This window comes from Myxocyprinus asiaticus, chromosome 4 (assembly GCF_019703515.2).
Source record: "Myxocyprinus asiaticus isolate MX2 ecotype Aquarium Trade chromosome 4, UBuf_Myxa_2, whole genome shotgun sequence".
Taxonomy (NCBI): domain Eukaryota; kingdom Metazoa; phylum Chordata; class Actinopteri; order Cypriniformes; family Catostomidae; genus Myxocyprinus; species Myxocyprinus asiaticus.
The window spans coordinates 7,192,059-7,667,829 of NC_059347.1; the positions used below are offsets into that span (position 1 = coordinate 7,192,059).

The window sequence follows — 475,771 nt, forward strand, 5'->3', positions numbered from 1 at the left end:
TGGGCAACCAACCAGTCAAGATCATCAGGGTGACAAGCTGCTGATATTAAACTCATTTTTATTAAATACTGATATCAAAACTCTTTTATTTTTCTTCTTTTTTCCAGCCACATATTTTCCCCAAGGCACCAATGTGACGATATAGTGCATGCAAAAGAGTATATGATTAAACGGCTACATGAAAAAGTGTCATTACAGCACAAGATGGCAGTACAGCCAACCTTAACTTGCATTGCTTCAACATGCGCACTCGCCGCTTTTCTAAATAAAAATGGCAGCCTGCGTCCTAAGACAGGGGTTATTTTGCACCTTTAGTAAATACAGTCAGGCGCACACTTTACGGACAATAACTGTAGATTTTAACAGTGGACATGGTGCTAACAGACGTCGCTTGCAGTGCCTTAGATGTGGTCTTCTCAATACTCCTCAACAGAGACGGTCCATGTCCTCTCGGTAAGAACTTGCTGTGGTCCTTTTTAGCCTATCAAGCTATCGAGGCTGTCCTCCAAGATCGTCAGATTAGCATAAAGAGCTAAAAGAAGATTCATTCAGTATATTCACGTGATTTGTTTACTGCAGGCTATATGCAAGTAAAATATGTTTGCTATATCTTGACTGGAATATTACATGTCATTGTAACAAGCCAGTTATTCTTTTCTTTCAAGGCAATTGCGAAATAGACGTGGCCAAAGAGATGTTACACCACCTCATAGCTGGAAGTCCTTCAATATAATTTTCGTTGTAGCAAATTAAATGGTGTTTCTGATGGCCGGACAAAGCTTTAGTGTACACTGAGTGCCCAGAATGTAACATATTTGTAAAAACTAGGACGGGACTGAATTTTATCAATCGGGAATTTAATAAATTGGGTAAAGTGGTCTCGACCTCGCAGGAGGATTGATAAATAAAAGGACATGGTGACGTCAGCCGAAAATAAAATTCGTTTGGAACAATGTGGAATAATTATCTCCATGTTTAGTGTAATTTAAATGGAAAATAATATTTAAAACAAATTAAAGGAATGGTCCCGGTTCAAAACAAGTTAAGCTCAGTCAACAGCATTTGTGGCATAATGTTGATAAATAGCTTCGACTCGTCCTTCATAAAAAAATAAAAATAAAAATAAAAAGTTCCAGTGAGGCACCTACAATGGAAGTGAATGGGGCAAATGTTTGGAGTGTTTAAAGGCAGAAATGTGAAGCTTATAATTTTATAAGAGCTCTTACATTAATTCTTATGCTAAAACAAATTTATTGTTTTAGATTTAAAGTTGTTTAAATCGTAATTATTACAGTCATTTATGGTTTGTCAACATTACATCGTCATGGCAACAAAGTTGTACAATTGGCTGGTAACTTTACACAGAAAAGTTTAGTAAGCGATTTTATCACACTAAATCATGTTAACACACATATTGTTTTACATCTTGTGGCTCTTTTTTTTTTTTTTTTTTGAAACAGTGAGTGTTTTAATGTTTATGAATTGGCCCCCATTCACTTCCATTGTAAGTGCTATACTGTAACCCAGATTTTTGCTTTTTTAAAGAAAGGGAGAGGCAAGTCAAAATAAATGTTTGTGGTAATCATGAATCATGATTATGCCTCAAATGCTGTTGATTGAGCTTAACTTGTATTGAACTGGAATATTCCTTTAATGTGTTTTATGCTTTTTTGTGCTTTTGCCTTGCTGCCTTTGCAATCTAACCGGAGATGCTAAGTGTTTATTCTAAGTGCGATATATCAATAACAATTATAATATGATTTTTGACCAGTGTTTGTGCTCATGCCCTCTCACTCTTCTACATGTATTTGACATGTCTGTCCTTTTTGTGTACATTTTGATCAGTAACAGGCCCGAGGGCAAGGTACTGGAAACAGTTGGAGTATTTGAAGCACCAAAACACCATGGAAAATATGAGACTGGGCAGGTGAGGAGTATGTTACCACAAACACACCCTTTTCATTTAAAGTGAAAAGATGTAAACAATGCGTAACAGTGCTTTGGTGGTTTTAAAATTGACCATATTGCACTAAATTGAAGATGTAAAACTAAGAAAAAAGGATGAAAAAGTTTTAAAGTAACAACTCTATGTATAATTACAATATGAGGTCCCCTAGGTTTGTTCTGATTGGCCAAACAGAGGCATAACAATTTTATTTTCCACAAGTAATAAGATATAGCTATATCTACCACTTTAGAATAAACAATTTTATAAAATATTATCAACGTATTTAAAACACAGTTTTTATATACACACTCTTGGAGAACAGGTCATTGTTATATGTATATGACTTTCTTTCTTCTGCTGAACACAGAGATTTATAGGAGAATATCTCAGCTCTGTTGGTCCATTCAATGAAAGTGAATGGTGGCCAGAACTTTGAAACTCCAAAAAGGACATAAAGGCAGTATAAAAGTAATTCATAAGACTCCAGTGGTTAAATCCATGTCTTTTGAAGTGTAATAGGCATGGGTGAGAAACAGATCAGTATTTAATTTCTTTTTTTACTGTAAGTTCTCCTCTCTGCCCAGAAGGTGGCGATATTCACGAAGAATGTGAATCACCAAAAACAGAAGTACAATGTGAAAGTGGAGATTACTAGTTAAAAAGGACATAAATATTGGTCTGTTTCTCACCCACACATATCATATCGCATCTGAAGACATGGATTAAACCACTGGAGTCATATGGATTACTTTTATGCTGCCTTTTTTTTTTAATACTTTTTGGACCTTCAAAGTTCTGACCACCGTTTACTTGCATTGAAAGGACCTAAAGAGCTGAGATAAAAATCTTTGCTTGTGTTCTGCAGAAGAAAGTCATACACATCTGGGACATTTACCTTCGCACTGCAAAATTCCACGGGCATCTCAATGGGAATCCACACGATTGTGAACTTTCAGACGAAATACAGTCTGTAAACTTAAGAAAGTAAAATTTCCTCGAGGTAAAAGTTGTGAGAAAACATGATTCACAACAGATGTTTCCTGAAGTAGACGGTTTAGATGTCATTTGATTCACTCACGTCTCTTACATTAAATTAGTGCAAATACTTTAATATGCGTCAATCACAGATCGGAAATGCATGCGCATTTAATAACGGAGAATTGGGCTCAGTAACCGAGTCTGTGCTCATTAATGAGACGCACACAGGGAATGATACTGACCAGCCTAAAGAGAAAACACAACATTAAAGCCATCCTACCTGTCACAAGTGTTCAATTTTCTTTTTTTTAAGGATGCAGGGTAGTTAATTTTAAAATCAATTCAGCTTTATTTGTGTAGCGCTTTTAACAATACATATTGTTTCAGGCATGTATTTATGTAAAAGACGAATCAGGCAAGGAAATAAATCTCTGTAGGGTGTGTAACTAGTAGAGGGAGAAATACCTAGAGAGGAAGCAGACAATAATTGTACAAATGCCTGAAATGATCTGATTACATGATGTGTAATAATAGGCTTGTTTTCATTGAATAAATAATTGCATTTGTAGTATTAATTTTTAATTATTCAATTTTGCATTTATGTTTGTCTCAGTTATTCTTGCACAGTGTCTTTGGCTACAGAGGTATAGTTCTTTTCCCCTGGCATGCTCGACTCTATGACAGAGATGTCACCCCCACAGCTGCAGAAATGTGAGTTCATCTCCTGTTTACACATCTCTGCTATTGCTGATTTAGAAACTGGGTGGTGCAGAACCTCATCTTGTTTGAAGAAAAACTTTTCAGCTTTTTTATTCTTTTTTTAATTTAATTGATCATTCAGCTTTTTTTGTTGGGGAAAGATCATTAAAAAAAATTTGCATGTGGAAACTAAGATATACAGGACTGTATGAATGCAGAAATACACTTTTGACATATTTTTCTTCTCCCTTGCAGTAAATGTGAGCCTACAGGAGCTCAAGGGTCAAAGGAGGTGAAAGGCAAAACCCACACTTACTATCAGGTCCTCATAGACACCAGAGACTGTCCACATATTGTAAGTACATGCACAAACAGTCTATGCTTGGCCCTGACTTCAGAAGACTTGGAATATAGCGCACAAGTTGTATGGACTACTTTTATGCTACCTTTATTGTGCTTTTTTGTTCCTGTCATTGTATGTAGCCTAAAAGAGCAGCTCAGAGATTCTTCAAAATGTCCTTTTGTGTTCTAAAGTTAAAAGAAAGTCAACATGAAAGTTGCTTTTTGAAAGAGAACATGAAATTATTCTATTTTTTTTGGCAGTCTCAGAGATCACAAACAGAGGCTGTCACATTTCTGGCCAACCATGATGAAAGCAGGGCCCTCTATGCTATTCCAGGTAAAAAAAAATATTTTTAATAATTTAATTTGAATGTACTTCTGTTTTGCTTTCTGGGCAAAAATGTTTAATTTACAAGTAAATGGATCAATCAAAAATTGCCATTTATTCTCAGCTGACTGGTTTTGCAGGTCTGGACTATGTGAGCCATGAAGACATTTTACCCTATAACTCAACAGACCAGGTGCCCATTCAACACGAACTGTTTGAGAGATTCCTCATGTTCAACCCATCCAAAGGTACGAGTTTTTAAGTTATCTCCCTGAAACAAACATTCTGTTTTTCTGCAATATGACCAATACGTTGTGTAAGTTTGTGTAATCTTGCATAACCTGTCCTCAGTGCCACCATTTATACCCAGAGACACACTTCATGCATGGCAGGAAAAAAACCACCCATGGCTGGAGCTGTCTGATGTTCACCGTGAGACCACGGAAAACATTCGAGTCACAGTCATCCCATTTTACATGGGTATGCGGGTATGTGACTGACTAAGCAATTAATTATCATGACTATTTTTTGGTGGACTGCAGAATCATGTACGCTGTAAAAAAAGTTTGCTATTTTAAAAAATTACTTTAGTAAAAACCTGTTAATTGTATATTACCTTACCATGTACCAAGGTTATTATAGTTTTGCATTTTCAAATCAGTTTTTATTTTATATCATTTTCAAATTTGCTATAAATTTCAGTTTAGTTTTAGTTAGTTTCATGAATGATTTTGTTAGTTTTAGTTTAGTTTTTATTTTGTAAACACATTTCTATTTATTTTTATAAATTTTAGTTTCAGTTTTAGTAATTACAGTTTTGAGAGTTAACCGAACACTTCCAGAGTGCAGACCAAAGCAAGACATTTGAATTTAAGCTTGGCAAACTTACACAATACACTTAAAGCAAAACGAAACAGTTGAATATTTGCACAGTTTACTTAGACTCAGCATACTTGTGCATAATAACAATAACATAATGGTTTGAGATTCAAAAAAAGTCCCAAAGAACCAAACAAAAGCAAATCAAAAGTATAAAAGTTAAATGTATGAAAGTTTCAAAAGAACTCAAATTCATGTTAAACATGAAATCTTGTTAAACTGTTGATGCTCACTGTACCGACATCGGGTGCCCGTCACTTTGTTAATATGTGTTTACATTTACTGCATACGATATGATGCGTGTCTCATATAATCTTGAAATCCGTGGTCATCTGTTCAATATAGTATGTTATCCATTCAACCACAAAGCCAGAAGCCGCTGCAGTGCAGAAATGATCCAAATATGGACATGAAGAAAAAAAGTGTATCACATCAGAGACCACATGAAAAAACTTCCTCATTCGGATCGAAACGTATTAACTGTGTAAAGTGAAATAATAATGTTTAGTCTGATGAAAGATGTCATGAATATATAGATGTATGGTTTGTCAATATTTTCCAAGTGATCGCTGGTATTTGTTTAGGTTTATTGAACAGTTCTGGATCTGGCACTAGACTCAAATTCTAGAAATATTATGCTTTCTGCTTCATTCTATGAATAAAATCCATTATGAAATCAGTAAAAGAAGCTGTTATAACACTCTGATGATTGAAAGTAAAATATTTGCATTAGATTGTGTAATTTGTAATGTTTACATGGGCTAACACGCTAGCGCCTTTGCCATAGTATTGCACCTGTTACTCCAGTATGCCAGCCTTCGCCATAGTAGGACCTGAAAATATTTATAGATGAAATTACTCTGACATCACACCGCAGGAAACCGTGCTTCCGGGTTCTTTCGAGCTGTAGATTTCAATGGTGGAAATAGGCAGCGCAGCAGTTTTTATAATCTTTTAACCTTTATAGAATGTAATAATGTCTGTTTATGTTAATAAGTTATTATAAAGGAATATCTATGGTTTACAGTGAGGAAATGATGTGGGTTCTTTTCTTGAATTATCTGCAAAACAAGTTTAAACTTGGTTCAATGAGCCTGTGTGATTATGTCGGGCATTTAACAGGTTGATGTATACTCATCCTTCATGTTTAACACACTTCAAAAGCCTAAGAATTTGTGTACGTAGAAATGAAAACTACTATCAGACATACAGTGTGTCTTAACTGCTTAAATTATTCACCCACATACAATATATATTTTTTTTAGTTTGCGTGATTTCTTCGATAAAGTTAATATCCATCAACAGCTGCTGCGGGTCAGTTGTGTCTAATAGAGCAGACGCGATAATGATGGTGACCCATGAAAATCTCATCATTTATGTAAAATCATGACTTTTTCCTGATGCAATGATCAGGTGGAAATTTGAAGAAGCCCTGATCTCCATTAATCTGTGGGAAATGGGGTGTTTCAACCCCACAAACAGCACAAATTGTGCGAAGCGCCCATAAACAGCAGCTTTTTTCTGGGCTACCAAAAGAACCCGGAAGTGGCTGGGTGGAGCGTTTGTAATACTTGTTTTTATACTTGTTTTTAAATAAAAACTACCAGCCATAATTCATGTCTGAGATGTCTTCATATTATCAGCAAACCTCATGTGCATTACATGCCACAACTCCATCTGCTGGTGTTCACCTAAACAACCCAGTAGTGTCTGACTCTGCAGCTCTGAAGATGAACATCTCAAACACACACACAGATCAGATTTTTCCGCCATGTGATGAGAGCTCTTTGATTACGAATACGATAATTTATTTTTGAGAATTGTTATTACTTTTTTATTTTATTATTTTTAATAACTGCTGTTAGTTTCGTTTAGTTTTAGTTTTTCATTTATTTTGAAATAAATTAAAAATGTTTTTATAATCGATAATTTTTGTTTTAGTTTATGAAGATAAACTTGCCATGTACAGTGAATTTTTTTCTAGATTTAATGGGACATTTCATGCAGTTTTTCACACTAGAATTAAAATTTTTGCAATCATTCTGAATCATGTTGGCATGTATTATGCAGTTAAATGTTCGGTTCTAAGCTTTTGAAATGTCGTATCAACTTCAAGACCTCAAACAAAAAATTTAAAAACAATGACACTTTTTAGCTGATGGCATACAGTTATTCCAAACTACTTTTTTTTATTCTTTTTTTCAGGAAGCACAGAATTCTCATGTTTACTGGGTAAGTGACTACACTCAGATGCTACTGTTACATCTGCATACAGTTACACTGTAAGAGTCAATTTGAGATGTGAATGCAAATCTGATGGTTTAGGCACAGTTGTGAAGGGAATTCATGTTTATCAAACATGCAAAAGTTTTATGATTCAGTCACTGGTTTTCATTTTCCCATTAAAAAATACTGTACAGGTTGTTTTTTGGATCCATATCATCTACTTAAATAACTATTAATGTATGTAGTTTCCTAAAGCTTTCAGCATTTTTCCACCCATAAATGTTTGAGTGAGTGTATGACATTGTTAAAGGGGTAGTTCACCCAAAATGAAAATTCGCGCATCATTTAACCACCCTTATGCCATCCCAGAGAGATAGATGGCGCTATAGGAAGTGTAATCTATCTTAAAATTGTAATCGCTAAGGAGACAGGTGACAAGATTTGTTGTGAAAAAGGAGTTACATTTTGATCTGTTCTCACACAAAACCAATTGGTTGATTCGAAATCGATTCAGAAGACATTGATTAAACCACTGGAGTTGTATGGATTACTTTTATGCTGTCTTTATGTGATATTTGGACCTTCAAAGTTCTGGCTACCATTCATTTGCTTTGTGAGGAACAAAAGAGCGTAAATATTCAGCAGAACAAAGAAAGTCATACACATCTGGGATGGCATGAGTGTGAGGAAATTATGAGAGACTTTTCCCTTTTGGTTGAACTATCCCTTTAATTTGTTTTGATATGTCAGTGGCGGTACTGTATTCGTCTGGAGAATCTGGGGAATGAGGTGGTGCAGCTGAGAGAAAGACACTGGAGGATCTTCAGTTTGTCTGGCACTTTAGAGACCGTCAGGGGCAGAGGAGTCGTAGGACGGGTCAGTGACACACACAAATTAAATAAATCACATGTCAACATTCTTCAGTAAATAGTTCTAAGACATGAACCAAACTGACCAGCTCTAAAAGAAACATTACAAACTTTGATTTGAAACAAAAACTTATTTGAAAATAAGTTAAAGGAAAACAGGCAAGGGTACTTACATTTTTTTTTTTTTTTTTTATGAGGGAATGAACTACTGTATGTATTCCATAAAGCATTGCAATGACATGATTGAATCTAAATGATAGTAAAATGTAAAACATTTTTAGTCATTGATTGTTTATTGCAAAATATTCTGATCTATACAAATGTGTAAGTAGTTTGAGACTGTAGGCAGAACGACTTGATTACGTCATCTGCAATGATTTATTAGAGTGGGTGATCGCTGCTAAGGTCTTTTCTGGTGATTTCCATCTCCAGAAACAGCGACTTCACTGATTGGTGTATTTCTCTTTAGGATTATGGGTAGTGTAGTTCTACACTAGGAATGGGCATTCATCAATAATTTGGTATTCGAATATTTAATCTCATAAAAAACAAATACTCAAATATTCTATTATTTAAATGAAGGTAATTAATGAGAGATGTTGTAAAATCATTTTTTTGTAGTCATAAAGGTTGCATCACCATTTAAAAAAATAAAAATAAAATAAAAAAAAGCTTCTAATTATATCCAAAACAAGCTTATATTATGTCCTGTGTTTTTTTTTGTTAAAAACATTTAAACAAACAATGCATGAAAACAAAAAGGTACAGAATGAAAGCATTTAAGATCACGCAAAGCGAAGAAAAAGAAACTACTAAAGTAGACTGACGCAGTTAACTTACAAGACGAATATGAACACTCAACATATAATAGTTATGTTTATATTGTGTGTCATGTCATGTTTTTGTGGAGAAAAACAAGCATATCCACATGCTCAGTAAACTACAGGTGCATCTCAATAAATTAGAATGTCGTGGAAAAGTTCATTTATTTCAGTAATTCAACTCTAATTGTGAAACTCGTGTATTAAATAAATTCAATGCACACAGACTGAAGTAGTTTAAGTCTTTGGTTCTTTTAATTGTGATGATTTTGGCTCACATTTAACAAAAACCCACCAATTCACTATCTCAAAAAATTAGAATATGGTGACATACCAATCAGCTAATCAACTCAAAACACCTGCAAAGGTTTCCTGAGCCTTCAAAATGGTCTCTCAGTTTGGTTCACTAGGCTGCACAATCATGGGGAAGACTGCTGATCTGACAGTTGTCCAGAAGACAATCATTGACACCCTTCACAAGGAGGGTAAACCACAAACATTCATTGCCAAAGAAGCTGGCTGTTCACAGAGTGCTGTATCCAAGCATGTAAACAGAAAGTTGAGTGGAAGAAAAAGATGCACAACCAACCGAGAGAACCGCAGCCTTATGAGGATTGTCAAGCAAAATCGATTCAAGAATTTGGGTGAACTTCACAAGGAATGGACTGAGGCTGGTGTCAAGGCATCAACCACACACAGACATGTCAAGGAATTTGGCTACAGTTGTCATATTCCTCTTGTTAAGCCACTCCTGAACCACAGACAACATCAGAGGTGTCTTACCTGGGCTAAGGAGAAGAAAAACTGGACTGTTGCCCAGTGGTCCAAAGTCCTCTTTTCAGATGAGAGCATGTTTTGTATTTCATTTGGAAACCAAGGTCCTAGAGTCTGGAGGAAGGGTGGAGAAGCTCATAGCCCAAGTTGCTTGAAGTCCAGTGTTAAGTTTCCACAGTCTGTGATGATTTGAGGTGCAATGTCATCTGCTGGTATTGGTCCATTGTGTTTTTTGAAAACCAAAGTCACTGCACCCGTTTACCAAGAAATTTTGGAGCACTTCATGCTTCCTTCTGCTGACCAGCTTTTTAAAGATGCTGATTTCATTTTCCAGCAGGATTTGGCACCTGCCCACACTGCCAAAAGCATCAAAAGTTGGTTAAATGACCATGGTGTTGGTGTGCTTGACTGGCCAGCAAACTCACCAGACAGGAACCCCATAGAGAATCTATGGGGTATTGTCAAGAGGAAAATGAGAAACAAGAGACCAAAAAATGCAGATGAGCTGAAGGCCACTGTCAAAGAAACCTGGGCTTCCATACCACCTCAGCAGTGCCACAAACTGATCACCTCCATGCCACGCCGAATTGAGGCAGTAATTAAAGCAAAAGGAGCCCCTACCAAGTATTGGGTACATATACAGTAAATGAACATACTTTCCAGAAGGCCAACAATTCACTAAAAATGTTTTTTTTTATTGGTCTTATGATGTATTCTAATTTTTTGAGATAGTGAATTGGTGGGTTTTTGTTAAATGTGAGCAAAATCATCACAATTAAAAGAACCAAAGACTTAAACTACTTCAGTCTGTGTGCATTGAATTTATTTAATACACGAGTTTCACAATTAGAGTTGAATTACTGAAATAAATGAACTTTTACACGACATTCTAATTTATTGAGATGCACCTGTATACTCATTTATACACACCAGTTTAAATGATGGAATGTCCCTCCGCTAGCAAAAACTTTCTTGGATGCCATATTTGATGTTTACAGAAGCGTCACGGGGATTACATTGCTAAGGGGACGCTGCTTTCTGACGAGCTGCACATATATGGGAGAAAGAGTACACCGCTTATACAGTACATTTAAACAGGAACCCAGCTTTCCCGCAATAAGCCACATTCTCGCAATAACCCGCATTTTGGTGTCCATCTAAACCTACTGACAGAACCATTTGCTCATCAAATGTGATCAACTTGTGTACACACTCAACAGCGCCACCCAGTGCATTCTGTTATAACTGGCAGTTTTAGTTTGTGTGTTCAGGATTTAAAATGCATCTCACTGTATATATGGCCAGCAAAGCAAAACTTTGCGAAATTCGAATAGTATTTTTACTTTTCGAATAATTATTGCAGAACGAATACTCAAGTATTCGACTACTCGTGCACATCCCTATTCTACACTAGGCATTTGGCTTTTAAACACAATTTAAAAAATAATTGAAGTTGAAAAAATTTTAATCATGCTGAATTGTGCCTTCTATAGAAGCATATATCATCACTTTATCTCTGAGATCATTGTATGTTTTCTATACACTACTGTTTATTCATTACTGTTAATTTCTTTTTGGAGAAAAGACTACTTATGGAACCCTACTTTTATGCTCTAATGTGAAAAACCTGTAATGGCAGTGTGAAAGAAAATATGCAACATTAACAAAAATATTGATACTGTTCATTTGACTGGGTTTTGTATATTCAGGCTTTTTTAAATAGTTTTTAAAAAGAGTTCTGAATTAAATTAGCCACAGACAACAGTATTCATTGGTTATAATGAACTGTGTCTTTTGTTTGTATGTGTGACAGGAGCCAGTGTTGTCTAAAGAACAGCCAGCGTTCCAGTATAGTAGTCATGTATCTTTGCAGGCCCCCAGTGGACATATGTGGTGAGTTCAAACATGCACACACAGTACATACAATTATCAAAAACGGATTCATACATGTCACTTGGCTGATTTGGCAGTAGAGCACTGAGAATTACATGCTGTTTTTGTGTGTGTGTGTGTGTGTGTGTGTGTGTGTGTGTGTGTGTGTGTGTGTGTGTGTGTGTGTGTGTGTGTGTGTGTGTTCGCTTTAGACAATTTGTCACTGTGTCTAGCTTTTTGGTCCTTAAACATGTTCAGTCTAAACGGCTCCTAACAAATATGTGTTGAAACTGCTATCCGTCTAATATCCTTTTTGAACGGCCACTATTGCCATTGCTGCAGTGAGGTGTAAATGCCAGCCTGAGCCGTAACTGCCACTTCACAACCGAGTTCAACCAAATATAAGATGATACAATATAGCACGATGTTGGTTGGTTTTCATGCGTTTGTTACGCCCTTTTGTGGACTTGGGAGAAAACGTAAAAAGTACAAATTTAAATTTGAAATCTAATTTTGTTTCTCAGCGCTATTGACAGCCCTACTTGGGAGTGTTTTCTTCACATTCAATGTTTTCAAAGCTGATGTTAGTTTTCACTCTTCTCTGAGACAGTGGATTCAGACATCTGATGGCTACAGGTCACTACAGTGTTTGCAGAGGCACTAAACCTACAAATAAATGGGTCAGAATAAAACATTATTAAATATCTAAAATATTATATAAAAGATACAGCAAATATGCAAACAGAGGAATTCACAATTTTTGCACCCATATTTTAATATGTGGGGCATTTATGTCACTTTTGATGGCATTTTCCCCCTAGCCCTGTTTAATTTCTGAGCCTGGTGTGCATAAGTGTGCATTTGTCAACATGTTAGTGATTGTCCATAGCATGGGCCTGCAGGGAAGGAGGTGCTGGCTCTCTTGAGGCCAATTTATACTTTGTCAAACCTACGTTGTAGGCTACGTGTAGCTATAGCGGTTACGGCGCAGCCTACACCAAAGCCTGACGTGCATCTCTTATAAAATATAACCATTTCTGCGTCAACGCATACCGACTAAGATTGGTCTGCTTTGTAACCAGAGACTGCCCACCAGCATGACAAAAAAAGATATCTGAGGTAGCGTTGCATTTTCTCTAATATTATTGTAAGATCTATGCATCATATTCACTGATGAGTGATCGTGTCACATTATATTTTTGCTTGTTTGGTTTTTTTCTGAGCATTTGCTGTTTTTATATTGTTTATTTCCAGCATGATCTCATTAAATTTACGTGAACATGACAACATTTTTGCAATAAAATTCAAAATTTAAGTACTGTATTACACGTTTGGCTCCAGGTTTCCAGTGAAATGTCCAGCTGGGGGTGCCAAAAGCGAGTAAAAAGGTGTCGTATTCAAACGAGGTTTTAAGGTGAATTTTAGATGGATGTTTTTAAAACATGCCTCCCTAACTTAAAACATTTGCCTGAACCTAACCAAAAGTGTTTTAAAATATAAATGAGCCATTAAAAAAGATATGAGATGTTAAAAAAGACATCCTTACCTTATCAATGCCTAAACCTAACCATTAGTGTTTTAAAATGCAGAAGCAAAAGTACATTTTCTGAACCAACCACATAATTTCATGCCGCTTCTATGATTCTGTAATGTCACGTGTCAGGTTTAGTTCAAAGCTGGTCTTCAACCGCGGCCTTTCGACTTAAGTCGGGCGCCCTCTCAGGTGAGTTACCTGGTGAGCATTAAAATGTATCATTTTTCAAAATATGCGTTAGAGTAAAAGTCAAGTAAAATTTATTTGTATAGCACTTTTCACAACAGACGTCGTTTCAAAGCAGCTGTACAGGAAATTCAGCTATAACAGAAAATGAATGAATATAATGCCAGTATTAGTTATTTATCTAAAGTGTGTCGATATCATAAAATAGCAGGGTCTGGGTAATAAAGAGAAAAATAAGTATTTATAAAGTCATGATCAGCCATTAAAGTCATGATTTCAGTGAAAGTGAATAAAATACAGTTGTAGCGCCTCTAGTGTTCATTTCACCTGGAAACTGCAGGGAATTGTACCTGGAGACACACATAACAAGTTTTGCAAAAATTAATATAGAGTCATGTTTTCACTATGAGGCCAAGTAGTTTATTTCATAAAGTTACAAGTGAAAGACGTGATATGAACTCTGTGCTTTTTTCTCAGGTCTTTTACTTGATATATATTTGTATGGGAGTGAAACAGTACTTGTATTCTAATCAAGACCTTTTCAATCTATATGATGTTTTGACCATGTGTGATTTAACCCTTGTGCACTCTTCATTTCAGAATCACACTTGTACTCTTCGGGTCAAATTTTAGTTTAGTTCCAAATAAATGTTGTTTTTTTTTTTTTTTATATAAAAGAAATTTAATAACAAACTTAAAGTAAAACAACACTAAAGTTGTGGGGGATAAATTACACCATTTTCATATAAAATAAGCACATTTTATATTCACTTAAAAAAACCTTCATTTCAGTAAATTGAAAGAGTTTCAAAACATCAAAATATGTCATACATCTACTGAAAAAAAACAAAAACAAAAAAAAAATTACTTGAAAGGACAACTATGTCCAGTAGATGGCTTCAGTGCACCATGCATTGGCTGATCTCTATAAGGCAATGTTGTAACAAACTTAATTTCTAGATATTATCACAACTTATGTATTGGATATATATTTTTAGACATTATAATAAAAAAATTATTTGTCAAATTGTAGCTTTTTTTTTTTTTTTTTTTTTTAAACCAATTGGGTTGACATTAGATTTTGCAACGATGCTCCAATATGCTGTCAAACCTGACAATGCTCCACAGTCAAATCTGGTCATTTATTTCAAACATCAAAATTTCTGCATAAACTTTGTCACAGAGGAGCCAGACTCAGACTTAGACCAGTGTGGTATGTTTGGTATGTGCAGAAATGTTTGTCTATGCTCATTTCGATAAAAAAAATAAAAATAAAAAACAAGCTCTCAAATGGGTCAGATTATGTTGGCCTTCAAATCTAGCGATGTACACGTTTTTGTGATGGTTCGGTTTAAATCAATGGAAGTCAATGAGAGATCACTAATATAGTCAAACAAACCTGTATGTGTGTGTGTGCGTACGTGTTTTCTGCATTGTGGATGTTTTGTAGTCTCACCCCTTCATTTATATGCAGTTGTGTTCAGCATTGTGTCTGATTTATTGATTTTTATTTGACAAATAATACAAAAAAAAAAAAATCGGTATTTTAGTATTTCCCATTCATGTCCTATAGCGTGTGAATTTTGTGTCACTTTTTTTATGACCACATAGACTTATAAATCAAGTCCAGATTTTTTTTTTGTGTTCATATAGCAAGTGGAGGGAAAGTCACCAAGTCTTGTGGAACTGGGATAAAGGATACCATTTTTATTAAAGAAATTCAATGAAAATGGTCAAAAATGACCCGAGGAGTGCATGAGGTTTAATTAGATTTTTTTCAGCATGGAGCATCAGGATATGCCACAATATTTATTTCATATTAAGCGACTCAAAAGCAAGCATAGAGTATATGCCTGATTTATTGTCTCTTTGCATGGTAGGCAACGTGTAATAAATATGTACTAATACTACATACTTTGAACACGTTCTTGTAATGCTACAACAGTTTAATAAATATGTTTGAATCCTCGAATTACAATCTCTTTGATAATTTATGAAATGTACAGTTATTTAATAAATTAAGACATTTTAATAGCATTTTTGCTGTGTGCCCGCAAAACAACCCAGACACACCAAATGCAGAACTATAAATGCAATCCACCACGTTGGGCGGAGCCTTCAGCATAGCCTCAACACAGAAGTATGTACCGGCCTTTACAGTGCATCTCCTTGTGTCTCTGACCCCTGCAGGGGCTCCTACCGGCTTGAGCGGTCCAATGGTACCTTCTTCGATGTGCGTATCCCTCCCTTCTCTCTTGAGAGCAAGAAAGACGATTCTCCCAACAACTTCCTGCCTGGACCTTTTTCTTCCCTTGCTTAAGAGCTCAGTGCTGTCTAACCCCCTTCTCTGCTCACCTTGTACATCGGCATCATGTCATCTCTGATCACCTCATCTTCAATCACACTTATGTTTCTAAAGTATTTAGGAGAAGGGCTGCTGATCTGTTTTAATGACTGCGAGGAAAGTGAATAGTGTTGGAAGATGAGGATATAATTCATCCATAGTATTTTGTATGATCAGGGTCTTTTTTGGTCTACACTTGCTCTCTCTACTCTAAATGTATGTTGAAGTTGTAGAACTCTGCACCCACCAATTATAAAAATATGGTTTGTATTTTACTTATTTTATTGAAGAAAAAAAAACCAAACCACAGCATTATTGTCAACATCTCTTCTAACAAGCATTTTGTTATCCCCTCAAATACATTTATTCTCAGGAAAAGGTGGCATTTGTATCCAAATGCATATTTTTTCTAACCATTAAAAAATAACATAGTATAGTTACACACGTCATCTTTGTGTCGAAAACTTCAATTTAATCCATTAATTTAAGGAATAGTTTACCCAAAATGATAATTCTCTCATCATTTACTCATCCTTATGCTGTCTAAAACTCGTATGACTTTCTTCTGCAGAGCACAAACAAAGATATTTTGAAAGATATACAATAAGTATTTTTTTCATCCAGTTCAAGTCAAAGATTCAAGCTCCAAAAATATATATAACTATAAATCTGCAGTCTCTTTGCTGCATTCATGAGTGAAGCTCACTCACACTTCCTCACACTTAACGCATATGGTATAGCGCGTGTACAGAGAGCATATGTGTAAAGCGCAAGGAAGTGTGAGAGAGCTTCACCCATGAATGCGTCAAGATATATAGTGGAAAAGGAGTTAAATACTGGTCTGTTTCTCACCCAAAACCGATTATTGTGCTTCTGAAGACATGGATTGAACCACTTTAATTGTTCATATGGATTACTTTTATGCTGCCTTTATGTGCTTTTTGGAGCTTGAAAGTTTTAGTCCCCATTTACTTGCATTGTGTGGGAAAATACACATCCTTCACATATCTTTGTTTGTGAACTGCAGCAGACATACAAGTTTGAAACTGCAAAAGGCTGATTAAATGTGAGGAGACATTTACATTTATGCATTTGGCAGACGCTTTTATCTAAAGCGACTTACAGTGCACTTATTACAGGGACAATCCCCCCCAGAGCAACCTGGAGTTAAGTGCCTTGCTCAAGGACACAGTGGTGGTGGCTGTGGGGATCAAACTAACAACCTTTATGCTTACCAGTTCAGTGCTTTAGTCCACTACGCCACCACCACTCCAGGAGACTTATTATGTTTGTTTGAACTATCCTTTTAACTTAAATTCTTGAGTCTTAAAGTCTTGAGATCAACATAATCTTATATTTTATGTGATAATATGAATATAGACCTAAAATTGCATTCAACCATATAAGATTTGATTAATAAAAAAATACTTTCTTAATTTTTGTCCCTGCTTCCTACTTATGTAATTTGCAGGAAAAATCACTGGAAAATCAGCCAGTCTGCATGTCCCAATTCATCTTGTTGTAGAGAATTAAAACATCAAATTCTGCCTTGACTTGATTTGAAATTACAATGTCATGATTTTATTATGTAAGGGATTATTTTCATTTGTTATATTGCATTTTCTGAGAAAATGAATGATTTTCCTTTTGTCTTACTTACTGTTCGCCCCTGTAATGCTGTGACTTTGATGTGAGCCTTAGGTGGAAAATATAATTTCTTAAAAGTTCAGCATTAAGCTTTTCAAATGAAATGACCCATGTATGAAAAACAAAATCCTGAAGATTTCATTCACAAATGGAACAGTTTCCTGAGAATAACCCATAAAAAGTCATCTTCTCCCTCCTGATTCCCTCTGATTTGCTGCTATTATTTCAATTTCAAATTCAGTGCTGCTTTCTCTTTCAGGTTTCAATCACTGTCAACTTGCCATATTAAAGAGCCATTTCAAAATCATAAGAATATGCAAAATAAGTTTGTGCTGAGTCAGCTAATGGACAAGTAAATTATCCAAATCCAGTTATTAGTATGTTGGTTAAAGGTTATTTGTTTAATATTTTCTGATTGCCATGCACTTCTTTACAGTGCACTTTAAATGATAATAGATGCATATGCCTCACAGTAGTGTCCTGTTCTGTGCTGTAACACTACCCATTTATCACTGTCCCAATGAAAAGTTGAACAAAATCAATATAAAGTGTTTTTTTTTTCCAGACAGGTTTTGAGATTAAATACAGTTAACCTAAATTGTATAATTCAGCTTTTGTATATGAACTTGTTTGAAGTGTGTGTGTGTGTGTGTGTGTGTGTGTGTGTGTGTGTGTGTGTGTGTGTGTGTGTGTGTGTGTGGTGGGGGGTGGGGGCATGGGGGGCGGTGGCTCTCTGATTGTGAAATCTGGAGCAGTGTGAAAGTGATTCAGCTTTGTGAGACAGGATCTCCTATTTAAAAAGCACTATTTAAAGAAATAAAAAGTTATGAAAATGTTTGAACACAAATTGAGTCCCTGTTATATCAATGACGCTACTTATCCTTTCCATGTAACAAGTAGGAAATACTATATAGTCACTGAAATTGACTCACTAAATTAATAATCAAGTAGACATTGTTTTTGAAGGAAATTGTATGCTACCTAGAACACTACTTGGTCATTTTCACATTTTAAAATATCACAATCTGGTTTTAATAGGGATTTCATGTAACTCATCTTCACCGAATAGTCAAATAGAAAAGATCTACTTAATTTTATTGCTTAAGAAAAAAGAAAAGACTTGGGGCCCTGTTTTAAGAGCGCCACATCTTAAGCACAGTGTTACACGATATGTCATACGCGCGTAGTCAGAGCGCAACAGTGCCCGCCTACTTGGATCCAGAAATATTTTATTTCCATTCATATTTTCATAGGGATTTCATAAAAGAGTTCTAAGCTGTGAGCCAAAACAACCAGGTGAATTGCAACATTACAAACTTGATTTTACATATTTGAAAATTGGACAGAAAGAAGAAGGAACAAGACTGTGGACTTACTGTCTTTCTCTGGGAAATAAACTACAGCCCATGAAGCACTGGGAATGACGTAACTGAATTAAAAATTAAAAACTTGATTTAAAGTTGTTGATTATAAGTATTGAAACAATATTTTTGATTTATTTTTGCTAAATACTCAGAGAGAAATATAATTAAAGTACTTTGAGGGTGAAGGGAGACCCACTCAATAGCATCTTTCACAGTGTCATGGCAGCAGGCGGTTGCTGCTGGGCTCATCTGGTGCACTTTGTTGGCCACGATTCTCTGATTGGTGTATTTCCCCCCCCTCAGAATCATGGATAGTGCAGTCCTTGCAGGAATTCCACTATCAAACACAATAAAATAAAAAAGAAAGTTAAAATAGTTCAGACTGATGGTTTCGGCAGAAGCATATACCATTGATTAACAACCTCAGAGCTCATGGTAGTATTGTCTTTTAAAGGTTTATAAGTTATAGTTAAATTAATTCCTATGCAGAAAATTAATGGGATTTTGTTTTATTCTGGAACCCGACTGTTGCACTCTATAAATCACAGATTCAGAGAAAATGGAGTGAGACCGTTTTGTAATCCACATTTGGCATCAACAAACTTTTCTCAGTTGAAGTGTTAACGTAGGTTTTTTTTTTTTTTTTTTTTGTAGGGCAGAAAACATCTGAAATATTTACAATTTATTTGTTACTTTCAGAAATTTCCTCAGAATACATGGCTATTTTTGAATGGCCATAAGTTTGCGTTTTGCCCCATAATAGATACAGCATCTACTAGCAGGCGCTAACTTTGCCATGCCAACCAGCCAAATATTGACCCCTTGATTTTACACGAAATGCCCTTTTTTTCATAGGGCCTTTGCATTTTTTGCATTGAAATGAGAATTTTTAGTTTTATGGCTTTACCAGACAAAGAGTGTAACAAGACTATGTGTGTCAGATAGTTATAATATACACCGTACACCTAAGAATCTGTAACTGTTTTTGCAGGGGAACATTCCGAATCGAGAGGACTGACGGGTCTCACTTTGATGTGCGCATTCCACCTTTTTCCCTGGAGAGCAACAGGGGTGATAAATCTCCTCCTACTGGATACATTTGGTAGTGCAACAAGCCCTGTTGATAGAAATGGACCTACATAGATCTTCATTCACATTTCTTGTCCAAATGCTTATAATAAAAAATATTTAAATGGCTGAAATAGCCGTTCAGAACCATCAGATAACAAAACCTGAAACAGAACTTATGTGCTCAAATAGCTGTCTGCATGGTTAAAATGATAGTTCACCCAGAAATGAAAATACTCCTATCATTTACTCACCCTCATGCCATCCCAGATGTGTATACCTTTCTGTCTTCTGCAGAACACAAAGATTTTTAGAAGAATATCTCAGCTCTGTAGGTCAGTACAATGCAAGTGAATGGTGAACAGAACTAAAAAAAAAAAAAAAAAAAAAAAGAATCTCATCGCTGTGTTTTTTTTTTTACGCTGAAACATGCAGACTTTGCATGGTTCAGTTAACCTGTCATTTACTGATTTTGATGAATTCCAATGGTCTCCATTGTTTTTACAGATAAAAAAAAATAAGAAGAATGCCATTTTAATCTATAGCACCATTTTCCATTTCAAACATCTTTATATGGCTTTTTTTCTCTGCGTGCATGCTGTATTTGTGTGTGTGTGTGAGTGTTAAAATTATATAAAAATGTATTGTTGATAAATTATTACAAAATTATTTTTGATAACTGCATTGCTGCCTTTAAACATTGCAGTAAATTTGTCAGGTTGAAGATGTTTACTTGCTCTTTAACAATTAAAATTTAGCAATTTCATTAAGGCAGATAAATATGCTTTGCAATGTTTCTCTTCATTCCAGCCAATGTAAGAAGAATCCTTCAGTTTATCAGCATATTTTGCCAAAAATCGTGATGTCCATGACAATCTTTCTTTAATTAATATGGGACATGTTGCAAAGCTTGTCTGAGCAAGCAACGGTAACCTAGGGGGCGGAGCTTAGCGAAGGGTCAATTGAGCACTGGTTCTTACTTTCTATTTTTACTTGCTCCTCATGTGGTTTAGCACAGGCCTAATTTTCAGTTGCCAATCTTTACTGGAGTCACTGGTCATGTTTTCTTGAAAGTGAGTGAGGCATCCTGTATCCTCCTGCCAGTGCACCAGACTCTGCAGACCTACCAAAATGGTGCTTACACTGTTGTATGACGTCATCATAATACTGTCTGTTGATTGGGTTGAGAAGATTTTTTCCCTTAGTTATACATTCAGAAGCAATGTCAGACTGCAATTTTCTGCCACCGCAATACGTTTGGCATAAATTTGAAACCATAAGACTGCACATTGTGTAAAGTGATCTTAAGGTAGAAAGAAAGTGAGGTAGCTTGGACTGGTAACTGAAAGGCTCACAGGTTGCTCCAGTGAAGGCTGTCCCTATAATAAGCATATGATTCACTTTGGATAAAAGCGCTGGCAATGACAAATTATGAAGTTAGCCATTTTTTGTCCTCTATAAGGAAAAATAAGTCCTTTAAGGTAAGGTGTCTGTAAAAAAGCAGTGGTTCTCAATGCTGGTTCTTCATGGATCACCCCGGCACTGGACATGTTGGATGTCTTCATTTAACACATCTAATTCAACAAATTAGCTCATAAGTAGATACTCCTAGGCATGTCTCTCTAAAATGACACACCCAATGTTTCAAAGAACACAGAGGTACCTTTTTGGAGTGCCTTTTACAACCCCAATTCCAAAAAAGCTGGGACAGTATGGAAAATCTAATAAAACAAAAAGGAGTGATTTGTAAATTCGATTCACCCTGTGAAGCACTACAACACTACATTATTTTATGTTTTACCTTGTGAATATATATATACAGTTGTGCTCAAACGTTTGCATACCCTGACAGAAATTATGAAATTTTGGCATTGATTTTGAAAATATGACTGATCATGCAAAAAAACTTGTCTTTTATTTAAGGATAGTGATCATATGAAGCCATTTATTATCACATAGTTGTTTGGCTCCTTTTTAAATCATAATGATAACAGAAATCACCCAAATGGCCCTGATCAAAAGTTTACATACCCTTGAATGTTTGGCCTTGTTACAGACACACAAGGTGACACACACAGGTTTAAATGTCAATTAAAGGTTAATTTCCCACACCTGTGGCTTTTTAAATTGCAATTAGTGTCTGTGTATAAATAGCCGATGAGTTTGTTAGAACTCAGTTTGTCAGAAATTCTCAACTCCGATTTCGCTGAGATGCAGGGGCATGATGTCACACAAACATGTCGACATACAAAGTCCATATACAAAGTGATAAACATTCACTTTATTAAGTAATATCGATGATTGAGTTCGTTTCCACATTACATGATGTTAAAGCTTGTTTAACAAACGCCTGCAGAAACAGGTGTATAAAACATTATAATCTCTTTTCTATAATCTACTATAATCGTACACCTGAAGCACAATTCTAGAGCTGCAGCATTGTTCATCAGTTGGGTTGCTAGGAGACATCTCTAATGAGAGTCAAACCCTGCTAACGGGAGCGTTGCAGTTCCGAATATCGGGGAATGGAATGCATTTATGGTCGGAGATATCAAGTAGGAATATCCCACATCCAACTTGAATGGAACGCAGCATAACCGTGTACCCTGACGAAACGAAATTTATTGCAAGCAACATTTAAATCGCAGATGTTATTAGATAGATTTTTCCATGTATTATAGATCTCCTTGGTAGATTCATAAGAAAAATTATGATTTTTGAATGTCTGTTCGGGAGACCTTCATTTCACAAAACAGTCATGCTGCAGTTAAAATTAGGCTTGCTTGAGCATTAAGTGTCGTTTCAAGTTCTGGCTTTCGTGCGTGGACGCGTTTTTAAAATGTCAATTGTTATTACTAGTTAGCTGCCACATAATGTCAATTGAAATCAAAAATCCAGTATCTCAAAATATTAGAATAAAGAATTTATAATACATAAATGTCGACCTGAGAAGAGCTCTAATCAGCTAATTAACTCTGCAAAGGTTTCCTGAGCCTTTAATCTCTCAGTCTGGTTCAGTACACACAACCACAATCATGGGGAAGACCTCTGACTTGACTTTTGTCCAGAAGACACTCATTGACACCCTCCACAAGGAGGGTAAGCCACAGAAGGTCATTGCTGAAAGGGCTGGCTGTATCAAAGCATATTCATGGAAAGATGACCAGCCTTGAGAGGTTTGTCAAGCAAAGCCGATTCAAGAAATTGGGGGAGCTTCACAAGGAATGGACTGAGGCTGGAGTCAGTGCATCAAGAGCCACCACGCACAGACGTTTCCAGGAAATGGGCTACAAGTGTCGCATTCCTAGTGTCAAGCCACTCCTGAACCAGAGACAACATCAGAAGCGTCTTACCTGGGCTAAGGAGAAAAAGAACTGGACCGTTGCTCAGTGGTCCAAAGTCCTCTTTTCAGATGAAAGTAAATTTGGCATTTCATTTGGAAATCAAGATCCCAGAGTCTGGAGGAAGAGTGGAGAGGCACAGAATCCAAGTTGCTTTAAGTCCAGTGTGAAGTTTCCACAGTCAGTGATGATATGGGGTGCCATGCCATCTGCTGGTGTTGGTCCACTGTGTTTTCTCAAGTCGAGAGTCAATGCAGCCGTCTACCAGGAGATTTTAGAGCACTTCATGCTTCCATCTGCTGACAAGCTTTATGGAGATGTTGATTTCCTTTTCCAGCAGGACTTGGCATCTGCCCACAGTGCCAAAACTACTAGTAACTGTTTTGCTGACCATGGTATTACTGTGCTTGATTGGTCAGCCAACTCGCCTGACCTGAACCCCATATCGAATCTATGGTGTATTGTCAAGAGGAAAATGAGAGACACCAGACCCAACAATACAGACGAGCTGAAGGCCGCTATCAAAGCAACCTGGGCTTCCATACCACCTCAGCAGTGCCACAGGCTGATTGCCTCCATGCCACGTTGCATTGATGCAGTAATTCGTGCAAAAGGAGCCCCGACCAAGTATTGAGTGCATAAATTAACATACTTTTCAGAAGGTTTCTTCTGAAAAATTTTTTTTTCTGTATTATAAATTCTTTATTCTAATATTTTGAGATACTGGATTTTTGATTTCCATGAGCTGTAAGCCGTAATCATCAAGATTAAAACAAAAAAAGGCTTGAAATATTTCACTTTATGTGTAATGAATCTAGAATATATGAAAGTTCCTCTTTTTGAATTAAATTACGGAAAAAAATTAACTTTTCCACAATATTCAAATTTTTTTAGATGCACCTATAAATGTCAGGAATTGTGAAAAACTGAGTTTAAATGTATTTGTCTAAGGTGTATGTAAACTTCTGACTTCAACTGTAAATCAGATGATTGCAACACGTTCCAAAAAAAGTTGGGACAGTCGAGTGTTTACCTTTGTGTAGCATCACCATTTCTTCTAATAACTCTTATTAAAGGAATATTCTGGGTTCAATGCAAGTTAAGCATAACGGACTGCATTTGTGGAATACTGTTGATTACCACAAAAATGTATTTCGTCTTGTCCCTCCTTTTCTTTCAAAAAAAAAAAAAGAAAAAAAAAAAAGAAAAAATCGAGATTACAGTGAGGCACTTACAATGGAAGTTAATGGGGGCCATTTTTTGGAGGGTTTAAAGGCGGAAATGTGAAGCTTATAATTTTATATAAGCACTTACATTAATTCTTTTGTTAAAACTAATTTATTATTTTAGCTTTAAAGTTGTTTATATCGTAATTTTTACAGTCATTTTAGGGTTTGTTGACATTACATTGTAACTAAAATCATGTTTACATGCATATCCTTTTATGTCTTGTGGCTATACTTTTGAACAAATATTTTAGCATTCAAAAATTGGCCCCCATTCACATTCCAAAGTGCCTCACTGTAACAGATTTTTTTTTTTTTTTTAAGAAAATGAGAGACGAGTCTAAATAAATTTTTGTAGTCATCAACATTTTGCCACAAATGCTGTTGATTGAGCTTAACTTGTGTTGAACCCAGAACATTCCTTTAAAATAATCACTGTTTCAAAGGTATAGCCACAAGACCTAAACAATATGTGTGTTAACATTATTTTCGTGTGAAGAAATCACTTACTAACCTTTTCTGTGTAAAGTTATATCCAGTTTTAAAACTTTGTTGCCAGGACGACATAATGCCTTAAACCCCAAAACCCTTTACGAATGTAAAAATGACGGTTTTGACAACTTTACAGCTCAAATAATACAAAAAGTTTAAATGTCCACTTTAACTTTCACTTTCAGATGAGTAAATGATGAGAGAATTTTCATTTTTGGTTGAACTATACCTTAAATACTGCTGTAACACATAAATGCAGTGACAAGCTGCATTTTGACAGAATTAGTGTATGAAAGAGTGTTGTGCAAATACAGTATGCTGCTGTTTTATTAAGTACAACACTTATTGTACAATACAGTAACAGCTGTAAACAAACGGTGCCTTTCTGGATTAACAATTGCTGCCAATAATACACTGTAAATATAGCATAGCCCAGCACTTGGGTCTAATCATCAGTTAATCGTGGAGTTATTTACACTTTTTACTACAGTCTAACAAAAAACGTAATGTGTAAAAAGTGCTCTTTAGAGCTCATATTTTGAAAAGCTGTTAAAGAGTGTTTGTCAAGTATTTGATAACCCTTAAACGCATACCTCATTCCACCCTCTGTACCTCATTAATTTTTTGGAGTTGTGCCCATACCGCTTAAGTATTCCTTAATATTTCTCTTATAAAAATGTGTAACACAGAAAAATGCCAAAATTCCAATATTTATTTATTTATTTATTATTATTATTATTTTTTTAAATAATGGTAAGTACCAAAACTGTACAGGGCTATTAGAGACCCTAGGTATGAAAGAGTGTCATCTTTTTTTTTTTTGTGCACTTCCATAAATTATATTTTATGATTATTTCATATCTATGTAAGTTTACTATCACAGAAAATCTATTTCTTTGTTTATTACAAGAGAAATTAGTACTATATTCATACAAGTTAAAACTATATCACACTGATTTCCTGTGCAACAATGAGTTATCACCATGGTGAATTATCAGTATTCCATATGTGTGTACACTTACATATCATACATGCAATTTGTTTCTCAAGGTGGCGCTGATGTTTCAGTAATTGACTTGATTTACATTTAACATTGCTATTTGATGAAGAAACAACATAAATGTAAACTATAGCAAGGACAACACATGAACAGTATGATATGACTATTGTCATTTGGGTGTACTGTATGTACTGTACAATATGTGTTTGACAGCCAGTTGCATCTCATGAGATTTCAGTGTGAAAGTCATGAATTCTGAGACTTGACCTGATTTGTTGCATTATAACTTTGATTTATGAAAATTAAAACATCAAAATATATCAAAATATATTTTATTTATCTAATTGTCTTGAAAATATTTAGAAAAGTATACACTATCTGGGCATTTTGTAGATCCATTTATGATAAATATAAGTGCCTGTGATAAATATAAGTCTCTAAAGACTCGAATATGTAAGAGTGTTTGGCAAAATTCCCATGCAATTAAGGGATAACCCCGTGTCCTTGAGGTTAAACAAGTAAAATTCAATTGAATTTTCAAACTAAAAAAAAAAAAACAAAGTACGTGAATTGCACTGGGCCACGGACCACCTTAATCCTTAAGGTGTAACTTGGATATTTCCCCTAAAAAAATAAAAAAAAAGTGCCTATAATCAACATGAATACAATTTAGGTGAGACCGGGAAGTGTTGTAACACATTTTGTTTCAACGTCTAGCCTATAACTCCCACCTTCACATAGCTTAGAAATCTAGAACTTATCCATAGAATGTGTAAAGTAATGTCAAGTGCTGTAGTTACAACCTGCATGCAGTATTCTGGAATTTATTGTGATCATCAAATTGACTTGTTCAAAATAATTATTATACCATCCAACCCCCATCACAACCTTTTTGACACATCAGGAAGGTGGTGGTCATGTACCATAGTGATTTCCCTCCTGTAACATTTCATTGGTTAACTGGTGATATATAGGACTATGATATGATAGACTTTTCACAACTATTTTAATGTGATCAACAATCAATTTACACGTTTGTCAAAAGGCTTACAGAAAAACATTTAATAAAATGCCTTGTGCATGTAAATGAACACATTTCTTGCTCTTTTCAAAAAGAAAATGCCTTATAAAATGTTCATCAAATATAATGTAGGAAGCAAAATGTAAAATTAAATAGGGTTATGATACATGACATATTGTTTGCTATATCAGCAAAATGTTACAGCATATACTAACCTATGCTTTAAGGAGAAAAAAAACCCATAGAAATGACATTTCTTATTGCATCTTAATTATTATTTGTTTTTTTGTTTTGTAAATTCAAGAGAATCAATTTATGTGAGGTCTCGACCATTTGACCGATTATGTAATATTTATGCATGTGAAATACTTGTCTAATTAACCTAAAAAATAATTTTAATAATTATTAAGCTACATTGTAGAAACGCGTTCAAAGGTTACAAAAGGGCTCAAATACATTTAGGCTACAGTCACTAAAATTTGTTCCTTTTTATTATTGTTTTATTTATTTATTTATTTTTTACTAACTTTTGCTCATTTTTACTCTGGGTTAGGAGTGCATGCTATGCTTTAGGTATTCATATGTTCTCTCAGAAATAATTCTATGTAGCCTATAAAACACAATAGTAGGCTACTTATTTGCCTTAAACTTTCCGCCAAATATTCGATTTAATAAACCAAATAATAAAGATGTATTCAAATTCTATAATCAAAATATTCAATTTGTATTTTATTCTATTTGTATTTATGTTTTTAATTATATTTTATTATTAACTTGTTGCTGTTTTGTCTTGTTGTGCACTGGAAGCTCCTGTCACCAAGACAAATTATTTGTATGTGTAAGCATACTGGCAATAAAGCTCATTCTGATTCTGATTCTGAAATTAAAACAGCAAATTTTGCTGTCCTATTGTAGGCTACGTATTTCACGAAAAAAAAAATAATAATAAAAAAAAGATATGCGCACAGTAACGCTCAGCTAATAAACCTGCCTGCAAAACATACTCCCTGGAAAGATCTTAACTTGTAAATAGAAACATCATCATGAATTCATATTACCGACGCTATAGTAGGCTACAGGCCTGTATTTTTTAATTTAAGGCGAGAACGTCAAAGTGGTCTTTTCAAGCTTTGACGGAAATTAGGGCTGTGATTTTTAGCTCCTCTACAATGCGGGCACTTAGCAGAGTTTCATATAGCCCATGAAAACGCAAAGAATTGAAGTATTTATTTATTTATTTATTTATTTATTTTTAAAGAAAATATAGCCTGTAAGTAGTGAATTAGAAAAGTAAAAAAAAAAAAAAAAAAAAAAAAAAAAATTGCAATAAGCCTATGTATCCTTGGTGACAATTATTATTATAATTTTTTTTTTTTTTATAGGGCAAGCAAATGCAGTAGAAAACAATAAACACGTTGCAGAGTACATGGATTCCGCAACAGGTCACATAATAGGGTGAACAGCTGACTTCGAGGCGTGCTGGCAGATGGTTGGTATAAGCCGGGTGGTGGTAGTGTGTACGGGGGGGGGGGGGGGGGGGGGGCTTTCACTCATTGTTTAGTTATTTGAGCTTCACGCACAGACAATGACCCCATCCAGTAGCAAGAAAAGATGGAAAGGTTTCTTCTTATAGCGCGAGCGCCAAGCGAGTGAGGAAATGGTTAAAAAAAAAGTTTCGTAAAATCTCTTTGTTTTGCCCGTCTGCTGCTTTTCTGCCCACAGATGTCAGTCCTTCAAGCTCATTTACGATTCGTTTTCTTTGTAATGGATGCGTTTATAAGAACAGTACAAAAACAGTTTGTAAAAACCAAAACATGCAATCCTAGCTATTCAGTGTTGAAACCATTTCATTTTAGAGTTTTATTTATTTGAAGAAAGCACATTAACAAGGCCCAAAAAAGATAAATAAAGGTTCTGTCGTATCTAGGCTAATTTCTGGTAATCTATGCAGACTGTATGTAAATTATGTAAAATACGTATTTCCATAATTCGTTTAAATCCAATTACAACACACAACAACCTGTAGCCTAATATGTAATTGCTATACTTGACATCTAATTAGCCAGTTATTTTATTTTCATCCGTATGCCTCAAAAATGCCTCGTTATCGTTAAAGTGCTCATAGACGTGTCCTCGTTGAAGTTGTTTACTTAGAGATGTTCTCATGAATATTTCCCAATAAACGGTTTTCGCCTAAAGTCTAAAATCAGAATTCAACGTCATAATATGACTGCAGTTTTTCTCCAAATACGGAGCTGCCCCTCCTCTTTCTCGGGATCTGGCAGTGCAACCCATTCAGTCCAGGTCCCAATAGACTCTGGCTGCATCATCACGTTCTCATGGTTTTAAACGCCTGCGATTCCCATTAGCTGCATCCTCATCATTTCCAGGAGGTAATAGGCAGAGCACTCAGCCTCGAGTTTTGAGCCTTTTGTGGATTTATATTTAGCAGTGTAGCAGTATATTTGCAGATAAAGACAGTATTTGGGACCTGTACAGGTGATCGTAGTTAACGGACAAAATACTTAACTTTGGCTTCAACAATGCATGGGTCCCGAAAAAGGACAAATCTACGCAGCAGGTTTCCTCACAACTCATAAAAAGAAAGAGGACATCACAGCCTGTCTCGGAGAATATCGGAATTCTAAAAATCGAAATATCTTTACGAATCGTGATATCTTTATAGCATCTTCAGATTCTTTCGACTTTTTGCAGTAGTCCTTGTGCAGTTGGGCACCGGAAGTTGTATTGTCATTGCGATTTTGTTTTAAATGTTTGGGAGTCAAGATCACCTGGCAAGAAACATCACTGGGGCGAAAGTGCAAACTTTTGAAGAAGAAATGGATCCTGTCCGTTCCTGGGTGCGGAATGTCGGTGTTACTGATGCAAACATAGCGGCACAAAGGTAACTGACTTCTTTCATTTAGCTGAAGCCTGCACATATAAAGGCTCATCACCTGAAGAATGTATGAAAATTTTGCCTTTAATGCTATCAATATATCACAAATAACAAAGCCTAACAGAGCAGAATTTGGGCTTACAACAGAAGGCTAACATCCGCAAAATATTCGTTGCTGTATATTGCAAATTCGATTCCAATAGTGCGATTTCCAAGCACTATTTAACTAATATCATTTACCGTTTAATTTCAAAATCACATTTTTAAGCGTCCTCTTCCACCAAAAAAAAAAAACAAAAAAAAAAAAAGTAAGTGCAACAACAAGCCAATCTCCTCGATGGCCACGCAAGTATAAAATGACATAGAAATACATAGCTCATGATCAGGATCAGCTCGCCTTCAGTGCTTCAAGTAACTGGGGTGACACGAGCCGACTGAAAGAGCCAAAACAAAACAAGACAATACAACAAAACCCGGGTTGTCTCACGGTGATTTACTCATTAATAATGATATCTTAAGACGCTTGAGCGCGTCACTTGAACGGCGATTGCTTGTGGACGTTCTCATTCCCTTTCATTTCTTGTTCACCCAAATAGCTAGATGTTTTTTCTGATGTTACTTTTCGTTGTCGAACGATGATTCCGTGCTTGCCCTATAAGCACAACTGACAAATCTTAAACTTGAGAATGAAACGTTTTTTTAAATTATTATTATTGATTTATTATTATTATTAGACTGCATACTAGTAGGCTAATAATCGTAATATAAACGAATTTAAACTTACTATTGCATTTGGATTTTGTAGTTTGGATCAGTTTGTTCTGGAGCCTAATGATAATAGTTCTGTAAATGAATCGATGATTAACCCTCTACAGTTGGTCATTGGTCTGTACCTTCTTTTTGAATTATTAGCAGTCAATCAACAAGTTATCGTTTTGCTTTCTGAACTAAATGTTTTTAGGTGCTTTTAGGCGACAATTTTAATAGAGCATTCAAAATCTTAAAAAATGTCGAAATATTAAATCAACGATCGAATCTTATGAATAAAAATGACTTGACTCGACTTATCAAAGATTTAGCCTAATTATCCTGTGATTTGACCATTTTCAAAATTGCAGAAATGAATGAGAATTAATGTCATATGTGAATTAATGTCAACACCACAGAGATTCATGCCTATATGCTTCATGACATTATTTGTATTTTATTTTACAAAACATGTCAGTGAAGTAAACAAGAATATCCTAACAGTAATATCAAAGTCCTCATGGTTGCTTCATAAGTAGCCTACATGCACTCAAAGTGTAAGTTATTATTATTATTATTATTATTATTATTATTATTTAGAAAACCCGACCAAGAAAAATAAATAACGAATTCCATATTTATAATAATAATTATAAGAACAACAACAATAATAATAGCCTAATAATAATAAATAATCCAACACCTAAACGATGTCTATGGGATTTTCTGATAGCTTAGTTGCAAATAAAACAAACGTTTAATCTCACATATTTGTATTGCTTTAGGTTTCCATCACTACATTATTAACGCAAACCGATGAACCTGTGACGTCATGCATCACTGAATTATACACTAATTCAAAATTGAGCGTTTTGGACGCAAACGAAACCACTGACAACTAACAAATCTGGAGCCGTGACACAGGAAGATATTTCAACGTGTGGAGCTCCGAATGTGGAAGAGTTTTAACTAATTCTTGACAGGGATGTAACTTAAGAATTGTGACTTTATGTTGGGTGGGTGGTCAATAGTATGTGGATTGCGAAAGCAATGTGTAAAAGTATAAACCGTCTGCTCTTTGTTCCTCAAAACCCCTCATCCACAGTGGAGTGGCCTTATCCCGAGCTCACTTTGAAAAGCAGCCTCCCTCCAACCTCAGAAAGTCAAACTTCTTCCATTTCGTGCTGGCACTCTTTGATCGCAATGGGCAGCCTGTGGAGGTGGAGAGGACCGCATTTGTTGACTTTGTGGAGCAGGACAAGGTATATTCTTATCATGTTTCACATTGATTGGATATTACTGAGTGGTAATGTCCAATCAATAGTACAAATATTACAAATGTTCCTTCCATTATATATGTAGGCATCTCATATGTAACAAAGGGAACCTTTGTTACATATTATTTTAATATTATTACCTGTAATATTATCACTAATATTAGAAGTAATAATATTACAATTCTTGTACTTTAACCTATATTTTATTCTAGCGCCTCCTTCTCTCCTGCCAACTCTGTCTTCTTCTCTTTCTCCCCCATCCACATTTTATTCCTTACTTTTTATCACTTCTTGGGCCTTGGTTTGTTCTCTGTTAGAGAAGTAAAAAAAAAAAAAAAGTTCACAGACTCTAAAACACTATCAGAGTTTTATTAGTTGTTACCTGTCATTACTCAGTCATTAAGATTTCCTGTTTTGAATTTGCAGTCTCCTCAATGTTAATTGTTAATTGTGCATAATCAAATTTTTATTTTTCTTGTATCTGTTTTTTCCATTGTTCAAAGGAGCAGACCGGAGAAAAGACCAACAATGGCACTCACTATAAACTCCAACTCCTTTTCAGTAATGGTATGCTCACTAAATTTATCCAACTTCATACCTGTATGTCTATGCATATTTATCTGTCCATTAGAACATAAGGATGCTCTCAAACAAGCATTGATCATGTGATTATTTAATACTTTAAATGAATATTTTATTTTGTTTGTTGATGTTTCTCAACAAAGACATAACTGACTCTACTGTTGTAACACTACTGGCACATCTCACCCCTGCTATTTGACCCAGTGTGGTTCCATATTTATCTGACATACTGTTTTCATTTGTCTCATTATTTTTTTTTTTCATTTAGCTTAGAGAGAGCCATTAACAAAGTCTGTGTTGTTCCTGTTTCCAGGTGTTCGCACAGAACAGAACCTTTATGCACGACTCATTGATTCTGTCACTAAACAGGTAAAGCTCCACATTATGTTTCTGAGGCTAATGGGCAACTAGCCACATGAAATACTTTCTAAGTTTTGCTCTATAATGTGTGGATGACCCCTTTTAAATTATTTTCTCCATGATTTAGCCCATATCATATGAAGGACAAAACAAGAATCCAGAAATGTGTCGTGTTCTGCTAACTCATGAGGTCATGTGCAGGTGAGTAAAAAACACAAACAAATCCATATTTGTGCTGCACAGGGTCCAAGCTAAACAGAGGATTAGGCTATTGTGTCTCCAAGTTTAGAAAAATGCAGCAAATTTTTATTTACTCTAGAACAGGCTGTAGTCTAACCACTTCTAGATCACTACTCCACCTTCCTAAAACCCCAATAAAGATTAATAATGTTAGTGATGACAGGACTACCAGTGGCAATGCTGCATCTTGTTTTAATCGAAGGTGACAGTGTAATATATTTCTTATATAGTGTATTCAGTGTAATTATTTCTCAAAGCTGTAAAAATGCTTGAACAAACATTTCAGAGCTGTTGGGCGTTCATGGCTAGAACTTTGTTCTGTGAGCATCCTGTGGGAGGCCATGCAACTCTTTGGTACTTTGTACCATGCAAATACACATTTGTCACCTATGTTTCTGTATGGCAACAACTTAGCCTAAAAAAAAAAAAAAAAAAACAGCCACACCCTCTCATCAGCAATGTAAAGGTGTTCAAATCCTTTAACCCTGCATCATATTCAACAATGTTTGACATTTACTCTTTTCACCAACATCGTACTCATGAAAACTTGTAATAATTTGTACGAGATGGCAAAATTGTAAGATAGGCTATCGTGCGGCTTGGCTCATACAAAAAGGTATGACTATTGGACAAACCAATCAACAAACAGAATTTCAAATCAATAAAATTTTGCTTGCCTCATTCCAATCCCCGATGTATTCACAAAAGTTATTTTTCTATTAAAATCATGGCTTAGGTGTAGCTTTCGTTTAGGGATTAAATTTACGAAAAATTGTAAGAATGCTCGTTTAAAGGGATAGTTCATCCAAAAATGAATATTCTCTCATGATTTACTCACCCTCATGCCATCCCAGATGTGTATGAATTTCTTTCTTCAGTGGATCACAAACGAAGATTTTTAGAAGTATATTTCAGCTCTGTAGGTCCATACAGTGCAAGTGAATGGGTGCCAAAATTTTGAAGCTTCAAAATCATAAGTAATAAAAGTAATCCACACAACTCCAGTGGTTAATCCATGTGATAATATGCCTTTCGCCCCAGTGATATTCAGACACAATATGATAGGTGTGGGTGAGAAACAGATAAATATTTAAGTCATTTTTTTCATAAATTCTCCTCCCTGCCCAGTAGGGGGCGATATGCACGGAGAATGCAAATCACCAAAAACAGAAGAAAGTGAAAGTCAAGGGAAAATTACTTAAATATTGATCTGTTTCTCACCCACACCTATCATATCACTTCAGAAAATATGGATTTAACCACCAGAATTGTCTGGAGTATTTTATGTTGCCCTTATGTGATTTTGGAGCTTCAAAATTTTGGCACCCATTCACTTGCATTGTATGGACCTACAAAGCTGAGATATTCCTCTATAAAACTTAGTTTGTGCTCAGCAGATTAAAGAAAGTCATGCATATCTGTAATGGCATGAAGGTGGGTAAATCAATTTTTCATTTAAACTAATGATTCTCTTTCGTCCATGTTCCTGTTAAAATCATGGTTATGTTTAGGGTTTTGGTAAGGGGTCAGACTTCATTGTTAGATTTATTTTTGGGCTAGGAGTTTAACTTAGGAAATATCATAATAACATTGTTTGTTGGTTTGTTTATTTTACTTTATAGTAAAAGTCATACGTTTTTGTACGAGGCAGCTCAAACGATTTCTTATGATTTCGCCATTTTGTACTGTTATTATTATGACTTGTCACGAGATTGGGTTGAATTTCTTCCCGCAGAGAAGAAATTCCCTAACCCTAACCTAAAATATCTTCCTAGAGCGAGCCTCACCCTAAACTTGTAACAATGACTCACAAACAAGGCTAAGTATCATAAGCAAAACATTTTCTGTGCAGGACGAGAACAAGTTAATGTCCAAGAGCATACATAACAGGTGGGTTAAGAGAAAAAGCGACAGCAAGTGTCACAGGAGACAGAAAGGACAGGGGGTGTGCGGTGACCTCAGGCTTGAGGACAGCATCAGGGAGGGCAGAGGGGGAGTCAGAATGGGCTCTGCCCCCATTGTGTAGCCAGCAGATGCCCGAGTGGGCGCTCACAGCTGGTTAATAACAGAGCTGATGGGGAAGGGGGTGCAGAAGGCAGGCGACACAGCTGGGGAGTGACTTTGTCTGACAGGGGGGGTTGTGGGGTGGGAGAAAGGAGAAAGCATATAGGCAGATGGCCAGGGGTGGGGGGCTTTTTTGTTATGCTGGTGGCGCGGTACAAGAGGTGGGGGTAAGTGGGGGGTGGTCTGTGCACAGACAGGAGGTCCGATGATGGTGTGTGTGGGTTGTCTGCTCTGTGTAGGGTCGTGTGTGAATGTTTTAGAAGCGGGGCTGAGCTTGATCATTCACAATCAATATGACAGATTGCTGGCCTGCCTTAATTATCTCAGTAGTAGTGGTTTTATGCTGCCTTTCAGAACAAGTCTTAACTCTTTCATTTTGTTCTCTTTTTAATACACAGTCGCTGTTGTGAGAAAAAAAGCTGTGGTAACCGCAATGAGACGCCATCTGACCCTGTCATCATTGATAGGTAAGTCCAGTTTATCAAACTAGGACCATATCTACACTAGGACCAACAGGACACTGTAATCCGTTTTCGATTGAAAACATGTAAATGTAGCTAGTGTGGATGTCGCCTAAAACAAGTAACAAAAAGTTTGTGCGATCACCGAGATTTCTATATTTGGAATGTTTAGAGCCATTAAAACCACAATTAGTTTTGCTAAAGGGGAAAGAAAACCTGAGAAATACTTACAATGAGAGGGTTTGCAAGTATGAGCCTTATCTCAACTGTCAGTAAAGTCTAAATAATAAATATAAAAACAGATATATAAACAGATATTTTGCATGTCTGTTTGAGAAGAAAACAGTTTGGTCAATTTACATAGGGGTCAAAAATTCCACCACTGGACTACTAGTGAAAATGCTTCTATTGCAGATAATTGTTTCATTTAAGGGATAGTTCACCCAAAAATGAAAATTATCTCATCATTTACTTTTAATTGTTTTTTTTTTTATTTTTTACAAATGATGGTTTTGGTGGACTTTTTAACCCCACTTTACTGTTTATTTCCAGTCAGTGTCTGTGATGTGGGTTTTGAGATGGGACAAATGTGCTACTTTATTTCCCTCCTGTCGAGATAGGATCCTCCTTACAACTTAAACTACAACTCACTCAATGTACACTACACAGGCTATTTTTGCTCTCTCATGCATTCTGATTCACTCTCTGTCTCAATCTGATTATTTCAAGCTATCTTTCAAATATATACTGTAGATATTATATGTTCAAATTCCCTATGTACAAATCTATTGCTGTGTTTGAATATGCATGTTTATCTACTAGTATGCCAAAAAGAGTATGCCAGTGGAGTAGGGTATCTGAATCCTCAGTAGTCATTAAAAAGTAAGCGAGAAGTGCACATCTGCTGTTCACTGCTGAATTAAAAAGAAACTGTGAGACAAAAGGTTCTTTTCAACTTTAAGTGCTGTATATACCAAGAAAAATTTTCCTTTTGCTAAAATTGTGCTTGTTTAACAAAACCATCGTAGATTATTTTCACGGTTGTTGTTATAACGATATATATTCGGGTCACGAATGTATACATAATACTCACCTGCATACCTAAAGAAATGACTTTTTTACTGGCTGAGAAGTGCGTCCTTCATCAAATGTAGTATATACTCTGACAGTATGCGATTTCGGACATAGAATATATCCCCTTCAACACTGTTCATGCTAAAAGTGATTACAGAGCATCTCAGAGGATTTGGTCAGACTTTCATAAAAACTGGTTGTTGTCTCTCAGATTTTCCCAGAATTCCTCAGCACCACAGCTGTTTTTATTCTTTACTAAATGACTCTCTCTCTCTCTCTCTCTCTCTCTCTCTCTCTCTCTCTCATCCTCTTCCTTATAACTCTTCAATTCTCCAAACAAGGCCAGACTTACACCAGAAAATGAAGGTTTTAGACAGCCATTTTTGGTATCGACAGATGTTTTGGGTTGTATATAGCCTCATTAGTGAAACATTAGGATATATTTCTATTTTGTGACAGTAAACAGTGTGCTGGAAGTGGTTGGATCTTTAGGGTGACTTCAAACTCAGATCAAAGTATTGTGTAAAATTTTGAAATCATTGGTGAAATCAAACATTTGAAAATCAAACTGTACTGTGCAATGTAAAATAGAGATAGACGGAGATACATTGATAGATAGATTGGTACCCCATATTTTTTACTCACGACTGTGTAACAACATTCATAATAACTTTTGAAAGACCAAGAAGAGTAAAACAACAAATGAGATTAAGATGAGTTGTCAAAGAAGTTTAACATATTTGTTGGAAGCCATATTTCATTTTCAATTATATCTTATTTGAAAAAAAAAAAAAATAAAATAAAAAACAACAACAACAACAACAAAAACATTTTCTTAATCAGTGCATTTGTCATGTCTTCCAGGAAAAATATGCGAGCTTCCTTAAAAACAATGTATTCTTTTCCTGAGAAGCAAATCTGCAAACAATATGAAGAGTTCTTTTCTAAGAATATATCTTACATGTCAGTGCATTTTTTCCTCGTTTAATTGGCATGTTTTCTTTTGTTATATTTAATGAGGCTTAAAACAAGTGAAAAACAAATCTACCAATGGAACCAAACTAAACACTTTTAAATGTATGATACTTTTGAAAACGAGTTAATATCTCATGAAGTTTTGCTTCTCTGGTAAATGTATCTCATCTTAAAAGACATTTATGTCTCTTTCTTGAAAAACAAGACAAAGATACTAATTAAGAATATTCAGAATATTTTGCAGTTTAATAACGTTCACTCAGTTGACTCTTTTTGTCTTTTCTCTGCCACCTACAACCCCCCCCACCCCCTTTTTTTTTTTAAATCTGAGTTTGTTTGGACCTGCTGCTCAGTCTGTCTCTACCCCCAAACTAATCCTGTTATTAGTGAAAGGGGAGAGAATAGCTCTCAGCTGATCCTCAAGAAAGCTTATGTCACGTTATGTTCCCCAAAAGTCCTCTTTGGCCTGCCAGGCTCAATGATGCCGATCAGTGTACAGTAGATAGAGCTGATTCTACATAAAAGGGCCAAGATAGCCAGGATTTCTTCTAAAACTCTACTGATTATTTCACCCGGTGTCTGTACCGACTTTTGGATCCATATACTTACATGTACATGTAATCGTCTGTCAAGGCTGCAAAAAGACATGCAATGAGCAACTGTCCACATGCATGCAGAGTTCTGAGAATCCTCCATTCATCCTCGCAAAGATCAGGGGATTTTTATGACTTGAAATAAAGAGTCAGAATACTTGTTTTATTTTTTTTTAAGTTTCTGGTTTCTATCAATATCTGTGCCTGTGTTGTATTAAATTCACATTTTTATCATATTTTGAATCCTTCACTAGTTTTTATATTAGATTCTTTATACAATTGAACTGCTTTACACATCCTTTTTTCCAGAGGGTCTTATTGTGTGTTTGCCATGTGTAAGTGTTAAATTGATTGATGGACCAACTTAGTCAATTTAACAATCAATGACTGATCAATAACGTGCCAGCTGGTTTTGCTATATACTTTGATCCTATAGATGCAAGCTGTTACTTGGAAAATGCTTCCATGCAAATTAGCAAAAGGGGTGATATGTTAATGCGCATTTGGTATTGCATACACAGACCACGAGCTGTTTATGTATCAGTGTCAGTTCTATTCACTTCATCATAGTGTTATGCAAAGCACACAGAAAATGAAAATAATGGCAAAGTAGAAGCACTTATTCTGTATGGGCGCTTAGTAAATCACATGATAAAGGTTTCTCTGGGGCATGAAATATCCAAATTTCTCCAGTAGTGAACGTAGAGCTGTGTGGCTAACATCTTGAGGGTTAGCAAATCACTATCACACTAGGTTCAATAAATAGATGCATAGTGGGGGTTGAAAAGAAGCCGTTGAAAACAAGCAGAAGAGGGTTAGATTGGGTAATCAATTCCTTGCAATATCTCTTTAATTAATAACACTTAGAAGGAACCAAGCAAGTGGTTAAAGCAAACAAAATAATCAATATGATACAATTTATTCAATAGTTTCATCTGTACCTGAAGAATAAGGCTATTGGATTGTACTTGTTTCCTTTTATAATTACAGCCCTTTGACCTCTTCCAAACAATGTTTTGGTGATTGCCATGGGTGGTGCTTGAGTGGGCTACTGGGGCTTATGCCCTGAATGTTTTTAGTAAAGCCCTAAATGTTTTCAAAAGTGCCAGTACTTCGATATCAAGTCAATAATAAAATATAAATTTGTTTAATACCAAGTAATATTTAAAAATAAGGATATCAGCCTTTTACAATTTAGGTAATATAGTTTTACTCAATTTCAGTCTTACTGGTGGCTGCTATCCAGCACTCACTGCGTATTTGCACACATTCAAGGAGATCGATCGCAATTCGTGACTGCGGCTGTGTGTGAACTGTCATAATGCCTGATTGGAGAGAAATTGGAAACTGTTGACTTGGTCCCTCTATATAAAATAACTACCCAATATTTAGATATAGTAGCCTACATGACCATGAAAACAAATTGTAAAAAAATATGCTTGCGGAATTACGCAAACTTTTTCACAAAACTGTATTATTAACAAGTATTCAGAAAATCCAAATCCAGCAAGTATTTCTTTGCGTGAGCACCACTTTTAATCTAACTTAAAAAACACCAACAAAATGATATAAAACTGTCAATTGTATACTATGTTGAACTATGGAAAGCCGAAAGGTACAAAATAGATTTTAATCACATTTTAAAGTACAGAGTGTCAAAAGCACGCACATTTTGATCTGTAACCATATCTAAAGCTGAGACAAAAGTTATTGACCTTTTAGTTTTAGTTCCAGTGATATTTTAAGATTTACTTTATATAAATAACACCTCACAGATGGAACATTTAAACTTTTATGTTAAAGTCTATTATATACCAAGATTTCATCAAAGTATGGCCCCATACGTATCCACAGTGATCTGGGCCAAGTCTCGAATATCCACTGACCCTAAAACCGCCCCTGGAGATTGATTTGTGCATGTACACCATAATACATAAAGCTAAATATTCTTTGGGATATGGTTTTATCAATAGAACAGACTGTAAGTCCCTAACATTCTGTCTAACATATTTTGTGTTCAAAATAATACAAAGCGTCACACTGGTTTGGAACAACATGAGGGTAGGGAAATTATGACAGAATATTAAATTATGGCTGAGCTATCACTTTAAAGAGATAGTTTACCCAAAAATTACTCACCCTCATGCCTTCCCAGATATGGATGACTTCCTTTCTTCTGCAGAACACAAATTACGATTTTTAAAAGAATATTTTAGCTCTGTAGGCCAAAATGTTGATGCTCCAAAAAACACATAAAGGCAGCATAAAAGTAATCCATAAGACTCCAGTGGTTAAATCCATATCTTCAGAAGTGATATGATAGGTGTGGGTGAGAAACAGATCAATATTTGTCATTTTTTGCTAAACAGCAGGGGGTGATATGCAGAGAAGTATGTGAATCACCAAAAACACAAGAAGAATGTGAAAGTGATCTGTTTCTCTGTTTCTCATCCACACCTATCACATTGTTTCTGAAGATACTGATTTAACCACTGGAGTCTTATGGATTACTTTTATGCTGACTTATGTGATTTTGTTTAGCTTTAAAATGTTGCCACCCATTCACTTGCATTGTATAGACCTACAGAGCTGAGAAATTCTTCTAAAAATCTTCATTTGAGTTCAGCAGATGAGAGAAAGTCATACACATCAGGGGTGGCATGAGGGTGAGTAAATAACGAGAATTGTAATTTTTGGTGAACTATCCCTTTAAGGGCTCTTGTCAGATCTGGATGAATTTGTCAATAAGAGAGGTTTGGAAACATTTCTAGTAATTATTACAGTGAAAACGTGAAAAAGTCCAACAAGGACATTATATATAATGCTGAAATATAAACCAAAACAAGATCATGCTTTATTAATGCCTTCTTTCGCTATTTCATAGCTTTTAAAGTCCTGTGTGGATTCTTATTTCAGTGTAGTTACAGTTTTCAGTGTCGTAAGTATTTAGATCATTAGTTCTGTACAGAAGTACCACCACTCTCTAAATGCATATACACAGCCTTGTGCGTAAGGCACCAACCCCTGTCGTGGAACACTCGCTGTGTCTGAAACTGCCCCTATCCACTATATAGAGCACTATTTCAGGTGTCTGCCATTTTGTAGGAGTGTCTGAATTCTGAGTGAGCCACTTGTTCCCTACATTTGTTCACTCATCATTACCGACAATGCACTCTAATTTCTTAATTGCCCACAAACCACCACAGGGAAGACATACGAGCTGGGAGTTTACTGCTTCCTTCACTCCTGCATTTTTTTTATTTCATGCTTAATGTAGTAAATTACTTTTTGACAAATCATTACTTGATTAAAATAACATAATAACATACAGAGAGACAAAACATAGAGATACATTTTAAAATGTATTCTTTATTTGATAAAATGTGTTTACTCTTTATATTAACACACAGTATATATTAAAAATGACTGAATGACTAAGAATGAAGATTTATTGTATTAATATTTAATTTAATTAGAATAACAAGTAAGGCCCAAGTATTTTAAAATTTCATATGTGACGTTGTTTCTGCGACAGCCCCAGAGCTCCGACCCTCGGTGTATACATCAGCGTTCTAATTCACTCATTTCGTTCACTTACTGCTGAGATATAGTGCACTAATTGCCATTCACTATATAGGAAATAGTGAATGAGTGAACGTTTGCGGACACAGCCACTCTCTTCGCCATACGATTGCCTCGCGCCCGCACATCTAACAGGCGTGCACCCCGCGCACCTCACTGTGCCCGTGCAGAAATGCTGTCTGTTCGCGCTCCAGTTATCGATCACACGAATGGCAATGATTTACACTTAACTTGGATATTTACATGGATTTATTCAGTTAATCTGCCTAAAGTAGCTGCGATAGTTTCCAGTACCCCCGCGAGGGTGCGGGGTAAATGCGTAAATACGCTTATGACATGCAGGACACGGGAGAAAGCTCACTGATATATTGCTGCACTGATTTAAAAATGTACACTTAAAAACTGGTGTCATAAGAGTCATAAGAGAAAATGACCATCTCATTACACAGAAAAGCCCGCATTAGGATTAGAGCCAAAATTTACCTCAGTGTGCAGCCTTAAATTGGAGCTGTGATTTTAATCTTGAAATATCTGCTTGTCTTGGTGTTAAATGAAGGCATTGCATTGACGAAACTATTATTTTTTTTCACTGAGCGGAGCGAAGAAAGTGTTTCACTTTGAAGAATTTGATGCTGCAGCAGTGATTGAGTAACAGTCTGTGACAGCGGTGCAGCGTGCGCAGCTGTGTGAACTTCCGCTGTCATAAAAGTCCCATTCAATTATCTCTCAATAAATTACACATTAATTAAAATTAAACCCAGTAATGTAATGACAGGGATGCCACCCATTGTAAAGAAGTAAAAGTAAAAAAAATTCATTAGAAATTTACTGGAGTGAGAGTAAAAAGTACCCACTTTTAAAGCTACTCTAAAAGTATTTTTTTCCCCAAAAGTTACTCAAGTAAATGTAACGGAGTAAATGTAGCGCATTACTACCCACCTCTGATTCTATGATAAAAATATGTTTTTTCTCATTTGTTAATTGCTTTGAGAAAGAGTATCTTCTAAATGAATAAATGTAAATGTATTGTAAAGTTCTACATAAATGTGTCTGTAGAAGCCATTAGAGTCACAATGAGTATGTTAAAATGCACAACAATATGCTGATAACTATCAAAAATCAGCTTATTCAAAATATTCAACAACGCAAGGAAGATGCGTTGACATGAGACTTGAAATCATCAGATTATTCTCTGCTTTTCTTGTCAAAATGTAAACAGGCATATATACAACATTTGCACACATTCGATAAACCTGTAAGTGCAACAGTATAGGTAAATCGGGGTAATGGTGAAAAATCAACCCATGTCGTTCAGTTCTTGCTTAAGCCACTTATGACCTTATCCCGATGAAGGAAAAACATTTAGGGCGTTTGCATGACAACACAAGTTGTCGGCTTATTAAGCATAATCAGTGTAAGATTGTGCATGTAAACACGCTCATTGATACTGGCCTTCAGTTGGATCCTATTATAGATTTTGTTTCACTTACTGGATTTAAAAGCATAATTTTGGGTGCTGCCTTGTCACCGGGCATCATTGTATGAGAGTATCATAAAAGCTTTTTCATCACAGAAGCACATGTAGACAAAAGCTTTATTTATTTTGCTTTGTGCTTTTTTTTTTTTTTTTAAACATATCACTTAATAGTCCCACATAAAATATTAAAGATTGCTTAATTAACAGCCCAGAAAATGTCATGGTTACTTTTGTAACCTCCGTTCCCTGATGGAGGGAACGAGATGTTGTGTCGATGTTGTGACACTAGGGGTCACTCTTGGGAGCCCCAAACACCTCTGATCTTTTTTTTTTAAAAGGCCAGTGAGAATTGGTGAGTGGAATTTGCATGTCACTCCCCCGGACATACGGGTATAAAAGGAGCTGGTATGCAACCACTCATTCAGGTTTTGTGCTGAGGAGCCGAGATAGGGTCCCAGCCATTTCAGCAGGTAGTTCAGTGTTGTGGCAAGAGGGACACAACGTCTCGTTCCCTCCATCAGGGAATGGAGGTTACGAAAGTAACCATGACTTTCCCTATCTGTCACTCACTCGACGTTGTGTCGATGTAGTGACACTAGGGGTCCCTATACAAAACGCCACAACTAACTGAACTGTGTTACGTGAAGTGGTGGTGTGTGACGGGCAGACTGCCGTGTGCCTCGTAGCCAGCGCTCCAGGCCATCACGTAACCTCCCCCAATGTTCTTAATGAGCGTCGAACAGTCCTTCAGGCACAAGTCGACTGCCCAACGAATAGGTGGACAGGCTAGCCCAGCCGAGGCCTCTTTTCCTTTTCTTTTCTCCCCAAAAAGAGTGGAATTTGTTAACTGACTGGGAACCTAATTGTCCATGTCGGGGGGTGTCATTCCCAAGGGGAAGACATCATGGAGACCACATTTTGAGTGGGGTATTTTGAGTGGAAATACGTCACATGGTCTTTACCGAGCCTTGTCGGAAGGATGTCATGTGGAGAGGTCCCGTGGTAGGTCCTACCCAAAGGGGGAGGAGTTTCTACAAGGCATGGTGATCGGGGGCAGAGGGGCACTTGCCCAAGGAAGACGCAGTTTACCGACAGGGAAACGATTTTGCGGAAAATATCACACGGGGTTGCCTTCGGGGGAACCAGCACATGCGGAGCACCTACCTCAGTACAGGGCCTCATTAGTGCACTTACTGAGCAGGTAGCGAGTTTCTCCACAAACTCAACTGCCACAGGGCTAAGGAGGAAAGTCATCCAGGGATCACAGTCTGTGAACACTACTGGGAGTCAAGAGCGCATGTCTTCTCTTCAAGGGAGGGGAAAGGCGCTATGCGCAAGCGGTACACCCGGCCAGTTGTCCCAGAACTTACCTGCTCGTGCCTGCCACTACTCGGAGATGAGAACCTCACAAAGGTGTTGGGTGCTGCCCAGCCCACTGCTCTGCAGATGTCTGCCAAAGAGGCACCATTGGCCAGGGCCCAGGAGGCCACCACACTCCTGGTAGAGTGGGCTCATAACCTCGCAGGGGGTGGCAATTCCTGAGCCTGATATGCCATCGTGGAATTTGGCGTCAAAGACCCAGTGGGCGATCCTCTGTTTGGAGACAGCGCTTCCTTTCCGCTGTCCACCAAAGCAGACAAAGAACTGCTCGGCGCTTCTAAAACTCTGCATGCGATCCAAATATATGCGTAAAGCTTGCACCGGACACAGCAACACCAAGGCTGGGTCTGCCTCCTCCTGGGGCAGCGCTTGCAGGTTCACCACCTGATCCCTAAAAGAGGTCTCGGGGTCTCAGGATCACGTGAGAGTAACCCGGTCCAAACTCCAGGCACGATTCGCTGACAGAGAATGCCTGCATGTCCACTACCCTCTTGATGGAAGTGAGCGCAGTCAGGAGGGCAGTCTTCAAAGAGAGTGCCTTAACCTCAGCTGACTCCAAGGGCTCAAAGGGAGCTCCCGTAGACCCTGAAGAACTACAGAGAGGTCCCACGGGGGGACGAGGTGGGGTCTAGAGGGGTTCAACCTCCTAGCGCCTCTCAGGAACCTGATAATCAAGTCGTGCTTCCTCAAGTACTTACCATCTACCGCATCATGATGAGCCGAAATAGCGGCTACATACACCTTCAAGGTGGAGGGGGACAGCGGCCCCTCCAACCTCTCCTGCAGGAAGGAAAGCACCGATCCGACTGCGCATCTCTAGGGGTTTTCGCGTCGGGAAGAACACCACTTAGCAAACAGACACCACTTCAAGGCATACAGGTGCCTCGTAGAGGGAGCCCTAGCCTGAGTGATCGTGTCTACCACCACGGGCGGTAGGCCACTTAAGTCCTCCACGTCCCGTCCAAGGGCCATACGTGGAGATTCCAGAGGTCTGGTCGCGGGTGCCAGATGGTGCCCCGTCCCTGTGAAAGAAGGTCCTTCCTCAGGGGAATTTGACCGGGGGGGGGCTGTCGCGAGGAGCGTGAGATCCGAGAACCATGTCTGGGTGGGCCAGTATGGTGCTACTAGGATGACTTGCTCCCCGTCCTCCCTGACCTTGCACAGGGTCTGTGCAAGAAGGCTCACTGGGGGAAACGCATACTTGCGTATTCCAGGGGGCCAGCTGTGTGCCAACATGTCTATACCGAGAGGTGCCTTGGTCAGGGCGTACCAAAGCGGGCAGTGGGAGGATTCCCGGGAAGCAAACATGTCTACCTGTGCTCGACCGAATCGACTCCAAATCAGCTGGACCACCTGAGGGTGGAGTCTCCACTCTCCCCTGAGGGTAACCTGACATGACAGTGTGTCCGCTGCGGTGTTGAGGTCACCCGGGATGTGAGTGGCTCGTAGTGACTTGAGGCGCTGCTGACTCCTGAGGAGACGGCGGGCGAGTTGTGACATGCAATGGGAGCGTAGACCGCCTTGGCGGTTGATGTATGCTACCGTCGCTGTGTTGTCCGTCCGGACCAACACGTGCTTGCCCTGGATCAACAGCCGAAACCTCCGCAGGGCGAGAAGTACTGCCAACAACTCTAGGCAGTTGATATGCCAAAGCAGCCACGGGCCAGTCCAGGAGCCGGCAGCTGTGTGCCCATTGCATACAGCGCCCCAGCCCATCTTGGAGGCATCTGTTGTAACCACGATGCACCAGGAGACCTGCTCTAGGGGAACCCCTGCCCGTAGAAATGCGAGGTCGGTCCAAGGGCTGAAGAGGTGGCGACAGACCGGCGTAACGGTCACGCGATGTTTCCCATGGCACCATGCCCATCTCGGGACACGAGTCCGAAGCCAGTGCTGAAGCGGTCTCATATGCATCAACCCGAGTGTTGTGGCTGCCACTGAGGATGCCATATGCCCCAGGAGCCTATGAAAGTGTTTCAGTGGAACCGCTGTTCTCCATCTGAACACCTTCAGACAGTTCAGCACCGACTGTGCATGCTCATTCGTGAGGCACGCTGTCATTGAGATTCCAAACTGAGAAAAGAGATGCTCTGAACCGGGGAGAGCTAGCTCTTTTCCCAGTTGACCTGAAGCCCCAGTCGGCTGAGGTGGCAAAGCACGCGGTCCCTGTGTGCGCACAGTAACTCTTGAGAGAGAGCTAGGATCAGCCAGTCATCGAGATGAGGATACGGATGCCCACTTCCCTTAGCGGGGCAAGGGCTGCCTCTGCGATCTTCGTGAAGACGCGAGGGGACAGGGACAGGCTGAAGGGGAGGACCTTGTACTGGTACGCCTGGCCTTCGGTTCAGTACTCGCAGGTCCAGGATTGGTTGCAACCCACCACCTTTCTTTGGTATGATGACATAAGGGCTGTAGAACCCTTTCTTCATCTCGGCTGGAGGGACAGGCTTTATCGTGCCCTTGCGCAGAAGGGTAGCGATCTTCCGCACGAAAGGTAGAGGCGTTCTCGCCCTTCACCGAGGTGAAGCGGACACCGCTGAACCTGGGCGGGCACCTGGCAAACTGAATCGCATGGCCGAGTCGGACGGTCTGGACCAGCCATCATGATGGGTTGGAAAGCGCGAGTCACACACCCAAACTCCGGGCGAGGGGGACCAAGGGAATGATCATGTTGGACGTACCGGCGGGTGGGGCCTTGCGGCGGGGGGCGGAGCTTGAGGTGCCACGTCGAGGGGATCCGAGCCCCGTGGCCGTGCTGAGTCCAGGGACATTGAAGCACTTACCTGGCTTCTGCCACTCACCATAAGATTGACCGAAGGGGGGGAGGAGGAGTCTCGTCCCCGTAGTCCACCGGACCCAATCTCGTGTGGGCGTGTTTGTGCCACAGCTGGGCACACGGGTGGGGGGACCACCGCTGGAGCACCATACCTGCAAAGATGAGACGGTGGACGGTGGTCGTGATGACGGCCATGCACACCGGACCTGTGACCCAGGGAACAAGGAAACTGCTCTTTTGCTGAACTTTTGGGTACCGCAGCCTCTTGGGCATGCGGCGCAATTAAATGAAAATGAAACAAAAGATTCTCTTCCCAGCCCTCCACCGGGGGATGGAGTGGTCTGCTTACCAGCTCCAGTGTAGCAGGTCTCCTTGCCCCTGGGTCGCCCGTCTCAGGGGCGCTTCGAAACCTTCCTCGGGCTCTTAGCGGCTAGCCATGAGATGGGTGGCATCTGCTTTATGTGCTGGGTTCTACGCCGGGGCCGGGCCACGGGAGCGGGCTGCGGTGGAGCCGATGTCGGATGACGCCCTTGGCAATGAGCAGATGGGGTGCGGGGTCTTGCTAGAAACCTTTATTTGAACTTCACTAGATCCACAGCACTTCAGCCAGTGATGAAGCCAGCCTTTAATTCAGTTATGCAGCTATGTGTGAGTATGTGTATATGTGCCTGTGTGTGTGAAGGCGTTGGTGCTTGACTGTCTTAAATTTCACTAATGAGTTAATGATGTCACCCAGTGCTAGCCTGGCTCCTCCGTTTGTTTGTTTGTTTGTGGTTTGCTTGGCAGCAATCTGGAGGTGATCCAGAAGATCTCCTTGTTTTGGTAATTTTGGTTTTTTGTGCAAGCATGCACTTAAGTCTAAGTGCAAGTGGATTTGGCGAAATCATGTGTGCAGTGCGTTAATGGGCTAAGTCAAGCGCATTTAATTTAGAGATTCTTCTCCGGTTATTGCAGCGTCTGCGTCCAGTAATGTTGTCCATTCCGTCTAGCACCAGCAATATATACAAAAACAACACATTAATGAGAAGTTGTTGCAAATGGACTGTATGCAATGAATTAGAATAATAGAAATATGGACACGCTCCTGTCATATGTGTAGGGCTTTACTGGTTATTTAGATCAGTGTTACTATCAGAAATAATTAATAATTATTTATTTAGTTATTAATTCATATTTAAATTAATTAATTGAATCTAACTCATTAAAACCTCATATGGGGCTCCAGTAAATGTAGTGTGCGACGTTTAGGAGCAAGTTTGGTTATTAGCAATAATTAATAATTAAAGATAATTATTAATTATTAAAATCAGTAGAACATTGATGAGAATCAATGTTAGCTTTTTTAATCCTTTAAATCAACAATTATCAAAGATAATCGTTAATTGTTAACATCGATGAAACATTAATTAAAATTAACACTAGCTTATTGATCATTCAAATTCAACAATCATCAAAGATAATTATCAATTATCAAAAATCAATAGAATATTAATAAGGATTAACTTTGACGGGGCACCACCCTGGAATCAGGGACTAATAATCAGATAGTAAAACAGTCTCGATATTAGATTGTTTTCTTAGGAAAATCGACATCCGAAGAATATCGATTTTCGGGAAAAAAAACAACGAATGAAGGTTTGAATCCGGGCACTGACATCCCGTCAGCATGACACAGGCGTATGCAAAACAAACCAAAACACTTCTTTTTGTAATATAAACAAAGTTTATTTATGCAGTAATATCAATTAATAATTAACACAATGCAGTCAATAAACTTCTGACTTACAACTACAAACTAAACAGTGATATGATTAGATATGGAAATAAAAATAATCCTATAACACATAAGGTGTGTGTGTGTGTGTGTGTAAGGAGGGACGCGCACAAAATGGCGGACGTGACTCTCGTGGAGAGTATGTCACGCGAGACTTCCGGCCAGGGAATATGACCGTGAATGGGGGCGGCGAAAAACCAGTCAATGGCGTCTACCAGTTACCACGTGTATCCGCTTGTACGATAGCTTAGGGACAAAGGTGGGCTTTAGCATTAAGCTATCTAGGAGCCAAAAATGTGTGCCAGAATGTTTGTGAGGGGTCGCGTGCGTGCGTGTGTGTGGTTAGTACGAGAGAGAGAGAAGTGACGGCCCTAAAGCTGATTTCGCGATCATGGGAGAGAAAGCAGCTGTTAGTTCATCACTAAGAGACGTGGTGGACGGCTCGTAAACAGTCCCGCGTTCTTTGACTCTTTAATGGATGAACTCAGTTTACCTGTCTCACCAGCGATGGCGAAATTGCACAACAGTCCAATTTGGTTGGACCACAATACAGCAAAACAAATTCGTGATAATTAATACCCTGAGTATTAATAATGAGTGGACATGGCGGTCCGTAAACTGTACAAGCAAAAACCTTGAAACACAAGAATAACACACTATAATATTCTATCTCTGCCCAGACGTAAACCTCTTACTTGAATCGCATGAGGACACAGGTAGAATGTGTTTTCCTCCGTCCTTTAATTCCGACCCGGTTCCTTGAGGCTCGTGTGATAACGGGAGGCTGTTTCCTTGCTCTGTTGGCGGGCACGGCTGTTGATTCTCGGTGGGCTGGCGGAGAACTTCAGAAATGTCGACTTGATTGAAGATGGAAGAGAAATCTTTAATATCTTCACTTCTGCAGGCAAACGGATGAAGATGCAGACTGCTCGGTGGTCTCCTTCAGATCCGTTAGAGTGTTCGGTTGAACACAGAGTAATCTCAACTCGTCCAGCGAGATGGAGATTGTATGGCGACAGTTTCAAGTTGGACGTTACTTCCTTGTGCCACGAGGTTGCACATGAGAGCAGCGACAAGCTGCATCTACACACTGCAAACAAAGTTGCTGGAAGCAAATCCCGGAAGCATTTCAGAGGTATTTCTACTCCTGATGATGTCATGGTTTGAGGGACGTTCTGTTGTGTGCCTCATCCAATAGGAGTTGAGAGTTCGATCCTTTAGTGAGCAAGGCTTCATGGGATTTGTAGTCTGTTTTGGACTCCCTTTGTTTGATTTTGGCACGATTTTTATCAGTATAATTTACGACTTGGAATGTGGGGGCTTGAGTTAGGTTTTTACGACTGTGTTAGGCCTGCCTTTGTCTTCTATCTGAATACATGAGGCCCAACATATGCTTAGAAAATTTATTTCTCATCAGGATTTGGATAAATGTTAAATTATAGAGAATGTAAGTATTATTAATAATTTTCATCATCTGACACAAATCATGGCTAGTTTTAATAGTGATTGTATCGGCACACACTTCACTTCTACCGGTCTATTTTGATTTTTAACAATTCAATTCATTCATTGAAACACAAAAATATTAAACCAAAAATATTTCTAAATTCAAATTACACTTCAAACAAAACAAAAATATAATCAAAATAATGAAGTGGTAAATATATATATATATATATATATATATATATATATATATATATATATATATATATATATATATATATACAGGTGCATCTCAATAAATTAGAATGTCGTGGAAAAGTTCATTTATTTCAGTAATTCAACTCAAATTGTGAAACTCGTGTATTAAATAAATTCAATGCACACAGACTGAAGTAGTTTAAGTCTTTGGTTCTTTTAATTGTGATGATTTTGCTCACATTTAACAAAAACCCACCAATTCACTATCTCAAAAAATTAGAATACATCATAAGACCAATAAAAAAAACATTTTTAGTGAATTGTTGGCCTTATGGAAAGTATGTTCATTTACTGTATATGTACTCAATACTTGGTAGGGGCACCTTTTGCTTTAATTACTGCCTCAATTTGGCGTGGCATGGAGGTGATCAGTTTGTGGCACTGCTGAGGTGGTATGGAAGCCCAGGTTTCTTTGACAGTGGCCTTCAGCTCATCTGCATTTTTTGGTCTCTTGTTTCTCATTTTCCTCTTGACAATACCCCATAGATTCTCTATGGGGTTCAGGTCTGGTGAGTTTGCTGGCCAGTCAAGCACACCAACACCATGGTCATTTAACCAACTTTTGGTGCTTTTGGCAGTGTGGGCAGGTGCAAAATCCTGCTGGAAAATGAAATCAGCATTTTTAAAAAGCTGGTCAGCAGAAGGAAGCATGAAGTGCTCCAAAATTTCTTGGTAAACGGGTGCAGTGACTTTGGTTTTCAAAAAACACAATGGACCAACACCAGCAGATGACATTGCACCCCAAATCATCACAGACTGTGGAAACTTAACACTGGACTTCAAGCAACTTGGGCTATGAGCTTCTCCACCCTTCCTCCAGACTCTAGGACCTTGGTTTCCAAATGAAATACAAAACTTGCTCTCATCTGAAAAGAGGACTTTGGAGCACTGGGCAACAGTCCAGTTCTTCTTCTCCTTAGCCCAGGTAAGACGCCTCTGACGTTGTCTGTGGTTCAGGAGTGGCTTAACAAGAGGAATACGACAACTGTAGCCAAATTCCTTGACACGTCTGTGTGTGGTGGCTCTTGATGCCTTGACCCCAGCCTCAGTCCATTCCTTGTGAAGTTCACCCAAATTCTTGAATCGGTTTTGCTTGACAATCATAAGGCTGTGGTTCTCTTGGTTGGTTGTGCATCTTTTTCTTCCACACTTTTTCCTTCCACTTAACTTTCTGTTAACATGCTTGGATACAGCACTCTGTGAACAGCCAGCTTCTTTGGCAATGAATGTTTGTGGCTTACCCTCCTTGTGAAGGGTGTCAATGATTGTCTTCTGGACAACTGTCAGATCAGCAGTCTTCCCCATGATTGTGTAGCCTAGTGAACCAAACTGAGAGACCATTTTGAAGGCTCAGGAAACCTTTGCAGGTGTTTTGAGTTGATTAGCTGATTGGCATGTCACCATATTCTAATTTTTTGAGATAGTGAATTGGTGGGTTTTTGTTAAATGTGAGCCAAAATCATCACAATTAAAAGAACCAAAGACTTAAACTACTTCAATCTGTGTGCATTGAATTTATTTAATACACGAGTTTCACAATTTGAGTTGAATTACTGAAATAAATGAACTTTTCCATGACATTCTAATTTATTGAGATGCACCTGTATATATATATATATATATATATATATATATATATATATATATATATATATATATATATATATATATATCATAATATCATATACCAAATCCAAACATTTACCCTCTCCAGCTTCTTTCAGTTTTAAAAAATCACTCTGTGACAACAGGTGGAAAAATACCAATACAAATTTGATCATAAATACAATTGTAAATATAATAAACATAATAATTATAATTGAAAAGTAAACCATGACCTCTATAAAGTTTAACACCAATCTCATAAAGTGTTGTTTCAAAAAACAGCGATTGTCAGGGGCAAAATTTGATGTTCCACAATATTTTCAAAGTTTGGACATTAACTTTATTACCACCTGCTGGTGGAATCTGCAAATTGCAAATGCAGAAACTGAGTTTGGATTTTGCACTGAAAACAAACCTGCTTTTGAAACGTCAAAAAAATAGCAATGACCTATTTCTTAGGAAAATAGCAAATTGCACTTTGTGCCACTTCAATACAATAAACCCACAGTTTGCACACAAACACCCACATTTTGTGCGCAAACACCCACAGATTGCGCAAACACTCACACCCATGCCCAATTGCGCTTTGCGCTGGCATGAAAATAGCACTTAGAATTAGCACTCTCATGAAAATTATATAACACATAGCACATGGTCATTGCGTGTAGTGCTGCTTTTGCGCACTCATGAAAATACAGCCCTAAATCTTTATTTGGAAACAGAAAATTGGATATAATTAAAATACCTTGTGCTGGCTGAAATTATGTTCTGATTGTTTTTTTCAACTGTTTCCTTTCTTGCCCATGCATTCAGGTCAGCGCTCTGTGTGCTGTGAAAGAATTGAATACTTTTTATAATTTAAAATCCACAACAAAAGGGCATGACCTCAGCAGTTTGAAAAGTGCTTGGTCAAAATCTAGCTTGCCCCTGTTGTTCTGGCGGACTTTATGAATCATTACTCATTTTATATAGACATTAGCAAAATCCTTAGAGAGATTGTTGGGCATACAGCATATGCTTGTGAATTCCCTTCGACTACACTACTGATATGGACATTTAAGCCACAATTACAATGCAAGAATTTCATTGCATTACATAAAAAAAAATTCAAACCAAGTGGTATCGGCAAAGAAATATGCTAATGCTTTTCTCAGATTATTGAGCCAATTTTGCGATTGCTTTTAATCAGCTGGTCCAAAGGGTATTTTTAATGGATGTATGAAGCTCATACAGGTGTCCTGGCAGAGTAACCATAGGTGTAGTTCACATTAACTATGGACATGTTCCACTAATATTTGACAACCAGAGAGTGGCCAGTATATCTATTGTTTTATTATTTAAATCCTATTTGGTGAAATGTTTTGCTTGACAAGTGTGCTTATGCTTACTTAAAAAAAAAATAAGTGTGTGTGTGTGTGTGTGTGTAATGAATCTGCCAGGGTTGATGGGGCCATTGACAGCCTCTCAGCAGGCCTGCTGTGAGCCCCGTCAGTCTCTCTACTCCTCTTTCTTGCTCCCATTCCCCTCCAGCACAGTTCCTCCCTCATCCTTTACCCCTGTCTGCATATGTGCACATTTGCTATGGATTAGCCATGGACATTATATTACTGCCTAGATCTTCACATTTTCCCTCATGCTGTTTTTCTTTTATTATAATAGAAATATTATCTATAATTTTCAATAGCATGGAAAAAGATATGTATTTCAACAGAGGCACCATGTTGTTTGTGCTCTTCAGCTGCTGCTTTTGAACAGCATAACCCCTTTGAATGAAATGTACAGGTTATCCATAAACCACAGGGCTGGTTGGAGCAACTACAGTGAAGAGAAACAGACAGAATCAAAATTTGTGAATGAGTCAAGACAAGAACTTCTATTTCTGTGATTTCTCTAGCATTGCACTTCAGGTGAGGTGTCAGTGTCCTAAAGCGATTGACTGCACTTCATTAACATTTAGTTGTTCAGGTTTTGTACACACTAATTGGATTCTATGATAATTCGGTTGTCACTACCTGAATTTTTAGGGCATGAGTTTGGTCCAAGAATGCTGTTTTGACTACCATAAATAACTCATTGTGTGCATAATGGGATTAAGCTTTCAAAATAGGGATAACAATTTACATTAATGTTTTCCTGTTATAAAGCGGTAATAAAGGGGTTATAAAGTGGTTATAAATGGGTTAATTAAAGGAATATTCCGGGTTTAATACAAGTTAAGCTCAATTAACAGCATTTATGGCATAATATTGATTAGCACAAAATTTAATTTTGACTCGTCCCTCATTTTCTTTAAAAAAGCAAAAATTGAGGTTACAGTGAGGCACTTACTATGGAAGTGAATGGGGGCAAATTTTGAATGTTAAAATACCCACTGTTTCAAAGCTATAGCCACAAAATAGAAACAATATGTGTTAATGTGATTTTAGTATGAAAAAATCACTTACTAACATTTTTGTGTAAAGTTATAGCCAATTTTACATTTTCTTTGCTAAGATAATGTAATGTCAACAAACCCTAAATCCCTAAAATGACTGTAAAAATTATGATTTAAACAACTTTACAGCTCAAATAATACATGAGTTTTAACAGAAGAATTAATCTAAGTTCTTTTATAAAATTATAAGCTTCACATTTCTGCCTTTGAACACTCCATAAATTGTCTCCATTCACTTCCACTGTAAGTGCCTCACTGTAAAACAGATTTTTTATTTTTTATTTTTTTTTAAAGAAAAGGAGGGACGAGTCGAAATGAATTTTTTTAGTAATCAACATTATGCCACAAATGCTGTTGATTGAGCTTAACCTGTATTGAACCCGGGATATTCCTTTAATGACTAATAATTAATTTACAAATGAATCATAAATCATTTATATGCAGTTATATCAACCTGAATAAAAAGGGCGACTTTCATGCAATTCTTGGCAAATAGTGAGCATTTTAACTTACATGTTATAAATGCTTTATAAAAATTCATATTTATACTTATTTTAATCAAAAACATAAATTGCCCTAATTAATGCTTTGTTGCAATGCAGAAAAAATAGACTATATTGAAATGAAAAGGAGGGAATATGTCATTTTTCTACAGTCCACTTTGTGTTTGTATTCATTACTTTAATGTCTTGACTCACTTGTGACACTTTCCTTGTCACATTGATGTCAAAAGAATGGTGCTACTCCGAGCGGTGTCCCAATTAACCTACTCCTAGTTACTTAAAATCCTCTTCAAAACACCTTCATGTTCATCCACAGCATATAGAGTATCATACAGTATATAAAAGCTTGATGATCATTAAACCATACTGAACTTTATGTAAGTTTCTAATTTTGGCAACTCCTTAATATGTGTCAACTTTACATTAAAGTACATTTTCACAGATTACTAATGTTGAATAAGTGTTATTAAGTAATTATGTCAGGTAAATGACTCACTATTTGAAAAGTATTGCATGAAAGTCACTCTTCTTATGCATGTTGTTATAAATGCATATAAATTACTTATTATGCATTTGTAAATGAATTATTAGTCATTAATAAACCCCTTTATAGATCCTTAACAAAGGGACCATTAATGTAAAGTGTTACCAGAATAGGAGTGACTGTTTCTTTTTAGCTACAGTATGTACATGGCCAAAGTCTATTGTTTTTCCTTTCTACGCTGTATGTTGACCTTTTTTGTGCCCGCTCTCTTCCCAAAACTCACATCAAGCTTTTCTGTTTGACGTTCAGTGAGTGCTGGCATTCTCCATTCTCTCTCTCTTCCCTCACCCTCAATTTGGAAACAGATGTTGTTTGTTAGATCCTATCATTACTGGCTAATTAAGCAGACATCTCTTCCTACTCTTCTCCTGTCTGCCACTCTGTTATTCATGCAGATATCCCAGTCTTTGTTTCCCCACAGCGATGAAGGTTTAAGCAGACACTTCATTTTTGGTGTTCTGCATCGATTTAATAAATCTGTGCTAGACATACATACAGTGCTAAAGTCAGGAGAGTACTGAGAGTTACAACAAAATCAAATAAATTAATACAAATTAAGTGCAATACTCACTATTTAGCAAGGATAAAAGTTACATTTTTGTGCATGTTGCTATAACTGCATATAAATATTTTATAATACATTTGTAAATGACTTGTCACGTAAAATGTTACAGATTTTTTATATATGTAGTATATATCAGTAATTTTTGGTTCTCTTGCTTCATCAGTCATGTTGGATGGATTTTTTCACTCGGCCCAATGTATGGATTTCCTTCCTTGTGAAGGATAATTGCAAAAGAAGTTTTCTTACCTAGCCTTCCTTTTATGCTGCCTATAGTGGTAGCTCACAGGGATTTGGAACAGAGCCAATGTAATCGCAATATTGTGCTTTTAATTCCTGTGTCCTATTATTTTTAATCTAAGCATATTCTGAAATGTATAGCCTGCCAATCACCATTTACTCTTATTAAAAAATCTTTAAAAAAAGATATATATATTTTTACAAAAGGTAAGAGACCTGAAAAAGCTGTCGGTTGCTTGCTTTTCTTTTTCTTAGTTGTGGAGGCAAGTGTGAAAGATCTTGGTGTGGTATGTGGTGATGGAGGTATTGGTTTTTGGAGTCTCTGTGTGTGCCCCGTTAGCGGGGTCAGAGGTTGGGAACGTGCCCTGTTAACCCCACAACCAGTCTAGCCCCAAGTCTGCCAAGGGATTCTGAGAGCCTGGGTATTTATGACCGGCCCATCTAACCTCTGCTACCCAACACCCCTCAGAGGTTACCCCCTCAATCCTTACCTACAATACTGTCTGTCTAGAGAAAACAAGAAAGTTATTGCCCCATCAACAAATTCAGATGAATGTCTACCATGAAAGATAGCGTGAGGAATTTAGGTAATGCTGAATTTACAGTGGGGTCCAAAAGTCTGAGATCATGTTAAAAAATCTGGGATTAAAAATTTAAGTTTGACCTCTAAGTAAAGAGAAAGTTGTCAAAGAAACAAAGAAAAGTTATGACGTAAAGTGAATAAATAAGAAATATTTCAGATTCTGCTCGATCTGGAGGTCACTAATCCAATAAGCACATTTATAACATTGAGCATGTTAACTCCTTTGTAAAATGGTCAGATTTCCTTGCTTTCATTAAAAGCAAGATGCTCTTTGGAACATTCTCAAATCATGCTGGGATAACATGCATTATCTGGTTTTGCTGAAACTATGCCAGTTCGAGTGCATATTCTCATTAAAACAAAAGAGGTACACACCATTTGCTATTTAATTGAACATTTCACTCAAATTGTAATGCTGATAATATAATATGTAATGACAACATTGTATTAAATTAGAAAAATGTAAAATATAAATATTTTCACTATAGTAGTCTCATACCCACTGCATCATCCAGTGTGGCTTTTTTGTTCATCAGTCATGTCTGAGAGTGATGGGATTTTAATACTGCATCTCTAATGAACAAATTCTGAATGTTGCCTTTTGTCAAGCATTTTAGGCTGAATATTGGATGTTGTGATATAGTGGTAGAATGTATGAATAACTGTGTACACGAGTGCTGTGCTCTCACACATGTGGTGTACAGTGGTTGATGTGTTGCCGCTGGAGCCTTTCAGCTTGTCAGTGTTTCGATGCTGCACATCTGGTTTCCTAATTTTCTTTCCCCCTCTCCCTCCATGTCATGACACTGTTTTGTTTTTGTAGAACTGGATGTGGTGGGTGATGGGGGTGGGTCTTTGGGGGTCTGATGGACAAGGGGAAATACTGATGAATGATCCCCTGAATCTAAAATATCAACAGCCTCTTTCTCTATTTCAACCTTTATTTTTGCATGATGTGACTTTTCACTTAATTCGAAATCCAGTGACAATTACCTGACAAATAAACACAAACAAAGAGGGAGCTTATTTTTAATTTTGAGACTGATTACATTGTGGTTTTGAGGGGTACATTGATTGTCAGAAATGTCTCATAGCAACCAAACTGATACAAAACTACAATGCTATCATTACGACAATCAAAAGAGAGTGTAATTAACTGTGTTTTGTATGCCTGTCTCTGCAAAACATTTGCTAAACACGTTTTATTGTCATTTCATGTAAGAATTTTGACTCGTTAATAGATATAATTTAATAAAAGTAAATGTTTGTTACTTACGGTAAATCTCCCTGCCCTGCGCGAAGTAACACGCACCTGCATCTCGACGAAATGGGAGCTGAAGATTTCTGCACAAGTTTCCAAGTTAGATGTCCAATATAAAGTGTCATTCTGTTGCACTTTCCCCAGTTGAAAGGTGGAAATTCAGACTCTCCGAGTTGAATGGAACGCTTCATGAATCACAGCAACAACAATACAGAGCATCGTGGCTTTCCTCACAAGAGCGAACATTTGGACACACACACACACACACACACACCACACACCAGGCGCATGTGGCAGTGGACTCAACATACTGAAGCAACGCATATACAGCAGGCATGTGTTTCAAACAGCTAGACAGAGCTAGACAGAGCGCAGCTAAATGGAACACAATGCAGCATCTTCAAACTGAACTTCAATTTAACATGCATATTAAAAACGCAATGGTTATGGCGTCTCCAGTTATTTGAAAATAGACGGTTCAGACAGTCACTAAAAAAACTGGTGCATGTTCACTAAGATTACTACGGTAACCTGAAGGAAGAACAGACAGACGTGCGTTGGGCACAGAGTTGGAGAGTGAATCTTCACATAACAATAAAATATGATGCATTATATTTTGAATCTTTTGTACATTTTGTAACATATTATTTTATAACAGCCTATAATAATGAATAGATGATACACTGGAACACCAAGGCACAATGCAGCAGCCATAGATGTTTGTCAGACACAGTGGCAGATTTAGGCATGGGCGACTTGGGCAGTTGCCCAGGGCGGCATCTTGTGGGGGGGGCGGCACAAGGGGGCGGCAGTACTCGAGTAATTAGTCCGAGTACTCGAGTAGACAAAATGACCAAAATGCCCATCCCTAGTATGAAGTTTACTAAATTTTGTCAGATTTTTCTGAAAACAAGACTTAACATCTTATGCCATTTTGCTTGTTAAATAAATATATCTTGTTTTAAGAATATTTAGATATTTTTACTGGAAAAGAAGACAAAAATACTCATTAAGAACATTTTAATTAATCAATTAATAATTACAATTGCATTTAAAATGAACAAGATATAGGTTTGAACTAAGAGATGTACAGCAAGATTTAGTGGTTTAGAGTTCTTAGAATTCAATTCTCCTCTGATGGATGTAAAAGACCAACAGTAAGATGCAAATCCAACTCCAATACATAGGTTATGCTAATATTTATCTAATGCAATCTTTGTAACTTATGCCTGATGAATCATATAGCATTTAACACATTCATATTTTCATATAAATGTGGACACTTGGCATTATGATTTAAAAGGTTTGATAAGCCTTCAGGTTTTTGTGTTTGTGTGGAACTCCATGCATCCATTTTCTTAATATGTTTAAAGCCATTTAGACAGAACTCAAATAATCCTAGAACTACTGGAAAATGTGTCATTTTAGTTAAACAAAAATCCTACTTTTCGCCAATACATTCAGTTCAGTCAAATTAATATGTTTGTTGCACACATTTTTCTACTGTTGTCATGCCTTTGCTGCGATGCAAATATGGTAGTTTTTAATGCAAGAAGCTTATGTGGTTCCATTCAAAAGGGTTTTGTGTGTGTGAGTGTGTGTTTTACTCATTGGGTTAAGCATGTAGTCACCTTGAGAGGGCAGCCCCTTGCTGAGTGGTTCGTGTTTAGTGTTGAGAAGCGGAGCAGATGCGCACAAAGCTTCTTTAGATGCCTGGCCAGAGACACCCCACTGAGGCAGTGTGGAAACTGACCCACGCTTTAAATTGAGGGCCTACCTTCTGTTTGTGTGTTTCTAACCAGTGATCCTGAAACTAGGAATCAAGTGTTATGTTGCCCATAGAATTATTTTTCTGCTGATATCTGTAGACTACAATAATTTGGTCAAGTTAAACTAAGAAACAAGCTCTTGTTATACTGACTTTGGTCCTTATGAGGATTTGTCTCAGTATTCAAACGTAGCATTAAATTCTGCAAAGAAAATGGGCGGTTTCATCTTAAGTTAAACAACTGATTGACACTACCAGTCAAAAGTTTGGACACACCTACTCAATGGAAACACATCTTGCCTAGATTACAGCACTGCACACTAGGCTTTCTCTTAACCCCAATATCATGAGGTGAATCCTGGGAGTATACATAGGAATCCTGGAAGTATACATACTTAATAACGGTGCACACATTTGAGCCTTTAAATCAAAAGTTTTTTAAGATCATGAAAAACATACAGTACATTGTGTACAGACATTTTACATTTATGCATTTGGCAGACGCTTTTATCCAAAGCGACTTACAGTGCCCTTATTACAGGGACAATCCCCCTGGAGCAACCTGGAGTTAAGTGCCTTGCTCAAGGACACAATGGTGGTGGTTGTGGGGATTGAACCAACAACCTTTTGCTTACCAGTTCAGTGCTGTAGTCCACTACACAACCACCACCACTTTAGACACAGACAAGTGTGTCTAAACATTTGACTGGTAGTATATATCAATGTTGGGGATGCTACTTTGAAGCTACTCATAACTTAAAGTAATTAAACCACAGTCAAGCTGCTGTTTTAACCTTTGTGCTGTATTCATTTTGTGCTAACACATTTTGTGTTCCCAGTCAAAAATGACTGGCCCACTAAGATTGTTTATAAATCTCTCATATTGCGTATATTATCACAAGATATTGCATTAGACCTTTTTATCAACTTAGAATTATGACTAAGTACTCATGAGTTTTGTACTCCTTTTTTGAACATATTTACAAAATATATATATTTTTATTGATAGGAGCTGATACCGGACCAAAGGGGGGCACTCCCTGTGGAAAACAAAAAACATAATAACATAATAATTTACATACATAATAACATAATAATGTATTAATAATTTCATAATAAATTAATAACCACTTGCTTTTTCTGAACACAATAGGTGTCATTTTAAATCTTAGAATTTGGACTTTACAATGCATATAGCTGATCCTACCAGTTCTTGAATAATGCTTTTTAATTTGCTGATTGTTTTTAACGGGTTCTTTCTCATCATTTGCAAATTTGTTATGACAACAATTATATTCAGAGTTGGTAAAACCATAAAAAAGTTGAGATAGTCATGTATTATATATCGTTGGAAAGATCTCAATTAGTAGAATTCAATGAGCAATTTATTTTACCCAGAGGCCAAACTGCAGTGAGTATTAGTGTATGAAATTCCCACAAACACACACAAATATAATAAACAGAAGTGTCTTTTTGTCACGTTTTTCCTTATTACTTCCTGAAACATACATATAACATAGACAACGACATATTTTAACTTACAACAGATTATCCCAAATAAAACAAGACCAAAAACATAATATGATAAGTAGATCTTGAAATACAGTATCCCTCAAAGAGTGTACATGAAAAGACGATGCACAAATGGGTGCTCAACACATTATGTGTGTACACATGTCTGAGGATTTTGTGTGTGTAAACACACATCCACATATGTGGTCATCTAAAGGATTAGGATGCTCCTGAATACTTAATATTTCTGTATTTTATAGTCTAATCCATTCATTTCCAAGGGTAACAAAGTGAAATAAAACCAAATATTTTTTAAAGAAAATGGTAAAAAAAAAAAAAATGTGTGTTTTCAGTTACCATATGTGAACAAAGTCAAGGAATTTTATTCCAATTGGATTAAGTAAAAATAATAATAATATTTGAAAAAAAAGTTGTCCGGGTCAAAATGACTGGAACACAACATAAGGGTTAAAAAGGGTTACTAACAGAAATTAAGATAAGAAAATATAAGATAATTAAAATAAGACAATATTTTTAAATAAAAAGATATCATCTGCTATATATTCAATTAGGGAGATATTAAATCGAACTTATACATTTATACTGAATATTTAAGCAATATCACACGAGCAAGAGTGCGATATGGCCCTACATCAGCGCTGCTGTGATTCGGCCGTAGGTAATTACAGCAGTGCTGATTTAGGGCCATATAGCATGATTGCGAGTGTGATATTGCTTATATACAACAGTTCAATGAACAAATAAATAAAACATTTAAAATAGGAAAAACAGAGTACGGTCATAAAAAATGCATTTGTGCATGGAACTACTTTCTTATGCAACGGATCAGAATCTGCCGTTGCTGGTTCAAAACAAATTATATGTCCAAGCCTCCATTAGTAATTCAAAAATATCACTTTAGAACAGGTATCATGGCTTGGGCTGTTTCTAGCAAGTTATTGGAGAAACAAGGATGTGTGTGTGTGTGTGTGTGTGTGTGTGTGTGTGTGTGTGTGTGTGTGTGTGTAGAGAGAGAGAGAGAGAGAGAGAGAGAGAGAGAGAGAGAGAGAGAAAGATGGAGCGTGTGCGATCACCTGTTGATGATGCTGTAGTCTGTTAGTCAGCTTTCTGAAGATAATGTCATTTTGGTGAAATTCATCCTATTTCCTCAGTGGAAATAGGATGATATTCCTATATATCATTCCTATAGGGTATTCCTCCCTATTTTGCAAGAGTCTTTCACTATAGAAACCGCAATCTCCTCTGCCATTTTGATTTTGATGTCTGGTAAGAGGTATGTGCCATGAGTTTGTGTAATTAATCAGTCTGTTGTGTCTCTCAGCTGTGATGAGCATTAATGCTGAAGTTGTTAGTTTAAAGCCGTTTAAAGCTATTTCCTAGCTTTAGTAGTGTAGTAGTAATATGAGCGATCACGTAGTGCAGTGTTGTATGTAAACACTGAGTGACGCTGAATCACTTCACGTCACCAAATGGCTCATATTACACACAAAAATGGTCTTTTGCTGTCCGTGCTGATAGTGTGAGACCATCAGGACTCATGGAACGTCTCTCGTCCAATCAGATTCAAGGACTGGGACTAACTGTTGTATATAAAGTAATACGACTAGAAAACTCTGTATTTTATATAACAGAGTTGAAGTGTAGTGATAAAACAGCAGCAATAAACAAAATATTTCACTTCTAAAAAGAAGAAAGTGACTTCTGGCAAAGTCTCTTTAATGCTGTGTTTCAAGTAAATTAGTCAATCATTTATGTGAACTAGTTCACTTTCATGAACCATCCGAAGGAACTGACTCACTAAAATTAATTGAGTTTCCAAATGCTAAATATAAGTGATTCATTGTAACTGGTTCATTTGCACGAACTTTCCAAAATAACCTATTTACTTAAATGATTTGGATTTCCCATAAGAAAAAGAGGATGATTTTTGAGAGTGTGTTTGATTTGAATGTAACATTTTGTGATGCTACAGTGCTGCTCGTTGGAAAATGTAGCTTGTTACTGGAAAAGCCAGTTAGTTAGTAGTGTCACTGTTAGTTACTCCCCAACATGTATATATGCACAGGCCATCTCAGTGGAGCAGAAACCAAATAGAACTACAGTAAGACCCACATGTTTCCATGATTGCAAATTTTGTGAGGAAAAATGTAACTAAAGATGTTTAGAACAAAGAAGAAAGTATAGTATGTGGGGGACAAAAGCAAAAAGTCTTATATTTTTTAAAAGTCTGGTATTTACCATTTTACCAGTTGAAAATGTTGAAGTTGTCCTTTTGTTTTTTAATCACAAAAAAGCATCTGATATTAAAGCTTTTTAAACCAAATTTTCATTAGCAGCACATTGCAAAGACCTGCCTCAATTGAGCCTAAATATCACAACAATGTGAAATGCCTTGTTGTTATTAAACTTTTGTTATGACACAACAGAGATGGAGGGGTGTTGTGCTGAAGATGCAAGGTTGTCCTGGAGTCCTAATTAATTATGCAAAATGAGTCTAATTATGATTCAGCGAATGGATGCATGGCAGAAGGTGCAAGGCAGTGAGGCTTAGAGATTTGCATGCCAAGTGAGTGGGGGAGTGACTAATGCATGTTAATTTGTGCTTGGCTGATGTGCTTTAATTTGCCTACTTGCAGCTGTGTGTTACAATTTCATAAAGGGGTTAAAAGTTGATCATGTGGTTGAGGTGAACAGAGTGACACATTTACACGGGCTTGAAGCAGCACACAGACCTGGGTGAGTCTGTGGTAAGGGACTATGAGAAGTCTAATCGCTTAGTCTTGGAATAATAAATATTTAGCAGAATAATGATGTTTAGCACAGCAGCCAGACTTTTTAGAGCAGAGGTCTTGACCCCTAATGGTAAATCATAATAACTCTGCCAAAAACAACAACAACAACTTATTGATTGTCTTTTAAAAGCTCAAATCCAGAGTCAGAGGATATTATTTGCAAAGAAAACACAAGTCACATTGATGTAACATACAGTACTGTATAAAAGTTTTAGACAGTTGTGAAAAATGTTGTATAGTGAGAATGTAAAAATAAATAAATTATGCTATGAATATCTTTGAATTATCAATTAACTTCATACAAAGTGCAGTAAACATAAAAAAAACTAAATCAGTATTCGGTGTGACCACCCTATGCCTTAAAAACAGCAATAATTTAATTTCATCTAAACCAACTGATCTTAGTTCAGAACACTCTTAGCTGTCAGTAAAGGGTTAAACTTTTGATACACCAAGTCATGTGACAAAACAACCTGGCGCCAATCTCAGCGGAGTTTGTCTTTGTGAGAAACGGCAACAAAACTACATCTAGTAAGAAACCTCATTACATTTTTACACTGAAACCTGTTTGAGTCAAAAAATTAAAGTCTCTAGTTTTATCCGATAAGCCATTTTGAGCGATTTATCGTGAAACGGCACACTGTTTAACACAATAACCACTGACATGGACTATAGAGCCATTTTTTTCCCTAAGAAATCCTATATTCACTGTGCTTTATCACATTGAGAATCAATGGGTTCATCCAAAAGGTGAAAAATGATGATTTCAGAGGCTTTTTATTTAGTTAGGATGAAAATAAGGTGCATTTCGAACTGTTCTGAGACCAGTGCAAACAGACAGCACACTGGAGGTTAAATCATTCAATTAATATGGAGTAAGGGAGAAAGGGAGCATCATATAGCTTTACTATGCAGCCAAGTGCATTCACTCCTAAAATCCAACCAAAAGTTCAGTTTCAGGCTGTAGATGATGTTTGGACCACTCAGCATGGTTGGCAGACATGGGACAATGATAATCAGTATATAGATTCAGAATTTATAATGCTTAATTTTATTTTAACATGGTTGGCAGTGATTGGATGATGTTGGCCATTACTTTGAATCAGAATTAATTATGCAAATTTCTGATTGGTAAATTGCTTCAGCACTGGCTATCACTTGTTTGTTTGCAAAGAGAGAACATTGAAATTTTGTTGCTAAAGTAGAAAAAAAAAAACATTTTAACATAAAAGACAAATCAAGTCAAATAATTTTTATTAGCCTAGTTTTTTTTTTTTATTTGTCTATTTCCCAATACACATTGTTCCAAAGCAGTTTTACAGAAAATCAGCTGTAATGTCTCAAAAACATGAATAAGCAACACTCCTGGAAACATAACACAATTTTTATAGCTTGGTATTATTTAAAATTTCACAACTTAGTCCCGCTGTCCCCATATGTGGACATACATTTTTAGGAAAACTATTTGCTCTTAAAAATGTTTTTGCATGTTTATTAGGGGCTACTAGTTACAAATAAAAAAGGGAAATTAAAGATGCACACAGCAATCACACTCAGGTCTCAGGAGGTTAAAGGCATCAAGTTTTTTACTGTAGTAAAGTCTTCAGTAGATTTGGATCAGGGCTGCAACCATCATAGACAGTGAGGAGGATTTGTGCTTTTTATGGTTGATTCATCAAGATGAAGTGTATAATTTCTGTACCATTAGCTTCACCAAATTATAAAAATATTGACAGCTTTCAAATGTTGCTGTGGTGGGCTGGTTGGGATGTTCAAATAAACAGAGATAGGTTTTAATTGCATCACAGAGCAACAAAGTTTACACTTTTAAAGGGAATAAACTTACTAATAGTTTATTATTAACGGCCTTTGGAAATTAAGCTTGGATATGAAAAAATATTTTATATTATTACACACATCATTTTAAAAAGTATTACATTTGGTTTTCCCAATCCTGATTTGTGTGTTTTCTGTCTTGATTTTAAATCACTTTCAATGTTGCAAGCTACATTAATTACTGTCTTTAGTTTAATTCTCCCTCTCCTGGAATGTTTGTTACTGCTGTGTTTTATCTATGCTGTCTTTCTCTCTTACATCGGGGATTTTGGGATTGCAGCAAAGCTGGGTTACCATAGTAGCAGGCCATTGTTGCGGTACAATTCACTTCTGGGATTTAAAGTCTCTCCCCCTCCATCTACTCTTCCATAAAATGCTGTGTCTGTTTTCAACACGTCCGTGTCTGAAAGCACACAAAGACATGTGAATCTGCATGTGCTTGATCACTGCAGATAATTTCAAAAATATGTCTCACATTGTAACAGACTGCTTGATCTGTTCATCCTGTGGGAGTTTCAAGCACTGCATTGTGGGGCACAAGTGTCTTCTGATCCCCTGAGGTTTCCCTGTGGTTTTTAATTTATGATTTCTTACACTATACATTCCTGCTTTCTGTGTGTAATTTTCTCCTTGAATGAACTGAATGAAACCTGTATGTAGTTTACAGTTTGGTTGTCTTTTATGTTTCCTACAGATTTTTCTTGAAGTTTTTCCTAAAGTGCAATCAAAATTGTCTGAAGACAGCAGGGAACCCCAGAGACATGAGGAGATTTCAGGTATGGGTAAATACAGTACATCCATGAAAATGTTGGTGAAGCTTTTTTTTAGACTTCCCAAGCTACAAGCTGCTCATAACTTAAAGTTGAAATTTCTGTATAAGGGTTAAACAAATAAGTTGACAACATTAAACTGAACATAAATGTATACTTTATATACATGAATAAAACTAGAGCACCCTTTCTTATATAACTGAAGTGAAATATAGTGATAAATAGCAGCAAATAACTAAACATTTGCTTCAAAAAGTCCCTTTAAGGCTGCGCGTGGCTGAAGTGAATCAGTTTTGTGAACTCAGGGCCATTTCTAGCTTTAAGCAGTATAAGTGGCCGCTAAGGGCCCCCGAGCCAACATGGGGCCCCACAAAGCAAGGTGTTTTCTTTTAATATTCTAAAAGCTGCGAGGAAGACTCAGGCATCCGTTATGGCTCAATAAGACAGGTATAGGGGGCCCCCTTGTGGCCCGAGTGGGAAGGGAAAATGTAATGATCCAGAGGGGGGAGCGGTTTGCAAGGGGCCTCCCAGTAGGATTTTGCTTAGGGCCCCCATATGCTCAGAAACGGCCCTGTGTGAACTAGTTAATTTACATGTAACGTCCAAAAGAACCAACTAACTTAAATGAATCAAAGTTCCCGAATCTAATTATAAGGGGATCTATTTTAATTTTAACCTGTTTGTTTACTGTTTTTCCTGTCGCTACACGAGAGAGAGGATGATTTAATTTAGTCCTTTGTTTACTCCCTTGGCTCCATTGCTGCTTTCCCAATATAATGTGACAAATGTCGCATTTTATGACGCTACAGTGCTATTTGTTAGAAGTAGCTTGTTGCTTGAAAAGCTGCACTTTTGTGAAAATGGCTGAGCTGAAAAATATATACTGAAAAATGTAGTTCAGTTAGTAATGTCACTACTTTTAGCTAACAATACAATGAAAAAGACTAGTCAGAGAGAAAGCAGTGGAGTGGGAAAAACAGGGAGCATCAGGAAATCAGTCGAGGTGCTTCAGGAAGTTGTCAAGATTTGAGTGATGGGCTCCAGATGGGAGAGGTCAGACTCTGTGACCCAGGAAGTGCTCACTGGGGACTCTCCTGTTCCACTTCCTCTCACTTGTCTTTCACTACCATAGCCTATGTCTGACATGACAATTTTCCATGCTATAGTGTAATTTTTTGGTTGCTTTTTCTGTGTTTGTTTTTCTTTTTGTAGGTCTTGCTGTAATAAATGGATGTGGTGCTCTGACAGTGTAGAGAAATTACAAATATTTACTCTTATTCGTTATTCATTTTTCATTATTATTTAGTCTTATTCATAGTCTTATTCATATGGTATTGTCTTCTCTTGCATATTGTTTTATTGCTGCAGTCTTTTAATAGCTCTGAATTTATCTGACACACAGCAGTGGAAGCACATGAGATTCACTCCATGTTTTTTTAAGGTAGGGCACAGATATAGATAAAGAGATATAAGAAGAGAAGAATGAGTTGGAAAGATGGGAGAGAGAGAGAGAGAGAGAGAGAGTCAGTATAAAGAGCTAAGGACATGACAGCATAGTGAGAAGAATTCATGAGAAAACTGAAAGGAAAGAAGTAGAGAGCTAGAACAATGACTAAAGTATTTTAATCTGAATTTTGTTCATCTAAGGCCATATAAAGCCGCTAAGAGTAAAATTTTAGTCTTAAGTGTGTCAAAATTCTAAGAATTACTTAATTTTACTCTTATTCCTAGACTCAAGAATAAGTGTGATTCATAAAGATTCATAAATGTTAAGATTTGGTCTCAGCTCCTAAATTGTTTAAGAGTGCTGGAGAGGTATCCTATCCTAGATAAGAGTAGCACGATGACTGTGTTCTGCAGACACAACACACTCTACAACAAAGAAAGAATGTGTTGGACATATAGAATAGTGAAATTTGGGCAGATGTGTTTCATAGTTAAGCGAAATCAAATCTATCAGTATATATATTTTAATTACAGCACATTTTTTTATTTAATTAATATATTGAAACTCATTGATGTGAATTAAGCATTTAAATCTATATATCACTAAAATGATAAAAAAATCAATGATTAATGATTCACACAGGATTCAATTGTTAGTAGGTCCTTGTGGTGGCACGGTTACTAATCTCAATCCGGGTGGCGGAGGACAAGTCTCAGTTGCCTCCGCTTCTGAGACTGTCAATCCGCACATCTTATCACATGGCTTGTCGTGCATGACACCGCGGAGACTCCGCATGTGGAGGCACATGCTACCCTCCACGATCCACGCACAACTTACCACACACCCCATTGAGAGTGAGAACCACTTAATCGCGACCACGAGGAGGTTACCCCATGTGACTCTACCCTCCCTAGCAACCGGGCCAATTTGGTTGCTTAGGAGACCTGGCTGGAGTCACTCAGCACACCCTGGATTCGAACTCGTGACTCCAGGTGTGGTAGTCAGCGTCAATACTCGCTGAGCTACCCAGTTGAATATCTTAAGCACTGCATCACTAGCACTGCAACCTCCGTCAGTGACACCAGTTTACAGTAGTGAAAACATATTTCGATGGGGAAAAAAGATATTTGAAAAATAGTAGAGAGCTGCGTCTGAAAGAGCCCAACCCAAGCACTATATAAAACGTTTAATAAGCTCATAATTTTGTGTGAGTGTGTCAGGTGCGTTAACAGATTCCTACTGCTAAGAGATGTTTAACCCCAGCTCATAACTTATATTTTACTGATTTATTTTTATTTGTAAATATTATAAACTCAAAGTTATGCAAGTTTCAAGTTATTATTACTTAAAATACGCCAAAATAAAAAAATGACAAAAATTAATAAAAAAAATGTTATATTCATGGAGTGAAGTAACCAAACAGAGTGCCACAATAAAGTATTGTTTATATGTTGAGTGTCAAATTTATCACTAAATTGAACCGTGTTTAACTGAAATCTTATATATAACTGTAATTTATAACAGTTTGGTTTATTATCATTTCATTTCATGATTTAAATTGTCCTTCTATTTATATTTCTTTATATTTCTTCTGTTTATATTTATATATCAACATTTTGCATTTAGATTTTTTTGCACATTGTTTAGAGGACAACATTCCGCAAGATGTGGAATAATGTTTTAAAATACAGGAAATTACATTTGGCTTTCTCATTTGATTAATCAAAGAACAGAAAATAACCCATTAAATCATGAATGAATGAAGGCTGTCATACCAGCTTTGACAAATTGCCTTTGCAAGCTCACTATTGGCTTGACATCACCGAAGTCCTTATTTCACAACACTTAAGTGTCACCTCAGTCAGCATTAAAGAATCAGGCTTAAACTTTGCTGAAAGTTGCTTTTAGTGTCTTTGTAAAATGCTTTTACTCTTACACAAGTCCTACTCTTTGCTAAGAATTTTTTGACACTGAAGTCAAAGCTTAAATCTATTCTTAAGAGCATTTCAGAGAAGTTTTATGCATACGGTCCCTGAATTCTAGATATGTGAAATTTATTAAAATTGAAGGAGCATGGAAACTTTCCCTTTGGCTTAGTTTGTTTACAATCTAAATTTCTGAGATCTGAATTTGAGAGAATTGTATATGGCGTTCTGAATTTCCTTTTAATCAGAAAATGTAAAAACATTGAATATTGGGGACCTGGGTAGCTTAGCGAATAAAGACGCTGACTACCACCCCTGGAGTTGTGAGTTTGAATCCAGGGCGTGCTGAGTGACTCCAGGTCTCCTAAGCAACCAAATTGGCCCGGTTGCTAGGGAGGGTAGAGTCACATGGGGTAACCTCCTCGTGGTCGCCATAATGTGGTTCTCGCTCTTGGTAGGGCGAGTGGTGAGTTGTGCATGGATGCTGCGGAGAATAGCGTGAAGCCTCCACACACGCTATGTCTCCGCGGTAACATGCTCAACAAGCCACGTGATAAGATGCGCGAATTGATGGTCTCAGACATGGAGGCAACTGAGATTCGTGCAACGCCACCCGGATTGAGGCGAGTCACTATGCCACCACTAGGGGAATTTAGAGCGCATTGGAAATTGGGCATTCCAAATTGGGGAGAAAAGGGGAGAAAATAAAAAAACTAATATTTACAGCTAATTCCACCCCTAGAAAAATAAAAACAAAAAATCTGTTTAAAAAATAAACAAAATATGCCACAAAACCTTTAGTTTTGTTACATGTCACATGTCTAGAATTCAGATACTTTAGTCATTGTTCTAGTTCTATAATGAAGAATAAGGAAAGCAGTATTTAAAAAATAGAGAGAGAGATGAATTGGAATAATTCTGAAATCACAATTTTCTCATCTGCTCTTTGGTTTTTGTATGTATAAGGCTTTTCATTATGGTTCAAGAATGCCAATAAAACTATGGATTTTAAATACACAGTAGTCAGTTTTTCAAGCTGACATTGCAAATAAAATAATTTATCATAATATGAGATAATAAATCAGATCATTAATCATTATCACTGTTTTTTTAATTGACAATTTTAGCATGTTCTTCTAAATGCTGCTTTGATTTTGTGTATCACATGAATCACCTCAGACTGTTTTTGTAATCAGTCTTTCTTGCTCCCCATTCTCACAGGTGGTTTTGTCCACCACAGTAAGTGTGGATGGTCCTGTTTTAGCCATTTCTGATAATATGTTTGTACACAACAACTCCAAACATGGACGTCGTGCTCGAAGAATGGATTCTGGTGAGACGATGGAGACCAGTATGGAATATGGTGAGATTCAGAAGAAATAACATTGACTTGTTTGCTATAATAGTAATGAGTTTAATATAATAATTAGTTGTTCAATAATAGTGGAAGACTAAAATGTGTCGTTTAATGTTTAATTGTAGAGTGGTCATTAACCTGTGATCATAAACATTGGGAGGGGCATCAAATTCTATTTTAGCCTGTATAGTGTTGAAAAATTTAGATCTATGGTTACTTTTGGGAAAAATACTGTCGGAAGTTTCTAAGACCTTCGATAACAATAACTTGGATCATTGACACTATATTCATTTTCTTCCTCTCTTCTCTCTACACTTCAGCTACACCCTGTATCAAAGCCATCAGCCCTAGTGAAGGCTGGACTACAGGAGGGGCTATGGTCATTGTGATTGGGGAAAACTTCTTTGATGGTCTTCAGGTTGTGTTCGGGAGCATGCTAGTGTGGAGTGAGGTAAATATGAAGAGGATATAGGAGCATTCTTTAAGTGACAATTTTGGTCATTTTTGGAGAATAAGCTCAATGATAATGTGTCAAAGTTTTTCTACAATGTAATTAAAGCGCTTGTTTTTCTGTCATTGCTTACACAGTTAATCACTCCTCATGCAATCCGGGTACAGACTCCTCCCCGACACATTCCAGGGGTCGTGGAAGTCACACTATCTTATAAATCCAAGCAGTTCTGTAAAGGAGCTCCAGGACGCTTCATTTACACCGGTAAATACACAATCAGACATCCTTACAAACACTCATCATATATTTAATGTGCAGAAACAACTAGAAGTAAGCCATTCATAGATGGACATCCTGAAACTTCCTGAGCGCAAACACTGTGGCTCTGTCAAGCATTCTAAACATTGCTCTGTTACAGTAGTTTGATTGGCTCAATATGTCAACTTCTGGCTTAAATGATGGTGTGAGTTTGGGGTGTGACTCTCTGTTGGAGGCAGGTTGAAAGGGGCAGTTGGAGTGTTTCGGAAACATGTTTGTAACAAGGCAATATTTTTTCCAATTCCATTTGGTGTCGCAAACAATGCAGAAATTACATACTTCACTATTAACCATTTCTGCACACTGACAGACACTGATATTGTCAGTTAGAACAAGAGTGGTCATTGGATCGTACAGTACATGAATACATTACCTGATTCCTGCGTAAATACAGACTGTGGAATTTAAGCATGATAGCAATATTTAGGTTGCTGTTTTAATGAGTGTTCTCACTTATGATTATCTTTTTAGCACTGAATGAGCCAACTATTGACTATGGCTTCCAGAGACTTCAAAAGCTTATCCCCCGACACCCTGGTGACCCTGACAAGATGGCGAAGGTTAATGTATTTTCATTTGTGCATTTAACAGACATTTTAATCCACAGCAACTTAAAGTGCATTCAAGGTATTACCTACATTTTATCAGTATGTCTGTTCATGTTTGAACCACCAACCTTGTTTTGCTAGCTATATGCCCTACCAACACTAAAAAATCTTGTTGTTTCAGTATAAAAAAGTGTCAACTTGAGATGGAAAGTTGACAGAGTTGACTTAAATGTATATAACTGTTAAATTAGCATAATGTATTTTTATATAAACTTGATTTTCTTAGTTTAATAAACTTGATTTTAATTTAGTTCAAACTGAAAAGTGAAATTAATCTGATATTATCATTATTCTTGCTGCATACCATAGTCGTAGTTTTGGTCATCCTGTCCTTAAAGGGATAGTTCATCCAAAAATGAAAATTCTCTCATCATTTACTCACCCTCATGCCATCCCAGATGTGGTTGACTTTCTTTCTTCTGCAGAACACAAACAAAGATTTTTAGAAGAATATTTCAGCTTTGTAGGTCTAGACAATGCAACTGAATGGTGACCAGGACACAGAAGGTCCAAAAAGTACATAAAGGCAGCATAAAAGTAATCCATAAGACCCCAGTCCATATCTCCAGAAGCAATATGATAGGTATGGGTAAGAACAGATCAATATTTAAGTCCTTTTTTACTGTAAATCTACACTTTCACTTCCATATTGTGGTGTGGAAGTGACTTTCACTTTTCATTCAGCCACCTACTGATTGGGGCTGGTTAAAGGTAAAGATGTATAATAAAAAAGGATGTAAATAATGAACTTTTATGGATTACTTTTATGCTGCCTTTATGTCCTTTTGGGCCTTATGAGTTTTGGCAACCATTCACTTGCATTTTCTGCACCTACAGAGCTGAAATATTTTTCTAAAAATCTTCATTTGTGTTCTGCAGAAGAAAGTAAGTCATACAAATCTGGGATGGCATGAGGGTTAGTAAATGATGAGAGAATTTTCATTTTTAGGTGAACTATCCCTTTAAGAAATAAGATGCAACCAAAGGATACACAGCCTATAATAGACAAGAGACCATCATCTGTTGCCTCTGGCATAATCAGACTTAAGATTGTCAAGCAAACTTGCATGAGCCTCAACAAGCCTGTATTCACAAGTAATTTCACTACTGGATATGATACAATAAGCTCTGAATAATCACAATATGATAATAAATAGAAAGTGACAACAAATAGCAAATACAATAACAACAGCATAAATAAAAGCAGCAAATGGTAAAAACAAGAAAGTGATTCACATAGTTGAATTTTTTCATTATGCTGAAAAATGTTTCTAAGTTTGATAACTTTACACAAGTTCAGACAACAAAACTTTGGACAAGTGTTTTCTCAAGGATGGGAAAGTTATTATAATGCTACATTTTATGATAACAAAAAGCCAAAATATTTATTTGTGCTTTTTACAGTGAATTAAGCTAGGTTACTAATTGCTGCTGTATGCACAGAACTGCTTTCTCATATACACTCAAACATAGACCCACGGATATTGCATCATTTCACTAATCTCCCTGGTGTTCTGTATTTTAGGAAATGTTACTTAAAAGAGCAGCTGATGTTGTTGAGTCACTCTATGGAAATACCACCAGCAGTCAGGTAACTAATTAAATGCAATGATTTTTGTTTTTATGATAAACACTAATATCATGTATGTGTATTTTAACAAATGATTTGAACAAGTACTATATATTAATTAAACACATGCATTAGGGTCCAAAAGTTTGAGACCACTAGTGAAAATTCTTCCGTGTTGCATTTTTCTAATCAATTAAAAGTTTTTCCATTACAATTCAGATTATAAGCATAATTTAAATGAACATTGAATACGAATTTCAGAATTTCTTAGTGTTCCCTTTTTTCTTTAATGACAGCAGGCACTCGAGCTAGCATGGACTCCACAGGTTTGTGCAAAACTTGATGATCCATGTTATCCCAGCATGATTTGACAATGTTCTACATGGCTTTTTATGTAAATTCAACTTATGGTAATTTTATGTCAGCATAACTAGAAAACCTTTGTTAGATATACACAAATGTATCAGTTCATTCAACTTTATTTACTTAAAAAGGTATATCACAGGAATAAATATTAGCACCCTGTTTTAAATGAACATTTATTATTGTTTCTACTTAGTTTAATTGGCTCAAAATAAAATAATGACTGAGGTCAGTCATTAAACTTGATTCCCCAAAGAAGTTCAGCTATGCACATTCATACGCGCAAGGAAAAATTACACAAATTGAACAGGATCCAACTTCACCAAAGGCAATACTAATAATCACCCTAATGGTTACTTTACACAAAACAACTAATTATAGTAAAACAACATCAATAACCAAGAATTTCACACACAATTGCACTTGTGTATATGGCTGTGTGACAATAAAAGTGATTTGATTTGATTTGATTCAATAATACTAAAAAGAGATAAACTCTCTATGAATTCTTAATAACTACTTAAATGCCCCAGTAAGTTCCTTTTGACCAAACAAACATGCTTAAATGATTCCAGTGCAAGGGCTTATGGGTATTCCCCACAATCTCGTTTCTGTACTTGATCGTTTGAGTTAGTAGTACTTAAAATCTTAATTTTATGGATTTTTAAGCCAAAGAAGTTCAAGGAACTCACAATTATTAATTTACTTTATGTATCGCTCTAAGTTCACCTTATAATGGATTCTTTTTTGTGTGTGTGTTGTACACATTAATACAAATTAAGTAAAGCTAAAAATGTTATAAATATGTACATTTCTGTGTAGAAGCTATTTATTTTCATAAATAATATGATATTTTTTTTCTCCAGTGTAGAGCATCTTGTATGCCTGACCTTTTATACAAACTAGTTAACATTATCAATGTCACAAATTTGTTTACTGGATTAGTGACCTTAAAATAGTGCTGAACCTGAAATATTTCTTATTAGTTTCAAATCATAATGTTTCTTTGGTTTAAATTTGATTTTAAATTTGGTCTCAGACTTTTGGGCCTCGCTTTTGTAAAGCATGGTTGAAAGCTGAAGTAATCTGTCTATATCCTGTGCATTTTACAAGCTACAATTTTAGAACATTAGTAATGTCACCTAATTGGTATAGTTTTGCTGTTGAGCTTTGCACTGAATCAAAATGTGTTATTTTATTTTTTATTTTTTGGTGTAGGACATGTTGTTGAAACGGAGTGCAGACATTGCTGAGGCTTTGTACAGCGTGCCACGAACCCACAGCCAGCTGCAGGCCATGCCAAGTTCCCCTGTCCATGGCAGTGTCATGGGCCTCAGCTCCTATCCCTCTCAGCTGGGCATCAGCATTGGGGAACCTGTGCAAAACAATAGCCAAGGTTAGGACCCTAAGTAAATTACCCCAAGATTTACAACTGTTAGTCCTAGTACCATTCAATGAAGCATGTTTATGAGGAGTTGTTCCTGATCACCAAATGTCCAGATATTTGTATATTAAAAAAATAAAACCAGTAATATTCCTCCACAACCGTGAACAAGAATTTATTGGCATTGTTTTGGAATAAAGTGGCTGGATTATTAATAGCATTGTAATTTTTCTTTGTCTTTTTCTTCTTCTTCTTTTTTTTAATTTATTTTTTATTTTTTACCAAGGTTATACCCGTAACTCAAGCAGCATGTCACCACGGGGCTATCCTTCAGCCTCGACCCCTCACCAGTCAGGTTATGGGTCTAATGCAGGCATGACTGCAAGTTACGGGGCAGTGCCCATGAGTAGTCTGGGTGTTCCAGGATCACCTGGCTTTAACAGTGCCTCTCCAAACAGCTCTCCGTATGGTAGTGAGTATCAGATTTGACTTAACCCTTAACCCAGTTTTGACTTGATCCTTAAATGCATACCTCGGGTCTTTAGTGACCGGGGACCTTATTCATTTTATGGAGATATGCCCCCACATCTTTAGTATTCCTTAACCTTTCTCACAAATTAGTACTGCGTTCATACAATTGACTACTATATCATGTCAACCTTCTGCTCAACGTGTATACACATACATATTATACATGGTATTTGTTACTCAAAGTGCTGCTGTCATTTTAGTGACTGACTTGATTTACATTTGACATCTTTATATGACGTAAAAGCAATGTAAATGTAAACTATAGCAAGTAAAACACATGGAGAGCATGAAATGGCTATTGCCTTTGGCTTTTGGGCAAGTTGTTTGTCTATTTAAAATTTTAAAGTGTCTGAGAATTACAGGGCATATGTGTAGCTTATGTGTAATGTATAGCTTAATATGTGTTTGGCAGCCAGTTGCATCTCTTAAAAAGTCTGCATGGAAGTAATGAATCCCGTTCTATCACTTGTTGCATCATTTCTTTGATATTTTAAAAATAAAGCATCAAAATGTAACAGAATGTATTCTATTCTATTAATTTCTAATTGTCTTAAAAATGCTATGACATTGTTACACTCTCTAGATTAATTTGTGGTCGACATACATGTTGGGTCGCTAAAGACCTGAGGTATAATAATGTTTGGTGAAAATACCATGCATTTCTGGGTTAAATTTCCTTTTCATCACTGTAATTGTAAAAACAAAAGATTTTCTTTGATTTTAAAATACTGTTTGACATTTGAAAATAGAATGAAATAAGAATTAAATTTCAAATTTCAACCCTTTTTTTCAGTCATGCCATCTAGCCCAACTGTACCAGGTTCTAGTTCCTCATCCTCCCTCCTGTCCTTCTCATCTTTCCCATCCTCAACCAAACAGAAAAGTGCCTTTGCTCCTGTTCTGAGACCACAGGGTTCCCCTTCACCTGCCTGCCCAACCACAGGAGGAAACAGCTTTAGAGGTGTATATTGCAACAGATTCACAGATCTTACACAGATCTTATCACAGATAATTTTTCAAAAATGAGTTCGGTTGTGTGTGGGTGACTGGTTTTGCATTAAAACATAACTTTTTTTTTTACTTTTACGTTAAAAGATGTTCTATAGACCCTTAGTACAAGTAGATTCTGGATGGTGAAAAGCAGTTTTTGATTGATCCAAAATCCTTTATTTTCAGCTAAACAAATTGCTCTGGGGAGAATTAGCATTGCGTCTTAAGTATTTAAATGACATCACTGTCATTATTTTTTACACAAACATGCCTTCTTTCTATGAAAATTAGGCTCATTATACAGTAGATTGTGCTTCATTCACAAAACTCTGTGCTATTTGCATTGCGCAATTTTCATTGCACTATTACCGACCGAGGAAAGCAGGCGGTGAAATAAATGTTATTTAAAGGAGATGATTGTGTACATTTTTTACTAATAACGGTAGCAGGAACTCATCAAATAATAATCATATGATGGAGAAGAGTGTTATAACCTGGCACATATCGAAATGCGCCATGAAGTCAAGTGCACTTTCTGCATGTTAAAGAGGTGAGTCAGGTGTCTGGATCACAGTAGTGGAGTGATGCTGTACAGTCTCAGCAGAGAGAGCCATGATCATGGTGATCTGCTTCATCCTTCGCATTATAATGCTCAAAACCAGCCCGAAAAATTGGAATTGCACCATGCAATTACATTCACCACAGATTTAACACCCATGATAGATCGGTATAATTCCTTTAGTGAAAAGGGCACTAAACCAGTGCAGATAGCATGTGCAAACAAACATCGCTTTTACCAAACACAATTTATTCTTAGTGAATCTCCCCTCTATCTGGATACATCAGTGGTAAAACGTTATATGACTTGCACCATGACTTGAATTTACCAGGCACAGGACAACATTTTTATGGGTGAGAATGCCCTTCCATCAGGCCAGATTAGTAGACTATCCCAGATGTGCATGACTTTCTTCTGCAGAACTCAAACAAAGATTTTTGGAAGAATATCTCAGCTCTGTAATGCAAGTGAAAATGTGCCAAATCTGTGAAGCTCCAAAAATCACTAAAACATCATAAAAGTAATCCATATGACTTCAGTAGATTAATTAATGTCTTGTGAAGCGAAATGCAAGGTGTGTGTAAGTAATAGATCTATATTTAAAAACTTTTTTTTACTAAAAATGTTCACTTCCGGCCAGCTCATTGACGAGGGTGGAGTTCAAACTGCCTCTCACATGATTTAAGCCTCCTCTGCATAGATATTCATATGTGGATCCCTAATTAGCAGCTGTTTCTGTGGACCGCGATACTATTTCCTCACAAAAGCAGTTTATTCAGCGATCTGAGCAAGGAGCTTGGTCTGAGGAATCTCATCCATTCACTTGCATTCAAACTGATTCAAACAGCTCTCCTTGTTGACCGTTCCAAGATGGGGCCGCAGTGGACGAATCCAAACCAGCCGAATAAGGCATCTGTGTATGATTCTCTATGCTCCTCTGTTGTAAACAACACTGCGCTTCCGTATTTTTTTGTATTTCACGTGTCAGTTCTTGCGTGAACTTGCCAACATGCTTACGTCACATGAGAGGCAGCGTGTATTCGACCCTCGTGAATTTTTTTGTAAAAAAATGTTTTAAATATTGAACTATTTCTTACACACACCTAGCATTTAGCTTCAGAAGACATTGATTAATCCACTGGAGTCTTATGGATTACTTTTATGATGGCTATGTGTCCTTTTTGGAGCTTGACAAATTTTCATTTGCATTTCATGGACCAACAGAGCTGAAATTTTCTTCTAAAAATCTTAATTTGTGTTCTGAAGAAGAAAGAAAGTCATACACATCTGGAAAGGCATGAGGGCGTGTAAATGATGAGAGAATTTTCATTTTTGGGTGAACTAATCCTTTAAATGTATGTAAACTTCTTTAAACAAATACTATATATATATATAGCAGCATTTTATTGTTGTAAGTTCTAATTATTATTATTTATTTTTTTTTCTCCAGCAATGACAGGCCTTGTGGTGCCCCCAATGTAGAAGATGAGCCATTACCAAAAACAAGCTTCACAGCCAGTGTCCAGAACTGGCCTGAGACCAACGCTGTCTCTTCGTCCCACTTATTTATAAACCATCTGCTTTTGCAAACCACACTGAGGGGATAAAATACTTCAGATATTGTGTAATTTAAACAGTCGCAGTCTGTTTACACAGAAGTCTGATGTCTTTTATGAACAAGAAAACCTTCAAGAGCCTTCAAGAGAATTAAAGACAAATTCAAGACATTTTTGGGCACCTTCTCAAAAAATATATCCACGGCAACTGCTCTTTTAGGCCAAAAAAAAAAAAGAAAACCTGGTGTTACTTCTGGGGTCTTCCACCCACAAAATGCCAAAAAGATGTATACTGTAATTTCTTCATGAAACTTTAGACTTAAGGCATAATTACACTTAAGCTTTTTACAATGGATTTGCAGATGCTAGAACAATTTACAGTGGAGATTTTCTACCATATACTGAGACAAACATATCCTTGAATTGATACTGTGTTTTTAAAATTATATATCCAGCATTTCATTTAGAGAAACAGAAAATGTTTATTTAGGTTTAGGTTTATGAACTGATTACCTCATATACTGACTTATTTAATGACAAAAACTATATAAGTTATATTTTTAGGATAAGTACTAATATAAGGAACCTTGAACTTGTATTTGTATTGTATTTGTTATTGTTTTGTTATTGTTATCTGTTTGTATTTGTTTTTTCTGTAAACATTTTAAATGTTTTTATTGGTATTAAAATAGTGATTGTAGATTTTTACATATAAAAGAGTTTTGTTCTTAAATATGTAGACAATATGTTATTTCTTTTCCAGCTTTATCAATATACGTTTGTATGAAAGTTTGTACTTTGTTAAGAACAAGTTGAATAGCAAGAACATCACTTTGACACTAAGGATCATATAGTTTTTCAAATTCTGTTCACAAAATAAGATGATTTTGTTTGTTTTCACTGCTCCCAGATCGTACACTACATTATCTCCTTGTTGTTTTATATTCATTATACTCTTATAAGCACTGCATGTGGTAATGCACTACACCTCTTACTGACTGCTTAAAATACTGGATGTGCAAGTTATAATTCCAATTAGAACTCAGTAACTATGCAGCAAAAGATCAGGCAAAATGTAGAAATTACTTTGAGGTTGTGCGGGATATCCTGTCGCCATGCTAATAGAACAATTGAAGAAAAAAATATGATAAAACCTTCTTATTTATAAACTTTTTCACATTTTTATTGCTTCAAAATATTTCTGTAATCTGACATACTTGAACAAAACAAACTCTAAAGGATTTTTTTCCCCATTATTCCCACGTTTATTCCTTTCATAAAACTTCAGGGGCATGACAAGAGAAATTACACTTAAACTAGTATGAAGTATGTGTGCTGTATCAAAATTTTACTCAAAAGTGGAAGTTTCAAGTCTAAATATATTTGAAAGTAAAATATTCCACATTTAATAAGTATTCAAAAATAAAAGCATGTTCCATGTTCCCCCACTCTCTGCCCGCAGTGATTTTCTTCCCGACAGCTCCAGTTCCTGCAACCCCGCATTTGTTTTTCGCAGAGGGCAAAAGCCATACAAATACACAAAGAACATTTTATTTTTCTGTTATTGCTATTATCAGATGATGACATGATGCCAATTTGACTTGCCTGAGGTTGATTTCTTAATACTAATAATCAGGGACTAAAACCGAAACCTTTTTCATTTCGGTTCGTTCTGAGCAAAAACTATATTTTTTCATTCCGGTTCAAAAGTTGGGGTGCAGATGCACCATGCCGCCCCCTGTAAGATGCTGCCTGCCCAGGTCGCCCATGCCTAGATCCACCACTGAACACTGTATTACTAATATTGTAGTAACCATGTTTTTTTTTTTTTTTTTTTTGGCAGAAACCATAGTTTTAATGCAATTAACCATTGTGTTAGTAAAGTGATATGATGGTAATATAGTAACCATGGTTAATTTTGTGGTTACAGTAAATTTTCAAAAAATACCATGGTGAAACCATGATTACTGTGGTAAAACCAAGGTTTTTTTTTTCTAAGTTAAGGTTAAGGTTAGGTTTAGGGGTTAATGTAGTGTGTCTGTGGGACTCCAAATAAACACAATAAAAACTGCAGTGATGCCCATATACTGTATGTTAGTATTTAAATATGGGTGCAAATAGTATATGGCACTATTTGCACTGGTGTGTAAATAGCATAAACCATTGTTTGCACCAGGGTGCAAATAGCATCTGCATAAATTTAATTACAGATCTGCTTCTCAGTCAAAACTTGGCAACATCAAATCTGTATTAATGCATCATATCAAATAATAATTCAGTGAAGACATGGAAACAACTAAGAAATTTACTTTTTACCTCTAATAATGTTTTCCTTGTATCTGGATTAGCCGTGCATGTATATTTAGTAGTTATACATAGTTGTTAAAAAGTTCTTCATTCACAGAATGTCACATCCACAAATGGCAATAGGCAAAGACTTAGCGGTCTTTTGACATAGGACGTTTACATTTTTATTAAATCATACTTGTCACTATTATCTTTACTAAAATAAAAATATTTGGCTTCTATTTTTTTATTTCTCATGGGGGGGGGGGTCCCTAAATGTTATCTGCCACTATTTGCACTTAGTACAAAGATGATGTTTTAGGTGCTATTTACATTTAGTGCAAGTAGCTGCTGCCTTTCTCAGTTTATATGGTTGCCTTTATCACCCTTTATCTGTAGATACGCTATAGGTTTTCTCTCTTTCTTTCCCACCCTCTTCCCTATAGGGTTTTGCAATTAGCAAATGTAAATAGGACCAGTTAATTAAATCCCCCTATTTTAATAATCAAATTACTAACAACATCTGTTTTATTAATACAATGCTTAAATGTGTTTGTGTGCAGGTGCATGGTTTGGTATTTTCTATTGATCAGACAAATCTGATTTATATTTTATACTTGTACACACAGACAATATGATACTTTTATTTTAGATGAAGAATGTATCTCCTGTTGTTGCCCATTGGTACATTTGCTACTTTGGTACATATGCCGTGAGTTAAAATGGCAATTTAAATGAATGCATCCCAATATTCTGCCCTCACCCCCAGGGATATGTTATGTTAATCTCAGTAATTAGCTCTGTGGTCACTACTCTGACACGGCCAACAACCTCTGAGGAAATGTAGGTGTATTTAATAAGTTCCATTGCTATACCTGCTGGGCCACTGAATTTTGTGGACAAAAGGAATTAATGGGGGTACTGGTTATGCCTTAGTGGATTTGGAGGATAGTGCTTTTATTTATTTATTTTAGCTTAAGGCCTTTGCTACGCTTTTGGCAAACCCTTTATTGAGGCCCATTATAAGTCTTCCAGATTCACAGCTCCCCTCGGTGTCCCCTGGGCGTCAACGGAGTGGGTTGGCAGATGGAACAGACAGAAAGAGGTCCCTTGTGTGTTTCTCAGAACAAAACAGAATCTCTCAGTTCAGCTTTGTAAGCTATGGTTAAAAAGATATAGTTTTATACAATTTAAAATAATATAAATATAAATACATTGTGCTCCAAAAGTATGTGATACATGGATTTTTTATTTTTTTTTTTACATGTAAAATAACCCAAAGAAAAGTTATGACTTGATCTAAAAAAATATTGAAGCACACTAGATTCTCCATCTCACTTCTACATTCTCAATCATGCTGAATAACATGGATTATCAGGTTTAGCACAAATGTATGTCAAATGTCAATTTTAGCAAGTGCATGCTAAAAAAACAGTACATACTAAATTCTAAGAAATTCTGAATTCATGTAAATTTTTTGTAAAAAAAAAAAAAAAGTGTTTATGTATGTAATAGAATTTAAATGTTGTATTTTAAATGAGAAAAGTGCAAAATAGAAGGATTTTCGCTAGTGGACACAGTCTTTTTGACCCTATTGTAAAAATAATAGGCCAGTGCATATAAAATGTAAAACAACAACAAAAATAAACAAATAAATAAAAATAAGCAGTGCACAGAGTGCAAAAAGTCAAATATCTGATCTCTACAGACATCTCAAGTACATTGGGGACCTACATTTTAGTGAGACGGTTGCTGGTTGAGTGACAAATTTAACAGGACCGTGCACAGACATTTTGGGGGGCAGGTGCACAAGTGAAAAAAAAAGGGCACCCCTCTCATAATTATTTATAAAAAAATAAACTTACATACAGTAGCACATCTTTTACTTACCTACATATTTTTTTATTTCAACACCCATAAACTCATGCAAATGTTTAATACTCAACAGATTTCTACAAAATTATCGATAAACACAGAGACGATGGTCTATAGCATTCGCTATTATCTGGTGCACTTTCAGAGCAAATGTAAGAGGCTAGATCTATGAAGAACTTTGTGCTCTTGTAAACAATTTTGTGCTCTAGTAGTAATTTAATCATAAACACATTGGTTGTATAGATATGAATGGTGATGACACTGCAAAAAAGTCACACCCACAAAGCATAAACGAGACAGAGTTTAATGCAGTTCACAAATGGTCAAAATACAAAATTGACTAGAGCATACATTTGAGCCATCAAAGAAATGAAGCAAAAGTGGTTACCTGTGTTGAACTTGCTCCTCAGATGCTGACTGCGAGTGAGAAATGCTTTGCTGAAGCAACGGTGCAAAACGCAACGCTATAGATCTTCTATGTTATTATGAGAAGTGTAAAAATATTTTCAGTTCATTATGAAACTGTGGCGGGACAAATTATACTGTGGCAGGCCACCACATTCTAGGTAATTAATGGGAAACACTGCTATTTCTACATTTATCACAAGAACAGGCAACAACAAAGAAAACAATGACACATTGTGCATGCTTTAGTGGTCTATAAAAATAAAATAAAAAACATTCAAAATCAACAAATCTTTACACAAAATTGAAAAAGGCTGTTCTCTGAATAAATAAAAACAATAAACAATTTACCCTCCAAACTACAAAGTAGGCCTATTAGGCTGTAGGCTGTTCACTTGCAACAATTAGACTAAGGGTGTGTTCACACTTGTAGTTCAGTTCTCTTGTTTCTCTTGGTCCAGACCAAAAAAGAAAATGATACATTTAGGGTGTGTTATCGCTAGTAGTTTTGTTCTCTTGGTCCGGACCAAAAAAGAAAATGATACATTTAGTCCTGGTTCGCTTAGCGTTCACACTGGCATTTGTAACATCGAACCTAAAGATACAAAACAAAAGGCATCAGGAAAAAGTCACAACCTGATTGGACAGCTTTTATGACTAATATTTTGCCACGGAACTTTCCGAACATCCAAAACAATGCTGGCTGCTGGGTGAAATGCACTTGTTAGATTTATATATGTATATATGGTGGTATTTTTACCAGCTGAGAACAAACGTGGCAGGAATTCCTCCGTTGCACACACAAATGAAGATATGCTGCAAGGACGGCTGACGGCGGTTCCGACGCCTGTACCGAACTGTAATGGACAGCATTGCTTCTATGTTGAGAAGAACCAGGTATGCTTGAGGTCAGTATAAGGCAAATGACTTCCTGTTTTTGGTCCGTTTAGACGTCTTTGGTCCATGTTGCGTTCATATATCAATCGAACCGCACCAGAGTTCTTTTGGAAGAGAACCGAGACCCACTATTCAGGGGGTCTGGGTCCGCTTGTTTGGTGCGCACCAAAGTTCAGATGGCAGCATTCACTTGTTCAAATGAACCGCACTAACAGAGCAATCACATCAGAGTTTGTTATAATCGAACCAAACCTGCCAAGTGTGAACACAACCTAAGTGTGTTCTGTGTACTGAGGTGAAGGGAGCAGGATCATTCTCCTGCTTTTAAAATTAAAATTAGATAGTTAAACTTTCAAATCTGACCTTGTAAAGGCCCTGGACTATTGTATTGAAATGACAATCAGTTGGCTTGCCTACAATTACCAGTAAATGTTGTGTCACAGGAGTAAGAATCAATCATTTACCAGGCTATATCTTAAAGCTTTTGCTAATCAGTATGAGCATGTAAACAGTGGACGAATCATATATATTTGCACATTTTCTTGTGATGGGTGACAGGTCGGCCCTGTTTCTGATATCCAAATATGATTAACTATTAACCACGTAATGCATATTTATTTGTTTCAGTTGCCTGTCAAAGGAACTAGCCTAACGGAGTTCACTCGTTTTTCGTTGACGACGGCATCACAACGCTATTTTATGCCAACGACAGACTAGCTTGCCTGTTGTTAAGCTTAATGGAGGGCTATTGCCTAAATTAGTCTGGCTGTTTTGAAATGTTTTAGTAGTGGTTTAATTTCACAACAGTGACAAACAATGCCGAAGCATAGGGCAAACATTATCGTTACCTGGCTGTCACCAATGAAGGCTGGTCAGAGAGATGTGAATGCTGCTCCGCAGGGCGCTCAATTTACATGCGTTAACTGTGGTGGCTGTGACAAGGGATGTCGAAGAGGGAGGGGCAGGGGCTTGTGCGGTCTCGCAGAATTAGAACTCAGATGCAGTTGTTGGGCATTACAACATGCTTTTAATTGAGAATTGATGCCATTGGCCAAATTTAAAAACTAAAATATAAAATTAGAAAAAAAATGTCTTGAAGAAAGGGTACTTATCTAGTCAGAGGCCAAAAAGGGTAGGTGCTTGAACACCACCTGGTGTCTATCTGTGCACGTGAGTGAATTTAACCCAAACCGTCTGACAACAGATGGATTTCAAACAATACCAAGGATGGAGGGAAGCCCACAAGCTAATTGACCTAGGGTTTGTTGGGCCATCAATCACCCAGAGCTCTGACCAGCCTTCAGTCTATGGCACTCATGGTAAAGCAGGCCTGTCATCATGTAATATTATTAGTTCTATTTAATTCACCCTCCACAGATGAGCACTAGACAGGGAGACAGAGGGGGAAGATAACAGTTTGGGAGGGATTGTTGATCACATTTGTGTTTAGGATCAATAGCCTTAAGCACATCTGAGATGAACAAGATGGATAAGAATCCTAAAATAAGCTCCCGAAAAGGACAATTCCTGCATGTCAAAAAAAAAAAAAAAAAAAAAAAAAAAAAAAAGAGAAAGATTAATGGCTTTGACAAGACAATGATAGTGGTTTTGGTAAACTGTAATTTTGCTGTTATTTTAGGTTGGCACAAAAGATCTTTCATTAACACTGCTTGTAAAATGTTAGTTGTCAAGGAATATTTCTCACTGAATAAGTTGTAAAAAAGCTGTGAATCATTTATGCCAGCTGATATATGATAATATCAACTACTTTTATTAACTAACATTATTTTAATTTTGAGACCAAAACTGTGCAAAAGAGCAGCATTGTTTGTTCCTGTGGCTGTCAAATTCAGTGGCACAATAGCGCCCTCAACTGACAAACATTATGAATCATAGCCTCAGTGATCCGCTTCAAATACAACACTATGAGAACGAGCAAAATGATTGACAGGTGAAAGCGTCAATGTCCGCAGCCCGTGGACACATTTTTGTCTGCTGTTTACAAAGTCTACAGCTGTCACAGAGATATCTCAGGACACTTATTTCATTAATATCTTTACGGGAGTAGGAACATTTTTCCATACTTTTCTCTGAAAAAATCACTTACAGCACCTTTAAGGATTAGTTCTCCCAAAAATTTAAATTCTGTAATCATTCACTCACCCTTATGTTGCTCCATACCTGTATAACTTACTTTCTCATCTCATGAACATTACGTGACTGTAGCAACATTTTTTCAAAATGAAATAGCATTGATTACACATATGGCTGCATTTTCCCACTGAAATGTCCAGCGGGGGGCGCCAAACGCAAGTGAAATAGTGTCGTAATCAGACAAGGTCTTTAAGATAAATTTTAGATGGAGGATTTAATTAGTAAAACTTTCCTTCCTTCCCTAAAACTTTAACCTAAACCTAACCAATAGTGATCTAAAATCAAATGAGAGGTGAACAAAACAGACATCCTTACCCTTAACCAATGCCTAAACCTAACCAATAGTGTCCAAAAACAAAACGAGAAATGAAAATGAAATTAAAAGCACATTTTCTGGAGCAACCACATCATCTAACGTCTCAGCTTGCGTGCTTGACTGGTATCGATCCGTGGTCTTCCGAGTCCAAAGTCCAACACTACATCAGGTGAGCTACCATGGAAGATGATCACATAGGAATAAGTGTGTAAATGTAGGTGAGTCTGTAATACAAGTGTTTAAATATAAAAAAAATTTAATGATGTGTTATAGTAAAAGTGTTTTGATACCATAATATAGCAGTGTGTGAGTAATAGTGCGAAAAACAAATGTTAAGTGTGGGGGACTGGGGCTGTTAAGATCCAAAATTACAAAAAAGCACCATAAAATCATCCATAAATTTGTTCATAAAAATATGATCAAAGTAGTCCAAATGATTTGTGTAATGTCCTCCAAGTCTTCTAAAGTCATGCAATAGCTTTGTATGACATTCTTCCATAAAGTTGAAGAAATCTTTAGTCATGTAGAAAAAAAGTCATTGAGGCTTGTTATTCAACTATACTTTAGGTCTAGGGCTTTCTCCATTGTTTATATTGCTGTACAATTATATTACTTTTATATATTCTGGATATTCAGTAGATGGCTTAAACTCTATGTCATGAAGTAATCTGTTACGCATGCATTTCCATAAAGTTTTAAGTGTTTTATATATTACCGAATCTACATTCAGTGATTATTGTTGCATGTTTGTGCAAAAACAAAATCAAACAAAAACCAGAATTGACATGGAGTGTGTTATTAAAAATGCAAGACGATATATGATCTGATTATCCATTAATTTAAAGAGGTTGTGGAGGTTCTCTCTCGTGCATTAATTACATCCTCATTAGCATATCAGTTAGATTAATCAGAGATCATGTAATTAAAGCCCAACCAAGAACACCTGATGCCTATGTTTATGTTTGTGTGTGCATATGTGTTTGTGTATGTGATAGCATGCCTTTGGCTGGGCATGCATGTGTCAATCAATTTCCTCTTTATATTTGTTTTTGTTTTGTTTTTTGCATCTGATTAAATTTTTTATATTTAGATAAAGGTGTTATACAATACTAGCATAAAACTCCTCTTTGTCAACATTATTGATTTGCATAATAGAAACACAGCTTTTAAAGTAAAAATACTTTTAACAAAGATTTACACACAAAATGTACACAATACTATAGACTCACCAAAAACACTTACGGAGCAAAGTTAGTGTTAAGTAGCAGACATAAAATTACTTTTATAAGAATTTAAGATACTTATTCTGATTCAATTTGGGAATTTTATACATAGCCACAAATACAAATGCAACTGTACTTACATTTGAAGAAGTACAAAAAAGTAGAACTTTACTAAAAGTACTTAAAAAAGTATTAAAATTAAAGGTATGCTGAATAGTACAAACCAAGATTTCCAGTGCATCAAAAGCATGGTTGGTTCAAAACATAACGTACAGTATATCTCTATTTCATTTAATCTTTTCAGACTAAATTGCTTATTTGTGTATTACAAACAGCCAAATTAAGTTTTAGTTCTATTCAATAGGTCTTTCTGAAATCATCAGGATATTTATTCCCATTGTTTGGTCTAGCAATCACAATAAAGATGATACTATAGACCTAAACTAAGCTTAAACTCTTGGTTTATCAAGGGGAGTATAGATAAGAAAAAAAATATTTATTTTCTTGCAAGTTTGACAATTTTTTATTACTAAACAAAGGGGCCAAGGTAGTATGGCCCAGTTCAAGGAGCACTGGTCCAGTTAGCCCCTGCTGGTAGATTCCATAACTACACCTTATGGGGCAAATTATATGGACAAAAGTATGTGGACAACCCCTTCTAATGAATGAGTTTGGCTATTTCAGCTATACCATTGCTAACAGGTGCATTAAATCAAGCATACAGCCATACTATTTATTTATTTATTTTTCAGTAGAATGGAGAGAGAGTCACTTTCAAAGTGCTCAGTCACTGGATTGCCACCTGAGTCTGGTGTGGAAGAACTTGACTAGCCTGCTCATGACCCAGACCTGAACCTCACTGCTCTTGTGTCTGAGTGGGAGCAAATACCTTCAGCCATGTTCCATCTAGTGGAAAGTTTCCCAGAATAGTGGAAGCTGTTGGAATAGTAAATAGAGGACCAACTCCCTATTAATGGCTTTGTTTAAAGATTTTCAAATTAAATTTTCAACAAGCACATATGGGTGTGATGTTCAGGTGTCCACATACTTTAAGCCATATAGTTGTCAGGAAACTGTGATGAGGAGCAGGGCATGGTCGAGCCGTAACAAATCAGCCCAATCAGCCGGGAGAGGGATAAAGAGGAGCCAGGGACACCATTTTGAGAGAGAGACACACGCAGCAGTCTTGTGTGTGTGTGTTTTGTGTTATGCTGGAAAGCAGTTTTATGTTGTGTTTTTTCATTTGTTTATTAAAAGTTTACGTTGACTGCTCAGCTGGTTCCCGCCTCCACCTTGCCCAAGGTGTGAATCCATTACATTGGTGCCGAAACCCGGAAAGGAGGAGGGATGCGCTGTCGGAGAGCCCTCGTTGCTGATGGAGGGTCGCGATGCCGAGGAGGTATGGTCCGTTGGTAAGGAGCGGTTTGCCAGAAGGCAGAGGAGACCACTGCCATCTTCCAGGAGACAAAGGAGCCGCCGCCATCTGCCAGGAAGTGGAGGAGCCATTGCCAGCTGCTGACATCTGCCAGGAGGCAGAGGAACCCGCTGCTGTCCACCAGGAGGCGAGGTCCAGTGCCATCAGCCAGCGTCGTGGAGGAGGTATGGTCCGGTGGTACTGGAGCGGTTCGCCAGAAGGCAGAGGAGCCCATGGCCGTCTTCCAGGAGACAAAGAAGCCGCTGGTGGCCGCCAGAGGGTGGAGGAGCCACTCACGTCTGCCAGGAGGCGGAGGAGCCCGCTGCAGTTCACCAGGAGGCAAGGTCCAGAGCCATCACCCAGCGTTGCGGAGGACCGTTGCACAACTTGCGACAGCGTGTTCGGGGACCAGCGAGCCAGTTTTCTCTCTCTATCTCTCTCTCTACCACTCGCTCTTTCCTTCTCCCCTCTCCCTCCCCTCATACTACTCAGATTCCCAGGAGGTGGGGAAGACCGGCCAGCGGAAGAATGGCCGAAAGGGCAACACCTCCCCTCCAGGAAGGGGGGGGGGGGGTAAGTCAGGCTGGAGGTTTCTCCGGCCTGAATCGGGCGTTGGGGGTATGGGATGAGGAGGAGGGTGTGGCCAGGCCGTAATGATGGATGCCCGGTGCTGATTCAGCCCAATCAGCTGGGAGAGCGATAAAGAGTAGCCAGGGATGCCAGTTCGAGAGAGAGAGAGAGATGTACGCAGCAGTCTTGTGTGTGTGTGTTTTATGTTATGCTGGAAAGTAGTTTTATGTTGTGTTTTGTTCATTTGTTTATTAAAAGTCTATGCTGGTTCCCGCCTCTTCCTTGCCCATCATGTGAATCCGTTACAGAAACATAAGTAGTAAGGAGGACCAAAGCGCAGGAATGAGTCAAATATAACACTTTTAGGGAAAAGCCTAACTGGACAGGCTCAATGACTTCAGGAAACTGAAAAGGCTCATCTCTGGCCACAGGGGACAGGACAGGCTTGTCAACGGCCTCAGGAAGCTGGACAGACTCGATGACCACAGGGAACTGGATAAGCTTGTCGACGGCCACAGAGTACAGGCCACAGGGAACAGGACAGGCTCGTCGATGGACACAGGGAACAGGACAGGCTCGTCGATGGCCTCAGGAAACTGGACAGACTCTATGACCACAGGGAACTGGACGGGCTGTGTGGCAACTGGGAGCACTGGCAGTGACTGGGGAACGGCCTCAGTGGCCGAGAGTGCTGGCAGCGACTGGGGAATGGTCTCCATGGCCAGGAGCACTGGCAGTGACTGGGGAATGGCCTCCATGGCCAGGAGCACTGGCAGCGACTGGGGAACGGGCTCCATGGCCAGGAGAGCTGGCAGCGACTGGGGAACGTCCTCCATGGCCAAGAATGCTGGCAGCGACTGGGGAATCGCCTCCGTGGTGGGGAATGTTGGCAGTGACTGCGGAATTGCCTCCATGGCGGGGAACGCTGGCAGCATCTGGGGAACGGACTCTGTGGCTGGGAACGCTGGCAGCAACTGGAGATAGGCCTCCGTGGCTGGGAATGTTGCCAGCAACTGGGGAATGGCCTCCGTGGCTGGGAATGTTGGCAGCAACTGGGGAATGGCCTCCGTGGCCAGGACCGCTGGCAGCAACTTAGGATCAGGGACCTTACTCAGCTTTCTTCTCCTCTTCCTCTGGATGGTCAGAAGCACTGGCAGTGAATGGGGATCGGGCACCTTACTCGGCTTCCTTCTCCTCCTCCTCTGGATGGTCAGAAGTGCTGGCAGTGACTGGGGATCGGGTGCCTTACTCTGCTTCCTTCTCCTCCTCCAGACATTTGTAAGCACTGCAGCAGGAATGGCCACTGCCTTCTGGCGGTCGGCAGCACTGCAGCGGGAATGGCTACTGCCTCCTGGTGGTCAGAAGCGGGAATGGCCGCCGCCTCCTAGCAGTCGGTCACGGACTCAGGTGTGGAGCTCCATCTCTTCCTTCTGAGAAGAGGGGCTACAGCACCCACCATCAGTGAGGGGGCATTGCTGTCCTCGGGCTGGGATGAAGGGAGAGAGCCTTTCGAGACACAGGCTGAGATAAAATAATCCCACTTTAAAGACAATTTGATGGACTTGGGGGTGATGACTCCCCTCTTCACCCCCAACAGGAATACACGACTTGATGGGCTCAACCAGGCCTGCTACAAAGAGATCAATGAGGCATTCCTGGTTGAAGCCCAAACCCAAGGCCAATGCTAGAAACTCCAGCGAATACTCCTGTAACAGATTCGGGGAATGAGGAAGCGGGAGACGGCGAATCTAACTCAAAGGTAAATTTATTTATACACAAACATGTTCACTTTACTGCGTAATGGTGAAACTTCAGACATAAACTCAGACATTGCTGCACAGAGTGAGGCTCGACTCTCTCTCCCTCACACTGAGGTCTGGCCCCCTTTTTTCCCCCTGTCTCTCACTGTGAACAAAGAAACAGCAATTACCAGCAATTCATCTCAGGTGAAAAACCTTACCACTTCCTCGTTCCTCAGACAAACGTTTGACCACGCCCTCGCCTCCACATACCCCCACCTCCCGACTCGGGAGAACTAGGGGAACTTTCCAGCCTGCCCACTCACCCCCTCCCCTTTCTAGAGAGGAAGTCCACGACAGCCATCTGTGCCCCTGGCCTGTGGACAACCTCGAACTTAAACGGCTGGGGTGCGAGATACCAACGGGTGATTGGGGCATTGGTATGCTTCATACAGTGGAGCCAATGGAGCGGGGCATGGTCCAAACAGAGGGTGAATGCTCATCCCAACAAATAGTAGCAGAGAGTGTGGACCACACACTTGATGGCCAAGCACTCCTTCTCTATGGTGCTTTACTTTGTCTCACTCATAGAGAGCTTCTGACTAATATACAGCACCGGACACTCCTCCTCCTCCACAACCTGGGACAGTACCGAACCCAGCCCCCTGTCCGATGCGTCCCTCTGCAAAAAAAAAAGGGAGAGAGAAGTCAGGGGAATGCAGAAGTGGCCCGCCACAGAGTGCAGCTTTTACCTGCGTGAATGCTTGTTGGCACGGCTCCGTCCACTGGACTGGGTCTGGAACTCCCTTTTAAGTGAGATTAGTCAATGGGCTGGTGACATCCGAATAATTAGGCACAAACCTTCAATAATAGCCAACCAGCCCCAGGAACTGTCTCAACTCCTTTTTGGTCTTGGGTCTTGGGCAAGTCGCAATCGCTGCGGTTTTATCAATTTGGGGCCGCACCTGACCATGACCCAAGTGGAACCCCAGATACTGTACCTCCACCCGCCCAATTGCTCACTTCTTCGGGTTTGCTGTGAGCCCCGCTCGATGCAGCAAAACTATATTACTATAAATAATGATATCATCCAAATAGGCAGCGGCATACGCAGTGTGCGGTCTGAGGACCCTGTCCATAAGACGCTGAAATGTAGCCGGGGCCCCAAACAAACCGAACGGAAGGGTCACAAATTGGTGTAAACCAAATGGTGTGGAGAAGTCCGTTTTTTCATGGGACATCAGCGTTAAAGGGATCTGCCAATATCCCTTTATAAAATCCAATGTCGAATAAAAGTGAGCCGTGCCCAACTGATCAGGAAGTTTGTTTACTGAGGCATTGGATAAGCATCAAATTTCACACCAGTGTACCAGATTCGAGGAATGAGGAAGTGGGAGACGGCGAATCCAACTCAAAGGTACATTTTTTATACACAAACACGTTCACTTTACTGCATAACAGTGAAGCTTCAGACATAAACTCAAACGCTGGCTGCACTGACACACACACACACATGCAGGCTCGTCTCTCTCTCCCTCACTCTGAGGTCTGGCCCCTTTTTTTTTCCAACGTCTCTCACTATGAACAAAGAAACAGCAATTACCAGCAATTCATCTCAGATTAAAAACTCTCTCCCCAGAAGAACGCTCGACCATGCCCTCGCCTCCACAACTCCCTCACTGGCTGGTTCCCCTGATGGAGACCAAAGAGCTTTTCGTTCTTCGCAGCTCTTTGGCGAACCGGAGAATCAGAAAAAAAAAATACTTATTCCTGCTGGGTCCAATAGACATTGAATCGTTCTGTCAGGAAACGTAAGAAGTAAGGATGACCCAAGCCCAGGAATAAAATACTTTTATTTAACAACTGAAACAAACAGGGAACACAAAACTCTCACAAGGGACAGAAAAACAAAATGAAACATAAACCAGAACATAAACAAATAGCTAGAACAGACCAGAAACAGGAGCAGGACTGGAACTAGGACAGACAAGAATACTAACAAACTAACAAATCTCACAACTTGATTCAATAAACACAAAAGGAAAGAGGGCACAATAAATAGAGGAACATACATGAAGGACAGGTACAGACAATCAACATAATTAGGACTAAACTAGGGGTGAGGCCAGAGGGAACGAGGAGGGAAAACATTAGCCTAAGCCATGTGCTCATACATAAAACAAACTCACACAGACAAAAAACTGTCAAAGACAGAAAGGCAGAAAGAGAAGGATCATGACAATAGTTTGATGTATTCTGATGAAAATATTCTGTTACACATCATAGGAGACTTTAAGTGGAGAATTTTCAGAGGAGATTTTGTTTTTTGTTTTGTTTGTTTGTTTTACTAGTATGATTATTTAATTTTTACCATTTTAACCACATTTTACTTGTTCCATGTAGCCCATTCTATGCATTTTCTGCAATAAAAAATTCATAACCACCTCCATCTATAGTGCAGGGTGTTGTGGGCAATTTAAGCCCAGAAGCACACAGTTGCATAATTTCATAAATACACCAGAAATATAGACCATCCAGATACCTTGGGCATAAGGTACAACACGGCTACCTAAAAGGCAGATTTTATTTTATTTTCTCCCAAAACATTAATTAGCAACAAACACTACACCAGTACTTTCTGACACCTGTTTTCAAACACCTGTTTGTCACAATACACTGCAAAAAATTTCCTGATCTTAACACACCAGGAAAAAACATGGGTTGTGCCCCCATCTTCTTATTGGCATCGCCAGCAGGTGGGTGTGCCTTTAAGACCAAGCCTATACAATCTAGAGGGGGTCCAATAGAATCGATGTAAAATCTTAAATTGCATAAGGCGGACCCTTTCATCTCTAGATGTAGACTTGATAGTTTTTAGAATCCTACCCCACACTCCCTCCTCCAATACCAAGTTGAAATCTTTCTCTTGAGAGGCAGTCCCCCAGACTCTGAATTAGCAGGGAGTAATACACTGATGCCTCATGACCTTTTCCAAAAGCAGTAATCACCACTCCCAGAGTATCTGCCGCTTTAGGGAGGTGTATGCTACTCTCAAAAATAGTACAGAGCAGGTGGCGCAGCTGTAAATACCTAAAGAACTGAGACCTGGGAATCCCAAAATGTTAAACCATATTCTCAAAGGATCTCAACACTCCACTCTCATATAGGTCACCGAGTGTATTGACCTCCCTCACAATCCACTCTGACCAGCAGAAAGGGGACTTATTAATACATAATTTTGGGTTCAGCCATATGCTCGAAGCAACATTTAAATAAATGTCAGAATTAAAACTCTGGACACTTTTGTCCATACCGCAAGCAAATACGAGATAATGGGGTGTAACTTAACTTCTCTGGTTAGTTTAATAGAAAGGCTTTGCAATGGCAAAATAGGGGCAAGAACTTCCTGTTCAAGACAAAGCCAGGGAGGGGCTCTCTCAGGTGGAAACGACCAATGAGCCAAATGTATGAGACCGAATACATAATAATAAAACAAAATCTTGGGTAGGCCTAGCCCACCTTTGTCAATCGACCTTGGTAACATATTGAAATGTAATCTGGGACGTTTACCATTCCAAATGAAGGACTTTGCTATGCTATCAAATTGCTTGAAATAAGAGAGAGGGACATCTATAGGGAGAGATTGTAGCAGGTAATTGAATTTTGGAATACAATTCATTTTAATAACATTAACCTTCCCAATCATAGATAAATGTAATGAAGCCCACCTGCCCACATCACTCGAAAACCTTTTTATTAAAGGGTCAAAATGAGCTCTTACTAAATCACACAAATTAGCTGGGAATAAAATACCCAAATACTTAATGCCCTGTTTGGACCACTGGAAGGAGCCCGGCTGAAAAGCCGTTACCGGGCAGTACACTGTCAGAGCCAAAGCTTTGGATTTAGACCAATTTACTCTGTGTCCTGAGAACTTAGAAAAGGAAGTAATAATTCTGTGGAGGCAAGGCATAGATCTAGTAAGGTCAGAAACAAATAATAAAGTATCATCTGCGTAAAGCAAAATGCGCCATGCCACCCGCCACCAACCCTGGAAAATCATCTCCCTTTCTTGTCGCGACTGCTAATGGTTCCAGGTCAAGACAGAACAATAAGGGGGAAAGAGAGCAACCCTGCCGGGTGCCTCTATCCAGAGTAAAATAATCTGAAATGAATCCAGTCATTTGAACCGCCACTACCGGGTGTCTATAAAGTAACTTAATCCACCAAATAAAAGTATTCCTAAACCTGTACATTTCCAAAATCTTAAAAAGATAATCCCATTCTACCATATCAAATACCTTTTCGGCATCAAGTCAGATGGCAGCGACCAGTCTGATCATTCACCACTGACCACATGATATTGATGAAACACCTAATGTTATCAGAAGAGTTACGGCCCAGAATAAACCCCACCTGATCTATATGTATAAGAGATGTCATAACTTTACTTAGTCGGTTAGCCAAAGATTTTTGACAATATTTTAACATCTAGCTGGATCAGGGAAATTGGACGGTAACTCTTACACTCGCTTGGAACTTGTCCTTTTTAAGAATCAGACTGATCTAGGCTTGTGTCATGGTTGGCAAAAGTGGAGTCAGTTCTGTAACATAAGATCTATAAAACTCAGAGGGAAAGCCATCTGGCCTTAATTACCTCGTAAAGCTCCTCCAAGTTTATTTGCTCAGTCATCAGTTTAGGAAGTTCTAATGGCTCCACAAAGCTTCTAATATCCTCTTCAGTAGACGAAGACGTGGATCTATAGAGATCAAGATAAAATCCTTTAAAAGCATTATTAATATCAATGGCTGAGGTAAATATTTCACCACCAGCAGATTTCACTGAGGGAATGGTAGAAATAGACTCTCTCTGTTTTATATATCTAGCCAGAAGTTTTCTTGCCTTGTCCTCTGACTCAAAGTATGACTGTCTTGCCCTGAATAGCCAAAATTCCACCTTCCAAAAAAATATAGTATTATATCTGTATTTCAATCGGGTCAGTTCTCTGAGGCCATTAGATGACATTCGGCGCTTCAGCTCTGCCTCGGCACTTTTAATATTCCCTTCCAATTTCACAAGTTCTTGTGCTTTGGATTTTTTGGCAAATGAGGCATACTGTATGATCCGGCCCCTAAGAACCGCCTTAAGTGCCTCCCAAGCCATGCCCACAGAGGATATTGAGGACCAGTTGGTCTCCATATAAACATTGATTACAGTCTTTAGAATTTGTTGGAATTCAGGATTTTGCAAAAGGGATACATTAAAATGCCAAATATATGATTTCTTTTTCTCCATCTGTGGCAACACCTCTAAACACACCAGGGGTGATCTAAAATGTTTCCAATTGAGCAATCAACAACAGATAAAATGAGGGTCTTAGATATAAAAAAAAAATCTATTCTAGAGTAAATCTAATGGACTGATGAAAAAATGTATAGCCCCTACCAGATTGGTTCAAAAGTCTCCAAATATCTGTAAGACCAATATTTTTACACATCCTGTGAAGCATCAGTGTTGCTCTAGGGAGCTTGCATACTTTTGCTTCACTATGATCAAGGACGGAGTCCATCGGTCTCCTCCCAATATTATATCATGAGGGGTTTCCAGCGGCTTGCAACATCCCTTCAAGATCTATATAAAGCCCTGATCATCCACGCTAGGTGCGTAAATATTAGCAAAAATAAGACTTTGCCCCTGAATATCAGTAATAATGACTCTTCTTTTTTATCTTTACTCTGTTTGAGACATTTTAATTGTAGATGCTTACTTATCAGTGTAATGACTCCTCTGCTCTTACTCGAGCCAGCACTATAAAAAAAAACCCACCCCATATCTTTCCAATTTTTTCTGCTTCCTGCTCTTACTCGAGCCAGAACTATAAAAAAAAAAAATGCCCACCCCATAACTTCTTGCGGAGAAAGGTGCGTTTCTTGAAGAAACACTATATCATATTTCTTACGCTTAAGAAGATAAATAACCTTCCTTCTTTTTAAGAGGTGCCCCAACCAGTTCACATTCCACGTGGAGAGAGACAATCCACTCATATTAAAATATTGACATATAAAAAAAAATAGATTGTGTGTCAAAAACAAAATTATAAAGACCACATTCCAACATTGGTGCGACCATTAAAACCCGAACATCCCCTGGAACAAAACAAACAGAAAAAAGGAAAATGTGTGCATTAACCACGCACACGACAGTGCCAACTGGCGTCCATCCCTCCAAACTCAAACAGTCCATGTACGCCTACAAGGTCCCACGCAACAAATTTGCCATCGGATTCCTCAAGTCCAGTGTTTCTATACAAATTATGTGAGACAGAATTACACAGCAAAAGATCATCTATAAAACAAACTCTAGCCAATAGACGGAACAAACTCAAAGAGCATGTAGATTCATCCATAAAACTGTCCCGAAGGTGTGCCACTCTGCAAATTAAACTCCAGCCGCTAGGCGGGGCCAGAAAAAAACCCAAAATAACCGCTCAATTTCCTCAAACAGCCAAGTCATTGAGCCGGTCCATTTGGCTGCAACGTGAGTACCACAAAATGACTTACTCCATTGTCTTTTTAAAGGACATCGCTTGCTGTGGGCATGTGAATGTTTTACGGCCCTCCTTAGCATCTGTTCTCAATTTGGCCAGGAATATCAGTGCAAAAGTGACCTTCCGTTGATGTAAAAGTTTCTTGCATTCCTTGAATCAATCACGTTTCTCTGTTGTCGAATTCGCAATGTCTGGGAACAAGCAAATGCTGTGGTTTGTCCAAGAAAGCCTTCCTTTACTCCTCGCCTCACGTAACAAAAATACTTGAGAAGCTATGAAATGCCAAATGATTGAAATTAACAGAAAATAGTTAACCCTTTTCTGAAGTGGTTGTTTTGAATAAGAATTATTTTAATTTGTTACTCCAAAAAAAAAAAAGAAAAAAAAAAAGAAAAAAAAAAGAAAAAGAAACATCTTGCTGTCTAAAAAGTATGTGCCTAAACTGAAAATGTTTGCCCTATGTTGCCCCTATATTTACAATCCCATTGTGGGAGCCTTTTACCACAAGTGTGGGGTAAAAGGTTCCCTAGCCACTTTTTTTTTTTTTTTTTTTTTAAGAATTTTAAACAAAACAACCATCCATAACAATTTATTTCCACACAATGTTGCTCCATCAGTATTCACTTAAAAGAAATGTATTTTTTCAATCTTGATACACTTTGTGAAATGAAAAAAGCAAATTTTCCAAATGTTGTGCCTATAGCCCTGTTCCCTAGCCCTGTACCCGACAAACGGCCTATGATTTGGGATGTGCTAATCCTAATCTCACATATAGTAAGTAGCCTATAGATAGTATGCAGTTTGGGATTCACCATAGACATATAAATATATATTTGTATTTATATGTCTATGGGTTCATCCAGCAGGCCATAAAGTACCAATCAAAACTGGGGAGGGTGCCCTCTGGTGTTCATGCATTACAGCAAGAAAGATTACATCAAAATTTAAATTTTTTAGGTTTTATGGTTCACAAGATCAAATGCTGGAGAATCTCCGATAGGGAACAAAATATTTTCAGTACATGGAGAAACACATCCAGATGCTTCTTGATAAATTTAAAGTTAATTTTCAAAGATAAGTAACTGGATGACGAGAACCTACCACTCATGCACTGGAGATTGGAAGACAAAATTACTTAAAATTAAATAATTAAATAAATATTTAATAAAGTCATTAAATTAATAAAGCACGAAATAAATGTCCCCTTCCATTTTTGTTTTAGCATTTTCTTTGGGTTGAAGTCAGTCACATTTATTTTTATAGCACATTTAAAACAACAACTTTTGACCAAAGTACTGTACAATTAAACCAATTAAAATAATAATAATAATAATAATAATAATAATAATAATACAATATTTAAACATAAGCTGTAACTTTTCATTTTCAGGGTTACAGTTATTGGCATGTCACTCAACAACATTGGACTTCACTGCTACCAAAGTAGGACATCCCCTTCCATAATGATTCTCTCACGGAATCAACATCATGTTCTGCATTTTCCAGCCAGACACATGTAGGCCTGCCTGCTGCTGAACCCTACACACTTATGGAGGCAGTGGCGGACTGGCCATTGGGAGAACCAGGACTTTTCCCAAAGGGCTGGCTGCGAAAAGCTGAAATGGGCCGCCGCATTATGCAGAACGGGCAACAAAACGGCGCTGCGAAATGCAAAAGGGGGCAGCGATATGCGTTTAATAAATAAACACATAAACAAATAAATACACCCATTCATGCACAAATAAATAGTTAAATGTGCAAGGAGATAAATAAATGCACCCATCAATGCAAAATAATACATCATGCTAAAACATAAACAAATGGGTGGGGGAAAATGCAAAAATGTAAAAGGAATGCAAAATGGAAAGTTGATTTTTAATATTTCTATTTTTCTTTTATCATTCATTTAGGGTACAACGGGGCTAAAAGCACCCCTTAAGGAAATTTTGCTTTTTTCTGGTCACAAAATGTATCAAGATAAAAAAAGTTGTATTTTTATTGAATATTGATGGAGCAACACAATTTGTGTGAAAAGAAATAAAAACGGAAGGTTGTTTAGATTCAAATTCAGTTAAAAAGGCCCCTAGGGGTTTAAAGTGATATTGTGTAGATACCGGGGCAATAGTTATAGGGTACAATTAGTCAACTAATGCAACTAATTTTGAGACAGCAATATGCTTTTTTGTGTAACAAATTAAGATGATCCTTACTCAAAATAACTTCAGAAAAAGTCAACTATTTCCTGTTAATTTCAAACACATTTGGCATTTTATTACATCTCAAGTATTCTATAAACAAACTAAACTCTATTATGATTGAATGAGTCAATGTGAGCACACTTTGAACATTCTTCATAACAAATCTATTCCCCACACTAAAGAAAACCAGCGCGTTTAATAGGGGCCTTTAGCGCCTGCTTTTTTTTTTTTTTTTTGGAATAATTATTTTACCCCAAATACTACCCTTTCACTTATTGGACAGTTATTGAAATTTTTGATTTAACGACCTTAAACAAAACTGAAAATGATAAATAAGTATTTTGTCTAAAAAGAAATTAGTTAATTTCAGGGAATTTCATTAGCTACATAAATTTGCAACAATTTAAAAAAATAATACAAATTTGATCAAATTGTTCAAAAACAACCTTTAGACATTACACACAAAGATGCACGGAACAGGAAACTTTTCCAGTGTATAGTGACAAACAGGTGTTTAGGAAAGTGCTGTGGAAGTTTTTGTTGCTATTTAGTGTTTTGGGAGAAAATAAAATCAATGGAGTGTTCTACCCGGGGAGCCTTTAGCACCCTATTTCTGTATGTCAAGCCAAGTCAAGTCATTTTTATTTGTATAGCGCCTTTCACAACACACATCGTTTCAAAGCAGCTTTACAGAAAATCATGCATTAACAGAAAATGAAACCATAATATCTAGAATGTCTTAGAGTCATCATAAAATACGATTGTGAATTGTGTTTAAAAATAAGTAATTAAATAATAATTGTATTTAGAAATCCAGTGAGGAAGGCGACTGTGGCAAGGAACACAAAACTCCATAAGATGTTGTTTAATGGAGAAAAATAACCTTTGGGAGAAACCAGGCTCACTGTGGGGGCCAGTTCCCCTCTGGCTAATATCATGAATATAATGCCAATATTACTTATGTACAGTGCAAGTCATGGTTTAAAATGATTAAACTAAGTAAGTGTCAAGGGTCAGTGTTTAAACAAAGATTTTGTATGAACTGTAAGATTAATGACTAATGTCTTCGTATTTAATCCTGGATTAACTGCAGAAGTTCACATAGATGCATTGTCCTTGTTAGTTGGCTGATGAAGGGTTTTGTTGGCAATTAATTGATAGTCTATGTATTCCATTTCAAGAGTGTAGTCCATCATTAGACCAAGGTGATACAGGCAGAGATCAGTGAGGTGTATCGCAGTTCAGCCGGCCGGTAATTTCGGTGAGGTCTATCCTAAGTCCAAGGTTCAGGCAATGGCATAAGATGTATCACATGTCTTATGGTTGGAGTTGGCATCAGTTCATCCTCTGAAGTCCATCGTAATAGATTGAAGTGATGTTCGGCTGGCACTGGCTGCTAGTAGTCGTCATCACTCAGAGACATGTAGCAGTGGAGTCCAACACGAAGCAGGAATGGAGCTGGATCCAGCCAGTTCTGGTGACCTCAGGATAGGAGTCCCGAGGTTGAGACAGGGAAGCAATTAGAATAATATTAGCATAGATGCCATTCAATTTATTGCAGAGTTATAGATCATGATCAATGTTTCTGGTTTCTGGTTCCGGCAGACCTAACTAAAGCAGCCTAATTGTGAATTGAAGTAGGTGTATGCCTGGCTAAATAGAAGAGTGTTTAGTCTAGACTTAAACTGATTGAGTGTGTCTGCATCTCGAACAGTGTTAGGGAGACTATTCCATAGTTTAGGAGCCAAATATGAGAAGGATCTACCTCCTTTTGTGGATTTTGATATTCTAGGAACTATTAACAGGCCAGAATTTTGCGATCGTAATGAACATAATGAAATATAGCATGGTAGAAGGTCACTTAAGTACTGCGGAGCTAGACCATTCAAAGCTTTGTACGTAGTTAACAGAATTTTAAAATTCATACGAAATTTAACAAGTAGCCGATGTAACGACGATAAAATGGGGCTAATATGATCATATTTCTTGATCATATTTCTCGTTTTGAACCAATTGAAGTTTATTTATTGATCTTGCTGGACATCCTCCCAGTAATGCATTACAATAATCTAGTCTTGAGGGTCATGAACGCATTCATTCATTTTTCGGCATCAGCAACAGAGAGCATGTATCTTAATTTAGCAATATTTCTTAGGTGGAAGAATGCTGTTCTACAAACATTGGTAATTTGATTTTCAAAGGACAGATTGGTATCAAATATAACACCTAAGTTCTTCGCTGTTAAAGACGATGTAACAGTACATTCATCGAGAGTCCAATTATATTTTTTGGGCCATTAATTAGTACCTCTGTTTTGTCGGAATTGAGTAGAAGGAAATTTCTGGCCATCCAGAGTACACTCTGCTAATTTGGAGAATTGTGAAATTTCGTCAGGTTTTGAAGAAATATAAAGTTGGGTATTGTTGGCAAAACAGTGGGAATTTATTCCATGATTCCTGATAATATCTCCTGATCTCTTCCGGATAATATAGTATGTATTTCCATATTTATTTTTCCTTCAAGCAACATGCTAATAAAAGGATGTCAACAGCTGTTCAGGCATCTTAAACTATTGAGTGATCCATGTCAAATGTATGTGTGCATCCATAGAGTAATCAGCAGATAATGTAAACGTTCGTAAATGTTAATGACACCCTTTCTTTGCTTGCATATTACTGATTGCAGGTTTGCAATGTTTTTGGCTATGTTTAGGTGAAAAACAGTGCTCAAAGTGTGAGAGTGTCAGTAGAATACAGATCAAATTTACTTTGTGTGAAAATGAAGTTAGAGATTCACAACACATGAATTACACAATCAAAGCATTAAAATATTGCAATTTCTTTTTTCTTATGCTTGCAACTTGATTTATGCTTTCACAAATCTTATTCTGTGCATGCAAGTCTTTTAGGCACTAATTTACCTTCATACAATTGACATTAAAACTAGTCTGATTAATAAAATTAAGTACTTAGGTCATTTAGAACATAATGCTTTAATGTTTTTTTGATTTTTTTTTTTTTTTCATTTCAAATTCTCAGACAGATGTTCAGACAGAGGACTAGTCCAAGAAGCAATTACAATAAAGATATGTCAGTTATTGTCCATAAAATGTTTTATTTCAAATATCAAGAAAGTATGTACAAATAAATGATATCATAAAACAATTAACATTACAATATTACCAAATAGTATCAAACATATTTATTATGGGATTATGGAGGATTACATCAAGAGGTAGATTAGCATTCAGCTGCTAGGGACTTCATATAAGTAAAAGACAGTACACAGGCCATTCCATATATATTGGCAGGTGGGGCAGTACCCCACCAAAAACATTCATCCACTTGAAAACAGAGATCTACAACATAAACTGCCAATATTGTAACTTGTTAATCCTTACATGAGTTCAAAATACTGACGCATATATTTAAAAGCAGGCCTATTAACAGTTTTTATTCTTTTGTTAGGTCATAATGTAGCCGAAACCTCTGTTATACTTTGTATGGTAGCTACGAGCATGTAGGGCAGACAATGTGCTGCCCACCAGAACTTCACAGCTCCCTTCATATTTTCCAATTAAATCTTGACAGATTGCGAACATGGTGAGCAATACCTATGAACTAGTAACCTCATTAGATTCCTGGGCATAGGCATTGCTAGATCGCCCCCCTAAAATTGTATCTAAGCTCCTCTAAAAATCTGTGACTGCAACTAAACTCAGCAAAAAAAGAAACATCCTCTCACTTTCAACTGCTTTTATTTTCAGCAAACTTAACATGTGTAAATATTTGTATGAACATAATAAGATTCAACAACTAAGACATTTGCCAGTTCTTGCTGTGAGATGTTACCCCACTCTTCCACCAAAGCATTTGCAAGTTCCTGGACATTTCTGGGGGAATTGGCCCTAGCCCTCACCCTCCGATCCAATAGGTCCCAGACGTGCTCAATGGGATTGAGATCCGGGCTCTTCGCTGGCCATGGCAGATCACTGACCTTCCTGTCTTGCAGGAAATCACACACAAAACGAGCAGGATGGCTGGTGGAATTGTCATGCTGGAGGGTCATATCAGGATGAGCCTGCAGGAAGAGTACCACATGAGGGAGGAGGATGTCTTCCCTGTAATGCACAGTGTTGAGATTGCCTGCAATGACAACAAGCTCAGTCCGATGATGCTGTGACACACCGCCCCAGACCATGGTGGACCCTCCACCTCCAAATTGATCCCGCTCCAGAGTACAGGCCTCAGTGCAATGCTCATTCCTTCGATGATTAATGCGAGTCCGACCATCACCCCTGGTGAGACAAAACCATGACTCTTCAGTGAAGAGCACTTTTTTCTAGTCCTGTCTGGTCCAGCGAAGGTGGGTTTGTGCCCATAGGCGACGTTGTTGCCGGTGATGTCTGGTAAAGACCTGCATAACAACAGGCTTACAAGCCCTCAGTCCAGCCTTTCTCAGCCTATTGCGGACTGTCTGAGCACTGATGGAGGGATTGTGCATTCCTGGTGTAACTCGGGCAGTTGTTGTTGCCATCCTGTATGTGTACTGCAGGTGTGATATTTGGATGTACCGATCCTGTGCAGGTGTTGTTACATGTGGTCTGCCACTGTGAGGACGATCGGCTATCCTTCCTGTCTCCCTGTAGCGCTGTCTCACAGTATGGACATTGCAATTTATTGCCTTGGCCACATCTGCAGTCCTCATGCCTCCATGCAACATGCCTAAGTTCACGCAGATGAGCAGGGACCCTGGTTTCTTTTGGTGTTTTTCAGAGTCAGTAGAAAGGTCTCTTTAGTGTCCTAAGTTTTTATAACTGTGACCTTAATTGCCTACTTTCTGTATGCTGTTAGTGTCTTAAGGACTGTTCCACAGGTGCATGTTCATTAATTGTTTATGGTACATTGAACAAGAATGGAAAACATTTTTTAAACCCTTTACAATAAAGATCTGTAAAGTTATTTGGACTCTTACAAAATTATCTTTAAAGTACAGTGTCCTGTAAAAGGGACATTTTTAGCATGCAAATCTGTGGTCAATCATTGTGAGCTCTCTAGTTTGCAGAGCGAGACTACTTTGGTGATTTTTCTTATGTATAAAGACTGACTATAATGTTTGAGTGCAGGCTGTGAAGGAGAATATTATTGATTTGAGATTCTTTAATATGTTATGAGTCTTATGACAGTAAGTCACTGTTTGCGGATACCATACAAATAGGGAGAGCTGTGAACTGACACCTACCTGTTGTAAAACTGTGTGTGTCTTCTCTTTGTAGCCAAGTGAAGAAACTTCATGTAATTTAACTCTAGTCATAAATTGGATGTGGCCCCTTTAAGAACCAGAGTTTTGCGACACTGGAGTATTGAGACACTTGCTTTCCGGCACTCTCTTGTGTTAGAGACATGTGAACTTGTATTGTACAAGAGAGCTCCTGGTTTTGTGCATCATTTGAGAATTATTTGGGATGCATGTGGATTGCATGTGTGTGTCACATTTCATTTTTGTATCTTGTTTTTGTATTTCATTTTTTGTAATTCATTTTTGTATATGGCCCCATCAACTGCTGTATTTTACTTTTTTATAAACAGCCGTCAGAATAGTGAACAGACATCAGCCAGAGGTGACATGGCAAGGTGACGAGACTGCTGGATGAGAGAGAGAGAGCACCTGATTTCCGCTGATTCCACGGGGGTACTGTTTGATGAGACACCTATCCAGTGACTTTCTCCAAGCAAGAAAAGAAGTATTTTATATAGACATTTGGCAACATATCCTTTGGTTTCAATGTTACGTACTGATTAAGAGACTTTTTGTTTTGCTCACAAGCGAACTGACACCGCTTTTTACTGAGTTGAACTGAGATAATTTGAACATTTAATAATGTCACAATCTGATGATGATAGTCCAGTATTACAAAACACTGATGATGAACATGTTGCAGGTAGTAGTATGATGTTCAGGGACAGATTCAAGAACTCAACAGAAAGCATGACGAGACCATGGCAGCTATCGCCAATTTGAGTTGAGAGCCAACCAGGTCTTATGTATATGTGCCAAGAGAGTGTCACACCCAACCATTCAGTGGTGATTTCAGCAAAGATGGGAGATATGTTGATGTGTTCATTTACGAAGTAGACAGGGTACTACATGTTAGAAAACAGACCACTGAGGACCAGTAGACCTCATACTCTCCCTCTTATAGGGTGCAGCCTTAGAAGAGGTCAGATTATGGATGGGAAATGAACCAAAGCGACCATGTGACCTCTTTGTGTACCTGAGAGAAGCTTTTCGAGAAAAGCGCAGTGTGTGTCAGTTATTTTAAACATTCTATAGCCATAAACAAATGGAAGGTGAGGATGTTCGTACTTACTCTCATGCTTTGTCACAGATTCTGTGTTCTATCCTGAAGCAGTCATCAAATGCAATATTAAATGTGAATTTGGCAATCCGAAATTCATTGAGTGGATTAGGGACACAGGCCTTAGAAGGGAGCTTTGTTAGCCAAAGTCAACACTACTTGAAGTGTGAGATGAAGCCCTTATGTGTCTAAAGAATCTTCTTCTATGTCTCAAGAAGATCCTAAATTTTGTGTCAAAAATTAGTCAGCAACATAAGAGTTGTGTCTGCGACAGTAAGAAGCTCAGTGTGCTTCTGTTTGTATACCTGAGAAAAACCCTGCTACTCTTGAAGAAGTTTGAAAAATTGTAGCAGAACAGGGAAAAGCTATAGGTTAGCTAACACAAGTTGTCGAGAAACTCACTTTGCAGTTCACAAAGTCAGATCCTGTGGCTCATTGTAAACCCAAAATGCAGCCAAGGTTTACAGATGATGGTCAGCCAATTTGTTTCGGTGTACTGGTGTATGACACATAGCTAAGAGGTGTGTGAAGAAAAACAAACAGACTATCACAGAGAATGCTAAATCACCAGTGCAGCAGGGAAACTTGCATCTTAGCTTGCTGTGAGCCAGGCAGTGCGAGGGCAGTCCATAGGCTCAGCCAACATCGATACTTGTCATGAATCTAAAGATTAGTGGAGTATTGGCCACTTGTTTACTTGATACAGGAAGCCAAGTCAGTACTATTTCTTCAGAGTTTCTTCAGAGAACACCTGTCTGGGAAGGATGAAGATATGCTGTCCACAGCAGGTTGGCTGAAGATTACAGCTGCCAACGGTTTAGACATACCTTACTTAGGTAATTTTGAGTTGGAGGTTGAAATCATGGCTATTACCCAACCAGAATGTGGTTTTCTAGTAGTCAGAGTCTCACAAAACTCTTCTGCTGTACTGGCCCTCATTTGCATGAACATCATTAGCAGATGTAGACAACTGATTCATATAGAGTTTGATCCTACCCTTGGTGGAGAGTTGCAGTCTGATTGGAGGGAGGCATTTCAGCAGATGCAGAGTGCCAGCAGTCTAGAGAAGCAAAGCGTAGTCCGAGTAGCTGGAAAAGACATGGTACACATACCTGCCTCATAAATTACAATGGTAATGGTCAAGGGAGTAAAGAATACAGGTGCATCTCAATAAATTAGAATATCGTGGAAAAGTTCATTTATTTCAGTAATTCAACTCAAATTGTGAAACTCGTGTATTAAATAAATTCAATGCACACAGACTGAAGTAGTTTAAGTCTTTGGTTCTTTTAATTGTGATGATTTTGGCTCACATTTAACAAAAACCCACCAATTCACTATCTCAAAAAATTAGAATATGGTGACATGCCAATCAGCTAATCAACTCAAAACACCTGCAAAGGTTTCCTGAGCCTTCAAAATGGTCTCTCAGTTTGGTTCACTAGGCTGATTCATGGGGAAGACTGCTGATCTGACAGTTGTCCAGAAGACAATCATTGACACCCTTCACAAGGAGGGTAAGCCACAAACATTCATTGCCAAAGAAGCTGGCTGTTCACAGAGTGCTGTATCCAAGCATGTTAACAGAAAGTTGAGTGGAAGGAAAAAGTGTGGAAGAAAAAGATGCACAACCAACCAAGAGAACCGCAGCCTTATGAGGATTGTCAAGCAAAATCGATTCAAGAATTTGGGTGAACTTCACAAAGAATGGACTGAGGCTGGGGTCAAGGCATCAAGAGCCACCACACACAGACGTGTCAAGGAATTCAAATCAAATCAAATCAAATCAAATCACTTTATTGTCACACAGCCATATACACAAGTGCAATGGTGTGTGAATTTCTTGGGTGCAGTTCCGATCAACATAGCAGTCGTGACAGTGATGAGACATATACCAATTTACAATAACATCAAATTAACACAACACAATTTAAACATCTGTTATACATAATTACACTCAACTTAAAACATCAAATTAACACAACACAATTTAAACATCTGTTATACACATAATTACACTCAACAATATACAAATAATAACATACACTGTACAGTATACAATATGCTGTTTTTGGTTTTTTTTTGTTTTTTTACTATATAGATACACATTATTCAATAAAAATTAAAATATATATAAAAAGTATATATATATATATATATATATATATATATATATATATAGAATGTACAGTATTGTACTGTATTGACATTCAGGCTGTCGGTTGATAGTCAGTTGTTAAGAGAGACATAATATAATAATAGTAATATAATTTATGACAGTCCGGTGTGAGATAAAAGAGTAACAAAGTGCAGGGCTGATGTATTTTGATCGTGGGAGATCAAGAGTTCAGAAGTCTGATTGCTTGGGGGAAGAAGCTATCATGGAGTCGGCTGGTGCGGGTCCTGATGCTGCGATACCGCCTACCTGATGGTAGCAGTGAGAACAGCCCATGGCTCAGGTGGCTGGAGTCTCTGATGATCCTCCGAGCTTTTTTCACACACCGCCTTGTATATATTTCCTGGAGGGAGGGAAGCTCACCTCCGATGATGTGTTTGGCAGTTCGCACCACCCTTTGCAGTGCTTTGCGGTTGTGGGTGGTGCTATTGCCGTACCAGGCGGAGATACAGCCAGTCAGGATGCTCTCCACAGTGCAGGTGTAGAACCGTGTGAGGATGTGGCGGTTCATTCCAAACTTCCTCAGCCGTCTCAGGAAGAAGAGGCGCTGATGAGCCTTCTTCACAACGACTTCAGTGTGGATGGACCATGTGAGTTCCTCAGTGATGTGGACACCCAGGAACTTGAAGCTCCTGACTCTCTCCACTGGTGCTCCATTGATGGTGATGGGACTGTGTTCTCTGTCTTTTCTTCTGAAGTCCACCACAAGCTCCTTTGTCTTACTGACGTTGAGGGAGAGGTTGTGCTCCTGACACCAGTGTGTCAGAGTGTGCACCTCCTCTCTGTAGGCTGTTTCATCATTGTCAGTGATCAGACCTACCACCGTCATCAGCAAACTTAATGATGGCATTGGAGCAATGTGTTGCCACACAGTCATGTGTGTACAAGGAATACAGTAGTGGGCTGAGAACACAGCTCTGCGGGGCTCCAGTGTTGAGGGTCAGTGATGAGGAGATGTTGCTGCCTATTCTAACCACCTGGCGTCTGCTTGACAGGAAGTCCAGTATCCAGCTGCACAGCGAGCTGTTTAAGCCCAGAGCCCGGAGTTTCTCATCTAGCTTGGAGGGCACTATGGTGTTGAATGCTGAGCTGTAGTCTACAAACAACATTCTCACATAAGTGTTCCTTTTTTCCAGGTGGGAGAGAGCAGTGTGTATTGTAGATGCAATGGCATCATCAGTGGAGCGGTTGTTGCGGTAAGCAAAATGCAGCGGGTCAAGATTGAGTGGCAAGACAGAGCAGATGTAATCTCTGATTAGTCTCTCAAAGCATTTGCTGATGATGGGGGTCAGAGCAACAGGACGCCAGTCATTTAAACAAGTTATTTTTGATTGTTTTGGAACAGGCACAATGGTGGATGTTTTAAAGCATGTGGGGACTACAGACAAAGAGAGGGAAAGGTTGAAAATGTCCGTAAAAACACCAGCCAGCTGGTTCGCGCACGCTCTGATGACGCGGCCCGGAATGCCATCTGGACCCGCGGCTTTGCGGATATTCACCCGTCGGAAGGATCGGGTTACATCCGCTACAGAGACGGAGAGTGAACTAACCTCTGTAGCTTTGGCCGTGAGAGCTCTCTCCACGAGGGCGGTGTTATTTCCCTCGAAACGAGCATAAAAAGTATTTAGCTCATCCGGTAGAGAGGCAGCGGTGTTCATGGCGGAGTTTTTATTCCCTTTAAAGTCCGTGATGATGTTAATTCCCTGCCACATGCTTCTAGAGTTGGTGGTGTTAAACTGTCCTTCAATCTTGCTCCTGTACTGGCGTTTTGCTGTTTTGATAGTTTTTCGGAGGGCATAACTGGCTTGTTTATGCTCCTCCGCGTTCCCGGAATTAAAAGCGGAGGTCCGCACATTAAGTGCCGTGCGAACATCGCTATTGATCCACGGCTTCTGATTCGGATAGATTCGTACAGTTCTGGTCGGAATCACTTCCTCTACGCACGTTCTGATGAAACACATTACGCTATCAGCGTAAAGCTCGATGTCGTCATCAGAGGCGGACCGGAACATCTCCCAGTCCGTGTGATCAAAACAGTCCTGTAGCGTAGAGTCTGATTGGTCCGACCAGCACTGGATCGTTCTGAGGGTGGGTGCTTCCTGTTTCAATTTCTGCCTGTAAGCGGGCAGAAGCAGAATGGAAGAGTGGTCCGATTTGCCAAATGGTGGGCGGGGGAGGGATTTGTAGCCATCCCGGAACGGAGAGTAGCAATGGTCCAAAACCCGGTCCCCTCGTGGGCTACGTGGGAATTTGGCTACAGTTGTCGTATTCCTCTTGTTAAGCCACTCCTGAACCACAGACAACGTCAGAGGCGTCTTACCTGGGCTAAGGAGAAGAAGAACTGGACTGTTGCCCAGTGGTCCAAAGTCCTCTTTTCAGATGAGAGCAAGTTTTGTATTTCATTTGTAAACCAAGGTCCTAGAGTCTGGAAGAAGGGTGGAGAAGCTCATAGCCCAAGCTGCTTGAAGTCCAGTGTTAAGTTTCCACAGTCTGTGATGATTTGAGGTGCAATGTCATCTGCTGGTGTTGGTCCATTGTGTTTTTTGAAAACCAATGCTGTTTCACTCAGTCCTGAAGTCTTCTCACAGATGTTAACAAGCCTGAGTAGTGTGTTCTTTAGAGAAACTGTTAAAGAAGTAAAAAATATGTATTAAGTCATCGTGGACAATGACTTTTAGCAGGGGAGAATGTCATTAAATTTCAAATTTCATGTAATTTAATTCATCATAAATTGGACATAACCCCTTTAAGCAATCAGCAATCACTTGCGTTAGAGACATGAGAACTTGTATTGCGCAAGAGAGCTCCCGGTTTTGTTCATCGTTTGAGAATTACTTGAGATGAATATGGATTGCATGTGTTGAGATTGACTTTGTTTTCTGCACGTGATGACTTGCCTCTACCGAATTTTGGTTCCATATTTAATTTTCGCATTTCATTTTTGTATCTAATTTTGTATTTCATTTTTGTATACGGCCCCATCGACAGCATTTTTTTTTTTTTTTTTTATAAAACCCAAAAACAAAAAAAACTAAAAAGATATTTTTGTATCCTGTGTTGTTTCTTTGTTGTTTCTACAACCACCGGCTACATCTTATAAAATAGCAATTTTATCATAGTAAACTCCACACATAGTTGATTTCATAAGGATTGTTTAGCGTAAAACATGCTGAAGATTAGCTGACAGGTGGTCAGTTCATAAAGTGATGAGCTGTTTCCTCACAAAAAAAGTTTATTCAGCGTACTGAAGTATCTCCTCCATAGACATTCAAATTTTCCAAAACATTTTGTGATCGGATCACAAAAGCCAAATACGGAGGAAGTCAAATATGGAGGTAGTCAAATATGGTGGTCAAAAACACATGTGACCACATTGTATTTGAGCTGTGAAATGCAATTAGTCCTGAATGCGTCCTGGACACTCCTCAACCACTGCTCTAAAACAATTGTTAACCACCACTTGTGATTAAATTGTACAGTTAATGGAAGTGAAGGTTTATTCAGAAATCATAACAGAATCAAATTGGGTAAATATGTCTCCATAAGTGTTGACTCAACTCCAGACTCTGCTCACTTCAGGTCAATGCAGTTTTTAACAAAATGAACACTGACTGCCAAGGTCAGTGCTACGACAACACCAGCAATATGGCTGGCTTGTATAAAGGAGTCCACTGAGTTAATCTAGCTAGGTAGCTTTGAAACTTCCAAAAAATTACAAAATGCAATGCCTACAGAGCCCACCTAGGGTCTGATAAGAGAAAAAACAGCTAGAACCGCTAATCAAAGCCCATGATTTTGCAATCCATTCTCTCAGATTTTCAAAATGTTCCCTCATTTTAACAAATTGTGCCATGATTTTATAAACTGTACCCTCAATTTCTCAATCCGTACCCACAGATCCATAAAACCGTCTCTGCAATTTTGCAATCCATACTCATGGTTTTGCTAACTGTACCCTCAGATTTGTATCCCTTTCCTCAATTTAAAAATAGGTGTGCCCACTGACTAGTCCTACATAGGAGCTTGCCTAATTAGTGATGCTTGCTTTAGCAAAGTATCACTATTATTATCTCAATTCTTCTTCTTCTTCATCCTCCATACAAAATTTGGAAACCTTGTTAACTTCCTAGCCATGTGCTAGCAACCATCCAGAGCACCCTAGCAACCAGCCCCATAGACTTCCGTTCAAAATGCCTCAGAGGGATATCTTCGGATACGAATTACATAGAGACATGGGGGTGGGCTCTTTTGAACTGGGCTAGCAAGCAGCCTTTAAGTATTACCCTGGAAACTACTTAACCACACCCTGGCAACCGAACCCCATTGATTTATATTCTAAATGGCTAAGAAGGATATCTTGGATCAGAATGTCATAGACACTTCAGGGTTGGCTCTTCTGATTCAGGCTAGCAAGCATCCTTTTTAGTATCACCCTGGAAACAGCAACCATATGGGCTCGCCCTAGCAACCTTACAGCTAAACACATATCTCTGCAAAAGAACATTGTAGAGATATGGGGGTTGTTTTTTTTTCACTCACGCTGGCAAGCTATACTTAAGTTGGCCAATGCCAACTGCTTGGCCACGCCCTAGCAACCATTCAGTGCACCCTAGCAACCATATAGCAATATGCCCCAGCCATATATCAGCACTACAACATGGTAGAGACATGGGAGTTGGCTATTGTGACTTAAAGGCTAGCAAGCAGCCTTTAAGTAATCTCCCTGGAAAATGCCTAGCAGCCATCTGAAGCACCCAAGCAACCATATATTAACAACCATATTTTGGCACCAGAACACCATAGAGACATGGGAGTTGCACCCTAGCAACTGTCTTGCAACCACCTAGCAATGCATTATTCACCACCCAGAACACTCTAGCAACCGCCTAGCAACCACATAGCAATGCCCTAGTGACCTCCCAGAACACCCAAGCACTCGCTTAGCAACCATTTAGCAACCATCCAGAACACCCAAGCAACCTCCTAGCAACCACCTATCAATGCCCTGGCAACCACCCAGAATACCCTAGCAACTGCCTAGCAATCACCCAGCAACAACCTAGCAACAGCCCTGCAACCATCCAAAACAACCTAGCAACCACCTGGTAAACCAACTAGGGACCACCCAGAACATCCTAGCAACCACATATCAACATGCTCCAGCCATTTCTTGGCACCAGAACATTATACAGACTCTTTTCACTTAGGGCAGTGTACTGAGGCCCTTGGTGACAAATTTTGCCATGGCAAGCACAGCTTACATTTTCTTCAGGAAATATGTACCCATGTAGTTTTATACTTTACTATTTATAATGGATGAATATTAATTATTGTTTTAGACTGAAGGTCTGCAACACTGCAGATTGTCTCTCCAGATAGGACAGCTCTCTTCAGATATTACAGACTCCGTTGGGTATGCCATGGATACATTCAATTTGCACAAAATAGAGTAAACAGGGGCCTGGGTAGATCTGCGAGTAAAGACGCTGACTTCTACCCCTGGAGTCACGAGTTCGAATCCAGGGCATGCTGAGTGAATCCAGCCAGGTCTCCTAAGCAACCAAATTGGCCCGGTTGCTAGGGAGGGTAGAGTCACATGGGGTAACCTCCTCGCAGTCACTATAATGTGGTTCTCGCTCTCGGTGGGGCACGTGGTGAGTTGTGCGTGGATGCTGCAGAGAATAGCTGTGTCTCCGCAATAACGCGCTTAACAAGCCACGTGATAATGCATGGACAGATGGTCTCAGATGCGGAGGCAACTGAGATCCATCCTCCGCCACCCGGATTGAGGCGAGTCACTACGCCACCACAAGGATTTAGAGAGCATTGGGAATTGGGCATTCCAAATTGGGGAGAAAAGGGGAGAAAAAAATAAATAGAGTATACATATTATACACTTCAGAAATAGTAAAGGTGGAACAGTTGTATAATATTCTGAATATAGCCATTGTGATAGAAATGTTTGAAGGTAAAATAGTGCCTAAAAGATTTGCATGTGTGGAGTAAGATTTGTAAAATTATTATTATCGTATTACTTGTTGCTGTATTGTTTGTGCACAGGAAGCTTCCAAGACTGCAAGACAGCTGTTGCTCCCATCGAGAGAGTCAGCAGATCCTTTAAGTCCTGTAAGTTGCAAGGTGGGACCTCCGTGGATTGGACTTGTTGGTCCAGCACATCCTATAGAGGCTCAATCAGATTGAAATCTGGGGAATTTGGTGGCCAAATCAACAACTTGAACTCAGTTATGTTCCTTAAACCATTCCTGAACAATTTTTGAAATGTGGCAGGGCGCATTATCCTGCTGAAAGAGGCCACTGCCATCAGGTAATACCGTTGCCACGAAGGGGTGTATGTAGTCTGCAACAATCACACTGCCTCTGCTGGTCTGCCTTCTTCCCATAGTGCATCTTGCTGCCATCTCTTCCCCAGGTAAACGACGCGCACACATCCACGTGATCTAAAAGAAAACGTGATTCATCAGACAAGGCCACCATCTTCCATTGCTCCATGGTCCAGTTCTGACACTCACGTGGCCATTGTACGTGCTTTTGGTGGTGGACGGGTCAGCATGGGCACTCTGACAGGTCTGCGACTACGCAGCCCCATATGCAGCAAGCTGTGATGCACTGTGTGATAGACACCTTTCTATCATGGCCAGTAATAGGTTTTTCAGCAATTTGTACTCCAGTAGCTCTTCTGTTGGATCGGACGAGACGGGCTAGCCTTCGCTCCCCATGCGCATCAATAAGCCTTGGGTGCCCATGACCCTGTCACCGGTTCACCGGTTCTCCTTCCTTAGACCACGTTTGGTAGGTACTAACCACTGCATACCGGGAACACCCCACAAGACCTACTGTTTTGGAGATGCTCTTACCCAGTCGTCTAGCCATCACAATTTGGTCCTTGTCAAAGTCACTCAGATCCTTACGCTTGCTCATTTTTCCTGCTTCCAACACATGAAATTCAAGAACTGACTGTTCACTTGCTGCCTAATATCTAACCCCTTGACAGGTGCCATTGTAACGAGATAATGAATGTTATTCACTTCATCTGTCAGTGGTTTTAATGTTGTGGCTGATCAGTGTATGCACAGTATTTGCCAAAAAGGTCTTCAGCATGTCATGGAAGGCCACATCTACAATGTGCATTTAGGCAAAGGAATGTGTGATGCAGCAGTTTCCTTCAGAATCAGAGCACGTGCTTTGTTCTACTAAAAACAGTGAAGCCCCATTTTTTGGGGGGCAACAGGATGTGGTGTAATTCCTAAAATTTACTGTGATAAACAATTTAGTCTTTGGTTTCATTAAAAAAGTATTGGAGTGAAATTAACCAGTTATCAGCATTTAAAAATAACGTTTTCGCCTCTGGAACAATTGTATGGGACTTCTTGTTTTCGGTTAAATTTGTTCATATTCGGGGGGTTTTTTGTTCCTTGAACCATTTTAATCTGCTTACAAGGTTAGCAAAGCAATGCATAAAGCGGTGGTCCCATAGACATTCTATGGGCAGTACACTGGTGAGGATACAAGGTCATTGGAGATGCTTCAGTGTGCTGAATAAAGTGCTTTTTTGAGGAAACGGCTTATCACTTAATTAATTGACTGCCTGTTTGCTAATCTACAACATGTTTTACAGTAAACAATCCTTTCGGAATGAACTGTGGAATTTACTATGATAAAATTGCTGTTTTATAAAAGGAGACATTGACAATTTTGTGACAGGTAGGTGTCAGTTTATGGCTCTCCCCGTTAATTTGTATGGCGTCTGCAAACGGTGACTTGCTGTCATAACACGCTAGTTGACTATTATGCTCTCCCTAGTCCTATGGTAAAAACATGGAGATTATCTCATAGAAGATCTCTGGTAGAAGTAGACCGATATATTGGTTTTACCGATTAATCTGTGTTGACAAATACTTTTTGGAACAATCGGTTATCAGATAAAATCCATGCCGATAGTTGCCGATATATATATATATATATATATATATATATATATATATATATATTTTTTTTTTTCATTTTGTCATTTCAAAATAAGTGTCCTTGGTGTTTTTCGTGCTTCTTTATACTTAAAAGTCCTGCATTATGCACAAATAATTTTATTTTCTTCTGGTTATTTTTGAGATTTTGGTTGAACAATAAACTGCATCTGGGATTTTATTCATTTTGGACTCTTTGTCTGTGCCCGTCATAGTAAGGAAAGTATACGATTTTTTTTTTTTTGACATTCTATGAATCGATTTTCAAAACTATTGGCCGATTAAGCTGTTATCGGCATTTCTCACCACCTTAGTTATTTGGTATCGACAAAATCCGTCGGTCGACCTGTAATCTCTGGTCCCCTCCCCCAGTGTATCCCTTCTCACAGACTGTGATTATGCATCCGCTTTATTTAGCAGCGTAAATCTAGCAAACTTTTTTTTGGTGCAATTTTCTTTTTATTATTTAGAGTAAATGTTTAACATTATACTTTGTATTATATTACCCCGCAAAAAGTAAAAAAAAAAAAAAACGAGTTACCACAGATGCAATGAGGTTTCTAACACAGCTGCTGAGAGAGTGACCGTTAATTTGTCATCTTCTCTATTTTAACTGTCGTAATCCCCCACTGTCTATTTTTGTCTTTATTTAGAAAGCTGTGGAAACGTAATAATGCCGTTTTTCTTTTGATGAAGCAAATGCGTAAGCAAAAATTCTATTTAACGTGATCTCCCATTCGCTCCCATTCACAACCATCAAAGTTTACCCTGCAAACGTTTACTTCCATGAAAGGGTCCATAACATTTATTTCTGACTAGCAACAGCAAGTAATACAATTTAAAGCTATCAACCATTTTTTCAAAAAACTAGCACATCATGTCCCGCCCAACTTCCTGTTTTAATAGCAAATGCATCAACAGGAAAGACAAGTTCTCATCAAGCCATTTCATTAAGTTTTGAAGAAGAGTCTTCAAAATTGTTCATGCTAACTGACAACTTTTTAAAGGACTCAAATGTCATGCTGAGAACTAGGCTAATTGCAGAGTTAATAACCTTTTTCATATATGTACCTTTTATTTGTATTTTAAATTTAAATGGTTCTTTACAAAATTCTTGCAGGTCCAGCATGCCAGCAAGCAGATCACAGCAGACAAACAATACAAAGGTATTATTGACTGCATAGTATGTATTCCCAAGGAGCAGGGCTTCCTATCCTTCTGGAGGGGCAACTTGGCCAATGTCATCAGGTACTTCCCAAAACAGGCCCTCAACTTTGCCTTCAAAGATAAGTACAAGAAGGTCTTTCTAGATGGCGTTGACAAGCGCACCCAGTTTTGGAGGTACTTCGCTGGTAAACTTACCTCTAGTGTTGCTGCCTGAGCCACCTCGCTGTGCTTCATCTACCCCCTTGACTTTGCCAGAACCCGTTTGGCTGTTGACGTCGGAAAGGCTGATGCGGAGCGAGAGTTTTCTGGCCTTGGCAACTGTTTAGTGAAGATCTTCAAGTCTGATGATCTGAAGGGTTTGTATCAGGGCTTCAATGTGTCTGTGCAAGGTATCATCATCTATAGAGTGGCCTACTTCGGTATCTGTGATACTGCCAAAGGTGGGTTTGAGTGGTTTTACTATAGGGCTAAGATCAGTTGCTTTTTTTTTTTTAAATCACTTTAAGTTGTACTGTCTATGTGCCATAAGTTTGGCATAAAGCTGTTCATAGGTAAGGTAAAAAGATGTTTACTTTAATGGTGGAATATTTTGTACAAAATCTCTTATACACCTAAAGAAATGAATACTACTTTTGACAGATGTTTAAAATGATGTACACTCTAGTCATATCAGTGGCCTAGAAAAATCTATTTCTATAACATTGCAGCATCCAAAAGGGGATGACCCACCTCAAGGCTAGCGTATACTGTTATTTTGCATGCTGTCCCATGCACAATCAAGCATTTTGAGATTTTGACTTTTAAATAGCTATAGAAGCTGACAAGGTGTTAAAAACAAACATAACATGTCTATGTTTTATAGGCATGCTACCCGACCCCAAGAACACCCACAGTGGTGAGCTGGACGATTGCTCAAACTGTCACTGCTTTTGCTGGTCTTGCATCCTATCCCTTCGATACAGTTTGTCGGCGTATGATGATGATGTCTGGATGCAAAGGAGGTAAGATCCAACACCCTCAACCTCCCACATAAGCAAATGACAGCTTTCTTACAATAGCTCTTCGGTCTCGAGTCAAATGCGCTCAAAGCATTGACAACTGCCAAATCACTATGTGGCCACTATTGAAATAAAATGCTTTCATTGCAGGAAAACTATATTATTTATTATTTCTATAAGATAAAAGTGTCATTTTACTGGTATCATTGTTTAGTTTGGGGAACTTTAGTTGAAGTTATCTTGTAGATGTTGCTTTTTACTTTAATTGCATATGAGGCCTTGAGTAAACTGAATGATGTCCAATAATATTGCATGATTACACCCTGTGCTATCTTTTTCTCTGGCTGACAAGCTGATCAACACCTTTGTCTTTCCCCGCATTGACTATTGTAATGCACTTCTTGTTGGGGTCTCTAAATCCACACATAACAAATTGCAATATGTACAAAATTCGGCAGCTAGGATCCTGACTAGGACCAGAACAAATGACCATATTACTCCTATTTTGGAATCCTTGCACTGGCTCCCTGTCATGTTTCGTGTTGATTTTAAAATACTTATGCTAATATATAAAGCACTGCATGGTCTGGTTCCTCAGTATTTGTCCAATCTTTTAACAGTATACACCCCGAAGCGTAATCTGCGCTCCTCCCAATCTGGTCTTTTGGCTGTCCCTCAAACATGTTTGCGTTCCATGGGCGACAGAGCTTTTTCATCTTATGCTCCTAAATTGTGGAATTCACTTCCAGTTGATATTCGAGACTTTAGGCATTTTAAAATCTTATCTAAAAACATACTTCTTCAGGTTAGATTTACTTTAGTTTTTTTAGTTTTGTTTTCTGATTTATTATTAGTTGTATTTTTGATATGCATGTTTATACATTTTCATACATTCTTATGTTTTGTATTCTTATATGCATGTTTTGTGTTTCTGATTTATTATGAATTGTATTTTGATGTGCATGTTTATACATTTAATTAAGCTTTATGTTTTGTTTTCTTATGTTAATTTTAACTATGTAAAGCACCTCGAGAAGCTACTTTTAATAAAGTTTATTATTATTATTATTATGTTTAATGTTGTAATGTTGTAATTTTCTCTATTTGCATATGTGTCCTTAAATTGATAAATTCTCTCATTTACTCACCCTCATGCCATCCCAGATGTGTATGACTTTCTTCTGCTGAACACAAAGATTTTTAGAAGAATATCTCAGCTCTGTAGGTCCATACAATGCAAGTGAATGGGTGCCAAAATTCTGACTCTCCAAAAAGCACATATAGCCATCATAAAGGTAACCCATATGACTCCAGTGTTTTAATCCATATCTTCAGAAGTGATTTGATAGATATGGGTGAGAAACAGATAAATATTTAAGTCCCTTTTTGCTAGAAATTCTATAGAGTATTTATAGTAAAAAAGGACTTGATGTATCTGTTTCTCACCCACGCATATCATATCGCTTCAGAAGACACTGATTTAAGCACTGGAGTCATATGGACTACTTTTATGCTGACTTATGTGATTTCTGGAGCTTCAAAATTTTAGCACCCATTCACTTGCATTGTATGGACCAAAAGAGCTGAGATATTCTTCTAAAAATCTTAATTTAAGTTCAGCAGGTAAAAGAAAATCATACATATCTGGGATGGCATAAGGATGAGTAAATGATGAGAGTATTTTCATTTTTGGGTGAACTATCCCTTTAAGGAAACTGAATGTAGTCATTAATGTTACTGTAATGTTGTATAATAATAATAATAATAATAATAATAATAATAATAATTCCTTACATTTATATAGCACTTTTCTAGGCACTCAAAGCGCTTTACATAGTATAGGGGGAATCACCTCACCCACCACCAGTGTGCAGCGTCCACCTGGATGATGCAACAGCAGCCATAGTGCGCCAGAACGCCCACCACACACTAGCTATTGGTGGAGAGGAGAGTAGAGTGATGTAGCCAATTCAGGGATGGAGATTATTAGGAGGCCATGTTAGATAAGGGCCAGTGGGGGGAATTTGGCCAGGACACCAGAGTTACACCCCTACTCTTTACAAGAAGTGCCCTGGGATTTTTAATGACCACAGAGTCAGGACCTCGGTTTAACATCTCAACCAAAAGACGGTGCTTTTTTACAGTATAGTGTCCCCGTCACTATACTGGGGCATTAGGACCCACACAGAACGCAGGGTGAGCACCCCCAGCTGGCTTCCCTAATATCTCTTCCAGCAGCAACCTTAGTTTTCCCCAGGAGGTCTCCCATCCAGGTACTGACCAGGCTCAACCCTGTTGAGATTTAGTGGGCAACCAGGCAAGAGATGCTGGGTGATATGGCTGCTGATAATGGAATGTTAGTTTTCTGATTCACGGTCATGGTACGGCGCTATATAATTGGAGCTATTTGCTTTTGACCTGACGTGCCACTCATGTCCAGTGTAGACTGGGTGTTAGGGGTAGGACATTTCTCATTCTAGAGCATCTTATTGGACAAAAATGGAGTGCAAGGCACATAATCAATATTTTTTCATCTATTTTCCCAGAAGAGAGAGACTATACATTTTAAAATATACATTTTTAGCGTATATCTGCTAAAAGTTAATACAATTTTAATCATACACTAGCATGTAGATGGCCTCAAAGCTAGTAGACATGGAAGTAAGAAAATTCCTTGCTCAACTCTTAATATAATAAATTGGATTGAAATGTATTATTTTGACTTCAGGATCTTAGTTATTTTTAAAATCCCCTCTCCACTAATCAGGAATCATTGGGAATAGTCATTAAAAAGAATTGAAAGGTGTGGGAGGCAAGTATTTAACTCTTTATACTTTTTTATTTTTTTTTTAGCTGACATAATGTACAGCAGAACTATTGACTGCTGGAGGAAGATTTCACGTGATGAGGGTGGCAAGGCCTTTTTTAAGGATGCCTGGTCCAACGTGCTCAGAGGCACGGGCAGAGCCTTTTTGCTGGTTCTGTACAATGAGCTCAAGATGGTTATTTAAACTGTTTATACAACACAAACCACTGAAAAACAAAACTTGTTCAAACCTGAAATGTATTGTCTGGCTAGACTCTTGCCTTATTTGTGAGGCCTGACTAGTATTATACTAGTTGAATCGGAGATGATACATGTACAAAAGCTGTGTTTCTTTTTTTCCTGCTCCCCTTGAATTCCCATGACTGGTTACTATTGTCATTCCTCTCAGATCGTTTAAACCTAAATACTGCTCTGTTCTCTGGCTGGCCTGTTTTTAATAATTACTTGAATACAAGTCAGCCTACTGAATAAACCTACACATGTCTGGTTTAATCTGCCATGGTTGACTTGTCTTCTCATGTGTTTAACTAACTTTGTTCAGTTTACATGACCACATGACAAATTATAATGGGAGAATGTCATGTTGTCAGAGCCTCTAATTTGATATCTCAGAAAATCCATGTTCGGAAAAACATACTACCATATTATTACTGAAGTTCATATTATGTATCCTTGGCACAGTATTCAAATTTTCTATGTGCATAGAATACCATGATGATCTACTATATTTGTCATTGTGTGGCATACAAGAGAGCACAAGGCATTGCACATCCATTTCCTGTTTGATGAATGAACTGGAAGTTACAGCTGAGTTTTTTTTTGCATGAAGGGCATAGATATTTGACACATTGTTGCACAAAACTGAAGTTTTGTTTCCAAGATTATAACTGGACGATGTGCAACATGATCTTCTACATGAGGTATGTGACAATGTAGCATTCTGCCGTTTGGCTCGGATGCCATTTCATAGACAGTTACCTGATATTTGAGTTGAAATCTAACAACTGGTGACGATCAGCATTAACCTACTTGCTGTACTGCCAAACAGTTACTTCTCAATTACAGTTTCTTAAAAAAATGTTGCACTGCTATTGTTTCACAAACTTTTAAAACAGTTACAGTACTTGAATAATAATAAAAATGTGTGCCCCCTTCTGAAAGTCAGCATTTATAGTGTAATATCTATGCTCTTTTTATTACAGACATGGAGAAAGCAATTTGTTAGCATTCCAATTCATTTTGATTGCAGTTGCTTGCAAAAACATTGTCTGAATAGTTACTTTAGCCCCGTGTGGTGAGGTGTAGCCATATGGCAACATTTTCTAAATAATAATTCTCAGCTTTTAGAAAAAAGCTAAAATATAATGCATTGTTGGCAATAAAAGGGCAGTAATATGCTGTTTTAAGTCACATGATCTTTGATTCTCCAAGATAACATTTTTGGCTAAAGCTTTCCTTATGGGGAAGACACCTGCAGAAGTTCTCCACAAGTTGCTCTATTAAACACATTTCGGTATGTTTCTTTTTTTTGCCTCATATTTGATGTTAATTATATGCTGTTTTTTAAGTGATTTATTTAAGCACAGTTTAACAGAAAATTTATGAAATTTCAGCATTACTTGTCCTTCAGTCTGAGCTGTAGTATGCTGTTAATCCATTGTCTAGTGTCATTAAAAGTTTACAGGTCATCAGGGGCATAGATTCCAGAGGGGATGGGGGGATGGGGGATGGGGGTAACCCCCCCCCCAATAATCGAAACAATGCTGCATTTTGTGTAGGCCTACTTCAATTGAAGCAAGGAAATTTTAGACCAATTAGCTGAAGACCACAAATTTAGTAACCTATAGTATTGTCTTTTGTACTCTGAGGGTCTCAAACTGGATTTCCCCATTTGATGGTGCTAAACATTTTATTTGTGAAATTAAAGTAGTGAATTCAAATTCAAGTTGCAAAAGAAAATTATAGTACAGGTTAATTCTATTTCTTTTTCATTATTAAACATGAATTAAAATGAGGCAGGATCAGTTAAAGACTGTGCATGAAGTATCAGTTACATAACAATCACACAAATAAAAGGTATGTCTTAATATTTAATGCTGACTTAATATTTTATACTGAGTAACTGAGCTAGTATCCTTTACTCAGTCTGGATCTTCTTCAACTAGAAGATCAGGATTCTTATTCAACTAGATATTGAACATTTGCCAACAGGACGGCAAGTAGTAGCATCACGGCAGGTGTGACCGTTTCAGCTCTATCGTTTAGTAGTACTATTGTTCCTCCTCCATCACCTGATAATTAGAAGATAAAAAGACAATAGAGACAAAAAGCTTATAGTAATTTAATAATATTTAATATTAATTTAATATATATATGTATATATATATTTTTTTTGGCTTTAAGGAGTTGTCTAGCATATAAATGACCTCAAAGGGAACAGACATGCATTAAAAGAAAAAAAAAGAAAAAATAATGTATCTATATAGAATTCCAGAATCATACGAATGTTTGAATTTTGTAACTAACTTTGGGTCAGAGTCGATGACTTCACATTTAACCAGTACACAGTGCGCTGTTGGGCTACAGTGGCCCTAAGGAAGGAGTGGACAAATATTGAAGTGTCTTAACCTGTAGTCACTTCTCTGTGGGTAATTTCATATTTATCAATTCATACTATAATCTAAAATGGTGAATCATATTTGCATTCTAATGTAACATTCTTCAGATTGCACAAATTGAATAAACTAGAATTTAAGAGTGTCCAACATGACAGTCATACAGTAAGAATTGGAGATTATTATTATTGCCCACTCTTACATAAAGTAGATGTTTTTCTCTGGAGCTGGTGGAATCCAGGTATAAATGGTGGAGTTGTTTTTTATGGTGGTGTTGGCATGGGTGATGGCACCTTGTTGGTTTCCTGCACACTGAGAAAACAAGTTTATGACCTTAGGTAACCGGTGTATCACTGGAATTACCAAATTAATAATGAATGTGGTCTTGTTATAGTTACCACACAATATATTCATAAATAGATATGATTTAAACAAGCAATTTAATCAATATAACTAGATAGGTTCAGTCTAATTTTTTTTTTTTTTAACCATGGTAGCCACATTTTCTACTAAAATTTCAAAACAACAGTTAGTATTACTATTTTAATTAAAATGGGATCTCTTTCAAAAAGATCAAAGGAATGTTCCAGGTTCAATCGGCAGCATTTGTGGCATAATGTTGATTATCACTAAAATAATTTTGATGCATCCCTCATTTATGGAAAAAAAAAGAAGAAAAAAAAAGAAAGAAAGAAGCAAAAATCTTGTTAACAAAAAGGCACTTACAATGTAAGCGAATAGGGCCAGTCCATAAACGTTAAGATTCACAATGTTTCAAAAGTATAGCCACAAGGCGGAAACATTATACATGTTAAAAGGATTTTAGCTGGATAAAATCACTTACTAACCTTATACAGTATGTGTAAAGTTATATCAAATTTTGCAGCTTCGTTGACAGCGAAACAGTGGTACACCCTGTAATCTGGTAAATGCCAATACACTAACGCATTAAGTTTCAGAAACTTTAATTTTAACTTCTCTGATGAAAGTACCAGCAATGCCAAAATACCAGTTTACAGATGGAACAACTAGTAAATAAGGTATCTTGGTGGAAACTGTGGTTAACATTGAAAATATTTGTTAGGGGTGCAATATTTTATGATGGGGGTCCTGCGTCAGTTAAAAGGATAGTTCACCCAAAAATGAAAATTCTCTCATCATTTACTCACCCTCATGACATTCCAGATGTGATGACTTTCTTTCTTCTGCTGAACACAAATAAATATTTTTAGAACAACATCTCAGCTCTGTAGGCCCAGACAATGCAAGCGAATGGGTGCCAAAATTTGGACACTCCAAAAAGCACATAAAGGTAGCATAAAGGTAATCCATACGACTCCAGTGGTTAAATCCATATATTCAGAAGTGACATGATAGGTGTGGGTGAGAAACAGGTCAATATTTAAGCACTTTTTTTTTTTTGCTAGACATTCTTCTCCCTGCCCAGTAGGGGGCGATATGCATTAAAAATGTGAATAACCAAAAACACAAGAAGAAGAATATGAAAGTTAAATTGGAGATTTACTGAGCAGAGAGGAGAATTTATAGTAAAAAAGGACTTAAATATTGATATGTTTCTCACCCACACCTATCAAATCACTTCTGAAGACATTGATTTAACCACTGTAGTCTTATGGATTACTTTTATGCTGATTTATGTGATTTTTGGAGCTTCAAAATTTTAGCACCCTTTCACTTGCATTGGTCTGGACCTACAGAGCTGAGAAAATCTTCTAAAAATCTTCATTTGTGTTCTGCAGAAGAAAGTAAGTCTGCAGATGAGAGAATTTTATTTTTGGGTGAACTATTCTTGTAAAGGAATCGACAGAATATGTGGCATAATGTTGATAACCACAAAAAATAATTTAGTCATGTGCCTCATTTATTTGTAAAAAAAAAAAAAAAAAAATGAAATAAAACAAAAAGAAATCAGAAATTGCGGTTACATTATGGCACTTACAATGGAAGTGAACGGGGCCAGTCCATAAACACTAAAATAAACATTGTTACATGTATCGCTACAAAACGTAAACATTATACACTATCACACTATCTGTGTACAGTTATCTCCAAAATTACAACTTCGTTGACATGACGACACAATGCAGGTATAGCCAGAGACTATTTAGCAGAGATGGGCCACTTCTATTAAAATGAATGGGAGAAATTGGAATGCCCATCCAAGGAGCTCTAGCGCCCGCCTTACAGGTAAAAGAGCCAATCACCTTTTAGATACAAATATTGCCTGTCAATCAACTCAAGAACATGGATGCGCATTAGCTATACAAGCCGGGAAAATTTTATTTTTTGGTGTAATATGAGGTAAAGAAACACAATTTATGATACCGGTTTTGTCAGATTTTACTACTGATTTAAAATATGCACTTTGATCATAATCTTGACCAACCGTTTTTGAGATTTTGGTGTTCCCCTATTCAAGTAGACAGGAGCTGCACTGTCATGAATGGAAATAGCCTCCCGGGAGCATTCCAAAGATGGCAGACAGTGGACTGACTTGTTAGAAACAATTTGGAATAGCCTATAAGCAATTTTATCATACTAAAATTGTTAACATGTATAATTTATACGTATTGGGGATATACTTTTGAGACAGTGTGAATTTTAATGTTTATGTACTGTCCCCTTTCACTTCCATTGTAAATGCCTTACTGTTACCATGATTTGCTCTTTTTTTCTTTTTATATAAGAGTGACAAGTCGAAAATATATTTTTGGGAAATCAACATTATTGCAACAAATGTTGTTGATTGATCTTAACCTGTATTGCACCTTGAACATTTGTTTAATTCTAGTCTGCAATTCTATTCATGTACTTATAAGTACAATAGAAGTGTAATCAATGCTGAGCAGTAACGGATTACATGTAATATGGATTACGTAATCAGATTAAAAAAATCAAGTACTTGTTATTTGATTAAATTATATTTTAAAATACTTGTAATTGAATTACAGTTACTTTTTTTATAGATTACATGATTACATATTAACAAGGCAATGGCAGTAAATTGTAAATATTTTATTGATCATCCTAATCAGTTGCTTTTTCAATCTTTTACATTTTTTCATTCTAAATCAGCACAGCGCTGATATATACATTCGGTAAATCTTTGAGTGTTTTCGGAAGGGGGGTGGTGGGGGGGTTGTGTGTATTGCACTCAGAACTGATACTCGCTACTAGCCAGCCAGGTGAAGATGGAGCAGTCTACCTCAGCATTTAATCACTGGATCTACAGAGATAATTTCATTTTCAAGAATGAAATTACACCAATGGTGTGCAGCTCACACACTGAACTTAATTGCTTCAAAGGATCTAGTGGATGCCATCCCTAAGGGTTCTGCCCACAGGGTACACAATAGTTCAACTGCAAAATGTGCAGGAATATGGAACAAAGCCCATCGCTCTACTGTTTCTGCTGATGCAGTGGAGTCCACTGCATGAAACTTAACATAAAACTTGACACAATTGTTCTTTGTGTGACTCAGTGAAACTCTGCTTTTTCAAAATATTCTGCTCATATAGAATATTCTTGCTGTTCAAAAGATAATATCTTGCACCTCAGCTTTGGAAATGTTTCACTCTTTTTAGATGAAAGCTTTGACCTTGCAACGTCATATGATATGATACAATAATGTTCTTAATGTTACTATTGTTTTATGCACTTAAAATTAACTTGATCTCTTAGTGTTTTGAATTATAAAATTTGGCCATGCATCATCATTGCTGTTAGATTTAATGTTTATTTCATTCATGTAATGTTTAATGCACGTTTTAAAACTGTCATAAGGAGCTCTTTTTGTGAGGCTCTTTTTGTTAGTAATAAAGAATGGAATAAATGTTTGTCCTCTTTGAACTTTTATGTTAAAATTATTATCCTACTCAAATGGATGTGACATAAAATAAAGGTTGAAAGTAATACAAAAGTAATCAGATTAGATTACCCCAAAAATGTAACCTACGAGATTACGTTACTGATTGCATTTTTTTTGTCATGTCATTTGTAATCAGTACCAGATTACAATTCAGAAGTAATCCACCCAGCACTGAGTGTAATAACTGACTGCAAGGCCTTACCTCTAAGAACTTTGTGTTGGATGGAGGTGTCTGCCAGGTTCCTATTGCATTTACAGGTGCATCTCAATAAATTAGAATGTCGTGGAAAAGTTCATTTATTTCAGTAATTCAACTCAAATTGTGAAACTCGTGTATTAAATAAATTCAATGCACACAGACTGAAGTAGTTTAAGTCTTTGGTTCTTTTAATTGTGATGATTTTGGCTCACATTTAACAAAAACCCACCAATTCACTATCTCAAAATATTAGAATATGGTGACATGCCAATCAGCTAATCAACTCAAAACACCTGCAAAGGTTTCCTGAGCCTTCAAAATGGTCTCTCAGTTTGGTTCACTAGGCTACACAATCATGGGGAAGACTGCTGATCTGACAGTTGTCCAGAAGACAATCATTGACACCCTTCACAAGGAGGGTAAGCCACAAACATTCATTGCCAAAGAAGCTGGCTGTTCACAGAGTTTTGTATCCAAGAATGTTAACAGGAAGTTGAGTGGAAGGAAAAAGTGTGGAAGAAAAAGATGCACAACCAACCAAGAGAACCGCAGCCATATGATTGTCAAGCAAAATCGATTCAAGAATTTGGGTGAACTTCACAAGGAATGGACTGAGGCTGAGGTCAAGGCATCAAGAGCCACCACACACAGACGTGTCAAGGAATTTGGCTACAGTTGTCGTGTTCCTCTTGTTAAGCCACTCCTGAACCACAGACAACGTCAGAGGCGTCTTACCTGGGCTAAGGAGAAGAAGAACTGGACTGTTGCCCAGTGGTCCAAAGTCCTCTTTTCAGATGAGAGCATGTTTTGTATTTCATTTGGAAACCAAGGTTCTAGAGTCTGGAGGAAGGGTGGAGAAGTTCATAGCCCAAGTTGCTTGAAGTCCAGTGTTAAGTTTCCACAGTCTGTGATGATTTGGGGTGCAATGTCATCTGCTGGTGTTGGTCCATTGTGTTTTTTGAAAACCAAAGTCACTGCACCCGTTTACCAAGAAATTTTGGAGCACTTCATGCTTCCTTCTGCTGACCAGCTTCTTAAAGATGCTGATTTTCATTTTCCAGCAGGATTTGGCACCTGCCCACACTGCCAAAAGCACTAAAAGTTGGTTAAATGACCATGGTGTTGGTGTGCTTGACTGGCCAGCAAACTCACCAGACCTGAACCCCATAGAGAATCTATGGGGTATTGTCAAGAGGAAAATGAGAAACAAGAGACCAAAAAATGCACATGAGCTGAAGGCCACTGTCAAAGAAACCTGGGCTTCCATACCACTTCAGCAGTGCCACAAACTGATCACCTCCATGCCACGCCGAATTGAGGCAGTAATTAAAGCAAAAGGAGCCCCTACCAAGTATTGAGTACATATACAGTAAATGAACATACTTTCCAGAAGGCCAACAATTCACTAAAAATGTTTTTTTTATTGGTCTTATGATGTATTCTAATTTTTTGAGATAGTGAATTGGTGGGTTTTTGTTAAATGTGAGCCAAAATCATCACAATTAAAAGAACCAAAGACTTAAACTACTTCAGTCTGTGTGCATTGAATTTATTTAATACACGAGTTTCACAATTTGAGTTGAATTACTGAAATAAATGAACTTTTCCACGACATTCTAATTTATTGAGATGCACCTGTAAGTCTGATCCAGACCGAGCCTCGAGGAGCACACCACGATAGTCTGGTCCTTTGATTGCAACTTGCAAAAAGACAAACATTTTCTATCAGTGATGTGATCATCACTTTAAACACTTAATTTAAAAAGGCTACTTAATTTAACATTCTTTGAAAGAGGCTCCACAGTTTGTACACTTAAGCCACACATGAATGTATATACAGTAAATGCCATTGCATTAGACTAGATAACAAAATATCAAGCCAAGCAGCTTTTATTTTAAGGAAAGATAGTAAGATATTTTATACACTATGTTGAAAAAACAAATGTTGTTAATTTAAATGTATAAAATGACACACTGTTCAAAATAAAAACTTTATTGTCAAACTTTAGTGGAACATAGTTAATGTGACGAGCCACACCTGCAGTTACTCAGCTAGGACAACTGTGTGACTGAGGGGAACTGACAAACTGACTTCTGGGGCCAGTTAGTCTGCGAGAATAGTGTATGTGAGAATAGACAGCAAGCAATTATATAGGACAACATTAAAGGTTATGTTGCACAATCATCATTATTGATGTAGTTCTAAGAGAATTTAGTGCATTTAGAAATATTCCCAAAATTCGGATTGCCTAGAATTTCATGGTGATGAAAATATACAGTATTTTCACAAAAACAAAAAGTTTCCTCTCAGTGTGAATTTCTGTTTCCTAATACAGTTAGGAATGACTAATTTTACCCCACATTTTACCCACTGTTTATTGTTTTTTCCAAGCAAATAACACCTCAAAAATTCATTTTCTTAATCCATATTTTTCTGTATATATATATATCAACTGTATATATTTATAATTTCAATATAATCTCTAGTTATATGCAAGTCTTATTATCTTTAAATTTGCTTCACTTTCATCTTATTTTAATAATGTTTAGATAGTTTCATTGTAAACAATTAGTGACCGATTTGCAAACCCATATCATTAATTAGTCTCAGATTAGTCTTAAAATCAAATCAAAAAGGCACATCTTGCTTGGCAGAACAATACACATTTATATACTGTACATATATACATTATAGTTGCCTTTAAAACATGAATTGATGATTAGAAGTATGATACATTTTTATTATGTTTTATATTATTGATAGAATATTTCATAACATAAGACTTCCATGCTATTTCAAGTATGGACCAATTTCATCACAGTTGAGCCAGGAAACTATTCAATAACAACAGTTCTTGACAGATATGTATGTATAATTTAGTAACAAATGAATGTACAACAATAGTCTTGTAAACCAGCCATGGCTCCCTACCTGTAACAGGTTTGCCAGTCTGAAAGGTGCTGCTGCTGGTCTGTATAGTGTAAGGAGCAGGGCTTGGCTGCGGTTGTGCCCCTACATGTCTCGGCATCATATCCACACATGCTGAAGTTGGTGCTCCATTTGGATAGCTCAAAGCACAGTTTAAAACCTGTAGTAGGACAACCCCTAAAATCATTGCATCCATCATTCCTGAAATGGGCCTTTTCAACAGCTTATTTTCAGAACGTCCAGCACAAAGTAATTTAAAAACCTGTGCTGGACAAACGACTTTTAAAAGGCAATGTTGCTGAGTCACAGTGGCATGAAAATGGTTGATTCGTGTCAACACGCCACATTGCCCCTCCTCTGCATGAAAGATTCACATGGTGTCAGGTGAGATGATATTCCCCCCAAAAAAAAAAAGGCTGTTTTTCTGGAATATGCCATTGATCTGGATGGTGAAACAAATACCTCCTCTCTCATGAAGGAAATAAGCATGAAAACTCTAAATGTTCTCAATTTTCCTTCCTAGACTTGTGCTGTATCACTCACTGTATTGTAGTAATAGTTGGGTGGTGGCATTTAAGAAAGGGATGTTTTGCAAAGATTTATTTTTTTTTTTTTTTTAGGCAGCCATGTAATTTTATTTCTGAAATACTTCAATTGCTAAAACTTATGTTCAAGACTTTATTATTCAGAAAATGTACAGACTTAGAAAGGCCCCAAAAGCATTTAGACACTTCATGCATACACTAAAAATCACAGATTTCCAACTGGAAACATATAAGCACACAAGACTGGAAACAAGAAGAACTGGTACTGGACAGCAAACACAAGGAGACTAAAATAAAGGTAAAATTGGGCTTTCCGCCACACACACACACACTAACGCGTCTTTTAAATGGAGCCATTGGAGCTGGGTGTGGTCTGAACAGATGGTGAAAGCCCATCCCAGGAGGTAATACCGAAGGGTGAGGACTGCCCACTTGATGGCCAGACCTCAATGGTGCTGTACTTCGCCTCTCTTGTAGAGAGCATCTGACTGATGTACAGCACCGGGCACTCAGTCTGTAAAACAAAAGGGAGAGAGAAATCGGGAGCATGTATCAACGGCCCACCACAAAGTGCAGCTTTCACCTGCATAAAAGCCTGTTAGCATGGCTCTGTCCACTGTACCGGGTCTGGGGCTCCCTTTATGGTGAGATCAGTCAGTGGGCTGGTGACATCCAAATAATTAGGCACAAACCTTCGATAGTAGCCAGCCAGCCCTATGAACTGCCTCAACTCCTTTTTGTTCTTGGGTCTTGGGCAGGCTGTGAATGCTGCGGTCTTATCAGTTTGGGGACACACTTGCCCTTGACTCAAGTGGATCCCCAGATACCGTACCGCCACCCGTCCAATTACGCATTTCTTGGGGTTTGCCGTGAGTCCCGCCCTCCGCAGTGACCTCAGAACCGCCCTTCAGATGCTGTATGTGCCGCTGCCAATCATTATTGTAAATAATGATGTAATCCAGATAGGCAGCAGCGTATGCAGAATGTGGTCTGTGGACACAGTCCATAAGGCACTGAAACGTAGCCGGGGCCCCAAACAAGCCAAACGGAAGGGTCACAAATTGGTGTAAGCCAAAAGTGTGGAGAAGGCCATTTTCTCATGGAACATTGCCGTTAAGGGATCTTCTAATATCCCTTTGTCAAATCCAGTGTCGAATAAAAGCGGGCCGTGCCCAATCGATTGAGCAGTTCGTCAATACGAGGCATTGGATATGCGTCAAATTTAGACACTGTGTTGACCTTTCTATAATCCATACAGAACTGGACCGAGCCGTCGCTCTTCGGAACCAGCACCACCGGGCTGGCCCAGTCACTGTGGGATTCTTCTATTACCCCCATATCGAGCATGGCTTTTAATTCTTCCCGAACCACTTTTTTTTGTGCTCAGGTAATCGGTAGGGATGACTACGAACCACTACCCCTGGGGTTGTTTCAATATGGTGTTCTATGAGGTTTGTATGACCAGGAAGGGGGGAGAAAACGTTGGAGAATTCTCTTTGCAACCAGGCCATGTCCGTGACTTGTGACAGGGAGAGATGGCCTCTAGCGATAGATCTGGTGACCGGGGTGCTTCGATTAACTTTTACATTCACCTCCAGCCCGAGCTCCTCCCTTTCCGGTACCACCGTCGCCAAAGACTTGGCACCTCCCTCCATGGTTTTAAGAGACTGAGGTGGTAAATTTCCCATGCTCTGCCCCATCTGTTCATTTAACCTCATAATCAACTTCCCTGGCCTGCCGTGTGACCTCAAAGGGCCCTTGCCACTTTGCGAGTAATTTAGAGCTTGATGTGGGTTGTAATACAAGGATTTTATCTCCCTGTGTAAATTCTCCTGTGATAGCTGCCCCAGTGTGTGGAGTTTTGCTCTCAGGTCAAGAACGTATTGAATTGAGGGTCACGTGATGCCATGCGAGGTTTGGACGTGTGAACGGCGAGCTCTGCGCACTTTGCTAGTTTTAACACTATTATTGTCATAAACTAGTGATATTCAATACACCCTGTTCCATAACTGTTCTAGGAAGACAATATGTCAAATAATTCAAAACCTCGGGCTCTGGAGACACTTATGTGCTCAAGCTGACGCCCCTGAGCAGCAGGCTGAGGACCAGGGATTTGATTTGGCTGGTGAAGTGCGGCAAATTCGGTGAGAATTGTTGAACATGTCAGTAATACTGATGAAGGTTGTTGCTGACTTGGAGGATCTTGCTGTAATATGTCGATCGATCACTGCCATGGAGACAAAATTCACTGAGATGGTTACAAGAGTGAGGGATGTCGAGAAATGGATCGATTATCTGGAGTCATCGGAGAGCTGTCTGGGAGAAACTGGAGGATATGGAGAAACAGAGTCAGCAGAATAACGTCCGTATTGTTGGAATTCCTGAGGGAGCAGAGGATCAGAATATGGTGGAATTCCTGCACGGGCTCTTTCCGAGTCTGCTCGACATAACAGGCCATAAGCTGGAAATGGAGCGAGCTCACAGGGCTCTAGCTTGACGATCCGCTGAGGGAGAAAATTCTGGCCAAATTTCCGAGATCATCCAATAAAGATCTCGTGTTACGCAAGGCGAGGAGTAAAGGAAGTCTTTCTTGGAAAAACCACAGCATTTTCTTGTTCCTAGACTTTGCAAATTCGACAAGAGAGAAACATGATCGATTCAAGGAATGCAAGAAACTCTTACATCAATGGAAGGTTGCTTTTGCACTGATTTTCCCGGCCAAATTGAGAATAGATGCTAAGGATGGCCGTAAAACATTCACATGCCCACAGCAAGCATTGTCCTTCATAAAGTCAATGAAGTAAGTTATTTTGTGGTACTCACGTTGCAGCCGAGTGGGCCTGACTCACTGAACATTCACTTGACTGTTCGAGGAACTGAGCGCCTTTTTTGTTTCTTTTTGTGCTGGTTCTGCCTAGCGGCTGGAGTTTGTTTTGTGGAATAACACTCATTCAGGACAGTGTTTTGGATGAATCTGCACGTTCTTTGTGCTTATGCCTCCTACTGGCTGGAGTTTGTTTTGTGGAGTATTTCTTGCAAGACATTGGAGTGATTAGGTCATTTGTTGCACTCATGTAGCAGCCAAATAGGCCGGCTCACTGAACATTAGTTTGACTGTCCAAGGAAAATGAGCGGCTTTATTTATTTATTTATTTTTTGTGCTGGTTCCACCTAGTGGCTGGAGTTTGTTTTGTGGAGGAACACACCTTCGGGACAGTTATGTGGATGAATCTACACGTTCTTTGTGTTTATTCTGCCTATTGGCTGGAGTTTGTTTTATAGATTATCTTTTGTTGTGTACTTCTGTCTCACATAATTTGTATAGAAACACCGGACTTGAGCATTCCGATGGCAAAAGTGTCACGGGGGCTCTCTTAGGCGTACATGAACTGTTTGAGTTTAGAGGGATGGACGCCAGTTGGCGCTGTCATGCGCGGGGTTAATGCATCTGTTTTTCTTTTTTCTGTTTTTTTGGTTCTGGGGGAAGTTCGGGGTTTGTTTGTTGCTCTAATGTTGGAATGTGGTCTTTATCATTTTGTTTTTGACACACAATCTATTTTTTTCTCATATGTCAAATGAGTGGATTGTCTCTCTCCACGTGAAATGTGAATGGGTTGGGGCACCCCATAAAAAGAAGGAAGGTTATTTCTCTTCTTAAGCGTAAGAAATATGATATAGTGTTTCTTAAAGAAATGCATCTTTCCCCGTAGGAAGCTATGGGGTGGACAGGTTTTCTTTAGTGCTGGCTCAAGTAAAAGCAGAGGAGTCATTACACTGATAAGTAAACATCTACAATTAAAATGTCTTAAACAGATTAAAGATAAATTAGGAAAAGTCATTATAGTTTTAGCAGAAATTCAGGGGCAAAGTCTTATTTTGGCTAATATTTATGATGATCAGGGCTTTTTTATAGATCTTGAAGGGATGTTGCAAGCCGCTGGCACCCCTCATAATATAATATTGGGAGGATGATCTTTTGATGGACTCAGTCTTTGATCATAGTGAAGCAAAAGTGTGTAAGCCCCCTAGAGCAACATTGACACTTCACAGGATGTGTAAAAATCCTGGACTTACAGATACACTATATGGCTAAAAGTTTTTGGACTCCCCCTTCTAATTAATGAATTTGGTTACTCCATTAAATCCAGTAAAGAAAAATCTTAATGTTCCTTTATGTAATGGCTTGGGCTTTGTGTGCTTCCAAATCTGTGGCAACTGATAGCCTTGTGTCCCTTTTCTGTTCCAGCATGACAATGCCCCTGTGAACAAAGTGAGGTCCATAAAGACCATTACCCATAAACCATTGTTTACTGTGTCTGGTGTGGAAGAAATTGACTGGCCTGTACAAAGCCCAGACCTGAACCCCACTGATCAATTTTGGGGTGAACTTGAACAGCAACTATAAGTCAGGCCCCATCGACCAACATCAGTTCCTCACCTCACTGATAGCCTTGTGTCTGAATGAGAGCAAATCTCTGCAGCCACGTTACTACATACAGTACAGTGGAAAGCCTTCCCAAAAGAGTGGAAGCTGTTATTACAGCAAAGGGGGAAATTGATGCCTAAGGTTTTGAAATCAACTGTTCATCAAGCACATATGGTGTCCACAAACTTTTGGCCATTTAGTGTATTTGGAGACTTTTGAACCCATCTGGTTCAAAAAACAATAAATTATAAATTTAAAAACATTTATAAATTTTTTTTCTTCAGTCCATAAGATTTACTCTAGAAGTTTTTTGTTTTTTTTTATATCTAAGTGCCTCATTTCATCTGTTGTTGATTGAACATTTCATCTGTTGTTGATTGCTCACATTTTAGTCTCAGATCACGCCCTGGTGTGTTTAGAGGTGTTGCCACATACGGAGAAAAAGAAATCATATAGTTGGCACTTTAATGTATCCCTTTTGCAAAATCCTGAATTCCAACAAATGCTAAAGGCTGGAATCAATGTTTATATGGAGACCAAATGGTTCTCAGTATCCTCTGTGGGCGTGGCTTGGGAGGCACTTAAGGCAGTTCTTAGGGGCCAGATCATACAGTATGCCTCATTCACCAAAAAATCCAAAGCACAAGAACTTGTGGAATTGGAAGGTAATATCAAAAGTGCCGAAGCAGAGCTGAAGTGCCAAATGTCGTCTAATGGCCTCAGAGAATTTACCTGATTGAAATACAGATATAATACTATTTTGTTGTGGAAGGTGGAGTTTTGGCTATTCAGGGCAAGATAGTCATACTTTGAGTCAGGGGACAAAGCAGGGAAGCTTTTGGCTAGATATGTAAAACAGAGAGAGTCTTTTTCTACCATTTCCTCAGTGAATTCTGCTGGTGGTGACATATTTACCTCAGCTATTGATATTAATAATGCTTTGAAAGAATTCTATCTTGATCTCTATAGTTCCACATCTTCGTCTACTGATGAAGATATTAGAAACTTTGTGGAACCATTAGAACTTCCTAAACTGACGACTGAGCAAAAAAATTCTCTTGATTCTGAGATAAACTTGGAGGAGCTTGGCGAGGTAATTAAGGCCTTCCCTACAGGCAAGGCTCTGGGGCCAGACGGCTTTGCCGCTGAATTTTTTTAGATCTTACGCTACAGAACTGGCTCTACTTTTGTTAGAAGTTTATATGGAATCATTAAAGAATTGAAAGCTTCCGCCAACAATGACACAAGCCCGGATCAGTCTGATTCTTAAAAAGGACAAAGATCCAAGCGAGTGTATGATTTACCGTCCAATTTCCCTGATCCCGCTAGACGTTAAAATATTGTCAAAAATGTTGGCTAACCGATTAAGTTATGACATCTCATACATATAGATCAGGTGGGGTTTATTCGGGGCCGCAGCTCTTCTGATAACATCAGGCGTTTCATCAATATCACGTGGTCAGTGGCGAATGATCAGACCCCAGTCACTGCCATCTCACTTGATGCCAAAAAGGCGTTTGATATGGTAGAATGGGATTCTTATTAAGATATTGGAAATATATGGATTCCGGAATACTTTTATTGGATGGATTAAGTTACTTTATAGACACCCGGTAGTAGTGGTACAAACAAATGGATTAATTTCAGATTATTTTACTTTGCATAGGGGCACTCGGCAGGGTTGCCCTCTTTCCCTCTTATTCTTCTGTCTTGCCCTGGAACCATTAGCAGCCGCGATAAGAAAAAAGGATGATTTTCCAGGGGTGGTGGCGGAAGGTGTGGCGCATAAAATGTTGCTTTATGCAGATGATATTTTATTATTCGTTTCTGACCCTACTAGATTTATGCCTTTCCTCCACAGAATTATTAATTCCTTTTCTAAGTTCTCAGGATACAGAGTCAATTGGTCTAAATCCGAAGCGTTGGCTCTGACAATGTACTGACCGGTAAAGACTTTTCAGCCAGGCGCCTTCCAGTGGCCCAAACAGGGCATTAAGTATTTGGGCATTTTATTCCCAGCAAATTTGTGTGATTTAGTTAGAGTCAGTTTGACCCTCTAATAAAAATATTTTCAAGCGATGTGGACAGGTGGGCTTCATTACATTTATCTATGATTGGGAAGGTTAATGTTATTAAAATGAATTGTATTCCAAAATTCAACTACCTTCTACAATCTCTCCCTGTAGATGTCCTCCTCTCTTATTTCAAGCAATTTGATAGCAAAGTGAAGTCCTTCATTTGGAATGGTAAACGTCCCAGATTACATTTCAGTAAGTTGCATAGGCCGATTGACAAAGGTGGGCTAGGCCTACCCAAGATTTTGTTTTATTATTATGCATTCGGTCTCAGACATTTGGCTCATTGGTCGCTTCCACCTGAGAGAGCCCTTCCCTGGTTTTGTATTGAACAGGAATTCTTGCCCCATTTTGCCATTGCAAAGCTAATCGGAAAAGTTAAGTTACACCCCGTTATCTCGCATTTGCACTCGGTATAGAGGGAAAAAAACTGTCCAGAGTGTTTAATTTGGACATTTATTTAAATGTTGCCTGGAGCATATGGCTGAACCCCAAATTATGTATTAATAAGTTCCCTTTCTGCTGGTCAGAGTGGATTGTGTGGGAGGTTAATACACTCGGTGACCTATATGAGAGTGGAGTGTTGAGATCTTTTGAAAATTTGTTTCAACATTTTGGGATTCCCAGATCTCAGTTCTTTAGGTATTTACAGCTGTGCCACCTGATCTGTACTATTTTTGGGAGTAGAATACATCCCCCTAAAGCGGCAGGTACTCTGGGAGTGGTGATTACTGCTTTTGGAAAAGGTCATGAGGCATTAATGTTTTATTCCCTCTGGGTCTGGGGGCATGGAGTTTTAACTTCTATCAAGAGATTATGGGAGAAAGATTTAAACTTGGTATTGGAGGAGGGAGTGTGGGCTAGGATTCTAAAAAAACGTCAAGTCTGCATCTAAAGCTGCAAGGGTTCACCTTATGCAATTTAAGATTTTATATCGATTCTATTGGACCCCCTCTAGATTGTATAGGCTTGGTCTTAAAGACACACCCACCTGCTGGCGATATCAATCAGAAGATGGAGACACAACCCATATTTTTTGGTGGTGTGTTAAGATCCAAGAATTTTGGTTGAAAGTTCAGAGTTTTATGTGTGATGTATTGGGCACTCAAATTTCAATTTGCCCCAGACTCTGTATTTTAAGAGATGGGGCAGTCATCAATATAGGAGATAAACACATAAATAATTGGGTTCTAACCAGTGTCATGATTGGCAGACAAGCTGTTTTAAGGGGATGGAAGTCGGCTGAAGCACCCTCATTTCAAGAATGGTGCACGGAGATGGGGAGGGTTGTGGCTTATGAGGAAACATCATGTAGAAGTCTGGGTTGGGAAATGGGGCAGCTATTTGGCGTTTTTGGAGGGCTCTCAGGGAGGGGCAGTGGAGAGAGAAGTTTAGTTTTAAATCTGTGTGATTATTTTTTTTTTTGTGTGTGTGTGTGTGTGTCTATAATCATTTGTGACCACAGGGATGTTGTTAAGGGTCAGGGTGGGGTTGTGGATTGGGAGGGGTAATAGTGGGGTTAAACATTGATTCTGTATATATATGTTTTGCTTTTCTTTGTTATCTATATAATCAATAAAAAATGTTAATCAGAAAAAAAGAACGTGTTGAATTTAATTTTTGCTGTTTGAAGTTCTCTCCTCCCAATTTTCCCTCATGACATCTAAGACCCTGTGAGGCTTACGCCCATACAATTATTCAAATGAACCCGGTGGAGGCTTGCGGGACCTCTTGTACTGCAAACAACAGGGGTTCAAGCCACTTATCCCAATTACGAGTATCATCGTGCACGAACTTACGAATCATGTTTTTCAGGGTTTTATTAAACTGTTTGACCAAGCTGTCCGTTTGTGGATGGTACACAACTGTCTGAATCAATTTAATTCCCAATAATTTGTACAGCTCGCGTAGTGTACATGACATGAAAGTAGTGCTTTGATCAGTGAGGATTTCTTTCGGAATCAAGTGCAATGTCTGGCTGAAGACGTTGACCATCAATCACTCTCACTTGGTCAAAGGCGTGCCTAAGGGTTTCATCTCAAGTCAGCTCGAGTGGGAAATCCCCAGCAGGAATCTTAACAGATCACTTTTACATTCTTATTCTTGTGTTTTTAGTGACTCACATTCTTCATACCCATCACCCCCTACTGGGCAGGGAGAAGAATTTTAAGGACTTAAATATTGATCTGTTTCTCACCCACACCTATCATATCACTTCTGAAGATATTGATTAAAACACTGGAGTCGTATAGATTACTTTTATGATGCCTTTATGTACTTTTTGGAGCGTCAAAATTTTGGCATATTTCCTCGCATTGTATGGACCTATTCTTCTAAAAATCTTAATTTGTGTTCTGCAGAAGAAATAAAGACACATACATAAGGGATGGCATGAGGGTGAGTAAATGATGAGAGAATATACATTTTCGAAACCATATGCTTGAAGCAACATTTATTTAAATGTCCAAATTAAACACTCTGGACACTTTTGTCCATACCGCTTGCAAATGTGAGATAACGGTGTAACTTCTCCGGTTAGTTTGATAGAAAGGCTCTGCAATGGCAAAACAGGGGCAAGGATTTCCTGTTCAATACAAAACCAGGGAGGGGCTCTCTCATTTAATAACATTTATCTATGACTGGGATGGTTAATGTAATTAAGCCCACTGCCCACATCGCTTGAAAACCTTTTTATTAAGGGGTCAAAATTAACTAACTAAATCACACAAATTTGCTGGGAATAAAATACCCGAATACTTAATGCCCTGTTTGGGCCACTTAAAGGCACCCAGCTGAAAAGCCGTTACCGGTCAGTACTCTGTCAAAGCCAAAGCTTTGGATTTAGACCAATTCACTCTGTATCCTAAGAACTTAGGAAAGGTATTAATAATTCTGTGGAGGCAAGGCATAGATCTAGTAGGGTTGGAGACAAATAATAAAATATCTGCGTAAAGCAAAAGCTTATGCGCCAGACCTCCCGCCACCACCCCTGGAAAATCATCCTCCTTTCTTATCACGGCTGCTAATGGTTCCAGGGCAAGATAGAACAATAAGAGGGAAAGAGGGCAAAAAATAATCTGAAATGAATCCATTCGTTTGAACCGCCGCTACCGGGTGTCAATAAAGTCACTTAATCCATCCAATAAAAGTATTCCCGAACCCATATATTTCCAAAATCGTAAAAAGATAATCCCATTCTACCATATCAAACGCCTTTTCACGGTGTCAAGTGAGATGGCAGCTACCGGAGTCTGATTGTTCACCAGTGCCCACATGACATTAATGAAATGCCTAATGTTATCAGAAGAGTTACGGCCCCGAAAAACCCCACCTGATCTATATGTATTAGAGATGTCATAACTTAAGTCGGTTAGCCAAAATTCTTGACAATATTTTAACGTCTAGCTGGATCAGGGCAATCGGATGGTAACTCTTACACTCGCTTGAATCTTTGTCCTTTTTAAGAATCAGACTGATCCAGACTTGTGTCATAGTTGGCGGAAGCTATCCATTCTTTAATGATTCCGTATAAACTTCTAGCAAAAGTAGAGCCAGTTCTGTAGCATAAGATCTAAAAAACTCAGCGGCAAAGCCGTCTGGCCCCAGAGCCTTACCTGCAGGGAAGGCCTTAATTACTTTGCCAAGCTCCTCCAAGGTTATCTCAGAATCAAGAGATTTTTTTTGCTCAGTCATCAGTTTAGGAAGTTCTAATGGTTCCACAAAGTTTCTAATATCCTCATCAGTAAATGAACACGTGGAACTATGGAGATCAAGATAGAATTCTTCAAAAGCATTATTAATATCAATGGCTAAGGTAAATATTTCACCACCAGCAGATTTCACTGAGGGAATGGTAGAAAAAGACTCTCTGTTTTATATATCTAGCCAAAAGCTTCCCTGCTTTGTCCCCTGACTCAAAGTATGACTGTCTTGCCCTGAATAGCCAAAACTCCACCTTCCGCAACAAAATAGTATTATATCTGTATTTCAACAGGGTCAATTATCTGAGGCCATTAGACGACATTCAGTGCTACAGCTCTGCTTCGGCACTTTTGATATTACCTTCCAATTCCACAAGTTCTTGTGCTTTGGATTTTTTGGTGAATGAGGCATACTGTACGATCTGGACCCTAAAAACCTCAAGTGCCTCCCATGCCACACCCACAGAGGATACTGAGGACCAGATGGTCTCCATATAGACAATGATTTCAGCCTTTAACATTTGTTGGAATTCAGGATTTTGCAAAAGGGATACATTAAAGCACCAGCTATATGATTTCCTTTTCTCCATATGTGGCAACACCTCTTAACACACCAGCGCGTGATCTGAGACTAAAATGTTTCCAATTGAGCAATCAACAACAGATGAAATGAGGGACTTTGATATTTTCAAAACAATCTATTCTAGAGTAAATCTTATGGACTGATGAAAAAAAAATATATAGTCCCTCCCAGATGGGTTCAAAAGTCTCCAAATATCTGTAAGTCCAAGATTTTTACAGATCTTATGAAGTGTCACTGTTGCTTTAGGGGGCTTGCACACTTTTGCTTCACTATGATCAAGGACTGAGTCCATCAAAAGATTAAAGTCTCCTCCCAATATTATATAATGAGGGGTTCCAGCGGATTGCAATATCCATTCAAGCTCTATAAAAAAGCCCTGATCAAAGTTAGGTGCATATATATTAGCCAAAATAAAACTTTGCCCCTGTATTTTAGCTAAAACAATAATGACTCTTCCTAATTTATCTTTAATCTGTTTGAGACATTTGAATTGTAGATGTTTACAGAGTAATGACTCCCCTGCTCTTACTTGAGCCAGCACTAAAGAAAACATGTTAACCCCATTTCTTCCCAAAATGTTCAGCTTCTTGCAGGGAAAGATGTGTTTTCTGAAGAAACTATATCGTATTTCTTACGTTTAAGAAATAACCTTCCTTCTTTTTATGGGGTGCCCCAACCCATTCACATTCCACGTGGAGTGCGCTAATCCACTCAAATTAACATTTGACATTGACATATTAGAAAAAATTTGTGTCAAAAATAAAATTATAAAGACCACATTCCCCATTAGTGCAACAATCAAACCCCGAACTTCCCCGAGAGAAAAAAAAAAAAAAAAAAAAAAAACCGGAAAAAAGCAAAATGTGTGCATTAACCCCGCACACGACAGCGCCAACCAGCGTCCATCACTCTAAACTCAAACAGTCCATGTACGCCTACGAAAGCCCACGCGACATCTTTGCCATCGGATTGCTCAAATCCGGTGCTTCTGTACAAATTTTGTGAGACAGAATTACATAACAGAAGGTAATCTATAAAACAAACTCCAGCCAACAGGCACAAAGAACATGTAGATTCATTCACAAAACTGTCTTGAAGGTGTGTTCCTCGACAAAACAAATTCCAGCTGCTAGCAGAACCAGCACATAAAAATAAATAAATAAATAAAATAAAAATAAACCATTCAGTTTCCTCGGACAGACAAATGAATGTTCAGTGAGCCGGCTGTTCATGAGTGCAGCAGATGACGTAATCCTTCCAATGTCCTGCAAAAAATACTCCACGAAACAAACTCCAGCCAATGGGAGGCATAAGCATAAAGAACGAACAGTTTCATCCACAACTGTCCTGAAGGAGTGTTATTCCACAAAACAAACTCCAGCCGCTAGGCAGAACCAGCAAAAATAAAAACAAAAAAAGGCACCCAGATCCTCGGACGGTCAAGTGTATGTTCAGCGAGACAGCTCACTTGGGGGCCACATGAAAGTCACCAAATGGTTTACTCACCCCACTGTCTCTACGAAAGACATCGCTTGTTGTGGGCATGTAAATATTTTGCAGCCATGCTTAGTATCTATTCTCAATTTGTCCGGAAACTTCAGAGCAAAAGCGATCTTCCGTTGATGTAAGAGTTTCTTGCATTCCTTGAATCGATCGTGTTTCTCTCATTGAATTTGCAAAATCTGGGAACAAGAAAATGCTGTGATTCTTCCAAGAAAGCTTTACTTTGCTCCTCACCTCGTGCAACACGAGATCTTTATCGGATGATCTCAGAAATTTGGCCAGAATTGATCGGGGCCTTTCTCCCTCAGCCGATCTGCGAGCCGGAACCCTGTGAGCTCACTCGATTTCCAGCTTATGGCCTGTTATGTCGAGCAGACTCGGGAAGAGCTCGTCTAGGAATTTCACCATATCTCGGCCTTCTTCATGCTCAGGGATTCCAAAAATTCGGACATTATTTCGCCGGCTACGATTCTCCAAATCCTCCAGTTTTTCCAAAACGCGTTGCAAATTTACTTTGGTCGCAAGCGGATTAGCAGATAATTCCCTCTCCGATGACGCCAGATAATCGATCCATCTCTCGACGTCCCCGATTCTTGTAACCAATTCAGAGAATTTAGTTTCCATCGCAGTAATTGATCGACGTATTACAGCAAGATCCTCTAAGTCCGCAACGACTTTCGTCAGTTGCTGTTGAATTTCTCCCGCCGCACCATCCAAACCGAGCCTCTGGTCTGCGGGCCCATCCGAGCCACCAGCTTGAGCACGTAAGTGTCTTTTAATATCTCCAGAGCCTGAGGATTTTTAATTCTTTGCCATATTGACTTCATAGAACAGATATGTAGCAGTGTGTATCGAGTCTCACCGGTTTATGACATAAAAATCATTAAAAACTAGCAAAGTGCGCAGAGCTCGTCGTTTACACATCCGCTCCTTGAATGGCATCACGTGATTCTTGTCTCCCTCCATTTTTTAACCTGCTACTAATGGCGCCAAAAGGGGATTCATGGGAAAACCAGGTCTCATTAATATTCATAAACTCATTACCATAGCTATTCTTACCTGTTAATATTGTATTTCTAGATATCGATAATAGTATTTTTACAAGTTAAAATCACATTTCATAAAATCACACAGACATTCTATTTTCACTAGTTGCAAAGGCTATTTTTGATATCAAGGCAATAACTGTTACTAGAGCTCCCTTTCCTGATATCAATAATAACATTGTTACTAGTAAAATGTTCATTCTTGATATCAACAATTGAATTACAACTAGTGAAAATGGTCATTTTTGATATTAGTAAATTAATTTGAACATGTTACATTTGGTATTTCTGATATCTGGAAATTAAATTCAGATATCAATAATTTGGACTGTAATTATTATATCTAAAGCAGCCATATCACCCTGCAGCTCTTGCCTATATGCCCACTAAAGCTAAGCAGGGTTGAGCCTGGCTAGTACCTGGATGGGAGACCTCCTGGGGAAAACTGAGTTTGCTGCTGGAAGTGGTATTAGGGAGGCCAGCAAGGGGTGCTCACCCTGTCTGTGATTGGCTAGAGGAGGAGCTGTCGATCAAGATCTAGTGGACCAATGGGGACGCATAACGCCCCCTGATTTACATGAAACTCTACTCACAAGTTTTGGAAAAGCAAGCGCAGAACTTAGAAACAAAAGCAAAAAAATAAAAAAATACATCATAAGCATACAAAAAAATGAAAATGAGCAAAATTGTCAGAGAGCATAAATAACAGTAATATAACCAAGGAAAACATGATTTTGTTTGCAATTCTTATGACTTTGAATTTTTCTGCTGTTTTTTTCTTTGCAGCATATTTTAAATGTGTTTTATATATTTTTGATTCATACTTGTTATTTTTTGATCTGCGCGAATTTTGTTTCTGCACTTTTTATCTTGATCTGCGCTTTTTATTTTTGCGCTTATTTTTTGATTCACTCTTATTATTTGAATCCACGCTTATTATTTTTGGATCCGTGACCACAATCCTTTTGACGGGATTTTGATCCCATACTATCGGTGTGAAACGTTACTAGTGAAAATTCAATTATAGATATCAAAAATTTGGGTTTTTACTAATTGAAATCTCATTTTTGATATCAAGAATGTGATTTCTGTGAGTGATGACATGAAAGTTGCGCATGGGATGCTCTTGGACTTTCCAGCATGACAATGACCCCAAGCACAAGGCCAAGTTGACCCTCCAGTGGTTACAGCAGAAAAAGGTGAAGGTTCTGGAGTGGCCATCACAGTCTCCTGACATTAATATCATCGAGCCAATCTGGGGAGATCTCAAACGTGTGGTTCATGCAAGACGACCAAAGACTTTGCATGACCTGGAGGCATTTCATTTTTTTCTTTGTTGCTATGTTTTGTTTTATGATTGTGCCATTCTGTTATAACCTACAGTTGAATATGAATCCCATAAGAAATAAAAGAAATGTGTTTTGCCTGTCACTCATGTTTTCTTTAAAAATGGTACATATATTACCAATTCTCCAAGGGTATGCAAACTTTTGAGCACAACTGTATATATATCACTTACAGTTGAAAAGGGCTGTTTGACTCACAGTTCACCGCTGTTCTTTTAAATCCAGCATTTTGAACATGATGTCTCCTTAGGTCCCGAGGGATTTTGGGATGGTGAAGTGTCCAGTTTATCCACACTTCAGAATCTCGCCAGAAATGGTAGGTCATCTAGGTATTTCTGGCTTACTGTTTTATGAATACTGAGGATTTGGACATACTACTCCATTGGCATACTATATAGTAGGAAATATGTATATTCAGACACAGTGACAGACACCACCTGTTACTCAACAAGGGAAAGTACATGCGCATTAGCTTGACCAGCCTAAAAACTATCGTTTTTTTTGTGTGATGTGAGCTAAAGCACAATTTGATAGCATTATTGTCTGATTTTTCTGCTGAATTGAAATGTTCTTTGATCATAATCTTGACCAACCATTTTGGAGATTTCAGTCTTTACACATTCAAGTAAACAGGAGCTGTAATTTTATGCCGCTTGTATCCATAGTAAATAGCTGCCTGGGAGCAGTTCCAAGATGGCGACCAAGTGGACTGACTTGCCGTGAAAGGAATTTGAAAGAGCATGCTTGAGATAAAATTAAATATTTAATGTATGAGGAAAAATCAAGAAGAGTATAAGGAAAAAGGTAAAAATCACTTTAGTAAAATATTTTATTGCGTTACTTTGCATGTAATTACTAATCAAGCTGTAATTGTCAATTTATGCAAAAAGTTTTAAATTACAATTTGTATGCATTTAGAACAGGTCCTACATACAATTGTAGCTATTCTATGGAGTGAGCCATTTTATTTCAAATGCTTTTCATACCTCATCATTTTCACGCAAATTTGTTAAACACAATACATAATTTTAGATATGGTGAAAATGACATGTATTGTTTCAAAATGCAAGACAGAAATAATCATTGTCCTGTGATGCATGTACAGTTGTCAGAAGTTTACATACACATAGGGTGAAGTCATTAAAACTCACTTTTTAACCACTCCACGGATTTCATATTAGCAAACTATAGTTTTGGGAAGTCGTTTAGGACATCTACTTTGTGCATGACACAAGTAATTTTTCCAACAATTGTTGACAGACAGACTTTCACTTTTAATTTACTATCACAATTCCAGTAGGTCAGAATTTTACATACACTAAGTTAACTGTGCCTTTAAGCAGCTTAGAAAATGGTCAAGCCTTAAGACATTTAGCTTCTGATAGGAGGTGTACTAAATTGGAGGTGTACCTGTGGATGTATTTTAAGGCCTACCTTCAAACTCAGTGCCTCTTTGCTCGACATCATGGGAAAATCAAAAGAAATCAGCCAAGACCTCAGAAACAAAAATTGTGGACCTCCACAAGTCTGGCTCATCCTTGGGAGCAATTTACAAAAGACTGAAGGTACCACGTTCATCTGTACACACAATAGAATGCAAGTATAAACACCATGGGACCACGCAGCCATCATACCACTCAGGAAGGAGATGCATTCTGTTGAAAAGTGCTAATCAATCCCAGAACAACAGCAAAGGACCTTGTGAAGATGCTGGAGGAAACAGGTAGACAAGAATCTATATCTACAGTAAAATGTGTCCTATATCGAAATAACCTAAAAGGCTGCTCAGCAAGGAAGAAGCCACTGCTCCAAAACTGCCATAAAAAAGCCAGACTACAGTTTGCAAGTGCACATGGGGACAAAGATCTTACTTTTTGGAGAAATTTCCTCTGGTCTGATGAAACAAAAATGTAACTTTTCGGCCATAATGACCATCGTTATGTTTGGATAAAAAAGGGTGAGACTTGCAAGCCAAAGATCACCATCCCAACCGTGAAGCACGGGGGTGGCAGCATCATATTGTGGGGGTGCTTTGCTGCAGGAGGGACTGGTGCACTTCACAAAATAGATGACATCAGGAGGAAGGAAAATTATGTGGATATATTGAAGCTACATCTCAAGACATCAGCCATGAAGTTAAAGCTCGGTCGCAAATGGGTCTTCCAAATGGACAATGACCCCAAGCATACCTCCAAAGTTGTGGCAAAATGGCTTAAGGACAACAAAGTCAAGGTATTAGAGTGGCCATCACCAAGCCCTGACCTCAATCTGATAGAAACTTTGTGGGCAGAACTGAAAAAGCGTGTGCGAGCAAGGAGGCCTACAAACCTGACACAGTTACACCAGTTCTGTCTGGAGGAAAGGGCCAAAATTCCAGCAACATGTGGAAGGCTACCCAAAACATTTGACCCAAGTTAAACAATTTAAAGGCAATGCTACAAATTGTATGTAAACTTCTGACCCACTGGGAATGTGATGAAAGAAATAAAAGCTGAAATAAATAATTCTCTCTACTATTCTATTCTGAAATTTCACATTCTTAAAATAAAGAAGTGATCCTAACTGATCTACGACAGGGAATGTTTTCTACGATTAAATGTCAGGAATTGTGAAAAACTGAGTTTAAATGTATTTGGTTAAGGTGTATGTAAACTTCTGACTTCAACTGTATATCCACAGTTGGACATTGTTAGGGAAATTAAATAAACTAGTGAAATTCTGAAAAGTGTTTGAAGGTAGATTATTTTTAAAAAGGTCAAAAAGTTCCAATATAGTACAAAAACAAACAAACAATAAAACAGCTGGAAACAAATTCAATAAAGTTCAGCAAAGTTGCTTTATTATAGAAACGTGTCTTGAAAAATTTCCATACAAATCTTTAATTACACGTATTCAGAAATTGTTTTCGCTCATTCTGACAGAAGTCAGAATATATTCAAAGTTGGTTTCTTTTTCTCCTCTTTGATCCTCTTCCGTGATTTTTTTCAGATGGTCGCCATCTGCCACCTTTGCTCTTTTATTGGCTTCTCCCAACATGATCGCTGGTCCTTTATTCACAGCTGTGGTGGTTTTATCTTTTATGAAGTCCTCTTTGACCACTGGCTCAATGATTGCACCCATTTTAGTGACAATCTTGGGTGTCGTCATCTTCTTCACAGTGCTTTGTGTGTTCCATGTCTGTCCGATAGGAGTACGGATGCAGGACTCAAACAGTGCAGTGTTTTGAAAGGGGAATGGTAGGTGACTAACATATGAAAGAGAGTTTAAATGAGAGAGACAGGGTTGGGCTCCCTATCAATTCATGAGTGTGAATTTAATCTAAACTGGCCACATCTGTGGCAACAGCCACAGTACGTTGAGTTGGAATTTGAATGGACAGGACAAGGAATTTTCTGAATTGCAATTCAAAGATATTCAAATGTTCTTCCACCATTCTGCATAAAATGTATTAATTTATTAAGTATAGAGACTCCAGAGCATTAGTCACTATATAGTCACAATAAAGTAAATCTCTATACTAAAGTATACAGATTTACTAAGTATATATATATATATATATATGTTTGGGCTGTCAAATTTTTTACATCAAATTAATTAAATGATGTGCAGATTAATTAATTTAATTACTCGTAATTATTCTCATATGAATATTTATTGAGAAAGGCTCCAAAATCAATGTAAAATTATATAATATTTAAAAAACAATTGAGAAAATTGAAATATATTACATCATATGCATACAGTATATTGTGGCAACAAACAAGCATTTAGACAATAGAAAAAGTGTCTTTAGAAGACAAAATATTGTTTGTTTTCATTTCTATTTAATTAAATGAAACCCTATTATTGGCCTACTTCCCTCTGCTGTTTTTAATTGATGGTCTTACTACAAGTGTCAGATGGAAGCTTTTGGGGGTGACAAACTTTGATTGCGTTATTGGTGTTCATTGTCTCTAGTCATAAGCTCTGTGTTTTTAGAAAGCTGTGTCAAGTTAAATGAAGTTTGAAACTTTGATAAACGAGTCTCAAGAACCATTCGTTCTGTTGTGATCGGTCCAATAGACTTTGAGAGCAAAGGCGTGTCTGTGGTTGGCTGCGCTGCCTGCTCGTCTAACGTGCACACTTGTAAAAAACAGCCCAAGCCATCGTAACAAGTTCTAAAGTGAAGTTTTCGAATTAGTAACGGAGGCTTGGGCGCATCTTTTGAACAGATCCTGATCCGTGGCGAGAAAGTAGTTCCATGCACAAGAGCGTTTATTTGGGACAGTCCTGAGTTTTTCCTCATTTATTTATTTACTTATTCATTGAAACTGTTATATAAAGGCAAAAATCACACTCGCAATCTTGCTGTATGTCCATATATAAGCACGTCTGTGATTACCTGCAGCACAAGACCTATACACTGATCAGCCACAACACTAAAACCACCTGCCTATTATTCTGTAGGTCCCCATCGTGCCACCAAAATAGCGCCAACCCACATCTCAGAATAGCATTCTGAGATTATATTCTTCTCACCACAATTGTACAGAGCGGTTATCGGAGTTACCATTGACTTTGTCAGTTCAAACCAGTCTGACCATTCTCTGTTGACCTCTCTTATCAACAAGGCATTTCTGTCCATAGAACTGTTACTCACTGGATGTTTTTTGTTTTTGGCACAATTCGGAATAAATTCTAGAGACTGTTGTGCGTGAAAATCCCAGGAGATCAGCAGTTACAGAAATACTCAAATCAGCCTGTCTGGCACCAACAATCATCCATGCGATTGTCTAATCAGCCAATCCTGTGGCAGCAGTGCAGTGCATAAAATCATGCAGATACGGGTCAGGAGCTTCATTTAATGTTCACATCAACCATCAGAATGGGGAAAAATGTGATCTCAGTGATTTGGAGCGTGGCATGTTGGTGCCAGATGGGCTTGTTTGAGTATTTCTGTAACTGCTGATCTCCTGGGATCTTCACGCACAACAGTCAACAGAGAATGGTCAGACTGGTTTGAACTGACAAAGTCTACGGTAACTCCGATAACTGCTCTGTACAATTGTGGTGAGAAGAATATAATCTCAGAATGCTATTCTGAGATGCGGGTTGGCCCTATTTTGGTGGCACGATGGGGACCTACAGAATAATAGGCAGGTGGTTTTAGTGTTGTGGCTGATCAGTGTATAGGTCTTGTGCTGCAGGTAATCACAGACGTGCTTATATATGGACATACAGCAAGATTGTGTAAAGATAATGGTGTGAAAAACAAAAAACATCCAGCAAGCAGTAGTTCTGTGGGCAAAAATGGCTTGTTAATGATAGAGGTCAGAGGAGAATGGCCAGACTGGTCCAAGCTGACAGGAAGGTGACAGTAACCCAAATAACCACACGTTACAACAGTGCTATGCAGAAAAGCATTTCTGAATGTACAGCATGTTGAACATTGAGGTGGATGGGCTTCAGCAGCAGAAGACCCCTCCGGGTACCACTACTGTCAGCTAAGAACAGGAAACTGAGGCTGCAGTGGGCACAAGCTCACCAAAACTGGACAGTAGATGATTGGAAAAACATCGCCTGGTCTGACAAATCTGGATTTCTGCTGCGGTACACAAATGGTAGGCCCACTGTAGCCTCAGCTTTCTGTTCTTGGCTGACAGAAGTGGAACCTAACGTGGTCTTCTGCTGTTGTAGCCCATCAAATCTTTTTATGCTTTACCTTGTAAATTTTTTTTTTTTTTTTTAAATACATTCATTTCAAATCAGATTTTCAACACGCTCCAAAAAAAGTGTGGACAGTCGAGTTTTTACCACTGTGTAACTTCACCATTTCTTCTAATAACACTTAAGTGTTGGGCACTGAAGACACAAATTACATTTTAGCAAGCTGAATTTTCCCCATCAATCCATTATTCAGGTCTTCATCTGTGCAATTGTACGGGGCCTTTGTTGCCGTCTTTTGCGATTCATAATGTGCCACACACATCAGGACAACGCAAAACCACATACTGCCTGGATTACAAGTGCATGGCTGCGTAAGCAGAGGATGCAGGTGATAGATTGGCCTGCCAACAGTCCTGATCTGTATCCAATTGAGAATGTAAATTGCATTATAAAGTGCACAATGTCAATGAAGGCCCCGCACAATTGCACAGTTGAAGACCTGTAAATCACTTGCATATGCGACTAAATTTCACACTATGTGACTAAAAATGACTTACTAGCCACTTGGCTAGTAAACATTCAGATTTTACTCATGAGTGATCGAATTGCGTAGTGGTGAAGAAGACTTTTAGCACAGAGGCCCTTTCACTGCATGCTGTCTCTCATGAGAGCGCCCTCTGAAGGAAATTTGCCTTATTTGGCTGCAGTGGGTCCTGAAGTGTTGTAGGTTGCGCTGTCACCATCACTATAATTGAGCTGTGATATTCTATAGTTACAATTACATTGCATTTAACGACTTCAACTTTTCCACGTTTTCACAACGTTCTCCGTTTTACAGACTCTACAGACCAGTAAAGTTTGACGTCTATTGGAAGGTAAATGGTGTTGCAAAACTCGAGAGCACGTAGACTTGAATTTGAGAACATGTACAATTAATATTAGTATACGCAAGTCAATACACATTATGTGAGTAAAGTTCTGTTTGACTACTACCGTGTATTGTGTCCAAAGACGAGATCCAACCATTCCGTTTTAATTTCATGTCTCTTTTAATATCCTTTATTGTTTACAGTCGATTGTTGTTCAAAAAGTCAAAAGAAACAAGAATTCTAATCACACACAGAAAGGATGAGGAAAAACATCCGCCAAACTTCTCTCATTAATGTGTGCTGTGCTCATTCAACTATAAATACTTGCTCGATGAACTGCCGGTTCTCTGAAAACAAAGGGCATTTTCACACCTAGTTCGTTTGAGCACTCCAAGCACTCTCATAGCGGTATAAAGTGTATATGTGAACAACCCAAGTGGTCAGATCCACCTCAGGAGGTGGTCGAAGAATGGTTCGTTTGTGGGTCTTTTTGTGGTTCGATTGATTTGTGCGATGTGAAAGCAAAGAGGTACCAATCTGCTTTGCATTTTATGATTCAAGTACCTCGTGACTAGCAAAACATAGCTGCATTACATACTTCATAGTCCAGTCACAATTTACTGTCCACATATGGGAATTTTAAGCGAATATAGATATACCATGATTACCATGATGTGTTTTTGTGTCTCATATTCCATTCTTGCTGTATTATTTGAGCACCAAATGAACGGACCGGCCGTATTCAGAGCAAAGCGTTAAGATGAACTGCTCTGATGGGCATACCATCTATGGAGGTTCGCGCCAAACACCCACGAAAATACAAGTGAGGTTTTGTATAGTTTCACTTTAATAATTTAATTTTTTTTGCACAATGGCAAATGTTCTTGGCTCATACACACAATGTAAATGACACGCAGGAGTAGACACTTGCTTGCTCCATTACTCTCGAGATTATAGATAAAGAAACATATTTTCAAATGCACACAGAATTACAAATGTTTTCCTTCATGCAAAATAAGGGCTTGAAGGTTTTATTGAAGAGCTTTAACATAACGTGAGAGTGTGAAGAATTTAGGACAGAAATACAGTATACATTATTAATATTGCATAATGTAATATCATTGCCGGTGTTGTCTGGGTTTCATAAATTATTTAACATATAAAATATTACTTTTATGTAATTCTATCCCTGTGCAATAATTTTTAATGAAAAATTCAATATTTTTTAAAGCCTTAAATGTAATCATATAGTCCCATTTTATTAAATGATTTCAAGTTAAATATCAATAAATTACTACTTAAGGTGTAGGCCTAACTGTAATAAGCATACATACACCTTAAGAAGTATGACTATTTGTATGTCAATTGCTTATCATAATAACCACAATTATTTATGAAAAATTATTGCCAGCCAAATTTTATAATCGTGACAGCCTGCTGCAATGGGGTCTGAGTTCTTAAGGTGCTGTGGTGTGAACAACAAGGGGTCCGAGACCACATTAATGTGAAGAGGACCAAAAAAGATACTGGGACCTCTTTTAAGTCCACTTACATTGTGAACACCAAAAGCACCGAGGTTATTTGTGGCTAGTTCCCTTTCAGGTTCACTTTAACCGAACTGGGTTTTGTTCACTTAAAACGTATTATATGTGAAACCACCCTTAAAGATAAATTTTAGTGCTCATATCAATGTAAATACTTTGTAAGTCGTACAAATTATACATATAAATAAAATATTAAAAAATACGTGTAATAAACGTGTAAATATTAAAGGGGTGATCATACATTATGGAATATATGAACTTCAAGAAACACTGTAAATACTGAAGAATCTAACAGATAGGCTTTTGCAGCATCTATGCATGGGTTTGTAAAAAATCTGTGCAAAGTCCTGCCCCATAAACTTTTTTTTTTTTTTTTTTACATAGTAAATTTGATAAAGTAGCACTTAAATATTACATGTGGAATTCTATTTCAATACCTTGAATATTTTTAATACCTTGTGAATATTTTGTTATAAATGTGTATGAAATTTTAAACAGTGAGATCAGCTTGTATCATTATTATAAATGTAATTTCATGACATATAAATTGATGTGAAATTTGTACATTTTTAAAAAGCTAAAATGTGATTAAAATGATGAAAAGCGAAATATGAAATAAAATATACACTGACATACTAAAGTGTGTGAAGTCATATATATATATACGAATACTATATATACTGTATATTTGAATCTTCACCTTTCCGGTTTGCTATATCCTTTTTAGTTGCATTATGCTTAAATGTCGACAAAAGTCTGGTGAGTAAAAACAAAAATGTACTAGCCAATGGCAATTCCTTCTCCAACGTGTCTGTAGAGGATTGATAATGGATGCATGGGGGAACATTTTGCTTGCTAAACTTGTGTCTTCAGTGCCCAAACGCTTAATAAGTGTTATTAGAAGAAGTGATGTCACACAGATGTAAACACACGACTATCCCAGCTTTTGTGGAGCATGTTGCAATCATCTTTTTTTGAAAAAAACAAAAAACAAAAAAAACAATTAAATTCACCAGGTAAAACATCAAATAATATGTTGTTGTAGTGCTTTCAATATAGCACAGGGTGAATCAAATTTACATATCATTCCTTTTTGTTTTTATTAGCATTTTCCATACTGTCCCAACTTTTTCGGAATTGGGGTTGTACATATATTCATATATTTTATATATATATTAAATATTATGATGATATTATTAACTTTGAGCTGAAATTGATAAGATTGGTTACCTGATGGGCAGAAACTGATGCATTTCTCTTCTCTGATATGATAACATCAGGTAGTTTCTGGTCTTGTCTTGGAGGCGGAGGGGCCATTTTCATCCTAAATCTACAGAGACATATGAATATCAGAGAAACAGCTATGAATTTGTAGCATCATCAATTCCTAAGGTTTACACATAAACTGATGTCTAATAATAAAATGCTCTCTAGAATGAGAGCATCCTTTCCCTCTAATACCACATGCCACTGACTAGCCATACTAAGTCATGGTTCATGGCTGTGATGTAAACTAAGGGCTATTAGCCAGTTAAAAACAAAAGGGAGGAGCACTTCGATACGTCCCGGCCCAACTTCCTGTTTCAATATGGAATACGTCAACAAAACTACCTTTTGCGTTTCTGGCATGAGGGTCTGACACCAACACCCCCCCCACTCTCCCCAGCCAGGCAGTGTCAGGTCCACAATTTTAGGTCGTCCCACCTCTTCCTGTTTCCTTTTCTCTTTTAGGAAATCAGATATGACATCATCTCCAGCGAAAGCCTCCTTGATAATGTTGGTCTGTTCATCATGCTCCTAACACAAAAGGGAAAGCATTTTAAAAAGCAGCAAAAGGCTGTAAATAACGTTGGTAGGAGTTTCTAAACCCTTTGCGTTATTTATTGACATATATAGTGTATTTACTCTGATAAAAGCATTCACTGCTAAACTAAACATCAAAGTTAATAGAGCAAAACAGTTGGGTTCTGGAAGTAAAAATCCCATTCATTTTCTCCATAGGTGGATTCATTTTTAACATTGAGCTCCGAGGTTATTTATCGATGGTATATGCTTCTGTTGAATCCATTAGTCTGTGTTATGTCAACATAATAAAAAATAAAAAATAAAAACATGTTTACATGTAACGTTCTTTTTGGAAAAGAACTACACTACCCATGATCCTGAAGAGAGACGCTGGACCAGAGAATCACAGCCAACAAAGTGCACCAAACAAGTGCTGCTGCTACAGCTCACTCGCATGATATACTGTAAATGCCACAATCGAATCGATCTTCCTTCACTCTCAAACCACTTATACAGGTGCATCTCAATAAATTAGAATGTCGTGGAAAAGTTAATTTATTTCAGTAATTCATCTCAAATTGTGAAACTCGTGTATTAAATAAATTCAGTGCACACAGACTGAAGTAGTTTAAGTCTTTGGTTCTTTTAATTGTGATGATTTTGGCTCACATTTAACAAAAACCCACCAATTCACTATCTCAAAAAATTAGAATATGGTGACATGCCAATCAGCTAATCAACTCAAAACACCTGCAAAGGTTTCCTGAGCCTTCAAAATGGTCTCTCAGTTTGGTTCACTAGGCTACACAATCATGGGGAAGACTGCTGATCTGACAGTTGTCCAGAAGACAATCATTGACACCCTTCACAAGGAGGGTAAGCCACAAACATTCATTGCCAAAGAAGCTGGCTGTTCACAGAGTGCTGTATCCAAGCATGTTAACAGAAAGTTGAGTGGAAGGAAAAAGTGTGGAAGAAAAAGATGCACAACCAACCGAGAGAACCGCAGCCTTATGAGGATTGTCAAGCAAAATCGATTCAAGAATTTGGGTGAACTTCACAAGGAATGGACTGAGGCTGGGGTCAAGGCATCAAGAGCCACCACACACAGACATGTCAAGGAATTTGGCTACAGTTGTCGTATTCCTCTTGTTAAGCCACTCCTGAACCACAGACAACGTCAGAGGCGTCTTACCTGGGCTAAGGAGAAGAAGAACTGGACTGTTGCCCAGTGGTCCAAAGTCCTATTTTCAGATGAGAGCAAGTTTTGTATTTCATTTGGAAACCAAGGTCCTAGAGTCTGGAGGAAGGGTGGAGAAGCTCATAGCCCAAGTTGCTTGAAGTCCAGTGTTAAGTTTCCACAGTCTGTGATGATTTGGGGTGCAATGTCATCTGCTGGTGTTGGTCCATTGTGTTTTTTGAAAACCAAAGTCACTGCACCCGTTTACCAAGAAATTTTGGAGCACTTCATGCTTCCTTCTGCTGACCAGCTTTTTAAAGATGCTGATTTCATTTTCCAGCAGGATTTGGCACCTGCCCACACTGCCAAAAGCACCAAAAGTTGGTTAAATGACCATGGTGTTGGTGTGCTTGACTGGCCAGCAAACTCACCAGACCTGAACCCCATAGAGAATCTATGGGGTATTGTCAAGAGGAAAATGAGAAACAAGAGACCAAAAAATGCAGATGAGCTGAAGGCCACTGTCAAAGAAACCTGGGCTTCCATACCACCTCAGCAGTGCCACAAACTGATCACCTCCATGCCACGCCGACTTGAGGCAGTAATTAAAACAAAAGGAGCCCCTACCAAGTATTGAGTACATATACAGTAAATGAACATACTTTCCAGAAGGCCAACAATTCACTAAAAATGTTTTTTTTTTTATTGGTCTTATGATGTATTCTAATTTTTTGAGATAGTGAATTGGTGGGTTTTTGTTAAATGTAAGCCAAAATCATCACAATTAAAAGAACCAAAGACTTAAACTACTTCAGTCTGTGTGCACTGAATTTATTTAATACACGAGTTTCACAATTTGAGTTGAATTACTGAAATAAATGAACTTTTCCACGACATTCTAATTTATTGAGATGCACCTGTATATTTGTTAATATCTGTATATTTTGAAAGTAAATCAATAAATAATATCTATCTATAATGTATGTATATACTGTATACATATCTATATATATTTTTCAGCACTTGTAATAATCAATTTTAAATCAATAGATTTCATTTTTCTATAGTTTTCAATATGATTACATCATTCGTAATGCTTCATGGGACTCAGTTTTGTACCTTGTGTCTTTTTGTCCAAATTTCAAATAATGTTTTGCTTCAAATCGAAGTTTGTAATATTGTGATTCACCTCAGAGCAGGTTGGTTTGGTTCATATCTTTGAACTCTTTTATGAAGGTTTTTATCAAATCCCTATGGACAAAATGAATGGGAAAAACACTTCAGGAACCGACGACTGAAATTCCTTCAAAATCATCATATAGGCTCTGTTCCAAAACCAGCTGGGTTGCCTACGAAGGCAGCATTTTAAGAAAATATAGGCGTAACAATGTTGCCTTCCAAGATGTCTTCTTTTGGCCAAATAACGAAATAACATGTAAGGAGCTAATAGCATGTAATTAAAGAAAAAAAAAAAAAGACAGATTTATTCATAAATGGACTACTTTACTTGTACTGTGTATTTTAGGGCTGGGCAGTATGACGATTGGAGGCAGACCGATATATCTGTTTTACCGATTAATTGGCGCCGACAGTTGCTTTTTGGAACAATCGTTATCTGCAAAAATCTATGGCGATAGTTGCCGATAGTTTTTTCGAGTCCCCAGTGTGTTTCGGGCTTGATTATTCTTAAAAAGTTCCATGTTAGGCACAAAATCTGAATTTTTTTCTGGTTATTTTTGAGATTTTGGTTGAACAATAAACTGCAACTGGGATTTTATTCATTGAGGACTCTGTCTGTCATAGTAAGGAAAAAAAAACAATATATATATTTTTTTGACATTCTATAAATCATTCGGCCGATAAATAATTTTTCAGCCTTTCCCACCACCTTAGTTATCGGTATCGGCAAAATCTACTATTGGTCGACTTCCAATGGCGATATATGTATATCCTGGCAACGATATAAATTGTCAACCTGAAGAGATTTTTTCTATACTGTGTATTAGAGCCCGACCGATATGGGATTTTTGAGAGCGATACTGATTTTAGAGGGGGAAAATTCACTGATTACCAATATGGTGGCCGATATATTTAATTTTTGAGCTGTAATGAAAACAGACCTTTTCTATGTGGATTGTGCACCAATTTTGCACTGATATGACTATGCAAAGGTACTCAGAAGCCTGCTTTCTTAAACAAATATTTTTATCAAAGAATATTTGACATTATTATTAATGAACACTGAGAAAATAAAGAATAAATAAAAATACAATAAACAGCTTAATAAACATCAGTACTGTATGTTTAGTACAAGTCAATTGCTGACCATTTAAATAAAGAATAAATTCAAATAAAATAAATAGCTAAATAAACATAAGGGGCTGGTTGCATCAGCTATACATACGTTACAACTTAGCCTAGTTGTGGCGTAAATGGGCACTAAGTCAAAATGTATGCACTACTAAATATTTGAGCATTGCACCATTACATTTATGTAGGACGTAACCCTACATATAAACTAAATATTTACGGAAGCCTCTGACCAGGAGCAACTGATGGAATAAAAAAGCAGACTGACATTTTATGATATCAATGAGCTCATGTTTTGCGTGACAGGCTTCAATCCTTTCGACATATATGATGATGTTGGCATATACACTCGTTTACATTTACGAGAGAGAGGAAAAAAACAACAACTTTTAAGCGGCTCTTCAGCATGAAACCATTCTAACGGTGCAGTTTTTAGGGTGTGTTGCCCGGTGTCAAGTTTCAACACATTCAATATATATATATATATAGGATATTAAAATGAATAAATGTCTATTTTTCCAGCCTGTTGTATTAGTATTTATTTATCACCCCTTATTTATTTTACATACAATTCCTATATATTATTATTTACACAGGGCAAATATACTATTTATTAAATCTACTTTTATTACGTATCCTATTTTAATGTCTGGAAAACCAGACTTTTAAATATGACATTTTATAAATGCAACGACTGGAATTGTTCGGTTGAAGGGGGTACCAAACTGTGAATCCTGAACGAAACAGTTTGGTGAATACGTTTACACACTGACAAGGTATGAAAGTAGCTACGTGGTTAACCAGTTAGCTATAAGCTCGTTGCCACGGAGAGCAAAAGATAGACTTTATTTACTTCCCAGCATTGTGTCTCACCAACTAGGTAACAACATAGCATGAAATCAACACTCAGCAGACACAATCCACCACCGCACCGTTGTCTGCTGAGCTGCAAAAAGATGCTCTGATGCTTACATTTCAATATGCTACATTACTGACTGCACTGACAAACTATAGCTGGCTAACATAACAAACAGATGTGATCAACATGAGTGACATGGTTGTCAGGGACAGGATTATATTAGTTATATAAACTATATATATAGTTATATAATACATTATATTAGTTATATAAAATGATGGGGTCATTGTTTATTAACTTTCCAGTATGTATTTCACAAACTAGTTAGCAATTTCCGATAAGACACCGCTAAACTCCGCCCTGTCTGCAGAGCCACCATCAGTTCAGCTCTGTAAACAATGGAGTCGGAGCGCACTCTGCTGGACAAACTACATTATGACACTAATTCTAAAGCATTGTTTTCTGCATTATATGTTCTGAAAAAAAGTTTTCATATCTGCGCATATAAATATATACGCCGATACCGATATATCGGTCAGGCATTACTGTGTATATTGCGGTATGTAAATATAATAAGTGGGTATCGCTCCACCTGGCTTCACGTGAGACAGAGAGTGAGAGAGACGAACAAACACGGAAACCCTTACAAAAATTGAGAGCTCATGGCAAATTTGCCACAAACATGCTGCAAATTCGCCACTGATCAATTTTAAATGCAAATGTAATTTGTGGCAAAGTTGCAACAAATTGTCCACTGTTGTCAAAGGTTTGCTGCAGGTTCAACACTACCGGTGAAGAGATGCAAACTAATGGCAAACATCTGCGGCGAATCACAAGCTCATTTGCATGTGAAAAGAACGAGTGGCCAATTTGTGTCAAGTTTGCGGCTAGTTTACCAGATCACCAGATTTTTTGTAAGGGGACAGATGAACACACAGAACGTGCAACAACCCTGAAACAAGTCAAATACAGGAAGTATTTATTTTTGCATTAAAGGGAAAGTTCACCCAAAAATGAAAATTCTCTTATCATTTACTTACCCTCATGATATCCCAAGTGTGTACAACTTACTTTCTTCACCGGAACACATTTGAAGAAAAATAGAAAAATATCTTAGCTCAGTATGTTCTTAAAATGCAAATGGATGGTAATCCGACTTTTGAAAAATCACAAACAGTCAGCATAAACATCATCCATACGACTCCTGCGGTTAATTTAATGTCTTCTAAAGCGAAATGATCACTTTTGGTGTGAAAATGATTGATATTTAAGTACTTTTTAACTCTAAATCATCGCTTCAGTTCAGCAGCGGTATGCGCATGTGACGTAATCGAGTTGACGTGAGACTCGCGAGAACTGACACACATGCGACACACCTGGAAGAGCAGCGCTGTTTACAAGTGAGGAGGAGGAATGCTGTACAGAAGCTTCATTGGTTTTGGTTTAGATCTGTATTTGTATCTGTTTGTTTACTCACAATGGTGCGTTTGTGTGCTTATCCTGGATGTCTCAACCATGAGAAGAACTAAGATTGCGTCCGTAACATGCCAACGCGAATACGTCATATGAGAGACCGTGTGATCTCAGCACACTCGTTAAACTCGGAAGCGATGCTTTATAGTTAAAAAGTACTTAAATATTGATCTTGTTTCACACCAAAAGCGATTGTATCTCTTTAGAAGACATTAATTTAACAGCTACTGTCGTATGGATGACGTTTATGCTAACTGTCTGTGATTTTTGGAGCTTCAAAAGTCTGATCACCATCCACTTGCATTTTAAGGACCTACTGAGCTAAGATATTTTTCTATTTTTCTTCAAATGTGTTCTGCTGAAGAAAGTCATACACACCTGGGATATCATGAGGTTGAGTAAATGATGAGAGAATTTTAATTTTTGGGTGAAATATCACTTTAAACGGTGCCGTTTTTTCATGGTCTTGGCATGTTAAGAAGGTTAAAATGAAAACTGATGTGCTAATTCTGTTTCATGCCTCATATATGGTTTATTTTGTTTTTTTAAATCTGCCAAAATGAAGGACAGCATTTTGAAATTATCCGGTGTTATGTTTTAAAATATGGTAAATAACAAGGTAAAGCCGGATAAAAAAAAATCAAGTTCTTATCAATTAATGTGGAGTCATGCATGCTTCACGTGAGAAGTACAATTTGTGTGACAAACAATGAGCGTGTTTACATACACGTTCGAACACTGATTATGCTTAAAAAGCAACAACATGTAAGATCATGTAAACCCTTTAAACGTTGTTCCAGCATCGCATTAAGGTCATAAATGGTATAAAAATTATAAACCGCTCTGTGCACGTAAATTTTTGCCCACTACCCTGACTTCGCGTTGCATTTGAACACCTCTACCGGCGTTCTTACTGGCTTATCCACTGTGTGTTTATGTTTTGACATAAAAAGGAGAAAATAACCCAATGATATCAGGTCTAACATAAAACGTATCACTCAGCTAGTGTTGCTACCTATGCAGAGTGTTCCGAATCATTTACTTCTGAGCTGTCAGTCATGATGCTGACTAAGAAGGCAGTAGAAAGCAAGACAGCTAACTAGGTTTTGTAACAGAGACATAGTCATTTTTTCAGCAAAGCTCATCACTCACTTCTTCAACCACTGTTGGCGCAAAGAGCATTTTGATGACCTTGGCCTCTTTGGTGAGAACTTATTGAGGTTGATTTCCTTATTCTTTTTTTTAAGTGGTTCAGACGTTTGTGTTTCAGCTGTTTGCGGCACTGACGGAGCTGCGCTGGGTTCAGGGTCCAAAACCTCCCTCAACATGTCCAGTTCTTCCATTTCACTGACCCGAATCTGTCTTTCATCCAAAAGCCCCTCTTCACCTTCTTGCCCTTCCTATGTCTGTGCTGGACTTTCACATGTCGTCTCACTCCTCATAAGATTGAAAATAGTGTTAAACTCAGAAACAATCTTCACCAGCCACCTCTTGTCTCAATACCTCACTTGTGTTTTCTGCTAAAATATCAGACAAATAAGATTCTAGAATTGGGAAATGATATTCACATATTAACACAAGAAAAACTGAACTTTTTAAAAGACATTGTTCACCCAAAAATGAGAATTGTTATCATTTACTCACCTTATTTGACCTGTATGATTTTTATTCTTCTGTGGAACACAAAAGGACATGTTTTGAAGTATGTTTTCCAGCAAATGAGTGTGTGTGTATGTGTGTTTGTGTGCCATTTACCTGTTAATGTCCCAGCGCTCAGCCACAAAAATGACTAATGTCACATAATTAATTATTAATACTGTATTTTAGAGTGGACATTCACCCTCATACATACATTTTGATCTTTTTGGAGCTTGACAGTCTCTGGTCACCATTTAATCTAACTGGATGGAAAAGAGCAGCTTGGACATCTCTTTTTGTGTTCCAAAGAAGAAATTCATATGGGTTTGGAACTACATAAAGGTATGTAAATGATGACAGAATTTTTGTTTCTAGATTAATTATTCCTTTAAGCTTGGTCTCATACCTTCTTCATCTGTGGGTGCTGGAATGAAGTCCTCTTCATCTGCTTTCCTCAGCCGCCTCTTCCTCTCAAAGTCATCAAGAAGCTCCTCTTCTTTCTCCTCCTCTTCAGCTGTTTGAGCATGCTCTGTTGTGATCGTACTGACCTCAGGTTCTTCATGCGTAAGCTTGCCTCTCATCCAGGGATTGACAGGGTCAATGACTGGCTCAGGATCATTTACAAAATCAGGGACCATATCAGATTCTTCATCTTCATTTCCATGTTCATCATCAGAAAGCACCAGCATCTTCTGGGTCAGATCTTTATTCACCTGCAGCTGCTCTTGCATTGGTTTACGTGCCTGATGAACATGAGAGATAGACAAATATCACAACTTCAACTTTTCACTACCATCAATGACCTCTGGGGTTATATAGTTAACCCCTTAAGCTCTGCTGAATATTTTGTTTGCCACCTGCAATTTTTCTCACCAAAATATAAAAGCTCACCTTTCACACATACAGTGGACTAATTTGTCCAAAAAAGAAAAACAAAAAAAATTCCAATAATTCATAAATAATATTTTATATGTGTACAATCTTCTGATGAACATATATTTTTTTAAACTGTCTTTGAAAGTCAATGATTCAGGCTGTTTGCTTTATGTCCCTGCAAAAGTGTTAGTTCATTCCACTAGATAGCAGCAAGAACTAGGAAAAAGAAATTCCTCTAAAATCCTACATCGCAATATACAGACCTGAAATGCAATTGGCGCTCTAACTCAGCTTCCACACTGTTTCGTCAAATATCTCGGCCTCTAAGTGGACTATAAGATTAATCTAGGTGTCTTGATGTAGAACCATTATGTATAATATTTACTCATCAATACTCAAGAATACATTTAGCTGATTTTTGTTTATTATGCTTTTCCTGCTGGACTGCATATTTGTTCTGGACATCTGAAACATAGCATTGGATTATTTACATAAGCAAGCTCACAGATGCTTGGGCTTACAGAAGCAGTTATAGGAGCAGACATGAGACATTTGTCTTTGTTGTCTTAAAGAGATCATATTTCGCTTCATGATTCTTTTGATAATCATTCAAGCTGTGGTGTTATAGCGACAAAATAAATATAAATATAATGGCATAGATTCCCAAGAAAGAAAATTTTATTTGATAAATGACCTGTCCATTTTAGTGCTATATGAAAAACTTTTATATTCAAATTCCTACATCACTACCACAAGGTGGCGCTCATTTGCAACGTAGAGGATTTCAGGTCTGATCTTGTTATTTTATGTAACATACATGCAAAAGTGATGGAGTTCTGTAAAAAGTTCAGATTCTAAGCTTTCAAATGGTACCAATTGTTGCTATATATGTATCCACAGACTTACATTTTAAGTGTAAACGTATTACACATTCCTGGCCCCGGCCACAGACCTGAGTTTAAGGGGTTAAAGGAATATTTAGTTCTAAAATTACAATTGTCAATATTAACACATCCTGATGTCGCTCCAAACCCTCTTTCCTCACATAAAACTATCGCATGGCTTCAGAAGACTTGAAATGTAGCACACAGTTCATATGAACTACTTTTATGGTGTTTTATTATTTATTTAGTGCTTGACATACATGATCTCTATAAAATGATGTATGCAATAAAGAGTTGCATGGAGATTCGTCACAAATTCTCATGTATATTGCATAGTGTGCAATTTTTGGATACACATTGATAGTGTGTACACATATTTATATCTTTTGTTTTTCCTCTAAAGCCTTTTTTTTACTGTTATGTGTGTTAAGGTCCTGGCACACTCATGGCAAAGTGCTTCCTCGCTCTTCACTCAGAACCAAAAAGAAGTTTGAAACAGCTGAGCAACGACATACTGTTTGCGAACATTCATACACCAGCCACACCGCTAGGGGAGGCATTTCGAGGTACATTTAAATATGAGGATGCTGAAGACTACATGTAAAACATCATATAATATGACATTAAAATGTGTTATCAATGACTTCATGCCTGAGTTGAATTCCCACAAGATCAATAAAAGAAGTTATCAACTACTTAATGATGATTTTAAATAATATATATGCACTAGATAATGTGTAATTTGTAATGATTACCCTTTGCAATCATGGTGCAAATGCACTAATACGCTATACGCGGCCATGATATGCACCAGTTACACTCTGTTATTGTAGTTTATGATGACACTGATACTACTGCAAAGATGGGTGTATAAAAGAGGGTTAATGGGTAGAATACAGACAAAAGAATAATGATAAGCATATCTTACTTTCGGTAGAAGTGTGAATGGCTTTCGGCTGCAGATGGCATATGAATGAAGCAGCATTTCAAACAATAGAGTGAAATGAGTGTTTGATTTCTTTTGTAGACTAATAAAAAAAATGTTTTTGCAAGTTCTTGGAAAATGTCTCTACGCAAACAAACGGACAGATTTATTTGCACCAGTTCACTAATAACACTGCACGGCAGCGTGTTCATGTTGACTGATCTGAATCATTGACTGAAAAATCTGTCGGCCTCAAAGTAGGTTGAGCTCCAGGTCACACCTACCGATGACGTGGACCAATGGATGTAAGACGGTGTTTAGCAGCTGGTATAAAGTTTTCCTGAAACTTTGCACAGACGAGCTGTTACAAACCACAGAAACAAACTCAAAAACACCTTCGTTTTGGGCAGATTTTGTTCTAAATTACGTCACACCTGTTCATTCTTCGACTTTGTAGGAAGTGTGCATAGCGTCCTGTGTATTGTACAATGTTGACTCATTTTGTTGCCACTGAACCATTATCTCCCTAATGGGATAAATAAATTACCTATCTTCCAATCTATCTTTTGGGTTTCACAGAAAATTGTACAGCATACAGGTTTGGAACAACATGAAGTTGAGTAAACAATGATGCAAATTTGCGTGAACTATTCCTTTAAAATGCAACAGATACATACTTCTGGAGACAAGAAAATAAAATTGAGCTGGTCCACCATTCTTACCGAATCGTCATATTTGACCATGATGGCTTTTGATTTGGTCCACTTGCCATTGTTCTGGTGTTTCAGAGACATCCTCTCCTAATTTGAAAAGATAGAAGGACAAAAAGATAGTTAGTCTGAGAGATTCTGTCATTCAGTCTCTTTCCAGGCTGTTCTTCTCATCAGCACACACCTCCATCCTGGAAAGCTCCATCTTTTTTAGCTCTTCCAGTGCTCCTGAGGGGTCTGTCTTTACCATTTCATCAAACTGCTTCAGAAACTCCTTATGCTTGGCTTTCTTCTGAACTTTGTGGTACAGGAGAAAGACATATTTTGCACTTGGAGAAAAAGCAGGACACTACAAAGTTGTTAGCAAATGTTCATTTATAGAACTCACATTTTGCTCTTGATTTTCTTTTCTCTTTTAGCTTTTGCCTCGTAGTACGACTGGAGTACTCTTGCTTTCTGGAGCTCTACATGACGAATCTTAGCCTGCTATTCAAAAAAACAGTTACAGAAACCGAAAAATATGAATGTCCAATAGCAATATAAAACGGTGCAACAGTGACCTTTTTCATTAGCCTTTGTTCCAAATATTCACAAATATGGCAAAAAAATTTTTCTTTGTGCAAAATATTCTGAAGTAGTTTGTAGGAACCCTATCTACATCATTCACAACACTACACGGGAGTGGGAGGTAACTACTGAGCTTTTTTTGTGCTGTTTCTATTTCCATGACTGGTGAATCTCTGTTCTGGACTATGGGTACTGTAGTTCTTCAATGGGAATTCAGCTATTACTGACATTTTTTTAATGAAGTTGAAATCACACTGACTAGTGGCTGATGCTTCTATAGAAGCATACACTATCGCTTAAGCTCATAGCTCATGGTTGGTCTGTGCTGAAAGGTTTATAAGTTATTGTTAAAAACCTATTACTCTATGGAAACAATTAATAGGATTTTTTACTTCTGGAACCAGACAACAGCGCCCTATTGAAGCTTTACTAAAAGTCATACCTCCTCCAAACTCATGGCCTTAAGCGATGCCTCCTCAACTGGAGTCAACACAGGGTCATGGACTGGCTGTTTGTTGTTGCGCAAGAGTGTGAAAATCTCTTTTTCAAGAGGTGTCTGAACCTGTCACAGAGAATATACATGGAGTTAATATGCAAAAAGTTGCTTTAGGTACACCAGGTTAACATTGAATGAAGCAAAATAACTTGGAAGCAACATTGCAACTCCACTTGGGGTGAAATGGTTTCAGGTGAAACGGTATCTAACAAATTGTGAGGTGTCCATTTTCAAGTGTATATACTAGGGATAGACCGATATATCGGTGCTGATAGTTGCTTTTTAGAACTATCGGTTATGAGCAAATATCAATGCCTATAGTTGCCGATATTACATTTTCTTCTACAGTTATTGACAATAGTCATTTGTATTTTTATCTCCAATAAAAAAAATTTTTTTTAAATCTAGTGAAATATATATACATCTACATATCTATGTATTTTGATAGATGATAGACAGACAGACATACAGACAGATAGATCCTAGGGTAACATTTTATGGCTTATGCCACTGCACTCTAAATGGCAAGTACATAAAGGACTTTAATGTCTGTACCTCTATAATCTTTTTGAATGATGTTTGATATTAGGAAATAAACTGGAGTGGTTTGATTCAGATATTCCTAAAGATGACTTTAATCATTAAAAGCCTGATGAAAGGAAAACAACATCCTTAATGGAGTAGGAAAAAAACATTTTCACAAGCTCAGTCCCAACTCAGTAAAGTGGTCTACTCATGGGTATAGTCAGGATATTATAACCAATGCTATAAAAAAATAAGGTGTTAATCAAATTAAGTGTACTTTGATTTCACATGTCAGCTTAAAGTAAAAAAAATAAAAAAAGGTTCCAGATGCTTACATTATATAAAACAGTGGTTCTCAAAGTGTGGGGTATAGTTAGGGGGCACGGAAGACTTCCCCGTTCTCATACAAATCTCATTCACACCTTCAAAAAATGTGTGACAATACACGCAAGAACAAATCTTGTGTTGAAAAAATAAAACAAGTTGAAAAAATACATTTAATCTTTTATAAGCATTTAAAAAAATAAATATATTTATTTTTTCCAGATAATTTTTCGATCAGATTATGGGGAGGGGTGAAAGTTTTTCTTGTTTCAATGCGGGGCATGACCAAAAATAATTACTGATGTAAAATTACTTGTTTTCAAATAATGCAATTAAGTAGTTATGTTATATATTAATTTATTGCCATTATATAATTAGCCAGCTTCAAACATGTGGACGACCGTATACGTATACGTCAACACCGAAAAACATTTTTATCCCAGGAAAAACCCTTTAGCACTGCAGCACGCATTTACAGAACCAAACTGAAAAAGTGACAATAGAAGAGTGAGAAATTCGAATCATTGCCACCCTAAAACATACCTGGTATCAAAAAGTATTATTCATACCTTCCATCCAGCCACAACCTGCTCCACCCGTTTGGGCCCTGAAGGCTCCTGGTTCAGAGGAAAGACCAGCTGCTCAGCCTTCTGGTTCTGAACTATCATGTTTTGCCAGCGAGACACTTCTTTAGTGGTCTTCTCATATGCTATACCTCTCTGAATCTATGGACACAATACAGAGAAGACTTGGCAAATAAAAAACCACACACACACACACACACACACACACACCCCCACACTCAACTAATTCAGCTTAAGTCACTACATTGGCTGTGTTATTATGATGCTGCTGGAGCCCTAATGCTTTTTATGCAAGTTCTTCTTAAAGAAATAGTTCACCCAAAAATGAAAATTCTCTCATCTTTTCCACACCATCAAGCCATCCCAGATGTGTATGACTTTTTCTTCTGCAGAACACAAATTATGATTTTTAGAAGAATATTTCAGCTCTGCAGGTCCATACAATGGAAGTGAATGGGTGCTAAAATTTTGACTATCCAAAAAGCACATAAAGGCAGCATAAAAGTAATCCATATGACTCCAGCATTTTAATACATATTTTCAGAAGTGATATGATAGGTCACGTGACACCATGCGAGGTTCGCACGTGTGAACGGCGAGCTCTGCACTCTTTGCTAGTTTTATTACTATTTGTACCATAAACCGGTGAGATTCGATACACCCTGATTCTTAACTGTTCTAGGAAGACAATATGTCAAAGAATTCAAAATCCTCGGGCTCTGGAGATATTAAAAGACACTTACGTGCTCAAGTTGAAGCCCCTGAACAACAGGCGAAAGCCTGGGACTCAATTCGGCCGGTGCAGTGGAAGAGATCCAGCGTCAGCTGTCGAACATGATGGCAATGCTGACGAAGGTTGTTGCAGACTTGGAGGATCTTGCTGTCATACATCGATCGATCACTGCCATGGAAACGAAATTCACTGAGTTGGTTACAAGAGTGTCAGATATTGAGAAACGGATCAATTATCTGGAGTCATCGGAGAGGGAATTAGCTGCTAACCCGCCAGCGATCAAGGTGGATTTGCAGCGCGTCTGGGAAAAACTGGAGAATTTGGAGAATCGTAATCGATGAAACAACGTCCGAATTGTTGGAATTCCTGAGCATGAGGAAGGCCGAGATATGGTAAAATTCCTTTCAGAGTCTGCTCAACATAACAGGCCATAAGCTGGAAATTGAGCAAGCTCACAGGGTTCCGGCTTGGAGATCCGCTGAGGGAGACAGGACCCGATTAATTACGGCCAAATTTCTGAGATCACCCGATAAAGATCTCATGTTACACAAGGCGTAAAGGAAAGCTTTTTGGAAGAACCACAGCATTTTCATGTTCCCAGACTTTGCGAATTCGACGAGAGAAACACGAACGATTCAGGGAATTCAAGAATTTCTTACATTAACGGAAGGTTGCTTTTGCTCTGATGTTTCAGGCCAAACTGAGAATAGATACTAAGGATGGCTGTAGAGAATTTACATGCCCACAGCATGCATTGTCCTTCATAAAGACAATGGAGTGAGAAAGCCATTTGGTGATTTTCATGTTGCTGCCTAGTGGGCCTGACTCACTGAACATATACTTGACTGTCCGAGGAAGCTGGGCACCTTTTTCATTTCTTTTTGTGCTGGTTCCGCCTAGCCGCTGGTGTTTGTTTTGTGTAATAATATTTCTTCGGGACAGTTTGTGGATGAATCTGCATGTTTTTGGTGCTTATGCCTCCTGTGGCCTGGAGTTTGTTTTGTGGAATGTCTCTTGCAGGACTTTGGAGTGATTGGGTCTTTTGTTGCACTCATGTATTGGCTGAATGGGCCAGCTTACTGAACATTTGTTTGACTGCCCGAGGAACTGAACAGCCCCTTTTTTTTGTGCTGGTTCAGCTAGCAGCTGGAGCTTGCTTTGTGGAGGAACACAGCTTCGGGACAGTTATGTGGATGAATCTACATATTTTTTGTGTTTATTCCGCTTATTGGCTGGAGTTTGTTTTATAGATAATTTTCTGCTGTTTTTTTCGCTGTCTCACAAAATTTGTATAGAAGCACCGGACTTGAGCAATCCGACGGCAAAGTTGTCGCGGTGGCTCTCATAGGCGTACATGGACTGTTTGAGTTTAGTGGGATAGATGCCGGTTGGCGCTGTCGTGCACGGGGTTAATGCGCACGTTTTTCTTTTTTCTGTTTTTTTCATTCGGGGGATGTTCGGGGTATGATTGTCTCAAACAGAATTCCTAAATTAGGAAGAGTCATTATTGTTTTAGCAGAAATTCAGAGGCAAAGTTTGATTTTGGTAATATTTACACACCTAACGCTGATGATCAGGGATTTTTTTATAGATCTTGAAGGGATGTTGCAAGCCGCTGGCACCCCTCATGATATAATATTGGGAGGAGACTTTATCATAGTGAAGCAAAAGTGTGTAAGCCCCCAAGAGCAACACTGAGCATTGCGCACAGGATGTGTAAAAATCTTGGTCTTACAGATATTTGGAGACATTTGAACCCATACGGTAGGGACTATACATTTTTTCATCAGTACATAAGATTTATTCTAGAATAGATTTTTTTTTATATATATCTAAGTCCCTCATTTCATCTGTTGTTGATTGCTCAATTGGAAACATCTTAGTCTCAGATCACACCCTGGTGAGTTTAGAGGTGTGGCCACATACGGAGAAAAATAAATCATATAGTTGCCGATTTAATGTATCCCTTTTCCAAAATCCTGAATTTCAACAAATGTTAAAGGCTGAAATTAATGTTTATATTGAGACCAACTGCTCCTCAGTATCCTCTGTGGGCGTGGCTTGGGAGGCACTTAAGGCGGTTCTTAGGGGCCAGATCATACAGTATGCCTCATTCATCAAAACATCAAAAGCACGAAAACTAGTGGGAATATTAAAAGTGCCGAGGCAGAGCTAAAGTGCCGAACGTCATCCGATGGCCTCAGAGAATTTACCCGATTGAACAGATATACTATTTTGTCACAGAAGGTGGAGTTTTGGCTATTCAGGTCAAGACAGTCATACGCTGAGTTGGGGGACAAAGCAGTGAAGCTTTTGGCTAGATACATAAAGCAGAGAGAGTCTTTTCTACCATTCCTTGAAATCTGCTGGTGGTGAAATATTTACCTCTGCCATTGATATTAATAATGCTTTTTAAAGAAAAGAAAATTCTCTTGATTCTGAGATAAACTTGGAGGAGCTTGGTGAAGTAATTAAGGCCCTGCCTACAGGCAAGGCTCCGGGCCAGATGGCTTTGCCACTGAATTTTTTAAAATCTTATGCTACAGAACTGGCTCCACTTTTGTTAGAAGTTTATACGGAAACATTAAAGAACAGAAAGCTTCCGCCAACAATGATGCAAGCCCGGATAAGTCTGATTCTTAAAAAGGACAAAGATCCAAGCGAGTGTAAGGGTTACCATCCAATTTCCCTGATCCAGCTAGACGTAAAAATATTGTCAAAAATTTTGGCTAACCGATTAAGTTATGACATCTCCAATACATATAGATCAGGTGGGGTTTATTCGGGGCCGCAGCTCTTCTGATAACATTGGGCGTTTCATCAATATCATGTGGTCATTGGCGAATGATCAGACTCTGGTCGCTGCCATCTCACTTGACGCCGAAAAAGGCATTTGATATGGTAGAATGGGATTATCTTTTTAAGATTTTGGAAATATACGGGTTCGGAAAACTTTTATTGGATGGATTAAGTTACTTTATAGACACCCGGTAGCGGCGGTACAAACAAATGGATTAATTTCAGATTATTTCACTTTGGATAGGGGCACCTGGCAGGGTTGCCCTCTTTCCCCCTTATTGTTCTGTCTGGCCCTGAAACCATTAGCAGCCACGATAAGAGAGGAGGATGATTTTCCAGGGGTGATGGCAGGAGGTAACCAATAATCCTCTCAGCAGTCCAAACTGTCCTTTGTAGTTTTCTGATGTCTGATTTCGTAGCTGAACCAAACCAGACAGTTATTGAAGTGCAGAGGACAGACTCAATGACCACTGAGTAGAACTGTATCAGCAGCGCCTGTGGCAGGTTGAACTTCCTCAGCTGGCGAAGGAAGTACAACCTCTGCTGGGCCTTTTTCGCAATGGAGTCAATGTGGGTCTCCCACTTCAGGTCCTGAGAGATGGTAGTGCCCAGGAACCTGAATGACTCCACTGCTGCCACAATGCTGTTTAGAATGGTGAGGGGGGACAGTGTTGGGGGGTTCCTCCTAAAGTCCACAATCATTTCCACCGTTTTGAGCGTGTTCAGCTCAAGGTTGTTTTGACTGCACCAGACAGCCAGCTGTTTAACCTCCCTTCTATATGCAGACTCATCGTCATCTCGGATGAGGCCGATGACAGTGGTGTCATCTGCAAACTTCAGGAGCTTGACAGAGGGGTCCTTGGTGATGCAGTCGTTGGTGTAGAGGGAGAAGAGTAGTGGGGAAAGCACACATCCCTGGGGGGCACCAGTGCTGATTGTACAGGTGCTGGAAGTGAATTTCCTCTGTCTCACAAGCTGTTGCCTGTCTGTCAGAAAGCTGGTAATCCACAGACAGATAGACGTGGGAACAGAGAGTTGGTGTAATTTAGTCCGGTCTGTCCAGATGTTGCAGGATATGATGCAATCCCATGTTGACTGCATCATCCACAGACCTGTTTGCTCGATAAGCAAATTGAAGGGGATCTAGAAAGGGTTCAGTGATGTCCTTTAGGTGGGCCAACACCAGTCTCTCAAATGACTTCATGACCACAGATGTCAGGGCGACAGGTCTGTAGTCATTAAGTCCTGTGATTTTTGGTTTCTTTGGGATGGGGATGATAGTGGAACATTTGAAGCAGCATGGGACTTCACACTGCTCCAGTGATCTATTGAAGATCTGTGTGAAGATGGAGGCCAGCCAGTTAGCACAGGATCTAAGACATGCAGGTGAAACGCCATCTGGGCCCTGTGCTTTCCTTATCCTTTGTTTTCGAAAGATGTGGCTCACATCATCTTCACCGATCTTAAGTGCAGGTTGAGTAGCAGGAGGGGGGAGGAGGGGGGTTGAAGGATGTGTTGGTGTTTGTGTGAAGTGAAGGTCAGAGTGGGTGTGGGGTGTGAGATTGGGCCTTTCAAATCTACAGTAGAACACATTCAGGTCATTAGCCAGTTGTTGGTCCACCACAGAGTTGGGGGTAGGAGTCCTGTAATTCGTGAGTTGTTTCATACCAATCCACACTGACGCAGGGTCGTTAGCTGAAAACTTGTTTTTCAGCTTCTCAGAGTATCTTCTTTTAGCCACTCTGATTCCCTTATTCAGAGTGTTCCAGGCCTGACTGTACAAGACTTTATTCCCAAATCTGTAAGCATCCTCTTTGGCCTGACGAAGCTGCCTGAGTTCCACTGTAAACCATGGTTTGTCGTTGTTAACTGTTAAATAAGTCCTAGTAGGAATGCACATATCCTCACAGAAACTGATATATGATGTAACAGTATCTAAGAGCTCATCCAGGTCTGTGGCTGCAGCCTCAAAAACACTCCAATCCGTGCAGTCAAAGCAGGCTTGTAGTTCCAGCTCTGCTTCGTTGGTCCATCTCTTTACAGTCCTTACTACAGGCTTAGAAGATTTTAATTTCTGTCTGTAGGTTGGAAGAAGATGAATCAGACAGTGATCAGATAGTACCAAAGCTGCTCTAGGGACAGAGCGATATGCATTCTTTATTGTTGTGTAGCAGTGATCCAGTATATTTCTGTCTCTGGTTGGGCATGTAATGTGCTGTTTGTATTTGGGCAGTTCACATGTGAGATTTGCTTTATAAAATCTGCAACAATAATAATAACTGAGTCCGGGTATTGTTGTTCTGTGTCTGTGATTTGATCAGCCAGCTGTTGCAGCGCTGTGTTCACACACGCATTTGGCGCGATATACACACTCACCAGAATAAACGAGGAAAACTCCCGCGGCGAGTAGAAAGGCTTACAGTTAATAAAGAGCGCTTCCAAATTAGGACAGCACATCTTCTTTAACGTTGTTACATCTGTACACCAACTTTCATTGATGTAAAAGCATGTTCCACCGCCTCTCGTTTTCCCCATTAAACTCCGCGATGTAATCCGCTCTGAACAGCTGAAAGCCCAGGAGATGTAACACGCTGTCCGGAATGGCTTCACTCAGCCAGATTTCTGTGAAGCACAAGGCAGCAGAGGTTGAAAAGTCCTTGTTTGTGCGGGTGAGGAGATGTAGTTCGTCCGTTTTGTTAGGTAGAGAGCAGAGATTCGCTACATGAATGCTCAGCAGCGTTGTTCGAAAGCCCCGCCGACGGAGTTTGACCAGCACGCCTGCACGTCTCCCTCGCCTGCGTCTCATAGTGCGTTTAAACAACACAGCCACGCCTCCGACTAAAATGTCACACAAAACATCTGAATATTCAAAATCTGGGAAAAGATTGACTGGTATATGCTGTTGAATGTTCAGCAGTTCGTCTCTGGTAAAACTGACAGGAAATAATAAGTCCCCTTTCTGCTGGTCAGACTGGATTGTGAGGGGGGTTACTACACTTGGTGACCTATATGAGAGTGGAGTGTGGAGATCTTTTGAAAATTTGGTTCAACATTTTGGGATTCCCAGATCTCAATTCTATAGGTATTTATAGCTGCGCGACCTGCTCTGTATTGTTTTGGGAGTAGCATACACCCCCCTAAAGTGGCAGATACTCTGGGAGAGGTGATTACTGCTTTTGGAAAAGGTCATGTGGCATCAGTGTATTACTCCCTGCTAATTCAGAGTCTGGGGGACGGAACTTCAACTTCTCTTAAGAGATTATGGGAGAAAGATTTAAACATGGTATTGGAGGAGGGAGTGTGGGCTAGGATTCTAAAAAATGTCAAGTCTGCATCTAGAGATGCAAGGGTTCACCTTATGCAATTCAAGATTTTACATAGATTCTACTGGACCCCCTCTAGATTGTACAGGCTTGGTCTTAAAGACACATCCACCTGCTGGCGATGCCAATCAGAAGACGGACACACAACCCATGTTTTTTGGGGGTGTGTTAAGATCCAAGAGTTTTGGTTGAAGGTTCAGAGTTTCATGTGTGACTTTTGGGCACTCGAATTTCATTTTGCCCCAGACTCTGTATTCTGGGAGATGGGGTGGTCATAAATTTGGGGAACAAACACATAACAAATTTGGTCCTGATTAGTATTATGATTGGCAGGCAGATTATTTTAAGGGGAAGGAAGTCGGATGGGGCTCCCTCATTTCTGGAGTGGTGTGCGGAGATGGGGAGGGTGGCAGCTTTTGAGGAGATGTCGAGCAGGAGGCTGGGGGTTCGAGATTTGTTTGATAGTAAATGGAGCAAGTATTTAGTGTTTTTGGGGGACTCTCGGGGAGGGGCTGTGGAGAGAGAAGTTTAGTTTTATTTATATATGATTATATTTCCTTTTTTGTTTTCTTTTGTGTGTGTGTGTGTGTGTGTGTGTATTCTATTTGTGACCACAGGGGTGTTCATTGGGGGTCAGGGTGGGGTTGGTGATTGGGGAGGGGTAATAGTGGGGGTTAAATGTTGACTCAATGTATATTTGTTGTGTTTGTTATATGTTTGAGTCAATAAAAAATGTTAATTGAAGAAAAAAAAAAAAGAAGTGATATGATCGGTGTGAGTGAGAAACAGATTGATATGCAAGTCCTTTTTTGCTTGAAATTCTTCAATATGCATGAAGAATGTGAATCACCAAAAACACAAGAAGAAGAATGTAAAAGTGTTCTGTTTCTCACCCACAACCATCATATCGCTTCTGAAGACATTGATTTAACCACTGGCGTCTTATGGATTACTTTTATGCTGAATTATGTGATTTTTGGAGCTTCAAAATTTTGGTAACCATTCACTTGCATTGTGAGGACCAAAAGAGCTGAGAAATTCTTCTAAAAATCTTAATTTGAGTTTAGCAGATGGAATAAAGTTATACACATTTGGGATGGCATAAGGGTGAGTAAATGATGAGATAATTTTCATTTTTGGGTGAACTATTCCTTTAATTTTAGTCCAGAACTTGGCCTGCGGCTAAATGTATTAATCTCAATCATGGGATGGATTAGTGCTGTTGTTGCTTAGAAATGGTTATTTAAAATGATTAAATGTGAAAGCCCAGCACCTGTAACCGGTTTCAGCTATAGAATTAACATTTTGCTTGTACAATTGATTGTGACCACACATTCATTGCCTCTACAAAAGGCAATGCTCAGCTTAGTACTTTTAAAAACCTATAGTTAAAAAAAAATAAAAAATAATGTTGGAAAGTCATTCCATAAATCAAAACTAAATAAGTTTAAGAATTTTATGCAACTGAAAATATAGAATTTTATGACCCCGACCTTCTCAGTCTGCTGTTTGTTGAGGGGGAGCTCCAATGTTTCTTTTCTGTTCTGCAGGTTCCTCAGCTGTTTCTTAGTCTTGTTGGAGGCTCCTGAAGTCTTCTCTAGGGTTCCCAGCAGATCAGAAAGTTTGACCCTATCTCCAGCACCTTTAAACAGAATAAAGATAAACTAAAGATTGATCTTCCATCCAGATCAAGGATATAATGTGACAAAGGATGTGGCACATTCTGCACGTACCTTCAGGATTGACAAAGAACTCTGAGACGTGCAGACTTGCTTCAGAGCGCTCATTCTGTTTTTACCTGGGAAAAGCAAAAAGTTAATCAAATTGTATAGCAGGGTTCTAAGCGTTTGACAACTTAATTTTTTTTAAACAGTGACTATTTATTTCAGATACAAGATTTATTTCAAGAGGGGCTTAACCTGGGAAGAAATCTTAAAATGTTTAAAATTGCATTATAGAAAAAAGGTGCAAGACAGATCTCAATCGCCTCAAACCTTCTCCTTCCACCCAGAGAACTGATGGCTTCAAGCAGCTTGGTGTGTTTCCTTTCATTATCGCTGCCCTCCTGTGTAAAACAAACGACACAGACAAATATGTAACAAATGAGAAGAACAGTAAAACCCACTGACCCTCATATTAATAAATAATATGTACTAATAACATATAAAATAAAGTACAAGTAATTCCATTTTGAAATTAACCTATCTGCTTATGTCCTCTGACCTCATCACAACCCAGCTGAAACTTTGAAGTCTGTTATGTCACACAATAGGCATGCAATTTTCAGAGAGATGGTTCTTATCCAGTATCGTAATTGTTTGCTTTTGTTTTAGTCAAAATAAATAACAATTAATTAATAAAAATAACCCAAAGGAGTGTACTGTTACAGTGTGCACACCAGTCAGTTCAATTTTACCATGTGAAAAAAATTTATTGCATTTTTTTATGACTAGGGTTACTGCGACCCCAAACAGAATTAAATTATTTTAAATCAGGTTTAAAGGAATAGTTCACCCAAACATGAAAATTCTCCCATCATTTACTCACCCTTATGCCATCCCAGATGTGACTTTCTTTCTTCATCAGAACACAAATTAAGAGTTTTAGACGAATATCTCAGCTGTTTTGTTCCATACAATGCAAAAGAATGGGTGCCAAAATTTTAGTAGAAGTTAGCATAAAAGTAATCCATATGACTCCAGTGGTTAAATCAATGTTTTCAGAAGTGATATGATAGGTGTGGGTGAGAAACAGATCAATATTTAAGTCCATTTTTACTATAAATTCTCCTCCCTGCTCAGTCAGGCTGCACTTTAACTTTCACATTCTTCTTCTTGTGTTTTTCGTGATTCACATTCTTCATGCATATCGGCCCCTACTAGGCAAGGAGAAGAATTTCTAGCAAAATAGGGCTTAAATATTGACCTGTTTCTCACCCAGATCTATTATATCTCTTCTGAAGATATGGATTAAAACACTGGAGTCGTAAAGATTACTTTTATGCTGCCTTTATGTGCTTTTTCGAGCGTCAAACTTTTGGCACCCATTCACTTGCATTGTATGGACCTACAGAGCTGAAATATTCTTCTAAAAATCCTTATTTGTGTGCTGCAGAAGTAAGAATGTCATACACAGCTGGGATGGCATGAGGGTGAGTAAATGATGAGAGAATTTTCATTTTTGGGTGTACTATCACTTTAAGGCTGCTCCACCTCAGGCTTTATGGCTGCATCAGAGCAGCCATAAACTTTTTATTGTCATGATTGAACATCTATTTCATATAGTTTCATATTTACAAGTATGATTTTCATATATTTCTACATTCATAATAGAATATTTAAAACACTCATTTTTTAATTAACACTCATGTCATTATTTATGCAATTGTATTTGATGCTGTGTAAATGCATTTATGCCACCTCTGAGCAGCATTAAACGGTCTGTCTAAATACACCTTTTCTTGGTCTGTGTGCTACTTCAGATGCAGCTTCTGTGCCATCTTTGCAGTGTTAAGTTGCCTTTAGAGCCCATATGATGTATTGAAGCATGTCAGACACACATGCTTGATCACACAAACTGTGTAACACCGAAACATAACACAACAGATGTGCAGATGATGATTAGGAGTCTAACCTCATCTTCACTGGCACTGATAACATGTTCATTATCCATGGAAAGTTCCTCTTCAGCGACGCTAGAAGCAGCCATAACTGAAGTTACTTTTACACCTATACTGTTGAAAGAAAAACAAACAAACAAAAGATGCCAAGTGTGAACGTTACTCTTTTTCTTAGCGACAAACAGAAAGACACCATGGTAGACAGAATTTGACGTTTTAGACTGAGGTTGGGCTTGGCTTGGCATTAAAGACGTAACCTCAGAAAAACAAAACAAATTAGTCTAGTTATTATGGTTCGATAAAAACAAAATTTAAAGAGTGAGAACACGATTAGTTGATGTTCACAGTATATGTTGTCATAATTAACGACAAAGAATGCCTACGTTTGTTAATCTCTTGAACCCCACTGTGTCCAGTCAGGGTAAAGTATGGTATTGTTTTATAAGCTATATAACTAGAAAACCGACGACAATAAACAAACCTTGATGTTTTTGATTCTGTCTGAGCGCTGGTTTTGACCATGCGGATCAATGTAACCACGTGTCCAGTAGAACTGTGAAAATGACTCAGAACAGATGCAGAAAATCAGCGATTTCCAAAGTCAATAAACAACAAACAACAAAACGTTATTCCAAAACCCTGACAAATTTATCAGTCGACAACCCTAGTGAAAGAATTCGGCGCACAGAGATGACGCACGTCTGTTAGGATTGGGCTGTGTCCCACCATCAGTGGCCCTGTCCCAATACCCACACTTGCGGTCTTGGCCACTTGAGTGCGCGTGCATGCGACAGGAAGTAAGTGTTGAAGACTGTCCCACGTACATGCCAAAGCTCAGTGCACTTAACCCACACTAAATCCAGACTAGTGCGCTTCGGAGCAGTATTTCAGGCTAAGTGTATCCCAGAGTTCATTACGATCAGGAGCCACACCCGCCTACCTGAGCGATCGGTGTATTTTCGCCATGATGACGTCAAGGAAAGCTTTTCAACGCAAGTTATTTATTATAATCAGATAGTGAAACTTAAGTGAAGCATACATGTATTTTAGTGTCAAATATTCAACATGATATAACGTGTTTAGGATGACTTAATAGCAGCATAATAATTACAAAATATTATTTATGTGTATATTTATATACCTCTTTGTTATCCTTCTCGCCCAGTAATCACCTTATTTTGTTTGTTCTTGCCTAATACTGCTGGTGATTTTAGTTATTTATCAGCCAGTGTAGTAAATGTTGTTTTAAAATTAAAAATGTATCAACTACTACCACAGGTTCTTTCTCATCTTTATGTATTTAAGATATACGTTTTAATGCTTTTTATTTGTTGTATGAAACCACATACTGATAAGTTGTGTAAAGCAGTCTTTGGTTGTCTTATATAAATGACAAGCCAAAGTATATAATTTAAATGGTTTGTATTAGTAGCTATTTATGGACAGGGTTGGGAGGGTTACTTTTGAAATGTATTCCTTTACAGATTACAGAATACATGCTGTAAAAAAAATTTTTTTTGTAAAAAGTTTTTAAGTAAAGTCTTTATGTAAAGAAAATGTATAGTCAGATAATACATTCAATCATTAAGTCTCCTCACATTCATTCTCTCTCAGGGGAGGGGTCTTTGTCTCCTCAGGTGTGAATTGCATCAATATTCATGATCATCCACGCCTCCTCACATATGGCCTTTCTAACACTAAAAGTGTTTTACAAAAGTTAAATGACTATATTGTTTTGTATGAATGAGTGATCAGGATGGTTTTCACATAATATTTGTAGCAAAAACTCTAGGCTACAAGTTTTCAAAAGTCTTGCGAACAAATGTTTAGTATGTGATATATGGCCTTATTTAAGTGACTTAAAATTTGAGTTTTTTCAAAAACTACGCATAAACGTTATTTTCTCAAAAATACAAACATGTACATACATGTTGTTCACATATTATTGTAGCCCAGTTTGTGCTGAATACAGTGTTATCAGACTTTAGCCATTAATATGTTTTTAAGCAAATGAAAAAAGCACAAATGTCAAGGCATGTCAAAACTTCTCCAGGGCCCATAACACCCTCAGACCACAGAAGATTAACCCGGGCTGAGTTCGGAATGGCATACTACCATGCTACTCATACTATGCCGCAGACACATATGGCAGAAGTAGTATGGGTAGTATGCCATTTGGAACTCATCCTCAGACACTGGAGCTCACACACATGCCCTGGCGTTAAAAACACTTCCTACTTCAGCCACTGGGGGCAGTGCTTCAAATTTCAGTAAGCACAGACAGAGTTTACTCTTACAAAGAATCTAGAGTTGCCGCAAATTCGCCACTCATTAATATGCAATGAGCTTTGTGGCAAACTCTTCATTGTCGCCCAAGCTTTGCTGCAGATTCACCACTACCGTTGAAGAGTTGCAAATTTCTGGCAAACATTTGTGGTGAATAACAAGCTCATTTGCACGTGAAAATAATTAGCTGCAAGTCTGCAGCAAATCTAGATTTTTTTTTTGTAAGGGTTGCTAAAGAAATGTCAACCTACTGTTTGTGAGATCAGTCTGTAGACTTATTATATTTTTCTTCAAAGCAAGAATGCATTGAAAATACAAGACTAAGCACATATTAAAGTGATTGCAGTTATTAAATAGCCAGGACATTTACAGGCCCTGTTCAGTTCCAACTGAAACAGTGTGGTCAGTGTCTGTCCCAGTGCTTACCCTGGGTTGGGAGGGTTACTTTTGAAATGTATTCCACTACAGATTACAGAATACATGCTGTAAAATGTAATTTGTAACGTATTCCGTTAGATTACTCAAGGTCAGTAACGTATTCTAAATACTTAGGATTACTTCCTCAGCACTGGTAGATTTTTTCACTTGTTTTGACTATAAAAACTCTGCCAGTACAGTAAGACAAAATACACATTAAAAATACATTCTCTGAAAAACTTAAATATTTTATGCAGTGTTGTTTCAGATTGTTCTTGTTTTTTATAGGAAACAATACAAAAATTATCAAGAATAAGATTTTTGCCCTAATATCAAAGGTCTTACTAGAAAAAAGAAATTATGATCTAACGTGAATTTTCTTGATAAAAGAATATGATCGTGCCTGGTAATATGTGCATGTAAAATGGCTAGAAATAGCATTTTAGCTTAGCGTAAAGCTGACAATTTACACAAGGTTTATTTCTATTTCTTCTGCTCCAAACTTACTTCAAATTTACTTCTCTGTCTGCTCGTATGAATGTAACACATCATAAGAAAGTGTTTCACCGCTGTTCAAATGCACTTTGGATCGCATCATTTATATGTATAAATGTTTTCCATCTGAAAGGACTAAATATTAAATGAAACAAATGACAATAAAATGCAAAGTAATCTCTTCAGTAATCAAAATACTTTTTGAATGTAACTGTATTCTAATTACCAATGATTTAAATTGTAACTGTAGTTGAGTGTAGTGCAGTTACTTATATTTTGTATTTTAAATACGTAATCCCGTTACACGTATTCCGTTACTCCCCATCAATGTTAATGGATCACACAGGTTTATAGAATAAACCTATAGAATTTCATATTTTACAGCTGTTATGGATGATGCAATTTTACAGTTAAAATTTTTTTAATGTGCAAAGTATTGAAAATCAAAATGAGTAAAAATAATTAACTTTTATAATTATTTTCACATAATAAAAACATTATAATTTTTTTTTTACTTACACTGGCGGCCAAAAGTTTGGAATAATGTACAGATTTTGCTGTTTCGAAAGGAAATTGGTACTTTAATTCACCAAAGTGGCATTCAACTGATCACAAAGTATAGTCAGGACATTACCAATGTAAAAAACAGCACCATCACTATTTGAAAAAAGTCATTTTTGATCAAATCTAGACAGGCCCCATTTCCAGCAGCCATCACTCCAACACCTTATCCTTGAGTAATCATGCTAAATTGCTTATTTGGTACTAGAAAATCACTTGCCATTATATCAAACACAGTTGAAAGCTATTTGGTTTGTTAAATGAAGCTTAACATTGTCTTTGTGTTTGTTTTTGAGTTGCCACAGTATGCAATAGACTGGCATGTCTTAAGGTCAATATTAAGTCAAAAATGGCAAAAAAAAGAAACAGCTTTCTATAGAAACTTGTCAGTCAATCATTGTTTTGAGGAATGAAGGCTATACAATGCTTGAAATGGCCAAAAAACTGAAGATTTCATACAAAGGTGTACACTACAGTCTTCAAAGACAAAGGACAACTGGCTCTAACAATGTGGAAGGCCAGATGTACAATTAAACAAGAGGATTAGTACATCAGAGTCTCTAGTTTGAGAAATAGACGCCTCACATGTCCTCAGCTGACAGCTTCATTGAATTCTACCCGCTCAAAACCAGTTTCATGTACAACAGTAAAGAGAAGACTCAGGGGTGCAGACCTTATGGGAAGAATTGCAAAGAAAAAGCCACTTTTGAAACAGAAAAAGAAAAGGTTCGAGTGGGCAAAGAAACACTGACTTTGGACAACAGATAATTGTAAAAGAGTGTTATGGATCTTAACTCTATTGAGCTTTTGTGGGATCAGCTAGACTGTAAGGTGCGTGAGAAGTGCCCGACAAGACAGCCACATCTATAGCAAGTGCTACAGGAAGCGTGGGGTGAAATGTCTGGACAAACTGACAGCTAGAATGCCAAGGAAATCTCTCATTTCTGCACGTGGAGGATTTTTTGACGAGAAGTCTTTGAAGTAGTTTTAAGAAGTTCTGAAATTTTTTTCAAATTGTAATAGTAATTTTTCACGTTATTAATGTCCTGACTATACATTGTGATCAGTTGAATGCCACTTTGGTGAATAAAAGTACCAATTTCTTCCCATAAGAGCAAAATCTGTACATTATTACAAACTTTTGGCCACCAGTGTGTGTGTGTGTGTGTATATATATATATATATGCACACACACACACACACACAGTTTTTTTTAACTTGTAGGTAGTAATTTTCTGATATGTGAAATTAAAATGTCAATAGTAAAATCTTACTTCAGTAAAATAAGTAAATTATTAAAGATAAGTAAAAAGATTAAAGATAAAAGTATAATATGTGAAATAGTAGTAAAAATGAAAATGTTCTCATCATTTACATACCCTCATGTCATCCCAGATATGACTTTCTTTCTTCAGCAGAACACAAATAAAGATTTTTAGAAGAATATTTTAGCTCTGTTTCAATGCAAGTGGTGACCAAAACTTTGAAGCTCCAAAAAGCACATAAAGACAGCATAAAAGTAATCCATAAGACTCAGTGGTTTAATCCATGTCTTCTGAAGCGACCTAATCGGTTTTGGGTGAAAACAGACTAAAATATATCTAATTTTTCACTATAAATCATGACATCAGCAATCTCCTTGCTGATCATGATTTCAAGCTCGATTACACTTCCTAGAGCCATCAAACGATAGGAAATGTAATCGAGCTTGAAACAATGATCGTGCCTAGAGACTGCAATGTACAGTGAAAAAGGAGTTATATTTTGGTCTGTTTTCACTCAAAATCAATTGGATCGCTTCAGAAGACATGGATTAAACAAAGTAATAAATTGCTCGCTCTCTTGCAATCCATCATGCTCCGAGTTGAAAAAAGGCAAATGCACACACATATTCTTTGTATGTACACTGAAACAAGTGTTAACTTGGAATTGTTACCTCAAGGAAATATTTCTGCATGATTAAACCCATACAAATTAATTGTGTTGGTGTAACCTAATTTGTCAGGTTGATTTAGTCAGATAAAATGATAATTCGTACCTTGAATAAAGCCAGTTCATTTAGATACAACTAATAAACCGGCAATACAATGGTGTCGGAAATTATTTGAGTTCATTTTAAACTTTATGAGGCGTAACAAAGCTAATTTTGTAATGTTATAAAAAAGTGTGCTACCCTTTAACTCAGTAAACTCTGATACATTTTTGTGAAAAAACCTAGGCCAATCACAGTCGTTTATTACTACTGGATGAGGACTTTTATAAAAGTTTTATAAATATTGCTGAGGTGGATTTCCATTCACAGGTATGAATCCTTGTAGCTATCAGTTTTTATGAAAAAAAAAATACTATCCAGTGTAAAAATGTCTCCAATTAGATATAAGACATTCTGAGATTCAAATGCAAAACAGCGCATTGACGGTGCTAACACGGGTTACCTGTTACTTTTCTCAGCACTGGCTAGGATGGGCCAATCATAGTCGTTTATTATTACTGGATGAGGACTTTTATAATAGTTTTATAAATACTGCTGAGGCGGATTTCCATTCAGAGGTATGAATCCTTGCAATAATCAGTTTTTATTAAAAAAGAACTATCCAGTAGGGCTGGGGGATATGGCCAAAATGTTATCACGATATTCTTTTTCATATTGTTCGATATCGATATTTATCATGATATTCATTCACATTTACACATTGCACATTTCTTTTTTACATTTCCAAGTTGGCGGAAGAAGAGAAGAAAAAAAGAAATTCTAAACAGTCCAAATAGTCACTACAAAACTGCACTGGGTGCCCAGAGACAGCCAAAGCAGTGGGGTCTGAGGGATCTTTTACCAAAATATTAAAATATTTTATAGTTTATCAATCGAGTGCATTTGAAAATGAATGTTAAAAGATCATCTGTTTGTTTTGAAGCATAATGACTGCAGTCCAGTATTTGTTTGAATATTTTTACATTAAAATGAAATATTTTTTATATTTCTTTAGATGCAGATACCCAAATATGGGGGCATAAAATCTCTTGTGACTGGAATGATGCTGTATGGGGGTTCAGGGGTATCCCCTGAGAGAAAATTTAGAAAACGTAATAGTCTGAATGGAACTTTTTTAATATTTTCATTAAAATGAGAAAGACTAGGCTACCAACTAGTAATTTTCTTGTCTTTCCTTGTCATCCATTCCAGAGATGATGACATCTGATTAATTTTCAGAAAATTAGAACAGAAATCGATTTGTTTATTATTAAAGGCTCGTAACATGCTAATAAATAAAGTTACATTTAGAAGGGAAAAACGTTATGGTCTAAAAGGCGCTTTAGAACCATGTTAACTTGTGCGGCGCCTCATGTCTACACACATGCAAGGAAAAGAGGCGTGTGAAGTGGGACAGGGCATAAATGAAGCATGTTAGGTGCTATAGAAAAATATTCAAGACAACAGCACAGATCATCAGAGCTGGTGTACACAGCACTGTTGTTTTGTTGTGCTATTCACTAGAGACGATGAGAGGGCGCAACCATCGTCATGAAGTCTTGCAGTGCGGATGGAATCAATCCAGGGTCCGGACTGGTGTCCGACGTAGCCTAATCATTAGCAAGGCAGCTAACATTAGCAAGTTCATACAATCTGACCCTACGTTTCCACTGGTGCGTTGTGAGCGAAGCTGAGAAAGCGTTTTCAATTCATTCCTATGGAAGCTGAGCGCCACGCTTGCAAGGTGGATTGTAGGATTGACAGTGGTGCAGAGCTCTTTCCTAACGTTGTGAGTATCTTTGAGTGGATTTCTTCCGCGCCAGTGGAAACGCAGCCTGAGAAAGCCGAACTGCTTGCGTTTTTAGCGACACGCACTAAATATAGAAAATTCCTCAAAAGCTTATCATCGATATCATGGATTTTTTTTTACCGTGATAAATATCGAGATCGTTTTATCACCCAGCCCTACTATCCAGTGTAAAATGTCTGCAATAAGATATACAACATTCTGAGATTTAAATGCGAATGCATAGAGGATTTGGTTTACAGAGCGTCAAGCGCCCCCTACAGGAATAAATCTTTATGTCTCATAAGACAATCAGTGGCTGACAACATGTGCAATTTCAGTCTGTAGGTGTGTTCCCCACACAAAACTATTGTATGAATTTTGAAAACATGAAATATATCACATGGGTCATATGTGGAGTCAGTGGAGATGTTAAAGGCATTCATAGAAATGACCAGTTGTTTTTTCTGGGTGAGGAAAGCAGACAGGCAGGTATTTCAGATGAGCAGGTAAAAACTGTAATTTTCTGAAAAGCTTAATTTTTCTGAATGTTTGATATGATGCAGTGTATAAACATTAAGGAGTATGCCATGAAAATGATTTTCTATTTATCTGTGCATTAATTTGAAGTGTTATTATGCACTGTGTAATGTGTTATAATGAAAAATAATCTTTTGATCATAAATGCTTGGGAACTCTTAATGTAGTACAAGGATGTGCTTATGACTGACATGGTATTGGCCTATACTGTAGATGTTAATGATGCACTCCTGTTATAATTACAGCATGGATGGATAGATGGATGGAGAAGCAGATGGAAATAAAGCAGTGACATTTTAGATTTAACACATTTTTATATGTTAAATATGTTCAACATGTTCCCCAATGTTAAAACCAAATCTACGCCATTGGTATTGTATATGTATTATAGATTTATACAGTAGGTGCTATTTTCAAATAACTATTATACACACAAGAACAATTGATAGGTGGGAGAATTCAAGTGAAAAATTACTCAAGTCTACTACTTATTTGTTTTATTTCCAGTTGATTTGATGCTTTTTTTGTCCAGCAGGTCCAGACATTGTGCCATTAATTGAGCAAAATGAAAACTCAAATCATCCGTCTTGTAAAGTACAGGAAAGTACTATTTTTATTCCTTCATATTCAAACTTCACAAACAGAGTGAACTTGTACAATACCTCAGAGAGTGAAAATTACAAAAAAAGGTGCTGGTAACATTTACAAAAAAATCATCCTTACTTTGCAACAATCAGTTATTCTTCCACTCTTTTTTTTTTTTTTTTTTAGTCTTTTGCATTAAGGCTTAATACTTCTGTATAAAGTATATGCAAGTCTTCACAGTTTTTTCGAAAAAAAAAAAAAAAAAATCACAATATTATGTAACATAATGAAGCATTTACGGCTATTTTCTGTTTAATAACAAATACACATCACTGGTAAATATACGTGAAAATACAGGGCTTACTGTAAAATGGCAAGTAATGATACTGTTTGCTGATTTTTTTTATTTTATTTTTTTATTTTTTTCTAAACACATCTGTAAGAAAGGTTATATGAGATACCACTGAAATAACTGAAGCGGAAGGAACAGGGGAAAAAAGGTATAATAAGCATTAAAAACAAGGGAGATCGCCTCCAAACTTTGGCACATCCCTTTAAATATTTTCACAAAATATATAAGGTTTATTTTTTTATTTATTTTTTTGTCAAATCATATGCATGGAAGTACAGCAAAACTGGCATAAAGTGAAATCAGCTGTGTAGTAAGGTGCTAAATTAGAGATATTACAAGGCCTGTCTTTCTAGACGGGTGAGAATAAGGTGCATTTGTAAGACTCAAAAGCATGTAGGCCTTTTTTAGGAATCGATAAACAAAATTAAAATAAGTTACAAATGCAACGCAAACATACTAGAAAATACAACAACATGACCAATAGTCTTGAGGCGACCTCATGAACTCATGCATCCCCACTGATTCAGAGCAATATGTGACATTCTTTTCCACATACATGTTAAATACTCTATAGCATGAATATTATATGTGAATTTATGCATGTTTGGTGTTTCTTTTGAATATGGAAGATGTCACTGCAAGACATGATGATGTGATCGGATGGCATTGGAACTAAACATAACAAAGCTGAGATATTATTCCGGGGATTTCCTAAGCTGCACTAGTTAACAAATCAACAGATAAGAGCTCTATCCCTAGAACTTCACCAGATATCACCCTCATGCATACTGCTAAAGTGATGCAACAAGCTTGCTCAAATTACCTAAATCACAAAAGCAATTCGGTTTTAGTGCAAACACAATTGGCTGGCTTCAGCTTCTTATAATAACAAGCTCACCAAGATAACATGAAGGCACATACTTATGCTTCCTCTAACACACAACATATTTAGACAAACTGCAACACCTTTCAACAACACCACAAAGCAGTTTTAACAGGAAAGCCACTATTTCCACAAATCAAAAACCATCACTATTCATGATTGCTGTAAGTTATTATAGATCACGCATAATTAGTCATAAAAAAAAAAAAAACCTCTGTGTTTTCAGAGTTGCTGTTTTAATCACAGTTTCTACCTTTGTGGATAAATAGGACTTGAAATGGATTGGTGTGTGGAATCTTTAAGGAAAAGAGCCTTTCCTATTGGTAGGCAGAAACCAAGCCGTGTGTCAAAACACCCATCTTTTTGAATAAAGTCCCAGAAACATGGCAGTACTGACATTTACTTTGTAAAAGATCACAGACAAGAACGACAAATTCTAATTTAATAACAAGAAGCAAGAAGTATATTTTTGCACTCATTTAAGATCTCTCGCAAGGAGTTCTAATATACTGGTCTCTCCAAGACGCAAGCATGTTGGCCTGCTATAAATATTTTATTAGTGTTAAAATACCACAACACAAAATGTCTTCATGCTTCTGGGACAGACTGCCTTCTTCACCTCTTTTTTTTCCTCAGGGTTTGTAAAAAAAAAAAAAAAAAAAAAAGGATATTTTTCAAAATGACCACACAAGGAAACAGGAAGTATAACATGTACTGTACCTAAAACTCGGACATGTTACATGTATTCTCTTTAACAGCATTTATATCCAAGTTTACAGCTTTAGTATTATCACACATCTTCCATATTGTGCCTGTATACACAAACAAAAATCACCATTTTTTTTTTAAACAGCATACTTTAAGAGCACAGAAAGCTTTTGTTGTTTTACATGGTTTGTGTAAGTGTGTGTTAAGTGTTCTATTGCTATTTATCAAAGAAGACCAAGAATAATTTTAGTGCAAAACTCTTTTCTGGTGTGATAAGTGGTATTTGGATTTTTGAGTCAAAGAGGATTGCTACAGGGATCAACCGTGGGTTTTGGTTGACAGAGAGTTCTATACTTAGTGGTTTCTTTCAGTTGTTGTATTAGATGAGTGGTTTCCCTTTTGATATTTGAACATCATGCAGTTATTTTACAGAGGGAGTGTTTTAAAAAGATTTCTTCTGCTATGTGGGAAACGGTTTAACTATGGGATTATGGTGATTTAAAAATGGATGGATGCATTGCTTTAGGTTTTTCCCACCAAAATGGGCCAGGAAGTTGAGTGTAGACAACCCCTAGTAGTTGAAGAAAATTGTTGAATGTGTTGATTGCAAGAATTCAATATGCTGTGCTGCCTTGTGACCACGTCTCACAAATAATAACTTTAGAAAAAAAAAAAAACAAAGAAAAAAAAAAAATCACTTTAGTCCAGTGTTCGACATTTTAAAAATAGAGCAAAATGGCCTGGTACACACACTAAAAGAACCTTATTTCGTATCTCTAAACAGCAGGTATTACAAAGCAAACACATTTTTCACAACAATAATTTGACTAACTTTTGAAGACTATAAAACATATGACAATGACTAATATAGCATATAATTTTAGGGTTGTTTGAATACTGTAAGATATTTAGTACCTTTACTACAACAGCTCCACATCTGCTCAGTTTGGAAAGTTTTAATATGAAGTTTGTGAAAATAAAGCGAGTATTAAGCGCAAGAAGAAGAAAAAAACAAGGCATCAGATATGGCTTTAAATAGTGTCTAATAGCATTTTAAAATCAACCAGGTTTTCCTTAAATGACTTCATAGCACAGAACCGAAAAAACAAGAAGCTTGATGTCTGAAAATGGAGATTACATCCTCTACATTCTTTCTATTTTTGTAAATAAAAGTGTATATATAAAGCATATCTAACCCAACAAAGCAAAATAAGGTAAAAGAAGCCCATGCTGCATCATATTACAACACTGTCTGTTTGCCAAGGGGTTGGATTTCACAATGATATGCACATTTCCATACAAGTATTCACATCTGAATTATCTTTATATGATTACATTGCATGTTACAAACAAAAAGGGGAATTTGGTCCTAAAGATCAAATGATGGCACCAATATATCAACAGATACATTTATGTGTTGTTTTATGTTAAATGATTCCATTATTAAAATTAGGTAATATTTAATTTTGAGTTTAAAAAACAATGCTGGAAAATCTGTTATAGAGCTGTTTTATTTGAATTATTTTTGGGGGGTTAATGAACCAGATTGTATTATATGACTGGGAACTGTTAATTTATTGATTTGTCAACTTTCTTAATGGTACAAAAAATGAACAGTTATGTGCAAACACAACAAATAAAGACTTGGTCCAGCTTGACAAATGAAAGAGAATCTTAGAATGCATTGCACTGTAGCAGAGCAGCGAAAATACAGAAGACAGAAAAGTTTAAACAAAAACACTCAGGAAAATAGCAAATCAATAACATCTCCCATCAGTGCAATTCATTTGTAATATTAATTTTCTTTGATTAAAAAAATGATGTTCTTGAAGCTAATAATATTCAACAACCAGTTAACTTTGATGAATGAATGTAAGCTGTTGCTTGAGCCATTATGGAATCTTGGGTGAAAAAATGTGCTGCACTAAGTCAAATCTTCTCTGCTTTGTCAGATTTCTATTGGATAAGTAACATGGTGGCCTACATGTACAGAATACACTTATTAAACAACAACCTAATGTTAACACGGCACAAAATGAACAATTCTGAACATATTTGACAAGTAATCTTGTTTAGAAATGTTTAAACATGTTTCAGATTTCAGCCTAAATGAGTTTCATGATGTTTTGCTCATTATATATATATATATATATATATATATAAATATGCTTAAAATGAATGTAAAGAAATCATTCTTAGGTGTCGACAGAAACCTAAACTTTACAGACTATATTTTGGATAGACTTTTCTAACTTCAATAAGCATTTTTAATGATTTTTGGAGCTTTGGACTATATATTAACTTCCCCGCTTTGCGTTGCTCAGGCATTAGCACATTTGGTACAATAAAAATGGTTGAAACAAAGGTTAAATGGTTCAAATTAAAAGTTAAAATAACCACACACACACACACACATACACACACATACACAGAAAAGCAAGCGAATCAATGACACTTATTATATGAAGCAGTTTAAATAAATTCCTCCCCCAGTTGAAATATACATTATTTGAGGACGATTAAAAGGCAAACACCCTTGGTCAATGGAAGAGTCAACCAGTTTCTATGGATTACAGCATTTTTAGATTAAAACCTGGAAAAAGAATTTGACTGGTGACAGTAAAATAATGTCTATAAACAGACCTTTTCTTCTTTAATTTAACATTTCTTTTAAATTATGTACGCTTTTATATTATTTTAAATTGTATATTATATATGCTAAGCTGTAAAGAGGAAAGGAAAGAAATAAATACATTGTAAACAACAAGGCGAAGAAAAAAAACTTCAAAGTCAATTTAGTAAATGTCATAGAGGAGGGGTATTTAGGGGGTACGATGAGGGGTATCCTTGATTATTCATTAAACGGAGTAAAAAACAAAAAACAAAAACGTTTTAGAATGATAAAATATGAGTAAGCTTACCGAATGATCAATATGAAAGATTTAAACCGATTTTAACAGTATTGTCTTTCCAGCTTTTCTGTGAGTTTAATACATCAATTCAGCATTGGTCAAAACAAATCAAAACAGAGTGAAATAATTTGGCAGACTAAATCGAAATGCCAGCAAATCAAAATATTATTGTTTGAAATGGACAATGATAATTAATAAATTCTTTTCTACTACATGAAATCATATTTTGTTTAATGGTAAATATATGAAGTACAAATTCCAAGAAATGTAATATTTTTAAAGAGATAAGTGTATTATATATCTGTTACGCTAACCTACTTCTTACCTATACACAATACGTGTAGATCACATTGTCAAAAGCATCTGCCAAAGGAATATACTGTAAATATCCCAACTTTTGCAGTTACAAATTTGTGATGTGTATGATTGTTAAATGTTTCTTAAGTACATAGAAAGTCTTATGTGAATGAACATGAAATTAAACTGCTCTCATGAAATAATTGCCATATACAGAGAGAGATATGACGGATAGCTTAAGAATTTAACTTTACAATATGATTTTGTACAACATCACGTATGTACAATTAAGTTTATTTCTGTGGGATCTATTTAAAATGAAAAGCAATTTATGGAAGAAAAAAAAATGTACTGACAAGGTACTTGTAAATTTACAATGATGTGTTAATGATATTGCTGCTCTTACAGTCCTAAAGACCAGAGTATCAGAAAACCTGTGACACAAACCCACATCATTTTCAAAGCAATTAACTGCCCAAAAGGCAACTGCTAAAAGGAAAAACCATAAACCTGTCGCAGATCACCAGTAACAGCAGGGTTGTGGACCTTTCAGAACTGAATTGAGAATGCCTTTTAAATTCCAATTCAAATCCTGATTCACAAAGTTCATCGAAATTCAAAGAAATTCTTCAGAAAGAAATTTGTATTTAATTTACATATATTTAATAAATTAACTCTCGTTTTATGGACTGTGATGGAAGAACACATCATCTCCTAATTTTCTCCCTTAATTATAAAATGAAGAGATTCAAATGTACTTTTATAAAGTTATTTGGCAACAATTTGTGGATATTTTAGTGGTAGTTCAGAGAAATGTGTCTAATCCATTGAGAAATCATTCAAAAAGGCACAATTAATCAAAAGGAATTATGTAATTATTTATGTTTCGTTGCAAAACTGATGTTGGATCTATTCAAATTCAGTCTAACTTATGAACTGAAAGGGTGGCTATTCTTAAATTCTGAAATTTGCCCAACCCTGAGTAACAGGCAGCCTTTAATATCTACTTGAGTATTGCATTAATTTGTAGTCAATGTGTAAATGACCATTTGGCATGTTTTGACAGTGTGAATGGGACCATGTGGGTTTGGACTGATCTGTCGGTAGATTTTCAGTATTACATGGGAATTATAAAACAGCAATAAAATATTGCAGGGCAAATATGACACCGAATAGTTTTTCAACCAGTAGTGATTGATATGGAAAATGTATTCTTTTAGGAATTCAAAATTATGACCACATTATAGTTAGACAGTCGAAGAACAAACTTGTTACATGAATTGTTTAGTTGATTTACTATTTGGTAATTGGCCTATAAAACTCACACTGTTACCGGTCAACTGAGGTGCCATAAACAACTCAACAGATTGAATTTTAATAGGACAGATTTTTTTCCTTTCTACATAGACTGTGATTGAGGGAGATATAGACAACACAAGACATGCAGGTCACAGGTAAGAGAAGGTATCATCATCACTTCTTACAGCTTAGTACAAGGACCACCATCTGTCTCCAATTCCTTGCTGGCCCTTAAAGCTGAAGTGTGTAATTTCACCAACCAGAGTTGCGAATGTAATAACTGTTTTAAAACAGGTTTCCTAAACACTCCCCCTGTCTTCCATTGGACGTCAAACAGTCCTGCCCCAAACTCATGCTCTGGTTGAGTCAATGTTGCTATGTTGGACTTGGCAAGATGTCAGAGTCAGTGTTTACACTTTATGGGGGAATCAATCAACCTACGGAAGGCTTACTTACAGTCATCTCTGCTGGGACAGGACAAAGTATTTATCATTGAAAAAATTACACACTTCATCTTTAAGACATTTAAAACTGTTATAGTCAGCAGCAGGGGCGTAGATTCCGGGGGGGATGTTTAAAACACCCCCACCCAATTTTCAAGCCAAATCTACGCCCTTGGTCAGCATTAATATTACAAGTATGCCTTGTGTGATTAGTATACTGCAGTATCTGAACTTTCATAAATATATGCTTCATCTAAAGATATTTTGTTACTATGTTTGCTTGTTTTTCCTGTTAAAATCTGTTTTTTACTTTATCCTGTAAATATGTAAAATGTTCTATTGTTTCTGAAAAAAAAAAAAGAACCCTTTGCAGTCATAAATAGAGTAAATGCTTTTTCTTTGGATTTGAGCATATGATACAAGCAGAATAATATCATATAATCAGTAGTGAATAGAATACCATTTAGAGCTGTAATAAAAAGAGAGCAGTGTTAGAAAACAGGACAACAGACACATGCTAACATAACTTTGAGTATTGTTTTCACGATATTATGTTGATCATAACAAACACTGCTTAATGGCATTTAGTAATAACATCCTTGAAAGGAAAGATGTCATCTCAAGCAAATTCAGCAGGAAAGAATCAAGAAGAAGAGAGGAAGAGGAAATAGAACAGGAAGAACAAATTGATTTGGACAACCTGGGTCCAATAAACTGCATACTGAAAATGCAGATATTTTAAGAAGGGCATATACAATGTGTGGCTTATTTAACCATGAAACTCTAAAGGCAGTTTGAAAAATATGAAATGAAATTAAAACATGTATGCAAACATGTATTTGTTTTTTTTTTTTATTAATTTTAACAGGGGCACTTTGGACACAATATAACACTGTATATTGTAGTATAAAATAAGCTTTATTTTGGTGATTTCAGGGGTTGAAAGACAACAGAACACCCTTACTTAATAATGGTCCTCAAACGTTACAAGTCAAGTTTTTTTCTTTCTTTTCAGATCTATTTTTCATCTCTATTATTGCTGGTAATCCGCATACTTGCCTCATAGAGGGATGTGTTGACAGTTAACTGTACGTGTTTCATTTTAGGCAGTGATTTTTACTGTTTTGTGAAAGTACTATTATCATAGAATAAAAATAACAGTATTATTGTGAGCTTTATTAAGCTTGGAGCTGTAAAAAGAGGCACTTCATTTTTTTCTTCTACAAAGGAGAGGCATTGTAAAACTCCACATGTACAGTGTTAGGTGGTATATTTGGGTTACAGTACTGTATCATAGATGCTGATGAGAATATCCTCTTTTTGAATTATTCTTGACCAGTGTGTAGAGAAGATAAAGTTGTTTGCTAGAATCAAAGATATAACTGCCAGATGAAAGATTTAAACGAAGCAATGTTAGTTTGAGTCTGATTATTTAAAAAGGGTACAATATCAATGATACAGTATATGGGGAGACAGAGAAAAAATAGTCTGAATCTAAATTATATATATATATATTAAAAAAAAGTATTTACTAAAAGCTTTTATTTAAAATGTTTACTAATTTTTTTTTATTTTAATTTTTTTTTTTTTTTTGTGCGCTTTGTATCCGAGCAAATAATTAAACAAATAATTACAGCGGTTACAAGTCATATTAATTTAATTCAGGGAACAATACATGTTTTGCTCTTATATAAATATTGGTAATGTGTTTTCCAAGGCCTGTCTTTTCTGCCCACAAGCTATCATTTCGAAATAGATGTCATTTATAAACTAAGTACTAAAAAAATGTACCTTTTTTAAAAAAGCAAGGAGAAAAGTAGGTGATAGTCCTACAACAAAAACTTACCGTATTAGCAAAGAAGATGCTGTATCTATTGTACACTGAAAAAAATTATTACAGTATGTATTCTAAAATGACCATTTTCAGCAACAACAGAAACAAAAATAGGAGCTAATTCTACACTTATGAACCATAAATATATACTGTAATTAAAAAAAAAAAAAAACGTCTATCTGAACTACCCCACTGAAGTGATCCCCATAGTGCTTTTTAGAACCCACAAGAACGGTGTCCAGTCTAGATGTAATGAATAATGAGCAGACTATGACATTTAAGCATCTGGATTGCACCTAAACATTTTCGTGCAGGTTTTTCACACTTTCACAAACTACACAATTTAGGCTAAACAAAGTCTTTGTGAAATAAAATGATTTTTTGTTGTTGTTGTTGCCATTGTTTTTCCTTTTTACATATAAACAAACATAGAATCACAATAATGTCATAGTACTTCAACAATGAAGCCTGATACTTGGACCGGTGACACTGTCTCCATGCATGGTTATGAATCCATACCAAAATGAGCAGAGAAATTACGATACATTTGCATGTAGTGGTACGTGTATGTCCTTCATAACTTCTACGAGACAGTTTTCCAATACTGTATTGCAAGGTTGGTATATTCTCTAAAATAGTTCCCTTGTGTAAAATAGACTTAATGAATTGCAACAGCACCTTTACAAGCAATAGTGCATTTGGTTGCTTTATTCAAATATCACTGAGGCTATCTGTAAGGACAGCCATGATGGCCAATGCAAGGATTTTTTTTTGTTATTTTGAACCTCATCTAACAAACCATTTGAAAATGATATCTAATCATCTGCTCTTTCTTGTCGCACTTATTAGGAGATTTAAAGCTGAAGTGTGTAATTTCTGCGCCTCTAGCATCACCAAACAGAACTGCAAAAATAAACCTTCCCTATGTTCCAAACGGGATAATCAGCGTCCGAAGAGCACTTTGAAGGGAGAACAATCATGACAGTCATGCTGTAAGAGCGCTTCAAACCGAATTTCCAATAAAAATGACTTAAAAAGTGAGTTCTGAATTACTTTTATTTTGGAGCCCCACACCTTTCAGCCCTCCAAAGCTCTCACAGTGGATTATAAAGACTTTGAAGGGAATAGGGCATGGGTGTGATCACTTCTTAATTCAAACAGTTTTTTCGAACACTCCCACCATCAGCCATTGATCATACAAACAGATAGTCCCACCCCAAACTCACGCCATTGGTCGAGTCAATGTTGTTGCTTCGGGCTGGATGGGTCGCTCAAAACAAGCAATATCACAAGTAATATTTTTAGCACAGTGCATACAGTTTTCGAGGAAATCAACCGACGAATGACTTACTTATAGCTGTCACTGGCTATTCGGCTGGGATAGGAGAAAGTATTTTAACATTAAAAAAAGTTACACACTTAAGCTTTAATGTGTAGGAATATTCATGCATAAACTGGCCCGACCCTCTACTAGGGATATACCTGTACGTATCTTCTGGTACAATGTTATTTTGCTGTGAATAGAGAAAAGTAATTTTTGCTGCTGTAAATGTTTCAATTTTTCAAATTCCACAAGGATTATTACTGATCTGGTATAAATCAGAGTCTGAAAATCTGAGACCAGTAGTGAAAATGCTTCTATGTAGCATTTTTTGTAATTATAAATATTATTAGCAGCATCACCATTTGAGTGAAAAAATGTAATGAAAAATGAATTAAAATTTAGAATTCCTCAGATGATCCATGTTATCCAACATGATTTGAGAATGTTTCAAAGAACATCTTGTGTGCTTCAATGGAAGCAAGGAAATCAGAATTTATTGTTGTTATTATTATTATTATTATTTTTTTTTTTACAAAGGAGTTAATATGGTCAGTGTCACAAATGTGATTATTTGATTAATGACCAAGAAATAGTGCACAATCTTGAATATGTATTTTTCATTTTATGTCGTAACGTTTCTTTTTTTATTTTTATTTTTTTTTATCATTCTATAGTTTTGCTTATGTCCAATTTTAAATAGCCTAGATTTGAATCCTGGACTTTCAATGTGGTCTCAAACTTTTAAACCCCACTGTACACAATATTAATATTTTAAAAATGATTGTGTAATTCTTAAGATAATAATTTTCCATTTCTGCCAAAAAACACCCTCTGATTGGCTGAGAAAGGAAAATCTCTGTGTTGAATGATATCAACTATGGCCACAACCACCAACAAAACAAAAAATGGATGAGATTAGAATACAGACAGCACTACCACCACCACCACCACCACCAAAACCACCACCAAAAATCTCTATTATCAAAACCTCCCAAATGTGACCGCAACAAAACTTCTCATTTTGCTTCTCAGCACAACCGTTTGGTACACCAAGACCCTACGCTGTAGCACCAGGAGCAGTTCCTCTCAAGAAGCTGACAAAAACTCAATTTGAAGATCTGAAAATCCTTTCAAATGAGAAGAACAGACCAACAAACACGTATCCTAATCTAAGGTAACACCTCGGACTGATACATCACAGCCTGTAGCCAAGCTTTGCAGCATAATTGAGTAAAAAGTGATGTTTGGTCTCATAGCACTTGAGTACATGCAGAATATTCAGCATGGTTGAGAGGAGGTCTATATTCGTAGAGTTCACACACTGGGGCATCCTTTGTGTTGCGCTAGATCATATCTGATGGGCCTTAACAGCATCACGTTCCTCTTGTTATTTATGTTAGGGAAAATAGCAATGATTGTTCTTGAGAAAGTTACCAAATGCACTTCTAAGTTTGTAAAATAACATGTTGTCACTGTTGCCGTACCTGTACTGCATATTGCAAAGGAAGCCCTACAGTTCAGGCATCACAGATTGTATAACACACATATTGAGACATACCAGAGGAATATACACACAAACATGTTGCACACCACACAAGCTCATACAAACACACACACGCACACAAATTAGTTTGATCCCTAGACAGCACTAAAAAGCTTTGCACAACGACCCTCTAATAGAAACGTTCTTGTTCTGAAAGACATGAATCATCTATTTAGGCACACACTACAATTTTTTTCTTCTTTTTGTGTGATTTTTTTGAAGGTTTTTTTTATTTATTTAGTTTGGTATTAATGCTTTTTGATTGAGAAGAAAACGGAGAATTTGCTTCAAAGAATTAACTGCGCTGGGGGGTGTTGGTGGGATGTATGGGGGGGGGGGTACATCAAGGATCTGACAAAGCTCACAATATAAATAAACAAACAAACAAACAAAAAAATGCTTGCATAAACAGCACAAAGTAAATACAATAGTAAGTGATGATAACAAAGCCAAGAAATTTAATTTCATCTAATCAAAAAAAGGAACAAACCTACTCAAACACAGGTGAACTATAGAACCAAATATTTGATAATAAAAAATGATTATCTCTAAAAACTAGAACATCTCTGGTAACAGTAGTGCACTTATTGGTTTAAGCAGTGCAACATATATGCAAGAAAACAATGCAGTCCTCTTATCAAGCTTTTAAGAAAGATATTTCCTTTATAAACAATGAAAAAAAAAAAAAAAAATGAAAATCATAGAATTTCATTTCTTAAGTAAAATAATTCATGTTTAAGCACAGGATTTTGAAGTAAATGTGCAAAGTAGCACAGTTGTTTTTTTTTAAAAACCTACAACTTATTCGACCAAAATTCCAAAAAGGAAAAAAGTCTAAATAAATTGTGATTGTGTGTTTCGTCATCATTTGAACTACACTACAAAGGTGTATCTACTCATATAAGTGAGCAAAATTGCCAGATTGCAGTTGCACGGCAGATGAGTGTTTCTTAACCATAAAATAAGTGTACAACATAGCCAAATATGAACTTTCGAGTGATGTAACACCAAAATTACAAACTTTCTTTCCTAACTTCCAAAGTACACTCTACACACACAATGTGATACAATTGGGAATGTTTCTCTGCAAATCTGTGGTATATTTAAAAATGGATGACCGTGTTTATTTTATTGTGGTTCAGTAGATGTTTCTGTTGCCTTGTGTCCCTATGTCCTTCTCTGTCTCTCTAGCGTCCTCTGTATGTCCTGTCAGGCAACAAACACTGACGGCCGTTTGAGCCACTAGGTGGGGCCGTAGGAACAGAAGTAGTGCATTTGAATCACCCCACCGGCCCAAACAGCTGAGTCATAGTAGTCGCCACCAACAGGAAATATAGAGGTTTTTATTCGTTCAGGAGGTTATTTCTGTCCAGTTCACTTTTGATCTAACCTAGCCCTCGGCTCTAAATAGCTTAACATGTTCACGAACAAATAATAATAATAATAGAAATATACACATCACATTGGATTCTACAGCTGTTAACAGTCTCCAAGTGAGCGTGTGAGGAGCAGCAATTAACTTGGGTTCTGGATCTGTTTGCATACTAAAATCTGCCATTTTCCTCACTTTCTTTTTTTGAAACAAAATCAGGGAACAGATGAAAAGAACAAATCAATTGTCCAAAGATAAAAAGGAACTTTGTATCACATTTCGTTTTGAAGTGGAAGAGGTCAACTAACAGTCGTCTTAGTGGCAGTGTATGCGAAACGAATTGGAAATTCTTAACGGCATTCATAGTTTTTGCTCGAATACTGTAAGTTATAAACGTTTTTTATTTTTTTATTTTATTATTATTATTTTTTTGTGTAAAATTGACCTTAACCATCAAAAATGTGGTGGGAAAAAAATCTTAATCATAATAATCGTTCACAATACCACTCACAAAAATTCCCATTTTAGTACAGTCATTAAAACTGGCTTGTACCTTTACAACAACAACATCATCATCCCTCAATGCCATAATAATAAATAAAAACCCAGTGTCAAATTGAACAACTCTCCTAGTCCTATCGCACGATAAAGGCAAACACGTGACCATCATATCTTTAAATAATTCTAGAGCCAAATTACTTTTTTTTTAATATATATATATATATATATATATATATATATATATATATATATATATATATATATATATATATATACCACAGTAAGCTTGGACGCTTATAGTGTCCAGTACGGTCTACATGGGAAAAGATCTACAAGTTAAAAAATTCACTGCAATTGTTTTGCACACACACACACACGCTCACATGCACAAATACACATACGTACGAAATACCTCTACCATATATAAAGGTGTATAAGTAGTTTGTGCGTGTGAGTGCATGCATGGGTATGTGTATTTGTGTTTGTTTATGTGTTAGTGTATATGTGCATGTGACTGTTCTTTCTTGTGTGTGTGTGTGTGTGTGTGTGTGTTCTTTCGCAGACCTTTCGGTAGTGTTCAACACATAAATCAGTATTTTAAGGAAAGCATACATATTTAGAGGCCAGTAGTATGGATCCAGCCAGTGGATCATTTTCCAACTACACAGCCTTAAGGCCACCATCTTTTTTATTCTTTAAGAATAGCAAGGACACACAAAAAAAAAAAAAAAAAAAAAAAAAAAAAAAAAAAAAAGAAAAGAAAAGAAAAGAAATAAAATGCTTCTTTTTCTAGAAACCTTAATGTGCCAGTGTCTATACTCATTACTCTTCATGCCCCAATATACGAAAAAAAAAAAAAAAAAAAAAAAAAAATCTAGTGCCGTTTTCTTTATCATTTCATTCTTTTCATGTTTACGTAAGTTTTTTTTTATGTGTACTTATCCGTCGGAGACATGCTTGCGCATGTGGTCATTGAAGTGCTCGATTTGGTCAAACTTGACTGGGCACACGGAGCACATGTAGGTGGTCCCCTCCTGGCAACCTGCTTCTGCAGCAATGCCCACTCCAGTGCTTCCGACTCCGCCCCCTGCTCTGCCCGCTCCCGCCGGCATGGCGAGAGCCACCACTCCTGCTCCTGGCTCTGGAACGGCTATCGGAACCGGGATGGATGCGGGACCACTGGTGTTTCCCGTGGCATTGACCCCCGAGACCCCCGTTCCAGTGCTGTGCAGGGTCATGTGGCGCTCCAGCAAGGTCTTGTGGGAGAACTTCTTCTTGCAGATGTAGCACTCGTAGGATTTTTCTCCGCGGTGCAAGCGCATGTGGACGTTGAGCGAGCTCTTCTGGGTGAAGCGTTTGTTGCAGATGCTGCACTGATACGCTCGGACGCCCGTGTGCGTGACCATGTGTTTGATAAGATAATCCTTCAGTGAAAATGAACGCCAGCAGATACTGCACTGGTGCGGTTTTTCACCTGAAAGCACAGAACAGACTCATTAGTGAGGAACCATCTACCAAAACGTCTTTCATAAAACATTATCATATAGCAGTGGTTCTCAACCTTTTTGACTCCAAGGCCCCCCATTGATCAAGACAATATTTGAAGGCCCCCATCCCCCTGAAACTAGGAGTGTCAATAGATTAAAATACTTAATCACGATTAATTTCATTATTTTGAAAATTTCAGATTTGACTGGCGGCCAAAAGTTTGGAATAATGTACAGATTTTGCTCTTATGGAAAGAAATTGGTACTTTTATTCACCAAAGTGACCACAATGTATAGTCAGGACTTTAATAACATGAATAATTACTATTACAATTTGAAAAAAATGTAAATGTCTTAAACTACTTCAAAGAGTTCTCATCAAAAAATCATCCACGTACAGCAATGACAGCTTTGCAGATCCTTGGCAGTTTCTAGCTGTCAGTTTGTCCAGATACTCAGGTGACATTTCACCCCACAATTCCTGTAGCACTTGCCATAGATGTGGCTGTCTTGTCGGGCACTTCTCACGCAAATTACAGTCTAGCTGATCAGACAAAGGCTCAATGGGTTTAAGATCCATATCTGTTGTCCAATGTCAGTGTTTCTTTGCCCACTCTAACCTTTTCTTTTTCTGTTTCAAAAGTGGCTTTTTCTTTGCAATTCTTCCCATAAGGCCTGCACCCCTGAGTCTTCTCTTTACTGTTGTACATGAAACTGGTTTTGAGCGGGTAGAATTCAATGAAGCCGTCAGCTGAGGACATGTGAGGCATCTGTTTCTCAAACTAGAGACTCTGATGTACTTATCCTCTTGTTTAGTTGAACATCTGGCTTTCCACATCTCTTTCTGTCCTTGTTAGAGCCAGTTGTTCTTTGTCTTTGAAGACTGTAGTGTACACCTTTGTATGCAATTTCAAGCATTGTATAGCCTTCATTCCTCGAAACAATGACTGACTGATGAGTTTCTAGAGAAAGCTGTTTCTTTTTTTTTTTTTTTTGGTTGCCATTTTTGACCTAATATTTTTTACCTTAAGACATGCCAGTCTATTGCATACTGTGGCAACTTAAAAACAAACACAAAGACAAAGTTAAGCTTCATTTAATGAATCAAATAGCTTTCAACAGTGTTTGATATAATGGCAAGTGATTTTCTAGTACCAAATTAGTAATTTAGCACGATTACTCAAGGATAAGGTGTTGGAGTGATGGCTGCTGGAAATGGGGCCTGTCTAGATTTGATCAAAAATGACTTTTTTCAAATAGTGATGGTGCTGTTTTTTACATCAGTAATGTCCTGACTATACTTTGTGATCAGTTGAATGCCACTTTGGTGAATTAAAGTAACAATTTCCTTCTGAAACAGCTAAATCTGTACATTTTTCCAAACTTTTGGCTGCCAGTGTATATGGTGTATACCTACATCTTGATTTTTTGTTGATAATTTTAAAATAACCATTTTATATAATTTTCAGTTATATCGAGAGTAATTTAGTAAATTTTTTCCCTGCTGTCCGCAGCCCTATCAGAACAGACCTGCGACCCATTTTTAGGTCAGAACCTTCCATTTGAAAACTGATATGAAGAACAAATTTTGCCTCTTGGACCCATGGCAGTTTCCTGTGTTCAGGATTATTCACTTTTTTGGATTTTTAACAATGCATTTTAAAATCTTCACATGAATCACAAAACCTTTTGGTATGATCAAACAGTGAAATAGTTGTAAAGACTTACAGAATTTTTAGAAGATGATAACACAAGTTGCATTTCACACAGATTTTTTAATGCTGCTAAATGTATTAATCTCAAATTATGGAATTAATTAGTGCTGTGGTTGCCTAGAAATGGTAATGTAAAATTTTGAGCTACAGTCTTGAAATTTCATACACGTTCATCTTCTTATGAAGAACACATTTGCTTTTTGCACCAGTGTCGTCCAACAAAGTCAATGTCAGTAAGATGATTAGATGTTAACTCACATATTTCTGATAGATGGGGGTGTTGCTGCCAGTTTTTGAGCTATGAAATCATAACAGAATGTGGTTATCATGCCATTACGAATTGATGTTTTGTTTCATATATGGGTCACTGACATATAAAAATTCCCATCATGATGAAAAAGAAAATAATCTAGTAAACATTAGAGATTTTATCTTTGTATTTAAGTTGGTTTCATATGTTTTTGGAAAAATATACTTTTATCCACCATTTTATGCCATTGCCCTACAAAGAAATTAAATAAAGAAAATAAGAAAATTCAAAATCGAATTTAAATTCAGAAATTGAAAACATGTTCATATCATAATAGAAGTACATTTAAGTTGTTATGTGAATGAATTGCATTTTTAATGTATACTTTTCATGAATCAATAAATCCTATAAATAAAATAAAACATTATTTTTTTCAGTGTTACATTATTGTCCCATATCTTTTTTTTCTCCAATTTGTACTAAATTGGACTGGAAGGACTTCATTGAAAGTTTGGATATTTTACATTGTACCTCTGATGAGTTCTTCATGACCATGATTATTAGCATCAGGAGATTGATTAAGCTTGTGAGGCAGTAATTTCTTTTGGTGTACAAATTTGAGATGTTTTGTTAATGTTAATTAGTCTAATTAATTAGAAACAACCACAGCTGTTGTGATATTACTATGTATGTTGGTCTGCTGGTAAGCACCTGTCTGTGACAAACATTTACAGAATGTATTGAAGACAAGTTAAAAAAAATAATGCACAAAAAATGCTGGTACAAAAACAAAGAACTATGAAATATAAAAATAGATGATTCTTCAATTAGGCCCTACTTGTAATACTGAAAAATAATTTTCTTCAAACTATGTTTCGTGTTCCAGAATAAAGATTTGATCATGGCCTTGATCAACCATCAAGAGGATTTTGGTTTAATGTATGATAGTGTGGATTTGATATTGTGTGATGGTAATTTGCTGCTATGGCAGAGGTCCATTTCCATGATAACCAAACATAAATTATTCTGGTAAAACACAATAGTTGTCTAAAATGCCCAGTGTGATGGTAATGATAGGGGGAACATCAATTTGTGTTATAAAAATTACAAATTGTACACATAAATAACATGAATAAAAAATAAGATTTTTAAAGTTCTTTTTAATGTTCTGAACATTTTGTACAAATACTAGGAAACAAACTGCATATTACTTTGATAAAGCATTTTTGTTCTTTAAAATCAACCTAGAGAACAGAAACGTTCCCCTAATTGAAGAATCAAACACATATTTCTGTAATTTTAGAACAGTGAAATTGGCAAGAAATTAAAAGCATACTGTTGGAACTGTTCCTTTTTAAGAAAATTCCATAGTGAATTACACCATTTCATGGTGTTAATTACAGTGAGTACAAATGTGTAAATTCAGCCTTTTTTCTGTGTATATACTTGTAAAAAATTATTGGACACTGCATATATCTATAGTACTTCCACACTAAGGCCATATCTGGCCACATATTTACATTTTTATGCACTTTGCAGCCACCATCCTTCACAGGCAGGGGCATAGATTCCAGGGGGGATGGGGGAGAAGTAACCACCCCAATAATATAAACAAGCAAGTACAACTCCCCTAATATTTATACCATGATCAATGGAAACATGTAAATTCTTCACACTGTAACACCCCCAATGTTCAAGCCAAATCTATGCCCTTGTTCTCAGGCATCTGTTGTTATCGGAAAATATCTTTTGTGCCATATCATAAATATTGCATGATCAAAACTCCAGCGATTTAATAATGGCAGCATGTTTGATGACAAACTAAGAATCAAAGTCTGATTGTTATAATAAAATTACATTTGGTTGTTGCCTGAAGTCACTTTCATTATTACATAGTAATCTTCTACAGAGGTTCACATTGTTAAATTAAATTATGTTACTACATTTAACAATGCCATTATTGAATATAGTTTTGAAGACTGGATATTTAACTGTGTGAGAACACATTTTATTCTGTTGCTGCTTCAGAATTTGGAATTCAGCTAAAAAATTTGGGCCTCCCATTAGGCCCGCCATTCTAAATGCTATTTACCTGCTGCAATTACTGCCACGCTATTACCGCCCATGGAAAGCAGGTGGTACATACATGTTATGTGCATATTCTTTTGATCAACGATTCAGGTGCCTGCATCGCAGTGCACTCTATATAGCACTCAGAACCAAATGGTCAGTAATTGTGTCATGAAAATACAATGCAATAGTGCCAGCCCAGTTTTTCAGCAGTCTTGTTTCCAAAAGTATTTTTCGCATTTATTTCATCAATAGGGATTTAAAAAAAGTCTTCATAAAATAGTTTGAAACCATAAACAAAAGCAACCGGCTCCGAGGTGAATCACAACCTTACAAGATTTGATTTGAAGCAAAAAATATTTGAAAATCAGACAAAAAGACAAAGACTCTGCACTTCAGGTCTTTAATGAGGGAATGAACTACAATCCCATTAAGCATTCCAAATTAAGTAATCAAATAAAAAACTCTGGAAATATATAAAAGTTTTGATTTTCAGTTGTAGATTATAAGTCTAGAAACAATATACTTTAATTGTATAGCAAAATAATCAAATATATAAAAATATATTAGTAGTTTAAGAGTGTAGGGAGAACAAATTGATTGTGTCATTCACGGTGCATAATTTGAGTGGACGGTTGCTGTGGGGCTCTTTTGCCACAGTTTGTTTGCAAGCAACCCACTGATTGGTGGATTTATCTCATCAAGATTCACGGTTAGTGAAGTTCTTCACAAAGCATTCCGCAATTAAACATGTTTTTTTAAGAATGAAGTTGAAAAAACATGAAATGATGGCTTCAACAAAAGCATATACCATCGATTAACAACCTCAGAGTTCACAGTAGGTCTGTCTTTAAATGTTAATATAAATCTTTATTGTTAATATATTGTTAATAATCAATTAGTTTATGGAGAAAATGAATGGGATTTTTATTTTTGGAATTTTTATTTTCCGCCCACAGTCTCATGAAGTGGTGACTCAGACTCGGAGAAGTCACTTGAAGAACCCCAGGTTGCTCAAGAAGACTATCCCCTAAAGACTGCAGGATGGTTTGGATGAAAAGCAGCTTGATAAAATGACAGCATTGATGTTGTGGCATGTCAAAACTTTAGTGCAGACTTTTTTCAAAGACAAGACCACACCCACATATATACACTCACAAAACAGGAACTAGCATGCATTTATAAAATAGCTTGAGTTACATATTCTGTGTAAACCTTAGACTTTGCCTAAGGTTGAAAACAGCAAAGGACGTGAGAACTCAAAACAGCTTAGAGCAGAGGTCTCATTGAGTCATAAATTGACCTGGCAATCCTGTGTCAACCAATGAGGCTCAGGTTCATTAAGTAAACACTTTAATTATTGACTAGGGTAGTTACTGTAATCTTTTTAAGTATACAAAAGAAAGGCCTTTTAGCATACAAGACATTGAAGTAACCACTGGGTTGTAATCAAACTCACGTTGGTCTCATAAAGCCTGCCTTAAGAGGGTGTGTACAGATCAGGATCAAGCACTAGATTAATAACTGTAAAATTATAGCTAACAGACTGCTTATGTGTTAATCACAGCGCACTCTAGCTTTGAAGTGTGATGAAGTCATTCTCATGACCACTTGTAGCAATCTCACTTGTGATGATTGGCATTTGTAGGTTTTTGAAACTGGAAACTTAAAGGTGACTTTTATACCTTGCAACCTTTGGCTCTGTACTGTCTTAATGTTACAGTGACTTATAGTTACTCAACTTGTATGACTGTTATGTCATCAAAATAAAATGTTCACCCACTACCTAGCATAGTGTCTCTCTAGTGTCGCCTGAAAAAGCACCACCTTTTCTTTATATAAATTATTTATACTCTGGTTATTTTGCACTGTCTATGACAGTACGATAATGATATTTTGAAAGAAGCATTACTTCTTTTCTATTTAGCCTAGACTATTTAGCCCAATACTTTTTAGCCCGAGATGGATCCCTTGTATTAAAGGTGCACTCAGTAATTTTTTTCCCCATTTAAAATGTTTTCTCCTAAAGAAATTAACTGTAATTTTGAAACATGAGTATAAAATCATGACCACTCACAAGAGATGAGAACTCTAGTCACATCAATGACCTTATAAAAGCTGTTTTATTCTACATGGGGCAGGGGCACCCTCATGGGGGCTGTGATTTTAGAACCACATGACCAGCTGAATGTTACTTGCTAAATCTCAGTAACCTTCTTGTTATTTGTTTACTTTCACTCTTAAATTAATCATGCCTGATTGCAAATAGTGAATTTCTACAATGGCATCTGTAACTGAAAACTATTCATTTTGAATGGTGTTGCATCCACTAGTTGTCACTGTAAGTCCAAAATGACACAAGCAAAAAGTTACTGAGTGCACTTTTAAAGTGAATGGGAGAAATTAGAATGTCCAATATAGCGGTTGTAGAAAACTCCCGCTTTACTGTAAAACAGGCAATCAGACACAGACAAATGCAAGCACATTAATGCGACCAGCCCGGAAGCCAACTTTTTTATTATTTTTTTTTTATTTTTTTGCGTGATTTGAGCTAATGAAGCACATTTTAAGATACCCTTGGTGTCAGGTTTTACTGCTGACTTGAAATATGTTAATTTATCTTAATCTTGACCAACTGTTTTGGAGATTACGGTCTTTCCCCATTCAAGTAGAATGGAGCTGTGCTTTTATGCTGCTTGTATCCAAAGAAAATAGCAGCCCGGGAGCATTCCCAAGATGGCCGCTGAATGGACTGACTTGCCTTGAAAGCGAGTTTGGAAGTAATGAAATACCCTGACGAATACTAGTGAAGTTCATGACTGAAACAGTTGAAGTGAATTGGGTTATGTATAATGTAATACCAGATCCACAGCAGACAGTGCAGACAGCCAGATAGTATGATTCACTGTACAGTCAATAATTGCTACCAATTATTTGATGACGCAAAAGCTTGCCTTAATTACTTCTGATCAACACTTCTCTATTTGATTTTTTGACTTAACTAGCTAAACGTATAGAGATGAGGCGCAAGGGTACTCACCAGTGTGCACAAACATGTGTTTTACGTAGTTTTGTTTGGCAGTAAAGGTCTTAGAACAGAGAGTACACGCGTAGGGCTTCTTCTCCCCATGCTGTCCCACTGCCACACCACCTTGTTGTTGACCTCCACCTGGTGGCACTGACAGCCCAGTGGGGAACGGGGGCATGCTGGGAGAGGGCACTGCCACAAACTGGGGCTGCTGACTCCCCATGGACTGGGGCAGACTGAAGAGGAAAGGCTTGTTGTCGCTGGATGATTGGGTTGCAAAGAGTGTGGGCAAGTAAGTGTTGCCTGCAGTTCCCATTACCTGCATGTTGCTGGTCATGGTGAGGGGCATTCGCAGGTTGCTGGTAAGTGGCTCACCTGGACGCAGGTACAGTTGCCCACCTGGCACGGACTGGGATGCAGCTAGGTTGGCTTGAAGTGGCTGATGGATTCCAAGTTCACCACCTTCTAGCACAGGGCCATTTCCACCACCATCTTCAACCGCCTCATGGGTCTGCTCGGGAGACGAGTCGTTGACCTCGATCTGCACCGGAGTTCCACCCTCCCCTTGTTGGCCTTTATTTGGACAATTTTCTCGACTGAACCCAGACAAGGGCTGCTCAACAGAATCAGTCTCAGTGCCAATGGAGGAGCTGACCCCTGAGTCAAAGCTCTCACCTTTGGGTTCGCTATCGGTACACTCCGGCTGTTCGTTGTCCTCACGACAGTCCTCAAGCCCATAGCAGTTGTACTCATCCCCCTGTTCCTGCTTGATATGAACATCACCTGTCTGGAGCCTCACGGGTCGAGGCTGTTTGCGACAGTGTGTAGTCTCTGACGTGGCCAGGAAGCGTTCCATCTGTTGGGAACGCTCGTGGATGCGTGTGATCCAGGCAGGGTCCTGCCCTCCCTCCTTCTGCTGTAGTGGAAGGGGTGATTCATAGCTAGCTGCAACCACAGCACTGGCATAGTGGGAGCGGTTTCCCCGGGTACCATTTTGCAGGCCCAACCCAGAACAGCTGTAATAAAGCGAGGAATAACCACGGTCAAGGCTCTGGTGTGATGTTTGCATGTAGCCTGATTCGGCGTCACTACTGGGACCGGATGTGCCAGACTCTGGAGTTCCCCGTGGCGTCTCTTGGCCCGAGTCACCCTGGATGACAGGGAAGCTGCCAGATCCAGAGATGCCAACATTCTGCGAAACAATGCGGGTGCACTCATCGATAACGGTCTTGATTTGAAGAATGCTGGCAGCTGTGAGGATCTGCAGGGCCTCGGACTGGGAGACCCGCAGCACGCCACTGTACATGAAGTCGATCAGCTTCTGGACAGACTGTACGGATACCACAGAGGGGATCTCGATGTCGCTGTAGCCCAGGAGCAGCTTGTCCTGAAAGAAGGGGCTCCCTGCAGCCAGCACACAACGGTGAGCTCGCAGCATGCTACCATGGATCCGAACGGTCACGTCACAGAAGTGCCCGCGGTTTCGCTGCTCATTGAGGGTCTCAAGTACAGAATTGCTAAAGTTGTGGAGATTAATGTGGTGAATGCGTTCGGTCATCCCCTTGCACCTGATGTCACCTGTGCAGCAGACAAAAACACAAATAGAAACTAAATCAGATACAAATTCATTTTTACACATTTAAAAAACATTCCAAATGGATCCCTATTTGTCCAAAACAACATTCAAGCTTTAATTTAAAAAATGACATTTCCCTCTCACTTCGACAATGACATTGATTTGTGGTGTTTGCAATTTCAAGGTTCTTTTTTAGAGGTCAGGATTAAGGCAGAAAAGTCTATTCAAGTATAATGATTTCATAAAGCACCAAAACTGGTACAAAACAATAAAGAAAATATAATAGATAATATACAATGATCAGCCACATTACATTACACACAACATTAAAACCACCTGCTTATATTGTGTAGGTCCCCCTCGTGCCACCAAAACAGTGCCAACCCGCATCACAGAATAGCATTCCAAGATGCTATTCTGCTCACTACAATTATACAGAGGGGTTTTCTGTAGACTTTCTGTCAGTTCAAACCAGTCTGGCTTGAACCTCTCTCATCAACAAGTTGTTTCCATCCGCAGAACTGCCGCTCACTGGATGTTTTTAAACTCAAGAGACTGTTGTGCGTGAAAATCCCAGGAGATCAGCAGTCAACAGAAATACTCAAACCAGCCAGATTGGCACCAAAAATCGTACCAAGGTCAAAATCACTGAGATCACATTTTTCCTCATTCTGATGGTTGATGTGAACATTAACTGAATCTCCTGACCCATATCTGCATGAATTTATGCACTGCACTGCTGCCACACGATTGGCTGATTAGATAATCGCATGAATAAGTAGGTATACAGGTGTTCCAAATTAAGTGCTTGGTGAGTGTACATTTTGACCTAAAATATTCAAGTTATTTGCCAACTTCCCATATACCCCATTTAAAAAAAAAAAAAAAAAAAAAAAGCCTTAAGATTGCAAACACCATGAAAACATACTGTGACAACCTAGTTAAAGACTATTTAAACATTTTAAATAGCACTTAAAACACATGCCAAATGAAATTCACAATCTTCAACCCTGCCATGCATAGATAAGACTAATTTCTGAATTTATAATTCACCCATCTATATCAGTATATCATACATTACACTTAAAACTATAAATGTTTGAAAACCCATTACATGATATTAAATGTGAAATAATGTACACACACTTTAGCTTTAAGCCTAGCAGTACCTGAAGTTCACAAACCCTATGATCAAGTGAATGTTCTTTTCAACATGCCAGGTGCCGTTGACATTTCAGTAGCGTGAATCACACCAAACAGCAATAAACTTTCACAAATTAGCACACCAGAGACATTATTTACTAAAAGTCGAGCGGCTGGATAAGTGACAGAATATGGTTTGTCTTTTCACAGACAGAGGGCAGTCCTGAGCTACAGTTCTGTGTGTGCATGAGCCAGCACTCATTCAGCATGTGTTTCTCTTTTGCATAACATATGAATAATAAAAATAATAATAATTATGTTTCAGTGGGATCCTTATTCAACCAATAACTTAAGACCTCTTTGTAGCGCTCTGAAACACATTCATGCAGGTCACTATATTTAAGAACACTAATGTCTGTACACAAACTACTGAAGTGAACACAAAATGGTCTACATTGTGCATGGTGCTTCACCCATTTTCTAAACCAGAAGGCTTTGAAACTCTGTGAGACTTTTAGAAGGGGTACAAACAATTGTGAAAATCAGTCATAATTGCAGTGGACAGTGGTAACAAAAGTTCTTTTGCACAATATCTCGCACAGACCCACACACACAAAAGTTGCACTTGAAAGCACATGGTTTCACTCCTTTTGAATTTGACTTCTCTCTCTCCCCCTTTCCATGTGCATTCCTGCCGGCTGAATGATTTCACTTTCACACATTCTCATTTTGGTACCGCATCTTACTCCAGTAAATTAGCTTTAGCTCATTACAATAGTAAACCTTTCTGAAATGGTGAGTGTTTACTAGGGCTGGGCAATATAAACACGGCAACAACAAAAATAAAATCTCAATATCTTTCAGCCATTTGACAATATTCAATATATATGTTGACATTTATGGGGGAAACCAGGGGGCTAGTTGTGAGATGGGAAAGTTGTCATAAGGGCTCTCAGTAACTTAGAGTGAAAAGTCCAATTACACAAATGTGTTTTCTCTAGCAATGTTTTTTAATGTATTTTTGTATTTTGCTTTCAAACACCTAGTTTAAACTGCCCTCTTAAAACCCGCTTAAATTAGAACTTTTGTTAGTTTTATTCTTCAAACTATTATTCTTCATACTACATTCTTAGAACAAGGGTATTTGTTTTACTAAGTTAAGACTTATTTTTTTTAAGTTGGGTCAAGTTGTCACATGTTTAATTTGTTATAAACGTTTATTAATTTACAATATTTGTTGGCCAAAAAACAAAAACAATTATTTGATATTTTTATTCCCTTTTAAATTTTTGCTGTTTCATAAACTGTTTTATTTCATAATTGTTTTACTGAAATAATTGTCACAGATTTGTCCCGATTTGCTCTGAAATGTCTTGTATCTTGCTATTTTATTTAATATGTAGGACCATCATTTCTACCAAACAGTAATTGTAACCAAGTAGTTTTTAGCTAAAATGCTGTAAAATATCTATTTAAAAATAATCAAAACATGCTTTTCACTTAATGAACAAAAGGGAGAATAATATTTAGTCATTTTCATTTATATGCACCAATATATCAATACATAGTAATAAACAGCAATATTTACCTAACATTTTTCTGCATTGATGCAAACAAATCAAGTCGAGAATTCACGGACAATGAACTTACTAACTCTAACAGCGTTTTTGTAACTAAAGTTTAAATCAGGGTCTTAAAGCTGTCATATTCGCAAGACAAGGAATAATCGCAAACCTTGTCTAATGGCACGGACTTTAGGAATTTTAAAGGCAATAACAAGCACATTACAATTATTGCGATATTCTTAAATTTATCTCGCCACCAAAATAACTGTGAATATACAGTGTCAAGAATATTGGGTATCGCCCAGCCCTGGTGTTTATTTCCGAGTATTAAACCAAAATGTAACCTCTCTCTGCTCAAATAGCTTTAAGAGCATTTAAATGTTAGTACTGTGCAAAACAATATGAAAATGTTGGTTGAGCAGGACAGGCCTTGATTCATAGCATGTTGCAAACAGTAGAATTTCGAGTATGCAACATCTGGGACTTACTGCAGGGAGATTTGCTTCGTTTTTGAAGGTTATCGAGACAAAGTGTTGAATGAGATAAAGAGAAAAGCTGTGTGCTTGTACAGTGATGTGAAAAGTATTTGCTGAATTGTTCTATTTTTGTGTATTTTTCATACTAAATAGTTTTAGATCTTCAAACGAGATATAACATAAAGGCAACCTGAGTAAACACAAAATAAAGTTTTCAAATATATTTTTTATTGATGCAAAAAAGTTATCCAACACCTATAAACATTTTTTTTTTAAAAATCACCTTTAGCAGCAACAACTGCAACCAAATGCTTCCGATAACTGGAGATCAGTTTTTCACAACGCTGTGGTGGAATTTTGGCTCACTCTTCTTTGCAGAACTGCTTTAATTCAGCCACACTGGAGGGTTTTCGAGCATGAACTGCCCGTTTAAGGTCCTGCCACATCATCTCAAAAGGGTTCAATCAGGACTTTGACTAGCCTACTCCAAAACTTTAATTTTGCTTCCTTTTGAGCCATTCAGAGGTGGACTTACTCTCATGCTTTGGATCACTGTCTTGGTGCATAATCCAGTTGCGCTTGAGCTTCAACTCACAGACTAATGATCGGACGTTCTCCTTTAGGACTTTCTGGTAGAGAGCAGAAATCATGTTTCCCTTAATTATTGCAAGTCGCCCTGGCCCTGAAGCAGCAAAGCATCCCAACACCATCACACTATCACCACCATGCTTGACATTAGGTATGATGTTCTTTTTGTGGAATTCTGTGTTTGATTTATGCCAGATGTAACGGGACCCCTGCCTTCCAAACAGTTCCACTTTCGACTCATCAGTCCATAGAACATTCTCCCAAAAGGTTTGAGGATCATCAAGGTATGTTTTGGCAAAATTCAGACGAGTCTTAATGTTCTTCTGGGTAAGCAGTGGTTTTCGCCTTGCCACACTTCCATAGATGCCATTTTTGGCCAGTGTCGTTCTGATAGTGCAGTCATGAACAGTGACCTTTATTGATGCAAGAGTGGCCTACAGTTCCTTGGATGTAGTCCGTGGCTTTTTTGTTACTTCCTGCATGATTCGTCACTGTGCTCTTGGAGGAATTTTGGAAGGTCGGCCACTTCTGGGAAGGTTCACTACTGTGCCAAGTTTTCTCCATTTGGAGATAATGGCTCTCACTGTGGTTCTTTGGAGTCCCAGAGCCTTTGAAATAGCTTTGTAACCCTTCCCAGACTAATGTATTTCAATCACCTTTTTCCTCATCATTTCTGGAATTTCTTTCGACCTTGGCATAGTGTGCTACAGCGTGGGACCTTTTAGCCAACTTCATGCTGCTGAAAAAGTTCCATTTATGTGTTGATTTGATTGAACAGGACTGGCAGTAATCAGGCCTGGGTGTGTCTAGTCAAGCTGAACCCCATTATGAATGCAGTTTCATAGATTTGGGGATTTAGTAACTAAGGGGGAAAATACTTTTTCACACAGGCCCAGTTGGTATTGGATAACGTTTTTGCTTCAATACATAACATTATTATTTAAAAACTGTATTTTGTGTTTATTCAGATTGCCTTTGTTGTATATTAAATTTTGTTTGAATTTTGAACAATTTAGTATGAGAAAAAAACAGAAGAAATCAGGATGGGGACAAATACTTTTTCACAGCACTGTATGTGTCTAGACATGTGCCTGTAAAACTTTTGTAATACAAATTAGATTGGGTGTGAAACCATCAAGAATCTTCACACAAACACCAGTGAGGTATTGTACACAAGTACAGTTTATACTGTATAGATAGCTGTGGTCTTCCTTAGGTGAGCGCTTCAATCTCCCATATGATACTGTTGTGTGTGATACCTGGAGCACTCATTTATTTTTGGGAGAGCAAGGCTCTGTTCCAAAACTTAGCGAGCTGCCTTGCTGCCTACTGGCTATTGTGGCATCCTAACGGATACAGTGAAATAGTGACCAATTTGTAACACTCTACATAGGTAGCAACTCTGTGCATCATACAAATTGCGCTTCTTATGCTAAGTGCAGGAGACTCGACTCACAATTGATTTTATTAGTTTGGTGTTAGCATGTTGCTAAACTAACAATCTGATGCTCCACTATGCATTAAAATACATTGCACACAAAAATCGTTGGGGAAAACAGTCAATTTGTACTTAAATTGAATAATTTTATTAGGGCTGTCAATCTATTAAGATGTTGAATCAAATTAATTACATGACGATAATTGATTATTAATTGTGGATATAATTAACTGATCAAATTAACCAACATTTGCTGAGAAAGGCCCCCAAATAAAGATAATTTAAAATAAATGTTCCATACTATATAAAATAACAAATAATCCATGGCTAGTTTGCGTTAAAGGATTTAAACGCACTCCGCTTTGTGTCGGTTGGTTCTTCACCTCCTTCACATTTCACATTTAAAAAAAAATGGCATTTCTGACATGACATCTCCCTGTTACGGAGGTGACAGTTGTGAAAGGTGCACTTACATGCAGAGGTGAAACCATCCAAAATGATTTGAAACCTGCAGACTTTGACCTCTGAGACATCGGTATGGTATCTATTAAGGCTGCGATTTAAGGTTAAAATCGTGATATGGCCTTGGGTGATTACTAAACCGCAAAAGGCTGCATTTTATATAGTCTGCATTGGCCACTTCAGTCAGAGCTGCGTGAGCGAGCGGCAATCTCTAGCGGGTGTGCAGCGCAGCAATATTCAATGATGTTTATCATATTACAATTCAAATCGTCTTGTAGGACAGCGAAAGACACCTTTGATATGTCTCGGTTTCCTTCTCTCCTCCTCCGGGCAAAACATAGCTGAAAGTTAAACCATACTTTCCTTACATGCCCTATGGGTGTGTAAGATGTAAGTGCAGGTGCATTCTAATTTTCTCCAAGTCGGACTTAATAAAACGAGGCTGATGAACAGTGATGTCTTGTCCGTCCTGTAGCGCTTGTAGTTGCATGTACTTCAAGCTTAAATTGCTCTAATGGTTGGAAAATATGTCCTTTATTATGGAATTTATGTACGGGCCAGAGGCCTGTGTTATTGTTTTTTATATAATTAATCACACTAAATTAAAGCATTAAATCAACAGCGCTGAACTTTAACTATATTTTTTGGTATTGAATGAACAAGTACAGTTATAATTTACATTTCTCTCACTTCAGCTGATGTGTGTAAATTGTTCAGTGTTAAAATTCTTTCTCCTACACCAAGGGTTCCCAAACTTTTTGTCAGCTGAACCTCTTTGACCTAAATTATTTACTTGAAATACCTCCTGATATTTTAAGTAATGTAACCTTTCAAAATATAATTAATTTTACATCATTGCACATAATTTTCCTTATTATTGTTATATTTTAATCTAATGTTCTTCTCTAATAATATTTATACATTTTATTTTCGTTTAATTCACCGTTGGCATTTCTATTTTAATTTTCTTTGTGTTTATCTCTGGCATTTCTTTTTTCATTACCCTGATAATTTTATAAGCGTATGTCATTCCATTTGTGTATGTACATTTAATATCTTGATACGATATAGGCAACATTTACATTTTAAAAATAATGATTAAAAATTACTTTTCATAAAAAAAAACAAAAAAAAAAAAACTGGGCTGTAGCATTATAACTTGGCGTGGGGGAAATGTCCCTCTTATTTCTGGAAATATGTTTTTGAAATGTAACATTTCGTGTACTGTTTATTCTTAGGAAATTATTAATTATATTATAAGAGTTTCAGCAGCCCTGGAAGGAAATAGTATCCAGCTGCCTTAAATGACACCTTTAGGACCCTGCAGAAGCAGTGAACTAAACCAATGCACAAGCTGTTAACAGCACAGCCCAAGGAGGAACAGCCATCACTTAATGCTTTTCAGGACTACAGGGCAAACAATGTCAGGTTAATGACTCTAAGTTTACTTTTAAAACATGTTTTATATATTAATAATGAAAGTAAATTACTTTGAATGTAGCATGTGATTTACTTTTGCAATAAAAAGTGCCATTTTCTATGAAGGTAAAATGGTGCCTAAATGATTTGCATGCGCAGAGTGAGATTTGTGAAATCATAAATCAAATTGCAAGCTACATTTGTTTTGCGTGCGCACAGAAGGTTTTGTAAAAAGTGTAAATCAAGTTGCAAGCTTAAGAAAAAAATTATTAGCAATAATTTAATGCTTTGCATAAGTGTAATTCATGTGTTGTGAATCTGTAATTTCATATTAACACAAAGTAAATGTGGTCTGTATTCTTCTGACTTCCTTTTATTGCGCTTACACTTTTGGCACTGTTTTTGCACCTAAACATGGCCAAAAACATTGCAAACCTACAATCAGCAATATGCAAGCAAAGAAAGGGTGTAATGAACAGCAAAACGGATTGGCCGCATAGAATTAAATGTGTAAAATAAACTTCTGTAAACGTGTGGTAATATGCACTGTTCGGTTTTCCCTTTTGTTGTACTCATACTTTTGGCTCGAATTTCTCACTGAAAAGAGTTTTGCAAGCACGAGGGGGAAGGTGGGTCTATCTGCTTCTAGTAACCAATCAAATGAGGTTTTCCTTGACCAGTTTACTCTGACCTGATTGGTTTAAAAATGTGACAGACAGCTTCTTCTTCATAAGGCTCAGCGTCGTTCCTCTGGGTATCTCTCCTCTCTTAAATATTCAACTTAAATATTAATACATCCACATTCTTTTACTGTGATAGTAAAGTTGAGCCGACACCGTTTATTGATATATGATTCTCAATCTGGTGTTCAAATGTTTCTTCCTTGTTGCTGTTCATTATTTTAATTATATTTTATTTACTTTGTATTATCTTTTGCATGGCAAATGGGTGGATGGATGGATGGAACTTGCTGGTATTATAGAACTAATTCTAGAAAAGAAAATGATATAAGTAAACTCTATTTATCTATCTATCTGTTCAGAGAGTTTCATTTTATATGGTTTACTTCATTAATTTGTTTTCTAGCATGAGTTCTATGATACCAGCTAATTCATAAAAATGCCATGCCAATGATAATTAGAAGTAAATATAATTAAAATAATGAACAGCAACAAGGAAGAAACATTTGAACACCAGACATTTGATCAGTGTCTGATCAACTTTACTCTCACAATAAAAGAACGTGGATGTATTAATATTTAAGTTTAATATTTAAGAGAGGAGAGATACCCAGACGAACGATGCTGAGCCTTATGAAGAAGAAGCTGTCTGTCACGTTGTTAAACCAATCAGGTCAGAGTAAACTGCTCAAGGAAAACCTCATTTGATTGGTTACTAGAAGCAGGTAGACCCGCCTTCCCCCTCGCTCTTGCAAAACTCTTTTCAGGGAGAAATTTGTGCCAAAAGTATGAGCGCAACAAAAGGGAAAACCGAACAGTGTATATCGGATTATTTCTGGAAAATATTTATGCCACAAACACAAGTCATTTACATGTTTGCAGTAGTTTATTTTACCTTATGCTTGCAACTTGATTTGCACCTTTACAAAACTTTGTGCGTATGCAATTTATTTTTATGCTTGCAATTTGATTTACAGTTTCACAAATCGTACTCATTTAGGCACTATTTTACCTTCATAATTTTCTCATCGTCAGTTGCATGGGAGCACTCTTTCTCGTGCTCGCTCTCTCTTTCATGCACACACATACACTCAAGCAGGGAGAGAAGCCGCATAGACACAAGGATTGTTAAAAGGAAAATTTAAGTGCTTAGTTTCAGTTTTGTTCATTCTTGCTTTTTATTTGTCAAATGATGGACAACAATTGGAATTAACTACAAGCGACCCACCCAGCCAAACACAGAAACATTGGCTCAACCAGTGCTTTAAGTTGGAGGCGGGACTATCTTTTTGTTCGATCATCTTTTACTTGTATTTTTTGTATTCGCTTTATTGTCACATCACTTGACAAGGGTGTACAAGGGTATACAAGGAGTGGAAATCTTATGTGCATAGATCACAGCAGCGATGCAGTATAATATTAAAAAATATTTTATATATAATATTTGAAAGTGTATCAGCAGATGGGGGCGTATTCGGAAAGCTGTTGAAAAACAATGTTTATTTTTGCATATCCATTCAGTGGCGCTAGTGGCACAGAAATTACACACTTATATTTAACTAAACTTGTTGCAGTGCATTTTGGAATGGCATTCTCAGTTAAGGATTCATGCAGTACTGCTTTAAAATTAGGCCAAAATAATGAATCTTGAAGGCAGCATAACTATGCTGCCAACCTTTTGGAACAGCTGTCGTGTTGGGAGCACTCCTATGATGCCTTAAAATGCTGCCTACGTAGGCAGCTCACTAGGCTTTAGAACAGGGCCTAAGTCTGCACTTTTCACTTGTGGAAAGATGTTTGCTATATGAGAAGTGTGTGTGTGTGTGTGTGTACACTCAGTGGCCACTTCATTAGGTACACCTGTACACCTGCTTGTTAATGCAAATATCTACTCAGCCAATCATGTGGCAGCCACTCGTGCATAAAAGCATGCACACATCGTAAAGAGGTTCAAATATTGTTCTAACCAAGCATCAGAATGGGCAAGAAATGTGATCTAAGTAATGTTGCTGATTGTTGGTGCCAGATGGGGTGGTTTGAGTATCTCAGAAAGTGCTGATCTCCTGAGATCTGCACACACAACAGTCTCTAGAGTTTATAGGGAATGGTGTGAAAATGTCTTGTTAATGAGAAAGGTCAGAGAAAAATGACCAGACTGGTTCATGCTGACAGGAAGGTTAAAGTAACGGATAGATTTTTACATTTTCAGAAGAAAATGTGACCGTGCTTGCCTGTGCAAAACTTGCCACCACGATAGTGGGGTGTTGTGGGTAGAAAATGTGAACAGTGTGGAGCAGGGGTGCATGATTTTGACATGAGCAATTAATAGCATAACACATGTTAATAAGCCATATTGCAATTGCATGTCAGCAATAATTCAACAACGTGTTAAACACAATGTTTTAGAAGTCAGAATGAAAGAAAGATGGAATTTGTGAAATACTGGTTAGACAAAATTACAAAATGTTTTGTGAAAATTAATGACGAACGTGATGGGACAACCAAAGATTTGTTGTGGAATTTAAAAAGACTTGTGTGGAGAAAACAGCAAGGTTACAAGTGTAACTCTGGTTACCTGAAAGGAGGAAATGAGGCGCTGTGTCATTTGCTGACACTATGGGGTATCCCCACAGGAATAACAGGTATCCTATCTCTGAAACTTTGAAACCTTGTGATACTTGGCCCTCAAAGCCAAGGTTCAGTAGCATGGACAGCATACGCAGCGTCTCATTCCCTCCTTCAGGGGACCATGGTTACAGACGTAACCTAATCATTCCCTTTCAAGTCAGTCATTTCGAAAATACAATCATGCCACGATACTGATTCGCACGTGCAACGATGCCTACATGCCTACTTGCCAATGGGGTAGTTACAGCACTAACAGAGTCTCCTCTTCATATCATAATAAGAAGGGAGAAGCAAAATGATGAATGGATGATATATATGGCGATGACGCTAACCGATTCAGGTAGCGCAACATCGCAAGATATTTTAAATCACTAATGTGTGTGAATATGGATTTAAAGCACTAGCCAGATGGGTAGTGAAAATTTATATAAATCAACCGCTGACTACAGTTTATGTGATGACCATGTATAAAAAGGCTGGTGGTATAGCAGCGCAATACACAGATTGACTCTCCTTCAAAGAAAGCACTTGGCAAGAGACAGAGGTGACATCCAGGTTATAAAACTTAGCAAAAGTGCTGGGGGAAGCCCAACCTGCAGCTAAGCAGATGTCTTCTAAGGAAACAGCATTAGACCAAGCCCATGACGAGACCATGCCTCTAGAGGAGTGAGCTTTCACACCAATAGGACACTGTATGTACTGCGAGTCATCCAAGAGCTCTATTAACTCCGGGAACTATAGGCGGTTTGGCCATTTTGGCGCAACTAGCAGTACAGATTCCCCTTCCTCCTGAATTCTGCACAATACTTGATGAAGTAAGTGGACGGGAGGGAATGTATACTTGCATCCCACTGGCCATTTGTGGGCTAGAGCATCCAGGCCCAGCAGAGCATGAGTCAGGGAGTACCACAAGCTACAATGCATTGTCTCCGGAGATGCATACAGATCTATTTCGGCTTCCCTACATAGATCCCATTTCATCAGAACTGTCTGAGGGCAAAGTCTCCATTCTCCTTGTAAAACACCCTGCTACGAGAGCAAATCCGCGCCGTGGTTCAGGTGACCTCGAACATGTGTAGCACGTATCGATAGATGTTTCTCGCACCAGAAAAGCTGATGTGCCCAGTTCATCATTGGGCACAATCAAACTCCCCCTTGGCAATTTATGTATGCCACAACCGCCGTGTTGACGGTTCTAATCAGTACATGAAAACCCTGGCCGGCTGGCCAAAGAACAATCAATGCTAGATATACAGCAAGTTGTACTAGACAATTTATGTGCCAGATCTGTCCAGGAGTCAAAGGCCGGATGTCCGTCATGTTTGAAGCATCTGTTGTGACCACTTTGCATCTGGATACCTGACCGAGTGCCATACCCGTCTGGTAGAATGTGGGCATCTTCCAAATGGCTAATGCAGCTAGACAGTACCATGATACCACAAGATGTAAGCGACCATGTCGGCATGAATGAGGAGAAAACGCCATTGAAACGAGGCGGCTGCCTCAAGAATTGTAACACATAGCTTTGCTCGATCTTCTTTAGCATCAAGCTGGAAATGCCCGGAAGATGGCGCCATGTGTCCACGTAATGAGCTAGATGACACAGGGGGGCTCCTTTTTCATGCACATGTTTGCGTCCCACGTAATTGCAACAGGGCACATTGCCTTATTGGAACATGACACTCTTTTGGCACGGAGCCAGTAAAAGGATAAACACAAACAGTGCTGCAAACATCTCATCGATCCCGGCAACCAGCGGGTCTTATGCAGCTGACGAACTGTGGCTTGTAGCAAAACCTTGTTCCTGGCTCGCGACAGCGGGGAAAGCAAGATGGCTATTAAGTGACATGGAGGTGTCTAAAATTTCCATGTTGCAACAGTGGAAGTCTACTGGCATGTCGCCAAGAATAGTAAACGCAGGCTGAACCGTCCTGCATTAGGGAGTAAATGTTGTACTGCTTTCCCGTCTCCCAGCGGCAGGTTAACTGGATGCGTGTAATGGGTACCGCTAAGTCATAGTCATAAAATGTTGTTCGTGCATCCCTGGAAAGAACGCCACCGGTGGTGAAACTCAGAGGCTGGCCAACAAGGAGAACTCAATTACATTTCTTTAAGTTTCAGGTGAGAAACTTCAAGTATCGCAGTGTCAGAGGCCATTTTGTCCCATTTTCCCGCCCGCAGAGGAAATTACAGTAAGTGCCTCACCTGAGCACGTACATGTCTCACTAATGAAGCCAAGTTTCAAATTATCCCTAATATAAACACCACCATGATTGACTGCAGCTAGCCGGAGCGAGCCGTTAGTCGCTATGGAAACAGGCGAGGCTGCTGGAAATGGAGATGGGGAGAGATGCAGGCTAAAGCCAGCAACAATGACTCTCAAATTCTCGGTGTTCTGAATGCTGTCCTCGCTAGATATAGGTAGGAGAGGGGACCGGCGTTAGCTTCCTCAGAAGCAATCTGAGAGTGAAGGACTTTGAAAATCATGCACTTGCAATAAACACAAACAATGTCAATGAGCGCTGTGTGCCTGACAAGGATAAACGCAAGCGATCTAACATCTTCCTCATCATCTCGAATGTCTACCACACGCAGATCTGCTTTACATGGATGAGAGGAGAATCAAGGCCTGAGCTGGTGACAATTCGTCCTCAAACTCTCAGTTCTCTATCCTCGGGAGCCACAGGAGTATGGCGGGAGGAGAGGGGACCAGCTTCGGGTTTCAGAACAAAAGCGAGCAGAAAGCAAAGCATTTCGAGTTTTATGCACCCTCAATAAACTGAATCAAACTCGGCGAGCATTGTCAAAGTGGGCTCTGCCCAGGCAATCACAGCGCTAGCACAGATGGGCGAAGCCGCGTGATATATGGAGGAGAGGAGACACGCAAAGGTGGGCTGGCAAAAAATCCTCCTCAAATCTCCATGCTCAATTCCCCGTCCTCATGTGCCTCCCCCGTGTGGTTCATCGGAAGCTGCACTAGGAGTATAGCGGGAGGACAAGGGGACGGGTTCGGCTTCCAGAATGAAAACGAGCTGAGAGCAAAGCATCTTGAGTTTCATGCACTCAGTGAATGCAATCAGTCTCGATGAGCGCCATTTCACGTTAAACAGCACCCGTGCCCGTCAGATAGAGGGATATATCGCTCATAGGTAGGAAACATTAGCAAAACGCAGTCATGAAAAAGATGTCGTTAAGCAAACATCTCTTTCAGATGCTTGTGAACAGTATACAAATACACACAAACACAATCAAGCAACTGCGTTTGTTACACGCTTCAGAAAATTACAATTATTTAAGGATACATTCTGTAGAGGCACAACAAGATGTACAAATAATCCGCTCACTGGTGAAGCAGTGAAACGGCAAATAGGGTTCGTCCGTCCGCTGACACACAGGAGGAGAATAAAATCCACGCACTGTCGTCACAACGGCGAAGCATCGATAAGCGGTGATCGCCAGAGCACCAAAGGAAACAGAAAAAAAACCAACCTGCTGTGAGGATGTGCAAATGTTGATGGCAAATCCAATAGAAAACTCCAGTTGACATGTAGATTACGTAGAGGGATATCGCTACCCAAAAGGAAAACTGGTGTGATTTTGAAAAGTTTCAGAAATGGTATACCCCATAGTGTAGCAAATGACCCAGTGTCGAAATTACCGAATTAAAAATGAACCACGGGAGAAAACAATGTTTCTTTCACCCATGGAAACAAAATTTACAGTGGGTAATAAGTCATTCTCTCCTCTCAGATGTGTAGTCTATTAAAATTTCAAACAATATTATCATAGAAATATATATTTATATATTCTTTTTTTATTATTATTATTGATTTTTTTTTTTTTACTATATTACACTAAAAAAAGCTGTTGTACAATTATTTTTTCCCCCTAAAATTAATAGCAGTGAAAATGAAAGGCATTACCAAGGGAGTACTGCTATGATGTATAAATTCTTAACAATTTAAATAGCATTTCATTTTTCACATTGTGGTAATGAGAATATCAGTATGACCATCTTTTGTAATATTGCGGTACTGAAAATTGGGGGGTAAAATGTGCGTAACTATCATGAAAATAATGTCACAATGTAATAAATCTTAATGGCCCTAAAAATAGGCTTCACTTTCTATAGGTAATATATATAATTTTTTTATTTATTTTGGAGTAAAACAGCACCAGGACATTTTCTTGACAGGTTTCGTGAGATTCACCTAACTTGTATTACAGAAACTGGCATCAACTCAGAGCAGGGTTTCTCACACATGTGAGCAGGGAACAATGTAACACTACACAAATTGTAGCATCCGGCAAGAAATCAGAAGTCCGATCGCTTGGAAAAGTTAGAACACACCTCTCCTCAATCAACATGATCACACGGGAAGGCGCCATTTTGCTTCCGAATGTTCCAGTACCCTGGCATCAGCCACTTACAAGTGCCGTCTACCATCAGACATTTTTGCATTGGTTCAGATGAGTTTACCTTCTCCTGTCGCATCGTTTTGACCAGAAACACGTTAGGTCAGCAGCATGGAAGACCTGTGTTCACATCCCACATTGAAACCAGGAAGTAATCGCATTCACATAATGAGTGACGACTGCAATTTCGATAAATTTGTTCTCGATTAGGTATGGGTTAGATGTTTGGGTTTGGGGGCAGAGTTGATTAAATATGCATTTCTCATCACTCTATTACATCCTTCACAAACAACTCACTTTAAAACTCGCTTTTGCTGCCCCTCTGTGGGCATTTGACCCAGAAAATGGAGCTCACACTTGCACTTCCACAAAAAATAAAATAATCCTGCTTCTGCCACTGGGGGCACTGTTTAGAATTTCGGGAAGCACAGACCGAGTTTAGATCAAGAAAAGTCAACCTATTGTTTCACTGTAAGATTAGACTGGCTCGATAGGCTGCACGATTTGAGGAATCAATCTGTACCACAAATGTTAGAGGAAAAGTAAAGCTATATGCATACCACAAGGCTGAAGCTTGTTGCACTTTGACGTTTACATTTGTGACTATTTTGCACCAAACAGCTTCATATTGTAGCCAACTCGCAGTAACTAGTCACAGACGCTACATTTTCAAACTGATTTGAAATCTAGCCTCCAAGTCGACAGGTGCACACACTGTTCCGACAAGCAAGAGAGCAGCAAGGACCAAGAGCCAATGAAATAGTGAGAGAGCAAAAGAGCGATGCATAGGAAAGCAAATAAATAAAACCTTTTTTTTTTCTATTCCCTGTTCTATTCAAATCAGTGTAAAACTTCCACAAGCCCTTCCCCCATGTTGTTTGTGGACATCAAGAATTAACTTTTGCATTACTATGTGTGAGAATTTGTATGAGAAAGGAATTTTGGGATTGTAAGGCTCATCAAAATCAGACAGTATGAGGAATATCTGGTAGGGTAAAAATTTGGCATAAATAACATGAATCTATAGATTAATTCTGCCTGAGTACTGTTGTAACATATTCACACAGCAGCAGAATACAGCTGTTAGTATTTCTTACTGTGTTGCAGTAAAAAAAATTCTGTAATACAAATGTTTTCTTACATTAAATTAAGCATAAAGGTAGTACTATCATGATGTATGCTATATTTTTCAAAGTATAGTACTATATTTTTTGCATTGCACTACTTTAAAGAGAATTCGATTTATTTTTTGATTTTTTGCATTACAGTAATGAGAATAAGGGGGAAAATGTCTTGTGTTTTGTTTTCTTCAAAGGAACAGTTCACCCAAATGAAAACTGTCATCATTTACACATCCTCATGTCATTCCAAACCCACAACTGTCCACAAGACTTTCATTGTATGGAAAAGACGAGTTTGGACCATCTACAAAATATCTCATTTGTGCTCCGCAAAAGATAGAAACTCATATGGGTTAGAAACAAAAAGAGGTAATATAATTTCTTTATGGAAATTTCTTATTTCTGTATTTTCTTAAAGTTCAGTGAGTTTCTCTTCTGTGGATTGTGGTGTATTTTTTTAATATCAGAGGGAGAAAGAGTGTTCATATTCGCAAGTCATCACATTGCTACACAAGCATAATAGCAGCTCAGAGTTATTCAAAATGAAAAGCTCAAAAAGAATTTTTTTGTATGAGGTTAGTGAACGCAAGCTTGACAAACTCACAGTCTGATGGTGTTCTGTTGGTAATTGTATGTATGTGGGTGTGTTTGTGTATCAGGCTGGTGAAGAGGCACTGGTTAGATGCTACAGGTTGCTGGTGGTGGTGGTGGTGCAGTGGCACAGGTCAGTCGTTAGCCACTCATTTCATCTCGATGCGGCCACAATCTAACCTCACGCAGAATCTTCAATATCGTCCTGCAAGAGGAAGCATAGAGAAAACAATTAACTCATGCCTGCTTTCAGAGACAAAATGTTCAACGTGGGTGTAATTAAATTATGCATATATGTATATTTTTTATCCAAGCACTTGACAAGCATCAAGATCCCACAAATGAAAGAAGAAAAATAGGGCAACACAATTAATAAAACTTTTTTTTTTTTTTTTTAAATCATAAAATGGGTTGCAGGTCTGTTCTGATAGGATTGCAGAGAGCAGGGAAAAAACTATGCTAATGCAAATAATAAAAAGCAACTCAGAATATAATCATGCATAGTTAGGATTGCAAATTTTAGGCTTTTCTACTGTAGCTTCTCCTTTAGCTTTTTAATTTTATTTGCATAGCGCTTTTAATTAAAAAGTGCATTTGTAATGCCATTCAATTAATTAAATATATAATCTGCATGTGCTGCATGCTTATAGGTGAATTTGTGAAGCCGGTTGCTCATACACTGAAAACACTGAATCATGAGCATCATGCACACTCTGTGCTAGCTGATTATAGAGAGCAGGGTACTCATTCACTTTGAAGCATGCAGCACATAAGACTATATATTTATTTAATTAAATTGCAGTCTTTTGCGGTTTAATAATCAAACTGGGCCACGAAGCTGCTTATCCGGAGGTGAGAAACTACAGTCAGAAACTATGAATGGGCTTTACTCAGTTTTCTACCAAAATGAAAGTTTGATTTAAATCTTATTAAATCATGCAAACTTATTCCTAAATTACAATGATTCAGCTTTGTACGTTAACGTTCCAGTAGCATGCCTACGTAAGGTGGTAAAATTTAAGCTTGAAATTCGCTTCGAGATGTGTTTTTAAAGGGTGAAGTTCTTTTTAGCATGATATGGCATCTAAAAAACAGACCTCTTGCACGAGATGCTGAATAAACTTAGAAACACAACGGCCAAAGACGTTAGTCCAGCATAGTGGTTCCCAAACTGCAGGGTGCCACAACGACTGGCTAAGGGTGTCATGAAATCTCTGCTCAGTTCAATATTTTAATAGCTACCGATGCTAAAACATACTGGTGCCACGCGCTGTTTGATTTCAGCTGGCTACTTTCAAACACTCACATGCGTATGTGTGCCCGTACGCTTGTGTCCAGTGATGAATGCAGCTGCGTGCATGAACAGCCAAATTATATTTTTTAGTCAAAATGCCCCTTTTGACGTGATATTAATATAAACACAGCTGTTTATATGCAAGCAGATGAGACAAATATCTTATATTTCAAAATATTGGACCTGTGCGATGTGTAAATGCAGCCTAATATCCCTGCTGCTCTCTATTAGAGGCATTCAGACATTCTGACTGCATCAAAGTAGTATTAATGTATATCTAATAATCGCACAGTAATGATTGCCAATAATTTAAGAAGTTTTATTTAGCATTAGATTACTTTTTTAATGTTTTTATATTAGTTTTATATAAATATATAATTTTTAAATGTTTAATTGCTACTGTTACTGAAAAATCACTGTTTATTCTGTTCTCTATTCCACTTCCTACTTTTTGTTTATTGCATTCTTCAAATGGACTGGAACAAAGATTTTGTCAGAACCTTTATTAAATTACATGTTAGTTTGTTTGTAGCCTAATGCTCAGGTTTTGTAAATCACTGAAATACACTATATGGCCAAACGTTTGTGGACACCAAATGTGCTTGATGAACATTTGATTTCAAAACCTTAGGCATCAATTTCCCCTTTTTCTGTAATAACAGCTTCCACTCTTTTGGGAAGGCTTTCCACTGTACTGTATGTAGTAACATGGCTGCAGGGATTTGCTCTCATTCAGACACAAGGCTATCAGTGAGGTCAGGAACTGATGTTGGTCGATGGGGCCTGACTTACAGTTGCTGTTCCAGTTCACCCCCAAAGTGATCAGTGGGGTTCAGGTCTGGGCTTTGTGCAGGCCAGTCAATTTCTTCCACGCCAGACACAGTAAACCATTTCTTTATGGACCTCACTTTGTTCACAGGGGCACTGTCATGCTGGAACAGAAAAGGGCTATCCCCAAACAGTTGCCACAAATTCGGAAGCACACAAAGCCCAAGCCATTACATAAAGAAACATTAAGATTTTTCTTTACTGGATTTAATGGAGTAACCACATTCGTTAATTAAAAGGGGGTGTCGACAAACCTTTGGCCATATAGTGTAATTTTTTTTTTCTTCAAAATCGTGAAAAGAAATATGATCTTTATTCTAAGCAAAATAATTGTGATTCTCAATTCATCCAGAATCGTGCAGCTCTACTGGATAGTTATGTAGTATTTACTGTAGTACATATATAATTATATTTAAGCAATATTTCACATCTGTGATGCTCTGCGCAGCACTTTATATAACAATAATGCCAATGTTGTTTTAGATTGTGCTGTGAGGATCTGTATAAAAGCACTTCATTTGATAAAAATAATGCAATGTTCTGTAGAATTATGTTTTAAGTTTTAATGAAGTATTTGTTTAGACACCCTTTTGAAAATATGGAATATGGAATTAAAAATTAAATAAAACGCAAAATTTGAATAAAGGAAAACTTTTATTTTATAGGGCCCAATAAATTCATCTGTAACTTTGGCACCCAGCACTTTGGCATCAACTCCATGCGACATAATACACCACAAAAACGTCTGATCTTTCGTCATGCGCCACTGCCTTCATATATCAGAAAAAAAGCACCAATCCCCCAACCTTTACACTTTCATGAATGTGAACCTATGAAAGAGGTGGGAACAGTGAAACTTTTTAACTTAATTTTACAGCTGCCTTGGTTCTGGACGTTTTTTTTCCTCATTGATTTGCTCCATAGACATTTCAGAAAATTCATCAATACAGAGTTCAAAGCCAAGAAATCAAACTAACCAGCTCTGAAATAAACCACAAAATTAAAACTTTGATTTGAAGCAAAAAAGTATATGAAAATAAAAAAAGACAGAAAGTATAGACTTGTACTTATAATCTTTTATGAGGGAATGAACTGCATATAACATGAAGCATTGCATATACAAAGATATAAGCAGTTTACTGACTTCATTACATCAATCTCAATGCTTCATGGGAGCGGGCAGTTGCTGCAGTGCCCTTTCCACATTTTTTGTTTCCACAGTAACAGCGAATTCTCTGATTGGTGGATCTCCCTTTAGGATCAGGGACAAAAATCGATTCAAGGATCGAAAACTAAAATAAAGAAAAACATTTTTTTGACAGTACGTGACTGAAAACAGAAACAATGTGCCTTTCAATTTTTCCAGAGTGTGAACGTTTTTTTTTTTTTTTTAAATGTTGGTGACCGGTTAATAAAGTTATATATATATATATATATATATATATATATATATATATATATATATATATATATTTTTTTTTTTTTTTAATGTTTTCATGAAACAAAAGACCAAAGGGTTTATCACAGTACTTTTTCGGAATTAGACCACTTCCTGTTGCCCGAAAAAAATTAGGCTTCTGTCTTTTTAGTTAAACATGATAAGCATGGGCTTTGATTCTGAAGGAAACCACTGCATCAAACATTTTATTTGCCTAATTTCACATTCTAGATGTAGCTTTCCTTGACATGCTGAAGACCTTTTTAACATCAATATATAATTACAACATATAAATGCATGGTTAATCCAGATTCAGAAAAATTATTAGAGGTAAGGCTGCACAGTTAATCGAAATAAAATCGAAATCACGGTATGACCTTCTGCGATTATTAAACCGCAAAGGGCTGTGAATTCATTAAATAATATATAACTGCTGACAACTACAAACATTTTGGTATTGTGGCAACACTGCTTACATATATATATTGTGAATGGTAGATCTTGCTATAATAACATTATGAAAATGTAGATCTTATTTCCAAAGTGTGAGCACCCCTGTTTTAAGCGCTCCAGATTCACTTAAATCTCACTTTTGTTGGGCCTGGGTAGCTCAGCAAGTAAAGATGCTACCACCCCTGAAGTCGTGAGTTCGAATCCATGGTGTGCTGAGTGACTCCAGCCAGGTCTCCTTAGCAACAAATTGGCCCGGTTGCTAGGGAGGGTAGAGTCACATGTGGTAACCTCCTCGTGGTCACTATAATATGGTTTGCTCTCGGTGGGGCGCGTGGTGAGTTGTGCGCGGATGCCGCGGAGAATAGCGTGAAGCCTCCACACGCGCTATGTCTCCACGTGATAAGATGCGCGGATTGACGGTCCCAGATGTGGAGGCAACTGAGATTCGTCCTCCACCACCCGGATTGAGATGAGTCACTACGCCACCACGAGGACTTAGAGCACATTGGGAATTGGGCATTCCAAATTGGGGAGAAAAAAATAATAAATAAAAAAATCTTACTTTTGCATTATTCTAAATGTTTAGCCACTACATGTTAATATGCAAATACATATAATACATACCATGGTGCAGGGAGATATTAAAATAAGGAGCACATTACACAGCTGTTGTGAATTCAGCTACACACAGAAACTTAATGCAGATGTCGCCAAAATAAAAGCTTGTTTTTCTCTCTCTCTCTCTCTCTCTCTCTCTCTGTTTCACCGTTTTATTTATTTATTTGCTTGTGGTTGAAGTGAAATTGGTCTGGAGTTTGTTTCTTTTTAAGAGGACTCAAGTGTGAACCCTCAAAGAGTAGCCTAAACCTATTTATTGGCAGTAGAACATGGGTAAAATTTAGGTAAAAAAGGAATCACTTACTATTTTTTGTTCATCATATCACAGTTCAAATCGCAATATTTTTAAAATTTTGCAATATGACTTTTTGTCCAAATTGTGCAGCCCTAATTAGAGGTAAAAAGTTTCTCAGCTGTTTTGAAGTCTTGTTTACTAGTCTAATAACGTGATGCATTAATACAGATTTGATGCTGCCAGATTTTGACTGAGAAGCAGACCTGTATTAAAATTTAATTATTGTGACGTTTACGCGAGTGTGTGCGTGGGTGCAGGATAGAGAGATTCAAGCTATTAATTGATTTTAGATGGCAGTTGTATATTTAAAATGAATCTGAAAATGTTTTTCCAGACCATGTCGTTTGTTTCTCATGTGAGATCTGGCAACACTGCGACCGACACAGTCTTGGCACTGAATACTGTCATCTTAAAAAATAACTTTATCAACCGTTCTTTTATTTCTATCTAACCGGTAACCATTCGGAAAGGATATTGCGGAGCACCGGTGCCGAAACAAAAGAATACAGTTTCTGCCCAGAACAAACTGAAATTAAAAACTATAGTTTTTAGTCCTTGTTTTTTAGTCCTTGTTCAGGAATGTGTAATGTAGATCTTAAATTAGAATTTGCCTATCAACACACTTGTGGCTTCTACAGTGCTGCATATCATCACTTAACAATCTCAGAGCATATGGAAGGTCTTTGTTCAAATGTTTATGCGTTATTGTTAAAAATCAATATCTCTTTGGGGAAAATAAATGGGATTTTTACTGGAGGCAGTAAGGCTATCACACAGAGCCTCAAGTGGACACACTTCACCACCAATTACAGGGTCAAACTGTGCCGAAGGAGAAATCAAACACTCGCTAGGCCAGGTGTTATTATGGAGGACAGGGATGAAAGAATGGTCAGCCTGCCACAGACACACCCATCCTTCCCACACCACACCACAACTCATCACATTCCTATTCTACACACATTCATACACTCATATTCATATTTTTAGTACCTGCTCTCTCTGAGGGAAAGGGAAGTGAGTCTGTTGATTTATTTCAGCAATTAAATTGTAAACAAATTAGCCAATTTTATTCCATTTAAATTCAGACACTGATCATGTGAGGCAATGAGCTAATATCCACTCATCGGCTATGTTAGGAATAGCGTAGTACCATGCTACTCAAACTATTTTTGCAATATGTGGACAACATGCATATTTTCAGTGTGTATGGAATACTAAGATGACATTGCTAACCAGCAAAACCTTGGTAAAATTCGGAGGCATAATGCGAGAATCTCTGTAGAAATACACTGCAATAGTATATATTGTAATACTGTACATAGGCTAGTGAAATACTGTACTAACCAAAATATAAGGAGCTAGACATGACTACTGCCAAAAGTTTAAAAAAAATGTACACAAAAATTAAATAAAAAATGTAGATAACACCATATTTACTTTTTAGACGATAGCTGGGAGCATTTGCTGAATTATACATGCAAGTGTGTAGTACTGTCGTGGAATATTGAAGTCTTTTTCCCTCTTTGCAAGAAAACTCTTGAAGTCAAGGAGTTCCAGATGTCAAAGGTTAGGCTTTATTGAGCAAAACAATAAAACCGAGATGCCAGCTGTTCATCTGACTATACCATTCCAAACTCTCATTTTACACATTTCTGTTATCAACTTTTACCCTATAAGCATACGTTCCTGTTCCCTATCTGTCACTCACTCAAAGTTGTGTCAATGTAGTGAAACTAGGGGTCACTCTTGGGAGCCCCAAACACCTCTGCTTTTTGAAAAAAGGCCAATGGGAATTGGCGAGTGGAATTTGCATGCCACTCCCCCGGACATACGGGTATAAAAGGAGCTGGTATGCAACCACTCATTCAGATTTTCTCTTCGGAGCCGAGCGGTTGTGTTATTACTCTGCCGATCCATTCACCTCGAAAAGCTGTTGGATTTACGGCGCATTACATCGGCTTCTCCCCCTCTTGCACTGGTGAAGTGCAGAGAACACCCCTGGGCGCTTCAGCAGTTAAAAGAGTATATTCTTCCAACTGAAAGAGTATATTTTCCCTTCTAAAAGAGTGGCATTAACAGAGAGCATCTTTTTAAAGATGCCTCTCCGTTTGTGTGTATTTCCTGGTTGCGGTCGTTACCTCTCCGCTTCCGATGGCCACGATCGCAGTCTTTCGTGCTTGGGCCCTGCCCACGCGGAGACAGCGTTCATGGACGGGTCATGTTCTCACTGCGAGAGCGTGACCATGGTAACGTTGAGGTCGCGGTTTTTCCTTCGTTAGAGGGAAAGACCACCCCAGCGGCTCCCCGCCTCGGTCCTTCTACCTACGGGTTTGGGGCCGCGTCGGTTAGCACTGGGGGCGATTTGGGGACCCCAATGGGAGCCACTCCGCCGGGTAACTCCCCACGGACCACATTCCCCAGTACGCTCGTTTGCCCCGCTGGGATGAGACCGCCGGCTCATCTCAGGGTGGGTCCGCAATCTCATTTCGGTGCTCGCGAAGTGGATGAGTTCTCGGTTGCAGCATTGGAGAGCGGGCTGTCCAGTCTGACACTGAGGACTCGACACCTTCATGTGCGTTCACCCAGTCGCAGCCATGCTTGCCCGGGCGACTGCGTGCGTCGGGCTGGAGTGGAACCCTCCATCCCCCCTGAACCCTCGCAGCCTGACAATTGGTTCCTGGGCCTGGAGCGCTGCTCATGGCCGCACCCTGCCCCGGTCCCTTTCTTCCCGGAGGTGCATGAGGAGCCCACGAGATCGTGGTGGGCACCTTTCACTGCCCGGACCCGGTCTCTGAGCTTCTCTGCTCTCACTACACTCGATGGTGGGGCTGCCAGGGGGTACTCGGTGATGCCCCAAGTAGGCTTCGAAGCACCACTGAGACGGGAGACCCAGGGATGAGGAGACCCACTTCTATGGAGCTGGTAGACAGACCACTCCATCCCCCGGTGGAGGGCCGGGAGGAGAATCTTTTGTCACCGCATGCCCAAGAGGCTGCGGTACCCAAAACTTCAACAAAAGAGTGGTTTCCTTGTTCCCTGGGTCACATCAGGTGCGCATGGCCGTCGTCACGACCGCCATCCACCGTCCCATTTTGGCAGGTTTGGCGCTCCAGCAGTGGACCCCCTGCCCTATGCACCCAGCTGTGGCACAAACATGCCCACACCGGGTTGGTTCCAGTGGACTGCGGGGACGATATTCCTTCTCCTCAACCAACCTTATGGTGGGCGTCAGGAGCCAGGTAAGTGCTTCGATGCCCCTGGACTCAGCACGGCCACGGGGTTCGAGACCCCTTGACGTGGCGTCTCAGGCTCCGCCCCGCCGCGAGGCCCCACCCGCCGGTACGTCCAATGTGATTGTCCCCTTGGTCCCCCTCGCCCAGAGTTTGGATCGCACTTTCCAACCCGTCACGATGGCTGACCCGGACTGTCCGACTCGGCAACGCGATTCAGTTCGGCAGGCACCCGCCCAGGTTCAGCGGCGTCTGCTTCGCCTCGGTGAAGGGCGAGAACGCCGCTACCTTGCGTGCGGAGATCGCTACCCTTATACGGAAGGGTACGATAGGGCCTGTCCCTCCGGCCGAGATGAAGAAGTGGTTTTTCAGCCCCTACTTCATCGTACTGAAAAAAGGCGGTGGGTTGCGGCCAATCTTGGACCTGCGAGTACTGAACCGGGCCTTGCACAGAGTCCTGTTCAAGATGCTGTTGCAAAAACGCATTTTAGCGAGCATCCGGCATCAAGATTGGTTCGCGGCGGTAGACCTGAAAGACGCATACTTCCATGTCTCGGTCTTACCTCAACACAGAGCCTTCCTACGGTTTGCTTCTGAGGGCCGGGTGTACCAGTACAAGGTCCTCCCCTTTGGCCTATCCTTGTCCCCTCGTGTCTTCCTGATGGTCGCAGAGGCAGCCCATGCCCCGCTAAGGGAAGTGGGCGTCCGCATCCTCAATTATCACGATGACTGGCTAATCCTAGCTCACTCTCAGATGTGTTGTGCTCACGCACCTCCGCCGACTGGGGCTTTGGGTCAAATGGGAAAAGAGCAAGCTCTCCCCGGTTCAGAGCATCGCTTTTCTCGGCTTGGAGTTGGACTCAGTCTCGATGACGGCGTGCCTCATGAACGAGCGCGCACAGTCGGTGCTGAACTGTCTGAAGGTCTGATCTGTTGCCGCCTCTTCAGCCCTTGTACCGACCTTGCATTTCTACAGGCCCACGCATGCCCTCGTGGGACCTCTCTGTAGTTCTTCGGGGTCTACGGGGTGCTCCCTTTGAGATCCTGGAGTCAGTTGAGCTTAAGGCACTCTCTTTGAAGACTGCCCTTCTGACTGCGCTCACTTCCATCAAGAGGGTAGGGGACCTGCAGGCGTTCTCCGTCAGTGAATCGTGCCTGGAGTTCAGTCCGGGTTACTCTCACGTGATCCTGTGACCCCGACCGGGCTATGTTCCCACGACCCCATTTAGGGATCAGGTGGTGAACCTGCAAGTGCTGCCCCAGGAGGAGGCAGACCCAGCTTTGGCGTTGCTGTGTCCGGTGCATGCTTTACGCATCTATTTGGATCACACGCAGAGCTTTTGAAGCTCCGAGCAACTCTTTGTCTGCTTTGTCTGCATATTACACCCAGGACATGCCACCCCCTGTGGGGTTACGAGCCCACTCTACTAGGAGTGTAGCGGCCTCCTGGGCCCTGACCAGTGGCGCCACTTTGGCATCTGTAGAGCAACGGGCTGGGCAACACCCAACACCTTTGTGAGGTTCTATAATCTCCGGGTTGAGCCGGTTTCATCCCGTGTGTTGTCAGGTTCGAACAGGTAAGTTCCAGGACAGCTGGCTGGGTGTACCACTTGTGCATAGCGCCTTTCCCCTCCCATGAGGTGAAGACGTGCTCTTTTGACTCCCAGTTGTGTTCACAAGTTGTGATCCCTGGATGACTTTCCTCCTGATCCCTGTGGCACACGAGTTTGCGGAGAAACTCGCTGCCGGCACAGTACGTGTGCTAATTAGGTCCTGTACTGAGGTAGGTGCTCCACATGTGGTGGTTCCCCATAGGTGACCCCATGTGATATCTTCTGCTAAATCGTTTCCCTGTCGGTAAACTGCGTCTTCCTTGGGCAGAGGCTCCTCTGCCCCGGTCACCATGTTTGTAGAAACTCCTCCCCCCTCGGGTAGGACCTACCATAGGACTTCTCCACATGACATACTTCCGACAAGACTCGGTAAGACCATGTGACGTATTTCTACTCAAAATACCACCCCCCCCTTCTCTGGGCGGAGTGTGGTCTCCGCGGTGTCTTCCCCTTGGGAGTGACACCCCCCCGACGTAGACATTTATGGCCTCCAGTCGGTTAACAAATTCCACTCTTTTTGGGGAGAAAAAAAAGAGGAAAAGAGGCCACAGATAGGCTAGCCTGTCCCTATTTTTTGGGCAGTCGACTTGTTCCCGAAGGACCGTTCGATGCTCATAAGAGCGTTGGGGGAGGTTACGTGACGGCCTGGTGCGCTGGCTACAAGGCACACAGCGGTCTGCCCGTCTCGCACCGCCACTCCACGTAACACAGTTCAGCTAGTTGTGCTGTTCTGTATAGGGACCCCTAGTGTCACTACATCAACACAACATCGATTGAGTGACAGATAGGGAACGTCCTGGTTACTTTCGTAACCTCCGTTCCCTGATGGAGGGAACGAGGCATTGTGTCCCTCTTGCCACAACACTAAACTAAACTACCCGCTGAAATGGCCGGGACCTTTTCTCGGCTCCTCAGCACAAAACCTGAATGAGTGGTTGCATACCAGCTCCTTTTATACCCGTTTGTCCGGGGGAGTGGCATGCAAATTCCACTCGCCAATTCCCATTGGCCTTTTTTCAAAAAGCAGAAGTGTTTGGGGCTCCCGAGAGTGACCCCTAGTGTCACTACATCGACACAATGTCTCATTCCCTCCATCAGGGAACGGAGGTTACGAAAGTAACCAGGACGTTATCTTAGCCAATGGGCGTGCTTCCCCACCTTTTCTGTTTGCCACCATTATTTATCAGACCTTCTGGCTTCTTTCTAATAGTGGAATCCCATTTATTAAGAAAGTGCACATTCTATGTAAACAGAATAGTTTAAACATATAGCTTGACTAATGATTGTATCACCTGTTGCTTGAGGAATTCTTTCTTCACTATGTACCGTTCTTTATTGCTGAGTGTACATTATAGGTAAGCTAAGACAGCATATGTAGCATAGCATAGTCATAGCATAGTCACGTAGGCCATGCAGCCTTGTGTACATTTTTCTGGTGTGCATAATTGGCTTACATAATGCCCAGGCTACTCTATACAAACATCTTTTTTATGTTTAATAAAAAATATACTATAGTACATGTAGTGAGTGCACTATACACTGTACTGCATTTAAACATGCAGTGAGATCATGCCATGTGACAACATTGTAGCATATTTGAAACCTTTATGTCAGAATGATTGTATTTACAAAATGACTGCAAATGAACGCCACCACAATGTCATATATACCAGTGTAAAAAGGATTTTCTTCGAGCATGTCAATTTAAGAATCACGTTTGAATTAAATACATTTTTGATCATAATAAGTTGTAATTAAGGAATGTCAACAGTACACTTTAGTTTGCACACATTTGATGTTCTGTCCATAAAGAATAATGATTATGCTTGCAGAAAACACTACTTATTTAGCCAGTTTATGAGGCGACAGGCTGGATTTACAAAACTACACTGACCTAGTTTAACTTCTGTGGAGATGTGAGAATAATAAAAAAGAAATACATAAATAAAGCATAAATTACACACCATTTTATTACATTAGCCCTAATGAGCATTCTGTCTTTGTTGTGATGTGAGACCAACAGTGTTCATTTTATTAGTTAAGTCAATTTTTGTCATTTGACAAAAATGTCCTTGAGATTTAGTTAATTTTTCATCATTAATTTTAGTACATTTTACTCGAAAATAACATATTTTAGTTGACGATAACGTGCGAAATGACAACAATGTGCTTCAAACTGAAACAGACCAAATTTTAACCAAATATTTAAATATTTTGTACAATTATGTTTGTGTTGTGGATATAGCTGATTAACATAAAAAATATAGGATGTGTCTGAGTGAGATAATTAACCTGTTAGTAAAGTTAATTGTACAGGTGTTCAGCTCTTATAACTCACAACTCAAGTGGGTAAATGCCCAACATACTCTGACTGAACTATTTGTATAAATTCTTTCTAGATTTTTCTGGCTTTTAAAAAAAAAAATAAAAATAAAAAACTGTATTAGTGCATTGTTGATATCTTGCAGTATTATTTTTCTTCTCATCATATTTTTATCAACATTATGTTTTAATTAAAACCGTTTGATTATCGTCATGATGCGTCTTTTCTGTCTCATCTTTGTATAACTGACAAAAAATAAAATATAAAAAAAACTGTCAAGGAACATTTTCGTCAGTAATATCATTGATGAGATTAACACTGCTCCCCAACACAACCAATTTATTCTGACCAAAATGACATGAATGCACATCACAATTTCAAGTTACAAACTCTTAAGTAGGAACCTCCCAGGAGGAATTGAAGGCAGCGATGGTTTATACTTTTTCATATATAATTTTTAAAAAGTAGGCGGCACTAAGCATTTATTGTGCAGCATACACTACACTAGTATTCTATTCTGAACACAGCCTGCCTCTTTCAAAGCGAAAAAACAAGTCTTGCAATCATCAAAGACACAGCTAACACTCTGCACTCTGCAGAATAGTTCACCCAAAATGTAAATTCATTTACAGACCCTCATGTTTTTCTAAAGCCATATGACTTTCTTGCATGGAACCCCTATGGTGAAAATTTGGATACTATTTTGGCCACTCTTGAAAGGCAATTGGGGTTGACAAATAAAGCACTATGTATCATGAAAGTACTCCATATGACTCTTTCCAAGCCTTCTGAAGCCATATGATATGTTTGTGTGATGAACAGACTGAAATTTTCCACAGCAATGGCTCTCAAATAAAATATGGCGCTATTGATATCACTGACATTTGTCATGAGACACGCGAGAACCACTAATACTTGCCATCAATGCCATCAAAATGACTTAGACGTGTCATTTTTGTAGTTCAATTGTGTCCATTTCAGAGCTTCGGCAGAGGGGAACATTATCAATAATTAAACCATTTAAATTTCAGTCTGTTCCTCACACAAAGCTATCGTATAGTTTCAGAAGACTTAGATGACTCTCATGAAAGCTGTCAGCAGGGCTCCAGACTGCGACTAAAATGGTCGCAAATGTGACCAAAAATAATTTATTGCAACTTTAAATTAAAATCTAGTCGCCATTGGCGACAGTGGGGTTGTGTGCGTTCATATGCGTTTTCGTCAGGTATCATCTTGTGAGTTATTGAATACATCTTTAGAGCGTGCACCAGTATGTCTCACGTCGCTTTTCACCCGTTCTGTTGTGATGACGGAGCTCTCTGCATGCACGCAATAACAACAAATTCAGTGCGAGAGAGTCGTGACCAAATGACTCTTTTGAACCGGATCTTTTTAATGAATCACCAGAAAAGAACTGAGGGTTTGAACTCAGGAGGTCTGGGTAGAAGTTTGAATCAGATTCACTTTCTCAGCAAATCAAAAGTTACTTTGTATAACTTTCAACATTAACACATCTGTGGGTCATTTTAATATACATTTTGTTATGATTTATTTTATTATCTCTGTACAATGCCATGCGGTTCTATTCATTAACATCAGTAAATGCATTCCTATATTTAGTGTGCACTTTCACATTGAGAATCAATGGGTTCATCCAAAAGCTGAAAAATGTTGCTTTCAGAGGCTTTATATGGAGTTAGGATGAAAATAAGGTGCATTTCGAACTGTTCTGAGACCATCAGACAGACAGCACACTGGAGGTTAAGTAATTCACTAAATAGGGAGCAAGGGAGCAAGAGAACATCCTACAGCTTTCTATGCAGCCAAGTGCATTCACTCCTAAAATCCGACCAAAAGTTCTATTTCATGCTGCAGATGATGTTTGTTCCACTCAACATGATTGGCAGACATGGGACAATGATAATCAGTATATAGATTCAGAATGTATTATGTTACATTTTATTTTAACATGGACTGCAGTGACTGGATGATTCTAGCCATTACTTTGAATAAGTAAGTTTGAATAAATCGGACTTTCTATAGCTTGGTATTATTTAAAACATTTCACAACTTAGTCCCGCTGCACACATATGTGGACATCAATTTTTAGGAAAACTATTTGCTATTTGTTTATTAGGTGCTACTAGTTACAAATCAAAGAGGCAAATGGAAAATGCACACAGCAGTCACACTCGGGTCTCAGGAGGTTAATACCAAAAAAGAAAATGAAGCCTGCATTTAGGACTTTTATGAAATTTTATTTCCCATTACTGTAACAGGCGTTTTACATTTACTATTCCCATTGTTTTTAATGATAATTTTTATTGTAGAATGCATGACAATAATGGCATTACCAATGGAGTGCAACTATGATGTATAAATAAAGCATTGTTTTCACATTGCGGTAATGAGAATCATGATAATGACCATCTTTTTTGCATTGCGGTAATGAGAATTGGGGGTACAATGTGCATGACAATAATGTCACAATTTAAAAAATCTTAATGGTACTAAAAATAAGCTTTATGTTCTATATGCAAAATCTATATTTGTATTGTTTCTTTTTATTTTGGAGTAAAATAGGACCAGGAGACATTCCTTGACAGGTTACCATGAAAATCACCCACTTGGGATATAGTTCACAAGTTACATAGTTATATTAACCACTTTTATGGTGCTTTTTTTGTCATAATGGAGCTTAACAGACCTTACTCCCATTTACTTTCATTATATGTAAAAGAGGAGTGAGTATTTTCTTTCAAATTCATACACATTCTGAACAACAAGAGTAAAAGTAAATCATGACAAAAATGTTTTTTGGATTATCTATGTCTTTAAGAACTTTATGGGCCCTGCTGTCCCACAAAAATAACTATACTTTAGTCATTTTTATTTTTATTTTTTTTCATTTAAAAGGCCTCACCTACATCTGAAACAAGGAAGAGGACGGGTAGAGTGACACTGTCAGAATGCAGTATTTCAAATGTGACAAAAAAAAGACAGTCCTGCAGAGACTTGAAATTTAACTCAACTTTACCGCTACACCTTCCCCTCTCTCATTCCCTCCCCTTTTTCATTGATTCAAATGGTTAGTCTGAGATTCGATTTAGTCTTTGTCTAGATCAGTGTGTCAGGCCTGTGAATTGATTCATCCTCAGGTCAAAGTCATCATGCACCATATCAAAACAGCAGCTGCGGTGTTATCCACGCACACCCTTCTCTTTCCAGAGCACAGTTTGTCCAAAATGACAAGACAATATTTATTTACTTTATAAATAATTTCATCCACCAAAACCTTGGATACTTACACAGGAAGGAATTGTATATGGCCGATGCCAATAGCAATATTTACAGGCTTTCCACCCTTTCTAATCAATGAATTTCCATGTGCTCTCCAGTCATTCATAATTACTAATCATTGCTATTTTTGTTTTAATTAGGGTTTATTAAAAACTCTTTTTTTTATTGAAATTGCACTCAAAAGTTCAATAACTAGCCAATGAAAAGTTCTAAAAATGAGCATATCTAAAAAAATAAATAAAAAAAATAAATAAAAAAAATGTGCTGTGTATCTGCTTTAGAAATTTCTCTGACTTTTTCAGAGTTTATTCATTTCCAGGACTTTTCCATGCTTTTCAAAATGTTAAAATTCCCTGATATTTCAGGATTCTATGACAATGGGAACCTGGTATTTACGAGAGTACATTTTTAAAAAATCTAATGAACACACTAAAATGTTTTACTACTTTTAAAACAGAAAAATGTGGATTATATATTGTCAAGGCTGGAGGTAGATTTTGAAAATGACAGGAGGGGGGAAACTGCGTTATTACAGCATGCTAAAAAAATAAAACAACTGATTTAAAAACATTTTAGTAAACTGAAATACAATAACGAAAAGAAAACACCAAAAAAATAAATAAATAAATAAATAAAATAATTACAAAATAAAAATAATCAAAATGAAAAACTGTGGTTGATTAAATAAATTATCTGGGGTAAAAAAAAATAAAAATAGCAAAAAAAATCTAATAGTTTTTTTTCATAATCATGGAGCTACTGTATCTTCACATGACATTGGACATGATTGTCTGTGTGAGGCAAGACATCCTACCAGCAGATGGTAATATTGTGTGTGACTAGTTTCAGCAACTAACGATTATTTTGATAATCGATTAATGTAATGATTATTAGAACGATATTAGAATAATATATATACCTCTAAATGACATTCACTGAATTAAAGGGAAAAAAAGTACTTTTCATTAAGTTTAATTCAGTAAAGAAATTCACTGCAAAAAAAATCCTGTTATCAAGTGTTTTTGTCTTGTTTTCCATTTAAAAATCCTTAAAACAAGATACATTTACTTGAGAAGCAATTTATAAGATATTTAGACTTGCTTTAAGAGAATGTATCTTTCACTTGGTTATACTTCTGTGAGTGTAGTAAAGACAAAATATACTTATATTCAAGATCTATTCTCTAAAAGCAAGTCTAAATATCTTACACGCTGCTTCTCAGGTGAATTCATATTTTTTTTTTTTTTTAAGTATTTTTAGATATGAGACACAACGAGAGTGCTTCTGTATTTACTTATTTTGTATTTTTGCATTATAATTCCCTTATACTTTGCGATCTACATCACCTGAAGCTGTTTGGAAAGTTTAGAGTGCATCTGTAGAGCTCTGTATTTCGTCCTCTCCTCAGTCAGGTGCGAATTGCGGAGCTGCTCTCGTGCATCATCATTAGAGTTGAATGTGATCTTGTGTTATGTTAAATTAGATCAAATGTCTATTCAACAATGAACATTTTTGTTGACAATTTTTTGTTGTTGACATTGTCGATAACGTCGACTAATCGTTTCAGCCCTATGTGTGATGCATGTTAATTTGATGATCGCACAAAAATATGCAAAATCCATTTTTGATCTGGAAATGTTCAGTTCAGTCCACAATTTTATTACTATATTAAAAAATAGTTATATTATAACTATAATTACTAAAACTAGAATGAGAAACTAAAATATTAAAATCGAAATAATGACTTAAAACTAAACAGAAACAATCTATTACTGAAGTAAAACTAAAATGAAAATTAAACAAAAATTTAAAGTAAATTTGAAAATAGCATAAAAATAAAAACACATCTGAAAAAGCAAACCTGTAATAACCTTGCAGGGGAACTAGCATTTCTGTTAATCGGACAAGCAGACAAAGGTATTGGCAGAAATCTGCAAAAATCTCAAAATGGGAAAATATCAGCCAACTTATGGCGATCAATAGGTTTTAACAGTGATTTATAATATTTGCACACCTGTGATTGCACTTCAGCTGCATTGTATATTAATGCATCATGTTGCTTCAAAACAATTAAAGGCCCTTTACGCATTATGCTTTCTTGCTTTCCTGAAGTGAAATAAACCATGATTTTGACTCATTATTTTATTGAACTTTTCACAAAAAAATGAACAATGCAGAATAACCATTTTTATTTCCGAGATAATAACTGGACACCACCTGTTTTGATAAGATGCATGCAACAAGGTTTGAACTGTTTGAAATGTTTATTGTTGCATAATGCATGCCATTTTCCAAACTATTTTTAAAAAGTACTAGTTCACATGCATTAAATAGATGTCTTAGTTCGTTGTGCCATATCTCGTGCCATGAGCACCATATCTTTGCACTCTAGAACTACATGTACTGTACTCCCTTTTAAACTCATTACTTGGACTGATACAGTAGTTTATACTGATTATTAATAATAAATGTAACTATTTATTGAACACTGGGCAGGGCCATTTCTGAGCAAATGGGGGTACTAAGTGAAATCCTACTTGGAGGCCCCCCGCAATCACAACCCCCCTCCTCAGGATCATTACATTCTCCCTTCACTCTTGGGCCACAAGGGCCCTTTACCTGTCTAATTGAGCCATAACAGACGCCCGAGTCTTCCTCTCAGCTTTTAGTATATAAAAAACAAAACAAAAACACCTTGCTTTGGGGGCCCTAAGTGCCCGCTTATACTGCTTTTAGCTAGATACGGCCCTGACATTGGGTGTGTCTGATATTGAAAATATTTTTCTTCTCGTAATTCAGTGTCCTTAGAAAAGGCTGATTTTGGTTTCTGCAAATATTAGTTTTATTTACTCCTGCATATTTTCCATTGTATTTGCATGCCTCTGGCAGACATCACAGATGCATGTAATTAAGAATGTGTTTTTTTCTTCAAAGATGCAACACTGAATTTCACAGATAACCTTTGTGCAAACAATGCAGTCTTTGAATTCTCAAAGTCTCATTATTTTTCCATGCACCTATAAGACAAAAGTAGCATTTTTTAGGTCTTCTGTCCTTGTCCTTTTCATATGTATTTTAACGAGAACACAATAATTATACCACTGGAATGTTACAATAAATTAATGTTCAATATTGAAAACAGCACAGTGTCATAAAGCCTTGTCTGTGATAACCATGTTCAAGCTGGAATGTGCAAGTTGTTTGCCAGACCACACCATATTTGCCTGATAGCTGTGTGTGTGTCTGTGTGCAGAGTAACCAGTAACCTTCAAAACATGCCAGGTGCAAAGATGCTCCCCCGCTCACCAACTTGCACGTTAATGAGTTTCCAACAAGTAGAATCTATTACACACTCAGTGTGAAAAAAAATGTGATTAAGATCGATCATGCTCTGCTCCAAATCTCAGACAATGTTTTTTTTTTTTTCAAAAGCTGAAATCTCAAGCATTTAAGACCCATACTGGTTATTGGCAAAAAAAAATATTGTATTTATTTATCGAGTTAAATAAACATAAAATAAATTAATTGTAATTTTGAAACATAATATCATGACCACTCTCATGAGACAAAGACATATCAGTAACATTGTAAAAGCTGTTTTATTCTACATAAAGAAGGTCACCTCATGGGGGCAGCCATGTTAGGATCACATTATATAAAGTTAATGAATACCTTTTTTTTTTTTTAAAACAATGCAATGTTCGAATGTGGCTTAATAGCTTAACCAGTGACATTCACAGCAAATATGAAGCACCATACTGCCTTATCAGAGACTGAACGAAAGCATAAGGAGGCATATTGTAAGACGGTTTTCAATACATTGGCAGCTATATTACATTGATAAAACTCGCTCACAGGGGTAGAAGGAGAGAGACCGATATCTCCAGCAGCAACAACAGGCATGTTAGTAGATCTCCACTGCATTGCAAGCCAACTAAAATGATAAAGTTCACTTGCATTTCAGAATAAGTGCTAATAAAAAGTTATTGCAAACTCATCACATGTGTCCCTCATTTACTTTTGAATAAAATATGTATGTGGGCCAGTATGATGGTTCTTTTAATTTTTTAAAGCTGTGTAGAGTTGCTGCGCTCACAAAAAAATGAAAATTCCTGCAGGTGCGTGGAGCCAGAGAATCTTGCTCAAATTTTAGAGATTGCTGTACACACACTGAAAAATGATCCAGTCTAGTCAAGTCTATCAAAAATGATCCATCTTTATTGTATACACAATTCCATTGTGAGAAAGTGCACAGAGCAGTGTTCACAGAAAGCATGTGCTGAAAAGTTTGCTCAGTTTTAACTTCACTGCACTGCGCACTTTCTCACTATGGAATTTTGTTTACAATAAAGATGGATCATTTTTGATAGACTTGACTAATTTTTCAGTGTGCAGACAGCACTCTCTTAAAAAAAAAAAAAAAAAAAAAAAAAAAAATTTAAGCCGACATTTCATTCTTAAACTTTTGATGTTAACATTATGACACTTATTTGCTATGCATATCTGTGACCTTAGGCATTCAAAATCATCCAATTAGTTAAAGTATTTTAGCTGCATAATAATAGTCTGCTGGAGCTTTGACAATTCTGTGCTGTCCACTTCAAACACATTCAGACATTGTACTCGTTGTGCCACAGCAGCGGAGCACTGCATAATAAAACAAGATGTAACAGAGTTTGTATTTTCAGGGCAAATGGAGGAGTAAGGAGGTAGCAGAAACAGTCAACGTGAGTCTTTTATTACTCTTCAGCGTCGTTCACAAAACTTAAACAAAGGGCACTCAGTGGCCAAGTAATCACACACAAACGAGTCAATAATTCGTATCGCACACACAGGAACAGTCTCTCTCTGGTCTTTTTCTGCCGACTGATGCATCTGTCGGCCTTTTCAGGTCTCCCTCCGCCATCACTATAACGAGAGACAGGTGTTAATGATAATGCAGCCCAGGTGACAAGCCTTACCACTCTCCCTCTCCCGCAGACAGATACACAACCACGCCCCCATCCCCACATACCCCCACCACCTAACTCAGGCCGGGGCAACATCCGGTCTGCCAACAACCCCCCCCCCCCCCCATTTCTGGAGAGAAAGTCAGCCACAGCCATCTGTGCCCCTGGTCTCTGGATCACCTCAAATTTAAACGGCTGAAGTGCCAGGTACCAACGGGTAATCCCCGCATTGGTATCCTTCATGCAGTGAAGCCATTGGAGTGGGGTGTGATCTGAGCAGAGGGTGAAAGCCCACCCCAGCAGGCAGTAGCGGAGGGTGAGGACAGCCCAATTGATCGCAAGACACTCCTTCTCGATGGTACTTTACTTTGTCTCGCTTAAGGAGAGCTTGTGACTTATGAACAGTACCAGGACTTTACTTTTAGGAAAGCCTGTTGGCACGACTCTGTCCACTGGGCCGGATCGAGGGCCCCCTTTCTAGTAAGATCAGTCAATGGGACATCAGAGTAACTAGGCACAAACCTTCTGTAGTAGCCAGCCAGCCCCAGAAACTGTCTTACCTCCTTTTTGGTCTTGTGCCTCGGGTAGGCTGCAATCGCTGCGGTTTTGTTAGCCTGGAGTCGCACTTTCCACCTGCCCAATTGCACACTTCTTTGGGTTGGCCGTGAGTCCCGCCCGTGCAGCGACTTCAGGACAGCTTTCAGATGTTGCATGTGCCACCGCCAGTCATTACTATAAATAATAATATCATTTAAATACACGACGACATATGCTGTATGTGGTCTGAGAATTTTGTCCATAAGACGCTGAAACTGAACGGGAGAGTCACAAATTGGTGTAAGCCGAACGGTGTGGAAAAAGCCATTTTTTCTTGAGAGATTGGAGTTAAAGGGATCTGCCAATAAAAATTTGTTAAGTCCAGTGTCTAATAAAATTGAGCCGTGCCCAACCAATTGAGCATCTTGTTAATCCAAGGAATCTGGCAAGCGTCAAATTTGGACACCGCGTTCACTTTGCAGTAGTCTACACAGAAACGGACTGTCCCATCGCTCTTAGGTACCAGAACCAACGGGCTGGCCCAATCGCTGTGTGACTCTTCTATTACGCCCATCTCGAGCAATGCCTCCAATTCTTCCTGAACAACCCTTTTCTTGTGTTCAGGAAGGCGATAGGGGCGGCTACAAACCACCACCCCAGGGGTGGTCTTGATATGCTGTTCTATGAGGTTCGTGCGACCAGGGAAAAACGAGAACACGTCCGCGAATTCCTCCTGCAACTTGGCCACGTCTGTGAGCTGCGACGGCGTGAGGTGGTCTCCACACGGGCCCGGGGTGAATGAATTTGGTTTGAGAGTCACCTCCGGCCCGAGCTCCGCCCTCTCCAGAACTACCATCACCAAGGCTACAGCGACCGCCTCCCTCCACGATTTTAGGAGGTTGAGATGGTAAATTTGACGTGCCCCACCCCTGTCTGTTCGCCTAACCACATAATTGAGATCTCTGATTCGCTGTGTGACCTCAAAGGGCCCTTGCCACTTGGCGAATAATTTAGAGCTTGAGATGGGCAGTAATACAAGCACTTTATCTCCCGGTGCGAATTCCCGTAGTCGAGTGCCTCCCACAGTCGAGTCGTTTTTAACATTCCTGAGTTTGGAGCAAATTCTCCTGCGTTAACCCTCTGGGGTCTGAGGGTGTTTTGGGACCTGGAGAGGTTTTGACATGCCTTGACATTTGTGCTTTTTTCAGTTGCTGATTTTCTGATATGGGCATATTTACAGCACATTTTACACATTTACACCTGAACAGATATTTGCAAGCACAAGCTTCATTGATGATAATGAGGCAGCATAAACACTAGTTAAAATATAATCTAAACATTCATATTATTTTTATATCATATTACATATCATATTTATATCATACAGCATACAATTTAAATACCTGCTTTAGCCGAAACAACATTTAAATGTAACTAAAACTTGCCTATTAGGACATATTTCAAATTTCAATACTCTGAATCCTGGCTGGCAAGTCTGGAAATAGTCCAACTAGTAAAATATGTACGTTTATATAAAATAGCATGTCAACTAATGTAAGTAAAGACTTATTCAGTCCGTACGTGCCGGCGCGTCCGTCGACCCCAGAGGGTTAACTGACCCAAAGTGTGGAGTTTTGCTCTAAGATCAAGAATGTGCTGAATTTCATTCTTATTGTTTGAAGGTCAAGCTTCCCGCATCATATCGAGCACGCCGCGTGGCCGATGCCCATATGGGGAAAACCCTGTGGAGGCTTGTGGGACCTCTCGCACTGCAATTAACAGGGGTTCGAGCCACTTATCCCAATTTGTAGTGTCCTTGTGTACGAAATTATGAATCATATTTTTTTAAGTTTTATTAAAATGTTCCACCAACCCATCTGTTTGTGGGTGGTAAACACTGATCGATTTAATACCTAACAACTCGTACAGTTCGCGGATTGTTCATGACATAAATGTAGTGCCTTGATCAGTGAGGATTTCTTTTGAAATCCCCACTCGGGAGATAATTCTGAAGAGTGCCTCCGCAACACTACGTGATGAGATGTTGCGCAGGGGCACTGCTTCCGGATATCGTGTTGCATAGTCCACCAGAACTAATACAAAGTGATGCCCGCGTTCTAATGGCCCGACGAGGTCCATGCCAATTCTTTCGATGGGGACCTCGATTAGTGGTAGAGGGCGCAAAGACGCCTTTGGGGTGGCCGGTGGATTCACCATCTGACATTTACAGCACGCCGCACACCACTTGCGAACGTCTCCGTGAATGCCCGACCAAAAAAAACGGGCCATTATTTGTTTTCTCATGACCTAAATTGCCAGCCATTGGATTATGGTAAGCCATCTGGAAGAGGGTTTCCCGACGGCTCTTCGGTACTAATAATTGGGTTGTATTTTCTTTTGTTTCAGTGTCCTGCGTCACTCGATACAACTGATCTTTAATAACTGAAAAATATGGGTATGTGAGTGCTATGTTAAGCTGGAGCTGTTAACCACTGATGACTCTCACTTGGTCAAACGCGTGTTTGAGGGACTCGTCACCTGACTGCTCTAGAGGGAAATCCCCCTCAGGGAACCCCCTGAGGACAGGAATTCCCTCTCTTGCGTCATCTTGACATGGAGCAGACATAGACGGCCCTGGCACCACCTCCCCAGCCATAGCATCGTACGTCACACACCGAGCCAACATTTTACAGGACCCATCCACACATAATTCCCTTAAAAAATTCCTCAAATCAGGCCAATTAATTGCCAAAATCAGAGGATGGGTGAGGCAGGAATTAACCACAGCCTCTACTCTATGAATTTCCACCTAAATAGTATCTCACTGGTAACCACCGGATACCTGTGAATATCCCCATGCTCACACCGCACACTCACCCATTTATTGTACCCAATGCCCTGCCTTGCGCCAAGCGTTGGTGGATAGAGGTTTGGGTGCAACCCGAATCCACCAAAACTTGATATGTATCCCCTTTTAAACTTAGCGTCCCCACCTCCCTCACTGGACACTGATCCTGGCAGTGCCTGGCTTCCCTGCAGCTCACACAGACCGGCCCAGGCTTCCCTACCGTGCCCATGGGGGCGGTCTCAACAACCTGGGGGGGAGAGCGGAGGGAGACGGGGGAAGGGTGAGACACAGACAAGGGGAAGGGTTTGGGCGGGGCTCCTCCCTACTTCTGGGGAGCCGGAGCAGGACGGAAATGGGAGGGGGGGTTTGAGAGGTAGGAGAGAAAGAAAGAGAAGGAAGAGCCTCTGGTTCGCTGCCTTCTGGAAACGCAACCATGTAGTCTTCTGCCGGCTGGACGGCCTCTTCCAGTGACACCAGGCGGTGGAACTGGACCCACTCGGTCATCCCCAGAGTGATTGAGAGATGAACTGCTCCAGTGTCACCAGGTCAACAATATCCACGGTGCCGCGGGTTCCCTCAGCCAGCAGCCATCTTCTACAAGCATGCCGGAGCTCTTGCGCAAAAGCAAGGCCATGCTTCCCAAACTTCAGGGTCCTGAAGTGCTGGCAGTTCTGCTCAGGCCTGTTGCATGATCGCCTTCTTCAGGTCTCTGTAGTTGAGGAGGCTGATGGCAGGAAGTTGCTGGGTCGCTAGCTGCGCTTCCACGGAGAGCAAAGGTAACAGGCGGGCCGCCCATTGGTCGGGTGGCCATCGCCACACCTCTGCCATCTTTTCAAATAAGTCGAGGTTGGCCTTGGGATCATCGCTCGGTCCCATCTTGATGAGGGTAACAGGGGTTGTGGGCTCCAGGGTTGCAGCTGCAGCCCCCTCTCTGGTGATCAGGCTCTGGAACACCTGCCGATCCTCCGCTTGATCCTGGAGCAGGAGTTGGAAATGCTGTTCATTCTCCAGGTGTAAATCCATGAGGGCTTGATGTTGGTTCTGCTGGATGCTGGCGAGGGACTTGATTCCTTTACGCAGTGGTGAAGGGTCCATGACGACATTATCCTCCAAATCCTGGGTTTCGGCACCAGTGTAACAGAGTTCGTATTTTCAGGGCAAATAGAGGAGTCAGGAGGCAGCGGAAACAGTCAACGCGAGTCTTTTATTACTCTTCAGCATTGTTCACAAAACTTAAACAAAATGGCACTCAGTGGCCAAGAAATCACACACAAACGAGTCAATAATTCTTGTCGCGCACACACAGGAACAGTCTCTCTCTGGTCTCTCACTTTCTGCAGACTGATGTGTCTGTCCGCCTTTTCAGGTCTCCCTCCGCCATCACTATAATGAGAGATAGGTGTTACTGATAATGACAGCCCAGGTGATGACACGTTTGCTTATAATTAAGATAAACTGTGTGCCATTTTTTTGCACCTCTTTATCTTTGTTTACTTTTTGAACTTTAATATCAATCAGTAATACACAGACGTAATGATTAATGTATGTCCTTCTAAAACTGTGTACGCTTAGCTTAAAGCATCAAACTTCTCAACAACATACACCAATGAGCGCTGCTGTATAAACCAATGAAATCAGAAGTGGGTGGAGCTACATGTGTCACCCCGCCCCAATGTGTCACCACACCCCATTGCCCAGACTGCACTCTGTCTATAACTTCAGAAATTGTACACAACCATGTAACCAAAACGCGTTATAACTTACTTCAGCTTTATGCTTGTTCAGTTATCTGTCTATGGCAGTGGTTCCCAAACTGGGTGCCGTAGCTTCTGCTCAGTTCAATGTTTTAATACCCACCGATGTTAAAAAGTACCGGCAGTACAAAGAACTGACTCAATTCGGTACTAGCTAGCTGCTTTTAAACACTTACATACAAACTCTGGAAAAAATTAGGAGACCACTGCAAAATTATCAGTTTCTCTGGATTTACACTTTCTAGGTATGTGTTTGAGTAAAATGAAAATGTTTGTTTTATTCTATAAAGTACTGACAACATTTCTCCCAAATTCTAAATAAAAATATTGTCATTTAGAGCATTTATTTGCAGAAAATGACAACTGGTAAAAATAACAAAAAAAAAATGCAGTGTTTTCAAATCAGGGTTATTCCACCAAATATTGATTTCTATTGATAAAACATTAGTATTGTGTTGTTTAAAAATGTATATGAACTTGTTTTCTTTGCATTATTCAAGGTCTGAAAACACTGCATCTTTTTTGTTATTTTGACCAGTTGTCATTTTCTGAAAATAAATGCTCTAAATGACAATATATTTATTTGGAATTTGGGAGAGATGTTGTCAGTACTTTACAGAATAAAACAAAATGTTCATTTTACTCAAACACATACTTTTAAATAGTAAATCCAGAAAAACTGATAATTCTGCAGTGGTCTCTTAATTTTTTCCTCAGAGCTGTATATATACAGTGCATCCGGAAAGAATTCAACAGCGCTTCACTTTTTCCACATTTTGTTATGTTACAGCCTTATTCTAAAATGGATTAAATTCATTATTTTCCTCAAAATTCTACAAACAATACCCCATAATGACAATGTGAAAGAAGTTTGTTTGAAATCTTTGCAAATTTATTAAAAAAAAGAAAGAAAAAAAAAAAAAAAAAAAAAAAAAAAACAAATCACATGTACATAAGTATTCACAGCCTTTGCTCAATACTTTGTTGAAGCACCTTTGGCACCAATTACAGCCTCAAGTCTTTTTGAGTATGATGCTACAAGCTTGGCACACCTGTTTTTGGGCAGTTTCTCCCATTCTTCTTTGCAGGACCTCTCAAGCTCCATCAGGTTGGAAGGGGAGCGTCAGTGCACAGCCATTTTCAGATCTCTCCAGAGATGTTCAATCGGGTTCAAGTCTGGGCACTGGCTGGGCCACTCAAGGACATTCACAGAGTTGTCCTATAGCCACTCCTTTGTTATCTTGGCTGTGTGCTTAGGCTCGTTGTCTTGTTGGAAGATGAACCGTCGCCCCAGTCTGAGGTCCAGAGCGCTCTGGAGCAGGTTTTCATCAAGGAGGTCTCTGTACATTGCTGCATTCATCTTTCCCTTAATCCTGACTAGTCTCCCAGTTCCTGCCGCTGAAAAACATCCCCAGAGCATGATGCTGCCACCACCATGCTTCACTGTAGGGATGGTATTGGCCAGGTGATGAGCGGTGCCTGGTTTCCTCCAGGTATGACGCTTGCCATTCAGGCCAAAGAGTTCAATCTTTGTTTCTCATGGTCTGAGAGTCCTTCAGGTGCCTTTTGGCAAACTCCTGGCGGGCTGTAATGTGCCTTTTACTGAGGAGTGGCTTCCGTCTGGCCACTCTACCATACAGGCCTGATTGGTGGAGTGCTACAGAGATGGTTGTTCTTCTGGAAGGTTCTCCTCTCTCCACAGAGAAACGCTGGAGCTCTGTCAGAGTGACCATCGGGTTCTTGATCACCTCCCTGACTAAGGCCCTTCTCCCCCGATTGCTCAGTTTGGCCGGGCGGCCAGCTCTAGGAAGAATCCTGGTGGTTCCAAACTTCTTCCATTTACGGATGATGGAGGCCACTGTGCTCATCGGGACCTTCAATGCTGCATAATTTTTTCTGTACCCTTCCCCAGATCTGTGCCTTGATACAATCCTGTCTTGGAGGTCTACAGACAATTCCTTGGACTTCATGGCTTGGTTTGTGCTCTGACATGCACTGTTAACTGTGGGACCTTATATAGACAGGTGTGTGCCTTTCCAAATCATGTCCAATCAACTGAATTTACCACAGGTGGACTCCAAGCAAGTTTTAGAAACATCTGAAGGATGATCAGTGGAAACAGGTTGCACCTGAGCTCAATTTTCAGTGTCATGGCAAAGGCTGTGAATACTTATGTACATATGATTTTTTCGTTTTTTTATTTTTAATAAATTTGCAAACATTTCAAACAAACTTTTTTCACATTGTCATTATGGGGTATTGTTTGTAGAATTTTGAGGAAAATAATGAATTTAATCCATTTTGGAATAAGGCTGTAACATAACAAAATGTGGAAAAAGTGAAGCGCTGTGAATACTTTCCACTGTATATATAGAGAGAGCGTCATAGAGCGCTCATGTCTCGTGCTGAATCAAAGTCTCTCTAGCAAGTTAGTCTACTGCCGGCCATCTTTGGAACGCTCTCAGGAGGCTACTTCCAGTCATGCCAGTGCAGCTCCTATCTACTTGAATGGAGAAAGATCAAAATCTCAAAAAAGATTGGTCAAGATTATGATCAAAGAACATATTTTAAAATCAGCAATAAAATCTGACAATACTGGCATCATAAATTGTGCTTCTTTACCTCATATTACGCTAAAAAGCACAATTTTCCCGGCTTGTATAGCTAATGCGCATGCATGTTCTAGTGTTGATTGACAGGTGATGTCTGTACCTAAAAGGTGATTGGCTCTTTTAACTGTAATGCGGGACTTCCTTTCTACATCCACTGACCGTTGGGCACTCAGAGCTCCTTTGTTGAGCGTTCCAATTTCTCCTATTCATTTCAACAGAAGTGGCCTATCTCTGCTAAATAATCTCTGGCTGAATGCAGCTGCATTCTTGGTCAAAAAGCCCCTCATGACGCAACATTAAAGTACACAGTCAATGTATTTCGGGAATGAAAGCAGACGGGACAAAAATCTGTGCTACTTGAGATATTGTAACAGAGACAGTTTAGCAGAGAGGGACCAATGCTATTACATTAAATGGAGAAATTGGAATGGCCAATGGATGTAGAAAAGGAAGTTCCACCTTTCAGGTAAAAGAGCCAATCACCTTTTAATACAGACATCACCTGTCAGTCAACTCGAGAACGCACATGCCACTTGTTTACATTGAAAATAGCTGCGCAGCCTGCCTGAGAGCGCTCCAAAGATGGCCACCGAGTGGACTGACTTGCCTTGAAAGGGCTTTGAGTGTGAACAGACAGGACAAAAATCATATATCTCAAAACATCAGATCTGTCTGACGTGTAAATGCAGCCTAATAGATCTTAATATCAATCAAACAACAATACTGACAAGAAAAAGAGAAGCACTCACTGTCAGTGGCTGGACAACTTTAATAGTTGTAAGACCATTAAATTTAAATGACAGGCCTGCTTCTCAGTCAAACTCTGAGTGCATTTAATCAGTATTAATGTATATCTAATAATCACACAGTAAAGATTATGTCAACAATTTAAAGGTGCTGTAAGCGATTTTTTTTCATGGAAAAGTAAGCAAAAAATGTTCCTACTCCCTTAAAGATATTAATGAAATAAGTGTCCTGAGATAACTCGCCGGTCTCTGTGACAACTGTAGATTTGAAAACAGCAAACAAAAATGTGTCCGAGTACATTGATGCTTTTCACCTATCAATCATTTTGATAGTTCTCATAGTGTTGTATTTGAAGCGGATCATTGAGGCTATGATTCATAATGTTTGTCAGTTGAGAGCGCTATTGTGCCACTGTTGAATTTGACAGCCACAGGAACAAACTATGCAGCTCTTTTGCTCGGTTGTGGCATCAAAATTATCTTTGGAAGGTAGGATTTTGGAATGGGGGGCGTGGCTAATTCAACGGCTCAGTCACGTGAAAGCTTCAGAACACTAAAATTGCTTACAGCACCTTTAGGTAGTTTTAATGTATTTAAATTACGATTATTGTCATGTTTAAACATGCCGGGTTCAATACAAACTAAGCTCAATCGACAGCATTTGTGGCATAATGTTGATTACCACAAAAATGTATTTCTACTCATCCCTCCCATTCTTTAAAAAAAAGCAAAAATGGAGGTTACAATAAGGCTTACAATGGAAGTGAATGGGGGCCAATTTTTGGAGGGTTTAAAAGCAGAAATGTGAAGCTTATAATTTTATAAAAGCACTTTTATAATCCTAATAAATATGAATGCATGAAAAGATTCCATGAGAGTTTGAGTGGATCAAAGCTCCACTGGCCTTGCTCTTTTTTATGGTCTTGTCACTTCAGAGTCATCCTATTACAGCACCTTTGTTCATTAGCGTGATGTACAGTACACACTCAGAGATGTTGGCCACTCATTCCCTCGTGCTCTGATTAACGCTGCCGTTATTTGTGACTGTGACACCTGTGAGGTACCAGCCTATGCTTGACATTGAGTTATCTGACTTTGTGCCATTGCACTGTGTAAGATAACGTTGAAAATGACCATAAAGCTCAATGATATAGGTCTAAAACAGTCTGTGTTAAGCCTTCCTGCAGTTCCAATGCATCCCCCTTTTGTCTTATAAGTTTACATACATCTTTCAGAATTTATACAAATATAAGAGATAAAAGATCATTTTTTTTTTCAGTACTATGCATACCAGATATTTACATATATCCCACAAGACAAATAATAACTATTTACATAAATCTTCCTGGCCAAAAGTTTACATCCCCTTGGTCCTTATTGTAGTGTGTTGCCATCTTGAGCATCAGTGAATGTTTGCACCTTTTGTCATAGTTGTGTATGAGTGAGTTGTGTATCAACATCAATTAGCCACTGTTGGGAAGAACAAAAATGTGTAGAAGATGCATGGATTCCAAAGAACGTGCAGCACCTGTAGGATTTCTCTTAAGAACAGTGAGCAGCTTCACTGCTCACGACGAAGCAGGGGCTCATGCACAACTACCACAAAACATACAAACACTGATCATCAAGGACAAAACACAGAACACACCATATTAATTTGCAAGTGCCATGGGGACAAAGATCTTACTTTTTGGAGAAATTTCCTCAGGTCTGATGGAACAAAAATGGAACTTTTTGGCCATAATGACCATCCTTATATTTGGAAGAAAATGGGTGAGGCTTGCAAGGCGAAGAACACCATCCCAACCGTGAAGCATGGGGGTGGCAGCATCATGTTGTGGGGGTGTTTTGCTGCAGGAGGGACTGGTGCACTTCACAAAATAGATGGCATCATGAGCAAGGAAAATTATGTGAATATATTGAAGCAACATCTCAAGACATCAGCCAGGAAGTTAAAGCTCGGTCGCAAATGGGTCTTCCAAATGGACAATGACCCCAAGCATACCTCCAAAGTTGTGGCAAAATGGCTTAAGAACAACAAATTTAAGGTATTAGAGTGGCCATCATAAAGCCCTGACCTCAATCCGATAGAAAATTTGTGGGCAGAACTGTCTGGAGAAATGGGCCAAAATTCCAGCACCTTATTGTGAGAAGTTTGTGGAAGGCTACCCAAAATGTTTGACCCAAGTTAAACAATTTAAAGGCAATGCTACCAAATACTAACCCACTGAGAATGTGATGAAAGAAATAAAAGCTGAAATAAATCATTCTCTACTAGTATTCTGACATTTCACATTCTTAAAATAAAGTAGTGATCCTAACTGACCTAAGACAGGCAATGTTTTCTACGATTAAATGTCAGGAATTGTGAAAAACTGAGTTTAAATGTATTAGGATAAGGTGTATGTAAACTTCTGACTTCAACTGTAAATATCTGTTATGTTAAATAGCTTCATCAGGGCAGTGCTAAATAAAACTTTTTTTTTTTTTTTAATGACAACCATCTTGCAGATTCTGCAAGGGTTAAGCAAATGTATGCACTTAACTGTATATATCATACCCACTCCAGGTTAATAGCAAGCCACAAGAAGTAATAATAATAATAAATAATATAAAAAGGACAGTTGACATGTAATTTTGTGGCCAATCAGTTCTTTTGGAAAGCAATAAACACTGATTTTCTGCTAAAATAAAAATAAATACATAAATAAATAAATAAATAAAGATCTATACAAATTGTGCTTAAAAATGCATTAAAATGAACATTGATATAAATACTATTAAAATATAGCATACTGTCATTATCTAATAGAGGTCTGTATAAAAAAATTACTGGTCATGAATTTACAAATTGCCCAATAATAATAATAATAATAATAATAATAATAATGAAAAGTCTATACAACTTCATTATGATTTTTTGTGTGGCGTGACTCACAAAATCCATTTTTGAAAATGTTGTTAATCAGGACCCCAAAAAAGAAGTATATCTTTTTTGTAGCTTTCGAAGTAACTATCTACAGTAGGTATCTATTCTTCTGTATCTATATATATATCTATATATGGCAGAAATAGAAAGAGTAGTATGCTATTCCAAACATATCATTTGACATTTTTTCAAGCTTTGAATTCAAGGAGGAGCATTTTACCTCCTACTATTAATAACATTTGTAATATATATGTTGAATTACTTCCATGTTCTTTAAGTCCTGGGGTGTGATGTATCAATTTCATAGAAAGAGTTTTTTAGCATTATCAAAATATTTCACCCAAAAATGAATGAATTATGAAAATTAATTGTGTAATCATTTACTCACCCTCATGTCATTCCAACCTCTTTGCCTTTCTTTATTCTATGGAACACGAAAGGTTAATTTTATAAAAATAAAAAATAAATAAAAATTTTAAAAAAAGGAAAATAAAATTTAAAAGATTATATCCTGGCCACTCTTGACCATATAATGAAAATGAATGGGAACTGGGGAAAAAGCACCATAAAAGTAACATAGAAGTAGTCCACATGATTTGTGTTCTAAGTCTACTGAAGCCAAACAATAGAAATATAAGCTGTTATTCAATGAAAATCTTGAACCTCTGCTCTAACTCCAAAATCAGATATTCATATAATCATATATTTCATATTTATGATACTTTTATGGTTTTGTTTAGTTTATTATTTTGTATGTTGGACTTCGAGAGTTGTTGTCCCCTTTCACTTTCATTATATGGAAAAGAGTAGCCAGAATATTCTTCAAAAATGCACCTTTTGTGTTCCATAGATGAAAGAACATGAGTGTGAGTAAATGATGACAGAATTTTGTTTTATGATTGTGCCATTTTGGTTAACTATTCTTTTTAGTAAGCATGAAATAAGTTAAAGCTTTACATGCTTGTGTGGATGCTAGCATGCAGGAGTCTAACTGTTGACAATGCGTCAAAATAACATCCTGTGGTGTGGCATGAAAACTATATTAAACAGTATAATTTTCAAATTTGTATTTTGTGATTCATTTGTCACACCATTGGTCACTTCAAATGAACAAGTGATAACAAAAAGTAGTGACCAGTTACAGCTCCTAAAACATAAACTTTCCCTTATACAAATATACATATTTTAACCTAAAATCTTGATGTTGAAAAAAACGTTAATATCCATGTCCATTTCTCAACCCAGTTACAAAAGAGCAGCATTCACAATCTTTATACCTTCATAACGCACAAGTACAACATTTGATAGAGCTTATTTTAGCTATCTTCAGCCCCTTTTCTCTCCAAAATCCCAGTGTTGTGTTAAGGGGCAATTTATTATTGTCTTGCAATACTGTGAATTAACTGTTTATGTACTGTTTATGTATCTTTGTCGCATCACGCAAAACCTACAGTGCAGACTTAATTTCGGTATAACGGATGGCTTGTTGTGACTAGACATTTCATACATGTTACAACACTACTGAACATACAAAAAGTCTCAATGCACAGATAGTAGATGACATAGTCACTATAGCAACAGGAAATCAGTTCATGCCTTATATTATGGTATGCAGGTGCTTGTCAATACTAAAATAATAAAATGCAAAGTAATAAATAGGCTTATCAACTTTTAAAAGTCAGCAGAAAACATTTCCCATGTTATTTTGTTGTTGAGGTCAAAGGATGCACATCCAATCAAACTGTACGCTATATGTCACTTGCAACTCAAATTAATCATGCTAACAGGACAGGTTACGTAAACCCTGAATAAAACTGTGCAAGGTAAAAGAAATATGACCCAGACTAGATTAAATATGTTTGTAAGCTTGTACGATAAACTATTTTGGCACTGTGTTGGGTCGCCGCTTGATCTCTAATCTGGGTCCTAAAGCAAATCCAGTAGGGAACAACTGGTCTATTGTACAGCAGACATGAAATTATCAACTAAATATTATGAACAGGCCACTCTTAATTACATTAGATGAGCTGTCCAATTGATTGTTTCAAAAAATGACAATGACCCAAATCCATCCGCCATCATTCGAGTCAGATGCTGATTTTAAAAGACACTAATTTGATAGACATACTGAAGGCAAGGTACAGTCTGATATTAATTTGGCCATAGCCACAGCTGTCCACTAGTTGAAAGAGGTTACGTTTGCATGTGACACTGCATTCCTAGTATTTCCCAATCCACTACTTAGGTGTCCAGAGTGGTTGCTATGGTGTTGTAGGTGTTTGCTAGTTGAGATGTGCAAAACTACATATTTTCAAAATTGACTAGTCAGTGAATGACTAGTCCACTATTTGGCCTTAAGAAAGCCCTGTTTAAATATAACGTTTTTCAAACTGTGATTGGACGTGTTTTTTACAACACGTTCAAAAACTATTAGACAAAGTACAACAAAATGTAACAGAATAAAATGGTCTCAAGGCGCATTTTTTAAAAGTTTGATCATTTTAACTTGACATTCCACCTTAAAAATGCAATGTTTGAGGTGGGGTTCACTCAAATATAATATATATATATTATATATATATATACACACACACACACACACACACACACACACAGTTGTGCTCAAAAGTTTGCATACCCTGGCAGAAATTGTAAAATGTTGGCATTGATTTTGAAAATATGACTGATCATGCCAAATGTCTTTTATTTAAGGATAGTGATCATATGAAGCCATTTATTATCACATGGTTGTTTGGCTCCTTTTTAAATCATAATGGTAACAGAAATCATTCAAATGGCCCTGATCAAAAGTTTACATACCCTTGAATGTTTGGCCTTGTTACAGACACACAAGGTGACACACACAGGTTTAAATGGCAATTAAAGGTTAATTTCCCCACACCTGTTGCTTTTAAATTGCAATTAGTGTCTGTGTATAAATAGTCAATGAGTTTTTTAGATCTCACGTGGATGCACTGAGCAGGCTAGATACTGAGCCATGGGGAGCAGAAAAGAACTGTCAAAAGACCTGCGTAACAAGGTAATGGAACCTTATAAAGATGGAAAAGGATATAAAAAAATATCCAAAGCCTTGAAAATGCCAGTCAGTACTGTTCAATCACTTATTAAGAAGTGGAAAATTCAGGGATCTCTTGATACCAAGCCAAGATCAGGTAGACCAAGAAAGATTTCAGCCACAACTGCCAGAAGAATTGTTCGGGATACAAAGAAAAACCCACAGGTAACCTCAGGAGAAATACAGGCTGCTCCAGATAAAGACGGTGTGGTTGTTTCAAGGAGCACAATACGACGATACTTGAACAAAAATGAGCTGCATGGTCGAGTTGCCAGAAAGAAGCCTTTACTGCACTAATGCAACAAAAAAGCCCGGTTACAATATGCCCGACAACACCTTGACACACCTCACAGCTTCTAGCACACTGTAATTTGGAGTGACGAGACCAAAATAGAGCTTTATGGTCACAACCATAAGCGCTATGTTTGGAGATGGGTCAACAAGGCCTATAGTGAAAAGAATACCATCCCCACTGTAAAGCATGTTGGTGGCTCACTGATGTTTTGGAGGTGTTTGAGCTCTAAAGGCACGGGGAATCATGTGAAAATTGATGGCAAGATGAATGCAGCATGTTATCAGAAAATACTGGCAGACAATTTGTATTCTTCTGCACGAAAGCTGCGCATGGGACGCTCTTGGACTTTCCAGCACAACAATGACCCTAAGCACAAGGCCAAGTTGACCCTCCAGTGGTTACAGCAGAAAAAGGTGAAGGTTCTGGAGTGGCCATCACAGTCTCCTGACCTTAAAATCATCGAGCCACTCTGGGGAGATCTCAAACGTGCGGTTCATGCAAGACGACCAAAGATTTTGCATGACCTGGGGGCATTTTGCCAAGGCGAATGGGCAGCTATACCACCTGCAAGAATTTGGGGCCTCATAGACAACTATTACAAAAGACTGCATGCTGTCATTGATGCTAAAGGGGGCAATACACAGTATTAAGAACTAAGGGTATGCAGACTTCTGAACAGGGGTCATTTCATTTTTTTCTTTGTTGCCATGTTTTGTTTTATGATTGTGCCATTTTGTTATAACCTACAGTTGAATATGAATCCCATAAGAAATAAAAGAAATGTGTTTTGCCTGCTCACTCATGTTTTCTTTAAAAATGGTACATATATTACCAAATCTCCAAGGGTATGCAAACTTTTGAGCACAACTGTATATGAATAAATCAAGAGCAAGTAATCGACTAGTTGGATGATTAATCGACCACTGTGACATGCTTACTGGCCATAAAGACTCTAGATATGGTTCGGATCCCCACTACATCGTAAGCCTATTGGATTTTTGAGTCTGTTTTAGTGTCTGCCAAAAAAAATTTAATCCGATAGCTTAAAAGTAATAGCAACAAATCAGATGATTTGAGGTATCATTCATTAGCGGAAACAAATGATGTTATTCATATCATATCCATCAGTAGTATATTCATTATACCAATTAAAAGCAGTACCCCTAAAAGTGACGAATTAATGGTAATGTAGTCTGAGATGCATACTGTACTGCATATATTGCATGCAGATCCTTTTGATCACTATCCACATAGACAGAATATATGCATATGAATATAAGTGGCAGAGAACAGAGGCCATGATCAAAGCCACGTGCTCTGTATAAACAAAAAGGTGCTTTGTCTGTACTGTTTATCATGCTGCATGGTATAGACAATGCCTGCTTCATGCATATTGATACGGGCAGAGGAGGTAAATGTTTCCTGATGCACATGTACACACACACACACACACGCGCGCAAGTAACGAGATATTAATAAAAGGAGCTCATTCAGGTGTGTAGTATGAAGATCTTTCAAAAGCTTTTTAGGGTACGTTAAATGTAACAGATATAAAAGCTTTACAAAACACTCCATTAGCCTCTCGAATATTTCATACATATCATGCAGAGTAACATTACTTATATTACTTTAAACATCAAAAAAAAAATTCACAATACACTACAGAGTCACAGTGCAACAGTGAAGCCCACTTTTTCAGTAGCATTGGTTCCAGAAGTATTTTTTCCCCATTAATTTTCTCCATAGGGATTTCAACAGAGGAGTTGTAAGCCTTGAACCAATCCAACAAGCTTCAAAAGGAATCACAACATTAAAAACTTTCATTTAAAGCAAAAACATATTTGAAAAAAAAAAGAAAAGGACAAAAGGTTCAACTGTGTACAACTCACTGATTCAGTAATGTGGACGGCATGGATCTCAAGTTAGCAGCTGGTCTCTTGGTGTTGTCCGAGTCGAACTTGAAATAAGCCAAAAATCAAGAAAAATATGCTCCTCAGAGCTTGACTATATAGTGTATTTGACTGATGGAGTGAGAAGTTAATAGCTTAGTTAATGGCCCAGTTGCCAAAAAAAAACTTTAAGTTAAGAAAACCCTTATTTCTAATTTTAAGATTATTATCACTAAGGGTTTTCTTATCTTAAGGGGTTTCTTGCAACTAGCTGCATATATATTTCCACATTTGTGATTGGTGATTCACTGATTGGTGGATCACTCTTCAGGATTAGTAGTGTAGTTCTTAATTGGGAAGAACAATAAAACCATTTTTTTTTTTTTAAAGTTCAAATCACACTGAACTGTAGATTCTGCAGAAATTTTATAGTATTACTTAACAACCTCAGAGCTCATGGCAAGTCTGTCTTGAATGATTTATACGTTAAAGTTACAAATCTATTTCCCTAAGGAGAAAATAAATCCTGAACCTGGCCTGTTGGCTCCATTGCACCATACAGTGACTAATACTGCCATGACTAGGGCTGTGTAAAAATACAGATTTTCCTATTAATTGCAATCTTCATTAGAACAATTCCAATATTGGTTCCTAAAATCCCAATATCGATCTTTTAATCTATGCGCAACCCTCTGCAATGGGGGAGTAAATCACTTGCAAATGTGACCAAATTTTGCGCTATGTGACTAAAAATGTCTGTCATTAGCCACGGGCTGGTAAATGTTCAGTTCCTGCATTTGCAGTTTGGGGATTCCACCAGCGGATGATATCAAAGAGCTATTGATCACTTTTAATACTAACCATGAATTGTGTGTCAGTAGATCAATTTATTATTGTTATTAATAATAATAATACTAATAATGTTATAAAATAAAGTTTATTTTGTATAGTGCCTTTCTAATGCTCAATGACCGTGTACAGAAATTAAACATAAAACATTAAACAGAGAAAAATATAACAAATATACTGTACATTACAAAACAATGAACAATGGGCAATGGACAATGAGAAGCAAAGCATATTTCAAGCAGGTGAGACACGGGCAAGCAGGACGAGAGCCAACAGCCCCAGAGAGGCCAATATATAATATAACACATACAATGTGATCCGGAGCAGCGCAGGCGACAAAAAGAGAAGGGATGCATTGCATACAGCATATTTACACTACCAAATTCTTATGAATGGGCTCTCTTAATATAAAATGACGTTGCTTGACAATAGGACACAGACAGTGCAATAACTGTAGAAGAACCTCAGAATTACATTGCACTTGACCCATTCCATTAGCGCTTTGCGTGCACGCTTTCGCCAACCCATTTGCGCCAAGACTTGCCACATGCTTGCACAAAAATATCAAAACTTCATGGCCATGCCCACTGAATTTACACGTATCGCATAATGCTGCGCTTAAGGCATGGCTCTCTTAAAACAGGGCCCCATATTTATTGATTGATTGATTTTTTTAAAATAAAATGTGACAAAATGTACCAAATTAGAAGGTCACATGTGTAACTACCATCATTAGTTGAGAGAGAATTTATATTATAACTGAAAATATACCAAAATGAACCGGAATCTAATTTCCAATGAAATTGGAATCTAATTGAGAGCTTGTGAATTTGAATCCAATCGGTTCAGGAAATCTGTATCAATACCCAGCCCTACCCATGATGACACACTGTTGAGCTGAGAATAGTTTTGTAGCTTATCTTATAAAAGATGACACAACCTGAACAGTGGAATCCACTCCAATCACGGCTGAAGACACATTTTCTGGGAACACTTGACAAACTAACTAGCTTTATTGACTAGCTAACTAGCTTTATTGCAATTACAATAATATAATAATTCTACACTTACCCTTCTGCTCTAGCATCTACTAGTCTACCATACCATACTAATTTAGTATGGTAGCGGTACTTGTATTCTGTTCTCCCTAATCGGTTCTACGTGCATTATTCTCATTTGTAAGCTGCTTTGGATAAAAGTGCTAGCTTAATAAATGTTAATGTAAATATTACAATTGTATAGGTTTGGAATAGTGGCATACGAAACCGCAAGCCATTGGGGTGATTTAGGGTGAAAGTTGGTAACAAAACTACAGTGCACATCCAGCATTGCTCTCCGAGATCGGCACACACACACATACACACTTGGGAGGGTGGGTGGGCGGTTGGGGTGTTCCCCTCCTCTCTGCCTGGCCCACAGTGGGTGCACAGCAGCCGCCTGCTACCTGCCCAGAATTCTAATCAGTCCAGGGGTCTGTCTGTGCCCCCCCCCCTTACCTTCCTCTGTCGCTCTTATTCTCTACCCAGTCTCGCTCCACCCACCCGCTCACCCCTCTGTCGCCCGTCCACCCTCCCTCTCTCACTGCCTCGGACGAAAGGGGCCGATGATCCTTCAAAATTAATTAGATCCCTCCCAACCCCCTTTATATAAAAAAAAAAAAAAAAAAAAAACGCCATTTCTCTCTCCCCCTCTTCTTTTCCCTCTCCCAAAAATCATAGAAGGGAATCTCTCAATGTAATGGCCAAGAACACCAGGAAACTGGTTTGTGTGTGTGCCGTATCCGTCATTGTGGCTCTACATGTCTGTCGCTCAGCAAAGCGAACTGTCAATACGTCCCAAGATGTCAGTTTGTCTGGAAGAGACCCAGACGGATTTGCCCTGCTGGCTTGACAAATAGTACAGGGCAATTGGGAAGAAAGACAGTAATAATAAGACAGATGACAGAGTGAAAAAGTACAAAAGAACCAGAGCCGAATTCAGGTTAATCAGAGACGCTTTTTAATGAGGCGGCTTTCTCATAACGCATGCCGTGCGGCGACTGGAAATAATTTTTCAGCGATCGGGGGGGATCAGCGATGGACAAAGAGAGGGAAAGACAGAAGGCAAGAAAAAGGTGAGGGTGGGGTGTCGGGCAGAGCGAAGGAGGGAGAGGGGCTTTCTGGGAAAGGATGTCAAGCATCTGAATAATATAAATCTCAAATATGCAAATGTGACTTACAATGCTCGCATTCACACATTGTCTTTTGCCTCCAAGGCTGGTCTTTAATGGCACAGAGGCAGAAACAGTAAGAGCGCGAGGTAGCGCTGACAATTTATTTATAACAGTACTGAACTACAGTGTATAAAATGGACATAAATACATTCATGAAGCTGAACGGTATGCTGACCTCCTTTCCTCGAAATTCGAAGTGCTTTTTGATGTCACGGCCATTCGTGTACTATTTGTTTACAGGTGTTGATAGTCTGATTGGGTCCGTCACGTGTGTCAAACCCTCAGTGAAAGTAAGTATGTTGAAATACCCTTCAAAATACCCAAAAAAGGAACTAGGCAAGAAAAGAAAGAGGCAGTATTGGTCATCATTTTGGCAGCAATTGTGGCCCAGAATAATTCAGAGCAGGAAGAAATCGTAAGACCCAATGAATCACTTATGTGACATACTTTCCCTTGCTCTTAGGTTTTAGCCAAGGTCAAATTCGTTATAAAAAATTCTTACTTTTCAGACGCACACTGCAAAATGCCACCTGCAAAACCGAGCAAGGTTGCCAGTCCACAATCTGTCAGTCAATTCATGAAATAGCCCATAAAGGCACCCACTGAAGGCAAAAACAAAATGCACATTCATTCAAAAAATGTGAAATATTTGTTTGTCTGTAGTGACAGACAAATATATCAGCCAGACCAACACAATACAATAGAAAGACTGATATATTTTATTTTTTATGTATTTGTTTAGAGTATTTTAGCATCGACTTGGTATGGAAGTACTAGTAGTTTAGACATTCAGATCAAATGTCTATAGCAATTTTGATTAAATATTGTGTAAAATAAGAGTTCATTTAAATCTTATTTGCTGTCATTACACTGTATTATATATATTAGCATTATATCTGCCCTCTAGATTATCGGCATAGTTATCCGAATCGGCCGTAAAAAAAAAAAAAAAACGTAATATTGGTCGACCACTTCTTATGAAACAGGTGGAAAAACCACACTCGTTTGCACCATTTTCCATCCAAAATTTTCAAAGTTTTTCCAGCTATTTGCTTTCCTGAATCTAGTCAAAACCATGTACTGTCTATAGCCAATCCCTGGATTACAGCACAATTACTCACAAAAGAGTGCCTTAAAACTCAACGTTCTGCAATTTCAAATTAGACAATAATATGCCGTTAAAACCTCCTCGATGAAAGAGCGGCTAAATGATCAATCTAAGGGTTTAATTACCTTTGCTCCAATTACATGAACCCTACAGGCAGGTTTGCATTAAAACACCTACACAGCACATCAACTGTAACAAGCGAAATGCTGTTGTCATTTGTGAAAAACAATACTTAAAATCATGAAGAAATATAATCGAGAGCATATCTTACATTTGATTTGTTGTTAAGGAGAGATGACATTTCCACCAAGAGATTTACATCCCAAATAGCAGCAGGAGATGCCACATTTTGTGATTGCTCGCCATGTTTCTTAGTGAATGAGAAATCAACAGCACACACACACACACACTCACACACACACGCTCATGATGAGATATTAGTAACAAGGGCTGCACACACACTCAGCCAAGGTCCGTCGAGGTGATGGCAAACTCTGCCTTAGGTTACAGAACTAAATTATGTTAGCATATAAATGCAGACCAGATTGCATCAGAATGCTCAAATATCGACAGCCCTAATGAATAAAATATCACTTTTGTCTTTTCTTTCTTTTTCATGCATGATTTTATGTAATACAGACATTCCTTAGACAAGCTAAAACAACGGACTGTTACCGGTCGCCAAATGAGATGGCAAAATATGTGTCGCCCTCCTGGCGGCATTCATCATTTATTTATTTATTCATTTATTTATTTAGCTAGCGTTCATTTCTAGTTGAATAGGCGGCTTCACTAAATGTAGAGCAACTACTTTTGGGAAACCTTTTAACATGCAAAAATGCACAAATTGAGCACAGGATGCACATTAACTGAGAAAAAACAAAAATCAGTTTGTAAATGTTTGTAGTGAAAGTCTTAAGCCTGTACACCAAGCCGAAAGTATCTTTTAGCCATTCAAATGCTTATATGTGAAACGTGAGAAGCAGAATGCCTACGTAAATAGGCCTTCAAAACAAAAATATCATGCCATTCTAAAACACACATGTAATGCTCTAAACAAATGTGGTGAAAAAACTAAAACAAAGCACAACAACCCATGTTAAACATCCTGACCTGTTCAGACTGATCCCCAGTGAGCGTGCGTGCATGGTGACTCCTCATGCATTTTAGATGCACAAACTGTGTGTGTTTGCTGTTGTACATGAAAACATACAATAAAACTGAGTTGTGCTCCTCCAGCTTCTGCTGCTTCGCCGTCTTCTCACTGTCCGATTTCTCAAATGTGAGTCTGGCACGTGAAAAACAAGGAAGTGAAATACAGCGAGTCGAATACTCCGTACTTCCTATAGAACAACACGCCAGGCCTGACCTGAAACGACCCTGTGCTCTGTAGGCAACGTGCCAAGAAAGTCTTCCGGAGTAAGGTTTACATTGTGTGTTTAAGGCCTATCGCCATCTAATCATAAAGTAACGCGTGCTCCTGTAAAATAAGTCTTTATTCTCTTGCTTTTTAACACAATTAACCATTTGCAGGGTTTTCTGCTGGCTGGGATGCAACAGTAGTTGATTTTTACATGCCCTGCCAAAAGTTTCCCTGACCCCATGCCACAAATATGTTCAATAATTATTTTAACCAACATATGCTTATATTTATCTGAAAAATATATTTGTAATTTTCATTAAAAAAAAATAAAAAAAATGTTTTTTTACTATAATATCTATACGCTCATACACACACTTTTGCTGGAAAATGATGGCATATGATTTGTTTTGTTTAAAATGTTCAACCTATTCTGATGTTTCTAAAACTATCACAAGAATTTGAAAACCAAATGTTTAAAGCGACAGTTCACCCAACAATGGAAACGCTGTCATTATTTCCTCACCCTTGTGTTGTTCCAAACTTGGATGACTTTCTTTTTTTTCTGTGGAACACAAACTGAGATGTTTAGCAGAATGTTAGGGACTGACAGCCTCAGTCCCCTTTCACTTTTATTGCATGGGAAAAACAGCATCAACATTTTTCAAAATTTTTGTGTTCCACGTAAGAAAGAAAACGATGACAAAATGTTATATTTTTGGATGACTAACCCTTCAAGTTTGCAACACCTAAAAGCACATGTATAGTAAAACGCACACATGTACACATGTATAGTGTCACTTTACGGACATGTTAGAGAAAAGAATACCCATTGGCTAGTACTTTTTTTTTTTACTTGCCAGACTTTAGACAACATGTAAGCGTCATGCAACTGAAAACTGAAAAAAGATATTAAGCAAAGAAGGGGGTATCTTCACATATATTTAGTATTCATATACGACTTCACGCAATATAGTACGCAAGACATTTTATTTTCATATTTTGCTTTTGATCATTTTAATCCAATTTCAGCTTGCGTATTTCACATTCTATCAATTATATGATGTCATGAAATTGTATTTTTAATAATGATAAAAGCTGTTTGAAATTTCATAAAAAATTTTAACAAAATATTCACAAGTTGGAACCTAATAATAAAAACAGAATTACACATGTAACAATTATTTAATAATTACATTATACAAATAATAATTTAAGTGCTACTATATCAAAACTTACAATGTTTAAAAATGTTTTGTTGTTTTTTTACCAAACCCCTGCATGGATGCGGCACGAGCCTATTTGTTAAATTCTTCAATATTTACAGTGAAGTTCTGAAGTTAAAATATTTCATAATGTATGATTGATGGCTTTAAATATTTTATGTATTTACACATTTACTACACTTACTACATTACTACATTTCGTTACATGTTTGTTTATATGCACTTGTGCGATTTACATTGAGTTTACATTGATAAGTATAACCAGCGCTAAATTGGTACTCTTTAAGAGAACGGCTGCTTCGCGAGCAAATGTTTACGGACGAACAAACCCAGAGCATATTAACGAGAGAGAAGTTGCACGGTGGTTTTTCCTTCATCTGTGCAATGTATGATTAGAAATAATGTTTATTTTTATCTTTTTGATGACCAAATGACTGTAAAAACCAGAAAGGATATTAAAAGAGACATGAAATGAAAATGAGTATAATGTGTATTGACTTGAGTGTACAAATATTTATTGTACAAGTTCTCGAATTCAAATCTACAACTTCGAGTTTTGCAACACTTTTACCTTCCAAGAGACATTTGATCTAAATGACATTCTAAATGGCATTTCACGGCTGAACTGAAGCGATGGTGACAGTGCGATCACAACAGCTCAGGTCCCACTGCAGCCAAATAAGGTAAACATTTCCTTTAGAGTGAGTGCTCATGAGACACAACACGCTGTAAAAGACGAGGCTGAATCGAGCTTCTTAATCACCAGATTTTTATTCAGTAAAAGGGTTGCGGCGCTAAAATTCTTCACCACTACACAACTCAATCTCTGGCGAGTAAAATCAGATTTTTTCTAGCCAGTGGCTAATTACAGACATGTTTTACTCGCATAGCGCAAAAATTTGTCACATAGGCGAGTGATTTACTCACTTTGTAAAGGGCTGGTGAGTCACACTGACCCTGGGTCATTGGGTCATCTTTACTGTGCAGTCCTGATTTGTGATTAATCCTGCAGGCTTTAGGATTTGGACTGGTGATGTTTTTGAACCAAATAAACTGATAGAACCTTAAAAGTAGTATTCCGGGTCAATACAAGTTAAGCTCAAACAACAGCTTTTGTGGCATAATGTCGATTACCAGAATAAATATTTTTGACTCGTCCCTCCTTTTCTTTAAAAATAAGCCAAAAATCTGGGTTACAGTGAGGTACAATGGAAGTGAATGGGGCCAATATTTGGAGGGTTTACAAGCAGAAATGTGAAGCTTATACATTTATAAAAGCACTTACATTAATTCTTCTGTTAAAACTTGTGTATTTTTTGAGCTGTAAAGTTGTTTAAATCATTGTTTTTGCAGCAGACTATGCAGCTTCCGGGATTACACGGTTTATGCTGTAACATCGTCATAGCAACGAAGTTGTAAAATTTGAAATAACTTTTACAGAAAAGCATGCATATAGTTTACGTCTTGTGGCTACACTTTTGAAACAGTGAGTATTTTAACATTTACGGATTGGCCCCATTCACTTTGTAAGTGCCTCACTTGAACCCAGTTTTTTTTTTAAGGAGCCACACGTCATCATTTGAGCTTCACTTTTATTGAAGACAGAACACTGGATGTTTTATTTATTTATTTATTTTTGTAAAAATTTGGATTTGTTTTGTTTTAATTTTTTCCTTGGCATTTGTGTTTCTGAATATTGCAAGAGGATAAAATCCTTTCTGAGTCACTCCATATTAACAAATTTCTCATGCTTTTGTGCAAATGACAACTAATTGGTTTTACATGCATTGGTATTCATTCAAATGCTGTAAACACTTATTAGACAATTAGCAGCATATAGACAAAGACCCATATGAGTTCCACCTCCAGAAATGTGCCTCCAAAGGTCCAGTTAATAGCATTTGCACTATATTCTGATGTGTATCACGAGTATAAAAACACCAGTGTTAACACAGGCCGCACTACTGATATTTTATGCAATGTTTGCTGTGATTTGGTGCCTACCTATATACTCTATATGAAACTGACATGAGCAAGTAGAATAATAATACTAGAAATTTTCACAAATATGCACAGATCCTAAGTTTTCTTTGTCTATTTTCAAGGTGCCCCTGGAAAAGGTCTTGATGCTCTCAAATCTCAAAAGGGATAGTTCTGTCACTGTTTTGACACCCTAAACCTGTATGTCTGTCTTTATTATGTGTAACACAAAAGGAGATGTTTAGCAGAATGTTCACACTATTTTTTCCCATCCAAGGAAGTAAACAGTGACCACTGCTGTCGAAGATATTCAGTGAACAATAACTGAAATTTGGGTCTGCTCCACATACCTACAAGTCCTATGGACTACTTTTATTGTACTTTTTTATCCTTTTTGGAGTTCGACAACCCCTGGTCCCCATTCCCTTTCATTGTATGGTAAAGAGCAGCAAATAATGTTATATTTTGGTGAATTATTCAACTAATATCAATTATTGTCCATTATGCTTTTTTGGTTCTATGGCATCTCTTTGGACATTTCCATCAACAGTACTTCTATTGCACTGGATATTTAGTGAAAAATTGTATTTAAAAAAAAAAGAGCCATGTGACAACCCATTTTTCATGCCTATTTAATGGAATACATCACAAAGTTATTTAGAAGGTGGAGCATTTGACTGTTCATGTGACAGTCTGTAAAATTATTTGAACCCTGGAGCAGATATTGGTACAATTACAGTCTTATCATATTGGTACAGATGGCCATGGCAACTGCCAAATTTCAGAAAAAAGCATAGAGCAAAAGGTTGATGCCAGTAGAAAGTGGATGTCATGAGAATCCATAAAAAGATCAGAGTGGCGATACACTCACCAGCGCTCCACACTTTACACTGGACCCCAATCTAATGCACTAGACCCCCTCTACACGGTTTCATTAAACAATGTGAGGGTTTTGGTTAGAAACTGGTCTGTTGCATAGCCTCACAAACAACTTAATGCTAATCATAAAATGCAACTAACCATGTAATTTTAACATTTTTCAACTTTGGTATACTGACGTCAAAGGCTGTGTGTCTAAAACTCTACAGTATTTTTTTCATTTTCCGGCACTAATTCATCTGTCACTTGGTCAAAGCATACCAAATTTGGCAAATGCCAACATGGATGTACTTGAGATACCCTCATCCTCCAAAACCATGAACAAAACTACAAAAGGTAAAAAAAAATTAAAAAAAATAATATATATATATATATATATATATATACACACACACACACACACACACACACACACACTCACACACACACACAACCCAGACTATATTAAATATGGGTTCTTTTGCAGGATAAACATAGTGTCACATACTACAGTGTGTTTTGAGCTGTGAATTATTGGCTACCAATTTCAAAAGACATTTAGAAGCCAAATTTGTCAATTTTCCTATGTGTTTCAGCAAATGTACTGTTAATCATGTTGCATATTTTTGGTCCGATGCAGTTTATGGTAATATTATATGTTTTTATTGACATTTTTGTTTACATTTATACAATGACTAATTGTGGTACTGTCTGTGTAAGGTCACCACTTGATGTCTAATGTAAAATCTGAAGCAAAACCAGTTCAGAACCACAAAGTCTCTTCTGAATGTTACTTTAGACTGACTTATAGTAACAACAGTAATCGCCATTTTCTAATCAGCTTATGCTGATCAAAACCAATAACCAACTTTATTGCACTGAATGAAAAAATTCTTAATATATGGTCCTGGTCCCAACAGGCTCCAGAACCCAGTCAAAAATCCTCCTCAAAAATGGGTGCTGGCTGAGCTTTAGCAGGGGAGTTGTCTAGGGATAAGCATTTGAGTCATTTTGTAGTCGAGTTCTCTGAACAATTTTTTTTTTAAAACGTGTACTTAAAAATAACACGTATGACACTTACGTGGAATTTATATTTTGTTTTATTCACAAATGTTACCAAGAACGGTTTAACCGCGTGTGACCCTGCGTCCACGTGTGGACGTTGTATTTTGGCTTCACTATACGCGACGCATAATTTAAATGAATTAAACCATACTGAATACTGCTGTTCACAACACTCTAAACTGTCATTTAAGGGTTAAACTCCTGGCGCACCACGTCACATGACACAACAGCGTGAAGTTGATTTCGGTGAAGCGCTAACAAAAGTGCCTCTGGTAGGAAACCACTTTTTTTTATTGAAACCTGTTTGGTTGTTAAGAGTAGAGTCTCTAATTTCGTTTCGTATGCAACTTTAAAAAAATCCATTCATTTTTCGTGCTGATAAAGATGAAGTCCACATATGTGGAAATTAGGACCACATTCCCTCAAAAGTTGAAAAAAACGTTACTTTTTAAAAATAATTTTCAACATGAACAGATCTGTGGGTCATTTCGCTTCATTTTAATATAAATTTTGTTACATTTTATTTAGTTAACACTGTACAATACGGTTCTATTCATTAACATTAGTAAATGCATTCCTATATATGTACTATGTATTTTCACATTGAGAATCAATTTATTCATACAAAAGCTGACAAATGTTGCTTTCAGAGGCTTTATATGGAGTTTAAATGGTGCATTTGAAACTGTTCTGAGACCAGTGCAGACAGACAGCACAAGTCATTCACTAAATAGGGAGCAAGGGAACAAAAGTTCCGTTTCAGGCTACAGATGATGCTTGCCCCACTCAAAATGTTTGGCAGACATGGGACAATGGTCATCAGTACATACATTCAGATTTTATAATGTAAAATGTTATTTTAACATGGTTGGCAATGATTTGATGATGTTAGCCATTACTTTTAATCAGAATTATTGATTCAGCTTTAAAGAAAATCAGTTGTAATGTCTAACATCTCAAAAACATGAATAACCAACACTCCTGGATGCATCATAAACTATTTGATGAAAAACTTCTGACTTTCTATAACTTGGAATTACTTAGAATTTCACAACTTAGTCCCACTGTCCACATATGTGGACATAAATGAAATGAAAACCATTTTCTCTAGGGAAAAAAAAACGTTTTTTTTAGGTGCTACTAGTTACAAATCAAAAAGGAAAATGCACACAGCAGTCAAGCAGGGGTCTTAGGAGGTTAAAATAAGCTACCTTAAACCACGTTTTGAAAAAATAAATAAATAAATAACAGATAACAAATAATAAATGTTTTTTAAAAATAACAGCAAAAACACTTGCAGTCACACTAAGCACACATAGAAACCAGTACTTGCCTCATTATGGTAATGCACATAAACTCTACATAAAGGCTATCACATTATTCAGAATAAAATAGTGGGGATAGTTTGCTTTTTTATAAAATGCGCTCTTTTGGTGTTCAGAGATTTAACACACATACGCACATAGTGGTCTGATAAGCTTCAGAGTTTCTCGTACCGCTTCATATTTCCTTTACACCATAAAAGCAGATCCTCAACCATTGGTAGGCATGACTCCAACAAGAACTGAATACCAATACAGTATAATTCAATAAGAATAAAAATATTACAAGTATTGCCACACTTGACATCACACTTGGCCAAAGACGGCATCATAATTCCTTCTGTCATCCAACACCTCGACGTCACACATCCAGTGGACTCAATTGTAACTGCAAGATGTGGAAAGAGATTCAGAGGGAAAGTACAGTGTAATTCAGCGTTGCCAACGGCAGGCATATGCGCCCATAACAATCAATTTGCAATATTCGAGTAGTGTTTTTAATAGTCGACTAGCTGGTGCAGAATGATTACTTGATTAGTCAATTACTCCTGAACATCCCTAGAGTAGTCCACCAAAATCCACTGCAAACTCGCATTTATGTACAAATTTAAGTATTGCCCTATATTTTTATGTAGTGTAGATAGGTCTAATACACCAACATGATCACACAGGAAATTGCCGTGTTAGTTCTGAATGTTTTGTCATCTATATTTGGACTCAGTATGCGGAACTAGTAAGGCTGCACAATTAATCGTATTTTAACCGCGATCACGGTTTCTGCTTCTCACAGTTAATTAAGTGTAACCGTCTGCGTTATTAGAGAGCAAAAATTATCAACCAGTTAAAGTTGCAAAATGTTGTTCATTATCATTATGGTTTGTGTCAAGTCTACAAATAATATACCAAAAGACAAGCTCTTTTGAGGTCCATTAGTCTATTTTCACCACAAATGACTCTTTAAGCTCTCTTCGGAAGATCGCCACTGACCAATCACTGTTTCACTTTCGAGCACACTCTGAAATACGTAAACGTTATATTGTATGTCTAGTATGTGCGCGCTCTGATCTGTAGGCTCATGATGTGGTGTTTTGGCAGTCTCAGAGTGGTTCTGTGCTCGATACACACAAATTACATCTTGTGCTTCGATTATGTGTAATACAAGAACAGATGTGCACTGAGTTTGGATTGGTTTAAAGTGCTCCAAATTTACTTTAATCACTAATTTGCATATCTGCAAATATGTTTGGCCATTAGAAGTTTCTAAACAAATAGAAAGTAAATCCATGGCACCGGGATTTTGTGGACCGAGGAGGAGATAAGCGCATTTCACCATGTTTGGAAAGAGGAGCACAAAGGTTGTCAAGAAACAACTTTTTTTCTTTTTTTTTATCCAAATTGTGCAGTCCTGTAATAATAAAAAAAAGTTCTCAAATGACAGAAAAGTCCTGATTAATAATCATGATAAAACTTTTGAGCCCTGAACATTGTTTGCCAAGAAGCAAGTGAAATAAAGCTGTTTTGATTTTAGTACCGTTAAGCGTTGGTTTTAGGGTTAAGAGTATATAATAATGTAAGTAATATTCAAATGATGTGCTGGTCAGGTCTTACAATTATTTTCTGAAAATGGGGGGATCATTTAACAACAATTTCACATAAATTTTACAGGGGCTACTTTTCTCAATTCTTACCGCTAGTTTTATTCAACTGGAATGATATTTGAAGTATGCAGCCAACATCATGGCCTTCAGTCACTTGTTTCCCAGCAAGACTTGATGCATCATGTGCTGACTTACATTTTTATTGTTGTTATTGGCAGATTACTTTTACAAATACTTTTACAGGTAGTTAAAGGGCAGTTCATTCAAAAATTATATTTCTGTCATCATTACTCACCCTCAAGTCTGTATGAAATTCTCTCTTCTTTTGAGCACAAAAGTAGATATAAGGCAGAATCTTAGTCTTAGGCACCACTCATTCTCACTGTATTTGTATTTTTTTTTCTTCATTTGATGAAAGTGACTGGTGACTGAACTTCCTCCCTAACATTTCCTTTTGAGATCCACAGAAGACCTTTTTTTTGTTTTTTTTTTTGCAACACAAAAGGTAAGTGATGACAAAATTTTCATTTTTGAGTGAACTATCACTGTACAAGCCAATACTCACCATTTACATTATAAATGGCTGTTTCATGTTAAAAGATGAAATCCTGAGAGAGAAACTTGCTTACATAATATGTATATAAAAATAGTGTATTTTCATATTATGTACATTATCAATATTACAGACAGTATTTATATTACTATGTTATTATAATATATGTATATTATTACATGTGTATTAAAATTTACTGATTCGCGTGGCAGAGAAACAACCTGTAGATATGTCAGATGGAGCTCTGCAGAGATGGATATGAAAGATGTAACAAATGCTTTAAGCGTTTCTCTTCACACTGCAGCAGAGTAGTTCTGGCAGCACTTAACACAAAGTATTTTTGCTATTTCTGTCTCTCTTCTCAAAGGTACTGTATTATGAGGGACCGCCACGATATAAAATGCGGCAAAACTGGATCGCTCCAACGTCGAGCACTTGCAATGTCAACGGCATTGTTGATTATAATAAACAGGAGCGACACTTTTATAGCTTTGCTCACTTACCAAGACGCTGTGCAATGGCATTTGCATGTTAAATTAACAGGTTTATAGATCCGTAACATCTTAAGTTCTGTAAATATGCGACAACACGCTTCCTCACTGCACGCTTACACTAAACTCAACAAGTGTTCATCAATGAGCTGCATCACAACTGTTGCTCTGGCTATGGCCACTAGGACAGGCAGTTTGGACACTGGGAAAGCATACACCAATTTTTGCAGACAAAACATTCAACCTCCTGTCACCATTTTTACATGACATCAGTCTGAATATACCTGGCTGCCGTTTTTGCTGCATGGCCACTTAGTTTTGACAACCTTTTTTAAAGCCAATCACCTAAGCCGTAAATGCTATGTGACTGGTCAAGGTACTGTCATGTGTATTTTGTTGATTCATGTTTTTCATGTCTTTTATTTTGAAAAGTTTAGTTCCTGTTTCATGTCATGTGTTCCTGATCATGTGATGTACCGTTTTCCCTCCATGTTCATGTGTCTTGTTTTCATTGGTTCATTGTTTCATTATCTTGTTTAGAGTTCTGTTTGTTCATTGGTTTATGTTCTCCCATGTCGAAGTATTTAAGCCCTCATGTTTTCCATTGTTGTTTGTCTGGTATTGTGATTGGTAACGTTGTCACGTTTTGTCAGGCCAAGTTTATGTCTAGCCATGTTAATGTCAAGCCAAGTTTACGTCAAGTCTAGTCAAGTTCATGTTTTATGTTTCTTTCATGTTTATAGTTAGGGCTTATTGGATTTCACATTTATAAATAAATTTGCACTTGGGTTCTTCACTTCATCGTCATCGTCATCGACATTGCCAGTGCCAGCGCATTGTTACAGAATACCTGACCGACCAAAATGAACCCAGCAAACCAACTCATATGCCTAAGTCAGGGGAATCGTCCCCTGGAGGATTATGTAGAGGACTTCTTCGATCTGGCCTGCCGGGTGGACTTTAATGAGGTCGCCCTCAAAGACTGTTTCCGTTTTGGATTGAGTGAGCCAATCTCCACTTTGATGCCTGGCGGTCGCTGTTCCCTCAGCCTGGCTCAGTATATCGACCTTGCCCTGCAGATTACTGGTTCTACGTTCACTGTGGGGGAGGCAGATGCCGAGCCAGCGTCCCACGTCATGGCCGCCGAGCCAGAGTCTCACGTCATGGCCGCCGAGCCAGAGTTCATCGTTATGGTCGCTGAGCTAGCGCCATCTTTTGCTCCAGATCCTCAGCCTGCTCCATGCCATGTCACAGCAACGCCTCAACCTGCTCCATGCCACGTCACAGCCACACCTAAGTCTGTTCCACACCTTGTCATAGCCACATCTGAGCTATTAGACCTGGAGATTGTTCTCACAGTTAATTAAGTGTGAGACTTGTACCCACCCTTAGTTCTCCTGAGCAGGCAAGGGGAACTTTCAACCCTCCGACCCCGCCTGGATCCTCCGAGCCCTGGACTCCGCCTTGGCCTGTCAGTCCCTTGACATTGTCTCGGCTCTGCGTTGCCTCTGTTCCACTGCGGTCCCTCCGGCTCCTCCTTTGTCTGCCGGGAGCCGCCCCTTAGTGCGTTTGTGTATTTAGTTGATTCATGTGTTTCATGTCATGTGTTCCTGGTCATGTGATGTACTGTTTTCCCTCCATGTTCATGTGTCTTGTTTTCATTGGTTCATTGTTTGATTATCTTGTTTAGAGTTCTGTTTGTTCACTGGTTTATGTTCTCCCATGTCCAAGCGTTTAAGCCCTCATGTTTTCCATTGTTGTTTGTCAGGTATTGTGATTGGTAACGTTGTCATGTTTTGTCAAGCCAAGTTTACGTCAAGTCTAGCCAAGTTCATGTTTTATTTATCTTTCATGTTTATAGTTAGGGTTTATTGGCTTTCACATTTACACATAAATTTGGACTTGGGATCTACACTTCATCGTCATCGTCTTCGTCATTGCCAGTGCCAGTGCATCGTTACAGGTATATTCAAACGCCTTGAAGCCAGTGGCATAGCCAGAAACAAGGCTCTGGGTGAGCCAAAAGTGAAATGAGTGTGCACATTAATTTCTTTTTAGCCCTGTGTTACATTATAATGACTTAAAACATATAAATAACACTTTTATCAGTTAAAGAACTTGAGCGCTACTGCTGTGAGCATTTTCCATTTCCTTTTTGATTTTTAACTAGTAGCCTCTAATAAACATGCAAAAAATTTTTTTTTACATTTTTAAATTTTTTTACATTAAAAAAATAAATATGCAGAGCAAATAGTTTTCCTAAAAATGTATGTCCTCAAATGGGGACAGCAGGACTTAGTTGTGAAATGTTAAATAATATCAAATTATAGAAAGATATTACCAAATTGTTTATCATGTTTCCAGGAGTGTTGGTTATTCAAATAGCACACACACACACAAAAAACTATACAAAATAAAACATTATTTGACTTAATTTGACTTTTATGTTTTTTCTACTCTGGCAACAAAATCTCAATGTTCTCTCTTTGCACAGTCAAACAAGCAAGTGATATAGCCAGTGTTGAAGCATTTTACCAGTCAGAAATTTGCATAATTAATTCTGATTCAAAGTAATGGCCAACATCATCCAATCACTGCCAACCATGTTAAAATAAAATCTAGCATCATAAGTTCTGAATTTAAGTACTGATAACCACTGACCCATGTCTGCCAAACATGTTGAGTGGTCCAAACAACATCTGCAGCCTGAAACTGAACTTTTGACCGGAAGTTAGGAGTGAATGCACTTAGCTGCATAGGAAAATTATAGTATGCTCCCTTGCTCCCTATTTAGTGAATGACATAACCGCCAGTGTGCTGTCTGTCTGCACTGGTCTCAGAACAGTTTGAAATGCACCTTATTTTCAACCTAACTCCTTCTACAGCTTCTGAAAGCAACATTTTCCACCTTTTGGATGAACCCATTGATTCTCAATGTAACATTGCACAGTGAATATAGGATTTCTGAGGGAAAGATAGCCCTATAGTCCAGGTCTGCGGTCATTGTGTTTAACAGTGTGCCATTTCACGATAAGTCAATGAAATTTTCAAAATGGCATATCGGATGAAACTAGAAACTCTGTGTGAAATGTGAAAACTTAATGAGGTTTCTTAACAGATGTTAAGATGTTTTTTTGGAGTTTCACCCAAAGACAAACTCTGTTTTACCCTTTAATGACAGCCCAGAGTGTCCTGAACTTAGATCAGTTGGTTTAAATGAAATAAAATTATGCATAGCCTACAGTGAAGACAAAACATAATGTACGTGCATGAGGATGCAGGGTTGCACAAGGTTAAAGTAATCCATAAGACTCCAGTGGTTAAGCCCATATCTTTAGAAGCGATATGATAGGTGTGGATGAGAAACAGATCAATATTTAAGTCTTTTTTTACTATCAATCTCCACTATCACATTCTTCTTCTTTTGTTTTTGGCATCTGCAATAAAGAAATCAAAGAATGTGCAATCTGCCGTGACTGGTGTAGGTTCTGCACACGACGGGAAGCGCAAAGCTCGACGGCTCTTTTTTCAACTCCTCCCCCGAGTGCAACAGGCAAATCTTGCCAATCGGTAAATTGGGATGCAGTTCAATTTGAACACACCTAATGTCTACAGTTCCTCCTTGTTCATTGTCACATGTCCTTCAGCTGTCACAGAATGCAAACAAATGTATATATGAACATAATACATATTTTACATGTACACATAAACTATATTTTAGAAATATGTGCCAACCACATAATGTTCTTAAAAACAATTACCTTAATTGAAAGTAATTGACTTTAATCTGATAACAAGAATTAAAAATGTAATGAGTTGCACTACTTTTTGACTTAAAACATAATTAGAATACAGTAACTAGTTACTGTAGTCAGATTACACCCAACACTGATAGTGAACAGGTGTTTTGTGTCATTACTGTTAATACTGTAGATTATGTATTTTAGCTGATGTGTTTGTCATCTCATTTTATTATACAATATTCAGGTTGGATGAGTTCCAGAAAAACATCAAATGTAAAGCTAATGTAAATTGAACTAAAGAAGATAAAAAAAAAAAATGCAAATATTTTAAACGGTTATAACTGTTGTAAATATTATTCTTCATGTTACTCTGCCCTTGTGCAATATTTGTTTACAAAGCCTTAAAGGAAATCATACATTTTATTGTATGATAAATAATTTTTAAATATATGTATATTAAGTTTACCCTTCAATGATGAAAAAAAAAGACAATTTAATTTGTAATCAATTAATCACCAGCTAAAATTTCATGAGCATGCCAGCCCTATTCACGTGATTTAAATGTTTGAATACACAAAACACAGCGTGAAGGCCACTTGCATCTCCAATCTCTAAAGATGCTTCCTGCACCACATTCATTAAATATTTTCTTGTGGTCACAAATGTACATGCCTAACGATGATCACTGATGTCCGAGAGGAACTGTATTTCATAATGCCTTTACTATTATTACATTCAATCCAAATTAGCTTGTGATACAGTCTGCAAGTTGGATCAAAATGAACACTAACCAAATAATAAGCTTCCAATGAAACAATATGACCAAAGAAACACAATAGTACAATGCTATCATGCTCACAGACAGAAAGGAAAAGGTTACATTACATTTATTACAGTTAGCTGAATACAAATCATTTGAAATAAAGCCTCAAATCTTTCTCTAAACTAACTGACAGTCAGGAATAGTGCATCCAAAAAAGACAATTCTGTCATCATTTACTCACCCTCATGCCTTTCAAAAGCAATTTGACTTTCTCTCTTCTGCAGAACACAAAAGGAGATATTTACAACAGAATGTCCAAGCTGCTCTTTTCCATAAAATGAGAGTAAATGGTGACCACGGCTGTCGTGCAAGATTTCCAGTGAAAAATAACTTAGATTTCATTCTCTCCCTCACATAAAGCTATCATATGCCTTCAGAAGATTTAGAATGTGAATATAATGCTTTTAAAGTGCTTTTGTTTGTAGTTTTTGCCTTTTTAGAGATTGACAGCCCCATATCCCCATCGACTTTCATTGTATGGAAAAGGACAGCATGAACATTCTTCAAAACTTCTCTTTTTGTATTCCACAGAAAAAATAAAGTCATATGGGTTAGGAATGTCACAAAGATGAGTAAATAATGACATAACTTTCATTTTTGGATGAACTATGACTGAAATTAGATAACTGTCTAAGTGTAAGCAAGTAGGAACATCCTTGAAAACTTTGTATGTACCTGTTGCCATCATAAAAAAAGAATATGCTGTTAGTAAACTGGACTGTAAATAGGAAACTATCAGGATTGTCAAATTAAGTATTAACGCAACAAAGCAAACCTTCTTACTGCTTTTAAATTTCTTGTCTTTCTTCCAATTCTATTGTTTTGCTACTAATTCAAATAAAGATGTCCCAGTGTGCCAAAACTCCAGTGTCAAAATGTAAGGCCTTTTGAAACCTGACCCCGTCAGATTAATAACCATGTTGCAATTGCAACGTGTTAGGACAGCCAGCCATTTCACAAGAGTTACACAGAAACTGCCAAAATCTCATTAATGCTTTTCGCTTCATCATCTGAAAAGAAGGATGTGAATTAATTGCAAGTGTTAACTGTAAAATAAAGAATAAAAATCTCTAAAAACCTTTGGATGGGGGTCAGTTAGACAGCAGATATTAAGGCAGTATATGGCAAAAATCTAAATGAAAATAAGAGAGAATGTTTTAGCATAAAACGTATTTCAAAACACGACATAAGAATTTTTCCACTGTGTGTCGATTACGAAGATCATACAAGCCAAAAAGCGAAGGTAATAAATAGGGCTGTCAATTGATTTAAATATTTAATCACAGTTCATCTCATAATTATTTTATAGTTAACGTATTAACAAATTCAGTTCCTTTTTAAGGGAATAAAGGGTTTGGATTCCTTTAATGTAGATTGACTGTTGCGACGTTTCTGGCAGTTTTTTCAGCATTTCACCCATGTTTTTAAGACGCCATGTCAATTTAAAAACAGTTCACCTTTTAAAAATGCTTTTCACATGTTTAGGTTTGCTGAGATCGGGCTGGTTATTGAGTTTGGAGTACGGGGTTTGGAAAGAGGGCATGCAATTGCAGTTAGTAGAATGAAACATTTAAATGCCAAAATGAATAAATGCAACATTGTTTGAAAGAAAATTACTGGGTAATAATTTCAGAATTTTTAAACTGGGGTTTAGAAAAAACACTAACCAGGAAGTTTGAGAAATATCAATACATCAATACAAAAGTTACTCACTCAAACTGCTTGTACAACTTATACTGTAGGTACACCACACCCATAACTTTTTCCTGGGTAGTCACTAAATGTATTGCTATATAATTACTTTCGCCAGTTGTGGTCAACCAATATGGTTTTTTTTAATGGCTGATGGCAATAATGATATCTAGAGAGCAGGACTACTGATGGCCGACATAAATGCTGATACACAATACAATTTAATAACAGCAAATCAGACGTTCACAAAATTTCTAAAGTGAAACAAATACATATTTGATTCTATATTTACTAATTTGCTTAAAAACACCTTGAGAACAGAACGGTTTAATATCCATTGACAAATCTATTGGTAGATTTTGTAACTGACGTGAGGGAAAGTTAACACTTCGGTTATCAGACGACTGTAGATAATTACAAAATTACCAATGGCCAATATATGGGTCTATCACTATTAGCGACAATAATGGCAGCAATAAAAAGATAATTACATCTACAAAATGATTCATAGCAGGGGCCTGCTGGCCTGAACGTTCACTTACCCTATTGAGCAAGAGCTGCAATATCACTTTGTCTTTCGTTTAGGGGTCGACCGATTATCGGCCTGGCCGATACTTTTTCTAATTATCGGAATCGTTCTTTTGTCTGATCTGATTGCCGATCAATTTTAAAATGCGCTCCGTTGGCTCTGATGCCACTGCCAATGGCCGCCTCTCTGAAATGTTACTTATTGTAGTCTGGCTCAATGTCCTGCCCACAGTATTATCGGATTGGTTATATGTCACAAGTAAATGGCCAATCAACAATGTACTCTGTATTCGTGGGGGAGAGGTGGGAAAGAGGAAAGCAGTGAGAGAAAGATGCATCAGTAGGGATGGGCGATACAACTTATTTTCTTTTCGATTCGATACCAATAATTCCAAAAGTCCAAAATCGTCGATACAGTTACCAATACCAACACTTCTATTAAATTATTTTTTTAATTTAAATTCTTGTGATAAAATGGGTAATTTAAAATATAATTTTTAGTCATAATTCAATGGGTTCATAATTTTTTTTTATTTTATTTTTTACATTTGTTAGCCTTAACAGAAAATTATTAGACTTCTGTTTTGTTTACCCTTACAAAAATTAACCATGGTTTCACTACAGTAACTATAGTTTAACTATGGTATTTAGTTAAACCATAGTTACCACACAATTAACCATGGTTACTACTACAATATTACTGTAGTAAAACCATGGTTTCAGGCCAAACCCACCGCACAGTAGAGATGCAGATGCTGTTATTTTAACGACAACAGACCGTACCAGAGAAATACAGTGAGCAGCAATATAAATGGGTGGCAGAGATAAGGACTAGGGCTGTTCGATTACAGAAATTTGGGAATCGACTCCGATTCCTGGTTTTGGAATCAATGGAATCAATTCAAAGAGTCAATTCCAGACTCATTTTTCCGATTCTGTTTCGATTACGGAAAAAACGGGAGGTATCCCAGGTATCTCATAATATAAAACAGTTAGTTCCGGTCCTCAAATCTGATTGGACGAGAGATGTTCCATGAGTACTGATGGTCTGACACCATCAGCACTCGGACGCTTCACTGTGTGTATCACTCTGCTTGTGTTCGTGCCGTTCTAAACTAAAGTGTAAGAGCAGTGCAGATGTGTTAAGAGCCATCTGTCTCTTTACATTTAATTTTGTGACATTACATATTTTAGCCAGCAGGTGGAGGCAAAAGATTTTGTGTGTAATATGAGCCAGTTGGTGACGTGAAGTGAGTCAGTGTCACTCAGTGTTTATATTCAACTACACTCTGTGATCGCTCGTATTACTAATAAAGCTAGGAAATAGCTTTAAACGGCTTTACACTAACAACATCAGCATTAAGGCTCATCACAGCTGAGAGACACAACAGACTGATTAATTACACAAACTCAAGGCGCTTTCCTCTTACCGGAGTTTCCACACTGGAGAGGACAAAATGATGGAGGAGATTGCGGTTTCTATCGTGAATGACTCTTGCGCACCGGCTACCGCGAAATAGGAAGGAGTACCCCCACTTGGACGGCTATTTTTCCACTGAGAAAATAGGATGCATTTCTCCAAAATGACATTATCTGTCATTATTTGTCATTATCTGTTCATCAACAGGTGATCGCACATGCTCCATCTCTCTCTCTCTCTCTCTCTCTCTCTCTCTCTCTCTCCACACACACACACACACACACATCCATCCTTGTTTCTCCAATAACTTGTTAGAAACAGCCCAAGCCATGATTTTAGTTATAAAGTGAAATTTTTGAATTACTAACGGAGGCTTGGACACATAATTTGTTTTGAACTGTTGTATATAAGCAATATCACACTCGCAATCGTGCTATATGGCCCTACATCAGCACTGTTGTAATTATCTATGGCACTCGGCCTGCGGCCGAAACACAGCAGTGCTGATGTAGGGCCACAATCGCACTCTTACAAAGCGTTCTTTGCACTATTTATAATTGCATGATTGACATTTAGGCCTACTATTAATAGCTCCAGTCTAAGATTAAATCAGGGCCTATATGCACATACCAAAGCGCAATGCTTCAATCCAATGAGATAAATTTGAGTAGATGCGCCAGGCCCGGTTCGGTTCCACATCTTAGAGCTGGAGCCAGGCCTGAGATGCGCCTGTATTTCGAAGAACTACCGCATATAATCTTAAAAGCACCATTTAACCTACATTGAAATTGTCTGTTATTACTCACATTTATTTAAAAATCCAGGTTGTTGTACTGGTTTATTACATACAATCTCAAAAATATACATTTTATAACGTGTATTGATGTGAATTGGGACGCTAACTCAACTCTGCCATCTCCTTGTTGCAGACATGTGTTGTAACATCTGGGAAGTTGTTAATGTATGCCAATTTACAGTCACAAATTTGGCATGTTGATTAAAAGTTTAATCCAAAGTAAAATACCGGTAGACTATACAGGTCTGGAAAGCAGACGTGTTGAAGGGCTTGTGTGATTGCTTCATACAGATGAACAAACAGAGTTGATTTACAGATGCTGACGGACTACAAAAGACAGAGTCATGTTGATGATCGTTAAAATGCAGTCATTTTATAATCCTTTTGTAAATTGTATTTGTGCTGTTAGGCTTCTGAAATGTGTAGTTCAGTGGTCGAGGAAATAAACACAGTCCAAAAATATCAGCTGGTTTCCCCGAAAGTAATCGACTCCAGCTCTGGAGTCGATTCCAACGTTTCGAGTCGATTCTCAATTCCCAGCCCTAATAAGGACTGATTTAACAGAGTACTCACCAGTATGAGTTGGTGTTTTTACATGTTTTAGCTGATGATGGCATTGATAATGTTAGCTAGCTAACCAACATTAGGAGGTTTAGCAAACATAACGTCAACTTTCCTAGCATTAAATCTTTCACCTCCATTGTGAATAAAATCCCATTGCCCTATTTGCACTTACTTAAACGGGCTAGCCTGCAAGCTACATGAAGAGTGTCAACTCCAATAACATTGATTCTCATCTGTTATCACATGTTAATACATAACATTCTGTTATGGGCTGTTTAAGAAATGCTGCTAGGAGCTCCCACCACTTTACTTTTGAAAAAATAATGTTGATATGTTGTTTTCCAGTATTCATTGGCATTTAAAGGACGTTTTGTGCTGGAGTTTGCGTTAGTGTAAATTTTGACACAAACATTTACATTTTTACTGCAAATGTATATCGGCCCCAAATATTGGCTATCGGTCTCCTTGATTACTAATAATCGTTATCATATCGGCCCTGAAAAAACATATCAGCTGACCACTACATTCGTTGTCTATATGAACATATTATTAGGCCATGAAATCTTAAAAGATTTTGATTTCTGTCACACTTTGACATTTTTATTACAAAATCTGCCAATTTTTTACGTATTCTAGTAATAACTTTATCTAGCTACAGTAACATAGATGAGGTTTTGTCCAAATTACGTTCATTAGTTGAATGAGCATCATAAACCAGCATTTTCCAGCAAAAGTGTGTTTATTTAAAGAGTAGGCCTAATTTTAGGAAACTTCATATTTAATGAAAAATATACCATTTAGACAGGGCAAGTAACAATCTGAACAACTGGTCCAATTGGGCCAGCAGAAAAAATCTTTATTACTGAGTCTTGCAAAGTAAATATCATACCATATGTTCTGCTTCTGCTAACCAGCGATTAAAAATGATCAGAAATTGTGTTCGACTGGCTAGAAAAGAATTGAGAACCATTTGCCCTTCTGCCAAATTTTCTTGGCAACAACAACCATCCTGACAACAGGTACATACACCTATACACACAGTTTTCAAGGCTGTGTCTACTTTAAAACCTTTGAAATGTTTCCTTAGTCCTGCAGCTGTCCTCTTTAAGCTGTCCCAGTTCATACATACTCATAAAAACGTCAGTACTCTTTCCAAAATGGCCACATAATACAGAGTAGGATAAACAACACCTGGACGGAGACACTGCTATAACGTGAAGCTTGTTCCTTCCCCTCTGAACTACACACGAGTCACAGACAAATGTCTTTAAACTGCAGCGACACAAACAACACCAACCGGCCCTGTTTAATGCCTAGGTCTTTGGGGAAAGAAAGAATACGGCCTTTAAAATATTTATATAAAAGCAAATGGTGCACAATCGTTACCTTTACAACTTGCAAGAGCGTTAATTCTTAAGTTCTTTCCAGCAGCAGAAATCTTCCACGATTTCAATATATACCCATCATTTAGTAGTATACTGTATTTCTATGCTGAATTGGTAACACTTTACAATATACGTATAGTTAACGCAAAAGTGAACCAATGATGAACAATGCTTATTCAGCAGTTACTAATCTTGGTTAATGTTAATTGCTGTGAATTGCTTAATACATATTTAACATTAAAAGTTGTATACCTTAACATTAATGTCTTAGAAACTAACAGTGAACAAGATTAGCCTATACTTAAATTAACCATTAACCAAAAATAACTAAGTGCTGTAAAAAATTATAGTTCATGATACCTAATGTATAAACTAATGGTACGTACAGAACCTTCCTTTAAAGTGTTACCGTTGAATTAAAGGAATATTATCAGTTCAATACAAGTTAAGTTCAACTGACAGCATTTGTGGCACAATGTTGATTACCATTTCTTTAAAAAAGCAAAAATCAAGGGTACAGTGAGGCACTTACAATGGAAATGAATGGGGACCATTTTTGTAGGGTTTAAAGGCAGAAATCGCTTCACGTATAATTTTATAAAAGCACTTACATGAATTCTTCTGTTAAAACCCATGTATTATTTGAGCTGTAAAGTTGTTTAAATTGTCATCAATAAACATTACTGGTACTTCAGTACCAAGTCGATACTAAAATAAAAAAGATGTAACGATTAGTGTTGACCGATAAATCGCAGAGGCAGATAAATCGCCCAATATTCAGAATTTTTTAATTATCGCATCGGCCGATAAATTTTCCCCTTAGGCCGATTTGTTTCTTGAGGGCGCTGAGAATCGCCTGCTTGAATGTGAAGCGACTGAGACATATAAATGGCCAGTCAAAAGTTCCTCTGATTCACAAATCATGACGGTCAGTCCATGACAATCCAAGCAGGCGATCCAGGCCAATTCAATTGTCAGGAGAAGATTGCTGTTCATGCTGGATCCACACGAGTGCGTGAGTGCAACTTCAAAGTAAAAGCGCTTCACGTGCGCTATGAGTAAATTCTTATTCACTATGCACTGTATGTACACTTGGTTTGATTCGATATTTTTTGAGAAAATGCGAATACTAATGTGTGGACATGCCATCCATGGTTACTGGGCTACTGTGTGTACTGTTATTTCCTTCATCCTAATATATTAACAACTTCTTCATGTGCAAATAAATTACAAAAATGTAATGACTAAACATAAATCTGAAAAATACTGCTATTTAGCGTTTAAAATACAATATATTTTTTTAGATTCTTTTTTACAAAGTTTAGTGTGAAATTTAGTAAATACTGTGCTAAATAAGAGTTTATGAATTTTTTTAGCAATTTTATGTTAATGTTATTTACTATATTAAACTGTGATATATCGGCATTGAATCGGCCTATTGGCCACCCTGCTCTCTGGATATCGGCATTGGCCATTAAAAAACCCATATCGGTCGATCACTAGTGACGATACCAGTGTTTCTGCAGTACCGGTAGTACCGAGCACCGACTCAATCCGGTACCAGCACGCAGTATGACTGACACACGACAGCTTTAAAATGCTAATTTTGAGCTCATGCTCTGTTATTCCTTACACTGAAATGGACAATTAATCAAATTTAAATCATGACATGTCCTAGTGTGATTTATTAAACAGCTAAAGGCTGCAATCTTAGTGTGGAAGAACTCCGTACTTTGAATGAATGTATAAATCCAACCGCTCATATATATTGAGAATCATTCATGACATGTATGTATGAGATGACAGAGCAGAGCACTAATCTACAGTGAACCATGCAGCACATGTAAACTATATATTTATATAATTAAAATCACAGCATTTGCACTTTAATCTCAACTCAACTTTACTTGTATAGCATTTAAAACAACAGTTGACCAAAGTGCTTCACAGTAATAAAATTTCAAACATAACATTTCAAAATTACCACATACACAAACACCAGTAATCTAAAACTCAAAATACAAACACTCCAAAGCTGTGTCCTACATTTCATTTGTCAGACTCAAAGGCCAGTGTAAATAGATGAGATTTCAGACGTGACTTAAATGTCTCCGTCGCAAACTGTTTATCCGGAAAGTGAAGCTTCAGGCAAAAAATACACGTCATAATAAAAGCACATTTAAAAATATAAGCTAGAGCCCTGAAATTGAAGAAATTGTGACAGAAATATATTACAACTGTATAGTAAAATGTAATTTGCACTGTAATGATAATAATAATAATTAAGCAATTCATCACAAGCAAGACTGCTGTTGAATAGAAGTAAAAAAAAAAAAAAATGAAATGACATGTTGAAAAGTTCTATTTTCACTTGTTGAAAGTTTTAAGAATGAATTGATTAGACACCATTTTGATGATGAAATTAAATTAAACTAAAACATGGAGTTCTGGAAAATAATAATAATAATAATAACAACAAAAAGGAAAACATGACTTGGTAAAGAATAAAACAGATTTCAGTAGAGCATTACTTAAAAACACTTAAGCAATGCATCCTTGATTGAGAAACACTTGAAGGAAACATGCATTCCTTTTCATTTATTTACATTGAAAAGTCTAAACGGGTGTGTTCAGTATCATATTGTCATTTTAGCATATTTATGCTGTGGTACCGAATTTGTTATCGAGAACCGAAGAAATTTAACTGGTATCAGTACCGACTACTAAAATTTTGGTACCGTAACAACACTAGTTGACATTAATTCGTCATGGCAACGAAGTTGTAAAATTGGCAATAACTTTACACAGAAAAGGTTAGTAAGCGATTTTATCATACTAAAATCATGTTAACACACATAGTTTATGTCTTGTGGTTTACACTTTTGAAACAGCGAGTATTTTAACGTTCAAAAATTGGCCCCATTCACTTCCACTGTAAGTGCCTCACTGTAACCTCGATTTTTGCTTTATTTAAAGAAAAGGAGGGGCAAGTCAAAATAAATTTTTGTGGTAATCAATATTTTGCTTAACTTGTATTGAACCTAGAACAGTCCTTTAAAGGGAAAGCATCTCTAATGCTGTGTGTGTGTTCGATGACAGTTGCTAAAATGTGTGAAAAGCTCGAACCACTCTTCCCAGAAACATGATACATTATAGATTTGTCCCACCAGATCCTCCACTGTTTTGTGTAGCACGTCACTGAATGTCTTGAAAAAACAAGTCCTTGCCAGTAACAGTAAAGTCTTGTTAACTATGTGGAGCAGTAATGTGTTAAACAGCCTTTGTTGTAGTCGATTTTGCATTCGTGCCACCGTTTCTATTATGTGTCTGTTAATACTTCTCAGATCTGAACAGTGAACACGTTCCGAGCTGCCCTTTTCTCCAAAATGGAGGACATTCTATCTCTGAGTGCTTTGCTCCAAAGCAGCTCCCTCCCTTGCGTTCGCTGGGCCCGTTTTATACAGCCCAGTTGTAAACAAATAAGAAGTAAACTTGGCCAAGCTCTAAGAGAGAACTCTTTGACTACCTCCGTTTTATTTTTTCATTTCTCTTTTACAAACCATTTCCAGATATTTTCCTTTAGAAATGGCAGTGATCTCACTAAGACTTGTAGAAAACCATATGGGTGCCGGGGTTAGCTGAGGACACCGAAGCACCTTGGCAAACATACAACTTCCCTATTAGAATCCAAGATACATTTTTCACATCAGTGAAATGCCTGTGTACTCGTTTATGTTTTTAAAGAGACACGCTAAAAAGGTCCTTGCAACTTCCATGCCTTATCTTATGCCCACGAAGTAAAATTTAAGAGAAAAGGACAATTTGCGTGTCTAAAAACAAAGTCCCTGTCTCTTTGTGTTTGATAAGGACAGACCTTGGGAAAGCATGCTATGCTGTCTAGCCAAACTGTTTACATTTAACGTGACATTAAAAAATATATTCTTACTTGTTTCACTAAACTTCAATCAGTAATCGACCTTTAGTGTGAAAAAAAAAAAAAACAGGATGGAAGAAAAAGATTCACAAAGTTAATGCTGCAACACATGACTGACAATTATGTATGCAAAAGGGCAGGCAAAAAGTTGTTGGCACACACGGTGTGGAAAATCCCCATTGTACCAAACCAGCTCATCTCTAAGAGGTAAATGTTACTAGTCTGCCAGGTGAGGTCTAAACCTGGCTGCCTAAAACTGGTTTTCCCGATGTGGGTGTGTGAACGCGAGTATGTGACGCTGCCCCTATAGAAGTGATCTGAGGTGAACGATATACAGTGCATGACATAAGAGCTAACGCCAACCCACAAGGTTAGTACAGGGCATGTTAGAGAACACAAGGACTGCTTTTTAACTCATATTGATTACTCTTTAAGAAGGCCACGTGTACAAAAGACAAAAGGGTTTCACATTTTTCACATTTGAATTTAGCATACAGTCAAGGCATATATTAAAAAAAATAAAAAAATAAAAAAAAATCTTCTTTTTCTTAAAAAAAAAAAAAAAATCTGGGTTACAGTGAGGCACTTGGAAGTGAATGGGGCCAATCAGTAAACGTTAAAAACTGTTTTAAAAGCATAGCCACAAGCCGTAAACAATATGTGCGTTAACATGATTTTAGTGTGATAAAATTGCTTACTAACCTTTTCTGTGTAAAGTTATATCCATTTTTACAGCTTTGCTGCCATGGCGACATAACGCCGTAAACCTTGTATTCCCAGTAATTTAGTAATCCACCGCAAAAACTTTATAGCTCAAATTATACACAAGTTTTACCAGAAGAACTAATGTAAGTGCTTTTATAAAATTAGAAGCTTCAAATTTCTCCCTTGGAACCCTCCCAAAATTTGACCCATAACTTTCATTACGTGATTTTTGCTTTTTTATTTTTATTTTTTTTTAAGTCAAAATAATTTTTTTGCGTTAATCAACTTTATATGCCACAAATGCTGTCGACTGAGCTTAACTTGTACTGAACCCAGAATATTCCTTTAAATTAATAAAAATTCTGTCATTATTTACTCATGTCATTCCAAACCAAGACTTTTTTTCCATGAAACACAAAAGGAGAAATGTTGAAGAATGTACTGGCAATTCTTTTCCATACAATGAAAGTGAATGGGGAATCGGGCCTAAAGAGATACATTTTTATGGCATGATTTTAAATTGTGTTATTCATTTAAACCACACAATGAGGCCTTTACGACATCACAGCATAATTTCCTGTTTCAACATAATTTTCTGAAAAGCTGCTTTGAAACGATGTGTCTTGTGAAAAGCGCTACACAAATAAAAATGACTTGATTTGACTTGAATCGGGCTGTTGAGCACTAAAAAAGTATCATAAAAGTAGTCCATATGACTCGTGTGCTATATTACATGTCTTCTAAAGCTATACAATAGTGTTGATGAAACTAATGCAAAATTTAACAATCTTACTTACTTATTTAACAAACTGACTTAATTGTGTGTCAGTTAATCACACAAACCTATAGACCAGTGGTTCCCAACACTGTTCCTGGAGGCCACCCCCCCAACACTGCACATTTAGTATATCTCCTTTTTCTGACACACCCAATTAAGGTCTTGGGAGTCTCCATTAATGAGCTGATGAATTGAATCAGGTGTGTTTGATTAGGGAGATATCCAAAAATGTGTAATGTTGGGGGGCCTCCAGGAACAGGGTTGGGAACCACTGCTATCCACCTTTTCCTGAACGCAGAAGCGTTCCACGATTCGACTGTTTTCAATTTCCGGTCTCCAGTGTTTTCACTCGCATCGGCGTATATTCTTAGCGGGTAATGTAATGTTTAAGGTAAAAACAAATTCAAAAAACATGCTGATACTTCACAGAGTACAGATGACTGTTTTTTTTTTTTTTTTTTAATAGACAGTGCCTCACCTGAGTGTGTAGATGACATGAAGCGATGGTCCGAGGTTAGTTGTGTTGATATTCATTATTCTGAGTTGTTATGACAACAACGGCACAAGTTGAGCCTGAAATTCATTTTTACACCAAGTAACACTTAAATGGTTGTTGTTCTCCTCTGGATCGCTCATTTTGGCAGTTTTTACTTGGCGTCTCGAGACCAGAAATACAAAACAGGCAATTAGAATCATCATGGTGGCACCAAGTAGTTGGTAAGGAAAACTGTGGATAGACCATTTCAAGGGCTGTTCATTGGTGACATCAAGTGACATCATTGTTCCATTAACATTTCCTGCTTGTCAAAACAGAGACTATTTAGCAGAGATAGGCCACTTCTATTAAAATGAATAGGAGGAACTGGAACGCCCAACGGTCAATCCACCTTACAGGTAAAATATCCAATCACCTTTTAGATACAGAAATCGCCTTTCAATCAACAGGAGAACACGCATGCGCATTAGCTATACAAGACGGTATAATTGCATTTATAGCATAATCTGAGGTAAAGTAAGACAATTTATTATACCAGTTGTGATGGAACGACACGCCCTTCCCATGGATCATCGTTGCCCCGCCTCGCATGATCCCAATTAGGAGCCTCATCACTGCTGCCTTTAAACATCGAGCGTGTCTCTCCTCGGGAGACCGCTCTCTACCTGCTGGAGTCTTTACAGGTTCAATGGAGTAGGGAGGGTCCGATATGAGCTAGATGCGTCACCGGAACCACGGCACAAGTTGGAGCATAAGTCGCGGCCAACAGGCCAGGATGCTGGGCTGCTATTCTCCTCAAGTGCCGAGGCCCAGGGAAGCTGGACCGTTCGAGTGAAGCCACACAGTGTTGTCAGATTTTACTGCTTATTTGAAATATTTTCTTTTATCGTAATCTTTTTGGAGATTTCTGTCTTTACCCATACAAGTAAACAGGAGCTGCACTTTTATGCCACTTGTTTACATAGAAAAATAGCTGCCCAAACTGCCCAAGAGCATTCCAAAAATGGCCACCAAGTGGATTGGCTTACCTTGAAAAAGAGACGTTGTTTGAAAGGATCTGGAAAAATGTCTGGACCATTCTAATTCCTTTGTTTTTGTTTACATTCTTGAAATGGTCTATACAGAAACTATACACATACTGTACCTATTCTGAAAACTTGATATATAGCGTATAAGTCGTATGGATTAGTTTAATCATTTTTCCCCCCGTAATTTTGGTGCCTGACAGCCCGAGTTCCTTTTCACTTTCATTATATGGAAAACAGTGGCCAGTCCATTCTTCAGCATTTCTCCTTTTGTGTTCCACAGAAGTCAGTCAGTCATACAGGTCTGCTAGAACAACATGAGAGTGAGTAAATGATGACATTTTCATAACTGGGTGAACTATCCCTTTAAGAATTATTTTTTAACCCTACACAAGCTGTTGCGTAAACCATTCCCATTGACGTCACAGCCATAGTAGGAAATGCTGTGCCAACCACCAAATCATTCCATGGAATAAAAATAATTCCTTTTCATAGGCATGAACCGAAAAAACTAAAAAGAATGCCAAACAGGCAAGACATCAAAGATCTAGTTTCTTAGTTTATAAGTCAAGCGATCTGGTGAGTCCAACCAGCCCCAAATTCTTGAAACTACCGTAAAAATGAAGAAGAAGAAGAAGAAAAATCACTCATCAAGTATAACCCCATGTTCAATGAAAAAAATAATATAATTTATTCCTCTAAGATAAATCCTTAGGGTAAGATATGGAATGTTCAGCTCAATTAGGAAAAGTGGATAGCTCACTAATTCTGATAGATATCTCAGATTAAATTGTCAAGTAATTACATTGTAAGCTTTCACTAAAAGGGGGGTTAAAAACAGAAATTCACAACCCAATACCCAATTCTAAACATTTTCTACTTTCTCAAGGGCTAACATAATCATTTGATAGCAACAGTTCTAAGATCAGTGCAGAAAGCAAAAAGCTACTGTATCAGGTGGTTTGGTTAAACCTCCGTGTCCCTTGAATAAAGACTGCCGTTTGTGCCCGTCTTCTATGTCCTCAGAGATCCCATTGGATATCTCTCTAACAGCATCATTTTTAGCCAAGTCAGACCTGCTACTATGATGATTTTCATATTCGTTGTGGATGTAAAGAAAAAATAAGAAATTGGTGCATTCATGTGCAAGTCATGTGAAAAATTGCAGGTCATTGTTAACTTGCTTTCCTTCTATCTATTTTGTGCATTTTGATGTCAAATTGTATATAGAAATGTATATAATATAATCATGTTAAATACATCCTATAGTTAAAGTCAAAATCCTTAAAGATCCATGACATTTGGAGTTTTGTGCTTTTTACTCCATGTCTGTTATCTTTGAGGCCATCTTTATGCTAGCTAGTCTACTTCTAAATCAATAAATTAAAATAAATAAAATAATAAATTGACCAACTTTTACCAGACAAGCATTTAAAATTTACTCTCTTCTTTTCCAGTAAAAACAGACCAAAAATATTGATGACTCCATAGGTGTATCCAAATTGTGTTCGATAAAATGCTCTCTAGAATGAGAATGTCCCTTCCCACAATCTCACCTGCCACTGACTAGCAATCACAAGTAACAAACCATGGTTCATGGCTGTGAAGTAAACTAAAGGCTATTTTAAAAAAGTGATGGGCCATTTGACTGTCCCACCTCAACTTGCTGTTTTAATAGGAAAAACATCAAGGCAGAAAAGAGAACTGCACTTGCCAAGTGATTTCATAGGGTCTCTAAATAGCCACACTTCTTTACTCAAGCCCGAACCTGATAGTTCTCTCATGTTATGATTTATAAGTTCTGATATTTTAGTTTTTATTGTCTTTTCAGTTATATTCTAATGCTGTTTTTTTACATATCGTCTTGTTACCAGTAAATAGCTGAATTTATCTTGGAAAATGAAGAGAAGCCGGTTTATATAAACAACATTTGGGCAAAATGGCTCCTACTGGTTAGGACCAGAACATCAAATACAAAAATCTTCTGAAACAAGACTTCTAATTAAAACCCTAGAATCTGTATTCTTTCAGATTAATACAGAATACCAATTGAAATAACATTTTGGTATTACATACAACATTATTTTGTTGGCTATTCTATGACCAAGGACCTCTAATAATCATGCAACCATATAAAGGCCTCCAGACGAAAGGTACCAAGCAACCAAACACAATATAATATGATCATTATGATATTAAATATCATTACATATGCCAGGTTAATGTGATCTTCCATGAGTTTTTTGGTGTGGCAACTACTTCATGATAATAGCAAGGCCAAAATGTCAAATGCCTATAAGACATGGAACATTATCTTTCCTTGTGAGTCTTGTCCCCTTATAATACTACATTATTAAGCATTAAAGCTTTTTAGAAGTTTGTGCGAGGAGCATGCCAGCGCAATGGAAAAAAAGGAACCACAGTGTAACTCCAGACTTAACATTGCTCAGTTCTTGCCAGTATTTGCTTCAATGAACAATGTTAGCATATTAGCGCCTGTTCTGTATGTAGAGTGAGTTTATGATGTATAGCTGGTGTCAGTTCTGCATCTAGGAAATGTAGTACATCTAGATGTGTGTATGTGGCTGTTTTAAACCCTCCTTTTCATGTGTGGACCACTGTTGGAATTTCAGCTACCTTTGTACACCCTTGGACTTCATGGTCTTTAAAATATAACATTATGTGCTGCAATAATAAACGGCATTGTCCGATCATTGAGATTCTTCAATGAACAATTAACAGACTCTGAATTTGACATTTAATTACATTAGTGAAGGTCACCATTCAAACTGGTGAGATTAGTTATCCTGTAATCTGATTTAATAACCTCTGGTCTAAAATACAGCAAAGAAAATAATTCAGTAAACAATGCTATAGAACCAGGGTTTTTAACCAGCGGCCCATAATATGTAAAACATTTAGAATTTTCTTTAAAAACATTATTTATTTATTTATATATATATATATATATATATATATATATATATATATATATATATATATATATATTCTGACTAGTACATTAATTATCTATTAACCATTATAGAAGGCAGAAGGCAATAATGTTTGTAAAATGTGTTAATAAAAGACATTATAAAGTTTTACAGAAATATATATATATATATAGATAGATATATAGATATTGGGGGTCCCTGGGTTGACAGAGTCTGGATGGGGGTCCTTGTGTCGGAAAAGGTTGAAAACTCCTGCGAGAGTACCCTTATACTAGTAGTCCCACTCAAGCCATAAATTTAAAAAAAAAGTCTTGCAAAATGATTATAATATTGTACACTTGTAATTCTGTTTAACTGTAATTCTATAATTTCCGAAAAAATCGTTTTGTCTAATAATCAATTGAAAGCCAGCTGACAAACTGGCTGTCACTTTTATATGTCTCTCGCTGTGGCATGTGAGTATCATGTTTGAAGCATTAACTGAGTTTGATGTTTCCAAAATAAACAGCACACAATGCCTCCTTTTGATCTCCGATTCATAATATTCCTAAGATCATGATTTATTTGTTGTCTTTTGGTCACATTAATCATTTTCATCTCTCCAAAAATAGACAAAAGAAATGTTCAACATATTGAAAGACTACAGAACATGACTGGGAATATAAATTCATACTTGTATATTATAGCAGTCTTCTTGAAAGTCTGTAAGAATTAATACTGCATCTATCACACACAAAAACTAAATTCAGTCATGCACAGAAAATACACCCCTTCTTACATCAATAAACATCCATAAATTATTTTCAAATATTCAGGTATACTCTTATCTTGACTGCATGTATATTCGCAAAAAATGCATGTAGGCCAACATGACTTCACGTATTGCAACAATATCGATTAAAATCAATGGGCTGATCATTATATAGACATCAATCTGTTGACACCTCAGGTCAATAAACCCACTATCAACAAATGACATTATTAAGCTCATACAATGTGATTCTTCAGTACAGACAAACTAGTAAAAAGGCTTACATCTTGAAAAAACAGCCTTAAACACTGAAATTGCATGTTGGTGAAAGTTACTACAGAAACAATACATTTCAAGAGTGTTTATTATTATTATTATTAATACCAACCTTAATATGATAAGAAACTTAATGCTACCCCAATTAATCTCTTCAGATCAAGGATAGGCCTATAACATACAGTATTCACATGAACTCTACATATGTCTGTATCTTTAAAGATGCCCAATGTGCATAAATGACATACAACTCAATACAGAAATGTAATCAGAACAATCTCGTTTAGTAGGGTGCATTAATGCCTGAGGAAAAAAAAAAAAAAAAAAAATTCCTCTGTTGAGAATTTTCAAAAATAGGCTATTTATACTTGCATCACATATATAGGCATATCATAAGATTAAAAAATAAATAAAAAATAATGTTTAATTCGGTTTGAGAGTGCACTCTCGCATACTAAAATAAAACATATCAAGGCTAAATCATACAGTTCACGCATACAGCAACTTACCAGTCGGTAAAGCGGACAAACACACAGCCTACGCAGCCATGGCCCACCTCCCCATTCCAACTACCATCCAAAACGACCATAAAACAACTGCACTTTTGAAAAAAATCAATATACATGCTCTTTTTAAAAGAAAAAAGGATTTTAGTTTAATTAAATTGCTGGACCACAGGGAACAACAGGTCATAACTGCACGATTACTTTCAATGTAGGCTAGATGAAGACAGCTTGATTCATAAACTAATATATATATATATATATATATATATATATATATATATATATATATATATATACACACACACAATATTATAAGAAGCAAAAAATAATGACAAATGCTATCATACTTTATAATAGGATTGACCCTGCACATCAATGCACGCTTATGCCATTCCCCTCAGCTAACCACTAAAAAGTGTCTGCATCACAAATTGGTGAAAAGAGAGATGAAACTTCTCATCGTGAACCTAATGGTATTTAGAAAGGACTGAAATGTGCTAAATAATAAATAAAAAAAAATGCTTAATCAGATTTTATTCTCTTTGTATTCTCCATCGCGGCCTGCTCGAGAGAATTCGGAGACTGACGAGTGCTAACAAAACTAGCGACAAATATTACTGGAGTGTAGCACACAGGGTTAACACAGAGGTTTTGATTTAGAAGTAGGCTACAGGACCGTCAAATCACGTTATTTAATAATAAACATTGACTTTCATTCTATATACGGCAGCACTTCTCTTGAAAATTCCTTAACTTTGAATGGACCGTTAAAATGAGATACGTTATGTTTTTATCAATAAGTTAAAATCCGCAAGCCAATAAAACTTAGCCAACGCGGCTCTGAGATTGCAGGTGAGCAAACCAAAAACCCAAGTACGAACAAATGAACCATCTCTAACACTGATCATTAAAATCAGGCTTAAAATAACGAAGGCTTCTTTTTATCCAAATCGATTCTCTCAGATAAAACATTCCAATAGCCTAATAAAAGTAGCCAACATCGCAATAGCATCTCCCCACCTAAATAACAACGCAATCGCATGTAATTTGCGATGAAATAAACAGATTATATAAAACAGGCATTTTATAATACAGCATCGGGAAGCAGAGGGTAAAGGATAAATTAATGAAAAAAGGCGACTGGGGTGTTTGTTCCACTAGCCAATGTCACGGCTCTCACACCCGCCGTCTCATTACTACACACAGAAAACAATACAATCAGCGCTTTGATCGGACCTCTGCTCGAAGGCCCCGTTGCCTCCAAAAAATATTCGGCACATTAAGTTTCTTGTGTTGAAAATGGCCGAGTTTTTTTTTTCTTTTCCAAATGCGTGCGTTTTGGGCAACAAGCTGGCACTTCACAAAACGGAGTCAAAAAGAGGTCATTCAGTAAGTAAAAGCCGTAGAACACGGAGCAGATGGGCTTCATTTAGGATATCTTTTGTAACTGAAACTACATTTCGGTCTCTTTACGCACTTGGAAGAACGACTACAATTTCGGTCACTTCTTTAGGCTGCGTATCCCAATTTAATGATGACAAATAACTCCATACTTTCATCCGGAATTTGTCCGTGCTGCTAACAACAAAGACGCAGAACTACAAAATTCGTAACAGTTCCGTTAGTCTCAGTTAGCTTGAGACCAAAGGCTAGCGTATACATCTACCGGGGGCAATAAAATATTAGCAATAGCCCGGAAAATACCAGGATAAGCGAGTGACATTTTGGAAGCATGGCATCTCATCCGTTCCTGAAATTGAACAGGACATTTTATGTTGTACCGCTCACGGCCTTTAATTTGCGATCCATGACAGTTAACACACGATTAGAGCGACATTATTCCGTCCAATATTTTGGAGGGATGTAGGGAAGTCCCTATAGGCTCTCTTGAGTCGTATTGTGCTTGTCGTGTCATGGTTCAGTGATGTACGGTACACTACGTAGAGTATAAAATATCCATAATAAAATAACAGTATTAATAAAACTACAGCCAAAGTCGTCGCAAGCCGACAACTCTTATACTATTAGAAAATGAGCGCTCAAGCAAAGAATAATATGGCAATTTTACCTGAGACGTCACTTCAGACAAGCACGCGTCTTTTTTGTTTAATGCCAGAAAACACTGGATGATTTGCGAGAACTCAAATCCCTCAAAGCAAGCGAATCATATAATCCCATGTGACAATTCTCGAACAGCCAAATGCAATTGCGTTAAGTTTTCTATATCCTCTTCTTGGGTGGTTTATGGATGAAATATCGAGAAGAAGCGCCAAAGCCTTACGTTTGAGCTAATAGTATACTTCAGTTGAAGTTTTCTCTTCTTCAACTCATATCAGGGCAATAACTGCTATTACTCTTCTTATAAATAGCCAAACATAAATAGTATAAGCACCCTCCCTCCCTCTCCCTTCCCTCTCCTTATTTCTTACCTGCTGCTCTAAGGGTCTTTCTTCTCCAGTGGCAACAGCGCTTCCCTGGTTTTCCCCCGGTAAGGACTGGGTTTATTAATATTGTCCCTTACTTTGTTTCATTTCTCACTTCCATCTTCTTTCATCTCATCAATAAACACACGCTGCAGCCTACCTTCGGAGAGGACATCACGCAGCTCACTCGTGCCCTCCCATTTTTTCACTATTCGTCGAAGATTTTGGGCAGCCACGCCTTTCTACTGGCGATTGGAACGGAATGGACTTTCTTGAAGCACGTAGGTTGCGATATAAATCGTTCAACATGACTTTACCCCAATCGTTGAGCCGCACGCCCTCCCTTTCGCGCGGCGAGGAACGCTGAAACTGGCTCCATTGCGGCTCTGAAAGTGAAACTATTTAGCCTTCAACGCAATTGTTGTGTTCGAACCAGCATGGACACCACGCATCATCAGTTTCTTAATTATTGGTCAGTGCGCACGTGCACATGCAGTTTCCGTTGAGTGTTTAGATGCGCTCGCAGTGGTGCCCCTATGAAGGAGTTTTTGTCATGACGCCTTGCTTCTCGAGCATGCAGAATATACGCACACTAGCTGGGCAATAATGTTATTTGGTGTTTCGCGAATCAAACTCCCCGAAGTCCATCGTCCCATCCGCGATCAAAAGGGCAGACATCCGAGATTCATGCATGTTTATCATTTTTAGATAGCCTACTTTAGATTGGTTCAGGACGACGTCAATTTATTTCTCAAAATTATATTTGGTCCCACATTGGATGATGCCGCTGCCCGTCAGCTTGCAAACCAGCAAGCTAGATTGCCCGTGGTGCCTTTTCACTTTCTACGCATTTCTATTTTCCCATTTATTTATTTTTTAACGTCCATAGCTGACCTAAATAAAACGTAAGGAGAGTGCTGACGGTATTGCTGGCCAATCAGATCGTGAAAAGTGACACCGAACTTTTTTTGTTCACCAATACGTTCACAGAGTCATTGTGACTGACACAAAATAAAGCAATAGTGCTTCACGAGTCCCAGAGTACCCCGAGCGCCCCCCACCCCGTCTAGACAATGACAGGTGTGTGTGTGCGCGCGTGAGCGCGCGGTCGTCTGTAGTCTAGACAAGGAATAATCAGCCTTAAAGCATAAGTGATTTTTTTAGTTCACGCGCCGGGTTTGATATTAAAGTGTTTTTTTTTGTTTGTTTGTTTGTTTTTGTAACATATAACAATCGTTGCAATACGTAGTTAATAAGACCATCAGGAAATTATTATTATTATTATTATTATTATTATTATTTTATCGTGCTTTAGTGTTATGATGGCGGTGACCAGTAATAAATGCATATCATTATTTTTTTTACGTATGGAATGGATATTGGATGATATTGGGTGATTGGGTTGATAGCGACTTACCAATACGGTTTGAAGCTGCGGCTAAAGAAATGTTGGTACCAACAAGTGTTTGCGTATTTTTTAATGTTTTTATAAGAATGCTCGACCTTGGCCCACGTAAATATTTCGTCACATACAACAATCCCTCTCCTCCATAATATCATGACGCTAAGAATGAGCTTTCCGTTTGCTAGCACTCGCTTTCCTTGATAATGAGTTCCCCCTGCCGGATATAAACATGAACGGCAACGTTACTCCGGGGTTCACCGGGGGACACACGCACCGTCTGCCCTACATAACATGCACCCATTGTAGGCCGAGGTGTCAGCTGAGGACGACATGCAACCTAGAAACGGCGGTTTCGCCACTCCTTCCCTTTGTCAGTCGTATTGTAAACGTTGGCTAAGGGTCTTCTGATATAAAAACATTCCAAAAATACATCTTAACATCGAAAGAACGGCAGAGTTGATAGTACTGCAACCGTCCGAATGTTTTTTTATCGACGTTTTGAACAACCCGTGTCTTCCAGATCCCTCACCATTCTTTCTAGAAGGCGCTGTCCCAGGCAACTGTTTGTCTCTTCTCCCAATGACATCATCCGATCTTTTGTATACAGTTGTCAGGGGTTACTTGACGACATTTCAAGCGATGAAATAGTCCTGCCCTATATAAGATACGTGGTCCCATTTCCGAATTAACGTTAAAAAAGGACTAAATACGCTTTATCTTTATTTTGAACAAAGGTAATGTATGTGATATCCTTTATTAACAAGTCAGACATTAATGAATGTTGAATATCTGAGTAATGATTCTAAGCGGAAGTGCACTTCGTGACTTAAACGTTGTATATGTCGTTATTAGTTCTACAACATAAACTTTATGAGATGGCAGATTCCGGTCTAGCAGAAAAAGTGCTTATCACCGAAAGTGCGGAGACTATTCGCCCTAGTCCAGTGTTCACGGATCCCTATGAACGCTCCGTGAAGTATATGGAGTCTCATAATATTCATCAGATTTTTCTGGTGAGACCGAACAAATCTGTAGCTACAGCCGAGATATTTTCGCACGATTAAAATGGTAGACAGTGACAGATAGCTCAGCACAAAATGGCGAAGGACAATTTGGAGCAGAGTTGCAAAATAACAGCAAAGTAAACAAAAACTTTGATAAAATGTATTTTAAAATACATTTGCAGCTTTATTTTAGTTTATTGAATTAAACGACATGTTTTAAAAAAAAAATAAGCTCTGACTATCTTCTAGTGACTTGCAACATAATACGCCTTTCGGCGTCTAGGGATAAGAATGGTTGTTCACTGTATTTTTCTTTCACAATCTCCTTTGTCCTCTTTTAGGACACCACGGAGAAGCTGGTTTTTGATAGGCCAGATGATCCACCTCAGTTCATGTTAGAACAGGTAAATAACAATAATAATAAAATATGTATTTCATACACACAGAAACTAAAAGGCTCCCTGTATCCAAATATGTTATAAACAAATTGTATTTCAAGAATGATTTTTCATTACTCATAAGAAAGTCCTGATTTACTGTTCAATACAGATCATGTATGAATGCAATGAAACATTTGTTAATGTTTCACATGTGGACTGTGCCCTTTCAGTTGTAAAGTAAACATCATTTGAATGTACATTTTGTTTTTCATCTCATAGTTCATCAATGAATATAGGGGAGATTGGGCTAGTTGTCAGGTCAAGTCATTTTTATTTGTATAGCGCCTTTCACAACACACATCTTTTCAAAGCAGCTTTACAGAAAATCATGCATTAGCAGAAAATGAAACTGTAATATCTATAAAGTCTTAGTCATCATTGTGTTGTCTGATTAAATATGATTGTAAATTGTGTATAAAAATAATAAGTAAATAATAATTGTATTTAAAACCCCAGTGAGCAAGCTGAATGCGACTGTGATAAGGAACACTAAACTCCATAAGATGTTGGTTAATGGAGAAAAATAACCTTGGGAGAAACCAGGCTCACTGTGGGTGCCAGTTCCCTTCTGGCTAAACAGCATGAATATAATGCCAATATTAGTTTTGTATAGTGCAAATCATGGTTTAAAATGAGTAAACTAAGTAAGTGTTAAGGGCCAGTGTTTAAACAAAGATTTTGTATGAACTGTAAGATTAATGACTAATATCTTTGAAGTTCATCCTGGATTAACTGCAGAAGTTCACATAGATGCATTGTCCTTTGTTAGTTGGCTGATGGAGGCTTTTGTTGGCAATTAATTGATAATCTGTGTATTCCATTTTAAGAGTGTAGTCCATCATTAGACCAAGGTGATGCAGGCAGAGATCAGTGAGGTGCATCGCAGTTCAACTGGCAGGTCATTTCAATGAGGTCTCTCCTAAGTCCAAGGTTCAGGCAGTGGCATATGAAGTATCCCATGTCTTATGGTTGGAGTTGGCATCAGTTCATCTCCTGAAGTCCATCGTAATAGACTGAAGTGATGACTGGCTGGCACCGGCATTTAGTCATCTTCACTCACATCACATCAGACATGTAGCAGTGGAGTCCGACACCAAGCAGGAACGGAGCTGGATCTGGCCAGCTCTGGTAACCTCAGGATATCAATACTTTTCACACACACACACACACACATATATATACATATATATATATATATATATATATATATATATATATATATATATATATATACACACACACACACACATACACACACACACACACACAGCTCTGGAAAAAATTAAGAGACCACTGCAAAATGATCAGTTTCTCTGGATTTACTATTTATAGGTATGTGTTTGAGTAAAATGAACATTTTTGTTTTAATCTATAAAGTACTGACAACATTTCTCCCAAATTCCAAATAAAAAAAGTTGTCATTTAGAACATTTATTTGCAGAAAATGACAACTGGTCAAAATAACAAAAAAGACGCTGTTTTCAGACCTCGAATAATGCAAACCTGGAGAGGCCTTCGAGCCAAATTTGGTGGAAGATCGGCGATGATCTGGGGGTTCTTCAGCAAGGCTGGAATTGGGCAGATTCGTCTTTGTGAAGGATGCATGAATCAAGCCGTGTACAAGGTTATATCAAAACATATGATGATACTGGAATTTACGATTGGAGGATAGAATAAAAAAAATAATAATAATCTAAGAGAAATTTGAACTAATTAGACTTTTGACTCGAGCCTTAATAGTTACTGAGATATAGCCCTTGTGACTTACCGTGTATCAGCTAGCCCCTGTCTCCTCTATTATATTAATAAATTACATGTTTGTGTAGCTGTGAACTATCACTAATCACTATTTACTAAAAAACATTTGCAGGTACAAATGAAGATCAAAATCCGAGATGAGCCGAGCAATACATTTAAGATAGCAAGAATTCCAAAGTAACAAGGGCAATGCAAGGAACTGAATTCAAGTTTGTTCTCTTTTATTTTCTTATTTGAGGTGTATTGGTTGCAGGTGCTTCAGTGACTCAGCATTCTTGTTGTTTCCAAGCAACTGTCTTCATTTTTGTATTGTATTTTTTTACTTGACTGAGTTTGAACTTTCTCTTGATTTGCCACAATTTTTAGAAGATGTTATTCATTTTCAGTCAAATTGTGATATAGACTTCAAAAGAGCCATGGAATGGATGAATTTTTATGCATTTTCGTACACAATTCACTGATTATTAACTTCTAGCCTATACATTTTGGAAGTCTTTTCAAGTAAATTGCTGGTTGGACATTTGCCATTTGCAAAAAAAGTAGCTGGCTTTTACTCTCTACTCAAATTTCCATCAAGAATTTTGGCTGCATAAGTAAAGGAAGTCTTTGTTTATAGTAGGCTCTTCTTACAGTGCATTTCTATAGCTATCTACATTCCCTCTGAAGCAACATCTGGTGTTTCAAGACCAGTTTAGCAATTGCTTTAACGATATTTTGAAATAAGTCTAAAAACACTGCAAAAGAATCGTTAAGGGTTCATTTTACTAGTGTTTCGGAGGATGCATTGGTATGTAATGACAAGATGTTTTTCCTTCATTTCTGTCTCAGTCTAGTATGGCACTTGCATTTCATCTCTACTTTTTTAGGACATTGCAATGATAATATTCACTGTGGTTCTGACATTCACACCGTCCAAGCTGTCATTATTTTTTTTACTTGTTTTATTAAACAGTAGTACATTGTCTGTTTGACTTTGCATTTGTGTGTTCATATTTGTTTTTATTGTGTAAAACACATTTCTCATCTGTATTTAAAAAACACCACGTTTAAATACTATATATATATATATATATATATATATATATATATATATATATATATATATATATGTATATATAGTAGTACTAATAGCACAGAAAAATCTGCAAAAAAGATAATAAATAAATATAATAAAACATTGTATGGTGTCCTTAAATATACTTTTCAATTAAATTAGTTTAAAATCAGTGTAAACCTGTATGTCAAAGAGTACAAATTACATATGAAGCATTTTATTATTTTGTTCAGAAGGAATACATAAAATAAATCCATTTTGATACAAAAAGGGTAGATTGCAAGGTTAGTGTTCTTTGATTACAACCACTGACAACCTTCATGATATTTCACCCTAGTCATTGCCTTGTTTCAATATACATAGCCAAAACTTCTCTGCTTTAATGTTTATAGAAAATATCATTTTCTTTATACTTCCCATTTTTGACCTCACCATCTCATTATCTCATCTTATTTTTCTATAAATCTCTGCTAACCAAGTAACCAGGTGATTTGAAAATATTAAAAAAATGTATCTACTAATAAATAGAACAGAGAAAGAAATCATTTTTGAATTACAGTATTCAAGAACATTGACCTTTACACCATCCTCAAACCATTGGACATTTACCCTAAACATTTATACAAATTAATTTTTACTCTTTAGGGGCTTGGAGTACAGTTTTGTATACATACAATACTGGAAATAGAGTAAAAAAAAAAAAATACAATGAGACTATTTAATAAATATATGTTTGATTGTTGCCTTTATGTACAATAACAACTGTAATACTGTAGTTTTAGTTCTTATTGGATGGCATGCTCAACACCTAATTTCATTGTGTAGTTTGAAGTTATTTTACTGTATACACTGTCAGAAAAAAGGGCAAAAATTGTACCAAGGGGTGTAGGTGTACAACAGCTTGTCACTGGGGCAGAATCCTCAAAGGTAAACCCACAGTACCCTTTTTACAACACGAGGTACTAATATGTAACTTTTAGGGACAGATAAGTTACAAATACATTCCGACTGACATTTAAAGGGCACAGTGGGCGTACCTCTGAGGGTAATGCCCCAGTGACAAGCTAAAGGTAAAATATTAGAATTTTTTTTCTAACTGTGTTCATGTTTCTGATTGTAAACATAATATGTTCCAAGCGAGATAAAACAGCAACAGACGTGGGTAGGTAATGGGTCAATTAAATTGAGATATGCAAGTACAGACTGTACTTACTTATAGGCACCCAGGGTTCTCCTAAGGCATATTTGTGTTTTTCTTACAAAGTAAGATAGGAAAACAATTTCTGATATAAATCCTTAGCAGCAATATTTGACAAAAAGCTTAATACTTTCAATTTTGCATTATCAGGATTAATGGAACCTTGATTTCCAAGCATCATTGTGTGTTCTGTCGAGTATATTGTAACAGTGATACTAGGTTACATTTGATAACTCAAAAGTATCACTAGCCATCAAATTATGGGAAATAGTCAGTCCTTTTAACAGTTCACTCATTTTGCCTGTTACTTCGGTTGTCAAATATCATTGACCTCCGCTGTGGCTGGTAGAAGCAACTGGTTGAGGTCTCAAGCCTCTGGCCACTCTTTGGCAAAGTCATTTTATTACGCATAGTCACCCCTTCAGGAGTTTTGAGGTTTTCAGCAAGTTCCTTTGCGTAGACATCAAACGGTGATGCTTCAGCTTTAATAGGAGATAGGACTAGTTTACCATCATCCCCTACCGGAGGATAGTCCATGATTGGAAATGGGGGGCTGAACAGGATTAGGCTTTGAGGTCGTGGACGGTTTCTGAAGGATGATCTTTGAAGCAGGGTTGACCGTTCAGGTCTAGGACGGTCCATAAAAGTGTCCCCATTTGCGGATCGCTTCCGTCTCAGTACTGGAAGATCTTGGATTGATGTTGGTTTGCACGTCTCACTTGCATTGTCTTTGAACATCTGTCTTTGAAGCCCTCTTGGTGGTTCACAGATTTCCTGTTCCTCCTTGGGGTCTCTGACTTTCTGAAGGGGAGGTGCAGAACCTGCTTTTCCCAACTTGTTCTTGGCATGTTTCTTCTCCAATGTACATTTATTGATTTGATCAGTGCTCCCCTCAGGTACAGGATGAGGTATGTGGCTGTACTGAATTTTGGGTGGAATAACAGGCACAGCTTTAGCTTGGCAAGTTTTGATCATGAATGCGGTACGAACCGAAGACACGCTTACTGGTGCAGAGTTGCGTCGCATAGGTGCCTGAGAACCACTCAGGAAAAGTTCCAACTCTAAAGATGAACCACCATTCCTGGCTTCAGGTGTTCCCCCTTCCTGTGCAATTATTTGTTTTGTACTTTTCAGATACTGATAATTCGAGATGTCTCTGACACCTTTGTGTCCTAAATCAAGGTTTAGGGAGCATGGCCTGTGTTTGGGTACAATGTTTTCATTACTTCTCATAACAGTGCAGGACTCATGGGATATCTGGTGATGACATTTCTGAGTGGAACAAGATCGTTTTGGTTTTGCTTTGCCCATGTTTTGCAGTGTGGTGATTTCATTTGTATCAATGGGTGTCTTGAATACCTTGACCTGTGAAATCTTTAGTTGGCTCTGATCTTTGTCTCCAATCCATTTGAGGTTATCACTGTCAAAAAGCTTTGCTATCTGTGCCAGACAATTTTTGTTGTCTGTTGGGAGGTCAGAGTTTTCAACTTCACAGATAGCTGTCACAGCAACATCTGTTTGAGATGATGTAAGGTCATTGACCACAGCTGGTTCTTCAGCTTCAGCCAGCTTGCTGTTGGGCAAGTGGTCCACTTTTGGTTCGCTCTTAATTGCTTGACATGGTGCAATCTCTCTCTGTGTGAATAAGTGATCCTCAGGCTTCGGTGCGTGCAGAGGGCTGGTCACCCATTGCTTGGCAGTACACAAGTCCTCCCATGGTTCAACCTGATCCAAACCACCCAAATTACTTCCCCATGTGTCTGCATCATCTTGATACAAAATATCCAAAGTGAGATGTTGTTCATTCAGACATGATGAGAGTCTTTCCAAGCTTCCCTTGATTCTTCCTGTTAGGTCAAGTTTCCTGGTTTCACTGCAGACCTCCTCATTTTTCTTTTCACAGATATCCTTTATTACCAATGAATCATTTGTGTCTGAGAGAAGAGCAGTGTGAACATCTAATTTTACATCACTGCTTGAATTAGATGTTGAGACAGTTTTAGATGTGTCGTCTTTCTTAACACAATCCGTTCTTAGCTTATCTTCACTGGAAGGCCATGGGTCTCTATCTTGGAGAATATCTGTTTCCTTAAGGTGGAAAAATTGGGAAAGTTGTAGATTGTTAGGTATTGCGTTGTGTGACTCTTGGCTGTTTTGGTCAGTCCTACCAATAGCCAGGTAATTCCAGTCACAATCACATGACAACAACCTTTCAGGGAAAGGCTTCACAACAGAATTAAACATAGGAGCACCAGAATGATCAAGCGTTAAGTCTTTGGTAAGGTCCAGAAAGAGTCCCTTTGATGATATAGTGCTTGAGGGTAAACTACTTCTCCTACTTGCTCGAGCACTTGGCTTTAGAGTGTGCTCATTCCCAGTAATATTGGTGAAGCTGTGCTTAACTTGTTCATCTAGCATTTTAGCCTCAGTGACATTAACTGATATTAACTGATTACTGATTTTCTGATTCTTTCCAGATAATGACTCCTTGTTGATTACCACAGTGTCCTGCAAACACAAAAAACAAGAAAACAAAAAACAAATGAGGGCTGATCAAACTGTGCTTTACAAAAATTATATTTCTGTAAGACGATTGAACAGTAGCTTATAGGGTAGATAAAAAGGATGGGTAAAAAAGAATAGAACAGAATAATGAAACTATTACTATTGCTCTGACCTTCATTTAGGGATTTTCCAAAATTTCAGCATCAAACTCGTCCCACACTGTTTGTGCTACGGACATCAATTATGGCTCAAATTGTGCAGCTTATTGAGGAGATGGCCCAACAGGGAAAAAAAAAATCCCATTGACTGATGTGATCAGAGTCATAGTCATAGAGACTTGGGGTGGGTTCATTTGACTCACGCCAGCAAGCAACCTTCAAGTGTATCCCTAGTAACCCGGCCTCACCCTAGCTACCATTCATAGCACCCTAGCAACCATACAGCCTCATACCCAAGCCATATCTCAGCACAAGATAATTGTAGATACATGGGGGTCAGCTCTTTTGACTTGGGGCAGTGTACTGAGGCACTTGTTGGAACATGTTTGTGTGAGCTTTGCCACAGCAATCACCACTCACATTTCCATCTGAAAATGTACCTATCTGGTTTCTAACTACTATCTTTTCTCTATAGGCACATGTAGAGTAAGACTTGTAAGTGATTGCTAAGGTAACTTAAGCATAAATATTGCTATTGCTCATATCTAGGGTTTTTCTGAAAAATACTAACACTGAAGGAGGTAACTGAGCCCTATTTAGGGACCAGAATATAACAGATACTTACAATAGGGATGGAATCTTTAGCAGCATCCCATAAAGAACACCCTAGCAACCACCTAACAATGCTCTAGCTACTACCTAAATCACCCTATAGAAACTGCACAGCAACCTTGGCAAATGCATAGCAATGCCTTAGCAACCATACACAACATCCTAGCATTGTGTTTTGCACAGTGAGTTTTACTCTGGGAAGATGCAGTTAAATTTAAATCTTAATAAAAGTACAATGGACAATTGAAAGATGGTCCATGTGTTTTATCAGTTCAAAATCATACCAGTTCTTCCAATTTTGTGGTATTTTGTTGTGTTGATTTAGCTTCCAGTTCTTTCCCAGAGGACTGAGATTTTCCTTTGTAATCGACTCTTGCTTTAGTCTCAGATGGCACCGGAGACTCAAAATTCTCCACATGGGCAATCAGTTCTCTCACTTCGGCATCCTTGCCTAAGAAAATACAGAGAAATCAATGCAACAGTCAGGGGAAAATACACCCTAACCCAATATGATTTGAATAGTTAAAGATGGTGTGTGTAATTTCTGTGCCACTTGTGTCACCAATGGTAATTGCAAAAATAATGTGTCTTCTGAACACTCCCCTTAACTGCCACTGAATATCAAACAGATTGTCCCGCCCTAATCTAACACCTTTGGTTTAGCCAGAGTTGCTGTGTTGGGCATGGATTTCACAAAAGCATCACTAGCCAACTATGGTGGCAAGTGCCATTGTTACCAGCATAGTTGGACGATTTGGTATTTCCCAACACCATAGTTCCAATGAATATTTGCAAACAGTATCGCAAAGTTGTGTGGTTGGAACTACAGCTCTCCACTTGTGGTTAGAAGCAAGTTACTTGTTAGTTTGTGGTGTCGATGTCATTGCCGGTGAGGCTTCTACAGTATATACTTCTTTCCATATGTATATTTAATTCAATGTCTTTAATTCTGTCAAGACCTTTGACTCTTTTAACATGCACTTAAGAAAACAGCTTATTCCAAGGTTTCTGCAAACAGCTGCGTGCTGACATGTGATGTAAATGTGAAAGCCTTTTCCCTTAAGCGTAAACTCATTAAAGACAGCTATACTGTATGTTGTTGAACTGACGTGGTAAGAACAACGGATGTGCAACATAGTTACTATGGTTTTGGGAAACAGTCATGATTAGCTAGTTAATTTCTCCAACAACACACTGTACTATGGTGGAAAGTTGTGCTGGAAATGCATGGTCAGGGTTCTCAAACAAACAGAGCAATGATTTGATATCGCCACAGTTGACACTTTTGGGGGAAATCAACCTACAAATGTTTAACAAATATTACAAAATGTTGTCTCTGCATATTAAGCTGGTATAGAAGTGTTTTAACATAAAAAAATACACAAGCCTTCATCAGCCCAACTAACAAAGGACAATGCATCTATGTGAACTTCTGCAATTAATCCAGGATGGACATCAAAGACATTAGTCATTAATTTAAAGTTCATAAAAAAACTTTTTTTTTTTTTAAACACTGGCCCTTCCTTAACACTTTCTTAATTTACTAATTTTAAACCATGACTTGCACTGCACACAAATAACTAATATTGGCATTATATTCATGCTGTATAGCCAGAGGGGAACTGGCCCCCACAGTGGGCCTGGTTTCTCCCAAGGTTATTTTTCTCCATTAAACAACATCTTATGCAGTTCTGTGTTCCTTGCCACAGTCATCTTCAGCTTGCTCACTGGAGTTCTAAATACAATTATTATTTAATTATTTAATTTTTATACACAATTTACAATCATATATAATCAAACTACACAATGATCACTCTAAGACTTTATATGTACTACAGTTTTTTAGTTTTTTTACAGAACATTTTTCTGTTAATGCATGATTACCTGTAATTTGCTTTGAAACGATGTGTGTTGTGAAAAGCGCTATACAAATAAAAATGATGACTTGATTTGACAAGCCACCTTTAAAGGAATATTTCGGGTTCAATACAATTTAAGCTCAATCAACCGCATTTGTGGTATAATATTGATTACCACAAAAATTAATTTTGACTTGCCCCTCCTTTTCTTAAAAAAAAAAAAAAAAAAGCAAAATTCTGGGTTACAGTGAGGCATATACAATGTAAGTGAATGGGGGCCAATTTTTGAACATTAAAACACTCACTGTTTCAAAAGTATGGCCACAAGACATAAACGATATTTATGGAAACATGATTTTAGTGTGATAAAATCACTTACTAACCTTTTCTGTGTAAAGTTATAGCCAATTTTACAACTTTGTTGCCATGACAATGTAATGTCAACAAACACTAAACCCCTAAAATGACTGTAAAATGTACAATTTAAAGAAATTTACAGCTCAAATATTACATAAGTTTTGACACAAGAATTAATGTGTGCTTTTATAAAATTCTAAGCTTCACATTTCTGTTTAAACCCTCCAAAAAAATTGGTCCCATTCACTTCTTTTGTAAGTGCCTCCTTTTTTTCCTTTTTCTCCTTTTTCAAAGAAATGGAGGGTCGAGTCGAAATAAATTTTTGTGGAAATCAAGATTATGCCACAAATGCTGTGGATTGAGCTTAATTTGTATTGAACCCAGAATATTCCTTTAAGTTATTGTTTAAAAATTAGTTAATTTAATTATTCAGTTGAATGAATAATAAGAATAATTCAAGACAATAAATATGATATAATGAAATGGTAAAAAAAAGTTCTTTTGATAATGATTAATCTAATTACTTTATCTATAGTTAATTTAATTTTGAATTAATAATCACTAAACTAATATATATTTTATTGTTCACACATACAGTATACAGGGTGCTCCCCCCCCCAAAAAAAAACAAAAAAATGGGGCCACCATATTTGATTGCTCATACCTTAAAAAGGCATAAAGTCATTTGCATGATTTTTGGCTTCTACGACTTTTTAGCAAGTTGTTGCTCACGATGATGTCACAGTGATGTAATTTTATTGTTTAAAAAAAGTCTTAGAAGTACGGCAAAAATCATCAAAACACCTTTATGCATTTTTAAGATATGAGCAATCAAACATAGTGGCCCTGTTTTTTTTGGGCCACATTGTACTGTTTATCCATGACCACGCTCATACATGCATTCTACAATGGTCTTACTCTCTGTTGTCCCAAGAGTGATTTCATCAGTAATATCTCGTTTCCTCATCTGATTCTCCTCATTTTCTACAGGTAAAGAGCTGCTGTTGCTATAGATACTGCATCCACTGCCTCCACTGCTGTTACCAAGCGAGTGCTCTCTGTATCCAGCACCTCCCAGTCCAATCTCCCAGTCTGTGATCCCAAAGTTCCCACTGCTGCTACTGATCGGGATCCTGATTCCAGCATTGCCGAAACTGTCGCTGTGAGGGGGTTCCGGAGGTCCAGCCTCCCTTGTGGGCTTGAAGAGTCCCCCTAAACCCCTGTCCCTTTCTTTTCCTGGTGCCCTGCAGGGTGTGCTGTTAGAGTTAATAACGGCAGACACGCGCAGAGGAACAGACACGGCAAACGGCTCGGAAATATTGAGGGCCTTCCGTTGGTGGCGTGGTGAGGACTCCAGTGGAAACAGGCTGCCTGGAAAAGACGGTCTAGATGATACGTTATTAGCAGATCCAGAATACAACATCCGGCGGTTTTTAGGAGATGTGGGCTGGCAGCCGCTGCAGTCATCACCTTTGAAAACTTTCAGCTGTTCTGGAAGAGTTTTCTGCACAGAAGATGATAAAGCTGGAGATGTGGAAGAGACATTTGGTGCTTCTTGTCGTCCTTGACATCCTCCAGAAGCTGTATCCTGATCAAACTCCCATTTTGGATCTTTATCGTTCAGGTTGTAGTTGATGTCTGAGCCAAGAGTTCGTGATTTTAGAATTGGGACAAAGATGCCATTGCTTCCTCCTGCAGTGGGTATCTTGTCCTCATCTAAATTGGAGTGAAAACAAAGACAACTCTGTTAGGACACCTGTGTGAAATGGTGAACTAAAAATCACTTCGATACCAGTTGGATAAAAGCAGAGACTTATAGTAGAGTATTAAAATGAATGGGAGAAACTGAAACGTCAAATATAGAGGTGTAGAAAAGGAAGTCCTGCCTTACAGGTAAATAGAGACATCGCCTGTCAGTTAACTCAAGAATGCGCATTAAACAGACCAGTCTGAAAAAGTATTTTGTTTGTGCTAAAGAAGGAAATGTATGATTCCATTGTTGTCAGATTTTACTGTTTTATTTGAAATATGTTATTTGATTTTAATCTTTTGAACAACAGTTTGGAAATTCCTGTATTTCCCCATTCAAGTAGATACTGTGGGAGCTGTACTTGTATGCTGCTTGTACCTATAGAAAATAGCTGCCTGGGAGCGTTTTCAAGATGGCTGCCAAGTGGACTAAAAGTCACTGCAAAAATGGCTGAAGTGAAGTTATTTATAGCAATATTTGTTTGCAGATCCCACTTTTCATATTTTCCTGTTTTGTTAACTATTCAATGACATTTATACATTACAAGTATGCTTGAGCATCCAAATTATTTTTGGGGGCCACGGTATATGATAAAATACTAATAAAATCCAGGTTGTAGTGTAAAACATGGACTTTACCAGTGTTTCTTTATTTGGAGTATTAGGCTATGAAAAGGAGGTTAAATGTAAGACACTACCATTATTTAAAAAATACATGTATTATATATATTATAAAATAGATTTTAATATTAAATGTGTGATAAATATAATATAAATTAAATGCGCTTGTTAAGTAATTAACTCACAAATAGTTGCCACTTACTATAATGTATCATAATGATAATTACATCTTTATAATGATGACAAATGTCCCAAATGCAATTATATATCTAGTATACGGAGATCTAGCCCCACCTGCTGGAAGAGAACAGAGAGAGTCCATGCTTTTGGTTGGCCGTATAGCAGGTTTTTCTGTTTAAAAGAGAAAAAAGCACAGATATCATATTGTTTGTTCTGACAAGTTCATTTTCCCCCATACATTTTCTATACTTTAAAAAGGACTTACTTTATTTGTGAAAATACAGTTTCAATCAAAACAGTTCGGCCATCTACACTGCCTTTAACAGACATCAAGACAACATCTTGCTCTTGTTGTTCCTCTGGATGTGTGATGAAGACCCCGTAGGCAGCCAAAACACAGTGATGGTTTTAATTTAATCAAATTTGTATAACTATTTTCTTAAATAGAGTGAGTGTAGTGTCTTCTCCTTTTTATTTTATTTTTTATTTTATCCCCTTTTCTCCCAATTTGGAATGCCCAATTCCCACTACTTAGTAGGTCCTCGTGGTGGCGCAGTTACTCCAATCCGGGTGGTGGAGGACAAGTCTCAGTTGCATCCGCTTCTGAGACAGTAAATCCGCACATCTTATCACGTGGCTCGCTGTGCATGACACAGCGGAGACTCACTGCACGTGGAGGCTCATGCTACTCTCCGTGATCCACGCACAACTTACCATGTACCCCATTGAGAGGGAGAACCCCTAATCGCGACCACAAGGAGGTTACCCCATGTGACTCTACCCTCCCTAGCAACCGGGCCAATTTGGTTGCTTAGGAGACCTGGCTGGAGTCACTCGACACGCCCTGGATTCGAACTCGTGACTCCAGGGGTGGAAATCAGCGTCAATACTCGATGAGCTACCCAGGCCCACTTTTTGAGCTTCCTTTGACTTTTTTGTTTCCTTTACAGAAATACTGTTTTTAGACATGTTTTGATATGTTTCAAGAAACTTTAATGACAAAACAAAAGAGGACTTTTCTTTGGCTATGTTCAGAATTGCTTACTGCTCAAGTATATATTATAACATAACATATTGCTTGGACACTCCAGTATTTGGTATGTACACTGTGAAGAGTAAGTACATTTAACAGAAAAATACCTAATAGATGACCTACAAAATGTGCACACAATCTCAAGCAATGTATATCTCAATGCAATGTGTGCGACTTACCTCAGAAGCACATTATCTTACCTGAGATATTTTGGCCTCTCATAAACACACTCCCATTGCGGCTCAGTTTCCCTTTAGAGTCAATGACGGATCTTCCGAGACTGAAGATAGACTTCCACTTCTTTGATTTTCCTGAGAATTTTCTTCTAATGTGTAGTGAGAAGGGGAAATATAATGTTTTGAAAAATGGTATAAATATTTAAAGAAAATCAATGTTTACTTTCACATACTGACTTTATTAGAATCTTGTTTTCTAGTTTGATATGTGTGAACAGCCTCTAACTCACCCTATACTTGAAAACAGTGGCGTAGCCAAGGGTGGGCTGAGGAGGGCCTGGGCTACGGTGCAAACGCGTCCACAAAATCTGTGCTGAATGCAAATTCCGATTTTGGGGCCTATTCTGAGCTTTATATATCAGAGGATGCAGCAGACTGCCGCTATCAAGTTCAGTCTGTCGGTACTGTACAGCATCACTCCACTACAGTGATCCAGACACCTGAATCATATCTTAAACATGCCAAAAGTGCACATCTGGATGTATGCCAGGTTGTAATGCTCTTCTCCATCGTTTGATGATTATTTGATGAACTACTGCTGCTATGATTGATAGAAAATGTACATGAACATCTCTTTAAAAAAAAAAAAAAAATCATTTTACCGGCAGCTTTTATCTGGTAGTAATAGAGCAATGTAAATGAGCCAGATTTACATAGGAGCCGTGTTTGTGTGAAAGGAATGACAATGACTTAATTTAAACACTCAAGGCGTGGCACAATTTCAGCACTGATTGCAGCTGCTTAAACTAGATTGATGGACATTAGTGAATAAGACGCAGCTTTTGTGCTGAAATTCTATGTGCAAGAGTGGCAAAACTGTTTAGTAAATTCACATTTTACTTTGTTGGTGTTTAAACATCTAGTACTAGTCAGTGTGTGTACGCTTCTATCTGTACCTGCTGTCAGACAGATCTATGACTGTGTGGTACATTGCTGCAGTGCTGGTGTCTGGTAGGCTGTTCTCTCTCTGTCTCTCTCTCATCACTGGATGGTTGGGACTGAGCGAGCGTGCCTGTGCTTCCTCCAGACTCATGAGCTTCATGGGGCCGCACTGCGTGGTGGCAGGCATGGTAGCATACTTCTCCCCACAGGCCACGCTTGAGACTGCAAAACCATAAAAACCAGTTTGGTGTAGCAGAAGTATACATGTAAGTAAACAATTCACATGACTCATCATTTCTTCTTCAAACAAATACTTAATACATACATACATACATACATATTATGGGGTGGGCAAACAGGAAATAATTACATAAATTCTAAATATCTAGTTGTAAATCTAATATATAATTGTAAATCTGAATATAGTTACAAATTCTGAATATATTGTTAAACTGTAAGTCTGAATATATATACCTACTGTAGTTGCAAATCTGAGTATATAGTTGTAAATCCAAAAATACTTCTATAAATCCTTAATACTGTATATAGTGATAAATCCAAATATATTATTGTAAATCGAAATATATAGTTATGAATTCTGATTATATATGGTAATCATGAATATACAGTTGTAAATTTGAATATATAGTTATAAGTAAGGAAAAACTGATGATGGACCATTGAATTATTGAAAAATAATGCACACCCTGAGGTGGTAGTGCGGCCATGATGTGCAGCAGTGTGCATTATTTTTCAATAATTCAATGGACTGAAGTCAATTATTCCGCTTATACCACGGTTCCCATACTTTAAGACATCGTTCAGGGTTTTATCTCAAAACACTTTCTGGTTTTCGTCCCTAAAATGCTGTTGTGAGTGGAACTAATGTCTTTCGCCACGGATTCAGCATCTTCATTAATTCAGCCCAAGCCTTCATTGCTAGTTCGAAAACGTCACTTTAGAACTAGTAACAGAGACTTGCGCTGATGTAAAGCACTCGCCGGAGTAAGAAGGTAGTGCTTGTTTGTGTGTGTGTATGTATGAGAGAGAGAGAGAAAGAGAGAGACTGAAAGAGATGGCGTATGGGAATACCTCTGTTTGCTGGAGCTCTCGCGAGCACTAACATCACTTCAAATTGCCAAGATGTACACTACCGTTCAAAAGTTTGGGGTCACTTGCCTGAAATGTTTCTCATGATCATAAAAACCTTTTGATCTGAAGGTGTATGCTTAAATGTTTGAAATTAGTTTTGTAGACAAAAATATAATTGTACCAACATATTAATTTAATTACAAAACTAAAATTTTATAAAAAAAAAAAAAAAACTTTTTGAATTAAGAAAAGCAGCCACTAAGTGCCCAACATATAGATGGGAACTCCTTCAATATTGTTTAAAATGCATCCCAGGGTGATACCTCGAGAAATTGGTTGAGAAAATGCCAAGAATACATGTCTGCAAATTTTAGGCAAAGGATGGCCACTTTGAAGATGCTAAAATATAACATAGTTTTTATTTATTTTGGATTTTTTGTCACAACATAATTCCCATATTTCCATTTCTATTATTCTATAGTTGTGATGACTTTACTATTATTCTAAAATGTGAAAATAAATAAATAAATAATAAATAAAAAATAAAGCATGAGTAGGTGACCCTAAACTTTTGAACGGTAGTGTAAGTGTAAGTAGCTAAACAATTGTTTACAACCCCACTTAGTAGCTGGGGTGTGCACTGACATGAAGGCTCTGTTTGTTTCTTGAGCGTGTGTGTATGTGTGTGTTTGAGCGAAACATCGACAGATGTTAAAAGTTTTTTGGATAATATAGAAACTGTTGTGTTGATCAAGTCCCGGGGGTGTGTTTACATCAAGACTCTGTTTTTTGGTCACGACTCGAGTCTCTATGTGTGTGTGTGTGTGTGTGTGTGTGTGTAGGCATATGTATGTGTGTGAGTGTGGAAGCTGGAGAGAGAGCCAGGGTGCGCAAGGGCGCTTTTAAACAGAAATTGAAATAACTAGGATATTATAGACACTGTTTGTCATTGTTTTCTGATTTACTTAACCTATGTCTTTGTTTTAATTGGTTATTTTGCTGTGGTAGCCTGTACAGCTCTATGAAATATCTGAAATAATTTGGCGTAGTGATATAGAACCATTAGGCGGTCAAGACCTGGAACTACTTTGTAGCCGTGCGTTTACTGGAAAATATCTGCACACTTAGAACGTCTGTCAACCAATCAGAATAAAGCATTCAACAAACCCGTAGTATAAATCTAAATAAAAAATTAATAATAAAATAATAAATAATTGTAAATCCCAATATATAAACTAAATATAGAATTTTACATAAGTATATATTGTTATAACTTAAATTATAAATAAGAAAGTATACCTTTATAACTATATATTAGGATTTATCACTACAGTCATGATTTTTGTTATACATACACAAGATTTACAACTATATGTGTATTGGGATTTACAATTATATATTCAGAGTTTATATAATTATGATGATTAACTATTATGTATTAATGCTTATTGTATCAGTACGTGTATCCAAATTAGCAAACAAGTAACATGGTACTTGCTTAAAATGTACCCAAAACTTATAAACATTTCTAATACACACAGGGTAGACATGAAGTTCATATCTACATACTCACACAGTTGCATGTGTGCAGCCATTAACTGCTTTTTGTGAGTAACTGTTGCCTATTGTTTTGCTGTAACATTTTTGGCTATAGATCTCATGTCACTGTATTCCGAACAGAACCCCGCCCCCCAAACCAGAAACTCATTTCCTGACTTTATTGTCACAGTTGTCACGAGAAGCACAGCCAGACATAATATTAAACAAATTTTGTTGTCTTGTTTACATAGTTGTTTACAAATGTTTTATTTTTGCTTATTGCTCAAATGTTGCTTTTTCATAGCTCAGAAATCTTATTGGAATTCTCAATGATGTTTCATATAAGAATCAACTTAGTCTCAGATGTTTCCTAATTTTTATTTTTATTTTTGAAAAAAAAAAAAAATTCATAAAAGAAAATGAGATAATTGTTGACAGAGAATAGAGCTTAATTTCATAGCTATATATAGCTATTTGTAAAGCTATATATATATATATATATATATATATATATATATATATATATATATATATATGTATATATATTGGCATTATATTCATGCTGTTTAGCCAGAGGGGAACTGGCCCCCACAGTGAGCCTGGTTTCTCCCAAGGTTATTTTTCTCCATTAACCAACGTCTTATGGAGTTTAGTGTTCCTTATCACAGTCGCATTCGGCTTGCTCACTGGGGTTCTAAATACAAATATTATTTACTAATTATTTTTATACATAATTTACAATCATATTTTACTCAAACTACACAATGATGACTAAGTCTTTATAGATTTGATGTGAAACAAGTTCATATTAAAATTTCAACGTTTTTAATGCAGATTTTATTATCTCGGCAACTCTGAGCATAGTTTGTGACATAGTTAAGATTCCTTCTTAAACTCTAGAGGATACATGTAAGATTACGGAGGTATTTTTCATATGGAACATCTCAAAAGCAACTTACACAAAAGCTCTCCATTTAATATCATTGCTGTAGGAAATATTAACAAGACATTATTTGCTTTTTTTTTATTCCTACAGAAATTAGTGCTTTTTAAGCCCATCTGGTCATCAAACTCAAAGCATGGGTAAATAGGAATGTGAGAATTAAAGCAGGGGGTGACACTTTTATAAATCTTAATTTATAATCTGTACATATATACATTATGGCCTAATGCTTTAGGAAGCTGGGCTAAAACAAACTTGATCAAATCATCACAAGCTTTGTTAGACTCAAAAGAAGGCTAGATGACTCCCAATTGAACACAAGCTTCCAATTTGTAAACTAATTGCCAATTATGGGCTCTAAAACCTACTATATCCAGTCTTGTGTGGTGTGGTTTTAAGATGTATACCCAGATAGTGTACATTTAAAATACAAACAAACTCCTCTCACCATACAGTTTCTGGTACAAATTTCAAATTGGTTAATGAGGAATGTTGACTAATGTTGATTAAATTCTTGAGATTAAAATGCAACAGGACACCAACAGTATCTTCAGGTTGTGTTTGTATATGTGAATGCAATCTTCATGCATTTTTTTTATTTTTATTGAAAAGCATTTAGCATAAGAAGATGCATGTCTTTTATCTCAACTGTTGTGCTTCAAGATACAGCTTTTACACTGGACATTGGACAATTACCAAACCCAACCTTTCAATTATTTTATGTGATCTTTGTCATATTTTCCTTTACCTTGCATAGTATTGTTCATGGTTTTTAGGAATGAGGGCATGTCACGCAACCTGTCCATGTTGGGATCTGCTTAATTTGGCTAGCTGCTTTCTACTAAGTGACAGATGAATTTGCACCAAAATAGTAGGTATTTGGGAACAATATATCATTGAAAGAAAGATTTTGGAACAATATTACCAAATATATGGGAAGCCATTCTTACTTTTTACCAGCAAAATACTACTTAGTTTGTCTCTGTAACCCTCCTATAGAGAGCAACAGTTTTCAGCCAGTTTTCAGCCATTCCGGGAATCATTTCCCTTTATATATATATATATATATATATATATATATGTATGTATGTATGTATGTATATCATAAAATCTTTCATAAACGAGTTCTAAGCCATAAACCAAACCAACCGCTCTGATGTGAATCACAACAGTATAAACTTTGATTTGAAGCAAAAAAGTATTTGAAAATCGGACAAAGACAATAGTCTTTCATGAGGGAATGAACACCAATCCCAAGCAGCATTGCAAATAATGTAATCAAATTATAAAGATGGAAAAAAAATATATACTGTATAAAGCTGTTGATTTAAAGTTGGTGATTATAAGTATATAAACAATATGTTTCAATTTTATTGAAAAACATTCAGGTATATGCAAATATATCCATGGGTTTCCTGAGCAACCCCTGGCGGCGCCATTATGAAGCAACATAAAATACTACTATAAAGAGCAATCCAGATGGAGAACATCAACCATTAAGTGTTAGTTGGAGTAAAAATTAATTTCAGGCTCAGCTTGTGCAGTTGTTGGCTGTCAAAACAACTCAGAGTAGTTAATGATGTCGACATAACTAACCTCGGGCCATCGTTTCATGTAATCTGCCCAATCAGGTGAGGTACTGTCAAATAAAAACGGTCATCTCGGGCTCTGTATCAGAACTATAGAGCCACATGTTGTTGTTTTTTTAAAATTTTTATAAATGTAACACTTTAATCACATTACCCTCTAAGATATATACTGATGCGAGTGAAAACCTTGAAAACAGGTGAATCATGGAACATAACCGCGTTCAGGAGGCTAGTAGTGTGAGAGTTTAGGGAGACCGAATCAATTGTGTCATTCAGAGTGTGTCACTGAGTGGTCGCTGCAGAGCTCTGTTGGTGCATTTTGTTTGTTGCGATTCTCTGATGGATCATATCCCTTTAGGGTCGTGGGTAGTGTAGTTCTTCACCAGTAATTCCACCATTAAACATGATTTTATCTTTTATTAAGATGAAATGTCACACTGATGGCATCAACAGAGGTATAAACTATTGATTAACAAACTTTGGAGCTCATGGTAGCTCTTTAAAGGTTTTAAAGGTTTGTCTTTAAAGGTTTATAAATCATTGTTAAAAAAAATATTCCCCAATGTAAATAATTATTGGATTTTTACTTCTGCAACCAGACCATTACACTCTATTATTGGACTGTATAGTAAATTCAACATGGGTGACAAAAACACTCTGAATATCTACAATTGCAATGATAACAGAAAACTTTTGCTGCCTCCACAACAATGAATACTATGAGACAATGCCATCTTATTTAGAAATATTAACTGATGACACTTCTATCATTAGAGAAATTACATTACATCTAAATTACATTATTGAACACAAATAAAAGATTTTCAAGATTTGTAATGCTAGCTGTACCTTCTCTGGGCTTGGAGGCCTGAATGTCATGGTTGAAGATCTGCTCAGTGTGGTTGAGAATGAACTCCACAACTGACTGCTGGACTCGCACCTCCAAAAATGCTACATCACCATTGCAGGAGGGCACCTCCACTTCCTTTGATCTGAACCGACGGGAAAAGATAATCAAAGAAGAGCAAGATTTTTTATATTAGATTGCAATTAAGATATTGAATATACTATCCATGTTTGTGAGGATCAATAGCATGTATGAATGATTCTGCTAATATACTTCTAAGGAAAGGGAATTTTGACCAAAATCTGGCTAAAAGGAAGGCGTTCTGAGTTTGTTGCGGTGGTTTGAAACAGCTTGCCGGCGCAAACTGTCAGGAAAACTTTGTTAAACACCTTACTGCCATTAGTCAATGTAATCGGCTGGTGTGACCCAGTGCTCCACTGTGACACCAACATTTTCCAGTAAATTTCTTCACCCAGTCGACATCAGTCAACATGAACACACTGGAGTGCAGAGTTGCCAAGCTGGTGCAAACTCACCTACAGTTGTCAGATTTTTTGCATAGATACATTTTCCGAGACTGCCTTTTTAGGTTAGTCTACAAAAGGAACCAAATACACAAAAATACTCCTGTGCTCATTCACTCTGTTGCTTAATATGCTGCTTCACTGATATGTCTTTGTCTGCAGCCTGTAAGCCATTTACACTTTTGCCCATCTGTACTTAGTATCAATGTCTTTATTAAAAAACAAGTATAAAAACCTTTTTTCATGATCTTAAGTGTATTTTTTCAAAAACTTCATTATAAAATACAATATCAGAGAGTAACTGGTGCATACTATGGCCACATATAGCATGTTAGCGTTAGCATTAGTGAAATGAATGCACTTTACACATTATCTACTGCATATTTCTTACTTTAAATCATCACTGAGTGGTTAAAACAGCTTATTGTTCTGAACTCATGTGGATTCCATTCATAGAATGAGGCATGAAGTCACTCATAATACATTTCAATGTCACATAATTAATACTGTACATGTAGTTGACAGGACAGCAGGCATCTCAAATGCTCCCCTAAATGTCTGCCCCAACAACGTGGGCAGTGTCTGAATGTTCACAAACAGTACACTGCTGCTTGACTGTTTTGACCTTCTTTCTAGCTCACAGCAAATACATGAAGAAGAACTGTGCTGTGAGTTTATCAGAGCCTTCACTGGGAACTCATTGAACTCATTGTCGTACAGTCAAGTCATAATTCTATAATATGTTTTTTTCCAAACACGGATTATGAAATTATATGGGACAGTCAATGTATATTCAGTATTCAATAACTATATATCCTACTTTTTAATTATTAACGTATTACTTATTCATTATTATTTAACACAAATAATAACAATACTGGAAAATAGGTGCATCAAGCATAAAGTAAAACCACTGCAAGACTGACCGAAGGAGGTTTGGAGCCCATACCAGGGCAAGGTTGCGAGCGTGCATGTTGGTCTGGTGGCTAAGAGTAGCCAAATGAGCAAGATGTTTGGTGAGGTATTCCAGAGTTCTACAAAGAAAGAGAAAAATACAGGAATAAAAGTCATCTTTCAAAAAGCAACTTAAAGTGCATTCAAGGTACAGTATACATTTGATCTCTAGGCTGTGTGTGTTCCCTGAGAAGTTATCTTTATTTTAAAAATCAATACACTCCTAATAATAAAAACACAGGAAAACCGTTAAATCTAAAGGAAATGTGTATACTCAGGGCATTTATTTGTATTTTTAAAGAATTTCATTAGAATTTATTAAAATGCATGCTCTATACTTGGAAGCACATGTCCTCAGCAAGAGGTCAAAATGTTAAATTCATAAATATAAATATCAAATGAAAGGTAGGGATCTGTGAGATACCAAACAATACACAAAGTAAACTTTAAATTATATTTTCCGTAAAAAAACTGCCAATCAAATTTGTGTCCTCACTTTGCACCAACTCCGTCAGATTTTTTTTCAGACAATATCATGGTCAGCTATAACTCTGAGTACCTCTTTCCCACTTCCTGCTCATGGTGAATGCAGCAGTAGGACACATGGTCAGGTAAGTTTGATATTTTTTCATATTTGAAACAAACAATGTTTAAGTCTCTGTGGTCACATCTTCAACATGTGAACTCCGTCATTCCCGTTATGAAAATTTCTGTTAGAATTTGTGGGATAAATTTTGGCATTTTAATTTACTTCCCTTACTTGGTTGGTTAGCTGAGACCTATGTCAACAAATATATGCATTTCAAATTAATTTAGTATTCAAAAATAAAAACTCATTTTTTAAACATGTTTTGTCCCTTATCTCAAGAATCGGTGAACTTTTATTTACCTTATTGTTTTTATAATTCACATATTACTAAAACCTGAAATCCAATAAAGATAAACTTACAGAATAAAGCCATAAACTGAAACAAACTCAGTACAATAATATTTGAATGACAGCTGTACCTGAAGTGAGGACCGGGCAGTTCTTTAATGACACTCTTAATGTTTTGGAGCTGTTCCTGTTCCTCTTTGACTGACACTGCATCCTACAGTGTACACAGAAACAGAAGAATATATTTTAATGTTTTTGTGTGACTATGGTCACATGGATCATGTTAAACACAGTGGTGCAAAGACATTGCACATTTTAATAAATTACAACAGGTTCAACGACAGGATTGAAAGGCTGAGCTTGGCAAATTTAATTCGAAAATGCAATTAGACGATTTACTTGTCACCATTTTCCCTTAAACACCCATAGGGCTTTTTAGGAAAGTATGGTTTGATATTCAGCCATGTTTTGTACAGAGGGGGAGAGAGTGAACCATCAAAGGTGTCTATTGTTGTCCAGAAATAAGATTTGAATTTTCATATGATAAACATCAAACAAATATTGCTGATCTGCTCAGCACACACTCGCTAGAGGGACATAATTTTTACAGAGTGTGTGGTCTAAAAAAACGTGTTAAAATTATTCGTACAGCTTTTTGTTTAAATCATTTAAAGAAATGTAATGTCTTATTGCCCTACTTTATATCTGTGTCTGTTTTAGAATGGGCAGAACTCTAGTTCTAATGACACATAGATATAGTTATAAACTTTTTACCTCTTCCAGTAAAAAACCAACAAAACAAAAAAACATTTAAAAGTGTCCAAATAACAGGGCGGTTACTGAGATTAAGCAAGTAGTATTCGGTTGGCCATGTGATCCTCATCATAACAAGGTAGCCCCCATGAAGTGACCCTCCCCATATAGAATAAAAGAGCTTTTACAAGGTTACTGAGGTAATAGTCTTCATCTCATGTGAGTCATCATGATTATTTACACATTTCAAATCTGCTCTTAATTACTTTAGGAGTAATACCTTTTTAATTAAGGGGGTACAAAATGAGTGCACCTAAGTGCACCTTTAAGACTGGGAAGTGTTGCATCTTTTAAAGGGAAACAGATAGCGTGAATAAGAAGCTGGTGAATAATGCTTCATTCCAAACAAAGTCGGAGGTGGGAATACCCAAGTTAATATTTTCCACTTCCAACCTCAGTGCCTTCCAATCAGTCACACATATAGCCAGCTAGCTCGCATCTGGAAGACTGTGCATTTTACATGTGTACATGTGACCGTTGTGTGACATAATGTCAGTGTTGGGGAGCAGCTAACTACATGTAGCGACGTTACTAACTTAACTACATTTTTCAGTAGCTGCTTGACAGTAGTTCAGCTGCTTTTAAAACAGCGTAGCTTTTCCAGCAGCAAGCAACTTTTTCCAGCAAGTAGTGGTGTAGCACAACCAAACACTACGTTATGTTGGTTAGATTATAACTAATAGCTGTCTTTATTGCAAAGAAGCCAACCTTCTACATAGAAAACATATGATGAACTTGAAGCATATTCTGGCTGCCTGTTGCTCAGAATCAGGCAGCCTCTTTCTTCTTCTTTTGTAAGGACGACAGATAACAAACTAAAATAGCGCATTACCGCCATCTACTGGCAGGTTCTTACGGCTCACTAGGATAAAAAGAGACTGTCTGATGGTTATGTAGAGCGACCAACCACAGTTTGTTTCCTTTTACAAAACGTACAGAGGTGGGAAAATCTGAAAATGATAAAAGAACACCAAGAATGTTTCAGACACTTTGTTATTAATAGACAACACAACAGCATATTCACAATGGCGGCCATAAGTTTGGAATAATGTACAGATTTTGCTGTTTCAGAAAGAAATTGGTACTTTAATCCACCAAAGTGGCATTCAACTGATCACAAAGTATAGTCAGGACATTACCAATGTAAAAAACAGCACCATCACTATTTGAAAAAAGTCATTTTTTATCAAATCTAGACAGGCCCCATTTCCAGCAGCCATCACTCCAACACCTTATCCTTGAGTAATCATGCTAAATTGCTTATTTGGTACTAGAAAATCACTTGCCATTATATAAAACAAAGTTGAAAGCTATTTGTTTCATTAAATGAAGCTTAACATTGTCTTTGTGTTTGTTTTTGAGTTGCCACAGTATGCAATAGACTGGCATGTCTTAAGGTCAATATTAGGTTAAAAAAAAAAAAAAAAAAAAAAAGAAACATCTTTCTCTAGACACTTGTCAGTCAATCATTGTTTTGAGGAATGAAGGCTATACAATGCTTGAAATTGCCAAAAAACTGAAGATTTCATACAATGTGTACACTACAGTCTTCAAAGACAAAGGACAACTGGCTCTAACAAGGACAGAAAGAGATGTGGAAGGCCAGATGTACAACTAAACAAGAGGTTAAGTACATCAGAGTTTCTAGTTTTAGAAATAGACGCCTCACATGTCCTCAGCTGACAGCTTCATTGAATTCTACCCGCTCAACACCATTTTCATGTACAACAGTAAAGAGAAGATTCAGGGGTCCAGACCTTATGGGAAGAACTGCAAAGAAAAAGCCACTTTTGAAACTTTTTGAAGAGTGGGCAAAGAAACACTGACATTGGACAACAGATAATTGGAAAAGAGTGTTATGGATCTTAACCCCATTGAGTTTTTGTGGAATCAGCTAGACTGTAAGGTGCGTGAGAAGTGCCGGACAAGACAGCCACATCTATGGCAAGTGCTACAGGAAGCGTGGGGTGAAATGTCACCTGAGTATCTGGACAAACTGACAGCTAGAATGCCAAGGATCAGCAAAGCTGTCAATGCTGCACATGGAGGATTTTTTGATGAAAACTCTTTGAAGTAATTTAAGAAGTTCTGAACATTTTTTTCAAATTGTAATAGTATTTTTTAACTTTATTAATATCCTGATTATACATTGTGATCAGCTGAATGCCACTTTGGTGATTTCTTTCCATAATAGCAAAATCTGTACATTATTCAAAATTTATTTGCCACCAGTGTACAATCCACAGTCTTCAAGAAGCTAGCTCACTGGCTATCTAGTAGCTATTTCATGAGCAAAATAGGTGAAAACATAGGCATTGATTGATACAAAAACAACTATTCTTAATTTACTCTTGTATATTTATTGTACTGCATGCTCACACGTTTCGTGTGAGGTAGTTCAGTAGTAAAGGGACAGTTCACCCAAAAATGAAAATTCTCTCATAATTTACCCTCATGCCATTCCAGATGTGTATGACTTCTTTCTTGAGCAGAACACAAAGATTTTTAAAAGAATATTTAAGCTCTGTTGGTCCATGCAATGCAAGTAAATGGTGACCAGAACCGCTGAGGACGGTGTTGATCGATTTAGCCCAACTTCACAAGTCAGATTTCCGACTACGAGTGGCGGAGGAGGGAAAATTTTTTATTTCGGAGTTGTCTGGAACACAGCATAAGAAGCTGGATTCAGAGTGACCTTGGCACATGATTCTTCAAACACTACCCTTGACATTCAGAAGTGCTTAACCAAAGTCTTTCTAGCAAGTCAGTCCACTGTCAGCCATCTTTGGAACACTCTCGGGAGGCTATTTCCACTCATGCCAGTGCAGCTCCTAACTACTTGAATGTGGAAAGACCAAAATCTCAAAAACAGTTGGTCAAGATTACGATCAAAGAACATATTTCAATTTAGCAGTCAAATCTGACAATGCCGGTATCTTATATTGAATAATGCTTATTGGTCACTGACAAATAAGGTTGTTCGAGGTGTTAAAAATAAGAATCTTTTAAAAATCTAGTTTAAGTTCATAGAAATTTAATCTTTGTGTCTAATTTTGTTTCATAAATGTTTGAAAACCCTTTATAGCATTTTCTATAATTCTTTTTTAAAACTTTAAAAATGTAATGTGGTGTAACCATGAAGTATTATAATACTTTGCACCTAGAATACATGAGTATAAACAGCTTAATCATTAATTTCAAAAAAGCTTTTTTAAAATTTTATATATATATATATATATATATATATATATATATATATATTATGAATTTTGAGTCAAAAATATCAAGACGTTTTCTCAAGGTTACACCACATGACTTGCACAAAATGTGCCTTTTATAAACATGTCAAAATAAATATCAGAGCTTTATTGAAAAAGTTCACGCTCAGTCTTGAGGGTCTCAAGGTGGCTGCACTGTTTTATGGTTTTTATGGTGAACATAAACAACAAAAATGGCTACCTACAAGCTGGTTGCACCACATGATTTTGATTTGGTGGATGAGAGCATTTTAAAAAATGAATTATATTTTAAAACACAATTGTTTCACTGCTTATTTTTTTAAGAAATAACAATAAAATATTATTCTGCAGTAGTCATACCAACATTTCTTTTTTCAAGAATTTCAGCTTTTAATGAGACTTTTACTTTTTTTTTTTATTTATTTTTTTTTTTTACTGTTTCTGGACACCACATTTTTTACTTTAAGCCCCAGAAAAAATATCAATATGACTTCAAACTCAGAAATTGAAAATATGCTCATCATAGAAGTTGTATTCAAGTAAATGTTTTGCATTTTTTTAATGTATTTTTAATTAAATAGATATGGACAAAAAATGAGCGTCATATCATTGACCCTTACACGTGGCCATTATAGGTAGACGATATATCGGTTTTACCCATTAATCGTGCCGATAGTCGCTTTTTAGAACTATTGGTTATCGGCAAAAATCTATACCGATAGTTGAAGACAATCAAGATAATTTTTTTTTGTATAATCCTCATTATGTTAATTCCTCATCAATAAACCTAATCTGGTGAAATATATAAAAAAAAAAACGATGTCTACAAAAACTAGACAAAATTGTTCATCTGTTAAATATAAAGGCTATAAAAGCTTCTTACATGCAGAGCATTGTGATGCAGGCAATTTTCTTTCATTTCAAAATATGAGTCCCCGTTGTATTTCAGGCTTGTTTATTGTTAAAAGTTCTGCATTATGCACCAAATCTTAATTTTTCTGGTTTATATTGGGATTTTGGTTGCACTATATTTACTGCTTTTGGGACTGTATTCATTTTGTAGCCTCAATGTCTTTGCCCTTCATTGTTCGGAAAGACTAAGGAATTTTTTATACTTCTATTGGCTAAGTCAATAGTCAGGATCAGTTTTTTTTTAAATGGTCGATTAATCGGTTATCTGCCTTTTCCTGCACCTTTAGTTATCGGTCTCGGCAAAATCCACTATTGGTCAACCTTTAGTGGCCATAATATGCACCTTCTGTTATTGTATTTTGTGATTTATTTTGTGGAAAGAATCCACGTTATGATCATGAAAAAGGTTTGCTCACACATGCATTTTTTCTACTCTAATAACAGAAATTTAAGGGAAGTTTGGGCTGTTTCTATGAAGGTTGCTTAAACTGTGGTGTAAAAAGTTGTTCTACACACAAAAGCCTTTTATAGGAGAAACCCTGAAAATTGTTTTAGTTAAATGTACTGTACATGCTGTAACTATACACTTGTCATAGCAATATCTTATCTTTTGTTCTCTTCTTTTTAAAGAAAGACCAAACATTTCCTCTAACTGTTCTCTTGGCCATTTCTGAAAGTCCGCGAAACTTGCATTACCTTCAGTAGCGTTAGTTTCATGTGAACAATAGGAAGGGCAAGTCAAGCCTTCATCACTAAACTTCGACATACCTGCTGCCGTATTTATTTATTTTTTCTTTCAGAAAACCGGCGCCTTTTTGCAGTAGAGAAAGAGCTTGCGCGCTCATGGTTGCCAAATTGCGCAACTAAAGCGTCACTCTGGCAGATTATTTCACCTATTGAAATCTGGCAACCCCGTACTTGTCGAAATCTAATTCTGAGCGGCTAATTGCCATTATCTGTTATTTATCAAACACAGAGAATTAAATATTTACTTGCATGATTAGTTCTAAGTAATACATGACACAAATAATCTAAAGAGGATGGTAAGGGGGATGGTGGTTTAACAATGGGGATGGTTTGGTATTTCTTGCAACAAGGGGTATGGCATTCCCTACCATCCCCCCTCAACTCGAGCCCTGATTGTGCTGCTTTACATCAGATTACGCTAAAAAACAAAATTTTCCAGGCTTATATAACTAATGCACATGCGCGTTCTTGAGTTGATTGACAGGCAATGACTGTATCTAAAAGGTGATTGGCTCTTTCACCTGTAAAAGCTAATTTATACTTACTGGGCAAACAGGCTTCACTTAGTTCGCCTACAAATGATGACGAAATGCAGTGACGTTTTTGTTCTGCCAAGGTGTTTGTTTGGTGAGATTTCTCCTGTTCGATTACATCTCTGAAATTCTTGATCCAAGAGAACTCAGCTGGTCGAAGAGCATTGATGATTGGTTAAAACTATTCGTGGGTGTGGTTTGGACATGACACTTTTTATTTTAAATCGTGCCAGCTGAGGAGTTATTACCTAGGATACTGTCGTTAAAATGGATTATTTTGAAGCCTGTCTCTCAGAGATTTTGTGGAAGTATACTTTTTTACATGATTTGCAACACAAACTCTACAAAGACAGCATGGCCACGACAAATGAGTGGAGAGAGATTGGAGTTTTTAAAAGTGAAAAGGGCCGTGACAAGTTTAATAAAGCAAATAACGTTAAATGTTAACAGTACGTTAAATACGTGACATCACCCTAAACAAATTAATTTTAAAATGTTGTCACGTAGTATAAACGCCGGCTTCGTTCGCCTAGAGTGCTTTAGTTCATCCAGGAGAAAAAAAGTTTGGCTTCTTCCAAAGTATAAACCAGGGTTAAGGCTGGACTTCCTTTCTACATCCGCTGACCATTGGGCATTTCGAGCTCCTTGGTTTGGTGTTCCAATTTCTCCCATTCATTTTAATAGAAGTAGCTCATCTCTACTAAATAGTCTCTGGCTTAACCCACAGCTAGTCGTTAAAGTGGGTCCTCACAATCTGCCAGAACAGTTTTGAGCTCGGATGCTCCCAGGTATACGGAGGGTGGTGGTTTATGGGCATAGAAGCCATTTCAGCCCTCATTTTATGAGATATAAAACTCATTCTGCTGTGTCTCCTGGCAGTATTGCGTAATAAAATGATGCACAATTGCTCCAGTACCACAAGTCTCTCCAAAACAAGGAGGTAATTTAGGTGCTCCATCATGAAAAGGCGGGCTCCCTCAAAATAATGCGCATGACGAAATGGATGAGAACGCGTAATGATTCACATTTTATTCAGTCAAACTTTTAGAAATGTGTTTAAAAAAAGGCAAAACATTTAAACCAAAACTTTGCTTACAGGCAGGGGTGGAGCTAAGGGATGGCTAGGGGTGGCCGTGGCCACCATGGACTGAAGACTGGCCACCCCACCGTTTTGGTAATTTTTTGTCTTGGGCACAATTTAGTTAGAATAAAGTCGTAGCACTATGAGATTAAAGTTGGAATATTTTGAGAATAAAGTCAAAATTACGAGAAACAGCACGTCATTATCACAACGATAGAACACCAAGCCAGCAGCTTCATCAATACAAGAAATGTATGTTGATGATTTATTTAAAATTGTACTTACTACATCACATTTCCTATGACCATCGTTATCTATGTATCACGTAAAAACGCTTGTAAAGTAACTAGAGCTATGAACCGTTCTTATGTCCATTAAGTGCAACACGTAACCTATTGTTCTCGCATCTTTTACAGTTTATCAGATACAAAGGGACATTTAATAAATATTAATGTATTTTGATAATTGGAAAGCCATTGTACATGGTTTCAGAGGATAAAAAAGCATTGAAAATCGCATTTAAATCACTCTATGACCTCGCAGTCTGTGCATGCGATGTGATAGGTCTTAATTAGGTCTAAAGATGGATCTAAATTGACATGACACATAATACAGTATAACGTTTTATTGTCCTACTTTGATAAGCATAACTGTAATGGCAATAAAAAGATATGTTCATATTGAACAGATTTGCTTATTATACATATGTGAGTAATGTGACCCTGCAGTTTAAAACTCAAATAGGCCAAAATAAATAATTAATATAAAGTTAACAAAGGAGATTAAAGTGAGAGTGTGTAATGAGCGATTCACTCTCTCTCTCTCTCTCTCTCTCTCTCTCTCTCTCTCTTCCTCCTCCTCTTCTTCCTCCCTCCAATGGATGATTCAAATAGCCCTAGTCCGTTTTCATGGCAGTCACAAATTGCATGCTGCATAATGGCAGTAAGGCTACAAGTGCACAGTACGGCTGAGCGATATGCAAGAAATATATTCATGAAATTTGTATAAAAATATAGCGATATCCGATTACATTGTCAACCCCCCCGGGCCGAGGGATCGGTGAATATTCTTGCTTTATTGATTTACTTAGATTGATATTGATAATGAACATGCGTGTTCCACGAGACATGCTCCCACAGCATACTTCTGAACAAACAACACATCAACGTCTTTTCTGTTGTCTGTTCTTCAAAATATAATAACGTGTGTGTCTTTGTGTCTACAGTTCAGCTTAGGTCCGTCATTTTAATCCTGTTCTTTTTAAATCTGTTCAGGACCCAGCCAAGAAACAAAATTTTAGGCTACATGACTGCGTGCATTTATGTTATAAAATTTTTTTTGTGTCACTTTCATTAATCTCTATGAAGTTGAGAATGAATAAATTTGAAACCCTATCTTACTAAAGCCATCAATATTTCCGTAATTGAATTCTGTAATAGTTAATGAATTTTGGCGTTTCGACAAGGTTACAAACAACTTCCATGTTTGTCAGTATTTCCACCTTATTTTCATTTTAAGAAGACAAACTCCTGGACATATTTTGACCAAAGTTTCAGCATCTTTGGACCGGACAGCTCCCGTAACGAAGCACTTCCGTTCTACTGTATAATGAGTGATCTACATGCTAGTTTGAGAGACAGACGTTACTCCATCATAAAATAACAAGCGACATTCAATAAGATGATCGTAAATGCTTAAGTTGCAATGTTATTGGGAAAGCCAGCCATTGTCATTCCTTTCTGCACAAAGACGCCTCCTTTCTATGTAAATTAGGCTCGTTGTAGATTGCACTTCATTCACAAAAACTGCCTGCTGCAGTTTCGATCACACTATTGCCGCAAATAAAAGTAGGAGGTAAAATGAATTTTATTTAAAATAGATGTTTGTGAACATTTGTAAACCATCATATCAGCAGTAATTCATCAAAAACTGATCAAATGACGGAGAAGAGCATTATAGCCTATATCCAGATACGATGTGTAGTCAAGCACACTTTTTCGGCATGTTTAAGAGATGATTTAGATGTCTGGATCACAGTGAAGATATACAGTCTTGGCAAGGTGTGTCAAATGCGGTGGTCTGCGGCATCCCCACTGTATAGCGCTCAGAATCAGCCCGCAAAATTGCAATTGCAAATTGCATTCTGCACGTTTGCACTGTTGGCTGATCTGCATAATTCCTTTAGTGAATGGGGTGCTAAACCAGTGCAGAGAGCACGTGCTGGTAAGTAGTGCATTTACCTGGCTCATTTCATTCTTAGTGAGGTTTTTTACAATCATTTACGATCATCTTCTTAACTTTTCCCAAACTAGCATGTAGATTACTTGTTATAAAGTAGAGCGTAAGTGCTTCGTTACGGGAGCTGTCCGGTCCAAAGGTGCTGAAACTTCATCTTCTCAAAATGAAAATTATGTGGACATACTGACAAACATGGAAGTTGTTTGTAACCTTGTCAAGGCACCAAAATGTATTAACTATTACATAATTTAATTACAGAAATAATGATGACTTGAGTAAGACGGGGTTTCAAATGTATTAATTCTCAACTTCATAGAGATTAATGAAAGTGACGCAAAAAAAAAAAAAAAAAAAAAAAAATGCATGTAACATGAATGCACGCAACCACGTAGCCTAAAGTTTTGTTTCTTTGGCTGGGACCTGAACAGATGCACAAAGAACAGGGTTAAAATTACAGATATCAGTAGGCTACTGATCTATAAACCTATCTAAATATGAACAGATCATCTAACCAGATAGAGATACAGATTCTAGGCACTGTGTTGCCTTACTGACATTATGCAGCATGCAATTTGTGACTGCCATGTAAACAGATTAGGACTATCTGAACCATCCATTGGAAGAAGGAAGAGAGAGAGAGAGAATCACTCATTGCACACTCTCACTCTAATCTCCTTTGTTAACTATATTTTTTTAACTATGATTATTTATTTTGGCCAGTTGATTTGAGTTTTAAACTGCATGGTCACATTACTCACATATGTCTTCTAAGCAATGTTGGGTAATGTTACTTTTAAAAGTAACTCTTTAGAATATTATGTTACTCCTTAAAAAAGTAACTTAATTAATTAAAAATATATTTTGTTATGGAAAGTAAAGCGTTACTTTAATGTTGCGTTACTTTTTTCTCACAGCCACTTTCTCTTCTGCTATGCTGTGCATTCCATACAAATAAGCCATGCATTCCATACAAGAGACATTACAGGCCATGCAAGCTACTGTACAACACTCATGTCAAAACAACATAGTAAACAAACAGATATTTAGAAAGTAGGTCTTCACGTCATATTTATAATAAAGAATCAATAACATCATGAATATGCATGATTAATTTTTCCATCAACATGGCAGCCAATATGAATAATGAAGAATAAAAGTCCAACACTTGAACCTGCATCATATATGTCATCATGTGCTGTGCCCATCGACAATGTCAGAGTCAACTTAAGATGTTCTTCAGAAGTCAGGATAAAATTCAGTGGGGAATGCCAGTCTAACATGTTCAGGGAATAAGTCTGATAAATAAATAAATATTTTTCACTTAAGTCATCTCAGTGCACGCTTGTTTTGAGTTGATCCACGGTGAGTACAGACGCCACAAGGTGCATTTTGATACAACTTGAATGGAATCGTTTTTAATGCTACCAAAATGTCATAAAAATGGTTTGTTTCATGAATCAAATTACTTGTTTATTATAAAACAAAAATGTGGAATATTTTTAGAAACTAAGACATTTTCTCTGCATACACAATCGATGTAGAACGTTGATTGGAGTCACTGATCCAGAGTCAGCTTTTCTCATCCCATTTTCCCAGTTACGGAGAGCTGTAAAACGGAGCAGTTCAGCTGCATACGTCAGTGAATTAAGCGAGTATTTCACCCTGTGTATGATAAAGTGGCCAGTGGAAGACTAGTCTTATAATCCCTCTGCCTAAACGCCTCTACTGATTTTTTTAATGCAGTGTGTATTAACACATGAATCAACCGCATTTCACTCAACCAAATGTTGACCTCATATTACTCTATAACACGAAATGCGCATGCACGTTAGCGAGTTGATTGACAGGCGATGTCTGTATCTAAAAGGTGATTGGCTCTTTTACCTGCAAGGTGGGACTTCCTTTCTACATCCATTGACTGTTGGGTGCTAGAGCTTCTTGGTTGGGCATTCCAATTTATCTCATTCATTTAAAAAGAAGTGACTCATCTCTGCTAACTAGTCTCTGGCCTCAAACTCTATAGAGCTACAATGACAATCATGCACTACGTCTCCTCCCCGAAGTTTGCACACTGTTACTCCTGATTTCTCGCAATACAGGGACAGTAGAGGTGTACAAAAGCAAAGCGTTACTGTATTTAAAAAGTGACTCAGATATTATGGTCTAGGGCCTGGGTAGCTCAGTGAGTATTGATGCTCACTGTTCGAGTTCGAATCCAGGGCATTCTGAGTGAATCCAGCCAGGTCTCCTAAGCAACCAAATTGGCCTGGTTGCTAGGGAGGGTAGAGTCACATGGGGTAACCTCCTCGTGGTCGCGATTAGGGGTTCTCGCTCTCAATGGGGCGCATGGTAAATTATGCGTGGATCGCGGAGAGTAGCATGAGCCTCCAGTGCTGTGAGTGTCCGCGGTGTCATACACAGCGAGCCACGTGATAAGATGCGTGGATTGACTGTCTCAGAAGCAGAGGCAACTGGGTCTTGTCCTCCGCCACCCGGATTGAGGTGAGTAACCACGCCACCACGAGGACCTACTAAGTAGTGGGAATTGGGCATTGCAAATTGGGAGAAAAGGGGATAAAATATATATATATATAGAGAGAGAGAGAGAGAGAGAGAGAGAGATATTATGGTCTAAAATAAAAAATATTGTGTTACTTTACTCGTTACTCGAAAAAGTAATATGATTACGTAATGCGCATTACTTTTATCACGTTACCCCCAACACTGCTTCTAAGTAATTCTGCTTAATAAGAACATATCATCTGTCTATTGCCATTACAATTAGACTTATCAAGAAAGCCAAAAAAACGTTATACTGCATTATGTGTCATATAAATTTTGATCTATATTTAGACCTAATTAAGACCTATCATGTCGCATGCACAGACTGCGGAGATTGCCTTGTGATTTCAATGCGAATTTTTCAGCACTTTTTTTATCCTCTGAAACCGTGTACAATGGCTTTCCGATTATCAAAATATATTAATCTAATTTATTAAATGTCCCTTTGGATCTGATCAGCTGTGAAAGATGCGAGAACAATAGGTTACGTGTTGCACTTAATGGACTTAAGAGCGGTTCATAGCACTAGTTACTTTACTAGCATTTTTACGTGCTACTTAGATGATGCTTTTAGGAAACGTGATGTAGTAAGTACAATTTAAGTGCTACTAACGTTCAACTTAGAGCTTCGGAAAAACCCAGCCCAAGTATCACCCACTCCGGGCGGGACTGCGCGAACATCAGTCTGATGCTTTCACCTGCATAAATTCAATTCCTACATAACCGCTGCAGTGTCCGGATCCCAATAATAACTTCGTACTGATGTGCCAAAAGATGAAAAAGGATTTCTTTGTTGCTAAATCCTAAACTAAAGGGATTTAACTAAATCATCCACATCCATTTCTTGCATTGATGAAGCTGCAGTAGTTCTACTGTTGTGATAATGACGCATTGTTTCTCGTAATTTTGACTTTATTCTCAAAATATTATGACTTTAATGTAATCATTTTGACTTTATTCTCAAAATATTATGAATTTATTCTCGAAATCTTAGATTTATTTTTCCCCATGGCACTAAAATGCCGTCGTACAAAGCAAAGAGAATGTGACCAAAAAATTTGCATGAAGGAGAGAGGAGATATTTTAGGCTATATAAATTATTAGATGTAATCTGATTTCTAGTCTTGTCTAGTCTATTCTGTTTTATGTCTTGCAAACAAACTTACTGTAAATTTCTTGTAGAGTTCATAAGTAAGCAGAGGGTTGGGCAGCTCTCTGAAGTACAGCTTACATAAAGAGCCAACACAGTGGATATCCTGAAGATACACTTCTTTAGTGAGGTCAGGACAGACCTCGGAGCAAAACTCCTGTCTGAATGTACACAGAGAATGTCATATACAGTGGGGTTCAAATGTCTGTATTGAAAATCTGGGATTAAAAACCTTTTTACAAATAAATTTAAACTGAAAACTAAGAAAAACTAGACTATAGTGTAAAACGATTACAAAATATTTAAGATTCTGCACAATTTCTAGGTCACTAAATATGTAAATTTGTGAAGTTGACCAACTCCTTATTAGATAGGGTCAGATTGCCTTGCTTCTATTAAAGCATACAAGATGCTCATTGAAACATTCTCAAAACATGAGTGGATAGCATGCATCATCAGGTTTTGATAAATTTGGAGTCCATGCCGGCTCCAGTGTATGTTGTAATTAAAGCAAAAGGGGGACATACAAAATACTAAGAAATTCTAAGGTTCCTACTGTATCATTACCCACAAATAATTGATTATATTAATGCTGTAAGCAATGCTTTACCAAACAAATTCAAGTAATATATAAAATAATTTCCACCATGCAACAAAACTGACAGTATGAAGTAGTGAGTCTAGTAATTTGCCAACCTGAGTCTCTGAATGTTAGAGGTGATTCCTGAGAGTCTGTAGATTCCATCCACAATCCCATGTTCCTCTATGAACTCTGCACAAGTTTTCAGAACCTGAGGAACTGGACAAATAACAGGACAAATTCTCAAAGTAATTCAGATATAGCACACAACCAAAGGCTTAATTTATCAAAGGAATTGTTCACCCAAAATTGAAAACTATGTCACTATTTACTCACCCTCATACCATTACAAACCTGTATGACTTTCTTAATTCTGTGGAATACAAAATAAGATATTTTGAAAATTTTCACACTGATCATTTCCATACAATGAAAGAGTATAGTGGCCAGGACTGTCAAGTTACAAAAAGGACAAATAAGTACCATAAAAGTATTATAAAATAGTCCAAGTCTTCTGAAGCCATCCAATAACATGTGAGGAACAGACCAAAATTGAAGTCGTTATTTACTCAAAACCTTGGCCTCCACCGTAACTATCAAATATCACTTGCACTTCCACATATTTAGACTCAATCAGGCAAGAGACACACAAGAACCAGAAATATCTTTGACATCAAACCATGCCACAAGGCATTTTCACAAAGCAAGTTCTAATAGAAACATGAATAAGATAAGATTTGAGAGTTAAGGCCAAAGAATACTTCGGTTGACCGCGCTGCTGATCGGAACGCACACAGTATGCGTGACACAAATTTCATCATCAGCACAGTCAGCGCGTACTGTCCACAAACGGCCCAGATTCTCTCAATACGTGGACAGTCCTCATCTGTGCCCATCGTCTGCGCATGCAGCTGTCATAGACTGTAATAAAAAAGTATCACAAAGCAGTCGTAGTGTGCATGCGTTGAACGCGCGTTAGCTCGCGGTTTAAAAAGGATACTTTGAAAGGCAACGTGGTCGACCAGGCATGATCCGATACAGAGCGCAGAAAAAATAATTATACCTGGGCATTTATGGTGGAGGGAAGGGATTTTCAGTAAATAACTTATTAAATTTCAGTCTGTGCCTCACACAAAGCTATTGTTTGACCTTAGAGGACTTATAATACAGGCCTAGCACACAAGTTGTGTAGCTGAGACCAAGTGGCACAGCAAGGAGCTAGTGCGATTTTAGATGTTGAGTTGGGCTGGCTGTGTTGGTTAGAATACCGAAGCAAGAGAAGGAATAACATAGACCAGGTTTATTGATACAAACATGTTTATAGGCAGTATTTCCATAACATGTGGAGTCAGGCTGAATCTGAGTACATAACTGAATGATCTTCAATCCAATGCTAAATGTTGGTGCAGATCTCTTTGTCCTGAGTCTCTTTATGTTATGTCATATGGATGAGCATGTATATTTGTAGATGATGGTATGGTTTTCTCTCTAGACGCACACAACTCTAAACACTCCAAGAGAACATAATGACAGTGACAGGGCAAAGAGATCCTGATCGCTCTAACTGAACACCCAGCACAGCCGTCAGTCACAAAAAACTCAATGCGCAGAGCGCTCTCAAGTACTTCTTCCAACACAGAGCTCACTGTCACTGCTCACTGTGTAAAAAATAGTCAGCTGGACTGTGCGAAACTGGTCTACACCAGTCTGCCAGAGTTTCTCAACATTGTTCATTAGCTCTGTTGTCTGCGTTTAAACAGTCATTAGGGGAATTGACGTGGGCCTGACATCCACTGGATGAAGTCAGCTGGACCCAACAGCTGGGAGTTTTCCAACTGCCAGTCCACCTGGAGAGCCAAACCTTACTGGCTTGATAGGGGTAAGTAGGTGAGGGTGATCAGCCCCTATCAGCATCAGTGGCTTAACCTGCTCAGATAGCTAGAGAAGGAGGGACACCAGGTGTCAGTAACTTCTCTGCAAACTGGCGAGCGGATACAAGTGAATGAATGAATGAACATTACATTTACATAGCGCTTTTCTGACACTACACTCAAAGCACTTTACACAGTGAACAGGGGACTCTTCTCAACCACCACCAGTGCGCAGCAACCACCTGGATGATGCGACGGCAGCCTTGGTGCGCCAGTACGCTCACCACACACCATCTATTGGTGGAGAGGAGAGAGTAGAGTTACTGAGCCAATTCACGTATGGGGATTATTAGCAGGCCATGATTTATTAGGGCCAGTGGGGTAATTTGGCCAGGATACTGGGGTTACACCCTTACTCTATTCGAGAAGTGTCCTGGGATTTCATGGGAATTCATGATCTTGAAAAAAGAATGGGTGTAATTTGATGTTATCGCAAATTTTTGCTGTTAATTTTAAATATTTGAAAATATTTTGTGTGAATTCACCTCCAAAAAATTCAGGTTGTGAAATTGAAGTTTTTATTATTCAAGTGGTGGATTTCAGGTTGTGAAATTCAGGTCTCAACGTTCAGGTTGTTGAATACGGGTTGAAAAATTCAGGTGGTAAAATCTGAGGATGACATCCGGGAATGCAAGGAAGAGCAAGATACCTGTTAGGTGAAGGATCCACCTAACCAGTGCTCCAGTTCCAGTTCCAGTGCTTTGCGATTGTCCAAGAGAGAGATGGATTACATCGACGCTCGTTTGCTTTTCCTGGTGAATTTTGCCACCTGAAGTTTTCAACCCGTATTCAACAACCTGAATTTTTGAACAAAATTTTTTAAGATATTTCAAATTAATAGCAAATATTTTTGATGACATCAAATTACATCCAGTCATTTTTCAAGATCATGAATTTGGAGTTTTTTTCAAATTCAAGTTCTGGTGATATAAAAATGACACCATACTGCCCCTTCCTGTATGTTTTGGCAATCTGCGAGCAGCACACAGTGCTGTGTGCAGAGACAGCTAATGTTGGGTGCTACATCTTCGTTCAGATTCACGTATGGCACTTGTTGTCCGTTCCACTCTGTATAAAGGCCAAGTTAATGAAACCCAAGGTAAGATGTGCCCCTTTGCCTTATATACACTCTCAAATAATAATAATAATAATAATAATAATAAAATAAAATTACATGGTCACTGGGTTGGTACCCTCAAGGGGACCTTTTCTGTACCTCTAGTTAAGATTGGCACATTGACGATCCTTGCTGTAATCTTAACTTGTTTTTGGTACATAATTGTACCCTAAGGACCTATTGTGTGCCTTTAGAGATACATTTATATGTTTTGTTCCTCTGGGAACAAAACGCATACCTTTTTGCCTTCTCAAGAGTACAAATATGTACCCAAAACAAGGGTACCTCCCCAGTGAAATTCTTGTACCTTAAATAGTACCTTTTTTTCTGAGAGAGTAGTCTACATACATTAATATTTGATGTATATTTTGTTTTCATTTTAACATGCCTACACGCTTATGTCACGTAAGAGGAACTCGATCCTCTCAAGAACATGCATTAGAAAGCGGCCAGAAGTAAACAATTATAGTGAAGGACTTAAATGCTGATATGTTTCTCACCCTAAGCCATCAAATAACTTTAGAAGACATTAATTTAACCACTGGAGTCATATGGACTACCTTTTTACTATGACAGTCTCAGTTTTTGGAGCTTTAAAGTGCTGATCACCATTCACTTTTGTTGTGAGGACCTACAGAGCTGAGATATTCTTCTAGTCAAGTCAAGCTCTTTATTGTCATTGTGCAAGTACAACAAAATTATTGTCTTCCACTGGTTGTTGCATACATTTAGAAAAGAGAGTAGAGATAATAATAAAAAAATAAAAAAACAGGGATCTAAGAAATACAACTTTTTTTTTTTTTTTTTTTTGTGTTCAGCAGACGAAAGAAAGTCAGACATCTGGGTGAGTAAATGATGAGAGTGTTTTCATTTTTGGTTGAACTATACCTTTAACTACCCAGAAACTAAAAAGAAAACCTACAAATACTGGAGATTTGTGGAGCAGTTTATTCCAAATATTTTCCATGTTTGCTACAATTCTTTACAATTTGGTCTAAATGCAAATACTATACTGAGTATTATACATTGTTACAAAATGTATAAGGAATATATTTACTAATGTATATGTTCATTGTATAGTAAACTTATCTACATAACTGTTCCCTCTTTAGATGGCGTGTTTCATGTTGACTACAGCACTGTCATCCCATTCTTCCATTATCCTGTCAGGCAGTTTATTGTGGGGAAGGTGGTCCAGGGCAGGAAGTTAAAAATGGTTTGTTTGTTTCAGAGGAAACCTGACACACCCAGGCCTTGCAGCTGGTATTACTTATGACACTTCCTCTGATTCTAAAAGGCCTTTGGAAAGTTCCCACCCAACTTCATCACTTCCTAAACATACCTTCATGATAGTTTAAGTCTTGTAATCTTTTGATTTGTTAATATTATATTATATTGAAAGTAAACGGAACATTATCATTATGGGCTACATTTTCCATTTTCCTCTGATTATTTATTTATCTTTTATAGTAATACACTAATAATCTTTAAGCAAATCACAGTAAAATTAATTTTATAACCTTGATTTTACTGTACTAAAAACAGCTTTACTTGTCAGCTATTAGGATTAAAATTGAGGAAATGAATCACTTGGTCACTCATTCTTTATCCTTAAGAGAAATTACACACAAAGATGTAAGAAAAGTGTATTATGATGTTATATTTGTTATGATGTTTATATGTGTTTTTACTTGCTTTATCTGTTTTTTATTTTTTAATTTGCAGAAATGTTGAAGACATTAAGGCCAAAGTATTACTAAAGTGACAGCAAACATTTTTTTTTATTGTTCTATGAAATTCCTTCTAAATATAATTACCTGTTGCTTTTTCTGCTTTCAATGGAATTTCTGGACCAAAAGTGAAATTTTACTATGAGTACCATAATATACAGTATATCTTGTGTTTTGTTATTATTATTATTGCATGAAATGTATACATTTTATTTATTTATTTATTGGTTATTTTACTGGTTATGCAGTTTTTTAATTTAATTATATTAGTGTAATAGTTTTTTTCTGCCTTTTTTGATAGCAACAGTTTAGAGAGAATAGGAAATGATGGAAACAAGAGAGGAGGAATGGGATCTGGAAATGATGTGAGCCAATCTTGAACTTGCATCGCCCACATGCTGAATATATCAAAGCTTTGTACTAACCACTAGGCTACAGATCTAATCTTATTCTGCCAAAAGTAATTTTAGAGTTGAGATTTCAGCTACGTTTTGCTTTTGAAACATTTGATATCACCCTAATCCGGAACTTGTTTGAAACTTTGACTCTATTCTTCCAAAGATACCAACTCAAAGACTTTGTAGTACACTTCTTGCTTGGTAGATGTGGACAGGTCAATACAGAGTAGGGTATATACAGTATAAGCTTAAGACTTATGCTATATAACTGAATATTGAATATTGCACATAAATTACCAAGCACTTTACTGGGTCATTATCAGTGTTAAACAGAACTCTCTCTCTCTCTCTCTCTCTCTCTCTCTCTCTCTATATATATATATATATATACACACACACACAATACAGTACAATATTACATCAGTACACCTACTTTTGCTTCAAGGTAAATTAATGTTACTAACTTAAGTTTATTAATTTAACATTAATTTATTTACATATTGATTCAGATCATAGTAGAGGTGACTGTAGCTAAATAGTTCACAGTACTATAGTGAGTATGCTATAGAAATGTTATGAACAGTTCTGTTCATTTAAAATAATCTTACACTTTGCCAGAATTCATTCCCGCCTATGTAAGAATAATGTCCACTTAATTTTTACCACTTAACTGAAAACCGCAGAGTTCACGGAAATCTCTCATTCATGCATACTCATGGGACGTTCTGTAAAGCTCGTCAGTTCAGCTTAGTGTAGGGGCAGTTGTGTTTTGGTGAATCATGTTTCAGTTATCATCATGTATTTTGTCATATACTGTATATTGTATATTGTGTTGTATCCAGCACTAACCAGCATAAACCAGCCAGGGCAAGCATGGAAATTTGTGGTGGTGTAAGGAGGACATGCCAAAGGGGTAATGCTTTCACCATATCACTGCTTTAAGGGGATCTCTACAACTCAGCATGATTGTTGTAATGCTAGATTATACTTCAGACATTTCTACCAAACATAAATCCACTTTAAGAACAGATTATGATCTAGAATTATTCTTTTAACAACTCAAACATAACATTAAACCCCATTTACAAACCATTTTACAGTGACATATTTCCAAGTGAAAAAGGATGTTCATCAATCAGAAAATGTAGAGCAGGTCTTTATTTATTTCCATCGGGAATTGATTGGATTGGAAATTTTTATACCAGAATTAAGCCAGATCTGAATGTGAATTTGCTAAAACAAGTCCTAAAGTCAGTGAAAAAGGAAAGTTGTCTATAGAGAAAGAGCAGATTATTACATTTTGATAAAAGATTTCAATAACACAATTTTCCCAAAAGAATTACAGCAAATAGCATTGAGGCAGTTTCAAATGTTTTGAAATCAAAATATGGAGAAATCATAGGGCCCTATAAAGGCTTCTTGGCTGTTTTGTAATGAACAGGGAATGAAAACAAATAGTTGTTCTTTTTAGCTAGTTCTGAGCAGAAACTGTATATTTTGTTCCAGTTCTGGCCTTTTGCTGCAAACTTTCAAACTGTAACCAGTTAGAACAAAATTAAGGAACAAATAAAAACATTTTTTTTTTTAAATGACATTACCCTGTGATAAGGGTGGGTGATATACCAGTTGTGTTACCAGATCTCTCAAGAAAAAAAGGACCTGATCTGGAAAAACAATCTCAAAATAAGTGACTTGCCTCAACCAAAATAAGTGAAATTATCAGCATCATAACAAGCATAGTATACAATAGCCTGTGTGTATATATATATATATATAAAGCATATTTTCAATAAATGTATTCTCTCCTGCATGCATGCACACACTGCTTGCGCATGTTTGGACTACACATCATCTTATATGTGCCAAATTATTTTATTTTAAACATTTAATAATTATTTAATAATTTTATTTTAAGTATTAGTTTTAATTACAGATCTGCTTCTTGGTCAGAGCTCAGCAGCATCAGTTGAAAGGAAAAACTTCATTCCTTTTTGTTCCTTGGAACGTTTTCAGACCCTGGTTATGAATACATAAACAAATAAATAATTGATATGATTTGTCATCATTATTAATCATGAATCATGATAAATCTTGTTTAACAATAAAATGTCTATAAATCATTGGATATTTCTCTTAGTTAAAAGGTCAAAAGAGAACACCTTAAAGTGTGTTGTTTAGCCTAACTTAGAAAACTAATTATTTTACTGTTGTTGTTGTTTTGAGTAACAATCTCTTCAAAGAATTTACAGTAATTCTGACTGCCAAGATGAACAAAACATGTGAGCATACAGGCTCTAAAACAAAAGACCATTTCACAATTACAGGCTTCACAATTACAGCTTTTTCCTATAAAAAAAACCCAAAAATTGAGTTACAGTGAGGTACTTACAATGGAAGTGAATGGGGGCAATTTTTGGAGGGTTTAAAGTCAGAAATGTGAAACGTAAAATTTTATAAAAGCACACATAATTTATAGTAAACTAGTGTATTATTCGAGCTGTAAAGTTGTTTAAATCGTTGTTTTGCGGCAGACTACTAAATTACAGAGATTACAGGATTAAAGGCGCTTTGTCGTCATGGCAACGAAGTTGAAAAATTGGAAATAACTTTACACAGAAAGAGTTAGTAAGTGATTTTATCACACTAAAATCATGTCACCATGCATATTGTTTACATGTTGTGGCTATACTTTTGAAACAGTGTGTATTTTAACGTTTACTGTTTGGTCCTATTGACTCCCATCGTAAGTGCCTCACTATAACCAAGATGTTTTTTGTTGTTGTTTTTTTTCTCTTGAGAGATCTGGTTACACTGCAACTAGTATATCACTCACCCTTAGCACAGAGTAATGTCATTTTTAAGAAGAACATTATTAATCGTTCTTAAATTTCAATCTAACCGGTTACCAATTGGAAAGGTTGCAGCAGAAGGCCGGAACTGGAACGAAAAATACAGTTTCTGCTCAGAACGAACCAAAATGAAAAACATTTTGTTTTCAGTCCCTGTTCATAACAAACCATCAAAGAAGCCTTTGTAGGGTCCTATGACTTCTGCGAAGTAGAAAAAAAAAAAGACATTTAAAACTGCGATCTGCTGTAATTCTTTAGGAAAACCTGTGTTGTTGAAATATTTTATCAAAATTTAATAATTTGCTCTTTCTCTAAAACAACTTTACTTTTTCACTGACATCAGGCTCTACAAACTACTGGATAATGTTAACCAATAGCCAAAAAGCTATTTAGGACTTGAAAATTATAGGATAATGAAATTTCATAAACAGTAAGTTGCCATTTAACAGAAGCAGTGTTTTAAATCTAGCCTCCTCCTTTTCCGCATCCTCTTCCTCTCAACATTTCCTTTGCTCTTTATTTTCTTTTAAAGCTCTGTGTTTTATTTCTTTGGTCAATCAAAGCTGGTCACAACCAGCCAGGCTAGAATCGTATTGGGATTTATTTTCGAAACACCCTACATTTCAGCTCGAGGATTCACTTTGAAAACAGTATCTTCTGTTTCAATAAGAAAATGAGCGAAATTGGGTGTTGGTTTATTTCATGTAGCTAATGTTTATGTAGAGGCCCAGGCTGGTGCGCTAGTGTGGGTTTATAATAAAATAAACTTATTATGACTGTTGGGGCTTTGAAGAAAGGGCAGCCTGTTATAGGAAAGAGTGTGGAAAGAGGAATTTACCGTCTTGTCCTGAATTCTGCAGATGTGCAGTCAAGTCACAGCCGAATGCATTTTCAGTTCCTTTCCTTTTGGACTTCAGCTTGGCAGCCTTATTCTTCATCAGACTTCAGTTATCCAGATCAGTGCAAATACACCTTAGAATCAACCATTGGCCCCACGGCACATGGGATGGGAAGGGGGAAGTTTTGATCAGAAATGTACAAAAAAGAAAAACCCCAAATCATGAAGTCCACAGTGTCAAACAAAAGAATCATCCACTCACATCTTGACTGAGGCACCAAAAGAGCTGGTGTGGGAGAAGAATTCTGGAGCTCGGTACACGCCCAACGTCACTTCATCATCAGGGTTTCTCCTCCCTCTTGCCCTTGTACAGACCGAGAAATGAGACGAGTAGAATCTGAGAGGAAAGTTACAACACAATGCTTGCCCAGAGAGCAAATGTATCTCTGGAAGCTTAGCAGAAATGCGGCTCAAATGAGATGATTTCCTGTTGTTTTCCCTTTTCCACTTCCTTTCTTACTGTTTTCCACTCCTCTTCATATTCCAACCATTCTCAGATGCCTTTCTGTGAGAATGTATCCAGTCTCTGTCTGTCTGTCTGTCTATCTATCTGTTTTTCAGTCCATGTTCAGGAGGTCAACAGGGTGGTGTTGAGAGGAGGCTTGAAATGTCAGAACTTTTTGCAAAAGGGAGGGCAGAGAAGCGAGGGGAGGGGAGAGCTTTTCCTCCTCCGGTTCGGACATTACTGAACCCCTTTACCCAACCCCCCACTCAGCTTTCTCTCTTCCTCCCTCTTTTTTTCCCTTTTTTGTAGTCATGGCTTCAACAGGAAATCTGCTCTCTGCCTTCCAGAATGCTTCCAGAATACACAATTTCCTTTACAGGGAACCTTGTACGGAGAACAAAAACAGACAAAGAGAAGGAAGTTGAGGAGAGAGAAAGAAAGAGAGAGAGAGAGAGACAGAAACACAGAGAGGGGGCATAAAGTGTTGGAGAACAGTAGAGACCAGATGAGAAGGGGAAAGAAAACATGAATCCCGTTAACTACGGCTTGTTAACCATTTACTTGAACTGTACACACTTTTATGTCACAGGGGTTGATATTTATTAAATGAACAGATTTCAATTTTTTTTTCTTTTTGGTATATATAAGGTCACATTATGGTGTCCACAACAGTGGACAGATGTTTAAAAACTATTTTAAACCCAACATCAATTTAATATGGTGACATAGATTCAATAAGAGATGTATCAAGTAAATCTGGAAAATGTAACATTAACTTCAATTGTCACAGACAGATGTGTAGCCCACTCAAACTCTATTTTGAGGGGGGGAAATGAGAATGATTATATTCTTGTTCTGAGGTAAAAACACAAAAACAACAATGCCACCAACAAGACTGCATCATGTAATTCATGCAACTTTTTGGAAACTTTGTACCATACCTTCATTTATTTTCACGACTTTTTAGCAGAGTTTGGTGAGTTACTCAAAGTAATCCACTACAAATTAGCAATAATTTTTTCTAAAAATTGTAATCAGATTACTTTACTGATCCCTTCATTTACTTCTAGGTTATTTTCTAAAACACTTTTTCGCTCAATGATAAAGCAATATCACACGTGCAAGAGTGCTGTATGGACCTACGTGCTGATTTAGGGCCATACCGCATGACTGCGAGTGTGATATTGCTTTATACAACAGTTCAAAAAACAAGTAAATAAAAAAATTAGGAAAAACTAAGGACTGTCACAAAAAAAAAAAAAAAAAAAAAAAAAAAAAAACACATTTAGAACTAGTAACAACGGCTTGGGCTGCTTCTAACAAGTCATTGGAGAAACAAGGATGTGTGTGTGTGGTGTTTGAGAGAAAGAAAGAGAGCAAGAGAGAGAAAGAGAGAGAGAGAGAGAGAGAGAGAGAGAGAGCGAGAGAGAGAGAGAGAGAGCAATTGAGCTTGTGCGATTACCTGCGTCTGTTGTGAGATTTGCGATTCCCAAGCAGTAGTGTAGTGTTAGTCAGCTTGCTGAAAATAATATAATTCTGGTCCAATACATCATATTTTCTCTTGGTAAAAATAGCCATCCGAGCCGATGCGCAAGAGTCATTCACTATAGAAACCGTTCTGTCCTCCGCCATGTTGAATATTAACATCTTCTTCCAGTGCAGAAACTCTGGTAAAAGGTATGCGCATTGACTATGTGTTTGATTACTCCATCTGTTGTGTCTCTCAGCTGTGATAAGCCTTAATGCTGAAGCTGTTAGTTTAACTATATTTTCTAGGTGTAGTAGTGTAGTAGTAGTCCAAGTGATCATGGGGAAGGAGACAATGCAGATGACTTCAAAGAAACCGCTCACTGACTGATGTGCACTGACTTAATGCACGTCAAACTTAACTGGCTCATAACACATAAAAAAAAGTCTGTTGTCGCCACCTGCTGGCTAAAATCTTTAATCTCACAGTGCTGTTCTTACACTTTAGCTTAGATCAGCATGAATACTCGGCGAGTGATACAAACAGTGAAGCCTCCAAGTGCTGATGTCCTGAGAAATCAGTACTCATGAAACGTCTCTCATCGAACCAGATTCGAGGACCAAAACTAACTGTTGTATAGACCATTTCAAGAATGTAAACAAAAACAAGGGAATTAGAAAAGTCCAGACGTATTTCTGGGTCCTTTCATCAAGGACCCAGAAATACTTTTTCAAGGCAAGTCAGTCCACTCGGCGGCCGTTTTTGGAAGGTTCTTTGGCAGTTTGACAGCTATTTTTCTATTTAAACAAGTGGCATGAAAGTGCAGCTCCTATCTACTTGAATGGGGAAAGACTGAAATCTCCAAAACAGTTGGTCAAGATTACGATAAAAGAACATATTTCAGATAAGTAGTAAAATCTGACAACACTGTGAGGCTTCACTCGAACGGTCCGGCTTCCCTGGACCTCGGCACTTGAGGAGAACAGCAGCCCAGCATCCTAGCCTGGTGGCCGCAACGCGTGCTACAAATCGCACCGGGGTTCCGGGGTGCGGGTCTGGCGATGCATCTAACTCGCACCGGACCCCCCTCACTCTGTTCCTGGACCTGGAAAGACGCCAGCAAGTAGAAACTGGTCTCCCGAGGAGAGGCATGCTCGGTATTTAAAGGCAGCAGTGATGAGGCTCTTCATTGGGATCATGTGAGCACAGGAAACGATGATCCACAGGAAGGGCATATAATTCCGTCACAACTGGTATAATAAATTGTGTTTCTTTACCTCAGATTATGTTATAAACGCAATTATACCATCTTGTATAGCTAATGCGCATGCATGTTCTCAAGTTGATTGACAGGCAATTTCTGTATCTAAAAGGTGACTGGCTATTTTACCTGTAAGGTGGGTTGACCGTTGGCTGCCATTGGGCGTTCCAATTTCTCCCATTCGTTTTAATAGAAGTGGCCCGTCTCTGCTAAATAGTCTCTGTTTTGACAAGCAGGAAATGTTCATGGAACAATAACGTCACTTGACGTCACCAACGAACAGTCCTTGAAATGGTCTATACATTTTTTTTTAAATCTATTTTTTCTGCTTGTTCATTGTCGCACACAAGACATACAACACCACAAGTTTCTCCATTACAATGACTTATTAGTGACTTTTTAGCAGTCAGGTAAATGCAAACGGACATATATTTGGACATAATTCATGTTTTAAATCTATTCTACATTAACAAAAAAACAATTAATATTAGAAATATGTGTAACCCTAGCATTGCACTTAAATATAATTAAACTGTAATCGGATTACAAGAAATTAAAAATGTAATGCGTTATACTACCTTTTTGACAAAGTAATTTGAGTACAGTAACTAATTAATTTGTAATAGGATTCCCCAACACTGCTTTTCAAATGCCATTAATGTGTACATTTTATTGTTTGACCCAGTCCAAGACCCAGAATTTCAGTCTTAAAATAGGAAAAGTCATCATGAAAATATGAATAGTCTTTTTAAAACTATGATAATATAAACATAGAGTGAAATAAACAATTTAAATGTTATTGTGTAAAAATAATTAAACATTTTCTACACTTATTATGACTGTCCCTCAGTTGTGGCATCATTTCCACCAAGACCAACAATTTTTTCACTGAAAAGTTTTTGAGAAGTGTACAACAGTGTCAGTAAAGAGCATGCTTGATATGAAATATGATATAATGTGATGTGGGAAAAAAAAAAATGTGAATAAAATCAAGGTAAATATCACTTGTAAACAGAATATTTTTTATATCTATTCAAGATAATTGTGTGAAATTTTGTTAAATATACTTATTTGGCTAAAGTAATGTGAACTTTATTATTTAAGTTGTTAACTAGTGTAACAGTATAAGGATGGACAAGGAGGAGGTGGGAACCGGCTGAACAGTCGATGTAAAATTTTATGATATAAATTAACTTAACAACATAAAACATAAATGAACAGACACATGCAGCGCGGCCACGTGCATCTCTCTCTCAAACTGGCGCCCCCGACTCACCTCTATCCCCCTCCCGGCTGATTAGCCTGATTCAGGGCTGGCCGTGTGCCCCACCCTCCTCCTCTTCACAACTAGTTACAAGTAAACTTAACTCATCTGTGATTAAAGTATCATTGTTTTTATTTAATTATTTAAATTGAGATAAAGAAGATGATAGAGAAGATGGTGTTGGCGGACACTGAGTGTGTGTGAAACCAGCAAAAATATAATTGTCTAGTAGCCTTTTTTTTTTTTTATGCTGCACTTTATACCTAGTGAGACTTAATTTAAAAAGAAACTTTCAAACCAAGTAGCTTCCTATTGGTCAACACGGCAATTTTGCCTGTAAAAGTTCCCCAAACTTGAACTCAAGGCGAAATCTGCACGAGGAAATGCTTTACCACTGGAAGTCCATTGCGCAAAATTCACAATCGTGTGGATTTCTGTTGAGATGACTGTATTTCACCCGCAGAATTTTGCAGCGTGAAGGTATGTGTTACCGCTCCTTTAACCTCATGCGACCCTGCGTCCTTCTGCGTGGACATTGTGTTTTGGCCTCGCTATTCACAACGCATAATTTTAATTAATTTAAACCGACTGATCTCAGTTCAGAAGGCTCTTCTAGGCTGTCAGTAAAGGGTTAAAATGTAGACATACGGGGTCATGTGAAAAAACAACATGGCGGCGAACATAGCAGACTTTGTCTTTGGGAGAAACGGCAACAAAATTACATCTGGTAAGAAACCTCATTTTTACATTGAAACCTGTTTGAATCAAAAGATTAGTCTCTAGTTTCATCCAATATGCCATTTTTAATTTTTTTTATTTGAGCGATTTATCGTGAAACAGCACACTGTTAAACACAATGACCACAATAGTGGACAATAGCGCTAGTTTTTCCATTAGAAACCCTATATTTACTGTGCAATTTCACATCACTTTGAGAGGTTTTATATGGAGTTAGGATGAAAATAAGGTGCATTTCAAACTGTTCTGAGACCAGTACAGACAGACAGCACACTGGAGGTTAGGTCATTCACTAAATAGAGAGCAAGGGGACATCCCATAGCTTTCAATGCAGCCAAGTGCATTCACTCCTAAAATCCGACCAAAAGTTCAGTTTCAGGCTGCAGATGATGTTTGCACCACTCAACATGTTGAGCAGGCATGGGACAATGATCAGATAGATAGATTTATAATGTATAATTTTATTTTAACATGGTTGGCAGTGATTGGATGATGTTGGCCATTACTTTGAATCAGAATTAATTATGCTAAGTTCTGACTGGTAAAATGCTTCAACATTTGCTATCACTTGTTTGTTTGACAGTGCAAAGAGAGAACACTGAGATTGTCTTGACAAAGTAGAAAAAAAAACCCATTGTAACATAAGTCAAATCAAGTCAAATAACTTTCATTTGTGTATTTCCCAATACACATTGTTCCAAAGCAGCTTTACAGAAAATTAGCTGTAATATCTGTAATTCTCAACAACATAAATAACCAAAACTCCTGGACACATGATAAACAATTTGATAAAACAAAAATCTGACTTTTTTTTATAGCTTGGTATTAGTTAAAATATGTCCAAATATCCAAATGTCCAAATCAATTTTTAGGAAAACTATTTTCTCGAGAAAATTATTATTATTATTATTATTATGCTTGTTTATTATGTGCTACTAATTACAAATCAAAAAGGGAAAATGCACACAGCAGTCATGCTCGGGTCACAGGAGGTTAAATTTAACAGGCTCCATGTTCACCAGAGGTGACTTCGCACAAATCACAACCATCAACCAGCTACAACAAAACAACAACAACAATAGTCATAAGAATTAAACCGATATAATTTTTTTTAATAACAATTATTATGTTTCTCCATAATTTCCCTTGTCTTGACCAAACATACATCATTTATTCAAGCACAAGGGTTTATTGGTTTTCCACACAATTTTGTACTATATAATTTTGAGTTAGTCGTACTCGAAGCCAGTTTAAAAAACAGAGATATTTGAGTTATTATTCCAAAATGTGACATTTCAAGTACTGTTTAAATAGGACCATTTGATTGTTTTTAATTAATGACAACTTTAGGGTTTAGAGAGTGACAGTAACTTAATTAAAACTAGTAAGAATAGTAAAAAATTAAGCTTAAGTTGAGTCATCTATTTTTATTTTATTTTATCTGAGATAACTAAGCAAAACAAAGGAGTCTGCTGTTTTATTCCAAAAAGTGTTATTTCCACCATCACCATTTCCACCGTTTGTTTTGTACTGGAAATGATCTTTGTTTGTTCAGAAAAATACTAAAAGTACAAAGTAGGAAAAAGTACTCAAAGTACACTTCATTTCAAAGCATCTGATCAGAGTTTTATGAGTTCTGAGAGGAAGAGAGACACATGTGAAGCAGAAATCAGTGTGTTAGACAGCAAGGAATAATTTAGCTGTGTTCTAAAAGGAAGGAAATATAAGGGATCTATATGCTGACAAACTTGACCATGCAAGCACTAACCTTGACTTAACAAACACAAAAGGATAGCCATGTATGGAAACATTTATCCTTTACTATGTTAATACAAGCTCAACACCCCCCCCCCCCCAAAGGGACCAAGGGTCACTCAAGAAAATGGTGCTATAACTCTTTAAAATGTAATAACAATGAATGGGGACATGCAAATGGGCAAACATTAAAAAAATAATTCTTTCTTTTTTCACACTAAACAGTCAAATCTGAAATAATGAGACTGTACATAGCACACTAATGGCACCGTTTCTCAAAGACCCACAAAAAGGCCCTGGGGTGCCATTCAGATCTTGAACACATTTATTGCTATTTATTTGTACCTTTATCTGTCCAACAGACAGTAAAAGGATGTTAACCAGAGAATTGGTAGATATAAGGTTGCCCTTTGAGCAGCTTTGTAGCAGAGCATTAATGTAGTGTCTGATTATTAATTCTTGCTACGAATTCAGTTACTAAGCATTGGGAAGAATAAACAGTGCAATATTTTTGGAAGAGAAAAATTTTCTTGGAACAGCTTTTCCCAGCAGCTTCTGAAGTCTTCCTTTAATGTGAGAAAAGGGGATCCTTTCAAATATGATGTTGAAATCAGAGCACTGTTTAGAGTGCAAGAACAGACATGTTTTTGTGTCCAGTCTCCTTATGCAAAAGGGGTTTTCTTCTTATAGAGGAACCATGTCATATGATAGAAGCCAACAAAGGGTGAATTCAATCAGATGTTCATGTCGATCTGTCTCACTCCCTGTAATAATGAATTTTACATACAACCCCAATTCCGAAAAAGTTGGGACAGTATGAAAAATGCTAATAAAAACAAAAAGGAGTGATTTGTAAAATATTCACCATTTGCTATATTGAAAGCACTACAACCACAAATGATCAAATGATATGATGTTTTTTTTAAATGTACAGTAATTTCAAATCTGATGATTGCAACACACTCCAAAACAGTTGGGTCAGTTGAGTGTTTACCACTGTAAAACATCACCATTTCTTCTAATAACACTTATTAAGCATTTAACAAACTGAAGACACAAGTTTGTTAAGTTTAAAAAATGGAATTTTCCCCCCATTCATCCATTATGCAGGTCTTCAGCTGCACAATTGTACGGGGTCTTCGTTGCCGTATTGTGCGCACCATAATGCGACACACATTCTCAATTGGAGATGGTCAGGACTGCAGGCAGACCAATCTAGCACCACCATGCTCTGCTTATTCAGACAGAATGTGGTTTGAAGTTGTCCTGCTGAAAATTCCAGGACGTCCCTGGAAAAGACGGTGCAGGATGGCAGTATATGCTGCTCCAAAATTTTTACATATCTGTCTGCATTAATGGTGCCCTCACAGATGTGCGAGTTACCCATGTAATGGGCACTGACACACCCCTGGCCCATACAGACACTGGCTTTTGGACCTGACGCTGATATCAGCGTGGATGGTCCTTTTCCTCTTTGGCCCGGAGAACACGACGGCTATGTCTTTCAAAAGTTTGAAATGTGGACTCATCAGACCAAAAAACACGGTTCCACTGTTCTACTTTTCATCTAAGATGAGACCGAACCCAGAGAAGTCAGCAGCGCTTCTGGACAGTGTTGATGTATGGCTTCTGCTTTGCATGGTAATGTTTTAACTTGCATCTGTGGATGCAGCGGCGAGTGGTGTTGACTAACAAAGGTTTACTAAAGTTACCCCAGTCCCATGTTCATGATATCCATTACAGATGAATGATGTTTTTTAAGACAGTGATGTCTGAGGGATCAGAGATCACGTGCATTCAGAAGTGGTTTTCGTCTTGCCCTTTACGCACTGAGATTTGACCAGATTCCTTGAATCTTTTAACTATATTGTGCACTGTGGAGTGTGAAATGCCCCAAATCCTTCCAATTTGTATTTGGGTAACATTGTTCTCAAAGTGCTGGATTATTTGCTGAAGCATCTGTTGGCAAATTGACAAGTCTCAGTTGATCCTTGCTCTTGAAGGACTAGGCTCTTTTTGGAGGCTCCCTAGATACAATGACACAGTTGCCTCACCTGTTTAAAATCTCCTGTTTCACATTGCCTTGTTATTTTAACTCGTCAAATTGCCCTTCTCAACTTTTTTGGAGCGTGTTGCAGTTATCTGATTTGAAATTACTATACATTAAAAAAAAAATAAAAAAATGAAATTCACAAGGTAAAACATCATATATTGTGTAGTTGTGGTGCTTTCAATTTAGCAAAGGGTGAATATAATTTACAAATCATTTTTGGTTTTATTAGCATTTTTCAAACTGTCCCAACTTTTTTGGAATTGGGGTTGTAGAATGTTCTAAAATGTCATTATGTGGTGTCCAATAGAAGAACAAAGTAACTTTCTTTCCTTTCTTTTAAATAAAAAAATAAAACATTCTTCCCTTCAACCAAATTTGCAATTCTTCTAAAATTGTAAGCATCTTTCTTTCATTAACAGTCCCATTAAAAAGAGGAGTTTATTTTAACTGAGTTAGCAGGTCATATTCTGTTATGTTTTAGGAAGCGCAGAAATAAAAGAAAAAAGACCTTTCACAAGTCAAAACGGAAGGTGGCAGAGGTAGTTTTGGAACAGAGGGAAATGGTGATATTTTCTCTCTGCACTTTTTTTTCCCTCTGCAAATCAGTCAGCATTATAGCCACAGTTTTTATCCCTGTATGTCCACATGGCAAAGAAGCATTTAGCTCCTTCTGCTGGTGTCTGTGTGTATTAGTGTGGGCAGTGACAGTCACCTATAACATACTGAAGACTCTCCAGGGTTCTTCTTTAAAGGGATAGTTCACACAAAAATAAAAATACTCTCATCATTTATTCATCCTCATACCATCCCAGATGTGTATGACTTTCTTTCTTCTGCTGAACACAAAGATTTTTAGAAGAATATCTCAGCTCTGTAGATCCATACAATGCAAGTGAATGGTGATCAGACATTTGTAGCTCCAAAAATCACATAAAGAAAACATAAAAGAAATCTAAAAACTCCAGTGGTCAAATCAGTATCTTCAGAAGCAATATAATGGGTGTGGGTGAGAAACAGATAAAAATAGAAGTCCTTTTTTTTTTTTTTAAATCTCCACTTTCAATATCACTTTCACATCTGACCGTAACGTGGTGCCTGTTGAGTACAGAGCAGAGATATTTTTCTAAAAATCTTAGTTTTTGTTCAGCTGAAGAAAGTAAGTAAAGGCTCATTTATACTTACTGGGCAAACATGCTTTGCTTAGTTTGCCAACAAATGATGATGAAATGCAGTGACGTTTATGCTCTGCCAATGTGTTCGTTTGGAGATATTTCTTTTGTTCATGCACATCTCTGAAATTCTTGACCTAGGAGAACTCAGCTGGTCGAAGAGCGTTGTTGATTGGTTAAAACTAACCGTGGGTGTGGTTTGGAAGTTTTTTTATTTACAATCACACGTGCCAACTGAGGAGTTGTTACCTAGCTTACTGTCGTTAAAATGGATAACTTTGAAGCCCGTCTCTCAGAGATTGTGAAGAATACTTTTTTACATGATTTGCCACATAAACTCTACAAAGACAGCACGGCCACGACAAATGAGTGGAGAGAGACTGGAGTTTTTAAAAGTGCAAGGAGCCGTGACAAGTTTAATAAAGCAAAGATGTGACACAGCGCTAAAAGCGGTGGTCCATGGAGTATTGGCTTCACTCGTGGCTGGATCAGTACGTTAAACACCCTGACATCACCCTAAACAAACTACATTTGAAACAATGTTGCGAGTTGTATAAACCTTTAAAGGAATATTTCAACCAAAAATGATAATTCTCAGAGCTCGTGTACAATGTGTGAATGTGCACATAGTGTGTGTTTAGTGCTGTGTGCATTTTGGTCTATTTCTCAGCAAAACCTATTGTATTGCTTCAAAAAGCATGGGTTAAACCACTAGAGTCAAATTTCCTGTTTGGAGCTTGGAAGTGTTGGACTCCATTGACTTGAAATGTATGGATGTAAACACATCATTCACCTATGAAAATATCTTCATTTGTGTTCCACAATAGAAAACAAGTCTTATGAGTTTCAGATGGCATGACAGTGAGCACATTTTTGGGTGAGCTATCCCATTAAGTCTGAATTAGAAATTTATATGAATTACATAGCACAAATAGAAGAATGAAAGGGACAACCTTAGCTGACATCTTACAGGTACAAAGTACAGCTTGAAGACATTTTAAGTAGTAAAAGGAACCAGACGAATATTATGTCTTGTGTCATTTATGAATATTAATAATTATGTCTTACCATATATAACATATCATTTTACATTTTATGCATTTGGCAGACACTTTTATCTAAAATAAGTCATTTTACGAACCTATGATCTTGGCGCTGCTAGTTGATCTAAAGGAACTTGAATATCCATATAGTATTCTAAATTCGAAATATTTGATTAATGTAACATTCAATTTAGAGAGCAAATAACAATATTAATGTATTCTACTATTGCAACTACAAAGAAAAATACAAAACCACAAAGATTGTTAACATTTCACGGCTCCAAACAAGTTTATTTTGAGATAGTCCCATTTTATAATAAATACTTTTTAATAAAAGGGATATATAAGTGATCAATCAGCTAAAACTGTGAGTAGTAAATACGCTTAGATCATATGATACATTCATATCCATATGACACAACATATTAGTGTTCAAAAACTATTCTTTGTCGAAACTTTATTAAATCATTTGAACCAGCGAAAAAACTTATTTCAATAGCCAAAACACAATTACAACTAAATGGGTTGGCAATTTCCACAAAAAAGTACAAAATTAAAGAAAAATATTTGTTTGATCATACTCCTTACAATAACGTTTGTCATTGTTGAGCTTGACGAATGCAGTCAACACTACAATTTTTGTAGAGAAAATGGAAAATGAAGTAGAAAGGGCCCACATAAAAGGGTCTTCAGCTGGTTTGATGAAGTGGCCACATTGTGTTGAAATTCAGCTTCTGGAATGAATGCTGTTAATCTAAAATGACTGTATATGCCATATATTGAATTGTATTACAGAGAACAAAAACAATACTTTGAATGACTTCTTGACCAGGACAGTAACCGAAAGCTTGAAGTGTTGAGTTAGAAAGCGTAAAATATAGTTACACTGTGCAGACATTAATACATTCCGCAATATACAGCACAATAAGTTTGAATTTGTAGGGTTTGTAATGACACATTTCATTTGATGACTCTCTAAATGAATTAAACTTTGAAATAAAATGTCATCAGTACCTCCAAACATTCAAAACTTAAACTTTCTATCTTAGCTCGACACATTATGGACCATTTCACATTGCAGGGTTTATGAACTTATAAAACTGAAAGATTATGCCTATAATTTGAAATTAACAGAAATTTATTTTCCCTGATCATATAGTAACACCAACCAATTTTATGAGTGAACAGCCATTATTTCGGAACATTGACCTAAAACTAAAATAACTAACCCATCTCCACCTAAATTTACATTTCAATTAAATTAAACTCAGCTGATTAAAAACTTTTCCCTGTGGCAAATTTAAACGGATTCAGACACCTGCTAAAATATCTACCAGACACTGAATCAATGGCTGAATCAACACCTTAGAACATTCATATAAAACACAGACTTTATAGAAAACACTTGTTGGTGTAACATGAATAAACCCGCGCCGCCTGTACATTTCGCTACTTATAACATAATGACCTGGCAAGCCTTTACAGACATTACTTAAGTGGCAAGACAAAGTATGTGAACCCTTTGTAATTACCAACAATGATGCATAAATTTGTCTTAAAATCTAGTTTGATCTTCATCTGTTACAATAATGAACAAACACAATCTGTTTTAACTAATAACACACAAATTATTGTATTGTTCTTGTACATATTGAATAAATCATTCAAAAATTCACAGTGTAGGTTGGAAAAAAGTATGTGAACCCCTAGGCCAATGACATCAACAAAAGCTAATTAGAGAAAGGGTTACAAAGTTATCTCGAAGAGCTTAGATATTCTTCTGTCCACAGTTAGACAAATTGTCCATAAATGGAGACAGTTTAGTACTGTGGCTACTCTCTCTAGAAGTGGCCGTCAAGCCAAGCCAAGATGACTCAAAGGGCACACCGCAGAATGATAAATGAAGTAAAAAAGAACCCTAGAATGACAGCTAAAGACTTGAAGGAATCATTGGAACTGGTTAACATCTCTGTTTATGAGCTTTCCAACAAAAACTTTGCTGCACACCTGAAGTTTGTCAAAGACCACCTTGACACAATGCTACTGGGAAAATGTTTTGTGGACAGATGAAACTAAGGCTGAATTGTTTGGGAAGAACATGGAGCACTACATATGGCATAAAAAGTGCATAGCATACCAACATGAAAACATAACCCCAGCAGTGAAGTACGTTGGTGGGAGCATCATGATTTAGGGCTGCTTTGCTGCATTGGGGCCTGGACTGCTTGCCAACATAGAGGGAAAAATGAATTCCCAAGTTTATCAAGATATCCTATAGGATAATATCAGGGTGGCTGTGTGCCAGCTGAAGCAGGATAATGACCCTAAACACTGAAGTAATTCCACTCCAGAATGGCTTCCAAACAAGAAAATCGAGTGGCCCAGTCAGAGCCCAGACCTTAACCCAATAGAGATGCTGTGGAATGACTTCAAGAGAGCCATTCACACCAGACATCCTAAGAATATGGCTGACTTGAAGCAGTTCTGTAAGGAAGAATAGTCGAAAATTCCTTCTGAGCATTGTGCAGGTCTAATCCGCAGCTCCTGGAAACGCTTGGTTAAGTTAATGCTGCCAAAGGAGGATCGACCAGTTATTAAGTCCAAGGGTTTACATACTTTTTCCACAGCACTGTGAATGTTTAATAGTATGCGTTCAATAAAGACATGAAAGATTATAATTGATTGTGCGTTGTTAAGCACATTGTGTTTGTCTATACTTGTGACTTTGAAGATGAGATCACATTTTATGACCAATTAATGCAGCAAACCAGCTAATTCCAAAGGGTTCACATACATTTTCTTGCCACTGTATATTAACTGATCCAAACTTCTGAGTGTTTTTCAATCATGAAAAACATTCATCCACCTCATTCAATTATTTATTTTCTATTAATGTAATACTCAAAAAGAGGTGTGTTTTTATTCAAAATGGACTGAAATTATCTCGTTATGTGTCCTTAAAGAGTAGAGTTGAAAATCACAGCTGTAGAAGGACAGATCCATAGTGCAATCTGCAGTGGAGCGATGACACCCAACACTGAATCTGACAGGCACTGGTGAACGCTGCGTTTCAATACAAACTCTCTTCAATGTCAATACCTAAAGGAGTGGGCACGTGGTTCAATGAGCACGCTCAGGCTGCCCTATGTCCACAGTGACGTTGATGTAGAGTGGTGCTCTTTGGACAGACAGAACCTTGTAGGAACAGGAATTCAAACCATCCATCTTCCATGTCCGAGGAGTTCGGCGTAAAAGATGCATCCTGCGTCAGTAAAAACAAGGAGTCAAGTGCCATGCTCAAAATATGGATCACTTTAGTTACTCTAACAAATATTTACATTTTCAATGATGTGACAATGATTATTTTTGTCGAGATCTATAGATTTATTAAAAAATACATTAAAAATGCAATTCATTATAAATTAACATTATAAGTGAACTGGACCACGAACTAAAAACTGTTTATCGCTTCTGTGATTTCGGTTTAAACACATAAATGCCTTTGTGTCTCATTTTAAAAGTCTGTCGATGCACTATTTCTGTGCTGTATTTGTAGTGTAAGCAAGGCGTTAGTTGTCTAATTGTACAAACTCACTCAACGTTTCAGTTATCCAAGATTGTATTGTGGCTGTCCTGGACAAGTAGACAACCGTTAATGTTGAACCCTAGACTGTTTCATAGTCAGTCAGATTCTTAAAAATATAAGATGATCCATTTTTTGACGTGGCAAGGTTAGATCAGGTTGTGAAATGACCAAGAAAACCGCATGATAATTAGGGATGGGACAATATACAGAATTTCGAAATATCTGGAACGAAAATAAATGATGACCGACATTGTTTTCTGTCCATATGATAATAAATTAAATGGTCTGTCAAACATCAAAATCTCTCGGTCACTTTTCTTCAATATTCACAGAGTTTGCACAAGGTCTTTGAAGTGCTTTAAGTATTTGAATTTAGCTATTACAACTCGACTTTCATTGAATAATGTGAATAATGTGTAACATCCTTTCTGTTATTTAAAGACTTTTAGTTGTTAAAAGTAAAAAGAAACATTAATTCTAATCACACAGCATGGATGCAGTAAAGAAACTGCCACCTCCCCTCATTAATGTGTACTGAACCGAAACACTTCTGTGCAAGACGCTCATTGAACTGCCACTATCCTTAGAGGCAGTACAATTTTAGCACTTGTTATTAGGATGGGCATGAGTACTCGAGTACTCGGACGTGGCAGCAATGATCGATCATGAAAACGATGATCGATGGTGATCATGCATGATGTGACTTTTCACTTAATTCAAAATTCAGTGACAATTACCCAATAACTAAACACACACGTGTCAAAGAGGGTGCTTATTTTTAATTTTGAGGTTGATTACGTTGTGATTTTGAGGGGTACATTGATTGTCAGAGACATCTCATAGCAACTAAACGTATATACGATGCTTCTATGCTATTGTTACAAGAATCAAAACAAAGAGAGTGTAATTAACCATGTTTTGAACACTTGTCTCTGCAAAACGTTTGCTAAACACGTTTTATGATCATTTAATGTAAGAACTTTGACTCATTAAATGGATATTATTCAATAAAAGTGAATGTTTGTCACTGAATGTAAACCTTCCTGCCCTGGGTGCCGAAATGTTTGCGTGACGTAACACACCTGCATCTCGACAAAACGGGAGTTGAAGATTTCCGCACGAGTTTACAAGTTAGAAGTCCGACATAAGGGGGCCTGGGTAGCTCAGTGGTAAAAGACGCTGGCTACCACCCCTGGAGTTCGCTAGTTAGAATCCCAGGGCGTGCTGAGTGACTCCAGCCAGGTCTCCTAAGCAACCAAATTGGCCCGGTTGCTAGGGAAGGTAGAGTCACATGGGGTAACCTCCTCGTGGTCGCAATAATGTGGTCCGTTCTCAGTGGGGCGCGTGGTGAGTTGAGCATGGTTGCCGCGGTGGATGGCGTGAAGCCTCCACACGCCCTATGTCTCCGTGGCAGCGCGATCAACAAGCCACGTGATAAGATGCCGGGGTTGACAGTCTCAGACGCAAAGGTAACTGGGATTCGTCCTCCGCCACCCGGACTGAGGCGAATCACTACGTGACCACGAGGACTTAAAAGCACATTGGGAATTGGGCATTCCAAATTGGGAGAAAAAGGGGAAAAATCCCTAGTTTCCAAGGTGGAAATTCTGACTCTCCGAGTTGAATGGAACACTTCGTGAATCATCACAGCAATAACAATATGGAGTATTGCGGCTTCCCACAGGAGCGAACACTTGGAGACGGACGCACGCATGCTCGACGAGTACTCGAGTAATTAGTCCGAGTACACGAGTAGACAAAATGACCAAAATGACCATCCTTACTTGTTATATAAACAAATGTAAACTCAATGAAAATACTTGTAAATTGTATTTAAAAAAAATACAAATAAATTAAACAGTGACATTTCATCAATTACATAATTGTAATTGATATAATGTAATTTTTTTTTTTAAGATACAATGTGAATATAATGACAAATTATAAAATACACACTTTCACACACTATAAACTGTATATGCTATGAATCACTTTAGTACAGTGGTTCCCAGCCTGTGGTCCGCCAGAGATCATGGGGAGGGCACGGAACATCATGCGCTCTGAGATGGTCAAAGATTGATAAAATGCACAGTGCCAGTAAGACAGCATGTCAGCTTTCTCGTCTAACACAATGTGATGAACAAAATCTCAGCATTAAAAAAAAGATGTGCAAAGACCATGACACCCTGGCAACTATAGCAAAACTTCATGAAATGTCACTCAACCAACCAGAACCTCTTTGCACAACTGCATGAGGATGAAACGCATCAAACATTCTGCTGATGTCTGCTGACTGTTGCATGGCCAAGTACTTGAGTTTATTTTTCTTGGATCTTAAAAATTCATGGAATTACTGCAAAATCATAACCAAGCACTGCAAGACTGCGAAAACTTCTTAAAACTGCATACCTTGTTGAAATGATAACGCTTTATAATAAGACCATCCAACAGCTGCAGGGCTCTGCATCAGGGTGGGAAAAATACCAGTAGAAATGTGTAACAGCAAGAAATGTTGAAGTATCGTGTCTAAGGGGCCTGGGTAGCTCAGCGAACATTGACGCTCGAATCCAGGGTGTGCTGAGTGAATCCAGCCAGGTGTCCAAAGCAACCAAATTGGCCCGGTTGCTAGGGAGGGTAGAGTCACATGGGGTAAACTCCTCGTGGTCGCGATTAGTGGTTCTCGCTCTCAATGGGGCACATGGCAAGTTGTGCGTGGATTGCGGAGAGTAGCATGAGCATCCACATGCTGGGAGTCTCCGCGGTGTCATGCACAACAAGCCACGTGATAAGATGCGTGGACTGACTGTCTCAGTAGCGGAGGCGACTGAAACTTGTCCTCAGCCACCCGGATTGAGGTGAGTAACCACGCCACCACGAGGACCTACTAAGTAGTGGGAATTGGGCATTCCAAAATTGGGGAGAAAAAGGGGATTAAAAAAGAAAAAAACGTATCATGTCTATCGCAGTTATGCAAAAACCAGCCGCATAGCAATCTTTATATTTTAATCATCATATTATTTTTATTAGTTGTTATACTTTGGCGTTTTTGATTGCGCTCCCTCTATCTTGCACACACACACACACACAAACAAACAGTGCGCGGGGAGAAAGAGCGATGAGATATGATACATAAGCCCCACTTCAGTTACTGATGCCTTCACGTTTTCCTGTTGGCATCTGTTTTACCACAAAGCACGGAGAAGCGATTGCTTAAATTACCCCAGCAATTATTATATTCACATTTGTCAGCTGTTATGTATATACTGTATACACTGATCAGCCACAACATTAAAACCACCTGCCTAATATTGTGTAGGTCCCCCTCGTGCCACCAAACAGCGCCAACCCGCATCTCAGAACAGCATTCTGAGATGATATTCTTCTCACCACAATTGTACAGAGCGGTTATCTGAGTTACAGGAGACTTTGTCAGTTCGAACCAGTCTGGCCCTTCTCTGTTGACATCTCTCATCAACAAGGCATTTCCATCCACAGAACTGCCCCTCAATGGATGTTTTTTGTTTTGGCACCATTCAGAGTAAATTCTAGAGACTGTTGTGTGTGAAAATCCCAGGAGATCAGCAGCTACAGAAATACTCAAAGCCCATATGTTATCCCTTATATATACAGTGCTGTGAAAAAGTACTTCCTGATTTTTTCTATTTTTGTGTATTTTTCATACTAAATTGTTTTAGATCTTTAAACAGATATAACATAAAACAAAGGCAACCTGAGTAAATGCAAAATACAGTTTTCAAATATATATATTTTTTAATGAAGCAAAAAAGTTATCCAACACCTATATCACCCATGTGAAAAACTAACTGCCCCTTAAACTTAATAGCTGGTTGTGCCACCTTTAGCAGCAACCAAATGTTTCAGATAACTGGAGATCAGTCTTTTAAAACACTGTGGTGGAATTTTGGCCCACTCTTCTTTGCAGAACGTCTTTAGTTCAGCCACATTGGAGGGTTTGAGCATGAACTGCCTGCATAAAACTAATATAATAAATAATGATTAAGAATAAAGGTGCAGTAAGTTATTTCATTTTCTAATTGATAAATATTTAGACAAAGAAATGAATAGTATTTATTAAAAACTTTAAAAATTGTGTGTACTCGGATGTTTTGAAGACTGACAGACAAAGCTTTTTCTTTGAGAAAAAGCTGCTTTATTCTATGTAGTGCTGAGTGCACATTCATGAGTGCTCCTATGTTCAGATCATACATATTACTCGATTTATCATGATATTACCCTAAAATTGGACAATTTTACTCATGGAATAAATTAATCATGGCTGACAGCAAATAGCACATTTCTACAATGACATTGGTCACTGAGAACTTTCGCTCCAGGCAGTATTAACAACAATTTTTTTTTTTGTAATTAACATTTTTTAATTGATTTGAAGACATATAACAAAGAAAAACACAACATATATACATTGAATCAACATTTATATTGAACCACCACCATTACCCCTCCCCAATCACCAACCCCACCCTGACCCCCAACGAACACCCCTGTGGTTACATAAGAATACACACACACACACACACACACACAAAAAGAAAACAAAAAAGAAAATATAATAATCATAGATAATTCAAACTAACCTTCTCTCTCCACAGCCCCTCCCCAAGAGTCCCCCAAAAACGCTAAACAATTGCCCCATTTTCTATCAAACAAATCCTAAAACCCCAGCCTTCTACTTAACACCTCCTCGAAAGCTGCCACCCTCCCCATCTCCACACACCACTCCAGAAATGAGGGCGCTCCATCCGACTTGCATCCCCTTAAAATAACCTGCCTACCAATCATCACACTGGTCAGAACCCAATTTTTTATGCATTTATCCCCCATATTGATGACCGCCCCATCGCCCAAAATACAGAGTCTGGGGCAAAATGAAATTTGAGTGCCCAAAACGTCACAAATAAAATTCTGAACCTTCAACCAAAATTCTTGGATCTTAACACACCACAAAAAAAAAACATGGGTTGTGTCTCCAACTTCTGATTGGCATCGCCAGCAGGTGGATGTGTCTTTAAGACCAAGTCTATACAATCTAGAGGGGGTCCAGTAGAATCTATGTAAAATATTGAATTGCATAAGGCGCACCCTTGCATCTCTTGATGCAGACTTGATGTTTTTTAGAATCCTAGCCCACACTCCCTCCTCCAATACCAAGTTTAAATCTTTCTCCCTTCATCTCTTGATAGAATTTAAAGCTATGTCCCCCAGACTCTGAATTAGCAGGGAGTAATACACTGATGCCTCATGGCCATTTCCAAAAGCAGTAATCATCTGTCCCAGAGTATCTGCCACTTAAGGGGGTGTAAACTACTCCCAAAAACACTACAAAGCAGGTGGCGCAGCTGTAAATACCAGAAGAACTGAGACCTAGGACTCCCAAAATGTTGAACCAAATTTTCAAAGGATCTCAACACTCCGCTCACATACAGGTCACCGAGTGCAGTAACCCCCCTCACAATCCACTCTGATCAACAGAAAGGGGACTTATTAATACATAATTTTGGGTTCAGCCATATGCTTGAGGCAACATTTAAAGAAATATCCGAATTAAACATTCTGGACACTATTGTCCATACCGAGTGCAAATGCGAGGTAACGGGGTGTAACTTCTGATTAGTTTAATAAAAAGGCTTTGCAATGGGGAAATAGGGGCAAGAACTTCCTGTTCAATACCAAACCTCCCCCCGAACCAAACAAACAGAAAAAAGAAAAACGTGCGCATTAACCCCACGCACGACAGCGCCAACTGGCATCCATCTCTCCAAAAAACAAACAGTCCATGTATGCCTACGAGATCCCCCGCGACAACCTTGGCATCGGACTGCTCAAGTCCGATGCTTCTATACAAATTTTGTGAGACAGAATTACACAACAGAAAATAATCTATAAAACAAACTCCAGCCAATAGGAGGCATAAGCACAAAGAGCATGTAGATTCATCCACATAACTGTCCCAAAGGTGTGTTATTCCACAAAACAAACTCCAGCCGCTAGGCGGAACCAGCACAAAAATAAACAAAAAAGGTGCTCAGCTTTCTCGGACAGTCAGTTGAACGTCCAGTGAGTCAGGCACACTTGGCTGTTTCATAAGTGCAACAACTGACCTAATCACTCCAATGTCCTACAAGAAATATTCCACAAAAAAAAAACTCCAGCCAAAAGAAGGCATAAGCACAAAGAACATGCAGTTTCATCCACAAACTGTCCCAAAGGAGTGTTATTCCACAAAACAAACTCCAGCTGCTAGGCGGAACCAGCACAAAAAGAAACAAAAAATGCACTCAGCCTCATTGGACAGTCAAGTGAATGTTCAGTGAGTCAGGCCCACTCGGCTGCAACATAACACCTCAAATAACTTAGTCACTGACTTTATGAAGGACATTGCTTGCTGTGGGCATGTAAACATTTTGCAGCCATCCTTAGTATCTATTCTCAATTTGGCCAGGAACAACAGTGCAAAAGTGAACTTCCGTTGATGTAAGAGTCTCTTGCATTCCTTGAATCTATCACGTTTCTCTCATCTAATTTGCAAAGTCTGGGAACAAGAAAATGCTGTGGTTCTTCCAAGAAAGCCTGCCTTTACTCCTCGCCTCACGTAACATGAGATCTTTATTGGATGATCTCAGACATTTGGCCAGAACTGATCAGGGCCTGTCTCTCTCCATGGATCTCCGAACCGGAGAGCTCGCTCGATTTCCAGCTTATGGCCTGTTATGTCGAGCAAACTCTGGAAGAGATTTGACTATATCTCAGCCTTCTTCGTCCTCAGGACTTCCAACAATTCGGACGTTGCTACGCCGGTTACAATTCTCCAAGTCTTCCAACTTTTCCCAGACGTGCTCCAAGTCCACCTTGGTCGCTATCAGGTTAGCAGTTAATTCACTCTCCGATGACTAAAGATAATCGATCCGTTTCTCAACATCCATCATCAGCACTCTCGACACGTTCATCAATTGACGCCGAATCTCTTTCACTTCACCATCCAAATTGACTCCCAGGCTTGCGGCATGCTGCTCAGAGGCTTCAGATTAAGCACATAAGTGTTTTTTAATATCTCCAGAGCCCAAGGATTTTGAATTCTTTGACATATTGTCTTCCTAGAACAGTTAAGAAACAGGGTGTATTGAATCTCACCGTTTTATAACACAAAAAGTATTAAAAACTAGCAAAGTGCGCAGAGCTCACCATTCACACGTCCGAACCTCGCATGGTGCCATGCGACCCTCCAACAACAACATTTAACAACATTTCCTCAAACAGAATTTACAATTTTGACTTAATGCTAAGCAATTTAATTTGACTGATGAATGACGTCAGATACATGCATTATCCTGAGTGATAACACTGTTTTTATTATACAGTAGCACTGTTTCACCACTATTTTCCACTTCAAATTAGGGCTGTCACGATATCAGGTTTTCACTACACGATTATCGTGGCCAAAAGAATTCACGATAACGATATTATCGCCATATCTATAGACATTTTTAATAAATAAAAAAATAATGCTGATTGTTTTATGATTGACTGGTATATTGCGACACCCCTACTTCAAATATTCCCTGGAAAGATTCATTAAAGGACACAAACAGTGGACAGACCCCACAATGTCCTACATGTCTGAAAAACTGCAGTGAGGGAGGAATGTGAGGGAATGTGTGTAATGCTTAAAAAAAATCTGCCAGTGAAGTGTGAAAGCACTGTGAGAACCACAGAATTAGTACAGTGACATAAATAACGACACACTATGACATCAGTGCTTAGGCATGTGTATGTGTTTTAAGTTACATTTTTCAAATGTGATTCAAATTATTAGGCAGGAAACATAACTGCACTATTTTAACAGGTTATAATTTGCACATCTTTTTGATCTAATGCAATGAGTTTGATGCAGGGTCAGACAATTGTGGGGGCTTGGGGCAAAAATGCCACAAAAAATGAGAAAAATTCCCTTGAAATTAATTCTGTTTTTTTATTTGTAACATCTTACATTTAATATATTGCTTAATACAAAATATTATTTGATGTTAATTTAATATTAGGGTAAGAGGTATTCATTTATTTATTAAAGTATTTGACATAAATGGATGAGACAGTTTGTTTTAAATGGTTAGAAAAAAAAAATGCCCCCAAAAGTCAAATCCAGGAAGCAAATATTGCCACATTATGCAGAAGTAAATTTCTGACAATGGTATGAGGCGAGAAGTTTTCATCTTCATTGAATGTATTAAACTCCTTAAATGAGCTCAAATTTAACAATGCATATTCTCAAAAAGGGCACCTTTCTCCAATCATGAGGCTTTTTAGGGTCACTTGCAAGACCATTATTGCTCTTGTCAGAATAACATTTTAATATTCTGTATAGACCTGAACTTACCTGTCTTTATTGACTTGATTGCCACTGTCCCTCTTATGGAAGACCATGGTGTAGCGTGCCACCTCAGGGGACGGTCGCACTATTGTCATTTTCTGCAACTGCACCCTGAAAGAGATTCTCCTATTGAAATCTGCAACACTGAGGGGGGTAGTGGTCAACTGTTATGGGTTTTTAAATGGCTATTGCCAATATTGATACCAATATCTAGAGATATCAGAGTGCCGATGGCCGATTTAATGCTGAGAAGTAAAATACAATGTAATGACAGCAAATAAAAAGAACATAATTTTTCCCATATTACTTAGGGGTGGGAAAAATATAAAGTTTTAGATGCACTGCATCGATCTCGATTCTTAAAGGTGCAGTATGTAAGATTCAGAAACATTTGTTATTAATGACACCTGTGGCCGTTAAGTGAACTGCAGCCACCTACCTGTTGCTCATGCTCATGCTCGTGCACACACTCCATAGGGACGCGAGCGAGCGAGCATCGACCAAAACAATGACGTAACGTACAGAGAGACTGAATGTGATCCACCGGCATCATGCTGACGGATGAGGTAACATAATTAAAATTACACAGTTATGATTGTTTTACTACAAACTTTGAGACTGTATATTATATTTGACTCTCCAGTGCTGGAACAGGGCTAAAACAAAGTGTGGATATAGGTCTGACTATGCAAGTAATCACTTTTTTTTGCATGATACATTGACTGCATTTATACAATCGGCATTAGCTAGCTAGCCAGCTTTATCGATAACTGTTAGCTAAATTTGGTGGATGATGACAGTAGCTGTTTATAAAATAGACTGTACATTATAAATATGTTGATAGAATTCAGTATTGATATGATCCCATAACAACTGCCATTTTGATATATCGATGCGCTATTGTTTTATAATAATAGAATGTATATATTTTCTGTATAACCAAGTTACGTTACACTAATGAATGGGTCTTTTTGCATTATCTTGAACATTGTCTAGCATTCATTTCATGTGTTATTGTAGTTAGCTAAAATTACACAGATTAATCCTTATGGCACTATATTTCACATGCTTTGCAGTTATGTAAGCTTGCCTGTCTAATAAGAAGAACGCCAATTCAGGGTCGGTTTTGATCCCCAAAACCGAATGAAGGTCCCTCCAGGAATCAAATGCCCTTCCGATGTTCACTCTAGTTTTCGCTTGACCACGATCAAGTTCCTGCTTAGCCAGACTGGATTCAGTAGATAAATGTTTTTTTTTTTTTTTTTGTCTTACTCGGAGTTTGTGTAGGAGTCAGTGTTGTGCTGGGAGCCAGACGTTTGCATCTCTAAGATAACGTCACCTAGTGTTGCAGTTTGCTGTCGCTGTTGAACAGAGAACAGAAGCTATTACTGTCTGAGGCAAGGCTCTCGGGAGCGCACATAAACGTCACATCCTTTGGATTTTCCCAGCAAAAGCGACCCGCTCTCTTCGCATGAAAATCAGTCTACAGGCTTTAATAGGAAACCTAGGAAGTCCGGGAAGGGCTCATTTTTTAAGTTGCGTTACAAGCCGTTCACACATTGGCAAAAAAAAGGGCGAATATTACATGAAAACTGTTACATATTGCACCTTTAAAAATATAAGATCGATCTTTTACTCGATGTGCAACTCTCCACTACAATGCAAAGAAATCACTCGCATTTGCAATCAAATTTTGCGCTGTGTGGCTAAAATATACAGTACTGTATATTCAATATATATTGAATACATGAATTTGTTCTAAAATGTGACCAAAACGATGAAAAACTAATAAAATATTAGTAAAATGATATTTTCGTAATGTACCTAGTTAGAACGTCCCTTGTATAATTAACAGCATTAGCTGGAAAAGAATTACTTTTATATGCAAGCAAAAGGGACATTTTAACCTAAATATACCCATATTAATCGATATCAAATCAAAACCGTAATCGAATCGAGAGCTTGTGATTCTGAAAATATGTATCAATATACAGCCCTTATAGTACTATATTAAATATACTGCAAATAATCTTTATTAGGGGTCCAAGCAGTCAAGATACTAGAACCCTATTATCTGTCATATATATAGTCTTTTTTATAATTCCTTTTTTAATTAGCTATAACACAATGTGGTGAAAAGTTTTATGTATATGTAAAGTAAAGCTCTGACCCATTTGAACCACAGACATCATTTTCCTATGATAGTTTTGTGCAATAAAATGTTATAAATATTTGGCTGATTAATTAGTTGAATATCTGTCAGTAATACAATTAAAGGGCTGCACGTTCTCAGCCCAACATTTAAGAAACAGCACATACTGAATCTATGGACACATGCAGACTAATAGCTTTGGCTGTTGTGTTGCTGTGTTTTTAAGAGCTTCACGCTAGAGCATTGCGTCTGCAGGACGGTGTGTCAGGATAAAACAGTTCAGCTTTTAAATATGTGTCTCAAGGTAACAGTTCCATTCTGTTACCCTCCTTCTAGATCTTTTTAAACACAAGAACATGTCCTGTGTGAACACCCCCTAAGAAACATATCTAAACAGGGTCTGGTGGACTCCAATTATTCAATAATTCTCTTAAAATAGTTCATCCACAAATAAAAAATTCATTCTTTATTTACTCACCCTCATGACAGGGTGAGTAAATGATGAGAATTTTCATTTATGGGTGAACTATCCCTTTAAGTGCTTTGACGAATGCAGTTCTTTTGTCTGTTGACATATAAACTATTGAAGTGGGTCATGTGGAAAGGCTTGTGCCTTTAAAAAAACAAAAAAACAATAGGCTTTAGTTTTACTTCGGAGCTCTGCAGCCACACACACACACACACACTCTTTCCACCGTGCTGCTTCACGTGAGTAGTGACAGAGCTGGTGTTCAGCTGGGGTAACTGAGAAGTGATTTGAATACCCAGTCCGACCGCTTTTTCCACTTACTTGAGGACTGATGATGATCTAACTGACCACATTACTACATACAGTAACCATCCCAAAAACAAATACAGCACATTGCAGTCTTTGCTATTGATGAGGCTAGAGCTGTTGTACAGATGAATGAGAAACAAGTGAGCAAAAATCACAATCAATGATTTAAGAATAAAGAAAACTTACTCGTGCTGCACATCCTCGGAAACATCCAAAAAGCGCTTGCATTAAAAATATTAATAAACTCTAGCCACTTTCTTCGCTTCCACCTCCTATGTTAGATTTCAGAATTGATCAACCTTATGCCCTATTCCCTTCAAAAACAATTACCCTCCACTGTAAGAGCTTCCAAGGACTGAAAGGTGACACACTTTTTAAATGATTCCGTTTGGAACGACCCTACAGCATGGATTGTGCTCCATCATCAGAACACAGTTAGAACATCAGAGGGAACCAGACTATACTATATTATGCAATAGTAAAATAATTCTGTCTTAATTTCTTCACACGTTATTTTAATGCTCCTTGATTAAACCCACTGTGAATAGGAGGAGGGCGTGGCCGGGCCGTGAGGGTGCACGGCCAGCGCCGACTCACCTCCTTGTCACACCCACAAGCCCTATTTCTCATGAAGCAAAACCTTTGAGATTTCATTGTATCATTTTATCAATCCACAGAAATAGAGTCAGCGTGCGTCACCTCCTCTGTGTTACTACGTGTATGAACACGTTATGACCAGTTATATTTGCCATTACACGATCGATTAAAGGGAAGCCGGAGCTCTTTGCATTCACTATCAAAGTTTATATTTCTTAGTTTATATTTTTGTGGGAATTTGGCGCGAGCCTCTGCTAATGGCACGCGCATCAGAGCACTTGATAAGCGCTTCAGACACTCTTCTGGACAACAGCTGCTCTGGTTGACATCTGCTTTGCGGTTCAGTGACGCTTGGAGTTCAACTGAATGACACACAAACGTGCCGTTGAAGGCATTTATATATTTGCTTAAGATTCCATTATTTGTGCATTAAAATGTGACTGGAATTTAAAGTGCCCAATAAATCGTGGTTATCTCAAATAACCGCAGTTAGATCAAATAACCCTGTTCAGACAATTATTTAATAATCATGACAGGCCTACTTTTACAGTTCTTTTTTGTCATTGTTTTTTTTTATTTTTTTTTTTTTATTTAGGAGCTTGAAAACCTCAGTCTTCATTTATTTTCATTACAAAAGAAAATACACATTTGGAATGACATGTGGGTGAGTAAACAATGACAACATTGGGTGAACAATTTGACTGACAAGTCAACAAATCACTCAAACCACCTAAAGTATAAATATGTAATTTTGCATATCCCTGGGGCCTGGGTAGCTCAGCGAGTATTGATGCTGACTACCACCCCTGGAGTCACGAGTTCGAATCCAGGGTGTGCTGAGTGACTCCAGCCAGGTCTCCTAAGCAACCAAATTGGGCCGGTTGCTAGGGAGGGTAGAGTCACATGGGGTAACCTCCTTGTGGTCGCGATTAAGAGGTTCTCGCTCTCAATGGGGTGCGTGGTAATTTGTGCATGGATCGTGGAGAGTAGCATGAGCCTCCACATGCTGCGAGTCTCCGCGGTGCCATGCACAGCGAGCCACTTGATAAGATGCGTGGATTGACTGTCTCAGAAGGGGAGGCAACTGAAACTTGTCCTCCACCACCTGGATTGAGGTGAATAACGGCACCACCATGAGGACCTACTAAGTAGTAGGAATTGGGCATTCCAAAATTGGGGAAAAACGGGGATAAAATAAATAATAATAATAATTTTGCACATCCCTAAAAACCCCTCACAAAAAACGCAAACATTTCAACAGTGCAACCATATCTCTCGACAGATTCTCGTACCTTATTCTCAGGTCATCATCCTCTCCACCCCAGCCCCAGTAAGTGTTTGGAAAGCCGTTCACCCTGTGGAACTGTTCCTTCGTCATGGCTGAAACTCCCCCAAAGTAACCTTTATATCTGAGCCTGTAAATTTAGTTGGGAAGAGTGATGTATGTCATTCAAATTTTTAACAAGGATTTATTTAATTTCATTTAACAATCATTTGTACAATTTGGAAAACTGATTAAATTAGATTAAATTAAGACACATAACATTCAATATACAGTGGCCTCAAATTATTTAAATACCAAGGCCACATTTAAAAATGTATGAATTAGAGCCTGACCGATATGGGATTTTTTATACCGATACCGATTTTAGAGAGGGAAAATTCACCGATTACCGATATCGTGGCCGATATATTTAATTTTTGAGCTGGAATGAAAACAGACCTTTTCTATATGGATTTTTCACCGATTTTGCACCGATATGACTATGCAAAGGTATTCAGAAGGCTGCTTTTTTAAACAAATATTTTTATCAAAGAATATTTGACATTATTATTATACATTGTCAACAAATTCTAGAAATGAACACTGAGAAAATAAAGTAATAAATAGTTTAATAAACATCAGTACTGTATGTTTAGTATGTCGATTGCTGACCATTTAAATAAAGAATAAATACAAATAACATAAATAGCTAAATAAACATCAGTATTACTGTTTAGTATCAGTCAAATGCTGACTATATTAATACTGCCGAGTTAAGATAAACAGATAAGCAGTGGTGTTACACCGTATTCTGCTATACAAGTTCAGGGGAAACTTTCAACAGTGGAAAACCAGACTTTTAAATATTACATTTTATAAATGCAATGACTGGAATTGTTTGGCTGAAGGGGGTACCAAACTGTGAATCCTGAGCAAAACAGTTTGGTGAATACATGTTTACTCATTAGCTTCCACTCAGCTGACAAGCTACGAAAGTAGCTACATGATTAGCTAGTTAGCTATAAGCTCGTTGTCACGGAGAGTAAAAGACGGACGTTGTTTATTTTACTTTCCAGCACTGTGTCTCACCAACTAAGTAACAACATACCTCACCAGACACAATCCACCACCGCACCGTTGTCTGCTGAGCTGCAAAAAGATGCTCTGATGTTTACCTTTCAATCTGATACATTACTGAATGCACTGACAAACTATAGCTGGCTAACAGCAAACAGACATGAGTGACATGGTTGTCAGGGACAAGGTTAATGTTATATTAGTTATATTGAAAAGGGAAAATGATGGGGTCATTGTTTATTAAGTTTCCAGTACGTATTTCACAAACTAGTTAACTTGCCGAGACACCGCTCAACTCCGCCCTGTCTGCAGAGCCACCGTCAGTTCAGCTCTGTAAACAATGGAGTCGGAGCATGCTCTGCTGGACAAACTACGCTATGACACCAATTCTAAAGCATTGTTTTCTGCATTATATGTTCTGAAAAAAGTTTTCATATCGGTAAAATATACGCCGATACCGATATATCGGTGAAAGGCTAATATCGGCTGACAATATGAATATCATTGCATTAGTTAACAAAATATCCAACAAAGTGGCATTTATATTAAAGACAGATAGCACACGCACATTTTTCAAGTTTGTTAGGTTTGAAATAATAAAACAATAAATATACAGTACTGTTCAAAATGAAGACAAATGTATTTGAACACTTTGATTTCATATAATTGTCTAGATAAGCATACTATAAATTAAATTTACCTTATCAGATAAAAAGAGCTGTATTAAAGGAATAGTTCACCCAAAAATGAAAATTCTCTAATCATTTACTCACCCTCATGCCATCCCAGATGTATATGTCTTAAGATTTTTAGAAGAATATCTACGCTCTGTTGGTTCTCACAATGCAAGTGAATGGTGGCCAGATTTTTGAATCACATAAAGCCAGCATATATACATATATATACCATAATGGCCGACTCTGTGTGGAGCGCTCCTACTGTTTTGTAGTTTTTGTTTGTTTGTCCTGTGTTTAGTAATCTTTTTCCAGTCAGTTTTACCAGAGACGAACTGCTGAACATTCGACAGCATATACCAGTCAATCTTTTCCCTGATTTTGAATATTCAGACGTTTTGCTGGACATTTTAGTTGGAGGCGCGGCTGTGTTGGGGAGACGCAGGCGAGGGAGACAAGCAGGCACGCTGGTCAAGCTCCGTCGGCTTTCAAACAGCGCTGCTGAGTATCATCTTGCGAATCTCCGCTCTCTTTCTAACAAAACAGTCGAACTACATCACCTCACCCACACAAACAAGGACTTTTCAACCTCTGCTGCCTTGTGCTTCACAGAAAACTGGCTGAGTGAAGCTATTCCGGACAGCGCATTACATCTGCCGGGCTTTCAGCTGTTCAGAGCGGATCGCATCGCGGACTTAACGGGTAAAACAAGAGGCAGTGGAACATGCTTTTACATCAATGAAAGTTGGTGTACAGATGTAACAACGTTAAAGATGTGCTGTCCTAATTTGGAAGCACTCTTTATTAACTGTAAGCCTTCCTACTCACCACTGGAGTTTTCCTCATTTATTCTGGTGAGTGTTTAGATCACGCCAAATGCGTGTTTGAAAGCCGCACGGCAACAGCTGGCTGATCAAACCACAGACATGGAACAACAATACCCGGACTCAGTTATTATTATTCTTGGGGATTTTAACCATGTAAACCTCACATGTGAACTGCTCAAATACAAACAGCACATTACATGCCCAACCAGAGACAGAAATATACTGGATAATTGCTACACAACAATAAAGGCTGCATATTGCTCTATCCCTAGAGCAGCTTTGGGACTATCTGATCACTGTCTGGTTCATCTTCTTCCAAACTACAGACAGAGACTAAAATCTGCTAAGCCTGTAGTAAGGACTGTAAAGAAATGGACCAATGAAGCAGAGCTGGAACTACAAGCCTTCTTTGACTGTACTGATTGGAGTGTTTTTGAGGCTGCAGACACCAGTCTGGATGAGCTCACAGATAATGTTACATCATATATCAGTTTCTGTGAGGATATGTGCACCCTACTAGGACTTATTTAACATTTAACAACAACAAACCATGGTTTACAGCAGAACTCAGGCAGCTTCGTCAGACCAAAGAGGATGCTTACAGAGTTGGGGATAAAGTCTTGTACAATCAGGCCAGGAACACACTGAATAAGGGAATCAGAGTGGCTAAAAGAAGATACTCTGAGAAGCTGGAAAACAGGTTTTCAGCTAAAGACCCTGCATCAGTGTGGAGTGGCATGAAACAACTTACAAATTCCAGGACTCCTGCCCCCAATACTGTAGTGGACCAACAACTGGCTGATGACCTGAATGTGTTCTTCTGTAGATTTGAAAGGCCCGATCTCACACCCCACACCCGCTCTGACCTTCAGTTCACACAAACACAAACACCTCCTGCAACCCCACTCCTCCCTCCTCCTGCTACTCAACCTGCACTTAAGATCTGTGAAGATAATGTGTGCCGTGCTTTCGAAAACAAAGGATAAGGAAAGCACAGGGCCCAGATGGCGTTTCACCTGCTTGTCTTAGATTCTGTGCTAACCAGCTGGCCCCCATCTTCACACAGATCTTCATTAGATCATTGGAGCAGTGTGAAGTCCCATGCTGCTTCAAACGCTCCACTATCATCCCCATCCCAAAGAAACCAAAAATCACAAGACTTAATGACTACAGACCTGTCGCCCTGATGTCTGTGGTCATGAAGTAATTTGAGAGACTGGTGTTGGCCCACCTGAAGGACATCACTGGACCCTTTCTAGATCCCCTTCAATTTGCTTATTGAGCAAAAAGGTCTGTGGATGATGCAGTCAACATGGGATTGCATCATATCCTGCAACATCTCGACAGACCAGGGACATAGGCAAGGATCCTTTTTGTGGACTTTAGTTCAGCTTTCAACACCAGCATGCCAGCTATTCTCCAGACTAAATTACACCAACTCTATATTCCCAGCTTTCTGACAGAAATTCACTTCCAGCACCTGTACAATCAGCACTGGTGCCCTCCAGGGATGTGTGCGCTCCCCACTACTCTCCTCCCTCTACACCAACGACTGCATTGCCAAAGACCCCTCTGTCAAGCTCCTGAAGTTTGCAGACAACACCACTATCATCGACCTCATCCAAGATGACGATGAGTCTGCATATAGAAGGGAGGTTAAACAGCTGGCTGTCTGGTGCAGTCAAAATAACCTTGAGCTGAACATGCTCAAAACGGTGGAGATGATTGTGGACTTTAGGAGGAACATCCCAACACTGTCCCTCCTCACCATTCTAAACAGCACAGTGGCAGCAGTGGAGTCATTCAGGTTTCTGGGCACTACCATCTCACAGGACCTGAAGTGGGAGACCCACATTGACTCAGCAGAGGTTGTACTTCCTTCGCCAGTTGAGGAAGTTCAACCTGCCACAGGCGCTGCTGATACAGTTCTACTCAGCAGTCACTGAGTCTGTCCTCTGCACTTCAATATCTGTCTGGTTTGGTTCAGCTACGAAATCGGATATCAGAATCGGACTACAAAGGACAGTTCGGACTGCTGAGAGGATTGGTTGCCCCCTGCCCTCCCTTCAAGAACTATACATTTCCAGAGTGAGGAAAAAGGCTGGAAAAATCACTCTGGACCCCACTCACCCAGCCCACTACCTTTTTGAACTGTTGCCTTCTGGCTGACGCTTCAGAGCTCTGAGCACCAGAACCGTCAGGCACAGGAACAGTTTTTTCCCTCAGGCTATCCATCTCATGAACAGTTAAATCTGCCCCATTGAGCAATAATTAATGTGCAATACACAGCTTAGTCTTTTTATATTATCCAACACATCCAACCTCATCTGCCATTACATTCCCTTGCACTGTATATAACCAATTTGTATTTAGATTTGCACTACGTATGTGTATGTGTATATATATTATATATATATATATTTTAATTATTTTTTTTAAATCTTATTGCTGTTTTGTATTGTTGTGTACTGGAAGCTCCTGTCACCAATTCCTTGTATGTGTAAGCATACTTCTGATTCTGATAAAAGTACTCCATATGACTCCAGTGGTTAATCCATATCTTCTGAAGTGATATGATAAATGTGGGTGAGAAACAGATAAATATTTAAGTCCTTTTTTATAATAAATCTCCACTTTCAATTCCACATCTTCTTCTGTTTTTTGTTTTTTTTGGGGGGGGGGGGGTGTTTCGCACTCTTCATGCATATCACCACCTACTGGGCAGGGAGTAAAAAGGACTTAAATGTTGATCTGTTTCTCACCCACACCCATAATTTGGATTTGGATTTAACCACTAGAGTCATATGGATTACTTTTATGTGATTTTTGGAGATTCAAAGTTCTGGCCACCATTCACTTGCATTGTATGGACCTAAAGTGCTGAGATATTCTTCTAAAAATTGTAAAACTTGTGTTCTGCAGAAGTCATATACATCTGGGATGGCATGAGGCTGAGCAAATAATAGGTCTGGGTATCGCCTTGCACCTCACGATATGATACTGCAACACACATTTCACGATTCGATATATTGCGATACATCACAATATCAATTTGATTAGATTAAAAAATCAATTCCAATTAATCTGGAGTATACATGTATTTCAATTTTGTTGTGTTTACACAATATGAATATGTAGATAGTTGAATATAAATACTGATACATGGATCTACAGTATCGATACAATATCATGAGAAAAAGTATCACAATATATACTGTAAATATTTGATTGTATCGGCACAGCCCTAGTAAATAATGTGAGAATCTTCATTGTTGGGTGAACTATTCCTTTAAGTGATCACCATGGTTACATTTGGCACAATTACCACATACAAAAGCCTTCTGTGTCTTAAGCAAAAGACACTATTACTCACTTATATCCAGTGGAATTCCTGCCCACTACCAAGTGCTTGGGCTGCTCCTCACACATGTATAAGTTTTGATCATTCTCTGGAACTAGATCAACGTCATGGAAGATAAAACAGTCCCAGCTCTGGTCTTTGAGAGCCTCCAGGTATCCAACATTTAATAACTTTGCCCTGTTAAATGTAGCTTCTCCAGCCTACAAGACAAACACATGTACATACAGTAATGTTCAGGTTTCTGTATATCTTCAGGTATATCATTTTGTCAGTGCTCAGATGACCTTACTGTGGTTCTCAACTGGTTTTGCTTCATAACATTAATAGAATATTAAACCATTATTAATTACTTACAGTAATATTTTTAAAGGCAATATATTGTGATATATTGTGGTCAGCACAAACCATGTTCTATCCTCACTGCAAGTGAACCTGTATATAATTTATTTGGGATCATATTTTCTTTATCTTGCATATTTTTAGGATGAGGGCATGTCAAGCTCCTGTCCATGATGGCCTCTGCCCATTTCGTCTAGTTTCAACTAAATGATGGATTTGTGCCAAAACACTGCTGTTTGATTGGACATGTGGTATTTGAGATCAGCTGATTAGCCTATTTATTTTGCAATCCTAACTATGCACGATTATATGTTTAGTTGCATTTTATTATTTGCATTTAGTATTATTTTTTTTGTACCACCTGCTGTCCCCATCAGAACCGACCAGCAACATATTTTTGGGCTACGAGTCCACGACCCACCAGTTGAGAACAATTGGCCTAACAGATACTCAATTCAGTGATCCACTGAGTAGGGTACAATGGGGATAAAGACACCCCTTAAGAAAATTTTGCTTTTTTCTGGTCACAAAATGTATCAAGGTAAAAAAAAAAAAAATAAAAAAAAAAATATATATATATATATATATATATTTTTTTTTTTTATTATTATTTTTTTTTTTTATTGAATATTGACGGAGCAACATAATTTGTGTGAAAAGAAATTACAACAGGAGTTTCGATTAAAATTCACTTTTTAATAAAAGGTGGTGAGGGAGACTTTTACCTACACTTTGGCCCCTAGGGGGTTTAAAGTGATATTGTGTAGATACTGGGGCAATAGTTACAGTGCAAAATGTATCAACTAATGTAAATAATTTTGCGACAGCAAGATGCTTTTTTGAGTAACGAATTAAGATGACGGTTACTCAAAATAACTACTTCAGAAAAAGTCAACCATTTCCTGTTAATTTCAAACACATTTGGCATTTTATTACATCTCATGTATTCTATAAACAAACTAATCTCTGTTATGATTGAATAAGTCAATGTGAGCCCACTTTGAACATTTTTCATAACAAATCTATTCCCCACACTAAAGAAAAACTCTGTGTTTAATAGGGGCCTTTAGCGCCTGCAATGGGGGCTTTTTACCCCAAATACTTTCCTTACACTTATTGGACAGTTATTGAAAAATGTTTGATTTAATTACCTTAAACAAAACTGAAAATGATAAATAAGTATTTTGTCTTAAAAGAAATGTGATAATTTCAGGGAATTTAATTAGCTAATAGCTACATAAATTTGCGACATTTAAAAAAATATAAAAAATTTGATCAAACTGCCTCAAAATCAACCTTTTGACACCACACGCAAAGATCTCATGGATCAGGACATTTCTGCAGTGTATAGTGACAAACAGGTGTTTATGAAAGTGCTGTGGTAGTTTTTGTTGCTATTTAGTGTTTTGGGAGAAAATAAAATCAATGTACCCTACTAAAATATGAAAACAATATAAATCTGACAATCATTCATAACAATGAATGATAAAAAGCAAATTAAATGAATTGTTCCTGAATGGAAAAGCAACCAGTTGAGGGCAGAATAGACCTTTTTCACACTCCGGGTTTTGGAACGCGGAAGTAAACGTTTGCAGGGTAAACTTCGACAGCAGTGAATGGGAGATCACAGCAAATATTATTTTCACTTACCCATTTGCTCCAAGACCAAAAGAAAAAATCCACTATTATGCTTGAATGACTTTCTAGAAGAGGAAGAAAATAGAGAGCAGTGGATTAAGACAGTAAATGGGAGAAGATGCCAAATTTACTGTCACTCAGCAGCTGTAATCGAACCCCCCTCGCACCTGTGGTAATTCATTTTTTAAAACTAATTCCAGGGTAATATAACACAAAGCATAATGTTAAAAATGTACACACAATATTTTAAAAATATATAATAGATTTTTTTTTCCGAGATTTATGCTGATAAATAAGGCGGAAATGCATCATCACAGTCTGTGAAAAAGGTCTATTAGAGCAGAACAGTAATTACATGCACAATCTACTGAGCTACTGGCAGAACCTGAATGGGGACACTGCAAGACTGTTGTATATTTGTACACGATCACCGACAACAAAACAGCCACTCAGCTAATCAACTTTACACATTCACCTTTACAATTCCTGACAATTCTATGATGTAGGGGAGACTGGGGGCAATTAAAAAAAAAAAAAAACTACTACTACAAATCTACATGATATCTTTTGATATAAAAACGTGCTACAAGTAAAAATACCCAAACTACATTTACATTAAGGCTACATAATTAAGGCTCTTTTATAATTTTTTCTAATGAGTTAAATCCTCTTTACTAAAACATATTCAGCTGAGAAGTCAATACAGTCTTCCAAATAAATATTTTAAATTAAATCTTGTTCATTACATATTTTAAAGAATCAAAGGCCATACTATTTTTATTTCATACATACAGTTACAATCGCCCCTTAACCTCACAGCCATGATAAAACCTTGTATGATATCTACCAGCAGAGTCCTGCATGGGTTCTGTTTTGTAAACCCGCACCCGCCCGCACTCACAGTACTTACCAGAACACCCGACCTGTTATCAGACAGCAGCACTAATTTAATTCTGGAACACTCTCCCCGTCAGTTGATGCTCCCCACTGTCAAATTATTGCCTAGCAAAAAAAAAACAAAAAAACCCAGGGCTGATGGGTCAGTTTTGTCTACCTGGTGAATGATGTAGATGGCGTAGTGCAGCTGCTGCCTCTGTAAGAACGGGTGCAGGTGGTGGAGAAGGTACAGCAAGTGCTTCTCTCTGTTCCTGTGAGGAATCAGGATGGCCACACTCTGTCTGGCCGTACAGTCTTGGGGGTTATACTGACCCTCTTTGACCTCAGCGTTCTCGTTCTCTACTTGTCCCAAGGTCAGCGAGGGATCAAATGACAGCTTGAGTGCGCCACCTATGAAACAGGACACAGAGAACTGAATTAAGGTGGGCAACACGATGTGTAAATTTTCTGAAATCAAGAAAAAGGACCATGCATTTTCTCTCTTATATTTACGTAATTCAGCAGGACAGCAAAGTCCACTGATTTTGTCCATGAACATAAAATTCTAATTATTCAAACTGACTGTCCTCATCATGAACTGTGAAATACAGAAATGTACCAAAATGAAATTGGATAGAAATACTATTATGATCTACAGTATATATGCATTGAGTCATGAATGTTTAGTCCCCTGGAGTGAAAAAAATGGGCAATCTTGTAGAGATACTTGAAATTTTTGCTGATCTTGAGCCCAACGTGACATAAAGAAGCCATTTTCAAGCTTGCTAGTTTGGCAGAAGGTTGGGTTTCACATTCACTTTTACATCTGAAAGTGAAAGTTGAAGTGGAGATTGTTTCTCACCCACACCTGAAGATATGGATTTAAACACTGGAGTCTTATGGATTACTTTTATGTTTCCTTTATGTGATTTTTGGAGCTACAAAGGTCTGATCACCATTCACTTGCATTGTATGGATCTACAAAGCTGAGATATTCATCTAAAAACTTTGTGTTCAGGTGAAGAAAGAAAATCACACGCATCTGGGACAGCATGGGGGTGAGTAAATGGTGAGAGAATTTTTGGGTGAACTATCCCTTTAATTGAGGGACTACATGGAATATCCATACTTATAAAAAATAATTTGTCACACCACAGGTCCACTGCAATAAATTAGGGATTTAAAAAGTTAGTAAAAAACTTAAAAGAGCTGGTGAGCAGTTTCAGCATCTAAAAGATACACCGTCCCTTACACAAAACCTAAAATCTTTATGTTGAAGTCCATTTGTCAACTACCCATAAACAGGCATGTATACAGAGCCACAAGTAAGTGAAAGGCCCATGGACCAGGTGCAGTCCTTATATATGGCACCAGCTGGGGCCCACATTAATTACAGAGCCCCATCTTTGGAGATGAGCCCAAAATTAGCAAGCAGCTGTGGAAGGAAAACAGTAATGTGTAAACAATGACATTCACACAGAGGCAGCTGTGAGTTTCTCAAATATTTCCCTCAGTATCTTTGCCCACTATTAACAGTTCATGTAGCAAAGATCTAAGGTTTGTAAAAACAATTGTTTGTTAAAGGAATAGTTCACCCAAAAATTAAAAACTCCATTATTTACTTAACCTAATGTTGTTCCAAAGCCATATTATTTTCTTCCTTCCTTGGAAAAACAAAAAGCAGTCCAACCGGAAGAGCATGGCGCTAGCAATACCAAGATTATGAGTTTGACTCCCAGGGAAATGTATGCCTTGAATAATTTTCTTTCAGATAATAGCGTCCACCAAATGCATAAATGTACAAATGTCTGAGCTTCTGTTTTCCATACAACGAAAGTGGATGCTGATTTACACTGCAAAGCAAAAAAACACCTTAAAAGTAGTCCATATGAACTGTGCGCTTTGAAGTAATTGTGTGAGCAACAAAGCGAAATTCAAACTGATAATCATCTTGGTAGGACTGCACCAGCAGTCTTAAACTGGGATGTACAGTTCACACTAGGAGCTTAGTAAGTACTAGTTAGTTTGTAACTAACTCCGTTCTTAATTCGGTTGCACCATTTGTTCTTAACGTAAGACTTAGCTAGTAATTCTTAAGCGCTCTGTAAAGTAAACTGTAGTCACATAATATGGTGTTTACCTTTAATGATCCAATAAGAAGCCTTTTTGTAAACACATTTGTAAACAGAAGTGTTGAGAAGCCATGCATTTCAGTGTTATCATGTTATGGCTGATGAACTTATTTTGCCTCACATATAACTATCAACAGTAATAAATTACTTTTCCATTGAACTATGACACATAAATAATCCAAAAATATACCAACTTATACATATTCAGGAACTGTATCTAAAATGAATCAGCAGCAAATAAATAACAAACAGGAAAATGTGAAATTTATTCATGGATTATTCAATCATTTTTATTCATTTATTTTTGTGCACAAGTGACACTAGGTGATGCATACAGGAAAATGCTTCACAACAGCAGGAAAAAAAAAAAAAGAAGATTTTTTTTAACTATAGGTCTCTGTGGAACAATAGGTGTTTCCCAATCTGTGGCCATTTTCAAACCGGGACGGGAGTTTGAGGGAATCTCAATGTAGTAGGCAAATTGTATAAAGAGGTTGAAAAACGCCCATCCCGTTTTAAAAATGCCCACTGATTGGAAAACGGCCATTTTTTTTTACAAGCCTGATCTAAACCACATTTGTAGTTGGTTTGGAATCCAATTAAAATCAGATTCCTGTTAATGCGTCTTAGTCTGAATGGTCAGATTGGATTTTGTGTTTTTTCGTCATTCGTTGTGCGCAACGAGTTGTTACATCAGGTGTTGCAATGAGAACAGCATAAATAACGTCTTCACAGGGCAATTCGAAGGGAAAAAATTACGATGACCACGCGGTAGGACTTTAAAAAAACTGAATTTCCCATAAAAATTACTTAAAAAGTGAGTTCAGAAAGACCACTTTATTATACCTTTTTCAGCCCTCTGAAACTGTTACAGTGGAAGGTAAAGTCTATAAGGGGACCACAGCATAGGAATGATCACTGTATATGTTACAGGGCAGCCAAAGTAGTGAAAACCTCTTTTAAAATACAGACATTGGCTTTACCAACCCAAAGAGATGTGCTACAGTGCAGCAACACACTGGTTGCGATGTATTTAAGGTCTCACACGAATACAGGACACGAAAGCATTTTACAGAACTGGGGTCCTCCTCAAGAGTCTCGCTGTCCGACCCTTTTACGCTTCAAAATGGGATGCAAAGCCTTCAATACGGCAGTGTTTCCCAATCTTTTTTGCCGTGAGTACCCTCACAGCACCATCAGAAAAGGCCGATTTATACTTCTGCGTCGAACCTATGGCGTAGGTACACGTAGCTACAATGGTTACGGCGTAGCCTGACGTGCACCTCTTCAAAAATGTAACTGCGTCGTATCAACGCAGGCCACAACAACTGTGATTGTTCCACTTTAACCAGAGACCACCCCCCAGGACTATAACAAGTATATTTGAGGCAGTGTTGTATTTTACCCAAGTTTAATTTTATTATCTATGCATTATATTACATTGTATGTGGACTCGGGACATTAACCCCTTAAACTCTATGAACCAGCCGGCGGGTCCACAAGGAGGCGCTATATCGCAGAAAAAGTTTACACTTAAAACGTTAAATTCCCCGTATACATAGGTCAGGCCTATGAGGTATCTTTTGAAAGCTTAGAATCTGAACTTTTCAGAGAATGCCATCACTTTTGCATTTATGTTATACAAAATAACAAAAAAGGCCTGAAAAAATTTGCATCGCAAATTTGTGCCCCCTAGAGGTAATGGGGTAAAAATATGAATAGGAATACAAAAGTCTTTCACATAGCACTTAAATGGACAAGTCATATCTCAAATTAAAGCGCTCATTCTCAGGAATGTGACTATACAGTTTGTTGCCCTAATCCCACAGTTTGAAAGATTTTCAAAAGAATCACAAAATGAAATATTATTTCTGTAAGTCATCAAATACATACATCTCTTTTATGCACCAATCATTGCTGCTGTAAGCCCTAAATAGCTAAAAACTTTATATCTGCTTTTATCTTAGACAGTTGTCTAAAAAATTTGCCATTTTACTTGTCTGTGAGTCTGCTTGGCTGTGAGCTTGCTTGGCTGAATAATCCAATGTTATATCTTAGATGTCCAAAACAAAATATGCCATCCAGCAGGAAAAGCATGCTTAACAAATCATCATAATAATTCATTTTAATTAATTAGACTATTGATGATAAAATGTTATATATCGTCGCAAAGATCTCAGATTTGTAATGACACCTAAATTAAGCTTCTAGTCCACTCAAAGGCCAAGATATTCAGTGAAACAATGAGGGTGGTGCATAAACTGAAAATTAGACTGAATATCTATGGATGAGCACATATGTGAGGGTTAAAATGCATAATAGCGCCACCTACATTTCAGATCTGTATATTGTAATGGAATGTAGTAGAGAAAAAAAAAAAATTACATGCTTAATTACATTACAAAGAAGGAACAAAAAATAAATGATACATTTTTTGCAATTAGTCCATAATGTGTGTGAATGGTGTACTTGTATCAGCGCGAAAATTTATCAGAGTTTAACGAGTTTGATCTCGTCAACTGTCTCAATTGGGAGGATCTCCTGTTTTTTTAATTCTGTTTGTGTTTCATGAAGTTACAAGTGAAACCTGACAAAAGATATCCGTTTACAGCTTATAAACTCTAAAAGCTTTTTTCTCCGGGCCTTTACTTGATATTAATTTGACTTGAGTGAAATAATATCATGCCGAACTTTCCGATCGGCATGATGATTTGATCGTATATTTGACAGTATGCGTTCAGTAAATAATCTTATTTCATAAGTTATGGAAACTGAATACTTTTTGTCAGCACATTAAAAAGCACCTGATGAGTTGTTTATATTGCCTATATGCATTGTAAGTCTTTTAAATGACACCCAATTTGTGTTATTCAGGCAAATAGTTATTAATTAATTTGACAATTCTTTTTCAACACGGAATGTCAAAGGTATGCCAAAATATTTATGTATTATTATTTAAGAGACACAAGAGCAAACATACAGTAAGTTCCTCATTTATTTTTTGCTTGCAATGCAGGCAACGTGTATAATAAATAATATGTGCCTAAATTTCAACATGTTCACATACTTAGAACTCATTTTTGATCCTACAATAATTTTATAGATACTTCTGAATCCAGAAATTACATTGCTTTTGTTTATTTATTAAATATATTGTTAGCATTTTGACTATACTCACAGAACGACGCAGACACACCGATGCAGAACTATAAATGCAAACCAACACTTTGGCCACTACACAGAGTAGTACCAGGTAGATGCAGAAGCAAAAATCAGCCTTAAGGCTCATGTACCCCTTCACCAACACAAAACCAAACATGTGTACCAAAGGCTAAATAGCATTTAACATTATCATTAATATTGTAATATCCCTAATGTACAAAACGAAAAGAGAAAGTTGCAGGTTAAGATATTTATTCATCTACAATAGAGAATAATTAAAAGAGACATTATCAATGACAAATGGATTGCATGGATCTCATCTTTGAATACATTAAATGGAATGACTCAAACCAAACTTTTACTTTCAAAATGCAGTTAAAGGATCTCTGTGCTCAACTTAGCAAATTAAAAGATTGATCTTCAGATTTAAAGAATGAATCCCGAGATCAAGTGAAGATCGAGATAATACAGGAAATCTATATTATCTACATTCATTGCCTAAATTTTGATGCACTCTATGACTGAATAACAAAAAAACAAAACAATTGTGCAAACAATATCTAAAGCCAACAGACACCCAAAGCAGGTCTATAATTAAAATATATATATATATATATATATATATATATACACACTATATTGCCAAAAGTATTCGCTCACCTGCCTTTAGACGCATATGAACTTAAGTGACATCCCATTCTTAATCCACAGGGTTTAATATGACGTCGGCCCACCATTTGCAGCTATAACAGCTTCAACTATTCTGGGAAGGCTTTCCACAAGGTTTAGGAGTGTGTTTATGGGAATTTTTGACCATTCTTCCAGAAGCGCATTTGTGAGGTCAGACACTGATGTTGGACGAGAAGGCCTGGCTCACAGTCTTCGCTCAAATTCATCCCAAAGGTGCTCTATCGGGTTGATGTCAGGACTCTGTGAAGGCCAGTCAAGTTCTTCCACACCAAACTCGCTCATCCATGTCTTTATGGGCCTTGCTTTGTGCACTGGTGCGCAGTCATGTTGGAACAGGAAGGGGCCATCCCCAAACTGTTCCCACAAAGTTGGGAACATGGAATTGTCCAAAATCTCTTGGTATGCTGAAGCATTCAGAGTTCCTTTCACTGGAACTAAGGGGCCAAGCCCAGCTCCTGAAAAACAACCCCACACCATAATCCCCCCTCCACCAAACTTCACAGTTGGCACAATGCAGTCAGACAAGTACCGTTCTCCTGGCAACCGCCAAACCCAGACTCGTCCATCAGATTGCCAGATGGAGAAGCATGATTCGTCACTCCAGAGAATGCGTCTCCACTGCTCTAGAATCCAGTGGCGGCGTGCTTTACACCACTGCATCCGACGCTTTGCATTGCACTTGGTGATGTATGGCTTGGATGCAGCTGCTCGGCCATGGAAACCCATTCCATGAAGCTCTCTACGCACTGTTCTTGAGCTAATCTGAAGGCCACATGAACTTTGGAGGTCTGTAGCGATTGACTCTGCAGAAAGTTGGCGACCTCTGCGCACTACGCGCCTCAGCATCCGCTGACCCCGCTCTGTCATTTTACGTGGTCTACCACTTCGTGGCTGAGTTGCTGTCATTCCCAATCGCTTCCACTTTGTTATAATACCACTGACAGTTGACTGTGGAATATTTAGTAGCGAGGAAATTTCACGACTGGACTTGTTGCACAGGTGGCATCCTATCACAGTACCACGCTGGAATTCACTGAGCCCCTGAGAGCGGCCCATTCTTTCACAAATGTTTGTAGAAGCAGTCTGCATGCCTAGGTGCTTCATTTTATACACCTGTGGCCATGGAAGTGATTGGAACACCTGAATTCAATTATTTGGATGGGTGAGCGAATACTTTTGGCAATATCAAGCTGACATAGATTGGCTACTTCAGGTGTGCCCACCTTTATTTTTCAAATGCAAGATCTACTTTTTCTTTAACTAGTTCAACACGATCTAGATATTTCAGTTTACAACTCAAATATGAGAAAACAGGCCTTGGAAACAGGGACGGACTGGCCATCGGGAGCACCGGGCATTTTTCCGGTGGGCCGCTGGGTAAATTGGGCCAGCCTGCTGCTGCACAAGTACCTGCCCGTCCTACAGGCGATATAGGAGGCCACCCTGGGCTCCAACATGCCCGCGTGGATCTCATAACAAGCAAAAATGTAATAAACTCTGCAAGACAAGCCAATACAATGGCTTTTATTTTGAAATAATGTAATGACTTTTATTTGAAATTTCTTACACATCGGAGCACATATCCGTATGAGTGCATCAACTCCGTACCTTGTGTGGATCTCATTATTTGACAAACAAATCACAATAATGGTGACAACCAAAAACAACATATTAAGTATAAGATGAGCTCTGAATAATCACTAAATGACAAATAACTGCAAGTAACAACAAATACAATAACAGCAGCGTTAATAAAATTGGCAAACAGTAAAGCTATGAGCAGTACAAAGTCATATGCATAATGTATACATACCGCAAAGCATTTCTGGGAGCTGAAGTGCGGCTTGCTGAATAATGCTCACGACTGATAAACATGCAGAAAATAAGTCATGAAAAATATTGCTTTGTAGCTATTTGAGTCTTTGAAGCTTACTTTGTTTAAAGAATTACAGAAACAGCGCTCGTCAAAGCATTGCTCTTTTCACTTTTTCTCAAGAATAACCTGGAGAAGGAATTAAAACCCTGCAGATATAAAGATGCAACAAACTCGCATAGAGTGAAAATATGAGAAATGAATCTACAAAATATCTGCAAGGTTCGACACTTTAAGAGGTATGTTTATTGTGTTTTACATATACAGTGGTGTGAAAAAGTGTTTGCCCCCTTTCTGATTTCTTATTTTTTTGCATGTTTGTCACACTTAAATGTTTCAGATCATCAAACAAGTTTAAATATTAGTCAAAGATAACACAAGTAAACACAAAATGCAGTTTTTAAATGAAGGTTGTTATTATTAAGGGAAAACAAAATCCAAACCTACATGGCCCTGTGTGAAAAAGTGATTGCCCCCTAAACCTAATAACTGGTTGGGCCACCCTTAGCAGCAACAACTGCAATCAAGCGTTTGCGATAACTTGCAATGAGTCTTTTACAGCGCTGTGGAGGAATTTTGGCTCACTCACCTTTGCAGAATTGTTGTAATTCAGCCACATTGGAGGGTTTTCGAGCATGAACTGCCTTTTTAAGGTCATGCCACAGCATCTCAATAGGATTCAGGTCAGGAATTTGACTAGGCCACTCCAAAGTCTTCATTTTGTTTTTCTTCAGCCATTCAGAGGTGGACTTGCTGGTGTGTTTTGGATCATTGTCCTGCTGTAGAACCCAAGTTCGCTTCAGCTTGAGGTCACGAACAGATGGCCGGACATTCTCCTTCAGGATTTTTTGGTAGACTGCAGAATTCATGGTTCCATTTATCACAGCAAGTCTTCCAGGTCCTGAAGCAGCAAAACAGCCCCAGACCATCACACTAGCACCACCATATTTTACTGTTGGTATGATGTTTTTTTTCTGAAATGCGGTTACTTTTACGCCAGATGCAATGGGACACACACCTTCCAAAAAGTTCAACTTTTGTCTCGTCAGTCCACAGAGTATTTTTCCAAAAGTCTTGGGGATCATCAAGATGTTTTCTGGCAAAAATGAGACGAGCCTTAATGTTCTTTTTGCTCAGCAGTGGTTTTCCTCTTGGAACTCTGCCATGCGGGCCATTTTTGCCCAGTCTCTTTCTTATGGTGGAGTCATGAACACTGACCTTAACTGAGGCAAGTGAGGCCTGCAGTTCTTTGGATGTTGTTGTGGGGTCTTTTGTGACCTCTTGGATGAGTCGTCGCTGCGCTCTTGGGGTAATTTTGGTCGGCCGGCCACTCCTGGGAAGGTTCACCACTGTTCCATGTTTTCGCCATTTGTGGATAATGGCTCTCACTGTGGTTCTCTGGAGTCCCAAAGCTTTAGAAATGGCTTTATAACCTTTTCCAGACTGATAGATCTCAATTACTTTCCTTCTCATTTGTTCCTGAATTTCTTTGGATCTCGGCATGATGTCTAGCTTTTGAAGATCTTTTGGTCTACTTCACTTTGTCAGGCAGGTCCTATTTAAGTGATTTCTTGATTGAGAACAGGTGTGGCAGTAATCAGGCCTGGGTGTGGCTAGAGAAATTGAACTCAGGTGTGATAAACCACAGTTATGTTTTAACAGGTGGGGCAAACACTTTTTCACACAGGGCCATGTAGGTTTGGATTTTGTTTTCCCTTAATAATAACAACCTTCATTTAAAAACTGCATTTTGTGTTTACTTGTATTATCTTTGACTAACATTTAAACTTGTTTGATGATCTGAAACATTTAAGTGTGACAAACATGCAAAAAAATAAGAAATCAGGAAGGGGGCAAACACTTTTTCACACCACTGTATTTATATTTGTTTATATTTATATATGTACATATTCTGGCCAACTTTGTTTTCATTGATTAAAAAAAAAACAACAACAAAAAATAATTTACACATAGTAATGCGAGTAATTGAAATGACATTTTAAGCACTGTCATCAGTGTCCTACTGTGTGACACTTTCTTCATCTAACTATTTTAAACATCATTTTATGATCTTGTATAGCTATATATACATATATAATATATTATTATTAAATTTGTTGTTTCCACAACCTCATATTAGCTAAAACAATAGTTTATTTGCACTTCTAGAAAAAAGCTGAAAGGTGATTAAGATCTTTAAAACCTTTGAAGAAATGCTGCCTTGTCACAGCACCTAAAATACACACTTTACCTTGTACTTTCATGTACATTTTAACCTAACATCTGTATGTTGGGAAAGAAGTTTTCAGACATGTTATTTGTCTGAGCTATAAAGTGCTTTTTTTTAGTGCTTTCTCTAAAAAATCCACTCATCACATTTACAGTAGTTTTCTATGTTTTAAAGAAACTTAGAAACATCATGACTAGCAGTCAATAGAAATGTCTTTTTTTCAGTGTAGAAATTTGAAATTGAGCCGTAAAATTTGCTTACCAATCTTGTTTATTGAGGATGAGTTCCATTCATGGTTAACATTATACGGAGATTAAAAAGCCATTTTATTGGTTTGTTGTTGTTTTTTTATCACATACTGTACATGCAACATGGAATACAATATTAACAGTAATCACGTCATTGAGAGATGCATGTTTCCACTCATTTCTCCTTCAGGTAAGCCAAAGCTTTATATTGTGTCTGTGGGTACGGGACTCACAGCTGTGTGGCTTTAACGGCTCATGTTGAGCTTTGACTGACAGCATACAGAGCTGCGGCTTTATTCAGTAAATAACGTTCTCTGACTACCCACATTGAGTTTGATCTGTGATAATGGCCATAAACTATAATATATTTAGCAGAAGTGGGGTACTGCGAACTATTACAAACTTAATCATCATGAAATCTAATTTACATGAGGAAGATTGCATTTACATTTAAATGGTAATTGTACACATAACAGAACACAAATTATAATCTGCAGAAAATAACCTTATTAGATCATATGGATTCAGTCAGATTTACAGAGTAGAAAGTGTTTGTGTATCTGTCAATGCGTGTAAAAGTCCGACGGACGTCTTTGTCATTACATTATTTTATATTGCTTCTTAAAAGCCTATACTACAAATGATTATGTAGATAAATAGGTTTAGAGTGCATTCCAATGTGTTTTTTGCTTAATTCAGCATGTCCTGCGCAGAAATGAATGGCTCACCTTCTCTCGCGCATCTGGACGTGCAGAACCGCAAATCACAAGCAGATGAGCTTATCGCGTGTGTACAGCGGGTCTGTGGAAACTGGATGTCATCTTTTTGAGTTCGGTTGCATTTCTGAAGTGATGTTATGGTTTTTCTGGTCCTGAATTGTTTTTCAAATCTAAAGTGAAACGCTGTCACACAGCTGACACCCCTTGTGTGTGTATGTGTTTGGACTCTAGTCCGTGAACTGCATCACTTCTGCCTTATTTTCGATTGGTCGATTCTGCAATTTTGTAATCAAGGAACTTTTTTAATTGAGTAATCAAATTAAATAGAGTAATCATGACAGCCCTAGTTATAAGTAAGCAATGTCTTAAATTTCTGTGTAAATTTAAAAGCAGAAGAAAACAGTTACATTCTGCCTAGCATCTGCTTTTTTGTTTCACAGCAGAAAGAAAATACGAGGTCGGAACGACATCAGTGTGAGATTAATCCATTAAAACATTATTAACAGATAAAATCAGGATGGTTAACACTCACGGAGCAGGGCCGAACGTTCCGGGCAGCTCTGTTTGGGGAACTGCTCCTCTACATGCTCCTCTACATGCTCCTCTACATGCTCCTCTACATGCTCCTCTACATGCTCCTCTACGCTCTGCGCCATCTCCGATTCAAGATCTATCTTTGGAAACTCCTCCCCACTCTTCACCTCGAAAGGACTCGGCCGCTCCTGGACGGCCTTCACTGTATCATCATTCAAGAATGCTGCAATCCACGCTAAAATGCAAAGACACAACACCAGAAGAAAGAGACACTTCCCCTTCCGCATGATCTTGGACACAGAGGGACAAACGCCCATGACTGGACTTTAGTTTGAGGTGAAGTCCATAGAACAGAAACGGAGGAGGATGGGAGGAAAAACACAAGTCCTGAAAAGAGACATTTGTCTCTTGGTCCACAGGAATTTCTGCTTCAAGTTAATAAGTCACTCTTAAAGTTGTAAATAGTTCCTCCAAAGGCCTCTTAATTCTGTTTTTTGTTTAATTTTGTTGTTCATCTTGTTTTTTGGAGTGGAAAAATGTTGTTTTGGGGAATTACAAATCAGAACTGTTTCTGTGAGATGACTTTTCCTAAAAAAGCTGTAAAGCAGAAAAGAAAAAAATTATTAGGTTACTTGACACAAAAGCAGCATCCTGCAATGTAACATGCAACAGTCCATCTATTTTCTGTTTCTTTTATCATTATTATGTGACTCTTTTATGACATCGTATTGAGGAAATTAAAATAAAGAAAATGAAATTTTATTAATGAAATCAAATTTGAAGTTTTGTGGTTTTTCATCCATGTCTGTTAGCCTTGAAGCCATCTATACACAAGTGTACTGCTAAATTAAATTTTAGCAAATATTCACATTAAAACATTTATTGATTTTCTCTTCCTGGAAAACAGAGCAATTTTGATGCAATCAAGGGTGTATCAAAATTTGTCACCAATCAAATGCTCTCTACAATGAAATTGTAAAATTCTCTCATGATTTACTCACCCTCATGCCATCCCAGATGTGTAAGACTTTCTTTCATCTGCTGAACACCAAGATTTTTAGAAGAATTTCTCAGCTCTGTAGGTCCATACAATGCAAGTGAATGGGTGCCAAAATTTTGAAGCTCCAAAATCCACACAACATAAAAGTACTCCAAACGATTCCAGTGTTTAAATCAATGTCTTTTGAAGCGATATGATAGATGTGGGTGAGAAACAGATCAATATGTATGTCTTTTTTTTTTTTTTTACTATAAATTCTCCCTGCATGGTCAATCTCCACTTCAGTTTCACATTCTCATTCTTCTTCTGTTTTTGGTGATTCACAGGCTTAATGCTTATTGCCCCCTACTGGGCAGAGAGGATAATTTATGATAAAAAGGACTTAAATATTGATCTGTTTCTCACCCACACCTATCATATCGTGTCTGAACACATGGATTTAACTACTGGAGTCGTATGGATTACTTTTATGCTGCCTTTACGTGGATTTTGTAGCTTCAAAATTTTGGCACCCACACACTTCGATTGTGAGGACCTACAGAGCTGAGATATTCTTCTAAAAATCTTCATTTGTGTTCTGCAAAAGAAAGAAAATCATACACATCTGGGATGCCAGGATCGCGAGTAAATCGTGAGAGAATTTTCATTTTTGGGTGAACTATACCTTTAATGTCCAAACAAAAAGCACATTAAAATAATTGCGATATTCACGAAAATGCATAAGTTTTTAATATATTTTGAATATTCGATATATCTGCTACTAGGGCTGCAACTAACGATTATTTTGATAATCTACTAATCTAACAATTATTAGAACGATTAATTGACTATTCTGGCGATTACTGCAAAAAAACTTTATTGTCGACGTTATTGATAACATCGACTATTCGTTTCGGCCCTATCCGCTTCCAACACCAACTTCTAACTAGAAATACCAAGTGATAGCAAAGTATTTAACAAACAGTATATGTCAACACAGGTATGAAAACTGATCACATGGGGTCTTTAATGGAGAGACTACATGGAATATTTGTTCTTTTACAATTTTTGCCACAATGCAGGTAAATGGTTAAAAGGCGACTAAAAATGATGAAAAACCTAAAAGAAATGCTGACCAGTTACAGCATCTAAAATTTTACCTTCATATAAATTCTTCATATTATTATTTTAGATATAAATTAAACAAGTATACTATAAAATATACATTTCCACCTAAAATCTTTGTAGAAAAAAAATAGAAAAAAGAAAGAAAAAGGAAAAATCACTCATTTTCACTTCAACTAGTTCCTTACTAAACTACTGTTCCATTCCTCAGGTTTATAACCTTGAACAATACTGTTTAATTTCCCTCTCCACACACACTGTCTGCCATCACCTCCACCCTTCATCCGTCTCATGTTTCTTGTTGACATACTTCACTGGCTTAAGTCTGTTGTGTGCTTTTCATTATCTGTTTCCTGAAGGGCAATTGTTAACAGGACCTTCTCCTGTCCTGTGAGCTAGCAGATAATTCCATGCCACGTCAAGCCATTTATGATAATGATCAATGATTATGATTTATATGGCAAGGTGTCCACAAGTGTCCACAAATGTACTGCAGGGGGTTCCTATATTTCTAAATGTTTAATATACAGTGTACTGTGTGTGTATATATATCACTGTAAAATTAAGAGACCACTGTAAAATTATCAGTTTCTCTGGATTTACTATATCTAGGTTTGATTAAAATGAAAATTTTTGTTTTAACTAATCATTTTGCAGTGGTCACTTATTTTTTTCCAGAGCTGTATATATATATATATATATATATATATATATATATATATATATATATATATATATAAAATGTAAGTTTTATTTTAAAGTTGAAAGAAACAATGTCTAATATTATCTTTGTTTGATTTTGTTGCTTGTAAAACACATTTTACATGATTTAAAACATGTAAATCTCTCTACGGTGGCAGTTAGTCAACACTTGTTAAGCATAATGTTATACTGTTTGTTAAAGTTCTTCATAAAAGTTATTATAAAGTGAAAAAGAGAAAATGTATCATTTTTATACTGAGGGTCCCTGAGCTAGCTGAGAGTCTGAGTATGGGGTCCCTGGGTCAAAAAAGGTTGACAACCCCCCGGTCTATGGTATAAGATAAACAATGGTGTATAACTCACTGGGATAACTGTATATTGTTTTGTAAACCTAAACAATTTGATATCGGTTCATCTTCCATTAAAATAAGCAATTACATTTAAATCAAATTACAACAACAAGACGACTTGAGAAAGTATCTCTGTTGTATATACACGAGATCATCTTTACGACAGAATAAACCACGATTTATTCTGCGTTCTCAAACCTCTTTTGTAAATCATTTTATTTCACGTAAGCAGAAATTTAAAAGCGATTTTGATCTGATAATTATGCGTTTTGGGTAACAACCGATTCGAGGTAAAATGCGCTTTATTTCAGACGATTCAACTAAAGATGTATTTGATTCTGCTTCAGTTTAATTCAGTTAAAGTTTTATAGATTGTTATGAGACTGTACGTCAGTGTGATTCTCGGTGTCTGATAGCAGTTTCACAAAAGAGGCTGGCGATTAAACTTTATTCATGTAGTATTAACCGACCACAAGCTAGTTTACTGTGCTAGGTGCGCAGGTGAGCTCTTGTTTATTAGTATTTTTAGAAGGGCACACACATATTTATGATAAAAGAGAAAATAATTAAATGTTATAACGACTCACGGTTGTGAACACAGCTGTGCCGTCAGTCTCGCCGAAATGAAGCTCACCGATGCAATGACATACAGTGCTTCCGCAAACACGGACGCACGAGTGACGTCACTGACGCATTCACATACAGCCTCTGCGCAAAAACCGTATGATCCAAACCTCATTCTCTACGCGGGTGTTTCTGTGGGTTATTATGAGCACTGTTGACTTTTATAAAGAAAATTCTCTTAAAACACACTTTTAACACCCTCACTAGTTTATTTAATTAGTTTACTAGCAATATCCAACGGTGTACGTACTGTCACAGGAAAATAATATAATTGTTGTTGTTGTTGTTATTTTTCTGAAAGTTATGAACATTATGAACCCTACAAATTAGTCTCTTATGTTTGACCGTGCTCTGCAAGCCTCCAGAATTTTTCTTTTTTTTTTTTTTTTTCAGAGAAAAAGCTGGATTAGTCTTGGACATGCCAACACAAAAATTTGGCTAGAAGTTAACTTCAAATGCAGAAAAATAAATTGATTGTTTACTAATTAAACTGCTCAAATACTACTGATTTATGTCATACAGGTCACATAAACTACAACACATAGAGACTGTATCACCTAGATATCACATAGAGACTGTGTTTGTTCTCCAAACTACCAAACACAAAACTCACTAAATCATTTAGAAACAATTTGAAAAAAACATGAAAAAATAAATAAATAAATAAAACAAATTAAAGATAAACATCGTATGAAGGTAGGGCTACTAAACATTAGATCTCTTTCAACCAAAGCACTAATTGTAAATGAAATTATTACAGATCATATTTTGGATGTGCTCTGTTTGACCGAAACCTGGCTTAAACCAGATGAATATATTAGTTTAAAAGAATCTACTCCCCCAGATTATTGTTATAAACATGAGCCTCGCCTGAAGGGTCGAGGAGGAGGTGTTGCTGCAATTTACAGTGAAGTTTTTGGTGTTACTCAGAGGATAGGATATAAGTTTGTCTTTTGAACTAATAATGCTTAATGTGACACTGTCAGTTATAAATAAAAAAAACTGTCGTCTTTTACCCTTGCTACAGTATATAGATAACCCGGGCCTTATTCTGATTTCCTTGGTGAATTTACCAATTTTTTTAACAGATCTTGTAGTTACTGTAGATAGAGCTTTAATTGTTGGTGACTTCAGCATTCACATAGATAATGAAAATGACACATTGGGATTAGCATTTATCGATATTCTCAACTCTCTTGGAGTCTGACAAAATGTGACAGGACCAGCTCATCTCCATAATCATATGCTAGATTTAATTCTGTCATATGGAGTTGATGTTGATACTATAGAAATTCTGTCGCAGAACAATGACATCTCAGATAATTACCTTGTCTCTTGTATGCTGCGATCAGCTAATGTTACTCAATTTACACCATGCTATTGTTCAGGTAGAACTATTCTTTCAACCACTAAAGATAGCTTCACTAATAATCTTCCAGATCTATCTCATACACTCTATAAGCCCCAAAGTCTAGAAGAACTTGATGAAATAACAGAAAATATAAATACAGTCTTCTCTAGCACTCTTGATAGTGTCACCCCACTTCGATTAAAGAAAAGCCCCGCACCATGGTACAATAATCACACTCATGCTATCTCTAGAGAACAGCTCAGAAAATGGAGCGCAAGTGGAAGAATGCAAAATTAGAGGTATTTAAAGGTAGTGTTTGTAGCTACAGAAAGGAACTAAAAGCTGCCAGGTCAGCATATTTTAGCAAACTCATAGAAAATAATCACAACAATCCTAGGTGTTTATTCAGTACTGTGACTAAATTGGTTAGGAATAAAGCCTCAACTGAACCAGATGTTCCGTTGCAGCACAATAGTAATGACTTCATGAATTTCTTTACTGATAAAATTGAAATAATTAGAAATAAAATTGGAATTATGCAATCATCTGTCACAGTACCTCAGAAAACAGTGTCTCATAATTTTCCTCACGTGCAACTTCAATCCTTCGCTGTCATAGGTCATGAAGAGCTAACAAAACTTATCGAAACATCAAAAGCCACAACATGTATGTTAGATCCAATACCAACTAAGCTCTTAAAAGAGGCATTCCCTGTAATCTCAGAACCTCTTCTTAATAGTATTAGTTCCTCGCTATCTTTAGGAGCCAAATATGAAAAGAATCTACCTCCTTTTGTGGATTTAGATATTCTAGGAACTATTAATAGGCCAGAATTTTGCGATCGTAATGAATGTGATGGAATATTGCATGGTAGAAGGTCACTTAAGTACTGCAGAGCTAGACCATTCAAAGCTTTGTACGTAGTAAACAGAATTTTTAAATTAATACTAAATTTAACAGGTAGCCAATGTAACGATGACAAAATGGGTCTAATATGATCATATTTAGTCAGCACTCTGGATGCTGCATTTTGAACCAATTGAAATTTATTTATTGACCTTGCTGGACATCCTCTCAGCAATGCATTACAATAATCTAGTCTTGAGGTCATGAATGCATGAATTAGTTTTTTGGCATCAGCAACAGAGTGCATGCGTTGTAATTTAGTAATATTTCTTAGGTGGAAGAATGCTGTTCTACAAACATTGGTAATTTGATTGTCAAAGGACAGATTGGTATAAAATAAAACACCTAAGTTCTTCGCTGTTGAAGATGATGTAACAGTACATCCATCGAGAATCAAATTATATTTAAGCGGTTTGTTTTTAGAGGTTTTTGGTACAATAATTAGTACCTCTGTTTTGTCGGAATTGAGAAGAAGGAAATTTCTGGCCATCCAATCTTTGATTTCATTGATATACTCTGCTAATTTGGAGAACTGTGAAATTTCATCAGGATTTGAAGAAATATAAAGTTGGGTATTGTCAGCATAACAGTGGAAACTTATTCCACGATTCCTGATAATAACTCCCAGGGGAAGAATATATAAGGAGAAAAGCAGAGGCCCTAAAACTGATCCCTGTGGCACTCCATACTTAACTTTTGTTTGGTTTGAAAATTCCTCATTTACATAGACAAAGTGGTAGCGGTCTGCTAAACAGGACCTAAAACATGCTAATGCAAGTCCACAAATGCCAACATAATTCTCTAGCCTATTCTAGAGAATGTCATGATCTATCGTGTCGAATGCAGCACTAAGATCTAAAAGCACTAGAAGTGAAATGCAGCCACGATCAGATGATAAGAGCAAGTCATTTGTAACATTTCTCTGTAGAAATTAAAATAGTTGGGTGGACACTACCTTGTCTAGTATTTTCGACATAAATGGGAGATTTGAAATCGGTCTATAATTAGCCAGTTCTCCAGGGACTCTTGGGACATGTCCTAAGGATAGGAATAGTCTCCCTAACACTGTTCGAGATGCAGACACACTCAGTCAGTTTAAGTCTAGACTAAAGACTCATCTATTTAGCTGGGCATACACCTAATTTATCCTTCAACTCACAATTAGGCTGCTTTAGTTAGATCTGCCAGAACCAGAAACATTGATCATGATCTATCACTCTGCAATAAATTGAATGGCATCTATGCTAATATTATTCTATTTTTATCCCTGTCTCAACCTCAGGACTCCTATCCTGAGGTCACCAGAACCGGCTGGATCCAGCTCTATTCCTGTTTCGTGTTGGACTCCTCTGCTACGTGTCTCTGAGTGATGATGACTAAATGCAGCTTGTGCCAGCCAAACATAACTTCAGTCTATTACGATGGACTTCAGAGGATGAACTGATGACAGCTCCAACCATAAGGCATGGGATACATCATATGCCATTGCCTAAACCTTGGACTTGAAACAGACCTCACCGAAATGACCGGCCGGTTGAACTGCGATGCACCTCACTGATCTCTGCCTGCATCACCTCGGTCTAATGATGGACTACACTCTTATAATGGAATACATAGACTATCAATTAATTGCCAACAATACCCTTCATCAGCCAACTAACAAAGGACAATGCAGTTAATCCAGAACTTCTGCAGTTAATCCAGGATGAACTTCAAAGACATTAGTCATTAATCTTACAGTTTTTACAAAATCTTTGTTTAAACACTGACACTTAACACTTACTTAGTTTAATAATTTTAAACCATGACTTGCTCTATACATAATTAAGTAATATTGGCATTATATTCATGATGTTAGCCAGAGGGGAACTGGCCCCACAGTGAGCCTGGTTTCTCCAAAGGTTATTTTTCTCCATTAAACAACATCTTATGGAGTTTTGTGTTCCTTGCCACAGTCGCCTTTGGCTTGCTCACTGGATATGAGACATTCTAGATATTACAGTTTCATTTTCTGTTAGTGCATGATTTTCTGTAAAGCTGCTTTGAAACAATGTGTGTTGTGAAAGGCGTTATACAAATAAAAATGACTTGACTTGATTTGGTCATGAAACCAACAGTACAAAGCTACTCTCAGGGTGTGGAAAAAAAATTTGCCACAAAAAATAAATAAATAAATACAAAATTCATTTGGCTTTGGAATGATATAAGGGTGAGTTTATGTCAGAATTTTCATATTTGTTAGGGAATGTCAAACCAACTGAGAACTGGGTTCTGAGAACGAGCTTGAAATCATGATTGCCAAGGACACGGCTGATGTCAAGATTTATAATGAAAATGTTATATACTCTATATCAGGGGTACTCAACAGGTGGACTCCGGTCCGGATCCGGACCTAAGGACAATTAAATCCGGATGAGGTCTAAATCTTTGTGCTAGTTATCTGACACCTGGCCAAGTAATATGCCTAGAAACTGCCCTGGTGGCAAAGAAAGCCTATTTATACTTATATTAAGCAAAAAGTATTTTAATGCTTCACTGTTGTTATGTAAATTGTTTGTTTGTTTGTTTGTAGATTTTCACTTTAAAGAAAATATAAAAATGGTCCATTCAGATTTTTTAATTTTTTATCAAAATAAAACAAATCAGAGGACACCCATGAACCCCCATACAGTGTTTTTATTCAAAAGGCCTCCTGTGTACCATATATTCTGAATGTAAAAATATTTAAACACAAAAACTGGACTGCTGTCATTCAGCTTCAAAATGAACTGTTGATCTTATATTTTAATATTCATATTCAAGTGCCCTCGACTGATGAAGTCTTAATGAAATGTTTTAATATTTTGATAGAAGATCCCTCAAACCCCACATGTCACGGATCCACTGGACTCCCTCTCTCACGCCACACTCTGCTTTCTCTCCCTCAGTCCGTCAGTCACCCGCTCTCACTCGCCTGAGTGTTAATCATGCACACCTGCAGCTCATCACCACCCTGTTTGGACTTGCATTTAAACCTTACAATCACACTCAGTCAGTGTCTGGCCTTGATGAAGGTACTTTAGACTCACCTTTTGCTCTGCTGCAGAAGAAAACTACTTACCTGTGTGTAACTTACCTGTTTATCAATGATCTGCTCTGGATGTGCAAGATAAGTAACTTGAAAACCCTGAATGTGCATTATGCTTTTAAATTCTGACCTGCTCCTCAGTTTATGGAAGTTGAGAGTCGGGAACCCTGTGCCACCACCGCCGCCTGCTTCGAAGACCACGGAGTTTACCCCATTATTTTTTGCACTCACTTCTAAAGTGAATGATCCCCCACTGATGTAGGTACGTAGATCCATGAAGACCATTCCTCACAGATTATCAGTGCCCATGCCTGCCACGGTTAATGAGCCAGGGCCAATGCCAGTAGCCTCGACCGTCCCAGAGCCAATGCCAGTAGCCTCGACCGTCCCAGAGCCAATGCCAGTAGCCTCGACCGTCCCAGAGCCAATGCCAGTGGCCTCGACCGTCCCAGAGCCAATGCCAGTAGCCTCGACCATCCCAGAGCCAATGCCAATGTCAGTAGCCTCGACCGTCCCCGTAACAATGCTCCCAGCTGTCCGGAAGAAGAGGAGGTGAAGAAGGGCTCCTACTCACCAGTTGCTGCCAGTGCTCACAACCACGGAGGTCGTTCCCCAGTGGCTGCCAGTGCTCTCGACCACGGAGGCCGTTCCCCAGTGGCTGCCAGTGCTCTCGACCACGGAGGCCGTTCCCCAGTGGCTGCCAGTGCTCTCGACCACGGAGGCCGTTCCCCAGTGGCTGCCAGTGCTCTCGACCACGGAGGTCGTTCCCCAGTGGCTGCCAGTGCTCTCGACCACGGAGGTCGTTCCCCAGTGGCTGCCAGTGCTCTCGACCACGGAGGTCGTTCCCCAGTGGCTGCCAGTGCTCTCGACCACGGAGGTCGTTCCCCAGTGGCTGCCAGTGCTCTCGACCACGGAGGTCGTTCCCCAGTGGCTGCCAGTGCTCTCGACCACGGAGGTCGTTCCCCAGTGGCTGCCAGTGCTCTCGACCACGGAGGTCGTTCCCCAGTGGCTGCCAGTGCTCTCGACCACGGAGGTCGTTCCCCAGTGGCTGCCAGTGCTCTCGACCACGGAGGTCGTTCCCCAGTGGCTGCCAGTGCTCTCGACCACGGAGGTCGTTCCCCAGTGGCTGCCAGTGCTCTCGACCACGGAGGTCGTTCCCCAGTCGCTGCCAGTGCTCTCGACCACGGAGGTCAGTTCCCAGTCACTAATGGCTCCTAGCCCTGAGCCTCCCTCGGCTCCGCCCCTCAAGCCACCCACAGCTCCACCCAGAGCTCCCTGCTCTGTGGCCGCGTCCCAGGCCTCCGTACCCAGTCCCTGATCTGTGGCCGCGTCCCAGGCCTCCGTACCCAGTCCCTGCTCTGTGGCCGCGTCCCAGGCCTCCGTACCCAGTCCCTGCTCTGTGGCCGCGTCCCAGGCCTCCGTACCCAGTCCCTGCTCTGTGGCCGCGTCCCAGGCCTCCGTACCCAGTCCCTGCTCTGTGGCCGCGTCCCAGGCCTCCGTACCCAGTCCCTGCTCTGTGGCCGCGTCCCAGGCCTCCGTTCCCAGTCCCTGCTCTGTGGCCGCGTCCCAGGCCTCCGTTCCCAGTCCCTGCTCTGTGGCCGCGTCCCAGACCTCCGTACCCAGTCCCTGCTCTGTGGCCGCCTCCCAGGCCTCCTGATCCTGTCCCTGCTCTATGGCCGTCTCCCAAGCCTCCTAACCCAGTCCTTGCCCAATGGTCACCTCCCTGGTCTCCTGATCATCCACAGTCTCCTCCCTGGCCACTGGATTTTCCGCCAATCCCTCCTGATCGTCCTCCTGGATCCTCCCCTGTCATCTGTGTCCTCCTGCCCTCCCCCATCTTTGGGCACCAGGAGTCGCCCTTTAGGGGGGTTCTGTCACGGATCCACTGGACTCCCTCTCTCACGCCACACTCTGCTCTCTCTCCCTCACTCCGCTCTCACTCGCCTGAGTGTTAATCATGCACATCTTCAACTCATCATAACCCTGTTTGGACTTGCACTTAAACCTCACACTTATCAGTTGATCGCCTTCTGCCTATGTTCTCTGGTTTTATGAAAGGTTATGTTAATAAGACATTTACTTGCCTGAATACTCACCTCACACTACTTACCTGTTTCCTCTGTGTTCTGTTCAATAAACTCCCACACCTGGGTTCATCTCCAGTTCCTGTGTTGGTGTGTCATTACACCACTACTTTTTTTCTTTTTTTTTTTTTACAAAGTAGTTTTGCTGCCAACGTGGCAAGTTATATAAACTATATTATATAATTTCATAGCCATATGACACTATGTAAGCTACGTTTTATTATTATTATCCGGACCTTTGCTGGGAAGGAAATGTAGAGACCGGACCTCTTGGAACTTTAATTGAGTACCCCTGCTCTATATTATAATATAGAGTTATATTTTGGTCTGTTCCTACCTAAACTAATTGGATTGTTTCAAAAGACATGGATTTAACCACTGGAGTAGCATGGATTCTTTTATTCTGCCTTTATGTGTTTTTGGAGCTTCAAAGTTTTGGTCACCATTCACTTGCGTTAAATGTGCCAACAGAGCTGAGATATTCTTCTAAAAATCTTAATTTGTGTTCTGCAGAAGAAAGAAAGTCATATACATCTGGGATGGCATGTGGGTGAGTTAATAAGAGAATTTTTGGGGTGAACTATTTCTTTAACTACTCCCTCTGATGTTTCTTTCCGGTTCCCCATCATGTGAAACTTGCAAAAATATGACCAGCAAACAAACAATTGTAATAGACTGATGCAATTTGTGCAGGAAATTTATCCTGTGAATGTGTGATTGTGTCTATGTCCCTTCAGGGCTTGACGTATAAAGTATACGCAGATTCAGTAAACATATACACTCAGTAAACAGACTGTTCTGCAAACACTTTATTTTATTAGTCATTTAAGTGTAGAGCCCTAGAAAAATGCTTAGTGATGCAAACACCTTAGATAACAATTGCCTTTGGCAATGTTGCTTCATGTTTGCTGATGATAATCTTGGATCAGATCTGAGCAGGACAATGAATTCAGATCTTCAGTGTGAGAAGAAGCTCAATGGTCACTATCAAGGCGACGAGTCTGCCAGTGATAATTTCAAACATGCTGGAGGTTGTTGGAGGGTCAGCAGGGCCATTAACTCCAGAAGTTGTTAACAACCATTTACAGAGACATGGCAGTGCGCACAGATTTTGAACAACAATGTAAAGGAAGCTTATGACTGAAAATTGGTTAGTGCAACATTGGCCTTAGACAGCCCACATTTAATAATCACACTAACTTGAGCAGAGGAGAAACATAATTCTGGAAGCCGGTAATAATAAATGGCAGAAGTGCTTGGCAAACAGAGCAATACTTATGTATTGTAATACAAAGCCCTGTAAGTGGACTCTCTCCAAACATCAGTAAAGAGGAACAGGATAAGTTTAAGGATGAGTCACACCCAACTTAATGTTGCACTTTACAACGGTAAACATAGCACTGGCTTATCTGATATTTGTTAGATCAGTTGTTTTCAAACAAAGAATATCATCTCAGAATGCTATTCTGTGATGCGGGTTGGCGCTGTTTTGGTGGCATGAGGGGGACCTACACAATATTAGGCAGGTGGTTTTAATGTTGTGACTGATCGGTGTACATATAAACTCAGCAAAAAAAGAAACATCCCTTTTTCAGGATACTGTATTTTAAAGATAATTTTGAAAAATCCAAATAACTTTACAGATCTTTATTGTAAAGGGTTTAAACAATGTTTTCCATGCTTGTTCAATGAACCATAAACAATTAATGAACATGCACCTGTGGAATGGTCATTAAGACACTAACAACTTACAGATGGTAGGCAAATAAGGTCACAGTTATAAAAACTTAGGACACTAAAGAGACCTTTCTACTGACTCTGAAAAACACCAAAAGAAAGATGCCCAGGGTCTCTGCTCATCTACGTGCCTTAGGCATGCTGCATAGAGGCATGAGGACTGCAGATGTGGCCAGGGCAATAAATTGCAATGTCTGTACTGTGAGACGCCTAAGACAGCGCTACAGGGAGACAGGAAGGACAGCTGATCATCCTCACAGTGGCAGACCACGTGTAACAACACCTGCACAGGATCGGTACATCCAAATATCACAACTGCGGGACAGGTACAGGATGGCAACAACAACTGCCCGAGTTACACCAGGAACGCACAATCCCTCCATCAGTGCTCATACTGTCCGCAATATGCTGAGAGAGGCTGGACTGAGGGCTTGTAGGCCTGTTGTAAGGAAGGTCCCTTACCAGACATCACCGGCAACAACATTGCCTATGGGCACAAACTCACCTTCGCTGGACCAGACAGGACTGGCAAAAAGTGCTCTTCACTAATGAGTCGTGGTTTTGTCTCACCAGAGGTGATGGTCAGACTCGCGTTTATCGTAGAAGGAATGAGCGTTACACCGAGGCCTGTCCTCTAGAGCGGGATCGATTTGGAGGTGGAGGGTCCGTCATGGTCTGGGGCGTTGTGTCACAGCATCATCGGACTGAGCTTGTTGTCATTGAAGGCAATCTCAAATCTCATCCTGCTATTACCCTCCAGCATGACAATGCCACCAGCCATCCTGCTCGTTCTGTGCGTGATTTCCTGCAAGACAGGAATGTCAGTGTTCTGCCATGGCCAGCAAAGAGCCCGGATCTCAGTCTCATTGAGCACATCTGAGACCTGTTGGATTGGAGAGAGAGGGCTAGGGCCATTCCCCCCAGAAATGTCTGGGAACTTGCAAGTGCCTTGGTTGAAGAGTGGGGTAACATCTCACAGCAAGAACTGGCAAATCTGGTGCAGTCCATGAGGAGGAGATGCACTGCAGTACTTAATGCAGCTGGTGGCCACACCAGATACTGACTGTTACTTTTGATTTTGACCCCCCCTTTGTTCAGGGACACATTATTCCATTTCTGTTAGTCACATGTCTGTGAAACTTGTTCAGTTTATGTCTTAGTTGTTGAATCTTTTTATGTTCATACAAATATTTAAACGTTAAGTTTGCTGAAAATAAAAGCAGTTGAAAGTGGGAGGATGTTTCTTTTGCTGAGTTTATATACATTCTGAGATGCTATTCTTTTCACCACAATTGTACAGAGTGGTTATCTGTGTTACCGTAGACCAACAATCATCCATGTGATTATCTAATCAGCCAATCATGTGGCAGCAGTGCAGTGCATAAAATCATGCAGATACTGGTCAGGAGCTTCAGTTAATGTTCACATCAACCATCAGAATGGGGTAAAATTGTGATATCAGTGATTTGATTGTCATAATTGTTGGTGCCAGATGGGCTGGTTTGAGTATTTCTGTAACTGCTGATCTCCTGGGGTTTTCATGTACAACAGTCTCTGGAATTTACTTCGAATGGTGCCAGAAACAAAAAACATCCAGTGAGCAGTAGTTCTATAGATGGAAATGTCTTGTTGATGAGAGAGGACAACAGAGAATGACCAGACTGGTTCGAACTGACAAAGTCAACGGTAACTCAGATAACTACTCTGTACAATTGTGGTGAGAAGAATAGCATCTCAGAATGCTATTCTGAGATGCGGGTTGGTGCTGTATTGCCGGCATGAGGGGAACTTACACAATATTAGGCAAGTGGTTTTAATTCTGTGGCTGATCGGTGTATGTATACTGTAGACAGGGTTGGGGAGTAACAGAATACATGTAACAGGATTACGTGCTTAAAATTACAAAATATAAGTAACTGTATTCCACTACAGTTACAATTTAAATCATTGATAATTAGAATACAGTTACATTCAAAAATTATTTTGATTACTGAAGAGATTACTTTGTATTTTATTGTCATTTGTTTCATTTAATATTTAGTCCTTTCAGATGGAAAACATGGTATACATATAAATGATGCGATCCAAAGTGCATTTGAACAGCGGTGAAACACTTTCTTATGATGTGTTACATTCATACGAGCAGACAGAGAAGTTTGGAGCAGAAGAAATAGAAATAAACCTTGTGTAAATTGTCAGCTTTATGTTAAGCTAAAATGCTATTTATAACTATTTTACATGCATATGTTACCAGGCACAATCATATTCTTTTATCAAGAAAATTCACAATAGATAATAATTTCTTTTTTTCTAGTAAGAAATAAGATATTAGGGCAAAAATCCTATTGTTTTCCTGTAAAAATATCAAAAAATCCTTAAAACAAGATCAATTTGATTCATCTTGTTTTAGAAACAACACTGTATAAGATATTTAGGTTTTTCAGAGAATGTATTTTTAACATGTGTATTTTGTCTTACTGTACTGGCAGAGTTTTTATAGTCAAAACAAGTGAAAAAAATCTACCAGTGCTGAAGAAGTAAACCAAAGTATTTAGAATATGTTACTGACCTTGAGTAATTTAACGGAATACGTTACAAATTATATTTTACAGCATGTATTCTGTAATCTGTAGTGGAATACATTTCAAAAGTAACCCTCCCAACCCTGACTGTAGATATATATATATATATATATATATATATATATATATATATATATATATATATATATATATATAATTCTAGAATAATTTATTCTGTTTGCCCTAAAAGTCGATTTCATGAGGGCAAGCTTTAATAGTGGCAGAAACATCAGATTTAGTGTACTCATGAACATTGAACAATCCTGTCAATAATGTAACCAGTCTTAAATGCTTTTAGACAGAAGTTAGTTCACCCAAAAATAATCATTCTCTCATCATTTACTTACCCTCATGCCATCCCAAACTCATATGACTTTCTGTCTTCAGCTGAACACAGAAGATAATTTGATGAATATCTCTCTGTCTGAACAATGTAAATGTCAATGGGGTCCAAAACTTTCAATCTCTAAAAAGGACATAAATGCAGCATTAAAGTAATCCATACGATTCAAGTGGTTTAATACTTGTCATCTTAAGTGATAGGATAGCTATGGGTGAGGTAGCATTTCCACTTGAACAACGTACTAAGCCACATTTCACATTTCTTGGCACGGTTAGCTAACCACACTGATGGAATGGCTTCAGTACATTGGGAATCACGATTGTCAATTTGTCAATGGCAAGGTAACTCAGTTGTTTCTGGGGTTGTGTCTTAATCAGCTTCCTAGTTTAGTAGTCAGGGCACTGACCATTGAGTCGGCCATTACTAGGGCTGCCCCAATCGCACAATTGTTTCAGTGCACGTTTTCTCCCTAAAAATTCCCAGAATGCACAGTTAAAACCAGGGAGCATCATTACTCACTATGTTCCCTTACGGAAACATTGTCATGTCTTCTGAAGTCATGCAAGTCATTAGAAGACGAGCTTAAGTGTAAAATTATTCATTAAAAGGCTTCTTTTCTCTTTATAAAAGATGTTCTTTTTAGTAACTTTGATCTATAATGTGTGTGAAAGGGAAACAATCTTTTAAATATTATAGTTTTTAGAAGAAGATTAAATAATACACCCATTTGTATTTTTATTTCTTCATTTATGTCATTTTCCTTTCATAATAACACTGTACGTTTTAATGTCTACCACGAAAATGCACAACAGTGCCATTTATACAGCAACAATGTTGATTAAAAACAGCTGTTTAGGGGGCCTGGGTAGCTCAGCGAGTATTGACACTGACTACTACCCCTGGAGTCACGAGTTCGAATCCAGGGTGTGCTGAGTGACTCCAGCCAGGTCTCCTAAGTAACCAAATTGACCCTGTTGCTAGGGAGGGTAGAGTCACATGGGGTAACCTCCTCGTGGTCGCGATTAGTGCTTCTCGCTCTCATTGGGGCACGTGGTAAGTTGTGCGTGGATCGTGGAGAGTAGCATGTGCCTCCACATGCGGAGTCTCCATGGTGTCATGCACGACGAGCCATGCGATAAGATGCATGGATTGACGGTCTCAGAAGCGGAGGCAACTGAGACTTGTCCTCCATCACCAGTATTGAGGTTAGTAACTGTGCCACCACAAGGACATACTAAGTAGTGGGAATTGGGCATTCCAAATTGGGAGAAAAGGGGATAAAAAAATTAAATAAAAAAAACAGCTGTTTAAAAGTGCGGCCTCTTTATCGTATGGCAGGTAATCGAGTCATAAATTTCCCCAATGTTCAGTGGATCAACATCCTTGCCAGTGCACACGTCAGTTCTCATGTGAACATGCAAATGTGTATGTGTCAAGCACGAAGAAGTGTGAACACGCTTCTCTCATGAACGTACATAGGAAAGCTGGGCAGAAGTAAAGATTTATGGTAATTAAGTACTGAATTTGAATTTGTTGATCATATCACTTCAGTAGACATTGACTAAACCACTCAAGTCATGTGCATTACTTTTATGCTGCCATTATGAACTTTTTGGAGCTATCTTGGAGCCCATTGAAAGTTTTGGACCACATGGACAATTACAGCTGATATAGATACAGAGATATTCTTCAAATAATTTTCTTTAGTGTTACACAGAAGAAAGTCTTATGAGTTTGGGATGGCACGAGGGTGCATCATTTAATTTTTGGCTGAACTATTTCTTGAAGATGGCTGCATCATATTCAAAAATATGCTATTTTAATTTTTTATCTGTTTGAATTGAACTGCACAGTGTGCATATTAACTTGTGGAATTACATAGTTATTCTTTCTGAATGTTATATGTAAGCATGTTTTTAGATGCAGCTCTGGTAGGGTCCCAGATCTGCAAAAGGGCAGTCAAATAACTGATGATCATCTTGCAGGCCCATGATTTTTCTAACTACTGGAACATTGATATTAAATAAATTATGTCATTTTTATGGGTGTTTCTCACGGTCCTTAAAGGTATACACCTCTTTAGTTGCTTTGGAATATGCCAGTAAACCCCCTTAAGAAGAGGAAGAAGACAGTATACACAGTATATGTGATGTCATCATGTTGTTCCAGGGACAGTTCCTTGCTCAAGGGCTCAAATTTGGCAATTTAACTTAATTATTTACAAATTATATTATCTCTCCCAAATTATACCATATTATCAGTATAATAAAAGGCACAATATGCTGTATATGAATTCCAGAATGTCTTAGCATTTGGTACATGGAAACTTCGAAATGCACAATTTTTATGCAGATAATGTCATTTGTAATAATAATAATAATAATTATGTTTTTTTTTTTGTTCTTAAATTATAAAGAAGTGCAAAATAGAAGCATTTTCACTAATGGACCCCACTGTATATTTGATAGAAAACAAACAAACATTTCCACAAAAAAAAAAAAAAAAAAAAAAAATGAGTATGTACATGATAAATATACAAATAACAGTGAAACATTTACAGTGTGTCTAGTAGCTATTATCTTTGCTTTTGATGCAAGTGGTCCCATATTCAGAACCCCTCCAGTTGGCAGTTATTCAGCTTAAACCAAGCAAAATGGCAACTGCATATCACTGGCTGTCAGAAATGGGTGAGCAGTTAGTTGCATGTTTTGTGTTTCATATGGAACAGACAGCGGAACGCGAAGCAATAGAGAAGTGGAACTTGCGCTTGTATTTAGTCATGCTGCTCTAAAGAATGGTGCCTCTTTCGAATTTAGCATCATTGACAAGTGACTAGAGCAAAGCATAATGAACACGAATTGTCAAGAAAGGACAAGAAATGGAATGGAGTGACAAACAAGCTGCCAATTTTTTTTTTTTTTTTTTAATTAGAGGAAAATTAAATGTTATTAAGAATACAAGCCCCGAACCCTAGCCCTAAGCCTAACCATAACATTAACCCTAAAATCTGATTGGATGATAGAAATGTTGTAACAGGAATGATCTAGGAACATGTGCTACTTGGCAACCAATCAGACATCAAGTTGTAACCCACACAGTACCAAAATTGTTTAATAGGCTAAAGTAAACAAGAATATCACCATTTTCAAGGATGAGGGCATGCCATACAACTCCATTTTGGCATCTGCATAATTGGCTAGCCTCTACCAAGTGACAGATCAGTTGGCATCAAAACAGTTTGATTGGACGCAGTCTTTGACATCAACAACAAGATATATGGATGCATTGTTGCCTCCCTTTTACCAGCTGATAAGTCAGTTTATTTTACTATCCTACTAATGCACACTTAGGGTACGTTTACACGACAACGATGTACTAAAAACGGAAAAGTTTTCCTTTGTGTTTTTGAAAAGTTTTGCGTACAGACGACAACATTGTCAAAACGATCCCCGTTCACACGGATCCGCGAAAACAACTAAAAACGCTGTATTATGCATGCCAGGCCAGTAGTTGCCGATGTCACTTTGTAAAGAAACACTATGTGCCTGTGCACATAAGCATTCTTCCACAGAGCGGTGAATACAAACAATGAAGATGGTGATCGCTGGTCGTTGTAGTGCTGCAGTAAATGTACACTTTGCTGGAGAAGCGTCAATAAACTCAAAATCTTGAGCAGCACATACACAGTCCTGTAGTCCGCCATTGTAGTTTTGAATGTCTTGCGCATGCCTATAGATTGAACACGTAATACGCGTGCGCATGACGTCATCGTTTTCACAAATTCGTGTTTTTGTATGTTTACACGGAGACGATAACGGCATCATTTTCAAAAACGTGCATTTTTCAAATGTTTGCGTTTTCAGGCCCCAAAACGCCGTTGCCGGGTAAACGACCAGCCAAAATGCATAAAAAGTTTTCTGTTTATAGTTGAAAACGTTGTTGTGTAAACGGCCCCTTATATGATTAGTTGCATTTATTACTTTCATTTGGCATTGTTTTTCCCCTGCTGTCTGTGACTCTATCAAGACTGCGACCCACCAGTTGACAACCTCTGCTCAGTGATGCAGTTTATTTTGAATATATTCTAAGCAAAATATCAAGGACCTTACAATTCCTGACTCACTGTTAAAAACTTTTTGGCCAATGATCAAAATATTTAACACATGGCAATTGTTAATAGGTAAACTGGAGAATTTAAAACACTTTTGGTCAACAGTTGTGTTTAGCAGAACCAATATCACAGGCTTGGGGTAAATCATGGGAAATCACATGAGACACACAGTATATCTCCTTACATTTAGCAGGCAGTCTTAAACAGGGCGACTAAAAAAAACGTACATACTGTAAGAGTCAGACTGATGTGGTCAACAAATGACTTGCATAAAAATACAAATACAAATTTCTGTCTTTTCATGTGCAATGTCAGAGTCTCATGTAGTCAAATGGTCTCATGGACCATACATAAAGTAATGCCGACAGAGATTAGTCCATGTCTGTAATTGGGAGGGATTCTGCTGTTTCCACATTTAGTAGAAGTCAGTTTCAGAGTTGCTTTGAAAAAAATAGACTGGTGATACCACCACCAGTCATCATCTCCAAATCTTTCACTCGAAAATAGGTTGTTAATTAAAAACAAGGGAATATATGTTGACAAAAATGGCAAAAATCTAGTATAAAATATGAATTGCAGAGTATGTGTAATTAAAGTGTTGAGTGATCACTCCACTGTTTTTTTTTTTCTTTCAAATCACAAATGTCTGGGCACAGAATTTATTAAATGAAAAAATAAAATTACTTGGAGAAAATGTTTATGATTTTTTTTTAAATCACTAACAATAACATGTTATGCTCATGTTGTCCTGGTATCGAAGCATTCATGTAGCAAGAGAAATAACTCTGACTTGCATAAAACCCACTCCTCGCTTCAGGCAAAATCTTGCAATTCTGCTTCCCACTATGCTTCCTCTACACACTGCTCACATACTATGATTCATTGTACAATTGATGTACAATCACTCGTAGACCAGTTCTTATTTATGCCACTAATTTTGTGTACTCTCATTTCACTGAGTCCTTTCTAGTTTCCTCAAAGCTTAAAGACAGACAGACTGTTCCTCTTCCAAAGCTTACCCTTGGTTTCTGACTTTGCCTACATGCAGAGGGTGACTCTGTTTCATTCCCATTGGTCTTACGGCTGATTGACGAGGAGGGCGAGGAGGCAGAGGACCCACCCACACTACTTGACCTCTTCCTGGAGGCTGAGCTGTGTCGTAGCGTTGCTTTCGCTGCTGCTTTGAAAGCATGAGCTGCTGTGCTACAGCGTACCTCCTCTATTGTGTTCCTGGATGGTTTGAAAAGAATGATGTACACCTTGTTGAAAAATATACAGGCCAGCAAACTGAAGCTGGAGGTGAGAATGGCAATGACCTCAACCGCGGAGACAAATTTGCCATACGTGCTAAAGTATGCAGGGATGAAAGAGATCCAGACAATAAAGAAGATAAGCATGCTAAATGTGATGAACTTGGCCTCTGTAAAGTTTTCTGGAAGCTTCCGAGACTTGAACGCAAAGAAGAAACAAATGGCAGCCAGCAGGCACGTGTAGCCAATGAGAAAGCCCAATGCCATCATTGAACCCTCATTACAGGTGATAAAGATGATCTCATCAATGTCATAGTTCCTGTAACTCCCTGGTGGTGCATTGTACAACCAAACCACACAGATCATCACCTGCACAAATGTGAACAGGAACACTAATAAGAACTGCAGGTTCAGTCCCCACCATTTACTATGGAGACTGGTTGGGATTTTGGCTTCAAACACCAGCAAGACCCGATTGGTTTTAACTAGAATGCAAGAGATGCATAACACAAAGCTGATTCCAAAAGCTGGTTGGCGTACGCAGCACGTCCAATCCTGTGGTTCGCCGATGAATATAAGGGAGCTGGAGAAACAACAGATGAGCGAGAAAAGCAAAAGGTATGACAGCTCTCGGTTTGAGGCTTTCACAATTGGAGTGTCACGGAATTGCACAAAAACACCCAACACAAAAGCTGTTAACAGGATCCCAAGAACTGCAAACAAGGCCAACGCAATCCCAAAAGGTTCGGTCCAAGACAGAAACTCAATTTCCTTAAGAAAGCAGGAAGTGTGATTGCCAGTAGACCAGGAATTATTAGGACACTTAGAGCAAACACTGGCATCTGTGGAGAAAATATTTTTTGTTATTTTGACAGCATTCAACATTCAATTTGTTATAGACAAAAAATGCAGTTACATTAAAACACTGAAGTTGAAATCAAGCAGGCCATATACACACTGCAGTTAAATATGGATTTCACACCACCTCTGAGTGCTTAATCCCATTCTCTACACAAACAGTCTGGTTTTTAACAGGAAGGATGAGCACTTTCTACAGCCAAATTCATTCCCAAAAAATGATGTAGTAACAGCAAAATTTTCATTAAATCCATGTAGTGTAAACACACAGAAGTAGTAGTTGTTAATGCAGAAATTCCACTCTCCCATGTACAGAACATGCACAGCTAGTCCTTGCAGTGCTAGAAAACCACAGGAAAAGACGGCCCTACCTAATAAGAGACATAAGTAGCTTAATACGGTCTCATGACCACCAGAGGGATCCCCTACCACATGTTCAGTGTAGCCAAATTAATATTTGCCCTAATTGTAAATAGCACTGGCCACACAGCCATAGAGACATAAGTATATACATTTTATGTTTGTTTATCTAAGAACTGATGTTTCGATATTAGTACAACTTTCAGAGTCTTATGGAGTTTTATGGGCTCATGGAGTCTCATTGTTGACTTTCAGTGCACTTTCAGTTTGAGTCCGCCTTTTGCCAATTTCACTCTTCTCCCCATATCCATCCCACCGCTCCTAAACTATGGAATAGTCTCCCTAACACTGTTCGAGATGCAGACACATTCACTCAGTTTAAGTCTAGACTAAAGACTCATCTATTTAGCCAGGCATACACCTAATTTATCCTTCAACTCACAATTAGGCTGCTTTAGTCAGGTCTGCCGGAACCAGAAACCAGAAACATTGATCATGATCTATAACTCTGCAATAAATTGAATGGCATCTATGCTAATATTATTCTATTTGTTTCCCTGTCTCAACCTCGGGACTCCTATCCTGAGGTCACCAGAACCGGCTGGATCCAGCTCCATTCCTCCTTTGTGTTGGACTCCACTGCTACGTGTCTCTGAGTTTTGATGATTAATAGCAGCCGGTGCCAGCCAAACATCACTTCAGTCTATAACGATGGACTTCAGAGGATGAACTGATGCCAACTCCAACCATAAGACATGGGATACTTCATATGCCATTGCCTGAACCTTGGATTTAGGATAGACCTCACCAAAATTACTGGCCGGTTGAACTGTGATGCACCTAACTGATCTCTGCCTGCATCACCTCGGTCTAATGATGGACTACACTCTTGAAATGGAATATATAGACTATCAATTAATTGCCAACAAAACCCTTCATCAGCCAACTAACAAGGACAATTGCATCTATGTGAACTTCTGCAGTTAATCCAGGATGGACTTCAAAGACATTAGTCATTAATCTTACAGTTCATACAAAATCTTTGTTTTAACACTGACCCTTTACACTTAGTTTAATAATTAAACAATGACTTGCACTATACATAAGTAATATTGCCATTATATTCATGATGATTTCTCCCAAGGTTATTTTTCTCCATTAACCAATATCTTATGGAGTTTTGTGTTCCTTGCAACAGTCGCCTTCAGCTTGCTCACTGGGATTATAAATACAATTATTATTTAATTACTTACTTTTAAACTCAATTCACAATCGTATTTTAACAAACTACACAATGATGACTCTAAGACATTATAGATATCACAGTTTAATTTTCTGTTAATGCATGATCTTCTGTAAAGCTGCTTTGAAACGATGTGTGTTGTGAAAGGCACTATACAAATAAAAATGACTTGACATTTGAGCGAAGACAGACAGTGGTTTGTGGCCACTGTCTGTTGTGGCTTTCTCTACAGCTCGGCATCTCACAGGGTGGCAGAGAGTGAGGGTCATGATCCATGGGAAAGAGAATGGTATCTCTTGAGCTATGCCCTGTATTTAAAGGCAGGAGTGACGAGGCACCATTATGGGACAAATCAAGTGTATTACGTCCTGCTACATATAACATTGTAATTTACTACTGTAACCTTGTTTCCCTGATAGAAGGGAATGACACACTGTCAATAGCTGACACTATGGGAACTTCCCCAAGAATAACGATCTACACAGAATCTTCCCCCAGGAGTAGCCTGTAAAGAATCACGCCAAACTGTTGGCAGCTGGTGCTAGACGCTCTGGACCTTATGTGCACCATTTCAGCAGGATTCCTGTTCAAGTTATAGAACATGGCAAAGGTGTTAAGGAAGATGACAGACGCTCTCCAAAGACAGGAAGCCATGCTCCTGGTTGAATTAGCCTTAACACCAACCGGACATGATTTTCTTTGCGAGTTAGAGGCAAGCGCCATGGCATAAACGACCCACTGGGAAAGTCTATTCTCGGAGCTGGCCAAACCTTTTGCGCAGCCTACGAAGCAGACAAAGAGCTGATCAGACAGTCTGAATTGACTCGTGTGGACAATATACAAGTGAAATTCCCTCACTGGACAAAGTATGTGCAGTCTCTTAGCCTTGTCCAACTCAAACAGATGAGGAAAGAAAACCTGAAGGGTGACAAACTGCATCCTTAAGGGAGTGACCAAAACTTTGAGTACATAACCTTCTCTAGCCTTAAGGTCAACCTTAGACAAGCCCAGTCTGAACTCAAACAAGAATCTTTGACCAACAGGTCCTGAAGGTCCCCTACACGTTTCACAGAGGCCAATGCGACACAGACCTCAGTGAAAGTATACATAAGCTTGCTGAATCTAATGGCTCAAACAGGGGACCCGTAAGCGCTAGCAACACCAACGCTAAGTCCCACACTGGGACAGTAGCATGGCGAGAGGGCCTTAGCCATCTAGCTCTTCACAAAAATCTACTGACCAAGATGAGTCTGCTTATCCACAACCCACCTACTGGGTCATGACCAGCTGCAAAGGCAGCGACACAGACTTTGAGCATGGAGGGAGTTAGTCCTGCATCCAAACGCTTTTGCATGAAGTGAAGCACAGCATCCACGGATCAACCAGGTCCTCGCCCTGGGAAGAACACCAGACCAAAAAGAGACACCATTTCGGAATGAAAAGCCACCTCGATGAGGGTGCCCTAGACTGAAATATGGTGTTGAACACTGACTTAAACAACCCTTTAGTGTCTAGCGAGCCCTGCTTAAGGGCCAGACATGGAGTCTCCACAGCTTCTGCTAAGGATGCCAGATTGTGTCTTGAGATTGCAAGAACAAGGAATCCACAAAGGAAAAAGACAAAAGTATCCTCCAGTGAGGAGCATCCAGCAGCTCAACCAGCTCCAGAAACAAAGGGCAGTTTGGCCACTACGTCGTAACCAGCAGCAGGGTTTCCTGTCCTACCAAATCTTGGACAGTACTTGGTGTAGCAAGCAAACAGGAGGGAACGCATACTTGAGTTTCACCAGCCATTTGTGAACTAGGGCTTCCATGCCTACTTAGCCTACAGTGGAGCCTACTTCAGTGAGTACCAGAGGCCCAATGCGCTGACTCCAGGGAGGCAAACAGGTCTACCTCGGCTTACCCAAATACCTCCCAAATCCTCTGAATTTTCTGGGGAGGAAGTCTCCATTCCCCTGAGCGATTATGTTGCCACATGCAATGAGACACCCTAGAGTTGACCCAGCACTGGAGAGGCCTTATGTGCAAGAATTTAAGAGGGGTTACAGCAGCTGCCGTAGCCTTCAACTCCAACATCCACTGAAACACTTGCAGTGGTAAAACAACACCCAGCTTTAACCTCATCAAGCACTTCAGGAAAGACTGAATGTGGGAGCCAGACAGGTGAGCTGTCATAGTTACCAAATCAAGTTCCATTCTTAAGAAGGAAACCTGTCGACTGATCACTATAGTTCTCAGAGACCCAAATGCTCCAAGTGCGTGAGAAACAGATCCCTGCGCTCGTATGCCAACTCCTCCAACTGCACTCACAACAGCCAATCTTCAAGGTAGTTAGGATGTGTATGCCACTCAGCCTCAGTGGGGTGAGCGCCACTTCAATGCACTTGGTAAAACTGAATTGCTGTACCCTTGAAGGAAAATCTCAGGAATGGTCTGTGACAAGTGGGCCATTTGTACATGAAAGTACGCATCTTTCAGGTCCACCAATTCAAACCAGTCAAACAGATGGATGTGAGACAAAATCTGTCTCTGAGTAACTACAGTATCTTCAACGGAGGCTTCCTTGGTGTCTGACTCAAGTGTCTCAAGTCCAGAATGGGCTGCAGCCTTCCTTCTTTTTTGGAAACAAGAAAATAAGGACAATAAAAGCATCTTCTCGTGTCATTGCCAGCACGCTCTCTATAGCATTCTTCTGGAAGAGAGACTGTACCTCTTGCCGCAATATGATGCTTCAAGTACCAACTGAACTGAACTGAAGGACATAGCCAGAGACGACTATGTTCAGTCAGTCTCCATTCAGTTCAAGCATCCACATAGCAAGCTAGTGGGCAAATGGGCTAATCTACGATTGCCGATGTCAGCATGCCACTCAACCTCAGGGGGTGGTTTTCTGGCACGCCGGCAACACCAAGACAAACATTCTATGCGTACCTGATCCCGGATGATGATGGTGTGGAGAGCTAGAGGATGGTTTCAAGGACTTGGAGGTGTGAAATCGACCACTCCATAGGGCTTAGTCCCTGTTTTAAGGGTCCACAGACCACCAGGAAGGATTAGCTTGCCCAGAGGAAGTATTTTTGCTGGGTCGAGGGTCCTGAACAACAATCATCTTCATGGCCATTGTGGTCTGACTGGTGGCTCAGTCTCCACCTTTCCGGGTAGAACTGACACATTTAAGACACTCTCCTTCACGGGACGCTGTCCCGAGGAGGACCGCATGCATACCTGTTGAGCTAGTGCCAGCCCACCTCAGCAGGATGTAGTTATAGGCAGCCGACTGCTTCTTAGCCAATTGTAACTTCTCAGTAATGACACTCATGGAGTCACAGAATACTCCCTGCTGTGACATGGGTGTCAAGCAGGAAGCCCATAGACCTGCTGATAGCCTGGGCAGTGATCTTGGTGGCCCGGAGCAACAAATCTGTGGTGCGACGCAGTTCTTTAAAGGACTTGGGGTCCAGACAACATTTGTCCATATCATTGCATAAGTCAGTTTGGTAGGTCTGCAGAACTGCCATGGTGTGCAGAGACAAACCAGCCTTGCCTGCCGAAGCTTAGGCCATATCCACCATGGAGGATGTGAGCCTAAATGCCTTAGATGGCAGCAAAGGCTTGGATTTCCACACCAGTCCAGCAGACGAGGGGCACAAGTGGGCCCCCACAGCCTCTTCAACTGTGGGAATCTCCAAGCAGCCTCTCTGAGTGGTGCAATCAAGCAAAGTGAATCCGGCTGCACTGAGGACTTGCACTCTCGCTGTGAAGGGAGAGCTGCAAGTCTTAACGAGCTGATCGTGCAGCTCTGTGAAGAATGGCACCGGGTCAACTTGTGCCAACTCGGTAAAAATTGCTCAGCAAGTTGTGTGCTTGGGCACATCAGGGAAGGGGGCTGTCCTCTAACGGCTTTCAGCCTTTCGGCTGTAATCACCTGTGAACATCACATCTGAGCGTGACAACATGCAACGCCATCATGAAAAAGACTCGAACACAGAGGCTCTATTAGGTTCCTTCCACTAGAAAGATGCACACATAGTACAATTGCAATCACAATACACTGTAGTGCAAGGGATACAAACGCTGATCGTCGGCGCACAACAGGGAGAAAAAATCCACTTGCTGTTTAGATGTGCAGAAAGAACGATGAAGCGATGAGTCAGACTTGCAGAGCATGAGATGTAATAGTGACCCTGAAGTAGAAGAATTCTGGAGAAATTTTATTTTTATTCTGAAGTAGTTATACTGTACCTGTGTTAATAAACTACATTTGATAGTTTTGAATTTTTTAGCTATATCCTTTTGAATAAATTGACTTGTTTATCTACATTCTTAGTTATTGATGTTGGGTTTGGTTAGCTGTAACTGTAGGTCGGGGTTACCATTTTGAAAGTCTGCTTAAGGCCCCTATAATGCTAGGACCAGCCCAGCTTGACTTGCAAATTTTGATACTGACTCTCTTCACTGTAGTTGCTCCCACCAGCCCTGTGATTTAGGGGTAATCCATACATTATGACCCAGAGAGAAAATGCTGTTTAAGAGCAGAAGCTTAACAAAATGGAGAAGTGTATGAATAAATAAACATGCACAAATAATGTCAAATAATATATTACCATTTTGATAAATAAATAGTGTATACAGGTGCATCTCAATAAATTAGAATGTCGTGGAAAAGTTCATTTATTTCAGTAATTCAACTCAAATTGTGAAACTCGTGTATTAAATAAATTCAGTGCACACAGACTGAAGTAGTTTAAGTCTTTGGTTCTTTTAATTGTGATGATTTTGGCTCACATTTAACAAAAACCCACCAATTCACTATCTCAAAAAATTAGAATATGGTGACATGCCAATCAGCTAATCAACTCAAAACACCTGCAAAGGTTTCCTGAGCCTTCAAAATGGTCTCTCAGTTTGGTTCACTAGGCTACACAATCATGGGGAAGACTGCTGATCTGACAGTTGTCCAGAAGACAATCATTGACACCCTTCACAAGGAGGGTAAGCCACAAACATTCATTGCCAAAGAAGCCGGCTGTTCACAGAGTGCTGTATCCAAGCATGTTAACAGAAAGTTGAGTGGAAGGAAAAAGTGTGGAAGAAAAAGATGCACAACCAACCAAGAGAACTGCAGCCTTATGAGGATTGTCAAGCAAAATCGATTCAAGAATTTGGGTGAACTTCACAAGGAATGGACTGAGGCTGGGGTCAAGGCATCAAGAGCCACCACACACAGACGTGTCAAGGAATTTGGCTACAGTTGTCGTATTCCTCTTGTTAAGCCACTCCTGAACCACAGACAACGTCAGAGGCGTCTTACCTGGGCTAAGGAGAAGAAGAACTGGACTGTTGCCCAGTGGTCCAAAGTCCTCTTTTCAGATGAGAGCAAGTTTTGTATTTCATTTGGAAACCAAGGTCCTAGAGTCTGGAGGAAGGGTGGAGAAGCTCATAGCCCAAGTTGCTTGAAGTCCAGTGTTAAGTTTCCACAGTCTGTGATGATTTGGGGTGCAATGTCATCTGCTGGTGTTGGTCCATTGTGTTTTTTGAAAACCAAAGTCACTGCACCCGTTTACCAAGAAATTTTGGAGCACTTCATGCTTCCTTCTGCTGAAAGATGCTGATTTCATTTTCCAGCAGGATTTGGCACCTGCCCACACTGCCAAAAGCACCAAAAGTTGGTTAAATGACCATGGTGTTGGTGTGCTTGACAGGCCAGCAAACTCACCAGACCTGAATCCCATAGAGAATCTATGGGGTATTGTCAAGAGGAAAATGAGAAACAAGAGACCAAAAAATGCAGATGAGCTGAAGGCCACTGTCAAAGAAACCTGGGCTTCCATACCACCTCAGCAGTGCCACAAACTGATCACCTCCATGCCACGCCGAACTGAGGCAGTAATTAAAGCAAAAGGTGCCCCTACCAAGTATTGAGTACATATACAGTAAATGAACATACTTTCCAGAAGGCCAACAATTCACTAAAAATGTTTTTTTTTTAATTGGTCTTATGATGTATTCTAATTTTTTGAGATAGTGAATTGGTGGGTTTTTGTTAAATGTGAGCCAAAATCAACACAATTAAAAGAACCAAAGACTTAAACTACTTCAGTCTGTGTGCATTGAATTTATTTAATACACGAGTTTCACAATTTGAGTTGAATTACTGAAATAAATGAACTTTTCCACGACATTCTAATTTATTGAGATGCACCTGTATGTGATGTATTGGTCCAGATATTAGGTCTAATAGAGAGAGTATTTGCTCAATTTCAAGTCAAAACACTAAAACGTAAACAATAACCTTATGATTAGAAATGTCAATAAAGAAAGGAAAGCCTACAATATTAAAACTACAAACTGTTGCTTCAAGTTCTCCAATAAACATGACATCCCTATATTTACCATTGTCAGCACTGGGATTTTGTAAGTCAGTGGATAAATACATGCATCAATAACTAGCTGTTAACTATGACCTGTTCTAGTGGAAACATTTCACTTTGAGTATGAGGGGTTCTGGGTTCTCATCTGCCCAAATATAACTTTTTATTTTATAAAACCAAGATTGCATCTGTACATTACTGGATGCATTTTATGTGCAGTGATTCATCTGTTTGCATTTTGTTTTATGATTTCACTGGAAAGAAGCGCAAGCTAAGTTAAGTGTGCGTCTGTGTGCACAAGAAAACATTGTCTTTTCACACAACTGATAACAACTGCAACAAGCACATAATTATCATAACATTAAAAATAACAAATTCCAGTGCAGAATTCAATTGCCACTCATCATAACACACAAATGCAACAAAATGCAAACTCCTGATAAAGAACTAGTGATGTTTCGTCTGAATTACTTGCACCAGATGCAAGCTATTTCAAAAAGTGGTGGGGACAATATTGGCCATGGCAAAAATTGATGACACCAATGGCATCCATGTTTCTTGCTAATAGCTGCAAAACACCAAAACAGTCACAGATCAAATAATTTAGACACTGAACATCAATTTAGTTAATTTACTGCCTAATCTAGATCCGGGTGTCACTTTCAAAACTTTGCAGTGTGTATGTGGCCGTAATGAACTAAATTAAACTAGAACTTGATTGATTGACATAGTGGTCTAACCTTTATGATCACTGTACTCCCCATCTGAGCACTCTGTACACTCAAAGCAGCAGGTGGGTTTGCCGTCAATAATACCTTTTCTGGTCCCAGGTTCACACTCCTCACTACAGTTGGAAAATGGTACCTGGCAGAAAAAAAAGAAAAACAAATGTATTGTATCATCTAATGCCACAAGTCTCAAATAATATAGTTATGCTGTCAATGACTGGATAAAGACATAATCCTTTAGATAATCCCTTATTAAATAAATTCTATACTAAATATATGACTCTAATCCAGTTAAGTGCCGAGAAGTTTGGGAAGAGTTTAGTTATGCTGACTCACCTCAGTTAGACGGCCATTCCACAGTATTTTTGCATTGTCTATGGAGAGTTTGGCACCGTTCTTGTTATGTATGCTGTAATAACCAACCTCCTCAAATACAACAGATCCATCCTCAGGTGACCGATGCCAGTTTATGACTGTGTAATTTGCTGAAAGCTCGCTGCCATTATCAAAATGCACTCTCTCCCCAATGCTGTTTATGAAGTTGAGGTGTCTCAGTTGTTTCAGAACCTTTTAGAATTAGACAAAATAAAGATACATTCATGTGTCTAGTATTTTATACATGTGGAAAATGTCCTCTCTCAACCCTACTTAAACCAGACTAAGGTGGTTAGCTGGTCTTCCAACCTAGTTTGACTGTTTTAGAGGGGTTTTGTGCACTTGTCAGCTGGTCAGACTGGGAGACCAGCTAAACCAGCTGAACACTAGCTTGGCTAGGCTGGGAGACCAGCTAGACCAGTATAAACCAGCTAAAACAAGCCAAACCACTGTAGGCTGGTTTAAGAATTTTTTCAGCAGGGAAATTATATAATTTTGGAATCGCGAACAGCAGAGCCGAACCTTATGAAATACTGAAACAGGAAACTCTCATGCAACTTTTATGTCTTCTTTAAAAAACCTCTTACAGATATAATTGTAGTATGGTAAGTAACTTACTTGCCATGCCTCCACTTTCCTAATGTCTGCACAAGATCCATTAGCAAACAGTCCTTTCCCAGGTGTGCAGGTAAGAATGTCCTGAAGTGCCTGCGCTATAGCATAAACAGCCACATACACATTATAAGAAATCCTTAGGTGCGTGTAGTCCAGGTATGGGGTCTCTACACTTGCAATGTCCTCTTCACCTGTGCACAGAGGTCTGAAACTTGTGCTGCTATTCTCACTGTCCTCATTCCTTGGACTATCTTCTAGGTAACAGTTAAAGGTCTCTTCCCAAAATTCCCTCACAAATTCGTTATGGCTGGACTTCTTTGGGTGCACTTGTTGTAGGTATTCTTTAAAGCCAGGTATATGGCCAGCTCTCAGTGCAAAGCCAATAGTTCCACCCATAACATCAAGGTACTCTGGTTTGGCAACCATGCTAGAACTGGCCCAAGCTTCACTTGCCAGCCAGACACGATCTGTGACATTGCGCCTCACCATCTCTTTAATAAGTGGTTCAATATCAGGTCCACTGGCGAACACAGCAATGACCTTGGCGGTTGAGTTTTCAATGCGATCTGCCAGACGGTGAATCTCAGCTTCATCAATGTATTGTGAAATTAAAGCATTGAGATCAATGCAGATGTCCCTATGAAACATTTCGTTCTCAAACTTTTCAATGCCTGGACGGCCATATTCATCGTCAGAGGCAATAGCAATCACCCAGTTCCACTGAAAGTGGTCAATGATGGCAGCCATGGCAATAGCCTGGTACTCATCTGTGGGAATAGTTCTCATGAAGGATTTGTACTGATTCTTGTTGCTCAAAAGGCGACTGGATGAAGCGTAGCTGATCTGAAAGATGGTAGAGGAGAGGGACATTTTTAACAAGACCAACTGTATATTTAAGGGATGCTGTTATTTATTTCTGTGGAACACAAAAGGAGGATATCTGAAGAATCTATTCTGAAGTCCTTTTCCATACAAAAGATATGTTTCCATTCAAGTTACAAAGTCAATTTATGCGAAAAATCGGAATATCGCAAATAAATTGCGAATAAAGCAGTGTTTCCATACCATGTGTTCGTCACTTCCTGGGAAATTGGCACAAAATATAAAGGGGGAAAGCCACTTTTCAAAAGGCTCTTTCGTCCAATGTACTAAATTAGTTGCGTTTAAGAGCACGCAGACCAAATGCTCTCACTAACCTCATGTCTGCATAGGTTTGCCAACTTTTCACCACATGAAAACGTGACACTTGAGCATTTTGAATGCTTCAATATGGGACGGGGGTCCCCCTCAAGTGTTTCGCCATCCGACCAGGGGTCTATGCAGTGATATTTATATTCTCTGAGCAAATTATACAAATCATGTACTCATACGAATTGTTGAGGCAAAGTCATATGTCTTTTTTGATGCGCATCTATATTCCTTTATAAATACTTTAGGAATATATCCGGTAAATGTGTCTCCATCATAGTTTATGTGCATGCCTTTTTATTGAAAAAAAAAAAAAAATTACCTCAAGCAAACGTTTAATGTTTTTTTAAGCACATTTTTGAAATTTTATTCGCATCTTGGTGTTTCCATCCATCACTTTTAATGCAATATCCCAAAATGTACATAAAAATACGTGGATGAAAAACCATAGTACCTATGTCTGTCAAGCTCTAAAAAAGTAAAAAAAAAAAAAAAGAAAACACGGGTTTGAAACGACATGAGGGGTGAGTAAATTTCAGAATTTCCACTTTGGGTGAACCTTTCCTATAGAACAACTCAAAATAATGCAAACTAACCTGAGGAATGTAGAAGAGGCCAACTAGATCAGCCACTGCTGTAGAGACCGCAGATCCAGATGCCCCAATCACTGCAATTGTTGATGGGATGTTTCCTGTGCAGTTACAGAACTCATCCAAGTTGAGTGAATCGATCTTATTCTGTGCAACAAAGCTTAGTGATGCTTCCAGGCCTTTCGAGACAGTGTTGCATGTGTCAAAAATACGATAACCAAGCATGATGTTTGGAAGAAGAGTAGAGCTGTTGTTGATCTCCTCAATAGCAAATGTCATAGCTTGAAGCCAACGGAATCCACGAAAGTTGTATCTGAAAAACAGAAAAATAGAAAAAAGACTTAGAGTTATGTTGTTTTATCTACCATGTAGTCACTGAAGAAGATTCGATAGTCAAGGAAAAACAACATGAAACAGGAACTGTTAAAAAAAGTGCACTAATACACACTTGAATCTGTAACACATAACTGTGTGTCAAACTACTACATATACCTAACATTAACCAAGTACAAAAGCTAGATCTATGCTGAATCTGTGCATTAAAACATGAAATTATCATTGATCTGTGGTGTCAATAGGGTCATTTGTCATGTATTAGTAAAAGTCAGAAACTGTCAAATCTTTTACTTACATAAAAAGTTCTGAACTGCGCTTTTGAAGGGATAAGGGCTGTCACTGGGGTGGTACCTCTCAAGCGGTCTTTTTTGTACCTTAGACAGTTGGAGTCTCCCTCAATGAGAGAAAAGGTACTGTGCAGGTACACCTTTGTTCCCAGAGGAACAAAACATGTATATGTACCTTTAAACGTACATAATACATCCTTGGGGAACAATTATATGAATCCAAAACAAGTTAAAAACTCCAACCAGAGGTACAAAAAATGCCCCCCACCAGTGACAGCCATACTATTTAAGAGAAAGTGTATGGAGGCATGTTGTTGTCATACCTGACACACTCTGTTGACTCTGGTCTTGCTGCAAGATCCTGGTCTTTAGAGGCCACCCCAAAGTGTATTGGGAAAAGCCCCCCCAGCAGTATGTCACCAGTCTTCTGGGCCCTCTGATGTGGGCCATAAGTAGAAATTACCCAGCTGAAACCAAGTAGAACCAAGTATTGCAGGTAAAACCTCAAATGAAACCTCATTGTTTCAACTGGTTTCTAGTGTTGTCTTCATGGAGTAAGGCAGATGTTGGAGTAAGGCAGCAAATATGGGAATTTCCACTCTTGCTCTGTTTCGTCAGTTCCCTCTACAGCCGAAATAAAAATTCAAAATGTAATTGATTCAGTTGACAATGGAATCAACTGACAACATGAAGTGTTGCATAGTGAAGGACTACTGCTGAAGAAGCTGAGGAGTCAACCTACATTGCCGGTCTTATGAGGGTCTATTTGTGGAGCTGTTGATCTTTTTGTTTGTTCCTCCAGTAAACTCCTCTCCTGTTCATTATGTAGTTGTAATGGACTGAAGAAAATACGACCCATTAAAGTATTTTAGAGGAGATATAGATTGAATTTTGATTCACCGCACACTGGTTAAATGCTGATTATTCCTGAAGAGAACATTAAAAATGATACTTAGTTATATGAATGTGAAAGTAAAAACAAAACATTTATTGACTCTGTTAGGAATAGCATACTATACTAACAAAATAATTTCCACTTTCTGTAAGGTTTTTATTTAAAATAGAGCACAACAGTCGAGTTACGGAAGTAAAAATCTCATTGATTTTCTCCATAGGCGAACTGATCTTTAACGATAAAGACACACCTACCCTAAACTCCATGGTTGTTAATCGGTGGTATATGATTCTGTTGAAGCCATCAGTCCATGTTATTTCAACTTCATTTATTTAAAATTGTGTTTAATAGTTGAATTTCTGGTGAAAAACTAAATTATCCATGATCCAGCAGAGAAATAGCCACCAATCAGAGAATCGCAGTTAACAAAGCGCTCCAAATGAGCCCAGTGGCGACCGCCACTCCAATGACACACCGTGACACAATTGAGTCTCCCTAAACTTACAAACTATTCATATATTTGTTTCTAAATATTTTGCAATATTCTTTGAATATACTGATTCTACACAACATAATCAGCAACTTTACAGTAGTTTTTCCATTATTTTAAACTTGATTATGTCATTCACAATGCTTCTTGGGATTGTGTCTGATTATCAAATACTTTTTTGCTTCAAATCAAAGATTGTAATGTTGTAAATCTCTGAGCTGGTTGGTTTGGTGCATGGCTTAGAACTTTTTTATGGAGAATTTCAGGAAAAACACTATGAAAAAAAAAATAATAATGGGAAAAATACTTCCGGATCCAAAATGCCTGAAATATTGTGTGGGCACTGTTGCGCTCTATTACAAGATCTTTTACATTAAATGTGAAACTGCAGCCAAATTGACCACAACAAACAAGCCTAAGTGCTCACATTCATCAAAACAAGTTTTGCAAGTTGTACAGTACTGTGCCAAAGTTTTAGGCACTTATGAAAAATGTTGCATAGTGAAATTATCTTCAAAAATAATGCCATAAATAGTTGTCATTTATCAAACAATCATACAAAATCAATTAAGCACACACACACACACACACAAAAAGCTAAATCAGTATTTGGTGTGACAACCTTTGCCTTCAAAACAGCATCAATTCAACATCAAAAGGTACACTTGGACACTTCTTCTTGGCTGTTGGCAGATAGGATGTTCCAAGCTCCTTGGAGAAATTGCGACAGTTCTTCTATCTATTTAGGCTGTCTCAGCTGCTTCCTTCTCTTCATGTAATCCCAGACTGACTCAATGGTGTTGAGATCCGAGCTCTGTGGGGGCCATACCATCTGTTGTACAACTCCTTGTTCTTCTACTCATAACTATTTGCAAAGGGAATGTTGAAATCTAAAATTTATATTTCCTGCTGATACACTAAAAGCAGAATATATAAAATAACCATTTTAAGACAAATATGTTTTGTAAAAAATATAATCCTCTAAGACATTTGCACAGTACTGTATGCTGTATAACAGTATAGCTGTGCCTTTAACTGTTATAGTTACAATCAGTAACTCTGATGCTCCAGAGATGGGATAATGCAGAGCTGATCACTTTAGATTCAACCAGGCTTCCCTCGATATTGCAACGCAGATCACAAAACTTATGCAACCCATTAGAAAATGTACACAGATTGTTGTACATTTCAGTTCTTTGATGGAATTCAAACATCTCTAAAGGCTAGACAGCCTCGACTTTATAAACAGCACTGATGAGGAAAAGGGGGGAAACAACACTGGCATGTACCAACATAAATTACAAGTCTTTTCAATCTACACATCATCACCCTTACTAAAATGTATCACATTTAATACTGATATACACTAGTATAATGACAGAAATGTTACAGATTCATATTAAATCTATTAGGGCGAATCTATTAGACTTCATTTTTATTACAACTATGGAAGGTGTAGTTAAAGTTTCTAAATGTATTTAGGCTATTAGATTTTTCATAACAATTATCTATAGTTTATTTTTTAGAAAGACTATCTACATTGACCTAATCGTAGTAATGAGGAGCCATCCATGGTTATGTGATAATGGCCTTATTATTAAAAATGTCACTGTTAAACAATGGAAGAACAATGGTAAACTTTCATAAGGACAAGTTTGGTAAAATTTTGAATGAAGGGGTATAAAGTCTGGACTTCTATGAATTATGGACAAATTATTGACAAAGTGATCCTCATGTTCTATTCTACTCCTGTTCTAACTGGTTATGTTTTCAGATATTCCAAGAGATGACTTAAATCATTAGGCCTATGTCCTGCTAAACTCATCCCATTGTCATTCAAATAAAATGTTCACAAATGCATGTAGTTGAAGTCTCCAGTTAACTTTATCACTTTTTTGTGGGGCAGAGGATTTTGGCTGGTGAAAATGATGAGTATGATTTTGGAACACCACTAGTCACAGTGGCCCGTGAGCCAAAAAGATAATGTCAAGATCTGGTAACAATTCATGGTTGTATAAACACTTGTATTTGTCGCAACTGTCCAACTGGCGACCGAATAAGAACACCATCGGTCTAACAGCCCTCAGGTAAATTGAGTTTAAGACCCCTGACCTACGACATTTGCTAAAATGTGCAGTATACAACAGAGTATACACCGTGGAATACTCTCTCAAAATGCAATACACTCAACGTAGTAATTTTCTTGACTTATTATTTGATTGGCTTGCTAATGAAATTGTCTTAAATAAACTAAGTAACCGTTCACTGAAGTAACTGTGTTGGTGGGTATCACTTTTTGTTCATATACCGTAAGTGCCATGGTTTCTCTCAGGTTGAGAGTTAATGAGGGAAATCTGGACTGTTCCACATGACTAACCTTCCCACTGCAGGATCTGTGTGATACTGTTGCCAGTTTACACTCACTTCCCAGGTGCATTCAACTAATTAACTCTGGAAATATGCTCAAGCAGGATTTAGTTATTCCACAGAAAATACTAGTCAAGTCCCTGGAAAAAAAGTAAAGGGTAGATAATATAAGGGAATGGGGTACATGATCTGCACATTCTGAAAACTTCGAATAAATTATGGGGACAAATATAATGTACAAATACTGTAATCTAGGATTTGTACAGTGTCTAAGCATATAATGTAAAATGGTACTTAATAAATATGGGCTTCATTCACAAAAGCAGAACAAATATGTGCATTGCTCATGAAATTGTAAATTGCCATATTCAACTCAATACAAAAAATTTTTAGGAACTACTTATACAGAATGTTTCAAGTTTCATAAATGAGGCCAAGACAAAGTTACCATATAAATGACAAATGTGTTGATCACATTTCATTTTTATGTAATAGATTTTTTAACTTGAATACACATGCATACACAGGTCTGGCAGTGTTTTTTTTTTTGTTGTTTTTTTTGGAAGCTTAAAACTTTGTATATTCTTGCCTCCCAGATATTTAGGATAATTTTCAGTTTAAGATTTAAGAACATTGTAACTCAAACATTGTATTATACTGTATATGTGATATGCAATAAAAATGTACATGTGTAAAACACTTACCTCATTAAGCATAGAATCATCAGTTCCATATGGAGGGACAAAAGCCAGATCACTACACCCAGTGCATTCTTAATCAAACTTATGATGGGAACATCTGTTATGTTAGTCCCGATTCGTAATTTTACAAATTATCTCTTCATTGGCTTTTAGAGAAATTTTATGGAGTCTCTCCATTAATTCAGAGCACTCCGACTCAGTGTGTACTGTTCCTACAAGAAGTGGTGAAACATTAACCAAAGAGGCCAGTCCATTTCCTCTGGCTGGTTATAGTTAGTCATCCTTTGGTCACTCCTATTTTAGAGTCACCTCCATCAAAATGGCTGAACTCATGTTAAGATGGTCACTCCCCACATTTTATGCCCAACGAATGCAAAGTGTGCTTAAGCAGATATAAACAAGTAAACCTGAAGGTGAGCATCTAAAAGTTGATAAAGCCTAAAAAAAAATAATAAATAAATCAGGATCCTTAAATGCTAGTTTGAAGTTAAAAGTGCTGATCCAGGATCCTTTATACACAATATCTTATTGATCATGATAGGCAAGAAGAATTAGATCACCACTCTAAGATTATTTATAAATTCTTCTCACATCACATTTAATGGTGAAATGTGTGATTTATGCACCATAGTGTTCAAAGGGAATTATTAAAAAAAAAAAGAATAAAGATGCTTTTCATTTCTTTAATTGTGCATCCTTTTTTCCTTTCCATGTGTCTTAGCTCCTCCCTCTTAAGAGGCAAGGAAAGAACGCAAGGATGAGATGCGAGGACAGAGGAATCAAACAAAGACAATTTTAATAGAACATCCTTACTTAAACGCACAAAAGCGAAGTAATTGCACAGGTGTTACCTCACTACACTTCAGTGATCTGGAATTATATTGTTGGAGCTTCTTAATGAATTTTAATAATGCAAGACAAGTATTTGACATGCATTGTACGGTGTAAAACATGACTTAAACAGTTGTGCCAGATGTTTCCATATAGGACTTTATTTTAAACTTAAGGAAAGCCAATGCATTCTCTCAGTATGCACGCGTGTATACAGCCACAGAAACATTTGCAAAAAGCTGTTCAAGTTTTAATTTTCAAAGCAAAAATGACATTTTTAGACAAACTCCAATACAACAAAAAGTGCAACTCAAACATTTCAAGTTCAGCATGTACAAAGTCCCATAATAACCAGGTTAATTTAAACAGCATCAAGGTTAATTTAAATGCCTGCAGTTACAGCCACTTAATATGTTCTTTCACAAACACAATATGAATATAACATTATGAATATTATAAATATAAATCTCTAGACATCCACAGTCTCATAAACCAAACCCTATCTTCAAACAACAAACTTGTTCTTGGTTATGGAGTTGCTTTTAGTTGCAGTGTCTGCATGGGCTTGATATCCAATGACAAGCTTCTGTGGGAGGCCGAGATTCTCTTTATACTTTTGACTGAAAGGAAAGTAGTTATATGAGAAAAGTGAATGAATGAGTAGTAGAGCAGAAAAGTATTTCTTGGAAACCTACATAGCTTTGCACTATCAACAAAAAACCCTAAATGTTTTTATTTTTTAAATCACCACATCACATCAGCATGCCACACCTCTCTTTGTTGCTCCACTGGCTGTCAGTACCTGCCGGCAACCGGTTCGATCCCCTACCTACTCTCCAGTGGTGTGTGGTGGACTTTTGAGAGGAAGCAGATCTTTGGGGTTGTTTTTTTTTTTTTTTAGTCCAATGTAAATTCATATTTCAGTTTAGTGCTGGGCTATATGGCTATATTTTTTTCATATCGTTCAATTTTGATATTTATCACGATTTACATTTCATGCCATTGATGGGGAAGGAAATGCATTCCATTTAAGACCTCAACAATGATTGCAAACATAACCTTTTTGTTTACAAGTAAACTCCACAGCGTAAGATTTTATCTTGAAATTCAAAAAGTTTACTCCATTTAGGGTTTAATCCAATATAAGGTATGTGACCTCTTTTCACCACAATTTAATCATTATTAAGTTTCAGACAATGTTCTTCTTCTTGGCTTTGGCCTGATGCTTATCTGCAACATAACCTGTACATAACTCATTTGCTGTAGCCAAAAGTCATAACGTCCACAGAAAGACTAGGCTGGTTTAAAATTCCAAACGCCTCGGCATGAAAGTAGACAGTCAGAGGAGGAGTGAAAAAAGCACTGTAAAGTCGGACAGTTCTCTTTTCGTAGTGGATCAGACATGAGATATCGCGTGATTTGTGTTAATGTGCTTTGTTGTTAATAAAGTGGATGCAATTTAAATTGTTGCTTTAACAGAAAATTAAAATAAATATGATGAACAAGACACTCAAAGTACCTGTTATTTAATTTCCCCCCATAAGTCTCATATTTCTATCCATTTTGTGTTTTAATAAAAGACATGTATTTTAAATATTTCAGAAATATGATAAATCACATATCCCATACAGAGATCGCACTGTCAGAGTTGGGAATATTCATTTCAATTTACATACATAACATAATATTTTTTTTAATCCTTTAGGAGAACAAAACACAGGCATTTAAGCCAATGAGCACTAAGCTGCGTCATCGGTAAGTTGTGTCACGTCCTGCTTGCATTTTGTGCAACTGGTGCACCGCCTCGCTCCAGAGACTGTCGCTGCCTCGCTCTCACGAGAGATTTTTTGACATTTGTCGTCATGACATCACAGCACTTGCTCATCTCAAACGAGCCTACTTCCTTTCCTACCAAAAAATGTGCATACGTGACAAGCGCTATGGATCATGAAAAAAACATTTAACTAAATAGTACATAATTAAATAGCAATGGTGTTGATGTCAGAGTTGCTGTTGTGTTAAGCCGATAGCTGTATTGCATTGCGAGTGCTTTGTTATATATTAACCGAATAGTTAGCTAGCTAGCTTGCAGCTACCTAGCCTCATTAATGGTTTACATGACAGCAGGGCTAGGTAGCCACTAGCTACCACCATATACCACTATACTTCCTAACTTGCTGATATCAATTTTCTGCGATTCAGTCAGTTAGTTGGGAGTATAACTGCTAGTATACCAGCTAGTTGCGATCTACACAACTGATCGTCTAGATCAGGGATATTCAATGAAAGTTTCAAAAGGTCCGATCTCTACATTTCCTTCCCAGCAAATGTCCAGAAAATAACAACTTGCATGGTGTCAGTAGTCAGTATGGCATTGAAATTGTTGTTTGTTTGTTTGTTTTTTTTTTTTTCTCATTTTAATAGTTATAACTTTCCACGTTGGCAGCAATAGTACTTCGAAAAGAAAAAAAAGAAAAAAATTAAACTGTCAAAATAGTCTCTTCAAAGCAGAGACAAGGACACTGGTCCAGAGCCAGTGGGGTGTTAGGGATCTTTTCTACCAAAATATTAGGCTAATATATTTCATAGAGTTCATTAGTCAAGGGCACTTGGATTGGTTGTCATTATCTCGCGGTCTGGATGGAACCAAGCCGGGGTCCGGACTCAATCTGCGGTCCGCTAATTGGTGACTGCTTTTCTAGATGTAGAACAATGGCAAAATATAGAAAAACTCAAGTTATTGATAGAGGATTTTTCTTTTTTCAAAAAATAAAGATTTCAGTTCGATTTGACATTTACACAGTTTCTAGGTTTAAGGCATGTGTGATATCTTGCATTGCAAACTTGCATTAATTACAAGCAATCAATACTATAATACTTTTGTATGTTCATATTTACAGACCATACAAATTATATTAAAATATTATTAAATCAAGTCAATGCAGCGTAACGCATTTTTTTTTTTATCGTTTTACATTGCTTAAGTACTAATGCAGCAACAAGCACATTTCATGTATCCTTTATCGGTTACTGCAATTATTTTTATATGTCACCTGACTTTCAGAGCCATTGCTTAGCAACTAGATAACAAAACATCACAAATATAAGCAATGGCTGTAAATCAGTTATAGGGATATTTATGAAAATTTCATTAAAATATATAACGTCACCCAGCCTCAGTGGTGTTGTCAGCTTCACTTAGTTGTTTACTTTGTAATTAGTCCACCCATTTGAATGACAGGGTACTAAGCCAATCACAGCAATGTGGAGATATCGTCTCCTCTCACATGACTATATGTCTGTATTTTGCGGTCACCCATTAAATGTAATCTAGATGATAACATGTTTTGTGACATTGGAAGGGGCGTGTCATCATGAATGATGGAAAGAAATGACTTGCAGATTATTTCAATTCCAGTGTTTCATTTAAATATTATTAAAGAACTTATAGTTAAGTTTATGACTTTAATTAGCAAAAACTATGAATCGTGTTGGATACCATGCACTAATAAAACAATTAAGTTGAGAAAAGGTCGCTTATACTTATCTACAGGTCCAACAGAAAAATTTGTTTTTGCCATCGTTCATTGTGCATTTGCATTAGTTTGGCTTCTTCCGGATTTTGTTTCTAACTTTAATGCACGTAATATAAGGCATAATAATGAATGCCCAGCCATTTGGGTGCACTTATTTACCATGATAAACAATCACAAACCCTCATCTACTTTGTAGTATGACAATAACTGTCACCTTGCACCTTAAAGGTGCACTAAGTAAGATTTTAGCTGACTCTTACTCATTCCATCTGTCTCAGTAGTACTTGTGGTTTTGGACTATATACTGACACCCATCGTCCTGGATAATGGAAGTTTGTTTACCAAATGCTGCTGCTTTACACCAAGTGTTTATTTATCTTATGTTTTGTTACTTTTAATCTGTGTTTTTATCCGTGTCCTAATACACACATCCCTATAAATGGACATTCTTGTATCCAGTCCAAACAAATTTTTATGTGCCGTTGTGCACTAGACTGTGACCGGACAGCGGCAACTCACGAGCTCTCTAATCGGCTGAACACTGCCGTGTGATCGCGCTTGGCGTTCGTAGTCGTGCCGATTATCCGTGAGCCACGCTGCGCGAGGTGCAGGTAGTAGTGGTTTGGTTCATGACTCCAGCAGGGACCTCTTGTTTGGACATTTTATCTTTTCACTTGCACTCAATATGCTCGGATTGTCTGGTGGATCAGCTGCCTGCCATACAGTTTTACTGTTGACTTAAGTATATTGTGTTTGTTGTTTTATTGTTTGTTTTGCTTATTTTGTTTATATGTACTTTTATGTTTGAGCATTGACTGAAAGCACTATATAAAGTAAACATTATTATTGTCATTATTAGCTTTAGTCAATAATGCTGCCTTCATGTGATTTTGGAACGATCCTACTTCCAACTTCTGAAGTAGTAAATACGAGTATGTTGTGTTCAAGTGCTTCGTTGTCATTCAACACAGAAACTGTACTCTGGGGGGGGGGGGGGGGGGGGGTTTCTCCCCTTTTTCTCCCAATTTGGAATGCCCAATTCCCAGTGTGCTTTTAAGTCCTCGTGGTCGCGTAGTGATTCGCCTCAGTCCGGGTGGTGGAGGACGAATCTCAGTTGCCTCTGCGTCCGAGACAGTCAACCCGCGCATCTTATCACGTGACTTGAGCACGTTGCCACGGAGACATAGCGCGTGTGGAGGCTACACGCCATCCACCACGGCAACCACGCTCAACTCACCATGCGCCCCACCGAGAATGAACCACATTATAGTGATCACGAAGAGGTTACCCCATGTGACTCTACCCTCCCTAGCAACCAGGCCAATTTGGTTGCTTAGGAGACCTGGCTGGAGTCACTCAGCATGCCCTGGGATTTGAACTGGTGAACTCCAGGGGTGGTAGCCAGCGTCTTTACCACTGAGCTACCCAGGCCCCCTCTCCTCTGCCATCTTGAAAGTTTAGGACTCCTCCCATCTCGGAAACTCGGGTATCAAAATTATTTCTGAGTTTCCCAGTAGTACTTACGACTTGAGGGGTTAATCATGTGCAACTTCGAGTGGGAAACTCGTATTTTTCGATAATTCTGTTAGCACGTGAAGACAGCATAAGTCAATTGCATGACGCAGTGACATGTGCTGTCAACATGGCAGCGCCCAAGAGGGGGGCAGCTTTTATTGGACTTCTGAAATTACTGGAGTCTTCATCTCGTGTGTGCATCAATTTCAACATATTTCTAAAACATTTAACTTTTTTTAATAATCAAAAACCTATTAAGTGCACATTTACAATTCCAGGATTAAACTATGTAAGATTTTACCTCACTAAAATATGCACTATAAAAATTATTTTGAACTAAAATTGTGTCTACATTGAGTGGATTCAATCCACTGTTGTACAGTATATCCTAGCAGCAGTGGACTGCAGGTCTTTCCCCATCCACCTAATATGATGGATAATTAGCTTCATTATGTTGCCAAGCACAAATTCCTTTTCCATGATCATCAATGTTTAAAGCAGCTTGAGTGGTCAACTGCTTACATCTGGATCTGACTTAATTCAAAAGATGTTCAAATTAAACATTACACAGTTTAGTTCACATTACTTTGCAAAAATGAAGGTTTCAACAGCTAATGTTCATAAAAAAATAGAAGCGTGCTTACCCAATGTATGTAACAGTCTCACAGTTCTCAGCATTGGCGGTCCAGATGGCAATTTTGTCACCTTTGGCCCGGATATTGATTACACTTCCACAGACATCCCGACTGAAGGAGCCAAAGCCCTCTCCAATAAGACACAAGAGCTACCGCAAAAACAAACATTTATCTTCATTCAGTATAATTCACTTTAGTCAAAGCGAACTACCTGAATTTAAAATATTTTGAGTATTCATACACACACAGAGCAGATCAATTAAAAGGAAACGCTTATTTGTCCAAAAGATTTGGAACTAATTCAAAGTTTAATTCAAGTTAAAACCAGACAATGAGTTTGTTTTCTCTGACCGTTTCCAACCAAAAACGATCAAGTTCAGTGTGTCTATGCTGCTTGGCAAGAGTAATCAACCAGCGGCCACCACATTTATTACTCCGGTCTTCCCACATGGGCTCTATGCCATCCTGCAAAACAACAAGAAAATGCTTTTTAAAGAGTCACTGCACAAGTGTAATTTGTATTTACAGGCTAACATCAGTTCTTGAGAGCAGCTCCAAACCCATTAACAAAATTACACTTTTTACAAGTACTCAAAACACAACTAAAAATGTAGGCAGGCCTGTTTTGGATAGTAAATGCTACAGTCACACACAATGCTCAAATCAAAAAACAGAAAAACTAAGTGTCAAGTTACAGCCTTTTCACCTTGAACATAGAGTAGTCACACCCAGAGGAGAGTTTGCTGGGCAGCTGTATGTTGTTGTACAATCTGTAACAGGTGGAGCAAATGAGGGTTTAGCAAGTTTAGCTTGTCAAACATCTCTAGAAAGAAAAATGCAGCATAAATTGATGGGAACAGAAGTGGCTAAGAGTATGAGGCCTTTCAGCTAGCAAACTAGTGATTCTGGGGATTTTTCCTAGGCAAAGAAATCCTGATTTGCCAGGTTTTTTAGGACTATTGTCAGAGCAGTTATGTCAACTGCACAAATATGGCAGCTTGTAAAGCGCACATATGTCACATTACAGTTGTGACCCAGATCAGATTTTTTGTAAGGTTGTTCACATTACATTTTAAATGTAGCCCATATCAGATACTGGTCTGAACAGCCGATGCTCCTAAACTGACCCACATGCATATAACACTCCCTGAGCATGCGTTTAACAAAACCTGGCATGCTCATCATTATAATATGTATAATGAATTATACTTTTTTTTTTTTTTTTTTTTTTTTTTTAAACAGTGTGATGAGGAGGAGGGTGTGGCCGGGCCGTGATGGAGCCGAATCAGCTGATCAGCGGGAGAGCGAGATAAAGGGCAGCTGGAGACGCCGGTTCGAGAGAGAAACGCACGCGGCCGCGCTGCATGTGTGTCTGTTCGTTTATGTTTTATGTTGTGTTTTATCATTAAACGTTATGTTTACTGTTCAGCCGGTTCCCGCCTCCTCCTTGCCCATCCTTTACCTGTTACAGTGGTGCCGAAACTCGGGCGGGAGGAGGTATGCACTGTCGCAGAGTCCTTGCCGTTGCCGTCTGCCTGGGGACGGAGGGGTCGCTGCCGGCCTCGGAGAGCCGGAGGAATCACGGCCGTCTGCCAAGAAGTGGAGGAGCGGTTCCGTCCTCCAGAGGCCAGAGAACTCGCTGCCATCCACCGAGGGAGGAGAGAGCTGGCGTCCGCCAGAGTGCAGAGGAGCGGTTGAGGACTGGGAAACAGCGCGTCCGGGAGCCGGCGAGCAAGTCTCTCTCTCCGTGTGTCTTCGCTCGCCCTTTCCCTCTCCCTCTCCCCACGCCTTCCCTCATCTCTCCCCCAGGTTCGCAAGAGGCGGGGTGGAAAACCAGCTGACAGAACTGTTGGAAGGGCAGCATATCCCCTCCAGGGATGGGGGGGGGGGGGAGTTAGTCAGACCGGTGGCGCCCTGGCCTGAATCGGGTGGGGGAGGAGTGTGACGAGGAGGGGGGCGTGGCCGGGCCATGATGGAGCAAAGCCGGCGCTGAATCAGCTGATCAGCGGGAGAGCAAGATAAAGGGCAGCCGGAGACACCGGTTCCAGAGAGAGAGAGATGCACGCGACCATGCTGCATGTGTGTGTTTATGTTTTGTTGTTTTATCATTTAACGTTATGTTTACTGTTCAGCTGGTTCCCGCCTCCTACTTGCCCGTCCTTTACCTGTTACACACAGATACGACATTTAATGACAATCTAATAATATTTCAGTAAGTGGTGAGAAAGACCGTCTTGATGGATACGTTTTTTTTTTTTACATTGTCATTTGTAGTCGTATGGTGTGATTTATCACTGATGCTCCAGAATGTAGAATTAGGTCTACTAACGAGAAAAACACCATAAAATCAAAGCAGGAAAAACAGCATTACATATTTGTGAGTTATCTATAATTATTTCAGATTTTAAATAGACTTGCCTGCATTCGTGTTTCGATGCAGTTTTAAAAATATAAAAAAAACTTGTGTTCTGAACAAGTGACATGAGTAAAGAGCACGGTTACATAAATCTAGGACTGAATCACTGACAAATAAAGTTGTCAGAGGTGATAATTAAAATTATTTTTAAAAACTGGTTTAAAATGCACGTCAAGTTTGAAAATATGTAATCTTTGAGTTCATGTTTTTACAAATAGCATTTTGTACAAAAAAAAAATTTAATGACTTTAAAAATATCATGTGGTGCATCCATCAAGTAAAAGGTATTAAAATAGTTTCCTTGCACCTTGAATACATAGTGTACACAACATTCAAACTTATGTTTCAAGGTGAAAAATATTTTTTTTTTTTTTACAAATATTATGAATTAAGAATATCAAGAAGTTTTCTCATGGTTGCACCATATGACCTGAACCAAATGTGCCTTTTCATTAAAATGTCAAAATATTGATATTTAATATGACATGACAAAATCATTTATTTTTAAATCTTCACACGGTCTTGTGGGTCTAAAGAGATCTTCTCCGTTTTATGATTTGTCACATGACAAAAAATTTCTGCCTACATATGTGTTGCACCACATGGCTTTGATTTGGTGGAAAAAACATTAATCATTTTAAAATAAAATGGTTTCACTGCATTTTTAAAGAAATAATACAAGATTATTCAGCACAACTCATGCCAACATTTCTTTTTTCAATAATTTCAGCTTTTAATGAGACTGACTTTTCTTTTTTTTTTTTTTTTTTTTAAACCATCGCCGGACGGTTGCGCCACATGACATTTTTTACTTTAAGCCCTAGAAAAAAAAATATCAAAATGAATTTGAACTCAGTAATTGAAAACATGTTCATCATAGAAGAGGTGTATATTCAAGTAATTGTTTTGTGTGAATTGCATTTGAAATGTATTTTTGAATAATTTCATAGACGCAGACAAATAAAATTTGCATCACGTCATTGACCCACCTAACTCTGTCTTTTCATGTGCATTTCAAACGAAACACTGAACCAAACTGCGGAAGCCTACAATTTTATTGCATTTCCTTAAAAGGAACTGAATTTGTTAACTAGAAAAGATGACTCAATTAAAAGTTTTAAACCTTAACATGCCTATATTCCGTGCTTGGCAGATTACTTGTGAATTGTAATCAGGTACTGATTACAAATTACATGACAAAAAAATGCAATCAGTAACGTACATTTTTGGGTAATCTCATCTGATTACTTTCAACCTAATTCCGCATAGTTTATTCGTTTGAGTGGTGCTTATGTCCACAAATTCAGAAAAATGATTGTAAATGTAAAAAATATGAAGGAAGTTTTCATATTTTCCCCCGTAATGCTGAGACTTCTAGGTCCTCCACCAATGACAGACTCATATGTTTGAGTTTAACAGGCATCTTTTATTGGAGTTTCTAAAATTATGGACAAGTTCCCAGGCACGTTAACACAAATGTGGTCATGTAATTTTGCCATTTTACAAATGGCATCCACGTGTGGTAAGAGATCAGACCAGTTATATTTGTCAATCAGTGGCACAAAAATGTCTCAAAAGTTATCACTACACCAAAAGTGCATTCATATAAATTTTTGAAGCCGACTACAAAAGCAACTTAAGAAACTAAAAGTAACTTTACGGTGCTAATCCAATTGAATATGAAATGATGTGTATTTGTGCATTTTGATGCATTTGATTGACAAAACCGTTCCAAAGACATTGCGACACATGGTTATATTACACGCAGAGTGAAAATTCAAATAATAATTGAAAAAAATGCGTTTGAGTTGGTTAGATTTGCTATGTAAAGTTGAAAAAAACATGCAAACATACATCCAAATGCTTCTTTAGGTTTGACGTAGAATCCTTGGCAGTTGATGGGATATTAACTTTTGGAAGGCAGAGTTTACATTGCACAGTGATGTTTTTGCCCCGTGTCTCCTTAAAAATGAAATGATCTCTATAGATCAAGTGGTTAAATGCTGAGGAAGACTGCTCCATCTTCACCTGGCTGGTTTGTAGTGAGTATCAGTTCTGAGTGCAATACACACAACCCTCCTCCCTCTTCCGAAAACACTCAAAGACTTACCGAAGGTATGTCAGTGCTGTGCTGATTTAGAATGAAAAATGTAAAAGACTGAAAATAGAGAATGATTCGGATCAACAAATTAACAATATACTGCTGTTGCCTTGTTAATATGTAACCATGTAATCAATAAAAAGTAACTAGTCCGATTACAAGTATTTTAAAATGCAATTTTATCCAATTACAAGTACTTGATTTCTGTAATATGATTATGTAATCCAGATTACATGTAATCCTTTACTACCCAGCACTGCCTACATACAAGGTAAATCATCAAGAACACAAATGACGAATGTCGAGTTAGATTGATGCATAAAAAATGCCATACAATAAAAGGCAAATGCCCTTAACAAATACAGCTTTGGTATCAACAAAAGAAGGATGAGCAGCACATAACCACAAACTTACGCCCAGAAGTCCTCAACGGTGTCAAACTTTGTGATGAGCCTGAGATTGTCTTGCCACATTTTGCTCTTATCATTCTTGTAGAACCAAAGACCCCACCTACATACAACCAACAAACAAGTGCAAAAACATCACTAGGAAAAAATGCAGAACAGGCAAAATGATAACATCAAAACAGGTAGGTCTTGGGGCATCAACAGAAAGCTTCAATGAACACACACACCTGTTTTGTAATGGGTGCTTCATATGTGGCTCTTTCAAAATGGCTGTCTCGATTTTCTTTCTCTCAACCTTCTTCCTCGTTACTTTATCAATCTGACAAACAAACAAACAAACAAACGATTGTTGGGGCACATCGACATAATTGAAACGTGCATCGTTTGCCGTTAAACTGTGTAATTAAAAGAGCTTCACTAAAGAAATAAAGGCCTTTATATGCTATTTCAGTTGAAATGACACCAGTGAGATTAGTTTGACGTGTAAGATAAGCAAGAACTAAATCTCGGCCACTTCATGCTCACCAGATGAACCGCGAACGACGCCATGTCAACCCTACAGCGCGCGAGTGTTTGCTGGCTTCCGCTTCAACGCGCCCATTTATTAGTTCTGACTCTGAGCAATTGCTATTTTAACTTTTGACTTTGCGCAATGTTTTGCAACATCAGCTATCAAACTTTTAAAAAATATATACGCATTATTTAATTTAGGCCTAAAGTAAAAGAAAGAAAGAAAAAAAATGAGAAAAGAAATTACGTGGGCTAATATGTCATGTTTCATAACAGAAAACCCCTATTTTTGTATTGAATTATTATTAAAAATACTTATTATTTATTTATTTACTTATTTTTTCTGGCCATTATTTCTTTAAAATGGCTACAATCTTGTTCATTTACATGCAGTAAATTAAGTTTTATCAGCCTACATATTTTCTTAACCTAAATTTTGACAAAGTGTCTAAAGTTGGCTGACATCTTTCTTCTAATAAAATATTTAACAAGTGCATTTTTAACAAGATGTGTCTAATTAGCATCGTTTGCGAAACATTTAAATTGGTAAAGTCATAAAACACACACAATTGTTTATATTGTGTTTTAATACTGAAAATTCTTTAAGGAAAAATTTTAGCAAATTCACCTGTTGTTGGCTTACCTGACCTTAAAGTTACGGTCCTTTATATAATATATAATTTAAATGTTTCTTTTTATGAAATTCAATGCAATGCACCTGAACAGCAACTCAAATTGAATATACAAGGTCGCCTCTGATACTTGTGCTTGTATTTGGAGATTCGAAATTTACACATTTCACCACTTAGTGGCGCTATTACACTTTCCTTTCCTGCTGAGTGGATGACACTCTACTGTTTATAATAAGAGCTCCACTTAGACCCAAGGGGTTTACAGTCCGATTCCATTGAAGAATCTTTACACTTTTGTTGTTGTTGTTTACATTGGTTACATGCATTTCAGTCCACTCTTTCCAGACTCTTCACACAGGCTCCCGCCTCCCGCAGCTCCATGCATGTTTAGAGAGAATCTCTGTACACTTATAATAAATAAATAAAAACTTTGCTCACCGGTGCGAATCGGCGGCATCACGTTAATAGATTGACAGTCCCGGGTGAGTACGGCTGCGTATGCCCCAGACTACACTACTGCACTTGATCCTGTTTTCTCAAGCAAGTGGTAAATGTTCTCAGTACAAAACTCCAAAATGACACTAACACTTGTAAAGCTAGTAGCCTAGTTCATTCAAAACCTGTCGTACATGTTTCCTTTCATAAAGTCATTGTTTCAAAATGCAAGATTATAGTTACATGTAATGAGAACATTTAGTTTAATCCCCAAAACACAAGTGAATGGTGTTCTTTCAATTTAGCAATTTCAACAATCAGTTAATCAAATATCAAACAATGCAAGATAGGAATCGCCCTTAGTTTGTTAAAAAACTGTAATGTGCACTGCTGTCATCACATTACAATAATACACTAACCTTACCTAAGAATTACCCTTACCTAAAATTCATAATGACTGTAACATCTATCCAGTGTTTTAATGTGTAATGAGCATATGACAGCGCTACAAGTTTTTTTTTTTTTTTTAAATTCTGACAGTACTGTAAAATACTGACAGAAACAAGTACTTTTATATACTGTTTCCACATTACACCACTACAATACTATGATGGTCTCTTTTAAATAGATGAATATGCAAAACAGCTAGATAGGTAGGTCTGACACACACACACACACACACACGTTATACTCTACTATAAAAATACATGTGGGCACTGATGCTGAAATCTTTTAGCAAAACAAATCTTATTAACTTCAGAACAATTTGCTGAACTTATTGTGCTGCAAACAACTACTGAAGAACATTTTTTTAAAGGTTTGTGTTAGTGCATGTAAAGATCAGCATCTATTCTATACAAAAAATGTCCTTAAAATCAGTCTTTCATTAACTATTATCTCAGACATACAGTGCATTCATAAAGTATTCAGACCCCTTTATTTATTTTTTTCACATTTTATGTTGCAGCCTTATGCTAAAATGCTTTAAATAATTTTTTTCTACACATTAATCTACACTCCATACCTGATAATGACAAAGCAAAAACCAGATTTTTGATAACTTTGCAAATTTTATTAAAAAGAAAAACGAAATATCATATTGACATAAATATTCAGAGCCTTAACTCAGTACTTAGTTGAAGCACCTTTGGCTGCGATTACAGCCTCAGGTCTTTTTTGGATATGATGCGACAAGCTTTGCACACCTGGATTTGGGGATTTTCTGCCATTCTTCTCTGCAGATCCTCTCAATCTCTGTCAGGTTGGATGGGGACCATTGGTGGACAGCCATTTTCAGGTCTCTCTGGAGATGTTCAATTGGGTTCAAGTCCGGGCTCTGGTTTGGCCACTCAAGGACATTCCCAGAGTTGTCTCTAAGCCACTCTTGCGTTGTCTTGGCTGTGTGCTTAGGGTCATTGTCCTGCTGGAAGGTGAACCTTCAGCCCAGTCTGATGTCCTGAGCGCTCTGGACCAGGTTTTCATTAAGGATATCGCTGTATTTTGCTGCATTCAACTTTCCTTCAACCCTGACCAGTCCTCCAGTCCCTGCTGCTGAAAAACACCCACACAGCATGATGCTAACACCACCATGCTTCACCGTTGGGATGGTATTGCGCATGCGATGAGCAGTACCTAGTTTCCTACAGACATGATGCTTGGAATTGATGCCAAACAGTTCAATCTTTGTTTCATCAGATCAGAGAATCTTGTTCCTCACAGTCTGAGAGTCCTTTAGGGGCTTTTTTGCAAATTCTAAGCGGGCTTTCATGTGTCTTGGAATGAGGAGAGGCTTCCGTCTGGCCACTCTGCCATAAAGCCCAGATCGGTGGAGTGTTGCAGTGATGGTTGTCCTTCTGCAAGTTTCTCCCATCTCCACTCATGATCTCTGGAGCTCAACCAGAGTGACCATCGAGTTCATGGTCACCTCTCTCCCCCAGTTGCTCAGTTTGGCTGGGTGGCCAGCTCTAGGAAGAGTCCTGATTGTTCCAAACTTCTTCCATTTAAGAATTATGGAGGCCACTGTGCTCTTGGGAACCATCAATGCAGCTGAAAATGTTTTGTAGGTTTCCCCAGATCTGTGCTTCAACACAATCCTGTCTCTGAGCTCTGCAGGCAGTTCCTTTGACCTCATGGCTTGGTTTTAGCTCTGATATGCATTTTCAGCTGTGAGACTTTATATAGACAGGTGTGTGCCTTTCCAAATCATGTCCAATCGATTGAATTTGCCACAGGTGGACTCCAATAAAAGTGTAGATACATCTCAAAGATGATCCAGAGAAATGGGATGCACCTGAGCTAAATTTCAAGTGTCATATCAAAGAGTCTGAAAACTTATATCAATGTGATATTTCAGTTTTTTCTTTTTAATAAATTTGCAAAGTTATCAAAAATCTGGTTTTTGCTTTGTCATTATGGGGTATGGAGTATAGATTGATGTGAAAAATAAAATAATTTAAAGCATTTTAGCATAAGGCTGCATCATAACAAAATGTGAAAAAAATGAAGGGGTCTGAATATTTTATGAATGCACACTGTATTTAGGTGCCAATCTTGCCTGTTCAATTTTCATTTTGATATCTAGTGTGCATAATTACTTGTGTATCATTTCAATAAATTAACAATAAATTCTGACAGGAAACTTCTCTTGTTTTACTGTATGCATACTTCACAAAACATTTTTATTTATATTTCTCTGAGAACAAGAGTGAATATCTTATGCCATTTTGATTCTTCATGTAGCTGGTGGGTTGAAAATAATCACCACAGGATCCAAAAATATCTTTTGGGATTTTATTTTGATGGCTGTCTGTTAAAAAACAGCGGTCAATGGGGCCGTGTATAAAAAAAGGTATAAACTGTGAAGGACAATGTTCTAAATGAGAACAAAAATGATTCACTGAATTTCAGCACAATGAAAAATCAGTAGAAAGAAATATGGAAAATGAAATACGGTAGAGGCTAATGTCAAAAGAAAATACAAACAGGGGATAAGCCTACCCATTTGCTTCAGCATACGTCACCTTAATACATGCTTATATAATTCACAGCATTTTATGCATTTAACACATGCTTAAATCACTCAAAGCATTTTATGCATTTTTAACCAGGCTTTAAGGACATGTAATACAGTTTAAACAATAAAATTCTCATTACACATGTTCACTTAATTGGAAAACACTCTATTAAATGAGATATGATTAATACTAAATTTACATACCCAGTCCTGCATGTGCAAAAACGTGGACAATTTCCACACATGCAATCCACATGCATCCCTCAAAAACAACCCATAACAATCACTCAATTTTAACATATGACTCTTCTGAAAACATATTTAATGCAATTTATAAGCAATTTTGTGTAGAATTTTATATTTACCCAAAGAATTTTCAAACGATTAACGAAACCGGGAGCTTTCTTGCCCAACGTATGCTTTCATGTTTCTAACATGAGAGAGAGCTGGAAAGCAGGTGTTGCAAAGCTCCTGTGTCACAAAACAACATTAAATAAATTGATCTTCTTTTCAGGATGTTTAGACATTTGTACTGAAAAAGATGACAAAAATATTAATGTAGGATACAATGGGGCTAAAGGTTCCCTGGGTAAAATGCTCCTTTGATTTTATTTTCTCCCAAAAACTACCACAGGACTTTCCTAAACACCCGTTTATCACTATACACTGCAAAATGTTCCTGTTTGATGAGACCATTGCGTGTAATGTCTAAAGGTTGATTTTGGGGCAATTTGATCTAATATTTAATAATTTTTTAAATATGGCAAATTTACGTTGCTCATGAATATCCTGGAAATTATCACATTTATTTTGAGACAAAATACTTATTTGTCATTGTCATGTTGTTTAAGGTGATTTTATATATATTATATATAAAAACAACAATTGTCCAATCAGTGAAAGAGTAGTATTTGGGGTAAAAAAAAAAAAAAAAAAAAAAGCCCCACTGTTGCAGGAGCTAAAGGCCCCTATTAAACACATTGTTTTTCTTAAGTGGGGGGAATACATTTGTTCACTTCCAACATCAGGAATAGTGCTGTTGTGCAGACTTTATCATGGCATATTATATATTTCAAAAGAAAAGGTGATACAGATGATCAATGAATTGCATTGCAAATGTGAGAAAAACAGTCTCTTTAATTCTAGACACGTGCTTAGTGTGTGCACAAAATAACAGCAACAAACTGAAAACACACAAATCATTACCTCATCCAGAGGCTCCGTTCCAACATCTTTAAATTGATTTCACACACATGCTGGCATGTGGCAATTTAAACTACTCCTGGTGATTATAGACCGATTTTGGCAAGAAGCCTTCCCATGCAGCAAAGAAAATGCACAAACCGTGGTAAAAGTTTTGACAAAAGAGATAATTTCACGTTTTGGAATTCCATCGGTCATTGAAAGTGACAATGGAACTCTGTTTGCTTCAAAAGTGACACAACTCCTAGTTAAGGAGCTAAACATTAATTGGCATTTCAACATACCCTACATTCCACAATCAGCAGGGGTGGTAGAACACATGAACAGAACAATGAAAGATAGGCTGACTAAGGCATGCCTGGAAACAGGCCAAAAATGGGTAGATATACTACCAGCAGTCTTAATAGAGATAAGAATGACTCCATCAACAACAACAAGACTGTCTCCATTTGAAATACTAATGGGTAGGCCTTTCCCGACCCCTTGGGTCAAAGGCCACGCATGCTCTTTGTCCACAGGTGATTTGGAGGTGGTAGTAGCTGATTACGTGAATTCCCTTGTCAAAACATTGAATAGCATAAATGGTGATGTTTCTCTTTCTCTCCCTATGCCCACATAAAAGCCCACTCACCCATTTGTTCCAAACCAGCAGTTCATAGTGAAGTGTCTGAAACCAACGAAGCTCGGTGAGCACAAGTATCTGGGTCCGACATTGGTTCTGGCGGTAACTAGGACAGGGGTACTGACAGATCTGCAACCACAGTGGATACATGCAAGCCGCGTGAAGCCTGCACCTGGGGAGAGCCTGACTATTTTGAAAGCGAATGGTGAAAGTACTGGAGGAGCTGAACATGCAGCACCAGTGCCTAACCGGGAACTTGAGAATTAGAATGGATGAAGAATGAAGTTCTTCATTATATTGTTCTGTCTTATGACAGTAGTCGATACTTATATATCTAGCAGTAATGAGACATGGATAGATGATGTTGATGCACCACATATCTATGCTACCAATTTGTGGTGGAAACTAGCTAACTTTATGGCCAAAATCACGGGAAAGAAAGGTAGTTGTTATGTATGCATGCATATGCTGCATAGTGCATCTACACCAGCGGTAAAGGTAACCCCATAACACCTACTAAACAAGGAACATGAGTGATAGGAGACCGATACTGGCAGTGTGGTCATAATTTGTACACTGCTCTGCCGAAATTGCGGACAGGTAGATGTGCCATGGTAGAATTAAGTGACCACACCATGGTGGTCTGAGCTATTGAGAAAACAACAAACAGAAGAAGTAGTAGTATAAGTAAACCCAATACCACACCAAGAGAACACAGATATGGACAGGAACAGAGAAATTGTTTGGAGCACTGTTCCCATAAGTGGTCCGTGACCAGTTAACATCTGCAAGTGGAGGAGTATGTGTTATCATGGGAACGAGTTGCTGTACTTTCATTCCAGAAAACGATGAAGATGGACATGCCATAGAAATGGGCCTGAAAAACATGACGAAGATAGCAGCGGACTTGTCAGCGAGAGAAACTGTAGATGATGTCATCGACTTATTGACATGGTTAAATGGTTGAAAAAAAAAAGGTTTTGAATGCTTTAATACCTTTAGGAGTAATTTTACTTGTTATAGCATTACTGATTTGTTGTGTGATTCCATGTGCTAAAGCATTGATCAGTAGGACCATTGATAACGCTTTGAATGCTAATTACGCTCTGATAAACCTTGAAGATGCTGAAAGAAATGGTTAAGGGACACTTTGGGAGGAATATGATGGTAATGAGTAAAAGATAGAATGTAAGGTAAACAGGATGTGATTTTTGAATAGCCATCTTAGGCACTTGTCTCTGCGAAACAAAAGTGGGCTATGTGAGAAATAGGCCTCAGATGGAACAATGTGACCTTTTTATGCTGATGGTTGCTTTTTTTGTGTTAAAATATGTACCTGACATGATAAGCCATTTCATAATTACACATGCGTTATGACATCATATGGATAGAATAGATTACATGGAATGTGTACATTAAAAAATCTCAAATGTGGTTAAATCGTGAAGAACAAACTATATATACTGCTAAGTGCAGAAGTTTGCATACCCTTTTTGTTTAATATGTTTTCACACCGCTTTTAGAATGTATACAAATATAAGCGATAAAAGATAATATTTTTTAATGTAGTACTGCCCTCAAAAGCTACATAACACAAAATTTACTCTAATATAAACAAATCATCCTGGTCAAAATGTGCATCTCTTTGGTTCTTGTGTTGCCTTCTTGAGCATCAATGAATGTTTGCACCTTTTGTAATAGTTGTGTATGAGTCCATCAATTGTCCTAGGTGTCAAAAGCTGGATGTCAATATCATAAAGCCACACCATATTAAGAGCCAAGGGAATGTAAACTTTTGAACGGGATCATTTGTGTAAATTCAGTTACTATTTTGTCTTGTGGCATATACAGAATGTGAGTATCTGTTATGTCAAATATAGCTTCTTTAGGGCAGTACTAAATAAAAACAAAATGCACATTTTTTTATTGAAAAAAACAAAAAACGATAATGTACACACACACACACACACACACACGCACATGCAAATGTCCCTGTTTGAGGCTTTAAAAATCTGGTCACCCTATTCATATTATCTGTCATTTTTCTCTAAATTATCCTGCCATATTTTAAGGCTTGTGACATTGTACACACTGCTGAGACATTTTCTCAACCTACCTGAACAGCTCTGTGTACTAACGATCTACCGCTAGGTTCAGAATCCATCATGGCGGACAAAATTAATCGAATGAGAAAGTTTTAATCGCAGGTCAAAATTTTAATCTCTCATTTGTTAAACAGTATTTAAAATTAAGTGGTGCAAAGCAACTCGAAATAAAATAAAATTTGGATCAGCAAACCCTGGATTAGCTCTAAACTCTGCTTAATTTAATCCTTATTGGTACAACCCACTTTAATGTGTTACTCAAAAAAGCATCTTACTGTCTTTTGTGTTTGCATAAGTTGATAAATTGTGCCCTTTAACTATTGCCCCATTATCTACACTATATCAGTATAACCCCCCTGGGGACCTTTTACCCCAAGTGAGGGGTGAAGATTTTATCCCTGGTGTAGGGTAAAAGGCCCCCTTGCCACCATTTAAAATAAAAAAATAAAATAAAAATTTTTTTATTAAGAAATGTTATTTCTTTTCACATAAACGGTGTTGCACCATCAATATTCAATAAAATCAAATGTATTTCTCGAATCTTGATACACTTTGTGACCAGATTAAAAGCTAATTTTCCTTAAGGTGTACCTTATTATAAGGTTTCTTTAAGGTGTACCTTTTATATATATATATATAATGGCAAGAAAAAGTATGGAACCCTTTGGAATTAGCTGGTTTTCTGCATTAATTGGTCATAAAATATGATCTCATCTTCATCAAAATATAGACAAACACGTGCTTAAGCTCAGAAATATTCTTAGGATGTCTGGTGTGACTGGCTCTCTTGAAGTCATTCCACAGCATCTCTATTGGGTTAAGGTCTGGGCTCTGACTGGGCCACATCAAAAGGTGGATTTTCTTTTTTTGAAGCCGTTCTGTAGTGGATTGTGGATTGGACATGGTCCACGTCAGAAGATGCTTCTTGTGAATTGCAAACTCAAAATGTTTGAGTGCTTTTTATAAGTCAAAGTAGCTCTAACCTACACCTCCAATTTCGTTTCATTAATTGGATGGCAAGTTTGCCAACTCCTGACTCTAACTAGCTTCTGTTGACGTCATTAGCCTAAGGGTTCACATACTTTTTCCAACCTACACTGTGAATGTTTGAATGATGTATTCAACATGTACAAGAACAATACAATAATTGTATTGTATAGATCAATGCAATAATTTGTGTGTTATAATATTTTAATGTTATTAATTATGTTAGTGGATTGTGTTTGTTCATTATTGTAAAAATCATACCAGATTTTAAGACAAATTCATACATAAATGCAGGTCATTCCAAAGGGTTCAGATACTATTTCTTGCCACTATATATATATATATATATATATATATATATATATATATATATATAAAACGAACACCCGGCGCTGTATTGTCCTTATCAGCTGGGAGGGGGATAAAGACGAACCAGAGGCGCCAGTTCGAGAGAGAGACGCACACGTGGCCACTGTATGTGTGTCTGTGTGTTTATGTTGTTTATGTCTTTATTTATGTCATTGAAGTTATGTTGACTGTTCTGCCGGTTCCCGCCTCCTCCTTTCCCATCTTGAACCCCATTACATACACTGGCAGCCAAAAGTTTGGAATAATGTAAGAAATTGGTACTTTTATTCACCAAAGTGGCATTCAACTGATCACAATGTATAGTCAGGACATTAATAATGTGAAAAATTACTATTACAATTTGAAAAAAAAAAATCAGAACTTCTTAAACTACTTCAAAGACTTCTCATAAAAAAATCCTCCATGTGCAGCAATGACAACTTTGTAGATCCTTGGCATTCCAGCTGTCAGTTTGTCCAGATACTCAGGTGACATTTCACCACACGCTTCCTGTAGCACTTGCCATAGATATCTTTTAGGGCACTTCTCATGCACCTTACAGTCTAGCTGATCCCACAAAAGCTCAATGGGGTTAAGATCCATAACATTCTTTTCCAATTATCTGTTGTCCAATGTCTGTGTTTCTTTGCCCACTCTAACCTTTTCTTTTTGTTTTTCTGTTTCAAAAGTGGCTTTTACTTTGCAGTTCTTCCCATAAGGTCTGCACCCCTGAGTCTTCTCTTTACTGTTGAACATGAAACTGGTGTTGAGCGGGTAGAATTCAATGAAGCTGTCAGTTGAGGACATGTGAGGCATCTATTTCTCAAACTAGAGACTCTGATGTACTTATCCTCTTGTTTAGTTGTATCTGGGCCTTAAACACCTCTTACTGTCCTTGTTAGAGCCAGTTGTCCTTTGTCTTTGAAGACTGTAGTGTACACCTTTTTATGAAATCTTTGTTTTTTTTGGCAATTTCAAGCATTGTATAGCCTTCATTCCTCAAAACAATGATTGACTGACAAACTGGCAACTGACAAGAAACAGCAAAATCTGTAAATTATTCCAAAAACGTGGTCACATGCCAAGTGAAGAAATTTAATGTAATTTAATTCTAGTCATAAATTGGACGTGCTGTTCTGGCATTCTCTTGTGTTACACACATGTGTGCTGGTTAGAAAGGAGAGAACATACGTTGTGCAAGAGAGCTCCCAGTTCTGTTCATCGGTTAAGAATTCTTGGGTAAATTTTACACAAAATGCTGATAAATTACATTAAATATGTGTTCAGAGTGTTGTTATGGATAATTTTTGAAAAATGCATATGGATTGCATGTGACCACATTTTGCCGTGGGCCCTTTGGATGATGCCGAAATTATAGATTTCTTATAGAATGAGAGATACAGGAACAGAACAATGGCTTAGAGTCTCTGATCTTTCATGGTGGCCTTCCATACATGTATTAACTAAAACCAGACCTGCTGAACTTCTATGACCAAGTGAGGCCTGGTATGAGCTGAACACTTTAGCTAATGGTGAACCCAGCATTTTGACTCAGCAGTCATGTTCATGGAATGAGAAATTAATAGTAAGTAAAGTTTAGGTTCTTCCAAGGTGGTCTCCCATCTTAGAACAAACCAAACCAAGACCTACTTAGCTTCTGAGACAAGGTGAGTAATTGAATGCCCTGAGCACATTGTGTGTTGAATAAATACGGCTTTGACTCTGCTATTTATGCCATGACTTTTTAAATTAGAAATTTAAACAAAGTAAACTAAAGGCTTTGAGCATCTGATTTTTCAAAACAGTCTCCATTAAGGTACAAACCAAGCGCAGCCCTGTTTAACTTCTGCAACCATGAAAGACCTTGCATGCCTGGAGTCCTTTGGATAATTGTGTAACCCAAGTTTCTGACTCAGCTTTTTATGCCATGACCTCTGGAATGAGAAATTAAAAAATAATCACATCCAGCCCTGCTTAGACTCTAAAAACTAAGCACACACATAGCTTCTGTGTGTGTGAACATGATAACGATGAAATGTATACATGGCAAAAAATACAATATATGCTATTACTAGAAAATAATAAGCTCTCCATGTTTTCATACCACATGGAGTGGTAAGTGGAACAATACTTCCGGGGCGCTGCTCTGTGGTGACCTGCAGTGTGTTTCATGTGTGGCATTCGCTTGTGTTTGTTTTGTTTATCTGTTGTTTGTTAACGTGAAGTTACGGCTTCGACATCTTTTAAATTGTTGGCACCATAATACTGCATAAATGGATTGTTGGACTTACTGTATGGATTTTAAGCGCTAATGTAATCTACGGACTAAACTCTGACAATGCCGCTGGCAGTGTAATCCTGAGGTCATATGGTATTATCAATATGTGAACTGTCACACAAGGAAGAACAAGACGCTGGACGTGTTACGGCAATGTTAAAAGTGCCTTTTCTGCTTCTCCCTTGCCTCTACTAGGAGTATCGGATCACAGCGTGGTCAACCTCCGACCTACAGTATATATATCAAAGACTTCTTGAAAGGGAGAAGCCTCTGGTTAATACTAGTAAGATCTAGAATAGAGACAGTATTTTGTGTCTGCATGGATGTTTTGATTGCACTTTATGGGAAACTTTTGAATCTCCAGATCTGGACACACAAACTACTATGGTTTCAGACAATATACATTTTTGTGTGGAGTCAGTTATACCTACAAAGACTTATAAACTATTTCCAAACAATTAGCCATAGGTATCCAAGAAACTTAAACATATGTTAAATAAAAAGTAATTAGCATATATTCACAATGATGTTATAGCTAAAAGAGACATTCAAAGAGAAATTAAAATACAAATTAAGATAGATAGGGCTCTATATAAACAAAAATATTAAGCTAAAATACTGTATCTTTTAATTCTAAGCAGGCCTGGGAAGGTATCAAAACCATGATTAGTGTACCATATAAGGGCAAAGGGAAGAATTTTCCTAAATTGAAGGCAGCAGATGGGGAAAATGTTGATATAGAGTTTGCAAATAAGTTAAATCTATTTTCTCACGTTTTGAAGATAAAAGTAGGGATAAAAAGAGTAAGGAAAGTTTCCTTTTACGCCGACTCATAATCTTACTATCAAACAGGCAGATGTTATGAAACTGTTTCAAAACTGTAATATACATTAGAGCCTAGGGCCAGATAATATTTAGGGTCAGGGGTTAAAATACTGTCCTTAGCAATTGTTCCCTGTTTTCACCTCGATTTTACAATCGTCTTTAGACCAGCATGTAGTACCACTCTTATGGAAAACTTAAATTATTATACCTATTCCCAAGATTACTAAAATATTGGAGCCAAATGATTACCGTCCCATTGCATTAACTTCCTTGGTGTTTAAGTGTTTTGAAAGGTTCATTAAAAGGCATATAATCTCAACCACTCAGCCGCTATTGGATCCCTATCAATTAGCTTATCAGTCCAACAAGGGCGTAGATGATGCTATCTTAACTCTGCTGTATCTTGTCTATTCACATCTCGATTCTCCAAAAACCCATGCTAAAATCTTATTTGCCTATTTGTCTTCTGCTTTTAATAATATTCAACCATTTATTTTGGCCCAAAATTGGCAACAGAGTTCTCCTTAGATGGAGGAATGATTTTGTGGTTGGACTTTTTAGGTTGCAGAGTTCAGCAGGTGCGTGTGGGTTGTTCTTTGTCTGACAAAGTGATTACCAATGTAGGTTCCCCCTACTAGTTGTACTAGCTCTTTTCCAGGAAGATATTTAGTTACATTTGCAGATGATACTGCATAGTTAATCTCTTCCAGGGGGATGAGGACAGTCATGGACCTTTTTGGATGAGTTTATCTCTTGGTGTGAGAAAACTAAAGAGATTTGTATAGATTTAAAGAAAAAGCCGTCATCATGTGTTACTATTATCCAAGGAGAGCCAACTCAGATTGTTACAGAGTATAAATATCTTGGGGTTGTTTTTAAATATAAACTGAGGTGGGATAAATGGACTGAAGTCATAAACAGAAAAGGACAGCAAAGATTGTATTTTCTTAAAAAGTTGGTTTCATTCAATGTAAATGTTTCAATATTGAAAATGTTTTATAGTGATTTATTGAGTGTTATGACCTTTTGTGTCATCTGCTGGTTTGGAAATGCTACTGTGGCACAAAATAGTTCACTAAGGAAACTTTTAACTACTGCAAGCAAATTGCTCAGCATTCCTTTGACAGTTTTAGAACACATTTACCAAACTTGATCCCTCAGCAAAGCTGAGAAAATTATCTTAGACCATAGGCACTCACATTTTCAAGAGTTTGAGTTACTGCATTTGGGTTGTAGGTTTAATATGCCAGCATTTTACAAAAACATCCAGCTGGATTAAGCTATTGAATAAAAAATAGCCAATTCACTTAAACAAAATTTGCCTACGGGGGTAAATAAAGACAACTACAACTACTACTAATATTTAAAATTTGAGTTAAAATATAATATTTTCAAAGACTTTAGCTTTTTGACATAAGACTTTGTTGCATCTGTTGTATAGTGAATTTTAATGTCAAGTGTATTTTAAAGTCTACCTTGTCAAATAATAACTCAATAGAACATAAAATGTACAGACTCTCTCTTTCCTCGTGTTTATCCCGTGGTGTCACATGATCCACTGTTCTAATATATCTTCTCCATTTGGCCTGATCCTTTGCTTCTTCTGGGGCGAGGTCCATGGCCCGCATATCTTCTGCAACGCTGTCCATCCACCACTTCTTTGGTCTTCCGTGTGGTCGGTGGCCTCCTGGGTCAAAACGGAGGGCCGTTCTTGCCGCAGAGTTCTCATCACCATGCATTACGTGACTGTACCACTGGATGCGTGCTTCCCTCATCTTCTCCAAGACTTCGTAGGATGCCTCGTTCTTTACATGGTCAAGGTGGATCAAATGTTCAGTGCTTTGTATTTTAGACATGAAGACTCAAGAAATTTACTGAAGGTTGAGTGATTGCCTTTACATTTCTACATGCAATAAGTGCCAAATTCCAACAATAAGAGTGAAAAAATACTAAAAATAACAAATCTGTACTTTTCTTTTACTTTTAATGTAAATGTCATGGACACTGGAAATACGGTTACATTCTTTTTAAGAAGATCACTCTTGAGTGCATAATACAATATGAGGGTACTCTGCGCAGTTTGTTTCGTTGAGTTTAAAGTTTTGAGAGCTGTAATGTTTTTTTTCGACAAATCACTGAAATTAGCTCATCTGCACGATGAGCCTCACTCACTGCGGACTTCAAAGCATCTTTTGAAAATCTGTCAACCAAGTTGTATTCATTATTCATTCTGCAGTGGCAGATCACAATCAACGTATCAGGTCACTTAAGTCCAGTGCCATGGAGGTTGATCAGCATTTTGAGCAGCTTGAGTCCACATGTTATGCGCTCCAGAAAGATAACTGGTGGCTGAAGTCTAATGTTTCAGACCTTGAGAGTCACAGCCAGCGGCAGAATATTCGTATTGTGTCGATTGAGGGTCTGCATCCAACGACCTTCTTCTCTCAGCTTACTGACGTTCTCGGCCCCCCAGTTCTATCCCCACTGAAGCCTCACACCAAAATCCACCCAGGGGCAAAAACCGTAACCTGTTATACTGTGATTTCACCGCATACAAGTAAAGGATATGGTCATCCGTGAGTCTTGCAAAATGGGCGATCTGTCGTATCAAGCCCATAAGATTTGTATCTTTGAGGATATCTTTCAGTACAAAGACACTATGCCAGAACTTTAGAAACCAGGATTCAGGACTGCCCTTCTCTACCCTGCCAGACTGTGCATCACAAATGCAAATGGCAAAAAAAATGGGTTGGCATCTGCTTTGGAAGCCAATAATTTAATTCAGAGTCTGGACACATAATCAGCAATGCTGGCTGGACAAATAACTGAACTGTAAGCTGACAAGCATTTGTCTCATTTAGGTATCTAATTGCTCTTTTTTTCTCACCAGATCGCTGGTTTAGTTAGTTCTCTTTGTGAACCACTGTGTCTAAAAATGCTGGTGTATGGTAAATCAAGTCCTTGCTCCCAAAGTACTGGTTGTTTATTTAAACACTTAAACGTAGAAGTACTTCATTTTCACTTTATTTTAGCCTGGCTGTTATTTTGATAAAGTGTTTTCTTCTCCGGTGAAACCATTCAGAACGGGTTCACCATAAAAACACTGTATCTTTTACTTAAAAGTCCATTATTTGCACAGTCTGCCCAATGTATGTACACAGTTTTAGCAGCAAGATTTTCCAGCTGGAATGTTAAGGGGCTGAATTCACCAGTAAATCGTAATAAAATTCTTAATCATTTGAAGCACTTGAATACAAAGGTAGCTTTTATCTGAAAACCTGTCTTAGGCCAGCAGACCATTTAAAAATCAGAAGGGGCTGGGTTGGCCAGCTTTGTCACTCCAGTTTCCCTAGTAAGTCTCGGGGTGTCACAGTTGCAGCAGAGACAGGACCTAAATGCAGAGTAAAAAACAAAGGGACTTTTATTTAAACCAAAAAATACCAAAAACCAAACATATACTACCCTGTATGTGAAAACACAGTCTAGCGCTGGAAGCACACTGAAGCTGGGCTGGGGCAAACGAACTGTATACAGGACCGACCAGAACCGACTAGGAACAGGAATCACAAACTGGGAACAAAGAACAAGAAGTCTGACATGAACACAAAACAAGACGAACTGGCACTGGACAGCACACACGAGGAAAACGGGGAGAAATCAAACAGGTTAACAGCAGGCAGGTGAGGCAAATTAACTAATAATGGGCAGACAAGGTGGCGGGGTATGACGCAAGACCGAGAGACACAAGGTAAAACAGCAAAAAAACAAAACCATATGCTCTCACAAGACACAAACACCTGAATGGAACAAGCGCACATTGTCAAGACAATAAGGCAATATGCACTCATGCCAACTGACAGAGAAGACGAGAGAATGCATGGCAATGCCAACATAGCAATGCTATGCATACTTATACTAGACAAAGCCTGAGTGTACATCGCAAGACAAACACCACACGATGCAGGCAACAGGCGACAACACAAGACAAGAAACCTGTGTGAGAGTTCGAGTGACCGAACCTCAGCACAACATGAAGACAGATCGCAACCCGGGCACGCAGCGCAAAGCGAGTGCAAGGCGAAGCCCTTCCATGGTTGCGAGAGACAGACAAACTATTGACATGAGTGCATGTCACAAGGTGACATATGCGCAATGCACACACAAAAATAAAAGACAAGACATGGAGTGTCCGGATCCCAACACCGAAACCAGACAGGAAAGTCCGGATTCAGACACCATGCTCCGGACATGAAACACAAGATCGACCGAAGAGCGCACGGCAGGGAAACCACAACCAAAGCTGTGCGCTCACACAAAGACAGAAAAGGAAACACAAGACAGACAGAACAATGATGTCACAATCCTGTCACACAAAAACCCAGACTGACCGAGTGACATGATTGTGACACGGAGTGTAGCTACTCTCATTCATAAATCAGTACCATTTTCTGTCTCTGAGGTCATCTCAGATCCCAATGGGCTCTTTATTATGCTTACAGGTCAGATTAATGGAGTTTGTTTGATCCTGGCAAATGTATGTGATCCTAATTGGGTTATTGAGACTTTTTTCAAAAAATTCTGTTTTCCCTCCCTGATTTGAAATCCAACCATCTCATTCTAGGTGGGGATTTTAACTGCGGTTTAGATCACATTCTAGTCCGCTCTTCTTTCAAGTCCCAAGTACAATTTAAATCTTCCAGAATAATTCAGTTGTTTATGGAACAGTATGCAGTTTTTTTCAATCCTAATGCAAAAAACAAAAAAATCTTTTTTTCCCCATTCATTAACCCTTTTCTCGGATTGATTATTTCCTTTTCGATAATACATTTATTTCTTTGATTATTTCTTGTACCTATAACCCTATAGTAATTTCAGATTATGCTGCATTTATGGTGGACCTTGCAGTACCTGGCGGGTCAACATCTCTGTCCCCTTGCTGTTTTAACTCTAATTTAATGATCCCGACTTTGTAGTTATTAACAATCACATTGAATTTTTTATTTCTACAAATGTCTCCCCAGATATCTCAGTGGCGACAGTATGAGAGACATGTGAAGCCTTGTTCACAACGCAAGCGGCATCACGCGACACGATCCCATTCATTTTTAATGAAAGCATAGCGACTTCCGGTGACACGAGCTGTCGTGACCGTTGGCGACAAAGATCGCCATAAGGAGCGACAAGGCAAGTTGAGAAAATGTAAATGTTATGCAAATGATGAGAGACTACCAATGAGAGTGAAGACAGAGGAGCTCAGTCATCTGTCTCCAGGCAGTGAATGTGATACTGGAGTCGAGTGAAGGCAAGATGGAGAAGTAAAACGTTTCTGTGAGTGATTTTACTGTTCTATATCAATTGTCTGTAACCACATACATGGATATGGGCTAATAAAATTATGTGTGAAAAAACGTGTCAGTATTCTGAGTGAGCTGATATAACGTTCATCTTGTTTAATGATATTATGCATTAAGCACTGCTGCAGGTTATATAAAATGCTCTCCCCTGGAGAATGTGCATTTTTAGAGCCAAACTGATTCCTTATCATCTGTAATCAGCATTTCAAATGCTACTATGGCCATTTGTGCAGTCCACCAATAATGTTAGCGCCGACATTAGTAGGAACGCCCACCAGCAACACAGATCGCAAAGTCTAGTGACACCAAGCGACAATGCTGCCCGCGGTGTGAACGGGGCTTGAGGCCTTTTAAAGAGGAAAATGATCTCCTACACAGCCTATCAAAGAAAAATTGCAAATGAGAGGAGCACTGGTTTATCAAACGTTTGGTAGAGCTTCAGTCGAGCTGCGTGGGCTCACCAAGCCCAGATCTCTTCAATAAGTTTCAATAAGACAAAATTGTATCTACTGGCAACAAATGAAGAAGTGATGTCCAGTTCTTGAACAAATCGTTCTTTTGATCTGGTTCTTTTTAGTGAATGAGTTGAATCAGTTCATCAAATCAGACTGAATCCTTTGAAACAGTTCGTGTCTCAAGTCAACACTAGTTATGACTTGACTGTATTACCGTTACAGTGATGTCATTATGCGATGTCGTAAAAGATCTGGTGAATCATTTTTTTTAAACCGGTTCATTGAAAAAACCATCCTAAAGAACCGGTTTGTGGAAGAAAAAAAATCAGAATTCCCATCACTAAAATGAAGCAATTGAAGCTTTATATAAGTCCCACTATAACTATTACGAATTTGGAAACAAAAAGAGTAAACCCCTTGCTATGAGTAGACCCCATACCAGGTCTACAGTTAACCCGTTTACTATTAATGATCAGTTCAGGGACTTCTACAACTCTTTTTATACCTCTGAGAGCACAGCTGATGAGGTTCATTTTTTTTTTTCATTCACTAGATTTTACTGTCATTGATTCTGATGCTGCTTCTAAGCTGATAGAACCCCTTACTCTAGAAGAAATGACAGTACAATAGATTTGATGCTAAAGGGAAAGTGCCCAGATCCAGATGGCTTTCCCACAGAATGTTTTAGTATGCTCTCTGATAAATATCCCCTTTCCTACTAAATATGTTTCACGAGTCATAAGATGTCCTTATACGCAGACAAGCTTTTGCTGTATGTCTTAGACCCTGACAGTTCCATTTCCCCAGTGTTAGCTTTGCTGGCAGAGTTTGGTCAAATATCAGGCTACAAGTTCAATCTGAGTAAAAGTGAATGAATGCCCATCAACACTGCTACCACAGAGTACCCATTATCATCATTGCCTTTCAAATCGTCTTTACATACTTTTAAGTATTATGGGTAAACACGTGACAAAAAGCTTTGCAGATTTATTTGAACACAATTGTGCCCTGTTGCTCAGTCATCTTGCGCAGGATTTTCGCTGTTGGCAAGACTTCTTCTCTGACTGCCCTTTTATGTCTCCCAAATAAATTGTCCCAATTTAAATATTCAGATAACATAATAGCGATAAAAAGTTTTAAAATTTGGACTCAGTTTTGTGGCATTTTGATCTTCATGTCACCCCTCTGTCATCCCCCACACATTCCAATATCTGTTCCTCCTTCCATTCCATATGGTGAGTATGCCTCTTGGTGGGATCAGGGTCATTTTTCTTTTGCTGATCTTTACATTGATCCTTGTTCTAAAGGCTCAATTTCTAAGCTTGTCAGTACAATTGCTACTTTGCAGTCTTTAACTTCAGCTGGTCCCAAGACCTCAATATTGATAAAGACAAGGAGACCTGAAAAGCAATTCTGGACAGGGTCCACTGGTCATCTATTTGCGTGCGTCATGGGTTGCTACAATGTAAGATTGTTCACAGAGCCTTCTGGTCTAAGAGCAGATGGACCCTTTTCACAGACCTGTGATGACGCTTTCCACCTTATTGAACAGCGTAAATGTGGCAAACGTTTTTACATTTGCAATTTTTTAATTATTTAATGTAAAATTAAAGAACTATTATTTTATGCTGGAATATATTTTAAATAACGAGTTACCACAGCTGCGATGAGGCTTCTAACACAGCTGCTGAGGGACGTGACAGAAAACTTGGCTTATTGTTCTCTTCTTACTGCAGTTTTCCAGCGCTCTCTATTTTTGTCTTGTTTTGAAAAGCTGTGAAAGCGTAATCGTTGATTTTTTCTTTTGCTGTTGGAGCAGACAGGTAAGCAAAAATGATTTTCCATTGAAGTTTTCCCAGCTATGCGTTTACTCCAAACCTGAATATGTGAAAAGGGTCCATTGGCTTGCATTAATCCAACCATTGACCCCGAGTCTAATTCATATGTTCTGGACCTGCCCTGCCCTTTCTTACTTTTGGGGTCAGTGTTTGATTCTTTGTCAGTCATCACTTCTGGAAATATCCCACCCTCACCTATTGTTGTCCTGTTTAGGGTTTTACCGATTGGCCACTCACTTCCCTCTTATTTCACTGATTTTGTTGCTTTTTAAACATTGTTGGCCAGATGTCTAATTCTATTGAACAGGAAAAGCACTAGAAACTAGAGAAAATCAAATACTCTCTTCACCAACCCAACACTATTTCTATGAAACTCCATCAGCCATAAGACACGGGATACTTCATATGCCATTGCCTGAACCTTGGATTTAGGATAGACCTCACCGAAATTACCAGCCGGTTGAACTGTGATGCACCTCACTGATCTCTGCCTGCATCACCTTGGTCTATTGATGGACTACACTCTTGAAATGGAATACATAGACTATCAATTAATTGCCAACAAAACCCTTCATCAGCCAACTAACAAGGACAATTGCATCTATGTGAATTTCTGCAGTTAATCCAGGATGGACTTCAAAGACATTAGTCATTAATCTTACAGTTCATACAAAATCTTTGTTTAAACACTGACCCTTAACACTTACTTAGTTTACTCATTTTAAACCATGACTTGCACTATACATAAGTAATATTGGCATTATATTCATGATGTTAGCCAGAGGGGAACTGGCCCCCACAGTGAGCCTGGTTTCTCCCAAGGTTATTTTTCTCCATTAAACAACATCTTATGGAGTTCTGTGTTCCTTATCACAGTTGCCTTCGGCTTGCTCACTGGGGTTCTAAATACAATTATTATTTAATTACTTATTTTTAAACACAATTCACAATCATATTTTATCAAACTACACAGTGATGACTCTAAGACATTATAGATATTACAGTTTCATTTTCTGTTAATGCATGGTTTTCTGTAAAGCTGCTTTGAAATTATGTGTGTTGTGAAAAGCGCTATACAAATAAAAATGACTTGACTTTTCTTGCATTTGTCAAAACTCTCCAGCTTGACCCAGCCCCAACTTTTTGATCCTACCTGATGCATTCTAACTGATGCTTGTGGTCATTTTATGATGTGTGGACAATATATTGTAAAATTATGAGATTGCACTCAGACTGTATGTGACTTTGGTTTTTCACTACAGTGGCCTT

The 475,771-nt window shown here is 37.9% G+C and overlaps 9 protein-coding genes and 1 pseudogene across 32 annotated transcripts; 4 read left to right on the forward strand and 6 right to left on the reverse strand.

Moving 5' to 3' along the window:
• The first annotated feature begins 242 nt into the window (after positions 1 to 242).
• LOC127435947 (polymerase delta-interacting protein 2-like) lies at positions 243 to 20,274 on the forward strand. 2 transcript variants are annotated; one of them, XM_051689792.1, is made up of 11 exons: positions 243 to 453; positions 1,846 to 1,927; positions 3,540 to 3,637; positions 3,881 to 3,980; positions 4,229 to 4,304; positions 4,436 to 4,543; positions 4,647 to 4,783; positions 7,380 to 7,406; positions 8,151 to 8,276; positions 11,678 to 11,757; positions 19,803 to 20,274. In XM_051689792.1, exons 1-11 carry the CDS (start codon positions 272 to 274, stop codon positions 19,915 to 19,917), a joined length of 1,131 nt encoding a protein of 376 aa, XP_051545752.1. In that variant the 5' UTR covers positions 243 to 271; the 3' UTR covers positions 19,918 to 20,274. The 2 variants fall into 2 exon arrangements, with proteins under 2 accessions (XP_051545752.1, XP_051545744.1); XM_051689784.1 differs by lacking the exon at positions 19,803 to 20,274 and adding an exon at positions 15,647 to 17,647 and having other exon boundaries at positions 246 to 453.
• A 9,206-nt stretch (positions 20,275 to 29,480) lies between these two features.
• Positions 29,481 to 80,864, forward strand: LOC127435766 (transcription factor COE2-like). 2 transcript variants are annotated; one of them, XM_051689448.1, is made up of 16 exons: positions 29,481 to 29,864; positions 31,711 to 31,867; positions 32,386 to 32,449; positions 32,778 to 32,833; positions 32,952 to 33,025; positions 35,527 to 35,595; positions 67,280 to 67,361; positions 71,949 to 72,090; positions 72,405 to 72,535; positions 72,673 to 72,799; positions 73,325 to 73,413; positions 74,987 to 75,052; positions 76,613 to 76,790; positions 77,065 to 77,250; positions 78,103 to 78,270; positions 80,309 to 80,864. In XM_051689448.1, exons 1-16 carry the CDS (start codon positions 29,731 to 29,733, stop codon positions 80,338 to 80,340), a joined length of 1,755 nt encoding a protein of 584 aa, XP_051545408.1. In that variant the 5' UTR covers positions 29,481 to 29,730; the 3' UTR covers positions 80,341 to 80,864. The 2 variants fall into 2 exon arrangements, with proteins under 2 accessions (XP_051545408.1, XP_051545418.1); XM_051689458.1 differs by having other exon boundaries at positions 32,392 to 32,449.
• A 35,667-nt stretch (positions 80,865 to 116,531) lies between these two features.
• Positions 116,532 to 123,731, forward strand: LOC127436722 (ADP/ATP translocase 2-like; annotated as a pseudogene).
• A 1,600-nt stretch (positions 123,732 to 125,331) lies between these two features.
• On the reverse strand, positions 125,332 to 165,740 carry LOC127436371 (putative defense protein 3). Of its 3 annotated transcripts, XM_051690461.1 has the most exons (10): positions 165,716 to 165,732; positions 165,224 to 165,588; positions 158,076 to 158,261; positions 157,695 to 157,794; positions 133,184 to 134,239; positions 131,894 to 131,951; positions 130,255 to 130,309; positions 126,365 to 126,474; positions 126,074 to 126,138; positions 125,332 to 125,838 (listed from the first exon to the last, which is right to left on the reverse strand). In XM_051690461.1, exons 5-10 carry the CDS (start codon positions 133,377 to 133,379, stop codon positions 125,726 to 125,728), a joined length of 597 nt encoding a protein of 198 aa, XP_051546421.1. In that variant the 5' UTR covers positions 133,380 to 134,239; positions 157,695 to 157,794; positions 158,076 to 158,261; positions 165,224 to 165,588; positions 165,716 to 165,732; the 3' UTR covers positions 125,332 to 125,725. The 3 variants fall into 3 exon arrangements, 1 of the variants encoding a protein (XP_051546421.1); XR_007896381.1 differs by lacking the exons at positions 126,074 to 126,138; positions 130,255 to 130,309; positions 131,894 to 131,951 and having other exon boundaries at positions 125,440 to 125,838; positions 133,184 to 133,340; positions 165,716 to 165,740; XR_007896380.1 differs by lacking the exons at positions 125,332 to 125,838; positions 126,074 to 126,138; positions 126,365 to 126,474; ... (1 more) ...; positions 131,894 to 131,951; positions 133,184 to 134,239 and adding an exon at positions 151,223 to 151,649 and having other exon boundaries at positions 165,716 to 165,740.
• A 3,747-nt stretch (positions 165,741 to 169,487) lies between these two features.
• Positions 169,488 to 307,557, reverse strand: LOC127435645 (zinc finger and BTB domain-containing protein 20-like). Of its 8 annotated transcripts, none has more exons than XM_051689283.1 (12): positions 307,292 to 307,557; positions 230,851 to 231,042; positions 212,747 to 214,312; positions 205,123 to 205,658; positions 182,089 to 182,188; positions 180,450 to 180,520; positions 180,189 to 180,253; positions 179,949 to 180,097; positions 172,344 to 172,501; positions 171,586 to 171,741; positions 170,114 to 170,233; positions 169,488 to 169,590 (listed from the first exon to the last, which is right to left on the reverse strand). In XM_051689283.1, exons 3-4 carry the CDS (start codon positions 214,290 to 214,292, stop codon positions 205,123 to 205,125), a joined length of 2,082 nt encoding a protein of 693 aa, XP_051545243.1. In that variant the 5' UTR covers positions 214,293 to 214,312; positions 230,851 to 231,042; positions 307,292 to 307,557; the 3' UTR covers positions 169,488 to 169,590; positions 170,114 to 170,233; positions 171,586 to 171,741; positions 172,344 to 172,501; positions 179,949 to 180,097; positions 180,189 to 180,253; positions 180,450 to 180,520; positions 182,089 to 182,188. The 8 variants fall into 8 exon arrangements, with proteins under 8 accessions (XP_051545243.1, XP_051545259.1, XP_051545235.1 ...); XM_051689299.1 differs by having other exon boundaries at positions 169,493 to 169,587; XM_051689275.1 differs by lacking the exon at positions 307,292 to 307,557 and adding an exon at positions 273,147 to 273,302 and having other exon boundaries at positions 169,493 to 169,590.
• A 1,291-nt stretch (positions 307,558 to 308,848) lies between these two features.
• On the forward strand, positions 308,849 to 320,755 carry tex55 (testis expressed 55). 8 transcript variants are annotated; one of them, XR_007896366.1, is made up of 5 exons: positions 308,849 to 309,424; positions 310,036 to 310,098; positions 310,962 to 311,262; positions 311,620 to 311,758; positions 312,005 to 312,856. XR_007896366.1 is itself a non-coding variant. In XM_051690402.1 (3 exons), the coding sequence occupies exons 1-3, from the start codon at positions 309,530 to 309,532 to the stop codon at positions 312,071 to 312,073; spliced, it is 306 nt and encodes a 101-aa protein (XP_051546362.1). In that variant the 5' UTR covers positions 309,435 to 309,529; the 3' UTR covers positions 312,074 to 312,856. The 8 variants fall into 8 exon arrangements, 1 of the variants encoding a protein (XP_051546362.1); XR_007896365.1 differs by having other exon boundaries at positions 311,620 to 312,856; XR_007896370.1 differs by lacking the exons at positions 310,962 to 311,262; positions 311,620 to 311,758; positions 312,005 to 312,856 and adding an exon at positions 320,626 to 320,755.
• Positions 313,142 to 356,172, reverse strand: LOC127435458 (rho GTPase-activating protein 31-like). Of its 2 annotated transcripts, XM_051688977.1 has the most exons (14): positions 355,940 to 356,172; positions 355,682 to 355,783; positions 355,420 to 355,553; positions 346,673 to 346,775; positions 345,993 to 346,137; positions 332,833 to 332,915; positions 331,797 to 331,904; positions 330,349 to 330,491; positions 324,351 to 324,558; positions 323,419 to 323,543; positions 322,300 to 322,356; positions 320,554 to 321,351; positions 317,704 to 317,870; positions 313,142 to 316,652 (listed from the first exon to the last, which is right to left on the reverse strand). In XM_051688977.1, exons 3-14 carry the CDS (start codon positions 355,517 to 355,519, stop codon positions 314,433 to 314,435), a joined length of 4,257 nt encoding a protein of 1,418 aa, XP_051544937.1. In that variant the 5' UTR covers positions 355,520 to 355,553; positions 355,682 to 355,783; positions 355,940 to 356,172; the 3' UTR covers positions 313,142 to 314,432. The 2 variants fall into 2 exon arrangements, with proteins under 2 accessions (XP_051544937.1, XP_051544948.1); XM_051688988.1 differs by lacking the exon at positions 322,300 to 322,356 and having other exon boundaries at positions 355,420 to 356,172.
• A 10,943-nt stretch (positions 356,173 to 367,115) lies between these two features.
• Positions 367,116 to 407,666, reverse strand: LOC127435954 (beta-1,4-galactosyltransferase 4-like). 3 transcript variants are annotated; one of them, XM_051689810.1, is made up of 8 exons: positions 407,583 to 407,666; positions 403,914 to 404,436; positions 403,838 to 403,877; positions 392,430 to 392,662; positions 389,411 to 389,598; positions 383,488 to 383,610; positions 378,675 to 378,779; positions 367,116 to 369,937 (listed from the first exon to the last, which is right to left on the reverse strand). In XM_051689810.1, exons 2-8 carry the CDS (start codon positions 404,154 to 404,156, stop codon positions 369,796 to 369,798), a joined length of 1,074 nt encoding a protein of 357 aa, XP_051545770.1. In that variant the 5' UTR covers positions 404,157 to 404,436; positions 407,583 to 407,666; the 3' UTR covers positions 367,116 to 369,795. The 3 variants fall into 3 exon arrangements, with proteins under 3 accessions (XP_051545770.1, XP_051545763.1, XP_051545779.1); XM_051689803.1 differs by having other exon boundaries at positions 403,838 to 404,436; XM_051689819.1 differs by lacking the exon at positions 378,675 to 378,779 and having other exon boundaries at positions 403,838 to 404,436.
• A 14,518-nt stretch (positions 407,667 to 422,184) lies between these two features.
• Positions 422,185 to 438,555, reverse strand: LOC127437166 (extracellular calcium-sensing receptor-like). Of its 2 annotated transcripts, none has more exons than XM_051691912.1 (6): positions 438,327 to 438,555; positions 437,387 to 437,693; positions 435,606 to 436,445; positions 434,960 to 435,179; positions 434,625 to 434,786; positions 422,185 to 425,892 (listed from the first exon to the last, which is right to left on the reverse strand). In XM_051691912.1, the coding sequence occupies exons 1-6, from the start codon at positions 438,521 to 438,523 to the stop codon at positions 424,748 to 424,750; spliced, it is 2,871 nt and encodes a 956-aa protein (XP_051547872.1). In that variant the 5' UTR covers positions 438,524 to 438,555; the 3' UTR covers positions 422,185 to 424,747. The 2 variants fall into 2 exon arrangements, with proteins under 2 accessions (XP_051547872.1, XP_051547881.1); XM_051691921.1 differs by having other exon boundaries at positions 434,625 to 434,748; positions 434,949 to 435,179.
• Positions 438,556 to 443,430: 4,875 nt separating this feature from the next.
• On the reverse strand, positions 443,431 to 455,068 carry LOC127437425 (eukaryotic translation initiation factor 4E-1B). 2 transcript variants are annotated; one of them, XM_051692330.1, is made up of 7 exons: positions 455,051 to 455,068; positions 454,125 to 454,216; positions 453,905 to 454,000; positions 449,680 to 449,743; positions 449,325 to 449,438; positions 448,983 to 449,122; positions 443,431 to 443,907 (listed from the first exon to the last, which is right to left on the reverse strand). In XM_051692330.1, exons 2-7 carry the CDS (start codon positions 454,145 to 454,147, stop codon positions 443,793 to 443,795), a joined length of 552 nt encoding a protein of 183 aa, XP_051548290.1. In that variant the 5' UTR covers positions 454,148 to 454,216; positions 455,051 to 455,068; the 3' UTR covers positions 443,431 to 443,792. The 2 variants fall into 2 exon arrangements, with proteins under 2 accessions (XP_051548290.1, XP_051548283.1); XM_051692323.1 differs by lacking the exon at positions 455,051 to 455,068 and adding an exon at positions 454,423 to 454,495.
• Between the last annotated feature and the right edge of the window lie 20,703 nt (positions 455,069 to 475,771).

What these genes read in the sequence shown, in the direction of transcription:
- LOC127435947 (XM_051689784.1), top strand. Translation starts at nt 272, where the DNA reads ATGGCAGCCTGCGTCCTAAGACAGGGGTTATTTTGCACCTTTAGTAAA. An exon ending in AGACGGTCCATGTCCTCTCG is followed by an intron (nt 454 to 1,845) that starts GTAAGAACTTGC and finishes CATTTTGATCAG; the next exon opens with TAACAGGCCCGAGGGCAAGG. An exon ending in GCCCCCAGTGGACATATGTG is followed by an intron (nt 11,758 to 15,646) that starts GTGAGTTCAAAC and finishes TGACCCCTGCAG; the next exon opens with GGGCTCCTACCGGCTTGAGC.
- LOC127435766 (XM_051689448.1), top strand. Translation starts at nt 29,731, where the DNA reads ATGTTTGGGAGTCAAGATCACCTGGCAAGAAACATCACTGGGGCGAAA. An exon ending in GACCCTGTCATCATTGATAG is followed by an intron (nt 35,596 to 67,279) that starts GTAAGTCCAGTT and finishes TGTTTCCTACAG; the next exon opens with ATTTTTCTTGAAGTTTTTCC. An exon ending in AAACAGCTCTCCGTATGGTA is followed by an intron (nt 77,251 to 78,102) that starts GTGAGTATCAGA and finishes CCTTTTTTTCAG; the next exon opens with TCATGCCATCTAGCCCAACT.
- LOC127436371 (XM_051690461.1), bottom strand. Translation starts at nt 133,379, where the DNA reads ATGATGGATGCAATGATTTTAGGGGTTGTCCTACTACAGGTTTTAAAC. An exon ending in CCAACACAAAGTTCTTAGAG is followed by an intron (nt 126,475 to 130,254) that starts GTAAGGCCTTGC and finishes TTGTTTTCTCAG; the next exon opens with TGTGCAGGAAACCAACAAGG. An exon ending in GAGAAAAACATCTACTTTAT is followed by an intron (nt 126,139 to 126,364) that starts GTAAGAGTGGGC and finishes CTCCTTCCTTAG; the next exon opens with GGCCACTGTAGCCCAACAGC.
- LOC127435645 (XM_051689283.1), bottom strand. Translation starts at nt 214,292, where the DNA reads ATGACCGAACGCATTCACCACATTAATCTCCACAACTTTAGCAATTCT. An exon ending in ACACATGTTTGTGCACACTG is followed by an intron (nt 205,659 to 212,746) that starts GTGAGTACCCTT and finishes CTGTGCTTTCAG; the next exon opens with GTGAAAAACCGCACCAGTGC.
- tex55 (XM_051690402.1), top strand. Translation starts at nt 309,530, where the DNA reads ATGTCGTTATTAGTTCTACAACATAAACTTTATGAGATGGCAGATTCC. An exon ending in ATATTCATCAGATTTTTCTG is followed by an intron (nt 309,704 to 310,035) that starts GTGAGACCGAAC and finishes GTCCTCTTTTAG; the next exon opens with GACACCACGGAGAAGCTGGT. An exon ending in CTCAGTTCATGTTAGAACAG is followed by an intron (nt 310,099 to 312,004) that starts GTAAATAACAAT and finishes AAACATTTGCAG; the next exon opens with GTACAAATGAAGATCAAAAT.
- LOC127435458 (XM_051688977.1), bottom strand. Translation starts at nt 355,519, where the DNA reads ATGAAGAATAAGGCTGCCAAGCTGAAGTCCAAAAGGAAAGGAACTGAA. An exon ending in CTGCCCGGTCCTCACTTCAG is followed by an intron (nt 331,905 to 332,832) that starts GTACAGCTGTCA and finishes CTTTCTTTGTAG; the next exon opens with AACTCTGGAATACCTCACCA. An exon ending in TGGGCTCCAAACCTCCTTCG is followed by an intron (nt 330,492 to 331,796) that starts GTCAGTCTTGCA and finishes CCGTCGGTTCAG; the next exon opens with ATCAAAGGAAGTGGAGGTGC.
- LOC127435954 (XM_051689803.1), bottom strand. Translation starts at nt 404,156, where the DNA reads ATGGGCGTTTGTCCCTCTGTGTCCAAGATCATGCGGAAGGGGAAGTGT. An exon ending in GGAACGTTCGGCCCTGCTCC is followed by an intron (nt 392,663 to 403,837) that starts GTGAGTGTTAAC and finishes CCTGTTTCATAG; the next exon opens with GTGGCGCACTCAAGCTGTCA. An exon ending in CCATCTACATCATTCACCAG is followed by an intron (nt 389,599 to 392,429) that starts GTAGACAAAACT and finishes TTTGTCTTGTAG; the next exon opens with GCTGGAGAAGCTACATTTAA.
- LOC127437166 (XM_051691912.1), bottom strand. Translation starts at nt 438,523, where the DNA reads ATGAGGTTTCATTTGAGGTTTTACCTGCAATACTTGGTTCTACTTGGT. An exon ending in GAGTCAACAGAGTGTGTCAG is followed by an intron (nt 437,694 to 438,326) that starts GTATGACAACAA and finishes TCTGTTTTTCAG; the next exon opens with ATACAACTTTCGTGGATTCC. An exon ending in GGAAAGTGGAGGCATGGCAA is followed by an intron (nt 435,180 to 435,605) that starts GTAAGTTACTTA and finishes TAATTCTAAAAG; the next exon opens with GTTCTGAAACAACTGAGACA.
- LOC127437425 (XM_051692323.1), bottom strand. Translation starts at nt 454,446, where the DNA reads ATGGCGTCGTTCGCGGTTCATCTG. An exon ending in ACCGTTGAGGACTTCTGGGC is followed by an intron (nt 449,744 to 453,904) that starts GTAAGTTTGTGG and finishes CACCTGTTACAG; the next exon opens with ATTGTACAACAACATACAGC. An exon ending in GTGACTACTCTATGTTCAAG is followed by an intron (nt 449,439 to 449,679) that starts GTGAAAAGGCTG and finishes GTTGTTTTGCAG; the next exon opens with GATGGCATAGAGCCCATGTG.